At 42.3% G+C, this 576,716-nt stretch overlaps 1 protein-coding gene across 1 annotated transcript; it reads right to left on the bottom strand.

Annotated features, from left to right (window-relative positions):
• Positions 1 to 35,465: 35,465 nt before the first annotated feature.
• On the bottom strand, positions 35,466 to 421,139 carry LOC126101367 (tyrosine-protein phosphatase non-receptor type 7-like). The gene is made up of 9 exons (XM_049912035.1): positions 420,986 to 421,139; positions 311,257 to 311,301; positions 64,568 to 64,792; positions 62,886 to 63,103; positions 58,396 to 58,829; positions 55,326 to 55,587; positions 53,316 to 53,579; positions 42,308 to 42,579; positions 35,466 to 41,927 (listed from the first exon to the last, which is right to left on the bottom strand). The coding sequence occupies exons 1-9, from the start codon at positions 421,137 to 421,139 to the stop codon at positions 41,834 to 41,836; spliced, it is 1,968 nt and encodes a 655-aa protein (XP_049767992.1). The 3' UTR covers positions 35,466 to 41,833.
• Between the last annotated feature and the right edge of the window lie 155,577 nt (positions 421,140 to 576,716).

Here is a 576,716-nt window from a genome sequence, read left to right on the forward strand (position 1 = left end):
TAAATTGATGGTCACATCTTTAAAAGAGAACCATACTGTATCTCCCTTTTCATCCAGTAATTCAGAGAAATGACCACTCTTCATGATTGTCTTAATTTGTTGTTCAATAAATACATCTCCCTTGAACTTAGCATGTGCCATGTGAGGAAACATTTCTTGAATGCACTATAGGCTGCACTCTCTTTATTCATGACTTACAAAAATCTTCATAAGACAGAGTTTGATGTAGAGTGGAGAGAGCAGAATCTGTTCCCTATCGAAAAGAAGATTATACAATACATTCTTCTTCTCTGGTTCTAGATTGCTTCACTTTGGCCATTCTTTCACAATGTCATGTTTGTCAGTTGCACGGTTGTCCCACTCACAAATGAAATATGTGGACTTGGTATATCCTAATTGTGTGCCTCGGAAGAGTGATATAACCTTCAGATCAGCACAGATTTCCCATATTTGCTTCCCATTCAGCCACTCCTCTAGATGCACAGTACAGGTATTACAGCAGAAATGTATGAGGAGTCCATCCTTTCTCCTGGTCACCCACCTTCCATCCTAAGTATAGTTGACAAGCTTTGCAGAGAAGAGGCATGGGTTTTCTCTTCTGTGTAGTAAATATGAACTGGTCACAAATGTAACAGAAATCATCACTATTGTTGACACATGAGCATGGAATTTTATTGCATTTATTCCCTGGTTCACAGAGAATGACACAAATCTGAAATGGAAAAAAAGTTGTATTAACATACTATAAAAGAGCACTGGAGTCTCATTTTAAGAGTAACTAACCTAAAATAACATGATATCTCAGAAAGTAGAACCAATTAGTGATTTTTATTGGTATTTATACCATCAGCATACTAAATTTAGTTAATAGCTATTACTTCCATTTAGGAATTAAATCCATTGTTGGCCACTGTAATGTTGTGGTTTATTTGTAATGAGTAGGAAAGAGATTGTTACTGTTTTAAACCAATAGACATATATTTCATTTGAAGCTACTTTAAAGATACATATTGTCTTCATATGACATTTCACATAGGATTTATCAATTGAATGTCTCAAACATGTGTAGATGAAAGAGTTCTGTATTGTCCATGCTACACACACTGCTAAAGGTGATCTTAACTGAACTGAATATACACACTCTATTATCTTTCTGGAAATATATTATTGATAAGACATGAATTATCTATGTTTTATGGTACATACACAAAATCTATGCAAGGACATATCGAATAATATCCAGAAAAGATTGTCTGCCTGATGTAAATCGCAACACTTTGTGAAGCCATTTAGTCAATACTCTCATCAGATACATACATTCCTGCCTTTCTTGTATCTATGAGTTGTTCGCTGTTCATGTATTGTAAGATCAATGGTCAAGGACCAAGGTGAATGGAAGATTTGTTGTTTATTATGCCATTTTACTATATTTGTATAACATCTTTTACCATGATAAAGGCACATTGTCTCAGTGGCACACTTATAAACTTGTAATTGAGTTCATTTGCTTGTCAAGAGATACATTTGTATACACAGCTTCACTTTTATTTCATTTTGAGAGGTGTGTAATTGCAAAACTTGTCTGAATAATTTGTGCTAGATCACAGAGGTGTCGGAATGCAAGCTTACAATTGGGCCATAACATGTGCACTTTCAATATGGTACATCAAAAGAATGCTTGTAGCACAGACACGGAGGATGCTATTTACACAATATATTTGAAAGGAGGGTTGTCTCAGATAAGCTATTTGTGAAACTGCCGATAATAAGTGATGCAGTGAGAGACTGTGCCCATGTGTGTGTAAGCTGCATTTGTGTGAGTGTATGCGTATGATCTATTTCTGATGAAGGTGTTGTTGGCCAGAAGCTCATTTTCTGATATTCTTTTTGTTGTGCCTGTCTGCGACTCAGCATCTTCACTATACGGAGAGTAGCAACTATCCTTTTCATAATATTGTTACATTCATCTTGGATTTCCCACTGTTACATGATGAGATAGACTGATAAGTAACATTTGTTGCCTAATTGTCGTGTAACTTTGTCAGTTCAGAAAAGAAGTTGGTTGAACTGAATTTGCATATAAGTTATCACATATAGAGACTGGATTAATAATTGTTAATATTACAATTATAAAACAGAAAAAACTGTCATCGTATGAAGATTTATTACATGTCATTATGAGGAATACTTGCACAAGAGGATGTGCCTGTGTGGTGTTCCTTACCTTAGGTCACCACAATTGTACAGTACTGAGAAAATTAAGGAAGGAATTTAATAATTATTAATTTTATTACATTGTGAATATATGCATCACTTTGCTGACATGAGAGGGATACTAGTATGAAAGCATGTGCTTGCACCATGTTTTCTACCACTAATCAAAAGAGTTTTATTGCTCAGTATTTTGATATTTTATTAGTTTATGCACTACTCTGCAGAGAGAGGAAGTGTAATATCAGGATGGAAACACAAAAATGCAGAGAAATTGAAAATAGCTAGGGTCAATGAAAACATAAACTAGTTATCATGCCGTCTACACAATGTTTTAACTTATACTTTATTCTGGAGTTAGTATTTTTGAATGTACTTGTTACCCACAAATTTCATTTAGGGAAATTTATGCACCCGTATTGATAGAATCAATAAAACCTTTCTTACTAGAAAGTTACTGCTTATGATACAATATCTATGGACTGATAATGAGACTAGAGACTAATTAATACAAACACTGTATCTTGGTATCTTGTTACTTTGAGCATCAGCCATATATAATTGTTTCCTGTTCCATTTCTTTGTACACTATTTGTATATGTTGGACTCATGAATAATGACTGAAGTCAGTCTATGCATTTGCAGAAATTGTTGACCAGAGACTGTGTTCCTGAGATCACCAGAGGAATATAAAAAGACTGGAAGGAGGTATTGCCACAAATGGAGCAGGATCTCCTCAAACAAGTAGACAAGCGTGCAAAACCAAAGCATGTATATATTTTACAATTTTGTGTAATTATTTTTTATGGACAATGTTTAAAAAAATACATTAATTCCAATTTGAATCTTTTTGCTAAGCCATGCTTCATACATATACTCATAATTATTACATATTTGATTTGCTACACTTACTTTTACACTTTATGTTCACTGAAATTTGATGTCAACTTCATGCTGAGCTGAATCATGACTTTTGGGGAATTATTTGTTTGTACTATGTTTCTGGCAATTGATTGAAGTTTAATTTTTGTGGAGTATCATATCTTATTCTAATCTATGATAAACTAAGGGAGGGGGTGTTGAAATGTACCAACTGATTGTCAGAATAAGTATGACACAAAGCGCTGACCTCAGGTTTCACACTGCAGGCTTACATAAATTTTATAACATTCTTATTTCATTTATCTGGTAATTTTAAAACTCAGTTTACTATACTGCAACATGTTCTGTAATTAGTTTCATTCCAGCTTTACTGAGTGCAAAAACATGTCTCCTCTAGCTCAACTGCTACTTATCAATGCTTAAACAACAATCATAAACAATTCTCATTTGGTAATTCCAGAATACTTTTTAGAAGAAGTGAAACTAGCTTTTCATTTGTGTTTATGTAAAGAACTAATGTACATGTTAGGAACATTTTGCAATCAATAACATTCATGATATAAGCGATTTTGTGAGACACGTTGTCTGTGAATGTATTTCGTAAATTTCAGAACTAAAAAACTAAGAATCAAGCTAAACTTACTACTGTAATGTGGGAGGAATGAATTGTTGCTCAGTATTCTGATATCTGATTGTAACCCTCAAACTTTCTGTCTGTAATAATGGATGATGCCACCTGTAATTATGGAAATGATAGAACAGAATAGAATATTTTTATTAGCCTTTCAGTATTTTTCGTACAATTGGCTTCGTCAAAGTTTACAGAGGGTTTTAGTTTCAGTATGATATTCAAATAGTTACAGAAAGGGGAGAAAAGGAACTAAAGACCTTTTCTTCAACATTATGTAAAACAATGTTTTATACAGTAATTAAATACACACACAAGAAAAGAATCACAGTAAATAACTAGCTTATATAATATCAAAACATTTTCTTCATAACTTAGGTAAAACATATATTTTGATGATTAGTTTCTAAGAATTCTTCAGTTATATAGAATTCGTTGTTTTTTAACCAGGTTTGCAATGTATTCTTATATTTATTTAGTGGTACTGCACGAGCTGAGCATGGTAACTTATTGAAAAAATTTATGCTTAAGTACTTATAGTTATTATGGACTACAGCAAGTCTTGTGGAAGCAAGTCCAGCAGGTGACTGTCTCTTGTACTGTGTGCATGCACATCACATCTCATGTTCAATTTTTTTCAGATTTTCTCTGGCATATATTAGACAGTTATATATGTACATGCTTGGCACTGTCATTACGCCAAGAGATTTAAAATAATTTCTGCAGGACTCTCTCGGTGCTAACCCCTCCATGCACCTGATTGCTTTCTTCTGCCATCTGAAAATACATTCAGCCCCTGGGGAGTTACCCCAAAGCAATATTCCATATTGCAGTTGGGAATGAAAAAAAGCAAGGTGTGAGTGGAGTAGCAATTGCTTGCTCACACTGTTTCTTAATTTATACAATAAGAAAAGTACTCGTGCTAGTTTACTACATAGACAATTGGTGTGTCCTTCCCATGAGAGCTTTTGGTCTATGATTAGTCCAAGTAATTTCACTGTTTTGTTTTCATTTTTAGTTACTTTGAGATTAAATATTATTTCTTCTGTTTTTGTTTGATTTATGCAGAGCTGGTTAGCCTGACACCAGTAATTAGCCATTTGCATCATTTCTCTATTTTTGTCCAGTACACTCTGTAAGTTCTCTCCTGTACTTATTAATGCCATATCGTCAGCATATAGTATGTTCTTACACGGTATGTAATTCAAGAAGTCATTAACATAGACAATGAACAGAAAAGGTCCAAGAACAGAGCCTTGGGGTATTCCTCTTCCTATAGGGAGTATTTCTGACCTCTGCTTATTTGCATATACAAGTTGTAACCTATTGCTTAGATAAGATCTGAATAGTTGGAGTGTGTCATCTTCAATGCCATAGTATTTTAACTTTTTGATGAGTATGTTATGTGACACCGAGTCAAAAGCTTTACTTAGGTTAATAAGTGTTCCAGACATTGATACCCTTTTTTCATACCCTTCATAAACATTGCTTACCAAAGCTTCTACTGCTTTTACAGTTGATAGGTGTGACCTGAAGCCAAACTGTTGTTCGTTTAAAATTTTGTTGGTTTCAAAATACCTGTATATCTGCTTATGCACACAATTTTCTACTAACTTGGATATGATTGGTACTATTGAAATGGATCTGTAGTTATTTGGGAGGTTTCTTTCACCTTTTTTATACACAGGCAATGTAACTGTGAGCTTAAGACAGACAGGGAATATTCCTTCATCAAGTACTCTGTTTGATAGCGAGAGAAGTGGCATTTCAATTTCTTTTGCTATACATTTAATGATGAGATTACTGAGTCCATAATAATCTTCTGTTTTGGAATTACTTAATTTGTTTATTGACTTATGAATATCATTTAATGTGATTTGGGTCCAAGTGAACTTCTCACTTCTTTTCTGGTTTGCACAAGTGAGCAACACTTTTGCATCAGAGGCAGAATTGATGGGTGGGGTGGTGACGCTATTTACAAAATATTCATTGAAAATGTTGCAGTCAATATGGATACTTCTTTCTTTATTGGTATTATTAATTTCCCTTTTAATGACAGTCCAGGCAGCTTTACATTTATTTTTAGAATTTAAAATATATTCATCATTTGCACAGCATTTAGCATATTTTATTTCTAATCTGTAAAGGTTTCTCATTTTAGTGTAATTTTCCTTGTCCCTATCACTGTTATGAGATTTTTCTTTCATAATCATCAGTAGTATTCTGAGTTTGTTAAGTTGTGGGGTGTACCACTTGTTAGTATTTTGTTGCTTATGAGTAATATTACTCTGGTACCTTTTGGTTACCAAGGGGCATGTCATTTCTACTATATGCTTGATCTCTGTCAGGAAAATGGAAAAACATTTATTAATCATTTTCTTGTTATCCATTACATGAGACTAATTCATTTCTTTTAACTGGTTTATCATTTTGTTTACATTGGATTCACCTAGAATTCTATATGTCACTTCTCTCTCTGTGGAACTGAAGGCTGACTTTTCTATTTGAAGCCATAGCCCTGCATGATCTGATATTCCTAATTATATTACATCACATTGTATGGAGTCTCTTTGTACATTGCTAATTATGTTATCAAGGCATGCGTTCAGTCTAGTGGGTTTTTCATTGAGACAGTAATAGTTTAATGACTTTAGAGTGTTAATCATATGAATTACATTTTCTCTCTTTGCCCTTATATCTATGGTAATATCACCTACAATTACAATTCAATGCTGTTTATATTTTGACAACAACAATATTAAAGTGTTAATTTTTTCTATAAATACTATCTCATCAGAACCTGGGATTCGATAGATTGAGACAATTACAGTTTTCTGTTCGTGCATTACCACACCAGCTATTTCTATTGTAGCTTCAAGGCATATTCTACTAAGGTCTATAACTGAGTAATGCAATTCAAGGTTACTTTTGACATATATTGAGACCCCACCATGTGTAATACTTTTTCTGCAGTAGCTCGTAACTAACGTTCCACCAAAATTCAGCTCATTTAACTGCCACTGCCGTAGTGTTTGCCAGATCTTCTTTCCTGCACACTTCCCCCATGTTGCTCCATTCCAGGAGGTGGTCCATTGTTTGGGTCTGTCCGCACTGGCACGTGTCCGTCCCATCTCGGTATCCCCATTTACACATGTTTACGTTGCATCTGCCCACCCCAGTTCGTAGGCGGTTGAGGGTTCTCCATAATGGCCATTTTAGTTCATTTCCAGAGGCCAATTGTTCGTTGGGTGAGATTAGAGGTGCCTGGTCTCCCGTAGGCAGTGTTGCTTGCCATTTTGACAATCTGGCCTTTTGTTTTGAGGTTTTGAGTGGTTGAACTGAGGTGAGGAAACTCCGTCTTGATTTTAGACGTGTGTGTGGAGGGTTTTGTCCGAAGAGAGGATGGCACTGGTCACGCAGCTGCTTGAGGCACTCTGCTTTGCTTATTATAGCTTGTCTGATGTTGGGTGGAGCTATGCCACTAAGCAAATAAAGTTGGCTAACCGGGGTGCGTCTTAGGCATCCCGTGACTACGCGACAGGCATCGTTCAGCAGAGGATCCACTCGTTTCGCATGCGCTGATCTTTCCCAACCTGGGGTAGCGTATTCAGCAACTGAGTAGCAGAGTGCAAGTGCCGATGTACATAAAGTATGTGTGTCAGCACCCCATTTTGTGGAGGTGATCTTACTCAGGAGGTTGTTTCTTGTTGATAGTTTGCCCCTGACCTTGTCTACATGATGTCTGTAAGTAAGTGTGCGATCAAGGGTGACGCCTAAATAATGAGGACTGCTGCTGAACACAATCCATTGGTTGTTCCACATGATGTTTAGGGTATGTTTAGCGTCTCGGTTTCGAAGATGGAATAGGCAGGATAATGTTTTTGCTGCGTTTGGGCATAGGCAGTTGGCTTCGTAGTATGGCGTTAGACCGTTGAGGGCATTCGTAAGGCTAATTTCTATGTTGTTAAAGTTCCAACCCTGCATGGCTATTGCAAGATTGTCCGCGTAAGCAAAGCTCCTAGTCCCTGGTGCAACTGGTTGATCATTCACATATATGTTGAAAAGAGTGGGTGTGAGGACACTGCCTTGGGGTAGTCCATTTTTCTGGATACGCCATCGGCATCGCTTCCCTCCTAGGTTTACGATGAACCGTCTGTTGCTGAGAGGAGTTCATATAATTTGTATCAGCCCAAAATCATTAGTCACAGCGTATATTTTAGTGAGCAGCAGTTTGTGATTTACAGTGTCGAATGCGGATGAGAGGTCGACAAGTACGGCTCCAGTAATTAGATGGTTCTCGTACCCATGCTCTATGATCTGGGTAAGATTCAAGACCTGTCCAGTGCAAGTTTTCCCAGGGCAAAACCCTGCCTGCTCCGGAATTATCTGATGATCAATATTAGGCACAAGTCGATCCAGCAGCATGCGCTCAAACACCCTGTACAAGCAGCAAAGTAATGTTACCAGTCTGAAATTTTTTGGCTCGTCCAATGGTTTGCCAGGTTTTGGATTGGCTATGACCTTGCCCTTTCTCCAGATTTTCGGGATATTGTTTAGATGGATACAGGTATTGAAAAGTAGGAGCAGCCAGTTTTTTGTGTACTCGCCAAATTTAAGGTTCTCTTCATTCCTCAGGTCGTGTAGCCTTGCTGCTTTGCCAGGTTTCAGAGATTTAAGTGCGGACTCTAGCTCTTCGATGGTAAATGGATGGCAGTAGTATTCGTGTCACTTTCGCCACTTCTTATTGGGATGGTATTTGCTGGAGTCTTCGTTTTTCCATTAAGAATGAGTTGGTGCACTAATTGGTTGGCTGTTACTCTTGGTGCTTCCGTTTGCTGCTTAGGGTCATTATTTAGCTTCTTAATTGTCTTCCAGGCAATCCAGCTAGAATGTTGCATGTCTACACTTTCAATTAGATGTTGCCATTCTTCTCAGCACTTCTCGATTAGCCGGTCGGTAAGTGCATTTGCAAGTTCAAGGGTTTCTTCAGAGAATGGGTTCTCCTCATACTTTTCCTTATATGCATCGTATAGTTGCCGGCTGTCTTTCGTTAGGCCCGGTACAAACTCCATTCTGCAGCCCCTATGGATAGACTTTCTTGATACATTCTGGACAATTTCTATGAACTTATCATAGTTGCTGGGTGTTGGTTCTAGAGTTTGCAGCTTTTCGACGATTCCAATTGCGAAACCTTCCCAGTTTGCCCTCTTGAAATTGAATCTTCATCGAAATGGAATCCGCACTGGCACCACTGCTGAAGTAACTGTGAGTTTGATGGGTCTATGTTGGGAGTGTGGAATAGGACCCAGGACATCTTTCATGCACTCAGTTACCAAGTTCTGGCTGACAAAGGCGAGGTCAGGGTTGTATCCCCTTTGCCACCTGCCGCTGTTAAAAGATGGGGGGAGTTTGGCGTCGTATATGAGACAGAGTGATTCGGTATCTGCCCATGTCTCCACCTTGAGTCCGTCTTCATTAGATTCATTGTATCCCCAGCGTGTATGGTGACTATTGAAGTCACCCATTACAATATTGCCCATGGGAAGGGGATTATTGTGCGGTAGGTCAAATTCAAATGGCATATTTGGAGGCTTATGTATTGATGTTATTGTCATATGATTAGTCTCAACTCTGAGAAGTTCAATGTTGTTTTTGTCTGAAAGTTGAAACCCGTCATAGGCTACTCCTTCTCGTATGAAAATTGCACTTCTGTATTGACCGTCAGGCCGTTCAGTTGCCAGTTTCATGCCTGCAATTTTAGGTCTATTGCTGTTTGGGCCTCGGTGCATTTCCTGTAGGCATAGGACGGGACATTCGTTCGATCTGCACAAATCAGCCAGTATATCCTGTTTGGCAGGTGATATTCCCTCCACATTTATGGAGATGATAGTCAAACTTGGTCTTAAGAAGGACCGATTATGAGAGTCGTCATGCATTTTGTTCTTTCTTGTAATGGCTTGGTGGCAGCAGAATAAAGCAGGACTACAAGTAGTCCACCCAGGGCCACGATGTGGACGCTTCTGCTCATTAAATTAACTGAATACATCAAAAAAATGGTTCTTTTTTAATAGTTTCTTCTGCTACAGGGGTTAAGCTGAATTATTTGTTTAAATCATGAAATTAACACATATAGTTGCACAAACAATACTTTTGAAAAAAACTGTTAATTACTTTGGAGTTATTTAAGGGCTGGCTTTGATGACATGTTTTCAAATAGAGCCAAATAAACACTTAAAGAATGCAAGTCTTTCATCTTCCAAACATTTATAATTATTATAGAATTTATATATGTTTATAAGTCAACAATAGAATTTAAGTTATGAAGCAATACTGATTTTGCCCCATAATGAAAAATACCAACTAGGAATAGTCAAAATAAATTGGAAAATCTGTTACATACATAAAACTACACACAAGATTAGATCTGGTGTTATATTCTTTAAAACTGAGGGCAAACCTTTTTCTTCTATGAAAATACAGATCATACTCATTTATGTTAATGGTAATTAGTTAAAAGTGAAAAAATGAATTTTAAGGAGGCAGATGGCAAAACAAAGGGAAAGTAAAAATATTCCAGCTTGCTTCGCCACTAGTTGCATCAAATTTGGGTCAGCACATACTCACAATTCCTTTTACAGCCAGTGAATCATTGGAGTTAATCAAAATGAAGATGAGTATTTTCTACTAACTGCTACACCAACAAAAACAGTGTATTAAGTTGAGATAAATTGGGATTGCATCCCTTCAGCCTGGTTTTACTACCAGTTGTCATCACGTGGTGTAGAGGTAGAATTGGATGATACTCTGGGGATCATAATGTCACTAAACTCAACATGTGGGTGCTGAGGTCCCGGTGGGCTCATGTCAGCTGTGCGGGTATGTCAGTATCATGCGCTGGAAGTGAGCTTATGATGTGGTGGAGTTTGTAGTGAACCTGCAACAATGTCTCAGACATTGCATCAATCAACCGTTTTAGCTGAACATTGCAAGCACATGGGGCATTAGTCTGGGAGGGCTCTAATTTAAGCTTGACCAGTGAGGAAGGGAGGCATGTAGTCAGTGTAGAGCACTCAGAGAGGGTGAGCAGAAGTGGGTCACTCTTCTGGCAGAGGCAGGGCCAGAATGGCTGAAAGAATCAGGGATGCAAGTGCCAGTGGCATGATGGAGTAAGGATGCCATCTGCACATAGTACAAAATGCTTGAGTAAATTGGCCATAGCACAGATTTCTTGACATCAACTACATGGAATGTCCAAGTAAACCCCATCCCCAGTGTAAGTTGGACCAGAAGTTTGACTGTGCCATTAACATCAATGTGGGATCTGTTGGTGGTGAATAAAGAGAGTTTTGCTGGAATGGTGTGCATGAGTAGGTGTGTGGTGTGGATGGCAGAGGCATCCAGCACTCTTTCAATAAGAAAGTGAAGATGAGTGATGAGATGATAAGGATCTTCCACTAGGTGTAGTGGTGGTGTTTGCTGACTGCTACTTGTGGTGGTGTTGGGTGGAGTCATCACAAGCCGTGGTACCTAGACTGCCTCACATGCAGAGTTTGGGTAGGTACAGGGCAGGTGGCAGTTTCTTGTTGCTTCACTGAATGTAATGAGAAACCAGCAGAGTGTATAGGTGGGATGGGGAGTAATGTGGGTGTCACCTGCACCATCTATTGTGCTCTCCTGGAGATTGGCTGCGTGTTCGAGTGGAGTGTCAGCAGAAGTCACTGACTATCAGGGATCCAGCACAGGTTATGCCCAGAGTCAGCTGCCAGTTGGCTACAGGTTGTTCTGATGTGTTGTGCCTGCCCTTACATAGCCCATGCTGCCCAAGTGCATTGGAGGAGGCAGGACTGTGTGCATACTGTTGCCACCCTTGTCATCTGCTAGTGCACTTGCAGTCAGGTGCCACTGTCTGTGGCGAATAATTCTGTGGGCCTGACCTGCAAGCCGAAGTTCAGTTTCCAGTGGGTTTGGTGGATATGAAATAAGATGGAGTTTTAGTTCAAGTGGAAGTTTCACTAATCTGTGTTCCCATAAAGTGACCTCTGGACCAACTTGCACATGCAGGTGGTGCCAAAGTTGTGAGGCCCATCTTGAACCAATATGTTCCTCATGAGTAATGTGATGGATTGCTTCAGCTTGTGATCACAACAGGTGCTCAGTGATGACAGACTTCACCATGGCATATTTATGGTGTGATAGATGGCACAAAAGTAAGTCACTGATGAGGTCAGTGATCTCAGATGGCTGACAAGGCAGATGAATCAGGTATTATCAGTGAGAATGCTGTGTATGTCACATAGACTGTCCACCAGTCCATGTTTTGTGGGTTATTTTTGTAACAGGTAGCCTTGGGAACCTGCCCACTGGAATATGCTCTGTAAGTATAGCTTGAGCCAACATATGGTGAGACATGGTCAGCTATGTAGAAGGAAGCAATGATGTATCCATGAAGGAAGGAGTGAGATCAGGATTGAGAGTCCCTTGTGGAGCAGCAGGCTGATATGCTGTGTCAGTCAAGGTTACTGTGGGTTGCATAGCAGTGACTGCAGGTGATGTGCTATGCAGTAGCTATGGGTGTGAGGTCAAACAACGGGGGTGAGGGACCATGATTGTTAAATAGCGAGGTGGTAGATGCATGTAAAATGAATTGGAAGGCCCAATACAGCACTGTGGCACAACTTTCTGCCATCTACTGAAAGTGAATAACCAGCAGAGGTGTGGTGGCGAGGCATTGCGAAGTGATATCTGGCCTTGGAGAGAGTAAACCACAGTCTGGTGCAACCGGCAAAACACATAGAGTAATGCACCCTTGTTTGTGCCCTGGTGCTAGCATGTGCATTTACGTTCATTGTGGTCTGATGGAAGTTAGGTTGGCCACATGTGGCTTGGCATAATACGAATGTACATGTTCCCTTGCAACCGTCTTTTGCATTGTCAGTGGCACCTATGCTTTGCAGTCGTAGTCAAGTGTGTATGCAGGAGTCTGATGCAGGAGTCCGATGCACTCCACAGTAGGCAATCCATTAACAAACACTCAGTAACACATGAAATTGATAATCGAATAATGAAAAAGACTTATGTGGATTCCAGCTGCTAAACTCGGCAGAGATATACACAAAAATTCAACTAGTCAATGTAACTCAATTATTTATTTCTATCTCAAACACACTAAAAGCAAGCATGAGCATGTTCAGGAGCAATCCAGAGGAAAACTAAAGTCAAATATCTTCATTTCCCACATCCTAGTCGTTCAGTTCACTGTCAATAGTTGTCACAAGTATTTCATTTAGATCTGTAGAAAGATTAGCTGTAACATTTACCTACTAAAACTCCTTGCAAGAATGATAACGCCTCCTAACCTAAAGCAAGTTTGCTATGGATTAATCCACTCACATTTGCAACATGTGACTGAAATCTGGGATGGGGCACCCACAGTCTACATGGATAGGTTATTCTCACTTTAGAATAGTGCAGATAAAACAATTGCTGTAAGCAAATATGAGTCATGTAGGGGCTGTTTCATCAACTAATATTTACTCACTGTGTATACTTTGTGTGTCCTTATGACAATTACATTTGTAAAAGAATACAAAGAACTAAGAGTAATTACAATTCATGAACCAGATGTGCTTATCATAGATACTGTGTAATAAATGAGCTACAGATTACAGTTCACCTGCTTCTGGAAGACAGTTCTATAATAGGATGCCAAATAACGTAAAGCAATACCAAGAAAATCTTTTTAATGGCAAATTGAAACATTATTGTTGATTAAAAGATGTTTATTATCTCACATGCTTTCTGAACTCTATCATCGACAATAATGTTTTTGTAAATTACAGTCTATTAGTGGTGGTAAATATCTTAAAATAGTATCAAATATGCCACTGTTTTTATACATTCATTACATCTATGGCATCACACCATTGTCGTAAATGTACAAAAAATGTCTAAGCTCAAGACTGTAATATGATTGCGGACAAATAAATATTATATTATTCACATAGTATGATTTACCCATGCAGGAATCATTTTTCCATTGCATTTTGGTACTGCAGAATCACCCCAAACACCACATGAGCACTACCAAGTATTTGTTACTAAGATCTATGGCTTCAATGAAGTAGCATAGCTACAGAATTCAAGTTACTGTTTCTCATATTGAACAACCATACTGCTAAATGACTGAACACTCAAAACAATTAAGAATTTTATTTATTCATTCATAAAAGACATAAGTTAAAACTGCCACCTTGAAAGCTTTGGGAGGGGTTCAGATAAAATACAAAAATTGAAGTGTGCAGCACACTTGTTTTGACAGAATATCAAATAGCTTGTACACCCCCTCTTAATTTTACCACTATCCTCTTGAAACAAAATAAAATTAAAAAACAAAAATGTGGGATGGCAATAAGACACCTGCTTGGTACAAAGAAATGTATAATTATTATTATTTACTGCCCTTTCTTGAATTTAACTGCACACTCACACAAACATGCAGACACCCAAATACATCCATCTGCAGTGACTGGGAAGGGCAACATAGAGCACACAATGACAAAAGCAACAGAACAGTTGAGGAAGTCATGCTTTCATTTCTTATTACATGCTACACAGTTTTTCTAAAATGTTATTAGACAAATAATATATAAGTAAGTCTGAGGTGCACCCTTTCTTCAAATTTGTCACCTTTGAAACAATCCTTAGCTTACAAATGAGCCATATGGTGTTTAGTCCCAGTCTTGGCACAAAACATTCATGTTAGCCACATTTGCACAAATATCATGAAAGAGTATTGTCATTGTTTACTATTAATTCAGTGCAGATTAAATTTCTGGGAGTTGCACTTCTTCTGTTACTCATTCCACATCCCTGAAGGTTCTCCTATTTAATGGGATCTATAGAATACAATGAATGAATGAGCATGTGAATGTCTGTATCAGTTGGCTAATCACTGGCAACTGTGCAGATATTGACAGTAGTGCTAATATTAAAGGGTAGCACAAAAAGAATGCATGGATTTCACTTGCATAGTATCTGTGGTGGGAGTGGAGTGGTGGCGTGGGGGAACCTGTTGTTTCATAGGTTAGAGTGTACCGTCGTCCCAGTAGCAACAGTGCAGTGGACCGTGCATCATTGCATTTTTGCTGTTGAACATTTCTTCAAAAGTTATGACTCTGTGATCACAGTTCAATAGCTTTTCCATACACACTTCAATGTTCTGCAAAATGGTTCGATATCTGATCGCAACTCAACATTCCATTGCTCCAACTCTGGGCTTGTCTCATCGCTCACTGCAGCACTTTCTGAAGGACAAGTTATATTTTCATCCTTAAAAAATTATGATTGTGCAGAAGATTCACACCATGGTTACGATGAATGGGGACAATTTTGTGAGAGAACGTTTGCTGTTCCTGCTGCTGATGTTATGTTGATGAGGAGCAATGAAGCTCCGTAACAGTGAATGCAGCACATTATGTTGCAGTCCTACGTGATTTTGTGCAGCCATAACTGGACACTACAGGAATGAACATGGCAGACATGTGGTTCCAACAAGATGGACCACAGCCCGCACGGCTAATGACTTCAAGGCAATTGTTCAAGCAAGGTTTCCCCAACACATGATGCCACATTTTGGTGATGTCCACCGACCAGCACTCTCACCAGATTTGGTGGTTTGTGACTTCCACTTATGGGGGTTATCTAAAAAGTAAACTGTACTGCAACAAACCTTGTACAATGACTTGAAAGTTGCAATACATCAAGAGGTTGCTGCTATTTTACGTGACATGCTGACGAAAGTGATGGTGAATTTCAAAGAAAAACTTTTAATGTGTATTCACAAAGAAGGCCTCTATCTGCCTTACATTATATTTAAAACATGAAAAATTTGACATTTCATAAATTCGATATATTATCAATTGTAGTGATGTGAGTACATTTTGTATGTGAACAAAATAACCAATTATACTAGTTTGAAGTCCATGCATTCTTTTTGTGCCAGCCTATACGTGCTGTACAGTTAGCATAATTTCAAAATATTCTTGGCTTCTAACTACTTAGAATTAGGTAATCTATGGATTCTTTACCTGCCTGAATAGCCAAGTGTGTTAAACCACCCACTTCTGGGACAAGGAGAAGTGCACCAGGCCCAGATCAAATACATCTTTTTTTATGAAGTTTCAACATACTGCTGGAGAATAGGACCAGCAACTAGGGTATTAAGTATTTTTATTTTCTTGCAATATTTGTCACAGTTGCGATAATAGACACTTCTTTGTGGTGACTAGTTTCAGACCATCACGCCTATTTTAAAACCATAGCCTTAAGTATGAGTGAAATGTACAGGGTGATTATAATTAAAGTTAAACTTTCAAAATGCTGTAGAAATAACACCACTGGTCACAATGACGTCAAATTGCAATGGCATATTATCAAAGAAGGGGGAAAATAAGATGGCAGAAGAAAAAAATAGTGTGAAAATTAAACAATAGATGGTGTTGTATGTGTCAGAATAAATAAATGAAAACACCTGTCATGCACATGACCCACTGAAGTTGGTATAAACACACCATGTACACAGCTTTTCCTCCTTTCACATCTGCAACATTCACCATGACTGTCTCAACGCAGGAATGCGCTTTCATTGTAAAGCTGTATTACAAGAATGATGACTGTGCACACGTCGCTCTGCAGAAGTTCTGGACACTGAAGGGCTTGAAAAAAGGCGTTGGTCTGATGACTGCCATGGGTCTGGAGAAAATGATTCAGAAAACTGAAAAGATGGGTTCAACCTAGTAGAGGGAGGAAACGAATTTTTTCAATGCCAGTGAAAGCAGTAAGCATGGTGCGTAAAATCCTACGAAACATCTTTCTTTGCTATCCATTCAAAATTACCCATGTGCACAAGTTGTTTCCTGTTGACCTGCCAGCAAGAGAGACCTTTACTTTAGAATTTGTTGCTCGCATGGAAATGGACAATGATTGGCCATGGAAGATTTTGGGGACAGATGAAGCCCACTTATATCTGACAGGATATGTCAACACACAGAACTGCTGAATATGAGCAATGGAAAATCCACACGTGAATCAACCAGAACCACTTCATCCTGAAAAGGTCACTGTGTGATATGGGTTTATAGCATCATTTATCATAGGGCCATATTTCTTCGAAGAGACATGTGCTTCTGGTCCTGTTACCCATACCATCAGTAATAATAATAATAATAATAATAAAGATTTTATTGTCTTTAGGTCATTACAGCAATTGACAATGTCAAATGAAGTTACAATTTATAATACAGTGTGATAAGGTATTGACTACTGAAATATTTTAGCTTATATTACAATAAATGTACAGTGGGTCATCTGTTGGATTACTGCATTTTACAGTTGAAGAATTCATTGATATCATAGAACGGGTGGGCAATAAACCATTCATGCAGTCTTTCTTTGAATGTATGTTCAGGAAGATCCTGTATGGCATGTGGCAGCTTATTAAATAGTTTGTGCCCTGTGACTTCATAGCTATTTATTGATTTTGATAGTCTGTGGTAAGGCATGTATATGGGTTTGATGCTTCTTGTGTTGTAACAATGTACATTTTCTCTACGTTCCACATCTTGTAGGTTCTTCTTCGTAAAGATTAAGACATTGTATATATAGAGGTTTATTACAGTCATAATTTTTTGTTTGGTAAATAAGGGTTTGCAGTGAGCCTTACGTGAAGAATTTGTAATTATCCTAATGGCTTTCTTCTGCAATAATAGGATGTCATGTATAGGACTACAGTTACCCCACAAGATAATGCCATAGGATATTATACTTTGGAAAAATGCAAAATAAGATGATCTGATGTATGTTTCAGGTACACAATTTCTGAGTTGTCTTAATAAATAAATTACTCTAGATAGCTTACTACTAATATAGTTTACATGTTGGCCCCAGGATAACTTTTCGTCTAAATAAACTCCCAGGAATTTAACAGAACTAGGGTCATCAGATAGTGGCTTGTCTCTTAGACTGAAGATTATCTGCTGAGTTTTATTTTCATTTAGCAGGAAACCATTTGCTCTGAACCAATATGCTGCATGAGTGAGTGTATTTTCAGCACAGGTTTTAAGATCATTAAGATTGTTACTGCTATGAAGAAAAGTCGTAGAATCTGCATACAATACAGTGGTGGATCTAATAAACGAGGGGAGGTCATTGATCATTTTCAGAAACAGGAAGTGCCCCAGTACAGATCCCTGAGGCACACCTACTTTAACATTTTCTATGTTTGACATTTCCTTACCAACACGAACTACCTGTTTACGGTTGTTGAGGTAAGCTTTTAATAGCCTGAGACTGTTTCCTTTGATGCCGTAGAATTCTAGTTTCTCTAGTAGTGGCGTGTGCTCAACACAGTCGAAGGCCTTGCTTAGGTCACAGAATGAGACCTGAGCAAAGCCTTTGTTCTCAAAAACTTTGAGGATGTAACTGACTACCATGTTGATTGCATCAATGGTTGACAGATTCTTCCTAAACCCGTATTGTGTAGCATTAATTATTCCTAGATTCTCAAAGTGAGATGATAATTGTTGGTACATGATGCATTCTATTACATTGGAGAATGTGGGTACTATTGAAATAGGCCTGTAACTAGATGGAGAGTCTTTATCTCCCTTTTTGTATACTGGGACGACCCTAGACAGTTTTAACTCATCAGGAAAATATCCCTCAAGTAAGCACTTGTTTATGCAATGGGTTAAAGGGTACAGAATGCAATCACACACTTTTTTTAGCAGGTTGCATGATATGCCATATATATCTAAGCTATCAGATGATTTCAGTTGTTTTATGACCCCTTGTACATATCTAGGTGTTACTTCGGAGAAGGTTAGCATGCTTGTATTTAGTGACTGTCTACCCCAATTTTGGGAGAGTAACTCTGATGGACTAATGTCTGGTTTGATAATTGTGTCTCCTATTTCTTTCACTGAATTAATAAAAAACTCATTGAATGTTTGTGGTGGGATATTAATTTTGTCTTTTTTAGTATCTGTGGCAGCACTGTTAATTACTTTCCAAGCGGTTTTGCATTTATTGGTGGCATTATGTATGCTGTTGGCATTGTAGGTTTTTTTGGCCTGCAGGATGGCTTTTTTGTATTCATTCCTGCATTCCACATAGGCTGATTTGGCACAGTCAGACTTCATACTATTGTATATGTTGTACAGTAACAAAACTTGTTTCTTTAGATCTGTCAGCTGTTTAGTGTACCATATATTTTGTCTGTTTTGAGATTTGGATTTGTGGCTGCTGTCCATTATTTTTATTTTCTTTATGGGAATACTATAGTTAAATAGGGTCAAGAATGCATTAAAAAATCTATCAAATATTATTTTGGCTGGCAGGTCATTACTTGAAGTGTAATGTCGATTGACACTACAATGGCCAAACCAGTCTCTGTCAGCAAGGGAATTACGAAATGTGTTAATTTTATCCTCAGTTAGGGGTCTGGTAATCACAACTGTTGGGACAGGTCTGTTTGCATTGCTCCTATTGAGGGGAATTTTACTTGCATAATTTAGAGATACGGAGTCATGGTCAGAGAATGGGAACACTACAACTTCGCAAGTGTTTTCAGTGGTCTGGAAATTTACAAAGATGTTATCTAAACATGCTTTGTTTCTTGTGGGCCTGTTATTAACATGATGTAAATTGTATTGTCTTAGTAAGTTTTCCAGATCTGCAACACTACCCTTACATTTAGTAACATCAAAATCAGCATTCAAATCACCTCCTATTCCAATATCATAGTGTATCCATTTAATATTACTTAATTCACTCAATAGCATGTCCATTTTTTCTAAAAATATGTTAATGCTTCCCTTTGGTGATCTGTACATGGATACTACTATTAGCTTATGACTATTAATGATTATACCCGTAACTTCAAAGTGTGTTCATCTCACAACGAATTTAGGTGTAGTTTGGTTATTGTACAATTGAGTGACTGGTTGGAATAAATTGCCACACCACCTCTAATGTGCTCTTTCCTATAGTAGCCATTTACTATACTAAAATTGTCAAATTTGGCAACTGAAAGTTCATTCTCATTAGCCCAGTGTTCACTCAGACAAAAAATATCAAACTGGTTATCAAGACCACACTCATTTATGATAAGTTCTTTATCTTTCAGTCCTTGAACGTTAAGGTAACATATTTTAAGATCCATGCTCTTATTGCTTACACACTGAACACTATGATGATTGGTTTTCAAACCTTTTTCAGGGCTTATCTTTTGGATTTCTGCCTCTTGTTGCTTTTTATTAAAAAATTGTTCACTTGGAGTGGTAGCACATCTACTGTTGTATGCCTACTCTTCCCTCCTTGTGATGATATTGTAGATGAGGCTGCTAATACAGGAATTGATGGAACTGCTGTTGTGGTGTGTGGAGGCACTGTTGTGGCATCTGGTGACTGAGGAGATAAGGTGAATGCTTCTTCTTCTGCTGCTGTTGAATCTTGCTGGTGAAGTGTGATAGGTACTGCTGCTGGCTATGAGTGTCTTTTGCACAACCATGACATTCCAGCTCTCCAACAGCATGGATGTGTGGATGGGATCATTGTCATGCAAGATGTTGCACCTCTGCACATTGTAAATCTCATTAAGCAGCTGCTGGAGCTCCATTTCGGAAATGCTGGAATTATCGGCGGCCATTTTCCTACAGCCTGGCCATCCCAATCACTTAATGTTAATCTGGTGACTTCTGGCTGTGGGGCTATCTAAAAGATGCTGTGTTTAGTGTTCCAGTTGCAAACTTAGCTGCATTGAAGGCATGCATTGCACAACACATTCTGAATGTGACCCTGTAAACACTTCAATCAGTTGTGGAACATGGTGTTTCTTGATTTCAACTTGTTGCAGAAAACAGTGGACAGAATATTTAACACGTTTTTCACCAGTCACATGGAAATTAATAATCTGATTTGATTTTGATTAACGCTTTTTATGTGGTTTTTGGCTTCAGGACAATTAAAAACTGATGTTATTGATGCTTTTTATGTGGCTTTTGGACTCAGGACAATTAAAAACTGATGTGAGTGATGCTTTTTATGTAGTTTTTGGCCTCAGTACAATTAAAAACCAGTTTTTCCCACCTGATGTAATATGACATTGCCGTGGTGGATGGTCTTATGTAACTAACAGTACCACACCTGTATACCCATGCACACTGAGGAATACAGTTTGTTTAATGTCAGACGTACATCTTAGACACTGTTGTATGATTTATTTTTCATTTGTAGTCAACCACTATTAAATTATGATGCTTACAGCACCATCTATTACTACATTTTGTAACTATTTACTGTTCTTCTGCCATACGTTTTCCCCCTTCTCCGATAACATTCTGTTGCAATGTGAAATCATTCTGACCAGTGGTGTTATTTCTACAGCACTTTGAAAGTTTAACTTGAATTATATTCACCCTGTACATTTGTGGACTATGATTACACTTATATCTAAGGCCATGGTTTGAAAATAGACATGACTGTCCTAAACTAGTCACCACAAAGAAATGAAATAGTATGACCGGTATATAACTTTTTTACTGATTTTGGGTACATCCTTGCTCCATATCAGGCTTCTGACACTCTTCTGAAATGCTTCTGCTTTTCTCCCCCCCTCATTTATTTCTCTGTCATTTTTTTCCATCTCCCTGTATCAGGCTTCCTAGGTACTTGAAACTCTCCACTCTCCTCAATCGTTCCTCACCAATTGTTATTCCAGTTCTTCCTCTCTCCTTCTTTCCCGTTATGATAATCATCTCACTCTTACCTATACTAAATTTCATCCCGTAGGGACCGATGGCCTTTGTAGTCTGGTCCCTTCAACCCCCTCCATAAACCAACCAACCAACCATCCCATATTCTTGTACTGTTTCTTCCCATACGTCCAACTGCTCTTGTACTTCCTCCTCCTTATTCCCCCAAATCATCAGATCATCTGCAAACACCATAGCTTTTATCTTCCTTTCACCAATTACTTGTGCTGCTATACTCATTATGTCATCCATCACTACAGTGAAGAGTAATGGTGAAAGTGCACTTCCCTGCCTCAAGCCATTCTTCTGTTCAATCCAAGCTGATCTCTCCCACTTTCACACAGCTCACACTTATATAGTAAATTTCCCTTATCCTCCAAATAATCTGTTTTACTACTCCTCTGTCCTCCAGGGCACTTTGCTTCTATGTACACTATCATATGCTTTTTTAATGTCTAGGAAGGTCATTAGTAGATCTATTCCATATCCATAGTGCTGTTCCTGCAGCTGTCTTACACCAAAAATTAGATCCACCTTGGACCTTCCTGTTCTGAAGCCATGTTGCTCTTCTCTCATTCTTTCTTCTTATTTTGGCTGAATTCGTGCTTCCAAAATTTTCTCAAAAACCTTTGCAGAATGACTCATCAGTGTTATCTTCTGATAGTTCTTGCACTCTTTTCTATTTCCCTTCTTAAAAATCCAGACAATTATTCCCTTCTTTCAGTCTTCTGGGATCATCTTCTGTCTCCACACAATTTTCATTACTTGATATAGCCATTGCATCCCCACCCCTCCTGCTGCTCTCACCATCTCTACACTTAGCTCATCCAGACCTGTTGACTTCCCTCCCTTTACCTTGCCCCATGCCTCTTCCACTTCTCCCCATGTAAGGTCTTTTACTATTTGCTGTTCCTCATCTTTTTCCTCCTCAGCTTGTTCCTCCTCATCCAGGTCCTGATCCAGGTTCAGGAGTTCCTCAAAATACTCCTTCCACATATTCTTGAGTTCCTCCTTATTCCCTACATCTTCTCCACTTTTGTTCACCATTTGAACATAACCTGTTGTACCATTCTTCCTCTCACTTTTAATCATCCCATATAACACCTTTTTTGAACCTTCACTATCCTCCTCCATCATTCTGGTCCACTGTTCCATCCACTTTCTTCTTTCCACCACCACCACTCTTTGCTTCTTTCTTTCTTGCCTGATACTCTTCCCTTGTCTCTACTGTTATCTTCCAGAACCATACCCTAAAGGCTCTATTCTTCTTTTGTACTATATCCTTTGCTTTATCATTCTACCAGGGTGTTTCTTTCAATCTCTTTTTGTTGCTTGTCCTCCCACATATTGCTTCTGCCGCACTCACTAATGTTCCATTAAATCTACCCCATTCCTCTTCTACCATTTTTGGTTCATCCTTTGGGATGCTTTCCTTTACTCCTTGTAGGTACTGTAGCCTGCTTTCTTCCTCCTTCAACTTTCATACCCTTATACGTCTTTCCTGGTTTCCTGTCCCTTTATTATCCTTAGTCCCTCTCAGGTTCATTACCAGCAAACAGTGATCACTATCCAAGGCCTCTGATGGTAATACCTTAATGTCAATGATATTCCTATTCATCTTGTACAGGAAGTAGATAACTACTGACTTTCTCTTTAAGTCTTGACTGTACCAGGTAATCGTGTGGCTCTCCCTTTTCCTGAAACACGAGTTCCCAACCAGCAAACCATTCCTTTGACAGAACTCCAATAGTCTTTCACCTTCCTCATTTCAGCATCTCCAACCCTCTGGTCCAAGCACACTTTTGCAGCCTTGTCTTTCTCTTCCAACATGTGCATTTAAATCCCCCATTACTGTATCATATTCTTCCCATCCACTTCTACATTCCCTCTTCAAACTCTTGCTTCTCCTCAGAAATGCAACCCACCTGTGGTGCATACACTATGGTCATCCCCTTGAGTGACATTTTGGTCTTCATCATCCTATCACTTATCCTCTTCACTTGCTCTTTTAATCCATCTTTTACTACTATACCAAATCCATTTCTCCTTCCCTCCTCATTTCCACTCCAGTACAGTTGGTAGCCTTTCCTCAGTTCTCTCCTTCCTTCTCCTTTCCATCTCATTTCAGCTAACCCCAATAGGTCTAACTTCCTTCTTTCCATAATGTCTGCCATCTCCTCCACCTTTCCAGCCAATGTTTGTATATTTAATGTTCCAAATTTTAGTTCTTGTTTTATATAGAACAGGCCTCGGAAAGGACTGGAAGAAAATAAAAATATCAAATCCACCTCACGGATTAACAGGGTGGATGTGAAACTTCCTGGCAGATTAAAACTGTGTGCCCGACCGAGACTCGAACTCAGGACCTTTGCCTTTTGCGGGCAAGTGCTCTACCATCTGAGCTACCGAAGCACGACTCACGCCCGGTACTCACAGCTTTACTTCTGCCAGTACCTCATCTCCTACCTTCCAAACTTTACAGAAGCTCTCCTGCGAACCTTGCAGAACTAGCACTCCTGAAAGAAAGGATATTGCGGAGACATGGCTTAGCCACAGCCTGGGGGATGTTTCCAGAATTCACTCCTGAAAGAAAGGATATTGCGGAGACATGGCTTAGCCACAGCCTGGGGGATGTTTCCAGAATTCATTCTCATTCTGGAAACATCCCCCAGGCTGTGGCTAAGCCATGTCTCCGCAATATCCTTTCTTTCAGGAGTGCTAGTTCTGCAAGGTTCGCAGGAGAGCTTCTGTAAAGTTTGGAAGGTAGGAGATGAGGTACTGGCAGAAGTAAAGCTGTGAGTACCGGGCGTGAGTCATGCTTCGGTAGCTCAGATGTTAGAGCACTTGCCCGCAAAAGGCAAAGGTCCCGAGTTCGAGTCTCGGTCGGGCACACAGTTTTAATCTGCCAGGAAGTTTCATATCAGCGCACACTCCGCTGCAGAGTGAAAATCTCATTCAGGGTGGATGTGGTTTTCGGGCAGTTTCCCACATCCACCAATGTAAATACTGTGCTGGTTCCCAAGTAATGCTTCATACAAACAATGCGCAAATACTTTGAAAAACGATGTCACATTTGACTATACGATAATACTAGTCGCAGACAGAAGGGGTAAATAAATTCATCCCTTTGGGGGAGGGGGCAGAATGTGGAAATAGCTTTAAAATCCCTTTGGAACTGGCGACCTCATTGTATTATTAGCCTATATAAGGGTACCATTGGTTCTCTGTGATGATTGGGGAAGCACCATATCAATCCCAACCAGGCACTGGATGGATAAAGGACACTGGAAAGGAAGGAAGGAATCAGATACATGCCATTATATAAGACAGTTGGATGTTGGAGCTAATTCCTCCTTTTCTGGGACTAAGGTATTTTAAAATGTGGTGATTTCAGCCATTTTGCTTTTGGTTGCCTCAGGTGAAGTGAGTTATGAAGAAAAACTGAGTCCCACATAGCTTACTGAATCTTTAAAGGATAGAAAAACGTTCCTCATTTTGATATCAGGCTAATTAGTAAAACTACAAATAATTTACAAGAACAAACACACAGTTCTCGGTCAAAAGTGTAAAGCTTCTTTTATCAGCCCACTACTCACACATCGTAGATTAACTGCAGCTGGCAAGAACTATTTTTAGAGATACCATTTTTCATTCTGATCAGTCAAATAGAACATTAGTAACTCTATATTTAAAATATGATGACAAGATATTACTGACTGCTCTGAGTACGTATAACTGTCTTCATAATTGCAATTACTGACACAGTATCCTTGCTGAGTGTGTCCTCAGAAGGTCTACCACTGGAGCTGTCAAAGCAATGTTACTTCTAATGATCAAAGAATGTACTTAACAGATATTGCTTGCAAAGGAAAGTGTTTTTTATAGTTGCCTCCAGCACAGTTCAATTACTATTGTCTGAATGGTATTTTCTAAAGTGTGGCAAACAAAGCCATGGTTGATTTTCTGCTACTGGGCTTTCCTTTGAGGACTACAACATGATTACTCAGTCAAATTCTATCCTTTATAGAGCTGAGAGTGGTACAATTGCTTGTTGCCATGAATCAGGAAATTTTCTATCCTTCAAATCAAATTAAAAAGGTCAAGGAGGAAATTCCTAGCTTTACTTATGAGGTAACTCAACATGTTTTACGTTTGTCATGACCTGGTGTTGTGCTTTGTGCCACAAACAAGGCAGTAACCTGTTCCCACATGGAATAGTGACAAATATACATTTTGGCATTTCCGGGAATGAAATCCCACCAGTTCCTCTAGAAGTTAACCTGTGGCAGCATAAAACTACAGCCTGAATGTCACTTCAATGCACTGTCATGGTATGGACAATGTTTCTTGAGTTTCAGAGAGTCATTCCTCATAACAGTATTTACAGGAACCTTTCCATCTTCCTCTGATGATCTTAATATGAAAGAAAAGATTTTGTGGAATGATTTTCTAACTATCCTTTTTTCATTGACAGTATGGTACCATTTACCCACCACTGTGAAGAATGTTACAAGATTCCTTGTAATTGGTTTGTTCTTGAATTACAACCCTATCACACACCCTTTGCCAATTACAGAGCAGCATTCTTTCTTCACCAGAGAACTGTCTTCTGAGACAGATTGTCTAGTTTGTCACTAGCATATCTACAGTACAATGGAAAGCATTGGTAATGAAATCCATCCATTTTTTAATTTTATTCCTGTGTTCAAACATCATCCAGTTTGTTTACAATGCCCACACTGAGCTGCTTGCTTTTGAAGACAGTTCTGTCTGGAAATTCTGGCCAGATTGGAAGTGCTCCTTAGAATGCAGCTCACCAACTACTTCTCATTCACCAATGTCCAAACAGCTGTGAAAGCATAATGAGACATTAGTGGTGGATAATCATCCCACATCACCACTGAAGGGTCTGCTCTCTTGTGCCAACAGAAGATACCTTTCTAGTAATATGAGGTTCCCAAGAGCTCATAACATAAGGCAGATGATAGGTGGAGCTCAAAAAGTAGTGAAATCAGTGAAAATTACATAAAGTACATAAAGGAGAAATAGAATGTGGGGTTGGGGAGCTTTGATATTACAACAAAACTCCTGCTTTACAGACTTATGAAAAGATGGGTACAACAAAGACTTGTCAAAGTAGATTGTGATGAGCATAACATGAGACAAATGATGTGTGCCATTTATTTAGACATATGACTCTCAACTCTCATCCTCTAATTGAAGAATATAACCTCTTGCCAAAAGGACAATGGGATATTTAAATTCTTGTTTTTTGCACATCCACACATGGAGATCTTTCTTATCAAGATTTTCAGCCACTCCATATGATTTCAAAATGTGTGCTGTTGTAAAGTAGTTCGTGGACAGTAAAATTTTTTAAATGAACTGACCATCCCAGAGTCCTGACTTGGACTCTACGGAACACCCTTGAGACTATTTAGAATGTTGACTTTGCTCCAGATCACAATGTTTAACATCACTACCTTATCTGGTTTTGGCTCTTGAGGAAGCATGGGCTGTTATTCCTCCACAGACATTCAGACACCTCAGTATCCCCAGCAGAGTTCCATCTTTCAGGAAGGCGAAGGGTGGATGTACCCCAGACTAGTAACCACTTACAGCTACTTGGATGGTTTTTATAAGATAGTGCAGATTTTATCCAACTTAGGATAACAACTTAAAATCTATCAGGAAGGCAAACAATGGATATACCCCACATTAATAAACACTGATAGCTACTTGGATGGTTTTTATACGATAGTGCAGATCTTATCCAACTTAGGATAACAACTTACAATCTATGAGGAAGGCAAACAGTGGATATACCCCACATTAATAACCACTGATAGCTACTTGGATGGTTTTTATATGATAGTGCAGATTTTAACCAACTTAGGATAACAACCTTCATATTTCCCATGCTGACTCAGTGTAGTCAAGAGCACACATACATTTCTGGACCCTGTTTCTGGTTTTGTGCACAGTTTTTCCTTTATGCTCTCTACTGACAAGGAAAACCCCCCATTGCACCCCCCTCAAATTTAGTGGGAAGAGGGCTCAGTGGACACCCATCAAAAATTGAACACACGGATCAAGCATGAAAAGCAGAAAGAAGTACTGGACTGTGGAAAAAAAAAAAAAAAATAAAATAATAAATAGATAGATACAATGAATGGTCCAAGGAGAAGTACTGCAATATACACTCCTGGAAATGGAAAAAAGAACACATTGACACCGGTGTGTCAGACCCACCATACTTGCTCCGGACACTGCGAGAGGGCTGTACAAGCAATGATCACACGCACGGCACAGCGGACACACCAGGAACCGCGGTGTTGGCCGTCGAATGGCGCTAGCTGCGCAGCATTTGTGCACCGCCGCCGTCAGTGTCAGCCAGTTTGCCGTGGCATACGGAGCTCCATCGTAGTCTTTAACACTGGTACCATGCCGCGACAGCGTGGACGTGAACCGTATGTGCAGTTGACGGACTTTGAGCGAGGGCGTATAGTGGGCATGCGGGAGGCCGGGTGGACGTACCGCCGAATTGCTCAACACGTGGGGCGTGAGGTCTCCACAGTACATCGATGTTGTCGCCAGTGGTCGGCGGAAGGTGCACGTGCCCGTCGACCTGGGACAGGACCACAGCGACGCACGGATGCACGCCAAGACCGTAGGATCCTACGCAGTGCCGTAGGGGACCGCACCGCCACTTCCCAGCAAATTAGGGACACTGTTGCTCCTGGGGTATCGGCGAGGACCATTCGCAACCGTCTCCATGAAGCTGGGTTACGGTCCCACACACCGTTAGGCCGTCTTCCGCTCACGCCCCAACATCGTGCAGCCCGCCTCCAGTGATGTCGCGACAGGCGTGAATGGAGGGGCGAATGGAGACGTGTCGTCTTCAGCGATGAGAGTCGCTTCTGCCTTGGTGCCAATGATGGTCGTATGCGTGTTTGGCACCGTGCAGGTGAGCGCCACAATCAGGACTGCATACGACCGAGGCACACAGGGCTAACACCCGGCATCATGGTGTGGGGAGCGATCTCCTACACTGGCCGTACACCACTGGTGATCGTCGAGGGGACACTGAATAGTACACGGTACATCCAAACCGTCATCGAACCCATCGTTCTACCATTCCTAGACCGGCAAGGGAACTTGCTGTTCCAACAGGACAATGCACGTCCGCATGTATCCCGTGCCACCCAACGTGCTCTAGAAGGTGTAAGTCAACTACCCTGGCCAGCAAGATCTCCGGATCTGTCCCCCATTGAGCATGTTTGGGACTGGATGAAGCGTTGTCTCACGCGGTCTGCACGTCCAGCACGAACGCTGGTCCTACTGAGGCGCCAGGTGGAAATGGCATGGCAAGCCGTTCCACAGGACTACATCCAGCATCTCTACGATCGTCTCCATGGGAGAATAGCAGCCTGCATTGCTGCGAAAGGTGGATATACACTGTACTAGTGCCGACATTGTGCATGCTCTGTTGCCTGTGTCTATGTGCCTATGGTTCTGTCAGTGTGATCATGTGATGTATCTGACCCCAGGAATGTGTCAATAAAGTTTCCCCTTCCTGGGACAATGAATTCACGGTGTTCTTATTTCAATTTCCAGGAGTGTAGATTACCATGAGAGAGTTGTTGTTAAGTGGTTACAGTATTGGACTAGAAAGTGGGCAAGCTGATATTCAAACCCCCTCAGGCCACTTTTTTTTTTTTTTTTTTTTTTTTTTTTTTTCGTTGTTTGCTTTATTCAAATTTGTGTCTGTGTGATGGTGTAACATCTGTTTGCAACAGTGAGGTGTAAGGTAGGGACCTATAATGATAGTTGATTCTGCACAAATACTCTATTTGCATCCGAAAAGAAGTGGCTTTTGAATATAAACTGCAAATGTTTGATGACAAGGTGACAAGTCAGTCGAATCCTCCACCGAAAAACACATCTTGTGCATCATTCATGGCATTAGCGATAGTACGTGTGTCATATGATACACTATTTGATCAAAAGTATCCAGACATCCACAAAAACATATGTTTTTCATATTAGGGCATTGTGCTGCCACCTACTGCCAGGTTCTCCATATCAACGATCTCAGTAGTCATTAGACATTGTGAGAGAGCAGAATGGGGCATTCTGAGGAACTCATGGACTTCAAATGTGGTCAGGGGACTGGGTATTACTTGTGTCATATGTCTGTATGCCAGATTTCCAGACTCATAAACATCCCTAGGTCTACTATTTCCAATGACACAGGCCACCGACAGTTGAAGAGAGTCATAATGTGTAATAGACAGACATCTATCCAGATCATCACACAGGAAATCCAAACTGCATCAAGATCCATTGCAAGTTCTATGACAGCTAGGCTTTAGGTGAGAAAACTTGGATTTCGTGGTCGAGCAGCTGCTCATAAGCCACACATCACACAGGTAAATGCCAAATTACGCCTCGCTTGGTGTAAGGAGCGTAAATATTGGACAATTGGACAGTGGAAAAACGTTGTGTGGAGTGACGAATCACGGTACGCAATGTGGCGATCTGATGGCAGGATGTGGTTATGGCGAATGCCCAGTGAACATCATCTGCCATTGCGTGTAGTGCCAACAGTAAAATTTTGAGGCGGTGGTGTTATGGTGTGGTTGCATTTTTCATGGAGGGGGCTTGCACCCCTTGTTGTTTTGTGTGGCACTATCACAGCACAGGTCTGCACTGATGTTATAAGCACCTTCTTGCTTCCCATTGTTGAAGAGCAATTCGAGGATGGCAATTGCATCTTTCAACACAATCAAGCATCCATTTATTATGCACGGCCTATGACGGAGTGCTTGCATGACAATAACATCCCTGTAATGAACTGGCCTCCACAGAGTCCTGACCTGAATCCTATAAAACACCTTTGGGATACTTCGGAACACCGACTTCTTGCCAGGCCTCACCAACCGATATTGATACCTCTCCTCAGTGCAACACTCCGTGAAGAATGGGCTGCCTTCCCCAAGAAACCTTCCAGCACCTGGTTGAACGTATGCCTGCTAGAGTGGAAGCTGTCACAAAGGCTAAGGGTGAACCAACACCATATTGAATTCCAGCATTACCAGTGGAGGGCACCACAAACTTATAAGTCATTTCCAGCCAGATGTCTGGATACTTTTGATCACATGGTGTAGGAATCTCTTATCGACGCACCTAATTTGTATGACTTGTAATTGAGTGAGATATATGAATGGGCGATCACTCCCACAGAAATGATGAAAACATAATAGTTTGTCACATAAGCTGCAACAAATGAATGAAACAGTTTCACAATCACACAATTTCTCTGTGCTCTGTCAAAACTTGTGTTTTTTAAAGTTGTGTTCCATTTTGAAAGTCTCAACTCTTGAATTCCTTTGTCGTAATATAGTTCACACCCATTTATTTGTTATTTTCATTTCAGTGAGACACCTATGTGGTATGTACTACATGACTCATATTCTATAATCAATACATAGTATGACCCAATGACCAAACGGACAGTTCATAATGTTGTGTGTGGGGTGGGGGGGAAATATAAATGGCACGGAATCATTTTGAAAACAGGTTGCCAGCTTGGCAGTCCAACACCATGACCACTCACTCACGACACCATTGTCATATCAGGCTGCTCTTTGTTGCACTACTTGTTCTTGGACCATTCACTGTTTCTATTTTGCTTTTTATTCATAGTTCAGTGCACCTTCTTTGTTTCCATGCTTGATCTGTGTTCAGATTTTGACAGGCTATCCACTGGGCTGTCTTACCATTAAATCCACGGAGGGTGCAATGGGGAGTTTCGTTGTGAACTACAAGTTGTCAGGCTCCAAACTTCTATCTACAACACTATTTGCCTGCTAGTAAAATATCAGGCGACATGTGCTGCAATTCTCCTTCTTTCAGCTGTTCTTCCATTTTCGACACACACACCTGTCTTTTGCAGACAGTGTCCTATGTCTGTAGCCCTATCATTCAACCACGTAAGTAGTTCTGGACTGGAATAACAATTACCCACATAAACAGTGTGTAATTTCTGTAGGTACAATCCTAAAGCATGTCCATCATATTTCCTGGTTCTCCCAGACCATATTCTTTCATGACAGACATCTCTGGCGTAACTAAATGTGACCAGTCTCACAACTGTATAACATAAACATTATTCCAAATGAGCTCTTATTACAGCAAGAAGGAATGTACTGCACGAAGATTAATCTCCCTTTGAACTTCCAGAATACTTTAATAAAACATGTCATTTTCATTAAGCCATTCTGTAACACTAAAGGTTCTCAGAAATGTTACAGTTGTAGTTTCTGTTGCTTTCACCTGTACCACAGTTCCAACGTAGCCCAACATAGCAAGGCCATATTGGCAGTCAGTCATGTGTAATCTAGCCCCTGCTATATATGAATGTTTCAACTTTTCTGAAATCATGTGTTAGTCTGGCCTTACCACAGTTGTGCCTATGGTGCAGCTGTCTGTGTCACTCAGGCACACAAGTCATCAGGCTGAAGCAAGGACCATGAGTGAGGTTTAAATATATTCATGAAAAATTTCTGACAAGTAATGATGTTTTTGATGGTTCGTACATTCAGAAACATTCCAGAAATTAAATATTTGTAGTGGAAATGGATACAATTCAAAAAGAGGCATAGATATATTTCAAGGAAGTTGTCCAACAAATGTTGGAAACACTATGGGCCACCATTTGAGTGTGTAAGGAAAACATGTTAACTAAATTTAAAAAAGTGGATCTTTTGATGAATTTTAAAGTTCACTTCAACCACTCATATTTCAATCACTTTTCGAAAAGCTTGGTTATGCCATACTAGTGACAAGCAGGGAGAAAGGTTCAGTCATACATTAATCCTAGTTCCACAGATCACGAATACATCATTTCGTATTGATGTGGAACATGTCACTTTAAAATAAGTTTTCTTTACACAAAATGGTTAATTTTTTTCTCAGTTACTACTTCATATCTAACAATTCATCTATTGAGTAGAAGGAACTGTCATTCAGAAATTCTTTTAATTTGCTTTTAAATGTTTGTTGGCTATCTGAAAGACTTTTAATACTATTTGGAAAATGACCAGAGATTTTTGTGGCAGCATAATAATTCACCCTTTTCTGTGTCAAAGTGAGATTTAACCCAGAATAGTGAAGATCATCCTTTCTTCTAGTGTTATAGCTATGCACTTTGCTGTTACTTTTGAACTGGAATGGGTTATCAATCAAAAATTTCATAGGTGAATATATGTATTGCGAAGGTATTGTGAATATCCAGAGTTTCTCAAATATGTGTCTGCATGGTGACGTTGGGTGGGCTCCAGCTGTTATTCTGATTGCACACTTTTGTGCAATGAATATTTTCTCTCTTAATGATGAATTGCCCCAAAATATGATGGCACATGAAAGCAGTGAATGAAAATAGGCATAGTAGGCTGATTTACTGATATGTTTATCACCAAAATTTGCAATAACCCTAATAGCATAAGTAGCTGAACCTAACCGTTTCAGCAGATCATCAATGTGTTTCTTCCGATTCTATTTCTCATCAATGCACACACCCAGAAATTTTGAATATTCTGCCTTAGTAACAGACTTCTGTTCATAGTCTATATTTATTAGTGGTGTTAAAGCCATTTACTGTACAGAATTGCATAGGCTGTGTTTTCTCAAAATTAAGTGAGAGTTCATCTGCAGAGAACCACTTAATAATTTTCTGAAAGACATTATTTACAATTCCGCCCCCGGTAGCTGAGTGATCAGCGTGACAATGTCAATCCTAAGGGCCCGGGTTCAATTCCTGGCTGGGTCAGAGATTTACTCCATTCAGGGACTGGGTGTTGTGTTGTCCTAATCATTATTTCATCCCCATCGCAAAACGGTGTCAAATCGAAAGACTTGCACCCAGTGAATGATCTACCCTATGGGAGGCCCTAGTCACACATTTATTTATTTTCTTGGCCGATTCCTGCTTGTTGGGTGTGGTGACTATACTTGTATCATCAACAAAAAGAGCTAGCTTTGAATCTTCATGAATACAGAGCTGCAAGTCATTAATATATATTAAGAGCAATAAGGGACCCAAGATTGAACCCTGTGGGACACCATTCTTGATACCTCCCCAGTTAGAGGACACTGCTGACTTTTGCAGACTATCTGTACTGTTGATTTCAACTTTCTGCATTCTTCCAGTTAAATATGAATTAAACCATTTGTGCATGGTCCTACTGATACTACAATACTTAAGCTTGTTGTGGTATTCTGTGCAAGCTTCTTCATCTCCCAGTACCCACTGCAACCTACATCCTTCTGAATCTGCTTAGTATATTCATCTCTCTGTCTCCCTCTACGATTTTTACCCTCCACGCTGCCCTCCAGTACTAAATTGGTGATCCCTTGATGCCTCAGAACATGTCCTACCAACCGATCCCTTCTTCTAGTCAATTTGTGCCACAAACTCCTCTTCTCCCCAATTCTATTCAGTACCTCATCATTAGTTGTGTGATCTACCCATCTAATCTTCAGCATTCTTCTGTAGCACCACATTTCGAAAGCTTCTATTCTCTTTTTGTCTAAACTATTTATCGTCCATGTTTCACTTCCATACATGGCTACACTCCATACAAATACTTTCAGAAACTACTTCCTGACACTTAAATCAATACTCGATGTTAACTTAAGCTTACCTAGAAGAATTTCATGATTCACACTATCAAAAGCCTTTGAGAGATCACAAAATTTCCCAATGGGTGATGTTCGGTTATTTCTGTTGAAAATGCCTATCTGAAAACCAAACTGACATTTTGTTAGTACTTCATTTTTACAAAAGTGTGATGCCACTTTTGAATACATTACTTTTCCAAGAATTTTGGGTAAAGCTGGCAGAGGTGAGATTGGGTGGTATTTGTTAGTATCAGACCTTTTCCCTTTTTTTATGCAATGGTTTAACAATAGCCTATTTCAGTCTATCTGGAAAAATGTCATTTTTCAATGAGCTGCTGCATATGTGGCTGAGAACCATACTTATTTGTTGGGAACAAGCTTTTAGCACTCTGTGGGAAATGCGATCAATTCCATGTTAAGTGTTTACTTTTGAGTGAATTTATTATTTTCCTAATTTCATTAAGAGAAGTGGGTTGAATTCAGATGGCACGTCAATATGATTGCTGATGTTACACAGATACTAACTGCAGATGTTCACGGAGGGGGAAATAGTACCCAAAAACTTTTAGAAGCAGAAATGAATTTTATGGCTACTATCAGTCTAGAAGCGTTCCATACGTCTGCTAAATTTCCTTATTTAACTACTTGCATACCAGTCAGTACAACAAAGAAACAGGCATTTTCTGAACATTTCGTGATTAGTTTACAAATAACTTCTTCATATTTAAAATCAGTACATCAATTTGCATTAGCATAAGCTGAAATTTTCAATTACATACATTTGGCAGGCATGTGCACAATGGAAAGGAACATACATTTCCAGATGTGCATACTGAAAATTATCACCATAATGAAAGTGTATGTTGTTGCACACGAATATTAACTTTTCCAGCTAAAATATTTATGAAAGCCTTCTCAGGATAAGCTATTATTTGATTAGAATTAAAGTAGTTCAAAATTTATCACTTCATGGATGTTCAGAACTTGCCCCATTTGGAAATGGTGTGTGTAGTCTGTCCTCTGTGCCTGTACTTTTTCGATCAGACTTCCAGACAGTCTTCAAGTGCCATTAAAGCTTTAGAGAAAATTTGGCAAAGTACCTATAAAATTACAATCAATTTCTTTTTGATCCTAAGTCTGGAAAATTCCTCTATGAATTCTTTGCTGTGTGTTAAGTCATAAAAACTGAATGAATATGCATTTTGATAATGAAGGGCTACGAGCCCATAGTGAATGAAATAAACACTCTATTCTAAGGTACTTGTAATTCAGCAACATTGCCTTTATTTACACTGTGCGGTACATTATACAATTCTGAAATATTTCCCTGAAGACTCAACACAGCTTTACAATCTTTAACCTGTATATCCAAATTATGAAGTATAGAAATTAGCAGTTTCAGTATATTTGTCATGAATTTATATCCATATATATGTATATGTATATATATATCTGTAAATGTTCCTTATGAATTAATTGGTGTTCTACTTACATTTCACATTCAGACACAAAATATGTATCCTTATGATATATTGGTGTTCTTTAACTCAGAGCACATAAGTGCTCTGATAATTTATAATTACAGCTAAATGATAATTATGGGAAGGTACACATTATGTGATCTACACAATTTTACACTAATGTACAATTTTGGTTACAGTAAAACTCTTCCAATACCACAATTAAAAACAAAATCTAAAGCTATCCAAACAAAAATCTGCAATCTCAGGGGTATAGACTTTGTATGTAATACTGCTAGTAACCTAAACTGACAACAGGAACATTTAAAAAGCAACTGAACTTAAACAATTGTTTTAAAATACATGAGAAATTTTGATGACCAAGGAGATTGCTTCATACACCAAAACAGTGTAACTCAAGTCCTGCTCTGAACAGAAATTTGTGCACTATAGTAACAATTGATAAAATGAGAAAATTGACATTAAACTCTCATAGTATAATTTTAAAAATATTTCATAAATATCTGAGCTTTTGACAAATTTAATTTCTCAAATATGTACACGATTTGTTTTATTTTAACATTATAATATAAAAAATAGGATTCAGATAAAATATTTTAATTCAGGTCAAAAGGTCAAAACTGTAAAGAAATACACTTTATACATTATGAAGTAATTACTATGATACAACATTTACCCTACACTATACAAAATGGCTTTGCACTGAATCAACTAGATTTGCTGCAATGCTAGTAACTGTCAGACTTTTTCTACAGCTTAAGTAACCACATGTCAGTTTTTTTTTTTTTTTACATAATGCCACTTTTTCTCTTACTTTCAACACAGTTTTGTTCCACGTAAGATCTTATGAAAAATGTTTAAAAATGTGTCTCTTACAAAACTGTATCAAATATAATGATTTACTGAATATTTCAGTTTTAAGATTTAAGTTGTGGAGAAAATAGACTTAAAAGAGGCATTAAAAATGCTTGACAGAGGTAATGAGTTTACCCAGATTAATGCAGGCTACTATAAAGATTGCTATTTATCACACTTCTAATTAAACACATGAAAGCATTTAGTTTCACAATGATGCGTTTATGACACTACGGTCATTTTTCAGATAATATTTCATTTTCACAGCAGAGGAACAAAGCTTACTGACAGATGTAACATATTATGTCTTTGTCGGCATTCTTATTTCATAATGATTCAATGTGCTAAGCCATTTACATAAGGAGGTAGCCAACACAATTGTGAAAACATTCACAACTGTTCTTTTGATTTTATTTTCTATTGAAACACATACCACACTCCAATAAATGTCTGTCCATAATGACCTCACAGATTCCTGAATTTGGCCTGCACATCTAACCAGAATGATGAGTTAAAATAAACTTTCATTATTTTTTCCCTGCAATTAACATTCAGGGTAAAATAAATACAGTACTGTGAGTACCAAGTAGGCCAGAACAATTTGAACAACAAAGCAGGAATTGATGTTGGGTCTGAAAAAAATTAGACGTGCAACTTTTATGCACAAAGTTTCGTAATGACATTTACTCTGAGACACGCAGTACATACTTCATCGCCAAAAAGGAATTTCAGCATGCCATGTACTGTGCTTGCAATTTTAAACAAATATGGTATACTCCAAAAGCAAGTTACATTCTTTACCTTGACCCCTGAACAGTTGTAGCTTTATGCTATCAGAATATGTCTACATTCAAAAACACAAGTAAAAACAAAACTATCAGCTTAGTGACACAATTTCTTACACACGAAATGCTTGCTGTTGAAATACACCAATAACTTTATACAACGATTCATACGGGAAGCTGAAAAACTAACAAGAGTTACACACACTAAGCTAAAAAATTGTTTTTGCAATCCCTTCACAGTTGTAGGAACCTGTACTATCCATCGACTGTTGTTCAGTTCAGTGTTAACACAGTTAGACGCATATGTTTAACTATCTGCTAATGTAACCAGGCTTAGTAAAATTCAAAACATCAGAAATTATCAATGAAAAAGAAACTGAACAGTTTGATATCTGTGCTGTTCAAGCCTTCAGAGTACTTCAGGAACAACAAATGCTCAAATTTTGCTCCACAGTATTGTGAAACAGAACAAACACAGAATACACATGGAAAATATAAATACTGATACAGCATTTATTTACTAAACCTTAAGAGATATGTATATATAAGTACAGAAAACACAAACACAAACAAAACACACACACACACACACACACACACACACACACACACACACACACACACAAATCAACCACATGTGCAAGATCCTCACACACACAGTAATGACTGAAGAAAGAATTTGGTATATTGTCTCAAGAATAAATTATGAGTCTTATTCATTTCAATGTTAACAATTGTACTCTGCCAAGTAATTATTCAACAATGGGAGTTAACTTCACAAACATATATGAAATCTCTGTACAAAGATATCCAAGATGTAGGTGTTTGCAATGTACAGACACACAAAAGATGTCTTTATCACTGTAAGATGTAAGCCAATTTATCTGAATGGCACACTAATGAAAGAAAGGATTATACAATCCATGTAGGAGGAGAATTACATCATCATAATAAAAATACAATATTACAACAAACACAGAAAATTACAATATTATTTTATGAATATTGTCTATTGTTATTGATTTGTACACAGACATGACAAATTTCAGAAATATTAATGACTTAAAATCTTTTCACAACCACATGCTGCTTCTGATTTCACAACAACGGGGCATATAAACAAATAATAGTGAGTCTCTGTCCACAAAGTATCAAACCCAGAATAGATCTACAGCACATGAAAACTGTCAGGGTTGGAAATGGAAACAGTTGTAATCAAAGTCAATTCAATGTAGCCCACACAAAACCCAATCATTTTTCAATGATGTGGCTTGTACAGGTAACTGAGCTACAAGTACATGTGACTGTACTGATGAGTGCACTTATATCACTTTCAGACAACCACCAACTGATGAAGCTGCTTATGATTTTACCAAATTGCATCTCTTTCTTTATCACAAATTCTTTCAAATGATTATCTACCTGTGACAAAATAGTAACTCTGACATCTGGGGCAGAGGCAACAGCAATGTGAATGCAAAATGTAAGAAATAAAATGAAGGGAATAATAACGAATCCTGGGTTTTCAGAATGGTTTTTCCACTATTCCCATACTTTGCTGAACTATTACTTTATTGATAACTGAACTACTAATTCTCTCTGTATGGTTTCCATTTAATTTCTATACATGAATTTTCAGTTACATTGCTGATGAACCTTAAAGAATAAATTCAGTGAACTCTCTTTTTTTATTTGCTTATACCTCTGCTTCTGAAATATCACTTTCCATAACACCAACTATTGACTAGCCTGCTAGATATATCTGGAAACGTGTCAAAAAAAAAAAAAAAAGAGTCGTAAACATCATCAACAACAAAGACCAGAAAATAAATTCAAAAACTTTCAGCTTCTGAATATACTCCAACTTATTAAGTTCAGTTCACCAAATTTAACATTACAGCAAAGTATTAGTTGTCGTTCCTCCAGTTATATTAATTAGGTTTACAATTAGAAGTTGTGGAAGAACCCCTACAGCACTGGTTTGTGTATAAAAAAAATGCGATGTTGCTCTAAAGTTCATATTCCATACTGGACTGTAGGTCCCCTTCCAACATGCTGGCTAGGTCAGCTGATAGGGCAGAGGATAGCAAGTGTCTCCAATAACATCATGCTTTTAAAGCAATATGTTTCATTCATCATTAACATGGTAAAAGCAATTATTACAATTTTAAGGGACTCAGTAGCTCATGATACACAAAGTCTGAAGTTAATAAACTTGAGTCTGTAGAATATAGTAATACACACCCAAAATAAAGGAACTATAAAATAATGACACATAGCTGAATAAAAACCAACATGTTCTGCAATGCTTCCACAACTGTTCATTTACAACCCTTGCACAACAGTTTCATTTTGCTTGTAAATGATCCTTACATTAAAGTTCCGAATTCCAACGTACAAGTATGCATCAAAGTCAAGAAATAATGAAAACAGTTTCTCACACACTTGCATGGCAAGCTTTGTAGGAACTCCCACCTAAATAAGAATGTAAGCCACATGAAAAAATTATGAGACCATTGCTGCAATTACTGAAGACAGGATAACAAATTTTTGGGAATAGGCTAGTTTTGCACAGAGTTGAGACTTTTCAACAATAATTTAAGAAACCTGAAATTGACTTCCAAGTTTTAAAAAGTTATGACAATATCATACAAAATTCCCTAAAGCATGTGGATTTAATTAAATATAGCAATTGTTTGTTTGTACTCTGCCTCCAACAATATTCTTCCAGAATGTTTCTACTATGATGGCAAGTGTCTCAATGTCTCACAAAATGGCAGATAACTAAATAATCCATGTGCTCTAAATAATTTTGGTGCCACCATCATTACAAGTTTGGCACAGGAGGTCATGAAATTCAAGACAATCCTAAAAAAAATGAGGCTGTGTGTATCATATTTGATTTTTCATATCTTTAATTGTTTTTAAAATTGCAAGGAGTTGGAGCCACAAATTACATTCACAAGAATTACACACGAAATAATTTGTGACAATGGGAGTTTCCTGTGAAACATTTTTATCTATCAATTTTACAGTGAGGAAATGGTTATAAAACCTTGTTCGATGGTTTAATTTATGGGCTGTCCTTTCAAGCATTTCTCCATCAACACTGCAAACTTATTATAGGTGCTGATAATTGTAAACTGTGATACATTTCTTTTCTTTTCTTTTTTGCACCCAAAAAAATGTCAGTAAATACAGATTCAAACTCTACAGACATATCATATTTATTCAGTAGCATTGCAATCAATGTAGACACATACCTGGGATAACAATGATTTACAAAACATTTTGTGTGAAACAAGTTGTTCTCAGTTTTGTTTTACTGCCCAAATGAAAGGCGACTGTTGTTCTGATGTGAAGCTTGTATGCTCGCTCAATGAAAACATGAGCTTTGCACAAGCAACACTGCAAGTTAACATACAAAAGTATTTGATATTTTGCATAAACAGCCAATTTTATTTGTTGATATCATCACTCATTGCACAATGGATCCATAAATATCAGTGAAGCTCAATTATGAAAGCATTAGATAGCAGACAAACAAACAACTGCTCAGAATTTCACAATATTAACATAGTACGTATAAAAACATGTGGCTCACATTTATACAGGTTACGAGCAGTGGAAACACAATGTGTAGCAAATTTCTGCATGAAAATATGAAACAGAATGGTCATCTCACAAAACATGCCACCTCTGCTTCAAAACTTAATGTTCAAAGGCAACTGTTACTGGCAATACACAAAACTTTGGGCAAGTGACTAGAATCATACGTAATAGGAATAACTGTCAATACTGACAGCACTTAACAGGTAACAGTGACAGTGACAATCAAATGTTTTCACTTTGTACATTCTCTGCCCTAGTATGCATGCCAGAAGCACAATTGAAGTCTAAAATGTCCTTCAAGAACAGTCACAGAAAGCTTGAGAAACAAGCACCATACATAGCTTGAACAAAGATCACAAGTGCATCACTCATAACAACTGTACATAATATTTACATTCAGATCATCGCTCTCAAAGTCTGATAATTATACATTTTTCTTTACAAAATGTACAGTTACTCAGAATTTAAGTACCAGGTGCATTGCCTGTTGCAGTTATGAGACTCTCGCGACAGATCAAGAAGCAACAGATTTCTCAGTCTCAGGCTATTGGTCAATAGCCTTGTCTCGAACTAAAAGAAAAAAATTAGTCTTCTTTAGAAGAGACATTCATTCATAAAAATAGTTTCATCTGCTACTGAGTCATCACACTTAAAATGCTTTGCAGCACAGATAGTTGAAAACTTCACTTTATATAAATAAATAAAATTATCAAAAGCAGATGAAACTTCTTTTCGAATTTCCACACAACTGATGCACTTTACATCTGCCATAAAGCTGTGACTTACGCATGAAGACACGAATAGTTTCAGCCAACACACTATCACTTTCTCTTGCATTATACACTGCAATTACTCTTGAATGTGGAGAAGAGTAAAAGCTGTCTGTCATTCGCCAGACTGGTCAGGGAGAGATCCCTCAAACAGGCACAAAGCCCTGTGTACAAACTCGTATTGTTCTGCAGTCTGTATCATACCACCCCTAAAAAAGAGAGGAAAAGTTATCAGATGGTTCAAATGTTAAAAATACATGTATGGTCTAATAACACATACCGTGCTGAAACATCTCAGTATAAACAAGTGAAAATAAACAACTGTGATAAAGGAAGTATTGAAGAGTTAACAAGCACTGTGAGTGTCTAGCACTGTTGTGTGGCTTTTGGAAAAAAAGAATGAGAAAGAAAGAAAGATAAGCAGACTAGGGGGGGGCGGCACATGGGCACCTGCTTTTAGGGGGGGGGGAGAAGAAGAAGGGAGGCTGGTGTCTCGCAATATTTGTCTATGCCAGGAAGTAACATGCTGAGATCAAATGATTTAAATTTTCTTTCTTATACAATTTTATACAGCAATCTGATCTCTTACCTGTCGTATCGCATCTGGCACACGATACCCAGGATGTCAACATTATCATTGTGCAGCAGTTGTGCCATGCCAACGGCAACTGCAATGAAGCATCCAGTGCGGCCAATTCCTGCACTGCAGTGTACCACGACAGGAGGATCTCCTGAGCCGACTTGGCGATACTCGGCAACCTCACTTGCCATAGCAACCAGTGCCTGAGCACTAGAGGGGGTTGCATGATCTGGCCAAGTGTCATACCATAAGTGCAAAATTCGTCTTGTCTCATCACCACGCTGAAAAGAAGTTCATGCTACTTTGAAACTGTCACAAATAATGACATTGATTATAACATTAATCAAAAACATAATACTTTGTATATGTAGGGCATTCACAGTTGAAATATTCCATGTTGTCTAAGGACGGCTGTGACTGTTTAAAAATCTTCATTCAAAGACATGACCAGCTGTGTCTTTGAATAAAGATTTTAAACCATCACAGCAGTCCTTCTTATTCAATGTTCATCAAAAGGACATGAAAACCAACAACATTTACATCACTGCCTACAAGAGTTCACTGTTAGTGTTATCTGTCTTTGCCAAAATGCTGTTATGAAAAGCTGCGAAGACAGAGCAATTACTCATCCAAGTGCGAACCTCGCTGACTCACCACCTGCAGACACACAAAAGGAACAAATTTGAACACATACTACGGAATTATTAGTTTTCCCCTTTTCTTGACCTTGGCTGTTTCTTTATGGAGGATAGTTCTCATCATAAACTCCGTGGCACAAGACAAGTGCTATATGCAGACGTGTTCTTTAACTCTGCCGAAAGGTAGAGACAGTGGAAAATCCACAGAGCCCCACAGAAACCAACGTGCAGCACTGTTTTGATTGCTGGAAAGAATGAATATAGCCATTTTTGGGCTTAAAGAGGTTTGTATTACAAGTCTTACATTACATATTACAGCCTTGTTTTTCTGCACCTTTGATTAAGGGGAGGGTAGATGCCCTGCCACCACCACCCCGTTTTTTGAATCGTGTAACTGATGCAGTACTGGAGTCCCTGCCTGACAGTCACCTAGTCACATGTAGGAATCTGCCTGAAAACCACACGCAATCTGGCCGGCGTACCGACCCTTGCTGTTAGTTAAACCAATGGGCGGATACAGTCCAGGGCTGGCACACATCCCTGTCCCAGAGAGAGTGCTTCAATGTGCAAGGGTATCTAGGCAGTTCTTGTATTTTATGGTCCAGCAAACTTAATGCTTTCTTGCCAAATTATAATTCAATATGAAGATCACAACACACAACCTCTCCCCATTGGTTTACTTCCATGAAAATTGACGGACACCGAAATCATGAATGAAAACTATAATTTTTAAGAAATATGACATGTAGTGCAGGAAACGTGCTCAAGGCAAGAAAGAATGGTATCATGAGAGAAGAGACTATGGAGGAAATAAGAAATGCACATGGCAAGGTGATATACATGTACAGAGTTTTGAGGCCACAAGATCACGTGCAACCAAACTGATTCTTCAAAAACAGTGGTACCACACCCCATAAAAATAGTAGAGAGTAATGTAGACAATGAGAGATGAATTTACATTGGCCAAGTTGGGGATGCATATCATAAGCGCAATATAGAGCAACTTCTGTTGCTATGAAGAGGTACCTCACTGTGAACACTACATCTAGAAAGGGTGAAAATGTAACCAAATTTCTTACACTTCAACCCCTGTTAGCAATGAAAGGAAAAACTTGTCTACTGCAGCAACATACAAAAAAAGAACAATAAATGTTGTAAATAAATTTTAGGCCAACTGATAAAGAATGGACTTTTTAATCTACAACCACCAAAACAGTAAAATGTATATAATGTGTATTATGTTTATAGATGAGCAATGATGATGCTTTGTAAATACAGGTTAAATGTGTCTGGTATAAAAGACTTTTAAACTGGGGCATGCTTCAAATGGAAAACATAAAATAATAATTAAAAAAATACAATAATACAAAAAAGGGAAAAATAAAAAATGGAAAAACTGCATCCTCACAGTTGATGATACTGCATTTTCGTCAGTTTCTGATTCATGATATACTCCAATTTATTAGACCTAAACTGCTGCACTATTATGCACTAACAATGAGTGGCAAACCCATTCCATGACTAATTTTAAACATCAAACTACTATACTCCGACTAAAAATACTTTGTGATTAATGTTTCAGTGAATCAAGTGGTAGGGACCAGGCATCAAACAATTACAGCTGTTTCTTAAGCTCCACGTGCTTCTTGTGTTGCCTGTTCTGCTCGCATGAGCAACAGAGCCCTGTCAGAAAAACTATATCTATTGCTGAAGTTAGTACTTTGGTACATACGTTACTTGCTGTACAAAAATATCGAAAGGAACATTATCAGATCACAGTCTTTATAAAGTGATCATAAACAAACTATTTGGTTGAAAACTTTTGATTCCTTCACATCTTAGCCGGCCGTGGTGGCCGAGCGGTTCTAGGCGCTTCAGTCTGGAACTGCGCAACCGCTACGGTCGCAGGTTCGAATCCTGCCTTGGGCATGGATGTGTGTGATGTCCTTAGGTTAGTTAGGTTTAAGTAGTTCTAAGTTTTAGGGGACTGATGACCTCAGAAGTTAAGTCCCAAAGTGCTCAGAGCCATTTTAGCCATTTCACACATTATAGTCTCACATCACAATTTGCCTTTAGTGATGTTCTGAGCTTAAGAAACCTACAGCACTGAATTTGGAGAGCTATCAGTGAAAATTTGGTTGCTTTACTTCAATGGGCTTTCAATGCTATGTTACTGTACACAAAATGCAGCCATCATACCAAAAATGTTTTTAAGGATGAAAGGAGAGTCACATCTCTCTACATTGTGGAGTAAATATAAATTATACACTCCTAGTACACCAGGAGAAAGAAAACTGGCGTTCTACGGATCGGAGCGTGGAATGTCAGATCCCTTAATCGGGCAGGTAGGTTAGAAAATTTAAAGAGGGAGATGGATAGGTTAAAGTTAGATATAGTGGGAATTAGTGAAGTTCGGTGGCAGGAGGAACAAGACTTTTGGTCAGGTGATTACAGGGTTATAAATACAAAATCAAATAGGGGTAATGCAGGAGTAGGTTTAATCATCATCATCATCTTGGACAGTTTCCAGCCACTGGCTGGGTCTGTCGGGAACACAAGCCTCTCCATCGTGTTCTGTCTTTCCACCATTCCCCCTCTTCCACCTTCGTCCAGTTCTCTCCTCTTCTCGTCACACATTCCTTCACTCCCTTCACCCATCTATCTCTTGGTCTTCCTCTGGGCCTCTTCCCCTCCAGTTGCAGATCAAACATCCTCTTAGGAATTCTTCCCTCATCCATTCTCTTCATGTGTCCATACCACTGCAGTCTTGATTTTTCTATCCTGTCCTGTACTGGTTCCTCCTTTAGTCTTTCCCTCACATACTCATTTCGCAATCTGTCTCGTCTTGTTACACCCAACCTGCTCCTCTGGAACTTCATTTCGCTAGCCTGTATTCTACTTTTGTCGCTTTTGTGCATTACCCATGTCTCACTTCCGTATGCCAATATGGGGACAAAGTAGGTTCGGTATATAATTCCCTTGGATTTCTGTGGCACCTCCTTGCTCCAAATAAGCCCCCTAATGCATTTGTAGAACTGCCCTGCTTTTCTGCACCTTTCATTTATTTCCATTGCGTTTCCCCCCTTACTTTCAATCACGCTTCCCAGGTACTTGAAGTTCTCTACCACTTGTAGTTTTTCCCCTCCACAAGTTATATCCACATTTGGCCTATTCGTCTTCCTTGTTGTGACAATTATTTTACTTTTCTTTGCAGAGAAATGCATTCCATATTGTGCTGCCGTTGCCTCCCATCCATCTAACTGCTCTTGCACCTCCTTCTCGCAATTTCCCCATAACATCAGGTCATCGGCAAAAAGCACTGCTTTCATTTTATGATCTCCAATTGCATCTGACACTTGCTGTAGGATTTCATCCATAACAATAATAAACAATAAAGGCGAAAGTGCACTTCCCTGTCGCAGCCCATTTTCCAGCTTGAACCATGCAGTACATTCCCTCCCCACTTTCACACAACTCTCACTTCCCTCATACATTTTTCTGACTTTTCGTGTTATCTCTTCATCTATCCCTTTTGCGTTCAGCACATCCCAGAGCTTGTCCCTACAGATACTGTCATACGCCTTCTCAATATCTAAAAAGGCCATGATTAAGTCCTTCCCGTACTCATAGTGCCTTTCCTGCAGTTGCCTTACCGCAAATACGAGGTCCGTTGCTGATCTTCCCGGTCTGAAACCATACTGCTCCTCTTGCAGTCTACTTTCAATACTGCTTCTTATTCTCTTCTCCAGGATCTTTTCATAGATTTTTCCACAGTGGCATAGCAGGGTGATTCCTCTGTAGTTCTCACATCTCCTTTTATCCCCTTTCTTGAAGATCGGGACTATAATTCCTTTCTTCCAATCCTCAGGAATTCTGTTCTCCTTCCACACCACCCTCAGCACTCTGTATAGCCACTGGGTTCCTACTTCTCCTGCTGCTCGTATCATATCCACTGTGACTTCGTCCCAACCTGGTGCCTTGCCCCCTTTCATCCTCTTTATGGCTTCTTCCACTTCATTCCAAGTTAGATCATCAATTTCCCCACTATTATCATCGTCTGCTGCCTTAGGCTCTCCATCGCTGTTAGTTACCCGCTTGGCAGCATTCAACAGATCTTCAAAGTACTCCTTCCAAATCTTTTTGAGCTCATGCATTTCCTCCACAACTCTTCCATTATTATCCATGATCCTCAGGCACTCGCTTCTGTCCTTCCTCTTATTTCTTACCATGGTGTAAAGTACTTTTTTGTTCCCTTCACTGTCCTCTTCTAACATTCTTGTCCATTTTTCCATCCACTTCTTCTTCTCCGCCCTTACTATGGTCTGTGCCGCTTTCTTGCTTTCCTTATATTTTACCCTAGCTTCCTCTGTTCGGGTCTGGAACCATTCTCTGAAGGCTTTGTTCTTTCGAAGTACTGCCTCTTTACATATGTTGTTCCACCATGGGGTTTCCTTACTTCTCCTCTTTGTGCTAGTTCTTCCGCACACAATCTCAGCTGCCTCAACTAGGGCCCTCTTAAAATCTCCCCATTCTTCTTCCACTGTTCTCTGATCTTCCTTTGGCAGCTTCTTCCTGATCAGTGTCTGGTACTGGGTCCTCCGTTCATCCTCTTTCAGCATCCATGTCTTCAACCTTTTCTCCTGTATATCTGTTGCCCTCCTATCTTTTTTCTCTCTCAGGGTGGCTACCAACAGCCGATGGTCACTGTCTAAGGCCTCAGATGGAACGACCTTAACATCTGTGAGACTGCTCATCATCTGCCTATCCACTAGTAGGTTTAATAATGAATAAAAAAATAGGAGTGCGGGTTAGCTACTACAAACAGCATAGTGAACGCATTATTGTGGCCAAGATAGACACAAAGCCCATGCCTACTACAGTAGTACAAGTTTATATGCCAACTACCTCTGCAGATGATGAAGAAATAGATGAAATGTATGACGAGATAAAAGAAATTATTCAGGTAGTGAAAGGAGACGAAAATTTAATAGTCATGGGTGACTGGAATTCGTCAGTAGGAAAAGGGAGAGAAGGAAACATAGTAGGTGAATATGGATTGGGGGGAAGGAATGAAAGAGGAAGCCGCCTTGTAGAATTTTGCACAGAGCATAACTTAATCATAGCCAACACTTGGTTCAAGAATCATAAAAGAAGGTTGTATACCTGGAAGAATCCTGGAGATACTAGTAGGTATCAGATAGATTATATAATGGTAAGACAGAGATTTAGGAACCAGGTTTTAAATTGTAAGACATTTCCTGGGGCAGATGTGGATTCTGACCACAATCTATTGGTTATGAACTGCAGATTGAAACTGAAGAAACTGCAAAAAGGTGGGAATTTAAGGAGATGGGACTTGGATAAACTGAAAGAACCAGAGGTTGTAGAGAGTTTCAGGGAGAGCATAAGGGAACAATTGACAGGAATGGGGGAAAGAAATACAGTAGAAGAAGAATGGGTAGCTCTGAGGGATGAAGTAGTGAAGGCAGCAGAGGATCAAGTAGGTAAAAAGACGAGGGCTAATAAAAATCCTTGGGTAACAGAAGAAATATTGAATTTAATTGATGAAAGGAGAAAATACAAAAATGCAGTAAATGAAGCAGGCAAAAAGGAATACAGACGTCTCAAAAATGATATCGACAGGAAGTGCAAAATGGCTAAGCAGGGATGGCTAGAGGACAAATGTAAGGATGTAGAGGCTTGTCTCACTAGGGGTAAGATAGATACTGCCTACAGGAAAATTAGAGAGACCTTTGGAGAGAAGAGAACCACTTGTATGAATATCAAGAGCTCAGATGGCAACCCAATTCTAAGCAAAGAAGGGAAGGCAGAAAGGTGGAAGGAGTATATAGAGGGTTTATACAAGGGCGATGTACTTGAGGACAATATTATGGAAATGGAAGAGGATGTAGATGAAGACGAAATGGGAGATAAGATACTGCGTGAAGAGTTTGACAGAGCACTGAAAGACCTGAGTCGAAACAAGGCCCCGGGAGTAGACAACATTCCATTTGAACTACTGATGGCCTCGGGAGAGCCAGTCATGACAAAACTCTACCATCTAGTGAGCACGATGTATGAGACAGGCGAAATACCCTCAGACTTCAAGAAGAATATAATAATTCCAATCCCAAAAAAAGCAGGTGTTGACAGATGTGAAAATTACCGAACTATCAGTTTAATAAGTCACAGCTGCAAAATACTAACGCGAATTCTTTACAGACGAATGGAAAAACTGGTAGAAGCCGACCTCGGGGAAGATCAGTTTGGATTCCGTAGAAATGTTGGAACACGTGAGGCAACACTGACCTTACGACTTATCTTAGAAGAAAGATTAAGAAAAGGCAAACCTACGTTTCTAGCATTTGTAGACTTAGAGAAAGCTTTTGACAATGTTAACTGGAATACTCTCTTTCAAATTCTGAAGGTGGCAGGGGTAAAATACAGGGAGCGAAAGGCTATTTACAGTTTGTACAGAAACCAGATGGCAGTTATAAGAGTCGAGGGGCATGAAAGGGAAGCAGTGGTTGGGAAAGGAGTAAGACAGGGTTGTAGCCTATCCCCGATGTTATTCAATCTGTATATTGAGCAAGCAGTAAAGGAAACAAAAGAAAAATTCGGAGTAGGTATTAAAATTCATGGAGAAGAAGTAAAAACTTTGAGGTTCGCCGATGACATTGTAATTCTGTCAGACAGCAAAGGACTTGGAAGAGCAGTTGAACGGAATGGACAGTGTCTTGAAAGGAGGATATAAGATGAACATCAACAAAAGCAAAACGAGGATAATGGAATGTAGTCAAATTAAGTCAGGTGATGCTGAGGGAATTAGATTAGGAAATGAGACACTTAAAGTAGTAAAGGAGTTTTGCTATTTAGGGAGTAAAATAACCGATGATAGTCGAAGTAGAGAGGATATAAAATGTAGACTGGCAATGGCAAGGAAAGCGTTTCTCAAGAAGAGGAATTTGTTAACATCGAGTATAGATTTAAATGTCAGGAAGTCGTTTCTGAAAATATTTGTATGGAGTGTAGCCATGTATGGAAGTGAATCATGGACGATAACTAGTTTGGACAAGAAGAGAATAGAAGCTTTCGAAATGTGGTGCTACAGAAGAATGCTGAAGATAAGGTGGGTAGACCACGTAACTAATGAGGAGGTATTGAATAGGATTGGGGAGAAGAGAAGTTTGTGGCACAACTTAACTAGAAGAAGGGATCGGTTGGTAGGACATGTTTTGAGGCATCAAGGGATCACAAATTTAGCATTGGAGGGCAGTGTGGAGGGTAAAAATCGTAGAGGGAGACCAAGAGATGAATACACTAAGCAGATTCAGAAGGATGTAGGTTGCAGTAGGTACTGGGAGATGAAGAAGCTTGCACAGGATAGAGTAGCATGGAGAGCTGCATCAAACCAGTCTCAGGACTGAAGACCACAACAACAACAACAGTACACCACTGTGCACCACAGTCAAAGTTGTCCTTGTGAACTATGCTGCATTCATTAGTGTCTTTAGTGCTTTGGTTTATTGTACAATTTACCATATCAATCAAACCCACAACCGAAGTTGCCACCAGAGTAACAGTGCACTGTAACATGATTAAATGATACGAAGTTATCTGCAAAGCAAATTAGTGTAAAATTAAAGCACAGGACTAGTAGTGGTGAAAGTTGTGAGTTCAAGTACACATTCACACTTTTTAAGCTTGTTTGTTATTTTTCTATGTTCTCACAGGATTGTGACCAAAAATTAATGGCTTAGATGTCGATTTTTGAGTGCTATGTCAAAAGCAAATTTTGACAGTATTGTTCAGCTTGATAAACCAAGGGTAAATGCAAGCCATTCTATGAGTACAGGCTGAACAGATGATTCAGTATCTGGCACCATCTCACAACCTCCCACAACCTACTGGAAAAGGTAGTAGACTAACTCTTCTCCATGGCAACTGTATGTTGTTTATAACAAAGAAAACCACTGATTACCGTGAATAAATGAACCAAGACACTCTTTAGCAGTGGTTTGCGGACTCGTTTTTTAGAAACATGAGCAAGCCTTCAGTGATAGTTACGGACAATGCCCCGCATTATTCAACTACTCTTGATAAAATGCCCACGTAGCTTCCAGGAAACAAAGACAATATCAACTGGCAACAACGAAAAGACATTACCATACCCGATGACAGCAGAAAGCATTCTCGTGATTCATAATAAACCACCTTTATCACTAAACTGAGGTTACAAAGGTCATGGGATAGTGATATACACATATACAAATGACTGTAGTACCGTGTACACAACATCTAAAAGGGTGGTGCACTGGGAGAGTTGTCATTTGTACTCAAGTGATTCCTGTGAAAAGGTTCCCAATGTTGTTATGGCTACACGACTGGAATTAACAGACTTTGAGCGCAGGATGGTAATTAGAGGTAGATACGTGGGACATTCGATTTCACAAATCATTAGGGAATTCATTTACACAGTGTCAAGAGTGTGCTGACAATACAGAGTTTCAGGCATTACATCTCACCACAGAGAAAACAGTGACCAAGGGCAGCAGCTTTTGCATACAGTTGTCAATGCTAACAGACAAGCAACACTGTGTAAAATAACCACAGAAATCAATGTGGGATGTACAACGAACACATCTGTTAGGACTGCGCGGTGAAATTTGGGGTTAATGGGCTATGGCAGCAGATGCCTTTGCTAGCAGCACATCGCCTGCAGCGCCTCTCCTGGGTTCATGTCCATATCAATTGGATCCTAGACGACTGGAAAACTGTGGCCTGGTCAAATGAGGTACGATTTCAGTTGGCAAGAGCTGATGGTAGGGTTCATGTGTGGTGAAGAACCCTTGAAAGCATGGACCCAAGCTGTCAACAAGGCACTGTGCAAGCTGGTGGTTGCTCTATAATGGTGTGGAATGTGTTTATATGGAATGGACTGGGTTCTCTGATCCATCTAAACCAATCACTGACTGGAAACCGTTATATTCATTTATATGGAGACCATTTGCAGCCATTCACGGACTTCATGTCTCCAAACTACACTGGAACTTTTATGGATTACAATTCGCCATGTCACTTGGCCACAACTGTTCGCAGTTGGTTTGACGAACATTCTGGACAGTTCGAGAAAATGATATGGCTACCCAGTTTGTCTGATACGAATGACATTAAACATTTATGGGACATAATCAAGGTCAGTTTGTGAACAAAATCATGCACCGGCAACACTTTCGCAATTATGGACAGCTATAGAGGCAGCCTAGCTCAACGTTTCTGCAAGGGACTTCCAACGACTTGTTGAGTCCATGCCATACGAGTTGCTGCACTATGCTGGGCAAAAGATATCAGTTGGTATCCCATAACTTTTGTCACCCTGGTGTACAGTTTTAGACAAACTGGCAAAAACATATGGTCATAGGATCCTCAGACTATCATCGCACCAATGCCACTTCGATTCCTTTGAACACATGTGGGCTCAAGTTAAAGCTTATGTGGCAAAATGTTAGCAGAAGTGGAAAGACTGACAAAGCATGCTATAAACCACACTTCATCATCAGACTGGCACAATATTGTAAAGTACATGAAGAAAGTAATAAAGAAAGTATGAAAGAATTTATTGGTTAGTTTGCACCATGCGTGTGACTGAATGCTCATACGACTGCTGTTATTTGTCTCAAAACGCATGTTTATGGTATCTCAAAACATAGCCATCACTGCAGCAGGAGTCCCCAGCACTGACGTCTCCCCACTACCTATAAAGATGTTGGCAGAGAACTTGTTTGTTTTTTGGTGGACGCACAACTGTCCGTCACATGTGTACGTAGCTTATAGTGTTCCAGATGGCAACTGCTCCACACGACTGCCATCTGTCAGTCACAAAGCAGTTTTAACTGGCGTACACTAAATATGTTACGGAGGGAGAAAAAAGTATGACATGTTAGATGAAACAGAGAAAAATCCACTGTAATCTTTGGTAAATTGTCCAAATGACTGGACATAAACATCTTACCTCGCAGGAGTTAATCAACAGTAGCTCAAATATGTCGATTGTTGTTCATGTTGTGTAGTGATACAGTGGTTGAAAAACCAAGGAGAAAAAATGTTGTAGGAATAAATAACAAAAAGAACACTGAGTGAGTTTTTTTAACTGGTATTCGGTTCATGTTATTTATACCTTCCAAACAATACTCAATGTGGGGTAAGCCAATTACACTGTACAAATAGGACGTCAAAGCAGTGGGCTGCTTTACTCATCCTGTTGTACTGTAAAACTTTAATGCTGAGAGAAAGTATCAAAATAACTGGACTACACAAAGAAGCTCAAAATTAGTGTGAGGACAGCAGATAAAACAGTCACAATATTGAACAGTACTTACTGTAACAATGAGCTCCCTCAGTGTGTACCCATCACGAGGACATGTAGCAGTAATACGGACTTCAATGTCACCATATACAGAAGGTTCGTCAGCTTCATCTTCTGGAAAATACCGCTCACACTTGGGACGGCCTTTCTCCCACAGTTTTGTAATCATTACTATGACAGTACTTCCCTCCGACCACACCATAAGCCAGAAATCTGAGACGGTATGTGGAAGAGGACCCTGTGTTGCAATATACGCCTTCTCTTCACTGTCAAAGCCCTGTGTACACACACACACACAGAAAAAGTTTTAATCAAGTTAACAGTTATACAGTAGTCACTATGATGAAAAGCTATACTTAAAAAAAAAAAAAATGTCGTGACCAACATTACAGTATTTAATGACAATTACCAGTTTATTCATAACTATTCTGACTCTGTTTCAAAAAATGATGTCGTTTAACTTATCTCTAAATTTAGGAAATGGCTGGAGGGGAGGGGAGGAGTGGGGTGGGGAGAAGCAAATGACACAAACATTGTAGTTTCAAACTGGTATTATTTCCACAGCACTTTGAGGATTTTGTTAATGTCTACCACACGGACTGCAAGCAATGACCTCCAGTGTGACTTGATTACCATCTGGTCTTCAACAAGACTAAGATGACTCAGTAGGTAAACTAATATGACAGTCAGATTTATGTCAAAACTTGCAAATTCTTTTGCTCATATATTGCAACCAGTACCTAAAGCTCAGTGCCACAAGACTGGTACAGCAGACTAAATGACTTTTGTCTAGTTTAAAAAATAATAAGTAACTAAATAAAAAGTTGAAAAACGATGCACATTTGACATTGCTGTTATTTCTTTACTGACACTTCTGTTGCTCTGCAACTTCGTATTTCCCCCATATTTCACATTCAGAACTGACGATGAGAAAATTCTGACATGAAGGCATTTCTTACCACCTTCTTTCATTTAATACACCACCACATTTCTCTTTGTTTAACAATGCATTTTTAGCTTCTAGCTTCCCTTTTGGAGACAGCTCCAAATCATATGTGGCACTATCACCCCTTGGATTCAGTGCCTGCAATATTAAATATTTCAGTCATTTCTAACAAATTAAAATATGTGTGTAAAAGTTTAACGACAATTTTGTATATTACAAGATCTTCATGCATTTATCCTGTTCATGGTTTCAATTGGTGTCTGCTTCATATCTTAATAGCAAGTACTGAAACACACACAGGTTGTACATCACCTGTGTGGTGAAACTCGATATACGGAATAATGTTTGGAGCTTGAAACGCATCAAAAATTAAAAGAGATGATTCCAAAAAACTAATTGTTTGTTCAGTTTCTAATGAAGTCCTGGAGCAAAATGCCATTTCAATGAGCACTGCACAGGTAAGAGAATTACACTTCCCTCATGTGCACTACAGCTGCTGTAACTGCACCCATACCCAATTGTGTTTCAGTGCTGATCACATAAACTCAAAGCACCAATGAGTTACAAATTCAAACTGATATACCAATGGTTGGCCAGACAGCTTTTACTTATTACTTCGGCTCTCATAAGTTAATATGCAATGAGATGGAAAAAGTGAATTCAGTACAGTAAAGTAGAACTGTTACTTCTCCTTGTTCATGTGTAGCCAGCACTTTGCTCCATACGCACATGGTTGTGTTCAGGTTACAAATATGGAGGCGAGATGAAGTAAAGTATATGCATAACACCACTTCTTGGCTGGTGAACTTGCGATGGATGTCTCCCCCAGATTCTAATTATTCTGAATTTTGTAGTGTAAATCCCAAACAGATCACCAAAGTGACACCTGATAAATTCCATCAACCAAAATAAAAGACTTCCCCCAATTTTGGAACTGAAGAGTCACATTTATCTCCATCTCCTCACTTTTCTACCAATCTCTTAACATTGTATGAAGGCCACACTTTAAAAAATTATGACTGATCTGCAAATTTAAATGTCAATCAAACATTAGGTGATAACTGAATCGTAACTTACTCGAACATAGTTGGCATTGATGTAAGTGGTGAGAGGATCTGCAAGGGGTGAGGCAGGTGGTAAACAAACTCTTGTACGTTCATTGGGCAAGATGGAGCGGTAACGGTTTTTTGTGCCACTGCCAGCCACATAGGCACGTTCTGGATGGTTGCTTGGGAGCTCCCAAAATTCCCGATGCAATGCTCTTACATCACGGAGAGAAGCTCGAAGCTGCCGTCGAGAGAGTACATTGCCAGCAGAAAGAAGAAATTCGTCAGTTGTGCTGCAAGAGACACAATGAGTCATTAAGTGATTGCAATCAACAAATAATAGCTTTTAGGCAATATAAATGTTGTTACTGACTTGGTGAAAAATATAATTGAGTTGAAACTGGAATAATGTAGTAAAAGTTCAAAAACTCATTAAATATTTAGTAATATACAATCTCTCAATACGAATTTTTCTTAGTAACATATTAAATGAGTATGAAGGACTGAGAATAACAGTGATTTCACACTTGAAGTTATTCTTATTTTAGACATTAAGTTGAGCATTTATTTTAACATTGCACGACACCACCAAGAGAAGCTTCACTTTATTAGTATTTAAACAATTGGAGCTAGCCAACTTGAATCATATTGACATCAAATAATACACACCACAGATGATAAAGACTGTATTGCCAGCATACATTTGGTCTCAGTTATATTACCCAAACACAGCTATCGGTGGAAAAATTTTCCACATCAAGGTAAAATCAGACAATCAACACTCCACATAGGTATATCAACAATGTAGGAAAAGATAGACTGCTACTTACTGTAAAGGACATTAAGTTGCAGACAGAGACACTTACACAAAGCTTTTGGCCACAACTTTCATCAGCAAAAGATGAACGGAGAGAGAGAGAGAGAGAGAGAGAGAGAGAGACACCATTCATACAAGCAAGTAAGCACGCCTTACGCACACGACTGCCAACTGCAGCAGCTCAAGTCAGATTCTGTCTTTTAATTGTTCCTGTCTGCAATGTGGTGGTGGTGGTTAGTGTTTAACGTCCCGTTGACAACGAGGTCATTAGAGACAGAGCGCAAGCTCGGGTTAGGGAAGGATTGGGAAGGAAATCGGCCGTGCCCTTTCAAAGGAACCATCCCGGCATTTGCCTGAAACGATTTAGGGAAATCACGGAAAACCTAAATCAGGATGGCTGGAGACGGGATTGAACCGTCATCCTCCCGAATGCGAGTCCAGTTGTCTGCAATGTAATGTGTCTTCCACACCAAGGTCATATCAACCTCTTAAAGAGAGTAAAAGATTTTTGAAAGGAAACACACTCATAAATTTTGTTACTTGCGACTCACTGAAAAATTATGGTGCTTCATAAACAATAAGTTGAAAGCAACATTGTTGTTAGAATTACATTGCAGAGATGTGACCACCCTATACCGTGTGTCGCAACATAGGGAATAAATTGAAGCATTTGACAAAAAAGAAAGAAGTGAATTACCGTAGCCTCCATGCAATAATGAAGAAATGTGAGAATATTACTCTGCTAAGCCTGCTGGTGTGTGTGGGCCTGGAAACTATTTTCAGATAGTTACAGAACAGAGGACCCCATATGTATCATGCCTGTGGGTCAAGCAGCAGGTTAATTAAGTAATAAAACAATCTTCATGTTAAAGCTGTTAACTGGATACTATAAGCTGCAATAATATTGAAGTATTCATTTTTTGTCATATTACTTTACAATTTCAGAAAGGTCACATACACAAGTTAGCAACTTCACAAGGGCAGCTAAACAGAGGTAAAAGTGGGGATCTGAAACTGCACAAAAATATGAATGAAAAGCTTAACAGTTGCATTACACTTCTGACAGAAAAAGTAAATCCTTGACATTTGTTGTAGAAAAACACTATATACTGAATGCTTGACTGTGAAAAACTCACTTGCTAATAGTTACATCCAAAGAACTGAGTATTATTAGTGTAAAATTAATGACACTAAAGAAAAAACTGTAAATAAACTCATTCTTGGGCCATACTCAACTTTATTTTTTCTGTCTCAACTGTTTCAAATTAAATTTCTTCCTTGAAAGATGTCACTAATACAATAGTGCTATTTATTGTTTACAAGTCACAGAATGCCCGCAGAAAAAAATCTAAAAACAAGACAATCATACTAGGAAACTGTTTACTACTGACCACCTCTTATCAAGGTCTCAAACAATCTTTACAGATATCCAAATATTACTTACAGCCCCTACTCTTGCAACCTAGAACTCCCATGTAACATAATTCAGAGAAACTGTCTGAAAACATTCAAGGCACTGAGAACCTTAAGGCCCAAAGCACATACACAAAGTTCAAAGAGAAATAGATGTTTATGAAATCAAATACACAGACAAACCACAGAGTGTCATAGGTCTAATTTTTTTTTTAACCATGCCCTAACATCCTATACCTCGTAAAAAAAAGGGTATGCAATTTATATGACAAAATACTAATTAATATCTGGGATTATATCTGTTTTTATTAATGTTAATTAACAAAATACACTAGTGACAAGTGTCTTTTTACAGGTGTAAAGTTTGAAATTAATGTGAAACTAAAATCAGGACTAAAAGAATAGATACTAAACGTACTACACAGACAGTTATGATCTATGGTCCTCATTACCATTATTTTCATTAAGCACATTCCGCAGTTTTAGTTTCAGATAAAACTGCTGATATACCTCTGATTACAAAGTACTACTACATACATACATACATAAATACATGATGTAGACACCAAATCATGTTGGCACCCTATATAACGATTGAGCAGCACAGAGTAATAAAATTACTCTCTATGCTTTGGGCCAACATGAAAATGAATATATGAGACTATTTTTCGTAAATGTTCACACATACAATGTGGGCCTACAGAAACAGACAAAGCTGGTTCATCATTAGATCAGCGGATGTCAAGAACATGTTACACTCCCAAAATCAATGACTGTGTGCTTTTGCCCCTTATGGTTCTCGGCACCCTATCTGAACAAATTTCTCAATGACCAGTATCATAAAGTATGCAACCAGATAAAAAGTTCTTACCATTCTCGAGTAGGTGTAACAACAGGCACGTGTCCATCAGTGCGTCCGTGTGATGATGGATGTAGCTCTATAGTGAGACTGGCACTTGAACCACGTCTTTCCAAAAGACCCTTGATACGACCACCAGACCCAACACATCGGCGCACAGGAGTGGCAGGGTCGGAGGCAGGAGCTGGCGGCACGGCAGGTTTTGTGATGGTGACAGGTTCTGGTGTTGGAGTTGGGGTAGGAGGCAGAGATGCCTTTTTCTCTTCAGCTTGCTGTACATGTGCCTCCAGTGGGGAAGGAGGCTGCAACACCGGGTGGAATACCCAACGACCGCCAGCACCAGTACTGTCACCATCACCAGTCGGTGCCCCAGACTTTATACCAGGGCTCGCACGGCCACTTCCACCCTGGGAGGATAGCATCTGATTCTTCAACCACAGCAGGACCTGCATCACAAAATATATGTGCTTAACATATGGTTAGTTTTATGAATAACGAAAAACCTTCAAATCATCTTAGCTCAACGGATTAAAAGAAAATCAGGGGGATTAATTTAAAGTTAATTGTTCAATGGCCTATAAGACACTGCACCAGCCAAAATGCAGCTCCACTGTGAGTGCTGTTCTCAAACAGCGGATGAATTGGTTGTCGCATATAAGCAGCTGGAAATCGCCCTGACTACTGCAAATGATTGTCAGCTGCTGTAAATCAGTGTGTTGGAAGAACTCCCGAGAGTTGTATATCTGTGAAACCTTTACCAGAGGTACCTCAAATACTGTTCTCCTCTGTGGATCCTGTCTCCTCTACAGAAAGTACAAGATCTGTCATTACTCGTCCACTTGACTGCAACCAGCTTGTCAGTGGTAGATTTAGGCATGCCCTACAGGGTGGATGGAGAGGTGCTATCTTTCACTGAAACTGAGCCAGTGGGACTCACTTCACCTGTTTTGGGGAAATCTGTTTTGTCCAGTGTGAAGAGGAGGCAAACACAAAAGAGTAGGGGTGTATTAATCATCAGCAGTTCAAATGTACGATGAGTGACAGTACCCCTTAGGCAAATGGCAGCAAGAGACAGGAAAGGACACCACATGCACTCAGTGTGTATGCCTGGGGACCTCATTTGACATGCTGGAGAGGCTATTCCAGCAGCCACTGAGGGAACAGGGTGCAAACAACTGCAGATTGTGGGGCACATTGGAACAAATGATGCCTGCTGTCTTGGGTCTAAGATCATTCTCAGGTCCTTCCAGTGACTGGCAGAGAAAGTTAGAAGTCTAGCCTTGCGTATGGATTGTCGACGAAGTCACAATTTGCAGCATTGCCCACAGCACTGATTGTGGCCCCTTAGTTCCGTGTCGAGTGGACAGACTGAACAAGATACTTCGCAAGTTCTGTTACAAGCTAGGCTGTGACTTTCTGGACTTGTGCCATAAGGTAGGGTCCCCTAAATGGTTTAGATGAGCACTAAACATCAGAAACTGCTACTTAGGTAGCTGACTGTGTGTGGGATGCACACAAGGTATTTTTTAGATCAGATGACTCTCTCCATCCAATCCAGATAACAATATATGTAGGAAACACAGAAGTATCAGTGTAAGATAAAAAAAATGCCTCCCACAGAAGGGAGTATTATAATCCTAACTGACGAAGCACTTGCACCAAACTACTACAGTTTGAAGCACTACTGAAAAGCAGCAAAGCTCACATAATACTAGGCACAGAAAGCTGGTTGAAACATGAAGCTGATAGCAGTGAGATGTTTGGGGAAAATTTAAGTGTATATAAAAAGGATAGGCAAATGCGAAATGGAGGTGGTGTATTTGTTGCAGTAAACAAGGAGCTCAAAAGCACTGAGATAGAAACTAAAGCTGCATGTGAGACTGATTGGATAAGATTCAGTGTAATGGGTGGGTATAAAATGACAACAGATACTTATACCCACCAGATGGATCCCAGGATGTAACCAAAAACTTTCGAGAAAACCTCAGTTCACTTGTATGTAAGTTCCCCAACCATACTGTAATCATCAGTGGAGACTTTAGTCATCCAACAATTAATTGAGAAAATTATAGTTTTGTTAGTGGTGGATATGATATCCCGTAAAATTTTATTAAATATCTTCTCTTAAAACAACCTAGAACAGATAGTTAGGAACCTACTCATGATGAAAATGAATTGGATCTAATGACCACAGATAGACCTGACCTCTTTGGGCATGTCCACACCGAAACTGGTATCAGTGACGCAGTTGTGGCAACAATGATTACCCAAGTACAAAGGACAACTAAAATGACCAGACATATTTATATGTTCAATAAACTAGATAAAAAACCAGTAGTGTCATATCTCAGTGAGGAACTCTAAACTTTCAGCACGGGGCAGGAGCATGTAGAGGAGGAACTCTGGCTCAAGTTTAAAAGAATATTAGGATAGGTATTTACCCAGTAAAACAGTTCATAATGGGAAAGAACCTCCATGGCATACAGTCACTGTAAAGGATCTTCTAAAGGAACAAAGATTACTGCTTAATAGGTGTGTAACAAAGAGTAAGGCTATAGGTTGAGACACGCTAAATGAAACACATGTGTGTGTCAAGAGAACAATGTGTGAAGCCTCAATGACAACCATAACAGAATACTGTCACGTGATCTTTCACAGAACCCAAAGATATTCTGATCACATATAATGGCTGTTAGTGGCATCAAAGTTAGCATCCAGTCCCTAGTGAATGAGACAGGAACAGAAACGGAGAGTAACAAAGCAAATGCTGAAATGCTTAACTCCGTTTTCAAATGTTCCTTTACAAAGGAAAACCCAGGGGAGTTGCTCCAATGTAATCTTTGTACCACCGGAAAGATGAATGAAATAAGTATTGGTGTCAATGGTGTTGAGAAACAGTTTAAATCATTAAAACTGAACAAAGCTCCAGAGCCTAATGGAATCGCTGTCAGATCCTACACCAAATTTGCGGCTGAGTTAGCCCCTCTTCTAACTATAATCTAAAAAAAAAAAAAAAACCCGTGCAGGATTAATGGAAAAAGGCACAAGTCAGATCTGTCTACAGAAAGATAGTACAAGTGATCCATAAAACTACTGTCCACTATCCTTGACATCTTCCAATATCTTGGAACATATTATGAGCCCAAACAAATGAAGTATTTTGAACACAATGACCTCCTTGATGCCAACCAGCATGGATTTCAGAAACTTCGATCATGTGAAACCCAACTTGCACTTACTGAAAGCCTTGGGTCAAGGCAATCAGGTAGATGCTGTATTTCTTGATTTCCCAAAAGCATTTGACTCAGTATCACAACTATGCTTATTGTTGAAAGTATTATCATATGGCATATCAAGTGAAATTCATCAGGTTACCCTACATTCAGAGGCTGTTGCACGCAGTGACTTATTTTGATTTCTAAATAATAGATTTCAGCTACCAGTCGTCCTTTGGAATTTTTATTGGCAGATCTAGATTTCAGCTAGAAACTAGCCATTCTCAATGGCCTATCCTTTTTTTGGTCAATGCATGTAATGCTTGTTGGTCTGGCTTTGTACACAGTTCATTGAATACTCTTTATTCAATGAACTGTGTACAAAGCCAGACCAAGTAAAATTTTGAAGTCAATGATATTCACATTTTTGTTTAAATCCACAATTCGAAGTTTTGTATTTGGCAGGAAGAGTATCTATCGACAGATAGTATACTAAATGATTATGCTGGACATATATATTAAAACTGTGTCACTGTGGCCATAAGCCTGTAACTCAACTCAACTTATCTACACCAAAAATTGTTCACCGGCTTCACTCCATTCTCCTATAATTTATCCTCCCTAATATCTGTTCCAGGATAATGTTTTAGCTCATACTCTGAGCAATGTGTTTTTAATAAATCACCCATTATTTACAATCAATAATCGGCAATTTCCAAGATCCACTGTAAGTGATGTATATCGAGCATGAGACACTGATTTTGTTTATGGCATTGCTGACGCCACATCATCACCCAATGTCAGCAGCATTCTAGAGATGAGTGGTGCCAGTATAGTGTCAACCTGCACTGCTATTACCTGGCAGGAGTTAATTCTGAGATTGTGCACTGTGGAAAGTGGTCTGGACTTTCATTTAGTACCAAATCACCATTTTAGGAACAGTGTGGATTGTTTGGCAGGTGAATGTCAAATTTGGTGAAAGATATAACTACAGTCTATGCTGGCAAAACAGGACTGCTTCCAGCTGCATACAGAAAATGTTAAATTGTCTACAATGAAGATCTGGATCACAAGTAAGGTAAGTTAAATGACTGTTTTTTTGGTACACCTTTTGTCACTGTTGTCACCACTGTAAATAAAACTGATATCTTGCACTATGACAATTGTGTGCTTGATATAATTGTTTGCAATGGATCTTGGAAATTATACAATAATATGGTTACTGCAACAAAACTCCAGTTTATTTTGCCGACAACAGAGACAGACCAACTAAACATGATAGCTTACCACAAATGTGATGGCAAGAAATCCAACAGCAGCAAATAAGATGACAAAGAATGGCAGTTGCCATTCAGGCCGCCAACTGCCACCCAAGGCTGCCACCTCCACACCTGTGGGACGGGGACGTCCACTGCCAGTCCCTTCATCTGTGCCCACAGAGCGCCGAGCTGATGTTGACAATGTGGCAGTGGGGCCATCAAGGGCTTCCTCTGATGAAACATTTTCTGTAAATGTAAAATAAAAATGTTTTAATTAAATGTAATGCAAGGTATTATAACACACTAAGGATAACTTTACACCAGGAAACTTTGTCACACTCACTAGTATTCAGTTCTAATCAGTCAAATCAGATAAAGATTTTTGGAGAAATATGACAGAGTAAGTAATTCCATAACAATTCATCAGATCTGAAGCACAAAATTATGTACAGAAAACTTATCCAGTTAATGTGTGATTGCAGCCACAATGAAGTGATATCCTTCGAAACAAGGCACCATGCTATCACAAAATTAGGAAGCATAAATAAAAGACAATGACTTATTTCCAAAACTGTGGAAAAACAAGCCAACTATAATATTCTAAATAAATCCTCCTTTTATAACATTGCAAGATACGAAAAACAACTAAACAGCAGTGAAAAATCAACAAGCTGGTTGTCACTGGCAAAAAATTCCCAGCACGCTTCTTTGATATTAATTAATCAACAGCATCTTAAAAGTTATATGTTTCAGTAGAAGTTTTGTTGAAAAGTATAGCAATAAAAAATCATCCATACAGAATTAAAAACAATCTGTGTGGCGATGAAATTTTTATTTCAGCCCATCCTCCTTGTCATTTTCTTACATGACTAATTGAAGTCTGAGGCTAAAAACTTAAAGGCCTACAGTAAATTATTGTTATAATAAGATGATACACATACAGGATTCAAAGAAACGAAAGCAACAGTGTGCATCTAAGTAACAACACAAATTCATTGGTCATTTACACAACAAATTAACATTACTCAACACAAAATGAAACAGATGGGCACTTTCTCGTGACACACAAATCTCTTGAGTACATAGGCTAATCATCTTGTGGTGTAGCAGTTCCTCTTGTTATGTCTGTGCTTGCTACGAAATGGAAGTACAGCCACAATTAGAGTACACTTTAGCTTCTAACTAGAAGCTGCTGAGCACCACGATTTTACAAATACCAATTAAAGGCTAACCAAGTATTAACGTATTGCCTACATTACAGGGCTTGCGATTAAATACTAGAACCATAGCTCTTTTAAGTTACAGATTTCCATTTGTTACATCTGAACATAAATTCACCACGTGGAAAAACACTTCACAATACGAAGAACACGTAAAAAGAAATGTGACCCATTTGTCCACCAAACTCAACTTAAGATCTACAGGAAGAAGATTCATAAAAGCAGAGATGATAGGCAATTTTGTATGGTATCAGAATGGGAGGAGTAAGTGAAAGTCTGTGCAGACATTATACACTTCACACACAGAACTCAACAGCAATGTAGAAGACAAAAGAGATGGCAAAGAGACATTACTAAACTCAATGTACGCAGAGTTTGAAAGTGGAGGGAGAAGTATACATATTTGATAGATTCAGTAAAGAGATAATTAGCTGCAGCTATGAAACAAAAAAGAAGCAATGCACATTATCAATTTTCTTGGATACTTTACCAGCAGCTGATGTGACAGTTGCCACAGGCAAGGCGGTGCCGTCTTCATCCAGAAACCGATACTGGTAGTGCTGGTGGTCGTGCTGCACTGATGCTGGGATTGGGGCGGAGGCCATTAGCTGCCTGAACAGCAGGTCCCCGCCTCCCCCACGTGCATCGCCCTCACTTCCTATTGCGACTACATTATCTTCTGCCAAAACAACTGGCCGGCCCCCTGCGCACTCACCTATAAAACAAGAAGAAGTAATAAACTAAATGAAAACTGCGAATTAGAATAAGTGACTACTACTACGAAAGACTGTGTCCTATTGTGGGATTTACAGTAATTACACAGGAAAGTTGGAGCACACTAGCAAGAGAGAAACATGGGCACCCACACAACATTAACATAAATAACATGTAAACAACTAAACTCAAATTGTGTTAATCAATTATCACTCTCAGTCTATTTTGTTCATCACAAAGGGTTGAAACCACTCAAACTGTTTCTTTCACTCCCAAATTGAGTGTTGTAGACTTTTGCTTTTGCAAAGAACTGTCAATGTTTTGCTTTAATTACATCACACCCTCTAAGCAAAAAAGCAATATCCGATGACTGATCATCCTACTTACACAAAACATTTTAGAACCGAAATTCTGCTGAACACTACTGCATTATATTCTGTGATTTTAAGGGCAACAACATTTTAATGCACAGAACTTGTAAATTTCATTGTTATTGACACTGCAGCTGCTTGACTGGAATGAAGAGCTTGCTAATCCCAAAAGAGAAATACACGGAGAAATAAAAGAAGCAGTATAACTAACATTACAGCACATGAAAATTAAAGATTTAAAGATATGAAATTCTGAATGAGTTTTACGCCCACGGGTTAGCTTCGTAACTACCAGCAAGCTTTGTAAACAGTGTTTCTAATCCCTATCCAGGAGAGAGAGAGAGAGAGCGATTTCGAGTCACGCACTTCTATCATGTTTCGCAAGTAATACTTACAAAAGAATGTAAAAGAAACTGACACCTCTTTGAAGACATATAGGCTGCAAATGCGGGTGCAGAGAAGAAACAAGTAGCTTTCTACAAAACTGGTAACCGACAGACATGAGCCTAACTCATTTCGTACTACCGTATTTTTACTGCTTTAATCTCTCAAAGTAATGAGAACGCGGGCACGCAAGAATGGCAGTGTTAGGACGAATAATACCTGTTCTATCTTAGCAGTGGAAAAGCTATTGTCAGTTAATGCAATACGTAGAACCTGTAAAATACGAGTAACTACACTGCTGATCTGTTTCATGTTTACTAACAACGTATTTCACCAAAGTTTATAAGCAACACACAAAAGCAAGAATTGTGAACCGAAGAAAGCAATAACAGCAGTCCTACATCGCAAACTTACACTGGATAAATCCGCTAAGCGTAGCTGAACATCTACACATCAGTACAGCTTCGGCCGTTTCTGAACACAGCGTTCACTTACACTACGACAACGCATCAAATGTGAAAACAATTGACACAGATCCAAGATATGATACAAAACCATTTGTATTCAGTTGCACGAAACACAACAGCACCGGCGGACTCCACTCTTGAATGACGGCAAACATTGTTTATTTTGCCGCATAGGCACTAAAGCTGCGGCTGCAATGGTAACTTTCACGAAATGGAGGAGACTGACACTGTTGCGTGACGTTTTTTGTACTGTTTTATCTACATCAGCTGCCAGATAACAAGCAGACACGTAAACACTGCTGATCGCATTACCTGGTATCTCTAAACTCTGCAAAATAAGCACAACCTGCAGGAGATAAACACACACTGCCCTCCCCGATGTCGCCATATTGAAGTCTGCTGCAGGATTGAGAGCATCCCCGGATGAGCGCCGTAGCCCGTAGCTCGAGTGTAAAATCAACCAATAAGAAGTGGCCGCTTTCAAAAAGGCGGGATGCCTCACTTCCCGTTCTCCAGCGGAGTAGGGGTACATAACACTTCGTGCAGACGTATGCTACAGCTCAAGTAATGCGTGTTCGTGACCGACAGAGGGTATAATTATCGATTCATTCATTTAAGAAGCTGTTTAAAAAGGAAGTCCGCGCTTTGTCCAGATTGATACGTAGGTATCTCCGTGATTTATTTTTGTTTCCATTTAATGTATGTTAAAACTTATTGCGCACGTATCAAAGACAGCTTACAAGGACATGAAAAGACAAATTTGTTGGTATTTAGCTCATTTATCTTAAATGTTAAGTGACTTAAGAAATAGTACGGCGGATGCAATGCGCACGAGCTAAATAAATGTCCATTGGTATTTAGCCAATTTTTACGACGAGAAATAAATTCATTTACAAGGCCAAAATTTTATTCTATCGTGCCAAATAGCTAGAGTAATTACACTCAAACAGCGAAAACATGACAGTCTACGAGAAGAAAGTAATTTTTATGCAGGAATTTTAAATTTTAAACCAACTTCACTCTAAAAACGCCGTAGCGCAGCAGAACAGGTATAACTGAGTCGTATTTCGTCTTTCTTCTTGTTTTTTGTTTTTCTTTTTTTACTCACGGGCATAAGTTATGCATGAGAGGGAGCGAGAATAATCTGAAGTACAGTCAATATACTTCACATTAAGCGAGAACTTACCGTCATGGAATGCATCGCACTTATCAACGAACGGGGACACTCCTTCAAAGAAGGTGAGTAGCGGTGAATGGAAGTACAGAAACCTTGCGTAACAACACACTATCACCTCGCACAAGCCCAGGCGATGCCAGAACAGCAAAGACGAAGACAGCAACAACTCGCTGCGTAGCCGTCCTTGCCCACGCAATCTGGCACGAATTCAGCATACGGCCAGCGGAAACCGCCGGCCGCTCTCCCACGGATTTGTATGAATGGGAGAATACGCGACGGCGTTCACACACACACACACACATACACACACACGCACGCACACGAACTTCGAGCGGAAGGGGAGGCGCTGCTAAGGCCCATTCAGAAAACACAGACCTTAGAACTCGACTTTCATATTGTGTCGTCGACGCGCGTACGTATCGCGAGTAGTTCGGAGAATGCAGAGACAACACAGAAACAATTGACCGGTGACAAATCTAGCTATGCGCTACACTGTAAAATACAAAAATAACTACGCGCTACACTGTAAACTATATTCCGCTGTCTGCAGGACTGCGTTAACGGGCCGGGTTTCCGAAGTCGCTTTTAGCGCACAGGAGCAGGCAGTGAATGTCGATCAGGTGATGAGCACGTAGACGGGTAGCGGCGTGGTTCTTGTTGTGGAACGAAGTACACTGAGAAGCCGTTACGTCGTTCACCGCACACGATACGCACGTGGGTACAGCATTTGGTCGGTATATACAAGTATGTGGACTAGGGCATTCACTGTGAGTGGTGTCAGATTGAAGCACACTTACTGTAGGAGGCGACACGTAGTCATTCGGCACTCTCTCGCAGTCCCATAAACAACAGGCGGCAGGCGCGCAGCGCTCTGGCGGACTAGGGCAAGCTCCCGGCGAATCGATTTTTTGACCGCTGCGTGGGTGGCGGCAGCGCGCGGGTGGGCGAACCCCAGAGATGACTGACATGGCCGGTCACAGGTTGATACCAGTAGGTAACTACGGGCAGACATCCTCATACAACTACGCTACGATTCTTGGATTGTAGCCACTGCGAACATTCGTGTTGCGGGCAAGAGAAGTAACTGCGAAGTTGTAACCAGATTCAAGGCGTCGACTGCCACGACCAAAATGAAAATGTCCCTCAAGCCACGTTAAGAGGTCCATATAGTTTAGTTCAGTTGCAGTCTGTCTGCAGTAACGGTATATACAGTGAACCATTTATCGTGACCACCTCCAATAACTTTTTGTCCAGAAGCGAAATAAAAAAAAGAATGTGTCAAGCAAATGTTCTTTAGACGTAAACCAGCATCGTTGCCTTTCTTATAACTTCGTACGTTACGAAAAGCAGAACGCCGTTGTTTAATTATTACACTTTATTTGTTCTTCGTCAAGCCGCTTCCTCTTCTCCACATCTTTTTCTTTTTTTTTTTTTTCTTCAAAAACGTGTTACACGTCAGTCATTTACTCCACGGTCTTCGTTTGAAGGTAGGAATGGGAAAAACCGACCGGTTAAAGCCGATACCAATATTTTAGTTCTGAATAACCGGTACTTTTCGGTATTTCTTTGGTATCTGTTATAATAGGTATTTTCGTTTTTTTACTAATAACCGGGTATCAATTTTCCATACCAGTGGAGCTAAAATTTTTGATTTTCAGATTAAACCTTTTTTAAAAACGTGTTTTGTAGGAAGTTCTGTGACTTCTGGAATATTGGTATCGTCTTTGAATGGTATAATTTCTGATGAAACGAGTCAGCTTACAGATGAACTCATTCTAGAAAGCGTATCTACCAACAAGTGGACAATAAATATTGGCCAATTGATTAATTCATTATAGAAATTTTAACTATTGTCATGTAATTATTCCTGGTAGATGTCATGTTTTGCATACAACTAAATTGTTCATATGAATTTTCTGAAAGAGCTGCCTTTGTTTTGTCAGTAAAAAATTAATTGCATTCAAATTCCCCTTAAAAGGAAAGGATATATATTTGACTAGAACGTGTTTTTCATTCGGAATATTTAAAGAAATAGAACGCTACAAATTTTTCACAAGATTTTGTCATTTAACTGTCATTTCTAAGAAATAATAAAAAAGAAAGGAAGTTATAGTAACAGTAATAAATTAAAAACTCACCAGCTTATTCATAGTTTACGATAAAAATAGAAATTAGCCGCTCTGCTGCCTGTGTGAATTCGTGGTGAGTTCTATGGGACCAAACGGCTGAGGTCATCGGACCCCAGGCTTACACACTACTTAACCTAACTTACACTAAGGATAACACACACACCTATGCCCAAGGGAGGACTCGAACCTCCGACGGGGGGAGCCGCACGAACCGTGACAAGACGCCTGAGACCGCACGGATATCCAGCGTGGCTGCTGCCTGTGTCTACATAACATGCCTTTATCTGCTTGTAGCCCTTACGAACGGACAACTGAACACGAAAAATATTCTCCAACCTCAGTTTTTATCCTTCAGCACTGATTATTCGTTATGCTCCCATAGTGGGTCCATCCTCGATTATAACATGATTTTTGAGTAAAGATATAAAAAATTTTGCTATCAGTAGGAGAATAAGGTGAATTTTTGTAGTATTCAAGCCTTCATTACTTTTTGAGGCTAGCAGTGAGCGATGGACGGACTGTTTTCTTTCATTTCCATATTTTATACGATATTTTGATTCTACGCTACAGGCCATTAAAAGTGCTACACCAAGAAGAAATGCATATGATAAACGGGTATTCATTGGACAAATAAATTACACTAGAACTGACATGTGATTACATTTTCACGCAATTTGGGTGCATAGATCCTGAGGAATCAGAACCCAGAACAACCACCTCTGGCCGTAATAACGGCCTTGATACGCCTGAGCATTGAGTCAAACAGAGCTTGGATGGCGTGTACAGGTACCCATGCAGCTTCAACACGATACCACAGTTCATCAAGAGTTGTGACTGGCGTATTGTGACGAGCCAGTTGCTCGGTCACCATTGACCAGGCGTTTTCAGTTGGTGAGAGATCTGGAGAATGTGTTGGCCAGGGCAGCAATCGAACATTTTCTGTATCCAGAAATGCCCGTACAGGACCTGCAACATGCGGTGCATTATCCTGCTGAAATGTAGGGTTTCGCAGGGATCGAATGAAGGGTAGAGCCACGTGTCGTAAGACATCTGAAATGTAACGTCCACTGTTCAAAGTGCCGTCAGTGCGAACAAGAGGTGACCGAGACGTGTAACCATTGGCACCCCATACCATCACGCCGGTTGATACGCCAGTATGGCGATGACGAATACATGCTTCCAATGTGCGTTCATCGCGATGTCGCCAAACAAGGATGCGAACATCATGATGCTGTAAATAGAACCTGGATTCATCCGAAAAAATGACGCTTTGCCATTGGTGCACCCAGGTTCATCGTTGAGTACACCATCGCAAGCGCTCCTGCCTGTGATGCAGCGTCAAGGGTAACCGCAGCCATGGTCTCCGAGCTGATAGTCCAAGCTGCTGCAGATGTCTTCGAACGGTTTGTGCAGATAGTTGTTGTCTTGCAAACGTCCCCATCTGTTGACTCACGGATCGAGACGTGGCTGCACGATCCGTTACAGCCATGCGGATAAGATGCCTGTCATCTCGACAGCTAGTGATACGAGGCAGTTGGGATCCAACACGGAGTTCCGTATTACCCTCCTAAACCCATCGATTCCATATTCTGCTAACAGTCATTGGATCTCGACCAACGCGACCAGCAATGTCGCGATACGATAAACCGCAATCGCAATAGGCTACAATCCGACCTTTATCAAAGTCGGAAACGTGATGGTACGCATTTCTCCTCCTTACACGAAGCATCACAACACCGTTTCACCAGGCAACGCCGGGCAACTGCTGTTTGTGTATGACAAGTCGGTTGGAAACTTTCCTCATGTCAGCACGTTGTAGATGTCGCCACTGGCGTCAACCTTGTGTGAATGCTCTGAAAAGCTAATGATTTGCATGTCACAGCATCTTCTTCCTGTCGGTTAAATTTCGCGTCTGTAGCACGTCATCTTCGTGGTGTAGCAGTACTGTATGTATATCGGAACATGTAATGAAAAGCCTGAAGGAGTAGCAGTATCTTTCAGTCTTGTGCGACGGCTTTGTTTGTTGCCGGAAATAATAGAAATAAAAAACCGAAAATTCGTTATTCCAGACACCCGTTATTTTGAGCTGTTTTAACAGTCACATAAAATTGAACACGAAAAAAACGATGCAACCGAAAACCGGTTGTTCCAGCAATAACCGCCGTCCCCACTACAAAACCACTATTACATACCGGTACCATTATTACAAATCCGAAAATATTGTTCTGCCAACTTACATTCTACGTAGGTACGTAGCATTTCTATTTTCGCTTCGTTGGTGCTCATCAACGAAGAGAAAGTAGAAATGCTACGTACCTACGGAGAATGTAAGTTAGCAGAAAAGTAATTGCAACAATATTTTCTGATTTGTAATAATGATATGAGTAGTACAGTACTGTAGTACTTCAGCGATATGTCGTATACAGCAAAGGCATGATATGTGTGTGTTTCCCTTGCTTTTCCGTACTCAAAAAGTTGGTGGCTTTCCAAACCGCTGGTACCGGTCTTCTTTCGTTCTTTGTTCCCAAACCTTTCACTGATTCCATGATATCGTAGACAAGTCCATGGATCCTTCGAAGAAGCTTCCTCTCGAAGGCACAGATTGCTTCTTGAGTTGTTGCTAATGTCGTCCAGGTTTTACAAGCATATAAGAGTACCGTCCGCACCTGTGTCACACGCAGCTGGATCTTATTCTTCTGTGATATCAGTCATGACATGAATAAATTGTTCAGACTAAACTGTATGCGATTGGCGTTTATTATTGGTGGATGCATTTCTGTCGTCATTTCACTTTTATTACTTAATAGGGAAGCCAGGTACTCGAATTCATGAACACGTTCAAAGGTATACCTCTCAACAAGAATGGAAAAAAGGAGAGCTTGACGTCGTGCTACAACGAGATATTTGGTTTTATTCTCATTCACCACCAGCCACATTTTCTTCACATTGCAGAGATCAACACATAGGGAAAAACAGTCCGCGGAGGATACGGTAACCGACACGCAGTAACAAATTTTCGTCCAAAGCGGTAGGCGAGTTCATTCGTTTGTTCGGAAGTGGAGGCCGTCAGTGTTTGCTCAAGTTTCGGCTATGACACAATTGAGGCGAGCGTCCTGCAATCTTCTCAAACGATTTTACAGAAACTATTCGGTAAAAAAAAAGTTTTTGCTTTACTTAGAGCTCTATATATGTCAGGTTCATGATAATATGCCCATCATTTCGTTAATGGTCATAGTTATTGTGATATTTACGTGGAAGTAAGAGACGTGAGAAATTCGAAAAAGTTTGCAATGAAAAATAGAGGTCGCTATGGTTTTGCGTTTGGTGCATATTACATAATATGTTGCTGCATATGAAATTTAAGTAACATATCGAATTTTTGTGATGTGACGTAGCACACTCATTTGCGATCGCGCAGCACCAGAGATGAAGCCAGAGTGAAATATCCGAGAATATTTCGTAAACGGTTTGAGGTCTCGAAATGACATTTTGGCAAATGATAGCACACAAGGGGAGAGTGTTTTGCCATACGGTTACTATTCAAAACTTCATTATCTACCGTGTTATTTCACCAACACAGACTTTATCGATAAAAGTGTAATTTTTAAGGACCTTCGATACCTGGTGAAACGAGAAATGCTATAAGTTTTGGAGCAATATGAGTGAAGACAACACGCGTTTATTTTGTACTGAGGATGTACTTTTTCATAAGCTACTGACCTAAGTTTTCCTCAGATCCTCACTTACTAAACCACTGTTTCGGACTTCTCTTGCAGTTGTGTCTGTGCAACATGTTAGCGAGGTGAGACTGTGTGAACTCTGGTGTGTTTTGGCAAAAGAAGCAGAATTTAGCATGGCAACCAGAGAAATGCGTAGGTTTCAGTCAAACTTCGCCACTCATGACGTTTCTCTGAAAGTAACAAATGCTTAATAAACCAGGCGAAAATAAATCGCTGCATTTTCTGCGGAATTCTTTTTAGGTACTAACCAAAGCAGAGGTGACATGTTTTTGAATGGCCATCATGCAAGTGTGAGCGTGGAGGGGCCCCACTTAATATTTACGAAAAATGTTAGCATAGACTTCAGTTTAGAGCGGCATTACCCCTCCCGCGGTCGGTATTTCTCCCTCAGCGCCTGCCCACAACCCCCACCACTACCGCTCTCTCCATGCGTGCCCTGCCCTCTGTGCATCAACCAGCCACGGTATTCTGCGTGGACTCTATTTGCAGGCCAGGAATCACAACACTGTCAGCAAATGTCCGTATTGTGTCTGCTCCCATATTTGCTTAATACACTCCTGGAAATTGAAATAAGAACACCGTGAATTCATTGTCCCAGGAAGGGGAAACTTTATTGACACATTCCTGGGGTCAGATACATCACATGATCACACTGACAGAACCACAGGCACATAGACACAGGCAACAGAGCATGCACAATGTCGGCACTAGTACAGTGTATATCCATCTTTCGCAGCAATGCAGGCTGCTATTCTCCCATGGAGACGATCGTAGAGATGCTGGATGTAGTCCTGTGGAACGGCTTGCCATGCCATTTCCACCTGGCGCCTCAGTTGGACCAGCGTTCGTGCTGGACGTGCAGACCGCGCGAGACGACGCTTCATCCAGTCCCAAACATGCTCAATGGGGGACAGATCCGGAGATCTTGCTGGCCAGGGTAGTTGACTTACACCTTCTAGAGCACATTGGGTGGCACGGGATACATGCGGACGTGCATTGTCCTGTTGGAACAGCAAGTTCCCTTGCCGGTCTAGGAATGGTAGAACGATGGGTTCGATGACGGTTTGGATGTACCGTGCACTATTCAGTGTCTCCTCGACGATCACCAGTGGTGTACGGCCAGTGTAGGAGATCGCTCCCCACACCATGATGCCGGGTGTTGGCCGTGTGTGCCTCGGTCGTATGCAGTCCTGATTGTGGTGCTCACCTGCACGGCGCCAAACACGCATACGACCATCATTGGCCCCAAGGCAGAAGCAACTCTCATCGCTGAAGACGACACGTCTCCATTCGTCCCTCCATTCACGCCTGTCGCGACACCACTGGAGGCGGGCTGCACGATGTTGGGGCGTGAGCGGAAGACGGCCTAACGGTGTGCGGGACCGTAGCCCAGCTTCATGGAGACGGTTGCGAATGGTCCTCGCCGATACCCCAGGAGCAACAGTGTCCCTAATTTGCTGGGAAGTGGCGGTGCGGTCCCCTACGGCACTGCGTAGGATCCTACGGTCTTGGCGTGCATCCGTGCGTCGCTGCGGTCCGGTCCCAGGTCGACGGGCACGTGCACCTTCCGTCGACCACTGTCGACAACATCGATGTACTGTGGAGACCTCACGCCCCACGTGTTGAGCAATTCGGCGGTACGTCCACCCGGCCTCCCGCATGCCCACTATACGCCCTCGCTCAAAGTCCGTCAACTGCACATACGGTTCACGTCTATGCTGTCGCGGCATGCTACCAGTGTTAAAGACTGCGATGGCGCTCCGTATGCCACGGCAAACTGGCTGACACTGACGGCGGCGGTGCACAAATGCTGCGCAGCTAGCGCCATTCGACGGCCAATACCGCGGTTCCTGGTGTGTCCGCTGTGCCGTGCGTGTGATCATTGCTTGTACAGCCCTCTCGCAGTGTCCGGAGCAAGTATGGTGGGTCTGACACACCGGTGTCAATGTGTTCTTTTTTCCATTTCCAGGAGTGTATATTTTTTACTTTGCTTCTGGACAAAATGTTATTTGGGGTGGTCAAGATAAATGAGACCCTATATATGCACTATGTGATCAAAAGTATTCGGACACCCACAAAAACATACGTTTTTCATATTAGGTGCATTGTGCTGCCACCTACTGCCCGGTACTCCATATCACCGACCTCAGTAATTAGATGTAGTGAGAGAGCAGGATGGGGCACTCCGCAGAACTCACGGACTTCGAAAGTGGTCAGATGATTGGGTTTCACTTGTGTCATACGTCTGTACCCTAGATTTCCACACTCCTAAACATCCCTAGGTCCACTGGTTCCGATGTGATAGTGAAGTGGAAACGTGAAGGGACACGAACAGCACAAAAGCATACAGGCCGACCTCGTCTGTTGATTGACAGAGACTGCCGACAGTTGAAGAGGGTCGTAAAGTGTAATAGGCAGACATCTATCCAGATCATCACACAGGAATTCCAAAGTGCATCAGGATCCACTATGACAGCTAGGCGTGATGTGCGAAAACTTGTATTTCATGGTCGAGCGGCTGCTCATAAGCTACACATCACACCGGTAAATGCCAAATTACGCCTCGCTTGGAGCGTAAACATTGAACGACTGAACAGTGGAAAAACGTTGTGTGAAGTGACGAATCACGCTACACAATGTGGCGATCCGATGGCAGGATGTGGCAGGGTGTGGGTATGGCGAATGCACAGTGAACGTCATCTACCAGCGTGTGTAGTACTAACAGCAAAATTCGGAGGCGGTAGTGTTATGGTATGGTCGTGTTATTCATGGGGGTGAGGGCTTACACCCCTTGTTGTTTTGCGTGGCACTATCACAGGACAGGCGTACATTGATGTTTAAGCACCTTTTTGCTTCCCAGTGTTGAAGAGCAATTCGGGGATGGCGATTGCATCTTTCAGCACGATCGAGCACTTGTTCATAATTCACGGCCTGTGGCGGAGTGGTTACACGACAATAACATCCCCCTAATGAACTGGCCTCCACTTAGTCCTGACCTGAATCCTATAGAACACCTTTGGGATGTTTTGGAACGCCGACTTCTTTCAAGGCCTCACCGACCGACATCGATACCTCTCCTCAGTGCAGCACTCCGTGAAGAATGGGCTGCCATTCCCCAAGAAACCTCCCAGCACCTGATTGAACGTATGCCAGCGAGAGTGGAAGCTGTCATCAAGGCCGGGTGGGTCAACGCCATATTGAATTCCAGCATTACCGATAGAGGCCGCCACGTACTTTTAAGTCATTTTCAGCGAGGTGTCCGGATACCTTTGATCAAGTAGTGTACATGGTGAAATTGAACGCCACCCCGACAAAATTTCCGAGATTTTTCAAGGATAATTTCTGTGTGTTTTGGTGTAAGGGACCGCTGATCTCCTTTGGCTGGTAACAGAGTAATTCGTTTGATTTCTTAGCCCCGTTTATCTTTGTACTTGTACTACACTGAAAATCTCTGCACAACAGTATAAACGTCGACAGTAAGCGTAGTGTGATTGTTTGGAAACAAACTCGTCCCATTCGGTTATGGTTCTTGCTGTAATCAAACAGCAATGTTTACTTTACACTTCGTTCTCAGGTTTGCTTTCAGTACTGCTCGGTTGTCTCTCAGGTTTGTTTCACTCGGTAGTGTTAGTTGCACGTTAACAATAATGCACAATAGTATCGGCCGGTTTATTGAATAAGAGCTCGCTGACAGACATCTCGTATGTGGGTTTAGTAAATACAAGGGAAGAGTGGGCAGAAAGACCGCAAAAAGCGGTTATAAAATAAAACGAAGATAATGGAGTCAAAATAAGGCAGGTAATGCGGGGAGAATTAATGTCAGAAATGAGTCGCTGTACGTAGTAGACGAGGTTCGCTGGTTGGACAGCAAAATAAGTGACGACAGAAGCAGTAAAGACGATGTAAACCATTTGAATCACGGGGAAAACCGCTTTGTGGCATAACTTGACTATAACATAGGATAGGTTGACAGAACGCATCCTGAGACACAAAGGAATGTTTAATTTGGTAAAGGAAGGAAGTGTGCGTGTAGGAACTGAAGAGAGCAAATATTTCTCAAACATCATTTCTATTACCTAGAACGACAGGTTCCACTCTTTGTTGCGTGAGGTACAAAATATTTTGAATGAGTCGGAAGACGTTTGTTTTAGCTCTTAGCACGTAGAAGGATACTTACTGTTGAAAAGGAAACATCTAATTCAGGTTCAAATGAAAGCGCTCACAAAAAATCCGGACAAGATGCCTCTTAATGGCATACGCTCGTGCCATGTGCATTTATTTATTTGTTACTTCACATGAGATATCCTCATGAAATGACTGCTTCTGCAGCCAAGAGTTGCTAAGTTTTGAAACGCTGTTTCTAGCGTTGTGTGACCAGCAGGTTTCTGACCCATAACTACGAGGGTAATCCCAAAAGTAAGATCTCCTACTTTTTGTAAGTACAGAACTCTGTGTTGCAGTTGGTCACACTGTTATGAAGAGTGCTTCACGCGCTGTGTGTAAATAAGCGTACGCCGCGCTGAGGCGCTCAATCTTGGCTTGGCAGCCGTTGAGAATGGACCTCCCGTTGGATGTCACCGCCGAGTGCGAATTGCGCGCAGTTACTCGGTTTTTGAACGCAAAGGGCACTGCGCCGATTGAAATCCATCGCTAATTGACGGAAGTGTATGGTGAGTCGTGCATGGATGTCAAAAATGTTCGTAAGTGGTGTAGAGAGTTTGCAGCTGGTCGGACCGAAACTCACGACGAACAAAGGAGCAGTAGACCGTCAATTTCTGAGGAGACGGTGTTGAAGGTTGAGCAAAGCATGCGTGAAGATCGGCGGATCAACCTGGACGATCTCTGCACGTTGGTTCCTGAGGTTTTCCCAAGCACCACTCACAGAATTTTAACGGAAACATTGACCTACCGGAACGTGTGCGCAAGATGAGTGCTACGCATGCTGACTGAGGACCACATGCGGCAACGAATTGATGCTTCCCGCACATTTCTTCACCGCCTTGCAGCCGAACAGGACAACTTTCTGGACTCAATTGTCACGGGTGACGAAACATGGGCATACCGCTCTACACTGAGACCAGGCAACAACTACGCCAGTGGCTGCATCCTTCTTCGCCAAAGCCGCGGAAATTCAAACAAATAGTCTGCCGGTAAAGTCATGACAACCGTTTTTAGGAATCGGAAAGGGGTATTGTGGGTCGACTTTATGCCCACTGGGACCACAATTGACGCTGACAGGTACTGTGAGACTCTCAAAAAACTCAAACGGGCAATTCCTATTCAGAGAGGAATGTTGAGCAAGAGCGTACACATTCTCCATGACAACGCTCGCCCACACATCGCTCGGCAAACCATTGCTCTCCTGCAACAGTTTCATTGGAACATAATCACCCACCCACCCTATAGTCCTGACTTGGCGCCCAGTGACTATCACCTGTTCCCTAGGTTAAAAGAATATTTGGGCGAAAAGCGATTCAGCTCCGACGACGAGACGAAAGAAGAGGTTGATAACTCTCTGAATAGCACGGCGGCGAGCTGGTATGACATGGGCATACAAAAACTGCCACAGCGTCTACAAAAATGCATCGACAGAAATGGTGATTATGTCGAAAAAGAGCTAAATGTTCAAGCTGTAAAATGATGTAAGCCATTGCAGAAATAAACAGGTCTATATAATTATAAAAAAATAGGACACCCTACTTTTGGGATTACCCTCGTCTAACACGAATTCATGACCAGCAGCGAACGGAACAAGGCCTCCTCTAGACTTCTGCAGCTGATAAGTCTTCAGCGAATGGATCCGTGGGGTCCCCGCATGTTTTCTAATTTTAACTAAGCACTTCCTATTATATCACTGCCAAGGATGTTTTAATCTGATTTTACTCCAGCAAAAAAATTCCTTCGCCTATGTATCATCCATTCACCTGGCTACACGTGCAGCCCTCCCTCATTTCATTTTCACTCCAGATCTAATTGCATCTTCGACTCCAGTGTATGCTGTGGTTCGTTTTTTTGTTTACCTTTTACTCCACGTGAGTCCCTGCTGTTTCTGATTAAAAGTTCATGTATATTCTACGTGTGTGGTGTTAGTTTCAGGGCGTATCTTTCACATTACGGACAGGAAGCGGACAGATTTATAATTGCTCGTGTCTTGTCAGTCGCCATCTCATGAAGTGCAAAAAATACTACGTTCTGTTGTTAATATTGGGGACTGACTTCCTCTGAAGTATTCTGTTAGTAGTATGTCAAGTTTCGTTTGCCTTACTGTTCCTCTATCATTTCTATAGAAAGAGTATCACCGCCAGGTGTCTACTTTCCCCATTCCCTTGTACGACTAACTGTTACATATGTGTCAGAAATGTAGACAATGCCAGAAGCCGATATGAACGGCTTAGGGCTTTTGAAAGAAAAATCCTACGAAAAATTTGTGGGACTGTGAGAGAGGCAGAGGGTTGGAGAATACGTTGCAACCATGAAATACAGCAGCTCATGCACGAGTGTAATACAGGAAAATTTATTAATTGTAAGAGAATACTCTGGTTAGTAAACACCGATTCTTTAAAGTAACGGGCTCCCATGTATAAAACAGCTTCAAACGTCTGATTATAGTTGAATTAATGTGTTAAATAGTTCTCATATACTGGAAGTATAAAGTTCGCATATTTCGCGCCCACAGTTACGTTGTCTCGAGACAGACACACAGTTTCTGACTGTAACACTTGTCTTGTTGTGTTAAGCTTTTAACGTAAGATTATCCATATTAATGAGTTATGATAGCATTTTAAATTTGTTCAATAACTAGGCGAAGTATCTAAAATCGAATTTTTGTTACCCCCACGCAGCAACAGTACCCGGTCCCTCAATGTAATACAGATGGAGAGAATGACAGACGACAGAATTCCCAAATGAATAATGAAAGGCAGGTTTTATTTCTCCAGAAGGAAGGGCAGACCAAGACCAAAATGGCTGGACAATGTCTTGGCTAACTGTACCAAAATAGAGGTCTGAGGATGGAAGAGAAATGCAGAGAACAGAAGTCGTTGAGGAAGCCAAGGTCCACCAAGGGCCATAGTGCCTAAGAAGAAGAAAGAATAACCTAAATGAATTTATACACATCATATGCCATTATTTCTGGAATGTTACTGTTTAGATTAACAGTTACCTGTGTTCCTGTCTCATCTCTGAAACTGCACAAACATTGCCAGTTTTCTCTCTGTATCGGCTCTGAGCACTATGGGACTCAACTGCTGTGGTCATAAGTCCCCTAGAACTTAGAACTACTTAAACCTAACTAACCTAAGGACAGCACACGACACCCAGCCATCACGAGGCAGAGAAAATCCCTGACCCCGCCGGGAATCGAACCCGGGAACCCTGGCGAGGGAAGCGAGAACGCTACCGCACGACCACGAGATGTGGGCAAATCTCTCTGTATCACTCTGCATCTTAACTGATGAAATGTGGTGTCACCCAACGTAAATTTCTGGACAGTTTTCTTCATACTTTCCTTGTATTCAGTTGTTCACTTATCAAATTATTTTAGAGATAGTTCTTAACAGTTTTGTTTAATTTGGTATAGTCTATCACGTACATGTTAACGCTTGTTTCAACCTTTGCCTTCTCTTTAACAGTTACCTTCTATTTCATAATTACATTTCAGATTGTGTTTTCTTTCATTTGTACCTGTGAATTATTTTGGTATTTGGATAAGTGTCCTTGTTAAATAATTGTCCTTTCCGCTCATGTCTGTAAAATTGTTATTCTGTGTCATATAATTCATTCCGCGCTTCCTTATTCGTAAACTATGTCTTATAATCTACATGTCGGACTGCTTTAATGATGAGTTTGTTTCTTTCACCAGTATATCTGTTTTTACGCTGTGTCTTACGAATATGTGATCACCTGGAAGTGTAAAGTGATTTAGGATTGTCAAATCCTGTACAGCCTCTTTATTATTTGATAAAATATTCACTTTGGTTAAATTTTGTTCTTTGCAAGCCCATTTCCTATTTTTCTCTTCAGGATGAATGTGTTAAAGATGAATATGCCGTTCTTCTCGACAAATTCGGCTAACATCTTTTCTTGTGTAACGTCCAAAGTTTGAAGTAACTTTTTTATTTTCTTTCATACTATCGCAATAAGATTTCCTATATTCATCTTGCATATAATTATATCATTAGATAACTCTACTCATAATCACTAACAACAGGTATTTACCTAGGATGTGCAATGAACTGTCTGCCATTAACGCGAATATTTGTTACTCGCGTCTAGTAAGTTGTCTCCTGTCGTAACCTACTTCCCGTCTTTAATCAACAGGGACGCGCCACACACAGGTGACACGCCGACCTCATTGTGCACCGTTTTATCTGAAACAACACAAGAGACAAGTTTCCGCTGGAGACGCCGAGGACTCCTGTCAACGTTCTTGTGGAGCTATTTTAAGGTATAGGTCACAGACTAAGGCGCCCGTCCGTGGATAGAAGACGCGTGACTTTCACGCCGGATCTCACACCAGTTACTGAGCACGTTTTCTATGTTATATTTCTTGGTTTCCAGTCACTCGTACAATTAAGTTAGATACAGGGTCTTTGTTACGTAACGAACAAAATACCAAAATCGAATTACGTATGTTTTCCCTTGGGCGTACATCTCAGAATATAGTAGAGTCAGAAAATGTAGCATGTTCACGAATAAAAGCACATTCTCGTCGAGAAGCAAGCCATAATTCAAATTTTCCTATCCTACTATTTCAGGCTTTCTAGTTCGGTTATTGGTACCATCTTTGTCCTAAGATATATTGCCAGCAATACTCTCTTATCACAAATAGAACTAATAGCGGAACGATGTTTATAAATGAGGAAACGCATTCGTTGAATATGCGAGGCGTGATCAATAAATATAGGCAATTGATTATTTAGCAGCAATTACTGACGCTACAGCCTTTTGATGCAATTAGTCTGGTAGCTCGACCCGTCGAGACAGGCAGCGTTGGGTTGGAACAATTTCTGACTTCTCAGTCAGCGTCCATAGAGTGAGGTTGTGTTTACCGTGTCTGTCGCGCCTCATGTCGAACAACGCGTGAACATCAAGTCTGTTTCAAGTTGTAAAAAAAGTTTCAGAGAAACTCAGTAAATGTTGAAGCTGGTGTGTCGCGTTAATGCTGTAACTCTGAAGACTGTTTACAAGTAGTATGAACGTTGTAAAAGCGGAAATGAGTCGGTAACAGACGAGCAACGTGCGGGGGTCGTCTATTAACCTCAAAAACAGAAGAGCGGCTGAAATTGTTCGTTCAAGCACGCGAATAATTGTTCGAGAGCTTACTGAAGATCATAGCAACTCGCCACGCCCGGGTTACCGGGTTCGATTCCCGGCGGGGTCAGGGAATTCCTCTGCCTCGTGATGACTGGGTGTTGTGTGATGTCCTTAGGTTAGTTAGGTTTAAGTAGTTCTAAGTTCTAGGGGATTGATGACCATAGATGTTAAGTCCCATAGTGCTCAGAGCCATTTCCATTTCTTAGCAACTCGTAGGGTTCCGTGCAAAGCATTGTAACCGATAATTTGCAAATGAGACAAGAGAGTGCAATTTTGTTCCCAGACGTTTGAGTGATGAACAGAGAGAAAATCTCATGTCAGTTTGCATGCAGTTGCCGGCCGCGGTGGCCGCGCGGTTCTGGCGCTGCAGTCCGGAACCGCGGGACTGCTACGGTCGCAGGTTCGAATCCTGCCTCGGGCATGGGTGTGTGTGATGTCCTTAGGTTAGTTAGGTTTAAGTAGTTCTAAGTTCTAGGGGACTTATGACCTAAGATGTTGAGTCCCATAGTGCTCAGAGCCATTTGAACCATTTTTTTGCATGCAGTTGCAGGATCGTCTTCATTCAGATCCGGACTTCTTATCCCAAATTATAACCAGAAATGAAACTTGGGGTCTATGTTATGGCCTCCAGACGAAAATTCATAGTTCCCAAGGGAAAAGCAGAGAATCTCTTCTCCCGAAGAAACCACGTCAGTACAAGTCGAATATCGAAGTCATGCTCATGGTTTTTTTCTGTATTGAGGGCATAGTGCGATCGGAGTTTGTTGCAAGGGGAACGAACAGCTGTAAACACTGAATTTTACAAGGGCATACTGCAGCGTATGTGAAACAATGTACGAAGAGAGAGACCAGACATCGGGCCAATGGCTTCCTTCTTCATCATGACAGTGCACATTGCCACACCTCGCTTTTGATTCGCGAGTTTTTGACCTAGAAAGTTCTTCCTGTCTGTTCACATCCACCTCACTTAGCAAATATAGCACTTGGCTCTACCAAAAATTAAAATCGCGCTTCAAGGAAAACATTTTGACACCATTCTTGACATTGAGAGGGCCATCACAGAGCCTCTGAGCGCCCTTTTTTAGTAGTAGCCTTCCAGAAAAGATTTCAGCCATGGATTCAACGTGCACTAGTAGCCAAGTACTTCGGAGGAGACTAAATCAACTTCCACGTAAACTTGTTACTTTATTTCTAATAAAATTATTCTCCGTATTTTTTGATGGTAGCCGGCCGAGGTGGCCGAGCGGTTCTAGGCGCTATAGTCTGGAAACTGCGCGACCGCTACGGTCGCAGGTTCGAATCCTGCCTCGGGCATGGATGTGTGTGATGTCCTTAGGTTAGTTAGGTTTAAGTAGTTCTAAGTTCTAGGGGACTGATGACCTCAGAAGTTAAGTCCCATAGTGCTCTGGCCGTGTTACAGTTTCCTGTTTATCCCAATAGTGTCTATGTGTTTCACAAATCTCCAGGCGGCGACGCTCGCGATCCATTGCATAGAGATGGGAAGAACCGACTGGTTAGCACCATATTTCGAAAGCTTCTATTCTCTTCTTGTCCAAACTATTTATCGTCCATGTTTCATTTCCATACATGGTTCAAATGGTTCTGAGCACTATGGGACTTAACATCTGTGGTCATCAGTCCCCTAGAACTTAGAACTACTTAAACCTAACCAACCTAAGGACATCACACACATCAATGCCCGAGGCAGGATTCGAACCTGCGACCGTAGCGGTCACGCGGTTCCAGACTGAAGCGCCTAGAACCGCACGGCCACACCGGCTGGATTTAAATAGTTCTAAGTTCTAGGGGACTGCTGACCTCAGAAATCCCATAGTGCTCAGAGTCATTTGAACCATTTTTACTAATAACAAGGTAAAAAACGTCAGTCATAGCAGCACCGCTAAAATTTTTCGTTTTTAAATAAACCTTTTTAAGGATAGGGTAATTTTTTTCGTAAAATTCGCATTTCTTTGAAATAGTGCGCTATAATAGAAAGTGGAGAATGCGATCAGTGCTATTTTAATAACAATGCCGAGAGAAACGAGCAACAAACATATGTCATAAGAACTTGTACAGCACAGTCGAGACAATAATGTACCTGTTAGTATGTGGCGTGACCTATTAGATGGTGCGCCTGTACTTGCTGTGAGCAAGACTTGCCCCATCTGTTCTTTATGGTAGCTCCTCATTGTTGTTGTCGGACAACAGTTGAATTACAGAATGGTACCATCCTTAGTCTAGCAGTATCTTACGAAGTGCTGTATCAACTCAAGTGCAACGCTCCATTTGCTTCACAAGATTAAAAACGGGAGGAGGCACAACAAACGTGAGACATAAGATAAGGAGAAAAAATGGTTCAAATGGCTCTAAGCATTATGGGACTTAAAATCTGAGGTCATCAGTCCGCTAGACTTAGAACTAATTAAACCTAACTAACCTGAGGACATCACACACATCCATGCCCTAGGCAGGATTCGAACCTGCGACTGTAGCAGCAGCACGGTTCCGGACTGAAGCGCCTAAAACTGCTCGGCTCAGCGGCGGGCAAGGAGAAAACTTAAAACTTTACAGTTCATTAATAGTTTACAGCAAAAACATAATGCAGCTGCTCTGAAGCCTCTGTCTAGACAAACTGTCTCTGTCTTCTTTTAGCTCTTGAAACGGACGAAAAACCAGGAAAATAGAGTCCTTCAACCTCAGTTTTCGCCCTTTACCAGTGAGTATTCGTAAAGTCCAAATGGTGATAACCTCCGGTTACAACACGATTTTTGAGTAGAGTTTCAAAAAATTACGATCCGTAGGACAATACTGGTGATTTTTTAACCAACCGTTTATCACTTTTTCGAGAAAAGCAGCGAACGTTGGATGGACTAATTTTCTTTTGTTTACCTATTTAATTTAATATTTCGATACTACGTATCGTGCAACTGAGAGAGTCAAAATTGTTCAATCTTTGTTCGATTTCTACGTTTATTACAGAAAATAATACGAATAAAAAAATCACTTTTGTTTCAGAAACCGGTTATTTTGAGCGGTTTTAACAGCTCAGTTCAACTGGAGTTGTAAAAAAAAAAAAAAACAAAAAAACAACGATATAACCGAAAACTTGTTGCAGCGGCTACCGTCATCCCTAATCAGCCAGCCCCGGCCTCCAAAGTTACTCCCCGTGTGCAACATATAGTCCCAACGGGCTGCATCGATTGTCCTTAGCATCAGGAGCAGCCCACAAAAATCCTGATACCGAGAGAATTGGGACACCCTTTACCCTGTTGTGATCTGGCTGACAAGTTCCTCTACAGTAGACCAATGTTTCAAACAGTGAACCCTGCCAGGCAATGGAAAAATCTAAAAACTGGCCAAATGCGAGTAGAACTTGCGCACTCTGGATTCCGTGCAAACTTAATTATGTGTATAGACAGTTGAGCCATTCCAGGAATCGAGGATCTCTACGATTTTTGTCTGTTCTCGACGTTGATAATGACAAGATATCGGTCCCGGCGTTCCTAAGATTTTGAGGTCGGATAACAAATGACAAAAGAAATATTTCCTTCGTGTGGTGTAATTACATATTAAAAATTTCATGATTCCTTTCCTTCACTTGTATTGTGAAACCTTTCTTCTTACCAAATTTCATGACTCTTCGTGAGGGGGAGATACCCTATAGGTCTTAATGTATGAGTTTGCGAATGTGAAATTATGTGACATTATAAATGGGCATAGAAGCTTAATTTATTTCACCACCAAGCGACTAAAAAGTATTGTATGTGACAAATTTAAACTTTATGATTTTACTTGCTGAGAAAGAGGCGTATTAACGGACGGATGGACAGACAGTTGGATAAACAAAAAAAATTATAGTCTGATGTAATTAAAAATTTGGGATTTTTTCCCTTTATTTGTAGTGTGAAACCTTTCTTCTTACCAAATTTCATGATTCTAGACCAGTGAGAAATAACCTATTAGTCTTGATGAGCGAGTTTGTATCAAAATACTCGACATAAACAGCCGTATCTTTTGATTGCATTGACTTAGAAGCTTCACTTTTCTACATCGCTAAGGTACGGCAAATCTTAATATATGACATAAATTTCAACTTGATTGATCTACCTGATCCTGACGAAAATGGTTTTGAACAGTCGGACAGGCAGACAGACAGACAGAGGGACGGATAAGTGATCCGATAAGGGTCCCGTTTTTACCGACTGTGGTAGGGAACCCTAAAAAATTATGACGGAAAGTCAGAGGAGGCTACGTGAGTAGTTAGCTGTAGAACCGTGGTTTCGTAAGCGAGCGACGCTGAGTCACGGTCAGCCAGCCACCGGCTACTAGGTCCAGAGGTCCCTTGGGACAATCAGTTCGGCGTCAGTAGAATTTGAGTTGTGGCGTAAGATACACTGAGGCACCAAAGAAACTGGTATAGACATGCACATTCAAATACAGAGATATGTAAACAGGCAGAATACGGGGCTGCGGTCGGCAACGCCTATATAAGACAAGTGCCTGGCGCAGTTATTAGATTGGCTACTGCTGCTACAATGGCAGGTTATCAACATTTAAGTGAGTTTGAACGTGGTATTATAGTCGTCGCACGAACAATGGGACACAGCATCTCCGCGGTAGCGATGAAGTGGGGATTTTTACCGTATGACTATTTCACGAGCGTACCGTGAATATCAGGAATCCGGTAAAACATCAAATGTCCGACATCGCTGCGGCCGGAAAAGGATCCTGCAAGAACGGGACCAACGACGACTGAAGAGAATAGTTCAACGTGACAGAAGTGCACCCCTTCTGCAAATTGCTGCAGATTTCAATGCTGGCCTATCAACAAGTATCAGCGTGCAAACCATTCAACGAAACATCATCGATATGGGCTTTCGGAGCCGAAGGCCGACTCGTGTACCCTTGATGACTGCACGACACAGAGCTTTACCCCTCACCTGGGCCCGTCAGCACCGACTTTGGACTGTTGATGACTGGAAACATGTTTCCTGGTCGGACGAGTCTCGTTTCAAATTGTATCTCGTATTGTATGGACGTGTACGGGTATGGACACAACATCATGAATCTATGGACCCTGCATGCCAGCAGGAGATCGTTCAAGCTGGTGGAGACTGTAATGGTCTGGGGGAGTGCAGTTGAGTGATATGGGGCCTCTGATCCGTCTAGATATGACTGACTGGTGACACGTACGTAAATATCCTTTCTGATCACCTGCATCCATTCATGTCCATTGTGCATTCCGACGAACTTCGGCAATTCCAGCAGGACAATGCGACACCCCACACATCCAGAATTGCTACAGAGTGGCTCCAGAAACAATCTTCTGAGTTTAAACACTTCCCGCTGGCCATCAATCTCCCCAGACATGAACAATATTGAGCATGGCTGGGAGGCCTTGCAACGTGCTTTCAGAAGAGATATCAACCCCCTCGCACTGTTACGGACAACCTTGCAGGATTCATGGTGTCAATTGCCTCCAGTACTCCATCAGACATTAGTCGAGTCCATACCACGTCGTGTTGCGCTACTTCTGCGTTCTCGCGGGGGCCCTACACGATATTGGGCAGGTGCACAAGTTTCTTTGACTCTTCAGTGTGTTTGTCGGAAGACTACACACTTTACGTGCCAGTTACTGTCCTCCACTATTTAGTACATCTAATAGGTTCCCGATTTTGCAGACACAGCGAGTACAACTGCCCTATTCCAGTAAACTACGGAAATTCGGCATGTTCGTAATCTTACCTTATTGTTACACTGGTGTGGAAAACTTAAAGGCGAAAGTAACTTTTGCGTGATGTGTCATGGCCTAGTAACATAGCGCGATGAAACTTAGACTGCACAGACCTGCCAGAAAATAGTATAGAACAATTGTTTTTCGGGCAACTGACAACAGCATCGATATATTTGGAGACATGCATGATACCCACTGTGCTGTCTTACAATACTTTTATTCGCTACTGGTCTCGATCGTGGACCATCTTCACAGTGGAAAAATATCTATCGTGATAACTAGCCAGGAAATTATACGCCATTAATGACTTGAAAACGTAAGAAAATTGATACTTAACGACTTTGCTTGGTTAAGCCTTTTCATGGCAGCAATGGCGTATACTTTCCTGGTTAAATAGCGTGTATGACATGTGAATTTGTCAGAACAGAGATTTTTTCTCTGTGAAGATTGTCCATGATAGAAACCGGTAGTGAATGAGTGTATTATGAGATAGCACAGTGTGTACCATGCATTTCTCCAAATAGTACAGAAGGTAACTGAAACAAATACGCAATGCGACGAATAGGAATGACACTTTTATTGGCCGGCCGCGGTGGTCTAGCGGTTCTAGGCGCTACGGTCGCAGGTTGGAATCCTGCCTCGGGCATGGATGTGTGTGATGTCCTTAGGTTAGTTAGGTTTAAGTAGTTCTAAGTTCTAGGGGACTGATGACCATAGATGTTAAGTCCCATAGTGCTCAGAGCCATTTGAACCATTTTTGAACACTTTTATTCAAAGACAATGATTATACTGAAGGAATTGCAATTGACGACGGTCTCCTGGGCATTACAAAAGGCGGAACATGGTTATTAGTAGGGTGTGTGATCACCACGGCCAGGAATGGACGCTCCGCAAACGTGCTTCCACGTTTGTCTCGAGGTTGATCAGGAGTTCTTGTGGCAGAACGTTCCACCACTCCACCAGTTACTGGTTAGTCGGTAGTGCTTGTGAACATGCTGCAATACGTCTTTTATCCCACATGTCGGGTGAACGGGCAGGACAGTCCATTGGTCGAATATTTCCTCATTCCAGGAGATTCTCCACATACGCTCTTCGATGCGGTCGATCATTGTCATCCATAAAAATTGGCCAAGTGCGAGGAGGACTCACGCTCGGGGGGTTCTGGACAAAATTATGTATATAGATACGAGGTCGTTCTATAAGTAATGCCCCACGTTTTTTCACAGAACATATTTACTGTTAAGAGTCAGAATTTGGTGACATATACACGAACATGACATGTCCATGTCCTGTTTTTCTACGTAGTCTCCATCACGTTCTATGGCCGTACGCCAATGTTGTGGAAGAGCGTGAATTCCCTGCTGGTGAAGGCTTTGTAGTTGTAACCATGTTTTCACTGCATGACTGACACTCTCGTCATCTTCAAAGTGTGTTCCCCGTAGAGAATCCTTAAGCTCGAACAATTCAGATGAAATGGCCTTTCTTTGAATCTTGTGGTCCGCTGTGAGCATTCGTGGAACCCATCGTAAGCACCTCTTTGGATATCCGAGGGTCTCGATCATTGAAGACGCACTTCCAATGCTTAATAGACCGCGCCGGTCGAACTGTCAACACATTTGGCATTGCTAAGAGTATCCTACGACTTCCACATCGCTGGCAACGGCTTATACACAATGCTGGTACTACTTTGAAGGTCAGTAAGACTTTGAAATACGTATCTATTTTGTACGAGGTGTAAATAAATAGTTGCCACTGTTAAAGTTCCAACCCTTGTATATTAATGGTTTAAAAAAAAAAAGTGTGGCATTACTTATTGAACGAACCTTGTAGTTCATCCATCCCGGGAATTGAGAATTTCGATGATTTATGCCTGTTATCGGTATCGATACTGAAAAGATATTGGTCCCGGGAATTCCAAGACTTTAGAGAAGGTTTAAGTTTTAGGTAATTTCTCATTTGCTACTGTAATTCCTGAGAAAAAGGGGTCTTGACGGAAGGATAGACAGACGGACGGATAACAAATGACACATGAATTTTTTTTCGTGTAATGTAATAACAAATTAATAATTTCCGGATTTCTCCTTTACTTCTACTGTGAAACCTTGCTTCTTACCAAACTGCTTGACTGTAGGTCAACCCTTTAGGTTTTGATTAGTGAGTTTTCAAGTGTCAATAATCCGGCCGCTGTGGCCGAGTGGCTCTAGGCGCTTCAGTCCTGAACCGCGCGACTGTGACGGTCGCATGTTCGAATCCTGCCTCGGGCACGGATCTGTGTGATGTCCTTAGGTTAGTTAGGTTTAAGTAGTTCTAAGTTCTAGGGGACTAATGACTTCAGATGTTAAGTCCCATAGTGCTCAGAGCCATTTTTTTCGAGTGTCAGTAACATAAATGACGGTATGTTTTGATTGTATTGACTTAGAAGCTTACACTTCTTACAACACCGGGGGAAGGTAGACCTTAGTATGTGACATAAATTTCAACATGACATGTCTACTCTTTTGTGAGAGAAACGGGTCCTAACACTCGGTCAGACAGACAACAGAGCTATCCTATTTCAGGGTTCCGTTTTTACCGTTTGAAGTACGGAAACCTAAAAATGAAGTCAAGATCAAATACACCCCAGAAAAGATGCAAGCGGGAAGGGAGTCCAGTGTCACAATGACGTCGATCGGTGAATTTACTGTGTTCAAAGTTTAAGATCTCAGTAGGCCCGTGCAGCCTTACGCCCCCCACACCATAATACTTGGACCACCAAGACGATCATGTTGGACAGTGTTCCTGGGTGCATTACGTGTACCCACCTGTCACACGCCCTACACTGTCGAACAGGTTCGTTTTATTGGTCCAGGTGTTATGGTGTGGGGAGGCACGATGTTTCTTGGGCGAAGTTACATCCGAATGTTTAAACGCGGTATACTCGTCCGCAGCTCGTGGTCTAGTGGTTAGATTTGCTGTCTATGGATCACGGGGTTCCGTGTTCGATTCCCGACCGGGTTGGGGATTTTCTCTGACCGGGGACTGGGTTATTGTGTTATCCTCATCATTTCATCATCATTCGTGACAGTGACTAGCTTGCTGAAATCCGTGGGCAAGCAGGTCAGAGAGGATGAGTTATATTTGTGGAAAGGGGCCAAAATAAGTTACTGTCAGTTGCACTCAACATATAAACATTATCTATTAAAACACACAATCACACAAGCAAGAATCAAAAACTCTCAAGGTTTTAATGAAAGACCTCCTCTGATTTAATTTAAATCGGCTGAAGGCCACATCGAAAATCCAAGGCATAAGGCCTAAGCAAGGAATTGAGGTTCAGGAGTTCTTCAGAAGGTTTCACTTCTTTAAAAAAAATTATCATCAATATAAATAGGCTGAAAGCCTTCGCTTAAATTTTTCCCATAGAAGTCGGCTGAAGGCCACACATTAATCAAGAACAGTGTTGCAGCTGAAGGCCGAGAAAAAGATTTTCAATGATTAATCTAAATACTTAATCTAAAACTCGGGTGAAGACCGCATTTCAACAAAACGATTTAACCGCTTAAGGCCTAGGAAGAAGAGGTTTCAATTTGAAAAGGCTAAAGGCTTTATCTTAAAATATTTCGTGTAAAACTCGGCAGAAGGCCTAATACTAAAGAATAACAACAAAAAATGTTCAAATGCGTGTGGAACCTTATGGGACTTAACTGCTAAGGTCATCAATCCCTAAGCTTACACACTACTTAACCTAAATTATCCTAAGGACAAACACACACACCCATGCTCGAGGGAGGACTCGAACCTCCGCCAGGATCAGCTACACAGTCCATGACTGCAGCGCCGTAGACCGCTCGGCTAATCCTGTGCGGCAAGAGTAACAACCTTATGACTTAAGGGCAAAACAAGGATTTTGAATTTTTAAGAGAGATTAAAACTCGGCTGAAGGCCACACACCGTGCAGAAAACTAATTTACAGCTTAAGGCCTAAAGGGAAGAGCTTCTAAATTTCAGCTAAAATAGGTTAAGGCTTTATCCTAAAATGCTTCAGATAAAACTAGGCTGAAGGCCACATACACAAACCAAACAATCTCACGGCTTAAAGGCCAGACAAAGAAATTTCAAATTTTTAATTTAAGCTAGAAAACTCGGATGAAGAGCAACTTTAGTGTCCAGGATCGGTGGGCAACGAACTTCGTAACGCTCGCAAGAAGCGCCTCACAACTCCAACAGCGCGTGCACACCGCCAGCGGCTCCGGCCTGACCACCCGCCACGGAGACTTCCTCGCTGCTCTGCCCTAACTACCGACTGCCACACAACCGGAAACGCTTGAAAGACTAAATACACGTCGGCCGATCATACGACCGACCGTACGACCAACCAACGGTCGTTCCCGCTCCAGTCTCCTTTCTTCGGACCATGGAGGTAAGAATAGAGGGAGACGCCGTGACGTCATAGCTGTGAAGCTATGTGAAGCCGAGGGTAGCCATCTCAATCCGACCAAAACATTGCTGCTGTAAGCTTGTGTGCATAGGCTTGTCGCTCGCTTTTGGAAGGATTTTGCGCTATTACGGTGACTTGTGTGGTGTTCGGATGTACGAATCGTTCTGATTGTGATGCGAAATCGAAGGGAATAACATTTCATGTGTAAGTTGTCTCGTTAAGTGTGATTTTACAACTTCATTGTGAATGAACGTGTGCTACATCGGTACTTGTACTATAGCGTGTTTTTCTCCTGTATGATTTTAGATTTCCTAAAAATGAAAGTCGGAAATCTCTGTGGGAGAATGCCGTGAGGAGGAAGAATTGGCGTGCGTCTAAATGGAGCACTATATGTTCTCAGCATTTCCGAGAAGAGGACATAGACCGAACTTCCCTTTCAACAGTAAGGCTCCGAGAAAATGCTGTACCATCAGTTTTCCCTACACACACAAAACATTTGCAAAAGGTATGTTAATTCAAAGAATTAAATTCTTAGTTTTCAAGTTCACGTTTCAGTATAATACGTACGTATCGTCGATAATCGAAGTGTTAAGTAATTCACTTTGCCTTCATCATGTACCAAATTAAAAGCTAACACTACATTAACTGGCGTAAAGTATAGGCCTAAACAGGACACTGTGTATATTTGCCATTCTATGTACCGTATTTCAGTAAATATTGGTGGTAATGAACAGTGTTTCCCAGTAGTGTAACGTAACTGAAATGTCCCAGTACGTATTACAAACAAGATGTATTTATGGGGCTTTGGAGGGAGGGTATAGCTAACTTAGTTTTCAGTTTCTATTATTTAGTTTGTGATACACGTTTATTACTGAATTAACAAAATTGTATCGTTTACATTGAAGGCTAGCTATTCGTAATATTACATTAAAAACTATTTTTAATCAGAAGAAACGCGGAATTTCGCCTTTACGAGATTTTATTTTAAACAAAAACTTTGAAACAACCAATCTGATGACGTTACGTGCGTATATGGTGCAGTTAGCGACTGTAATACACGCAGCGCTATAGCACACTGGCAATGTTTTGGTCAGAGTGTCATGGTAGCGAGCCACGCCCCCATGGCTTCAAAACGTAGTACGGCTGGGATACGTAGCGCCATCTCCCCTTATTCTTACCTCCATGCTTCGGACAGTGCATGTGTGTCCCCAGTGGTCGGCAAGTACTGTCTGTCAGCACCTCACTGGCGCTCCGTCCCCGACGCTGCTCCGTGCCCGACTGCACTCCTGGTCCATCTCCAACTGATTTCCAGACACACGACGACTCGGAAATACTATCGGTCGCTCCAGAGATGGCACTACAGTGCACTTATCGATAAGCGTTGCTGCTGCCACTCACGGGCAAGTAAGGTAGAAGTTAGTGACGCCAGAAATGGAATAAGAAAACGGGACTACAGTACCCTAAAAAAAAGATGACAAACAATAAATGGCATGAACACGAGCCGCGCACAGCTCAATTGCATTGTGTACAAAGTTGGACTGTGTAAAAATTGGGACTTAGTACGGGCGCGCATAATTGGCGCCCCACAAACCAAACATCGTCATCATCAACACGGTACATTCACCTTTCAATTATATTGCTACACTGAACTCCTTCCTCACGTGTGTCTTTTCAGAGGTACATTCGGCCATGACTTTTTAAGGGCGACAATGCACAACCGCAACGAACAGCGCAGGTGGATCAGTTCGTAGGACGAGATGACCTTCGGCAAATGCATTGGCCTATCCGTTAATCCGGCTTAAATACTATCGAGCACGAGTTGGATACGTTGGGGAAACGTACTGCAGCACATCCGCTTGCACCAGCGGTCACGTAGGAGTCGTGAACTGTGCTGGCTGAAGAATTGGCCATCCAACAGTTGTCATCTGTGCTGGTGGAGCAATGGAACGCGCCACTACAAGACCTCCTTACCCATCCTGTGGGCAGCAACGGAGCACGTTGCAGAGCATACATTGCCGCCCATTGCGATCAGACACCCTATAGAGAACAATATTCCGCTTTTCGTTGCTGCTCATAAGACTGTCATGAATCGCGGTGACTTCAGTATATGTGATATTGTATGTTTTACTGTATATTGTGTTTTTTAAGGCTGTTAGTCAAGGGTGAGAGCTACACATTCGTACATGGTCGTGTTTGGTAGTAAACGTTTTATTCCTCACAAAGCTTTTTATAATGTGCTACATTCTATCCACTTGATATGACGTTCCAACTCGCAATGAACACGTTTGTGATAATAATTTTTGAAGATCAAAAGATGACAGCAAAGCCTATTGAAACCGGCTGTCGAAAACAAATAAGTGTTTTTGTGATCTCGGCTATATAAAGTTTCTTTCTCAATGTGAGTATAGTCTCTGAATAAAAGAGTTACTGCTGTTCGTCTCATCGCATATTTATTTCAGTTACCTTCTGTAACATATTCTTCCTACGTACAGTCCAAGTTCTTTCTACAAGGTGTACAACTTTGCTTCCGCCGTTTGCCGATAGGTGACGACAACGGTAAGTAGCGGTCGAAAGAAACAGATCGCAGACGTCCACCTCATTCAAACATTAGTCGATTTGTGTCTGCATCATTAAGTTGTTCTTGATTGAAAATGTCAGTTTACGAGCGTAGTTCTCGTCATTTGCTGGAGGTGTTACTGTTTTCTTTCAATATGAAGAAAACAGCGGCTGAGTCTCATCGAATGCTCTCAAGTAGGTATGGTGAAGAAGCTATTAGTGAAAGAACGTGTCATGCGTGGTTACAACGCTTCAAGAAGGGTGATTTTAACGTCGTAGACCGGTATAGTGGTGGAAGAGAGAATGTTTTCGAAGACGCAGAATTGGAGACATTGTTGAGTGAAGCCTCGCGTCAAACTCAAGAACAATTGGCACGATTAGTGCGAGTGACACAGCAAGCCATTTAAAAACGTCTCAAGGCTATGAGCACGATTCAGAAAGAGAGAACTTGAGTCCCGTATGAGCTGAAACCAAGAGACGTTGAACGGCGTTCGTGTGATTGTGAACAGTTGCTACAGAGGCAAAAACGGAAGGGATTTCTGCATCACATTGTGACCGGGGACGAAAAATGGGTTCATTGCGATAACCCTAAATGCAAAAAATCATGGGGATATCCCGGCCACGCTTCTACGTCGACGGCCAAACCGAATATTCACGGTTCCAAGATCATGCTCTGCATTTGGTGGGGTCAGCTCGGCGGCCGTGTAATATGAGGTGTTAAAACCTAGTGAAACAATCACAGGTGCTCGTTATCGAACGCAATTAATGCACTTGAGCAGAGCATTAAAAGACAAACGGCCGCAATTCAGCGAGACGCACGATAAAGTAATTTTGCAGCACGACAACGCTCGTCCCCATGTTGCAAAAGAGGTCAAAACGTGCTTGGAAACGTTAAAATGGTAAGTTCTACACCACCCGCCTTATTCTCCAGACATTTTTTCCTCCTGACTATCACCTGTTCAGATCAATGGCGCATGGCCTGGCTGACAAACACTTCCGATCTCCTGAAGAAGTCACACATTGGATCGATTCGTGGAACACTTCAAAAGATGAACAATTTTTTCGACACGGGATTCGTACACTGCGCGAAAGACGGGAGAAAGTAGTGGCCAGCGATGGAAAATACTTTGAATGATACATGTGTAACCAATTTGTTTCATTAAAGCCTCAAATGTTGGGGAAAAAACGGCGGAAGCAAAGTTGTGCACCTTGTACGTCCAGTCCAAGTTTCATCGAGCTACGTTATTTGGTAATTACACATCAAGTGAGAGTTACTTCGTCCATAAATTTTGAACACCAGCGTATATTCTGACTTTTGGTATGTCGGTTGCTGTTGTAACCGTACTCTCAGCGTTCGGTACTCGGCTAGGCGTTAAGTGGAGTGTTGACCACCATATGACGGTGACGTAACGTACCGTTCCGTTGACGTTCGAAGTGAATCGACCTTACGTCAGTTCAGAGGCATAGCTTCTCCATCACGATCGTGCCTTGCAAAGCACAGTTATGTTCACAAGAATCTTCAGTTTGGCGACAGCTTTCGCTTTATACTACATGTGTATCAAGTCCAAGAAGTCTCTAGGACTCGATTACATGAATGTATAACAGAATTGTGAAGAGATTTTCAATTAGTTCTAGACGGCTGCACTGACGAACCGCAAGAAGAAGACAACAGAGATGTAGATCCGCAGCGACGGAAGCGAGCTTCGATCGCTAACGCCAGTGAGCTAAACCTCAGCCCTGACCCGGAACTATATTTAGAGGCGCGACGGTCGCCTCACACGACGTTTAACTGTCAAACGGGCGGACGCCGGAGGTCTGCTCTGAAATGCAGCGGTAAAATCTCACCAGGGCAAAGCGGAGAGCCATATGAGTGGCAAAGAGAAGCAATGACATCGATGAAAGGTTGTTGTTGTCCTGTTGGTACGCGATGCGCATTAACGTAGTCAACTGTCAGCCTGATTTGCGGGACGTTTTTGTTTGTAGGAGCTTTTAAAAGTGGTCGTGTTGTGTGTGTGTTTAGTGTGACACCTGGTACAGCAAGCAATACAATGCTTGACGATACAGGGAAAAGTCGAGATTCAAAGGTTATAAATATCCTGGAGCGTACTGCATTGCATGCGCTGGGTGTAGTTCAAGTTATATCGGTCAAACTGTTCGAAGTTTTGAGATGCGCTTTAAGGAGTATACTAACAACTCAACCAGCTGGAAATGGGGCATTCAGTTACGGATCTCCCCTCTAATCTTGCAGATACTCCATCGAGAAAGCAACGACAGCACACTTAATATTTTGGAAGAATTGGTTATCGCTCACTGAAAAATTTCCTGATGAAACACTTCGCCTTCCTATAGCCGTTGAGCTCATTTATACACCCAGTTACTGGGAGAGATACTTTTCAACGTGGATTCCGAAATAATGTGCAGTGACATTTGAGCCAGTTCAGTGGGTATTTAAACGAATAGTTAACTTCTCAAATACGTTTACACTAATTAGGGCACTATTTCGTACTAAAAAGTCAGTGGTGACTCGTAACCACATAATCGCAACTGCAAGGTGTGTCTGAAAAGTATGATCTCAGGAAATAAAGTGAACAAGTAAAATACCTTTACAAAGCCTCCAAAGTGATCACTGTTAGCTACAACGCACTTCTGACTTGGATCGTAAAGTTGCTGGAAACAGTCAGTTCTTGTGGAATTGCTCGAAGCACCGTGATCACGAGTTATTGGATATCAGTGTCATTACAGGAGATGAGACTTTGGTGCTACCAACGCTATTCCGACGACCGAGTAACAGTCAATGGCATGGTGTTCATACTCTTCCCTGCTTTCCTAAAAAAGTTGACTGACAGAATCCAAGATGAAGACGGTGATCGCCTTTTTTGGCTTTGACGGCTAGAGACATCATGGATTTCTACCCAAGGAGGGGGGGGGGGGGGTTGAGAGGGGGGAGGGAGGCGGTGAAGACGATGGACATCTTGGTCTCCGGGTCTCATTCCCTGCAAGGATGCAGATATCCAATAACGTGTAACCACTGTGCTTCGAGCAATTCCACAAAAAGTATTTGCTGACAGTTTCCAACAACTCTGTGACCGGCGTCAGATGTATGTTGTAGCTAATGGTGGTTACTCTGAAGGTCAGCAAAGGTATTTTGTTTTTAGCTCATGTTTCCTTTATTTTCTGAGACCATTCACTGAACTTTTCAGACGCACCTGTTATCTCAAACAAGAGTCTCTCTTGGAGACTCATGTTGTTGGAATCTTTTTATTTCTATTATCATATGATTTCACCCACATCAGTTTTCACTGTTAATTATTATGTGTAAAGATGTCATCAGCCAGAACACCACAGTACTTTATTAGGCGTAGTTCTATTGGAAGAAGCCTTCCTCTGACCTTTGAACTGACTCATCCAGCCAGTTATATGGCAACCTACAGTCTTACCTGGATTTTAGCTACAGTGCAACTCGGCGTTTTTCGCATTAACGAACTTTTCTAGAGGTGGACGAAGTGAAAAGTGACAGATTGAAATCCTATGAACTTTTTCTTCTTTTTTTTATTGTTATTTCACTCCCCAAAATTGGGCAGGCTGGCAGTGGCACAATACGCCACTCTTCAGCCAGGAGAGTTACAGACAGTGCGAACATAAATGAATGACGCTGGCGACACTGCTGGTGCTGGTGGAATGTAGCACTGCACACGGCACTGGAGTAACACTGGCATCACAATGAAAACGTTAAAAATCACTGCACCAGATGGAACCCACCACTGGGTGACGGGAGGAGGGGGCGAGGAAAGGGGGGGAGAGAAGGTAGGGGGAAACCAGGAGGGGGGTAGAAGGGGGGCAGTGGAGGGGAGAAGGAAAGGAGCTGGAAGTGCGTGGGGGGTGAAACGGAAAAAGAAAGTGTTCAGCAGGATTTAAACCTGCGACTGTCGCGGTTCCAGACTGCAGCGCCTAGAACCGCACGGCCACTTCGGCTGGCCGGGAGGCTGCACACTCTTGAATGTTGGGATGTGCGCACCCTCTCATTCAGAGTGATCGACGAATCAGAATCAAACTCCTTGGTGTTCGACTGGACGTTGCCGTAGGTAGTACTGACACACTCGTCTCCCAAGTGGGCTACTCAGAGGTGTGTGCCCGCTGGGTTTCTTGCCACCTAACAGAAGACCTTAAAGAGCAATAAAGGACTATAGGTGCGGAGTCGCTTGCACATTCAGAGGCTGATCGTGACAATTTTTTGTCGAACATCGTCACTGGCAAGGAAACATAGGTTCGTCGTTTCGAACTGGAAACAAAACGGGAATCCATGGAGTGACGCCACACCACCTCTCCTCCGAAGGAAAAGTTCAAAGTCGCACCCTCAGCTGGTAAAGTCGTGGCAATGGTCTTGTGGGACTCTGAAGGGGCTACTCTGTTTGATGTCCTCCCTCGTGGTGCAACGATCAACTCTGATGTGTACTGTATTACTCTCGGGAAATTGCAGAAACTTCAGCCAGTTCGTCGTCACAAAAGTGCAATCGAACTTCTCCATGACAACGCAAGGTCTCACACGAGGATGCGTAGCCGAGAGGACTTCACAAAATTTCATTGGACTGAGCCGGCTGCTGTGGCCGAGGGGCTCTATGCGTTTCAGTCCGGAACCGCACTGCTGCTACGATCGTAGGTTCGAATCCTGCCTCGGGCATGGATGTGTGTGCTGTCCTTAGGTTAATTAGGTTTAAGTAGTTTTAAGTCTAGGGGACTGATGACCTCAGATGTTAAGTCCCAGAGTGCTTACAGCCATTTGAACCATTGGGCTGTTCTTCTTCATCCACCCTACTGCCCGAATCTCGCGCCTTCCGATTTTCACCTGTTTCTTCCAATGAAGGATGCTCTCTGGGGAGGCAATACGTATATGATGGGGAGGTTACTGACGCAGCAAGACGTTGGCTCCGACGTGTACCAGTAAAGTGGTACCCTGAGGGCATACAGGCCCTCCCAATAAGGTGGCATAAGGCCGTCGCACTGGGCAGAGATTATTTTGAAAAACAGGGTTTTGTAGCTACAAGAGATCAAATTCATATGGTGTATTGGAATCCTGAATAAAAGCAACCTGCTTTCACAAAACAATGTGTTGCATTACTTATTGAATGCCCCTCGTAGGTGTATCTCATCAAGTGGTGCGAAACGGTTATATTGTGGTTTTAGACACTCGTGAAATCTGGTTTCGCAGGACAGAGAGGATCAGGTTGCGGTAAGGGGCCAAGATCACTTACTGTTAGTTATACAAGAGCACACAACTTTATTCCCCGAAAACCAATGCACAGTTTTCTCTTCAAAACAACAAGGATCAATTCACGGCTGAGGGCCAAAGTAGCTTCTCAATAATAAAGTTTAAATAATTCCTTTTAAAACAGAAGAATTTAGACAAACGGCTGAAGGCCTTACTTAAATAAAATTAAAATATCTTCTCGGCTAAAGGCCAAAATAATATTTCAGATCAGCAAAGGCAAGCATTTACAAATTTCGGCTAAAAGCCATACTAAGGAAAATTTAAATTAATTCTTCGGCTGAAAGGCCAATAATATTTCAACATAATAAAAGGGAATCTTTAAAGACAAGCATTTACACAGTAAAACAGAAATCCATTTTAAGAAAACTTGAAATATCTTGACAGCTGAAGGCCCAAACAATTATTCAGAATAATTAAAGACAAACCTTAAGATAAGCATTTACACAGTACAGTTGAGGCCATTTTAAGATTTCAAGATAGTTAAAGAGAAAACTTACAGACAGGAATTTACACATTACGGGCTGAAAGCCACAGATGTTAAAACAAACGCGGCTGAAGGCCTAAATACAGAGCAAACAAGAATTTTAAACAAAACATGGCTGAAGGCCTCATCTTAAAATACTTCACCTAAGGTTCGGCTGAAGGCCATATACTGAACACTAAAACAAACTAAATTAATACATGGCTGAAGACCTCGCACAGTACTAGAGACTAAAGAAAATCACAATCCTAAATAACAGAACAATGGTGCTCAGAAGTGTTCCAAGGATTGGCCTGGGAAGGAAACTCCAACACTTTACGTGAGACAGGCAGCCAAGCGTAACACTAAATAATCGGGTGGCAGCACGACCTAGGGACGGCTGACCAACCAACCAACAACCTAATCAATACCCTGCTCTGTCGCAACCGGCCGACTACCTACTCCAGTACGCAGACAGCATTCATCTGCTCAGCGTAAATCACAGAAGCTACACACAGTTCCACGTAAACACTTGCACCAAGAACTCCGACAATCCTAAAACCAATCACCGTGGAACAACAAGGAGAAATGACAAGTCACACACACACACACACACACACACACACACACACACACACACACACACACACACAGAGTTTCCATAAGCGGTTGGCGACCAAATACACGTCGTCCGACGAGACGTCCGACTCAACGACCAACCACGGTCGTCCCCACTCAAGTTATGAGTGTCGGCAACGGTCGGGCGAGCCTCGGCTGTCCGGAGCCCACTGCAGCTCCAATCCGACTCAACTCGATGTCCTTTCAGAACTCGGAGACACGCCGACCCGGCACACTGGCTCGGACCCACCCATGCAGAGGTGACTCTTGCCCATTGGCGACGACATCTCTGCATGAGGAAGAAACCCACCCACGTCCGGCAAGATGGCCAACTGACGAGGCCCAGAAACGGTCAAAAGACCAAACACGCGTCGCACAATGAGACGACCAACCGAATGACCAACCGGCGGTCGTTCCACTCCAATCTCCTTCCGTTGGACAGTTCATGTGTGTGGCCAACGGTCGGCAATACGGGCTGCCCGCGCCTCACTAGCGCTCCGTTCCCGACTGATCTCCAGACACACGACGACCCGGCAATACTAGCGTGGCTCCAGAGATGGTACGACAGTGCCCTTACCGATAAGCGCCGCTTCTGGCACTCACGGGCAAGCAAACCAGTAACCTAGTGACGTAAGTCGAATTAAAAGAAAAACGAGGCGACAGAACCACAAAAACAAGATGACGAGCAATAGACGGTATGACCGCATGCCGCACACGGCTCAACTCGTAACTTTACTGAGACTGACGTGTTGAAGAAAGTGGAATTTTGTTCTCACGGTTTCAGATGCATAACTTATAACTTCCGTTAATGTTCAGTGTGTAAATTTGACTGAAGTGCGATATTAAACTGTTGCAGCTTCGGTACATGATGATCCTTTCTGGTCTTCTCTTCTGTCAGACTTCTCGGATATTTTTTTTTGTGTTACTGTTCTCTCCAGATGTTGACAAGTTCTAATTTGAATTCGCAAGAGGCTGTTTTCAAATACTAAAACGAGCAAAGGGGTTTTGGTTTTCGGTTTTTTCGTTAGACAAGTCATAATGATTTCAGGAATGTTTCCTTCAATAAGAATAGGTCGTATGCTATTGAAAAGATCAGCTTCTCTCTTTCCCCTCTCTCTTGCAAACAATCCTTCCTCCTCCCCTTTCATTCAAATTAAATACGTTTCCTCCCGCATCTAGACTGCAAAAACTCGATGCCGCGCGGGATTAGCCGAGCGGTCTACGGCGCTGGAGTCATGGACTGTGCGGCTGGTCCCGGCGGAGGTTCGAGTCCTCCCTCGGGCATGGGTGTGTGTGTTTGTCCTTAGGATAATTTAGGTTAAGTAGTGTGTAAGCTTAGGGACTGATGACCTTAGCAGCAGTTAAGTCCCATAAGATTTCACACACATTTGAACATTTGAACAAAAACTCGACCCAAAACTTCAAAACTGTCACCAGGCTGAAAAAAAAACACTAATGTATATAGAAATAACATTTTTGCTAAATCATGTTTCTATGTGTAAAATCTTGAGATACCAGTCGAGACAGAAACAACTATAATGTAAATACAGCACATCCGCTATTGTTACCCTACAGAAAAGTACACAAAAATACAATTTGAACAAAGAAACATATTCTCCCAACTACTTTGCAGATGACAGGCTATCTAGACATAAAACGCAGGCCGACCAGTACAACTCCATCTATACAATTATTACATTTTCAAGCGAGCAATCACATCAAACTGAAAATGCACGTATTATAGTTTTTACGCTCAATCCAATCAACAGCTATGTTTATTATTTTACAGAAACAAAACGACAGCCGCTGAAAATGACAGGCATCAAAACATGTTTGGGTAATAAATAAAAAGAGGAAGAACGTTATGTTTTGCGGGAAACGGAGTTCTAAAAACCCAAAATAGCCCATGTCGCCTGCTAAACAGGCAGCACTGTTGCTACCCCTGTAAAGACTTTACTCTTGACTACATCTTAAGCGTAGAAGAATAAATTGATATACGAATTCATACTCCACATTCTGGTGACTTGCAGAATATTCAAAATGTAATTTGTTTATCTTCGTCTCAAAAACTCGTCGCTGTGAATGTGAGGTTGTGGTAACTTTTTTTTTTAATTTGGCCTCTAGAGTTTGTACTCTATTTATCCAGCTAAAACAGAGGGTTAAATTGTGTACTTAACTGAACGAAGAGAATATATAAATGAATAAATACAGATGCAAAGGCTTAAGTTGTCACAGTTGGGCACAAAACAAATTTTTTAATAGAAATAAAAATAAAAGTAAAGTAGACATTTTTTTATTTATCAGTCACACCATGTCTAAAACTTAACCAGAAGCTAAACATAAAAATGAAAATATGCAAACTAAATCTCCACTTTTTCTCTACATTTCCAGGGAAATTAACAGTCACTTTATAAAGGTGAAAGCCTGTAATAAACAAAAGTGAAGAATCTGATTCAGAGAGTAGGTAACACATTCTCAAATAAGACTTTTAAAATTCCGATCGTTCACAGTCAAATCTGAGACATGAAACCGATATATGATTGACGTCAGCGTCCAAGTCAGAACCACACTTACATGCAGGAAAGCTGTAAAAGTTTGTCGGTGTAGATGTAAAGGAAAACAGGAGTGATTGAAGCGGAATCGAATGATCAATCGCATACGACAGCAACATCATCTTGGGTCATCAGATCCGTCTTGGACTTAAAAGAACTATTAGTTAGGACAGTATTTCAAAGTTTATAGTCTATTATACCTTGAGGTGAGACTATCATTCTGTATTGTATCAAGTTATAACAGTCACAGTGTTCAGTAACAAATACATGTTGTCATTCATGTAGACGTGGATTGTTTGTGAGCTATTGTTCAAACATCTAATACACTGCGGTGAAAAAAGTCAAGGGATACCTGCTAATATCGTGTCGGACCTCTTTTCGCCCGGCGTATTGCAGCAGCTCGACATGGCTTGGGCTCAACAAGTCGTTGTAAGTGCCCTGCGGTAATATGGAGCCGCGCTACCTCAATAATCCATTAATAATTGCGATAGTGTTGGTAATGAAGGATTTCGAACACGAACTGACCTCTCGATTATGTCCCATTAATGTTCGCTGGAATTTGTGTTGCGGATCTGTGTGGCCAATTCAGTTGTTCGAACTGTCCAGAATGTTCTTGAAACCAATCGCGAACAATTGTGGCCCGTTAACATAGCACGTTGTCATCCATAAAAATTCCATCGTTTCTTGGGAAAATGTTGTTGTTGTTGTGTCTTCAGTCCTGAGACAGGTTTGATGCTGCTCTCCATGATACTCTATCCTGTGCAAGCTTCTTCATCTCCCAGTACCTACTGCAACCTACATCCTTCTGAATCTGTTTAGAGTATTCATCTCTTGGTCTCCCTCTACGATTTTTACCCTCCACGCTGCCCTCCAATACTAAATTGGTGATCCTTTGATGCTTCAGAACATGTACTACCAATCGATCCCTTCTTCTTGTCAAGTTGTGCCACAAACTTCTCTTCTCCCCAATCCTATTCAATACTTCCTCATTAGTTATGTGATCTACCCATCTAATCTTCAGCATTCTTTTGTAGCACCACATTTCGTAAGCTTCTATTCTCTTCTTGTCCAAACTATTTATCGTCCATGTTTCACTTCCATACATGGCTACACTCCATACAAATACTTTCAGAAACGACTTCCTGACATTTAAATCTATACTCGATGTTAACAAATTTTTCTTCTTCAGAAACGCTTTCCTTGCCATTGCCAGTCTACATTTTATATCCTCTCTACTTCGACCATCATTAATTATTTTAGTCCCCAAATAGCAAAACTTCGCTACTTTAAGTGTCTCATTTCCTAATCTAATCCCCTCAGCATCACCCGACTTAATTCGTCTACATTCCATTATCCTCGTTTTGCTTTTGTTGATGTTCATCTTATACCCTCCTTTCAAGTCACTGTCCATTCCGTTCAACTGCTCTTCCAAGTCCTTTGTTGTCTCTAACAGAATTACAATGTCATCGGCGAACCTCAAAGTTTTTATATCTTCTCCATGGTTTTTAATACCTACTCCGAACTTTTCTTTTGTTTCCTTTACTGCTTGCTCAATATACAGATTGAACAGCATCGGGGAGAGGCTACAACCCTGTCTCAACTCCCTTCTCAACCACTGCTTCCCTTTCATGTCCCTCGACTCTTATAGCTGCCATCTGGGTTCTGTACAAATTGTAAATAGACTTTCGCTCCCTGTATTTTACTCCTGCCACCTTCAGAATTTGAAAAAGAGTATTCCAGTCAACATTGTCAAAAGCTTTCTCTAAGTCTACAAATGCTAGAAACGTAGGTTTGCCTTTCCTTAATCTATTTTCTAAGATAAGTCGTAGGGTCAGTATTGCCTCACGTGTTCCAACATTTCTACGGAATCCAAACTGATCTTCCCCGAGGTCGGCTTCTACCAGTTTTTCCAGTCGTCTGTAAAGAATTCGCGTTGGGAAAATGAAGTACACGAATGGCTGAAAATCTCCAAATAGCCGAACATAACCATTTCCAGTCGATGACCGGTTCAGTTGTACCAGAGAGCCCAGTCCACTCCATGTAGTCACAGGCCACATCATTATGGAGCCACGAGCAGCTTGCACAGCGCCATGTTGACAACTTCGGTCCATGGCTTCGTGGAGTCTGCACCACTCTTGAATCATACCATCAGCTTTTACCAACTGAAATCGGGACTCATCTGACCAGGCCACGCTTTTCCAGGTGTCTAGGGTCCAATCGATGTGGCCACGAGCCTAGGAGAGGCGTTGCTGTCGATTTCGTACTGTTGGCTAACACACTCACGTCGGTTGTCTGCTGCCGTAACCCATTAACGGCATAATTCGACCAGCCCCAGTGGATACATTCATCAGAAGTCCCCCATTGATTTCTATGGTTGTTCCACTTAGTGTTGCTCGTCTGTTAGCACTGATAACCCTATGCAAACGCCACTGGCCTAGGTCGTTATGTGGAGGCCGGCGGCCACTGCGTTGTCCACGGTGAGAGGTGAAGCCTGAAATGTGACGTTCTCGGCACACTCTTGACACCGTGGATCTCGGAGTACTGAATTGTCTAACGACTTTCGAAATGGGATGTCCCATGTGTCTAGCTCCAACTACCTCTCCGCTTTCAAAGTCTGTTAATTCCCGTCGTGCGGCCGTTATCACGTCGGAAACCTTTTGTCATGAATCACCTGAGTACAAACGACAGCTCCGCCCCAGTGCACCGCGCTCTTATACACTGTGCACGCGATACTACCGCAGTCTCTATATAAATGCTTGTCGCTAATCCGTAACTTTTGTCATCTCAGTGTATCTTCTGTGTGTGTTGTACATTCATGCTCATAAATGAAGGGTAATGCTGATACATGGTGAAACAATGCTCTGGTAGGCGGTTTGCCGGTTTAAATCACCTCAGGGTATGACCATGCGGTGCATTTGACCTGCGGTCGTCTCACATTGGCGCTGGCAGCAGTCCACATACGCAGAGCTGTGTTGGTGCATATCAGAGTACGGTGAAGCGAGTAAGTGTGCAGACGTTTTCAGATGTGCTAATGGTGACTGTGTGTTGAAAATGGCTCAAAGAACACATATTCATGACGTTATGAGGGGTAGAATACTAGGGCGACTGGAGGCTGGTCAAACACAGCAGGTCTTAGCACGAGCCCTCCGTCTGCCATAAAGTGAGATCTCAAGATTATGGCAACGGTTCCAGCAGACAGGAAACGTGTCCAGGCGCTACAGTACGGGACGTTCACAGTGTATAACACCACAAGCAGACCGATAACTCACCACCAGTGCCCACAGACGGCCACGGAGTACTGCAGGTAGCCTTGCTCGGGACCTTACCGCAGCCACTGGAACAGTTGTCGCCAGACACACAGTCTACAGACGACTGAACAGACATGGTTTATTCGCCCGGAACCTGCAAGGTGCATTCCACTGACCCCTGGTCACAGGAGAGCCCGTAAAGCCTGGTGTCAAGAACACAGTACATGGTCATTGGAACAGTGGTCCTAGGTTATTTTCACGGACGAGTCCAGGTATAGTCTGAACAGTGATTCCCGCCGGGTTTCCATCTAGCGTGAACCAGGAACCAGATGTCAACCCGTTAATGTCCTTGAAAGAGATCTGTATGGAGGTCGTGGTTTGATAGCATGGGGGTGGGATTATGATTGGTGCACATACACCCCTGCATGTCTTTGACAGCGGAACTCTTAACAGGTCAGATGTATCGAGACGTCATTTTGCACCAGTATGTCCGCCTTTTCAGCGGTGCAGTGGGTCCCACCTTCCTCCTGATGGATGATAACGCGTGGCCCTACCGAGCTGCCATCGTGGAGGAGTACCTTGAAACAGAAGATGTCAGGCGAATGGAATGGCCTGCCTGTTCTTCAGACCTAAACCTCATCAAGCACGCCTGTGATGCTCCACGGTCAACGTATCGCTGCTCGTCGTAAAACCCCCAGGACACTTCAGGAGCTCCGACAGGCACTGGTGCAAGAATGGGAGGCTATACCCCAGTAGCTGCTCGACCACCTGATCCAGACTATGCCAACCCGTTGTGCGGCCTGTGTACGTGTAAATGGTGATCATATCCCATATTGATGTCGGGGTACATGCGCAGGAAACAGTGGCGTTTTGTAGCACATGTTTTTCGCGACGGTTTTCTCGACTTATCCCCAATACCGTGGACTTACAGATCTGTGTCGTGTGTGTTCCCAATGTGCCTATGCTATTAGCGCCAGTTTTGTGTAGTGCCACGTTGTGTGGCACCGCATTCTGCAGTTATCCTTAATTTATGAGCATGAGTGTAGTACGCGCTCCACCTCCTTCAGAAGTAAATATGGGGTTGCTACGACACACTTACATTGCCAACGAGGATCTGCAAAGTGCTTTTTTCGTTCAGCACTACAGTAACATTGCAGAGTTATCCATTGCTCACCCGGTTTTACATTCTTCAACGAGAGTTGACACACTAGTTAGTAAGTAATATACGGCGCACACAAACAGCAGTAACGCACACGAGAGAAGAAACCGCAAGTCACTGTAAGCGGCTGCAGGCATCCGCGACAGTCTCGCTTGCGCTCCTGTAGGCTGCCAAAAATATCTTTGGCGTCGGAACACTTCGCTCGACTGGTAAACATCCGCTCCCACCACTATGGCACTTTTAATGATTGCCAAAATACCCGTTACGTTTTTTTTTTAAAACTGAGAGTGTTTAACATATTAACATCTTCACAACGGCTTCACCAACTATCAAGTTAGTCGTTAAAAACTATTCAGAACCTCGAAACAACAGTAACGTTCAACGTTCACGTTCCGACGTTCACAATGAACTGATAATTGAGTCATTGACTCTTCCTTCGTAGGTAGCCCATCCACTGATGAATTTCCTCTCTAAAATCAAATATTGGAGTCAGCATAAAAATAACCAAATGTTGTTCAGCCTAACTTTGCACTATAAGCACACGGAATAAAACGCCGAATGGCGCAGGTACTCGGGAAGTACTGAACGTTAGTGTTGTCAACATTGTAGTACTGGCACTTGTCCGGAACCGTTGCGTTGTTGTAAACACTTTGCCGATTAGTAACCGGGAAGCACTGGAGTGGTGCGAAACGTGCTATCGGTGTGAGAGCGTTTTACAAGCAGGGTGATAGTGACTGCTGAGCAAAGGGTATTTCGACAGCGTTACCAGCTAGAACGACATGGGCGTGTGCCACCCGCTCATGCGATTACAGATTGTGAAGAAACTGATTCAGCCATGAAAGAGAATCCTCCAGGTGGCGTTCGAATGGCACGTACCCCAGAGAACATTGCAGCTATTCGAGTTTCCATCGAGAAGAGCCCTTGCCGCTCCGAAACCACGCATCTACGCTAGAGATTGGGCGGCGTAGCGTACAACTGTAAGTAGGCTGTTTAGGTTTTTATATTGGTAACGCCACGTAGCGCTCTGTATGAAAATCACTGGCCGTGCTGTGTGCAGTCTGTGGCCAGTTTGCATTGTTGTCAGCCATTGTAGTGTTGGGCAGCTGGATGTTAACAGCGCGTAGCGTTGCGCAGTTGGAGGTGAGCCGCCAGCAGTGGTGGATGTGTGGAGAGAGATGGCGGAGTTGTGAAATTTGTAAGACTGGATGTCATGAACTGCTATGTATATTATAATTTTTCAACACTATTAAGCTGGCAGTAGTGGCACTCGCTGTATTGCAGTAGTTCGATTAACGAAGATTTTTGGTGAGGTAAGTGATTTGTGAAAGGTATATGTTAATGTTAGTCAGGGCCATTCTTTTGTATGGATTTTTGAAAGTCAGATTGCGTTGCGCAAAAAAATATTGTGTTTCAGTTTAAGGACAGTCATGTACAATTGTTCTAAGGGGACGTTTCATATGTCGACCCTTAGCCGAGGATACCTCACTGGAATCTTCTGATTTTTTCTTGTAGTTTGTGTAATTAGTGTAGATTTTGTTTATTGCTAGCGCGTGATTGTAGAGAGAATCTCCTTTGTAGTTGCAGCCTTTCATTGTTGTACAGTAAAACAGTTGTGGCATGCATGTAGATTTGCAGCAAGTATTTCGCAGTTGCGCTTGCAATTAACGAGATATTATTTTCAGTGCTACGTTAATGTGTTCTCCTATTTTTGATCTTCAAATTGTGCTTTTCTGTGTTATCGTGTGAAATATTGTGACAATAATGGCGTGTGAAAAACGTAATAGGCTCCAAAGTAAACTGAGAAATGACAGTGAAGACGAAAGCAGTGTTAGCGCCACCATGTAATCAATTAACTAATATTCAAAGTAGTAATTTGGTAATTGTGCATAGTGAAATGGAGCGGGCGGTAAACAGTGGTGTAGACAGTGAAACAATTAGTGAACATGGAAGCATTATCGATCGATCGGTCGGCAACAGCTCGCCTCAGGAATCGGGAATGACAGAACACAATATTGCAAATACTGTAGACTCAGGTTTTGGGTTCTCACCGTTTTCTCAAATGAGTCAAGACACATTTTCCGCTTGTCAAAATGTGAATGTTGCCGGTGCAAATTCAATGCTGAAAAGCACTGAGGAACATGTTTCAGACACCAGTGCATTGTTATTACAATTAATGCAACAAATGGGACAAAAGCTTCAAAAGTTAGACACAATGGAACAAAATCAGAGACAAACACAGCAAAAGCTTCAAAAGTTAGACACAATGGAACAAAACCTACAAAAGTTAGACACAATGGAACAAAATCTTCAAAGGGTAGACACAATGGAACAATACCAGAGACAAACACAGCAACAGTTAGACACAATGGAACAAAATCTTCGGAAGTTAGACATCACACTTGAACAAACACGTGAAGATTTAACTACTGAGTTACATAACATTGAATCGAAATGTCAAAAAGTCTGTAATGACATAAAAACACAAACTTGTGAGCATTTCCAACCTATTTTTTCGCGGCATGAAAATGCATTACAGAATCACGAAGCAGCCATAAAAGAACTGCAAACTATTGTTCATGAAAATCATGAGACCTTGCAAGCTAAAATTGACTCAGTTGCATCTACCGATTCGGTTACGCAATTGGCAAAAACTCAGGAAAACTTAAAGGACACAGTAGATACTCTGAAAATTGGTTCAGAAAGACACATGGAGGAAATTAGTTCATTATCAGAGAAAGTAGTTGAACTTTCGGATCAGCTAAATAATTTATCTATGAAGGTAGATGATAATCTGAATGACACAAAACCGGTAGTCTTTAATGACACAGAAGAGTGTGAACAAATTAGGAAATTCAAACAAAATAAGAATCAAATTAATACGCAACACCAAAGAGAAATCCGGGAAGTACAAGAGTCAGCACTGTCTTTCCGTTGGAAGGACAACACTACTTCTTCAAGACTGCATGGAAATCCACTACTTCCGTGTGCATTTTCTTCTACTGCTCAGACTTTGAGAAAAACACTGCTATTGTACTGTGATGAACGGTCAGGACTGTCTTTATGGACTGTGAGAAAATTTTAGCTTTTGACCAACATTGTATCAGTAAGTGTGTGCATTTGATATGTTTGTTATTGTAATTATGAAAAATTTTATCAAATCGTTATTGGCCAGTGCCCAAAACAATTTGTAAAATTTTTTGTGGGGAGCATGGGGGCTATGTAAGTAGGCTGTTTAGGTTTTTATTGGTAACGCCACGTAGCGCTCTGTATGAAAATCACTGGCTGTGCTGTGTGCAGTCTGTGGCCAGTTTGCATTGTTGTCAGCCATTGTAGTGTTGGGCAGCTGGATGTTAACAGAGCGTAGCGTTGCGCAGTTGGAGGTGAGCCTCCAGCAGTGGTGGATGTGGGGAGAGAGATGGCGGAGTTGTGAAATTTGTAAGACTGGATGTCATGAACTGCTATTATGATTTTTCAACACTATTAAGCTGGCAGTAGTGGCGCTCGCTGTATTGCAGTAGTTCGAGTAACGAAGATTTTTGGTGAGGTAAGAGATTTGTGAAAGGTATAGGTTAATGTTAGTCAGGGCCATTCTTTTGTAGGGATTTTTGAAAGTCAGATTGCGTTGCGCAAAAAAATATTGTGTGTCAGTTTAAGCACAGTCTTGTATAATTTTTCTAAGGGGACGTTTCACAACAAATAATGCACGAATTAAAGTTCCACCACTATAAGTTGCAGATCATATTGCAATTAAACCCAAGAGATCCTGTGTCGCGTAAGGAGCTTAACGAAGGGATGTTAGCTAAATTCAACGAGAATGCCGATATCAAAAAATGGTTCAAATGGCTCTGAGCACTATGTGACTTAACTTCTGAGGTCATCAGTCGCCTAGAACTTAGAACTAATTAAACCTAACTAACCTAAGGACATCACACACATCCATGCCCGAGGCAGGATTCGAACCTGCGACCATAGCAGTCGCTCGGTTCCAGACTGTAGCGCCTAGAACCGCATGGCCACTCCGGCCGGCTGCCGATTTCCTCAGCAACATATGAGTATTAGAAGAAACCCACTTCCACCCTAACGGATACGTTAACAAACAGAATTTCTGTTTCTGGGCACAGTAAAATCGTTATGAGTTTCACAAACGTCCATTACATAGCGTCAAGGCTTCAGTATGGTGTGCTGTGTTATGTCACGGTGTTGTTGGCCCTTACCTTTTTTGAACGTGTGGATGCCATTGCATCAACAGTAACATCCGTATCCGCTAGATATGTCTACATGCTTTAAACATTCTTTAGAACGAGATTACACGATATTGACATCGATAACACGAAGGTCGTAGTCATGTCACTTAGTGTTCAAAATGGAAGGAAAGTGTTCGCTAACTGTTTAGAAGGCGCGTCATTTCATGTTACGGTGACATCTCATGGCCTGCGAGGTCCCCTGATCTTAGTCTATGCGGTTTCTTCCTGTAGGGAGATCTTAAAAGCAATGTGTACTACGTACCCATGAACTGAAATGAACCATGAACTGAAACAGAAAACTGAAGACAATTTCACTGTCATTCCGTGAGACATGTTACACCGAGAATTCTGGAGTTTCCACCACTCAAAGACGACAGGTGGCAGCAGTAACAGCGCACCGTATATAAAGTGTGTCTGGATGCGCGGAAAACAGTACAGTCGTTGTCCTAAAGAGGAAACAGAGCGATTTATCTGACGGCCAAAAGGGTACAAATACAGCACCACTCTCATCCATCATGTATCAGAGATCATTGGAACAGCGGAAAGTTCTAAGGGACTGGAAGAAGGGTAGAAAATCGGATGCACATAATTACCGGCCAATTTCACAGACATCCATTTGTTCTAGAATCATGGAACATATTTTGTGTTCAGACATAATGACCTTTCTAGACTGTGAGAAGCTCATCTGCAGAAACCAGCATGGTTTTAGGAAACAGCGGTCATGCGAGGCACAGCTGGTCCTCTTTGTGCATGATATACAACAGGCTCTAGATGCCGGCTCCCAGGTTGATGCCGTATTTCTCGACTTTCGAAAGGCGTTCGACTTAGTTCCGCACTGTCGCTTGCTCCAAAAAGTGCGCGCTTACGGTCTATCCGATGACGTATGCGGTTGAATACAAAGTTTTCTAACAGACAGAGAGCATATGTCGTCCTGAATGCGGTGACTTCAAAAGAAACAAGTGTAACTTCAGGTGTGCCCCAGGGCACTGTAATAGGTCCGCTGCTTTTTACGATTTAAGTACACGATCTGGTTGGTGGTATTGAGAGCGGCATTAAACCGTTTGCCGATGATGCTGTAGACTACAGGAAAAATAGTATCACACAAAAGTTGTGAACAAATCAATGGGGATTTGCAGAAAATAAATGCGTGGTGTAATTACTGGCAGTTATCTCTCAATATCAGTAAGTGTAACCTACTGCGTATAACAAGGCGAAAATCCCCATTAATGTGCGAGTACAAAATAAATTCCCAGTCTTTGATAGCGGTAACATCCGTCAAGTATCTGGGTGTGACTATTCGAAATGATCTCAAATGGAATGATCAGATTACACAAGTAACGGGCAAGGCGAGCTCTAGATTGCGGTTTATTGGAAGAATCCTGAAGCGATGCAGTCCTTCAACAAAGGAAATTGCTTGCAATACGTTAGTCCGTCCAGTCTTAGAGTATTGTTCGTCTGTATGGAACCCTTAACAGTTGGGTCTCATGCAAGAGATTGAAAAGGTCCAAGGAAGAGCGGCAAGATTCGTGACTGGTACATTTAGCCTTCGCGAGAGCGTTACAAATGTCATATAAAGTTTGAAGTGGGATACACTTGCAGATAGATGACGCGCTAAAAGGAAGGGGCTACTCACTAAATTCCGAAATCCGATCTTCACCGAGGATGTAGAGTATATATTATTACCACCAACTTTCAAATCGCGCAATGATCACCATTCAAAGATAAGGGAAATTAGAGCTCGTTCCCTCGTGCGATCCGCGAGTGGAACAGTGGGAGCGGGGGGGGGGGGGGGGGGTAGGTTCGCGGGGGGGGGGATATGATTGGCTTTGGCGCGAATTGTGCCCTCCGCCACACACCGCTTGGTGGCTAGAGGAGTATATATGTAGATGTAGATCTATGGTCATTGGCTTTCGAGCCAAGGGTGGGAGCAAATTTGTAAACCGTTCACGTGTCGCTATTGTTAACGTATTACGTGGATGGCAAAAGAGCTCTGTCCAAAGACGGCTGTCGTACTGTACGGGCTATAGATGACAGGGGTGAACGAGAGATGTGTTGGGCAGACAGACGTGCAACTGTTAAACAACTGGTCTTCCAGGTGAACCAAGCGGCTATCACAGTGTCTCCTCAACGCGTATGATACTCTGCAGCAGGCGCTGGTTCGTGATTCCATGCTGACTACTGTTCATCGGCGACTAAGAATGGATGCGGGCAACTGGACGTCCACTGTGTGCCAACAGGTGGCCTTTTCAGATGAATCACGTTTTATGTTCCATCGAACAGATCGTCGATGGCGTCTACAGCGTGAAACGTCTGAAATCAAAAGGGTACAGGCTAGCGGAGGGAGCATAATGGTCTGGGGAATGTTTTCGTGGCGTTCCCTGGGTGATCTCGCCACTCTGGAAGGGGCACAATGGATCAACACAAACATGCACCTATCCTCGGGGACCACATCCACTCCTACATGTAGTTTGTTGTTCCTTCACACATAGGCATCTACCGGCAGGATAATGCAACATGTCACACAGCTCGCAGTGTACGTGCGTGGTTCGAAGAACACATGCGTGAGTTAGTCGTACTCCTCTGACCACCAGACTTTTCGGATTTAAACCCAATCGAGAATCTGTGGGACCAACTGGATCGGGCTGTTCGCGCCACTGATCCTCACCTGAGAGACTTAGAGCAGCTGGCCACAGAACTGCAGTCGGCGTGGATCCACACCCCTGTCGCTACCTTCCAGAACCTTATTGACTCTCTTCCTGAATGTCTCACAGTGGTTCGCGCTGCAAAAGATGGTTATTCACGCTTTTGACAGGTGATCACATTAGTGTGACTGGACGCCAAAAGGGAGTACATCTTTCCGATGTTTTATTTAAGAAGTAAAGTAATAGTTTGTAACGTTTTGTAACCACAACATAAATGGAATACTGTAAACATGTACCTTCGCCAATGAAAAATGTTTATCATATGTTTATTCGTGCAAATTACGTTACTTCAAAACTTCCTGTTTCCCTGAGCTAACCTGTATCAACCCCCCCCCCCCTCGCAAAGGTCCTATTAATCGCTTTGGAGCGCTGACGATGTTGCAGAATTGGTCACGTGTCCCCCCTCCCCTCCCCCCCCCTGCCCCCGCTCTGACGTCAGTCATGGTAGTAAATGTGTATGAACCAGAGGTTGCATGGTATCCGTGCAGTAAGATCTGTCGACGTGGGGACGCGGCAGATTGTCAAAAGCAACTGTACTGTTTGGACGAGACCATGACCAAACCGTCAATGAAGCTTCCCAAACTGCTGGTGAGTCAGAACGACGTGTCTGCAAGAAATGGTATATCACTCGAAGCCATGTAATACAAGAACGGTGGATGTGAACTGATCATAATGGACAGGGACTGGGGGACGTGTGTTTCATGTTGTCAATGACAAACGGTTTCTCCTGTCAGTGACTGCAGGTCCCTTTCAACCACTCACTGAGCGATGATTGCGGAGGGAATTGGTTATTACGGACATCTGGAGTCGGATATATAGCAACAGTTGATTACTCACCCCTCAAATGCCGGTTCTCTAAATTTTCTCAGTAGTGTTCCTCGAATAGAACTTCACCTTCTCTCCAGGGCTTTCCATTTGAGTTCCCAAAGCATATCCGCAACACGTGCGTGTTGCTCAAATCCACCAGTAACAAATGTAGCAGCCCGCCTCTGAACTGCTTCGATGTCTTCATTTAATCCGACCTGGTACGGAACCCAAACGCTCGAGCAGTACTCAAGAACAGGTCGCACTAACGTCCTATACGCGGTCTCCTTTACACGTGAACCACACTTTCCTAGAATTTTCCCAATAACCAGCAGCCAACCATTCGCCTTCTCCACCAAAATCTTCACATACTTGTTTCATTTTATATCGCTTTGGAATGTTAGGCCTAGATATAATACGACGTGAATATGCCAAGCAGGACACTGCTAATGCTGTATTCGAACATTACGGGTTTGTTTTCCCTACTCATCCGCATTAACTTACACTTTTCTACATTTAGATCTATCTCCCATTCATCAGACCAGCTAGACATTTTGTCTAAGTCATCGTGTATTCTTCTACCCTCACTCAACTTCGACACCTTACCGTACACCACAGCATCATCAGTAAACAACCATAGATTGCCACTCACCTTACATAGAACAATAGCGGTCCTATCACACTTCCCCGGGGCACTCCTTACGATACTCTTGTCTCTGATGAACACTCTCCGTCGAGCACAACATGCTGGCTCTAATAACTTCAGAGGTCTTCGAGTCACTCACATATCGGTGAACCTATGGTACTCATTCTCGTACCTTCTTTAACAGCCTGCAGTGGGTTACCGTGTCAAAAGCTTTGCTGAAACCTAGTAATATGGACTCTGCCTGTCGCCTTTCATCCATAGTTCGCAGTACCGGGTGATCAAAAAGTCAGTAAAAATTTGAAAACCTAATAAACCACGAAATAATGTAGATAGAGAGGTAAAAATTGACACACATGCTTGGAATGACATGGGGTTTTATTAGAACTACCCCATATTGCTAGACGCGTGAAAGATCTCTTGCGTGCGTCGTTTGGTGATGATGGTGTGCTCAGCCGCCACTTTCGTCGTGCTTGGCCTCCCAGGTCCCCAGACCTCAGTCCGTGCGATTATTGGCTTTGGTGTTACCTGAAGTCGCAAGTGTATCGTGATCGACCGACATCTCTAGGGATGCTGAAAGACAACACCCGACGCCAATGCCTCACCATAACTCCGGACATGCTTTACAGTGCTGTTCACAACATTATTCCTCGACTACAGCTATTGTTGAGGAATGATGGTGGACATATTGAGCATTTCCTGTAAAGATCATCATCTTTGATTTGTCTTACTTTGTTATGCTAATTACTGCTATTCTGATCAGATGAAGCGCCATCTGTCGGACATTTTTTGAACTTTTGTATTTTTTTTTGTTCTAATAAAACCCCATGTCATTTCAAGCATGTGTGTCAATTTGTACCTCTCTATCTACATTATTCCGTGATTTATTCAGTTTTCAAATTTATACTGACTTTTTGATCACCCAGTATATCATGTGAGAAAATGACAAGCTGATTTTCGCACGAGCGATGCTTTCTAAAACCATGCTGATTCGTGGACAATAGCTTCTCGGTCTCCACAGATGTTTAATAAAAGCGGTTATATAATCCACACTGTCTAACTCCATTGCGTGGTTCAAAAGAACTTGCAATAGTTTTGTCTAGTTTGATTATTGCCTTACTATCAGAGTAGATATTTCTGATAAGTGTAATGAGATGATCAGCAACGCCCATTTCTGTCGGCGTACTCTACATTTATTTCCATCGAACACAGTCATTGCTGAAGTCCAAGAAACAAAGAACTAATGTGGTATTGTCTACATTTTTTGGTTAACTGTCTGACTTCCAGAACCTGCTCTCGTGTTCCTTTATCATCCACAAACCCAGCTTGCTCTGATGCTATTTCTTTGTCTAACTAAGTTCTTAAGCGTTCATGGATATCAAATGGTTCAAATGACTCTGAGCACTATGGGACTTAACATCTGAGGTCATAGGTCCCCTAGAACTTAGAACTACTTAAACCTAACTAACCTAAGGACATCACACACATCCATGCCCGAAGCAGGATTCGAACCTGCGACCGTAGCGGTCGCGCGGTTCCAGACTGTAGCGCCTAGAACCGCTCGGCCACTCCGGCCGGCGTTCATGGATACCATTTAGAAAAACCTTGCTGGCATGTGAAGTTAATGAAATGGTTCGGTAGTTGCCACAGAGCTGTGAGTTTCCTTTCTTATGAAACGGGATCATTACCTAAGTGATCCAGTCCTCTATCCATGTTCCGCCATTCCATATGCTGTCACATATTTGCAGATTCTGTGATCATTTCAGCAATAATTAGGTCAGGTTCTTCTCCTCTGCTATTTTTCAATTTACCTATAACTTTCCGCACTTCTTCTTTTAAGATTTTAAGTTCCATCTCCACTGGAATGTTTGCACGAACAAGTTTTCCATTGTCATCCATGTACAACACGTTGCAGTATGTTCTCCAGCGATCGGAAGCTAGTTCTACGTTGGTTAGAGGCGAGTTATTTCCATCTTTCACAATGAATGTTCTTGGTTTGAGGGTCTGGTTAGTGCTCACTAAATGAGTATTATTTGACTTTTCCTTACGTACTTGCCCCGTTCTGTTTTTTCCCTCCAACGGGCAGAGCCTCCCCAGCTGAGCTATATGCGTCGGTTACGAGAGAGCGGCGAGGGGCCCAGTCTGCGCTGCACGCCCAGATAAGCCTAATGCTGTACACACAGCCGGCGCAGAGATACGGTCTGCGCTGACCCGCAGCAGCGTGTTTTCATATTTGCCGTGATGTCATCCGCATATCACCTTCAGGGGCTTTAAAACTCCCAGCCATTCACAGCTGATAGCCACTGCTATCAAGAGCGTAATGAATTTTACTGCAACGAAACCCAGATTGCGAAATACACCGTGGCGATTAAAACTGCAACATCCTACAGGTGGCGTGCAACAAAAGACAAATATGTATGAAGTGTACTACATGATTAGATACGCGAAAGAGTGGTATTTGAGCGTAACCGCACGAACTAGGCAGGAGTAACGCCATCTGCACTGTACACTGGTGCGCAAAACTTAAAGACGAAAATAGGATTCGCATAGACATCGTGCAATATTCCCACTTCAGCCCTTATAGTTTTATGAAGTTCCGATAGGTAGCAGCGCTGTAAGTTATCTTAAAATGGCGCCTGTAACGGAGGTGCGCTCCAAGCAGAAGGCTGTCGTTGAGTTTCTTTTGGCGGAAAAGCAGAGCATCGCAGATATTCGTAAACGCTTGGACAGTGTCTACTGAGACCTGGTCGTGAACAAATGCACGATGAATCATTCGCTAAGGCGTCCATCATCATCACAACAAGGTCACGCAAACCTGTCCGACCCCCGTGGGCCGGCCGGCCGCACACATCTGTCACTGCAGCAATGTTGGAACGTGCGGACACTCTCATTCGAGGTGATCGATGAGTCACAGTCAGACATATCGCTGCTCACTGAACGTCTCTATTGGTAGTGCTGACACACTCGCTGCCTAACAAAAAACCATAAAGAGCAACGCCAATTGCTTGGGCGTTACGAGGGTGATCCTGAAAATATTTTGTCGAACATCGTCAATGGCGGGGGCTCATCACTTCGAACTGGAAACAAAACGGGGATCCATGGAGTGGCGCCACACTACCTCTTCTCCTTAGAAAAAGCTCAAAGACGATCTTCTGGGGCTCTCAAGGGGTTATCCTTTTCGATGTCTTCCTTCTTGGTTCAACGATCAACTCTGAAGTGTAGTGTGCTTCCCTCAGGAAATTGAAGGAACGACTTCAGCGTGTTCGTCCCCACATAAATGCAGAGAAACTTTTCCTTCTCCATGACAACGCAATGCCACACACACGTCTGCACACCCTAGAGGAGATCAAAAAGCTTCATTGAACTGCTCTTCCCTTCAAGCCCGGACCCCCGCACCTTCCATCTGTTTCGCGCAATGAATGATGTACTCTGCGGGAAGCAGTACGTGGGTGATGCAGCAAGACGCTGACTCCGACGTCGACCAGTAGACTGATTCCATGCGCGCATACAGGCCCTCCCAGAGGTAGTATAAAGCCATCACATTAAACGAAGATTATGTTGAAAAATACTGTTTTGTAGTCAAAACAGTGAGGAATAATATACGAGGGTAATCCCAAAAGTAAGGTCTCCTATTTTTTTTATGAGAACTCTGTTTGTGTGGCAGTTGATCACATTGTTATGAAGAGTGCTTGACGCGCTGTGTGTAAACATGCGCACGCCGCGTTCAGTCTTGGCTTGGCAGCCGTTGAGAATGGAGCCCCCTTTGGATGTTACCGCCAAGTGCGAATTGCGCGCGGTTATTCGGTTTTTGGACGCAAAGGGCACTGCGCCGATTGGAATCCATCGCAAATTGACGGAAGTGTATGTTGAGTCGTGCATGGATGTCAACAACGTTCGTATGTGGTATGGAGAATTTGTGGCTGGTCGGACCGAAATTCACGACGAACAAAGGAGTGGGAGATCGTCAATTTCTGAGGAGACGGTGTTGAAGGTTGAGCAAAGCATGCGTGAAGATCGGCGGATCACCCTGGGTGATCTCTGCACGTTGGTTCCTGAGGTTTCCCGAAGCACCGCTCACAGAATTTTAACGGAAACATTGAACTACTGGAAGGTGTGCGCAAGATGGGTGCCACACATGCTGACTGAGGACCACTTGCGGCAACGAGTTGATGCTTCCTGCGCATTTCTTCACCACCTTGCAGCCGAACAGGACAACTTTCTGGTTTCAATTGTCACAGGTAACGAAACCTGGGCATACCACTTTACACCTGAGACCAAGAATAATCACGCCAGTAGCGGCATCCTTCTTCGCCAAAGCCGCCACAATCCTGGTATAGTCATGAAGCCGTTTTTTGGGATCAGAAAGGGGTATTGTTGGTCGACTTTATGCCCACTAGGACCACAATTAACGTTGACAGGTACTGTGAGACCATGAAAAAACTCAAACGGGCACTTCAGAGCTGGAGAACAGGAATGTTGAGCAAGGTCGTACACATTCTCCATGACAACGCTCGCCCACACATCGCTTGGCAAACCATTGCTCTCCTGCAACAGTTTCAGTGGAACATAATCACCCACCCACCCTATAGTCCTGACGTGACGCCCAGTGACTATAACCTGTTCCCTAGGTGAAAAGAACATTTGGCCGGAAAGCGATTCAGCTGCGACGACGAGGTGAAAGAAGAGGTTCATAACTTTCTGAACAGCATGGCGGCTAGCTGGTAGGACATGGGTATACAAAATCTGCCACAGCGTCTACAAAAATGCATCGGCAGAAATGGTTATTAGGTCGAAAAATAGCTAAATGTAAACCACTGATGTAAACCACTGTAGAAATAAAGAGGTCTATGCACTTATAAAAAAATAGGAGACATTTCTTTTGGGATTACCCTCGTAGTATGCTGGAATCCTGAATAAAACCAACCCGTTTTCAGAAAAAAAACGTGTTGCATTACTGATTGAGCCCCTCGCCCCCTCCCCCTCGTCGTAGCTCGATGAACCGTGGACCACACATGGAAAGAACTTCTACAGTACAATACAGCGCCTATTATTGATGTTAATGCAACCTCTTTGCCGACCAGTGTGCTGGCGACAGCTTACGCCAGCCCACTTTTCAACTCCCTATGCACCATCATTGTGTTATTCGGAGTACTGCTGCTACCAATGTGAAATTCGGGTGTGATTCATTCCGTTGATTTCATGCAATTTTTTATAATGGCTCTCCACAATGCTTGACGGTTCCTGTCCTTCAGTACATGATATCTGCCTGGTCTTGCTTTAGCTGCATTTGTTTATTCACTTTTCGATTTCACAGTCTCACCAACAGTCGACTGGGATGGCTGAAATGTCCCTGATGGATTTGTTACTCGGGTGATATACAAAACAACTAGTCCGTGGTCGAAGCCACTGAGTTTTCCCGACCGATCAATTCTTCTATATTGATAACACTATAGTACGCATCTCTTTTTATACTGACAGGTCTCAGGAGACATCCAACGACTGGTCCTCGGTCTAAGCTTTCCTGACTGACCAGTTCTATTGTTATTGCTTCTATACTGCTAACACAATAGTCCCAATCTCTTTTTATACTGGCGGGTGTGCCTGTCATGACATCCAGTGGTCAATGCGGAATCACATAGGAGTGTTCGGATATTTTTGATCAGGTGGTGTATAATTTTACATTCAGTAATCGCAAAAATGTATCTGATTGTGGCGTGTGCAATCAATATAAAAAGAATTAGATGCGCCAGCTGCAGTACTGTAATTAAAGTTCACCATAATTATCATTATTTTCACAAAACTGACATATTCAGGAACATGGCTAGATTGACTGTAGTTGTCCTTCACGAAACTGCCTATTCTGAAACGATCAGTATCTTCTCTAGCATACTAAGATCAAAAAGGTGACAGTACTATGTCGGTTTCTTTGGTTGTTAATTATTACTTTGAGACAAACAGAGCACTGCGGAGTGTGCTTTTAAGCGGATAAGTCAGTGTATTTCTTTATCACGTAGTATGCGAGTTATGAGTTGACATGGCGAGATTGTAGCTCGTTTAAGTTGGCATCTCAGGGCAGCAGCTGTTGCTTGATTGATAGCAACTGCGTCAAACTGGACTTGGCATTGGCAGCAATGACTCATACAGACCGTCATTGCTGACTCATGACAAAAGTCTCGAGGCATCCTCCAGCAGATATTGAAATGTCTCACATTAAGCACGACAGCAAAGTGTCCCGTCCGCCGCTCGTGGCCTCGTGGTAGCGTTCTCGCTTCCCGAACATGGGGTCCCGGTTTCAATTCCCGGCGGGGTCAGGGATTTTCACCTGCCTCGAGATGACTGGGTGTTTGTGTTGTCCTCATCATTTCATCATCATCCAGGAAAGTGGCGAAATTGGACTGAGCAAAGGTTGGGAAATTGTACGGGCGCTGATAACCACGCAGTTGAGCGCCCCACAAACCAAACATCATCATCTCCAGCAAAGTGTCCCAAAATACACAGCCTCTATCCTCTCTCCCAGGATGTTCTGCAAACTTTGCTCTGGGTGGGTCCTCACACTACAGGGTCAGCTTGGATAATTTTTCCAATTTAATTATTTCTTAACAACATTTGTTCTTGAGTAGCGCCCTCTTTTTTCCACGCTAAAAAAAGGAAAGAACTGTCCCTTCTAGGTCATTCAGAGTCACACTTAGATTGCTTACGTCTCTTCAATAATCTACAAACTCTGTATTCTCTTGAGCTATAAATGTTGAGAAGTCTCTAAGCTTGCCCACTGTGCATTACTGTCGCTGAGGCACAGGTCCAACTACAGAAAGGTATTCTTTCGGCCCCTCCCGTATCTACACTGCTGGCAGTCAGGATGGCACCTGTGGTGTTGCTATCCAGTGAGAATGTTATTCTTCTGTCCTCAAGGCTGCTTTGCTTGAACTCTTAATAGTTTCATTTTGCACTCTTTTCCTAAAACGATAATTATCAACACAAGCTTTTATGATGAATTACAATAAAGAAATAAAAAACGGAATATTTTCATTAACTGAAACAGGACTGGAAAAGAAAAATATCACTAGCTGTTCGTTAGTCTGTAATTAAATTACTTTTAATGATACTGCCATACTGTCAAGTACCGAAAACCTTAGTTTTTTAATAATTCTGTGCTATTTTGCGCCTAACGATGTGGCCGAGCGGTTCTAGGCGCTTCTGTCTGGAACCGCGTGACCGCTACGGTCGCAGGTTCGAATCCTGCCTCGGGCATGGATGTGTGTGATGTCTTTAGGTTAGTTAGTTTTAGGTAGTTCTAAGTTCTAGGGGACTGATGACCTCAGATGTTAAGTCCCATAGTGCTCAGAGCCATTTGAACCATTTTTTTTTTTTTTGCTATTTTGCGTTATCCGACGAGAACGTTGGTAAAAGGTAATAAATCAAAGATTTACCGATACATTTTTCCCGTTCATAGTTAGACTACTCAGTACTTTAATAACCTGTGCCTTTACTACATTTAACAACTGTAGGCAAGCTTCAAATAGCACAAACGTACTTTGCTCGCGAAAGGGGAGGTGTTACAATACTGTCACGCATGTTTAGTCCCTCATTTCTAACGAAAATTACATGTTTGAAGTCTGATATTTGTAAGATCTTTTCTGAGTAAGACATCTACAATGAAAACTTTTGAATAGGGTTGACTCGGCTGGTTTCTCTCCAAAAAGCACTTATTTTCAGTCGAAAGTTGCAATGAAAAAAGTCGCCGTTGTTATCAGTTTCATTTCATTTGAGTAGTCAGCGTCATACTACTAGCTCCACAAAATATTTTGTTGTTACTGACACGAGAGTGAGTAATTCCGACGTGTCAGTCGATATCATAACGAAACATTCATGCCTTTAGCGTTGATTTCGTTCCGGCTAACTAACTTTCTGAAATATCTTTAAGAATTTAAGATTCTTGTGGACAGAGCATTTACAGATGCACGCATTCTATTTTTATCGATAGAACATACTATGTTGTTTTTATGCCTCTCCAGGAGTTTTCTCTAACAATCGTAAAGTGATAGCATGACGGAGAATGTAGTCCACAATCAGACGCAATTCTCGTCATAGTAAATCATTAATTGCTTTGCAGAATATTTTTTTCTGTGCAGGTAGTGGTCTGCACTCATTAATTTTGAAACTGAATTTTTTAACGTAGAAACGAGAGCTTTTTAATCGAGGTATGAATTGTGCATGTAGTCAGCCGCACAATACGGAGGCACAAATTTATTTCCAAGCGTTTCTAAATAATGGACGAACTAATCTGAAAGCATATCATAAAACTCAAACAATTTAAGCGCGCAAGCAATAAGCAGGGACGGGAAAGCTATAGAATGGCTGAATTTGTTGGGTAGGCCATTCGGTTAGGAGAAAGGAAGTTAACGGCGCTGACAGACGAATCTGTCGTAAATCCTGCCTCGCGACGTCTGAAATAGAGCAGGCGGCTATTTTCTACCAAGTTCAATCATTGTATTAAGTATTATGTGACATGCAGCTCTCATGTTCAGTGTTGCGTATCTACCTGACTTAAATTTCACCAATTGTTAGTCATTCTCTGTTGTGGATATTACGTGAAAATATTGTGAAAATGATGTACGTATTCCTTCGGAAAGTAGCTTCAGCCCAAGATTCTTTTTTTCTACAAAAGAGCAGAATAAGGGCGCTAGAACGGTCCACAGCGTAAGGTGAGCGAAGTGAATTTATTCAGTCAACGGCAAGTATGATCTTTTATGCATAGGCTATGGTTCAAATGGCTCTGAGCACTATGGGACTCAACATCTTAGGTCATAAGTCCCCTAGAACTTAGAACTACTTAAACCTAACTAACCTAAGGACATCACACACACTCACGCCCGAGGCAGGGTTCGAACCTGCGACCGTAGCAGTCCCGCGGTTCCGGACTGCAGCGCCAGAACCGCACGGCCACCGCGGCCGGCTGCATAGACTATGGGTCGATGGATAAAAGTCTTCGTTTGTTATCGCAATAACATATTTTATTTACTCTTGTTGGGCACCACAGCCTCGACAAATTCAGTCAAAGAATCACATTCCCTCGTGCTGTTCAGCGGAAATAATACTTTATCCTGCACTGGTTATCAGTCTTGGGTCGTTGACAAGTACACCTGCAGTATGGCAACAACCAACCAAAATAGAAATGAAGTCAAACGAAAAAAAAAAAAAACTAATTAGTTAGTTACTTGTATCAGAGATCGAATTCGCGATGAACGCTATGTTGTGATACGTGTCAACAATACAAACACAAAACACTTACACAGCGTTGTCCATTGATAGTGACCGGGCCAAATATCTCACGAAATAAGCATCAAACGAAAAAACTACAAACAATGAAACTCGTCTAGCTTGAATCGGGAAACCAGGTGGCGCCATGGTTAGCCCGCTAGATGACGCTGCCATAGATCAAACGGATATCAACTGCGTTTTTTTTTTTAAATGGGAACCCCCCATTTTTATCACATATTAGTGTAGTACGTAAGGAAATATGAATGTTTTAGTTGGACCACTTTTTTCGCTTTGTGATAGCTGGCGCTGTAATAGTCACAAACGTATAAGTACGTGGTATCACGTAACATTCCGCCAGTGCGGACGGTATTTGTTTCGTGATACATTACCCGTGTTAAAATGGACCGTTTACCAATTGCGGAAAAGGTCTATATCGTGTTGATGTATGGCTATTGTGATCAAAATGCCCAACGGGCGTGTACTATGTATGCTGCTCGGTATCCTGGACGACATCATCCAAGTGTCCGGACCGTTCGCCGGATAGTTACTTTATTTAAGGAAACAGGAAGTGTTCAGTCACATGTGAAACGTCAATCACGACCTGCAACAAATGATGATGCCCAAGTAGGTGTTTTAGCTGCTGTCGCAGCTAATCCGCACATCAGTAGCAGACAAATTGCGCGAGAATCGCGAATCTCAAAAACGTCGGTGTTGAGAATGCTACATCAACATCGATTGCACCCGTACCATATTTCTATGCACCAGGAATTGCATGGCGACGACTTTGAACGTCGTGTACAGTTCTGCCACTGGGCACAAGAGAAATTATGGGATGATGACATATTTTTTGCACGCGTTCTATTTAGCGACGAAGCGTCATTCATCAACAGTGGTAACGTAAACCGGCATAATATGCACTATTGAGCAACGGAAAATCCACGATGGCTGCGACAAGTGGAACATCAGCGACTTGGCGGGTTAATGTATGGTGCGGCATTATGGGAGTAAGGATAATTGGCTCCCATTTTATCGATGGCTATCTAAATGGTACAATGTGCGCTGATTTCCTACGTAATGTTCTACCGATGTTACTACAAGATGTTTCACTGCAAGACAGAATGGCGATGTACTTCCAACAGGTTGTATCTCCGGCACATAGTTCGCGTGCGGTTGAAGCGGTATTGAGTAGCATATTCCATGACAGGTGAATTGGCCCGCACGTTCACCGGATCTGACGTCCCCGGATTTCTTTCTGTGGGGAAAGTTGAAGGATATTTGCCATCGTGATACACCGACAACGCCAGACAACAAGCGTCAGCGCATTGTCAATGCATGTGTGAACATTACGGAAGGCGAACTACTCGCTGTTGAGAGGACTGTCGTTACACGTGTTGCCAAATGCATTGAGGTTGACCGACATCATTTTGAGCATTTATTGCATTAATGTGGTATTTACAGGTAATCACGCTGTAACAGCATGAGTTCTCAGAAATGATAAGTTCACAAAGGTACATGTATCACATTGGAACAACCGAAATAAAATGTTCAAACGTACCTATGTTCTGTATTTTAATTTAAAAGACCTACCTGTTACCAACTGTTGGTCTAAAATTGTGAGCCATACGTTTGTGAGTATTAAAGCGCCATCTATCACAAAGCGAAAAAAGTGGTCCAACTAAAACATTCATATTTCTATACGTACTAGACGAATGTGTAATAAAAAATGGGGGTTCCTATTATAAAAAACGCAGTTGATATCCGTTTGACCTATGGCAGCGCCATCTAGCAGGCCAACCATAGCGCCATCTGGTTTCCCCCTTCAAGCTAGACAAGTTTCGTTCTTTGTAGTTTTTCGTTTGACGCTTATTTCATGAGATATTTGGCCCGGTCATGATCAATGGACCACCCTGCATACAACAGAATGAAAAAATATTTATTTATGTTGCTACATGCTGTTCATCCACAGTTTTTTAATGGCTGTTTGTCTCTATTCAAGAATTCCTCTTTGGTGCAGGAGGAGTTGGTAAAGAGAAACATGTTTATATTTGAAAACACTTCCGCTGTCTGCAAGATATTTTGTCCATGGGTTCATTGTCAAAGATTTCCGTAGTTGCATATTTCATCCCTTTCTGTGCCACAGTTGGATTCATTAAAATGAAATGCAGGTCATTTTCATTCTAGAGTTGTGAATATCTCTGACACCCTCGAACTTCGATGGATTGTTGATAACTAATTTCACAAGCGTATCAATGTGCTGTCAGGCTGTGGTTAATACGTCCAGCTGGTTAAAGAGATACGTGTAAGATGTACACGTATAAACCCCACACATAATTTTAATTATTCTCCTTTGTGCAATGAATACTTTTTGCATAAACGACGAGTTATCCCGCAATATTATCTCATAAGGGATCAATGAAAGGAAATATGCAAATAACATGTATACTATATGGTTTATCCAGTTTAAGTTTTCATCAACATGTATACCTAAGAACTTACAATTCCTTTACCCTGTTCATTACTTGTTGATGTACTAGGTTAACAGGAGGCGGGATAATTTTCCTATGTTCCCATTTTCTACTTGTAGCTGCAAGTGTACATAGAACTAAGTACGCATTTTGGGAATTGTATGTCGATAGTGACTGTCCATTAATTACAAACTCTTTTATAAAGGCATTTTAGAAGAGATGTTAACTTCTATGATTATGGTTCACACGTAGCTATCAGTATGAGCACGTCGATACACGTGGTTTCCTGTGATATGCTCCAAGTTTTGTTCTCTCGTTATTAGCTTTTTTTGTCATCATACCAGGTGTAGTTACCGATAAATTGAGCCTCGTTGCGTGTTTTGGGTTGTTATGTACTAGGTTGTGCCAGCCTATGGCTAGATATACAATGTTTGCTTCTACTTAGAGGAGACATTTTTGAGTGTACATAAGGATATAACAGTGATTATATTAATTACATAAGTACCCCACTATACTTATGTTACGACGCTACATTCGGTGCGGTAAAATGAATGTTTATTTGTTGCATTTTATTTTTAATTCAGGTGTGCTTTGCTTGTTGCTGTGCCGCTAAAGGTGTAATATTCGGTGTATAGTCGATACTGAACAGCAGGACAGAATAAAATATTTGTTACAATAAACTGACAAGCAAATTCATGTTCTTGTTATTTTTGTGACCCAGTTTATTTTGCTTACTTGGTGACATGTCGATTTTACGATTCATAAAAGCGACACTTAACGTAAAACGTAGGTCTACTGTGCGATTCTGAGAACATTTTGTTACTTACAGTAAGCTAGTGGATAATTTTGGAAAATAATTTGGCGAAATATTTTAGTATTTACAAGCAAACAGAAATCTCAATTTAAATGTGCGATAAAAATCTTAGTGCCTATCCAATGAAAACACACTCAGTCTGAGTTCTATGGCATTCGCTGATTGCACAGTGCTAGTGCCCTTTGGAAAATGCTAATAATGTTCCATATTATGTCGCTCCTTATTTGTAGCAATCAAAGACAAAAGTAGATACAATAATATATGTATTTCTTCGACAATTTTTTGCATTAGAACGTAGCAAAACACGGTTAGAATAGCAATTACTTCTATGTCAGTGCGCACGGCCACTTTTTCTGCGACGATAAACCCTATAAATGTGTACTGACTTCTTAAACCTGATACCGAGCGAGTGGCGCAGTGGCTAGCACACTGGACTCGCACTCGGGAGGACGACGGTTCAATCTCGCGTCCGGCCGTCTTCATTTAGGTTTTCCGTGATTTCTCTCAATCGCTCCAGGCAAATGCCGGGATGGTTCCTCTGAAAGGGCACGGCCGACTTCCTTCCATCCTTCCCTAATCCGATGAGACCGATGACCTCGCTGTTTGGTCTCCTCTCCCAAACAACTCAACTCTTAAATCTTGCTTCCAACATCAAACGCAACGTCAGAAGTGCCTCTCTCGTGCCTCTTCCTTTCCTACAGCCAAATAGAACGTCATCTAATAGACCCTCAGTTTTATTTTCCATTCTTCTACATACATTCTAAGAAAGAAGAAGGAAAAAAAAACGACGCACCACGTAGGAATTATCCGAATGCGTCGGAAATCGGTAGATGAGATGTTCGTGTACAGAGAGAGAGAGCTTCACAAATTGAGCAAGTCAATAACAAGTTTGCCCACCTTGGCCCTTAGGCAAGCAGTTATTCGGTTGGTATTGACTGGCAGAGGTGTTGAATGTCCTGCTGAGAGATACCGTCACAAATTCTGTCCATTTGGCACTTTAGATAGTCAAAACACCGTGCTGGTTGGAGAACCTTGCCCATAGTACTCCAAATGCTGTCAATTTGGGGAGAGATATGGTGGCCTTCCTGGCCTAAGTAGAGTTTGGCAAGCACGAAGACCGTAAAAACTCTCGCTGTGTGCGGACGGACATTATCTGAGGAAAATGTAAGGCCAAGATGGCTTGCAATGAGCAACAAAACAGGACGCAGAATATCGTCGACGTACGCCTGTGGTGTAAGGGTGCCGCTGATGACAACCAAAGGGGCTCCTGGATGTTAAGCCGTATGGAGGGCGACAGTCAGGTTGGTGTCCCACCACTGTCAGGGGCGTCTCCAGAAGCCTTTTCAGTATGGACTCTCACTGACTGGAGTAGGACTGTCTTCAGTGATAAGTCCCGCTTCGAACTGAGCCCCGATGACCAGCGAGGAAATGTCTGGAGACGCCACAGAAAGCGGTAGGATACCAACCTGACTCTCGCCCACCATAAAGCCCGACGATCAGGAGTAATGGTCTGGGGAGTCATTTCCTTTCATAGCAGGGCCTTTATGGCTGTCAACAGCTTGCATTGGGGCCAGAGGGGGACCAATGCGTTACTAACTTGCTCAATTTGTGAGGCCCTTTCTCTTGACCAAAACATCCAATTTTTCTGAAATTGTAATCATTTGTTTGTCTGTACATGTACGTAACATCTATCGATTTCCGCCCCATTCGGATAATTTCTTAGTGATGCGGCTTTTTTTTCTTTTTTTTTTTGTTTTTTTTTAAGAGTCTGTTTTTCTTGTCAGAATCTTATATGCATTGGCTGTTAAGCTGACAGTGCGACAGTTCTTACATTTACCTGCCCTTGCTATTTTTGAAATTGTGTGGGTGATGTTGTTTGTTGTTGTGGTCTTCAGTCCAGAGACTGGTTTGATGCAGCTCTCCATGCTACTCTATCCTATGGAAACTTCTTCATCTCCTAGTACCTACTGCAACCTACATCCTTCTGAATCTGCTTAGTGTATTCATCTCTTGGTCTCGCTCTACAATTTTTACCCTCCACGCTGCCCTCCAATACTAAATTGATGGTCCCTTGACGTCTCAGAATATGCTCTACCAACCTATCCCTTCTTCTAGTCAAGTTGTGCCACAAATTTCTCTTCTCTCCAATTCTATTCAGTACCTCCTCATTAGTTATGTGACCTACCCATCTAATCTTCAGCATTCTTCTGTAGCACCACATTTCGTAAGCTTCTATTCTCTTCTTGTCTAAACTATTTATCGTCCACGTTTCACTTCCATACATGGCTACACTCCATACAAATACTTTCAGAAATGACTTCCTGACACTTAAATCAATACTCCATGTTAACAAATTTTTCTTCTTCAGAAACGCTTTCCTTGCCATTGCCAGTCTACATTTTATATCCTCTCTATTTCGACCATCATCAGTTATTTTGCTCCCCAAATAGCAAAACTCATTTGCTACTTTAAGTGTCTCATTTCCTAATCTAATTCCCGCATCATCACCCGATTTAATTCGACTACATTCCATTATCCTCGTTTTGCTTTTGTTGATGTTCATCTTATATCCTCCTTTCAAGACACCGTCCATTCCGTTCAGCTGCTCTTCCAGGTCCTTTGCTGACAGAATTACAATGTCATCGGCGAACCTCAAAGTTTTTATTTCTTCTCCATGGATTTTAATTCCTACTCCGAATTTGATGATATCTTTCCAAAAGTCTGGTGGTATATCCCCAGACGCATAGTTTCTACAAACCAAATTGAATAGTCACTAGATTACAACTTCCCTAATAGTTTTTGAAACTCCGAAAGACTGTTATCTATGTTTCTCACATTATTTGACTCCGAATATATTGTCTTAACTACTACATCACCACGCTAGGTACTGCTAGCTGCGTTGATTCTGCGGTAGTGAGTTATGCTTTGTTGTTATTGTTGTTGTTGTTGTTGTTGTGGTCTTCAGTCCTGAGACTGGTTTGATGCAGCTCTCCATGCTACCCTATCCTGTGCAAGTTTCTTCATCTCCCAGTACCTACTGCACCCTACATCCTTCTGAATCTGTTTAGTGTATTCAATTCTTGGTCTCCCTCTACGATTTTTACCCTCCACGCTGCCTTCCAATGCTAAATTTGTGATCCCTTGATGCCTCAGAACATGTTCTACCAACCGGTCCCTTCTTCTCGTCAAGTTGTGCCACAAACTCCTCTTCTCCTCAATTCTATTCAATACCTCCTCATTAGTTATGTGATCTACCCATCTAATCTTCAGCATTCTTCTGTAGCTCCACATTTCGAAAGCTTCTATTCTCTACCTGTCCAAACTATTTATCGTTTATGTTTCACTTCCATACATGGCTTCACTCCATATAAATACTTTCAGAAACGACTTCCTGACACTTAAATCTATACTCGATGTTAACAAATTTTTCTTCTTCAGAAACGCTTTCCTTGCCATTGCCAGTCTACATTTTATATCCTCTCTACTTCGACCATCATCAGTTATTTTACTCCCCAAATAGCAAAACTCCTTTGCTACTTTAAGTGTCTCATTTCCTAATCTAATTCCCGCAGCATTACCCGACTTAATTCGACTACATTCCATTATTCTCGTTTTGCTTTTGTTGATGTTCATCTTATACCCTCCTTTCAAGACACTGTCCATTCCGTTCAACTGCTCTTTCAAGTCCTTTGCTGTCTCTGACAGAATTACAATGTCATCGGCGAACCTCAAAGTTTTTATTTCTTCTCCATGGATTTTAATACCTACTCCGAACTTTTAGCTTATGTAATTTGCTAAATGTGCTCTATTTCGGCCTTCTATCGATTTACATTACGAATAATGTCATTCCCTGACCCAGCCTTGAATGCCACTGTGTATAAAAAATGTGCGTGCGTCTTCTGTTGCGCGATGTCTCGTATCAATCCTAGATGCGGGGAAAAGTGCGAGGGGAGTTCAGTAAGTAATGCAACACTTTTTTTCCTCCGCCAATTTAGGATAAAAGAATGCGGAATTTGTTGTGAGATATCGTGGAATATTCCCTCTTCAGCTCCTATAGTTTCATGAAGATCCTATAGGTGGCGCCACTAAAAGTATCCTGTAAAATAGCGTCTGTAACTGAAGTCCGTTCGAAGCAGAGAGCTGTCAGTGGGTTTCTTTTGGTAGAAAACCAGAGCATCGCCGATATTCATAGGCACTTGCAGACTGTCTGTGGAGCCCTGGTAATGAGCAAAAGCACGGTAGTCGTTGGGCGAGGTGTCTGTCACCATCGCAGCAGGTCTGGCAAACCTGTCGGATCTCCCGCGCGCCGACCATGCGCACACAGCTGACTCCCGCAATGCTGGAACGTGCGGACACTCTCATCTCAGGTGGTCGACGGTACACAAACACCTCGCTGCTCAACTGGATGTCTCTCTCGGTAGTGATGACATGCTCTTCCACCAGTTGGGATTCTCAAACGTGTGTGCCGCCTCGGTACTTCGCCGCCTGACAGAAGACCAGTCTGTTTGGCCCATCGAAGGGTGCACTCCGCGGGAAGCATTACGTGGATAACGTGGAGGTTATTGGTAGAGCAAGACGTCCCCGACGTCGGCCAGTGCAGTGGTACCATGCGGGCATACAGGCCCTCCAGTAAGGTGGCGTAAGCCCGTTAAACGGAGATTATGTTGAAAAATAGCTCTGTAGCCGAAAGAGTAGCGAATAATACAGAGGGGTCCAAAAAAAATGTGTCCACTGTTAAAAAGTCCATAACTTGCAAACTAATTGACGGAGTTGTCTCATTTTTGGTGAAAGTGTAGCTTAAAGTCCAACTTAAAGATATGACTGTAGGTGTTCGAAATGGTCACCATTAACATCCACACACAAACGATGCCGCCGACCTGCAGCACGGACTACTGACTGCAGCGTGTTCAGATGGATATTTGCACATGAATGTACGATGGATTCTCGTTCATCCAATGTGCGTGGCTTTTATCGATAAACGACGTCCTTTAGTGTTCCCCAGAGGTAAAAGTCCAGAGGAGTTAGGTCTGGGGAATCTGGTGGATACTCCACAGCACCTCTACGGCCTGTCCATCTTCCGGGTAGATTTTCGTCGAGATACGCCCTAACACGATTTTGGTAGTGGGCTGGGGCACCATCTTGTTGAAAGTAAACTCTTCCGTCTCCATACAAGCCTCGGAAGGCAGGTAAATGGATGTCTGAAGCTTCTGAAGGCACACCTCACCGGTAACTGTGCCGTCAAAGATGAATGGCCCAATCAAGCCCCGGTGAGACAATCCACACCACACATTTACTCCTGGCAAATTCACGGCTTTGTCTACATGGACGTTCGGATTTTCGGCGGCCCAGTAGATGCAATTGCTGCGATTTACTGTACCACTGAATTTGAACTGTGCTTCATCAGACCACACAATCATTTCTGCAAACTCTTCATCGTTGCGCGCCATGTTAGTAAATCACTCGCAGTACTTCATTCTACGTCGTCCTCGTTCATTGCGTGTAGCAATCGTGGGATGTAGCAATTCCACTTTGCTGTCTTCAAAATTCGCGGCTCACTCCAGTTTTACGGACACACTGTCTCACAGACTTCTGTAGTGACAAAACAACGCAATACAACGCTTGTGTGGCGATTGCCTACAAACTATTACACTACCAAAGATGAGACAATTCCGTCAATTAGTTCGCCAGTTATGGACTTTTAAACAGTGGATACAATTTTTTGGACCCCTCTGTATGGTGTATTCGAATCCTGAATAATTCCAACCTGCTTTTCAGGAAAGAACATCTTACATTACTTATTGAACGACCTTCGTGTATCTTGGTAAGAATTTACATGTCCTCAAATAAACCTGAAAAAATCCAAAGCAATTTGAAATGCGTAATGTTTACTGCTCAGCTGCGAGAAAGAACAGTTTTATTTTCACCATCTGAATTCCGTGTTTTCGTCTCTCTACCCGGTAATGGTTTCAGCGTAAAACTAGTTAGCACCGAAAGCTCTTTTATGACTTGTTCTGTCTGTTTCTGTGGTAGTACAACACAACGCGCAAAGGCGTAAAAATGACCTAATCTAAGGGAACGCCGTTACGTGGTAAGAATTGTTTCCAAACCAGTAAAACACTACTTTCCGGTGCCTGTGAGTAACTTCGTCACCACAGTGGGGATGCATGTTTGAGATGATGTTTCTCCGGAAATGGTAGAAGTGTCAAATAAATGTATTCATCTTCTGAAGCACTTTCCTCTCGGGAATCCTACCCTTACTTTTTCTCAAAAATCAGTTTCAGTATCTATGGTCAGATAACTTTCTGTTCCTCCAAACCTATTTCTGTAAGTGATATTCATTATCTTGTATTATAATAAAAGACGGTAATTATACAATTTATCAATTTGCTGCCCAAGTTTCCAATATAATGCAAAATTTTAGTCATCTTGCATATTGTAAATATACTGCCGGTTTTAAAGCTGTGCATTTAAGTAGTAAATTATTATTAGATATCCCGTGCATCAACAAGCTAGCAACGTGTCCACCCCCTTAGAACAAATACTGAAAGGAAAACGATGCACGTTCACGCTTGGTGATACCGATTTTGCTAACATTGGGAACATGGCGATACCCATTTTGCTAACATTGGTAACTGCATCTAAGTGACACAATAAAAGGTGTCGGATGGGCCCGTTGTTCGGTTTCGTCACATATCGGATTTGTCCGGCACACTTCATGTTGACTTCCTGTTTTTTTCATTTTTGCCAACGCCAGTGACCTAGCAGTTGTAGTGTCAAAACTGCGAGATGAAGCTAAACGTTGCGGTTTCTGTACGTACGCCTAGCGCCGATTAGGTCACCATTTCGTCTCACACGTCTCCATCCAACGCAAAAAACAATCTTGTCATTCAGATTTTTGTTTATTTTCAACAACTGTTTTTGAAGAATGCCGTTGTGAAAAAGTAGCGTACTAGATGCGTTAAAATTCTTTTTTAACGCAGCTGGTGCGCCGTTTCTTCACATCGGAAATTTTCCATTCACACCGCCATCCCCCAGCGCAGTCGGACTTCTTCTTTTGTGCCTCCTATATGTGCTTCACACAGTCAAACAGAAAGATTGGATGTTATGAAAGCTCAAAAAGTAGCAAGACTCCTTCAAACGGCGAAAGTAAAATTATGTTCTAGTACAACGCCAAAAGAGCAACTTCAAACACACGGAAGAGCCAAAGAAACTTGTACACCTGCATAATATCGTGTAGGACCCCCGCGAGCACGCAGAAGAGCCGCACCATGACTCGGCATGGAATCGATTAATGTCTGAAGTAGCGCTGGAGGGAACTGACACCATGAATCCTGCGGGGCTGTCCATAAATCCGTAAGAGTACAAGGGGGCGGAGATCTCTTCTGAACAGCACGTTGCAAGGCATTCCAGATATGCTCATAAACAGCACGTTGCAAGGCATCCAAGATGTTCATGCCTGGGGGAGTTTGGTGGCCAGCGGAAGTGTTTAAACACATAAGAGTGTTCCGGAGTAACTGTGTAGCATCGTCTTGCTGGAATTACTCAAGTCCGTCGGAATGCACAGTGGACATGAATGGATACAGATGATCAGACAGGATGCTTACGCACTCGTCACCTGTCAGAGTCGCCTCCAGACGTATCAGGGTCCCACATCACTCCAACTGCACACGCCCATTACTGAGCCTCTACCAAATTGAACAGTCGACTTCTGACATGCTGGGTCCATAGATTCATGAGATTGTCTCCATACCCGTACACGCCCATCCGCTCGATACAATTTGAAACGAGACTCGTCCGATCAAGAAAAAAGTTTCCAGTCATTAACAGTCCAATATCGGTGTTGACAGGCCTAGGCGAGGTGGAAAGCTTTGTGTCGTGCAGTCATCGAGGATGCACGAGCGGGCCATAGGGTCCGAAAGCCCATATCGATGATGTTTCGTTAATGGTCCGTACGCTGACACTTGTTGATGGCCCTCCACCGAAATATGCACCAATTTACGGAAGGGTTGCTCTTCTGTCACGCTGAACGATCCTCCTCAGTCGTCGGTGGTCCCGTTCTTGCAGGATCTTTTTCCGGCTGCAGGGAAGTCGGAGATTTGGTATTTTACCGGGTTCCTGATATTCTAGGTACACTCGCGAAATGGTCGTACCTCGGAGATGCTTGTGTCCCATCGCTCGTGCGCCGACTATAACACCACGTTCAAACTCACTTAAATCTTGATAATCTGCCATTGTAGCAGCAGAAACCGATCTAACAGTTGAGCCATAACCCTGTTGTCTTGTACAGGCGTTGCCGACAGCATGGCCGTATTCTGCCTGTTTACATGTTTCTGTATTTGAATACGCATGCCTGTACCAGTTTCTTTGGCGCTTCAGTGTAGTTCAGTAAATGTCACCCTGTACAGTATATATGGTTTTATGAATGATGGGTCGCATATCCAACTAATTTTACACAATCTCATGTTCCCCCAAATGGTGAAACGCGTCATAGACATTAAACCATTTCGCAAACGAGACTACTTTTATTCTGAAACATCGATTATATTGTATTTTTAACGTAACACAGTGGCACATATCTCGAAGCGGGGAAGTTGCAAATGCGAATCAATATTTCCTTCCATACAAGCGAGGCATCAACGGACAAAAGGTTAATCTAACACCTCAACGACGCTGTAGTCATGATAGAAGGGCAAAAATTGCGCCAGGCATCTGTCTCATACACGTGGAAAGGTACACCCTGGCATTCTGTAGACGCTCTTCAGAGACACCTCGGAAAACCAAAACCAGAAATGTGTCCGCAATCGGTAAGAGAATCAGGCATCGTCGTCATGCGATCGATCTTTCGAGACAAAAATTGATTACAGGAGCTTACCATTGCTCTTTCTGGACAGCTGATAATCGCGGTGGCCTCACGGTAGCCTCTAGTTGTTAATCTTATCACGAGTGGCTTAAGATTCCAAATGAGCCACTAGGTGAGATCACTTGCCCATGTAGGACACAGGCGTCAGTAAACACTCTCGGACGGCCTGTTAGATCATCTCCGCTTTTACGAGTAAAGGCGCTAAACACTTTCAAAGGCAAATATGCACACACACACACACACACACTCACACACACACACACGCACACACACACACGTGTGCGGCGCCGCCGGCACCACGTTAAAAGCGCAGGTTCATTTCACCCGCCGTTCGCCGCTCCAGTCGCCACTGTTTGCTCAGGCTCTTCGCACGTGTGGCGATCGCAATTCGCGTTTAGCGTGCAGCAGATACGAAAGTAGGCAACAGGGGAGAGCTTCGGCTTGCAGTTGTTCTGATTTGTTGTCATTAGGAGCCGTACCTCACTCTCAGCTGCATACACAGAGCTAGGAGGAGGTACTGAGAATCAATTATTCAAAATGACAGTCACAATCGCATTATTTATTTTGCCGCCAAGCGGTTTCAACCCACGATGGGGTCATCTTCAGGGCAATTTACACCGTTAGGTTGCTCGCTGGAGTCGTCACCCTGCCTGTGCGCGGTTGGTGATGGTGATAATTACCAACCGTGCACAGGCAGGGTAACGACTCCAGCGAGCAACCAAATGGTGTAAATTGCCCTGAAGATGACCCCATCGTGGGTTGAAACCGGTTGGCGGCAAAATAAATAATGCGATTGTGACTGTCATTTTGAATAATTGATTATAAGCAAGTAATCGCTGTTATCTCCACACAACTATGTAGCCTAAAAAACTAATGGAGGTACTGTGGTTGAAACACTATAGTCGCATTCGCAAGGAACATGGGTCAGGCCATGATTTAGGTTTTCCGTCGCTTCCATAAATCGTCTCTACATGTACACACATACTCTGCAAGCCACCGTATGGTGCATGACGGAGGGTACCTTGTACCACTACTAGCCATTTCCCATCGCTTTCCACTCGTAAACAGCGCGAGGGAGAAACGACAGCCTAAATGCCTCCGTACACGCCCTAATTCCTCTTCTCTTCGTGGTCTCTGGGCAAAATTTACGTTGGTGGCAGTAGAACCATTCTGAAGTCTTCTTCAAATGCTGCTTCCCTAAACTATCTCAACAGTGGTCCGTGAAAAGAATTGTCTTCACAATGAAATGAATACCCCTAGCTGCATACAGGCGTTGATATAAGTCGACGGGGACGGTTGAAAATGTGTGCCCCGACCGGGACTAGAACCCGGGATCTCCTACTTGCATGGCAGACGCGCTATCCATCTGAGCCACCGAAGACACAGAGGATAGTGCGACTGCAGGGACTTATCTCTGGCACGCCTCCCGTGAGACCCACATTCGCAACTTATTGTCCAGCACTATTCATAGTGCCCCTGCCCATTATACTCATTATTCGCGGCTTTACTGCCGATTAATGTAAGACTTCCAGCACTGTTTGTGCGCCCGCAGAGAATAAGATAAGAGCCTTAACTACATACACTACTGGTCATTAAAATTGCTACACCATGAAGATGACGTGCTACAGACGAAATTTAACCGACAGGAAGAAGATGCTGTGATATGCAAATGATTAGCTTTTCAGAGCATTCACACAAGGTTGGCGCCGGTGGCAACACCTACAACGTGCTGACATGAGGAAAGTTTCCAACTGATTTCTCATACACAAACAGCAGTTGACCGCCGTTGCCTGGTGAAACGTTGTTGTGACGCCTCATATAAGGAGGAGAAATGCGTACCATCACATTTCCGACTTTGATAAAGGTCGGATTGTAGCCTATCGCAATTGCGGTTTATCGTATCGTGACATTGCTGTTCGCGTTGGTCGAAATCCAATGACTGTTAGCAGAATATTGAATCGGTGGGTTCAGGAGGTTAATACGGAACGCCGTGCTGGATCCCAACGGCCTCTTATCACTAGCAGTGGAGATGACAGGAATCTTATCCGCATGGCTGTAATGGATCGTGCAGCCACGTCTCGATCCCTGAGAATGTTTGCAAGACAACAATCATCTGCATGAACAGTTCTACGACGTTTGTAGCAGCATGCACTATCGGCTCGGAGACCATGGCTGCGGTTATCCTTGACGGTGCTTCACAGACAGGAGCGCCTGCGATGGTGTACTCAACGACGAACCTGGGTGCACGAATGGCAAAACGTCATTTTTTCGGATGAATCCAGGTTCTGTTTACAACATCATGATGGTCGCATCCGTGTTTGTCGACATCGCGGTGAACGGACATTGGAAGCGTGTATTCGTCATCGCCATACTGGCGTATCACCCGGCGTGATGGTATGGGGTGCCATTGGTTACACGTCTCGGTCACCTCTTGTTCGCATTACCGGCACTTTGAACAGTGGACGTTACATTTCAGGTGTGTTACGACCCGTGGCTCTACCCTTGATTCGATCCCTGCGAAACCCTAAATTTGAGCAGGATAATGTACAACCACATGCCGAAGGTCCTTTACGGACCTTTCTGGATACAGAAATTGTTCGACTGCTGCCCTGGCCAGCACATTCTCCAGATCTCTCACCAATTGAAAAGTCTGGTCAATGGTGGCCGAGCAACTGGCTCGTCACAGTGCGCCAGTCACTACTCTTGATGAACTGTGGTATCGTGTTGAAGCTGCATGGGCAGCTGTTCCTGTACACGCCATCCGAGCTCTGTTTGACTCAATACGCAGGTGAATCAAGGCCGTTATTACGGCCAGAGGTGGTTGTTCTGGGTACTGATTTCTTAGGATCTATGCACCCAAATTGCGTGAAAATGATGTCAGTTCTAGTATAATATATTTGTCCAATGAATTCCCGTTTATCATCTGCATTTCTTCTTGGTGTAGCAATTTTAATGTCCAGTAGTGTATATAAGAATCGTCTTCCCCCACTTTGTTCACGAAGCGTCTCTGTAACACCCGCGTGATGATCGAATGTACCGGTAACGAACCCAGCAGCATGTTCCTGGACTCCTACGATGTCTTCCTTTAATCCGACCTCGTAGGAATCCCATACATTCAAGCAGTAATAAAGAAAGGGTCGCACTAGTGCTCTGTTCTCGGCTTCCATATGTGGTCGTTCCACTTCATATCGCTTTGCAGCGTTACGCCTAGATGTTTAATGAAATTGTTGTATCAAACAGTACACAGCATTTACTAATTTCCATGATTCTGGAAGGCATGACGTCAGCAGCTGTATGGGTTACTGAATCATGCAATAACCTTTAGACAACCGTCCAAGTTACAGTATTAATTTTCTTTATTATTAGATGACTAGTTTCGAGCCTAATCTCGTTATCAGATCATGCACAAGCTATGCAACAACGTTAATTACGACATCCGCATGCCAGTACATTCCAGTTCGCAGGGATCGAATGAAGGGTAGAGCCACGGGTCGTAACACTCCTGAAATGTAACGTCCACTGTTCAAAGTGCCGGCAATGAGAACAAGAGGTGACCGAGACGTGTAACCAATGGCACCCCATACCATCACGGCGGGTGATACGCCAGTATGGCGATGACGAATACACGCTTCCAATGTCCGTTCACCGCGATGTCGTCAAACACGGATGCGACCATCGTGATGTTGTAAACACAACCTGGATTCATTCGAAAAAAATGACGTTTTGCCATTCGTGCACCCAGGTTCGTCGTTGAGTACACCATCGCAGGCGCTCCTGTCTGTGAAGCAGCGTCAAGGATAACCGCAGCCATGGTCTCCGAGCTGATAGTGCATGCTGCTACAAACGTCGTAGAACTGTTCATGCAGATGATTGTTGTCTTGTAAATTAGTGCAGGGCTGAACTTCATTCATCTAACATTGTTTATGTAGATAATACGAGCTGTCATATCACACTTCCCTGCGACACTCCTGGCAACAGACTTGTCTCCGAAGAACATTCCTCGTCGGTGGCAAGTTACTGGCTTCCATCAGTTAACAAGTCTTCGAGCCACTCACATTATTTATGAAGCTGGTCCGTATGCTAGCACCTCTGTTAACTCTCTGCAGGGACACGCTTTCCGAAATCCTAGGAACATGGAATTTGCCTGTTACCCTTCATCCATGGCTAGCAGGATATCACGTGAGGAACGAGCAAGCAGTGTCTCGCATGAGCTATGCTTTCTAAATCTGTGTTGATTTATGGACAGAAGTTTTTACATTCGAGGAAGTTTATTGAAATCTGGGTGATTCTTCTGATACCCCGACAGCATCACTATCAAAACGAACGAGTACTCTGATTCTAGTGAGCTATCTCTAACATTCTATCCTCTCCTCCTTAATGGCTGACGTCTGCCATCTCTGATTTGTTTCCCGCAGGAAATCGCATATCCTTTCTATAGTCGTCTAGAGAGCAATTGATAACCTGACCAAAAATTTCAAACGATATGAACCTATACAGTACACCCGTGTTGTCACAAGTGTCAACTTCACTGACTTCGCTATCGATTAGACATTTAAACTATGCGACTTATTTCTTCTTTAGGCTGTGTACAAACATACGATCATGCGGAACGTCTGGACAAATTTTGAACTGGCTCCAAGTCTTCTCTACAGATAGGACAATTTTTAGTCCTTAACAAACACAAGAGAATATATGGTTATAATCTAAAATCTACTACACATTGAAATATCAATTGGGACAAGGAAGAGGGAGAATGATGATGATGATGATATTATAATGGACGTGCAAGGATAATGATTGATGTTTGTTATTTTTGAGGGACTGGATTATGTGCAAGCGTGAACCATGGACCTTGCGTGACGGGCAGGCTTGCATGCCTCAATGATACTGATAGTCGTACCGTAGGTGCAACAGATAGTCTAACCTGCGGTTCTTTAAGGGCAGCAGACCCTTCAGCAATTGCAGGTGTAACACTCTTGAATGACTGATGTGGCCTTGTAAATTTAGCCAACACGGCCTTGCTATGCTGTTATGCGAAGGGCTGAAAGCAAGGGGAAACTGCAGGTATTATTTTTCTCGTGGGCATGCACTTCTAGAATATGACATAATGATGATGGCATTCTCTTGTATAAAATATTCCGGAGGTAAAATAGTCCGCCATTAAGATCTTGTGCCTGGGACTACTAAGGTCGATGTTGTCATCAAGAAAAACAAAGCTGTCCGTCTACGAGTCGTAGCATGGAATGTTAGACCGCTTAATTGGTTAAGTTGGTAACACAGTTTAAAAATGAAACTGACAGAGTGCAGTTAGCTATACTGGATATCAATGAAGTGCGATGAAGAAAGAAAAGGATTTCTGTTTAGGTGAGCACAACGTTGTGAATACTGAAACACGGCTAATTTAGGAGTAGGTCTAATAATGAAGAAGAAAATAGGATTGAAGATAAGATACTATGAGAAACATAGCCAGGATAGACAAGAAACTAATATCCATCATATTAGTACAGGCTTATGTGGTTAACAGTTCCACAAACGAAGAAGAGGCGGTTGAGACACTGGACACGTGTTTGGGCATTCCTAATTTACTTTTCTGTTGTGAGTCTTCAGTTTCCCCGGCGTATTTGTTGCTCGAACAGTCCACGGGTATACTGCCGGTTCATAGTGTCCAACGGGCACAATATTTCGGCGATCAGACATGCCACCATCGTCAGATGCCCTGACGAACTGAGCTCCTGAGGGCGGTCGGCCGATTTAAATCCCCTCCCCCCGCGGGCCGCTCTCTTCGCCGTCCGCGCCCGCACTCCGGCGGTAGCGAAGACGTGGGCGTCGGAATCTGTCGTAGCGTCGATGTGCTTGCTACGTCCGCCCTGGTCGCCAGTTCGTACTTCTTGCTGAGAGTCTTCTTAATTACATTCAATGTCGGGTCCCAAGCCTTGCTGAGATTGTAGCCGCAATCTCGGTTGATCAGATCTTCCCTGGTGCGGATTTCGATAGCCTCCCTTATAAAGCTGTCCCAATATTTAGAGGTCTGAGCCAGGATCTTGGTACGCTCATAATCCATCACGTGTTTCTCGGAAAAACAGCGCTCCGCTACCGCCGACTTATTTGGACTTATCAATTTTTTTTAGTAGACCGTTATTCGGCCATAGATCCCATAATCAGTGGCATCCGATACAGAGGAAACACAACAAGTGATTTCAGACTGTGCAGTCTTTGGCTCGAGTTAGATCCATACTACCCTCCCATGTCTAACTTTTTATCGCTCGCTTGTTTGCTTTTAGGAAATCAAACGAAGTATGCATTTGGTGACACCGTTTCTGACGGGTTGCTTGAATATGTGAGCGCAACGGCCTGCTTGGCTAACTTTATTGCCAATTAAGCGAAGTGTCTCATACTTTACAAACACGTCGTTTGGCCCAGACGTGCACAGTGTGCAAATAAGCTTATGGTTCTACTGTAGTGTACGCAAATCCAAGCGGGCCGACAGATACACTTAGTGTCAGTTGTTTTCATAGCGTAGATCACAGCGCACGAAACTGCTCAGCCCTTAACTCGGGTTCGATCCTTACTACCATCCCGTGTCCAATTTTTTTGTCGCTCTCTTGTTCGGTTTTAGGAAATCAAACGAAGAACGCATTTGGCGACACCGCTTCTGACGGGCCGCTTGAATTTGCACGAGCAACGGCATGATTGGCTAACTTCCATGCTAATTAACTCGCAACGGTGCAAAGTATCCAATTTTTTGTTAACAATTATTTCTCAACACAACCTACCCTGCAACACCTTACAAGCTGTTCAGACTGTTTCTGTTCACCCTGTAGAAATAATCTAGTGGTTCTACTTTAGTGCACAAAGTGTTTTTCGTTTATCGACATACGTATGCATACATTTGTTGTGTTGCTTTTCACCAGATGCCACTGATGCCCGAATACCGTTATGGTAAATAAATGCTTTGTAGTACAGCTGATGGTATACAGCAAGATGTCCCTTATCAGTATATGATAGCATTCTTAAATGTCGCTACGGTCGTAGGTTCGAATCCTGGCTCGGGCATGGATGTGTGTGATGTCCTTAGGTTAGTTAGGTTTAATTAGTTCTAAGTTCTAGGCAACTGATGACCTCAGAAGTCAAGTCGCATAGTGCTCACAGCCATTTGAACCATTTGAACCTGAAATGTCAGAACTCCTCAGACGACATTTCCGTTTCATATCGCTAATGACAAATCATCCTACATGCAGTGTAGTATGGACCATAAAGAGAAAGTATTGTGTGGTAACCAATTACAGAATAAACCTCTGGATTTCATCACATTGATAATACAAGACGTTTCAGGCTTGTAAAACTTCGCAGAACGACGGGTCACACAGGCAATAAGGAAAGTTTTCATTCCTGGGTCTCATGAGACGTCCGTAAGGTCCTCAGAACATCAACAGACGTACCTATATAACATTACATTGAAATCAAGTTGGAAGAAGCCTACAACTGATGTACAGTCCAGGCTGAAGAGTGCTCTTCATGGGCGCAGCTTTGGAATTCCTTACGTGTATCAATTTACGTGGGAATATGGCTGTGATTGGATTCAGCTAGTCATATATTTAATGTTGAAAATGAAGCATGCGACCTATAAATCTTCACCGTTTTTAGACGAGTTTTCGATACTGATTTATCACATCAAACAAAGAATTTTATTAGGTCGAAGTGTTCATATATCCATTATATTTAGACACACACTGCAGCCTCACTTTAAATAGTTGCGCGATCAGAACTACTTTCGTTATTGAACAATCATAACAAACACAAAATATTGTTGCCATCGACGCCATCTGTGACAGCCCATGTAATTTTCTTCGCGTCCTGTCTGGCGAAACGCTTACGTATCCACTTTCCGGAACGGAATTTACTGGTGTAATTCTCGAAATAGGTTACTTGGGTAGTTACCTATGATGACAGTAGCAGGGTAAACGCAGACTGTAGCCACGAACAGTGCATATTATATGGACGGAATGAGTCACTGGCGAGGCGATTTCTGCAGCAGTTCAGACAGCAAGAAACTGCCAGAGGAGTGATTCATAGGCGCCGCCATGTTGTGGAGACGGAGCAGCTTTCACCACTGCGGCCCTGGGCAGACACTCATTTGTGCTCCGTCAGGCAAAATACTTGTCATTGCATGTTGCACTGATTGCGTGGTTTCCATGAAACTCGCTCATTCTCTGGCTCTTTCAAGTGCCCAAGATCCAAACTAGTTTTATGTACATAGGCACTCAGCACGGTAGCTGCGTTGAAGAAGTAAAATTATTTGAGATATTACAGCATAAGTACGTTCTGCAACAAACAAACTTGCACTGAAATATCATATAACGTAAGGGAAAAAAAAGCAAACTAGTCAAATGTGCTAGACAATACTGCACACCACATTCCGTGAACCTCGCCAATAAGTAGTCAAGCAGTAGAAGAGTGGATTATTCCTAGCTTTTACTATCAAAATGTTCCGCATAATTATTTTCTATGTATTTACATCCACAGTCATGCACTATTTTAGAAATGACAGATCGCCACTGCACTGTAATTAAATGTATTACTTATACGCGAATACGGCAATGCTTCGCAAACTGCTGAATATGTATGGGAATTGGATATACGTCCTAATTTCCTCCGCCAACTGTCTCTGTCCCTCTCCTCCTCTCCCTCACTTCGTCTATCTTCTCCTCTTACCCCTATCTCTTTCCATCTTCTCCCTCCCCCCCCCCCCCCCAACCACTCCCTGTACATCCATCCCACACTCTCTCTATCCGTCTCCTCCTACCTCATCTCTCTGCCCATTTGCTCCTTTCCCTTCTTTACATCCTGGCGAAACAAATCCAGTGATTAAATAACATGTATACGAATGCCAGAGTTAGAATTCTGAGAAATCTGAGCAGGGTCCTACAGGATGTTCGTAAACTGATACAGATCAATCTGATCGCCCTTTTCTGAGCCAAGAATGTTCTTGGTGAGCGCACTGACATGACCCAAAATATTACTTCACTGTTACATGATTTATTTTCAAACCTATTGTAAAATTGTTTTATTGCTTGTTGATGTTTATCTGCGCAAAGATAAACGGAACAATGTCACGGTTCAGAAACGTTCCATTAATACACATCTCTTCTTCGCTTTCCCATTTTACGGACCTGATAGTTTCTCGTAATAATATAAGTTGTGCTACTAAGTAATCTACTTGCTTGACCAATTTTTTTCTTCTGACTTCTTCCCTATCCTGATGAAGTCTCATGAAGTTGACGTATTGGTTTATGTATTTTGCAGTATACTACCGTGGTTTGAATCAGTACATTGTTTTCCGAAAGCTATCGGTATATTTTGTCGAAATGGAGCGGAAAGTTTTCTCGAAATGAGTCTCACTTTCACTCGTAGCCCCCATTACGAGAAGGAGTAGAAATATCTGGTTCAATGTGTTGTCCTCATCATTTCATCATCATCCAGGAAAGTGGCGAAATTGGACTGAGCAAAGACTGGGTAATTGCACGGGCGCTGATAACCACGCAGTTGAGCGCCCCACAAACCAAACATCATCATCATCTTATCTGGTTCAAATGGCTCTGAGCACTATGGGACTCAACTGCTGTGGTCATAAGTCCCCTAGAACCTAAGTAACCTAAGGACATCACACACATCCATGCCCGAGGCAGGATTCGAACCTGCGACCGTAGCGGTCGTGCGGTTCCGGACTGTAGCGCCTTTAACCGCTCGGCCACTTCGTCCGGCAGAAATATCTGCAGTGGAAAGATAGCAACGCTCAATGCTATACGTAACTATATGCGGACGCCTTTTCACAGACATGAGGTGACTGTATATCGTGCAGCTTCGTCAGACCAGACGTTACGAACACAACTGATCACAAAGACGTAGCCACTTCCGATCTGTATTTGGAGCGGCTGCAACCTTTTGTTGCGCCTACATTGCACAATGTTCCACAGCTTTGCGACGTCGGGTTTCAACAGGGTGGTGTGACATCCCGCACAGTAATGCAATCGATAACAGCTGTGTGGCAAACATTCAGGAACAGTGTCATCTTAAGAATAATCGATGACATACTACAATATCAAACTATCTCTCTGCTTGGGATTTTCCTGTGGCTCAACACAGCTATGCCATGGACACCGGAAGAACTAAAACAATCATCTGAATACGAAACTACGAGTAGTTATAGCCACTTGAACTGTTGGAGCGAGCACCTGGGGACCTCATCGTGAGATTAGACTAATGAATAAGGCTACATCTACAGAGAGTAATATTCTAACATCGGTAAATTAGATTACATTTTATATTTGTTTATTTATGTCAGTAAAATATTTTTTTCGTAAGTCTGTTATGTTTCCCTGGATTCGCAACTGATCACTTGGCCTGTCAAGTACGCGTTTGGTTTTCCTTACCATCCTGTGGTCAAGGCAGGCCAACTGCCAAACTGTAAAACCCCGAAGTTAGAGAAACTTTCATGTATTCACGGTATAACGAGTAAGCGGAGAAGCGTGTAAAATAGGAATGTGTTAAATGTAGTGCAGCAGACACGTCAACTCCTTATCGTGACAGTAGTCGGTGCCATTCTTTTAACACTCTGTACACTTTGTTATACAACAACTGAATAAAAGGTTCGGAAATGTTTTACACAGAGAAATGGTGCATATTCAGTGAAGTTTCTCGACAGTAACTGCCTTTCTCGAACGCGCTATCCAGTGTATTTCACAGACTGTAAAGTTCCACTGAACTACGGAAGTCATTGGCACGCACTGTAATTAAACCCCCGGGAAAGAGCAAAGGTAACACTGATGAAATTTTGTCTGTGAAGGTTTTTGCGGCGTGTCTTCGCCAGATGGAAAGAGAGAAAGAGAAAGAGAGAGAGAGGGGGGGGGGGGGGGTGGAGGGAGAGCAGTTATTTCGAAACGTCGCGCTAACATTGCGGTTTAATACGTAATGGCACCCGTGAAGATTTTATTGTGCTGAAAAAAGTAGTTGTTCAAATAATGCAACGTAATGATCGTATGGCACAAAATGGGAGAATCCTGGTAAACATTGAGATTAAAAATACCATCGTGGAATGTTAAGAGTAAATCTTTAGGGTGCATAACGAGTCTCTTTTGAGTATTTTTGAGACTTCCGAATCGTGCAGTTCGTCTTTGAACACCTGATCTGTTAACTGTAAGGTTGCAAAGGCAGATATATGCGAGAACTATCACACACTCAGCTTACCAACTCATGCATGCGACCTGCTGACAAAAATAATACAGCAAAGAAAGGGAAAGGAAGCTAAGGATCCGTTACACGACCATCAGTTGGGCTATAGGAAAGTTAATGACACCAGAAAGGCAGATCTGAAGTTGTGCTTGACCACGCAGACAAGATTTTAAAAAAATCAAGGCACCTTCATGTGATTGGTTCAGCTAGAAAAAAAGTTCGACGACGTGGATTTCCAGGGAAATAACAAATATAATTTTGATTAACGACCTAAATATAATACAAACAAAATGCTACAGTTAAAAGGCATTCTTTACATTTTATACACTGTCAGTACTAATGCCATACAATATCTAAATTGATGGAGTCTACATCAAAACAATTAAATATTTAACACTGACAGTAGTTCTAGTATCATTAGTTGATTATCATAAGTTGTAACAGTTGCCATCGATCGAAAATTGGTGACTGTCACTCATTTCAGTGCATATAACACAATTTTTGGTCGAAGTTACACATTACCCTCTATTAGCAAATCCAAGCGTTTACTAAATGCATGAGAACCAGTTTCAGTCGCGGAAGCCATATTCAGGTAAAACGTAAGAGAAATCCCATACATCCGAGGCCACAAATTTACAAAAAATGGTACAAATGGCTCTGAGCACTATGGGACTTAATTTCTGAGGTCATTAGTCCCCTAGAACTTAGAACTACTTAAACCGAACTAACCTAAGGACATCACACATATCCATGCCGGAGGCAGGATTCGAACCTGCGACGTAGCGGTCACGCGGTTCCAGACTGTAGCGCCTAGAACAGCTCGGCCACACCGGCGGGCTCGAATTTACAAATTTCGGGAGAAAATGTGCTCCCAAGACGTACTTTAAGTGGGAATACTCAACAACTGTACTCACTTGCACATAACAATAAATACTTGTATGCATCGGAATTAATATGTGCCACGCAAAACTATTGGTAAATTATATTTCAGAGGTGAAGATTCTATATGATATTTACTTACGAATGCTTGAGCAATGTCGAGGAACGCTTATGGCCAGTGTAAACATATGCAACTATATTGATAATGTCAAAAGTGGTCTAAAGAATGGGTTTAGTGCGTAATGGACTGTTGTTGCACGTGCAAAATCTTATTTCTCAGCGTTTACAACATGTTAAAAAACTCATATGTACCATTTATCGCTAGTGAAATCTATTTAAGGGTTCGCATTATACAGTTAATTTTAGTATATTTTATTATTGGTTAGTTAATTAAAAATATTTTTCACTTATTTATTATTATAAATAAATATTCTTTATGTGTGCTTTTATTTTAATTATTGGTTTAGTTTTGGTTTTAGTTCTTTTAGCTTAGTTCCTTACTTCCTTTTATCTTTACTCCTCTGTAAACCATGAAAATGTAAACAATTTGTTATAAATACGACAGGAGAGCAAGAGATGTATTCCGCAGCGGCGATCTCGCGGAAATTCCTCGTCGTTATCTGCTCCACCTGAAATCTCTAAAATATTTACTCGATACGCACATCATTCAGCACAACTGTGTGCTATGTTGTTTGATGAGCCTCTGTGATAGGTCTAACAATTTAGCAAGTTAGAGTTTATTAATTCGGAGATAATCTCTCGACGAATTCCGACCGTGGAAAGGGCAGGCTCGCACTTCCGTTCCAAACTTCGCTTCCGAGCGATCTACATCTCGTAATATCTGTACCGTGGTAATTAACTAATTTCGGTATGGAGATATGTACTCCTTGAATACTTGATGTTAGTTAATGGATTTTATTTTGGGAAAAAGCTATTTGAACAATTAATATATACCTTAATGGCGTCTCACAACAATACAACCTCTCTCCTCCTCTCACACGTCCGATCTCTCCATTTCCTCCATAAAGAGTCCATAAAACAAATCTTTGGTTCGGTAAGATGCGTTCGTAGGACGGAATGTCCGATTCTCGCAGTCGCTATATTCCTTTCCCCACGATCATCATCATCATCATCAGTTATCTGCTATATTAGCAGGTCCTTTGCCTCTCCATTTTCTGCGATCCATTGCTTCCTTCTTAAGGCTGCTGTATTTTTGTGCATAAAATGGAGACTGCATTATGCAGGGAAGATTCCCCACGATACACGATATCAATGCGTCGCATCTAAATCTAAGTTCTACATACATTGTTACACCATATGATACAACAGTACGATGGTGTTCAACCACGAAAGGGAATTAATCTGACTTTCGTACTGTAGATACGCGACTATATAGTTTAAATCAGTATACCAGCTCAAAGGTTTCTTTGGGCAGGACGTTTGGAGCATATGTCAATTCCTCGCAATCATAAACATACATAGAAGTGCTCAGTAACTGCTATTGTGTTGCATCAGCAATCCCAAATTCATTCCAACCGTGGAGTCTTCCCCATACATTTTCCTTTTATTTAACCTACTGAAAAATTGTTCGTTTAGAAAAAAGTTTGCCCTAGTTCATACGCAATACAAAATGGAAGTTCTTCAAGTGTAACTAATTATTGTTGGGTAGATAACGTGTAATGAATTGACACTTAATTAGCTTATTCATAAGTTCATCCTAACATGCGCAATGCATCAGTAAAATTCAACACTAAAACAAAAGTGAATACTGAACTAGAAATGATGTCGGTTTTGTAAAGTATCATCGGAAAAAGTCACGGAAATAGACCATTGTAAAAGTGACAGAAGTCAACACACACCTGGGAGAATGTATCTGGAAAAAGCTAAGGATTGCCAAGGCAACGGTACTACGAAGCAAGGATGATGCAGTAGTCGTGCGGCGTAGTGATGAAACTGGAACGGATTCCGTGACTCACCCTTCTGTTTTCATCGTAAAAGCAGACCTGTACACGAAAACCAATGAATCATTTAGCTTAAGAAACGCGCAGGGCCCTGGTGTGATTGAACAACGGTGTCATGTGACTATATGAGTATCTTGAGTAATTATGATATGCTTCCTAATATTTAGTGGGAAATCAACGTCTGCAACTTCCCCTGTGATCAGGGCCTGTACTGTATTGAAATCACTCTTAGACGTTTCAGTTTTGTTCCACAAGAATAAAAACGTGATACGAAAATGCAGGACTATTTGTACTAAATTCTCGAATGAATCAGGTTCCGTTGTTAAAATAACTGTTTAGATGCTTTTACTATCAGTAGTAAAACGATCAGTGCGCAAATATATATCAGTTCGGTTAATTCCGCCTTAATGTACTGTATTTTCGTAGGTCATCATCATTAGTTATCTGCTATATTAGCAGGTCCTTTGCCTCTCCATTTTCTGCGAACCATTGCTTCCTTCGTAAGGCTGCTGTATGTTGTACCGTCCATCATGTCATCCAGTATCTGGAATCTCTTCCTTCCTCGCTTCCTTTTCCCTTCTACATAACCTTCTAAAACTGTTTCTATCAGTCCGTCATTCTTTCTTAATATATGCCCAATCCAATTTCTTTTTCTTCTCTTTATTACATCTAGTAACTGTCTTTTCTCTCCCACTCTTCTCAGTACCTCTTCATTTTTTACTCTGTCCATCCAACTTATTCTTTCCATCTTCCGCCATGTCCAGATCTCAAAAGCATCCAGCCTTTCTCTGTCTTTTTTCCTCATAGTCCATGTTTCAGCGCCATATAGAAGAACACTCCATACAAGACATTTTATGAGTCTCTTTCTGAGTTCTCTGTGCAGACCGCTGCAGAAGATTCTCCTTTTCTTATAAAACGCCTCTTTTTCCATTGCTATCCTTGTTTTAATTTCTGTGGTGCACTTCCAGTCGGTGTCTATCCTGCTTCCAAGATACCTAAAATTTTGCACCTGTTCTAGTGTTTCTCCATTCAGCACAATTTTTATTTCCTTATTTCCTCCTATTGCCAATACTTTTGTTTTATTTGTGTTAATTTTCATTCCATATTTTTTTCCGTTAGTTGCAATGGTGTCCACCAAATCCTGTAATTCTTTTTCCCCTGTGGCTAGAAGGACCATGTCATCAGCAAATCTCAAGCACCCTACTCTTCTTCCTCCAATTTCTACTCCTTTGTCATCTAATGAGCATTGGTCAATCATATTTTCCAAGTACAGGTTGAAAAGAGTAGGTGATAAACAGCATCCTTGTCTTACTCCTTTCCCTAGTCTGATCCAGTTTGTACTTTCTCCTCTCACTTTAACTGAAACTTTTTTATTAAGGTATAATGAGTTCATAAGTCTTCTGGTTTTCCAGTCCACTCTCTTCTCCCTCATAATAGTCGCCAGCTTGTCCCAAACCACATTGTCAAATGCCTTTTCTAAATCGATGAAGCACATATATAGGTCTCTTCCTTTTTCAATAAACCTTTCTCCCAAGATTCGTAGGAGCCCTATTGCGTCTCTGGTGCCCGTATTCCGTCTAAAGCCAAACTGCTCCTCGCCGAGATTCTCCTCTATTACTTTTTCAAGTCTTTTATTAATTATTCTTAACATCACTTTGGCTGCATGTGAAATGAGGCTGATTGTCCTGTGCTCGCTGCATTTCTTGGTTCCTTGTTTTTTCGGTAATGGAATCATTACTGTTGTCAAAAAGTCCTCAGGCCATTCACCACTGTCATATATTTTATTACATAACCTCAATATTTCTCTTATTCCATTGTGGTTCAAGCATTTTAGTATTTCTCCCGGTATTGTATCTGTACCTACTGCTTTGCCATTTTTCATTGCAGCAATGGCAGACTTTACTTCTTCCATTATGATGGTCGGTCCTTTCTCTTCATCACTTACACTGTTGTGTGATTCAAGTTCCAGAGTTTCTGGTTTGCTATTTGTGTCATATAGCTCTTTTATATATTCTTCCCATCTCTGGAGGACATCGTCACGATCTTTGTACACTACCTCTTCGTCTTTACTCAAAATTTCCATAGTAGCACTTCCTGCTCTGTTTTGTTCCCATGTCATAGTCTTTACTCTGTTGTATAGTAAGTCGTATCTTCCCTTCCTGTCCAGTTCTTCAATTTCATCACATTCCTCTTTTAGCCATTTTTTCCTAGCCTGCTCTGTTTCTCTTCGCAGTTCGTTATTTAACCTTCGGTATATCTTTCTTGCATCTTCAGTGTTCTTGTTTCTCAATTTTCTTCTCTCCTCCATCTTGGAAATCATTTCTTGTGTGACCCATGGTTTTTTTTACCTTTTCCCTTTTACATATCCTATATTTTGCTGTCCTGCTTTAATGATTCCTTCTTTCAGCATATTCCAGTAGTCGTTGGCATTATAAGTTGCTTCTTTGTCTCGTAATGTGTTTAGAAAGTCCCGAGACAGCATTTCTGTAATTTGTTCTTTGTTGCACCTTATCTTCTCTAGATCCCACTTCTTCACCATTGTCGCCTTTTTCAGTTTTTTCATTCTTATTTCTATTTCTGCCATAAGTAAGTTGTGGTCACTATTAATATCTGCACCTGGTAATGTGTGCACCTTCTTGACTCCATTCCTGTATCTTTCTTCCACCAGTACAAAATCGATTTGGTTTCTGTATTTATCCCCTGGTGATTTCCGAGTGTAGAGCCTCCTTTTATGGTTCTTGAACCATGTGTTTGCCGCTATCAGCTGCCTTTCCCTGCAGAAGTCAATTAACCATTCACCTCTGTCATTTCTCTTTCCAAGACCATGACTGCCTACTATGTTTCCCTCTTTCCCTTCTCCCACAATGGCGTTCCAGTCTCCCATTACTATTTTGCAGGATTTTTTATTTTCGTCCATCATTCTATTACATTGTACGTTTCCTCTACAATTTGGTCATCATGTTCTGAAGTTGGCATATACACCTGGACAATCAGTAAATTTTTTTGTGCTCCTTTCAGCCTTACACCAATAACCCGGTCATTTGCATAGTCTACATATTCCACACATTTAGCCAATTCCTTTGTCATAATCATTCCTACTCCATTAATTCCTTTTACTTCTTCTCCTGAGTAGTAGAATACATATTCATCTGACTGCAACTCTCCATGCCCATTCCATCTTACCTCAGCAACTCCTACGAGGTCCATATGATTCTTTTCCATCTCTCTTTTAAGGTTTTCTAGTTTTCCTGCTTGTAGCAGAGTTCTGACATTCCAGGTACCAATTCTCGTTTCGATTTTTTGCCTCCTTTCAAGTTGTCCCCCCCCCCCCCCCCCCCGGAGATCCGAATGGGGGACTATTTTACCTCCGGACACTGATTTAACATGAGAGGAAACCATTTTTTGTGCATAAAATGGAGACTACATTATGCAGGGAAGATAATCTGCGGTGGTATTCCGTTGCCTTCCGCAGTTCTGGAGTCCGCCCCTAACATGGGATACAGACGCCTTTTGCAGCCGTCCGCTCCGGGTCAGACGCTGCCTGAGAAGTATAGGTTGTAAAATGAAAAACCCCTAGCCCTCGAAACCTAATAGCGTCAGGGTCGGAAAAGAACAAGAGCTGGCCGAGGGTGGCCAGATAGGAAAGATAAAAGTGAGGAGCCTGGCATAAGTAAGTGGAAGCAATGCCAGGACTCAGCTCGGGGCCCCGTGGTCGCCAGCCACGTGTCACTAGGTGTGACTCCCTAAGGATATTTTCGTAGGTACTTATTCATTTTCGTAGGTATTTATTCATAAAATAGTTATGTTTGTCAATAATAGAGGTCAATGCTCAGCACTGTTTTCAAAATTATCCTAAACATAATTTTATCGCGTATCATCTGAGTTCTAAAAGGACTAAATTCGTTTCAAAAGCACAGTACAGATAAAGTATTTCACTTCCCATTTCTACAATATATATACAGAGTGATCCTTACTAATCTTTGAAAACTCCCAGAGCGACCTAGATGACACCGAAATAAGTAATTTGATATAAGACACATGGGGCCAGGAAAGTTGGGAAATACCCCAAAAGTGGATGACAAATGTTGAATATGTGACGTCACCAGATGACGTACCTCGCCGCACGTGCAGCGGTGGAGCCTGTCGGTCTGTCGCACCGCATCATCCCTACTCAAGTGTTCATGTCAGCGTGGCTCAGGACCTACGTGCGCGACTACAGCGCGTGGGGCTCACCGTTCGAGTCTTACCTCTGGCTGCAAGTGTTTCTTTGCACTGCGTTAAACAGTTTTGTGTTTATATTGCGGTAAGGTCTATTACGTAATGTAGATGTAGATATCCTCGGAGTAGTGAAGTAACTTACATCACTTAATAAAAGCAAGTCTTCCGCTCCCGACTGTATACCAAATACAGGGTGTTTCAAAAATGACCGGTATATTTGAAACGGCAATAAAAACTAAACGAGCAGCGATAGAAATACACCGTTTGTTGCAATATGCTTGGGACAACAGTACATTTTCAGGCGGACAAACTTTCGAAATTACGGTAGTTACAATTTTCAACAACAGATGGCGCTGCAAGTGATGTGAAAGATATAGAAGACAACGCAGTCTGTGGGTGCGCCATTCTGTACGTCGTCTTTCTGCTGTAAGCGTGTGCTGTTCACAACGTGCAAGTGTGCTGTGGACAACATGGTTTATTCCTTAGAACAGAGGATTTTTCTGGTGTTGGAATTCCACCGCCTAGAACACAGTGTTGTTGCAACACGACGAAGTTTTCAACGGAGGTTTAATGTAACCAAAGGACCGAAAAGCGATACAATAAAGGATCTGTTTGAAAAATTTCAACGGACTGGGAACGTGACGGATGAACGTGCTGGAAAGGTAGGGCGACCGCGTACGGCAACCACAGAGGGCAACGCGCAGCTAGTGCAGCAGGTGATCCAACAGCGGCCTCGGGTTTCGGTTCGCCGTGTTGCAGCTGCGGTCCAAATGACGCCAACGCCCACGTATCGTCTCATGCGCCAGAGTTTACACCTCTATCCATACAAAATTCAAACGCGGCAACCCCTCAGCGCCGCTACCATTGCTGCACGAGCGACATTCGCTAACGATATAGTGCACAGGATTGATGATGGCGATATGCATGTGGGCAGCATTTGGTTTACTGACGAAGCTTATTTTTACCTGGACGGCTTCGTCAATAAACAGAACTGGCGCATATGGGGAACCAAAAAGCCCCATGTTGCAGTCCCATCGTCCTTGCATCCTCAAAAAGTACTGGTCTGGGCCGCCATTTCTTCCAAAGGAATCATTGGCCCATTTTTCAGATCCGAAACGATTACTGCATCTCGCTATCTAGACATTCTTCGTGAATTTGTGGCGGTACAAACTGCCTTAGACGACACTGCGAACACCTCGTGGTTTATGCAAGATGGTGCCCGGCCACATCGCACGGCCGACGTCTTTAATTTCCTGAATGAATATTTCGATGATCGTGTGATTGCTTTGGGCTATCCGAAACATACAGGAGGCGGCGTGGATTGGCCTCCCTATTCGCCAGACATGAACCCCTGTGACTTCTTTCTGTGGGGACACGTGAAAGACCAGGTGTACCGCCAGAATCCAGAAACAATTGAACAGCTGAAGCAGTACATCTCATCTGCATGTGAAGCCATTCCGCCAGACACGTTGTCAAAGGTTTCGGGTAATTTCATTCAGAGACTACGCCATATTATTGCTACGCATGGTGGATATGTGGAAAATATCGTACTATAGAGTTTCCCAGACCGCAGCGCCATCTGTTGTTGACAATTGTAACTACTGTAATTTCGAAAGTTTGTCTGCCTGAAAATGTACTGTTGTCCCAAGCATATTGCAACAAACGGTGTATTTCTATCGCTGCTCGTTTAGTTTGTATTGCCGTTTCAAATATACCGGTCATTTTTGAAACACCCTGTAGGTTCCTTTCATATTCTGGTGCAATATCGCCACACTTAACAATCATATACAAACGTTCGCTCGATGAAAAGTCCGTACCTAAAGACTCGAAAGTTGCACAGATCACAGCAATATTTAAGAGAGGTAGTAGAAGTAATCCACTTAATTACAGGTCCATATCATTAACGTGGATGTGCTGCAGGATTTTGGAACATGTATTGTGTTCAAACATTATGAATTACCTCGAAGAGAACTGTCTATTGACACACAGTCAACATGGGTTTAGAAAATATCGTTCCTGTGAAACACAACTAGCTCTTTATTCACATGATGTGTTGAGTTCTGTTGACAAGGGATTTCAAATTGTTTCCGTATTTCTGATTTCGAAAGGCTTTTGATACTGTACCACACAATCGGCTTGTAGTGAAATTGCGTCCTTATGGAATATCGTCTCACTGGATTCGTCTTTTCCTATCAGAGATGTCACATCATACAAAGTGAAGAGAGAGGTCACAGTTCGTAGTAATTGACGGAAAGTCATAGCAAAACAGAAGTGATTTCTGGCGTTCCCCAAAGTAGTGTTATAGGCACTTTGCTGTTTTTTATCTATATAAACGATTTGGAAGACAATCTGAGCTACCGTCTTCGGTTGTTTGCAGATGCGCTGTCGTTTTTACCGTCTAGTAAAATCATCAGAAGATCAAAACGAATCGCAAAACGATTTAGAAAAGATATCTGTGTGGTGCGTAAATTGGCAGTTGTCCCTAAATAACGAAAAGTGTGAGGTCATCGACATGAGTACTAAAAGAATCTGTTAAAATTCGGTTACACGATAAATCAGTCAAATCTGAAGGCCGTGAATTCAACCTCGGAATTATAATTACGAACAACTTAATGGTTCAAATGGCTCTGAGCACTATGGGACTTAACATCTTTGGTCATCAGTCCCCTAGAACTTAGAACTAATTAAATCTAACTAACCTAAGGACATCACACAACACCCAGTCATCACGAGGCAGAGAAAATCCCTGACCCCGCCGGGAATACGAACAACTTAAATTGGAAGAAACACACAGAAAAGGCTAACCAAAGACAGCGTTTTATTGGCACGACACTTAGAAAATGTAAGTTCTACTAAGGAGGCTGCCTGCACTACACTTGTCCATCCTCTTTTAGAATACTGCTACGCGGTGCGGGATCCTTACCTAATAGGATTGACAGAGTACGTCGAAAAAGTACAACGAAGAGCAGCAAGTTTAATATTATCGCGAAATAGGCGAGAGAGTGTCACTGAAATGTACCGGATTTGGGATGCACTTCATTAAAACAAATGCGTTTTCCGTTGCAGAGGAATCTTCTCACGAAATTCCAACCACCAACTTCCACCTCCGAATGCGGAAATATTTTGTTGGCGCCGTCCTACACAGAGAAATTCGAGTACCATGATAAAATAAGGGAAATCAGAGCTCGTATGAAAAGATATAAGTGTTCGTTCTTCCCGCGAGCTATACGAGATTGGAATAAGAGAGAATCGTGCAGGAGGTTCGATGAATTCTCTGCCAGGCACTTAAATGTGATTTGCACAGTATCCATCCGGATGTATATTATTTTATTTACCGTCCTCACGGTCTCAGCTGGTTAACTGCAAAACACAGTGCGACGAAACCCTAGCAACCTATAAATTATACTGCTACCAGTAAATAGCCTTCGTGTACTTCACTAAACAAAATCTGTAAAGAAAAAAAAAGGAGAAAAAGAAATAACCACAAAAGAATAACAGCTGTTGCTTGGTTACAGCGAGGTAAAAAATTTTGTAGCTTCTACGTTTACAACGGATGGAAAAGGTATTCGAAAACTGGCCTAGTGGAGTGATGTGTAGCAGTGCCCCCTGTCGGCGAGGGTACGATCGACAAGCCCAGTCGCTGCACATGCGGTGAGGTACGTCTTCTGGAGACGTCACATTTTCAACACTCGTAATCCACTTTTGGGGTATTTCCCGACGTTTGTGGCTTTGTGTGTCGTATATTAAATTAAATGCCTCAGCGTAATCTACGGCACTTTGTGGGTTTTTTAAACATTAATAAGAATCACCTTGTATATGTAGACGGAGATACCAGGACTCTCTTCCCAAATGTAATACCCTTACACAGACACGGGCGAACGTTCCGCTTCTTTAATCGCGAAAGTGAATTTTGTGTTGCTGCGCAAAATTGTCAGCCCAATGCGAGTGAAACAAACCACAACGTCTCAACATTTTGGCTCTAGTATGTTTCTCTGCATGATTTCTGATGCTCTTCCAGACAATTTATCTTATTCTATTTTGACACAAAAAACTTACCTCAATAGTCACAGACGTTTTCGTAGAGCACCGTGCTAACCCCCCCCCCCCCCCCAAAAAAGAAGCCGGCCGGTGTGGCCCAGCGGTTAAAGGCGCTACAGTCTGGAACCGCGTGACCGCTACGGTCGCAGGTTCGAACCCTGCCTCGGGCATGGATGTGTGTGATGTCCTTAGGTTAGTTAGGTTTAAGTAGTTGTAAGTTCTAGGGGACTGATGACATTAGAAGTTAAGTCCCATAGTGCTCAGAGCCATTTGAACCATTTTTTTAACCCAAAAAAAACAACATACGCGACTCATTACAGATAGTAACCGGACCACAGTCCTTTCTTGTAATATTTTGCGAGTACCTTTTCTTCGTCTATATATAGCTGAAAAGCAAATACAGCAAATAAATGATCAAAAGTAAAAACTACAGCCAGAGTAAGTTAATCACGCCTAACGTTTTATCTTAATTTAATACGCCCACGTACGTCCTCACTTATTCCAGTAGCAAATGTTTCTTTAAAAAAATGAAAGATAACAATATTTGTAAAGCCTTAATTCACTGCAACAACCATCCGCAATACACTTCTTGCGGCAACTATATTAATCTTAGTGCAATAGAAAGTTCAAAAACCAATTATTTTCGGCAGTAATATCATGAAGCATCGCTGAACATCACATCTGGTAGTAATACGAGACTGAGTCTTCTCGTTATAGAAGTGTAAACAATCTTTTAATAATCGCGGGAGTTTACTGCAAGCTCAGCCGCTGATCAAATAAATGCACGTACTCCAGTTTTGAGTCAAGGAAAGGGAATTAGTTGCAGCACTCCTGTTACTGCAACTAAGTTCGATTAACGAACGATACTACAGCGGTGTAGGAGACGTCACTTTGTCTGATGAACCTTACATAATCTTTATGTATAGTACCAGAGCCTTCATAATTTATATTTTTACACGCATGTCACAACATAGTGCAACAAACACTGTGCCAAAGTCGAGTTCGTGAAGAATGATCAGGCATACGGGAATTCGAAATATCCTACATCATATATTGGTACTAAACAAAAAATTGGAAACTCTTCAGTAAACATACATTGTACTGCGGACATACTTGTTTTGTAATTCATTCAAAAATTTCCTTCGACAACGAAGCCTGATATCTTGTTGACTCGAAAACATCAGCTGACTGCCCTGAGGCCACATCTCCGGCCAGCAGCGGTGGGTCATTATGGCTGTCAGCCACCACTTGGGTGACGTCACAGAGGTGAAGCTAGTTCTTACCAGCTAACGATTGCGTGTTCTTCCAGGTGCTTCGTTCTGTAACGAATGAGAGCTGCTACTGACAAGCCGCTTTCACTGCCATTGACTTTTCGAAGTGAGGAATGTTGTCAATTGTACGTTGATTGCATGTAGGTTGTGAGACACGAACGACAAGTTGCGTGCAGGGAAGACAAGGCCAATTCCTTCTATATCGCACAGTTCATAAAAGCTCGAAAAGATCTTCGAGAACGGAGCTCTAATTCATTTCTGTTTTACGAAGGGAGAATGACAAAACACTTTTAAGTCAGGTCGTTGGTGCTGTGAAACTTAAGGCTGGCGAACAATCTCGAACTTCGAGAATAGTTTGTTTTTGGCGTTTATTGTGTCTCCGACTTGAAGAATGCTTCGATATTGTGTGTGATGTGTTCTGTTACACGCATTTCAGAGCGACGGCCTCTACTCAAAAAAGAATTCAAATAACAACAACTCTTAGAAAAATGGACGGTAACTGACTGATGAATGATTAAAATTACAAAAAGGAGTGGGTACTCTAAAAATGGTTCAAATGGCTCTGAGCACTATGGGACTTAATATCTGAGGTCATCAGTCCCCTATAACTTAGAACTACTTAAACCTAACTAACCTAAGGACATCACACACATCCATGCCCGAGGCAGGATTCAAACCTGCGACCGTAGCGGCCGCGTGGTTCCAGACTGTAGCGCCTAAAACCGCTCGGCCACTTCGGCCGGCGTGGGTACTCTAATAAAAGTCTTAGGAGTGGAAGATTAATAAGAACTTTACTGTGCTTCTACTTCCGTTAAACTGTATGTAGCATCCATAACAGTTACGTCACAATTTTTTTTATAGAATTCCATGTCTGAGGCTATCGCATATTTCTTGCACACTGGACTCGCGTTCGGGAGGACGACGGTTCAAACCGGCATCCGGCCATCCTGATTTAGGTTTTCCGTGATTTCCCTAAATCGCTGCAAGCAAATGCCGATGGGACCGATGACCTCGCTGTTTGGTCCCCTCCCCCAAATCAATCAGTGAATCAATCATACTTCTTGGCAAGTTTCATGGCATCTTTATATTCGTTATATTTAACTAGCAGAGGCAGTTCATGAAGTTTGTTCTCAGGAAAAGTCAATATAGTTGGGGCCTTCTGAGTGACGAAACTGTGATAAATGAGTTGTGATAATGATGCAATATACAGCGAACTACGTGCTTGTGTGCAGGGGAGTACTCGAAGAATCTGTACCATGAACTTCTCGTTATCAGCACTGTCAGTGTCAGAACAAAGCAACATTTCCGGGTGGAACAAGAAGTCTAAAAACAGATCTTGTGTAACATCAACCACAGTGTACTTCTTGGATGTATATCAGATGCCAAAATCTGATTACCGTTTGGTCCAATGACAAAGCAAACGCTGGGCGCGACTGGTTCTTGTCCCAAACACCCGACGTCGACAAGCCCATTCTCTATATTATTCTGAATTAGTCCCATGTGTCTCATTCTTGTACCACAGGATAGATCAATTTTCAAACTATGAAACGATAGTAAAATATCGTTTTCGGTCAAAAGTATACATATGTGGTTATTGCAACACTACCTCCATTTGCCAAACAACATCACCCTTCTAAGATAAAAAGCTACGACAAATGTTGCATACGGACATTTAAGTACGGAAGAAAGACACTCTGCTAGCTGGTGCCCGGGTGGAACACTTCCCCTTGGTAATGTGTATCGCCTCACCACTTGCTTTAGATACACATCACGTGTACCAGAAGTACTCGAACAAGGCAAGTCTCACCACAAAGATACAGGCATTCTGTAGTTTCCCTAAAAGATTACAGGCGAAGTCTCTGAATAGCCCACGGTGTATTCCCCCATTACCTTTTTCTGTCTGAGCTATGTTCGTTAATAAAAGCAAATGCCGGGATGGTTCCTTTGAAAGAGCGCGGCCTATTTCCCTCTCCATCCTTCCCGAATCCGATGGGACCAATGACATATGTGTTTTAAAGACGATTCTACCTACGTGAACGACTATAAAAGTGATGAAAAAGTGTTCCAACAGCGGAAATGAATAGTTGGTTCCGGATAGGTTGACAGCTCCGGATGCTTCTGTTTTTCATTGTGTTGGTGGGTGATCACCATGGTGTTTACTTTCTCTGCTCCATATTTTCCTTCAATCAGAAGCCCTTTCGGGCACTTTTATGTTCGATAGGTTGTCTGTTGTCGGTGAGTGCAATGTCGCGTTTGGATTGTCGTTGATGATGATAATGAAGGAGCGAACGTACTCACAGAAGATCTGGAGTCCTTGAATTCCTATTATAAAAAATGGCGACTCTGCCGTAATCCAACCAAGACTCAGTTGTATGATTTCCACGTGAACAATAAAATGACCCACCAGGAACTGAATGTGAACTTCTGTGAACAAAGAGTCAAACACAACTTCAACCCCAAATACCTTGGCATAACACTAGACCGCTCCCTGACTTACAAAAAACATCTAGAAAACGTAAGCAAAAAGCTAAAGAGTCGTAACAACATCCTGAGAAAATTCGCTGGCTCGACTTGGGGAGCTCAAGCATCCACCTTACGTACTGCCGCAGTAGCGCTGGTATATCCTGTTGCCGAACATTGCTCTGCTGTCTGGCATTCGAGCACTCATACTAAGAAAATCGACGTCCAGTTGAACGAGTGTATGAGGATAATAACGGGTACTATTAAATCCACCCCAGACCCATGGCTGCATACTCTAAGCAATATTCCACCTCCACAATTGAGAAGGCAAGAAACAGCAGCAAGAGAGTGGTCAAAAATTCATGACTCAGATTACCCACAGAATCTACAAATCCATGATGTTTTGAACGAAATACCATCGACCCGCTTGAAGTCACGGAAGCCTATACGGGTTAATACACGAGAACATCAACCTGACATCAAGGAGCAATGGTGGCACTTTTGGAATGATTGTGGAATTAATAAACAAGGTATCCAAGATCCTACTCTGGAATTACCGGGCTTTGATCTGAAGAGATGTACCTGGACTAAATTAAACCGTATCAGAACGGGCCATGCAAGATGCAATGCATATAAGTACAAGTGGGGTCTATGCGACTCCCCAACCTGTGACTGTGCAGCACCAGAACAGAAAGTCCGCCATATTATTGAGGAATGCCCCTTAAGAAGATACGCCGGACCTGTCTCTGAGGTTATATATGTGAAACCCTCTGCTTTGGATTGGCTGTGCAATCTAGATATTCAGCTTTAAATATATGAATGAGTTTCTAGTCAGGCTTGCCAAGCTTTTAACGTGTAGTTATTTTGTCTTGAGTGTTTGTACTTTATCCTTTTGTGCTATTGCTTGTTTTTTACACATGTACTATTTACACATTGTTTTGTTTTATACATTTCATTTACATATTGTTGTACTTATATAAAATATTGACGCTGTATTGCCATACGCAAAATAAATAAATAAATAAATGACGGATGGCACACAGAAGCCAACGAATTAACTTGCCCATCCAAAGCAAGTGTCACAGGTCCTAAGTTCACGGTATTTCAAATCGCTTTGCACTTATGTGGGACTGTAGGCCCGAATTATGTTGATCAGGAACATTACACCTCCTCTTACACTCTCTTCGCCGGCCATATAACAGCAGTGAAAATATCTTTCAGCATCAGGATTCGAGTCGGCTGCCTCCGAGGAGAGTATACCCCACAGAGCTGCTTTAGTGACCTCAGCTGTTTTTCCCTCCCGTGTGCCCTTCTCACTCTCGCCATTTTACGCCTGCATCTGCTAAAGTTATTTTCGCGTGTTTTGAGAATTTCTCGCGGAATCAGTTCTAGAATGAAGTCAGCAACGGTTAACGTAGCCTTCTGGAAAATAAGTTCTCTTTTGGAAGTGATGGTAAAGGAAGTAAGTAATTCCATTCCTATTCCATAGGGAAGAACCGGTTTTCTTAGAGAAAAGATATAACTTTCTTCGCTGGTTTACCTGCACTTCATGTAAAAAAACCAGACAGTTAGGAGTAGGACTTGCTCTCTGAGCGTTGCTTACAAGCTTAACCATGTATATAGACAGTGATGATAATTCCGTGTGGCTCAGTGGTCTGGTATGAGTGTTACAACTGGATGCTCCTTCGGTGTCTTGTGTGTTCCTAACCTACCCAGTTATGCGACCGGAGAAAGGGGACCAACAGTTTAACATGGAATCCGAAACACATATTGTTTCTGGCAACTCCTCACAATGTTAGGAGCTGACGGCTAGTTTAAACGAAAACCCGCGGCCCGGCCGAGGTTCGATCTCGCGACGTCTCGGTTTCTAAGCATGCATTTTAGCGCTTTTTTTCCCTTTGGTTATCTTTTATTAAAAGTCACGTGTTCCGTGAAATATCCAACATTTGTACACAATAACACACTTTGGAAAAGTGAAAGATGCTGCAGCTGAAATATCCTCTTCAGCTTTTTCAGCTTTAATGCTGTTTTCTTCTAAATCAGCGGTTCTCAACCGGGGATTGGGGGGAGAGGGGGGTGGTAATTACAAAAAATGGTTCAAATGGCTCTGCACTATGGGACTTAACAGCTGAGGTCATCAGTCCCCTAGAACTTAGAACTACTTAAACCTAACTAACCTAAGGACATCACACACATCCATGCCCGAGGCAGGATTCGGACCTGCGACCGTAGCGGTCACGCGGCTCCAGACTAGCGCTTAGAACCGCTCGACCACGGTGGTAATTACGCCCTCAGGTGTAAAATGAAAATTTCTTATGGGTAAAAACTAAACGATTCCATTCTGTTTTAGTTACATAACTAAATTATTTTCAAATAATCATTATCATCATTATCACTGTTTTGTAAGACTCTCATATTGATTATATAAGTTATCAATAATTCCTTTTTCTCACTTAGTAGCGTGGAGGTTACAGGTTCCTCACATAGACCACCTCTGCTTTGTACCGTACATCACTGATGATAAAAGTGAGACATATACGTTCGCAGCTCGTGGTCGTGAGGTAGCGTTCTCGCTTCCCACGTCCGGGTTCCCGGATTCGATTCCCGGCGGGGTCAGGGATTTTCTCTGCCTCGTGATGACTGGGTGTTGTGTGAAGTCCTTAGGTTAGTTAGGTTTAAGTAGTTCTGAGTTCTAGGGGACTGATGACCATGGCTGTTAAGTCCCATAGTGCTTATAGCCATTTGAACAATTTTTTGGAGACATATACGCAACAAATGCTAAATATCTCAAGAAAATGTCTTCTCTATGTTGTAGATAGTAACTGCAGTAGTCCAGAAATTGCTTTTACACGCTTCGAGACAAATAAATGAATTAATTGACAGCACAACATAGCACTAACTACATAAGGGCCGCTACAGTACTGTACACATGTTATTCTTATTACCATTATTATTATTAGAGTGGTTATACACAAAGCATTAACAGCCTGAAGTCGTCTAATTTCTGCCAGTTCAAAAGTAAGGATTGCAGCAATGAAGTGATTTACGAACAGTAACACATCTGAGACTGATTTTAAATGAGATTGCAGTGTGCAGGTCAAGCAAGTGCCGCAATGGAGAGGAGCAATGCAGGGGAAGTATGTTTTGTAACAAATATGTACGCTCAGTGTGCATAATTAGCTTTCTTTTCTGAGAAGGAGTTGTGGGTAACAGTTGGTATGCACCACGAATTCCTTCGTCATTCATTCTAACACACACACACACACACACACACACACACACACACACACACACACTCACTACATACCATTCATGTTTCATCATTCTTTCATTCTACTGTTTAGTCAGGTTGATTATAACGTGGAGGAGGGGGAGGGGGAAGGGAGTGGCGAAAGGCGGCTGGGTGGACGGAGGGGGGGGGGGAGGATACTAGCTACTATCTGACTGCACTCAGGGGTAATAGCCTATGAAATCTTGGGAAACACTGTTCTAAACGAACAGCCCTCTGTTAACTTCGCCCTCCCACATGTGGGTGACATGGTATTCCCGAACAGCCAGCACAGGCTATAACACTCTGTGCATGACTAAATACTGTCGTAATCACGAAACATACTACGCATTTTACACCCATGAAGTATGAATTAGGACGTTGCACAAGTCTTTGCAATTTGCGTTTCCTTTTCTCCTCTGCTGGTGACGGATGCCGCAAATCCTTGGCAAGAGGCATGTTGACTGGCACTCAAATGACCGGAAAAAGGAACTCGCTAAACCCCCATGCCCGACATGCATGTAGATGGCACATCTATAGTTTTGCTGAGAGAGTGTGTGAGTGTCAAAATATGTGACATGTATGACCATATCTTTTGACTTCATTCATTTAAACACTTAAATCATTTATACCACTGAGGGATAGCAGACCATAGCGTCTCGCATAAATTTCAACTTGATACCTATAACCGTTCCCGACAAAAGGGGATCTTAACAGACGAACAGACAGACAGACGAATGGCGACGTGACCCTGTAAGGGTTCCGTTTATACCGATTAAGTTACGGAACCTGACAAATAGGAAAAAATTCATCCTGAAAAGCAAAATGACTCTGTATCTTCCAAGAAAGCGTAAAAGAAGAAATACTAATTAAAAATAACGAACTAGTCCTACAAAACGGCGCAGGTCAAAAAGCTGTGGAGACAGATGGTGATTTGCTGCAGTGACCCCATGTATCACCTTTTATAATCCGGAAGTCAAAAGAACGCATTTAATGTCCCCCATAGGCAGTGATGTCATTAGAGACGGACTGGACATGGATGAGTGGAGGAATCGGTCCCGTCCTTGTAAAAATGTCAGTTCCATTATCAGTCCACACAAAAACAGAAACTGTTACAGACGAAGAACCATCTCAGCTAAACAAGGAAAGGATATCGACCTTGGATGTATTGGTGAAAATATTCCAGTATTCGCTGGAATGATTTATGAAAATTACATAAAATGTAAATGAAAACGATCAGTCCGAGTTTCAAGCATCGTTGCACCCAAACACTAACTACCACACAATGTTAAACATTGCATCACCTTGCTCTATTTACACGCCACGGCAGCCAACGGCGCCCTCTGTTACCCGCAGGTTGTTGATCTTGGCAGCTGTCCTTGGCAGCAGCTGTACGAACCGTGAAGAGGTAATCACGGGTGACCCTTGACACGGTGCCTGCGGCTGCGAAGATGGAGAACACCATGAGGCAGGCACCAGTGATATCCGGGTGCAGGGAGCTTTCATAAGATGCTTCGGAGAAAGTTTCTCGGCCTATCTGTCAAAACTGAAGTTTTTACGTAAAATAATACACTAACTCTTTTTTTTAATTTTTCGGAGTAGTCTCAATTTAGATCAATGAATTTTTCTTCAGTACCTCCACAGTATGTTTAATCGATTGAAGGCGTTTCTAGTGGGTCTGTAGAATACCCATCTAAGATTTCTGTAACTTCTTCATTGATCTAAAAGTATTTTGTAGTTGCGAATGCCATTCGGTGTTGGAATAGATGGAAGTCAGTAGACTGGTCAAAGGATGGACGGACCAACGATTTGTACTTCAAATCCTTCACTTTGCACCATTTTTGCGGACACGGCCTTTGACGAGGGCTGACGTCACTCATTTTTCCATCTCTTGGTTCAGAAATTACACGTAGTATTCACCAGATCTTGCAACGACATTATGCACTAGGTCATTTATATACAGATTTACCTTGACCAACCCAAGTCACTTTCCGTTCACAAGCTTAAATAAAAAAAATAAAAAAAAAACTGTGTCGACCAAGTGATGTTTAGCTACCGAATAGACTTTAATCAGCATGATTACGTTTCTTGTACCTTCATTCGTTATGAAGATATGAACAGCCGTATGTCTTTTTTTTTTAATAGCAGCCTTTTTTTTTAATGCACCAATCCATTTTCACGCTTTTCTCTCTGTATAAGTTAATAATAGTTTTGGTTGAGTGCAAAGTTCGCAAATGTGGCAATCAGTTTTATTTAACAGTTATTGACCTAAATGAAATTCTTGAACAATAATGCCACTATCACACAGCGAAAGAAACGCATCATTGAGACGGTGGGAATATGGACTTTCTACGGCACCGCTATTGTGCGTGGTATGACTTCGTTGCACGCTGAATAAAGGGTACAGATAAGTCACCAACAAATACCTGAGCCAGTCTGTATCAACCACCATCCGTCAATATTGTTTAGTGCGGCGGATACCTGAGGCGAGGCGAGGCGATACCTGAGGCGAATTACCGGTCATTCGTAATAATTTCTTGCACGTAGTAAGCGCAAGACACATTACAATGATCGGGGTCTAACCTCACGCAATACTCGTTCCTCTGTTATCTCTCTTCACAATGATCTGCCGACTTCGATACTTCAGCGAAAACGAACTAAACTGTGTTAATTTTTACACAGACAAGTCAGTACTCACACTGGGAGAATTTACGTTGAGAACAATAACAAAAGGTTCATCACATTTGTTTTACATTTAGTTATGAGATCTAAAACATCAAACATGAGATGAACTTGCAATATGCGTCTGGTCGCTAAATCGGGACTAGGAGGAAGACATATGAAAAATATACAGGGTTACACCACAAGACAAGCGAAAAACAACTCTACATATCCACATCTACATCTACATCTACATCCATACCCCGAAAGACACCTGACGGTGTGTGGCGGAGGGTACTTTGAGTATCTCTATCGGATTTTATACCATTGATTTCCTTTGGGATTGCTTTTACATTATATGGTTCTGAATTTGCAGAGATTTACGAAAAACATTTATGGTTTCCAACAAAATAGAACGCTAGACGCAGTTTCCTACTAAATGTTACAAGAAAAGTAAAGCGTTTGCATAGGATAATGCTTCAACTTTCTCTCCTCAGGCCTGTTCAGAAATATACCACAGTGTACCATTCATGCAAAAATGACGTTATTAAAAAGATAACAAAAAACTGACTTTGAGTCTCCTATAGTACTAGCACACTGTGCGAGTACCTGGCGTAATGTAATTCGTCCACTTGTCGGATTAGACAGGAACCAAGTGGAAGTACAAGTAAAATGCACTTCTGTTATCGAGTTAACCGTCTTCACTTGAAGGTTTGTGTGAATACAATGTACGCCAGAACAGAGAAGGTAGAATGACACTCATCTATAGAGAACGTAAGTAAGCAGAAAAGTGATTCAATTAATGTTTTCTTATTTACAATACGGACATACACTGAGGTGAAAAAGGATACGGGATATCTGCTAATGTCGTGTCGGACCTGCTTTCGCCCAGGGCAGTGCAGCACCACGACGCAGCATTGGCTTGACAAGCTGTTGGAAGTCCCCTGCAAAAATACGGAGCCGTGCTGCCCCCGTAGCCGTCTATGATTGCGAAAGTGATGGAACTGCAGGTTTTTTTTTCACGAAATGATCTCTCTGTTATGTCTCATAAATGTTCGATGGTTCATGTCACACCTGGCCAAATCATTCCCTCGAATTATCTAGAATGTTCTTCAATGCAATTCTGACCCGGTGACTTGAGGCATTGTCATCCATAAAAATTCCACCGTTAGTTGGGAACATGGAAGTCCATGAATGGCTAAAAATGGTCTCCAAGTGGCCGACCGTAGCCATTTCCAGTCAATGATCGGTTTAATTGGACCAGGGGTCGCAGTCCATTCCTTGTAAACACAGCCCACATCATTATGGAGCCACTACCTGTTTGCACACTGCCTTGTTGATAACCTGGCCGACGGCTTCGCGGGATCTGCGCCACACTCGAAACCCACCAGCAGCTCTTCCCAACAGAAATCAGGACTCATCCGATCAGGCTACAGTTTTTCAGTCGTCTGAGGTCTAGCCTAAATGATCACGAGTCCAGGAGTTGGGAACATGGAAGTCCATGAATGGCTAAAAATGGTCTCCAAGTAGCCGACCGTAGCCATTTCCAGTCAATGATCGGTTTAATTGGACCAGGGGCCCCAGTCCATTCCTTGTAAACACAGCCCACATCATTATGGAGTCACTACCTGTTTGCACACTGCCTTGTTGACAACCTGGCCGACGGCTTCGCGGGATCTGCGCCACACTCGAAACCCACCAGCAGCTCTTCCCAACTGAAATCAGGACTCATCCGATCAGGCTACAGTTTTTCAGTCGTCTGAGGTCTAGCCTAAATGGTCACGAGTCCAGGAGAGGCGCTGTAGGCGATATCGCTTAAGCAAAGGCACTCGCCTCGGTCGGCTGCTAACATATCCCATCAACGCCAAATTTCGCGGCACTGTCCTAATTGACGCGTTCGTCATACGTCCCACATTGATTTCTACGGTTACTTCACGCAGTGTTGCTTGTCTGCTACCACTCAACGGAACACCGCTGCTCTCGGTCGTTAAGTGAAGGCCTTCGGCCACTGCGTTGCCGTGGTGAGAGGTAATGCCTGAAAATTGGTATTCTCGGCACACTCTTGACACTGTGGAATACTCAGTTCCGGAATGATATCCGATATGGAGTGTCCCATGCAAAGGAAGTAGGTTACAGTACGCTTGTTCGCCCACTGCTTGAATACTGCTCAGCAGTGTGGGATCCGTACCAGATAGGGTTGATAGAAGATATAGAGAAGATCCAACGGAGAGCAGCGCGCTTCGTTACAGGATCATTTAGTAATCGCGAAAGCGTTACGGAGATGATAGATAAACTCCAGTGGAAGACTCTGCAGGAGAGACGCTCAGTAGCTCGGTACAGGCTTTTGTCAAAGTTTCGAGAACATACCTTCACCGAAGAGTCAAGCAGTAAATTGCTCCCTCCTACGTATATCTCGCGAAGAGACCATGAGGATAAAATCAGAGAGATTAGAGCCCACACTGAGGCATACCGACAATCCTTCTTTCCACGAACAATACGAGACTGGAATAGAAGGGAGAACCGATAGAGGTACTCAAGGTACCCTCCGCCACACACCGTCAGGTGGCTTGCGGAGTATGGATGTAGATGTAGATGTAGATGTAGATGCGTCTAGCTCCAACTACCATTCCACATTCAAAGTCTGTTTATTCCCATCGGGCGGCCGTAATACGCCTGGAACTTTTTCACGTGGACCACCTGAACACAAATGAGAGCTGTGCCAGTGCACAGCTGTTTTATACCTTGTGCACGCGATACCACAGCGACCAGTACATGTGTATTCACTAATCCATGACGTTTGTCACTTTATTGTGTGTGGTGGAGTACTCTAGTAGTTTTCAACGATATGTTGTGTACATTAAAGGTAATCTATGGTTGATAACTGCTGCAGCAGTACTCTTTTTTAAAATTGTGATTGAAGACAAGGGTGATGCTACTCGGGCAGAAGATCTCAACAGTGAGTGATAGTTTGACAAGAAACCACTTTCCCAAAGGATGTTTTCACATGTTCCTGTGACATGTCACGAATGGTAAAGATTTAATCTAAGGCAACGCAAGTGCAGGGGAGTCAAAGCCAATTTTGTGCTGCTTTTTTAACCATAGAGTAGTAAAGGAAGAGGGGGGGCTGTTACGTTTCTACTAAATAATTGTAAACTTTATTACTCGAAATTTTGTTTAAAGGAAGTCATAACAGATGGGTTAAGCACCATTTAATTAGTATTATTAGATGTCCAGTGGTATGTTACATACGAAATAAGTACAAAATGTTCTGTTTTATACCGTATAACGACAATTTTACTGCTCAAGATGTTATGGGAAAATAAGTCATAATTTATGTTATGTACTAGTTTCAAATTATTATGATTCCAAGAGTATTTTACACACACAATGAGTAGAGAGTCTTCTGCTTTCTTCCACAGTCACCCAAGTATTCTTCAGCCGATACCTCATTTGCTGCTTCAGCGTCAGGTTCTACATCACTGCCCTCTGTACACACAGCATTATCTTCTTCAAGAAAATCTTCCTCTTCACTAAACCCTCCATTGTCTGTGTCTTCATCAGCTGGGGCAGTGTGATATAACCTAACATTCTTCTAACTGCGACTGCTTGCTATTTCACGTACGATGCCGCACCCACATAATTTCTAAGTGATGAAACAAGTATCCACACTATTAGAAAGTAGGCACACCATCACTAAACAATCGTAATATTTACGAGAAGAATACCAGTGCCAGCAAACCGCCGGAGTCGGGCAATAAATAATTCAGACATTGTTAACAACTATGCTTTCCATGAAGCAAGTGTCGCTGACGTGTCCACATTGGAGGGAACCACGAAGATATGCCAACTGCAATAGTGAATTTTACGAGGATTTAGTAAGCTTTGCGTCTTGCTATTTAGCTGTAGCTCGGGCACACATTTCACACCCCAAAAATGCGCTTCTGACTGTCATTTGTTTGCGCTGTTGTTCTGGTTTGCCGCACGGTTTAGGGCGCCATGTCACGGAGTGGGCGGCGCCTCCCGCCGGAGGTTCGAGTCCTCCATCGGGCATGTGTGTGTGTGTGTGTGTGTGTGTGTGTGTGTGTTGTTCTTAGCATAAGTTAGTTTAAGTAGTGTGTATGTCTAGGGACCGATGACCTCAGCAGTTTGGTCCCTTAGGAATTCATAAACATGTGAACATTTGTTACGGTCTGACGTCAGCGAATTTTTAATCTGTTCCATTTGTTTTCATTCTGCGCGCGCGAGAGTGTATAAGTGTGTGTGTGTGTCCGATAAAATGAAAATGCCGTGTGGCTACGACTTCCCGTCGGGTAGACTGTTCGCCTGGTGCAAGTCTTAACTCAACTGCGGTGACTTGCGTGTCGATGGAGATGAAATGGTGATGATAAAGACAACACAACACCCAGTCTCTGAGCGGAGAAATTCTCCGACTCAGCCGGAAATCGAACCCGGGCTGTTAGGTACGACATTCCGTCGCGCTGACCACTCAGCTACCAGGGGCGGACTGTTGTCCGATAGTTCGTTTAGATTGTTGAATAATGATCTGTCACACCGTACTATATGGTCATGATTCGGTAATTTTCTTCTATTGTTAAAACTGGTACAGATGATCACTGTGTTTTAAGATTTGGAAAAAAAAAATGGTTCAAATGGCTCTGAGCACTATGGGACTTAACATCTATGGTCATCAGTCCCCTATAACTTAGAACTACTTAAACCTAACTAACCTAAGGACATCACACAACACCCACTCATCACGAGGCAGAGAAAATTCCTGACCCCGCCGGGAATCGAACCCGGGAACCCGGGTGCAGGAAGCGAGAACGCTACCGCACGACCACGATTAAGATTTGGAGGAATGTTTCTAAGCCGCTGGGGTGGTGGTTGTTTTTGATAGTAATTCTCCAGAGATAAGCTACACAAAATTTTACCAATGTCCATAGGTCAGTTCAAGGAGACAAAAAACGTGTTCGAGACACAAATACAAAACTGTTACAGATCAGGACTAGCCAAAAACTACAATGGTAATGCCAAAAACGGTTATATGCTACGAAATTTTTCCTGAACATACATTTTGAAGATTGTATTATAAATAAAGTTCTGTGAGACCATATCGTAACATCCCTCACATTTCCAGGTGACATAGTGTACTAATTTAGACCTGTGGCTGATTTCGGTCGGCACCCAGAGGGAACACATAATATACAATAAAATATAAAGTGCATATATAATTTTAAAGACAACAAAATCCGATGTAACATATTACCTAACGTAAATATAATGTGTGTGTATGTATTTTAGAAAAATAAAAGGAAAAAACCCACTGAGGTTGCCACAACTGTGTCGAAACATGTCTGTAAAAAAAATAAAAAATAAAAACAAACTGCGTACTTGCAAGAAGGATGACCCATCCTTAGACCATTGTGCACTATGATACGTTTTTGAACATGTCTTCAGGGAAAGGGAATTATCGAGTAATAAATATAGGAAGTTATTTAAAAAATACGCACTGCTGCTTATACCTTCGTAACGAATTAAAGTTATATGAAGGACAATCATGCCTGTTAACGTCCTCCTGGTAGCTTAACATTTTCTTGATATATTTAAAAAAAAAATATTCAGATGGCGCTGAGGACTATGGAACTTAACTTCTAAGGTCATCAGTCCCCTAGAACTTAGAACTACTTAAAGCTAACTAACCTAAGGACATCACACACATCCATGCCCGAGGAAGGATTCGAACCTGCGACCGTAGCGGTCGCGTGGTTCCAGACTGTAGCGCCTAGAACCGCTCGGCCACCCCGGCCGGCATATTTTTTTTCCCCCTTCAGGATTAAAAGTTGTTCGGGGTGATAAAGATAAATGGGGAACACTGTGTATTCAAACATGGTTCAAATGGCTCTGAGCACTATGGGACTTAACTTCTGAGGTCATCAGTGCCCTAAAACTTAGAACTACTTAAATCTAACTAACCTAAGGACATCTCACACATCCATGCCCGAAGCAGAATTCGAACCTGCGACCGTAGCGGTCACGCGGTTCCAGACTGAAGCGCCTAGAACCGCTCGGCCGGCGCTGTGTATTATGACATTCACTTGTTAAGGGAGACTCTGGAAAATGTGAGGCAGCATTGCAAGGCAAGAATTTGAGCGAGATACTCACGAACACGTGTACATCGTCTTGAGCGCTGGACCATTTCGCTACAGGCAAAATCCTCTCCTTACCCGTTAGGTAATTACCGCGATAAACGGTCCCCCGGCGGAACAGCTAATCCAGTGTTAAGTAGCGCGTCCTCCGGGCGCAGCGACTCGGAACTGACGTAACGCGGCCGGATACCGCGTGTTATCTGGCCGGTGACGCAACGTGTTTAGGACGGAGAGCCTCGCAGGCCTCGTCTGGCCGTGTGACGTCGGCTGTTTACCTCCGGGCTCGACGGCCGGCGGTCCACTGATGGGACACGGGAACAACACGTGACGACCTGCACGTCACTCTCGTTACTGCCGGCCTTGACACAGCTCCAGGAGCGCAGTCCGGCCGTGTTTACCACAAGTCCCCAGCCGAGTGCACCAAAGGCTGTGCACTGGTTATCCAGCCTTCGGCTGCCTAGGGTTCAAGTGTATACCTTTGGTCGTCAAACTTTTTTGCTTAAGAGGCAATATTGACATTCTATGGCGAGACCTCGGGCTGCATAACAAGTAGGGGGAACTAGTGGGGTGGGGGAGAAAGGGGGAAGGGGGACGAGAGGAGGCGAAACGGCCACTCGGAGAGAAATTCAGTTTTCACAAAACCATGGTTACTGATAGAAGCTTACCACTTACACACTTTAAATCTTCATGTTACACGGTACCACACCAAAGATTTGCACGTGAAAAAATATGTTGGAACTACATGCATTTTTCTGAATGCTTACGCAGTGACAAATTTTCCGTGCCTAAGAGGGTACTGTGGCCAGTGCCACCGCACCAGGTTCAGAAAATGGTTCAAAGGACTCTGAGCACTATGGGACTTAACATCTGAGGTCATCAGTCCCCTAGAACTTAGAACTACTTAAACCTAACTAACCTAAGGACATTACACACATCCATGCCCGAGGCACGATTCGAACCTGCGACCATAGCGGTCGCGCGGTTCCAGACTGAAGCCGGTCGACCAATAAGTCAAAATTGTCACAAAGGGATAGAATGGCGGGTAGTAGGTTTGAATGTAAAATGGTTTAGAACTCAATCTAACTGTTGTATTACGCATTTTTTTGTTTTTTGTTTGGAAGTAACTATCGTATTGGGGTAAACATTTCGTCCATATTTTCCGACGAATAGTGTGGCCACCCGATCGGACGCCATGTCGGCATTACTGACCCATAAAAGAAACTATTAAACTAAAATAAATAAGAAGGAACTACATCTGTAGGCCAAAAGGCATTGTTTAAACATTGATATTGTAAAAAGTTTTTGCTCTCCATACAAATGATATAACTGACTTATCTTATATAAAATTACTCACAAATGAAATTGTCTTTACTAAAAAGACAGCGGAACAAGCTTCCTCTGTCAGTCTCACTGCCGGCCGCAGTGGCCGAGGAGTTCTAGGCGCTTTAGTCTGGAACCGCGCGACCGCTACGGTCGCAGGTTCGAATCCTGCCTCGGGCATGGATGTGTGTGATGTCCTTAGGTTAGTTAGGTTTAAGTAGTTCTACGTTCTAGGGGACTGATGACCTCAGATGTCAAGTCCCATAGTGCTCAGAGCCATTTGAACCATTTTTTTTTTCAGTCTCACCTACAACAGTGGCGATGTATATCAGAGCTAGTCTGACCACTTCTCGTCAGGCGGCAGCGCTGTTCAGGGCAAAAATTGGCCAGTGGCCATTTATCCCATGCTGCCCACTTCATCACACCTATCACTGCTGACCTTCCTATTAATTGGTAATCTTCACTAATTAGTAAGTTATATTAATTATTAGAAGTAACTGCAATGTGACACACAACTACAAATGTATACTAAATGTATGGTCGTATTATTATTAATTACAGTAATTGTAGGTTATGCCCTAAGTTATATACTATTTATTGTCTATACAAACTGAAACATACTTCGTGGACATTTAATTGAAACCATATGAACAGCATTACCAGCAATTACCCTAATTTTTATTGCTCTCCCATCACTACGACTACTTTATTTACTTGATGATTCAGTAGATGCAATAATCACAATCAAAACAATTGGACGACAATGAATGTTATTTTTGTTATTTTTGTTATTTTTGTTTCCCTATTTGCATGGTATATCCATAGCCTTAGTACAGTTTCATATTAGTTCCTGCAAACATGTACGACATTTGCCGGCCGCAGTGGCCGAGCGGTTCTAGGCGCTTCAGTCTCGAACCGCGCGACCGCTACGGTCGCAGGATTGAATCCTGCCTCGGGCATGGATGTGTGTGGTCGCAGGATTGAATCCTGCCTCGGGCATGGATGTGTGTGATGTTCTTAGGTTAGTTAGGTTTAAGTAGTTCTAAGTTCTAGGGGACTGATGACCTTAGAAGTTAAGTCCCATAGTGCTCAGAGCCATTTGAATTTTTGAACGACATTTTAAGATGCTCGTCACTGTAACGCGGATTCACCAATCCATGTCACTTCCGTTTGATATTTATACGATAGCCCTTCGGTCCTAGTTGCGTACGCTCGTTAGTTGTCAGCATTGGAAGATAAAGAATAAAATATGCCCCTCTCACTGCTATTAACCCCCTGAGTGACCACCCTACATACCACTCTGGCCCTGGGGTAAGGAATGAATTAAATTGAGTCAAACACCACACGGGAAGACGGCTGCAATTCTAGCTGACTTCAATGCACTCTGGCCCTGGGGTAAGGAATGAATTAAATTGAGTCAAACACCACACGGGAAGACGGCTGCAATTCTAGCTGACTTCAATGCACACACGTTGTTGCTCGCGGGAATCTCCCAGAAAGCGACAACCAGGATCAAGTGAAGAGATGTGACAGCAGTTGAGGCTTGATGGTAGGTTAAGTGAGCACTCAAGTTTAGTGTCCACCGCCAGCGGCTCCACCCTGACTAAGCACCACGGAGACTTCCTCGCTGCTCTCCCCCAACCGACCGACTGCCACACACAGCACACCCGGAAAATACATCCGGCACAACAAAGGTAGTACAGCAGTACTAGTATCAATAGGCGCTGCTGCTGCCACTGACAGAGAAGACAGCAACGCTGTGGCGGCAACCGAAGAAGAAATAAGACACCACTGGACTGCAACCAATAATAAAAAAACAAGGCATGACGAAAGCCAGCCACGGCTCATATATGTTATATGTTTGTGTCTGCAAAGTTACAGCGGTGCACTGGACCAAGGGTCGAACCTGGATAAATGCTTTTCACAGCATTGCTATGGCTCACTTCTGTTGCGATGCTGTTGCTCTTCACTGGGGGACATTCTAGGTTATAACCAAGTGAGGTGAAACAGGGGTTAACGCCTTAGACTGGCATTGAAGAGCAGTAACTGGACAAGCAATATGAAAAAATCGACGTAACTTTATAAGCAACCTTAGCATTTCCGTTATACTCACGTGTTGATCGAACCTACAAATGCAGCAGTACGCCTCTGAATATCTTATGTCACACCTCGCCAAGAAATATGACACAATGAGAAATTAGCAATATTTAGTTTATGTTACTGAAAAATACGCGTGAAATACCCCAACGTGCACGAAAAACATCGCATCCGCGTCTCGTAATTTTTCCACTTTAGGGCAATTATGTCAGATTTGTTAGTCTGCACCTCATTGTCTAATGGCTAGCGCTGCTGCCTCTGGATCACTGGGTCCCGGGTTCGATTCCCGGCCGGGTTCGGGATTTTCTCTGCTTGGGGACTGGGTGTTTGTGTTTTCCTCATCATTTCATCATCATCATTTGTGGCAGTGGCTAGAGCGGACTGTGAAAAAATTGGACTGTATAACAACTGGGACTTTGTACGGGCGTTGATGACGGTGCAGTTGAGCAGCCCCACAAACCAAACATCATCATCAGATTTGTTAGGCGAGGCCAGGGCGAGAATACTCTCCTTTCAGCTTTGGTACTAGCACGTGTGCTTGAGTCATTCAAGAAGAGCAGCGCACTCTCAGTTTCGAAACTTTTCGTGAACGAGGTAAGTTGAATGTAATTTTTAGTATAATATAATAATCTATATTATATATAATATAATAATAATATAATCTGCGTTTATACAGTGTCTGTGCGCTATGTTTCAGTTCCTTCTGAAAGAAGAAACTGCTTTGATGATTACAGGTGTTGTAAATATTACGAAATTTTGTGCGTTGCAGCATACAAGAAAAATTGAAATTTCTGCTTTAAACAAAGTTCATACTTAATCCTTTTTCTCGGCGGAAAGTATTCCTACATTATATAATCCCATTTATGATTCTATATTTTCGTAAACTATGTTTCTTAAATTGTGCGTAATTGAGGTTTCTCATGAAATTGTATTAATTTTCATAAATTAAAATTTTGCATTTTGTATTTTTTCAATAAAACACCTTCAACTTGTTTTTCATTATTTAAAATTCTAACTTACCTGCTAATTCTGCCTGGTGAGGTTCGAATGTCATATTAAATTACACCCGGCGGAGGTTCGCGTTCTCCCTCGGGCATGGGTGTGTGTGTTTGTCCTTAGGATAATTTAGCTTAGGTAGTGTGTAAGCTTAGGGACTGATGACCTTAGCAGTTAAGTCCCATAAGATTTCACACGCATTTGAGCATTTTTTGAACATTAGATTACAGTAGGTAATAATAAATATATTGAGATGATGATGACGTTTGGTTTGTGGGGCGCTCAACTACGTGGTTATCAGCGCCCGTACAATTTCCCAACCTTTGCTCAGTCCAATTTCGCCACTTTACTGGATGATGATGAAATGATGAGAACAACACAAACACCCAGTCATCTCGAGGCAGGTGAAAATCCCTGACCCCGCCGGGAATCGAACCCGGGACCCCGTGCTCGGGGAGCGAGAACGCTACCGCGAGACCACGAGCGGCGGACAATAAATATATTATTAGAGGTGGAAAAGTGGCAAAAATGTTATATGAGAAATCATAAAAGAAACAGAAATGTTTTTAGAAACGTAAGAAAAGTGACACAACTCAAAGAACTAAAGATAATTACCTGATAACACTGCACATACGACGAGATCAGAACTACATAACCATATTAACGTTGTATAGAATGTAATAAAATTTACTACTAAAAGTATTTACTCGAAATTTAAAGGAAGCTTATACTATTTGAATATAAGTTTCGTAGAATACTTTAAGCCGATTTTGCTCAAGTATTGCTTTTTTGAGTTGTGCCAGTGTTACTGCTTGAGTGTCTCCCATTAATCCGACCCAGTTGACATCCCAAACGCTCAAGAATGGATCGCACAAGTGTTCTCTACACCTACATCTACATCGACTCTGCAAAACACACGTAAGTGCCTGGCAGAGGGTTTATCGAACCACCTTCACAATAGTTCTCTATTATTCCAGTCTCGAACAGCGCGCGGAAAAAACGAGCACCTATATCTTTTCGTGCGAGCTCTGATTTCGCTTATTTTATTACAATGATCGTTTCTCCCTATGTAGGTCGGCGTCAGCATAATATTTTCTCATTCCGAGTTGGTGAATGAAATTTCGTGAGAGGATTCCGCCGCAACGAACTCTCCTTTGTTTTAATGACGTTCACCCAAAATCCTGTATAATGTCAATGGCACTCTTTCCTCTCCTTCGCGATAATACAACTCGATGTACTCCGTTAATCCCATCTGATAAGGATCCCACACCGCGCAGCAGTATTCTAAAAGATGACGGACAAGCGTAGTGTACGCAGTCTCTTTCATACATCTGTTATATTTTCTAAATGTTCTGCCAATAAAACGCAATCTTTGGTTCCCCACAATATTTTCTATATAATCTTTTCAATTTAAGTTGTTCGTAATTATAATTCCTAGGTATTTAGTTGGCTTTGCGGCCTTTAAAATTGACTGATTTAACGTGTAAACGAAGTTTAACGTATTTCTTTTAGCACTCATGTGAATAACCACCCTGTTTTCATTATTTAGGGTCAATTACCAATTTCCGCACCTTTCAGATATTTTTTCTAAATCGTTTTGCAATTTGTTTTGATCTTTTGAAGAGCTTACTAGACGAGAAACGACAGCGTCTTCTGCAAACAACCTAAGACGGCTACTCAGATTGTCTCTCAAATAGTTTACGTACATAGGGAACAGCAGAGAGCCTACAGCACTGACCTGGGGGACGCCAGAAAACACTTCTGTTTTACTCAATGACATTCCGCCAGTTACTACGAACTGTGACCTCTCTGACAGGAAATCACGAATCCAGTCGCATAACTGAGGCGATATTCCGTAAGCACGCAATTTCACTGAAAGCCATTTTGTGATAACCTGGAAAAGCCGTCTGGAAATATAGAAATACGGAATCAGTTTGAAATCCCTTGTCAATAGCACTCAACACTCCGTGTGTGGTTCGTAAGATTGACGTTTTCTAAATCTGTGTTGATTGTGTATCAATAGACCGTTCCCTTTGAAGTAATTCATGATGTTCGAACACATTATTTGTTAATGAGATGGTCCTGTAATTTAGTGGATTATTCCTACCAACTCTCTTGAATATTAGCGTGACCTGTGCAACTTTCCAGTCTTTGGGTACGGACCTTTCGTCGAGCGAGAGGCTGTTTATGATTGTGAAGTATGGAACTATGGCATCAGAATACTCTGAAAGGAACCTAATCGGCATAGAGTCTGGAACGGAAGACTTGGTTTTTATTATGTGATTTAACTTGCTTCACTACTCCAAGCATATCTACTTCTAAGTTGCTCATGTTGGCAGCTGTTCTTGATTTGAATTCTGGAATATTTACTTCGTTTTCTCGGATGTTGAACTATCGGAAGGCTGTGTTTAGTAACTCTGCTTTGGCAGCACTGTCATATTTCCATTGCTATCGAACAGAGAAGGCACTGATTGTATACTGCCGCTAGCGTACTTTACATACGATCACAATCTCTTTGGACTTTCTGTCAAGTTTCGAGACAAAGTTTCGTTGTGGAAACTATTATAAGCATCTCGCATTGAAGTCCGCGCTGAATTTCGAGCTTCCGTAAAAGATCGCCAATCTTGAAGATTTTGCGTTTGTTTAAATTTGGCACGTTTCTTTCGTTGTTTCTGCAACAGTGTTCTGACCCGTTTTGTGTACCAAAGAGGATCAGCTAAGTCGTTTGTTAATTTATTTGGTATAAATCTCTCAACTGCTCTCTATAGTATATCTTAGAATTCAAGCCTCATCTGGTCTACGCTTACTTCATTAATTTGGAAGGAGTGTAAATTGTCTGTCAGGAAGGCGTCAAGTAAAGTTTTATCTGTTTTTTTGAATAGGTAAATTTTCTTTTATATTTGGAGGATTTGGGGATTACAATATTAAGTCACGCTACGACGACCCTGTGTCCACTAATCCCTGTATCCATTTTGTTGCTCGTTAACTCAGGTTATTTGTTGCTAAGAGGTCAAATGTGTTCTGTAAGCGGTCTCCTTTATAAATGAGTTGCACTTTCCTAAGTTCTCCCAATAAATCGAAGTCTACCACTCCCTTTTCTTACAACCGTCTTACGTGCTCGTCCCATTTCATGCAGCTTTGCAACGTTACGCCCAGCTATTTAATCGACGTGGTTTGCGTTATTTCACGAACACTAAATTCGAACATTACAGATTGTTTTTCCTGTTCATCTGCATTAACTTAAACTTTTCCACATTTAGAGGATAACAAATTCTCTTCAGGTCATCCTGTACCCTCCCACTGTCACTCAATGAAGACACTTTCCACTACACCACACAAATAAAGCCGATAAAAAATAATAATCATTACAGTAACATCGCCTGTACCGAATGAGGTGCATATTGTGCTACACACAGTAATTCCATTCTGTACGTCTGACGTCCAGGCTTATCTTCACAGTGCCAGTATGAACACGTACGAGCAACGTTCACTTTAGAGAAGATGTTCAAAGCGACCACCTTGCCTTTGTAAACCCTTCGCCACTCGCTGGACCCTATTCAGCTGGACCCTATCCATCCTACCTACATCCATCATTTCTGAAGCGGCATGCAGGAAAGCTACCTGTATTATGTTGTGTACATCCAAGCGCGGAGTACAATAAACTTGTTCCTTTAAGCGTCCCCACAAATGAAAATCTGGTGAAGTAAGGTCCGGGGAACAATGAGTCGAAGTAGTGGACTTCCATAACCAATCTATTTCCCTGGAATCGCTTCAATTTAAACAGTTATGCACATTCATTCCGAAGTGCGGCGGTTTACCATCATACCAAAACCTTAGCTGTCGCCGAACACCCGAGTGCAAAGTTTCATACAAAATATTCCAAAGAAAAGTACGGTACAGGGACGCATTCAGCTTGTCAGGCAATAGGTAAGGACCCAAAAGCACTCGCCCCGCGACTCCAGACCACAGTTTTATGCCAAAGCCGACTAATAATGGCTGTTGTGGAGGTTGATTCGTCAGTCCAAATGGTTCAAATGGCTCTGAGCACTATGGGACTTAACATCTTAAGTCATCAGTCTCTTAGAACTTAGAACTACTTAAACCTAACTAACCTAAGGACATCACACACATCCATGCCCGAGGCAGGATTCAAACCTGGGACCGTAGTGGTCATGCGGTTCCAGACTGAAGCGCCTAGAAGCGCTCGTCCACACCGGCCAGCTTTCGTCAGTCCATTTCACGTTATTTATAAAATGTTCGTCACCTTCCACCTGGTGCAAAAGCCATTCAGTTGGTGTTGAGTTAACCTGTAATGACATGAATGCACTTCTTCATTATGCAACAACAACCAGTCTGAGATATCTGGAATTGTCTTTCCATATCATGGGTACTTCGCCAAGACGATCGATAAACGGTTTCAAGGATCGTATCCTCTGTTGGTGGAGTACGCCTCGTTCTTGGACCTCTTCTATCAATTACTTGTGGCTGAAGAGTACCTGTTTCCCGATGGCGTTGCTCTAGACGACGAAAAACGTTCTTATCGGGAAGGCGCATTTTAGGGTACCGTACAGCATATGCACGAGGAGCAACAGCAGCAGCTTGTTTATCGGATGCACCGAGTACCAAAAGCATATCGACGTATTCATCATCTGTATACCCCATAGGAAGCCACCTTATATGAACTTGACCGGGCCAGTTATGGTTGTGTACTGTGCGGCTAGTAGACCCACGCATGCAGTTTAATGGATCCCTCTATCGTGCGATAGGCTTTTTTATCATGTGACAAAATGATGTCTTGCTTATAAGCGACGAGAAGTAGAAAATGGATGTCTAAAAAATAAAAAAGGAACCTGAGGAGAGTTCGAAACATAGCTGAATGGTAAATGTCGGTTTGATGTCCCAGCAATCTATTCAATGAGACTTTTTTTGTAAGGGACTTTCCTGGCATCCAAAGATAGGGGTGAGGACAAAGTGGACAGGAGTCACAACCCGAGGCTACCGTGTTCCGTTCCCACCCCCAGGAAACAAAGAAAGCGTAAGGCACGTGGAACAGAGGTACAATGAACATCAATGAGTTATTTATTTATTTTTCTTTTTTCTTTTACTTATTTTTTGGTAGGGTTGTTTTGTTTTTTGAATTATCATTAAGATCACTGAGAATAGCAGGGAACAGACGACGCAAGAAGGAGGGCGGGCGCAGCATGACGCCAGACTCAGTGAGATTATAGACGCATAGTTTTCCGGAGAAGAGGATTCCGATGACTAGAGAATATACAGGCTCTAAGAGTGGAAGAGACGAGGATCAACTATCATGTAGGGAACATCCTAGCTTTGGGATGGATTAAGGAAGACACGACAAAGAAAACTGGAGAAAAATTGTCTGTATTTGGGATTAAGGACACCTGCAGAATGGTGTTCAGAAACGAAGCGCCAAAAATCAAGGACACTTTTCTCTCCGTCAGCAAACAAGTAGTGAACTGCGTGTCTACAAATCCACATCACGGAGTTCGCCTTCTTTTGTGGAAAGTGTCCTGAGTCAAGAAAGAGGAGCAAATGGGGAGGTATCTGAAGAGGTGTCGTAAGGGCAGTTAGGGCCAGCACCTGTCGTACCAAGGACCAGAAATCTATCGCCGATCTGCACACCGGGTGACGTTCGTCCGTGTCCAGACACTACAAGTGACACACGACGGGGAGCTTGCAGGGTGAATCCCGTGAAGGAGTGACCGGCATACTTGCTTCCCATTGACAGTAAGGTACCGTGCAGACTGGACGTTAGTGGCAGGATAAGGAGTACACAGAGCTCACCAGACAGCACGACAGTCGAAGTGGGCAAGCTTCCCCAGCTGTGACGGCTGACACGGTAGTGTGGTGAGATACACGTTCCTCTGTGCATACCGATGCCCTACACGATGTGACAGTGTTGCCAGCTCCTCGTTTTCAAGCAAGTGTTTTCAAAATGGACCCGATCTGACTTTGCTAGATAAACTTTTGTCTTGAATCTGTAGGAGGAGTCGCTTGCTGACCACCAGACAAAGTTCTGCTGTGATGGGGATAGCAGTTGCATCACAACGTGCAACTGAAATGGCGCGGCCAAAGTTAAAGTATACGTGACAGTATAATTCTTGTGGTAATACTTCTAAACTGCACACAGATTCACCGTGAAATTCTGTCGGTACGTGGATCAGATGCAACATAACGTCCAGCAGGGGTGGACTGGCGCCAACATTTTGACCAAAACCGCACAGACCTGGGTGATGCTGATCGGGAACTCCAGATCTTGCACCACACGATTTAATCTTTTCAGCAAGCTGAAAGAACGTTTGAGAGGGGAGAGAGATTTCGGGTGGCTCCGTGAGAAAGGTGCAAGTTCCCATGTCGAGGAACTGAACGACTGGTAGAATAATCCGGCTATTGTTTACGGATATCTTTTGGTTTTATTACAAAATAGTGTCATGTATTTGTGTCAAAATGGTTCAAATGGCTCTGAGCATTATGGGACTCAACATCTGAGGTCATCAGTCCTCTATAACTTAGAACTACTTAAGCCTAACTAACCTAAGGACATCACACACATCCTTGGCCGAAGCAGGATTCGAACCTGCGACCGTAGCGGTCGCGCGGTTCCAAACTGTAGTGCCATAACCGCTCGGCCACACCGGCCGGCTGTATCTGTGTCATTGTGAAGTGTAGTGGACCATACAAGAACTCCCCCCCCCCTCCCCATAGTACTAGACCTCCAGAAATGTCTCAGTTTAGCCAGTGATTCCGTAGATGGTGGTAGAAGGGGCATTGAGTATAACTTGACCACGCTTGCCCACCCGAGTTTGCGGTAATTAAACCAGTCCTTCCTTGAACTGACTTAGTGAGCCACCGCGTAGGAATTCTTCCTACCTGTTATGTGGAGATGCTCTCGTAGTTTTATGTCCCCTTGCAGAGCCGTAACAGTGCCTTTGGATTCTGAAAGTGTAATACTACTGTCTATGTTTTCCGTAATGAAGCGGGAGGAAGGTTTTTTTTTTGGGGGGGGGGGGAGGGGGGGGGAATTCTACACGGGACGTCGTTATTGTGCGTTTATTTAAGAAACTCCATAAAATGAACTTGTTCACATGGATTATAAACTAACTATTAACGGTACGAGAACATGGTCTACCGTATGACAGACTCGAAAAGCACCCTATCGACGACCGCCGACTATGGCGCACAGTCTGTAATTTGAGCATACAATCGGTATAACGTAGCTCGTATAAGATGGTACATCTTCGGCTATGCCAAGGTTATTCATTTATTCATCAATATAAACGTTTCCTGTCATTGTAAGATTACTGAAAGATAGTATTTGTGACTTGTAGACCCCTCCTAATGTCTGGCCGTTAAAAGGCAACTTTTGTTAGTGACATCACCAGCGATTTCTGCATCGGCACCTCATCCCAGTGGCTCTAAAAAAGCCAGGTGGCCAACCGCTAGCCAGTGTGGGTACCTACCGCTCACTCCTTACTCTGTACACGCTTTAGCACTGATACATTCACTTCACGTTTGTGAAACGGTAAAATTGGAAATAAGGTAAAATGCGCTCTTATCTGCAAATAAGGGGTACCTTAATAAAAGTTGCTTGGCGTGCCTTAACCATGTGTGACTTACTTTTTCAAGCAGTTCGCACTTTAGACTGTAGTCTAATTGAATGTAAGACAGCGCAAAGTGTTGCTGCCAGACGCTAAACCGCATCACACATCCGGCAATGCGACGGGCTCGCAACGGCGCTAGGAAGCGGAAATGATGCGCTCCGCGCACCGCCTTCCTGTACGCCTTCGTCTAGAGCGGATGGCCTCCTCCGACACAGACCGCAAAGGCCTCGCGACGTCCAGAGAACGCTTGCACAAGGGCAGACGCGAGGCTGCAGCAACTGCCGACACACTAAGATGGTCATATTTCTCGCCGCACGCGCTCCTCTACTTCTAGCGAGCGAGACGACAGCGGAAGGCAACAGGATCCCGCGTGCACCGGTTCCTCGCCGTATCGTTTATACGACGGCATATCTGCAGCCTCTTCGTCATGCTGACTGAATGTAGGACAGGTCAGTAAGTCATCAGGCAGGTACATCTTAACAACGGATGGGGTACCTGCATGTCTAACAGTACTACGTTTGTACTTTCTGATGCAGCTGTGACAGAAATTTGAATTCAGCAGCGAAAGATAGACGATTAGGGTTTATTGTGTTGTCGAAGACAAGCTCATTATAGGGGATACAAAGCTCCTAATTGTACTTCTGTTCCATAGATCCGCAGTAAGGCAAAATGGAAATGAGCGTATGGCTTTGCTAGCGGGGGGGACCGCATCCAGCGAATTTCGGCCACCGAGTGCGAGTCTTAATTCAGTCGACGTCACATTGGGCGACTCGCGTGCCGGTGATGAGGATGAAATGATGATGAGGACAACACAACACCTAGTCCCCGAACGGAGAAAATCTCCAACCCGGCCGGGAATCGAATCCGGGCCCGCTGCGTGGGAGGCAAGCACGTTAACACTCAGCTAAGCCAGCGGACCGATGTAGGGAGACCTTCAACGATGTAGAAAATATCATAAAACAAAAAGACACCAGTGGAAAAATGTACCTTTTGAAGCACAAAAGAGGCTAACATTGCAATTCACTTCCACAAGCTCCCCTTACTGTAACTCGCCCACACCCACTAGTCTATCACTCATAACCATCCACGCTAATTTGCCCTTCCTCACCCACTCATTGAGCCCAGTTCATTGTTATCTCTCCGCGTCTTCCTAACTGTCGCTATCCCTGTCCCACAGCTACAGTCTCTTTCGTTCTGTCTTACTACTACTGTCTTCTCTCACGGTCACTATCTGCATATTTGCTCTCTCTTACTGCTGATATCTCATTCGTTCATTCCCACTGTTGCTATAGTTGTCATCGTCATAGACTCTGTCTCTCATTATCACTGGCTCTCTTTGCTTCTCTTTATTCTTCTCCCACTGGCGTCGTCTTCATCATTTTTTTCGAGCACTATTGTGTCACTGTTAACTACGTTCCACTGCTACTGTGTCCCTGTCTTTCCCTCAGATTGCCATTGTCTCTTTCGCTCTTTCTATAGTAACGCCACTGTCTGCTATCTTCCAGTATTTATTACTTTTCCGTCTCTTTTCCAATGCCACTGTCTCCTTCTCTCACAGCATAAAAAAGTGCGCATATTCCCATGCCAACATTTTTGGTAAAATTTTTAAACGTGCTGAGGAAGGTAGAAACAGGCGTCTGGTACCCCACTTTACAGCCAGTCTTTTAAAAATAGGAACATGTGTAAGTAGGCTGTTTAGGTTTTTACGTTGGTAACGCCACGTAGCGCTCTATATGAAAATTACTGACTGTGGTGTGTGAAGTCTGTGACTTGTTTTCATGGTTGGAATATTTGCTATTTTAGTGTTGGGCAGTTGGATGTGAACAGCGCGTAGCGTTGCTCAGTTGGAGGTGAGCCGCCAGCAGTGGTGGATGTGGGGAGAGAGATGGCAGAATTTTGAGAGCGGACGATCTGGACGTGTGTCCATCAGAAAGAGTAAATTTGTAATACTAGATGTCATGAACTGATATATATATATATATATATATATATATATATATATATATATATATATATATATATATATATATATGATTACTTATGAACATTATTAAGGTAAATACATTGTTTGTTCCCTATCAAAATCTTTCATTTGCTAACTATGCCTATCAGTAGTTAGTGCCTTCAGTAGTTAGAATCGTTTATTTAGCTGGCAGTATTGGCGCTCGCTGTATTGCAGTAGTTCGAGTAACGAAGATTTTTGTAAGGTAAGTGATTCATGAAAGGTATATGTTATTGTTAGCCAGGGTCATTCTTTTGTAGGGATTATTGAAAGTCAGATTACGTTGCGCTAAAAATATTGTGTGTCAGTTTAGTGATGATCAGAATAAGTAAAGAGTGAAATGTCTGAGTACGTTCAGTTCTGCTCATCTGTTTGAAAATCAAGTAACGTAAGAGGTTTATCAGCACAGTAATTCATTAATTTTTCTAAGGGGACGTTTCACATGTTAAACCCTTTTGTGCTCCGGTATTAGCATTTGTCCGCTGGCTTTCACTCATGCGAAAGGAACTTTATGGGTCAGTAAAATTTTGATAGTTTACTTACCTGAAATTGAAATAAAGCAAAATTAATTTTGCACTGCAGACCGGATTTTATGTACACAAAATTTTGCTTGTGTTTCAGTGTTATAATACGGAGTTCCCAGAACCCTCCTGATGATAACACTATACAGCATATTTTTTCGTACTACATCACTTTATAAACTATGTTTTCGCCTAACAGCGGATTTACCTACGTATTGTACGTGTATCAGTAGGGTAACTTTGGCCTTCTGTATCTCTGAAACTGATAGAGATATTAAGGAAATTTTCAAGGCATTTCGCCCTCGGGATCTTAGGAGTATATCACAAAAATTTCAGCCATTTGCTGTGCGTCGCCGTCTTGAAATCCGCGGCTCGGTTTTAGCAGCGAAAACTGATGTTTTTCATGTGTCCTCAGGAACCGCCAATGAACTAAATGGTGCCTCCATAAGTCCCTTAAGGCGCACCATAGACCATATACTATGAAAAAAAGAACCAACCGATTCGTTGGAGCAAGTGTGTATTATTCAAACTTTGACCCTGTATTGTAGGATGTAGTTGCAGTAAGACGAGCCTTCAGTTGAGTATATACATGTCACATGTTTACCACCAGTATATTTCTACAAAAAAAAAAAAAAAAGAAAGAAAGATATGCTAATGTTTCTTCAGCAGATGCTAAGTGAATTGGTCTTCATGGAAGTGGAACAAAATTTAAAAAAAAATTATTTAAGATGTAATAACGAATTTGTCACAACACATGTAAATGTGTAATAAATAGTTGTCCTAGGGCGTTATACAGACGCATGGTCAAGCAGAGATTACCTTTGCAACACTTATTTACATTGACCAACCTTCTGCATTGAAGACGTGCAGAAGTCAGGTTTTACATAACATTCAACTTATTTGATGTCAGTAATAATATATACAACAGCTGGTCGTACTGTGAAATTCATCAGCAAAGTAGAAGGAGCTGACCACCAATAAATCCTTCAGGCTCCCTTTAACCTGATGTTTATTAGCTAAACTTCTTATGGCAACTGCCAAGTTATTAAAAATATGTATCCCTGAATAACCGACACCTTTCAGGACCAAAGTAAGTGACTGTAAATCTTTATGCGGATTATTCTTTCCAGGAAGAATTTCCACTGTGCAGCGGAGCGTTCTATGATTCCAATCTTCCTGGCAGATTAAAAAGGAGTGCCCCACCGGTACTCGAACCCGGAACCTTTGTGTTCGCGGGTAACTGATCCAGACACGATCCTCGCCGCCCCCCAGCTCCCCCCCCCCCCCCCCCCCTTCGCCAGTACCTCTATACTACTGCTCATACTTGCAGAACTAGCACTTCTGGGTTATTGTTATTTCTAGTACTGATTCCATGACCTGAGTAGATGGTTTTCAAAAGAGATATTTACACAAATTTCATTACGAAATAAAAATGTCGGAAAAAAGTGTTTTATCGCTCAATAGTTGTTAAATTCACAGTTTACAACACCCCTTCTGACTCGGAAAATTTCAGTTTGGCTCTTTACGAGAAAAAAATGATTCGATATGAATATTTTCTTTCCGGGAGCTACCAAACGCGTTCAAAATTTCTGAAATGACTACATTCCATCTTCGAATCTAATTGTGTATTGTTTTCCACTGTTGGCCAGTTTCGGCTATTATGCCACATTCATACGGTAATTGGCGCGAATGAACAGAAACCACCATGGCAACCATGCCACCAGCAATGATGGAACATAAACAATAATTACAGGTACATAATAGGATACTTTAGTGTTGTGACCGTGTTGTTCAGATGTACGACGCAATGTTCTTTCGGACACGCATGCATGTCCAGAGGAACAAGCACTGCAACGCCCACAGACATTATGAAATACCTGAAACGTAATCTCAGTTGCGAATACGGACACCATCAACTGTATAATGGAATGTCGACAATGAAAATCTGGATTCGAGTTCCGGTCCGGCACATATTTCCATTGCCGATATTCAATTATACAGCAGACGGTTGTCCACAATTTAAAACTACGAATAATTTCTTATATAATTACAGGTGCACGCGAAAATGTTATTTCAGATCCCATTTGACGTTATGGAAGTACGAATATTTTTCAAATTTCTATATTACCTGTGTCTGAGATTGTCTTTGACGGATTCGCGGTATCCAGATACTGCTGGCTCCAGTAAGCAAGTATCGTTAAATACGATTGTCTATAGGCCGGCCGTTGTGACCGAGCGGTTCTAGGCGCTTCAGTCTGGAACCACGCGACCACAACGGTCGCAGATTCGAATCCTGCCTCGGGCATGGATGAATGTGATGTCCTTAGGTTAGTTCGGTTTAAGTAGTTCTAAGTTGTAGGGGACTGATGACCTCAGATGTTAAGTCCCATAGTGCTCAGAGCCATTTGAACCATTTGATTGTCTACAAATGGAGTGCATAGGGGTGTGACGATTGCATTATTGAGATGCCGAATATGATTGTCTAAATAAAATAACTTCTCAAAACATACGGCTGTGATTTCCCTTGGCAAATATTTGACCAGCCTCTGTCCCGATTCCACAATGGATCAACAGAGATCTTTTTATCTGCTTGCCGTGGTACGCTGCCTGACAAAAAAATGTTAAGCACCCAGGAGACCAGGAGGAAACAAAATAAAACTTCACGGATTGAGAGAGATGTAATGTTTTTTGAGTGATTACAAAATATAGTCAAAGTTACTAGGAACTTGGTAGTATGAACCCAATTACCAGTAAAATGGTGCACCACCTCTAGTCTGGAGGCACGCACTGACTGGTGGAAAGGTGTCATAAAGTATCCTCCGAGGCAGGCTACCTTACAAATGTTGTAACTGATCCTTGGTATTCCGAATACTGACACTGGGACACAGTTGACGTCCGAGATGGCTGCACCCATGTTTTGTCCGGGACAGGTCTGGAGATCTTGCTGGCCGCTGCAGTACCTCACCACACGGACAGTTCACAGAGGATGTAGCGTTGTATTGTGGTAAAACGATACCACGATACTGTCGCATGAGAGGTAACACAGGCGGTAACGTACCATTGTGACGTCAGAAGTCCCTCAATCACCACTAGCGGTGGTTTCGCCACCCCGTGACGCCAAGAAAAACACCACTGGGCCTCTCCAAAACATTGGAACAATGTGACCTCTGCGTAGGTCGCCACTAAACTTGTCAGTCATCCAGATTCGTTTAGCAACTTGATTCGTTGTTGAACACAATGCGACGCCATTAATCAGTAGTCGATGCTTCCTAGTCAGGGCGACACTGTAAATGCAGTCGTTTGTGTTGTTGTATTAACTGCAGCCTATGAATGGGACTGTAATTACATAGCTAAGCTGCTGGTAGTTCCAAGCAGTGGTGCGAGATGACAAAGAAGGTTGCAAAGAGTCCTTTACTTGTGCTTGGATGGAACATGCAGACGTGAAGGTGTTACGATGTGCCACGTGCACAATGCGGCAATCCCTTTTTGTGTTGATCAGTCATGGTCGACCAGATCCTTGAAGACGAATAAGCCTGCCATCACGTTCCAATTTCAAATCTCTAGTATGCAGCTCTACTGTATGATTAAATGATGATGGCGTCCTCTTGGGTAAAGTATTCCGGAGGTAAAATAGTCCCCCATTCGGATCTCCGGGCGGGGACTACTCAGGAGGACGTCGTTTTCATGAGAAAGAAAACTGGCGTTCTACGGATCGGAGCGTGGAATGTCAGATCCCTTAATCGGGCAGGTAGGTTAGAAAATTTAAAAAGGGAAATGGATAGGTTAAAGTTAGATATAGTGGGAATTAGTGAAGTTCGGTGGCAGGACGAACAAGACTTTTGGTCAGGTGATTACAGGGTTATAAATACAAAATCAAATAGGGGTAATGCAGGAGTAGGTTTAATAATGAATAAAAAATAGGAGTGCGGGTTAGCTACTACAAACAGCATAGTGAACGCATTATTGTGGCCAAGATAGACACGAAGCCCACGCCTACTACAGTAGTACAAGTTTACATGCCAACTAGCTCTGCAGATGATGAAGAAATAGATGAAATGTATGACGAGATAAAAGAAATTATTCAGGTAGTGAAAGGAGACGAAAATGTAATAGTCATAGGTGACTGGAATTTGTCAGTAGGAAAAGGGAGAGAAGGAAACATAGTACGTGAATATGGATTGGGGGGAAGGAATGAAAGAGGAAGCCGCCTTGTAGAATTTTGCACAGAGCATAACTTAATCATAGCCAACACTTGGTTCAAGAATCATAAAAGAAGGTTGTATACCTGGAAGAATCCTGGAGATACTAAAAGGTATCAGATAGATTATATAATGGTAAGACAGAGATTTAGGAACCAGGTTTTAAATTGTAAGACATTTCCTGGGGCAGATGTGGATTCTGACCACAATCTATTGGTTATGAACTGCAGATTGAAACTGAAGAAACTGCAAAAAGGTGGGAATTTAAGGAGATGGGACCTGGATAAACTGAAAGAACCAGAGGTTGTAGAGAGTTTCAGGAAGAGCATAAGGGAACAATTGAAAGGAATGGGGGAAAGAAATACAGTAGAAGAAGAATGGGTAGCTCTGAGGGATGAAGTAGTGAAGGCAGCAGAGGATCAAGTAGGTAAAAAGACGAGGGCTAATAGAAATCCTTGGGTAACAGAAGAAATATTGAATTTAATTGATGAAAGGAGAAAATATAAAAATGCAGTAAATGAAGTAGGCAAAAAGGAATACAAACGTCTCAAAAATGATATCGACAGGAAGTGCAAAATGGCTAAGCAGGGATGGCTAGAGGACAAATGTAAGGATGTGGAGGCTTGTCTCACTAGGGGTAAGATAGATACTGCCTACAGGAAAATTAAAGAGACCTTTGGAGAGAAGAGAACCACTTGTATGAATATCAAGAGCTCAGATGGCAACCCAGTTCTAAGCAAAGAAGGGAAGGCAGAAAGGTGGAAGGAGTATATAGAGGGTTTATACAAGGACGATGTACTTGAGGACAATATTATGGAAATGGAAGAGGATGTAGATGAAGACGAAATGGGAGATAAGATACTGCGTGAAGAGTTTGACAGAGCACTGAAAGACCTGAGTCGAAACAAGGCCCCGGGAGTAGACAACATTCCATTTGAACTACTGATGGCCTCGGGAGAGTCAGTCATGACGAAACTCTACCATCTGGTGAGCACGATGTATGAGACAGGAGAAATACCCTCAGACTTCAAGAAGAATATAATAATTCCAATCCCAAAGAAATCAGGTGTTGACAGATGTGAAAATTACCGAACTACCAGTTTAATAAGTCACAGCTGCAAAATACTAACGCGAATTCTTTACAGACGAATGGAAAAACTGGTAGAAGCTGACCTCGGGGAAGATCAGTTTGGATTCCGTAGAAATGTTGGAACACGTGAGGCAATACTGAGCTTACGACTTATCTTAGAAGAAAGATTAAGAAAAGGCAAACCTACGTTTCTAGCATTTGTAGACTTAGAGAAAGCTTTTTACAATGTTGACTGGAATACTCTCTTTCAAATTCTGAAGGTGGCAGGGGTAAAATACAGGGAGCGAAAGGCTATTTACAGTTTGTACAAAAACCAGATGGCAGTTATAAGAGTCGAGGAGCATGAAAGGGAAGCAGTGGTTGGGAAAGGAGTAAGACAGGGTTGTAGCCTCTCCCCGATGTTATTCAATCTGTATATTGAGCAAGCAGTAAAGGAAACAAAAGAAAAATTCGGAGTAGGTATTAAAATTCATGGAGAAGAAGTAAAAACTTTGAGGTTCGCCGATGACATTGTAATTCTGTCAGAGACAGCAAAGGACTTGGAAGAGCAGTTGAACGGAATGGACAGTGTCCTGAAAGGAGGATATAAGATGAACATCAATAAAAGCAAAACGAGGATAATGGAATGTAGTCAAATTAAGTCGGGTGATGCTGAGGGAATTAGATTAGGAAATGAGACACTTAAAGTAGTAAAGGAGTTTTGCTATTTAGGGAGTAAAATAACCGATGATGGTCGAAGTAGAGAGGATATAAAATGTAGACTGGCAATGGCAAGGAAAGCGTTTCTCAAGAAGAGGAATTTGTTAACATCGAGTATAGATTTAAGTGTCAGGAAGTCATTTCTGAAAGTATTTGTATGGAGTGTAGCCATGTATGGAAGTGAAACATGGACGATAACTAGTTTGGACAAGAAGAGAATAGAAGCTTTCGAAATTTGGTGCTACAGAAGAATGCTGAAGATAAAGTGGGTAGATCATGTAACTAATGAAGAGCTATTGAATAGGATTGGGGAGAAGAGAAGTTTGTGGCACAACTTGACTAGAAGAAGGGATCGGTTGGTAGGACATGTTTTGAGGCATCAAGGGATCACAAATTTAGCATTGGAGGGCAGTGTGGAGGGTAAAAATCGTAGAGGGAGACCAAGAGATGAATACACTAAGCAGATTCAGAAGAATGTAGGTTGCAGTAGATACTGGGAGATGAAGAAGCTTGCACAGGATAGAGTAGCATGGAGAGCTGCATCAAACCAGTCTGAGGACTGAAGACCACAACAACAACAGTATGTCCTGGTAAGGACAATAAACACGAACAGCACTAATGCACTCTGGCGCGCGTACAGAGCTACAATGATATCTTACCGTGGCATCTTGACTTCTTTGTCAGGCATTGTATTTTAGACTGAAGTGGTCAATGATGGGGCATGGAACAGGCCGAGGACTTTTCGAAGGAAACTGCACAGACATTCGTCTGAAGTGATTTAAGAAAACCACGGAGAAGTTGCTTGTGAGGGATCGAACATGTATTCGAACTCCATTAGTCCCGAATGAGTCCATGTTTGAGAGAACGACAAATGTTGCGCGTTGCGACTGACCAGTCAAAATGAGCAGCATTTCGCAGTAGCATCCCACACAATCAGGAGAAAATACTGGTTGTCCCACGTAAGTTGGACAGGTACATAGATTTGCGCTCAACATTCTCTGTGCGTGATTGTTCCCAAATTAGCGCCTACTTTTCTGAGAAATAAAGACTGGTAATTTTATTATTTTCTTATTTTCAAATTTGAAACACTTATGTTTCTTTGCTTCGAAATGGGCGATGTACTTTTTTCGACCACATAATGGCTCGTGAGACAAGTGTTACAATGCATCTCACTGACCGCAATGAATTTCTAATGTGAATAGCCTCGATGTGGGCTAAATATGAGACCGAAATATACCCGGTTTCACTTCCAAAGCTATGTAAATTTCAAATAGCGCCACTGAAACTGCGCTATACCAGTACATATTCGCGGTACCGAGCGGGGTGGCGCAATGGTGTTACGAAATGGTCAGCTATGGAGAACGCATTATCTGGCAGGAAAGGCAGTAACAGCCGCCGTAGCTCCAGTGAGCAGCGAAGCTTGACCAGAACCTATACATATCTTCTGTATGTATACCAGTGGTTCGCGGTCTGAGCTTAATTACCCCATGAGGAATAAAACGTATTTTTTTGAGGAGTAAAAGGAAAAAGGACTCCATTGTGTTTCAATCACGAAAGTAATTTGTAAAAGTTCATTAGTATTACCATTCATGTTTTTCAAATAGGCCACCAGAAACATACTTTACACTTTATACCGTGCATGTACGACTGTAAATTTGAGAGATATACAATACATATATTTAAATATCTTATGAGAATTCCTTCTCGGAGTTGTGGATAGTTCCGTAAATAGACTAGAACTTGCTTCATTATTTATTTCCCAACAATAAACGAATTAATTGACAGCACAACACAACAGTAACTATGTAATAGTTACTATACTGGTGTAGTGCCTACACTGCTTAATTATTATTATTATTAATATTGTTATTATTATCACTACCAGTGGTCAGACACATATCATTGAGAGCCTTGTGTCTACCAATTTCTGCCACTTCAGAAGCAAGAAGCCCAACAATAAAGTGATTCGCAAACAGTAGGCTTAAGTAGAGCGCACAAATTTGCAAGTCGGTTGGTTTTGGATGAGGGTGCAGGGTGTGTAGAAAGCATGTGTCGCTATGGGGAGGAGTGGTGCAGAGAAAACGTGCTTTGTAACAAGGGTCAACTCTCATGTGTAAAGCTTTCCCTTCTGAGAAGGAGTTGTAGTTATGACTCGCGAGGTACTGAAAACTGCTTCATCATTCTATAAGAAAGAACGTCAGGAACAAGCAGTACCAGCTCTCTTATTGACTCATTAATCCATCACGTATAATGGGTAGTCAAATGAGAACGACACAGACTGTATAATGTGGTGCGAACGTTAGTAACGCAAGTAGGTGTGAGGATATACACTTCTGGCCATTAAAATTGCTACGCCAGGAAGAAATGCAGATGATAAACGGGTATTCATTGGACAAATATATTATACTAGAACTGACATGTGATTGCATTTTCACGCAATTTCGGTGCAGAGATCCTGAGAAATCAGTACCCAGAACAACCACCTCTCGCCGTAATAACGGCCTTGATACGCTTGGGCATTGAGTCAAACAGAACTTGGATGGCGTGTACAAGTACAGCTGCCCATGCAGCTTCAACACGATACCACAGTTCATCAAGAATAGTGACTGGTGTATTGTGATGAGCCAGTTGCTCGGCCACCATTGACCAGACGTTTTCAATTGGTGAGAGATCTGGAGAATGTGCTGGCCAGGGCAGCAATCGAACATTCTCTGTATCCCGAAAGGCCCATACAGGACCTGCAACATGCGGTCGCGCATTATCCAGCTGAAATGTGGGGTTTCGCAGGGATCGAATGAAGGGTAGAGCCACGCGTCGTAACACATCTGAAATGTAACGTCCACTGTTCAAAGAACCGTCCATGCGAACAAGAGGTGACCGAGACGTGTAACCAATGGCACTCCATACCATCACGCCGGGTGATACGCCAGTATGGCGATGACTAATACACGCTTCCAATGTGCGTTCACGGCGATGTCACCAAACACGGATGCGACCATCATGATGCTCTAAGCAGAACCTGGATTCATCCGAAAAAATGACGTTTTGCCATTCGTTCACCCAGGTTCGTCGTTGAGTACACCATCACAGGCGCTCCTGTCTGTGATGCAGCGTCAAGGGTAACCGCAGCCATGGTCTCCGCGTTGATAGTCCATGCTGCTGCAAACGTCGTCGAACTGTTCGTGCAGATGTTTGTTGTCTTACAAACATCCCCATCTGTTGACTCAGGTATTGAGACGTGGCTGCACGATCCTTTACAGCCATGAGGATAAGATGCCTGTCATCTCGACTGCTAGTGATACGAGGCCGTTGGGATCCAGCACGGCGTTCCGTATTACCCTCCTGAACCCCCGATTCCATATTCTACTAACAGTCATTGGATCTCGACCAACGGTAGCAGCAATGTCGCGATGCGATAAACCGCAATCGCGATAGGCTACAATCCGACCTTTATCAAAGTCGGAAACGTGACGGTACGCTTTTCTCCTCCTTGCACGAGGCATTACAACAACGTTTCACCAGGCAACGCCGGTCAACTGCTGTTTGTGTATGAGAAATCGGCTGGAAACTTTCCTCATGTGAGCACGTTGTAGATGTCGCCACCGGCGAATGCTCTGAAAAGCTTATCATTTGCATATCACAGCATCTTCTTCCTGTCGGTTAAATTTCGCGTTTGTAGCACGTCATCTTCGTGGTGTAGCAATTTTAATGGCCAGTAATGTTAGTGCTCCCTATTAGGTATCAGGGAGGAACATTCTTCGCTGAGCCATTTCTGTGTGAGACCTGCTAGACGTGATGTCAGCGTGTCGCATGTGCGTCTGACGTCACGTGGAGGCCGGAAAGAGGCGGTTTTTGATTGTGGAAGGCGTGTCAGGAAGTGAAATTCATGCTCGAATGTCTCCCGTGTATGGCGAACTCAGTATCTCACGTACGTGTGTGTTTCGGTGGAATAAACGATTTCGAGAAGATGGTCAGTGAAGGACACCAGTCGGTCAGGACAAGCTGATCGTGTGATTACCCCTTCTGCCATTGCTGCGCAGGGATGCAGCCGTCAGAAATACCGAGGGCGGACGGTAGAAGACATGTTGGGCCATCAGTCACGGTACCGTTCACAGGGCATCTGAAGTTAGGGCATCTGAAGTTCCGGAAAAATCTATGCGCAATGAGTTCTTCACAGCGCAAAGGTGGAGCAGAAGTTGAACAGAATGTCAACATCACTGCACCACTGCAACGGTATCACGATGAAGAATATTGTGGCCTGTCCCGTACTGTCGCGGGAGCTGAAACGTGGTGTCAACGTTCTGAGCCGCAGAGTAACCGTCAGAGCCAACAATGGAAGCACATTGACTCACTTCCACCCCCAACCCCGCCCCCACCCGCCATCAAAAAAATCCTAACCCTTCTACGCCAGCTCCGTTAAAGTCATGACGATCTTTTTCTTTGACTGTAAGGATTCGCTGCGTGTTGACTTTCTGGAACACGTAGCCACAATTAACGCACAGCTGTAAGTGGACACTCTGCAAAAACTGAAGGGCGCCATCAAGTCCAAATGCCCAGGAATGTTGACGAATTGTCTCATTCTGTTGCAGTATAATGCCCGCCCTCGTGTTGTCAAGACTGTTTAGATTACTGTGCACAAGTTTCGCTGGGAAGCCCTTACCCATCCTCCATACAGTCCCGATCTCTCCCAACGCGATTTTCATATTTCTGGAGCCCTTAAGGAAACCACTCGTGGCTGCCGATTTTCTTTGGACGAAGGGGTGCACACCTGGCTACAGTCATGGTTCCGTAAGCAACCGCAAACATTTTTCCGTGAAGGCATTGACCTTCTTGTCTCACATTGGGATAAATTATAAGCAGTTATGGCGATTACTTTTGAAATAATAATTAGTTTACCTATATCCATCGCCGGCTGGGTTGGCCGAGCGGTTCTAGGCGTTACAGTCTGGAACCGCGCGACCACTACGGTCGCAGGTTCGAATCCTGCCTTGAGAATGGATGTGTGTGATGTCCTTAGGTTAGTTAGGTTTAAGTAGTTCTAAGTTCTAGGGGACTGATGACGTTAGAAGTTAAGTCCCATAGTGCTCAGAGCCATTTGAACCATTTGAACCTATATCCATCTGTTTCCTTTCCATTTAACTGCCCCTTATGACGTAACACCTACAGAAACTAAATATCACTTATCTTCTGTCATTTTAATAATGAAAGTGTTCAAAGAAAAATCTTTATTCTAGAGTTTAGGGGGATGGGGGTGGAGGATAATAGCAGAAATCTGATTTCACTCAGGATCAATGGTCTTAGGATAGGTGGGAACTACTGATCTACAGGTTTAAGTCTCGAGCCTGTTTTTCTTTCTGCATTGGGAAGGGTTATCTCAGGCGCTACTGCAAGGATTTTGATACGGTTTTGATTAAGATACAGGCTTATTCACGAGGAAGGTTTGTGTACATAATTTACTATTGCTACTCCAGACAAGGTGTCTGGCCGTGGGAAGCCGGGGCTGGTGTTCAGACAGAATAAAAAACACATTGTGTTAAACTATGACATTTCGAAATAAAATTCAACAAAGTGATGGGCTTTCCGTCTGTGTCAGAGGACTATGACCTGTACAGATACGGGTCAGTGCCACCTGATCTCCTTTCTGTGACTAGAAGGTGGGTTGCCACGGTCGGACAGTTGGCGTCTCCGCTGGCAGTTTATGTTGGGACACTTACGGACACTCTTGCTCCCAATGGCTCAAGACTCTCTGGCTTAACTCCAAGGAAATGGCTCTTAAGAGAACAACACATGTTTCTACAATGTGTGCATGACAAGCTTGCTTGGCTCCAGTTTCAGCTTCCTCATTTTCCTGGATTCCGTCGTGGCCTGGTACCCAGCAGAACTCTACTTCTTGTCCTAAGTCATGCAGATGCACCATTAGTTTTCCCACCTTAAGGATTTGAAAACTTTCTCCGGGCTACTATGAACAGTAAATCTCCTTTCTGGCTTTTCTTTCAATTTTGAACTTTCCATTATTCTAAAGTGTAACTGAAGGCGTAGCGTTAATGCGTACACTATTACGGAACACTGTCAATTTCACGGAATGCCTTGATTCTCTAGGATTGTTAATACAAATTTTGTTGCCAAAAATGTTTCTCAGACGATGTGAATCCCAGTTAGAGTGGTAATTTATTCCCATTCCTCCGTTATTACGTGTGCGAGCAAACGTGTTTGGTGACGCTCTCACTTACTGAGCCTTTTGGCCCTAACGACATGGCAATAAATCAAACAAAATTTGAATGTAAGTGAGAGAAATGTTCCATATAGCTAATGTCAGAATTAAAAGTTCAGTCGAACTGCCAACTGAACGAGTGTACGACGAAGCACTCAACGATGACTTGTCCTAGACATGTTCAGTGGGTGGTATGATAAAGCAGTGGGCGTTGATTTCTACGGTACCGCCAAAAAGTTTCAACCACTGGTTGTGAGAGTAAGAACGAATTTTTAAATGATCTCCAAATTTACTACTGCATTATCGATTTCGGGGCTACTAGCCTGGTCTTCAGATACATGTACATCGACATATGTGTGGCACATTTTTCTTAGGACCATGGCTTGCTGTCGTCAGTTGTCCTGCAGTAACTTTTACGATCAAACCAGGGCCTACAGCACCACTCAATGAAGTGTCGTCCTCAGTGGTCGGCCGTAGAATTCTGGAAAGTTTGCTTCGAAAAGGCGTCGGCATTTTCCTTGCCTCATCCATGATCAGGCCAGTCTAAAATACGACGACAAGCAAGTGGAAGAGGTTGACAGAGTTAAGAACTTGGCATTACACCATCATAATAGTAAATTCACACGCGCGAAGCATACCGCAGAACTGCTGAAGGGCCTAAATAAATCTTTATTTGCAAAATTTACGGCTGACCACTGAAAATGAGGCTAGTAGCCCCGAAATCGATCACTTTACAGTAAAACTAAAGATCGTTTAATTGCAGTGTGAGAAAAATTCATTCTTACTCTCAAATTTATCATACGACTGCGTTTCCCACTCGTGCCACCCATGAATGAACACTTTCCTGGAGGAAAATGGTTCCTGGAACTCGTTACAATAGGGAAACCACTTCCTGGCGCAGCGACTGCTGTTTAAACAGTGTGTTTCCGTAAGAGCATGCAGAAATGTAGTAAGACATAGAAACAATTCGGGGTAGGGAACCTGGGGTCGGAGAATCCAGCTTAAGAGACGTGAAAGTAAACATGCCTACCGCTTTGTCTGGCATTACTGCTCTCCAGTTTATTTACAACCAACATGCGTACAAGTTTACACGTACTGTGTTTATTTACATGTACATTCTTTATTTTCTGCGACGAAAGGAGGAGGTAGAGTATGATTACTAGGAAGTCGTAATGCCGGTTTTGTTTACTTGTCCACAAGACAGCTTCTGCTGTGTCGTATTTACACTGTCTCAGAACGTGCTATGAATCGACGACAGGCACATTCATTGCTCACAAGGGAACCTCCCCATCGCACCCCCCCCCCCCCCCTCAGATTTAGTTATAAGTTGGCACAGTGGATAGGCCTTGAAAAACTGAACACAGATCAATCGAGAAAACAGGAAGAAGCTGTGCGGAAGTATGAAAAAATTAAGCAAAATATACAAACTGAGTTGTTTATGCATATCATATTCCACATCAAGGACAGGTCCCGTGGTTAGCGTGAGCAGCTGCAGTACGAGAGGACCTTGGTTCAAGTCTTCCCTCGAGTGAAAATTTTAATTTTTTATTTTCAGACAATTATTACCTGTCCGTCCGTCCGTCCGATGCGATCACTTTTTTGGGAGTGATTATCACATCCACAAGAAAACCTAAATCGTACAAGGTAGAAGAATCTTTTTACCCATTCGCCAAGTGTACAAGTTAGGCGGGTCGACAACATATGCCGTTACCAGTGTCATATAGAATATATCAGACGTGTCTTCCTGTGGAGGAATCGGTTGACCTATGACCTTGCGATCAAACTTTTTCGGTTCCCATTGGATAGGCACGTCCTTTCGTCTACTAATGGCACGGTTTAGCGGTGCGGTCGCAAAACACAGGCACTAAACTTATTACAGTGAACAGAGACGTCAATGAACGAACGGACAGATAATTGTCTGAAAATAAAAAATTAAAATTTTCCCTCGAAGGAAGACTTGATCCAAGGACCTCTTGCACTGCAACTGCTCACGCTAACCACGGGACCACGGCGCTCATGAGCTTATATTCTCCAAGATGTTGCATATCATATGCATAGACCACTCAGTTTTTGTATTTTGCTTATTTTTTTCATACTTCCACACAACTTCTTCCTGTTTTCTCGATTGATCTGTGTTCAGTTTTTCAAGGCCTATCCACTGTGCCAAGTTATAACTACATCTGAGGGGGGTGCGATGGGGAGGTCAGTGCTATTCAGAGACGTACAGCACAATACGATGGAGCAGTACTGGTACAGTTTCGCAGAACTCACTGACATGAATCTTTTCTAGAGAGAAGTACGTTGCAATGCTCCCGCTGCTGAAGGGCTGTGCAGGGAACTATTTCCTAACAGGCAACATCCGTCACGACGCATGTTTATTTCTCTCGATCTACGAATTTCTTTGTCTTCATTATATCACAAATAACGCAATTGTTTGGAATGTCAGTAATTTTTTTATTGAGAGAATTTCGTATTTCTTGTGGTCTTCTTATATTGTACAGTATTTTTTTACAATAATCAAAGTTTAATTAATGATGTGAGTTACTTTTATTGCATGGCAGATCTCATTCTTATGAGAAAACAGTTCGTAGTCAGAAATTACCAGGTGATGTGCTAAGCAAGCAGATTAGGTTATAGTGAACAGAGTAGATATCTCAAACAGTAATTTTCCTTCCGAGTAGAGCATTATTTTATTTTTGTGGACATTTCAAGTCAGATATTGCACTTCATATCACGCACTTTTCATAGTGTATTTCAGTACTGAGTTTTAGTTAAATAGCTTTCACTGAGTTACTTTTGTCATTTAATTAGATTAGTTTTCATTTTTCCAGTCTCAGTATTTCACTAAGCTTCAAGTTTTGTTTCACGACACTCTTCACGTGTGCAACACAGCGTAGACCAACAGTCACTATTGCTCAGCAATTGCATACGATATCTAACGCTCACATTACAAGAGGAGAAAGTTTTTGAAAAAAGAATATTCAGTACTTTCATTTATAGATAAATTTTTATAGAAAGCTTACAAGGTGCACATCTTCTGAGCGTACTGCGCTACAATGTCCACCTGAAAAGTTCTAGTAACGTTAAACACACACAGTTACTATAAACTACTCCCACCAGTCTTGAATCTATAGGCATGGATCTTTATATACTGTAAATATTCTCACATAAGGATGAAATGTTAATCAACATATTCTACAGCCATTGTGTAACTTTTTTACTTTCGTCATTACGTATACACGCCTGTATTTTCTTCATTGGTTGAGGATCTCCTTTTGTGGTTTCCTAGGTGTGAAAGCCATGTTGCAGATAAGACAATCCTTCCTGTTAAAAAAATATTGATCTTGTCGTTTAGTTATTTATGTTACTTGCAGCGAATTCCGTTAGAGAAGGCGAGGTTGTTTGACAGGCTAGATCGTGTATAAGATTAAAGCCTACACTCTGCCCACAGTCCTCTTGATATTCCAGCACGCACGATGCCGTGGGCTGCCGGGTATGTGTTCGCCCATGCAACCGCATTCTTTCCGGACTCCAGTTACACTTGACTTCACACAGCCCAGACTACAGCGACGACTGAATTCGTGTACACTCGCGGTCTAGGTTTCAAATGGCCCTTCACCATCGTGTATCTCAAATGTTGTCTTTCCAACGTCTCCGTCTATTAGGAACCAGCGTCTCCAAACCATTGAATGGTAGGTCTTACGGACTTGTTGTTCAACACAGTAAAAGTAAAATTTTGCACTTCACAAAATGAAAAAAAGTATTATCCTATGCCTTCAATATAAATGAATCAAAATTGGAATCAGTCAAATAGCTGGGCGTAAGAGAGCTATAAAACGGAATGATTCATTTGTAAAAGTACTAGAGAAGTGTAATAACTTCAGAAAGTAGGTTACTTACAAAACATCTACATGCACAGTTACACCAACATGATAACTCTGCAGTTCGCAATTAAGTGACTGGCGGAGAGTTATCCAAACGACCTTTAAGCTACTTCTCTAACGTTCCACTCTCGAACAGCGCGCGGGAAAAACGAACACTTAAATCTTTCCTCACGAGCTCTGATTTCTCTTATTTTATTATGATGATCATTTCCTGTTTGTAGGTAGGCACCAACAAAATATTTTACGCTCTAAGGAGAAAGTTGGTGACTGACATTTCATTAGAAGATCATGCCGCATCGAAAAACGCCTTTGTTTTGATGTTTGCCACCCCAACTCGGGTATCGTATCCCTGGCACTCTTTCCCTTATTTCGCGATAACACAAAACTAGCTGCCCCTCTTTGAAATTTCTCGATGTCCACCGTCAATTATATCTGATGCGGATCCCACACCGCACAGCAATATTCCAGAAGATGGTGGACAAGAATAGTGTAAGCAATCTCTTTAGTAAATCTGTGAAATTATCTAAGTATTCTCCCAATAAATCGCATTCTTTGGTTTGCTTTCTCCACAACATTTTCTATGACAGTGTTCCAGTTAAAGTTATTTGTGATTTAATCCCTAAGTATTTAGTTCAGTTTACAGCCTTCAGATATTTGTGAATTATCTTGTAACCGAAAATTAAGCAGAGTCCTTTTAGTACTCATGTGGATGACCTCACATTTTTCATTATTTAGAGTCAATTGCGACTTTTGGCACCATACAGATATCTTGGCTAAATCATTTTTCAACTCGTTTTGATCATCTGCTGACTTTACAAGACGGCGAGTGATAGCATCATCAGCAAAAAATTAAAAGAACTGCTTATATTGTTTCCTAAATCGTTTATGTAGATCAGGAACAACAGGGGCCTATAACACTTCCTTGGCGAGCGCCAGATATTTACTTCTGTTTTACCCGATAATTTTCTGTCAATTATTGTGAACTGTGACTTTTCTGATTGGAAATCACGAATCCATTCACACAACTGAGACGATACTCCACAGGCATGCAGTTTGATTACAAGTCGCTTGTGAGGAACGGTTTCAAAAGCCTTCTGGGAATCTAAAAATATGGAATCAATTTGTCGGCCCCTGTCGATAGCACTCGTTAATTAGTGAGAACAATGAGCTGGTTCTGTTTCACAAAACGAATTTTCTAAATTCCATGTTGCCTATTTGTCAATAAATCGCTTTCTTCGATGTAAGTCATAGTAGTGAGCACAGAGGATGTTAAGAAATCTTACTACAAATCGTCGTTGGTGATATGGGTCTGAAAATCAGCAGATGGTGTGACTGCCGGCCGCGGTGGCCGTGCGGTTCTAGGCGCTCCAGTCCGGAGCCGCGCTGCTGCTGCGGTCGCAGGTTCGAATCCTGCCTCGGGCATGGGTGTGTGTGATGTCCTTAGGTTAGTTAGGTTTAAGTAGTTCTAAGTTCTAGGGGACTGATGACCACAGCAGTTGAGTCCCATAGTGCTCAGAGCCATTTGAACCATTTTTGATGGTGTGACTAGTACAACTTTCCAGTCTCTGGGTACAGATATTTCTACGAGCGAGCTGTTGTATATGATTGCTACGAATGGAACTATTGTATCAACATACTCTGAACTGACTGGTATAAAGCATGGACCGGAGGCTTTGCATTTCTCAACTGTCTTAAGCTGCCTCGCAACACCGAGGATATCTACGTTTAAGCTAGTCATTTTGGTAGTTGTTCTTGGTTCGAATTCTAGAATATTTACTTCGTCTTCTTTTGTGAAGGAATCTCGGAAAAGCGTGTTTAGTTCTTTTTTTTTCTTATTTTTATTAGGTTTTATGGGGTCAAACTGCTGAGGTCATCGGTCCCTAAGCTTACACACTATTTAATCTAACTTCAACTAACTTACGCTAAGGACGACACGCACGCCGATGCCCGAGGGAGGACTCGAACCTCCGAGCCTGCGTGTTTAGTAACTCTACTTTGGTGGCACTGTGATCACTAACATCACCATTTTTATCTCGTATTGAAGGTATTGATTGCGTCTTGCCACTGTTGTACTTTAAATACGGACAGAATATTTTTGGGTTTTCTGCCAGGTTTCGAGACAGTTTCGCTGTGTAAAGTACTAAAAGCATCTCGCATTGAAGTTCGCGCTAAATTTAGAGCTTCAGTAAAACATCGCCAGTCTTGAGGGTTTTGCGTTTTTTTACATGTGGCATAATACTTCTTTTGCTGCGTCTACAACAGTGCTCTGACCTGTTCTGTGTACCATGATGGATCAGTACCATCAACACACGTGCCACCAATCCTAGAATATTGCTCAAATGTGTAAGACCCAAACTAATTAGGACTGATAGGAGATATGTAACGGATACAGACAAGGGTAGCACAAATGCTCATTGTATTATTCGAGTCATGGGGAGATGCTGAAAAACCGGAACTAGCAGACGCCTGAAGACACATGCCAACTATGCCGGGAAAATGCCTACTGACAGAGCGTAGAGAATCAGTACTGAGGAATCTAGGAACATAGTACGACCTCCTATGTCCTATTTCCATAAAGAATAGGCTAATTACGGGGCACGCAGAGGTATTTAAGTACGCGAATAGAATGGGAGCACGCCCTAATTAGTGGTAGAATGCACTTGACTGTCGTTTAAGAAAATATAGATATGGATGTAGATGCAAAGTCCACGTATCATCATGATTCTCTTACCGTTCATCCTCCACCCCTTCTCGTTTTTGTGCCCTCCAGGCAATTCCCTTATTATTCTTCTTTTTCTTTTGTTTCCTCCAACTTCACCCTCATCCCGATGTTTTATTCTCCCTGTCAATATTTATTTCTCTTGTTTTTTAAAACACGGCGTCACGGAGATCGCGCCCATTGCACGCGTCCTAGCTACGAAAACCGAGTTGAGCTGCTGTGCATAACAGCATGAAATCAGTCGAGAAAACGATGACTAAAGAAACAGATATACACTGCTTGACAACTGCTAAAGAACAACTGACACTTGCTTAGGAACAACAGCCAACTGCTACGAGTATCTGATGACTGCTACGGAACACCCGACCAATGATTGTGAAAGGAAATGTAGAGAGCGGGACATGTTAAATTCAGTGGAACCTGTGCACGAATTCTCTGTATGCATTCCACATGCAGTACGGTGTTTGACGAAAGTTCATGTGGAACCCTTTAATGCGACATTTGATGTGGTACGGCATGTCTGTGCACGAGCAGTTGGACGGCTCGAAACCGGCTAAATTGTCACTACTGTGAGCGTCCGAAAGTGTCATATCGCGATTGAAAAAGGCGGAAATTCTATGCGAAAGCAGGCTGATGGTCGTAGACAAACCACCGCACCGCAAGAGGATCGATTCGTAGCCCAATTGGCGATAAGGAACAGACATCCCACTGCTAGAGAGATGGCTGCAGACCTTGCAGCAGCTACCAGTACGAGTAGGTGTGTCTCTGCCAGAACCATTTCGCGGCGATTAAATCCGGCTGGTTTGTATGCTCGGAAGCCTGTTGAGTGCATCCCATTTCAACCAAGCCATCATCGAGAAAGCGTGTAGGGAACTTGTTGGTTGGGGTCAGCTGCAGTGGTCCAGAGTGATGTTCTCCGACGAATCTCGTTTGATTGTGGTAAGTAATTCTGGCCACCTATAGAAAGAACACGTTACATATAACAGAATGTTCATGAATGTTATCGGTATTGCCTAGGCTTCGTGGTGTGGGTAGGCATTATGCACAATGGCAGAACACCGCCGCATATCTTGAGTTGGGTCCCGACTTTCTGCTTATGGACAACATTCCCTGCCCACATAGAGCCGCTGCGGTGTCAGACACACTGGAAAGTGAAGATATTGAACAAATGGAATGGCCTGCCTTCTCCCTCTACCTGAGCCCCATAGAGCATACCTCGGATGCTTTTGGCAAACGTGCTTCTCAATGAGCCATCCCCCCCCCCCCCTCCCCCATCCCCGAAACGTGCGAGAACTGAAAACAGTCTTGCGAGAGGAATAGGACAATGTTCTCCCAAGGGCTCTTCAACAGTTTGGTAGCCAGCATGAACAATGGATACAAAATATGCATCAGTGCCCGAGGAGGCATATTCCTTACTGAACCGGCCGCGGTGGCCGAGAGGTTCTAGGCGCTTGAGTCCGGAACCGCGCGATTGCTACGGTCGCAGGTTCGAATCCTGCCTCGGGCATGGATGTGTGTGATGTCCTTAGGTTAGTTAGGTTTAAGTATTTCTAAGTTCTAGGGGACTGATGACCTCAGATGTTAAGTCCCAGTGCTCAGAGCCATTTGAATCATTCCTTACTGAAAGTCCAGTATCGACTTTTAAGTTGGGAGTGTGACTTGTCAAACATGAACGCTATTTAAGTATGGTGTTCTGCTTTCGGATTGGTGAAATCTATACCATTTTTCGTTATAAATATACCACTCCACCTCTGTTACGTATGTACTGTGTTTCACGTGGGCCATCATTGCCTGTGATTATTCCTATCCAACCGCGTCTCTGTTCCTTAGCAGTTGTCAGGCAGTGTATTTTGTGTAGGTGATGTTACATAGCCTGTAGCTGCTTGAAAAAGTGACTCTTTCAAAGGGTGTTGATAAAATAAATCTTTATTAATATTTTTTTCGAAAACTGGTATTTTGATACTCTGGTTGGGTACATAATATAAGTTGACCTTGAAAAGAAGAAAATATTTATAAATTACCGATCATATGATCGTCTTTAAGTTTTAGTATAAAATTATTTACAGCAGCCTGCATGAGAATGCACTTACTGTGGCGTCAAATGAAATAAAAACAATCGTGCGTCGCTACTGCCAGTAGTAAATTGAAATATACGGATGGCCGTAAAATGCACTGCAGTAGTTAATTAACCTTCGTCCATCATAGCAATCGTAGTCCATCCTTACGAATGGAGTACAACTTGCACACTGACGTACTGAGAACTGTGTTTGTATTCCACTACTCAACGTCATCTGCTGTAGGCATCTTTCGTACCATGTTTTCGTGTAGGCATGGACAAACGTCTGTCTTGAAGAGTCTATAGTCATTTATCCGTATGCTGGAATAGTTTATTTCAGGTTGGGAACTGCGAGGCATGTCTTAAGCAAGTCGCCTTGCTCTCAGATACGGCAGCCAAAAGGCGGGCAGAATCGGTTGGCGAGGGTCGCTTAGCCAGTGGAAAAATCGATACTTTCTGCTCTTCTGCTCGCTGTTGTGAACACACTCTCTCCTTCCGCCTGGTGCCGTGAGGTTAAACTGTTCTGTTTAGTTTAGACGCTTTGTCTTGTGATAAAGAAATGAACACTTGAAGTATAGTTCTGAACTATGGTGAGATGCGTGCTTGGTTGCGCTGCCTTCGCACAATTGTACTTTGGGGCACATCAGATTTATCTACGCAAAATACTTTTCAGGTGCATCCAAAGTGGGCAATATTAGTTAACTGTTCGAGTTCACAGTTTCGTTAGAATTCGTGGTATCATTGTCCAGTTTCTATTCAATTATTCGGGTTTGCAAGGTGATAATCTCGTTGGTTTCCCACTCATTAAATTATATCTACATCTACATTTACATGACTACTCTGCAATTCCCACTTAAGGGCCTGACCGCTCTCTAAAAGCCCGTGGGAAAAATGAACATTTAAATACTTCTGTACGAGCTACGATATCTCTTACTTTGTTATCATGATCATTTCTCCTTATGTAGGTTGGTACAATAATATATTCTCACATTGAGGACAAAGCTGATGAGAGAAATTTCGTGAAAAGATCTCGCTCCAAAGAAAAACGCCTTTATTTTAATGATTGGCATCCTGGCTCGCTCGTCGTGTTCGTGACACTCTCTCCCCTATTTTCGCGCGATAATGCAAAACGAACTAACCATCTTTGAACTATTTCGATGTCCTCCGTCGATCCTATCTGGTAAGGACCCCATACAGCACAGCATTACTCTAGTAGCGGATGAACACATGTAGTGTAGCAGTCTCTTTAATAGACCCGTCGCATCTTCTAAGCGTTCTGTCAATAAAACACAGGTCTTTGGTTTGCATACTCCACACCATTACCTATGTGATCCTTGCAGTTTTGCCGGCCGGGGTGGCCGAGCGGTTCTACGCGCTACAGTCTGGAACCGCGAGACCGCTACGGTCGCAGGTTCGAATCCTACCTCGGGCATGGATGTGTGTGATGTCCTTAGGTTAGTTAGGTTTCAGTAGTTCTAAGTTCTAGGGGACTGATGACCTCAGATGTTAAGTCCCATAGTGCTCAGAGCCATTTGGACCATTTGGACCTTGCAGTTTACGTTGTTAGTAACTGGAATTCCTAGGTATTTAGTCGAATTGACAGTCTTTGAATTTGGGTGATTTAACATATAACCGAAATTTAACAGATTTCTTTTTGTATTCATATGGATGACCTCAGAGTTTTCTTCACTGAGAGACAATTGCCGTTTTTTGCACCATACAGATATTGTGCCTAAGCAATTTTATAATTCGTTTTGATCTTCTGATGACTTAACTAGAGGATAAATAAGAGCATCATTTGCAAACGATTTAAGAGGACTGCTTAGATTGTCTCATAAATCTTTTATGTAGATTAGGAACAGTAAAGAGCGTAGAACACCTTCTTGGAGAGTGCCAGATATCATTTCTGTTTTACTCGATTATTTTCAGTTTATTACGACGTATCACTGCGATCTGTCTGACAGGAAATCACGAATCCAGTCGTTCTCTTGTGAGAAATGGTGTCAAGAGCCTTCTGGAATTCTGTCTTGGGCGTTAATAAAAATGTAGGTTATTCTTCTTGTCTTTTGAAGACGTACTCTCATGTAATGGCAATTGGTCCGTTGAAGGGCACTTTTATGTGACATATTTTCTGAACATATATATTCAGTATTCATATAATTGGGGATTTATATAAGCTTGTTCTTCACTCCTCTAATCTCTGTTCAAATCTTTACACAATTTCAATTAAGGATTACATTCTCGAACGAACTACGTTTCCCTTTTACCACATGTTAAGCAGAGAGAGAATGAATTGCATTCAGCGGTGACGGTACTTTTTTTATTTTTAAATGAAATTTTCTGCTTGTCGTGTAAGTTATTGTGTTGTGTTTCAGCAAGCCACGTGGTTGCAGCGACGGAGATTTCGACATTTTTCTGTCACACAAGCTCAAACCTTTTCAGTTTATTAGGTGTTGAAGGATACAGAGTGTGCAGACATTTGTGTTGCACGAATAGCATCTATCAGTTGTTTTTCACCTACGCGTATCGATGTAGCTCCATGTCATCTTCCATAAGGATTATAATTTCAGTTTTTCTTGGTTTAGTTTATATTGAAACCGCTTTTAATTATTCGGTTCGCTAAGAGAAAATTCTTTGTCACTGTGAAATCTCGAGCAACATTAGTCGGATTGTGTTTGGTCACTTGAGTCGTATTTCACATGAAGCGACAGCGCATTGAAAAAAGGGATCATAGTCATTTATGAACTCACTGCATAAGGTTTACAACTGTAACAGGCTTTCATTATTGACGGCAGTGAGGCGCAAGATGATTTTTATTTCATTTGGCCCCATGTGAAGAAGGCTGCCACACAGGCTGTTGTAAATGATTTTACAATACCTGGTTACAAACGAACGATGGAAACCGGTCGTTAACAAATATTTATTTCATTATAGCCGACATTCGTCACCAGAGAAATCAGCTACTTTATCCAAATGTTTAAATGTTCAAATGTGTGTGAATTTCTAAGGAACCAAACTGCTTAGGTCATGGGTCCCTAGACTTACACACTACTTAAACTAATTCAAAACTAACTTACGCTAAGAACAACACACACATCCATGCCCGAGGGAGGACTCGAACCTCCGGCGGGAGGGGCCGCGCAGTCCGTGACATGGCGTCTCAAACCGAGCGGCCACGCAGCGTGGCGCTACTTTATTCACATTTAAAATAATTTATAACATCGTTTATTTTCAATAACAGTTGCACATTTGCAACATGTGCTATTGTGACTGAAAATAAACGATATCTTAAAATATAATGTGTTAAAGAATTACTTAATCAGTTCTGTTGTGAAATATTAGTCTGATGCATAAGTTCGTAGGGTTTTTGTTTTGAACGCTGGTATTCCGGTTGCTATGGGCTTATTTGTAGATTGTCATTTTTTATTTGTAGTTCACTGTTGCTATTTGACTTTACATATTGTCATTTTGTCATTTGGAGACAGTGAGTGGAGCTGTGAAGGCTAGAAAATGGAACGCTACTTGGAGAAATCCGAACATTTACGACATGTTGTTGTGTTTGAGTTCAATAGAAGGGTGAAAGCAGCGGGGGCAGCCAGAAACATTTGCGCCATGTATGGGAATAATTCTATTGGGCAGAGCGCGGCCAGAAAATCGTTTTCTTGTTTTAAATAGGATCGTTTTGCTATTAGTGACTCCCCACGTTTTGGTAGACATCCTGGGTAGACGTTCCAGAATGATCCACGTCATTGTAGTCAAAAAACTGGCAAATGTGGTGAACTGTGACCATTCCACAATCGTGCAACATTAGGACGCAATGGGGAAGATGCAAAAGTCGGGTTTGTGAGTACCTCTTTCTCTAATCCAAAACCTCAAAAATCAGCGGGTGGCCACATGTGCGTCTCTGCTAGCTCGTCATCACTTGGCTCGTGAACAACGTCGACCATTCGTATCCTGTACCGTTACTGGTGACGAGAGATGGTGTCTTTGTGCTAACATGCACATCCACAAAAGATAATGTTATGTTTTGTGGTGTATTACAAATTGCTAACCCGAGGTGTAACCATCACTGCTGACATTTCTTGTCAACAGCTGAGACGTCTTGCAGAAGCAATCCAAGAACAGCGACAAGGGAAGACTGCGTAAAGTGATGCTACTCCACGATAACGCCCACGTTCTGCCAGACTGGCAAAAAACATTGTACACGAGTTGGATTGAGAAGTCATTTCGCACCTACCTTATTCACCTGTTCTTGCACCCTCAGATTTTCATCTTCAACGAACTTCCTTTCCGGATGAAAATGCGCTCAGAACATCGATTGACGAGATCTTTGCCTCAAAAGCACGTGATTTCTACAGTGACGGAGTCGAAAAGTTTCTCCAGCGTTGGCAGACTGTCGTACATATTGAACGAGAATGTGGTATTGAAGACTGCAGTCTCCTTAAGTGTGCCGCGTGGAGTGGCCGCGCGGTTTGAGGCGTCATGTCACGGACTGGGCTGCCCCTCCCGCCGGAGGTTCCAGTCCTCCCTCGAACATGGGTGTGTGTGTTGTTCCAAGCATAAGTTAGTTTAAGTAGTGTGTAAGTCTAGGGACCGATGGCCTAACCAGTTTGGTCCCTTAGGAATTCACACATTTCTGTTAACTGTAGCTTTTAGGTTTATTAAAATTATGGTAAAACCTGTCGATCTCATTTTTGAGACGTTTGTATTCCTTTTTGCCTGCTTCATTTACTGCATTTTTATATTTTCTCCTTTCATCAATTAAATTCAATATTTCTTCTGTTACCTAAGGATTTCTACTAGCCCTCGTCTTTTTACCTACTTGATCCTCTGCTGCCTTCACTACTTCATCCCTCAGAGCTACCCATTCTTCTACTGTACTTCTTTCCCCCATTCCTGTCAATTGTACCCTTATTCTCTCCGTGAAACTCTGTACAATCTCTGGTTTAGTCAGTTTATCCAGGTCCCATCTCCTTAAATCCCCACCTTTTTTGCAGTTTCTTCAGTTTTAATCTACAGTTCATAACCAATAGATTGTGGTCAGAACCCACATCTGCCCCTGGAAATATCTTACAGTTTAAAATCTGGTTCCTAAATCTCTGTCTTACCATTATATAATCTATCTGATACCTTCTAGTATCTCCAGAATTCTTCCATGTATACAACTTTCTTTCATGATTCTTGAACCAAGTGTTAGCTATGATTAAGTTATGTTCTGTACAAAACTCTACCAGGCGGCTTCCTCTTTCATTTCTTACCCCCAATCACTATTCACCTACTATGTTTCCTTCTCTCCCTTTTCCTACTCTCGAATTCGAGTCACCCATGACTATTAAATTTTCGTCTCCCTCCATTACCTGAATAATTTCTTTTATCTCATCATACATTTCATCAATTTCTTCGCAATCTGTTGAGCAAGCAGTTCTTCGCCATCTGTTGAGCAAGCAGTAAAGGAAACAAAAGAAAAATTCGAAGTAGGTATTAAAATCCATGGAGAAGAAATAAAAACTTTGAGGTTCGCCGATGACATTGTAGTTCTATCAGAGACAGCAAAGGACTTGGAAGAGCAGTTGAACGGAATGGACAGTGTCTTGAAAGGGGGATATAAGATGAACATAACAAAAGCGAAACGAGGATAATGGAATATAGTCGTATTAAGTCGGGTGATGCTGACGAAATTAGATTAGGAAATGAGACACTTAAAGCAGTAAAGGAGTTTTGCTATTTGGGGAGAAAAATGACTGATGATGGTCGAAGTAGAGAGGATATAAAATGTTGACTGGCAATGGCAAGGAAAGCGTTTCTGAAGAAGAGAAATTTGTTAACATCGACTATAGATTTAAATGTCAGGAAGTCGTTTCTGGAAGTATTTGTGTGGAGTGTAACCATGTATGGAAGTGAAACATGCACGATAAATAGTTTGGACAAGAAGAGAATAGAAGCTTTCGAAATGTGGTGTTACAGAAGAATGCTGAAGATTAGATGTGTAGATCACATAACTGATGATGAAGTATTGAATAGAATTGGGGAGAAGAGGAGTTTGTGGCACAACTTGACAAAAAGAAGGGTCCGGTTAGTAGGACATGTTCTGAGGCATCAAGGGATCACAAATTTAGCATTGGAGGGCAGCGTGGAGGGTAAAAACCGTAGAGGGAGACCAAGAGATGAATACGCTAAGCAGATTCAGAAGGATGTTGGTTGCAGTAAGTACTGGGAGATGAAGAAGTCTGCACAGGGTAGGGTAGCATGGAGAGCTGCATCAAACCAGTCTCAGGACTGAAGACCACAGCAACAACAACAACATGGTAAACCACTACGGAATATCAATTAGAAAAGACGTCCAAGTCAAAGGTCAGTCCTTGGTAGTATTGGGGTCAAATCAGAAGCAAGTTTCTCAATGCGTGTGTCTGTCTTCCAGAGGACCTTCAGCAGTAAGATTCGCGGTGAGAAGAGGAGGGGGAATGCATTTCCGCAAGCTCACATGGGCAGATGCACTGCGAGGAACGTTGTACACGAACAGGTTCCCGCCATTCCCTTAGTAACGCTGCGAGGACAGCAGGTGCTGATGCATACGAAGGCGGCAGAGGCGAAGGCAGCTGGCTGGAGCACAGCGCAACGGGTACGTCGGGTAGGTAGGCGCAAGTAGCGTTCGTGGGTAGCACGCAGCCTGCGGTCCCATTAACCTCAGGCGTGGGACGCGACAGACACCTGCAGCACGGTTTCTCCTGGCAACGCGCGCTCCAGCTGGAACGCCCGCCTCGCTCGCTCCACCGGTTCTCAGCTAGCCACGACTTTCCTCTGAACCGCCGCTACACCCGGCGAGTCAAAATAGCTTCGAGACTGGGTTAATAACAAATGCCAAAGTGCGAGTAGGACTCACGCACTGAGGGTTCCGTACGAACTTAATTATTTATGTAGGCAGTTAATCCATTCTGGGAATCGAGAATCTCAAGGTTTTGGCCTGTTATCGATATCGTTGCTGGCAAGATATTGGTCCTGGGAATTCCAAGGTCGTATCAAAATCTCCTCAGACTAGCCCGGACATAAAAAAAAAGAAACGAGCAGGGGACTTCAGTTTATATATGTAGAGAAAGAAGACTTTATTTACTTTTAAAACATGAGCCGGCTGCTGTGACCGAGCGGTTCTAGGCGCTTCAGTCCGGAACTGCGCTGCTGCTACGGCCGCAGGTTCGAATCCTACCTCGGGCGTGGATGTGTGTGATGTCCTTGGGTTAGTTAGGTTTAAGCAGTTCTAAGTCTAGTGGACTGATGACCTCAGATGTTGTCCCATAGTGCTTAGAGCTATTTGAACCATTTTTTACTAAAACGTGATTACAACTTACATTTATGTTTGCATGTACTAAATGGCTCAAATGGCTGTGAGCACTATGCGACTTAACTTCTGAGGTCATCAGTCGCCTAGAACTTAGAACTAATTAAACCTAACTAACCTAAGGACATCACACACGTCCCTGCCCGAGGCAGGATTCGAACCTGCGACCGTAGCGGTCGCTCGGTTCCAGACTGCAGCACCTAGAACCGCACGGCCACTCCGGCCAGCGCATGTACTAACATCCGTCTGTTATGCTTTTGACGGATGATGAATCCAATGTGTGTTCAAATGGCAAAAAGATATCCCTTAAGTGATATAATTGCATTTTAACTAGTCTCTGATTTTTGCCTTTACCTTTCCTGTGAAAGCTTGCTTTTTCCGTCAACAGGAAGTACAGTTTGGATTTTGATTTGAGGAATTTCAAAATACGTGACGTGAATGGTCGAATCTTTACATGTTATTGACCTAGAAGCTTAAATTTTTTTGCCGCCTAGGCACCACTTAGTATGTGACATAAATCTGAACTTGATAAGTCAGTTTCTTGTAAAGAAAATGTCTTAACAGTAGTACAAATAGACAGAAAGATAAGAAATGACAAAAGTGTTTTTTTCCTATTATATAGTTACAAATTAGCAATTTCCCGATTTTTTTCTCGCCGGCCGGAGTGGCCGAGCGGTTCTAGGCGCTACAGACTGGAACCGCGCGACCGCTACGGTAGCAGGTTCGAATCCTGCCTCGGGCATGTATGTGTGTGATATCCTTAGGTTAGTTAGGTTTAAGTAGTTCTATGTTCTAGGGGCTGATGAGCTCAGATGTTAAGTCCCATAGTGCTCAGAGCTATTTGAACTATTTTTGATTTTTTCTTTTTGTTTTACTTGTATTGTAAAACCTTGCTTCTTGCCAAATTTCATGTTTCTAAGTTTTCATGTTTGTAAGTAAAGGCCGGCCGTTGTGGCCGAGTGGTCCTAGGCGCTTCAGTCCGGAACTGCGCAGCTGCTGCGGTCGCATGTTCGAATCCTGCCTCGGGCATGGATATGTGTGATGTTCCTATGTTAGTTAAGTTTAAGTCTGATGAACTGAGACCTTAAGTCCCATAGTGCTTAGAGCCATTTGAACCATTTGCAAGTAACGGGAAGCCCCCTATAGGTTTTGCTGACTGAGTTTTCGAGTATCAAAATATGTGACATAAATGACGTACAACGTTTCGTACAATAACGTCTTCACGTAACCCAAGAGAAAAAAGTCCAGAGGTGTTAAATCGGGCGATCTCGCTGCCCATGAGACAGGACTTCCCCTTCCAATCCAACGATGAAGCTAGTGTTGTTCAGGTGCTTGCGGCCATTAACATGAAGTGGGCTATTGCTCCATCGTATTGAAAACACATCCTTTCGCAGACGACAAGGGATACAGTCTACAAGAACTGTGGCAGCACATCTCGCAGGATCTGCAGGTAACGTGGACCAGTTACACGGGAGGCAGAAAATAAGATTCTGTTAGGTGATCTTCGACAATACCCGCCCATACGTTGACAGAGAATCGTCGCTGGTGGCCACCGATGTTGGTGGCGTGGGGATTTTCCTCATTCCAGGCGTGACTGTTGAAAACACCATCGCGAGTGAATGAGGCCTCATCCGTGAACAATACAAACTACGAAGTTCGGCACTACAGTAATCCACTGACGGAAGTAAATGCGGTACTCAAAATCCGTTGGTCCCACTGCTTGTGCATGTTCTATATGATAAGGGTGTAATACCTGTTCCTCCAGTGCTCTCCACGCTGTGTCCTACGAAATGTGTGTTTTACTGGCAAGTTGATGGGCGTTTATCGGTGGGTGGTCACCCAGACGATCTACCACCATCTCCTCAAAGTTGGGTGTTCGAATATGTTTTTGATGGGAACCTTGGCCTGCTCTCTGTGGCGTGCACAACTGCCGTCTCTCTTAAGATGGTATCCACGGAAATGAACTTATCCAATTAGGATGACGCCTGTTGGGGAAAGCGTTCTCTGTATATTCGTGCTGCTTTACGGGCGCTAAATCCTGCAGCACCGTACGTCAGATGAATGTCTGCCAACTTTCGTGAAGAGTAATGTTCAATCTTTGCCTACGTGTCGAGCTCTGTACAAAGTAACACACCTCACCAACGACACATTACAAGCTCTCTGATGCAATGGACAACTGGAACCAGGTTTAGAAGCGTGCGTGCGACAGAGATCAAAGCGCCGGTGCGATGCATGCGATCCTCACATGACACACCTGCTGTGAATTAAGTTCTGAACAGTATGTCTATCTGGCGGTGAGCGATGTACTCTGTTTACCACCCACAGCCTGTTCCAGTGTACAACAGACTCCAGTGGTCTTTGCGAGAGTGCGGCAGTAGTGCATGCGCCGTTACAATACATGCACGAACTGTCGGTCGTCGCATTGAACAGCTGCTATGAGCTACGTTGTTCTTAAGCTGTGTACGATGTGTATATCCACAACACAGTACATATGCATTTACGACCATTGGTTCTCTGTCTCAGTATAGTCGGTTTTGGAGCCACAAGTTTCAATTTGAGTCAAAAGATTTGAGACATTCTCTATACGTCACACAGTGTATGCAGTTTTATATTGAAAATTAAGATCACGTATTCCGCAAACTTGGCATGTAAAGTCTCCTAAATACGGTGAGGGGGAGGGTTACAGTTTACGATTCGCGGGGACTTCAGCAAGTAAGTTATACATATCGTTCCACGCCAATACTATTTACGCAACAAGAGCGGTACATTAAGGAGGGACGTTGATGAAAAACACACACTATTTCAAAAATGCACCAAATCCACAGTTTTGGAGATATGGCAATGAAATTTTGTACCACTCTTTACGTGAAAGTAACACATTTACATATAAAATCCTTTGATTATATGCATACAGCTTTTTTAAAATTAAATTTGAAGTTTTATTTTCAAAAAATAATGTATTTTCCTTTTTCTCAAAAAGTATTCAAGAGATTTCTACAAAAATTTCTCTGTTTCATCTCTTTATATGTTGTAAGCTTCTCATGGGGTTTTTGGAATAGGTCAAATAAGAGAATTTTCATAATTTTTTATTTATAATTTCACAAGTACAATTTTAAAATCATGCAAAATCCAAGCACTTTGCCCCATATCTCAGCTTGCAATCAGAATTTCAAAATTTGCTCTTGAGACAACGTTTTTTAGGTTTACAGAAATATGTGTACAAACTTTCATAATTCCAGAATTCTTAGAATTTGAGGAAAAGGTACATAAACTTTAAAAAACAAACTTTTCAGGAAACGCAATTTAAAGTTCAACCTAACTTTTTTCCTTATGTCACTTCTTTAGAAAGCACCACATTTGTACTCTGGGTCGTCTTTCCCTTCAAAACTTCTCTTCTTGTTTCTTCTTGTCTGTTTTCTTTCCTTTACCAGATCTTCAAATGACTTTTCAGCTGCAGAGATGCGCTGTAAATCTATTTCTCTCAGGATGCCCATTTTTTCTAATACCTTCATGTTCCCGACGTTCCCATCATTAAATACAATAAATGCATCTTAAGTTGCAATTCTGACAACTATAGCAGATGCAAATGTGTTTCTAGGGCATCGTTTCCATATGAGTGAATTTAGACTCATTTCGATTTTGGGTTTTGCCATGAATACACTTTTTGAGAAGTGCAGGATCGCCCAGAAACCTATAAGTGGGCTTGACAAGATCCAGGATACAATTTGGAAGCCTCTGCTTGTGAATGTAGGGGTTGTTATCCCTCTGAGCTCGCCGTGGCAGAGACGCCGCGTCACACTTTTAATTAATTTTCAGGCACTTCGGATACGATTTCAACATTGAAATTTTGGGAACTTATTTTCCATGAGTTGTACTAACAAATAAAAAATAAATCGGAAGTTGACATTTTTGATCGGTTTCATTAACGTCCACACTTAACAAAGAAGAGTACATGTTCTAGGTTTTCAGCAGATACAGCTCTACTGCAGTACAGATAAAAGGTGCATCACAGGATGAGAGTGAAATGGTGCGGCAACTGTCGAAGCACTCCAAAGCTGAAGTACGTGAATCAATACGATACTTGTGCGGAAAACGACTAAATTGTAAACAGATTCACCGTCAAAGTTTGGCGGTATGTGAATCAAATGCAGTGTCTCATAGTAAAACGGTGCCAGCAAGCTGACAAAGGCCACATCGACGTGGGTAGTGCTGATCGTGGAGGAAAGCGTCGACCTCGACCACAGATGACAGTGTCCGCGCGATCGAGGCAGCGATTTGCAGCAGCCGCAGATTTTCCGCCGATGAGGACGTACACACAGCACTACTCAAACGACAAACTGCCTACTGGCTTCTGTCTCGGGTTCTTCGGCCGACGTTCGTCTGGTGATTTTACTGACGTTTCACCAGCACGAGTAGCTGGCATTGTCAAAGATTCACCCCCCGTTGCTGGTGGTGAAGCTTTGACAATGGCAGCCAGTCGTCCTGGTGAAATGTCAGTAAAATCATGAGACGAACGTCGGCCGAAGAACCGGAGAGAGGAGCCAATACGCACTTTGTCAACAAGTGGCCACGAAAGCCTTAACAATTTTGTAGTTCTCAAACGGCCCCGTCACCAAGGAGCGGATTCCTGTCACTGAGTAACTGAACGACTGGTAGAACGTCCCTATCGGCTTTTACAGAGACGCGATGACTACGCTGAAAAACAATGCATCTGTGACGCTTTGAAATCTAGTGCAGCGTTCAGTTACTTGGACTGGCATAACAACGTGTAGTTTACTTTTTGAAATCATCTCGTAACCTTCCGTCACTCTCACTCTCAACGAGCCAGTGATGTTTCAGAGTTTAAAAATAATAACAATTCTTTATCATTATTGTATTAAAAAGTTTTATATAGTCTACAGGGCTGCTATTAATGATTCATTCGTTTTCAGAGCTCTGTATTTTTCAACGTATTACATAAGAAAATAATATGATTGAAGGATGGTAAAAACGTAAATTCGCCGACTTTAAATTGTGCCTACTAGTTGGCAGACGAGTGCAGTGCCTTGACAAAATCTGGACAAAGCAAGAAAAAGAGTTTTTATGTGTTGGAATATGGGACATGTTTATCAGTTACAACAGTGCAGCGTGCATTCAGAATTTATGGAAAAGAGTCTGGGGCTCTAATAATCTTCATGAAATAGTAACGAAGAACAAGATGTGCAGAAGGTTGTACAAAGTCACAGACGAACCTGTATCGGCTGTTTTCCTGTCGCGAGAAGACTGTGGCGGCTACCTCTTACCTTGACATGTTGCAGTCGTAGTTGTTTCCGCAGATAACTGCTGATTCCGAGAATTTCATCTCTCTCATTGGGGCATCGATGTTGTCACTACGTGAGCAAGAACTATCGGATTGAGTATAGTGGCGAAGATGATGTGCTCTGTTCCCCGGGCCCTCTAGGTCGCCTGACGCAACGCTTTGTGACTTTTTCCTTTAGGAGTACATTATGGAGCGTATTTACGTGACCCCACTGCAATAACACTGGAACAGGCCAGAAAAACTTTGAACCATTAGAACTATTGACAATGCAATTATTTGCGAAATAGGAAAATATCAGAAATGGGAGATATGATACTGCGTGAAGAGTTTGACAGAACACTGAAAGACCTGAGACGAAACAAGGCCCCAGGAGTAGACAACATTCCATTAGAACTACGCCGGCCGGGGTGGCCGAGCGGTTCTAGGCGCAGCAGTCTGGAACCGCGCGACCGCTACGGTCGCAGGTTCAATTCCTGCCTGGGGCATGGATGTGTGTGATGTCCTTACGTTAGTTAGGTTTAAGTAGTTCTAAGTTCTATGGGACTGATGACCTCAGAAGTAAAGTCCCATAGTGTTCAGAGCCATTTGAACCATTAGAACTATTGACAGCCTTGGGAGAGCCAGTCTTGACAAAACTCTACCATCTGGTGAGCAAGATGTATGAGACAGGTGAAATACCGTCAGACTTAGAGAAGAATATAATAATTCCAATCCTAAAGAAAGCGGGTGTTGACAGATGTGAAAATTACCGAACTACCAGTTTAATAAGCCACGGCTGCAAAATACTAACGCGAATTCTTTACAGACCAATGGAAAAACTAGTAGAAGCCGACCTCGGGGAAGATCAATTTGGATTCCGTAGAAATATTGGAACACGTGAGGCAATACTGACCCTACGACTTGTCTTAGAAGCTAGATTAAGGAAAGGCAAACCTACATTTCTAGCATTTGTAGACTTAGAGAAAGTTTTTGACAATGTTGACTTGAATACTCTCTTTCAAATTCTGAAGGTGGCAGGGGTAAAATACAGGGAGCGTAAGGCTATTTACAATTTGTACAGAAACCAGATGGCAGTTATAAGAGTCGAGGGGCATGAAAGGGAAGCAGAGGTTGGGAAGGGAGTGAGACAGGGTTTCAGCCTATCCCCGATGTTATTCAATCTGTATATTGAGCAAGCAGTGAAGGAAAGAAAAGAAAAATTCGGAGTAGGTATTAAAATCCATGGAGTAGAAATAAAAACTTTGGGGTTAGACGATGACATTGTAATTCTATCAGAGACAGCAAAGGACTTGGAAGAGCAGTTGAACAGAATGGATAGTGTCTTGAAAGGAGGATATAAGATGAACATCAATAAAAGCAAAACGAGGATAGTGGAATGTAGTCGAATTAAGTCGGGTTATGCTGAGGGAATTAAATTAGTAAATTAGACACTTGAAGTAGTAAGAGTTTTGGTATTAGGGGAGCAAAATAACTGATGATGGTCGAAGTAGAAAGGGTATAAAATGTAGACTGGCAATGGCAAGGAAAGCGTTTCTGAATAAGAGAAATTTGTTAACATCGAGTATAGATTTAAGTGTCAGGAAGTGTAGCCATGTATGGAAGTGAAACATGGACGATGAACAGTTTAGACAAAAAGAGAATAGAAGCTTTCGAAATGTGATGTTTGCTGAAGATTAGATGGGTAGATCACATCGCTAATGAGGAGGTATTGAATAGGATTGGGGAGAAGTTTGTGGCACAACTTGAGTAGAAGAAGGGATCGGTTGGTAGGACATGTTCTGAGGCATCAAGGGATCACCAATTTAGTATTGGAGGGCAGCGTGGAGGGTAAAAATCGTAGAGGGAGACCAAGAGATGAATACACCAAGCAGATTCGGAAGGATGTAGGTTGCAGTAGGTAGTGGGAGATGAAGAAGCTTGCACAGGATAGAGTAGCATGGAAAGCTGCATCAAACCAGTCTCAGGACTGAAGACCACAACAACAACAGGAAAAATCAATCGCTGTTGTGATGACCACTGCTAGAGAAGATATGGACGTCTGCCGCGTGACCAGCGCGGCACTCATAGAACATTTTCAGATCGCAAGGTCTGGTTAGGCGAGTTTAACGGTTTTACCCTTACGTCACACACTGATCAGACAGAACATTAAGACCACTTACCTGCTATTGATATAAACCCGTCCAAACAACAGCAGCGTCACCTGGTGAGGAACGACAGCTAGTGAGACACACACACGGTGCGTGTAGTATGAGTGAGCGTGCTGACGTGTAGCATGCTGTAGCATGGGGAAGGCGCGCGATGTATCCGAGTTTGACCAAGGGCAGATTGCGATGGCCCGGAGGTTCGGGACTAGCATTTCTGAAACTGTACGACTTGTCGGGTGTTAAAGTACTGTGGTGAGTGTCTTCAACACGTGGCGAAACTAAGGTGAAACTATGTCCAGACGTCGTGAGGTTGGGTAGCCACTCCTCATAACAGATGTCGGACGTCGTAGGCTGGAAACAGGTAAAACAGGACAGGAGGCGAACTGTGGCTAAACTACCATCAGGCTTTAATGCTGGGCAGAGTAAAAGTGTGTCTGAACACACAGTGCACGAGACAGCCCTAATGATGGACCTCCGCAGCCGACGACCCAAGCATTTGCCAATACTAACACCACGACATCGGGAACTACGACTGCAATGGGCACGTGACCATCAGCACTGCACGTTGCGTGACCTGATGAATACCGATACCGTCTTCATGGAAAGACGCGAATCCGTCGTCTTCAGGGGAATAGCTCCTTGACACCTGCACTGCGGGATGGAGACAGCCTGACGGCGGCTCCATTAAGCTCTATGGAACATTCACGTGGACTTGTCGGTCCCGCGGAGCTTGTACAAGGCACCTTAACGGCCAAGGAGTATCGTACACTGCTCGCAGACCACGTACACCCCTTAATGACGATCATCCGCCCCAGTGGATTTTTTCAACAAGATAGCGCTATGTCACAAGACCAGTAGTGTGACGGAGTGCTACGAGGAACCAGTGACGACTTCGAGTTGATGTGCTGGCCCCCCACCTCACGTGCGGCTGTATCATTGAGAAACTTCAGTGACAACTCCAGACTGAACTGTGCATCGGTGTACAAAAGTGTTAACTGACAATACAGCACCACATTTACAAAATTTATTGCAGAGCTAGGTCCTTAAATATTCTGAACTTATTCGTCTAGTAATGAATGAACAAGAATTAGTTCTGGCCACAAACGTGTGATTTAACCGTTTTCAGCTATACTTGTACAGTGCCATTGCTTATCTGACTGAATGATTTGCATAATATACACGAGTGCACTGAGTTTGTGGCACACATTCGAAACTCGCCTTTACCATTCAGTAGTCAAAACTTTCAGATACGACCTGTTGTCATTCGTGACTGATATACAGGGTGTTACAAAAAGGTACGGCCAAACTTTCAGGAAACATTCCTCACACACAAAGAAAGAAAATATGTTATGTGGACATGTGTCCGGAAACGCTTACTTTCCATGTTAGAGCTCATTTTATTATTTCTCTTCAAATCACATTAATCATGGAATGGAAATACACAGCAACAGAACGTACCAGCGTGACTTCAAACACTTTGTTACAGGAAATGTTCAAAATGTCCTCCGTTAGCGAGGATACATAGATCCACCCTCCGTCGCATGGAATCCATGATGCGCTGATGCAGCCCTGGAGAATGGCGTATTGTATCACAGCCGTCCACAATACGAGCCGTAGAGTCTCTACATTTGGTACCGGGGTTGCGTAGACACGAGCTTTCAAATGCCCCCATAAATGAAAGTCAAGAGGGTTGAGGTCAGGAGAGTGTGGAGGCCATGGACTTGGTAAGCCTCTAGCAATCCATCGGTCACCGAATCTGTTGTTGAGAAGCGTACGAACACTTCGACTGAAATGTGCAGGAGCTCCATCGTGCATGAACCACATGTTGTGTCGTACTTGTAAAGGCACATGTTCTAGCAGCACAGGTAGAGTATCCCGTATGAAATCATGATAACGTGCTCCATTGAGCGTAGGTGGAAGAACATGGGGCACAATCAAGACATCACCAACAATGCCTGCCCAAACGTTCACAGAAAATCTGTGTTGATGACGTGATTGCACAATTGCGTGCGGATTCTCGTCAGCCCACACATGTTGATTGTGAAAATTTACAATTTGATCACGTTGGAATGAAGCCTCATCCGTAAAGAGAACATTTTCACTGAAATGAGGATTGACACATTGTTGGATGAACCATTCGCAGAAGTGTACCCGTGGAGGCCAGTCAGCTGCTGATAGTGCCTGCAATTGCTGTACATGGTACGGAAACAACTGGTTCTCCCGTAGCACTCTCCATACAGTGACGTGGTCAACGTTACCTTGTACAGCAGCAACTTCTCTGACGCTGACATTAGGGTTATCGTCTACTGCACGAAGATTTGCCTCGTCCATTGAAGGTGTCCTCGTCGGTCTTCCCAAAAATGGTTCAAATGGCTCTGAGCACTATGGGACTCAACTTCTAAGGTCATCAGTCCCCTAGAACTTAGAACTACTTAAACCTAACTAACCTAAGGACATCACACACATCCATGCCCGAGGCAGGATTCGAACCTGCGACCGTAGCGGCCGCGCGGTTCCAGACTGTAGCGCCTTTAACCGCTTGGCCACCACGGCCGGAGGTCTTCCCCAGTCGCGAGTCATAGGCTGGAATGTTCCGTGCTCCCTAAGACGCCGATCAATTGCTTCGAACGTCTTGCTGTCGGGACACCTTCGTTCTGGAAATCTGTCTCGATACAAACGTACCGCGCCACGGCTATTGCCCCGTGCTAATCCATACATCAAATGGACATCTGCCAACTCCGCATATTTAAACATTGCACTGACTGCAAAACCACGTTCGTGATGAACACTAACCTGTTGATGCTACGTACTAATGTGCTTGATGCTAGTACTGTAGAGCAATGAGTCGCATGTCAACACAAGCACCGAAGTCAACATCACCTTCCTTCAATTGGGCCAACTGGCGGTGAATCGAGGAAGTACAGTACATACTGACGAAACTAAAATGAGCTCTAACATGGAAATTAAGCGTTTCCGGACACATGTCCACGTAACATCTTTTCTTTATTTGTGTGTGAGGAATGTTTCCTGAAAGTTTGGCCGTACCTTTTTGGAACGCCCTGTAAACTGTATCGTGCCCTGGTTGGCTATTAACCAAGTTTTAACTGCAGAATGCATATTTAATTCAGTAATGCGCGAAGTATCGGTATAGGTAATCCGGTGGACTGTTCTAACAAAATAATACCCATATACAACGAAAGTAGCTTACAATACCTGCATCATGCAAATGTTTTAAGAACTGCGATAGTAACAGACTTGCCCAATTTCGACAACTTGATAATTTACATGGGATCAGATTAAAAAGTGCACTCACCATTATCAGTATCCTACTCAGTTCTAAGATTGTCAACACATGTCTGCAGAATACGGCCATGTAATCGTATGAACAGGGAGTGAATGCTGTATCTTCCTACCATTTTTGTTTTAGGATAGGTTCCGCGTTGAGCATCCACAATTTTTCCTTCTTTTCTACCCAGACATGTTTCGCTAAAGTTAAGCATCATCAGTGCGTTTCTTATTTACATTCTTGTTTCAACATGCTGAAGTTTCTGTAGCTTTCTGTACTTCGCATTACGGCTGCTTTTCTGTCACAATTTGTTATTTTTACAGTGAAACTACAAGTTAAACTTGCATTGTCTCGTGTTTTTCGTATCTTGTAATCAGTGAGACACTGCAAATTTAAAGAGTAGTTTCACACTGAAGACAAGTGGAAACGTGTAAAAATGCAGAAACTGTGAGAGAAAAAGCTATAATGTGAAGCACAGAAACCACAGCTGTGGTAACAAGAAAGCGAAACATGTCCCAGTAGAAATGAAGACAAATTTCGTTCGATCAAAGCACAATACATCCAAAGATAAATTGATTTATCATCGAACACAGGCAAAGAGCGAACTTCAACTTCAAGATGAGTACACTTTTCTGGCGCTTCCATGTACTTTCGAGAAAGGCAGTTTTTCTGTAACTTTTTCCTTATTGAAGCATCTTTCCCCTTCCATCTAGCCTTCTTTCAACTTCCTACGGTTTGTCGGTTCCACATCTGTTGTTAGCAGGTATCATCAGGCTTTGGGGGTGACTAGTCGCCTTTTTATCGCTAGGATGTTTTACTTCAGCCAGTAGGCCCCAAACCAATCCACGTGGGTTAAATTGAAAAGAACCCTGTAATTGAAAATACTCTGTGTTAAACGAAGCTTCTAGTTTTTCCAGAATTTCTTGTCATTTTCGATACTCTTAGTTCTCACGATACTATGTTCTCAGTAAGTAACCTGAAACTTTTGGATACTGGTGTACAGTGTTGCCATAAAATCTCGCTATCATTTCAAAAAATATAACTTGGAAGGTACTAGAGATGGTTTGTTATAATACCTCTAACAGCTCTCAAAGATTTTTTTCGTTTGTTCTTGGTTGCAGGTAGGACTCGCAGAGCAACGAAATGCCGACAACGTAGGAGAAGCGCAAAGTATCATCTGGAATGAGACAGTGGTATTGCAGAATTATTGACGCCAGTATGGGACCGTACCACCGGCAAGAAAGAAGCATAATGTATCATAGAAAGTAACTGTGAGAGCTGCTAAACGTTTTACAACAAACTACAGTGCTCTGTCTCTAATAGTTTCAAGTTGTGATTTTTTTTGAAATGATAGCAAGGCTTATAGGGCACCCCACATATAGGGTGAGCGAGAAGTCCCTGTATCCCCCCCCCCCCACCCCCTCAACATCGATTTAGTTTGTTTTAGCACAAGTACCTTCGTACGTATTAAGTGTTCAATACATCGTTATGTTCCCAATAGTGAACACATTTCCATACGCCTCCATGTTCTTCTTGAAATATTTTTGAGCATCTCGGATGTTATGGTGCAAAATGTATCCTCAGCAGCATTGCCTAGTTCTTCATTTGTAGCATAACGACGCGGAGATACACGAGCTTCAGTCACTCCCCATAACGAGTTGTCAGGTGTGGTGAGGTCAAGACTTCTTGGTGGCGATTTCGAGGAAGCTGCTGCTGCTGATGACCCACAACCTATCCATCGTCCTCGAAAGTGTGCTTTTAGGAACTCGCGCACTGCAAAAGCGTATTGAGGAGGCGATCCGTTTTGCTGGAACCATAATCGTTCTGTGAGACTCCTTTCCTCAAGTTGAGGTATTAACCTCGTTTGTAACGTGTGAAAATGATTTACGCCATTCACAGTCCCTTCAAAAAAGTACGGTCCAAACAGGTTGTGATGTCGTCGCTGCACATATCATTATTTGAGGCGGGTACCTTTCTAACTCGACTGTCTAATGAGGATTCTCTTTGGTCCGAACGGCAATATTTCTAGTGCGTGAGCTGCGATAAGGTGCACATTCATCTGAAAACATAACCTCGGTCAGTTCACTGCATTCGGAAATTGAGTGAACAAAGTACGGCATGCTAAAACGCACCCATTCCCGTCTGCAAACCAGAACTCGTTTACGAACGTCGGCCGAAAAGCTCTGACCTTAAGATCTTTTTTTATGTGATCTCACATTGTCGTCCACGGTATACCGAATTCCGAAGCAGGTTTAGGTGTCGACTGCATAGGAGATTGTTCAGTCGAAGCAAAGACTCCGGCTGATGCTTCTCCTCGTGTCTTCTTCCTTCCACTCCGCGGCCTGTCATTGACACTGCCGAAAGCTAAAGCACGTATTTGCCAATCCAGAAGTGTTGCTTTTCGCGGTGGAGTCTTATTAAATCTTTCCTGCAATGCTCCAATATCTGTCTCATTGTCTGCCCTGTGTGTAACTATGACCACTCACATCTACCATGGTTCCAAATTATTACCAGACAGCGACTGCGAAAACATGTAAATATAAATTCCAGTAATTGAGAAGACGTATCATAGGCACCATCTTGCATAATAACATTTGACTGACGAAAAACAGGGATTAGAGGGGTACGGGGACTTCTCGCCCATCCAATATACACTACTGGCCATTAAAATTGCAACACCAAGAAGAAATGCAGATGATAAACGGGTATTCATTGGACAAATATATTATACTAGAACTGATATGTGATTACATTATCACGCAATTTGGGTGTATAGATTCTGAGAAATCAGTACCCAGAACAACCACCTCTGGCGGTAATAACGGCCTTTATACGCTTGGGCATTGAGTCAAACAGAGCTTGGATGGCCTGTACAGGTACAGCTACCCATGCAGCTCCAACACAATACCACAGTTCGTCAAGAGTAGTGACTGGCGTATTGTGACGAGCCAGTTGCTCGGCCACCATTGACCAATTGGTGAGAGATCTGGAGAATGTGCTGGCCAGGGCAGCAGTCGAACATTTTCTGTATCCAGAAAGGCCCGTGCAGGACCTGCAACATGCGGTAGTGCATTATGCTGCTGAAATGTAGGGTTTCGCAGGGATCGAATGAAGGGTAGAGCCACGGGTCGTAACACATCTGAAATGTAACGTCCACTGTTCAAAGTGCCGTCAAAGCGAACAAGAGGTGGCCGAGACGTGTAACCAATGGCACCCCATACCATCACGCCGGGTCATACGCCAGTATGGCGATGACGAATACACGCTTTCAATGTGCGTTCACCGCGATGTCACCAAACACGGATGCGACCATCATGATGCTGTAAAGAGAACCTGGATTCATCCGAAAAAATGACGTTTTGCCAGGTTCGTCTTTGAGTACACCATCGCAGGCGCTCCTGTCTGTGATGCAGCGTCAAGGGTAACCGCAGCCATGGTCTCCGAGCTCATAGTCCATGCTGCTGCAAACGTCGTCGAACTGTTGGTGCAGATGGTTGTTGTCTTGCAAACGTCCCCGTCTGTTGACTCAGGGATCGAGACGCGGCTGCACGATCCGTTACAGCCATGCGGATGAGATGCTTGTCATCTCGAGTGCTAGTGATACAAGGCCGTTGGGATCTAGCACGGAGTTCCGTATTACCCTCTTGAACCCACCGATTCCATATTCTGCTAACAGTCATTGGATCTCGACCAACGCGAGCAGGAATGTCGCGATACGATAAACCGCAATCGCGATAGGCTACAATCCGACCTTTATCAAAGTCGTTACACGAGGCATCACAACAACGTTTCACAAGGCAACGCCGGTGAACTGCTGTTTGTGTATGAGAAATCGGTTGGAAACTTTCCTCATGTCAGTACGTTGTAGGTGTCGGCACCGGCGCCATCCTTGTGTGAATGCTCTGAAAAGCTAATCATTTGCATATCACAGCACCTTCTTGCTGTTGGTTAAATTTCGCGTCTGTAGCACGTCATCTTTGTGGTGTAGCAATTTAATGGCCAGTAGCGTATAAACAATTTCATAGGTACATTTGGGGGGGGGGGGGGGTAGAGCGAGCGTCATGACCCCCAAATCTGTGCTTGAGGGTTACAGATCAATGTTGTTGAAGTGCGTTTAGTTGTAATAATGCGTACCATGTCAGTTAAATATTTTCAGCTAGCTCTGGAACACAGCACAGAGCTCGCGATGTTTTGGTATGCCAGTGACTGACACGTGTCACACTAACCGCAACGTTTTGTGTTGTAAGGAGCGGAAGGAAATACACACGGCTGAACGGCAGTGTCTATAGGTTGGAGCCACACACTGCGATGGACCGACGCAGGCGGCAGCGGCAGCGGTGCTATCTGTCGGCGGGCATCGGCGATCGGCTCCGTTTCCGGTGGCGATGAATGCGGCCGGCCCGCTTCCGCCGCCGTGGACCTCCTCCTCCTCCTCAAGCGCTGCCCCTCACCTCTCCCCCTCACCTCTCCCCCTCCTAGCCGGCCGCCCTACCATTCAGCCCGGCTTCCTCCGGCCTTTCTTCGCGTCCCGTTTCCTCTCGCCAAGACGTCCGCTTTGTGCGTGTGCTTCCTGTGTGTTGCCGTCTTCCTGTCGCAACAGGTTCCTCGCCTCGCGGCCGCCACATTAATTCACCCTCCTTAATACCGTTCCCACATCCAAGCGGCCGAGTGGTTCTCGTGCACCAGAGCAAAACGTGCACGTGTAACGAACCCTGGCTGACGCTCCAGGGCGGCAAGTACTTACAGCATCGAGGTAGCATACGGGCTTCTTTACAATGCCGCGCCTACGGCGTGACAGGTATAGCAACCGATTTGCCACTGCCAGAATATATGGTACGGACCGCCAAAAGTAAGGCTGCGGTCATAGTGGCACCGATATGCGTGGATACCGACGACGACCGACATCTGCTGAAAACGGCCGATGCGTTCAAGTCAGTACAGTACTGTAGCCGATGTCATCGCTCGAACTTACTGACTTTCGGACGACAATCGGCGAAATTAAGATCGATCTGTTTTCTGCGGTCAAATCGACCGCTTTTCTCACACACTAAATGCGTACAGTACTGTTTTCTGCGGTCAAATAGGCCGCTTTTCTCACGCACGAAATGTGTACAGTACTGTAGTCGATCTCACTGCACGAACGTACTGACTTCCCGTCGACAATCGCCGAAATTAAGTTCGATCTGTTTTCTGCGGTCAAATCGGCCGCTTTTCTCACACACTAAATGCGTACAGTACTGTTTTCTGCGGTCAAATAGTCCGCTTTTCTCACACACGAAATGTGTACCGTACTGTAGCCGATCTCACTGCACGAACGTACTGACTTCCCGTCGACAATCGCCGAAATTAAGATCGATCTGTTTTCTGCGGTCAAATCGGCCGCTTTTCTCACACACTAAATGTGTACAGTACTGTTTTCTGCGGTCAAATGGCCGCTTTTCTCACACACAAAATGTGGACTGCGAGAAACTGATAAGTTAAGTCCAAGGAAGAGTGAGTTTGTGGCATCCTCAGGGTGAAAAATATCATAATCGGGATGTAGTTCGGAATCAATGGTCTGAAATCGGGGGTTTACTGGAAGTCACAAGTAACCCAAATCACTATCGGAAATTTTAGTCGTAAATTATACCTGAAAAAAATTGTTCTAGTGAGAAGGGTGCCATATCTTAAGCTTGCTGTAGTGGATCTTTTTTGGGTGGAGGTAGGTGGGCATTAGCTGTCTACAAATTATTATTACTGCTTACTAGCATTTTTTAGCCAGTTGTGTGGAGATTTTTTTGTATGATCTTTGTAAATCTGGTGTTCTGGTATTTGGTTTCAGTGCTTTAGATATTCAGAGTATCCTAGTCTAAACTTCGTGTCCGTCTTTTACACTTACGCCAAATGACAATCATTGAAAGTTAGTTGACGTATGTCTGCACAACATAGAAAAAAGGAAAGCAGAGTGTTTGTAATCTTACTTTTCTAGGTCACCACGACTCATCTCGAGTATTCGTCTCACATATTCGTAAAACTTCTCCGGTTATTCCGATAACTGAGGACGCAGCGTACAACGATCGCCGCATTTTTTTCCAAGACAGGTATAGCTCATTCACATGGCTCTGAGCACTATGGGACTTAACATCTGTGGTCATCAGTCCCCTAGAACTTAGAACTGCTTAAACCTAACTAACCTAAGGACATCACACACATCCATGCCCGAGGCAGGATTCGAACCTGCGACCGTAGTAGTCGCGCGGTTCCGGACTGCAGCGCCTAGAACCGCTCGGCCACAGTGGCCGGCCTCTTTCACATGAATTTGGTGTCTGTTTAAGAGCTAAAGCCGCAACTGAGCATTCATCACCAAGCACAGAGTCGTCGTGATGTCTGTTCCACCCATAGGAGATTAAAATCTAACCCACTTCATATATAGAATAGATTACAACCTAACCCAACAGCAGCTAATCAAAAAGTTTGTTTCTGTGACCATCCTCCGCAGCAAGCATATAAATACTTGTTTCGTAAATAAAACTGCCTTTTCCTGCTGCTAGTTACTTTATTTATCCCATACGCGTTTCGCCACTGATGATGCCTTAGAACAAGAGAAGGCGAAACGCGTATGGGATAGATAAAGTAACTAGCAGGCAGTTTTATTTACAAAACAAGTATTCACGTAATCAAACCTAACCTCACCTGCTTCACTCCGCCAGAAATTGACGGAGAAGATGGGACGCACGGTGACCAGGCTGTCGGCTGATATTATCGGGCGTTTCTGGCACCGTTGTCAGCGCCACCGTGAACGCAGCCTTAAGAGGCCCCATACACGAGCGAAGGATCGCAGCTATCCATCTTCAGGTCGTTCGATCCGTCAGGAGATCGCACGTGTGCAGGCAAATCGCAGATCGCAGCTATCGACTGCTGATCGCTTTAAATTCTTACGCAATCTGATGAATGGCATGCGATGAGTGGCAATATGGTTCTCCGGGTGCGACTCGTTGAGTAATCATTAAGCGTGGTTGTGTAGTTACGTTTCGCTACGCTTTTCCCACGTTCAGTAAGAATTTTGCGTCCGCTTTTGCGGTGATTAGCGTTTTGAAGCTTGTGCTGTAGATGTAGAATAGATGGGAAGTTCATGGTGACAGTAACAGCACACTGGGCTCCATGTTACAATTTGGAATTTTTTATGAAATTACATCCATGTTTAAAGTTTTTAGCTTCTAATGGAAAACAAAATTGAGGATGCGTTAGATGATGATCAGTTTGGCTTTAGGAAAATGTAAGTAGGCTGTTTATGTTTTCTTATCGTCAACGTTACGTAGCGCTCTGTATGAAAATCGCTGGCTGTGCTGTGTGCAGTCTGTAGCTAGTTTGCATTGTTGTCTGCCATTGTAGTGTTGGGCAGCGGCAGCTGGATGTGAACAGCGCGTAGCGTTGCGCAGTTGGAGGTGAGCCGCCAGCAGTGGTGGATGTGGGGAGAGAGATGGCGGAGTTTTGAAATTTGAAACACTGGATGTCATGAACTACTATATATATTATGACTATTAAGGTAAATACATTGTTTGTTCTCTATTAAAATCTTTCATTTGCTAACTATGCCTATCAGTAGTTAGTGCCTTCAGTAGTTTGAATCTTTTATTTAGCTGGCAGTAGTGGCGCTCGCTGTATTGCAGTAGTTCGAGTAACGAAGATTTTTGGTGAGGTAAGTGATTTGTGAAAGGTACAGGTTAATGTTAGTCAGGGCCATTCCTTTGTAGGGATTTCTGAAAGTCAGATTGCGTTGCGCTAAAAAATATTGTGTGTCAGTTTAAGCATAGTCTTGTATAATTGTTGAATGGGGACGTTTCAAAAAGTAAAGGCACCAGAGTAGCGATTCTCACGTTCCGGTAGATAATGGAAGCAAGACTAAGAAAAATCAAGACACGTTAATAGGATTTGTCGACCTGGAAAAAGCGTTGGACAATGTCAACTGGTGCAAGATGTTAGAAACTCTGAGAAAAATAGGGTTAAAGTAGAGGGAGAGATGGGTAACATACAATATGTACAAGAGCAAGAGGGAATACAAACAGTGGACCACCAAGAACGAAGAGCTCGGATTAAAAAGGGTGTAAGACAGGGATGTAGTCTTTCAGCACTACTGTTCGATATGTACATCGAAGAAGCAATGACGGAAATCAAAGAAAGGTTCAGCAGTAGGATTAAATTCAAGGTGAAAGGATATCAATGATACGATTCCCTCGTGACATTGCTTTCCTGAGTGAAAGTGAAGAAGAATTACGTAATCTGCTGAATGGAATGAACACTCAGATGAGTACAGAATATGGATTGAGAGTAAATCGAAGAAAGACAAAAGTAATGAGAAGTAGCAGAAGTACAACACCGAGAAACTTAACATTAGGATTGATGGTCACGAAGTAGATGAATTTAAGGGATCCTACAACCTAGGCAGCAAAATAACCAATGATCGGAGGACCAAGGAGGACATCAAAAGCAGTCTAGCACTGGCAAAAAGGGCTTTGCTGGCCAAGAGAAGTCTACTAGGATCAAACATAGGCCTTAATTTGAGAAAGAAATTTTTAAGGATGTACATTTGGAGCAAAGCATTGTATGGTAGTGAAACGTTGCCTGTGAGGAACCAAAAACAGAAGAGAACCAAAGCATTTGAGATATGGTGCTACAGACGAATGTTGAAAATTTTATTTTATTACTTCTGTTTATTAATAGGATCTGTTATGTAGGCATGTTGTCCTTATTTTGTGTTAAAGGTTTTCCTGTCTACTCCACTGTTATTTATTTACTGTTCAGTTTTTTACTTTTTCATGCATTACCACCAGACTGTCAAAGATGTTACTTACTGTATGTTTCTGTTTCAGTCTAGACGTGTTACTTCTCTTCCAATGTTGTTTGCAAGCATTGTAACTTCTTTGGTGACAATACTCAGTAGATGTCTGAAGATGGCCCTGTAAGCCAAAAACCGGTTAACATAATAAAAGTAATATTGTAGAACAAAAGCAAACTGGTGCTTTTCATTTATTATAATGTTGTTCTATTAAGAACCGACGGAAGATTCTGTTATGAAATGTATACCACTATCCGTTATGCTTGGAAGCTTTATTTAGGCTACTAGTTTCAATGCCACAGTAGCGTCTTCATCAGGCCCCATTGAATCGAACGTCCGTGGTATTCCAGTCGCATATCTGCCTAATATGGGAACCATTGTAGTAACTGAGTTATGGAGAAGTCCAAAAGATTTGCTACATTTGCAGCTGCACTCCTGTGGGCCTCCACCAGTCGCTCACACCATCCTGCCTCATAGCCGCCCCACCCCACACCAGGAGGTGTTATAGTACCGGTTGGATAATTAAAGTGCAGCCACTCACAGAGGTCCATTATGGACTGTAATTATCGTATGAGAGAGAAACTTGGTAGATATTCTAGCGCGTTAATGCGGAACCAATTTCCGTTGAAAGAAACATTGTTTCCAGCTGGCCGCGGTGGCCGTGCGGTTCTAGGCGCTGCAGTCCGGAACCGCGGGACTGCTATGGTCGCAGGTTCGAATCCTGCCTCGGGCATGGATGTGTGTGATGTCCTTAGGTTAGTTAGGTTTACGTAGTTCTAAGTTCTAGGGGACTGATGACCTAACATGTTAAGTCCCATAGTGCTCAGAGCCATTTGAACCAAACATTGTTTCCAGTTTTGGCCACCAGGTGTAAATGTGCAGCTGAGAATGCGAGAAACATATACCCATAGAAATGTTTCCACGCACAGTGATTAGAAACGGGATATGGGTAGAAAAGGTTAAACAAGTGAGAAAGGCATGATGCTGATTTTGTTATTAACTGCCAGTTACACAATTTTTCAATATGACCACCAGAGATATCGGTGAGACGCTGCATCCGTAAAACGACATGATCAACTGTTGCTCACAGCAATTACGGTGGAATCTGACCAACGTATTCCTGTATACTGGCCCTCAGGTCAGGTAGAGACCGAACGTGTTCCTGATGAACGCGTTATTTTAGGTGTCCCTACAGCCATACATCACATGGATACAGATCAGGTGATCTTACACGCCATGTATTTGGAAGACCTCTGGAGATACCACAATCATGGAAGGTTGCATTAAGCGTATAGTTCACTGGGTGAGCCACATGAGATGTTGCCCTATCTTGCTTGAAAACAGTGGTTCGCACATAGTTGCGCTCTTCCAACGCAGGTATCGAGTGCTGCTCAGGGTGGTCTCGATAATGTGTAGACGTCATGGTACACCTGCCAGAGTTTCTGAATGTAGTCTCTTGAAAGAAGAATGGTCCAAGAATAAAAGTGAGGCGTGATGCGGCTCGCGTTGATGCTGTTTGTAGGTTTCCGTCCTCAGTTGGAGGCCAGACCGTATCGTTTAGTTGACATGCTTGCGGTTGTTTGTCTTCTTCTTGTGTTGACTGGCGCCACTTGGTTTTGCATGCGTTGCCTTTCCGCTAGTGGCAGCAGCGGCGGTTATCGATATGTAGTAACTGTTGCCCTATCTTTGGGGCGACGTCGCTGTTCTTCCGGGTCGTGTCAGTGAGTAGTTCCGTTGGGGTCTCAGGAGGAGCCAGGTCCGCGCAGTGCATGAACACGCCGGGACCGTTGATGTCGCGCATGGACTGCCGGATGAAAGGTCTGTGGTCACGAGGGTGCACGGCTTCGTCGTAAACCGGATCCTGCAAGCTTAAGTTGAGTGCATCTGGATTCAAGTAGAGAAACCTCCACCATTATGACATCTTACGATTATCCAGTGACTTGGGTTCGTGTTGCTGCTCGTAGTGTTGCCGAGGCGAAGAGCAGCGAGTGGAGTGCTTGGGGTAGGCGGATCTGATTAGCTTTCCTCGACTTCTAGTTACTATTTATTGCGTTCAGTTTGTTACTATTTGTTAATTCAACCAGCGGTATTTTTCCTGCCTCGTGGCCGCCAACGACCCAGTTATCTGCCCTTGGGATTAGTGTATGTAACGACAGTGTACATTTCCTTGTCTTGCCGCTGCTGTCCGGTGAGGCGTGTAGTTTTGACAGCTTCCTTGATTGTAGGTTGGTTGGCGATTCTTCTACTCTGGTGGTAGGGATTCCTTTCGCATTCCGGGATCTCTAAGCACAGCATTCTGCGGGTGGAGTCCAGATCACCAGTTACAGCTTTGGCGAAATTTTACATCTTTGCATTTGATTTATTGGACATCAGGTAGCCTCAGCAAGATTATCATTAGTCATTCGTTAAACTGCCACTAGTCTGAGTTACCATCTTCTGAAGTGAATGCAACTCTTGGCTGCCTATCTCGTCGCTCGCGAACGTGTTTTTTTCCGGACCTATTCAGAGGTCGATTCCTGGTGCACCGTCTGTGACTGGCCCTTGTTTTTTACTATTGTATTTGCTGTTTTATTGTGTGTTTCTAAATTTTTTACATAATTGCCATTTTTGCCGTTACACCAGGTTTAAATAATTCTGCTACCAAGTTTACCATCATTTTGTCTCACCTGTTTGGTGATCAGTTGCTTGTAATTTTAAATTTACCTTTGCTGTTGTATTTGCTGTTTTACTGTGTTGTTGTTGTGGTCTTCAGTCCTGAGACTGGTTTGATGCACTCTCCATGCTACTCTATCCTGTGCAAGCTTCTTCATCTCCCTGTACATATTGCAACCTACATCCTTCTGAATCTGCTTAGTGTATTCGTCTCTTGGTCTCCCTCTACGATTTTTACCCTCCACGCTGCCCCCTCCAATGCTAAATTTGTGATCCCTTGATGCCTCAGAACATGTCCTACCAACCGGTCCCTTCTTCTTGTCAAGTTGTGCCACAAACTCCTCCCCTATTCTATTCAATACCTCCTCATTAGTTATGTGATCTACCCATCCAATTTTCAGCATTCTTCTGTAGCACCACATTTCGAAAGCTTCTATTCTCTTCTTGTCAAAACTATTTATCGTCCATGTTTCACTTCCATACATGGCTACACTCCACACAAATACTTTGAGAAACGACTTCCTCACACTTAATCTATACCCGATGTTAACAAATTTCTCTTCTTCAGAAACGCTTTCCTTGCCATTGCCAGTCTACATTTTATATCCTCTCTACTTGGACCATCATCAGTTATTTTGCTCCCCAAATAGCAAAACTCCGTTACTACTTTAAGTGTCTCATTTCTTAATCTAATTCCCTCAGCATCACCCGACTTAATTCGACTACATTCCATTATCCTCGTTTTGCTTTTGTTGATGTTCATCTTATATCCTCCTTTCAAGACACTGTCCATTCCGTTCAACAGCTCTTCCAAGTCCTTTGCTGTCTCTGACAGAATTACAATGTCATCGGCGAACCTCAACGTTTTTATTTCTTCTCCATGGACTTTAATACCTACTCCGAATTTATCTTTTGTTTCCTTTACTTCTTGCTCAATATACGGATTGAATAACATCGGGGACAGGCTACAACCCTGTCTCACTCCCTTTCCAACCGCTGCTTCCCTTTCATGCCCCTCGACTCTTATAACTGCCATCTGGTTTCTGTACAAACTGTAAATAGCCTTTCGCTCCCTGTATTTTACCCCTGCCACCTTTTACTGTATGTTATTTAATTTTTTTAATATAATTACCATTCTTGGCGTTACAGCAAGTTTAAATGGTTGTGCTACCAAGTTATCATCATTTTGCTTCACCCGTTTGGTGATAGCTTGCCTGCCTATTTAAATTAACCTTTGCTGTTGCATTGCTGTTTTACAGTATGTTTGTTAAGTTTTTTATAATCGCCGTTCTTGGCGTTAAAGGCCTTCAGCCGTGACTGTAGTTACTTGCCTTAAAATTCTAATTGGGATCTCATTCGCTTGTTTTTAAAACATTATTTGCTGTGTCTGTATTTTATGCTCATTTGGTAAATTGTAACGCACTGAAAGCACTATTAATTACACAGTTGATTGTTCTTTCATTAATAACGTGTGACATCTTTATTTATTGCTGAGTCTGGAATTACCGTTTTAAAATAAATGTGTGTAATTGCAAAAGGTAATTTAGACTAAGCGTAAGTTAGACTAAGTAGTGTGTACGCTTAGGGACCGATGACCTCAGCAGTTTGGTCCCATAGGTACTTATCAAAAATTTCCAATCACATACTGTACGTCGACTGCAATGGCTCTTCGTGCACAAGACGCGGTTTAACAGTACCCCAGATTCAACAATTCTGTGTTGCACGCTGTAGTGCAAAACGTGTATCGTTACTCTGTACAATATTACCCGGACGCATGTCACGAACTTCGATCTGTGCCAGTAAACGAAGAGCAAATTCAGAATAATGCTGCGGATCATGAGGTTTCAATTGCTGGCACTATCTAGACCTTATACGGGTACCAGTGTAAAACAGACCACAAAACTTTCTGTATCGTTTATCATGGCATCGACAATTCTCGTAACACTGAATGAGCATTAGCGCTATCTGGTGCACGTGCTGCATGGTCGTTTACAGCAACAATCTCGTCAATAACTTCCACGGGATAAGACACCTTTTTCTTCCAGGTGCCATAACAAGCTCACCCATGGTTTGGAATTTCATTCTCATCTTCTTCAAACCATTTAATGACACCGGGCCTCTCCTCAGACCTTTCAGTCGGCGCTACTCTCTAAATGCAGCTCTGTAATTACCGCCGTTCACATAGAACTGTTTCACTAACAGCGCACCGTCTCTCTTCTCAGTAGCCATATTGGTCACTCACGTTGTCGTTGTTGTTGTTGTGGTCTTCAGTCCAGAGACTGGTGTGATACAGCTCAACATGCCACTCTATCCTGTGCAAGCTTCTTCATCTCCCAGTACTTACTGCAACCTACATCCTTCTGAATCTGTTTAGTGTATTCATCTCTTGGTCTCCCTCTACGATTTTTACCCTCCGCGCGGTCCTCCAATATTAAATTGGTGATCCCTTGATGCCTCAGAATATGTCCTACCAACCGTTCCCTTCTTCTAGCCAAGTTGTACCACAAATTTCTTTTCTCCTTAATTCTGTTCAATACCTCCTCATTAGATATGTGATTTACCCATCTAATCTTCAGCATTCTTCTGTAGCACCACATTTCGAGAGCTTCTATTCTCTTCTTGTCTAAACTATTTATCGTCCACGTTTCACTTCCATACATGGCTACACTCCATGCAAATACTTTCAGAAACGACTTCCTGACACTTAACTCTACACTCGATGTTAACAAATTTCTCTTCTTCAGAAACGCTTTCCTAGCCATTGCCAGTCTACATTTTATATCCTCTCTACTTCGACCATCATCAGTTATTTTGCTCCCCAAATAGCAAAACTCCTTTACTACTTTAAGCGTCTCATTTCCCAATCTAATACTCTCAGCATCACCCGATTTAATTCGACTCCATTCCATGATACTCGTTTTGATTTTGCTGATGTTCGTCTTATATCCTCCTTTCAAGACACTTTCCATTCCGTTCAACTGCTCTTCCAAGTCGTTTGTTGTCTCTGACAGAATTACAATGTCATCGGCGAACCTCAAAGTTTTTATTTTTTCTTCATGGGTTTTAATACCTACTCCGAATTTTTCTTTTGTTTCCTTTACTGCTTGCTCAATATACAGATTGAATAACATCGGGGATAGGCTACAACCCTGTCTCAATCCCTTCCCAACCACTGCTTCCCTTTCATACTCCTCGACTCTTATAACTGCCATCTCGTTTCTCTACAAATTGTAAATAGCCTTTCGCTCCCTGTATTTTACCCTTGCCACCTTCAGAATTTGAAAGAGAGTATTCAAGTCAACATCGTCAAAAACTTTCTCTAAGTCTACAAATGCTAGAAACGTAGGTTTGCCTTTCCTTAATCTAGCTTCTAAGACAAGTCGTAGGGTCAGTATTGCCTCACGTGTTCCAATATTTCTACGGAATCCAAATTGATCTTCCCCGGAGTCGGCTTCTTCCAGTTTTTCCATTCGTCTGTAAAGAATTCGTGTTAGTATTTAGCAGCCGTAGCTTATTAAACTGATAGTTCGATAATTTTCACATCCTTAAACACCTGCTTTCTTTAGGATTGGAATTATTATATTCTTCTTGAAGTCTGTTTCGGCTGTCTCATACATCTTCCTCACCAGATGGTAGAGTTTTGTCAGGACTGGCTCTCCCAAGGCTATCAGTAGTTCTAATGGAATGTTGTTTACTCGCGGGGCCTTGTTTCGACTTAGGTCTTTCAGTGCTCAGTCAAGCAGTATCATATCTCCCATTTCATCTTCATCTACATCCTTTTCCATTTCCATAATATTGTCCTCAAGAGGATCGCCCTTGTATAGACGCTCTGTATACTCTTTCCACCTTTCTGTGTTCCCTTCTTTGCTTAGAACTGGGTTCCCATCTGAGCTCTTTATATTCATGCAAGTGGTTCTCTTTTCTCCAAAGGTCTCTTTAATTTTCCTGTAGGCAGTATCTATCTTACCCCTAGTGACATATGCCTCTACATCCTTATATTTGTCCTCTAGCCATCCCTCCTTAGCCATTTTGCACTTCCTGTCGATCTCATTTTTGAGACGTTTGTATTCCTTTTTGCCTGCTTCATGTACTGCGTTTTTGTATTTTCTTCTTTCATCAATTAAGTTCAGTATCGCTTCTGTTACCCAAGGATTTCTATTAGTCCTTGTCTTTTTACCTACTTGATCCCCTGCTGCCTTCACTATTTTATCTCTCAAACTTACCCATTCTTCTTCTACTGTATTTCTTTCCCCCATTCTTGTGAATCAGTCCCTAATGCTCTCCCTGAAGCTCTCTACAACCTTTGGTTCTTTCAGTTTATCTTGGTCTCATCTCCTCAAATTCCCACATTTTGCAGTTTCTTCAGTTTTAATCTACAGTTCATAACCAATAGATTGTGGTCAGAGTCCACATCTGCCCCTGGAAAAGTCTTACAATTCAAAACCTGGTTCCTGAATCTCTGTCTTACTATTATATAATGTGTCTGAGACCTTCCAGTATCTCCAGGCTTCTTCCATGTATACAACCTTCTTTTATGATTCTTGAGCCCCAAGTGTTAGCTATGATTAAGTTATGCTCCGTGCAAAATTCAACCAGGCGGCTTCCTCTTTCGTTCCTTAGCCCCATTCCATATTCACCTACTATGTTTCCTTCTCTTCCTTTTCCTACTATCGAGTTCCAGTCTCCCCCTTGGCTATTACATTTTCGTCTACCTTCGCTATCTGAATAATTTCTTTTGTCTCATCATACATTTCATCAATCTCTTCGTCATCTGCGGAGATAGTTGGCATATAAACATGTACTACTGTGGTAGGCGTGGGCTTCGTATCTATCTTGGCCACAATAATGCGTTCACTATGCTGTTTGTAGTGCATTCCTGCTTTCCTATTCATTATTAAACCTACTCCTGCATTACCCCTACTTTATTTTGTATTTATATCCCTGTATTCACCTGACCGGATATCTTTTTCCTCCTGCCACCGAACTTCACTAATTCCCACTATATCTAAATTTAACCTATCCATTTCCCTTTTTAAATTTTCTAACCTACCTCCTCTATTAATGGATCTGACATTCCACGCTCCGACCTTTAGTACGCCAGTTATCTTTCTCATGATAACAACGTCCTCCTGAGTAGTCTCCGCCCGGAGATCCGAATGTGGAAGTATTTTACCTCCGGAATATTTGACCCAAGAGGACGCCATCATCATTTAACCATACAGTAAAGCTGCATGCCCTCGGGAAAAATTACGGCTGTAGTTTCCCCTTGCTTTCAGCCGTTCGCAGTACCAGCACAGCAAGGCCGTTTTGGTTAGTATTGCAAGGCTAGATCAGTCAATCATCCAGACTGTTGCCCCTGCAACTACTGAAAAGGCTGCTGCCCTTCTTCAGGAACCACACGTTTGTCTGGGCTCTCAACAGATACCCCTCCGTTGTGGTTGCACCTACGGCACGGCTATGTGTATCGCTGAAGCACGCAAGCCTCCCCACCAACGGTAAGGTCCATGGTTCATGGGGGGGGGAGGGGGGAGGGCACTGACGTTATGGGTTGTCAAATCACAGCATGCATGTCATACCGTCATACAAGAAGGTACAGTAACAGATTGGCACCTGGTGGTCATAATTGGAACTAATTTTTTTTCTTGCGTAAATCGGTTCCGAATTAACGCGTTACAATATCTACCAAGTTTCACTGCCATACGATAACTGCAATTCACATTGGATGATGATGATGATGTTTAGTTTGTGGGGCACTCAACTGCGCGGTTATCAGCGCTCGTACAAATTCCCAACCTAGGTTCAGTACCCGCCAGGAATCGAACCCGAGACCCTGTGAGTCCACGTTGGACCGCTGTGGGCAGCTGCTCTCCGGTACGAGCTGGAGCAGCCATCGCAGCCATCGGGTAAGATGCAATATGACATTGCTTTTAATTTAGGTATTGTACGCGTAGTTAATTTTTTAATGTAATTTTGAGAAGTAGGTTTTCTACATCTTGTTTCTTATTTAAGAGAGCTATTGAGAACGATACACATACTGAAACCGGTCTACCCAATAAACAATGTACACTCATGTTTAGAAAGAAACAGTTTCGATTGGTGACAAGTCTGGCGATCTGGCGAGCAAGGGCAAAAGGCTGACATCCTGTCATACCAAGAAGTTACGTCTGCGTGCAGAAACATGTGGTCATGCATTGTCTTGCTGAAAAGTGGTGTCTGGGGTTTTGTGCAAAAAGGTATGGCTACGGGTCGCAGTATGTCATTCACGTAGGTCACACTGGTCACAATGTCGTGGACGCGCACCAACTGAGATTTGTGGTTGTCCCAGTAGCACCCCAAACCATAAGGCCCTGAGTTGAAACACTCTCTGATACCATTCCTGTCAAGGCCTTTAGTTGACGCTGTATATCTTGTGCGGATACCGATTCTCCTGCCTGCCTCGAACCAAAACGAGGCCATCATTTTCTAACAGACAACTTGGATTTGTCCGAAAACATTATCTGAACCCATTCCTGTCCCTAATGACGTCGTTCCATACACCATTGCCGTCTAGCATGTTTCTGCACATTCGCCAAAGGTAGGCAGATACGTGGAGCCGGCCGCTGCGGCCGAGCGATTCTAGGCGCTTCAGTCCGGAACCGCGCTGCTGATACGGTCGCAGGTTCGAATCCTGCCTCGGGGATGGATGTGTGTGACGTCCTTAGGATAGTTAGGTTTAAGTAGTTCTAAGTCTAGGGGACTGATGACCTCAGATGTTAAGTCCCATAGTGCTCAGAGCCATTTGAATTTGATTTGAGAGGAGTGGACGACGCTCGCGTGACTCGTTCCATAATAAATGGCAACGAAATGTCACCGCTGATAGTGTACGATGTGTTATACTGTTCCACAGTTGCGTCAGAGCCGAGGAGGAGACAGATCTGTCCTGCAATGCCATTCGGGGGCGGACGGTGCAACCTGACCCATCTCGTCGAGTTCTACTGCCTTCCGTGAACCATTCTGCATACACGTTGCACTGCAGTAACACTTCATTCGATATGAGCAACAATTTCCCGGATAAATGCATCATATTCTCTCATGGCAATAATGCGCCCTCTTTCAGACTCATTGATATGACGGTAAGGTTCGCGCACACGTCTGCGAGGCATTCTGCACGTCTGCTCAAGTCACAATGATTCATTACCTTCAGTTTATAGCGACAACGACATCCGCAGTCACATTTTATCGGTAGATGGTGTTGGGCCACTGCATCGACGTTAACCTTGAACCCGCAGGCCAACATGGTTCTGCAGAACATACTAATGTACCTGTCCGCCTCGTGATGAGTGGGTGTTCTGTGATGTCCTTAGGTTAGTTAGGTTTAGGTAGTTCTAAGTTCTAGGGGACTGACGACCTCAGATGTTAAGTCCCATAGTGCTCAGAGCCATTTGAACCATTTTTTTTTTTTTTTTTTGTACCTGTCCTGTGAATATGAACGTTCTGTTTTTTCCTTTTGTTTACGTTTGTGTCCGTGAGCATTGACTGTTAATCTCTGTGGTCGAATCTGTGTGCTCACTGATGCTCTGCACCAGTAACATGGCAAATAAACGGTTTATTTTTTCGCTGTGGTTCTGAGCGGTACGCTGTTCTCAGAAAACTAACAAAAATCACAGAGCACCAAAACGATAATCAACATCGTGCTGTAACTTTAATTGAATTCTGGAGTGGCAATGCATGCAGTGACCTATCAGAAATTGCGGCCACTGAGGGGTCGCGGGGGCGTATAAGCGGGCGCTTTGTACTTTTACAGTGAATGAACGGAAGCGCCAACGAATTGTTTGATACAGATCAGCGGGAACTGGCTGTGTCCGCCCACGCGGTTAATCCCGTTGGGCGGATGAAGCTCGGAACACACGAAGCCATATCGATTTGCAGCGTGTAATTTGGCTAGTAGGAGGAGAGAGGGAGAGAGAGAGAGAGAGAGATTACGGGAACAGACACGTGGCGACGCAGCGTTTATTGAAGGCAGGCAGGGGTGTTGTTTGTCTCCCGGCGTAATAAACTCAACGGCGAAAAGCGGGCTGGCGCGGGCGTTCGCGTCGCAATTTGCCGGCACGTGGAGAGCGCACGTGCATCTTTATGCAGCACATTGACGGCAGCAGACACCCGACTTCCGGCCCGTGGCTGCACCTGCTCGCGGACAACGTCCCGCTCCGTCAGACTCCGATATACTTTCCCGCCACCGCAGAAATAGGGATGGGAAAAACCAATACCAGTATTTTAGTTCTGAATAACCGGCATTTGTTGGGCTTCGGTTATAATGGATGTTTCTTAGCCGAAATACAAATTAGCCATAGCAGTAGTGCTAAAATTTTCGTTTTTAAATAAACTTTTTTTTTAAAAAGACCGTAGTATTTATTCGTAAAATTTGGTTTGGTTTGAAATACTGCGTTATGGTAAAAGCGATCACTGATATTTTAATAACAGCACTGACAGAAACGAGCAACAAACATATGGAGTAAGAACTGGTACAACATCACTGAGACAATAATTTCTCCATTTCCTGCCGGCCTCTGTGGCCGAGCGGTTCTAGGCGCTTCAGTCCAGAACCACGCCGCTGCTACGGTCCCAGGTTCGAATCCTGCCTCGGGCATGGATGTGTTTGATGTTCTTAGATTAGTTAGGTTTAAGAACAATACTGGCCGTTAAAATTGCTACACCACGTACATGTGCTACAGACGCAAAATTTAACGGACAGAAGGAAGATGCTGTGATATGCAGATGATTAGCTTTTCAGAGCATTCACACAACGTTGGCGCCGGTGGCGACACCTACAACGTGCTGACATGAGGAAAATTCCCAACCGATTTCTCATTCACAAACAGCAGTTGACCGGCGTTACCTGGTGAAACGTTGTGATGTCTCGTGTAAGGAGAAATGCGTACCATCACGTTTCCGAGTTTGATAAAGGTCGGATTGTAGCCTATCGCGATTGCGGTTTATCGTATCACGACATTGCTGCTCGCGTTGATCGAGATCCAATGACTGTTAGCAGAATATGGAATCGGTGGGTTCAGGAGGGTAATACGGAACGCCGTGCTGGATCCCAACGGCCTCGTATCACTAGCAGTCGAGATGACAGGCATCTTATCCGCATGGATGTAACGGATTGTGCAGCCACGTCTCGATCCCTGAGTCAACACATGGGGACGTTTGCAAGACAACAACCATCTGCACGAACGTTTGCAGCAGCATGGACTATCAGCTCGGACACCATGGCTGCAGTGACCCTTGACGCTACATCACAGACAGGAGCGCCTGCGATGGTGTACTCAACGACGAACCTGGGTGCACGAATGGCAAAACGTGATTTTTTCGGATGAATCCAGGTTCTCTTTACATCATGTTGGTCGCATCCGTGTTTGGCCACATCGCGGTGAACGCACATTGGAAGCGTGTATTCGTCATCGCCATACCGGCGTTTCACCCGGCTTGATGGTATGGGGTGCCATTGGTTTCACGTCCCCGTCACTTCCTGTTCGCATTGACGGCACTTTGAACAGTGGACGTTACATTTCAGATGAGTTACGACCCGTGGCTCTACCCTTCATTCGATCCCTGCGAAACCCTACATTTCAGCAGGATAATGCACGACCGCATGTTGCAGGTCCTGTACGGGCCTTTCTGGATACAGAAAATGTTCGACTGCTGCCCTGGCTAGCTCATTCTCCAGATCTCTCACCAATTGAAAACGTGTGGCCAATGGTGGCCGAGCAACTGGCTCATCACAATACGCCAGTCACTACTCTTGATGAACTGTGGTATCGTGTTGAAGCTGCATGAGCAGCTGTACCTGTACACGGCATCCAAGCTCTGTTTGACTCAATACCCAGGCGTATCAAGGCCGTTATTACGGCCAGAGGTGGTTGTTCTGGGTACTGATTTCTCAGGATCTATGCACCCAAATTGCGTGAAAATGTAATCACATGTCAGTTGTAGTATAATATATTTGTCCAATGAATACCCGTTTATCATCTGCATTTCTTCTTGGTGTAGCAATTTTAATGGCCAGTAGTGTAGTTGTAAGTTTGATGACCTCAGATGTTGAATTCCATAGAGCTTGGAGCCACTGGAATTTGGATCTCCATTTCCGTGTGTCGTTGCTTAAGGCACAAGTGTACGTGCACTGTGCAAGGTCTGATCGCTACTCGTCTACACAAATTGCAAAAGATATCTGTGTGGTGCAAAAATTAGCAATTGACCTTAAATATCGAAACGTGTGAGGTCATCCATGTGGTGTCACCGCCAGACACCACACTTGCTAGGTGGTAGCTTTAAATCGGTCGCGGTCCATTAGTACATGTCGGACCCGCGTGTCGCCACTGTCAGTAATTGCAGACCTAGCGCCACCACATGGCAGGTCTAGAAAGACGGACTAGCACTCGCCCCAGTTGTACGACGACTTTGCTAGCGACTACACTGACGAAGCCTTTCTCTCATTTGCCGAGAGACAGTTAGAATAGCCTTCAGCTAAGTCCATGGCTACGACCTAGCAAGGCGCCATTAGCCTTACAGTGCTTGTATTTACCGACTCTCAATTGTATCGTCAAGAGCGATGTACCACAATGATGGAATAAAGTTTAAGTATTCGAGGAGCTGCATACTTTTCTCTATAGCATTCACAAAGTATCCTGTTCCAGACTTCACGCCAGTCGGCGTGTGTGTACGCGTGCCTTTCGGTTACCCGTCACTGTGGACTGGCTGTCTTATCAGTCCACTACAATCCACATGAGTCCTAAAAGGAATCCTTTAAACTTCGATTACACCATAAATCAGCCAAATCTAAAGGCCGTAAATTCAACTAAATATCTAGGAACTACAATTACGAACAACATAAATCGGAAGGAACACATAGAAAACGTTGTGGGGAAGACAAACCAAAGACTGCGTTTTATAGGGACGACACTTAGAAAATGTAACAGATCTACTAAAGAGACTGCCTACACTATGCTTGTCCGTCCTCTTTTCGCTTACCGCTGCCCGGTGTGGGATCCTTACCTGGTAGGACTGACGGAGTATATCGAAAAAGTTCAGATAAGAGCAGCTCGTTTTGTATTATGGCGAAAGATGGGAGAGAGTGTCGCTGAAATATACAGGATTTGGGGTGGAAATCATTGAAACAAAGGCGTTTTTCGTTGCGGCGGAATCTTCTCACGAAATTTCGATTACCAATTTTGTCCTCCGAATGCGATAATTTATTGCTAACGTCTACCTACATAGGGAAAAACGATCATCATAATAAAACAAGGAAAATCACAGCTTGCACGGAAAGATATAGGTGTTCGTTTCTCCGGGTGCTGGACGAGACTGGAATAATAGAGAATTATTGCAAAGCTGGTTCGATGAACCCTCTGCCGGGCACTTAAATGTGATTTTCAGAGTATCCATGCAAATGTAAATGTAAATACGACAGTTTCTCGCTGTTGTGGCAGAATGACGGCAGTCCTAGTCTGGAACATTTTTTACAATGTGACGTAACAATGACGCACAATTCTTCATTTGCTTTCAAAGGAGATGCCTCTCACATACCTATTAAATATTAAAAGAGGAAGGAAATTGTGGTAACATTAATAAATTAAAAACTTAACAGTAATTAATTCACAGAATACAATAAAATTAGAAAATAGCTGATATTGTGCCTAACTGGTTGTAGCCGTTGAAAACGGACAAATAAACACATAAAACAGAGTTCTTCAGCCTGAGTTTTCATCCTTTAGTACTGACTATTCGCAATACTCATATAGGGATATGATTTTTGAGCAGAGTTTCAAAAAATTATAATGAATAGGAGAATACTGATGATTTTCTGTCGTATGGAGCCACTTATCACTTTTAGAGACAATCAGGGAATGGTGGATGCACTAAGTTTTCTTGTTTTGGCCTATTTAATTTAATATTTTGTTTCTATGTATGTTGAAACTAAATCAATTTTTTTCAATTTTTGTTCGATTTCTACATTTACTTCAGAAAGTAATGGGACCAAAAAACCGAAAATTGGTTATTTCAATGTTAACAGCAGTTTTAAACTGGCATGGAAAAAACCGATAGTACCGAAAACTGGTTACTTCAGAGATAACCGTCACCCCTACCGCAGATGGAGAACAGCGTTCGGCACAGAATGGGAACCGACAGTCTAAACCCTATATTTATGGACTCTTTAGTCGAGTATACGTCCAATGATGGTTAGCTGAAATTGTATGCCGGACCGGGACTCGAAACAGAGCTCTGTCTTTGGCGAGCAGTGCTCTAGTGATTCCATTATCCTTGCTCGCCTCACGGAAGGACTCAAAATTTTAAACTTGCCTTCAAAGTATGGTTTGAATATTCATTATGGTTGCAGTACGCATGCTGTAAACTGAAAATGTCACTTATGAAAATATTCTCACATGGCTCTGTCTTCCAAGGAAATGTCGCCAACTTAACCTCATATTTTACAGATAAAACTCACTTGCCCAAGATGTCAGTCCCAACAGTCGATCACGCTCGAAAATTTGGACCATAATTCTGACAGTACACAGTTATGACCTGAAAGAGTAGCATTTAAACTTTCGCGCGGACCAATTATGTGACACTCACTCCGTTCCACTGCAGGCGGGTTATGTCCTACGTTGAAGGCGAGTGATGAGAGGTGGGGGGGAGGGGGGTGGAGCTGGTGCTGGATGTATCTGCCCAACGTGTTTTGTGGAGTCTTGTTCGAGAACGCATGTTATTCTACGCTTAAACTGTAAGTAATATGAGCACGTAATATATCAACCTCATGCATATATACGTTCAATATAATTTTAACAATATTCTCGTATTGATATTCTGCAGCTATATGTACGCCTCAAGGTCAAAATTAATAAACCTAAGTAAATGAAGAATTATTATGGAATGAGGTTAATGATTTTCAGTCCACAATTTAATTACTCCAATCACGTTAAATAATAGAGCACCTCCTGCAAATGTTCTTTACTTTAACGGTCCCAACTTTAAAGTCGAAAGAAAATAACGCACACCAGCGACGTTAAAGATTAGATAGCGCCACGCTACTTCTTTAATAACCCAATAATTCGTTTCATTCATTTAACTGCATTTCTGTATCGCAAAATATCAATGTTGAAAGCAAAGAGACATTTGGCACCAACTACAGGTTAAACAACCGCGCACTGTGACACAGTGAACAAAGCACGTTACCAATGTCGAAACAGTATTTCACAATCCTCTTACTCCAGTATGCAGTAATTCTTGCTCAGGCACTGAGCGCATGCAGTGGAGCGGACAGTCCGTACATGGAGAAGTTTAAAAGCTGTCTCTCAGATTTATGGCCAAAAATACAGGGCTATTACAAATGATTGAAATGATTTCATAAATTCACTGTAGCTCCATTCATTGACATATGGTCACGACACACTACAGATACGTAGAAAAACTCATAAAGTTTTGTTCGGCTGAAGCCTCACTTCAGGTTTCTGCCTCCAGAGCGCTCGAGAGCGCAGTGAGACAAAATGGCGACAGGGGCCGAGAAAGCGTATGTCGTGCTTGAAATGCACTCACATCAGTCAGTCATAACAGTGCAACGACACTTCAGGACGAAGTTCAACAAAGATCCACCAACTGCCAACTCCATTCGGCGATGGTATGCGCAGTTTAAAGCTTCTGGATGCCTCTGTAAGGGGAAATCAACGGGTCGGCCTGCAGTGAGCGAAGAAACGGTTGAACGCGTGCAGGCAAGTTTCACGAGTAGCCCGCGGAAGTCGACGAATAAAGCAAGCAGGGAGCTAAACGTACCACAGCCGACGGTTTGGAAAATCTTACGGAAAAGGCTAAAGCAGAAGCCTTACCGTTTACAATTGCTACAAGCCCTGACACCCGATGACAAAGTCAAACGCTTTGAATTTTCGGCGCGGTTGCAACAGCTCATGGAAGAGGATGCGTTCAGTGCGAAACTTGTTTTCAGTGATGAAGCAACATTTTTTCTTAATGGTGAAGTGAACAGACACAATGTGCGAATCTGGGCGGTAGAGAATCCTCACGCATTCGTGCAGCAAATTCGCAATTCACCAAAAGTTAACGTGTTTTGTGCAATCTCACGGTTTAAAGTTTACGGCCCCTTTTTCTTCTGCGAAAAGAACGTTACAGGACACGTGTATCTGGACATGCTGGAAAATTGGCTCATGCCACAACTGGAGACCGACAGCGCCGACTTCATCTTTCAACAGGACGGTGCTCCACCGCACTTCCATCATGATGTTCGTCATTTCTTAAACAGGAGATTGGAAAACCGATGGATCGGTCGTGGTGGAGATCATGATCAGCAATTCATGTCATGGCCTCCACGCTCTCCCGACTTAACCCCATGCGATTTCTTTCTGTGGGGTTATGTGAAAGATTCAGTGTTTAAACCTCCTCTACCAAGAAACGTGCCAGAACTGCGAGCTCTCATCAACGATGCTTTCGAACTCATTGATAGGGACATGCTGCGACGGTTACTGTTGAAAAATGCCGAATTTTTTGTGGGACATAATGGGGCAGTTAAGCTTCAGTCGCGCAAGCCTGTCGGATGTCCCGCATTCCGCCCTGAATTTATATTATTTTAAACCGCCTCCGTTCTATTATATGTGGCCTAATACAAGAATCCGATTGAAAACTATCTGGCCAGACACTAGGATAGATGCCTAGAAAGTATGACCGAAAATCTGAACAACAAACATGGAATCCTACTGCGATGAAACAGACCACATTAACCCACCAACGTAGGGAAAAGTGGCCACTTCGTACGCCTCCAGAAAAATGCATATAATTACTATATATTACCTTCGTTTTCACTTACAGAAATTTGGTGTGATACCTTCCAATATGAAAATTCAAAATGTGTATGCGGTAAGCTCCTATGGATAACCATAGTTTGGTGAAAATTCAATTTCCATTAGAGTGGCCACTTTACCCCCACTTTCCCCTATGTGTGTGTATCAAATATGAACCAGAATTTAAATATGGCGGCTGTGTTAGTGGACGGAAATGAGCGCGACTTTGACAGGATGTTGGCGGGGATGTCTGAAACAGCACTGTGATACAGTATTTACTGTGACGCAACCGCCATGTGCGAACAAGAGGTACGCAAGTCCGTTGCGTAGCTCGTAATCATTAAGCTTCTCGCGAAAGAAGGCGCCAGACGTGCTGAAATTCTAAGGATGCTCCGTGAACAGTTTGGGGAAGAAACCCAAATATATGAACAGCATAAAACATTTCTGGCAGGATGGATAGCTGTGGAAAACGTACCCCACCAAAGACGGCCACGAACAAGCATCGTACCAGACAAAATTCGTGCCATACAGGACTTTATTGGAGAAGATCGCCGAAATTTCTTTGGCTATGAGGAATGAGCTACGTAAGTGCTCAGGCGGTCGTCACATATCATGATTCTTCTGCACCACAATGCAAGGCCGCATTCTGCTACTTTAAGGAGGGAAAAATTGGAGGAAATTCACCGAGCAGCCCTGGAACATTCTTCCCACAGTCCAGATTGATCACCCTGCGACTATCACACGTTAGGACCGTTGAAAGAAATACTTGGATGACGAGGAGTCAGCGGTAAAGGAGGTTATGCACAAGTGGGTGGGCACACGTCTCTCTTATTTCTTCGAGGGTGACATCAAAAAGTTGTCATTTCGATGGAAAAGTTTTGTAGCAAAGTAAGCAGAGTAAGTAGAAAAAATTGACCAGTGCGAGTAGTACTCGCGCTATGAGGTTTACGTGAAAACTTAATTATATATTATTTATTCATTTAATCGATTATTCCCCCTTTAGGGGAGCGATTGAACTTGAATTTAGGGTTTTATTTTTTGATTTTTCCCTCTTCCTCTTCCAGAAACTCCTCATCCTCACAGAATGTTCTCTCTTCCATTCGTCTATTCACTTTTTACCAGATTGTTACGCTGTTCTTAGCTCGAACTTTACATTTATGGTTTTACTCCGGCAATCGCTGCGTTCTTCGAGATTTTCCATGTTGTTCTGTTGCATGTCCCTCTGGACCTCCTTTAGCCGCTCCGTGCTGCATTTACTCTTTGTTATGATGTCGAGTAGTTTCTTTGCTGTTCTGGTGTTTCCCATCCTGTAGATGTGTGTGTAGAACTTTGCTCGGCTTATTGTGTTGGTCTTTAGATAGAGTTCGTTCTGAGATCCCTTCATCCAAATGCCGTTTTTGTTGATTGCTTCGTAAATCTTCCTAAGAATTTTTCGTTCCTATTTCTCTATTTTCTTAATTTTGGAGTGACCGCCAATTACCGTTGTTTCAGCTGCGTATGTTCCTTCTGGAAGAATCACAGTTTTGTAACGTCTCAATTTTGAGTCTGTAAAATTGCATTTCTTGTTGTAGTAGGCCCATGTTACTTTAATGCCTTTTACAGCTTGCTGATCCTTTGTTCATTGGCGATTCCGTTTAGTCCTGGTAACTGTGTAGTTTCACCAAGATATTTAAAGTGGCTGACTTGTGTGATGTTACCGTGTTTCGTGATTAGGGGGGGTCTTATTTTATGGCCGTCTTTCCGTATAAAGTTGTTTTTTTTTTCACACGAAATTTACTATCCAGTTATCTGTGCAATTTCATGTAGTTTTTCAACTGCGTGAATCGCTTCTGTCCCGTTGTTTTTGATAACAGCAATATCGTCCAGGCAAGGCGTTTTACTTTAGTGCGGTTTTCTTTTCTGATGCCAATTTGGACACATTTTACATGAGTTTTCCATTCTCTAATGATATTTTCTAGAACAATATTGAGCAGAATCGGGGATAGTCCGTCCCCTTGCCATACTGCCGTTATAATTTCAAAGGGTTCCGATACCTCACCCATGAATTTAACTTTGGAAGTTCTTCTTGCCTGCTCTATAATTTTCCGGGTCTTTCGGTCGATTCCGAAATCTTCCATGTTTTTAAAGAGCTTTCCTGTAATCGATGAATGTAATCCTGCACTCTCTCTCTCTCTCTCTCTCTCTCTCTCTCTCTCTCTCTCTCTCTCTCTCTCTCTATATATATATATATATATATATATATATATATATATATATATATATATATATATATATAATGAATCTCGACGATTTTTGCCTGTTAACAATTTCGATACTGGCAAGTGTAAGTCCCGGAAACTCCAAGCCTTTCTAGATTGTTTTTTTTTGCGATATAATTACAAATTAGCGATTTTCAGAATTTTTCGTTTACTTTTTCTATAAAACCCTTCTTCTTGCCAAATTTCATGCGTGTAGGTCAACGGGAAATACTATACAGCTTTTGATGAGTGAATTTGCGAATATCAAAATATATTACATAAATGGCCATATCCTTTGATTGCGTTGACTTACAAGTTTAACATCTTTACATCGCCAAGGGATTGTAGACCTTAGTATGTGACATAAATCTGAACTCCATAAGTCTACCTATTCCCGAGAAAAAGGGATCTTAATAGATGGATATACAGGATGAGTCAATGAGTCGCTAACTATTGCCACCAAGAATAACTCCGAAAGTATGATAGCAGATGAAAAGTGTGTGGAAGGAAGGTTGCATGGGACAACGGGGGTTGGTTTTTTGTTGCTAGATGGGGTCGCTTCAGAGATATGAAGGTCAACATTGTTTTTTTAAATGGGATGCTATAATTTGGTACTTATTTTCTGATAGCGGCTATCGAGACAAATCCAGTGATGTGTAACAGTAAAGGCCGGCCTGAATGGCCGAGCGGTTAAAGGCGCTACAGTCTGGACCGCACGACCGCTACGGTCGCAGGTTCGAATCCTGCCTCGGGCATGGATGTGTGTGATGTCCTTAGGTTAGTTAGGTTTAAGTAGTTCTAAGTTCTAGGCGACTTATGACCACAGCAGTTGAGTCCCATAGTGCTCAGAGCCATTTGAACCATTTTTTTGTAACAGTAAGGTCTTTGAAGGTCAACGAAGGTAAAAAAGGTGGCATGAACGTCCATTTACAGAAGGTGTTCGAAGTGATGACCATTGGTATCAGTGCAGTGCTGCAATCTTCTTATCATGGGTTGGGTGGTATTCCTGATAACTTGGGCACTCATCGAAACACATGCTCTGCCAAATGTAGTGGTACGCGTTTGACAGGGCGCCACTGGAAACATGACGCGAGGGCTTGCGGCGTTTGATATGTGAGTGTTAACAAATGGCTCTGAGCACTATGGGACTTAACATCTATGGTCATCAGTCCCCTAGAACTTAGAACTACTTAAACCTCACTAACCTAAGGACAGCACACAACACCCAGCCATCACGGAGTGTTAACGAAAGGGGAGTTTGTATTAGATGAAATGTGACATATTCTCTTTTCTTTTCCGTAAAGTATTATACTTTAGACTCTGCAGAACATTTTGTATGTCATACACTGGAAATAGACAATTTTAAGACCTTCAAATAATATTTTTAAATTTGACAATTGACAGACAATTTCCGGCACCCCGGGTACAAGGCCAGGTTAACAGACATGCTTTGGGAACCACACAGTCTAGAAAGCTGTGAATTGCCTTGTTTTGATGCCCGCTTAGAAGTAGGCATTACAAATAAACAAATAAGTCCTTTGTTTATAACACTAGTTTCTGTGAAAATAGTGTGCCAGCCAACGATTTTTCTATGAAGTACCTGCACATATTGCAATTTTATGAAATCACTAAATGTAAAAGTATGTTTAAGAAACGAAAATTTGCCTGTAACAGCTACGTCAGATCCAATTTTGCATCTGAAGTTGTAGAAAACACTATCCAGACATGAAGGAAATGTAACTAGACTAATGCGTCTGAAGTGACCATGCCTCCTAGTGCAACGTGTAAGTACAGGCAAGCTGAATTTTCTGGTAATTTTCAGCAGTAATGGTGGCAGTCAAATTTATATTCAAAGATTTGGTAAATCCAGAGCTACTGAAGAAATGTCGGCATTCGAAAATCCAGAATTTGGGTGTACTCTTCAATAATGTTGTGTGGTGCCATGTGAATGAAAATATGCTTCTTGGATCAAAACTTTACCAACAGCCGTATCTTTTGGTTTATTTTATTTTATATGTCAAATGCTACCAGTTTCGGCAATTCAATATTGCCATCTTCAGGCCCCATACGCTATAATCGTGTTAACAATCTTATCGAATGGTGCCATAAAACTGGAATCGTAAATCCGATCGTTAGGCAACAAATTCCAATGAACGGGTGACACTGACTAAGCCTACATTCCAGTTTTATGGCATCATTCGATAACACTGTTAATACGATAATAGCGTATGGGGCCTGGAGATGGCAATATTGAACTGCCGAAACTGGTAGCATTTGAGATATAAAATAAAATAAACCAAACCATTCGGCTGTTGGTAAAGTTTTGATTCAAGAAATACGTACCAGCTGATGTCCCCCAGGCCATAATGGACCGACAGAGACTGAAAATGTTTTTGTTGGCCACATGACTCTAAAGTTAGCAGCGGGTCGAAGGGAATTGTCTGACGCTGTAATAACTTCTAACGGTGGGAACTATAAAAGACGGAAGATTCTGCAGAAGGTAGGGGTGAGATTAGGACAGAACACAGCTAGAGATCTGCGAGAACACCATGTGCTTCGTGCTGGCCAAGCAAAGATTACTGCTCAGCAGATGACGAAAGAAGCAAGAAACAAAAGAAGATGGCAAACAATGGGCGATTGTGAGGCTGAAGAGGACACAGATACTTGGCCAGGACAATTCTAGTGCATAAAAGAGCAAGAACTGTAAGTATGTATAAAAGTTTGTAATTAAAAAAATTTGAATCTCATTATCACAGATCCATTTTTTTGCTACAAATGACCCGTTATATCAAAGAGTACTGACGGCAGAAACATGAATTTTTTACAACGTGCCAAGAATAAGATTCATCATGTATGGAACTAGAATTATGCAAAAATATCTTTGTTGTTTAGTTTATATATTCATTTAGTTATAAGATTCTGCCAAAAAAATAATAGTTCGAGAAAAATATCATGACACGGAGAAAAAAATCATGACTTGCCTCAGGAAACATTTTTGTTATAATTCTAGTTCAGTAGTTCCACAAAAACACATTAATTAGTTATGGGAAATTGGAAGTTGGTATCTTAAAAACTTTCCAAGACAATGCGTGTCAAAGTTTCATAATTTAACATTGGCAGCGTAGGACAAACAGTCTCTTCTTATTCATATCAGCTGTATCCTGAAAAATTCAGTGGAACAAGTTCATACAAAATTATTAAGCCTACGCCTCTTATGATTTTAAGCCGGTATTAAATTAGAAGCGTCGTTAATTTTAAATGTTTGTAGTGCTTGTCGTGGAATGCAGCCTAGATAACCTGAGGGCAAATGCGGCCCTTCGCGGAGACGTCGCAATGAGCGCGAGAGAAATTCAGCTCAGGTTTGCCGACTGTCGCCATTCGCTGGCTCGGTGCTTGTTCGCACAGACTGCTTTGGCAGCACTTCGCACGCCCTCCCTGTCCGAGTTGACAAGCCGAACGAGCGCTGTCGCGTGATTAGACATGCGCCTCGGCGCGTCGTAGATGTTGTCTGGCACTGCGAGCACGCGCTGGGAACCGGGCACGGACGCCGGGGTGGTTTCTGTCAGGTGGATCTGTTCTCTGGCTGGGATGCATCCAATCTGGCAGCGTTACACGTGTTTGTCAGGCAGCCAAACCTCCAGCGGACCTGCGGCCATTAGGAAAAGAACGAGGTAACTGTTTCGATTCAATTAAGAAGGCAGTTTGTGCAACGTGCAACAACAGTACTAAATGTACGCCGAGAGTAAAGTAGTAAGTGAAAGTAAACAAATGGAAAGGGAGAAAACCTATTCTATCTACTAGTACACGTTAGACGCAGAGAAAGCTTTATTAGAATGAAAATGGCAAAACTCCTGGAGTAGAGGACATCACAGTGGAAATGAGCAATCGGAATAACGAGGACAGTATGGGCATAGGAAAATATTCCTGACGATTGGAGAACGAGTAACAAGGCGCTCTGTGAGAATCACTGAAGGATAGCACTACTGTGCCAGCGTGTGAAGATTTATGAAAAGATAATTTTACAGAATATCAGGAATAAGGTAGAACCGCAAAATTAAGAGAAGAACAAGAAATATTTCGACCTTGAATGTCAATTATAGATTCCATATTTACAGTCAGGTTGTAGGAAAGTAATTAGAAGTTGGGAACGACATCGCAGCTGCATTCATAGATATAAAAAGACTTTTGACAACCGAGCGAGGTAGCGCGGTGGTAGCACACTGGACTCGCATTCGGGAGGACGACGGTTCAATCCCGCGTCTGGCCATCCTGATTTAGGTTTTCCGTGATTTCCCTAACTCGCTCCAGGCAAATGCTGGGATGGTTCCTTTGAAAGGGCACGGCCGGCTTCCTTCCCGAGACCGATGACCTCGCTGTTTGGTCTCTTCCCCCAAACAACCCAACTTTTGACTATCTTACAAGCGAAGAGATATGGCAAGGTCTGAATAGACTGGAAATGGCCAAAGGACTGCAACTGAGAAACATGTACAAAAATGCCTGAGTTGTGTTCTAATACAAGGCAAAAAGTAAAAATGGTTATAACGAACATTCGGTTTCGGCAAGGAATAGTGCAGTCACAATTGGTTAGTCACGGACAACATCATAGTTCGCCAAGGGTCACCGGCAGATAATATCAAAATGATAGCATACGCAGGTGATGTGATGTTCTGTGAAGATGATGATCAGGAATTGGAAGAACAACTAAATACCTGACAGGATGTAATTGGGGAAGCAGGCATGGGACCAAGCTTTACAAAAAGTGAAATAATGAAAATCAGCGCGAAAAACGAAAAAAATGAAGGATATAAGTTGCAATGGAAAAAATTACTAAAGACGTAGATTCTTTCAAGGATCTAGGAAGCAAATTAACCAAGAAAGAAGGGTGAAATTTCGGAGAGAACAGAAAATTGTTCGAAATGTTATTATTGTGTGTGGGTGATAATTAGAAACTGGAAAACACTTGCGGGTAATATGACTTTACAAGTCATATTACCTGCCAGTTTTAGGCCTATGCATCAGAATTGCGAGGTATCCTGGGTAAGACGAGAAAGGACAGTATAAAGAATGAAATAACATGAAACACCCTCGAGATCAAGCTCTTACAAGAAACTATGAGAGTAATAGGCTTAAATGGTTTAGCCAAATTAAAAGAATGGGACCAGAAATACTTCTGAGAAGAGCCCTAGAATGGACAGAATCTGGACGAAAGCAAATTTTAAAGCCCACGAATAAGATGACAAGATGGAGAGATAAGGTGAAGGATAATGTGAACTGGGGAGGACTTTCACGGCAGGAGATACTAAACGACAGACTGTGGGAAACAAGAGAAGCTTGGATGAGACACTGTGGACGACCTGAGTAAACAGAAACGTTTCAAGAAGAAGAAGAAGAAGAACGCATTCTATGTTTTCAAGGCATAGTTTGAAATAAAATAGGCATCTTCAGTTCTTACATTAAACTCATTATACAGGTTTCTAGGAGTAACGTATTTGGCTACCAGTCCAATACAATCAGCGATAGTCAACGTGACGAAGACGCACAGCACAATGGAAACCATTGCGTTAAAGACAGGGAAAGTGGTCTCTAACTGAAAGAATGGCACGATGGTCTCTCCATTGCCAAAAAATTCCGGGTAAGTCCACCATTCGGATCTCTGAGAAGTGAGCTTTCAAGGCAGAAGTGACCATGAGAAAAACACCGCGAAATTGACAAAAGGGAGACTTTATATGATTCGGAATGCCGATTTGTAGAAGTAAGAATGTGGTACGAAAATTAGAAAATCTCAGAACGGAAACGCAAAGCATGAAACTGTAAGTAGTAAGAGTCAATGAACTGAGATGGAGAGAAGATAAAGATATCTGATCAGATGAATATACAGTTTTGTTAACACAAGGAGAAAATCGTGTAAGGTTAGTACGAACAGGAAGAATGGCTTAATGGGAAAAGTTCAGCGATACCATTATTCTCATTAGAATCGATACACAGCCAACGCCAAAACCTATAATTGAAGCATACGTGCTGACGTTGGAAGCAGAAGATGAAGAGAAAAGGAAAATGTATTCGGAAATTGATCAGAATCGTACAGATCTTCAATGTGCTTTCTGTACCTACCCTCTCTTTCTTCTGTGTTTAACACTGGAATTTCTTTTGAATACTTAATGTCGACGCCATTGCTTTTAAATTCTCTGAAAGTCATTTTGACTTTTCTGCATGCTGAATATGTTCTTCGGAAGGCCATTTCCATTTTGGTTTCTTCAATATTTTCGCTTTAGCGTCCTTCCGCTTCCTATTAATTTTACTTTCAAATGATTTGTACTGCTGCCTTATGATATCTTCCCAAACATATTGAGGTTTCCTTCTTTTGTTGGTCACCTGAAGTATTTTTTTTCTATTTCCCACAGTTTATTCGCAGTTACTTCCTTATAGCTATATCTGTTTGTCCAACTTCTGTCTTTGCAAATTTTTACTTACTGCGATATTTACTGCCGTAGTATGAACTGTCTGTGGTTCAGTTTAAGTAAATGCAACGCAATTAATATTATGATGGAAATTGGTTCAAATGGCTCTGAGCGCTATGGGACTCAACATCTTACGTCATCAGTCCCCTAGACTTAGAACTACTTAAACCTAAGGACATCACCCACATCCATGCCTAGCGTTACCAGATTTCGGAATGCCAAAAAGAGGACTTTTTCATATTTTAAGATGAAAAAAGAGGACACTTTCTATTTCTTAAATTTATTTCATAAGAAAAAAATAAAAAAATTACGCACATCTCACACATTACGTATTTTTCATTTGACTGAATCTTTTTTAAACGTTCCTTTTCTTGACACAAATATTTAAAAAAGTTCTTGCAAGATTTTTGATGACATGGACGAGTCATGGAAAATTTCTCTCAACAGTCCGCTGGTACAGTCCATAGATTTTTAACTGCTGTAGTGAAACACACTATGGTAAGCAAGAGTTCCTTCAGCGGCACTTACTTTGGTGTCCAGTTCAGCACAGGGTTTTGAAAATAAATTACTCATTTTACCTGACGAACTTGCACCTCTAACACACTTCACATGTTATTCTCTTTTCATGTGCACTTCCAGATCGCTGGTGCCGTGATTTGCTATAGATACATAGGTCCCTGGGCAACAAACCACACATTCTGCTTCCCATAGAACTCTTCCAGAACGAAAGCTCGGATATTTTTCTCGGAGTTTATCCGTAAATGCACACTTCCTCTTTGGCATGATGAGAAATTATCTTAAACAAAAGTTAAACAAACAATGATCAAAACGTATTGTTCAGCTAAACCATGAAAAAGTCTTCAGTTACAAAACTTAACTATAATTCTGTGCCATAAGCTATATTTTGAAATTCACGAAACTTACCCAATAACATGAATACAGAAAGTAAAGATGCAGCTGGATGATCAACAAGTTCGCTAAAAACGCGTGTGTCACACAAAAACAAACATCACGTAGAAAATCACAGCTATGCTTTGACCATAGATACTACCTATGGTCGAAGCAGCTATCTCGAAGGTAAAAGATACATAATTTGTATGCAATACAAATCGATATTTTCGATTTTGTGAGTGTAACAGATCGAATTTAAGCTAATAACAAATGACGCAATTCAATGACCGTAGTAAAAAGTTCATACATTTTTGACGATACGACATGAAAACAAACATCAAAAGATCTTCATTCCCAATACCAAAAAATGCGGACGTTAACAGAAATCGCAAAAATGTATGCGGACGCTACGTTTCACGTCGAAAATGAGGACATGTCCGCGTAAATGCGGACGTCTGGTAACCCTATCCATGCCCGAGGCAGGTTTCGAACCTGCGACCGTAGCAGCAGCGCAGTTCCGGACTGGAGCGCCTTGGACCGATCGGCCACTATTATGATTGTTTCCAGTGTGGCCGGACGTTGTATTAGAAAAGGTATTCCAACAATATTACAGACCTAAGAAGTTGCCTCAACTATCAGAGAAACACCAACGTTTCGTTCCGTGCAATAGCCATCGGCACACGTTCTGTGCTTCTTAACATCAATGGTGAGCGTGCTGAATTCAGCGTGATCTGGACGCTCAAAGAACGGTGTGACTTTTGCATACGGCACGTGTTCCTCAATGTGAGATAGGCGATCGCAGCGCACTCCAGCGGCAGTTGTCTGTATCTGGCTGGCAGATCACACTGTTTACGAAACGGATGGGAGTAAAATTTCTACGTCAGCTTTATTAAAACGCTTATTTCCTCCCTTATCCGTGTGCTAGTCATGTTGTTCTGTCTGTGCTATATATAAATAATAATTTCAATATCCTTGGGCATGTTATAAGGCAAAACGGAAAGTACCAAATCCAGTTAATCAGAACATCAGCTTATAAAAGTTTCTTTACAAACAGTGCGATAGAAATTTACAATAAATCTCCACATAACACAAAATTATTTTATCATTCTCACTTTTTAGGAAAACCATATAGTCGTTCTTACTTTATCACTGATCCTGTTCAGAAGCAGATTGACCGAGCGAGGTGGCGCAGTGGTTAGCACACTGGACTCGCATTCGGGAGGACGACGGTTCAATCCCGTCTCCGGCCATCCTGATTTAGGTTTTCCGTGATTTCCCTAAATCGTTTCAGGCAAATGCCGGGATGGTTCCTTTGAAAGGGCACGGCCGATTTCCTTCCCAATCCTTCCCTAACCCGAGCTTGCGCTCCGTCCCTAATGACCTCGTTGTCGACGGGACGTTAAACACTAACCACCACCACCAGAAGCAGATTCTTTACAGCACGTGAAATACTAAACTCAAAACATAGTTCATAAAATCTTACTGCGAACAGTGCAAGCTGTCTTGTAGATATAGCCAGTCGAACGAAGTTACTCCTCGGAAAGAGCTCATTTATATTTACATAACATCGAATACTGCAGAATATATTTCTCTTAAACTGATAAGAAAGTATGAGAGCCTACCAGACATACCTGCGTGTCCATATCTTATAATCTTCTGAAAGCTTTAATCGTACGTATGTTGTTAACTGACATTTAGTTATTTGTTGATGGATTCTCAGTGTGTCGTTGCTTCGAAACAGTGTACTTTCATAATACAAAAGTTACAATAATTTGCTATTATCAGTATAACGTTTTGCTTAATTTTATTACAACAAATCGTACAATTAATGATAGGTTTTAGAGAAATCCTCAATTTTCTGAAGCTTGGAAATGGGATATACAACGAGGTGACAAAATTCATAGGATACGTCCTAATATCATGTCGGACCCCCTTTTGCCTGGTGTAGTGCAGCAATTCGACGTGGTATGGACTCAACAAATCATTGGAAGTCCCTTGCAGAAATAGGGAGTCATGCTGCCCCTATCGCTATTATTGCGAAAGTGTTGTCAGTGCAGGATTTGTGCACGAAATGACCTCTCGATTACGTCCGATGATTGTTTGATGGGACTCATGTCGGGCGATCTGGATGGCCAAATCATTCGCTCGAATTGTCTTGGTGAACAATTTTGGCCCAGTGACATGACGCAGTTCATCCACAAAAAATCCATCGTTGTTTGAGAACATGACGTCCACGCTTGCAGGGTGCCTTGCTGAAAACTTCGGTCCGTGGCTTCGGGGCGTCACACAGCTGAAATTTGGTCTCATCTGACCAGGCCACGGTTTTCCAGTCGCCCACGGCCAAAACGATACGGTCACGAGCCCAGGAAGGGCGCTGCAGGCGATGTTTTGCGTTAGCAAAGGCACTCGCGTCGGCCGTCTGACGATTTCCGAAATGGAATGTCCCATGCCTCTAACTACCATTCCGCGTTCGAAGTTCGATAATTTTCGCCACGTGGCATTGCTCTTCTTCACTTGAATCATCTGACTATAAATAGCTCTGCCAATGTGCTGCTCGTTTATACGTTGCTCACGCGATATTAACGCAATCTCTAAATCTGTGTATCGCTATTCCATGACTTTTGTCACCTCAGTGTATACGTATGGGCACCAACTGAAAGCTAATATGGCGTCTTGCGAGTCGCGACTCTGTAGTGATGAGAGATGTCACCGTGTGACGTAAGTGACATTCTTTTATCTCATTGGCCTACGTTCAAACGCACGTCGAGAATATATGACATGCTAGATATTGCTCTGCACGCTGGGAAAGACTCATCAACGTGTTTTTTTCCACGTTATGACGTCAGAAACTCGACATGCTCAACGTTGACTGCAGGAAACGGTGGTGGACGTGGAGCGAGGGGACTGGCGTCAACCCCGTGACCCGCTGTGCCCCCACACATCCTGTCGGTAGCGACTCCGCAGGCTGCAGGTTGAGACCCGTTCCAGGGAAACTCGGTCACACAGTGGCAGACAAAGGCAGTCTCCACGTTGCCACGCGGTTACGAAACATTGCAGCATAATTGCGTATCATGTCATTTCTAGAAACCTAGAATCCACTCTGTAGGAATCAACATGGATTCCGGAAACAGCGATCGTGTGAGACCCAACTCGCTTTATTTGTTCACGAGACCCAGAAAATATTAGATACAGGCTCACAGGTAGATGTCATTTTCCTTGACTTCCGGAAGGCGTTCGATACAGTTCCGCACTGTCGCCTGATAAACAAAGTAAGAGCCTACGGAATATCAGACTAACTGTGTGGCTGGATTGAAGAGTTTTTAACAAACAGAAAACAGCATGTTGTTCTCAATGGAGAGATGTCTACAGACGTTAGAGTGGCCTCAGGCGTGCCACAGGGGAGTGTTATGGGACAATTGCTCCCTTGAGGTACAGCTATAATGACTAATTTGGAGTATATAACTGTTGTGGATATTCGAATACCAAGGGCACACCCACTTCTTACAGTTGAAAATATCTACAGTTGCTGAGCATTCTCTTCCCTGGGGCTATTTAACAGCATTCAGGCACTGTCCCTTTCAGGATTCCTCTAGGATCTGTGACTTTATTAATTTCATTGGAAATTTGTACCATCTTTTAGAGGGATTGGGGTTGATTTGGTCTCATCGGAGTAGGGAAGAAAGTCGGCCGTGCCCCTTCAAAGGAACCATCCCGGCATTTGCCTCAAGCGATTTAGGGAAATCACGGAAAACTTAAATCAGGATGGCCGGACGTGGGATTGAACCGTCGTCCTTCCGAATGTGAGTCCAGTGTGATAACCACTGCACCTCATCGCTCGGTAAGCCTTTTAGAAAACACGGCGATATATATATCTGCAGCACCATGCAAACGCTCTATAGACTTCACTGTCAGTTCTGTAAAGTGTCACCTCAACCAACTACGTCATACTGGAACTCGGGGTCTACCAACATTGTATTTTATTTTACAATCTCCTAAAATGTTTAATCAGCGAAACATTATTGACATTCAATTATAAAAAATTCTAGCCAGAGCGACACGTTTTCATGAATCTTCAATGGCTGTTGCCTTAAAACGGCTTACTTTCATAACACACGAGTTATATCGAGTTCTGCATCACCTCGGTTCCGAGAGCTCGAGAACATGTACAGAAAATCATTCCCGCCCTTTTTATTGCTCATGAAAACCACACATTGCATGTTGTAGCACCATACAGCGAGACCTTCAGAGGTGGTGGTCCAGATTGCTGTACACACCGGTACCTCTAATACCTAATAGTACGTCCTCTTCCATTGATGCATGCCTGTATTCGTCGTGGCATACTATCCACAAGTTCATCAACGCATTGTTAGTCTAGATTGTCCCACTCCTCAACGACGATTCGGCGTAGATCCCTCAGAGTGGATGGTGGGTCACGTCGTCCATAAACACACCTTTTCAATCTACCCCAGGCATGTTGGATAGAGGTCATGTCTGGAGAACATGCTGCCCATTCTAGTCGAGCGATGTCGTTATCCTGAAGGAAGTCATTCACAACTTGTGCACGATGGGGGCACGAATTGTCGTCCATGAGGACGAATGCCTCGCCAATTTGCTGCCGATATGGTTGCACTACCCGTCGGAGGATGGCATTAACGTATCGTACAGCCGTTACGGCACCTTCCACAACCACCAGCGGCGTACTCGCTGTACAGTGTGCGTAAGACGTTCAGCCTGACCGGGTTGCCTCCAAACACGTCTCCGACGATTGTCTGGTTGAACGCATATGCGACATTAATCGGTGAAGAGAACGTGACGCCAATCCTGAGCGGTTCATTCGACATGTTGTTGGGCCCATCTGTACCCTGCTGCATTGGTGTCGTGGTTGCAAAGATGGACCTCACCATGGACGTCGGGAGTGAAGTTGTGCATCATGCAGCCTATTGCGCACAGTTTGAGTTGTAACACGACGTCCTGCGGCTGCACGAAAAGCATTATTCAACATGGTGGCGTTGCTGTCAGGGTTCCTCCGAGCCATAATCCGTAGGTAGCGGTCATCCACTGCAGTAGTAGCGCTTGGGCGGCCTGGACGAAACATGTCACCAATAGTTCCTGTCTATCTGCATCTCCTCCATGACCGAACAACATCGTTTTGGTTCACTGCAAGACTCCTGGACATTTTCCTTGTTGAGAGCTCTTCCTGGCACAAAGCAACAATGCGGACGCGATCGAACAGCGGTATTGACCGTGTAGGCATGGCTGAACTACAGACAACACGAGCTGTGTACCTCCTTCCTGGTGGAATGACTGGAACTGATCGGCTGTCGGACTCCCTCCGTCTAATAGGTGCTGCTCACTACACTAACGGACCGCGGCCGATTTAAAGGCTACCACCTAGCAAGTGTGGTGTCTGGCGGTGACACCACAATCTCAATGAATAAAAACGTTTCAAGTGTTTATCATACAACATATGTGCCTCATTGCGTGCTATCGTTTGCAGGAAACAGCCTTTATATACCTCGAATCGTTTATGAGATATGACGAGTGTTATGACCACATGATTCGCGATGCGTGAGGATGCGAATGTGCGCTCGCGAGCAACCGTCTATCGGATATAAAACCCAATAACTTGAGATCTAAATGAAATTTCGTTATGCTCTTAATTTTAAATAAAATTTCGATACTTTACCTACATTTCCTTCACTGCAATACACGATATAAAACCAACCATATACAAAGCTGATGCAATGCCTTTTTTCTTCTGCATACTCTTTAACATTTCGTGCAATGTTTATTTAATTTGATACAATGCAGTTTGTATTATGAGTAACGGAAAGAAATTCAGTTTTTTATCAGGTGAAGGTATCAGATTGTAATACGTACAATAATAAAATTTTTCACGTAACAGTTTTCGAAAAATCGGATGATAAGTATTTCATATTGGCAAAACGCTCCCTCAGAACAGGCAGCAGCATTTGCCGAGCAGTACAGCCGTAACAATGGCCGCCCCCAGCACGGAGTGCAGAAAGCACGTCCGTAGCAGCGAAAGGTTCGAGTGGTTCAAATTGTACTGAGCACTATGGGACTTAACATATGAGGTCATCAGTCCCCTAGAACTTAGAACTACATAAACCTAACTAACCCAAGGACATCACACACATTCATGCTCGAGACAGGATTCGAACCTGCGACCGTAGCGGTCGCGCGGTTCCAGACTGAAGCGCGTAGAACCGCTCGGCCTCACCGGCCAGCCTGGCAGTACTGGTACGAGGAACCTTCCGCCATACACTGGACAGAGGTTTGTGGAGTGTGCAGAGTGAGTCGTAACACAACTTTTATTTCCTGAACCGTTCAGGATTTTTAAACAAGGTTTTTGGCAAATGAAATCGATTCGACCACATAAAGACAAGTCATTGTTTAACGTTGTTACCAAAAATCTCGAAAAGTTCTAGACCGATTTGCTTCAAATTTTTACACGATACAGTAACAAAAATTCGGACGGAGGTAGGCTGTACATAGTCAGAACATTAGGATCACATACCTAACAGCAGGTATGTCTAGCTCTGGCAAGGATAACAGCGGCGACGCATCGTGTCATGGAAGTAACAGAGGCCTTGGTAGCTCGCTGGAGGAAGTTGGCACTACATCTAGACACACAAATTTCTCGGTAATTCCTGGGAGGGTGACAATGAGCCCTGACGCCAAATTCAATCACATCACCGATGTGATCGATCGGGTTCAGATCTGGCTAGTTGGGGGGGGGGGGGGGGGGGGGACAGTATATCGACTGGAACTGACCACTGTGTTCTTCGAACCACTCCGTCGCACTCCTGGCTTTGTGACATGGTGCATTATCTTCTTAAAAAAATGTTGCTGTCATCGGGAAACATGATCGTCATGAAAGGTTGGATGTGGTCTGCAACCAGTGTACGCCGTCGCGCTGTACCAGACTGAAGCGCCTAGGACCGCTCGACCACGGCGGCGGCAGTAAGTAGTCAAAAGCCCTGCATACTTGTTTTACTTAAGAATCCAGTCTGGTCCATGACTCGATAATGGGGTACCAATTTTACCCTGGAAAGTCAAAAGGTTATCCATGCTGGGCGTACTTTATTTGTCCGAAGTATCACGATTCCTATCAAGCTAAGATTAAGCTTAGCTTACACTTGATTGCCTACAACTGCGCTACCGGCCACTGAGCATGCGCAGAGCGCGTTCGCGCAACTCAATGGTGACACTTAACACATTCAGCTTGTCACAACTTTGGCGACAGTATAGTCCGGTTCACGACCGATGGCGGTTCGCACATGTCGGTGGACGGAAGGGGATCACATTGTTGACGATTCCAATCGACAGTTGCGGTATACTCATGCGCGTGCTTTCCGCTTGAAGAAGGCGTATATCCCGCAAATTATGTCTCTCGCTTGCTTATCAGCAACCACGACAATCAGCGATGACATCTCGCAACAAACGGAATCAAAGTTCACTAAAGAACTCATTAGGATCACGTTTAATGCTCACATTACCTACGGCATTCACAGCAAAACGCTCAGAACGTACTGAACGCTCATTGGCTGTCGGAGCTTAGGTGACACAGGTGCGCAGGACAAGTCTAAATTCGACCGCCACCGTTTGTAACTCCAACTACAGTTGCACGGGTCTTGACGTTAGGTGTATCGGTACATGTGAACAAGTTCAAATATAAGGCGGATAACGGAGGGAATTGTTCGATTACTGGATATCTATGCTAGGCATAGATGTTTGTAGGATTTAAATGTAGACTACAAAAACAAGCAGCGCCGCGGTGCTGCGCATGAGACCGTCAACGCGATTTCAACATGGGTGGGTACAAAGCGTCTGATCTGTAAGGGCAAAATTCTTTTAATTAGAAATACGTATACAAATGAAATAAGAAAAATACACGCATGCAAATCATCTGGCTGTGAAACACCTCACTTCTACAAAACTACATCTACATCTACATGGATACTCTGCAAATCACATTCAGGTGGCTGGCAGAGGGTTTATCGAACCACCTTCACAATTCTCTGTTATTCCAATCTCGTACAGCGCGCGGAAAGAATGAACACCTGTATCTTTCCGTACGAGCTCTGATTTCCCTTATTTCATCGTGCTGATCGTTCCTCCCTATGTAGGTCGGTGTCAACAAAATATTTTCACATTCGGAGGAGAAAGTTGGTGATCGGAATTTTGTGATTAGATTCCGTCGCAACCAAAACGCCTTTCTTTTAATGATGTCCAGCCCAAACCCTGTATCATTTCAGTGACACTCTCTCCCATATTTCGCGATAATACAAAACGTGCGGCCTTTCTTTGAACTTTTTCGATGTACTCCGTCAGTCCTCTCTGGTAAGGATCCCACACCGCTCAGCAGTGTTCTAAAAGAGGACGGATAAGTGTAGTGTAGGCGGTCTCCTTAGTAGATCTGTTACATTTTCTCAGTGTCCTGCCAATAAAACGCAGTCTTAGGTTAGCCTTCCCCAAAACATTTTCTCTGTGTTCCTTCCAATTTAAGTTGTTCGTAATTGTAATACCTAGGTATTTAGTTGAATGTACGGCTTTTAGATTAGACTGATTTGTCGTGTAACCGAAGTTTAACGAGTTCTTTTTAGCACTCATGTGGATGACCTCACACTTTTCGTTATTTAGGGTCAACTGCCACTTTTCGCACCATTCAGATATCTTTTCTAAATAGTTTTGGAGTTTGTTTTGATCTTCTGATGACTTTATTAGACGATAAAAGACTGCATCATCTGCAAACAACCGAAGACGGCTACTCAGATTCTCACCCAAATCGTTTATATAGATAAGGAACAGCAAAGGGCCTATAACACTACCTTGGGGAACACCAGAAATCACTTCTGTTTTAATCGATGACTTTCGTCAGTTTCTACGAACTGTGACCTCTACGACAGGAAATCACATAACTGAGACGATATTCCATAAGCACGCAATTTCACTACTAGCCGCTTGTGTGGTACAGTGTCAAAAACCTTCCGGAAATCCAGGAATACGGAATCGATCTGGAATCCCTTGTCAATAGCACTCAACACTTCATGTGAATAAAGAGCTAGTTGTGTGTCACAGGAACGATGTTTTCTAAACCCATGTTGACTGTGTGACAATAGATGGTTTTCTTCGAGGTAAAACTAAAATCCCGCAGTTCGAGTTGGCCGATTCTTTTTTAACGAAAGATGTTAACAGGAGGAAAAGCCACACAAATCTGTAGTGCTATATTCTTTGTTCACTATTCATTTATTTAAAAGTAGCAGTAGTGTTTCCAATTAAGAAATTTATGTGATTGAGCTTTGAAATGTTGCCACAGTACAGATTCATCTTTAAGGAAGTATGAAACTTTAAGGAAGTAGTTTGTAGACCACTCTCTACTTAATGCGGCTTGCTTCGAGTAATTGCTGCAGCTCTGCGTTTGTTTCTCGTTGTTCCTGACTGGTAAGTTCCATTATCGACATGCTCCTGATCTTTTGGCCGTGGTTGTACATATTGCTGGCGAGCAGTTTTTCCCTGACTGTAGCAATGACAATTTTGCCATTTATAGGCAAATATTTTATATTTATATTTATACATTTTTATATATTATATTTATATATTATAATTTTATAGCTTTTCATGCAAGGGAAAATTGGAAACCAAAATTCCAATTGCACTTTCCGCAGCACAACGAACTTTATTCTTTCTTCAAAACTCAGTGTACCATGTGTTGAAAAAAGGTTTAATTACATATGGTGTTAATGTAAACGCACATTAAAACTGAACCTTCTAACAGGACGAGAGTTGTGATGAATAGTTTCAGTTCTGTCCGCCCCTGTTAGCTGAGTGGTCAGCGCCATGGAATGTCATACTTAACGGCCCGAGTTCAATTCCCGGCTGGGTCGGAGACTTTTTCCGCTCAGCGATTGGGTGTTGTGTTGTCCTTATCAGCATCATTTCATCCCCATCGACACGCAAGTCGCCGAACTGGCGTCAACTCGAAAGATTTGCGCCAGGCGAACGGTCTACCCGACGGGAGGCCCTAGCCACGCGGCATTTCCATTTTCCATTTCAATTCTGGTAACAATACTTCACCCTTCAAGTACTTTTCTTCCTTACTGCAGTATAGACTATTTAGAAGAAACGTGAACTGTTCTGGTGGCGTTGCAAGATAATTAAAATAACTTCTACGATCTTCCATCACAATTTCTTCTAGCAAGATCGCTGAGCAACCGAGTTGATGTCTTTTCTTTTCAGTCACGAACCCAGACACGTGTTTATTTCTTTCCTTATGAAGCGGTTTCACGCAAACAGTCATTAACTCCGCCACAACTTGTGCAGCTGCCAAACGTTTCGTGACACGACTACGGCACTCACAAAATGACGAAATTGAAATAAACACTGGCGTAGCCACGTCTGTACAGTCATACGTGAAACCATTTGAGTGCGACTTGTTTCACGCAACGATTGGAGCAACCCAACGTCGTCGTGTAAACTAGCCTGTAGATCAGTGGTTCCCAACCTTTCTTAGATCATTACCCCTGAGTGCAGTCAGACATTAGCTTGTACTCCTGCCCTCCCTCTACTTGCCACCTCTTGCCCTCCCCCCACCCCTCCCCCACATTACCACCAACTTTAGCACCTGACTAAACTGTAGAATGAAAGACTTTTCTGCGAACACTTTTATCTTTAAAATGATGAAAGATGAATGATAGTTTGTGTGTGTGTGTGTGTGTGTGTGTGTATGAGAATGAATGACGGAGGAATTTGTGGTGCATCGCAAGTGCTACTCACTTCTTCTCGGATGAGAAAGCTAACCAAACATAGTGAGGGTAGACATTTGTTACAATACGTACTTCCCTTACATTACTCCTCTCCATTGCGGCACTTGCTTGCCCTGCACAATGCAACCCCATTTTAAACATACGAGTTGATGTGTACGCTATACTTAGTGTTCGTAAATCACTTGATTGCTGCACTTCTTATTTCTGAACTGGCAGAAATTGGAAGACTTCAGGCTGTTTATGCTGTATGTCTAACCAGTAATAATAATAATAATAACAATAATAATAAGACCGTGTACAGCACCGTAGTAGTCCTTATGATGTTACTGCTGTGTCGTGCTGTCAATTAATTCATTTATCTGTTTCAAAGCGCGATATGAAGCAATTTTTGGATTATTGCTGATGCCATCTACAATTTGGAGAAGACTTTATCTTGAGACATTTAGCGTTTGTTACCTATATGTCCTTACCCCCATGAACCATGGACCTTGCCGTTGGTGGGGAGGCTTGCGTGCCTCAGCGATACAGATGGCCGTACCGTAGGTGCAACCACAACGGAGGGGTATCTGTTGAGAGGCCAGACAAACGTGTGGTTCCTGAAGAGAGGCAGCAGCCTTTTCAGTAGTTGCAAGGGCAACAGTCTGGATGATTGACTGATCTGGCCTTGCAACACTAACCAAAACGTCCTTGCTGTGCTGGTACTGCGAACGGCTGTAAGCAAGGGGAAACTACAGCCGTAATTTTTCCCGAGGGCATGCATCTTGACTGTATGGTTAAATGATGATGGCGTCCTCTTGGGTAAAATATTCCGGAGGTAAAATAGTCCCCCATTCGGATCTCCGGGCGGGGACTACTCAAGAGGACGTCGTTATCAGGAGAAAGAAAACTGGCGTTCTACGGATCGGAGCGTGGAATGTCAGATCCCTTAATCGAGCAGGTAGGTTAGAAAATTTAAAAAGGGAAGTGGGTAGGTTAAATTTAGCAGGAGGAACAAGACTTTTGGTCAGGTGAATACAGGGTTATAAATACAAAATCAAATAGGGGTAATGCAGGAGTAGGTTTCATAATGAATAAAAAAGTAGGAGTGTGGGTGAGCTACTACCAACAGCATAGTGAACGCATTATTGTGGCCAAGATAGACACGAAGCCCATGCCTACTACAGTAGTACAAGTTTATATGCCAATTAGCTCCGCAGATGATGAAGAAATTGATGAAATGTATGATGAGATAAAAGAAATTATTCAGGTAGTGAAGGGAGACGAAAATTTAATAGTAATGGGTGACTGGAATTCGAGAGTAGGAAAAGGGAGAGAAGGAAACATAGTGGGTGAATATGGATTGGGGGAGAGAAATGAAACAGGAAGCCGTCTGCTAAAATTTTGCACAGAGCATAACTTAATCATAGCTAACACTTGGTTCAAGAATCATAAAAGAAGGTTGTATACATGGAAGAATCCTGGAGATACTACAAGGTATCAGATAGATTATATAATGGTAAGACAGAGATTTAGGAACCAGGTTTTAAATTGTAAGACATTCCATGTGCAGATGTGGACTCCGACCACAATCTATTGGTTATGAACTGTAGATCAAAACTGAAGAAATTGCAAAAAGGTGGGAATTTAAGGAGATGGGACCTGGATAAACTGACTAAACCAGAGGTTGTACACAGTTTCAGGGAGAACATAAGGGAACAATTGACAGGAATGGGGCAAAGAAATACAGTAGAAGAAGAATGGGTAGCTCTGAGGGATGAAGTAGTGAAGGCAGCAGAGGATCAAGTAGGTAAAAAGACGAGGGCTAGTAGAAATCCTTGGGTAACAGCAGAAATATTGAATTTAATTGATGAAAGGAGAAAATATAAAAACGCAGTAAATGAAGCACGCAAAAGGGAATACAAAGTCTCAAAAATGAGATCGACAGGAAGTGCAAAATGGCTAAGCAGGGATGGCTAGAGGACAAATGTAAGGATGTAGAGGCTTATCTCACTAGGGGTAAGATAGATACTGCCTACAGGAAAATTAAAGAGACCTTTGGAGAAAAGAGAGCCACTTGTATGAATATCAAGAGCTCAGATGGAAACCCAGTTCTAAGCAAAGAAGGGAAAGCAGAAAGGTGGAAGGAGTATATAGATGGTCTATACAAGGGCGATGTACTTGAGGACAATATTATGGAAATGGAAGAGGATGTAGATGAAGATGAAAAGGGAGAAACGATACTGCTTGAAGAGTCTGACAGAGCTCTGAAAGACCTTAGTCGAAACAAGGGCCCGGGAGTAGACACCGTTCCATTGGAACTACTGACGGCCTTGGGAGAGCCAGTCCTGACAAAACTCTACTATTTGGTGAGCAAGATGTATGAGACAGGCAAAATACCCTCAGACTTCATCAAGAAAATAATAATTCCAATCCCAAAGAAAGCAGGTGTTGTCAAATGTGAAAATTATCGAACTATCAGTGTATTAAGTCACAGCTGCAAAATACTAACGCGAATTCTTTACAGACGACTGGAAAAACTGGTAGAAGCCAACCTCGGCGAAGATCAGTTTGGATTCCGCACAAATGTTGGAACACGTGAGGCAATACTGACCCTACGACTTATCTTAGAAAATAGATTAAGGACAGGCAAACCTACATTTCTAGCATTTGTAGACTTAGAGAAAGCTTTTGACAATGTTGACTGGAATACTCTCTTTCAAATTCTAAAGGTGGTAGGGGTAAAATACAGGGAGCGAAAGGCTATTTACAATTTGCACAATTTGCACATTTGCAGTTATAAGAGTCGAGGGGCACGAAAGGGAAGCAGCGGTTGGGAAGGGAGTGAGACTGGGTTGTAGCCTGTCCCCGATGTTATTCAATCTGTATATTGAGCAAGCAGTAAAGGAAACAAAAGAAAAATTCGGAGTAGGTATTAAAGTCCATGGAGAAGAAATAAAAACTTTGAGGTTCGCCGATGACATTTTAATTCTGTCAAAGACAGCAAAGGACTTGGAAGAGCAGTTAAACGGAATGGACAATGTCTTGAAAGGAGGATATAAGATGAACATCAACAAAAGCAAAACGAGGATAATGGAATGGAGTCGAATTAAATCGGGTGATGCTGAGAGTATTAGATTAGGAAATGAGACGCTTAAAGTAGTAAATGAGTTTTGCTATTTGGGGAGCAAAATAACTGATGATGGTCGAAGTAGAGAGGATATAAAATGTAGACTGGCAATGGCAAGGAAAGCGTTTCTGAAGAAGAGAAATTTGTTAACATCGAGTATAAATTTAAGTGTCAGGAAGTCGTTTCTGAAAGTATTTGTATGGAGTGTAGCCATGTATGGAATTGAAACATGGACGATAAATAGTTTGGACAAGAAGAGAATAGAAGCTTTCGAAATGTGGTGCTACAGAAGAGTGCTGAAGATTGGGTGGGTAGATCACATAACTAATGAGGAGGTATTGAATAGAATTGTGCCCGCATCTCGTGGTCGTGCGGTAGCGTTCTCGTTTCCCACGCCCGGGTTCCCGGGTTCGATTCCCGGCGGGGTCAGGGATTTTCTCTGCCTCGTGATGGCTGGGTGTTGTGTGATGTCCTTAGGTTAGTTAGGTTTAAGTAGTTCTAAGTTCTAGGGGACTGATGACCATAGATGTTAAGTCCCATAGTGCTCAGAGCCATTAAAAAAAAATAGAATTGTGGAGAAAACGAGTTTGTGGCACAACTTGACAACAAGAAGGGACCGGTTGATAGGACATGTTCTGAGGCATCAAGGGATCACAAATGTAGCATTGGACGGCAGCGTGGAGGGTAAAAATAGTAGCGGGAGACCAAGAGATGAATACACTAAGCAGATTCAGAAGGATGTAGGCTGCAGTAGGTACTGGGAGATGAAGCAGCTTGCACAGGATAGAGTAGCATGGAGAGCTGCATCAAAGCAGTCTCAGGAGTGAAGACAACAACAACAACAACCTGTATGTCTCACATTTATCACCAGACATGTACGGGACAAGGCACTACATACTTGTGTAATGGGTGGTCTAACCCCACCGCATTAATGCTTCTAATTGAGAAAAAGTATTGAGAACTTATACATTCAAGAGCCGAAGAAGCTGGTACGCCTGCCTAATATCGTGTAGGGCCCCGGCGAGTGGGGACTTGACTAATGCCTGAAGTACTGCTGGAGGGAAATGACACCATGAATCCTGCAGGGCTGTCCATACTTCCTTAAGAGTACGAGGAGTGAAGATCTCTTCTGAACCGCTCGTTGCAAGTCATCCCAGATACGCTTAGTAATGTTCATGTCTGGGAAGTTTGTTGGTCAGCGGAAGTGTTTAAACTCAGAAGAGTGTTCCTGGAGCCACTCTGGACATGTGGGTCTCGCGTTGTCCTGCTGGAATTGTCCATGTCCGTCGGAATGCACAATGTACATGAACGGACGTAGGTGATCAAATAGGATGCTTACATACGTGTCACCTGCCAGAGTCATATCTAGGGGCATCAGGGGCCCCATATCACTCCAACTACACACATCCCACACCATTACAGAGCCTCCACCAGATTGAACAGTCCCTTGCTGACATGCAGGGTCCATAGATTCATGACTTTGTCTCCATACCAGTACACGTCCATCCGCTCGATACAACTTGAAACGAGACAGGTCCGAGCAGGCAACATGTTTCCAGTCATCAACCATCCAATGTCTGTGTTGACGGGCCCAGACGAGCCGTAAAGCTTTGTGTCGTGCAGTCATCAAGGGTACAAGAGTGGGCCTTCGGATCCGAAAACCCATATCGATGATGTTTTGCTGAATGGTTCGGACGCTGACACTTCTTGATGACCCAGCATTGAAATCTGCAGCAACCTGCGGAAGTGTTGCACTTCTGTCACGTTGACATCATCTTCAGTCGTCGTAGGTCCCGTTCTTGCAGGATATTTCTCCGGCTGTAGCGATGTCAGAGATTTGATGTTTTACCGGATTCCTGATATTCACGGTAAACTCATGAAATGATCGTACAGGAATGTGGCGTCGATAGTTAAGATGCCACAACGTAGGTGCACGCTCTCGTAAGTTGGCACTACGAGAGAAGTCTGATTACGCCGACCACAGCGCCCTCTGGCCGACGCTGTGGAGCTCAGCGAGTGCCGTCTTGTTTTCTGGCCCATTTCATGAATAGCAGACGGCCTGGAAATATCGCTTCTACCACCGAGTGGACTAGCTTGCTAATGAGCCTTTGTATTAGATTAGACATGGACTACGGCTTTACACGTACGTGCTGATTCTAGCCAAAGTTACGTATTGACAATGAAATGAACACCCTTAGCTGCTTACAGGCGTTGTCATACGTCAACGGGGACAGATGAAAATGTGTACACCGACCGGGACTCGAACCCGGGATCTCCTGCTTACATGGCAAACGCTCTATCCATCTGAGCCACCGAGGACACAGAGGATAGCGCGACTGCAGGGATTTCTCTCTGGCACGCCTCCCACGCAACCCACATTCTCAACGTGTCCGAAAGAACAGATACCATCTGTTATATAAAGTTATGTATGCTTTTGATATTTATTTGTGTTTTTGACTCTGGTAAAAAACATGCAGAACTGAAGTGCTTCACCTCTCCTGCCCCTTCTCGCTTCCTTCACTCTCGCCCTATATTACAGAAGCTGTTCACGAGAGCAGACGCAAGCACCACCTATCCAGGCGGGATACAAAAAGGAAAATTCTCACTTCATCTCTACGTCGGAGGTGCTGCGTCCCATCGTTCTTGCGCCAACTATAACACCACGTTCAAATTCACGTAAATCTTGATAACCTGCCATTGTACTGTAACTGATCTAACAACTGCGCCACACACTTGTTATCTTATATAAGCGTTGCTGAGGGCAGCGCCGTATTCTGCCTGTTTGGATACGCATGGCTGTACCAATTTCTTTGGCGCTTCAGTGTATAATAAGTATTATAGTCTTACCAAACAGTGATAACAGCAATGATCTTTTGAAAATAAGTTACTTTTGTGACATAAACAGAATCGAATCGTTTAGTTTTTACCCCTCAGAAAGTTTCATTTTACCTCTCAGGGGGTGCGATGAAACAGAGCGTACTACATTACTGGCAATTAAAATTGCTACACCAAGAAGAAATGCAGATGATAAACGGGTATTCATTGGACAAATACATTATACTAGAACTGACATGTGATTACATTTTCACGCAATTTGGGTGCATAGATCCTGAGAAATCAGTACCCAGAACAACCACCTCTGGCCGTAATAACGGCCATGATACGCCTGGGCATTGAGTCAAACAGAGCTTGGATGGCGTGTACAGGTACAGCTGCCCATGCAGCTTCAACACGATACCACAGTTCATCAAGAGTAGTGACTGGCTTATTGTGACCCTCCAGTTGCTCGGCCACCATTGACCAGACGTTTTCAATTGGTGAGAGATCTGGAGAATGTGGTGGCCAGGGAAGAAGTCGAACATTTTTTGTATCCAGAAAGGCCCGTACAGGACCTGCAACATGTCGTGCATTATCTTGCTGAAATGTAGGGTTTCGTAGGGATCGAATGAAGGGTAGACACATCTGAAATGTAACGTCCACTGTTCAAAGTGCCGTCAATGCGAACAAGAGGTGACCGAGACGTGTAATCAATGGCACCACATACCATCAAGCCCGATTATACGCCAGTATGGCGATGACGAATACACGCTTCCAATGTGCGTTCACCGCGATGTCGCCAAACACGGATGCAACCATTATGATTCTGTAAACAGAACCTGGATTCATCCGGGAAAATGACGTTTTGCCATTCGTGCACCCAGGTTCGTCGTGAGTACAACATCGCAGGCGCTCCTGTCCGTGATGCAGCTTCAAGGGTAACTGCAGCCATGGTCTCCGAGGTGATAGTCCATGCTGCTGCAAACGTCGTCGAACTGTTCGTGCAGATGGTTGTTGTCTTGCAAACGTCCCCATCTGTTGACTCGGGGATCGAGATGTGGCTGCACGATCCGTTACAGACATGCGGATAAGATGCCCGTCATCTCTACTGCTAGTGATACGAGGTCGTCGGGATCCAGCACGGCGTTCCGTATTACCATCCTGAATCCACCGATTCCATATTTTGCTAACAGTCATTGGATCTCGACCAACGCGAGCAGCAATGTCGCGATACGATAAACCGCAATCGCGATAGGCTACAATCCGACCTTTATGAAAGTTAGAAACGTGATGGTACGTATTTCTCCTCCTTACACGAGGCATCACAACAACGTTTCACCAGGCAACGCCGGTCAACTGCTGTTTGTGTATGAGAAATCGGTTGGAAACGATCCTCATGTCAGCCCGTTGTAGGTGACGCCAACGGCGCCAACCTTGTGTGAATGCTCTGAAAAGCTAATCTTTGCATATCATAGCATCTTCCTTCTGTCCGTTAAATTTCGCGTCTGTATCACTTCATCTTCGTGTTGTGGCAATTTTAATGGCCAGTAGTGTAACTAATTAAACGCGAGTTAATGCACTGTCTGTGAGGAGCGAGCTGTCAATGGGCCCCTCACCCTGTCGGAAAGGTGGGGAAAAGAGCGCAGACCGTCCGGACGGCAACTGGCGGCGTGGGCGAGCGCGCGCGAGCGGCGCCAAGTCGCTATTTGCGTCCCGCGCCGCGAGCCGCCGCGAGCCGCCTCGACCGCCAAAGCAAACGCTCGTCCCGTCCCGTCACGTCCCGGCATTACAGCCAGCTTAAACTCCGGCTTCGTTCGGCCTCTGGTTCTGCAGCCGCGGTCGCGCTGCGCTTCAAGTGGTGGGGAAGGGGCGCCTCCGACTGTCCTGCACTTTCTCCGTCCGCGCGCCCCGCTGCACGCTCTCGGGACATAAAATACACACCGGGAATACGAGCGAGCGCACACGCATTAAACAGGAAACCGAGGGCGATGTGCTCGACATTTCCGGGCTTCCAGGCTACTGTTTACAATTTACGGGTAAAAATACAGCGTCTTGCAAATAACCCAGTTCCTGACGACTTATATTTTTTTAGTTTGCTGAGTGTTTTCGTAATAGTGAAATCTATCAGGACCGGTACAGAAAGCGTGGTGATCCAAATTTAATGAGCGACGTCAGTTAAACCGCACTAGTGTCGGGTGGTTATACAATGATGTGCCGAACTCATGGGATAGCAATATGCATACAGAGGGGGGCGGTAGCATCAGATACACAAGGTATAACACTAGGCGGACCGCAAGCAGGCTACTACCTACAAGGACCGACAGGGCCACATTGGCCCCATATTTATTTTTGTTTATTTGATCAGATTGTGATAGGTAATGGAATGTAACACACCTATATAACTTTTGTTGATCTTTATTAATAAAATAAATACATCACACACACACACACACACACACTCCACTGTAGTTCACTGCTGTTTACTGCTGCACTTGTCGCACCACACTCGTCTTCTCTTCTCACATTTGCCACATACTGCTTTCTCACAACCAGAACAAACAGTAGCAGTATGGTTTCCTTTACATGAGGTACGAATTTTACACTTCTCTTAGTTGCCCTCTGTCTGCATGATTCTGGTCTGGCTCTTTATTTCTTGACGATACATATTGCGCTCGAAGCTCTTCACACAAATCAAACATTTACTTCCGCCTGCTAAGTCGCGTACCAGTCACTCCCTTATACAACACCCAGGAATTTGTGGCAGCCAAATCAAGAATGTTGTAAAATACATGCATTGGGCAACGTCTTGTACCGGTTTTTGTGGAGTACATCCTTGTCATTTGATCGACAACGTCGACCGCAAATTTTGTTTCATTGTAGAATTGCATTGTTTCAGGAGTCTTCTTCTGACTATTGGATACATGAGATTGAAGTGAACTCAGTAACAAAACATTCTTATTTGTTTTCCCTTGATGAACTGTTAGTGTTATTCCATCATCATTCTTACACACAACAGTCGAGTGGAGTGGTTGTTTTTTGGTCTTTGCAGCAGGAGGCACCTCCCTTCGATTACGGTTCAAAGTACCTACTAAAGTTGTGGATGCTGCCCTCAGACGTTTGCAAGGCTTAGCGAAGTGAAGTAACTGTCAGTAGTGACATTCAAACTTTTGCCTAAGTACGGTCCCATTACCCTAAGTACAACATTTTCATCTACCCCTTGGTCAGTTGGTCGAAGGGGATCAGCACCAGTGTATGTGAATCCATTCAGTATGTATTTACTAGAAACACCTACAAGTAACCAGAATTTTATGCCAAACTTATCTGGCTTGCTTGCAATATATTGTGTGAATGAGCATCTTGTTTTGGACGGCAAAAGTTGTTCAACTGTAAGATAAGGTTCTGCTTTATAGCATGACGCACTGTTTTCTATGAAAGCATTCCAAGTATCTGAGACAAGAGCAAATTTGTCAGCCTTGAGGTGTTCAGATCTAGTGGACTTGGTGTCAAACCTCATATACTTCATTATTTCGATAAGTTTCGTTCCATAGTTTGTTTGAAACACGGAGGACCCCATACTGTTGACCATAGGCTTTTGAGAAGAACATTCTTCACCCCATACACTCCTCTTGCATACATTATGGCGACAAAAGCATCCAGATATTCAGTGTCTACTGTCCAGGAATCGTCTTGTGTTCGACGACGAGCCTCAGCTTCAGTATGGTGCTTGATGTGGCGCATCATGGAAGCACTGAAAATTAAACGCCAAGCACTAAGAAGTTTCCCACTTTGAATTTTCCTTTTAGCATATGATGCCGGTCCTGAGCTCTCCCGCTTGTAGACGACCTGAAAACATATGAAAAAAGAACAGTATTTTTAGAAGGTGTAATGTAATGATATTATATGAGTATATCTGTTCTTGTAATTTTCCAAACTAAAACCCTACACAAAGAGCAGAAATATTACTGACCTACATTAGAACCCACAGGTACAATTTCCCACACAGTTCCATCTTTTGCTGTTTCTTTTTCTTCAGTAGGTTGCCCAATATCAGTATAGAGCTAGAATTTGGAACATCAAAAGGCATGTTGGATGTAGAAGCTTCATTTTCTCCTGGGCTGTGTTTACATCATCACATTCGTTGCACGAATCACATTCTTCATCTGCACACACTGGAACTACTACATTTTCTTCATTGTCGAGATCGCAGTTGGAAAACTCAAATTCTTCACCTGAACTTTCATCTTCTATTTTTCTCAGTTCTGCTAGTATTTCAGCGTCTGATAGCCGCTTCTTGAATTCGTAGCTCATGACTGCAGGGACGACTCTCGGATACCGTCACAACAGACAACAACTGAAATCCTTGCGTCAACTAACCAACAATCAGCGCTGAATTGCATGACATTGTTGTCGCATATTTGAACAACAAAGGGACAACAGTTGATGTGATTTCATATGCAGTATTGCTAAGAAGTAGCCTCCAAATACAGAGAAATGTAGGAGGGGCCAAATTGGCCCCGCCGTCCTTCTAGGTGGTAAGCTTCATATTTCACAACCTAATAAAAATAGGACACTCCAAAAGGCGATGGGTAATATTTCATATGACTGATGAAAAATCATAAAATATCAAGTCAGTCGAACTTACGATTTGCTCAGAAAACAAATGAAAAGATCGAAAAGGGGCCAATTTGGCCCCTCGGTCCTTCTAGTGGTAAAAGAGCAGTGCATTGCCGGAGCTATAATTTGTACTCAGGTAAGTTATGTGAAGATTTTTCTGACGTGATTATGGTCGCACGACAGAAATTAACAAACTTTGAACCCAGAATGATAGTTGCCAGTAGGCGCATGGGACATTGCATTTTCGGAAATCGTTGGGGAATTCAATATTCCGTGATCCATTGTCAAAAGTATGCCGAGAATACCACATTCCAGGTATTATTTCTCAGCGTGGACATCGTAATGGCCGACGGCCTCCACTTAACGACCGAGAGCAACGGCGTTTGAGTGAAGCTGTCAGTGCTAACACACAAGCAAAACTGAGTAAAACTACCGCAGAAATCAATGTGGGACGTACGACGAACGTATCCGTTAGGGTAGAGCGGCGAAATTTGGCGTTAGCCGGCCGGTGTGGCCGTGCGGTTCTAGGCGCTTCAGTCTGGAACCTCGTGACCGCTGCGGTCGCAGGTTCGAATCCTGCCTCGGGCATGGATGTGTGTGATGTCCTTAGGTTAGTTCTAAGTTCTAGGGGACTGATGACCTCAGATGTTGAGTCCCATAGTGCTCAGAGCTATTTGAACCATTTGGCGTTAATTACTTATGGCAGCAGACGACCGACGCAAGTGCCTTTACTAACAGCACCACATCGCCTGCAGCACCTCTCTTGGACTCTCGATCATATCGGTTGGACCCTAGACGACTTGAAAACCGTATCCGGGTCACATGAATTCCGATTTTAACTCGTAAGAAAAATGGTTCAAATGGCTCGGAGCACTATGGGACTTAACTTCTGAGGTCATCAGTCCCATAGAACTTAGAACTACTTAAACCTAACTAACCTAAGGACATCACACACATCCATGCTCGAGGCAGGATTCGAACCTGCAACCGTAGAGGTCTCGCGGTTCCAGACTGTAGCGCCTAGAAAACCGCTCGGCCACTCCGGCCGGCTTAGCTCGTAAGAGCTGATGGTAGAGTTCGAGTGTGGCACAGACTCCACGAAGCCGAGAACCCAAGTTGTCAAAAAGGCACTGTTGAAGCTGGTGATGACTCCATGATGATGTGGGCTACGTGTGCACGGAATGGACTGGGTCCTCAGATCCAATTCAACCAATCACTGAGTAGGAATGGTTATGTTCTGCAACTTGGAGACCACCTGCAGCCACTCGTAGATTTCATTTTCCCAAACAACGATACAATTTTTATGTACGACAATGCGGCGAGTCACTGGGCCACAATTGTTCCTCAATTTGAAGACCATTCTCGACAATTCGAGAGAATGATTTGGGTACCCATGTCGCCCGACAAGAATTGGAAAAATAGGAAATGTATGGTAAGGTCTTATCGGTTGTAGAAAATTTCCGCTACCAATCACAATAAAAGGTTATTTATTTGTCACACGACCGGTTTCGGGCTTGCGCCCATCCTCAGGCTTTTATACATTCATGTACATGTTTATATTGCTGGAGATCACTGTTTAAATACAAAAAAATCATTTGCTGGCGACTAAACAGATACAAGTGGGACAATTGTAAGTGGCAAGGCAGAATTTGTCGAAAATATATAATTACATAAAATTGAAGCATCATTATTATAATTACGCTGTGGTGACAATTTTTCCACTTGGTTGCATGGACGTGAAAATGATAATAAGTGTGCAACTAAGTGGAAAAACTGTCATCACAGCGGAACTATAATAATGATGCTTCATCTTTATGTAAGTAAAGATATGTTTCCGACAAATGCTGCCTTGTCACTTACAATTGTCCCACTTGTATCTGTTTAGTCACCAGAAAATGATTTTTTTTTGTATTTATACAGTGATCTCGCTATTTACAGTTTGTACAGAAACCAGATAGCAGTTATAAGAGTCGAGGGGCATGAAAGGGAAGCAGTGGTTGGGAAAGGAGTAAGACAGGGTTGTAGCCTCTCCCCGATGTTATTCAATCTGTATATTGAGCAAGCAGTAAAGGAAACAAAAGAAAAATTCGGAGTAGGTATTAAAATTCATGGAGAAGAAGTAAAAACTTTGAGGTTCGCCGATGACATTGTAATTCTGTCAGAGACAGCAAAGGACATGGAAGAGCAGTTGAACGGAATGGACAGTGTCTTGAAAGGAGGATATAAGATGAACATCAACAAAAGCAAAACGAGGATAATGGAATGTAGTCAAATTAAGTCGGGTGATGCTGAGGGAATTAGATTAGGAAATGAGACACTTAAAGTATTAAAGGAGTTTTGCTATTTAGGGAGTAAAATAACCGATGATGGTCGAAGTAGAGAGGATATAAAATGCAGACTGGCAATGGCAAGGAAAGCGTTTCTCAAGAAGAGGAATTTGTTAACATCGAGTATAGATTTAAGTGTCAGGAAGTCGTTTCTAAAAGTATTTGTATGGAGTGTAGCCATGTATGGAAGTGAAACATGGACGATAACTAGTTTGGACAAGAAGAGAATAGAAGCTTTCGAAATGTGGTGCTACAGAAGAATGCTGAAGATAAGGTGGGTAGATCACGTAACTAATGAGGAGGTATTGAATAGGATTGGGGAGAAGAGAAGTTTGTGGCACAACTTGACTAGAAGAAGGGATCGGTTGGTAGGACATGTTTTGAGGCATCAAGGGATCACAAATTTAGCATTGGAGGGCAGTGTGGAGGGTAAAAATCGTAGAGGGAGACCAAGAGATGAATACACTAAGCAGATTCAGAAGGATGTAGGTTGCAGTAGATACTGGGACATGAAGAAGCTTGCACAGGATAGAGTAGCATGGAGAGCTGCATCAAACCAGTCTCAGGACTGAAGACCACTACTACTACTACTACTACAGTGATCTCCAGCAATATAAACATGTACATGAATCTATAAACACATGAGGATGGGTGCAAGCCCGAAACCGGTCGTGTGACAAATAAATAACTTTTTATTGTGACCGTTAGCGGAAATTTTTCTACACCCCATAAAGGAACAGTCACGGAGTTCAACAGCATCCACTATGGATAAAATTCATTTAAGGTCTTATGGGACCAAACTGCTTAGGTCATCGGTCCCTGAGCTTACACACTATTTAATCAACTTAAACGCTAAGGACGACACACACACACACCCTTGGCCGAGGAAGGACTCGAACCTCCGACGAGGGGGCCGCTCGGACAGTGACAAGACGTCTCAGACCGCACGGCTACCCCACGCGGCCCGACATCAATCCCATCTATCATTTATGGGACACAACCGAGAGATCAGTTATGTCCAAAATCCTGCAATCGCAACACTTTGCCAGCCCAGTTATGGACGGCTATAGAGGCAGCATGGCTAATATTTCTGCAGAGAACTCTCAGCGCCTTGTTGAGGCAATTGAGCCGTGGCGGCTCATATCGATAGTGCCACTCTGGTGGTTTATATTTCCTTCCACGGTCAGGGCGGTAAGCAGCGCCCTCTGGGGCCTACGGAAGGAGTAAGGAGGCGAGGTCCTATGGAGGGGGGGGGGGGGGTGCTCCGGGACGTGGTGGAAGACGGTTGTCGGGTTGACACAGCGAGTGTGGGACCTATCGCATGGAGATATACAAGTTAGCTCTGAACGGGAGGCGCCCTAGCAAGCAGTGGGAAGCGGGTGTCCTGTAATTTGTGTGAAGGAGTAACGATTTTTGCATTGGATGTCCCAGTGGTTCCCAATAGTTGTGGTGGCTGCTTTCAGAGAAGAGAATTGGTAAGAACTTGTGTCTACGCTCTTTTCCGTACGATGTTGCTGCCTGCCGTTATAAACGGGTGAAAATCAGGCGCTTGTATTGACTATACGGGAACTGGTGATATAAAATTACATTTGTGATTGAGTCTCACTTGTACTGTGACAATTTAGAGGCGAAAACTGTGGCGGTTTCATTAGGTCTGGTTCTTTGCTCTGCAACTAAGGTAGTCAGTTATTTGGGGTAACTGAGGGAGCACCATTATGTTGGTCTAAGTGATACGTTCTCCACGTTTTGTCTACGACTTTGCGAATCTAAATCCTGGGGGAGTACACGTGTGAGTAATTTGCTATTGTATTGATGGTTATGTTGTAAAGACTGTTCTCTGGTGTGTTAAATCACGCACTGATTTGTAGCCAATCCAAGCAGAAGTTACCATTGCTACTTGCTTATGTGCTACTGTCCTTATGATTGGCGTTGTTGTCTTTTGATTGTGGATGTGCTCAAGTTTAAAAAAAAATTACGGCTACTATTCATAAGCGTTGTCTAGTAAGGAAATTGCTTAAGCTTTTATCATATACTGGTCTGTTTGCCTATCACATTGGCTTTCTATGCAGTAACTGAAGAAATGTGTATGGTGGTTCAAGATTGTAGGCTGACTAGTATTTGAACTGGTGTTGAGGTTAAGGGCGAGATCAGCATCCCGCAAACCCGCACGCTGCGCGTGGTTAAATGTTCCGCTATTGGGGAGCCGGCTCTCTGATCTTGGATTTTGTAAGGATACACGATGAGTGCATCGCCGTAGTTATTCGCGTGCTAAATTGCGGGGTGTCGGTGCCGTCCTAGGGCTCGACATGTGATGTATGTTATGTTGAAAGGGAATTAATTGTACCAAACTTAAGAGAGCTTTTAGTTTGTTTTAGGTCTGTACATGGAATGATGTTGATATTTTGTCTATTGCGGCAATAACTTCCTGTGTGGGGAGATCGTCTGAGGGACTTATTTTGTACTGTTGCAGTGCAGTCCAACTGAAACGTGCTGCTTAAAACTTGGGACTGCAACTCTCTGATGTTATATATTACTGTTTAATCTTAAATGTCTTGGATGTAATATGGTTGTTGAGGTTTATGTAATTAATTTTGATCGCTGGTTCCTTAAAGGAAGTATTTCGTTTTAAAATAGGTGCTCGGTCAGAGCCTATTTAAATATGATTTTAACTCGTCATTCAAATTTTCTAGTCTTGCTTTCTTCAAAGTCTTTCAGTTAAATGGGTGCTATTTGCCTTTTTAAATGTTTGAGTGACTTAAAGGAAAATAATATTATTTTGTAATTTGTACTGATTGCTCCTTTTGGGTATTACCGGACTTATGTGTTCAATAAATGAGTGTCTAGTCAATGGTGATGCACTGTTCTATTGCTAGCGTACCCCTTCCACTCCACAGCCTATTGAGCTGCTTTGTGTCGAAATTGTGTTCAGAACACCCCTCTGACCTGACACCTCAGCAATGTTACGTCGAGTTGCTGCACTACGCCCGGCAAAAGGAGGTCCGACACGGTATTGGCAGGTCTCCCATGACTTTTGTCACCCCAGTGTAATTAAAGTGCAGCTACTAATAAAAGTCCAGTGTGGGCTGCAATTGTCGTATGGCAGCGACCATGGTAAATACGCTAATGTGGAACAGATGTACGCTGAATTAAAAAAGTTCCAATTTTGGATACCATGTGCACATCTGGCTCTGTGGATGCATGAAAAACGTATATGTAGGGGATTAGGCATAGAACGTGAAATAAAGATGTTAAGCAAGTGAGAAAGGCATAAAGTTGATTTCATTATTAACTGCTGCTTACACAATTTGTTCAATTTGAGCACCAGAGACATCGACGAGAAGACGTACAGCGCGAGATTTTCACCTGGTGGCTAGAATAGGAACTATTTTTTCCAGAGTGAATCGGTTCCGCTTTAACGCATTACCATATCTACCAAGTCTCGCTGCCATACAGTAATAACAGCCCACACTGGTCTTCCGGCAGTAGCTGTACTTTAATTATAGCCACTCGGTATATGCTGTAATTATATAATTGTGTACTGAGATACTGGTGTTCTGTTTGTTTGATGTTGTAAGGAGGAGACCCTGGCAGGTACACCACTGGCCATTAAAATTGCTACACCAAGAAGAAATGCAGACGATAAACGGGTATTCATTGGACAAATACATTGTACTAGAACTGACATGTGATTACATTTTCACGCAATTTGGGTGCATAGATCCTGAGAAATCAGTACCCAGAACAACCACCGCTGGCCGTAATAACGGCCTTGATACGCCTGGGCATTGAGTCAAACAGAGCTTGGGTGGAGTGTACAGGTACTGCTGCCCTTGCAGCTTCAACACGATGCCACAGTTCATCAAGAGTAGTGACTGGCGTATTGTGATGAGCCAGTTGCTCGGCCACCATTGACCAATTGGCGAGAGATCTGGAGAATGTGCTGGACAGGGCAGCAGTCGAACATTTTCTGTATCTAGAAAGGCCTGTACAGAACCTGCAACATGCGGTTGTGCATTATTCTGCTGAAATGTAGGGTTTTGCAGGGATCGAATGAAGGGTAGAACCACAGGTCGTAACACATCTGAAATGTAACGTCAACCGTTCAAAGTGCCGTCAATGGGAACAAGAGGTGACCGAGACGTGTAACCAATGACACCCAATACCATCATAACGCCGGATGATATGCCGGTATGGCGATGACTAATACACGCTTCCAATGTGCGTTCACCGCGATGTCGCCAAACACGGATGCGACCTTCATGATGCTGTAAACAGAACCTGGTTCATCCAACAAATGACGTTTTGCCATTCCTGCGCCCAGGTTCGTCGTTGAGTACCCCATCGCAGGCGCTCCTGTCTGTGATGCAGCATCGAGGGTAACCGCAGCCATGGTCTCCGAAGTGATAGTCCATGCTGCTGCAAACGTCGTCGAACTGTTCGAGCAGATGGTTGTTGTCTTGCAAACGTCCCCATCTGTTGACTCAGGGATCGAGACGTGGCTGCACGATCCGTTACAGCCATGCGAATGAGATGCCTGTCATCTCGACTGCTAGTGATACGAGGCCGTTGGGATCCAGCACGGGGTTCCGTATTACCCTCCTGAACCCACCGATTCCATATTTTGCTAACAGTCATTGGATCTCGACCAACGCGAGCAGCAATGTCGCGATATGCTACAATCCGACCTTTATCAAAGTCGGAAATGTGATGGTACGCATTCCTCCTCCTTACACGAGGCATCACAACAACGTTTCACCAGGCAACGTCGGTCAACTGCTGTTTGTGTATGAGAAATCGGTTGGAAACTTTCCGCATGTCAGCACGTTGTAGGTGTCGCCACCGGCACCAAGCTTGTGCGAATGCTCTGAAAAGCTAATCATTTACATATCACAGCATCTTGTTCCTGTCGGTTAAATTTTGCGTCTGTAGCACGTCATGTTCGTAGTGTAGCAATTTTAATGGCCAGTTGTGTATTTCATCGGTGTTACACCAACTCAGCAAATAAGCACAAGGGCATCGACTCTCCGCGGCGGCGAGAACATCGGGTCACCACTGTCAGCATTACCCTTGTGCAATGTTGAGATCTGATGTCTGAAATGAGTGTATGAAAATGGTGGTGAAACTCATACAGGAACTTCCGGTAACACGGTCTTGATTCGCTGCCAGACCACTTGGAGCGCTTCAAGTTGGTCAGTCCTTCATCTCGTTTTCTTTTTGGCTGGTTTTTAGTCTTCTATGTTTGTTTTTGTTTCGTAGTTAACTGCAGTTGGTTTCATCACACTGTGCTGCTGAATACGATTTCTCGTGTGTATTGCAGTCTTTGAAATGTGTTGTAAATATGTTGCTCGTATTCTAATTGCATTCTGCTCGCATCCGTAATATTTTGTGGGGTAAATTAATCCATATTTGTTTTTGTTTCTTATAAAACGGAAGCTGCTTTAGTTGCATCGTGTTCTGTTTAATTACGTATATTTGTTACTGCTTACGAATATGCGTGTGAACTGCTCGATTTAAATGCAATGTAACTATATTGCTTTTATTCTACTTCACTTTTATTTGCATCCGTTTCCGCACTTTCTCGCTTTTAACGGAGAACTCCATGTTAGCAGGTTTTGACAGCATTGGTATTCAACTTTATTACATGTTGTCTTGGAATGTAATTCAGCTTTGAATGGTATTGCTTTTTGCCACTGAGAGAATTTCACAGTGGTGATGTGGAGAATAATTATTATTACTTGGAGGATAAGGCTTCTTTAACTGACAAGCAAAACATGGGATTATTGCAAACTCGGACTAACAATCAAGAGCCTAACCCTTTATTCTCCACATCTAAATAATGTGCTGCCGTTATTAAATGTCAATGTAACTTTGAAATTGAAATAATTTGTTAATCTGCCACTCAGCCATTATTGATACCTGTGTCATTGTAACTGTCAGTCATCATGTATTATTGGTTTCTGAAGTTTTAAATAGACTTAATTTATGAAATTCCTTCTCACAAGTTATGTAGTAGTTAACAGGATCCAAACAAACTCCTTTTTATTAAATTCATTCTTAGTAGCAATAAGCTTTAGCCGCTACTGCTGCATGCTGCTGCAATTTGCTGTAAACCACATGGAAAAAGGTAGTCGCCTGAAGAGGTGAGTGCAAAACGTAGAGCCAAAACAGAGCCACTGACACACCACAACGTGTCATGCACTCTAATCCAGTAAATTCCGTTGCACAAGCCATATTCCTGTCACTTGAAAATTCAGTCAGATAGCTTAGGTATTAGTTGTTACAAGTTCATTTGTTCCTGTAGTTTTTCATATTCAAAGACGCAGTCAGATAGCTTTGTAAGTAGGCTGTTCAGGTTTTTATATTGGTAACGCCACGTAGCGCTCTGTATGAAAATTACTGGCTGTGCTGTGTGCAGTCTGTGGCTAGTTTGCATTGTTGTCTGCCATTGTAGTGTTGGGCAGCTGGATGTGAACAGCGCGTAACGTTGCGCAGTTGGAGGTGAGCCGCCAGCAGTGGTGGATGTGAGGAGAGAGATGGCGGAGTTTTGAAATTTGTAATACTGGATATCATGAACTGCTATATACATTATGACTTTTGAACACTATTGAGGTAAATACATTGTTTGTTCTCTATTAAAATCTTTCATTTGCTAACTATGCCTATCAGTAGTTAGTGCCTTCCGTAGTTTGAATCTTTTATTTAGCTGGCAGTAGTGGCGCTCGCTGTATTGCAGTAGTTCGAGTAACGAAGATTTTTGGTGAGGTAAGTGATTTTTGAAACGTATAGGTTAATGTTAGTCAGGGCCATTCTTTTGTAGGGATTTTTGAAAGTCAGATTGCGTTGCGCTAAAAATATTGTGTGTCAGTTTAAGCATAGTCTTGTATAATTTTTCTAAGGGGACGTTTCATATGTCGACCCTTAGCCGAGGATACCTCACTGGAATCTTCTGATTTTTTTTCTTGTAGTTTGTGTAATTAGTGTAGCTATTGTTTATTGCTAGCGCGTAATTGTAGAGAGAATTTCCTTTGTAGTTGTAGTTTTTCATTCTTGTACAGTAAAACAGTTGTGGCATGCATGTAGATTTGCACCAAGTATTTCGCAGCTGCGTTTGCAATTAACGAGATATTATTTTCAGTGCTATTATTATTATTATTATTATTCGTTACAGTCAACTTTGGACTACGCTAAGCATCAGTCATTTCTTGTGCTTTTTCTTGCGTTCTTCCCAGTACTTCTTCATTTTTTCTGAGTGGGCTTCTTTACGTTCTTGCGACCAGGTTGTTCCCGTCTTCTTTGATTGCGTTCGGTCTTTGAATCCCTGTATTTTGTTGATGGCATTCCTATATTCCATTCTGTTGTAAACTGTCTCTGGTATAATGTTCATTTCTGCAATGTCTTCTTTTACTTCTTTCAGCCAGTTAATTTGTGTCTTTCTGCTTTCCATGTATTCCAGGATTTTCTTTGCCGTTCTTTCTGGTGCCATTCTTTTGACATGCCCATAGAAACTCAGTCTTCTCTTTTTAAAGGATGTTGTCAGTTTTTCAATTTTCTCGTATAACTCTTTATTGGATCGCAATTTATATTCTTGTCCATCCTTTTTAGGTCCTAAGATCTTTCTCAGTATTTTTCTCTCTTTTATTTCCAATTTCTCCAACAGACGTTTTCTGTTCAGTGGGATGCATTCAATCGCATACAAACTTTCTGGTTTTATTACCGCATTGTAGTGCCTGAGCTTGGCATTGATGGAGATCGACTTTTTATTGTATACATTTCGGCATAGCTGGTATGCCGTTTCCATCTTTATTGCTCTTTCCTGTAGTGAAACATTTGGTAACCCTGTCGGTGTAATCCATTCCCCTAGATACTTAAATTTATGAACTCTCTTAATTATTCCATATTTAGTTTGCAATGTCTGTGTTGGGTCTGTTTTGTCCTGTATCATCAGTTCTGACTTTTCATACGATATTTGTAGACCTGTCTTCTCAGCGATCTCATGCAGCATTTCTATCTGAATCTTTGCTGTTTCGATGTCATCTGCCAATATTGCCATGTCATCAGCAAATGCCAGACATTCAATTTTTGTTTTATTTCTTCCTAACGTTATCCCATTTTTCACTCCAGCTTCTGCCATCTTCTTTCTCCATTCCCTGACCACTTTTTCAAGGACAATGTTAAACAACAGTGGGGAGAGCCCATCCCCTTGTCTAACACCTGTTCCAATTACAAACGGTTGTGACAATCTACCCAAAAACTTCACTTGCGATTTTGTTCCCGTAAGGGTTTCCTGGATTAGACTTCTGCTTTTATCATCAATCCCAAATTCTTCTAATGTGTTAATCAGAGTTGGTCTATCAATAGAATCATATGCTTTTTTGAAGTCTATGAATGTAATTACTAGATTTTTCGATGTGCGTGCGCGAAGTTGTATTATGGAGAGTAGACTGAATATCTGTTCACTGCATGATCTTCCTTTTCTAAACCCAGCCTGATATTCACCCAGTTCTTTCTCTACCTGATTTTCAATCCTGTTTTGTAGTGCCTTGGATAGGATCTTATAGGCCACTGATAACAATGAGATACCTCTGTAGTTATTTGCATTTGTCTTGGCACCCTTCTTATGTAATGGATGAATCAATGCTGTCTTCCATTCCTCCGGAATCTTCTCTGTATTCCAAATCTCTTCAAACAGTGCCTCGAAATTATTTATTAAGTTTTCTCCTGCGTATTTCAGTAGTTCCGCGACTAACGAATCTTTACCAGATGCTTTATTGTTTTTCAATCCTTTCAAGATCTCTTTAATTTCTTCTTTATTAGGTGGTTCAGAGTCTGGTAGCTTATTCTTAGGCTTCTCAAATGTCAAGGTTTCATCAGGTCTTTTGCAGCTTAGCAGCGTTTCAAAGTAGTTCGCTAGGTGTTGGCAATTTTGTTCCACGCTGGTGATCAGATTTCCTTTTTCATCTTTGAAGCAGAGTGTCGGTGGTTTATATCTTGTTATTGTAGTTCTGAATGTTTGAAAGAAATTGCGTGTATTGTTCTTAGAAAATTCATCTTGTATTTTCTGTATTTGTTGTGTGTCATATTTCCTTCGTTCACTTTTAATGATTTTCGTCGTTTCACGTCTTTGCGTTTTGAACTGCTCCCAGTCAGTTGGCCTTTTGGTTGAGTTGTATTTCTCCCAAGTTCTGGCTCTTTTCTGTAGTGCTTTCTCACAGACCTCATTCCACCAGGGATGCTTTTTCTTTTTGGTTAGTAAAATTGTTTGTTCTGCTGCGTCTCGTATTGAGGTTGCAATTTCTTCCCATTTGTGACTTTTGATTTTATCTGTCTTTTCCTTGTAGTCGTCTAAGACTTGCTGATTGAGCATTAAGTCCTGTACTCTGTATTTGGCTATTTTTGTTTCGTCACTCTTGTGACTTCTTTCTGGTGTTAATTTCATCTTAATTTTGGTCAGATAATGGTCAGAATCAAAGTTGGCCCCTTTCACCACCTGTACATCTTGAATGTCCCTTGAATTATCATAACTTATTGCCACGTGATCAATCTGGAACTCGCCAAGTAATTTGTTCGGTGATTTCCATGTTGTTTGTTTTTTGGGATTCTTCTGGAATTTAGTTGTCATAATGTTCAATTTGAATTTCTCACAAAACTCTACTAATCTCTGGCCATTCATGTTAGTTTTAGTGTGTGCTGTAAACCTCCCTGTGCTTTTTGATAATTCGTTTCTTCCAATTTGTGCATTAAAGTCTCCTAACAGAATTGTAGTGTGTTGCTCAGGGATCTTCCCTATTGTTTCTTCCAGTTCCTCCCAAAATGTCTGCACTTTCTCTGGATTTTGTTGGTTGTCTTTATTTATTGGTGCATGGGCATTTATAAGTGTGTACTTTTTATTTTTATTTCTGAATGTTATCAATGATATTCTTGGTGATTTAGATTTAAATTCTAGTACCTTAGTAGAAAATGAGTTATGTATCACAAATGCTGTGCCATATACCCGAAGACCTTTTGTATTCTTTACTATCTGTGCTGGTTTCCCTTTATAAATCCTGTACTGGTCTGCCTGTACTGTATCCTCATCTGGGTATCTTGTTTCTTGTATAGCCAGAACTTTTAGTTTGTGTTCATCCATTAGTTTTGTCAGTTCTTTTTGTTTACCTGTTCTCAGCATTGAGTTCACGTTCAGTGTTCCTATGAACGTTTGATGTCTGTTCCTATGTTTAGCGTTAGGGATCCTAGGACCCTCCGACTGGTCTGTTGCGCAATGATGCTGGGCCCCCGGATCCGAATGCCCAGCTTCGGTGGTATTACCACCACGGGGAGGAAACTTTCTCATTGCACCTTCCATTTCTGATACTTGGTTAAAGCTGTTGTTTCCAGAGGTATACACCTCCTTCCACTAAGACTTAGTTCGCTACACTAAGAAGTTAATTCAGGCCGCTCCTCTGGAGTACAGATGCCTTTCGCAGCCGCTTCTCTGAAGTACAGACGCTGCTGATTGAAGATAACTCTTCCGCTCCAAAAGCCGTTGGGACATATAGTGTCTTCTTCCGCCTTCTAGACCGTTGGTTAATCTTCACCTCTTCCGCCAGTTCCGCCGTTCCGATGATCTTCATCTCCGCCTTCACTGCCGTTGAGGTCTTCACCGTTACCCTGGCAAGGGACCCTTACGAGGTACTATCACCCGGGCCAGGTGAACCAAGGTTTTTAAACGAGGTTTTCAGTGCTATGTTAATGTGTTTTCTTATTTTTGCTCTTCAAATTGTGCTTTTCTGTGTTATCATGTGAAATATTGTGACAATGATGGCGTGTGAAAAACGTAACACTAGGCTCCAAAGTAAACTGAGAAATAATAGTGACGACGAGCGTAGCTTATCAGCACCACTGTGTAATGAATTAACAGACATTCGAAGTAGTAATGTGGTAATTGTGCATAGGGAAATGGAGCGGGCGGTAAATAATGGTGTAGACAGTGAAACAGATAGTGAACAGGGAAGCATTATTGATCGATCGGTCGGCAACAGCTCGCCTCAGGAATCCGAAATGACAGGAAACAATCTTGCAAATACAGGGCTATTACAAATGATTGAAGCGATTTCATAAATTCACTGTAGCTCCATTCATTGACATATGGTCACGACACACTACAGATACGTAGAAAAACTCATAAAGTTTTGTTCGGCTGAAGCCGCACTTCAGGTTTCTGCCGTCAGAGCGTTCGAGAGCGCAGTGAGACAAAATGGCGACAGGAGCCGAGAAAGCGTATGTCGTGCTTGAAATGCACTCACATCAGTCAGTCATAATAGTGCAACGACACTTCAGGACGAAGTTCAACAAAGATCCACCAACTACTAATTCCATTCAGCGATGGTATGCGCAGTTTAAAGCTTCTGGGTGCCTCTGTAAGGGGAAATCAACGGGTCGGCCTGCAGTGAGCGAAGAAACGGTTGAACACGTGCGGGCAAGTTTAACGCGTAGCCCCCGGAAAATTGGCTTATGCCACAACTGGAGACCAAAAGCGTCGACTTCATCTTTCAACAGGATGGTGCTCCACCGCACTTCCACCATGATGTTCGGCATTTCTTAAACAGGAGATTGGAAAACCGATGGATCGGTCATGGTGGAGATCATGATCAGCAATTCATGTCATGGCCTCCACGCTCTCCCGACTTAACCTCATGCGATTTTTTTCTGTGGGGTTATGTGAAAGATTCAGTGTTTAAACCTCCTCTACCAAGAAACGTGCCAGAACTGCGAGCTAGCATCAACGATGCTTTCGAACTTATTGATGGGGACATGCTGCGCCGATTGTGGGAAGAACTTGATTATCGGCTTGATGTCTGCCGAATCACTAAAGGGGCACATAACGAACATTTATGAATGCCTAAAAAAACTTTTTAAGTTTTTGTATGTATGTGCAAAGCATTTTGAAAATATCTCAGATAATAAAGTTATTGTAGAGCTGTGAAATCGCTTCAATCATTTGTAATAACCCTGTACTGTAGATTCAGGTTTTGCGTCCTCACCGTTTTCTCAAATAAATCAAGACACATTTTCTGCTTGTCAAAATGTGAATGTTGCCGGTGCAAATTCACTGCCGAATAGCAATGAGGAACATGTTTCAGACAACAGTGCATTGTTATTACAGTTAATGCAACAAATGGGACAAAGGTTACAAAAGTTAGACACAACACTTGAACAAAATCAGAAACAAATGGGACAAAATCTCCAGAAGTTAGACACGATGGAACAGAATCAGAGACAAACACAGCAAAAGCTTCAAAAGTTAGACACAACGGAAGAAAATCTTCAAAAGTTAGACACAATGGAACAACATCAGAGACAAACACAGCAACAGTTAGACGCAATGGAACAAAATCTTCACACCATGCTTGAACAAACACATGAAGATTTAACTACTGAGTTACATAAAATAGAATAGAAATGTCAAAAAGTCTGTAATGACGTAAAAACACAAATTTGTGAGCATTTCCAACCTATTTTTTCGCGGCATGAAAATGCATTACAGAATCACGAAGCAGCCATAATAGAACTGCAAACTATTGTTCATGAAAATCATGAGACCTTGCAAGCTAAAATTGACTCAGTTGCATCTACCAATTCGGTTACGCAACTTGCAAAAACTCAGGAAAACTGAAAGGACACAGTAGAAAGACACATGGAGGAAATTAGTTCATTATCAGAGAAAGTAGTTGAACTTTCGGATCAGCTAAATAATTTAGCTACGAAGGTAGATGATAATCTGAATGACACAAAACCGGTAGTCTTTAATGACACAGAAGAGTGCGAACAAATTAGGAAATTCAGACAAAATCAGAATCAAATTAATACACAACACCAAAGAGAAATCCGGGAAGTACAAGATCAGCTGACACAGGTAATACAAGAATTACGTATTTCAGAGGACACTCGCACCCCATTACGGGAAGAGAGACATAGAAATACGGAACAGCCACAAAATAATAACACAGGGCACTTCGGAAATTATGAAAGAAATTGGCAAGGTACACCGAATTTTGAGATTGAACCGCCGAAACGACGTAACAATGACCGATATGCGACTCGCTGACATGATGATTTTGACTATAAGCTGTTCATTAGTACACGTAAATTTAAAACATTTAAGAATTCTGGCAACGACATTCATCCACAAGCGTGGCTCCATCAATTCTCTCATTGTTTTCCTCCCAAAGATTAGAATTTATGTGTGGCTATTTAGAGAATGAACCAGCAGTAAGAATGCGATCAGTCATTCACGATTGCCACAGTGAAGGAGAATTTTATCATGCGTTCCTCTCAGCATATTGGTCTCAAGCTACACAAGACCGAGTAAAACATTGCATCATAATGATGAAACATTTCGAACAATCTGAATTTTACAGTCTTGTGAAATATTTTGAAGACATGTTGCACAAGAATCAGTACCTGTCAAACCCATACAGCCCCTCAGAACTCATCCACATATGCTTAATCAAATTACCTGAACATTTACGACATATTATTTTGGCAGGACGTTGCAAAGACGACATTGAAGCTTTTCAGGGGCTCTTACAAGAACTAGAAATTGACACTGACAATTGCGGAACGCGAAAACAGGAACACAACAATTACAGGTCACATCCGTCGCAATTCCGCGATGAAAGAAATAATAACTGGACACGACAAAACTATTTTCACAACAGAAATTGCGACCAAAACAGACACCACCCGTATGACAACCGTTGGCAGACCAGTAATAATTACAGGGAAAGATCACCTCTCCGCTGTAATGACTATCACAGAGACAATCATAGAAATAGACAATATGGGAACCAAAACAATTATTATCAGGGGAGATAGAATAACTTCAGATGCAACGGTCCACTGTGCAGTGATAATTCAGGGAGAAATTCTCTGCCACTTAACCGACAAGAAAGAAACTACAGGAACTACCGACATGACGACAGACAATATAATCATAACGATAGACCTGAATTTCATCAGAACTGGCGGGATTTAAACAGGGTTGGGCCCTCTGGGCAAGGTGAATTTGTAGAAGTTAGACCTCCAAATCCCAATAACGACACTCGCCAACAAAGAGACAGACAATGACTCGCACCACAGGCAGCCACGTGCGCCGGCTGGCTCAGAGAATAATAACATAGACGCTAACCTTGAGAAAAATTTGAGCATTCTTTACCGATGTGCCAGATACCACATGATAATTCCGTTGAAGCTGCAGCTCTGCATAGTAGGAAGAGTAAAGGTTTACACCACATTTCACATGTAAAACCGTTTATTGAAAGATAATCTGCTTTTTAACTTTGTCTTTGCCACATAACTTTTCACTTCACGTTACTAGTACTCTTTGTCACACTTACAAACTGTTAACATGCAACTATGTTTTAAAGCTAACTAACTATCCAGTCAAGAACATAGGTAACTTAGAAAAGTAATTGCGAATGCATTGTTATAGTGAACAGACGACACAGTGGTTAGTTTATGTGACAGCTACACGATTTTATCACGACACTACTAATGAGTGACAATTTACAATGATGCTTTTGTGGTGTTTCTGTTTTATATCTGCACAGTTTTTCTGAATTATTCTGGAAAGTAAAACATGTTTTAGTAGTAACTTTTGTCGTATAGCTACAATGACACAGCCTTTTCCGTAGCACAACAATACGTTACAGCACAGTACTTTCTTCATCATGGCAATAAGCGTAATAAGTAAGATATCTATACGCAATGCATTTCACTTTTGTTTATCATGAGGTAAGTACATCGACTTCTGCAGAACTTAGCTAACGGAGGACAATAACTTCCACAGAGATTATCTTACAGCAAGACGCACATTTAGCGCTACAGGACACGTATTTGAGTGATTAATTTTGTACTTAAATCATTTACACTCCTGGAAATGGAAAAAAGAACACATTGACACCGGTGTGTCAGACCCACCATACTTGCTCCGGACACTGCGAGAGGGCTGTACAAGCAATGATCACACGCACGGCACAGCGGACACACCAGGAACCGCGGTGTTGGCCGTCGAATGGCGCTAGCTGCGCAGCATTTGTGCACCGCCGCCGTCAGTGTCAGCCAGTTTGCCGTGGCATACGGAGCTCCATCGCAGTCTTTAACACTGGTAGCATGCCGCGACAGCGTGGACGTGAACCGTATGTGCAGTTGACGGACTTTGAGCGAGGGCATATAGTGGGCATGCGGGAGGCCGGGTGGACGTACCGCCGAATTGCTCAACACGTGGGGCGTGAGGTCTCCACAGTACATCGATGTTGTCGCCAGTGGTCGCGGAAGGTGCACGTGCCCGTCGACCTGGGACCGGACCGCAGCGACGCACGGATGCACGCCAAGACCATAGGATCCTACGCAGTGCCGTAGGGAACCGCACCGCCACTTCCCAGCAAATTAGGGACACTGTTGCTCCTGGGGTATCGGCGAGGACCATTCGCAACCGTCTCCATGAAGCTGGGCTACGGTCCCGCACACCGTTAGGCCGTCTTCCGCTCACGCCCCAACATCGTGCAGCCCGCCTCCAGTGGTGTCGCAACAGGCGTGAATGGAGGGACGAATGGAGACGTGTCGTCTTCAGCGATGAGAGTCACTTCTGCCTTGGTGCCAATGATGGTCGTATGCGTGTTTGGCGCCGTGCAGGTGAGCGCCACAATCAGGACTGCATACAACCGAGGCACACAGGGCCAACACGTGGCATCATTGTGTGGGGAGCGATCTCCTACACTGGCCGTACACCACTAGTGATCGTCGAGGGGACGCTGAATAGTGCACGGTACATCCAAACCGTCATCGAACCCATCGTTCTACCATTCCTAGACCGGCAAGGGAACTTGTTGTTCCAACAGGACAATGCACGTCCGCATGTATCCCGTGCCACCCAATGTGCTCTAGAAGGTGTAAGTCAACTACCCTGGCCAGCAAGATCTCCGGATCTGTCCCCCATTGAGCATGTTTGGGACTGGATGAAGCGTCGTCTCATGCGGTCTGCACGTCCAGCACGAACGCTGGTCCAACTGAGGCGCCAGGTGGAAATGGCATGGCAAGCCGTTCCACAGGAGTACTTCCAGCATCTCTACGATCGTCTCCATGGGAGAATAGCAGCCTGCATTGCTGCGAATGGTGGATATACACTGTACTAGTGCCGACATTGTGCATGCTCTGTTGCCTGTGTCTATGTGCCTGTGGTTCTGTCAGTGTGATCATGTGATGTATCTGACCCCAGGAATGTGTCAATAAAGTTTCCCCTTCCTGGGACAATGAATTCACGGTGTTCTTATTTCAATTTCCAGGAGTATATTTTTAAAGATATTTGAAGTACAATGATACAAAGGTTTTCCGTAATACATTTCATTCCATTGTTGTAATCTGTAACATCTGAGGGTATAATTACATTAATCCTCAGGGGGGTACACGCTTACTTTGCGTATCATGTGTTTGGCAAGCACAAGGAGTCCTAGCTAATATGGTATTTGCTTACACAACTTTACACATCAGTACCATATTTCTCTAACACATAATTACACAGCTATCTGATCATTTAAATGAGAGAGACAAACTTTTTTACTACGGCAGTGACAGATGTTTATGTAATTACACCGTTGGATAACTTCACACTTAAGAAATTGTATTTTGTCTGTACTTTGTGAACTGTTCATATTTTTTCGGACCCATTGTGATATTATGAGAGCTTTGAATGATATATTTGGTATGGGATCACGATTTTTAAAGTACGTTTAAGGCAGATGACACTCTTGACATGAGCAGAGAATTTTTTTTAGGTTTTGAAATTATTGGAGGAAGCTACGACGATTTTGAGAGTTGACTGAGGTGTTATGATGTTATTATTACGATGACTATGTGTATTATGCTGTTGCGGTATGTTTATGACCAATAAGATGATGCTATATGAGTTATTTGATTATGCTACATATCTGTTATGATGAAATATTGAAGAAGTGTTGACGAATATGTATATGTGTAATAAGATAGGGAATAATGAGTAGTGGTTAGGGACTCTGACTTGTGAAAAAGGATGTTGGAAACCAAGAATCGTACTTTAAGAGTTATGAAATGTGTGTAAATGCGTGAATGTACCACAATGCTGACGAAAATTTTTTGAACACTGTTATATTCATAAGATTTTGATCTACACATTTGCAACGCAAATTCTCGACCCGTGAAATTTTGTATATGAGACTGTTACTGTAGCGGAAACTGCTGTCGTAAATATTTTGTTAAGAAAGTTAAGTGACCACCTTCACGTAATGCGTCATGGGCACCCAGCTGCGTGAAAGATGCCTGGAAAAAAGCCATTAGTGTATGCCTTTCAGAGGCACAGGTGGGAAAAAAAGGGAGGCCATTATCCTCACTATTGACATTCCTTTGTAGAAAGCATCGTAAATATGACACTCTCAAACTTGAAAACATGATTACACTGTGGACCTCTTAATTTATGATATTTACTAAATTGCCTAATGAAATGATGAGAAACATTTTATATCTACAGGGCTATTACAAATGATTGAAGCGATTTCATAAATTCACTGTAGCTTCATTCATTGACATATGGTCACGACACACTACTGATACGTAGAAAAACTCATAAAGTTTTGTTCGGCTGAAGCCGCACTTCAGGTTTCTGCCGCCAGAGTGCTCGAGAGCACAGTGAGACAAAATGGCGACAGGAGCCTAGAAAGCGTATGTCGTGCTTGAAATGCACTCACATCAGTCCGTCATAACAGTGCAACGACACTTCAGGACGAAGTTCAACAAAGATCCACCAACTGCTAACTCCATTCGGCGATGGTATGCGCAGTTTAAAGCTTCTGGATGCCTCTGTAAGGGGAAATCAACGGGTCGGCCTGCAGTGAGCGAAGAAACGGTTGAACGCGTGCGGGCAAGTTTCACGCGTAGCCCGCAGAAGTCGATGAATAAAGCAAGCAGGGAGCTAAATGTACCACAGCCGACGGTTTGGAAAATCTTACAGAAAAGGCTAAAGCAGAAGCCTTACCATTTCGAACTCATTGATGGGGACATGCTGTGTCAAGTGTGGGAGGAACTTGATTATCGGTTTGATGTCTGCTGAATCACTAAAGGGGCACATATCGAACATTTGTGAATGCCTAAAAAGACTTTTTCAGTTTTTGTATGTGTGTGCAAAGCATTGTGAAAATATCTCAAATAATAAAGTTATTCTAGAGCTGTGAAATCGCTTCAGTCATTTGTAATAACCCTGTATTGTCTTTGTAGTTGAGAGATTGCTCATTTTGTTTAATATCTAGTTCCTAGCTGCGCTGCAGCATTGGTTAAAATAAAATTTTATAAATGTACTAATATAAATATTTTATGCCTACAGATCCAGTAAAAATAACTTTATGATGGATGTACTCCAAAAAAATGAGGGAGCACAATAAGACATTTCCACTTCACAGGAATTGCATACATAATTTTTGTCAGTGACTTGGTAACTTGCCTGCTAGAGCAAGTTACAGTGATGCATCACTCTAGTGTTAAGATGTGACATAGGTATTAAACATGGCCATTTTTACTGTAATATTTTTTCTGCTTGAGCTATGTCATGTTTAGATATAAGTTATTGCATTTGCTGCTGCTGTTTGCCGGGCATAGTGCTACTAAATTTCACTTTACATTAGTCTGTTAAGCCAGTTTTACTACCGATTTATTTTTCTTGTTTGCTGCTCATTGCCTTATATTAGTTGTAATATTGCTGCTTGCTTCGCCAATTTGAATTTTTTTTTGTCATTGCTGTTTGTGTTAATTGTTTTGTGCTGCTGCATTGCCTCGTCCCTTAGTTTAGCATCTGAGCTCAGTAGATTTAAGTTAGCTTAAGAGGGGGTAGCCTATAAGAGAATGAGTTGCGGTGAATTTGAAGAAATGCACTGAGAGGCTATACGAGAAAAGTACAGAAAGCAGGTATAGATAGGACTTTTGGAAATAATGAAGAATGAAGGGAGATCTCCGAGAAGTAAAGAAAGTTTTGTTTGCAAAATACTGCAGTAAAACAAACCCTGTCCTTTCCTTGTATTATTCCGCTATATGTTTGTGTACCCTTGTGTATTTGTTTTCTTCCTGTCTCTGTGTAGTTTGATAGAATTTTTTCTTCTTCTAATACTAAGCTACATTCACTATGATGAGGAATACTGTTGTCCTCAAATATAATTGGCATTAATAATATGTTATTTACCTTGTAAATATGCTAGACATTATTTATTCTGTTTTGTTTTAATGCTTATGTGTAAAGTTGATGTTTAAAAAGTTATTCTGATCTTTTATGTATTTACTTATCTCATAATTCCTGTATCACTGATGTCTATGTTTATTTCTATTATTTTGTAAAGCCTGTATTACTACATATGTTATCTGTATTATTATGTTTTTAATGATGTATTTTGTACCTTTGTTATTGTATTCTGATGTTATAAAATTGTAATTGACACGAGTTCATCAAATTAAGTAACTTGTAACTTACATTTCACTGCACACGTTTCTGTTGGTCATAGTATATGGACAATATATGAGAAGTAGGGACTGTTAGTGTTTGCACATGTGTTAATAATTCAGCAAGGGACTGGATAACAGCATTGCTGGTTCTAAGGACAATTCCAAAAAGTTCGTGAATGTACAAGTGGTGGTTTATGGACTTGCTATATTCTCTGCAAGACTCTTCGGTGGTGATTGTGCACCTGCACAGTCGCAACAGATGGCTGCTGGCCGTCTCTACTAGGACTACAGTGGGTCTACACCTTTGATGACTCACCAATACTGTAATCTCTACCAGGACTACAGTGGGTCTGCTCTGTGATGACCTACCTACCAATATTCTTCAAAACTTCGAATGACTCTGCTGTGGGTTTACTCTGTTGTGGCCCATTACCTGTCTGCATGTCGAGAGTCAGCACCGTCTTTCTGTTGGAAGGACAACACTACTTCTTTAAGACTGCATGGAAATCCATTACTTCTGTGTGCATTTTCTTGTACTGCCCAGACTTTGAGGAAAACACTGCAATTTTACTGTGATGAACAATCTGGACTGTCTTTATGGACTGTGAGAAAATTTTAGCTTTTGACCAACATTGTATCAATAAGTGTGTGCATTTGATATGTTTGTTATTGTAATTATGAAAAATTTTATCAAATCATTATTGGCCACTGCCCAAAACAATTTATAAAATTTTTTGTGGGGAGCATGGGAGCTATGTATGTAGGCTGTTCAGGTTTTTATATTGGTAACGCCACGTAGCGCTCTGTATGAAAATTACTGGCTGTGCTGTGTGCAGTCTGTGGCTAGTTTGCATTGTTGTCTGCCATTGTAGTGTTGGGCAGCTGGATGTGAACAGCGCGTAACGTTGCGCAGTTGGAGGTTAGCCGCCAGCAGTGGTGGATGTGAGGAGAGAGATGGCGGAGTTTTGAAATTTGTAATACTGGATATCATGAACTGCTATATACATTATGACTTTTGAACACTATTGAGGTAAATACATTGTTTGTTCTCTATTAAAATCTTTCATTTGCTAACTATGCCTATCAGTAGTTAGTGCCTTCCGTAGTTTGAATCTTTTATTTAGCTGGCAGTAGTGGCGCTCGCTGTATTGCAGTAGTTCGAGTAACGAAGATTTTTGGTGAGGTAAGTGATTTGTGAAACGTATAGGTTAATGTTAGTCAGGGCCATTCTTTTGTAGGGATTTTTGAAAGTCAGATTGCGTTGCGCTAAAAATATTGTGTGTCAGTTTAAGCATAGTCTTGTATAATTTTTCTAAGGGGACGTTTCAGCTTATCCAAATGTTAGTATTAAGTTTTTCACGTAAAGATCTGTTGAGGGCTTAAATGACAGAGAAACTGACACTCACACAACATGCACACAGTGTTATGCAGGTTAGATTCCGTTTACTGATAGGTTGCTTATCTAGTCCATTTTCACAGACGAACAGAGGCATATTTGTTGTAGCTACACACATAATGGTTGCATATAAGTTACGAAATAAACACGTAAATCAATATGGGATGTACGACGAACGTATCCGTTAGGATGATGCGGCGAATTTTGGCGTTAATTGGTTACGGCAGCAGACGAGCGACGCGAGTGCCTTTGCTAACAGCACGACATCGCCTGTAGCGCATCTCCAGTGCTCATGACCATATGGATTGGACCCTAGATGACTGAAAACCCGTGACCTGGTCAGATGAGCCTCGATTTCAGTTGGCAAGACCTGATGGTATGGTTCGAGTGTAGTGCAGACGCTACGAGGTCATGGAGCTAAGTTGTGAAAGCTGTTGGTTGTCCCAAAGTGGAAGGGGTTGTGTTTACATGGAATGGACTGGGTTCTTGGTCCACCTGAAGCAATCATTGATTGGAGAAGGTTATGTTCGGCTACTTGGAAACCATTTGAAGCCACTCATGGACTTACGTTTCCACACAACGACGGAATTTTAATAGATGAAAATGCACCATGTCATTGGGCCATAATTGTTCGCAATTGGTTCGAGGAACGTTCTGGACAGTTCGACCGAATGGTTTCGCAATCCAGATCGCCAGACGTGAATCAGATAGAACACTTATGGGACATAATCGATAGGTCAGTTCGTACACAAAATCATGCACCGGCAACACTTTTGCAATTTTGGATGGCTACAGAGGCAGCGTGGCCCAATGTTTCTGCAGGAGACTTCGAACGACTTGTTCAGTCCACGTCATGTCAATTGTTGCACTACGCCGGAAAAAAGAAGCTCTGACACGATATTAAGAGGTGTCTCATGACTTGTGACACCGTTGTGTATATGTTGAAGGTGCACTGACTGAATACAGGAAGGATACGCATCAACTGTAAAATGCGGGTAAATGCCTTAGGTCACAAACTATCAGTAGGTTAATCCTGAGAGGTACTTGTTTATGTACTCACCTTTCTTGGCTCTTGGCACAACTGAATTCGCTGAAGTTGGTGCACCTGTTGAAAGACAAAATTGTGTTAAGTTCCGATAAACGCATTAAAAAGGAAATGAAATAGATTCGGGAAAAAAACGTGGATAAATCTTACCAGAAAACATAGGACAAACATTTAGTACGTTTTTAAATTTTACGCTGGATTTTGCTTCAAACAGGCATTCACTAACACAAAGTCAAAACAGATTGAGAGGGAACAGCTTGTTCCATCTCATTATAATTAGCGTGTTCCGTCACATTATATTGAATAGATGTCTGATATACTTTCATCGTTTTTCCAAATTGATGAAATGTTGTAACTCGAGTGAAGAAGTGGATTACCTGTTTATTTAGTTCATAATTACATAAATGCACTTCCTTTCCTTAATTCTTCTACGTTGCCTTGGGTTAATTAACTTTGAGTTTGTATTAAGAGTTCGTCTGCTGGTAGTGGCAAGCCAGAGATGTGGTCTCTTTGTAGGTTGGTTAGAGGCAACATTAATTTGGGGTAAAGGCAGCGATGATGCACTTGTTTGCCAGGGGTAGTTCGGGATTGTTAACAGATTCCCCTCCCCTCCAGGACGGAGGAGAACGACCGGTGAGGGCCGCCATGACAGGGATACTCTGGGGGAAGCTGTTGAACTGAGCGGAGGGAATCGATGACGATCTCCATCTTTGTCGCCATATTCTTTGTGGCATAAGATATAATTATTATAGTGTTATTCAAAAATGGTTCAAATGGCTCTGAGCACTATGGCACTTAACATCTATGGTCATCAGTCCCCTAGAACTTAGAACTACTTAAACCTAACTAACCTAAGGACAGCACACAACACCCAGCCATCACGAGGCAGAGAAAATCCCTGACCCCGCCGGGAATCGAACCCGGGAACCCGGGCGTGGGAAGCGAGAACGCTACCGCACGACCACGAGATGCGGGCATAGTGTTATTAATCCGCTCTTTTTCAGGATGGAAATAGCTAGCAAGTCGTTGCGACCATTCATTTTTTGAGAAATTTTACCTCTAAAATTAAGATTTTCAGTTAGGGTTTTTTTTCCATAAGTGAGCATGGATGCTCACGTTATCCATTTGTAGTAATGCAATCAGTTAGTGCCTTCAGCACACGAGAGCAGCAAAAGAATGAAAAATCATATAATTCCACTTTTAGCAACAGCGTTTTGCAATTTTAAATTTCTTACTGATGTTGCTAAAGTAACATGGGGCCTCACCCTGCCTAATTAGCTTAACACATGGTCGTAACTGCTGACGAGAAATTTAGTCGATGATTCCGTGTGAAATGTGCTAGGATATACGTGTGTTTTGTGTGAGTTACTTAAGGCTCTAAGCGTGTGACGTAATTTTTTGGCAAATTCATAAATTTTGTGCACGGATCTTTTGATTATGACTATCCCCATTTGCAGGTAGCAACATGAGGCTCCATGTCTTAACTGATTGGTAAATAATAGGTTGTGCACGTGAATAATTGTATAGATTAAAAACAACAATGAACAGTGGGGTGAGTACAAAAAAAAATAAGTCTTGTCGATTACCAACGTGTTGTCGAATTGCACAGCCAGGGAGCTACCACTTCGTTCTTGAAAATAGTTAAGGTGAGGACGCCTGCGTGTGCCGTAAATTGTTGATCTGCGTGTGCCAAATTTTATAAGATGTTTTATTTTTAAAGGAATTGTTTTTTGTGTATACGAGACATGTTTGTGTCTTCTTTGTTTCTCCCGTTTTCCCGCCACGAATCTTTGTTATAATTTTGACTAAGTGAACGGTGCTGAGAAGTAATGACCATTGAGGAAACGAAGCGCGGTTCATTAATTCATAACGATTCGGTCCGAGTAACAACTTGGGGTGCAAATTTCAATCACTGTCCAAGCAGACAGACTACAGATGCAGCAACGTAGATCCCTCCCCTTTCTACTACACGATAGTATAAACGAGACCAGATTTCTGATGTTATAAGCACCTTCAGTGAGAGAGAGTGTTGAATAGATTTCTGATAATATGGGTACCTTCAGTGCTAGATAAGATAGAATTTATTCGTCTTTGCTCAGTTAATTGCAATTATGAGATCGTTTAAGTAGTGAGTAAAAAATGGTTATAATATTCATAAAGTTTCTGGGTAAATAATAAAAATGTCATATGAATTTAATTTCATGGATTCAGTGACTGATCATAAGATCCTCATCATGTGTAGAGAACAATGTTAGTACTACACTGAAGTCATGATAATCTGGCGGGAATGAAAATCAACAAGGACAGAGAATATAGATCGAGTTAGAGCGTCGTATTTAGTTGCTTGCCCACTTGGCTGCTTGAGCCATCCCCCACATTATCCGTTGCGAAATCTTAATGTGATAGTCACCTAATCAATCAAATACTAACTTCGGGCCATCCCCTTTCAATGAATCCTTACCAAGCGGGTAAGCAGCGCGTATATGAGATGCCTTGGCACACACGCAACCGGCACGTTCTAACATGATTGGAATAAAGAGAAAAAAGATAACAACGGGGAAGGTAACCGTTCAAGGTAACGGATACAATACATGTTTACGTAAGGCGTTGATGAAATGTCTTTGTTTATCTCAACCATGACGATACTGGTATTTACAGTGACTGTCACTGAGTATTAAAATTATGGTTCTTCAATGGGACTTTAAAATTAATGAAATAGTTATGGTTATTAATTCACGTTTTTATTTTGTTTTACGCAGATGTGCAAGGCGACCAACGTAACGTGGTAAACGGTTCGAGATGTTGACATGTTTTTCGGCAAGTGATAATAGTCAAAGAGTCAAGTACTTTGTTGTACAGTTGGCCGAGATTTTAAAAGAAATAATTCCTTTTAATAATCTATATTCTTCTTTTAACAACTTTCAAGCTATTAGTAACCTGATATTTGTTATAGTTTGTATTGCAACTTTTGTTAAAAATAAAACAGCAGGGAATTTATTAAACATACCAAGGCTGATGGCACGGCGTAGTTTTACCTGTGTGGCTACGGAAACATAAGAAACCAGGGCGGAATTTTGGCTGTCGCAACTATCTTGTCGCTGATATTTATCAAGTTTGCCGCACATCAAAGCAAACGCTACAACCGGAGAAGAGTGGAGAAATAAATTGGCGATCTTATTTTGTAAAATAACAATCTGCACATTTGCCTTAAAGGACTGCGAGTCCATTGCCATAAACACTCTGCCGCCTCGCCTGATATGAATGTATTCGCAGACCGTGATATTTTAGGCATTTTCGTTCTTTCTCCAGGCTTTTATGCCATGTCTTTGCGGGGTCAGCTTGTTATTCAGAATTTGATAATGTTATCCCCTTCGCCCCCCGCCCCTCACCGCCGGGCCGGAATTTGTGAACCCCACCTCTATGCTTCTAGTATGATTCATATGAAAGTCTGAGAACGTTTTCGATATGTTAGTGAGTCGTGTAACTGAAGCGGGACGTAGCAACCAGCCCAGTATTCACCTAGTCGGATGTGGTAAACCACCTAAAAACCACGTCCAGGTTGGCCAGCCCACCGGTCCTTGACGTTAATCTGCATATTCAATCTGGACCGGCTCGCCTCCCCAGATCCCAGAAGCGGCGTGCTAACGACATTGCCCACCTGCGCTTTCCGTTTTTACGGTAGATAAACGGCTCCCCCACTGTTCGCCATTCATTGTCAGGTGAGTGTCAACTAACCAGAGCGATCTAATTGGAAGCCGTTGTCCCATCATTGATAACAGGCGACGCTACAGGCACCGGATGTGGAAAACGTCCATCTCGCCTCATCGCTATCGCAACCCAACACAGAAGACTGAAGCCAATCGATGGCTGTTTCCGGATAATGGCCAATTCCCCCTGAATTCGTACAAAGCAGGTGCAGAACCGATGCATCTACAATCTTTCGCAGGGATCTTCCAAACCGTTCAAATGGCTCTAAGCACGATGGGACTTAACATCTGAGGTCATTAGCCCCTAGACTTAGAACTACTTAAACCTAACTAACCTAAGGACATCACACACATCCACGCCCGAGGCAGGATTCGAACCTGCGACCGTAACAGCAGCGCCTAGGACAGCTCGGCCACAGCGGCCGGTTTAGGGATCTTCCACACACAGTGACTGAGGTCAGGGGAGCCGCCGTCGAATGGCTGCACAGGTTGGATCAGCGACATCTCAAAAGCCACTTCGCGGACAAGTTCATGGTGGAGCTCCTAATATGTTACAATGCACAGGTTCCCAGTAGTGATGTTACCCCACAGCAGATTTTGATTTCACAGGTATGCACTTTTGACCAGACAAATTTTATTTTGGTTAGTGGTTTGTTTTTATTTTATAGTAATTTTTTTATTTTAACTTTCATAATGTTTTTCTTCCTTAGCCTCCTAATCACGTCAGCAGATATGCAGGTGGTGCAAAATATACACCATAACACAAAAAAACCGAAGCACTACGGACGAATTATCGAAATGGGATATCGACAGGTATGATGTACAGACAAACAAGTGATTACAGTTTCAGGAAAATTGGATGATTTACTCAAGATAAAGACCTTCACAAATTGAGCAAGTCTATAACGTGTCGGTCCACCTCTGGCATTATGCAAGCAGTTATTCGCCTTGACATTGATTGATAGAGTTGTTGATGTCATCCTGAGGGGTATCTTGCCAAATTCTATTCAACCAGCGCGTTAGATTGGCAAAATCCCGAGCTGGTAGGAGAGCCAGTGCTACGCTCCAAACGTACATTCTCAGAAATTTCATGCATATGTTTGGTACTAGTAGACTGCTCATGGCCAGGAACACCCTTTTTGCCAGTGCTAGTCTTCTTTTTACGTCCTCATTGCTTCGTCCATCATTGGTTATTTTGCTGCCTAGATAGCAGAATTCCTTAAGTTCATCTATTTCGAGACCATAAATCCTGATGTTATGTTTCTTGCTGTTCTCATTTCTGCTATTTCTCATTACTTTCGTCCTTCTTCGATTTACTCTCAATCAGTTCCACTCCTGGACCTTCCTTTTATTTCCATCACTGCTTCTTCGATGTACAGATCGAACAGTATGGGTGGAAGACTACATCCCTCTCTTTCATCCTTTTTAATCCGAGCACTCCGTTCTTGGTCGTCCACTCTTATTATTCCCTCTTGGCTCTTGCACATATTGTCTGTTACCCGTCTCTCCCTGTAGCTTGCCCCCATTTTTCTCAGACTTGTAAACATCTTGCGCCATTTTACATTGTCGAAGGCTTTTTCCGGGTCGACAAATCCAATGAACGTGTCTTCGGTTATCAACCGCAACGTCAGAATTGCCTATCTGCTTTCTAAAGCCATATAGAGCCCCTTTGGTTGCCATCCGCGGCACCTTACATCGACGACATTCTACGCCCATTTTCTTTCCCTTCATGGCGAGCCATACTGGGCTTACATTACAGCAAGATAACGGCCACCTGCAGTTTCTACTGCTTGTCTTCGGCTTACCGCACCCTATCTTGGCCAGCAAGGTCGCCGGATCGCTCCCCAAATGATAACGTTAGCAGCATTATCGGAAGGGCTCTCCAACCAGCTCGAGACTTCGACGACGTGACGCGCCAGTTGGGCATAATTTGTCACGGTACCCCTCAGGAGGACATAGAACAACACTATTAATCAATGCGAAGTGGAATAACTGCTTACGTAAGGGTCAGGGGTGGACCAACGCATTACACACTTGCTCAATTTATGAAGCTCTTCTCTCGAATAAAGCATCCCGATTTTTCTGAAACTGTAATCATTTGTTTGTCTGTAGATGTACATCATATCTACCAATATCCGTCATATTTGGATAATTCAATTGTGGCGCTTCCTTTTCATTGTCAATATATATGTGTATGTTTATATCCTATAAAAAATGACGGTATATATATTGTCGCAGAAGAAGCTGGGTAGCGCTGTGGTGTAGTGGTTATGATACTAAACTGTTGCATGGAAGGTCGTGCGTTCAAAACCCACGTGGACCGTATAATTTCAATTTCTATATTTGGTTCGAGTACATTCCAAAAGTATCCAAAAACTCAAGAAACATAGTACTGGAGTTTTCTGTAGCTGTATATATACTGTATGTGTTCTGGCTGGGGGCAGTTCGCTCCGCGCTCTTGTATGTGCAAGTGCTGAATAAACCTTCGTTAAGTGAAGTTACTGTTCGTCATTCATCTAATTACACCTTCTTCTAAGTGACTATATACATATATAGCGTGGTCCATTGATAGTGACCGGGCCAAATGTCTCACGAAATAAGCATCAAACGAAAAAACTACAAAGAACGAAACTTGTCTAGCTTGAAGAGGGAAACCAGATGGCGCTATGGTTGGCCCGCTAGATGGCGCTGCCATAAGTCAAACGGATATCAACTGCGTTTTTTTTTTTTTAAAGAGGAACCCCCATTTTTCATCACATATTCGTGTAGTAAGTAAATAAATATTAATGTTTTAGTTAGACCACTTTTTCGCTTTGTGATAGATGGCTCTGTAATAGTCACTAACATATAAGTACGTGGTATCAGTGCGGATGGTATTTGCTTCGTGATACATTACCCGTGTTAAAATGGACAGTTTACCAACGGCGGAAAAGGTCCATATCGTGTTGATGTGTGGCTATTGTGATCAAAATGCCCAGTGGGCGTGTGCTATGTATGCTGCTCGGTATCCTGGACGACATCATCCAAGTGTCCGGACTGTTCGCCGCATAGTTAAGTTATTTAAGGAAACAGGAAGCGTTCAGCCACATGTGAAACGTCAACCACGACCTGCAACAAATGATGATGCTCAAGTAGTTGTAATAGCTGCTGTCGCGGCTAATCCGCACATCAGTAGCAGACAAATTGCGCGAGTATCGGGTATCTAAAAAACGTTGGTGTTGAGAATGCTACATCAACATCGATTGCACCCGTACCATATTTCTATGCACCAGGAATTGCATGGCGACGGCTTTGAACGTGGTGTACAATTCTGCCACTGGCACAAGAGAATTTACGGGACGATGACAGGTTTTTTGCACGCGTTCTATTTAGCGACGAAGCGTCATTCACCAACAGCAGTAACGTAAACCGGCATAATATGCACTATTGGGCAACGGAAAAATCCACGATGGCTCCGACAATTGGAACACGAGCGACCTTGCGGGTTAATGTATGGTGCGGCACTATGGGAGGAAGGATAATTGGCCCCCATTTTATAGGTGGAAATCTAAATGGTGCAATGTATGCTGATTTCCTACGTAATGTTCTACCCATGTTACTACAAAATGTTTCACTGCATGACAGAATGGCGATGTACTTCCAACTTGATGGATGTCCGGTACATAGCCTGCTGCGGTTGATGCAGTACTGAATAGCATATTTCATGACAGGTGGATTGGTCGTCGAAGCACCATACCACGGCGCACACGTTCACCGAATCTGACGTCCCCGGATTTCTTTCTGTGGGGAATGTTGAAGGATATTTGCTATCGTGATCCACCGGCAACACCTGACAACATGCATCAGCGCATAGTCAATGCATGTGCAAACATTGCGGAAGACGAACTACTCGCTGTTGAGAGGAATGTCGTTACACGTATTGCCAAATGCATTGAGGTTGACGGACATCATTTTGAGCATTTATTGCTTTTATGTGGTATTTACAGGTAATCACGCTGTAACAGCATGCTTTCGCAGAAATGATAAGTTCACAAAGGTACATGTATCACATTGGAACAACCGAAATAAAATGTTCAAACGTACCTACGTTCTGTATTTTAATTTAAAAAACCTACCTGTTACCAACTGTTCGTCTAATATTGTGAGCCATATGTTTGTGACTATTACAGCGCCATCTATCACAAAGCGAAAAAAGTGCTCCACCTAAAACATTCATATTTCTTTACGTAGTACACGAATATGTAATAAAAAAATGGGGGTTCCTATTTTTAAAAAAACGCAGTTGATGTCAGTTTGACCTATGGCAGCGCCATCTAGCGGGCCAAGCATAGTACCATCTGGTTTCCCCGTTCAAGCTAGACAAGTTTCGTTCTTTGTAGTTTTTTTCGTTTGATGCTTTATTTAGTGAGATATTTGGCTCGTCACGATCAACGGACCACCCTATATATATATATTTCACGCCATTATAACACACACACACACACACACACACACACACACACACACACACATATATATATATATATATATATATATATATATGAGTATGTGTGTGTGTGTTATAATGGCATGAAAAACGTAAGGACGAAAATAACTTTCGCATGCTATGCCACTGACAAGAGCCATAGCTTTATGAAACTTGACCCGTACGTGCTATGGTACAGTACAGTACAGTACAGAAGGAAACTGAAGTAAATACGCAATGAGACGAACATAAGTGACACTATTATTCAGAGACGATAACTGCGATTTATGATGGTTTGCTGGACATTACAAAAGGCAGGACATTGTTTCTGTAAGGTGTCTGATCTCCACTGACAGCAGTATATGCTCTGAAACGTGGTCCCATGCTCGCTACAAGGATGGTAAGGAATTCTTCTTGTAGGGCGTTCAGTTCCTCCATCGGCATGGCTCACAACTGCTGGATGGTCGTTGGTGCGTGTGGAAGTACTGTACTACGTCTCGCCAACGCATCCCATATGTGCTCGATGGTATTTAACTCAGGGGAACTGCCTGGCCGGTCCATTCGCAGATGAACATCTCGTTCCAAGAGCTCCGCCACTTACACTGTTCGAAGCGGTCTCGCATTGTCATCCATAAAAATAAAGTCGGTACCAATTGCTCCCCTGAATATGTGCACGCGAGGAAGGAGTATAGTGCCACAATAACGTTCACCGTGGAGTGTACCGTGTTCAAAGATTTGGATGTATGTACGCCCATTCAACATCAGGCTTCCTCAAATCACATGACCTGGACCACCAACACACGTTCCTCGATGCCTAACATGTTCCCAGCTCTCGTCATATGAGGCCACGTCCAGACTCACTACTCAGTCTTTCATACGAGAAGATCACGTGACCCCACTCCTCGTCTGTCCCGTATTTATGCTCTTGGCACCTTTGGAAATCTGCCGCTGATTTGGGCTTCAACGGAACACAACATATACTGGTTGTCGGGCGAAGTGGTCGCCCCCACGAAATGGCGGTGTTGGTGAGGAGCGTGATATTGCAGTCTTATTAAAAGTGGTTGCAGTTGCTCTTGCTGTTTGACGTGGGTCCCTTCTTGTATGTTGCACAGTATTCGGGCAGCAGAGCCTGTTGTTCAGAACGCTCCCCGCCATACTTCGTCCTTCTTCCGGTTTCCCGATGATTCTTCTCCGAGTGAGGTCATCCTAATGTTGTCTCCAGGCCATGTAACAATTAACAACAACACCACTTTGCACCATAACTGCTCTCTGATTGACACATACACACACTGTCCTTTCGTGTTCCTTCAGTTGCCTCGTGCTGTTAGGTCAGCTACATTTGGCCCTACAGTCACAATGATCTCACGTCCTGCTCTCTGATTGACACATACACGCTATATCTTCCCGTTCCTTCAGTTGCCTCGTGTTGCTAGGTGAGCCACATTTGGCCCTACAGTACACTGATCTCACGTCCGTGACGTCCAGCTTCCTGTCCACGACGGGCACATGCCCCGGCACTTTCGCTCATTTCCACCGAGTGGCTAATGTGTTATGGTATCTTATCTATCTCGTTCTGCACTTTTTCATGCCATACTGCTTATAGTTGTTTGCTGTAAGGACCAGCATCAATGGAGAGCATTTTGATCTTCAGCAGCAACTGAGTACGTCTGCAGGACCGCGCCGCGCTAACTGTACAGTCTTATCGCTGTTATCTCAGTACAGTCACACCTCCGCCGTGCCTCGCTGATCTTACTACGCTGTCATGGGACTGTGAAAGCAGCCAGGAGAAGTAAAATCCGTACAATACGTCATGGCAGTTATAACGAGTCGCTGCTGGGTAAATGAGACGCTTTTCTTGTGCCACTATAAATGAATATCCCTGAGCTGAATATCGCACCAAACCGATCTGAAAACACTATAATGAGACTCGAAAACTGTAATACACGCTATATTTTATTTACGATGTGTATAAAAAGTACCCTACCCCTGACACTGTGCATCGCACTCAATAAGGTGTGGAACTACTTATTTGGCTTTCGCCACCTGCGCACAACAAACATCGAAAAATCTTCTGAAACAGCAGAGGAGTAGCACCTAGATAGTTTTGGGAGGGACTCTCGCTATAATTCATCAACTCCAACTCCGGTTTATCTTGACTTTTGTACAACACTAAAAAAAAGTTTTTCATCACATCGGTTCCGAGAGTTCCGGAACCTGTACAGAAAATTGGAATAGAGATCGACATAAACTTCATTTCCGCCCGTTTTATTGCTCATGAATACCACACATTGCATTGCATGTTGTACCACCATACAGCGAGACATTCAGAGGTGGTGGTCCAGATTGCTGTATACACCAGAACCCAGATACCCAGTAGTACGTTCTATTGCATTGAAGCATGCTTGTACACTACTGGACATTAAAATAGCCACACCACGAGGTTGACGTGATTCAGACGCGAAATTTAACCGACAGGAAGAAGATGCTGTGATATGCAAAGATTAGCTTTTCAGAGCATTCACACAAGGTTGACGCCGGTAGCGACATCTACAACGTGCTGACATGAGGAAAGTTTCCAAGCGATTTCTCATACACAAACAGCAGTTGACCGGCGTTGCCTGGTGAAAAGTTGTTGTGATGCCTCGTGTAAGGAGGAGAAATGCGTACCATCATGTTTCCGACTTTGATAAAGGTCGGATTGTAGCATATCGCGATTGCGGTTTATCGTATGCGACATTGCTGCTCGCGTTGGTCGAGATCCAATGACTGTTAGCAAAATATGGAATCGGTGGGTTCAGGAGGGTAATACGGAACGCCGTGCTGGATCCTAACGGCCGCGTATCACTAGCAGTCGAGATGACAGGCATCTCATTCGCATGGCTGTAACGGATCGTGCAGCCACGTCTCGATCCCTGAGTCAACAGATGGGGACGTTTGCAAGACAACAGCCATCTGCACGAACAGTTCGACGACATTTGCAGCAGCATGGACTATCACTTCGGACACCATGGATGCGGTTACCCTTGACGCTGCATCACCGACAGGACCGCCTGTGATGGTGTACTCAACGACGAACCTGGGTGCACGAATGGCAAAACGTCATTTTTCCGGACGAATCCAGGTTCTGTTTACAGCATAATTATGGTCGCATCCGTGTTTGGCGACATCGCGGTGAACGCACATTGGAAGCGTGTATTCGTCATCGCCATACTGGCGTATCACCCGGCGTGATGGTATGGGGTGCTATTGGTTACACGTCTCGGTCACCTCTTGTTCGCATTGACGGCACTTTGAACAGTGGATGTTACATTTCAGATGTGTCTACCCTTCATTCGATCCCTGCGAAACCCTACATTTCAGCAGGATAATGCACGACCGAATGTTGCAGGTCCCGGGTTCGATTCCCGGCGGGGTCAGGGATTTTCTCTGCCTCGTGATGGCTGGGTGTTGTGTGCTGTCCTTAGGTTAGTTAGGTTTAAGTAGTTCTAAGTTCTAGGGGACTGATGACCATAGATGTTGAGTTCCTTAGTGCTCAGAGCCATTTGAACCATTTTGTTGCAGGTCTTGTACGGGCTTTCTGGCTAAAGAAAATGTTCGACTGCTGCCCTGGCCAGCACAGTCTCCAAATCTCTCACCAATTGAAAACGTCTGGTCAATGGTGGCCAAGTAACTGGCTTGTCATAGTACGCCAGTCACTACTCTTGATGAACTGTGGTATCGTGTTGGAGCTGCATGGGCAGCTGTACCTGTACACGCCATCCAAGCTCTTTTTGACTCAATGCCCAGGCGTATCAAGGTCGTTATTACGGTCAGAGGTGATTGTTCTGGGTATTGATTTCTCAGGATCTATGCATCCAAATTTGGTGAAAATGTAATCACATATCAGTTCTTGTATAATATATTTGTCCAATGAATACCCGTTTATCATCTGCATTTCTTCTTGGTGTAGCAATTTTAGTGGCCAGTAGTGTAGTTTCGGCTCTTGGGAAAGAATGGCCTGCCATTCCTCCAGATATTTAAACACCTTACTGGAAGACATCTGTAGGTGCAGATACACATCAACATGTACATACAAACTCCGCAAGCCACCGTACGGTGCACGGCGGAGGGTGCAACGTACCACTACTAGTCGTCTACTTCCTGGTCCACTCGCAAAACGACAAACGACTGCCTATGAGCCTCCGTACGAACCCTAATATCTCTAATCTTTGTGGTCCTTACACGAAATGTGCCTTGGCGGCAGTAGAATCGTTCTGCAGTCAGCTTCAAATATCGGTTATCTAAATTTTCTCAGTCGTGTACCTCCAAAAGAAGTTCGCCTTTCCACCAGTGATTCCCACTGAACACGTATTCTTCGAATCTACCGGTAACAAATCTAAGAGCCCACCTCTGAATTGCTTCGATGTCTCTCCTTAATCCGACTTGTTACGGATCCCAAACACCCGAGCAGTATTTAAGAACGGGTCGCACAAGCGCCCTAAATGCGGTCTTCTTTACAGATGAACCATACTTTCCTAAAATTCTCCCAAGAAAACCGATGTCCTCCATTCTCCTTCCCTACCACAGTCCTCGCATGCTCGTTACATTTCAGATCACTTTGAAACGTTACGCCCAGATATTTAAACACCTACATCTACATCCACATCGATAATCTGCAAATCACATTTAAGTGCCTGGCAGAGGGTTTATCGAACCACCTTCACAATTCTCTATTATTCCAATCTCGTATAGCGCGCGGAAAGAACGAACACCTATCTCTTTCCGTAAGAGCTCTGATTTCCCTGATTTTATTGCGGTGATCGTTTCGCTCTATGTAGGTCGGTATTTTCGCATTCGGAGGAGAAAGTTCGTGATTGGAATTTCGTTAGAAGATTCCGTCGCATCGCGAAACGCCTTTCTTTTAAAGATGTCCAGCCCAAATCCTGTATAATTTCTGTGACACTCTCTACCATATTTCGCTATAATACAAAACGTGCTGCCGTTCTTTGCATTTTTTTCGATGTACTTCGTCAGTCCTATCTGATACGGATCCCACACCGCGCAGCAGTATTCTAAAAGAGGACGGAAAAGCGTAGTGTAGGTAGTCTCCTTAGTAGGTCTGTTACATTTTCTAAGTGTCCTGCCAGTAAAACGCAGTCTTTGGCTAGCCTTCCCCAAAACATTTTCTATGTGTTCCTTCCAATTTAAGTTGTTCGTAATTATAATACCTAGGTATTTAGTTGAATGTACGGCTTTTAGATTAGACTGATTTGTCGTGTAACTGAAGTTTAACCAGTTCCTTTTAGCACTCATGTGGATGACCTCACATTTTTCGTTATTTAGGGTCAATTGCCAATTTTCGCACCATTCAGATATCTTTTCTAAATCGTTTTGCAGTCTATTTTGGTCTTCTGATGACTTTATTAGCCGATAAACGACAGCGTTATCTGCAAACAACCAAAGACGGCTACTCAGATTGTCTCCCAAATCGTTTATATAGATAAGGAACAGCAAAGGGCCTATAACACTACGTAGGGGAACGCTAGAAATCACTTCTGTTTTACTTGATGACTTTCCGTCAACTACTACGAACTGTGACCTCTCTGACAGGCGGTTACAATTCCAGTCACATAAGTGAGACGATATTCCATAAGCACGCAATTTCACTATAAGCCGCTTGTGTGGTACAGTGTCAAAAGACTTCTGGAAATCCAGAAATACGCATTTGATCTGAAATCCCTTGTCAATAGCACTCAACACTTCATGCGAATAAAGAGCTAGTTGTGTTTCACAAGAACAATGTTTTCTAAACCCATGTTGACTGTGTGTCAATAGACCGTTTTCTTCGAGGTAATTCATAATCTTCGAACACAATATATGTTCCAGAAACCTGCTGCATATCGATGTTAATGATATCGGCCTGTAATTAAGTGGATTACTCCTACTACCTTTCTTGAATATTGCTGTGACTTGTGCAACTTCCCAGTCTTTGGGTACAAACCTTTCGCCGAACGAACGGTTGTATATGATTGTCAAGTATGGAGCTAATGCATCAGCATACTCTGAAAGGAACCTAACTGGTATACAGTGTGGCCCAGAAGACTTGCTTTTATTAAGTGATTTAAGCTGCTTCACTACTCCGAGGATATTTACTACTACGTTACTCATGTTGGCAGCTGTTTTTGATTCATATTCTGGAATAATTACTTCGTCTTCTTTTGTGAAGGCATTTCGGAAGGCTGTGTTTAGTAACTCTGCTTTGGCAGCACTGTCTTCGATAGTATCTTCACTGCTATCGCGCTCAGAAGGCATTGGATGTTTCTTACCGCTAACATACTTCACACATGACCAGAATCTCTTTGGATTTTCTGTCAGGTTTCGAGACAAAGTTTCGTTGTAGAAACTGTTATAAGCATCTCGCATTGTAGTTCGCGCTATTTTTCGAGCTTCTGTAAAAGATCGCCAATCTTGGGGATTTTGCGTCTGTTTAAATGTGGCATGTGACGACGTGACTGTGTCAAGAACAACACTACTAATGCTCTGTTCGATTATTATGAGTTTGTTTTCCCCACACATCTGCATTAACTTAAATTTTTCTACATTGAGAGCCAGCTGCCATTCATCACACCAACCAGAAATTTTGTGTAATAAGTCATCTTGTATCTTCCTACGATGGCGCTATAGCATCGTCAGCAACAGCTACTTTGTCCGCCAGACCATTTGTGTATATAGAAAATAACAGTGCTCTTGTCACACTTCACTGAGTACTCCTGACGATGCTCTTGTCTCTGATGAACATTCTCCGTCGAGGACAACACACTGGATTCTATTACTTATAAAGCCTTCGAGGTTAAAATGGTTTAAATGGCTCTGAGCACTATAGGACTTAACATCTATGGTCATCAGTCCCCTAGAACTTAGAACTACTTGAGCCTAACTAATCTAAGGACATCACACAACACCCAGTCATCACGAGGCAGAGAAAATCCCTGACCCCGCCGGGAATAGAACCCGGGAAAAAGCCTTCGAGGCCCTCGCATATCTCGGAACCCACTGCGTATGCTCTGACCTTCGTTAAAATTCTGCAGTTGGGTACCGCGTCAAATGCTTTCCGGAAATCTAGAAATTAGAGCACACTAATGTGTAGAAACAAATTCGCAAAAACAAAAGTACAATCCCCTATGCGATAAACAAATATGCGAACAAGTTTTTTTTCACTTTTTAATTTTGCATGAAGTATACAGGTCTTGTTTCGTTTGCCGGCCAGTGTGGCGGAGCGGTTCTAGACGCTACGGTCGCAGGTTCGAGTCCTGCCTCGGGCATGGATATGTGTGATGTCCTTAGGTTAGATGTTAAATCCCATAGTGCCCACAGCCATTTGAACCATTTTAACCATTCTTGTTTCGCTTCCCTCGTCTGCTTCACGGTGATTTCGGAGCTATGTGCCGGCTTCGTCTTCTTTTCCTACTTCTCTGGTTAGAAGAGCGGAACACAAAGCACGGAAGTGGGAGTGGCGTAGAGAGAGAGAGAGAGAGAGACAGAGAGAGAGAGAGAGAGCTGCCCTTATCGGTTGATTGTTTCGGCTGACGCGACGTTCATATATTTTCGCGCTCTGGAGAGCACGGAGTACGCAATGGGCGCGCATGTTATCAGTGGCATAACAGCTGTCGACCTTCGCTCTGCAGTGCCGTCACCGACCAAAATATAACTTCAGCCCGTACTCCACACGATCGTATGAGGAGATCATCCAGATAGTGGGCCGCACGCTAAGCGCAACCAGTCTTTGTCTCCCGGCGTGAACGGTTTCGCGCTTGTCAAAGCCTGTGCTAGAACTGAGCTTCCTAACAACAAAGAGCATCTGTGAGTGACACAATGCATATTCGTTAGGCTTATGATGTCGTATTTGTTCAGCAGCTAAATTATTTTCTTTGCCTGATCGTTCGATGATACAAACGAACTGGCTTCTCATCACCATCAGACGCTACTGTGGACAGGACGTTCATACACATTCCAGTCAGCACTCCACACAGCCGTGTTGCTCCCGCTTGTTCTCTAATGTCATCTGTTACTCACCTTCCCTGAGAGTGTTGTCTCCGCTGTTTCTTATCGCTTGGAACCTAGTAAAAAACTTACTCCACCTGTACAACATCCATTCGCCTCTCGAAAGGTCCCACCCATCATAGTTTAATTTATTTTACTTTATTTAGTTTTATTTGGGTCTGGATACACCAATACAATCATTTCAAAGTTACGGGACCGCCTTTCCACAAATTTCTATGTAATTTTAAACTCAAACTATTAAATATAACGTTTAAGTAGGCCTGTAGTGCCCAAAAAGTCTCTGTATTTTAGATCAACAAATTAGTTGCTAAACAACCAAAATACACACACACAATATATATGTGAAAGAATATTGTAGTATGATAAGGTAAGCAAAATCCAGATACTATAAGAATCGAATTTGAACCTCTTAAAATATTTTTGGTCACACGTAAATACAAACAGGAGTGAATAAAATAGGACAGAATGTAGGAACATAGTACTTACCGCACAAGGGTAAGAAATGACTGACCCACGTGTATTTAAATACAGTTCAGAAACTAATGAAACAAACTGAAGTATCGACTAGAAAGAGTACAGTGTCTTCAGAAATAATAAAAAAAATTATTTTCATTTTTCTACAAATGGAACAGAAGTTACGAATACAATCAACTCGCTGAAAACATAAATACCGAAGGCATAAGTGTCTAATGTTATTCCAACTGCTTTTCCTGGACTAAATACGTCTCATTACAAGAGATTCATCACACTATGAGAGTGATGTAGTTTTTACAGTGGAATACCTAGCTTCGACCCGTCGAATCTCCTCCACTAATAAAGTCCATTAGGGGATCTATATTGCAGATTTGCCTGAATTTTGGATGTGATGAAAACTGCGATATTGAAACGATATTTTCCAACACGTTGATGAATCCTTTTAACAGCAAATGTATTTTCCATAAGCATTTACGAAGGTGTTAACACATAAACTGTCTTCAATCAACATGACTGACGAAACTGAAACTGTTACAGACTTTAGGTAACTAAATTGGCGAAACTGTGACTGACTTCAAGTGCCGCTCAATATATACCCTATCGTAACAATGTATGCGCTTTAGTCCATTATCAAAAAGTATTACATTTACTGATCTATAATAAAAAGTTAATGATTTACAACAAACTGTTAGTACAGTTTTAAAGCCTCATTCTGAGTACATTTCTAAATATTGTCCTTCTGACTTTTTTGTGGAAATTTGGTTATGAAGTTACAGTAACAATACCTACTGTAACATCATTGATTAGATCCTGATTTAACGTTCGATTTTATTCCTAACATTAAGTGAGGTACGGTATAAAATGCCGAAACGAAATTTCAGGTGAAAGTTCTGTATGATAATTTCTTAGTATCAAAATAACTGAAAAGTGATAGTGTTTACATCAGAATGTCCGCAAATCTGTACATAACTTACGGGTTGTCTTTTTTGGTTTCATAAAAATTTTATTTTACCTGTTGCAAGGAGTGCATCAAAACTCTCCATTACATTGACAACAATATAGCCAACTGAACGCTATACTTTGCATTGTGTAAGACTGGAAATAAATGAGCACTCAGATATCGATAGTAACAATCTGAGGACGAAACATGGGAGCGAGATTCTAAGTATTGTTGTGAGACGAGGTCTGTCTGCAGGAGGGAAAGTAGTAGGGTCAGTCGAGAGCTCGGAGACAGAAGACGTGTCACACTGCCCTCACGTCGGTGATCGCAGATCTTACCAAACTCAAGGCCTGATTTCATTTATATAGCCAGGAGAGATTTAGATTACCTAACTACGCTTGAAGATGGAGTTCAAGGTAAAATTCGCAAGCATCTACATCTACATGTCTACTCCGCAATTCACATTTAAGTGCTTGGCAGAGGGTTCATCGAACCACAATCGTACTATCTCTCTACCATTCCACTCCCGAACAGCGCGCGGGAAAAACGAACACCTAAACCTTTCTGTTCGAGCTCTGATTTCTCTTATTTTATTTTGATGATCATTCCTACCTATGGAGGTTGGGCTCAACAAAATATTTTCGCATTCGGAAGAGAAAGTTGGTGACTGAAACTTCGTAAATAGATCTCGCCGCGACAAAAAAGTCTTTGCTTTAATGACTTCCATCCCAGCTCGCGTATCATATCTGCCACACTATCTCCCCTATTACGTGATAATACAAAACGAGCTGTCCTTTTTTGCACCCTTTCGATGTCCTCCGTCAATCCCACCTGGTAAGGATCCCACTACGCGCAGCAATATTCTAACAGAGGACGAACGAGTGTAGTGTAAGCTGTCTCTTTAGTGGACTTGTTGCATCTTCTAAGTGTCCTGCCAATGAAACGCAACCTTTGGCTCGGCTTCCACACAATATTATATATGTGGTCTTTCCAACTGAAGTTGTTCGTAATTTTAACACCCAGGTACTTAGTTGAATTGACAGCCTTGAGAATTGTACTATTTATCGAGTAATTGAATTCCAACGGATTTCTTTTGGAACTCATGTGGATCACCTCACACTTTTCGTTATTTAGCGTCAACTGCCACCTGCCACACCATACAGCAATTTTTTCTAAATCGCTTTGCAACTGATACTGGTCTTCGGATGACCTTACTAGAAGGTAAATTACAGCATCATCTGCGAACAACCTAGGAGAACTGCTCAGATTGTCACCCAGATCATTTATATAGATCAGGAACAGCAGAGGTCCCAGGACGCTTCCCTGGGGAATACCTGATATCACTTCAGTTTTACTCGATGATTTACAGTCTATTACTACGAACTGCGACCTTCCTGACAGGAAATCACGAATCCAGTCGCACAACTGAGACAATACCTCATAGGCCCGCAGCTTGATTAGAAGTCGCTTGTGAGGAACGGTGTCAAAAGCTTTCCGGAAATCTAGAAATACGGAATCAACTTGAGATCCCCTGTCGATAGCGGCATAGTGCAAAAGCAATTCCATGATTAGGCTCGTTATTGTTAGTCAGAGTTTGCAAGAATCCCATGCTTTGCTCGTCAGTTAAGGATACAGGGTACTTATAAAAGGTGGAAAAATCGAATTTTTTTTATGACTTTATTAAAGTCAATAGTTTTTCCTGATTACATTGAGATATACATTATAGAGTTTCAAATGAAAAATGTCCTATATATACCAAATTTTAAAGTTACGATCATGTATGCCCCCACGCCCCCTTTATTTCTGTTACAGAAACCAGTATTATTTCGAAAAGAACTGTGAACTTCTGATTTTCCAGCGATTATATGTATGGTACATTGTTTATGTTGGTAACAGTGCAGCTTTCCAGTGTCTGTAAATGATTAGCTTTGCTAGTATTTACTTTTGTTTCGCTGAAGCAGTTTGTTCATGCGTTACTGAATGTTTGTTGCCCAAGTGCTACCTATATTTGTGGAAGTATATATCCTTTAGTGTGCAATAAATACGAATTATGCCACGCATCATGAAATTCAGTAAAAGGAAATTCCGTGGTAACCAGTTCACAAACAAAGCAAGCCACACTGCTGAAAGTAACCTATGGATCAGTTCTTCAGGGAAGAAACTCCCACATGGCACACCTCCTGGCGATTCAAATTTTTGTGTTAACAATGAGGCTGTTTGTAGTGGATTTGTTGTTGTTGATGTGGGAATCTTATCATCTTTAATAAAGGAAGTGGCGAAATGTAAGCATTGTGATAGTGTAGGCTATCTGGAAATAACTGAACAACGAAGTAGCAGGAAGCGTTTAGCGTCAAAATTAGTGGTCCTGTGTAGATCCTGCAATAAATCTACCTCGAAAATGACTTCGAACATTGTGCGTAATTCATATGATGTGAATTTGAAATTAGTGTATGCAATGCATGCAATAGGAAAAGGAAAAAGGCTGCTCAAACGTTTTATGGTTTGATGGACCTTCCTCCTCCACCCAGTACGTTCAGCAAGTGCATACAAATACTGTTAGGTGCCTTGACGGTTGTGTCTAAAGCATCTATGAAACGTGCAGTAGAAGAAACTGTAAATATTAGTGGAACCAGGTACGTTGCTGTTGCACTTAATGGTACATGGCAACGTCGAAGACATCGTTCCTTGAATGGTGTTATAAGTGCTACTTCTCTGGAGAATGGAAAAGTTGTCGATGTTGAGTGCTTATCTTAGTACTGTCACACCTGTCATGCTAACACTAAGGGACATATTGAACATCAGTATTCTAAGAATTATGATGGTTACAGTGGAGGTAAGGGGTGTGATGGATCTCTAAAAATATTTCAGAGGTCGGTGTCCGTTTATAACGTTAGATATACGAAGTACCTAGGCGATGGGGACTCTAAAGCTTGCAATAAATTTAATGAGTTCAATGTTTACAGTGATACCTTGGTAACAAAACTGGAGTGTTGTGGACATTTGCAAAAGAGGATAGCTGCTAGATTGAGGAAGCTACGAAGGTGGCTCAAATGGCTCTGAGCACTATGGGACTTAACATCGTAGGTCATCAGTCCCCTAGAACTTAGAACTACTTAAACCACATGGAAAAAGGCAGTCGCCTAAAGAGGTAGGTACAAAACATAGGGCCGAAACATAGACACTGACACGCCACAACATGTCATGTACACTAATCCAGTAAATTCCGTTGCAAAGGACAGATTCAGTATCACTTGAAAATTCTTGTTAAAAAACGCAGTCAGATAGGTATTCATTGTTGCAGGTTCATTTGTTCCTGTAGTCTTTCAAATTCAAATACGCAGTTAGATAGCTTGTCTACATGTTAGTTTTAAGCTTTTCATGTAACGATCTGTTGAGGGCTTAAATGGCAGTGAAACTGACACTCATACAACACACACACAGTGTTATGCAGGTTATATTCCGTTTACTGATGGATCAGTTTGCTTATCGAGTCACAGACGAACATACGTTACCTATAGCTACACTACATATATAGTTGTAAGTACGCTACACTGTTATTACTTTTATGTTGTATTTTCATGTACTGACACGTTCCATTATCTTGGGGGATTTGTTCCTCAATTTGTTCCTACGGAACTGGATGTGTAAAATAAAAAAAATCGTTAATGACAAAGTTAATTGTGACCGATTAATTGGTTTTTCATTATTGACATGATACATAAAGTGCACAAGTCACGTTAAATACATCAGATGACTGACACATGTTCCAGAAGTCTGTTTTTAGGTATGTTGAAATTTTTCTGGAAGGACTTTAGAGTTTTTGTAACATATTCTTGTTTGCTAGCAATGACAATGGTATTACCTTATTATCTTTATCAGCTTTCGTTACCAAAGCATATTTTTCCACCGGCTTGGTATTTATGGTTTTAATTAGTTTTTTGTCGGAATTAACTATATTTTGAGAATTGGTTAGGTTTTTCTGACAATATTACAAACATCATGTGCTACTCTTGTCTGACGGGAACTGTCGATTTTTCCACTGTCTAGGTCTTATTTGAAATCAACAAGAATATTTTCAAATACATTTTTGCTGTATACCGTAAGCATGAGATTATACTTTAAGCCTTTCTCCAGTAGCGACATCACAGCTTTTGTAAAATTGATGTCAGTCTTATTTAAAATGCTGTCATAGAATATACGATTACTTTTTTTAAAAAACTAGGTGGATTACTTCAACGAACGATTAGAGAACTGTAGACAAAACTTTCTCATTACGCATGAAAAGAAACTAAGCAAACTGCAATGCCTTCTACCTTTGCAGAATTCTGGTGTCTATAAAATTATTTGCGGCAATTGTCTCGCCTATTACAGGCCAAACTGGCCGAGCTACTTCGACAAGATTCAAGGAACACATTCTAAGCAAAAAAAGGCACCAATGTTCACAATTCAACTTGCGCTGAGCATTTGTTCAAAAAAAGGCACCAATGTTCACAATTCAACTTGCGCTGAGCATTTGTTCATCACAGGACATAACCCTAAAAGATATAAAAGGCGTCCAGCTCTTGCACATGGAGAAAAAAGGCTTTAGGCCTAATCTCTTAGAAGAGCTAGAGATTTTTAAACACCCATCTCTGAAGGATGGTCTCATTCTTAACGATCAGTTGCAATTAAGCAACAAAAACTTTTTTCAAGGTATAGAGTCGCTAATTAAAAATGGTCTGAATGGCGATTCTCTCCTCAATGTAGACTCTTAAACATCGTTTTCCTTTCCATTTTCATATTTTCTACGTACATTATTTGAACTGGATTTCTTTTGTAAAATAAGACCGTTGCAGTATGTTCTAAGTTTCATGCACTGGTTCATGTTGTTGCCTGCGGTGTTTAAAATTGTCTATGCAGTGTCTCATTTGCTCTTGTCTGTAATTCGATCAGTTGCTGCTAGATGGCGCGAATCTGATTTCGTGTCCATCTCGTGGCTGCCTTGGCCTATTAGCCGTCTAGTGTGGCAGTAGCGGCGTTTTGATGAAGTTCTTGGCTCTAAGCGATCTCGCGACCGCCATTGTATTTCGATGGAACATTTTATTCCAGTTGACAAACACGTTACATTTTTACAGTTTAATTTTTATTCTTGTGACCATTTCTGTTTGACGAGACCATATTTGCTCAGATTTTTTTTACCCATGATGTGATGACATGTAAGTACACTGTTTGTACATTTTGTGGAAGTAGTCCTATTAAGTATATTGTATTTTTGAGCCATGTCATTATATTTTCTAGGTAATCCTATGTAATTTTTATTCTGACGAAGACCGCCTTAGTGCTGGCGAAACCATGGGCAATTTGACAACAATTTTGTGCAACCGAGGTGGCCATAAATACATCCTGTAATTTACTGTAAATCTTACTCCTCTCGTATTGTTCAAAGAAGAGACTTCACCATCGTAAATAGTAGTGACACCACCAACAAATCGTTTGAGGGGGAGATTACATGCTGATCCTGTTTCATCCGAGATCTGCCTTGTGTACTTCCCCTGCGATTCTTTCATTCCACTAACCGTTAACTATGCTTTCCAGCAACAACACATGTCTGTCTCCGCGTTATGATCTTTATTAGACATATATCCGTTGACTCATTGTAGGACATCTTTCTTACTCGAGCAGTTCATATCTGTCTTCCAGTAACACATTTGAAATGTTTTTAATTTTGTCATTTCTAACTTCGTCATCTGTCCATATCGCATCTATCCAGAACAGTGCGCCAAACAGCTTTTCGTGAATCTTTCAGATCTCAAGTTAAATACAAAGGCTAAAAAAACAAAAAGTGATAAGGTTCGCAGTTCTCTGTGACAGATTGGCCACCAGAGTGTGTAAGTGTTTTTAATAGGTGTGGTTGGATTTACACTATGTGATCAAAAGTATCCGGACACTCCCAATAACATACGTTTTTCATATTAGGTGCATTGTGCTGCCACCTACTGCCAGGTACTCCATATCAGCGACCTCAGTAGTCAATGGACATCGTGGAAGAGCAGAACGGGGGCGCTCCGCAGAACTCACGGACTTCGAACGTGGTCACTTGTGTCATACGTCTAAACGCGAGATTTCTACGCTCCTAATCGTCCCTAGGTCCAGTGTTTCCGATGTGATAATGAAGTGGGAACGTGAAGGGACACGTATAGCACAGAAGCGTGCAGGCCGACCTCGCCTGTTGACTGACAGACACCGCCAACAATTGAAGAGGGTCGTAATGTGTTATAGGCAGATATCTATTCAGACCATCACACAGGAATTCCAAACTGCCTCAGGACCCACTGCAAGTACTATGACAGTTAGGTGGGATTTTATGGTCGAGCGGCTCCTCATGAGCCACACATCACGCCGGTAAATGCCAAACAACGCCTCGTTTGGTGTAGGGAGCGTAACATTCGGTGTTTGAACAGTGGAAAGACGTTGTGTGGAGTGACGAATCACGGTACACAATGTGGCAATCCGATGGCAGGCTGTGGGTATGGCGAATGCCCTGTGAACGTCATCTTACAGCGTGTGTAGTGCCAACAGTAAAATTCGGATGCGGTGGTGTTATGGTGTGGTCGTGTTTTTCATGGAGGGGGGCTTGCACTCCTTGTTGTTTTGCATGGCACTATCACAGCACAGACCTATATTGATGTTTTAAACACGTTCTTGCTTCCCACAGTAAAAGAACAATTCGGGAATGGTGACTGCATCTTTCAACATGATCGAGCACCTGTTCATAATGCACGGCCTGTGGCGGAGTGGTTACACGACAATACCATCCCTTTAATGGACTGGCCTGCACAGAGTCCTGACCTGAATCCCATAGAACTCCTTTGGGATGTTTCGGGACGCCGACTTCGTGCCAGGCCTCACCGACCGACATCGATACCTCTCCTCAGAGCAGCACTCCGTGAAGAATGGGCTGCAGTTCCCCAAGACACCCAGCGCCTGACTGAACGTATGCCTGCGAGAGTGGCTAAGGGTGGGGCAATACCATATTGAATTGCAGCATTCCGGATGGAGGCCGCCAGCTGTCCGGATACTTTTGATCACATAGTGTGTAAGGGTCGTGTACGGCATCAGATGTTGAGTCATCACTGTGGGGGAGATGGAGATGCAGCATACACGTGTGCGGCAGCTTTATCTGCAGCTGACAGAGTTGGAAAGCGGCTTCGTTGTGGGTCTCTATTTAGCCGGCAGGTCGAATCATGTAATAACCAGATTTTTGCAGCATCTGGATGTGAGAGCGGTCCGATGCTGGACTGTGTGGGATCGTGACGTCAGGCATACTAGTCGCCAAAGTTCCTGTCGAGCACTACAAGGAAAGATCGTATTGTGCACCGAGCATATCGTTAACCCTTCACATGTATATCTGCCATCCGGGAATGGACTGTGTATAATATTCCGTGTCATCTCGCAGCACTGGTCGGACACCAGCAACAGTAGGACTACAGAACTACAGTCCAACGTGTAGGCTGGAGCTAACACCACAACCATAGACTGCTGACGAATATCGTCGCATTTCTACACTACCCCGGATGAACATCGTCTTAAAGTATGGTAATGTACAAGTTAACAGACCCGTAACATAGTCTGAAGAGAGCACTAACTCAACTCTTGTACTATTCTCAGTCTTTCTGCCCCTCTCAGTCCTGCTCTCTCTTTCGGCTTGTGTGTGTGTGTGTGTGTGTGTGTGTGTGTGTGTGTGTGACTGGGGGGAGGGGGAGGGGCGGGGGCGACAGTTCTGTACGATGCACCCATAGAAATACTGCAGAAACATTTTTTGGAGGGAGGCGATGATTTACATCTTTCACGAACTTCCCCAAAGTCATGATTTAACTCAAAGTTGTCTTTCGCTTCTTCATTGAAATATTACCTGCTTCGGTCAAACAACAGACTATCCTCAGTCATTAAACACGTCATTAACTGTAGGTAATGCGTCAAAGATGACCATTTATACCGAATCTGACTCTGTACTTCTCCCTAGCAACATTGATGCACTGGACGAAAATACAGTCGTCGGTACAATGGTGAGTTCTTTACTTTTCTCCGGGAGAAGACGGAGTGGGTACTGTAACACATAAAATACAGAGGGGTCCAGAAAAATGTAGACACTCTCTCTTAGTTAATATCTTTGGAACAAAATGACATATCATTGCAATTTTGTGCGGTAGCGCAGTCCATAGTTTTCTCAACAGATCTTGGTACTCGTCTTCCAGTAGATGTCAGTGCAGTATTGAATGAAGTCAGATCGTTGTTTGAGCAACGCAAGGCAATATTGAAGTGGTACTGGAAGTACGAAAACATGATGGAGGTACAAAGGGAATGGCGTAACGTATACAGAAGTCACCCACCAACACGCACAACAATTTATCGTAATTGATATAAATTCGAAGCCGACGGTACTGTTCAGGGTGTGCATAAGGAAAGGTCTGGGCGACCAAAAACGTCAAGTCCAGCTTCCAGCTCTACTGTGTTGCAAAATTTTACTCGGTCACCCCAAAAAATTTGTGTAGCTGAGTGCCCGGGAAATCTGGGTAAGCAGATCAAGCGAAAGACGAATTTTGAATGTTGCAAAGTGGAAAGTGTACATTTCAAGATCGCTGCACGCTATGAAGGTGGACGACCCGGATCGAAGGATGGAGTACTGAGAGTGGTTTGAAGACATGCTTCGCGAGGATAAACGATTTGAAATGATGATTACCTGATCTGACGAGGCGCAATTCAAAGTGAAGGGAGTGAAACCGCCACAAGTGCCTGTACTGGGCTCCTGAAAATCCTCACGTCACTTGGACGAACATGTTAGCCTACCAGGTGTTAATGTGTGATGTGGTCTGTCATCGGGCGGTTTGATTGGCACATTCTTCTTTGAAGGAACCGTAACTGGTAAGATGTATCTTCATACGCTGCAAACACTGATTTTACCAGCCATCCGGGAGGTGTTTGGGAATGAAAGATTTTACCTCCGTCTCACTACCACAGTGATGTCAGAACCTACTTGGATGAAAATCTACCTGAACGATGGATATGTCGAAGGGGAGCTGTTGAGTACCCACCACAGTCTCCAGACCGTACACCTCTTGACTTCTACCTGTGGGGGACCTTGAAAAATGAAGTTTATCAACATAGGCAGCTAAACTGAATGAGGTACAAAAAACCACCGAGGCGTGCTGTGCGGCTGTCACATCGGCAGTACTAACAGCCGTAGTTCTATCAACAGTTCAGTGGCATCGACTTTGTTGGGCTGCTAATGGGGGTCACTTTGAACACACAAAACAACCTTCCCCCGTGCAAGAATTGTAACTTTATGTCATTTTGTTTAATTAATATTGACTGTTTACGTTTTTCGGGACCCCTCTGTATAGTTTACTTTATTATAACATAGAGAAGAAGAATTACTCAACTTTGTACAATCCATTTCCACAGGTTCAAATGGTTCAAATGGCTCTGAGGACTATGCGACTTAACTTCTGAGGTCATTAGTCGCCTAGAACTTAGAACTAATTAAACCTAACTAACCTAAGGACATCACACACATCCATGCCCGAGGGAGGATTCGAACCTGCGACCGTAGCAGTCCCGCGGTTCCGGACTGCGCGCCTAGAACCACTAGACCACCGCGGCCGGCCAATTTCCACAGGAATATCGTTAGTATTTACAACTGTCTCTGAATATTAACATATCAGTCAGAGTATATTTAACAATAACTTTCACGTAGAGTACTGCACAATACAGAGACAACACAGCTTATCATCTTAGCCTATGATCGCAGACGGGGCTGAGCGATCCTGCGCTCGGCCGTACGCAGAAAATTGGTTGCGGGCGTGGCTCTGCCGCTGGCGGTCATTCGTCGTTACGACTGACAGCGAGTGTCTTCTCTTGTGGTTGCGTTAAGAGGTACCAATCTTCTTCGGCACCTCTATCTTCGTCCAGCACAACAGTCATACTGCACTATGTGTAACTTAGCTGATTTCCTACGTTTTATAATTTTAATATAGTAGATGGATAACACTGATTTCGACACAAATGATGATGCACAGTATGAACGCATGACCTATAATTAGTATCGTTCACAATCTCTGAGGATAGTCTGTTGCTTGACAAATTGTAGTTTTTCGATAAAGAAGCGAAACACGCCTGTTGTGCCAAATCATAATTTTTGAAGACTGTACAAATGCTTTAAAGCCATTTCTCGGAGAGTTAACAGTGCACCATCGCCGACCTTTTCCACTATACTCCTAACGAAAGTCGGACGTTTATAATCCATTGTTGCGTGGTAACTACAGATCGTGACGTTATGGCCCTCGTAGAGAAGACTACAAAAGGGAACTGCTTTCTCAGAGCATTTGTCTCAACATAAGTGAGATTGCAGCACCTGGACCAGAGAACGTTTTTTGTTCTCGAACAGTATAAAATGACGTTGTGTGTCCTTATCGATTTAGATCGTCGGCCAAAGACCAGGCCAGTGTTTTTTACTTGTCAGTCAAGCGGTTCATTAAATCTCCTATGCCAAAAGCTGCCCGTATCTTGCAAGTGACTCATCCATTGTCCGGCAGTATTGAAATTTGTCTCAGTTTAGTAGATAACGTTTTGTTTTCTGCATAAGAGGATGCCACACCCTAGACAGTGGACAAGTGTGGGGAAAGATGGCACACATGAGTATAGTATCTTGTTGCTAATCCAAATAAAATTGGATGAGACAAATTGTCACATTAAACAAGGTATTTCCTAGTGAAGTGCGAAACGTTCAAGAGAGAGTATTATGGTGATTCTAGATCAACATTATCATCACCACCATTGGCAGCAGCCATTAGCTTTTCACATCTAGATAAAAACCTCCTCAGAGTTCTCCATGCTGGGCCAGCGTCTTTTTAATGAAATATTGTCACATCGTAACCAGAATCGAGTGCAATTCAATGAGTTACAACACTTGGTAATGGAAGCAAATTTATAACGAACATCGAATTCCAGCCGGAGCACAGCAGAGCTGAACTGCTGGACGGAGAGAGTAGTTATTTACACAGATATTGAATAGAATATACAACCATTACAAACACAAGAAATTTGTAAAACCTTCCAGAAATGATAAACAGTAAGTGACAAAGAACTGCTATACTCGGGCTTCAACCGGCAATGCTCAGTCCGTCAGCCAGCGGCGCTAAACGCCACGTCACACTCCATGGGACGCAGATAACGGCATCTACATCCACATCTACATCCATACTCTGCAAGCCACCTGACGGTCTGTGGCGGAGGGTACTTTGAGTACCTTTAGCGGTTCTCCATTCTATTCAGGTCTCGTATTGTTGTTACCTCCCGTGAAGAAACAGCGACCTGGTGATCAGAAGTTCTCATGGAAGCCTTCTACAATACCCTGAATATAGGTGCTGTCAATGGTTCTCCGAGTGGGAACGCTGGCGGACTCTCACGTTCTAGTCGTCTTGTCACACGCTCTTCGTTAATACGAACATCGAAGATACAGCAGCCCTCTCATCGAAGCTTCACAATAGTCGAGCGGGTCCTCAGTTTCTTTGAAAGAGAAGTCCTCACCGTCGATATGCGCCTCAGAACTGTGGTAGGGCTTCATATGGATGACATAGACGGTGTCTCTGCACTTTTGTGTTCTGGATGAAGCGTCATAATCCCACTTTGTACGTGACGTCCGACAAGCGACGAAGCGTACAATACGATACGGCCCAGCGCCTTAGTTACTTTCCCCATTGTACCAATTTCCGCACCGCCCCCACACAGGCGCAGAACCCACTGTAAGATGGCTATGATCCCGCACCTTACAGGCACCCATCCAAATACTTTTACTACAACCACTAGTAGGTATCATTTGATAGGTTGTACATCGTACATAAGAATATTTAAAGGAGACTGACATAGTCACGTACACCTTGTAAATAATTGTTAACGCTTATTGCATGAAAGGTGACGGAGTGTCTTTATTAACAGAACGGCGTAATGAATGATTGCCTATACTAGTAGAGGTTGGAACGCTATTGGAGATGAAACGGCAGGCAGAACTCAAGCTCTGGGTGGAAGGCCTGCACAGCTGTTCGTCCTGCTTAAAAACAGGAAGTAGCTAGACGGACGTCGTGGCACCTGAGCTCTGGAGCACAATAGGGTGACGGCCGGCCGCTATTGTAGCAGGACTGGAAATATAGCCGGGAACTCTGCAAATCTTGGACGCAGGTGAGAGGAACGAAGAAGCGGAACCTCGGAAACCATGCAGGCTGGGTTATTTCCAAGAATTTTTATTCAGAACCGCACCATTGAACGAGTGTAGGTTTTTCCTCGCAAGCTTTCCGCGATGGACGACAAAAGACTAAAATATGGTTGGTCGGAGTTCGGAAGAATCTGCAGAGAGGGAAAATATTCCGTGGCTTCGGGAATATGATTCGTTTTCGGAATTACGAAGGTGGGGAACCGAGTCTTGCTGGGAAGCCAGCGGTGGAAAGACGAGGTCTTCCGTCGTGAGCGCCCGTGTGTGACGGTCGCTCGATATCAGCTTTGCTGGTACAGGCGGACTTTCTGTCTTTGCTCTCAGGAGAGTTTATTGTTAGAACAGAACTGTTGCGAACCTATACGATTCTGGACTTCACCTCCATGTTGGAAGTCGTCGTTGAGTACGTAGCGTTCAGTAATTGGGAGCACTTCTTCTGCCTATTCTTACGTTGAGACATTATCTGAACTCCATCCTTGTCGCTGGGAGTTCGCGTTTCTCGTCTGTAGAACACAGGGAAGACAGTATTAGAGTATATTAGTCATAGGACCACCTTCTGCGTCCTTGTGTTTGAAAGAGTTTATTTGTGGCTGGAGTTCTTCCACCGTCGCAGACGAGTGCGAGAACCATCACTTCGACGCACCGGATTCAACACATACAGTGATATCACAAATTGTTTCGGCTTATTAGGGCTATAAAGCTAAACAGCTGTGATCACATTAGTTTATTTCCACTGCGGTTCCACACCACCGTAGATCATCTTTGAAAGTAGTGTCTTCTAGTGTTTGGTTTGTAGATGATGTCAGTCATTTTCTGTTAGTGAAATTAGACCGCGCAGTCATAATAACGGGCAGAGTTGGGCAATCGATTAATAATTTTAGTTAGGAAATACAGACAATTGTACTTAAAGGGTTGATTTCAATCTATAATAACTATTATTGAACAACAACGTTTATCATTTAGTAGTATTAGCTCCCTTCATCATTCATTTATGTTTCGATTGTAATTTATATGTAATAAAGAGCATTAAGAGATCCTAACGTCTGCTTCAGGGGGTAGTCAGACTGGGCCAAATCATCATTTTAGCGTTTGTTATTTTCCGTTGCGCACATTCATTTTACACCCGCCTGGTGTAGCATCTTGAACCACGCCTCCCATAACCATGAATTCTTAGGTGGCACGAGCAATTCTCCAGTACAAGTTTAATTACCAGCAGGTATTAGTCCCGAGACCACCCAGCCTACTTGGAGTGGTAGTTCGTGGTTTCATATTGCATTCTACAGAAGACCATTGAATGATGAACATGCTCTCCGATAATGCTGCAGTGACAAGGAGTAGAATTGAAAGGTAAATATTGCTTCAGAAAGGTAACGCTTTCGGAATTCAACAATGGTTGAATGGTAGTGAAGCGCAGTGACATGCAACATTACATTGACGAGTCGGAAGTCATGAGATAGTGAGATGCACATATACTGATGGCGGTAGTATCGCGTACTCAAGGTATAAAAGGGCACTGCATTGGCGGAGCTGTCATTTGCATTCATGTAATTCACGTGAAAATGTGTCGGACGTGATTATGGCCGCACGACGGGAATTAACAGATTTTGAAAGCGGAATGGTAGTTGGAGCTAGATCCATGGGACATTCCATTCGGCAAATCGTTAGGGAATTCAGTATTCCGAAAGCCACAGTGTCAAAAGCGTGCCGAGAATACCAAGTTTCAGGTACTACCATTCACCACGGACAACACAGCAACCGACAGCCGTAACGACAGAAAGCAGCGGCGTTTCAGTTGTCAGTGCTAGCAGACAAGCAACACTGCGTGAAACAACCGCAGAAATCAATGTGGTACATAGGACGAGTTATCCGTTAGGACAGTAAGGCGCAATTTGGCGTCAGTGGACTACGGCAGCAGACGATTGAAGCAAGTGACTTCGCTAACAGCACGGCATCGGCCTCAGCACCTCTCCTGGGTCCACGACTTTATCAAAATGGTTCAAATGGCTCTGAGCACCATGGGACTTACCATCTCAGGTCATCAGTCCCCTAGACATAGAACTACTTAAACCTAACCAACTTAAGGACATCACACACATCCGTGCCCGAGGCAGGATTCGAACCTGCGACAGTAGCAGCGGCGCGATTCCGGACTGAAGCGCCTCGAACTGCTCGGCCATAGCGGCCGGCCGACCTTATCAGATAGACCCTAAACGACTGGAAAACCGAGGCCTGGTCATAAGAGTCCCGATTTTTGTTGGTAAGAGCTAATGGTACAATTCGAGTGAGACGCAGACCGCACGAAGCCATGGACCCACGTTGTCAACAAGGCGCTACGGAAGTCGGTAGTTATTCGATCATGGGATGGGCTGTGTTTACATGGAATGGACTGGGTTCTATGGTCCTACTGAACCGATGATTGACTGTAAATGGTTAGGTTCAATTAATTGGAGACGATTTTCAGCCATTCATGGACTTCATGTCCCCAAACAACGACGGAATGGTGATGGATGACAGTGCACTATGTCACTGCGCCACAATTGTTCACCATTGGTTTGAAGAACATTCTGGTAAATTCGAGCGAATAATTTGGCCACCCATATCCCTCGACATGGATCCCATCGAACTTTTATGGGGCGTAATCGAGAGATCAGTTGATGCACAAAATTCTGCACCGGAACCATTTTCGCATTTATGGACGGCTACTGAGGCAGCACGGCTCAACATTTCAGCAGGGGACTTCCAACGACTTGTTTAGTCCATACCACGTCGTGTTGCTGCAGTACGCCGGGCAAGAGGAAGTCCGAGACGATATTAGGAGGTGTCCTATGTCTTTTTTCACCTCATTGTAAGAGTTGCAATGTGTTATTAAAACTGCCTCCACTGGAGACATAGACGTGCTCGAGAATCAAGTCGACCTCAGTCACCCAGAAATAGCTGGTGACAAAATTCAGAGGCTGAAAATAGTTTATGGTGTGAAGAGGAAAGCTACAAAAGGTACATGTGAGAGAACATCAAAACTTACATATAATGTTTCAGGTATAACTGCAACGAATCGCCGTTTTTTCTTCAATTTTTATTTATTCATGACCGGTTTCGATATCGCCTGGCGATTCATCGTCAGATGATGCAATTTAGTTTGGAGTATTGTGGGGGTGGTGCATTGTTTTAATTCTTGTGGCAGGCACTTCTCTGGAAAACATAATGTGTATCTTTAAATATCAAGTGAAAGAGGCACTTTTCCACCGATGGCGACTCCAAACGATATTGTATCACCTGATGATGAATCGCCAGGCGATTCGAAACCGGTCATGAAAAAATAAAAATTGAAGAAAAAACGGCGATTGGTTGCAGTAATTCCTGAACCCTTTAACAAGACAATCGCGGTGTTCCAAATCCAGAATGGATAAAAGTTTTATTGTACATATAATGAACTGAAATGAGGAAATAACCATTAAAGATGTCGCCAGCTTACGTAAATCCATTTACAAAGATAGGCCGAATATTATGCCGAAATTAACTTCATGTTGTTCTGAATACACTAAGAGTCAAAACTACAGTCGGCAGATAGGTTGGATTTGTTGGCAGATAGGTTGGATTGATACTGACAAGAACATTGTAATGTTCTGTGAAGCTGCAAACGTCAAAATAATTGGTCAGAGTGGCGCAATATATGTTAATGGAACTTTTGTGTATTGTTCAAAATTTTTTTGTCAGCTGTTTACGAACCATGGGATTGTTAACTGACATTACATTCCAGTGGTTTTTTTCTTTGTTGAACCATAAGAAAACTTCATCTTATAAGCATGTTCAAATACCTCTAAGCACTATGGAACTTAACATCTGAGGTCATCAGTCCCCTAGACTTAGAACTACTTAAACCTAACTAACCTAAGGACATCACATCACACACATCCATGCCCGAGGCAGGATTTGAACCTGCGACCGTAGCAGCAGCGCCGTTCCGGACTGAAGAGCCTAGAACCTCTCGGACACAGAGGCCGGTTTATCAGCCTGTCTTTTCAACAGTTTTTTATTAGTGTCGCTTATATCTGACCAGGAACAACACGTACAAAAATATTAAGTAACAGAATACTAATAATTTGCATTGTAAACAAAAATAATAATTAGCAATTACAATAATAGTAGTAACGCTAATAATAATGATAAAATAATGGAAGAATTAATAATGATATTAATTAGTTATTACATAAAACTCAATAATAATAATTTTCATTATTAGGACAAGTCAAAATTTGCAGCAACTGAGAGAACATGACTGCAAATGTAACGGTATTATGCGGTGTAATGTTTGCCCATAAGCCCTCTCCAGATTTTGAATGAGCTTACATTGTCAATATAGAAAGATCCCATTTAAAATTATAATTTTATACACGTGATTCATGGGCGTCTCAATATTTTGCGTACGAAAACTAGAATTAGCTCGGCTTGAAGCTTCGAAGAGATATACGCAGGGCACTGCATCTGTTAATGAGTGTTACAGATGAAAAGTCGGCTACTTTCTTTTTTTGTTAAAGAAAAAGATGTGACAGCCACCGCTACTCTTTAGGTCTTATCCTGTGTTTTATTGGATTTTTAGATCTCTATGTTAATAAAATTATGATTCGGTGGCATGGCAAAATTACTTCTTAGTGTTCCAACGAAAAAAAATTTGGAGCGGCGAAATGTAGAAAATTAGCGATTTATAACATTTTGAACTACTTTCAGGGACAAAGTTCATTCGATTTTACTTTCTGGTCCTAGCTTTATAAACTTTGATTAACCTCAGCGAAATTAAAATACTAATCACACATAATCCTTCTCCAAATTACAGGTACTAGTAATAGAGTTTGCTGTCGTTACTATTTTAAAATAACCTTAATGGTTGTATACCCCAGAAGAATGACTCATATATCAATCGTATTGGCAGATGAACATCGCTCAGTGCTTGTGTACTTTCGATGGGCTGACATGCAGCGTACTCCTGCATGACTTCCTCTTGAAATTCACATTGAAATGTGATTTTAGTCTTAGAGATTTTCTTTAAAGCCAAGATATTTGGGGGCGGAGGAGTGCACTATATACATAATTCAGTTCTTCATAACGTCCTAAATGTCGAAGATGCGCTGTTGGTATTTCTAGGTTGGAAATTTTACGTTATGCGTTTTGTGAAATTAAAAAAAAGGCCATCAGTTTCAGTACTCTTTATGGTTTACTGTTGCTTCCAAAACTAAACTCTGTCCGAACAGGCTATGAAGGCCCAACGGTACCGACCGGCCACCCTGTCACCTTCAGCCCACAGACGTCATTGGATACGGATACGAAGGGGCATGTGGCCAGCACATCACTCTTCCGGCCGTATGTCAGTTTACGAGGCCGGAGCCGCTACTTCTGAGTCAAGTAGCTCCTCAGCTTGCCTCACAAGGGCTAAGCGCACCCCGCTTGCCAACACCGCTCGGCAGACCGGATGGTCACCCATCCAAGTGCTAGCCCAGCCCGACAGCGCTTAACTTCGGTGGTCTGACAGGAACCGGCGTTGCCACTGCGGCAAGGCCGGTGGTTTTATTATTGCTTCTGGTTCCACTTACGTGTCGTACACATTAAAGATTAAACATGGGCTCTAACATTACGAAATACTTTGACACACACCAAAATTGAGATTCCAAGTAACTCTCACCTCAGTTTTTCTGTACCAAACATGATGCACCTTTTTAAAGTGAAGCACAATTTTTACATATTGATTTATTTAAGAAATTCACTGATAATTGTTCAGATATATTGTAGATTAAATATCATACAGATTTCGTGACTTTAACGTAACGTCTGCTTCTATGCAATGATCACATTCTATATATGTATCTCCAGTTCTATGTAATCATCAAGTTCTATATAAATAAATTTTACCATTTATATCAAGCATTATCCCACGTAATTTGATCTAGGCAGTTGTTGTTGATACCCTTAAAGACTACATTACATTTTAATGTTGCCATTTTTTAATGTTCTCGTACTTTTAGTATCGATTTAGTGTTACAACAATCCAAACACGACATTAGTGCTACCATTTCGATTTGAGATACAGTTTATATATTTAATATTTGAAGTTTATCACAGCTAAATAGTTTTGACATAATACACAGTGCGTTTTTTGTATTATTTCCCCTAAACTTTTCACTGAGATATAATTATCGTAAGGTAATGACTTTTTATAAAAAAAACATTAATTTTAAAAGTTAAGCGCTTTAGCAGATTATGTATCATTTTGTATTCCTTCTTAATTGACTTCTCGATTTTTTTATGCGAGACGTGGTAAATGTGAAAATCGAAGTATTAGACACGTAAATTTCTTCTAAAAATGTTCTCTTTAGATATGTAGGATATTACAAACGTTGTTTTGATTCCTACAACTCGGAACCTTTCATTTTTACCAGTTGCGAGAATATAAAATGAATATTATCCAATTCTATGAGCAAAAATATCAAGGATAGAAATATGACGTGTATTTCTGACCTAAAACTTATATTTACTGACACTTGAGCGTACAAAACAACAATTTAGTACCCAGTACACGGCTTATTTCGTTACACCATGAAGTCACATAAATGAATCCTGGGGTATTAACTCTTTATTACAGTGTGTCTCAGTATTTTCAACACAAAAACCGCCTATTGTTAGTATGACAAACATAACTATACCTTTGTCGTACTTACCTATGAAAAGTAACTTTTTCTCTTTTGATGTACTTGAATTTGGCTCCAGAGCATCAACAATTATTCACCATTGCTGTTTCTAGCAAAAACTGTCCAAAAACAGGGCAGATACAGGTAATATTTAAGTTCTGGTTTTAAGGCCAAAAGTAAATAAACGACCTTATACACAACAACACCGGCTTCATGTTCGTGAAATAAGTAGCATATTATGCTCACGGCATAGAGATTCCTATTCTCTGCTCTCACTACAAAGCCGTGCTATATATATATATATCCTGCAATATTTGTGATCAGAATATAAACGGAATTATTTAGTCTTGTACCGTCATCGCTGCATTCAGTTGTTTAATAGTGGAAACTACAGATGTTGCCTATCATTTGGCCTGCTGCCAGAAATATCGACGCTTAATCAGTGAACACTGCTATGGCACTGAACTTTTGTTTATAAAAAAGGGAACAAGCAAGTAAACATCTGTAGAGTGGGTTATCGGGAGTTCACACTAAACAGTAGGTACTATATGGTACCAAAAACATAATATTTCTTTCTAAGAAGAGACGTTTGGTTACGATTTATAAAAATAATATACTGATTTCCATTAAATTAACAATCAGTATATTATATAACTTTCAACGAGGTCTAAATATCTGATGAAGTATATGTGTAAGGATTTGTTTACTAAATATATTCTTTGAACTAATTTGTGTATGAATTCTGACTTACCTCTTCTGAGGGCATTAGTATGATTACGTGATTGCGCGAGAGGTGGTTTACCGACAAAGCAATAGGACCACGTTTTGTTTCAGTCAGCTCAGAGATTCATTTCAGTGCACATTCCCCGTGAAGAGAAACAATACCTTTTAGAATCATGAAAGATGATGACTAGAACCAAAAAACTAATGATTGTTGTCACAAGTGGAACAGCTTCGTCGCGAAACACAGTTTGAAAGTTTGTAAGGAATTTGTAGTTTCAGAACCATAGGTATTACTTCACTATTTGCTGTTAGACGGATGCATACATTTTGTTCCCACAGTACTTTCAACTGATTATGTTTCATGGCATATTTACCTTTATGACAGACACTATAAAAACATTAATGAAGAGGAAAGACTGGGAAGTAACGCCCAATAATTTTACTACCAAAAATAGTTTAATAGGTAACAAAACAAAAATCACAAATAAACTTACATCCTTCTTTCTACTTTTCTACATTTTCACCAACGTGCTTGACTCATTTCTCCCATTGTGATACCAGTTTCAAAATGCCCTGTTCGTGAATGTCCGTTTGCTCGGAGTGTAGCTTTCTGCGATATGCTGACTTCACTTACGCATCTGCCACAAAGCGTTGGCCAGTCAGGAATTTCTTTATGGGATGAAACAAACGAAAGTTCGACGGTGGCAGGTCCGGACTGTACAGTGGATGCTGGAGCACATTCCAAACAAATTTGGTATTTCCTCACGAACAGCGCAGCAACATGGGGCGTGGATTGTCCTGAAGAAGTTGCCGCTAGCATTAATGTTGTGGTGTTTGTCACGAAGAGCACGACGCAACTTAAAGTTTGAATGTAGGCTGCAGCATTCACAGTGGTCCCATGTTCAGCAAATTCCACTATACATATCCCAGACACTACCATTTTCCTAGCAGACTGAGTCACTTTCATTATTTTTTCATACTGGAGAATTAACATGCTTCCACTCCGTAAGAGGCCTGCTTGGTTTCGGGCGTGTTAGACGAATGCATACGTCCACCAGTGACGATTCGTTTCAGAAAGTCATGCCCTTCTGCGGCGTAATGTGTTAAGTGACTCGGGCTTGTCAGCATTCGCGGCCCTTGTAGTTGTCTGTCAGGTTCCTAGGCACCCAGCGAGCACCAGCTTAACAAAATTTCATTGTATCATAAAGCACCTTCAACTTCCGCCCGGAGTGTGGCGAATCACACGATCCTCTTGTAAGAAAGCACACCGCGCGGAGACGGTCCGTTCAGTCCTCCCTATACACGCCACGCATAGCCCTGTGAATTTCACTCGGTTTGTGCCCTTTGGCCCACAAAAATCGAACAACATCTCGCTGTTCTTCTCAAGTTGATGACTGAAGCGTGCCAGCCGTTTTTGTTTCGTAGTTCAGGCTTCTCTCGCTGAGCTGCACAAGCAAACAAAATACCCTCTGTAGCGCAAACTTCAAACTCTGTCACCGTGAAATTTCAACATTTCAGCAACAGTACTAGGGAAGAAAAAAAAGTACTGTGCGTTACTTTCCGATCCTCCTTCGTATATTGCGCTATTGTATCTAGCGTACAAAATATTGCAAACTTACTTTGTTTTATCCGGAAACAGTTTACGTAGGTAGTTCGTGAATAACCTCCAGCTAAGCTGAAATGGTTTAATAATTCGTACCTCGGTACTCCATTCTATTCCTGTTTTGTGGTGGAATTGTGTGAACATCCTTCAGACTTGACGAAATCATGAAATCATAAAAATCTGTTGCGCAGAATTCAAGGGACTGTTCAATGGTGAATCGGCGGTTTCGTCTTGAATTGGCTATTGCTTTAACATTAAACATTATCCTTTTCAGCATTGAGTCAACGCGTTTTCATCTTGGAATACAGTCTTATATTAAGGAAATGTCGGAAGTAAGCGCACGGGAGAAAGTAAACGCATTCGAATGCTACGGGCAGTGCGTCCGTTTGCCCTCCTTCAGTTCCCCCACTCTCAGCTCCCGAAGTTGCACCGTCACGTGACGTAGCCGCTCGTGTCGCTATCAGCTCTACAAGGTCGCGCCGGCCGTGACGCACTTCCGGTCACGCCCCCTCCACTGCGCCTCTAACAAGCGCGGCTGTGCATCGCTCGATGCAAATCACTTGCGAGCTAACGATCACACACCGGAAGCAGCTGGTCAGCTTTCTCGCATGTCGCTCTCGGTGCACAGTAAACGGCACCTGGTTTGCCCAGTTTGTAGAGTTACATATCGCTAGATTTTACAGACATTCTAACAGTGTTCATAGTTACACAATTTTCGATTTTTTTTAGAAGCTTGGGGTTTTAGATGGAAATACTGTTTGCAAATGACCTAACTTGCGTCACGGTAAGTCGAAGCGACTAGTAAGTCACAAAAACATGAAGCCCAACAAAATAATAGCTTTCAAGGAGTCAGTTGCTTCTTCAAATTTCAGAATTTGTAAGAATTGCCCCTAGTAATAAATAAGTTATTTATTAATTGAATTAAAAACATCTAATCGTTAGTTGATTTTTGGAACTTGGGGTTTGAAGCTTAAATTAGGTTAAATATACTTTTCATTTCAGAGGTGCATACTGAGATGACTTTTCGAGGATGTAAAGCATGTCGTAAAAAAGGAATACATAATAAATATTTACAAATTAAAACAGAGATATGCTAACATTCTCCACACGTATAATTCTTAGGTGGGGGGGGGGGGGGGAGGGACGACGGTTCAATCCCGTCTCCGGCCATCCTGATTTAGGTTTTCCGTGATTTCCCTAAATCGCTTCAGGCAAATGCCGGGATGGTTCCTTTGAAAGGGCACGGCCGATTTCCTTCCCCATCCTTCCCTCACCCGAGCTTGCGCTCCGTCTCTAATGACCGCGTTGTCGACGGGACGTTAAACACTAATCTCCTCCTCCTCCCCCTCTATAATTCTTAGGCTATTGTAGCCACGCATCATCTGGTGGAAAGCACTTTACGAGACTTATTTACTTTGATCACATTACTGCACTGAAGATGTGAAGGAACAGAGTTCAGGTAATACTCTCGTTATTTCATGTTATCAATTGATTCTACAAAGAAACTAATCAGTGGGCTTAGAAGGATTTGGATACCGATAAATTCTTTTATCTTCTCATAAAATGAATTTTATTACTAGCTTAAATTTGTATTGTTGCCTTTAAGTTATGGAAAATGTATGTTACTATGTCGATTACTCTTATTTTTGTTATTGAGTGTATGAATTGAGCTGTTGCTCTGAAAAAGATGTACATTGAATTTGAAAAATTTCATTGAGGAATAAATATATTGAAAAGCAGTAGTTAAGTATCCTCAGCTCCTTGAATAGATCTCAGTAAGATGTTTTGAGTCCACACTAAAAATAATTACAAGCTTTTGGACTCGAAAAACTTTGTATTCTCTTAAGTAATTTACCTCCAGAAACGATACCGTAGGACACTACGGAATAAAGGTAAGCGCAGTATGCTAGCATTTTTGTTTTTATGTCCCCTATGCCTAACAGCATTCGCATTGCAAATAAAGATTTGTTTCGGCGCTCTCAGCCATTACATACCTACCAAAGGGAGTCTGAAGGTTTTAGCACTGCATGTCGCAACACGAATGAAAGTTTAAATGACGCTTGTAATGTCTTCATAGGGAAATTGTGTTACTCAGTTCTATTTATAACTGTTTTCCTGGTTTCACACATGACTTACCGAGTTATATATGCTTTTTTGTTGCTCTTAAAAATGCTTTGCGTTAGAACTGAATATACTCAAACACAAAACCCTGATGTTACTGGTGATCACGGACACAAATACGAAAAGTAGGAACGGTATGGCTGAAATATTCCTGGCAGACTACATTATTCTTTATGACACAAATATCACAGTAAGAGCCTGGTGAAGCTGTCAGAAAAAAATGTGAAGCAAGTCTGTGACTCAGTGTACACCAGTATCAGTTATGCGATGTTTGACTAACCAAGAACGCGACTGTGGGTAAATTTTTTGGTCTGAACAGTAATTACGATGAAACATATTTTGTAAATTTTTAATGTGTATTTATGTATTTCATGGAATAAGTTTCAACAAGAATTATGTGCTATTAGATGTTCACGCGAAAACGCTTCGGTACGAGGGTCGCCCAGAGAGTAACGCATCACATTATTGTCCTCAACAATTATTCATTGAAAACGATGAAACATACACACAAGAAAGAACGATGTTTCTTTTACACTCTCTATTTTTTTCATGTGATTTCCTTCCTCTTCTATGGCCTTCCTCCAGTGAGACGCAAGAGCGTGTATGCCCTGTCTGTACCACTTCTTGTTCTGTTCACGAAGCCATTTCTTCACCGTGTGAATCACCTGTTCGTCAACCTGAAAATGTCTTCTGCGATTGGCATCCTTTAATGGCCCAAAAACTGGAAGTCTGAGGGCGCTAGGTCAGGGTTGTATGGTGGACGGGGTAACACTGTGCAATCCTGCTTATTGATGAGTTTCCGAAGTCGCCAGAATTATGTGAGGCAGAGAGTTTTGGAGTTGAATCAAACGATCACCTGGGTTGTTTTTGCGCAGAAGTCGCTGGAAAGGCTTCTTGAGTTTGGTTAATGTGTTCACATATGCTTCAGAATTAATGGTGCTGCCTCTTGGCATCCCGAATGAGTACATCAGCTAGCTGCATCTTGTCAGGTGTGACAGCCGTGGATGGCGTCCCCGAAACCATCAAATCTTGGAGCTCTGCCGAACCGCCTTCTCGTAATGGGCTAAACCTCTTCCCTCAACTGCAGATGCTCCATTAACTGCACACAAATGTTTGTGAATCTTTCTTCCTCCGTTGTAAGAAATTTTATGATGATACACTGCTTGTAACGTACATCACTTAACAGATGCCATCTTGAAACACTGCTGCAGCTACGCTATCATAGAAAACGGAAAATTTGCACGCGTACTGCAGAAACTTCAGATAGTGCATATCTAAAGTTTCGCATTCATACCATTGTTGTTGGCTGCGAATAAAACGATGTATTAGTTTCTGGGCAACCCTCGTATTTTGAATTTGGTAGCAGAGTGATACAACTCTACGGTGACGCGAGGAATGATCTATTAAACGCGCATTTGTCTATTGCAGAGAGAGATATCGCTGCCTCTTGAAGGACTGTCGAGTGAACCTGGTACGGTACATTGCGCAATATGTTTGTTCTCGGTTCGTCGCCAAATTTTAAGATAACTAGCAGCTTTCACCTATCAATCTGTGTCATAAATCCGAGGAGGCGTTACCAAACATATGCTCAATGCATTCCACATTTCTCAACGCTATCCACATTTTGTGAAATACGGAGCTCCACGAAGGAAAGCTAATTATTTCAGCAATTAAGATAGCGTCATTTAAGGAATGAGAATACCAGTGGATACCTTTCGTCGGGGGAAGCTTTCTTCCCGTACGTCTTATCGAGTGAGGCGATAGAAGAAATGAAGCAATGGATTCGCTTTCGGAAGAACCGTGGTTCTGGTCCCCACCTGATACTCCACACTTGTTTATCTTAAATCGGTGCCCGCATCTCGTGGTCGTGCGGTAGCGTTCTCGCTTCCCACGCCCGGGTTCCCGGGTTCGATTTCCGGCGGGGTCAGGGATTTTCTCTGCCTCGTGATGGCAGGATGGCAGGATGTAGAGGCTTATCTCACTAGGGGGAAGATAGATACTGCCTACAGGAAAATTAAAGAGACTTTCGGAGATAAGAGAACCACTTGTATAAACATCAAGAGCTCAGATGGAAACGCAGTTCTAAGCAAAGAAGGGAAAGCAGAAAGGTGGAAGGAGTATATAGAGGGTCTATACAAGGACGATGTACTTGAGGACAATATTATGGAAATGGAAGAGGAGGTAGATGAAGATGAAATGGGAGATACGATACTGCGTGAAGAGTTTGACAGAGCACTGAAAGACCTAAGTCGAAACAAGGCCCCCGGAGTAGACAACATTCCATTGGAACTACTGACGGCCTTGGGAGAGCCAGTCCTGACAAAACTCTACCACCTGGTGAGCAAGATGTATGAAACAGGCGAAATACCCTCAGACTTCAAGAAGAATATAATAATTCCAATCCCAAAGAAAGCAGGTGTTGACAGATGTGAAAATTACCGAACAATCAGTTTAATAAACCACAGTTGCAAAATACTAACACGAATCCTTTACAGACGAATGGAAAAACTAGTAGAAGTCGATCTCGGGGAAGATCAGTTTGGATTCCGTAGAAATACTGGAACACGTGAGGCAATACTGACCTTACGACTTATCTTAGAAGAAAGATTAAGGAAAGACAAACCTACGTTTCTAGCATTTGTAGACTTAGAGAAAGCTTTTGACAATGTTGACTGGAATACTCTCTTTCAAATTCTAAAGGTGGCAGGGGTAAAATACAGGGAGCGAAAGGCTATTTACAATTTGTACAGACACCAGATGGCAGTTATAAGAGTCGAGGGACATGAAAGGGAAGCAGTGGTTGGGAAGGGAGTAAGACAGGGTTGTAGCCTCTCCCCGATGTTATTCAATCTGTATATTGAGCAAGCAGTAAAGGAAACAAAAGAAAATTTCGGAGTAGGTATTAAAATCCATGGAGAAGAAATAAAAACTTTGAGGTTCGCCGATGACATTGTAATTCTGTCAGAGACAGCAAAGGACTTGGAAGAACAGTTGAATGGAATGGACAGTGTCTTGAAAGGAGGATATAAGATGAACATCAACAAAAGCAAAACAAGGATAATGGAATGTAGTCGAATTAAGTCGGATGATGCTGAGGGAATTAGATTAGGAAATGAGACGCTTAAAGTAGTAAAGGAGTTTTGCTATTTGGGGAGCAAAATAACTGATGATGGTCGAAGTAGAGAGGATATAAAATGTAGACTGGCAATGGCAAGGAAAGCGTTTCTGAAGAAGAGAAATTTGTTAGCATCGAGTATAGATTTAAGTGTCAGGAAGTCATTTCTGAAAGTATTTGTATGGAGTGTAGCCATGTATGGAAGTGAAACATGGACGGTAAATAGTTTGGACAAGAAGAGAATAGAAGCTTTCGAAATGTGGTGCTACAGAAGAATGCTGAAGATTAGATGGGTAGATCACATAACTAATGAGGAAGTATTGAATAGGATTGGGGAGAAGAGAAGTTTGTGGCACAACTTGACCAGAAGAAGGGATCGGTTGCTAGGACATGTTCTGAGGCATCAAAGGGATCATCAATTTAGTATTGGAGGGCAGAGTGGAGGGTAAAAATCGTAGGGGGAGACCAGGAGATGAATACACTAAGCAGATTCAGAAGGATGTAAGTTGCAGTAGGTACTGGGAGATGAAGAAGCTTGCACAGGATAGAGTAGCATGGAGAGCTGCATCAAACCAGTCTCAGGACTGAAGACCACAACAACAACAACAACAACGTGATGGCTGGGTGTTGTGTGCTGTCCTTAGGTTAGTTAGGTTTAAGTAGTTCTAAGTTCTAGGGGACTGATGACCATAGATGTTAAGTCCCATAGTGCTCAGAGCCATTTTTTCTTAAATCGGTCAAGGCAAATGCCGGGATGGTTCCTTAGAAAAAAGATTCGGTTGATTTCGTTCCCATTCTTTCCTAATCTGAATATGTCCTCCGTCTTTAATGACCACATTGTCGACGGAACGTGAAATGTAGCAAATCCGCTGCTCTTTCTAAATAACACGTCCAATCCACATTTTTAGCTAGAAGTGCTATGTCATCTGAGAACCTTAACGCTTTCTTAGACTCGTGTGACATTTGTGAAAGTTTCTTTTGGCTTCTTCAGTGTCACTTCGTCACTTACATTACACAACTGAGTCGGCAAGATGTAGCTCAGCCCCGAAAGTTCGTAATACGAACTTGCCTTTCTTCATTTTTTCCGTTTATTACTCCCACCTAGCGTTTGTTGATTCTTTGAGAAAGAGTTGGACTTGCAATGGTCTGATGAAAACCACCCAGAATTTTATGCTAACTCCAGACATTTGAATAGTCCTGGATTACTAATCATGTTAATGAAGTTTGCCACTATTGTACCACACATTTCAATCACTTCCTTCACAGATATGCTGTAAAAAGTGTACACATCTCTAATTACTTCAAAACCTATGGCAGAGAGCACTGTTGCAGCACATATTAAGGATATTTCCGTTCCATACGTGACCAAAGAATAACTACTGACAGATCATTTTGTGATATGGTTTACTAATCGCATAATATAATCTATATTGTTGGTGTGGGACTGATATGCAATAAGTAAAGAATATTCGTAGATTTCACCGCGAAAACTGTTTCTTTGAATTTTTGGAAGTAGTTATTTGCGAGTTGATATCGTCAAGTGTCTGCTGGTTCAAATTTTCAGCATTTACATGACTCTCTCCTAAGAGTCGAACCACCTCCTTAACCAACACACTGCTGCTCTGTTTATGTTTTCAATGTTTTCTGTAAGTGAAATGTAACCACTCACTTGATAGAGATCTCAGTATAAACAATACAATTTTTTTGTGAGCAACCTCTTTCTGCGGCAAAATCTTTCCCATCACGGTATCAGTGAACTAAAGACAGCAGTTTACTCATTCATGACTGAACCTACTTGAATTTCGTATCCAGACATAGGACGAGCTCATTAGACATTATTTTGGATTTCAGGATAATTAGTTCAGGCATTATATGTAAGATGCCATTGTTGTCGCCATATTTTCCTAATATACTGCTCAAAAGAATTAGGGAAACACGTGTGTCAACGTCCAGTGCATTAAATCCATTTTGATACAGCCGACACTTGAGGTCTTATTGCGTCGCCCGAGCTCTTCACTTTCAATATATGCGACAACTAAAGTCAGTCGCCATCCATGGGCTGTGTTATGTACGAGGGTTGGAACTTAAATAGTGGCAACTATCTATTCACAGCGAATGGAGCGGTCTACTGCCTGTCGAATCTACATCTACATCTACATCTACATCCATACTCCGCAAGCCACCTGACGGTGTGTGGCGGAGGGTACTTTAAGCACCTCTATCGGTTCTCCCTTCTATTCCAGTCTCGTACTGTTCACGGAAAGAAAGATTGTCGGTATGCCTCTGTGTGGGCTCTAATCTCTCTGATTTTATCCTCATGGTCTCTTCGAGAGATATACGTAGGAGGGAGCAATATACTGCTTGACTCCTCGGTGAAGGTATGTTCTCGAAACTTTGACAAAAGCCCGTACCGAGCTACTGAGTGTCTCTCCTGCAGAGTCTTCCACTGGAGTTTAACTATCATCTCCGTAACGCTTTCGCGATTACTAAATGATCCTGTAACGAAGCGCGCTGCTCTCCGTTGGATCTTCTCTATCTCTTCTGTCAACCCTATCTGGTACGGATCCAACACTTGTGAGCAATATTCAAGCAGTGGGCGAACAAGTGTACTGTCACCTACTTCCTTTGTTTTCGGATTGCATTTCCTTAGGATTCTCCCAATGAATCTCAGTCTGGTATCTGCTTTACCGACGATCAACTTTGTATGATCATTCCATTTTAAATCACTCCTAATGCCTACTCCCAGATAATTTATGGAATTAACTGCTTCCAGTTGCTGACCTGCTATTTTGTAGCTAAATGATGAGGGATCTACCTTTCTATGTATTCGCAGCGCATTACACTTGTCTACATTGAGATTCAATTGCCATTCCCTGCACCATGCGTCAATTCGCTGCATGTCTTCCTGCATTTTAGTACAATTTTCCATTGTTACAACCTCTCGATATACTACAGCATCATGCGCAAAAAGCCTCAGTGAACTTCCGATGTTATTCACAAGGTCATTTACGTATATTGTGAATAGCAACGGTCCTACGACACTCCCCTGCGGCAAACCTGAAATCACTCTTACTTCAGAAGACTTCTCTCCATTGAGAACGACATTCTGCGTTCTGTTGTCTAGGAACTCTTCAATCCAATCACACAATTGGTCTGATAGTCCATACGCCCTTACTTTGTTCATTAAACGACTGTGGGGAACTGTATCGAACGCCTTGCGGAAGTCAAGAAACACGGCATCTACCTGGAAACACGTGCCTATGGCCCTCTTAGTCTCATGGACGAATAGTGCGAGCTGGGATTCACACGATCGTCTTTTTCGAAACCGATGCCGATTCCTACAGAGTAGATTTCTAGTCTCCAGAAAAGTCATTATACTCGAACATAATACGTGCTCCAAAATTCTACAACTGACCGACGTTAGAGATATAGGTCTACAGTTCTGCACATCTGTTCGACGTCCCTTCTTGAAAACGCGGATGACCTGTGCCCTTTTCCAATCCTTTGGAACGCTACGCTCTTCTAGAGACCTACGGTACACCGCTGCAAGAAGGGGGGCAAGTTCCTGGAACAATTCTGAAGTGAATGCCACGAAGTGGTTCCTTCATCTTCGCAATCAAATCAAAGTCACAAAGACTTAAGTCCGGGAAGTATGGTGGATGGTAGAGTACTTCCCAGTCCCAAAGACCGAAAAGAGCATTTTCGTGTAAAATGATGAGTGGGTTGCGCAGAAAGTGTCGTCGCTTCTTTCGCAAAGCTGCTCGCAGGTTATGCTCCAAAAACGAACAGTAATACTGTGCATTGACGGTCTGCCGTGGAGAAACGTAATGCGTTAGGACAACACCATCACAGTCGTACACGAGAATCACCATAATTTTAGCATGAAATGACTATTAAAAGAGCTTAAATCGTTTCTATCATTAATGGCGTCGTTACAAGAATGAGCCTACACAAAATTTGCCGGGTTAACATTTAATTATAACATAACTAAATAATATTCAGGAAAGGTACTCGCTACTGACACAAACACATTTTATAGCCAGTAATTTCGTATATATTCAAATAAATTCTAATATTGCTACAGATAACAGTATGAATAACAGACCGTGAACAATAAGCGTCCGTCAGCTAGAACATCAGAATCGAGAAGACAATTAAACAAAAAACGCTAATTCTTTTTATACAAACGGACAAAGATCATAACTTTTTCGATTCGGAGAGCGCAGATCACGTTTCTTTATTGTTGCGTATCGATAACCTATTTACACTCCTTTTTGGTTCAAATGGTTCAAATAGCTCTGAGAACTATGCGACTTAACTTCTGAGGTCATCAGTCACCTAGAACTTAGAACTAATTAAACCTTACTAACCTAAGGACATCACACACATCCATGCCCGAGGCAGGATTCGAACCTGCGACCGTAGCGATCGCTCGGTTCCAGACTGTAGCGCCTAGAACCGCACGGCCACTCCGGCCGGTACTTCTTTTTTACCGGAGGCTATGCTATATGAACGAGGGTCACCTTCAACTTTCTTCTGGTCATTTTTAAAACCATGTGAACCATTCCTAACACCGATCACGGTTTAAGCACTCATCACCGTAGACTACCTGCGTCATTTGGTATGTCTCTGTAAAGATTTTCTTTAGTTTCAAGCAAAATTTAACGAAGAAGCGGTGCCCCTCTAACTCTACCATCTCCAAATTCGGAAACTGTGCGATACAACGGTCTACTCAATACAGCACTTAACAATAACTAACAGAGACACAACAATGAAACTTCGGCAGTTAAACACACCATTGGGGAGAAATTACGGATGTGCCGGAATTTTTTGAACAGATCTTGTATTCAACAGAGCACATGCATTACGACATTTTCAGGAAGTGCAAGTTGCAAAGTCACTCTGTTTGATCCAAGAAGGATGGGCTTCCCGTTGGGTTGCTGCAGATGCCAATTTCTCTCCACCCGTCATCCAAAGGCTGTGCAAAAACTGCAGGGAGACAAGTCAGTAGGCACGGCGATTTGGACAAGTCGACAACGTATTACAACCCCACGTGAAGACCGATATCAAACTCTCTCTGCGTCGGAGTCGTGCTACTACTGTCAGAGAACTGCAAGACCATCTCAGAACGGCCACTGGCGCCGCTGTGTCCGGCCACACTGTTAGGAACAGATTACAAGAAAGGATCTCACTACCTATACGTCCTGTTTCAGTACCTCGCTTGACCCGACAATATCTCCCAGGTCGTCTTCAGTTATACCGTTCCCACGTCAACGGGCAACTTCGTTATTGGCGAAACGAGCTATTCACAGACGATTCCAAATTTTCTCTGAGACGAGGTGATGGCCGTGCCCGTGTGTGAAGACGCCGTGGTGAGTAGTATCTGCCAGATGTTGTCCAGGAAATGGACAGATTCGTCCAAGATTCTGAGATGGTGTGGGGAGGCATTAGTGTAGACAACTGCACAGATCTTGTCGTTGTGCATGGTCGCCTTACTGCTAGGCAGTACATTGAGCAGATCGTGTTGGGCAATGTAGTGGCTGCTGCAAGCGGTGCTGAGCCTGAATTCCTTCTCATGAACGATAATGCCAGGGCCCATGTGGCAGGCGTCACCAGGGATGTCTTGCGAAGCTCGGGCATTGAAGTAATGGAACGGCCAGCGGTGAGTCCCGATCTAAACTCTATCGAGCATATTTTGGACATGCGTGACAGACGTGTTTGTGATCGTCCAGTTCCAGCACAGACCCTCCTAGAATTCCCAAGGGCTCTCACTGAAGAATGGAAACGGATACCACAGGATGACCTCCACAGACTGTCCTCTCCTGGTAGCTGAGGTCAGAGCGACGGAATTTCATACCTAACGGCCCGGGTTCGATTCCCGGATGGGTCGGAGATTTTCTCCGCTCAGGGACTGGGTGTTGTGTTGTCCTTATCATCATCATCCTCAACGACACGCAAGCCGCCGAAGTGGTGTCAACTCGAAAGACTTGCACCAGGCTAACGGTCTACCCGACGGGAGGCCCTAGCCACACGGCATTTCCATTTACCTCCATAGACTAATATGCAGCATGCTACATATGGGTCAAGCACTGAAAAACGCTCAAGGAGGGCATTCACGTTATTGAAACTCTCCAGTGAAAAGCACCCAGGATGAAGGAATGAATCACTCTTTCCACTTTGTTTCTGACACCTGTCGGACATTTCAGTTCTTGTTATATAAATGAACAAGATGTGATGATGTGTTCTTGATTTGTGACAAGCAGGGTGTAAGTTGGTAACATACTCTGTTCTCAATTATTTCTTAATGGTGTTTGGCAATGTATTTTCTAATACCTCGCGTATCTTGAGGTGATATTGTCGTCATGGTTTACTGCATTTGCTGGAATCAGAGCTCGCAACTTGTTGATTAAAAATACAGTGTATGTAAATGCTAGCACGTAACATGTTAACTGCTGCAGTATTACGATGTTGTGGTCAGATTTGCATAACGCGGAGAACAGTCTCCGCGTATCCCCCCGGTGGACGTGCTAGGTCAGTATCAACGATTCTATTGCTAACCATTCTCCTGTCAGCCACGGTCACTCGAACAAACCTCGACTGATGAGCTGATGGAAATTTGCGGGTAACTGAATGCACGAAGGGTAAACGTTATTAATATATCTGTGACCAACCGTTGACAGCAGACGTGCCCAACACGCAATGGAAATTTTACCACGCAAACACAAATGTCCAACGGCCGCTTCGTACGAGCACACATGTTACCGCGACAGCAGGTCACTCATTACATTGGCTTATCCTTTTAATATCCAAGTAGGAAGGTGTGCCAGACCACAACGTGCTCTTACAAGGCACTGTGTGCGTCGGACCTCCTGAACGAAAACTGCATTCGCAATCGGTGATGCATGTGGGAGCTTAAAGTATTAGTTAAAAATGGGGTAAATAATAACAGTTTGCAAATGTAAAAGAGGAAACTGCTAATTTTAAAAAGAAATATGGAAATCAAAATTATAAGGGATTATAGATCTTATGCCTAACTTTAAACGTATAACTGGTTTTTAGACCTAGCTCACTCTTTTGTAGCAGAAAAAAATAAAAACTTGGTGCTTTTATTCACCCCGCAGACGGGGATGAATAGAAACAGCAGTGTTAATCCTATTATTTTTCCTATTTATTGGTCTTTGAGATGAATAAGGGCATGTCAAAATATGTTTTGGATTTAGGAGAAGAAGAAACAAAATTTATGTGGCCGAAATAAGTTTTATACGGGACAAAAACTAAAAATACTTGTATTGCATGAATTGTGATGTTTAATTCAGTGTACCAAATAAAAATGGTTATGTCTCTAATTACGTTAGTGTAACATTAAATAGATGAACTTTGTTTGTTTTTTAATACATTAAGTCACTGACATCGTTTACAGAGGTCGTACCCTCAGAAGTAAGGAACAGCTTTAGAACAACGTCTCCTTTACTAAAAATGACTCCTCATCTCTTAAAATAAACGTGTTTGAGAAAAGGAAAAAGAAAAATACCTCCTAAATAACAAATTTTAGTTGTATCCTTACGTTTTGCAACTATTCTACTCACAGCATAATCTCCTAGGTTGAGAACAGTGCCATGTGGTTCGCCATTTCCGACAAATTCTTGGTCTTCTTCTGAAGAAACACTGACTATTCTTGGAGGAGGAGGAGGAGATTAGTATTTAACGTCCCGTCGACAACGAGGTCATTAGAGACGGAGCACATGTTCGGATTAGCAAAGGATGGAGAAGGAAATCGGCGGTGCCCTTTCAAAGGAGCCATACCGATATTTGGCTAATGCGATTTAGGGAAATCACGGAAAACCTTAATCAGGATGGCCGGACGCTGGTTTGAACCGTCGTCCTCCCGAATGCGAGTCCAATGTGCTAACCACTGCGCTACCTTACTTGGTAGCGGTTAGTAAGTGCTCGAGTGCCAGTCTATCGGCAACTCATTTTCAGTGGGTACGAGATCTGAAGACTGCCCGCTAGGGCAACAGTCGAACACCTTCTGTGTCGAAGTAGGTCAGGATAGCACGCCCAGCATGGCGGTTTTCCTTTACCTTGTTGTAAGATAGCATCACAGAGACCTCGAAGATATGCCACGATCACCGGCCTTAACATGTCAGAAGCAGAACGACTTGTGTCCAAATTACCAGCTATGAGAATCAGAGGTGATCATGTTGTGTACCCAATGGCACCTAATCCTATCACATCAGATGCTGGTTCCGTGTGACGATGACGAATGCAGTCGGGCAACGTTCATTCTCCTCAGGGACTCCACAGATGGAGACACCCAACATGATGACATACGCAGAGATGGGACTCCCCGTGTCCAGTGTTGTGGTCGCGTCTCAATCTGCTGCCCCATCAGGGGAAGCCATAACAATGTTGACGTTCTGTGGCACTCTAGACGTCGTAGCTGCAACAAACACATTTCTTAACTCAAGGTATGCGACGTGGCTATATAGGGTATCTCACACCCTTTCGATCAAATTGAAATAGGTGATAGTGGCTCCACAATCGCTCATACTGAGATAGGGAACTAATGGCCAGGAACACATATTTATTGTGTTATGGACGTACACAACGTACACCACATAACGACAATGAAGCTCACAGTAATTGTTCCACCAATCTCAATGCATTTCTTGCAATGGCACATGCTGTGCTGCCACACTGTCGCAAAGGTCCAAGGTGTGTGCTGTACATTAGAACAGGTGGCAGGTGATGATCAGCATGCACCCCTAACAACCAAACAGATATACCGTTCACAACTTAGCTCATAGCACGTATGTCATGTGATGAAAGCATGCCTCGCACTGGCCCATTAACGCATACCACTATACCTGGTGCCAGTTGTCCATTGCATCAGATAGCTTCTGATGTGTCCATGGTGAGGTGTGTTATGTGTACAGTGCATTACACGTCGTCAAGGATGGAACGTTGGTGGTAACAATAGTTAGCGGACATACATTAATGTACGGCGTGTCTGGGTGTAGTGCCCGTTAATCAGCACAGATGTAGAGAGGCGTCATCCTAATTGGAAAAAGTTTATCTCTGTGGATACCAACTTACGAGAGACGGAGTCGTTCACGCCACAGAGAGCCAGCCAAAGTTCCTGCCAAAGACATGTCCATACACCAGATTTTGAGGAGATGCTGTTGTATCGTGTGGCCCAGCAATAAGCACCCATCAACGTGCCTGTGAAATGCACGCTTCAAACGATGCTGTATGGAGAGTAATGGTGGGACAGGTGTCACATGCCTATGATAAAGAATGTGCGGCAATCACTGGGACCATCGGATTTTAAGCCACACGTACACTTCCGTCAATGGATTATCTGTCACAGTGCTGTAGTCCCCAAATCTGTACAGATTATATTGTTCACAGACGAGGCCTCATTTACCCGTGACAGTGTTTTCAGCAGCCGCAACAGCCACTCCTGAAGTGAGGACAGTCCCCATGCCACCATCATCATTGGTCACCAGCGATGATTCTCTGTCAACGTGTGGGCGAGCATTGTCAAAGATCAGCTAATAGGGCCTTTTTTGCTGTCTCACCATTGTACGGTCCATGTTACATGGTTTTCCTGTGTGATGTGCTGACACAGTTATTGGAGACTGCACCCCATGTTATCCGCAGATGGAAGTGGTTTCAACACGACGGTGCACTAGCCCACTTCCATGTTAATGTCCGCGAGCACCTGTACAATACGTACCCTCATCATTGGTTTAGAAGAAGAGATCATGTCTCATGGCCAGGGCGATCACCAGATCACACTCCTCTGGAATTTGGGATTACGTCAGGACGTTGGTGTATGAAACTCACATAGCAAAGAGTGAAGACTTGATTGCTAGGGTTCAATCTGCCTGTCTCCTTGTGCAACAGACCTCAATGATCTTTAAGGGGGTGTGGCAGAAATTCATGCGCCATTGCCATGCATGCACTGAGACTGGCGGTCGTCACTTTTGAATAGTTACAATGAACGACGTTGTTGCTATGCAGGATGTGCTGTATATCTCCATAACACAACAAATGTTTTTCGAGCACTCGTTGTCTATCTCAATATAATCGGTTGACGGCCCATAGTCACATGTTCCAGCTGGACCCAAAAGTTGAGACATCTTGTATGATCCTGCACAGACGTGTGAACAAAATGTATGTCCTCTGCCGGCAGGGGTAGTCGAGCGGTTCTAGGCGCTACAGTCTGGTATCGCGCGACCGCTACAGTCGCAGGATCGAATCCTGCCTCGGGCATGGATGTGTGTGTGATGTCCTTAGTTTAGTTACGTTTAAGTAGTTCTAAGTTCTAGGGGACTGATACTTCAGAAGTAAAGTCCCATAATGCTCAGAGCCATTTGAACCATTTTTTGTTTATCCTCTGGGGCGCTAGTCGTGTTGGGCCTTGAGACCCTTGTAAGAGGTATGTGCTTCCTGCAATATGTAAGCTATAAGAGTATCTGAGACCAAAGAGCAGTGTTGACTGCGGTACGAACTGTGTAGCAGTAGCAGTAAGTTGTTGCTAGCGAGCAGTCGCCTGTCTACGCTAGTCAGTCCTGTCTGGTGCATCATGTTGGCTGGGCCGGTCGCGGTGCAGCGATGCCGGAGCCTGAGTATTATTGTATAAGGTAAAAAAGCAGCCTCGTGCATATCTAGTAATATTATGTAAACTCACATGTAAATCTTTTAAAAATGTCCTAATAATAATCTTTGTCTAATTTCTAACAAGCATTCATTTCAATTTAAAGAATTTAATATTTTTTTTTAATGTATGATCATTCCGATTGTTGCAAAAGAAAAATCATTTGCTTCCTTTCATAAATAACAAATGTATAGGCCAGCATTGCACAGAGCTGTGCCGGAAAAGAGCTATTGTAAGAGCAGATAGTTGCCGACTTTATCGAGGTGAGAATTTTTGCTTTTTATTCAGAATGATCTTACAGGGCCATGACGCAGCACTGCTGTCGTCTAAATTTTACCAGGTTACTGAATTTATTTTTTTTATTACGAGGTTTAGGAATTTTTCTGTTTCGAGCTTATATTAAATGAGAAAAGAATTTTGTGGGTACATTAAATGGGAACCAATTTTGTTCAGAGGTTACACAAAAAATAGAATCATATTATTATTATTATTAATTAAGTTTTTTTGTGAGGTTACACAAAAATTAGAATCATTAACCAAACAATATTTAAAAATTATTTCGTGTGGGGAGGTTACACTTGACGACAACCGGCCAGGATCGGATTTCTTTTGTGAATTTCTGAGAAGTAGTAAGATATCTGCTCTTATTTACTTAAATGTAGTTTGCATCTGGCACAACGCATTTACTAATTTGTCACTCTTTCTTTCACAGATCATCGGCAATTTATTGCTCTTTGTTGTAATTGTTTGTTTCATTTCGCTTTGTCTTTGTTTCATTTGTGCTTAATTTTGATTTGTGAAAAAATGCCGCGAAAAACTCTTAACAGTACATCGCGATGTGCAATGAGTGAAATTGCCGACTCGATTAATTTGACCGATAATACTTGCAACACTCAGTGTAATGGCGATAATCCTCCATTTACAGACAATCACTAGTAATGATTTTAATGCTAATGATGAGCGTACAAATGCAATTATGTCCAGAGTAAATGTAACAATTGATAACGCGGCACGTTCCAATACAATGAACGCTGCTCAGTTTGACACACCCGGTTTGCAAAATTTGCATAGTGAACAGATAAATTTTTCTCACGAAGATGAACAATGTAGGCAAAATACGTCAGATTTATTTGATTCCAAGGTAGTGACCAACAGTGCACATCCAATTGGCGAATCTTTTCAAGAATCAGAAAATGACCAAATGGTTACACAAAACGTGACAAATTCAGATACACCACCACATAGCTCAGAGAAAAGAGACGCTAATTTTGGCTTGGATCAAATTATGGCAGTATTGCTACAACTTAATAAAAAAAATAGACAACAATTCCAAACAGTTGAAGAAAGAACAAGACGACAATCACAAACAACTTAGTGAAAATTTCAAACAACAACTTAATGAGAATTCCAAACAACAGAATGAAAGACAAGATAACAACTTCCAACAACTTAATGAAAATTACAAACAACTCAATGAAAAATTAGACAACTATTCCAAACAGCTTAGTGAACAGATTACAGCCGTTGCCGTGCAATGTCATGATACTAAAGAACAATTACGTGAGGAAATTAAGGCTTGTGCTAGGAACAGATCTGTGGCACAAGAATTAAGTAATACACATGCAGCCACAACTAAAATACTTAGAGATGAAATTAGTGCAGTCGCTAAACAATGCTCTGAAAACGCAACACAGTTACGCGACGAGTTTAAATCAATGTCAGCAGAACTTTCACGTACACTGGATGCGAAAGTAGACGCGAAATTTGACCAACAGAATAGCCAAATTGACGAACGTTTTAATCACCACCTACAAAACAGTGAAACGAGTTACCGTAAATTTATACAGGAACAGAATAAAGTAAAGCGACAAGTCATGGAAACAATTACTGCACAGAGACAGGAAGATAAACGTAAATTGTTTACGAAAGCAAAAACATACGTAGACAACAATATTGCTACAGTATCAGACGAAATTAATGCTATCAAACAGTTGAACACTGAATTACATGATGAAATCTCTGATCTTAAAACAAAAACAGACACACACACAGTAGACTTTGAGACAAATACCGACAGACTTGAACAATTAGAACTAATACAGGATCCCGATGCCATCAAAGCAGACGTTGAAAAATTGAACGAAACCACACGTAAAATACAAAAACAAATTAATGCTTGTGATAATAAAAACGATGATCAGGTAAAAGCACTGACTGAAAAATATGATGAATTGGCCAGTCGTGTTGATGTTATCGAAAGTAATAATGACACCAATCAGACGATACGTCACCTGTTTCGTTTAATCAAACACCCGAATTTCAAAATTTACAGCAGACGATCAGTGAGATAGGTTCGTCCAATAATACATTACGTAGAAAATTGTCAACTTTACAGCAAGAAGTGACAGAAACGAAAAATGTTTCAGCCTTTAACACATCACAGCATACGCCACTTTGCGAACATTTGTCAGACTCACACAGCCAGTATACTCGTAATTTAGGTAATTTACAGAGTGTACGTGAGTTAGATTCCGAACGGTCACAGACAAATAGATTCTCATACAATCCTGAACCTGTTCAGACGTACAGAGACGATAATTTTGATTACAAGCACTTTCTAACCGTAAAAAAAATTAAGGTACTTAATAATGACAGAACACAGAGTCACGCTTTGGACTGGATACGACAATTTGCTTTTGTGTTTTTATCAGCTTGGCCTGTAATGCAGAAACTAGAATTGGACTGGATACGACAATTTGTTTTTGAATTTTCACCGGCATTGCCTGTAACTCAGAAACTAAAATTTTATTTGTAGCGCGTAATTGACCTCAGGGGATTCATTACGCTTCGATGAATATGTGCCGTGGCGTGCACAGGGCCCCAAGCCGTAGTAGTGCTATTTCATCTTTAGTTTTCTGCACTGCTGCCTTCTCTTCTACTATCTTCTACTATCGTTTATATCTATCAAAACAGCTCTTCAACTATCGATCTATCTAGGATTAAGGATATATAAAGAAAACCTGATATGACGAGTTTTACCTCAAAGTGACAGTTATCATTAGACGCTCCAGAAATGACAACCACGAGAACTTTAATACCAGACAAAATTTTAATTATCAGTATCGTCAAAATTGTCAGCAACAGGAACCGCATTTTGGTAACAATAGATGTTTTTCTCAACAACAGCATCAAAACCAGCCGGTTCGCATACCTAACCAACAATGCAGTCTGCAAGGTCAACCAAGCTTTAATGTTTCGCCGCCTGCATGTATAGCATCGGCTCCACCAAATAGTAACGCACCACAACAAGAAAACCAGTACGTACAGAAAACACATCATTTCAATTCCTATCGCAACGCGCCATATAGCAATGACTATCATGACAGACGTAAAAATAATGGTCACAATTTTCAGCGTACGTTTAATAACAGTCGGTCTTATCAGCAGCAAAATCATCCGCAACAACATATTATCATGAATGAACCAGACAGTAGATATCATCCCGAACGTAATACGTCAGGAAGAAATAACAGAACTGTACAAATAGTGGAAATGCCACAGCATCCTCCCGCAAATGATAGCACGTCAGATAGAATTTGACTAGATATAGTACAGGTTGCATCTTCCAGCAACGCAAGCAATACTTTTGACACGCAGAATCTCGTTCACGTAAATGTTTTTACTTTGGACGACATCCGAGACACTCTCTTGCAGGAAAGACCAGTTACTCAAAAAACCATTTCCCACCCTGTCATTGAGGTAAAGATAGGATCATCCAAATTTTCAGCAGTAATCGATTCTGGATCACCTATGTCAGTTATAAATGAGGAAACTTTCAACGAATGTAACAAAGAGAATACCTATCCTACGTTACCATTAGGCAAAACTAAAATAAAAGGAGCAGTATCTGGTAAAGGAGTAGATGTAAAATTACAGACACATTTATCATTTTTGTATTGCAGGTCATACATTTCACTTAAATTTTTGGATTGTTCCCTTATTGACAAATACGTTATTTTAGGTACGAATTTTCTGGTACAACACGACGCAATTATTGACTTTCAAAACTCCTATTTAATGTTAAAGGATGAAAATGTACAACTGGCTTTAGAATTTCAGCACTCTTTATCTGTAGAAGAACAAACAATTAATCGTACAGAGGTCATTTCCGCATCACGTAACATAGACTGTCATTCCACATTGTTCATAGATACGTACGTACACAACTATTATACTCCAGACGAAGCCGACTATGACGTTATACAAATGATTTCTGATAAAGTTAAACAGAGCAGTGCAAATACAGACGACGAACGCACGCAACTACGCAAAATTCTTTTAGAGCAAGCTCCAGTTTTTGACAACGTCCCTGGTACTATGTCCGGTTTTATGTATGAATTTCAAGTTAAACAGCACGACACATTTAAAGCGAAACATTATCCCATTCCGTATATTCACAGAGAACAAGTTAAGAAAGAATTGCAAGCTATGCTTGACCAAGGAATTATTGAACCGGCAGTTAATCCGTACATAAACCCACTCCATATTGTTAAGAAGAAGGATGGTTCACTTCGTCTCGTACTTGATTCGCGTCACATCAACGACATTATTATTAATGAAACAGATCGCCCACAGACACTAGAAGAACTTCATGGTACTGCTATTTATTCCACGCTAGATTTGAAATCGGGATTTTGGCAAATTCAGCTCCATCCGAACTGCAGAAAGTACACAGCTTTTCCCTGTTTTGGTGACTGTTATCAGTTTTGTAAATTACCGTTCGGTTTAACTATTTCTTCAGCAGCATTTATTCGCGGTTTGAATAGTATACTTCCGACAGAACTTAAAGACAGAATCACAACGAATGTAGACGACATTCTTATTGCAGAAGCTAACTGGTCTGAACACAATCTGATTCTTGAACAACTGTTACGAACTTTACGTGCACAAGAACTCACAGTTAATCTTAGCAAATCGCACTTTGGCAAAACTTCTATAAAATTTCTTGGACATGTAATTTCAGCAGAAGGCATTGCGCCTTACCCGGAAAAACTTCAAGATTTACGTGACATTACTGTTCCTACGACGAAGAAACAACTACGCAGATTTTTGGGTTTAATTAACTTTTTTCGTAAATTTATTCATTACTCTGCTTTAGACACCTCTAGATTATGTCAATTGACGGGTAAAAACACTATTTGGTCCTGGGATAGCCAAGCACATTCTGAATTTTATGAATCTGAAAGAAGCTTTGTTGAATGCACCACTTTTATCACATCCAGATCTTACTAGAAATTTTTCCATTGCTAGCGACAGTTCTAACACCGCTTTAGGCGTACACATTTTTCAGGAAATTGAAGAAGATGGTACTACAGTAATTAAAAACATCGCCTTTGCGAGTCGCATTCTGTCACCTGCTGAACGCCATTATTCTGTTACAGAACTTGAAACATTATGTGTTGTTTGGGCATTTACGAGATTTAGGCATTTTCTTTATGGAAGACACACTACCGTTTACACAGATCATAGAGCTATACAAGTTTTTACTTTCCGCTAAATTTACACACGACAGATTAAGCAGATGGAAACTTTATTTACAAGAATTTAATTTTACAATTGTTCACATTCCCGGTACACAAAATATTGTAGCAGACGCATTATCCCGTTCTCTCAGCAACAATCAGCAAGACATCGCAACCAACTTCTGCAAAGCAAATTTCAGCGTCATGTATTTTCAACAAGTTGCATTTGAAAATTTCATTTCGTCGTCATTACGAGACATAGCACAAGAGCAGAGTAAAGACAACGTATGAAAAGAAATAAAACAACTTTGGCAAGATAGGAATAATGTTACCATTAGAAACCGTTACACTGTACGCAATAATATTCTGTTTCGCCGCTCTCACCCTGACAGCAACAACTGGTTACTATGCATTCCTGACGAGCTTGTTAACAAATTAATTTGGTATACTCATTTAAGTTACGCACATTATGGAGCCAGAAAATGTTTTCTAATACTGAGGCAGAACTGTTATTTTACCAACATTGAGAAACGTATTCGATGAGTTTTAGCGTCATGTAAAATCTTCCAGAAAGCTAAGTCAGACACGACTTCACATATTCCTCCGTTACATCCCATTGTACCCGTTAAATTGAGACACATGGCCGCTGTAGACATCTTTGGTCCGATTCCCAGAACTAATAGAGGTTTTTGCTACATCTTTGTCGCTGTTGAACTCACTTCAAAATTTGTTACCTTCACTCCGTTACACAAAGCTACTGCTAAATCTGTTTCGAAAGCATTTGTAAAACATTTTTTATTTCATGTAGGGCATGTATTGAAAGTAATTTCCGGCAATGGACCACAATTTCGATCTGCTATATGGACACGTATGTTACGAACAAGAAACATTTCTCCGATCTATATATCCAAGTATCATGCTTCTTCGAACCGTTGTGAACGATTAATGAAAGAAATTGGTAAACTGTGTAGAATATACTGCCATAAAAGACATATTGATTGGGACACACAAATACTTTCATTCCAGGATGTAATTAATTCCATAGCAAATGAATCTACTCTGCTATCTCCGACTGTTATACTGAAAAATGTTAAACCACCTAACAAAATTAAAGAATTAGTATCCTTTCCTACATCTCGTCGACTACGACACCATGAAATAACTGACATTGCGCTGAACAACATCAAACGTGCCGCAGAGCGCCGGAGAAGACAGCAAAAACAGGTTTGTACACACCGTGACTTTGACATTGGACAGAACATATTAGTGCGTACACACTATTTATCTAACAGAGGAAAGAGTAGATGTAGTAAATTTGAGCTTCTATACGCAGGTACATATAGTATTCGCAGCATTCCTCACCCCAATGTAGTACACGTCGAAACTCTGAGAACCAGAAAAAGTAAAGGCAATCACCATGTCTCCAATATTAAACCCTTTATTGAATGAACATACTTTATGATTTATCACACTGTAATGCCATTTCCTGATTTTTATATGACCACTTATACAATTATATTTATATGAACACTTACTGATGATTATCATATTTTTTTCTTGGCAAGTGCCCGGCAAGGTAAGGTTAGCAGGTCGCTTTTCTTGTCGTTACACATAAGATCGTGCACATTTTTCCAGATAAACTTACATATTTTATGAACAATTATGCAATTCTATCTAGTGACATATTAATTTCACAAAGAAAGTCATTTCTTGTCGTTATATATCAGACTGTGCACATTTTCCATTTTTCATGTATATATGATTGTTTTCCTGTTTCTTTGTATGCACTATGAAATCTTTAAGATATAACAAACACCAGCTGACTTTGACATTTTTGCCTTACGATATCTCAACATCGTGACTCTCATTTTGAATGATAACTTCTGAATAATGCTGAATAAGGTTTTATAAAAATATAAGAATACTTTGTAACTGGCCAATGAGTGCCAATAATTATTTTAAATATGTCGTATGTCACTTGAATGATGAAAAATGTTTTGTACTATTCAATACTTGCTATATGTTTAGTAACTGGCCAATGAATGCCCTGTTCCTTATTTTAATTTTGTATTATGTCACCTACATGCCATTATATATGAATACCAGTAGCTTGATGCTACACTCATTAGCTCCTGTTTTGAATGATCACTTCTGATGGTTTGTAACTGGCCAATGAGTGCCAATGATTATTTTAAATATGTCGTATGTCACTTGAATGATGAAAAATGTTTTGTACTATTCAATACTTGCTATATGTTTAGTAACTGGCCAATGAATGCCATGTTTCTTATTTTAATTTTGTATTATGTCACCTACATGCTATTATATACACTCCTGGAAATGGAAAAAAGAACACATTGACACCGGTGTGTCAGACCCACCATACTTGCTCCGGACACTGCGAGAGGGCTGTACAAGTAATGATCACACGCACGGCACAGCGGACACACCAGGAACCGCGGTGTTGGCCGTCGAATGGCGCTAGCTGCGCAGCATTTGTGCACCGCCGCCGTCAGTGTCAGCCAGTTTGCCGTGGCATACGGAGTTCCATCGCAGTCTTTAACACTGGTAGCATGCCGCGACAGTGTGGACGTGAACCGTATGTGCAGTTGACGGTCTTTGAGCGAGGGCGTATAGTGGGCATGCGGGAGGCCGGGTGGACGTACCGCCGAATTGCTCAACACGTGGGGCGTGAGGTCTCCACAGTACATCGATGTTGTCGCCAGTGGTCGGCGGAAGGTGCACGTGCCCGTCGACCTGGGACCGGACCGCAGCGACGCACGGATGCACGCCAAGACCGTAGGATCCTACGCAGTGCCGTAGGGGACCGCACCGCCACTTCCCAGCAAATTAGGGACACTGTTGCTGCTGGGGTATCGGCGAGGACCATTCGCAACCGTCTCCATGAAGCTGGGCTACGGTCCCGCTCACCGTTAGGCCGTCTTCCGCTCACGCCCCAACATCGTGCAGCCCGTCTCCAGTGGTGTCGCGACAGGCGTGAATGGAGGGACGAATGGAGACTTGTCGTCTTCAGCGATGAGAGTCGCTTCTGCCTTGGTGCCAATGATGGTCGTATGCGTGTTTGGCGCCGTGCAGGTGAGCGCCACAATGAGGACTGCATACGACCGAGGCACACAGGGCCAACACCCGGCATCATGGTGTGGGGAGCGATCTCTTACACTGGCCGTACACCACTGGTGATCGTCGAGGGGACACTGAATAGTGCACGGTACATCCAAACCGTCATCGAACCCATCGTTCTACCATTCCTAGACCGGCAAGGGAACTTGCTGTTCCAACAGGACAATGCACGTTCGCATGTATCCCGTGCCACCCAACGTGCTCTAGAAGGTGTAAGTCAACTACCCTGGCCAGCAAGATCTCCGGATCTGTCCCCCATTGAGCATGTTTGGGACTGGATGAAGCGTCGTCTCACGCGGTCTGCACGTCCAGCACGAACGCTGGTCCAACTGAGGCGCCAGGTGGAAATGGCATGGCAAGCCGTTCCACATGACTACATCCAGCATCTCTACGATCGTCTCCATGGGAGAATAGCAGCCTGCATTGCTGCGAAAGGTGGATATACACTGTACTAGTGCCGACATTGTGCATGCTCTGGTGCCTGTGTCTATGTGCCTGTGGTTCTGTCAGTGTGATCATGTGATGTATCTGACCCCAGGAATGTGTCAATAAAGTTTCCTCTTCCTGGGACAATGAATTCACGGTGTTCTTATTTCAATTTCCAGGAGTGTATGAATACCAGTAGCTTGATGCTACATTCATTAACTCCTGATTTCAATGATGACTTCTGATGGTTTGTAACTGGCCAATGAGTGCCAATGATTACTATAACTAGATGAATTATGTAAATGGTATGCCATTAATTAACTCTTGCTTTGAATGATCACTTTTAAATAATGTGTAAAAATGGTTTGTAACTGGCCAATGAGTGCCAATGTTCACTGTAATCAGATGATTTATGAACATTATTCTGTAATACTTCATACATAGTACAGAAGTGTTCAGTAACTAGGTGATGAGTGCCAACAATTAGTCAAATCGGCTGATAGACTAGTGTAATTCTCAATGATGACTAGCATGAGACTTAATGTCCTTCACCTTCTGACCTAATTACCAGAAATTACTGCAATATACGTTTGTCCTGTCTATCCTTATGATCATGGAGCACTATATTTGGTTTCTGCACTAATTCTACGTTGGTGAATGAGTGTAGTGTTGACACATCATGGTGTCCACCACCTTGAACAATGGAGATGTTACTATGGTTCCACTGTTTGGTGTACCTAATGTACTACCAAAATGATAACATGGAATATTAATACAACATTTCAGTGTCTTGGCTACACTGATTAATACTTCAGGGAGGAGAACTTCAGATTGTCTCACTTGGTGTTGTGCTTCTGTAGAAAGATATGGTCTTTCAGTGCAGCTATGTGCAACCTAATGTGCTACAACCATGATGCAATCCTTCCCTTTCCTATCCTAGTTCTAGTAAAATGATAAAAAAATACTACAGTGCGTATGCACTTTATGTCATTTGTTAATATGTTTTGTACTCATTGCGTATGCATTTTGTCATTGCTTGATATGTTCTGTACTACAGTGTGTATGCCCTTTATGTCATTTGTTAATGTGATTTGTACTCATTGCGTATACATTATGTCATTGCTTGATATGTTCTGTACTCAGTGCATGTGCACTCTATTTCATTTTATGTTCTGTACTTATATATATGTATATACTCTGTGTCTGTCAACTTAGTTAATTAAGTAGATTTTAGAAAAATTTGTTGCTCATGGCAAGTCCAATTGACTCACCATCGCTGCCAAATTTTTGCCGCTCCAGTGGAGGGTTATGTAAGAGGTATGTGCTTCCTGCGATATGTAAGCTATAAGAGAATCTGAGACCAAAGAGCAGTGTTGACTGCAGTACGAACTGTGTAGCAGTAGCAGTAAGTTACTGCTAGCGAGCAGTCGCCTGTCTGCGCTAGTCAGTCCTGTCTGGTGCATCATGTTGGCTGGGCCGGTCGCGGTGCAGCGATGCCGGAGCCTGAGTATTATTGTATAAGGTAAAAAAGCAGCCTCGTGCATATCTAGTAATATTATGTAAACTCACATGTAAATCTTTTAAAAATGTCCTAATAATAATCTTTGTCTAATTTCCAACAAGCATTCATTTCAATTTAAAGAATTTAATATTTTTTTAATGCATGATCATTCCGATTGTTGCAAAAGAAAAATCATTTGCTTCCTTTCATAAATAACAAATGTATAGGCCAGCATTGCACAGAGCTGTGCCGGAAAAGAGCTATTGTAAGAGCAGATAGTTGCCGACTTTATCGAGGTGAGAATTTTTGCTTTTTATTCAGAATGATCTTACAGGGCCATGACGCAGCACTGCTGTCGTCTAAATTTTACCAGGTTACTGAATTTATTTTTTTTTATTACGAGGTTTAGGAATTTTTCTGTTTCGAGCTTATATTAAATGAGAAAAGAATTTTGTGGGTACATTAAATGGGAACCAATTTTGTTCAGAGGTTACACAAAAAATAGAATCATATTATTATTATTATTAATTAAGTTTTTTTGTGAGGTTACACAAAAATTAGAATCATTAGCCGAATAATATTTTAATTATTTCGTGTGGGGAGGTTACACCCTGCACGGCGCCGAATATGGCCCTTCTGAACCAAACAATTCCATATTCGAGTGACTGTCGTCGGATCTTGACCAGTCTAAGCAGCAGTATAGTGGAACGATACATCGAAGTATCGATAGGCAACGATCCCGCCGCTGTCGAATTCCGAGACTTGTTAGTAGAAGTTTCTCTTTCTTATACGAGGCATAACACAATGTTCTCACAACCAACCAAACTTCAGATGCGATTTCTTAATGATAAACTTACTGCATATTCTTTCCTTATATACAGTGTGACCAGAAACAATCTGAAAAGGTTGTAAGGGTGTGCTGAGAAATAATTGTTAAGAGAACGATGCGTTGCGTCGTTTCCTAGTGAATTAGCCGCCCGCGGTGGCCGAACGGGTTTAGGCGCTTCAATCCGGAACCACGCGGCTGCTACGGTCGCAGTTTCGAATCCTGCCTCGGGCATGGATGTGTGTGATGTCCTTATGTTAGTTAGGTTTAAATAGTTCTAAGTCTAGGGACTGATGACTTCAGATGTTAAGTCCCATAGTGCTTAGAGCCATTTGAACCATTTTTCGAGTTAATTAGCATAGAAGTTGGACTATTAGGTCGTTATGCTTGAAAATTCAAGTGGCGCGCCAGATACAAGCAGTGTCACAGCGTAGATGATACAGCGCAAGACTGTTGAACCTCTGGCTTGACTTCGATCCTTACTGCCGTCCCATGTCGAATTTTTGCGTAGTTCTCGTATTCGGTTTTAGGAAACTAAACTAAGAACACGTTTGACGACACCGTCTCTGGCAGGTCGCTTCAACTTGCGCGTGCGGCTGTCTGATTGGGTAACTTTAATGCTAATTGCCTCGGAAACGGGCAATGTATCTGTCTTTTTTTTTTTCTTCTTAACAGTTGTTCCTCAGCACAACATAACCTGCAAGACCCTTACAAGCTTTGCGGACTGTTTCTGACCTTGCTGTGTAGAACGTAGGTGGAGTTATTCTTACCTGTTTTGTCCGGATGCTCTGAAAAGCCCTGTGCATATCAACATATATAGTACACGTCATAACATTTTGGCATTTCTTACATGCCGCCTTCATGATTTTGCATTTTTAATTGACATGAGTGTAGATGTTACAAGAAGAATGAAAGGGAATGGAGGATGAGAACAGCGACACTTTGTTGCTAGAACAAACAGTGGTGTTGAAATGACAAGCGTCATTTCCAAAGTCTGTAATGGCCTCGTATTAAAGTTTCAAAACGGCATTACACATGTACAATTTATATTTGTGATAATAATATTTGATAATATTCAGTGATAAGAAGTACGAAATGACAGTGTCTATGTTACTAAGAAGTACGATGCAACGCAGGCACTGCAGTAACTACAGCTGTCAAGAAATGTTTCGTATTTATTCACAAACACCAAGCCCTCGACTTCTAATACGTATGTCCTTCCTGATCGAGAATATATATAACGTACGAGAACAGATCGTGACACATGGAGGATGATTTCCGGAAGTTTGGCTCTGGTCGTGAAACGTGCTTGATTGGTCGAACCAGTCTAGGAGGGCGCTCGCGTTAAGCAGGACATCCGGGTTCGAATCCCGGTCTGGCAGAAATTTGCACTGTCCTCATTCTAATGTACAGCCGAAGTAGGTTCATATTTGCAACTCCTAATACATTTCCTGTACTGATTCAAGCAGCTGAGAATTTATATTTAAATCACCGAAGACTGTGTTAATGGTTCTCTCGACAAAAACTAGAAATTAACAGTGACATAACGTAACGATGATGTTTAAAGCTCGGGGAAAATATGTGCGGACGGTCACAACATAATTATAACAAAATATGTTAAACAGAATAAAAACAAGTATAAAATTGTGAGTGCATTCATAATGGTGATTAGATAATAACAGGGAAGAAATGTTATTTTACCTTACTTTTTCCGTGCATCTTTCACTAAGTACGTTCAACGAAATTGGTACATCAGTGTCTGTGTCCTGTCCTATCGAAATAGCAATTAAAATGTGGGTTATTTTTCGCCTAGTGTATCTAGTACAGCATAGAGCAATGGAGGATTCCTTCCTGTTCGCTCAGATACCAGCTCGAGAAAATGAGGAAAACGGAAAAAAAGTGACCATGAAATTAAAAAAAAAAGGAGGAGCTTAATTCCTCCAGCGGTTATACCGCATTGGACAAATTGTCACTTATCATATGAGTCTCTGGGCACAGAGGAGTGTTTCAATTAACTTATTGTTTAACGGTTACAAGTTGTCATGTGAGAAGCCATTGGTTCTGACTTAAGATCATGGCTGATAGTGACTGAGGAACATAGCGCTACTTCATGCGTATCCTTCGGCCTTACGTGTTACCTCTCACGCTATAGTATCGTGGTGACATTTTTCAACAGGACAATGCTCATTCACAGATGGCACGTGTCTCTATGAACCCTCTGCACCTCTGACGCAACAGTACCGTGATGCCATTTTTCAACAGGAAAATGCTCATCCACACATAGCAAGTGTCTCTACAAACCGTCTGCATCCCTGATGCAACAGTAGCGTGCTGCCATTTTTCAACAGGACAGTGCTCATCTACACATAGTATGTGTCTCTATGCGCCATCTGTGTGATGTTGAGGTACTACCAGGACCAGCAAGATCCACATATCTGTCTCTGATAGAACACGTGTGGGACCACCTCGGCCGTAAAATTACACTACTGGCCATTAAAAGTGCTACACCGCGAATATGACGTGCTACAGACGCGAAATTTAACGGACAGGAAGAAGATGCTGTGATATGCAAATGATTAGCTTTTCAGAGCATTCGCAAAAGGTTGGCACCGGTGGCGACACCTACAACGTGCTGACATGAGGAAAGTTTCCAACCGATTTCTCATACACAAACAGCGGTTGCCGGCGTTGCCTGGTGAAACGTTGTGATGCCTCGTGTAAGGAGGAGAAATGCGTACCATCACTTTTCTGACTTTGATAAAGGTCGGATTGTAGCCTATCGCTATTGCGGTTTATCGTATCGCGATATTGCTGCTCGCGTTGGTCAAGATCCAATGGCTGTTAGCAGAATATGGAATCGGTGGACTCAGGAGGGTAATACGGAACGCTTTGCTGGATCCCAACGGTCTCGTATCACTAGCAGCCGAGATGACAGGCATCTTATCTGCATGGCTGTAACGGGTCGTGCAGCCACGTCTCGATCCCTGAGTCAGCAGATGGGGACGTTTGCAAGACAACAACCATCTGCACGAACAGCTCGACGACGTTTGCAGCAGCATGGACTATCAGCTCGGAGACCATGGCTGCAGTTACCCTTGACGCTGCATCACAGACAGGACTGCCTGCGATGGTGTACTCAACGACGAACCTGGGTGCACGAATGGCAAAACATTTTTTCGGATGAATCCAGGTTCTGTTTACAGCATCATGATGGTCGCATCCGTGTGTGACGACATCGCGGTGAACGCACATTGGAAGTTTGTATTCGTCATCGCCATACTGGCGTATCACCTGGCGTGATGGTATGGGGTGACATTGGTTACAAGTCTCGGTCACCTCTTGTTCGCATTGACGGCACTTTAAACAGTGGACGTTACATTTCAGATGTGTTACGACCTGTGGCTCTACCCTTCATTCGATCCCTGCGAAACCCTACATTTCAGCAGGATAATGCACGACATGTTGCAGGTCCTGTACGGGCCTTTCTGGATACAGAAAATGTTCGACTGCTGACCTGGCCAGCACATTCTCCAGATCTCTCACCAATTGAAAACGTCTGGTTAATGGTGGCCGAGCAACTGGCTCGTCACAATAAGCCAGTCACTACTATTGATGAACTGTTGTATCGTGTTGAAGCTGCATGGGCAGCTGTACCTCTACACGCTATCCAAGCTCCGTTTGACTCAATGCCCAGGCGTATCAAGGCTGTTATTACGGCCAGAGGTGGTTGTTCTGGGTACTGATTTCTAAGGATCTATGCACCCGAATTGCGTGAAAATGTAATCACATGTCAGTTCTAGTATAATATATTTGTCCAATGAATACCCGTTTATCATCTGCATTTCTTCCCGGTGTAGCAATTTTAACGACCAGTAGTGTAGTATCGCTGCCATCATCCAGGAAATCGAGGTCAACTTACAATACTTGTGAGGCAGCTTACCTCAGGACAGGATACAACAGTTTTATGACATCTTCTCCAACCTAATCAGAGCATACACACAAGCCAGAGAGGGTGCAACACACCCAGAAGTGGGCTCATTCTGCCAAGTTCTTTGTAAATTTGAGAACACTTTGTAACCACTGAAATATCGTCACATATTCCCTCAACCCTGGACGTTTCATGTCATTTCCTCCTATACTTCCAAGTGCTTCAGTTTTTTGATGAGGATAAATGTGTATAATTTGATTTTTATTAAACTTTTGTCGGTTTTATTGCAATAATACAATTGCGCTAATGTACATTTTAGACTAATTATCTCGCACAGTTATGAAATCAGACAAATGTCCTATTTGTGTCAATGTGTATGGGCTAGTCTAGAGACAAATGCTCACGTAACTCCCCAGATAATGGCGCCAGTTGCAGTGGCAGGAGCGACCGATGCCAGAACTCATCGCTTGTGTCATATGTAGCGTAGAACAATAATCTTCAATGAGCGAGCCTGAACCCATCGTTATTTCTGACCCAACAGGACATGAGAATTGTGGATTCTGAGAGACACCATCTAAACTGAGCATTATACTTGAAAGCTTTTGGAATGGACGCTTTTGATAAAGTGAGTTTTATTTTAGGGAAAAAGAGGGCGTCACACAACTGCAAAAAAAAAAAAAAATACTAAAAAATCATTCAACTGCAGACAAAATAATCTGACCTGGTTAACAAGACACACATTTTGCTGTTAGTCTTCATGTGAGGCACTCACCTTCTACTGGATGGTCGCTCAAGAGATTAGTTCTCAGCATAAGCAGTGGCTATCATTCAGAGACTTTCAAGCTGTCGCCTGAAAGTCCATCGCAACCAGAGCAACGGACACACAACGTCACGACATATACTACATGTTGTCGCACATGCACATGGCACGTCTTGACAGTAGCATCCGAACCATACACCACCCGGCAACGAAATACATTGAAGTACTCACGCATACGTTCGCCTGCGAAAGTTTTATTTGTCTCGAAGTAATAACTGACACCCGGGAAAGCAATCCTGAGATAATTATTAATACAATGGGCTCATCATTTTTCTCCTTTCTAATCTTAATGTGTACCCGAAAGATGCTAATCGTATCAGAATAAGTTTTGTAAAGGGTAATTGCAGTTAGTTTAACTGTGGTCCAGGATAAGATAAATTTAATGAAAATAAAGCAATTAAAAGACCATAGCTTAATCATCTCTAACTTAGTTTAACAATCATGAAAGAAGATGTATATGTGGAAGAGTCCTAGAGACACCGGAAAGTTTCAGATTGATTATATTATGGTAAGATAGACATTTTGAACTAGGTTTTGAATTGTAAGACACTTCCAGGGGCAGATGTGGACTCTGACAACAATTACTAGTTAGGAACTGTAGATTAAAACTGAAGAAATTGCAAATAGGTAGGAAATTAAGAAGATGGGGCTTGGATAAGTTGACAGAACCAGACGTTGTTAATAGTTCCAGAGGGAGCATTTGGTAACGATTGACTAGAACAGGGAAAAGGTATACAGTAGAAGACGAACAGGTAGCTTTGAGAGACGAAATAGTTAAGACAGCAGAGGATTAAAAAAGGAAAAAGACAAGGCATAGTAGAAATCCTTAGGTATCACAGGAGATACTGAGTTTAACTCATGAAGAGAGAAAAATATAACGATGCAGCAAATGAAACAGACGAAAGAGAATACGAACGCATAAAAAATGAGATTGACAGGAAGTGCGAAGTGGCTAAACAGGCTAAAGAACAAATGTAAGGATTCTGAAGCATATTTCACTAGAGGAAAGAGAGATACCTGCTTTTGGAAAAATTAAGGAGGCTTCTGGAGGAAAGAGAAGCAGTTGTATGAAAATAAGTCCTAAGAAAAGAATAGAAAGCTGAAATTTGGAAGGAGTATATAGAAGGTCTATACAAGGGTGACGAACTTGAAGGCAGTATTGTAGAATGGAAGAGGATGTACATGAAGAAGAGATGGTAGAGATGACACTGCGAGAAGAGTTTGAGAGAGCGCTGAGAGATCTAAGTCGAAACAAAGCCCCAGATGTAGACGAAATTCCGTCAGATCTACTGACAATATTAGGAGAGCCAGTCATCTTCCATCTGATGTACAAGATGTATGAGATAGCCGAAACACCCTCAGATTTCAAGAAGAATGTAGTAATTCAATTTCAAACAAAGCAGGTGCTGAGAGGTGTGAATATCACCGAGCTACCATTTTAGTAAGTAATGGCTGCAAAATGTTAACACGAATTCTTTACAGAAGAATGGAAGAACTGGTAGAAGTCAATCTCGGGTAAGGTCAGTGTGGATTCCGTAGATATGTAGGAACTCGCAAGGCAATACTGACCCTATGCCTTAACTTACAAGATAGGTTAAGGAAAGGCAAACTTACGTTTATAGCATTTGTAAACTTTGAAAATGTTTTTGACAATGTTGACTGAACTGCTCTCCTTGAAATTCTGAAGGTAGTACGAGTAAAATATAGGGGGTGAAAAGCTATTTACAATTTGTACGGAAACCACACGGCAGTTCTTAGAGTCGAGGGTCATGAAAGGGAAGCAGTTTTGCTGTCTGGGCAGTAAAATAACTGATAATGTCTGACGTAGAGAGGATATAAAACATAGATTGGCAATGACAATGAAAGCGTTTCTGAAGAAGAGAAATTTGCTAGCTGTATATGTTAGGAAGTCTTGTCTTAAGATATTTGCCTGAGCGTAACCATGTATTGAAGTGAAACATGCACAGTAAAATAAATAATTTCTCAAACTGTAAAGTATAACAACTTCATAATAATTCCCCAAATTAGGTTACCAACCTATTACCCAGAACTGGTGAAAATCATAGGTGGAGGGGCTGGGTCATTGAGGTATTTTACTATGTGCGTTCCTATATCAATTTTCAAATTTCTCTCCTAACACTCGGAGAACAAAGTAGTACGAAAGCTAAGCGTCTCGAAAATGCCTTCCAATTTCTTGGAAGTTCTAATAAATCAGCAAACTGTGCAATGATGTAAGGAAATTATTATTATTGTTCTTTCGTTTCATCCTTCTTTGAAGTACATTAGATTAATCAATTTCTTATGTTCTGTGCCTTTCTTTCAGCCCTGTATTGCTTCATTCTTTCTGATCTTGGCTTTTTTTCTTCGTCAGGGATCCGGATCGTTCGTTCAGTTCTGATTTTTGATTGGAATCCCTCTTCCTTATCTTTATGTTGTTTTCAGTTTTATTTGTGAGCATATTTTCTGTGATTTGGAGTTCTTTTAAGTTGAAACTTCCTGGCAGATTAAAACTGTGTGCCGGACTGAGACTCGAACTCCAGACCATCGCCTTTCGCGGGCAAGTGCTCTACCAACTGAGCTACCCAAGCACGACTCATGAGGCGTCCTCACGGCTTCACTTCTATCAGCGCAGACTCCGCAGCAGAGTGAAAATTTCATTCTTTTAAATTCTTCTTCGTTTTCTTTAACCAATTTGACCTTTTTTTGTCGAAGTAATGAATTTTTTTTGATACACTATTTGAGCTCATTCTGAGGATGCGCCGGTAATGATTAATTCCCTTTTTCCTCGTTGGTCTAAGATTTCGTCGATTATTTGATAAAGTGTTTTATTTCTGATGAAGATTAGTTTGTTCTTCTGAAATTTGGGGCCTATTATATTTCGTCATATTTTCGCTTGTTTGGTCTCTAGCCTTTCGATTGGACCATGGTTGGTGATAGCTGTTCGGCTCCGTATAGGGCTTCTGGTTTGATTAAATTTTGACAATGGCTTATTTTTGCATTCCACGAGAGGGACTTTTTGTTACTTGTGTTCCTGGTGAGTTGGAAGGTCAGTTCAAATGTCTTACAGATTCTATAGCCTTTTCCTTGAGGGCTTCCAGATGAAGCGCTCTCCTAGATATTTGTATTCCTTGATGATTTCTGTTTTCTGTTCCCCTACTTTAAAATGTTTCGGTGTGTTTTTTATTTTAGATCATATAAAATATTATAGTATAATTATCATTATGTTATGACATTTTTTACATTCTGTCGTTATTGTTATTAAAATGTTAGGCGTCTGTGCCACGTTGATAGTGGAAGTGACAGCAAGTTATATTTGACAGATAGCTGAATGGGTCGGGGTGGGAGGGAGGGAGGGGAGCCAGAACAAACTGCAACACCTAATAGCGGAAACCTTGAAAGGCTCCTTACCCGCGGATGTTTCCTTCATGAAAGTCACAGATAAAGTGTCCTTTCACGGCTTTTGAAGGCTGAACATTCAAAATGCCTCAGAAAAAATTGTATAGGTTATGGATCACTGTTAATCGGTGCAGTGCTACTTCCATGACGAAGTTACTAAGACTACGGGAATGCAGTGTAATAAAGAGATCGCTTGTAAACGATGATCCGCTGAAGCACATTTGTGCGCACAATATAAGCACTTGTACTGGCGTTCTCATACAGCACAACGCGCGTTGCGTTAGCTTACGAAACAAGTAGCGGATCTATACCTGCCAGATCGAATCTGTGCTTCAGATTCTCGAGCTGGAACGTGAACTGTTAGGGCTGTCGTTTTTGGATGTCTTCCCGCGCACGTCGGTGCAAACGTAGGACCAGTCCCCTAATTTCACCATCAAATGTGCTGTTGCGACAAGAAAACATAGCAGATATATCGCTACGTACAGATCAAGAGCAAAGCCTCCATTCATTTTAGGGTAAGTAATCATTGCCAAGAACGAAGGATCAACCGCCTGTCGAAATAAATCGTAGATCCAAAGCAAACGGATGTCCATCGTATTCACACCTGTCAAGGGCGCTTTACAGATTCTCAAAAATTCATTAGCAGATCTTCTACACAAGACTTTCGATTCATAAATAATAATTCCATAAATTTCTTTAACTTTTCAAGCAAACCTCCTACGATGATGTCTTCGTATCTGCACTGTGATTGACTCCAGGTTTCGTTTAAGAATATTTACATAGGTTTTTGGTTATTGAATATTTGCCCTGGTATAATAATTTTCCTCTTCTAGTTTAGGTCTTAAGGCAAAAGCACAATGCAACGATCTGAGATCTCTGTGCCACGTAATAGATCATTCTGTTTGATTGTCTCCAACTTTCCAGTTTCTTTTGCTAACTGCGAAACCTGTTGCAACTGCACTTGAGCAAAACTGGAATTCATCGAGGAAAAATGACAACAGCATGATTTACTGCTAAAGGCGGCATGTTACTAGTGCACTTGAGAATTTGCACAGAATATCAGAGTTAACAGCATTAAAGTACTGGAAGCCAGAGTTTTTTTACCTCGATCAATCGCATATTATTTTGACAGTTCCGGAGGTGTACGACCACCTCGATACGGCTCTGATTTAGGTGAATTGAAACGGTTACTTTGAGACTGTAGTTTTCACTTGTTTTACTCGCACTACAGTTTTTCAGGGCAGATTATCATCATCATTGCAATTCCATTAAAACTGTATATGTTTGATGGTAGTTACATCAAAGAGTTTTCGTGTTATTGTAGGCATTCATATTATAGCATGAGCCGTTCCGGCTGCTTGGTGTAATTCGGAGGGAGTCTTTTTTTTTGCATTTAAATATTGGGGAACCTCTGCATGTGCGTGATTACTGTTTTATATGTTAATTTCACTTAGCGATTGCAGCAATAAGAATACTGGAAGTACAGTAGCTGCAGGAACTTACAGGCAGACGTTATGGAAAAGACGTCTTAGCCTGTGATTTCACTAATACGGAATTATATCGGTGACGGCATATAACCGCGACTAGTAAGCAAATAAAAGGATATATCGAATAATAAGTTCGGTTGTATCAACCCTTTCACTCGCACCGAATGAGTTGGTATAATGGTTAGTACAGTGGACTCGCGTTGGCGAGGCCGACGGTTCACATCCGCGTCCGGCCATCCTGATTTAGGTTCTCCGTGATTTTCCTAAATTGCTCCGTGCAATTGTCGGGATGGTTCCGTTTGAAGGGGACGGACGATTTTCTTCCACTTCCTTGACACAATCCGAGTAAATGCTAAGTCTCTAATGACCTCGATGTCGACGAGATGTTACATCCTAATCTTCCTTCCTTTCATTCACTTGTTACGCAGTCATACCTTTTTGTAGTAGATGCGGTAGGATGCGTTTAAGCATGCAAGGAAGAGTATTCTGTTAAAAAGGAATAAATATACCCTTGAAAAACTTGATATTTCATACGAATCTTAATTAGGTCAACAATATCATCAGCAAATATAAACAACCCGAAACAACTCTAATAATTACGTTTAATTTTCTGCTCGCAAAATTGAAAATTATCACTGGTAAAACCTAAAAAATTTTCTATAATTATTAGAGAGCGTAAAATCCAAAAGTCCGCTAGCAGGAAATATTTTTTTAATGATTACATAATTAGTGAACTTTTCACTACTGGATTTTTAGCTTGTGTTGCTATGTTCATTATATTACATGCAGTTTAATCGATGCAAATTAAAAGACATTATTTTCAGTAGTTAGTTGTGGTTCTCTAAGGAACCACTGGAAAGCTAACTATTAAGGGTATATGTATTTAACTGTTTTACGACACTCGGTGACCGAGAGGGTTATGGGATGTATTCGAAATCGCGACAAAGTAATGAGCTTATTATTGTGGATGTGTGAATCGACTTGAAAGACTTTTTTTATAAAAAAAAACTGTGGTGAAACTTCGAGTTTCATGTAGAAAGTGAACTATCGCAAGCAATCCCCAAGATGACTAAACAAATCATCTTTTTTTCAGGCAGTGAAATATGAATATTCTTGTACATGATTTCCTAGTTTTTAAATAGTTCAAAGCACTGAAATTTTGGATCACCATGTACTTGGAAGTTAAGTTTGTGCTTTGCGCACATTTTGAAAAACACCCAATAAGCAGTTAATCACAGCGCAAATGACTGGTACAAAAATGGAACAAAAACTGAGCACAGAGACATACAGTCTTCCACACAGAATAAAGTACTGTTAACCATAACATTCTCAGTCGTAAATTTTCGGTGCAAATAACTTTCCGCACTGAGTTTCTGTATGGCTGCAAAGACAAACTGTGGAAGAGAAATAGTGTGAAAAGAGCCAGGTAACAAAGTATCAACAAAAAAATGTTCATTTTCAAATTTTCGAATATTTTCTTATCAACTCAAATTTATTTATATACAGATAGAGAAGAGAATTTTCCTGTTGTTTTGCAGAAAGAAGATAAAAAGCCCACTTATGGTGCTGTAACTTCAGCTAAATATGTGTGGGTGAAAAGAAGGGAAAGAAATTGCGTATACTGCACGTGGAGCTCATCCAGAGACAAATTTATTTGGTTTCTGTTGTTCTACTGTTACTATAAAAATGAATCATCTGTGTTCTGTCACTCTGAACATACTACTTGACTTTCTAAAGAGCTACAACGCGGCGACTATAGGAGTCGCTGTTTCGATTTAAGCGGATTGGCCTTAGTCGGTACCGACAGCTGTTTCGGCGCAGCCAACCATAGTTAGCAGACGACAATGTGTTCGGCGCGTCTTCGCAATCGTAAACAAAAGCAAACGTCAATACACCGAGTTATAGATCACAGAAATGTTACATTATTTGAATTTGAAATGGCTTAAATTTGATGATAACTTCAATGAAGCTATTTTTTGCTACAAAATACGTAGTAGTCACTATAGAAATTAGCCAGTATGCGTATCACTAAACTTCATGATCCTCTTTAGCAAGGCTGCACTTTTTTCTGTGTAGGTAGCACCTCGCTTTCTAAACTGAGAAAGTGCGTGTAGTAGTTTATTTTGCTGCTTTTCAATGTCGCAGCATTTTACAACATTTAGCGCCATATTGCGAGCTAGCTCCAAATCAGAGCTCTCTTTCCAGAAACGGGATCGGAAAGTGTTTGAAGATGTCACCCACGATGAAGCAGTATCAGACTCATCACTTATTTTCAAAATAATATAAGTCGCTTCTTAACTCACGAGTCTGCATGGTGAAATTGACCCGGAAGCAATATGTCTACAACAATTATGCATACTACATTATTGGAAGCTAAGGTTGGTAGCGACCGGAAACAAGTGAATATCGTTCCGAACCCTACATTTATCGAAACAACGGCTCCTATCAGTCAGCATGTCATGTCTCGTTAGAAAGTGACCAAGTAGTCCAGTATCCCAAATAAATAGTGAACACCTACCTCTTTCTGGCATCACGTTGCGATACGTTAACGATGTTGCGCCTCGGCCGACGTTTTGCACCCATCGCCTCGCGGAATAGCGGAGACAACAGACTCTGTCGGCACTTTTGCGCAGAAACTGGCGCAATGATGGACGTCCCTTGTGCAAGCTCACGCCACACGACGACTGCGTGTGCTACACCAGGGTGAATCAGAAGAGCGAGCTGGGAGTTTTGCGCCGGTGCGGGCGGCGGCAGGCGCGCGCCCGCCGCGACCGGTCTCCCCGGCTGATTCACAGCAGCTGAGTGGTCGGACGTTCCGGCAAAAGATGACACCAAGGCGATCAGAAGCGCCGCTTTTGCCTGGCGGCTGGAGCATCTGGTCACCTGAAGTCTCCTTTGCACTACGCAAGGCGGTTTTCGGCGACACTAACGGTTATCGGTTACATTGTTTTTTTTTTCGACGCTAGTTTAACTTAAGTGTTAAAACCGGCTCGAAATAAGCTGTTTCTCAAGTAACAGATTTTCTGTTTTTTATTCCCATTACGAAATAAGCGGTTTCTCAAGTAACAGATTTTCTGTTTTTTATTCCCATTACTTCATGTAATGAAGGTAGAAGTCGAATAAAAATTGAAAAATTTTGATTCACTCAATTTCAAGATACATAGAATCAAAATATTAAATTAAATAGGCAAATAAAAGAAACTTAGTCCGTCCACTATTAACTGCTTTTCCCGAAAAATTCCAATTTTTTTGAATTTCTGCTAAAAATCGTGTTGTAATCGGGTATCACACCACTATTTAGGCATTGCGAATAGTCAGTGCTACAGAGTAGAACTCTGTTAATCGTGTTGGTTAATTGGTACCTTTTCAAGCGCACAGGCAAATAACGGCATATTATTTAGGCACAGCCAGCACATCAGCTACTTTCTGTTGTACGCTATGAATGAATTATTAAATTTATAATTTATTACTGTTACCATAATATCCTACCCTTTTTATTGCTGTTTGGAAATGACAGACAAATTTTTAATGAAGGTCGAAGCAAGAAAATAACTGTATACCCGGTAACAAATGCTCTGTCTGATCATGATGTTAATTATGAGTACATTGTAGAGATTCCTCAGTGGAAATCAGAATAATCAAGTATTCCAGGATAAACATTTTTAAGAATAGTTTACAAGGGATTACCTGGGATGACATTTGTAACGAAACAAATGAGGATGTAAAATTCAAATCATTATTTGACAATAACTTTCCACACAAGCTAATCAGAAAGAACACTAAACAGCCATGTAAAAAACCCATGGATCACTAGAGGGACTAAAGTACCTTGTGAATGAAAAAGGGAAAGGTATCATTTGGCAATAACTAGTAAAGATTATACAGTGATTGCACACTACAAAAACTACTTGAAGTTACTACGAAAGATTATTTAAAAAAATGGTTCAAATGGCTCTGAGCACTATGGGACTTAACTGCTGCGGTCATCAGTCCCCTAGAACTTAGAACTACTTAAACCTAACTAACCTAAGGACATCACACACATCCATGCCCGAGGCAGGGTTCGAACCTGCGACCGTAGCGGTCGCGCGGCTCCAGACTGTAGCGCCTAGAACCCCTCGGCCACTCCCGCCGGCAAAGATTATTTAAAAAATCAAGGAAATGCACATTACGTCAGCAATGAGAAATTCCAACAAAAAACTTATGGCTATGTGGAAAGTAGTAAAACGAGAGATAGGAAAAAAAAACACAGAACAGTATAACACTACTATTAATTTAAATGGAAGGGCCATAAATTATTAGTACTAGGTAGTAGATATGTCTAATAATCTTTCTTACAAGCAGTAGAAAATATGGGGACGGGCAGTTCAAGAAAAGCTCCAAGTAGTACGTCGAAGAAGTAAGTCACATAAAATTCATGGATGGTTCAATAACTTCGGTTTCTGAAATTACAAAAATTATATAATCTCTCACAAGAAACGCTTATCTTATGTTTACAGCAGAGTCCAAAAGACTTGTTCCCATTTAACAAGCTCTGTCTTTTCGTAAATATATAATTCATCCCTAACTCAGGCCATTTTTTTAGAGAACTTCAAATATGCCATTGTTAAACCGTTCTTTAAGAAAGGTGCTAGGAGAGATGTCAACAACCACCGACACGTTGCACTACTGACGTCATATTTCAAAATTTTGGGGAAGCTCATGTATTTTAGAATAATATCCCACTAGATCAACGATAATGTCCTCAGTGAATTACAGTTTGGATTTTAGAAGCGTTGCTCAACTGAGAATGCAGTTTACACGTTCACTCAACATATTTTACGTACATAAAATAACAAAAGAGCCCCAGTTGGTATTTTCTGTAACTGTGTGAATCACAACATTTTCTCATGGAAACTGGACTTTTATGGAATTGATGGGACAGACAAACAGTGGATGTCCTATCCTATCAAAAGAATGCAGAAAGCTATACTTAATGATACAAACATTGTAAGCAGCAAGATTCTTCTGACTGTGGAGAGTCTACTTACAGTATCCCACAAGACTCAGTTGTAGGTCCACTATTGTTTCTCACATCTGCAAACGACCCTCCGTCTAGTATACAACAATCAGAATTAGTTCTTCATGCATGTGGCCCTAGTATTGTAAGCAGTTCAAGCACACGCGCGGGAACATAGAAAACGGCAAGTAATTCTCTAAAAAGTATTATTGAGTGGTTTGTTGTGAATCGTTCCACTTTCAAATACAAAAAGGAAATATTCAGCTGTTCACATCTACACCTATGTTGAGTGCAGCAAACTGCCCAGTTTAAATTCTCACGAATTTAAAGCGAAAAAAAAACATTTTGGAACACCTGTAACAAATTCGTTCAGTCACATTTGCACTTCGAATTACCGCAAATCTTAGGGAGAGTCAAATCAGTAAGTTGATATATTTATTTTCATTCAATATTATCATATGGAATAGTGTTCTGGCATAATTCATCTTTAAGAAAGAAAGTGTCCATTGCTGAATAATGTGTTGTACGAATAATATGTGGTGCTCACCCATGATCATCTTGTTGGCATCTGTTTAAGGAGATAGGCATTTTGACTACTAACTCACGATATATTTATTCTCTAATGAAGTTTCCTGTAAATAATCCAGTGCAGTTCAAGAGGAACTATGGTGTACGTAACTACAATACCAAAGATAAAATGACATGCATTACTCCACATTAAGGTTGCCTTTAAGACAAAAATGGGTGCGCAATGCTTCTACTAGACTGTATCTTATCAGTTATCCAATGAAATAAAATGTCTGACAGACAGCAAAATTAAATTTGAAAACAAACAGAAAAAGTTATTCCTTGATAATTCCTTCTATTCCGTATAGGAATTTCTATTTTTGTTATTCATAGAAAATGATGAATAGAAGTTACTAACTCAAAATTTATTTAAAAAAAAAACACACGTATATGGTCAGCATGTAGCGATACTTACATATGAATGTGGAATGTGAATATAAACTGGCTCATTCAACATCAGTGCTTTTCATCCATGGAACATGAAACAAGAACGAAGAAATATCTTCAAAGAAGTACATAAGTTTGCATGTCCGTGTAAATATGTAAAACGCTAATGAAAAGTTCGCATTTTATTATCTAAGTGCTTGTCTTACTTAAATAATATTACAACGTAGATTCTGACGGCCGTTATTTGCGTCCTTGGTGGTTTTACTTTTATGGGAATTAGGCCGAGCTCCAGGTACGTTTCTGAGACTAGCTTTTCGTTTCCTAATCCAGGAGACATCATCCAGGTATACAAAGACTCAGATAGCAGTTTCAAACTTAAACAAGATCAGTGAGCCGAACTTTTTATGTATCCGTGTACGTGTTCGTATACGTATGCGTCGGATCGTGACGTCATCGGATCTCTGCCTTTCGCGCCGACGTATGTTTATGGAGATTGTACTTGATGGCACTGTTCGCTTTGTGTAGCAGTCAACTTGTATCATTTCAGTCCTTCTTATTTTCTGTTAAAGTTTTTTTTTGCGCTTTTGAAGGATTCTTTGCTATTAAAGGTATGTTTATTGTAGTTGGGAAGAGATGACACTGTTCGCTTTATGTAGCAGTTTATTTGTATCATTTCAGTGCTTCTTATTTTCTGTTAAAATTTTTTTGTGATTTTGAAAGATTCTTTGCTATTAAAGGATCCATTGCTGCTGAAATTGTCTTCGTGTTTTTGAGCAGTTGGCATTCTTGGAGTTCGTAATGCTTGCTCCATTCACTGCCTCCGCATACCAAGATGGTATGAGGCCTGAAGGCGGTCAGTAACTGATCGAAACCAATAACAACAAAAATAAAGGTTTCTTGCGATCGAAACTTTATGTTCATTTTAAAGTACTCAGAAACACCGCTGTTCTCCGAGAGAAATCTTCTTAAAAATTACATTTGAAATTAGACAAGTTGTCTGCGTTAGAGCTAAGAAGAAAGTAAAGGAAACAGGGCTAACTATAGTAAGCTCTGAACACACGTCGTCACAACTACGCGGGCTTCAGATGATCTGAGCTTCTTTGAAACTGCTCTCTGAGTCTTTATAGCCTCTGGTGATAGAGCCTTTCTCCAACATTAGGCACAGAAACATTCCTTGGACCACGACCGTAATACCAATGAAACAGAAATTTGTTAAAAGAGTTTATCCTCATTATTTTATGCGCACAATGGGCAGTTATTTTAGAAAAATCGATATTTCATTCTCTTTCATTTTCTACATTGGTTTATACTCGCACATATACATCTCGCTCTTAGCTCAACGAATCATTATAATCTCCGGGGTAGAGAGGGATTTTTTTTTTAACTATACACTGAAGTCTGTTCCTGTTCCACTCGCGATTGCACCGTGAGAAGAATGTCTGCTTTTACGCCTCTCTGTGAGCCCACATTCATCTTATAAATTCTCTACGGGACGATTACATAGCGGGCTGAACATCCGTGGTTTGTACATTGAAACATACGTCTTAGAGTTTGGCAAGCACGTTTTTGAGAGATGTACGTTGTATCGCCTGTGATGATGATGATGATGATGATGTTTGGTTTGTGGAGCGTTCAGCTGTGCGGTTATCAGCGCCCGTACAATTTCCCGATCCTTATACAGTACAGTCTCGACACTTTCACGAATGATGATGAAATGATGAGGACAACACAAACACACAGCCCTGGGCAGAGAAAATCACCAACCAGGCCGCGAATCAAACCCGAGACGCTGTGAACCAGAGGTTTCTGCACGCTAAGATTTCTCAATATTTACTTTTCTGTCTCTCAGTAATGAAACAAGTCTGTGACCATTCGCTCAACCGTTCTCTTATTGACAGTACAGACCTTCAAATCCGGACGACCACACCTGGCTCGTTGGAGAACGTACGTACTTTATAAAAATTAACTTCCGCTTGGGAAAAGAATGATCAGTTTCTGCAAAATCCATAGCTCTTGTTAGGTCTGGGCGGCTGTGCATACTTCACGGTAACATTACATCAGCTTTGGTTAGTTTTGTAAACCAGACGTTTTTTATATCTGTACTAAAATAAAGACCTTATCGCATTAGCTATGCTGGAAAGAGAAGAGAAATATATGAGGAAATGTCAGTCAAATGCTTAAGTTTTGTCTGTTGATATATTCGTCGCAGGTGGTCCATATGACAATACGCATGACGTTCAATAAGTAATGCAACACATTTTTTTTTCTGAAAGCAGATTGGTTTTTGAAACCTGGTAGTCAAGGAAGGCAGGATTCGGTTACGATTGTGGATGGGGCCATAATCAGTTACTATTGGTTCCCTTTTGCAATTCCACGCATTTTAAACGATAATTCCAGACTCAGCAATAAATAAGATATCACACGTTATTAATGCAAGAATATACAACTGTGTAATTAATAGTGCTTTCAGTGCGTTACAATTTACCAAATGAACATAAAATACAGACACAGCAAATAATGTTTTAAAAACAAGAAAATGTGATCCCAATTAGAATGTTAAGGGAAGTAACCACAGTCATGGGTGAAGGCCTTTAACGCAAAAAACGGCAATTATAAAAAAGTTTACCAAACGCACTGTAAAACAACAATGCAATAGCAAAGGTTAATTTAAAAAGCCAGGCAACTGATCACCAAATGGATGAGACAAAATGTTGGTAAACTTCACAAGATGGTAACTCAGAGTAGTGGCAGTCTAACGAATGACTAATGATAATTTTACTGACCATTTAAACCTGCTATAACGCCAAGAATGGCAATTATATAAAAAATTTTAAAAACATACAGCAAAACAGTGAATACAACAGCAAAAGTTAATTTAAAAGCACTGCTGGTATGACTAATTGATATTTAGTTTTTTGCCTTTTTATTAATAAAAAAATAAAAAAAAAACGATTGTCACCGGGACCAAAGAAATATCAAAATGTACCGGCTCTTCAGAACTAAAATACCTGTATTGGTTTTAACCGGTCGGTTTTTCCCATCCCATTGCCAGGGTATCTTCATCATCGGAGGGCCTGGTTCTTTCAGGCTAGTTAGGCCCTGACTAGAAGGTTTCTGCTGAAAGAACACAGTACGTTAAATGTTCCGTTGATCTACTGGCTCCCTACTCCTCAGTCAGTAGAAGCCGTTAGACGTTTAAATGCTTCGGCCGCTTGTCATTTGTTTTTAATTACAGGCAGACTTATATAGTTAACGGAATGGAGAGAGGTTACCATTGTTGTCTACCTTTTTACTGTTTTGGACTTCACTCTATTACACACCGATTCCTTTCGTTGTGGTAAGTGTACATACTACTGCGGAAGTGTGAAGCAAAGGTTAATGTGCCTGCACTGTCAGAGGTGGGTGTGGTTTGTCTCCCCCCTCCCCCCTCCCCCCTATGCACCCCGACCCCCCCCCCCTCCCAACCTCACCAGTCACCACCGTCCCCATCCCTTGTACGGCTCCACACCCCGGGGTGAACTTGTCGTTAGGATCTGACGCATTCCGCACAAAAGGTGGCGTAAATTTCCGCTGACCAACTACGCTGTACTCGTATCATCGACAACTATGGAAACACCATAATGAAGTCCGTTTCAAAGATACCAACGCTATAGTAACTAGTGCGCTGTTTCAAGGCAACGGAGCATTGAAAATTTGTCTCAGACGTGTTACCTTCGAATATATAATGTCAGTTAATGACGCAACGGTGGCGAAACCCGTCAGGAGAACTAGTATAAACATCAGTAACGTTCCGCTGTTCATGTAACCACCATGGTCTTGTGGTTAGAGTGATAAATGTGAATAGGGTAATAGGTGTGAAATATGTTCAAATCTCGCTACACGCAGTGTTTTGTTTCTTTTTTCTTTTATCTTTGAGTTTGTAATAGATTGTTGGACGTTATTATTGATGTAATAAATGGCTGTGACTGGAACATGGACCTGTAACATTATTTATATTCTTCCTTGTCACAAATAACTGTTTCCTTACGAATGTTGCGATTTCCGAGGTAGCACCAACTACAGCCATGTGCTAAAATCTTTCATTGTAGACTACTTAGCCTATTTGAATTCCCAATCGTAATCATTTGTACAGTTAAACTAAAAAGAAAGCAGCCCCTGTTGCTTCAACCTACTTCTGAAGACATTCTGTTTAGTACTAGTCAGCCTACTTACAGGTCTTTTCTACTGGTTTGAAGCCATTTTCCATCTAGGCAATCATTCTTACATAATGTTTTGCAATCGTACACACGTGTAACAAAGGACCAATTTTTGCTACGAGAAATATAATTCCTCTATACACACATGACGATAGTGTTAATATTTTATACCTTATATACTTAGCAAGGTATTCCTGTTTGACATCTTAAGGGGTTTTAACCTTGTATGTAGACTTAAATAGTGTGTAGCTTTCCCAAACCTGCATTTCCTATTTCTTTTGTCACTTCTCACGATTTATTTTCTCAAAATACCTGCAATGCTTTGGTGTTATCATAATGTAGTAGCAAAGAGCGGAATTTGTGTACATTTTCGGTGAATTTCGACCAACGGCAACCATTTTAATTACTTGGTGTAGTAAGGTGTTGTCGTACTAATAATTCGATAAATTTTCATTGTTTCTGCTAGTGACAGGTTGAAATAATTTTAATACTGTAATTAGATTATAGGCTCATTTGACACTTTGCTTCGTCCGCAACTTAATTTGTGCTTATAAGGATTCCAGTGTTACTTTTCTTTGAAACCTGATCTGTGTCATTACTCTTGTTATACAAGCAGTATGACTTAATTACCCTTGACTCAATATCCTGTTCCTACTACTGCAGTCTTCTGTAATTGAATTACTACACATTTTTTAATAGTGGGTAGAGGCATGGCAAGAAATGTATAGAGAACGTAGACACACCACATCGTATCCGTTATGTGGTACGTGTGGACCACATGACACATTGGATAAGTAAATTGAATTTAACTTCAGGCCATGACTAGCGATCACATGTACACTGAACCAAGTCAAAAACTTCCACAATGAGCACAAGAGAACACTGGAAGTTGAACATAATATGACGTGGGAGATAAGAGTACAGCAAAGCCCGTCACTGAAAAAATATAATCAGCCCCTAACGGCTACTCTGGGATGGCCTATGTGGGGTCTGGGTTTGCTTCCTCCGCACCCCACAATCCCCTCCCTCAATCGGCCAACTAAGGTTAACATTTCAGGACGCAATGGAAAATCAGTTTCACATACCAGCAGAAAATACGTACAGCATCAAATGTCTGTTGTTATGCTGAAGGCAGTTGTCTTCCATGGTAAAATATAGTCTCGAAGCGGTTGTTTTCGTACTGTAGCAACAGTTGAGAGGTTAACAGCATATTGTCTTGGTAGAGAAGTTTGAGTTTATGACAATGCTCTCTTTTGAAAAACTTTCAATGGTATCTTGATGCAGAGTTATTAGTTTTCATAGGTTTAACTTACAGTTTATTTTCTTCCCATAATGGAAATAAATGGGATGTGTGACGATGATAATTAACTGACTGGTGTATTTTAACCCTTTAAGGTATTGAACTATGCGTATATGATCATATGAACAGTTTTATATTCATTGTTTCAAAGTACCGTACTTTACCCGTATGTGTCACTGCCCACCAAAGGCGCATTGGTTATAGTAAAATTACTACATGTTACTGTGGCTGAGGAAAGGTTGCATTTTGCATTATTGCATGTGAAATGACTTAAAACAATTCCGCTTTGGTGAAAAACACAGAACAGTTCCACATTTTCTGCATTTTACGCTGACTATCCCTGAGGGCAAAGTCTACATCTTCCTTCTTGTCCCATTCGCTGGCCAGTGACCAAAACTGTCACATTGTGTATCATTCACTGGCGCAGGAGCTGCTCTTTTCTTCTTGTGGTCAGTACTCAAAGTCAAGCTTCCTCTTCCCAGAGAACGTAAGTCCATTTGTAATGCCTCAGGTTAATAATTCGCTAATATAGTACTTTTGTATAATAACTCGCCTTCAAGACTTCCTAATTCCGATCCCAAAGAGTGAGTTGCACAACAAACAACAGCACCATAAAGTCGAAAGAAACTGCTATACTCTTAACTGATGCTCACATAACCTTGCACTATGTCTGCTGAATTTGCACACTATTCAGAAACTTTTCACCGGGGAGCTTAAACGTCGCTTCCAAGCACCATTACCCATCCAAGGACGAAACTTGAAACATGTTGTAGAAAACAGTGTGCAATTTCGATGTTGTCTGAGAACGATAGTACCAAATAACTGGTTAATTTTCAATATAGCACAGAAAACAATGGAATAAGACAGACTTAAACGACATACTTTACAAATAAGCCTCCAGAAAATAAGACCAATATTGGCAAGAAATTACACTTAAACTGAATTAAAATAAACTAAATAAAAACAATTATTTTTCTGTCCCTAAACGATGCTAGCAGTTTCTTTACGGTTGTCGATTCTAAGCAATATTGGTCACCTTAGAGAACCCAGATGGAAAGAAAGAAAGTCATTTGTATGATATGCATCTTCAGGTTTTGGCGGCGCAAAGACTGTACCATTATGTTTCGGGTGTGCAGCCGCAAGAAATCTCCTTCTTCTTCTTCTAATATTTCAGCTGTATAACGTTCAGCCATCTTCAGAGTGAGCCGCAAGACCGCCGCTCCAGTGCTCGCTTCGTCCCTTTATACGATGCTACGATGATGGTTTTGAGTAAGGGACTGAATTTTGCACCCACGCCACAGGTTCTGCCATTGCCTTCGTTTATCAGCGCCATTGAAGAAGCTGTTCGACCACTTCCCTCGGATTCAGCAGAGGAAATAAGACGTGAAACATGCCGTGCAATTATGAAGGCTCGCCCACAAAGGAGCAATATATCTGTGGCAGAGAGGGCTGCTCTACGCAAGCTTCGCCTGGATACTCAGACGGTGGTATTCCCAGCAGATAAAGGTAATGCTACTGTTTTATTGTCTCGGGACGAATACCTTGATAAAATGTACAATTTATTGAGTGACAGCATGTACCGGAAGATCAGCAGGGATCCCACTAATCGAGTGGCGAAGAGAACTGTTTCGCTTCTGAATGATTCTCCCTTTCCACCAGAAGTTGTTCGGAGATTGAAACCAAGTGGTCCAGTGCCTCCTAGACTTTATGGACTACCAAAGGTCCACAAGAAAGATGTCCCTCTACGCGCCATAGTGAGTAACATAGGCTCTCCGACCTATGACGTTGCCAAACATCTGGCATCATTGTTGAGGCCTCTTGTGGAAAAATGTACCCACCACATAAGAAACTCGGCTGACTTCATTAGTAAACTGAAATCATTGAAAATGAACCCGTCTGATATATTAGTGAGTTTTGATGTGGTGGCTTTATTTACAAAGGTTCCCCTTCCAGAATCTCTACAGCTTATTGAAAGAAGTTTTGACAAAGAGATTTCAGCTTTATTTAAACATGTTCTGACCTCCACATATTTCTTATTTAACAACGAATTTTTTGAACAGACGAACGGAGTCGCCATGGGTAGTCCCTTATCCCCTCTGGTGGCCAATTTATTTATGGAGGACTTCGAGGAGAAGGCGCTTGAATCTGCTGACTTGAAACCCACGGTATTCTGGAGGTATGTTGATGACACCTTTGTAGTTTGGCCCCATGGTGAAGACAACCTGCAAGACTTCTTAAGACATCTGAACTCCCTCCACGATCAAATAAAGTTCACAATGGAAATTGAAAAGGAGGGATGCCTTCCATTCTTGGATGTTTTGGTTCGGCGCAGAGAGGATGGCACTTTGGGACATGAAGTAGATAGGAAGCCGACGCACACCGATCTGTATTTACGTGCAAATAGCTGCCACCATCCTGCCCAGATATTGAGTGTTCTCCGAACTTTGACCCACAGAGCTCATCTTATTTCTGACGAAAGCAGTCTGCAAGATGAACTTTCCCACTTACAAAGAGTGTTTGATGACAATGGGTACTCTCCACAACAAATACAGAGGGCACTAAAAATGAAACCGAAAGAGGCCACAAAGAAAGCAGAAGAAGATGAAGAAACCTTTAAATCGATGGCCTTCCTGCCGTATGTGGGTAGCCTCTCATCAAAAATAGGACGCATCCTTGGCAGACACAAAGTAAAAGTGATTTTTCGTCCTCCACCCAAGACAGCTGCACTCGTGGGCTCCGTGAAAGATGATTTGCTGCTCCGAAAATCTGGAGTTTACAAAATTCCATGTGAATGTGGCCTTTCTTACATCGGACAAACAACTCGTACTGTCCAAGAAAGATGTACAGAACACCGGAGGTACACATGACTTTTACAACCTAATAAGTCGGCAGTGGCAGAGCACTGTATTGATAATGGTCACAGTATGTTGTATGACAACTGTTGTGTCTAGACAAGACAGCCTAGACACAATGAGAGGAAGCCGAAAGGCACGCGCTTAAACTCACGCAGGCTGGCGTGAGGTCTGAAACAGGATACGTAATGAATGCTATAAAGAAAAGTACGTAGCTTCTGGAATACTTAACTTTAATCCACATTTGTAGAACATCGCTCTTGATGATACATTAATAGAATCTCAATATCAATTGAATACGGCGCCTTGCTAGGTCGTAGCAAAAGTAGCTGAAGGCTATGCTAACTATCGTCTCGGCAAATGAGAGCGTAGTTGTCAGTGAACCGTTCCTTGCAAAGTCGGCTGTACAACTGGGGCGAGTGCTAGTCAGTCTCTCTAGACCTGCCGTATGGTGGCGCTCGGTCTGCAATCACTGACAGTGGCGACACGCGGGTCCGTCGTATACTAGCGGACCGCGGCCGATTTAAAAGCTACCACCTAGCAAGTGTGGTGTCTGGCGGTGACACCACAACAACGTCGAAATTTTGGCAACTACATCATCCTTTTGGGACTCGATAGTGAAGGAGGCGATTGAAATTCGCTTGACGACGAATTTAATTAATAGAGATAGTGGTTTCAATCTTGATAAATCATGGAATCCGGCACTTGCTCTAATAAACTCACAAAGACGTCGTCACAGTGCAGCTCACAGTGATATATCGATATGCCAACACAGATCAACTGCGGAGTCATAGATACAAACTCGCGCATTATGCACGTCTCTGCCGCCGACCAACGTCTCTGGCGCATTTGCATCTGTGGCCGCATGCGCAGTCGCGCCGGTACACGAGTATAAAGGGACGAAGCGAGCACTGGAGCGGCTCTCTTCCGAACAGAACCCAGACTGTCGCCGTGTTTTTTTAATTGTCTGTCTATTGGTTTTCTGCTTCCTGTGTGTTTTATTAGCTTCATCGACCCTGTGTTTTATGTTTTACGCTCCAGAATTTTCTGCCATTTTTACCTTTAAGTCACCGATTTTATCGCCAACTGTTATTATTTTTTATTATCTTCAACCTTTTAAAAAATTCTGTATGCTGAAGAGCGGCGTAATAAGCTGCTGCCAACCCGCCCCCTTAGGGGGAATCGAAACCCAATAAAGGAAAAAAGAAACTGGAGCGGCAGTCTTGCGGCTCACTCTGAAGATGGCTGAACGTTATACAGCCGAAATATTAGAAGAAGAAGAAGGAGATTTCTTGCGGCTGCACACCCGAAACTTAATGGATCATTCGTATGAGTTTGTTGTCTTTTATTTACAGTGTCCGTCACCCGATACGGTGTTTCCTGAAGTAATTGGATCTTGTTAATTCGCAATGACAGTGGTTCCTCACTCAAAAATGATTCATCATGTCAGGGGGACCACTATAATGGCAAATAATGATTTTAACTTCCCATAGTACAATCGAGATGTAATATCAGTAGTAACACGCCCACGGCACAGTGTTGTGATTACTCGATGAACACATACTTTACATTATTTCAGCAGTCGAATTTCACAGTGCTCATTGACGTGCGGGACACAGACAGAGCTCAAGAAGAATGACGTAATTAGAATTTCAAAGAAGGCAGATGCCGACAGAGTGGGAATAGTACAGAACCATCAGTTCCATAAGTGACTCAAATTACTTACAAAATGGAAAGACTGGTAGAAGTAGACCTCGGAAAATACCAGGTTCCGTTCCGGAGTAATGTACGAACAAGGGGAGGTAATACTGACTTCGCTACTTCTCTCAGGTGAACTGTAAAAAGACAAACTTACTTTCGTAATACTTGTATAAATTGAAGGTGGAGGGGGAAGAAAGGAAAGGAAAGGGACTGCTGATGTCAGCAACCGATTTCTCATACACAAACAGCAGTTGACCGCCGTTGCCTGGTGAAACGTTGTTGTGATGCCTCGTGTAAGGAGGAGAAATGCATACCATCACTTTTCCGACTTTGATAAAGGTCGGATTGTAGCCTATCGCGATTGCGGTTTATCGTATCGCGACATTGCTGCTCACGTTGGTCGAGATCCAATGACTGTTAGCAGAATATGGAATCGGTGGGTTCAGGAGGGTAATACGGAACGCCGTGCTGAATCCCTACGGCCTCGTATCACTAGCAGTCGAGATGACAGGCATCTTATCCGCATGGCTGTAACGGACCGTGCAGCCACGTCTCGATCCCTGAGTCAACAGATGGCGACGTTTACAAGGTAACAACCATCTGCACGAACAGTTCGACGACGTTTGCAGCAGCACGGACTATCAGCTCGGAGACCGTGGCTGCAGTTACACTTGACGCTGCAACACAGACAGGAGCGCCTGCGATGGTGTACTCAACGACGAACCTGGTTGCACGAATGGCAAACCGTAATTTTTTCAGATGAATCCAGTTTCTGTTTACAGCATTGTGATGGTCGCAACCGTGTTTGGCGACATCGCGGTGAACGCACATTGGAAGCGTGTATTCGTCATTGCCATACTGGCTTATCACCCGGCGTGATGGTATGGGGTGCCATTGGTTACACGTCTCGGTCACCTCTTGTTCGTATTGACGGCACTTTGAACAGTGGACGCTACATTTCAGATGTGTTACGGCCCGTGGCTCTACCCTTCATTCGATCCCTGCGAAACCCTACATTTCAGCAGGATAATGCATGACAACATGTAGCAGGTCCTGAACGGGCCTTTCTGGATACAGAAAATGTTCGACTGCTGCCCTGGCCAGCACATTCTCCAGATCTCTCACCAATTGAAAACGTCTGGTCAATGGTGGCCGAGCAACTGGCTCGTCACAATATGCCAGTCACTACTCTTGATGAACTGAGGTATCGTGTTGAGGCTGCATGGGCAGCTGTACCTGTACACGCCATCCCAGCTCAGTTTGACTCAATGCCTAGGTGTATCAAGGCCGTTATTATGGCCAGAAGTGGTTGTTCTGGGTACTGATTTCTCAGGATCTATGCACCCAAATTGCGTGAAAGTGTAATCACATGTCAGTTCTAGTACAATATATTTGTCCAATGAATATCTGTTTATCATCTGCATTTCTTCCCGGTGTAGCAATTTTAATGGCCATTAGTGTAGAATGTTCGTTCACCAGTGGTGTGCTGTGCTCCAAGACAATAAGGTCCGTGTTCATACAGCACGCATCGTCCACGACTGGCTTTGTGAGTACGAGAACGGAATATCGCATCTCCCCTGGCCAAGCGAGGACGAATGTCGCATCGCCTCTGGTCACCAGACCTCAGTATTATTGAGATTTTGTGCTCTACTTTGGAGAGAAGGGTGCCTGATCACTGTCCACCACGTCATCGCTACCTAGACCTGCCTCTATTTTGCAGGAAGAATGGCATGAGATTCGCTTCAAAACCATACAGGATTCATATTTATCCATTCTTTAACGATCTGAAGCTGTTTTCAATGCCGATGGATTTCCTACACCGTATCAGCCACGGTAATGTGTCGTGCTTTTGGTGTTTTGGTATTTTTGTCCAGCCCCTGCGTGTATGGATCATAAGTTGATGAGTTTCCGCGGCACTCCCTACAGACTCGACTCGCTATGATTGCAACATAAACAGCAATCATTAGCCACCTGCGTCTTTTTCTGTTATCACATAACTCACAGTTTTTTCTGTCACTCCTACTGTATACATTATTTCCTTTCAGATGTTGATTTTCACTTGGATGGCTAAAAGTCTGCCTAACTGACGTGGAAAACGGGTTTAGACCAGTATATAAAGACAGAACGCTCCCACAACAATCTACGTTATCACGGAAAGCGTCGATGACAAAAAGCTTTCTTGATGCACCAGAGGAAAAACGAGAAAAATTCCAATTACTAGTTGAGATATTGCACTGGTACGCGCACGAGAAAATAAAATTTGGGTGTGTAGTAGCAAATTTGCGTTTCTCTAATATCGCTAGGGAAGGCAAGATGCAAACAATGGACACCATTTCGCCGATGGGCAATATCGTGGTACGTAGAACTATCCATACAGATATGAAAATCTGGATGACATATTAACGGAAAATCCAACAGAAGATTGGGAACACATACGAAAAGCTGTGCAATCCTTGTTGTCTTATCGCCTTTATCGCCACGAGACAAGCCCGTGCGTGTCACGTAGATGTTATCACTGATTTGCTTTTCCGCCACAGATGTGCGATAAATAGTGAATGGGACCGTGTGGTATACTAACGAATACTCAACACTTTTCCTGGAAAATTAGTACATCTCCCAGGTATTAGCCTGTTACCGGTAGACAGCTACAAAGCGTCATGTAAGTGCACAGTTAAATTAGGTGCCATTTCGCTTGTTTCTGCTACAGCTATATTAATTATAAATTTGCGAATATAAAATTACTTCGCTAATGTAAATATAAAACTGATTTCAGAGACATATGCAACTCCGCAATAGCCGGCCGGTGTGGACGTGCGGTTAAAGGCGCTTCAGTCTGGAACCGCGTGGCCGCTACGGTCGCAGGTTCGAATCCTGCCTCGGGCATGGATGTGTATGATGTCCTTAGGTTAGTTAGGTTTAATTAGTGCTAAGTTCTAGGCGACTGATGACCATTGAGCGGATACAGCTGTAGTTAGAGTATCTAACGTACATTTACTGTTACGTCTGCCGTAATACTCTGAAATATTGCGGGGGATCTTGGAAACACCTCTCTACGAAATTATCGTCAGTGGTTTATTTCTTACGAAATACTCAAAATTCGAATATAAAATACTATGATCTTGAGGTTTAAGCTCTTCTGTCCGTGTTTGCTTAGAAATAGATTTGCTTTTGGAGAGGGTCCACCTTGAACAAATCAATTTTTATTTTCTTTTTTCTTCCTCAGACATGTTTCGCTGAAGTGCCAGCATAGTCGTTAGGTCTTTTTTATTGTAATTTAATGCAGTTGTTTTGTTTCACAGTTCAAATATTTTGTTTCCATTGTGATTGAGGAAGATGTTGGCTAGTTGTCCACTGACCGGCGACCCCATGGGACGTCCATCCTGTCGTGAGTAGAACTGGTTGTTAGATCAGAAATAGGTTTGCTTTGTAATTAGTTTTAGAATGGTAGCTATTTCTTTTATGTGAGGTTTGAGAATTATGTTGTTCTAATTGTTTTTTTGATGATGTCAATGTTCTCAGTAGTCGAAAATATTAGTACGCCTGTTATACACAGACCCTTCTAAAAAAAATATCGCGCACATGTTCACAAAACAGAGTGTGAAATGGTTAAAACAGAAGAATCTCAAGACACCTACATTTACATCTACATCTACATCCACACTCCGCAAGCCAACTGACGGTGTGTGGCGGAGGGTACCCTGAGTACCTCTATCGGTTCTCCCTTCTATTCCAGTCTCGTATTGTTCGTGGAAAGAAGGATTGTCGGTATGCTTCTGTGTGGACTCTAATCTCTTTGATTTTATCCTCATGGTCTCTTCGCGAGATATACGTAGGAGCGAGCAATATACTGCTTGACTCCGGTGAAGGTATGTTCTCGAAACTTTAACAAAAGCCCGTACCGAGCTACTGAGCGTCTCTCCTGCAGAGTCTTCCACTGGAGTTTATCTATCATTTCCGTAACGCTTTCGCGATTACTAAATGACCCTGTAACGAATCGCGCTGCTCTCCGTTGGATCTTCTCTATCTCTTCTATCAATCCTATCTGGTACGGAATCCGCACTGCTGAGCAGTATTCAAGCAGTGGGCGAACAAGCGTACTGTCACCTACTTCCTTTGTTTTCGGATTGCATTTCCTTAGGATTCTTCCAATGAATCTCAGTCTGGCTTCTGCTTTACCGACGATCAACTTTATATGATCATTCCATTTTAAATCACTCCTAATGCGTAGTCCCAGATAATTTATGGAATTAACTGCTTCCAGTTGCTGACCTGCCATTTTGTAGCTAAATGATAAGGGATCTATCTTTCTATTTATTCGCAGCTCATTACACTTGTCTACATTGAGATTCAATTGCCATTCCCTGCACCATGCGTCAATTCGCTGCAGATCCTCCTGCATTTCAGTACAATTTTCCATTGTTACAACCTCTCGATACACCACAGCATCATCTGCAAAAAGCCTCAGTGAACTTCCGATGTCATCCACAAGGTCATTTATGTATATTGTGAATAGCAACGGTCCTATGACACTCCCCTACGGCACACCTGAAATCACTCTTACTTCGGAAGACTTCTCTCCATTGAGAATGACATGCTGCGTTCTGTTATCTAGGAACTCTTCAATCCTATCATTCAATTGGTCTGATAGTCCATATGCCCTTACTTTGTTCATTAAACGACTGTGGGGAACTGTATCGAACGCCTTGCGGCAGTCAAGAAACACGGCACGTACCTGTGAACCCGTGTCTTTGGCCTTCTGAGTCTCGTAGACGAATAGCGCGAGCTGGGTTTCACACGACCGTCTGTTTCGAAACCGATGCTGATTCCTACAGAGTAGATTTCTAGTCTCCAGAAAAGTCATTATACTCGAACATAATAAGTGTTCCAAAAATCTACAACTGATCGACGTTAGAGATGTAGGTCTATAGTTCTACACATCTGTTCGACGTCCCTTCTTGAAAACGGGGATGACCTGTGCCCTTTTCCAATCCTTTGGAACGCTACGCTCTTCTAGAGACCTACGGTACACCGCTGCAAGGAGGGGAGCAAGTTCCTTCGCGTACAAAAGCTCAACAAGGAGGACACTCTTATACGTCCGGTGGTAAATTTCAGAAGTGAACCCACATATCACCCAGGTAAAGAAACATACGCATAGTTACAGAAACATACACAGAAGCGCACGCAAAACCGAACAGCTGATACAAAAAACCAATAACGGCAACATACCCACAACCGCCATACATCATTCGACGTGTACATGAATATCCGCACCACTAAGACCATCAGCATCATCAAACAGGAATTAGAACAATATAATGTCCTTCCCAACATCCCCCCGAAAATAGCTAGAATTCTAAAATTAATCACAGAGCAAAACTATTTCTAATTTGACCACCAGTTCTACTCATAACTGGATGACTTCTCATGCGATCACCAGTCGGTGGACTTCTAACCAACATGTTCCTCAATCACATTGAAAACTGTGAACCAAAACAACAACATTAGATTATAACGAAAAAAAATCACTGACGCCGCTGAAACGACAGCGGAACGTGTTTGGGGAATTAAAAAAAAATGTTGTGTTTTGGTCAAGGCGGATTATTGGTAGGAGTGCTCCGTCTGTCCGCCTGCTGCAAATCTTTTTATTTGACGCCATTTCGGCAACCTGTGCGTCGATGATGAAATGATGGCGAGAACAACACGACACCCAGATCTCGAGTGGATAAACTCTCCAACCCGACCGGAAATCGAACCAGGATTCCCTGCATGGCAATCTGTCGCGCTGACCACTCAGCTACGAAGCAGGTAACACGCCAAATTTCGCGACATTTTAAAAAAAATAGAAAACTTATTAGCAGATGATCAGATTGGCTTTAGGAAAGGTAAAAGCACCAGGGAGACAGTTGTGACGTTGCAGCTGGTAATGGAAGCGAGACATAAAAAGAATCAAGAGACGTTCATAGGATTTGTCGACCTACAAAAAGTATTTGACAGTGTAAATTGGTACGAGATACTCGAGATTCTCAGGAAAATAGGTGTAATCTGTAGAGAAAGACGGTTTAATGTACAATATCGCACCCCGGAAAGAAAAGGGACACAAGTCGAAAAACGGCATCTTTAGTTTACATCACTAAGAAATACGTCTGAAGGGTCCCAACGAACACGAAAAATGGAATGAATGGAATGGAGTTTACTGTCACGCGCGGGATTAGCCGAGCCTTCAGAGGCGCTGCAGTCAAGGACTGTGTGGCTGGTCCCGTCGGAGGTTCGAGTCCTCCCTCGCGCATGGGTGTGTGTGTTTGTCCTTAGGATAATTTAGGTTAAGTAGTGTGTAAGCTTAGGGACTAATGACCTTAGCAGTTAAGTCCCATAAGATTTCACACACATTTGAACTTTTTTTTTTTGTTTATTGTCAACAATACTTTCTTGAAATTTAAAGGAAGCTTATAATACTTCAATATAAGTTTTATAGAATTAATTTTTTAAGTAGAATGTTCTCCGGTATGCATTTTTGGGTTGTTCTTGTTGGAGTACGATATGTACGAGAACCTAGGGAGGAAAATGAGACTGGAAGATCAACAGCGAAGTAGTCGGATTAGAAATGTTGTAAGACGGAGACGTGGTCTGCAGCCCTACTGTTCAGTCTATACGTCCAAGAAGCAACAACTGAAAGAACAGAAAGATCAAGAAGCGATATAAATAATGGTGAAATCCTATCAAGTATAAGATTCGCTGATGAGACTGCCATCCTCAGTGAAAGTGAGTAAGAATTTTAGGACATACAGAATGGAATGAACAGCTTTATGAGCGTGCACTGAGATGTGAGATTAAACCAAAGAAAGACTAAAGTAAAAGAATGGTAGAAATCAGGTTACCAATCGATGTCAGAATTTTGGACCGCGAAATAGACGAAGTGAAGGAATTCTGTTTCCTTGGAAGCAAAGTATCTTACGGCGGATCAGACATGGAGGACATAAAAACTAGACTAGCATAGGGAAAGAGGGCATTCCTGGCCAAATCGAAAGTACTGATATTAAACATTGACCTCAATTTGAGGAAGAAATTTCTGAGAATGTACTTTTGGGGCACAGCATTGTATAAAAGTGAATCATGGACTGTGAGGAAACCGGAAAACAAGGGGGTGGAAGCGTATGAGATGTGGTGCTTCTAACGTATCAGTTAAAATCATAAATAATTTTCAAGAAAATTTTTAAAAATTTTATCTAAAGTACAAAAGTCGATACGGATTATTCAACTATTCAGCTATTTAATATTATTTGTTATCACCTAAATAAAGATGGAAAAGTATAAAGAAATGGTTACTATTCTTAACGGTATTACAATGTTTATTTATTTATTGTAAAGTGACTATTAATATCTCAGGGCTAGTCAACAGAAGAATAACCAGTTTGTATAAACGGCGGCAGTGCGGGGCTCCATTGTGGGTTTTAGCTCCGAATTGTCAAAATGACCTTTCAGTGCAGCGTGGTGAGCAAGAAAACGGAAAAGAAAGAACAATTTAGGCACTGAGAACCATAACGGCCCAAAGCGCAGAAACAAAGTTTTCAGAAAAATAGATCTTTGTGAAACTCAGATTTATAGAGAAACCACCATCTCGTAGGTATAAACTGTTTTTAACCAAGTACCAAAATCCTACACTTCCTACGAAAAACAATATGTTATGAAACATAAATTAATATTTAAGATTATATTTATTATTAATGTTAATTCGCAAAATATCAGTATATAGGATAGTGACAATAGTGTTTTGCTTGTCGTAAAGTTTATAATTAATGTGAAATTAGATTCAGAACATTCTTCACGAGAAATGTTCTCTCACTTTACTAATAAAGCACAGATATTTAAAGCGTCACACACACACAGTTATGACCTATTCAAAGACTTCATGATCCTCGTTATCACCGTTGTCATTAAGCTCGTTCTGCCACTTGAGGTTCAAGTAAAACTGCCGGTACACCTCTAGTTATGAAGTATTACTACTATGTACATGGATATAGACACGAAATTATATTGTCTACCCTAGACAGCAACTGACTAGCACAGAGCAACAAAATTATGGTTTGTTCTTTCGGCCGTTATGGAAATGAACATCCGAGAAATCGGTGAGGCAGCTTTTCGTGAATGTTCCTATATACAGCGTGGGGTTACAGATACAGATAAGGCTGGTTCACCATAAGATCAATGGACGTCAGGAGAATGGGTTTCAAAATCGATGACGGTGGACTTTAAGCGTTTATAGTTCTCAGCGCTTCAATTGTAGAGTCTTCTGGATGCGGGCTTGCACATCTGACTGTTCGTATATTCTGAGGTGTAGAGAATGTGTCTGGTAAACTTGTGTCTTACGACGCCAATGTTTGGTGCGGCTGTTTCATCTGGAATAAAAGGTCGCCTTGTAAGTAGCTGTTTATGTTTTCTTATCGGCAACGTTACGTAGCGCTCTATATGAAAATCACTGGCTGTGCTGTGTGCAGTCTGTGGCTAGTTTGCATTGTTGTCTGCCATTGTAGTGTTGGGCAGCGGCAGCTGGATGTGAACAGCGCGTAGCGTTGCGCAGTTGGAGGTGAGCCGCCAGCAGTGGTGGATGTGGGGAGAGAGATGGCGGAGTTTTGTAATTTGTCATGAACTGCTATATATATATTATGACTATTAAGGTAAATACATTGTTTGTTCTCTATTAAAATCTTTCATTTGCTAACTATCCCTATCAGTAGTTAGTGCCTTCTGTAGTTTGAATCTTTTATTTAGCTGGCAATAGTGGCGCTCGCTGTATTGCAGTAGTTCGAGTAATGAAGACTTTTGTGAGGTAAGTTATTTGTGAAAGGTATAGTTTAATGTTAGTCAGGGCCATTCTTTTGTAGGAATTTTTGAAAGTCAGATTGCGTTGCGCTAAATAATATTGTGTGTCAGGTTAAGCACAGTCGTGTATAAATTGTTCTAAGGGGACGTTTCAGCCTCTTAAAAGTACGAGGCAAGGAATGCAAGATTTCCTTCACTTCACCTAGATGGAAATGTTGGACACTGCATCTGTAAGCGTAATGGCGGAGGGGAGCAAAGTGGCTCATTGCATTCTTTTCCATCAATACTGAGATGTGAAGAACCAACCACCAGCCACAAAATTACATCTACAGCACTACAACTCCTCCAGCATACAAGGAAAGAACATTTACGTAATTGTAAGCAAATTACAATTGTGGAGATTTTCAGTCAATAATTTTGATTCAAATGGTGCAATCGTTTTGAGAATAGATACAGTTTATTCAAATTAATTTATTCTCCCAGGATTCATTTCACATCCTCTTTCTTGATCATAATATTTTTATAAACGTTCTGTGAGAGTTTTCAGAGAGTATTTAATTGGTACAACAATCGTTATCAGTCGTAACTTAAATGCTTAATCATAAAATATTTGCTCCTTCAGAACTGATTTGATTTTAGTATCAAATAGCGGTCGCAATGGACTATGTTGATTTCTTAATGGGTGGTTTCTTTCGAAACGTAGAATCAGTAAGTTCTAAATAACTGAAAATTTTGCTCATAAATTCAAATGCAAAATGGCAGCCACAGTGCTACGAAATTTACTGAGCAGCATTGATCGATCTCGCCTATAAGTGAAACAACTTACACAGTTGTTAATTCAAATTAAATCAAAGTTTTTTCAGAAACATTTAAATTAATTTGCTCCCTCAGAGCTGGCAACCGAGAAAGTTAAACAACTTAACACATTTATTATACAGTTCAAATGAAATCAAAGTTTTTTTTTAGAAACATTTAAAGTAATTTGCTCCCTCAGAGCTGGCAACCGTATCTTCGTAAATTATAGTTCGTTTTCAGGGGGACAGTTATGAGCTGAGTTAAAACAAGTTCTCTTTGATTCTACTGTACTCCTACGACCCTGATTGAAACCAATCATAAAATTACGACTCAGATAGGCAGTGATAAAAGAGTGAAGTATATTTATGGGTCTACCTTGATTGTTAACTAGATTCTCCAGTCAACTTCGTGCTTTAATCTATAGGAGTTCAAATTATCTTTGATTGTCTTAATCGAGTATAAATTCCATTAGGACACGCCGGTCAAAAGTTAACCCACAGATGTTTTAGTGTCGCGAGACAGATAGCGCGATCCCCCGCCGTTCCTAATAAAGAACGGGCAAGACGCGGGCCGAATTTCTGTATTCCGCCCGGGAGCCATGATTTACAAACGCTACATTTCAATGCTTTAGTGTGTTTAAACGTAATTAAAAGCAAAAGCAGTTTACGCTGAATATTTGATGGTCAAATTTAGTAATTAATGGTTCGTTTTCTTTACGTGAACGACATTTATAGATCCTTCGGGTCAGGTTCTCAGTTAAATAGACTGATACGATAAGAGATGAGGATGTTCTCCGCAGTGCTGGTGGGGAGAGGTTCATATGGAAAGCATTGACAAGAAGGAACAGTCTGATAAGATATGTGGTCTCTCTTCTGACCTCGCGAAAATTTTCGAAGTTCTTCTCCAAGATCATTTCTGGCGGAATGCTATTATACTCCCCCCTCCCCCCCTCCCTCCCACCACATACACACCTACCCACCTTAAAACTTCAACCCCCCCTCTGTTTTGCAACATGTGGCTGTACAGGTATGAGCAGCCCTTAGAGGCTCGCTTTCACACATTCCTTTTAAATATTTTGTGACTAGAGCCCGTCTAACCTGTTATTTATTTTGTACGTGACATGTAAGTACTGCCTCTGTCTTGTATTGTTAGTCAGTACTTATATTTTTTTATATAAAATATTTTTCCCATACATTTGTAATTATATTATAGACCACTTTAAATGTCTATTCTGTTGAAGGCACTTTTGGAAGCGTTGAAACCTGGTTAATAATACTAAAAAATTGTGACCGAGGGCTCATTTGTTTTAATTTATTAAGGTCATTTAACCATGCAGGCATGTTCAAAACTTTGGGTTTCTCTGAAATTCCCTCAGCCGATTTCCTTCCTCATCCTAATCGATCCGAGTTTCAACAATTTCCTCGTTAACTGGAAGTTAAACCCTAATCTTTTATCTTTTCCTACCCTATACTGCACATGCAAGATATTCCAAAAATTCATGTCATGGCTGGTGGACGTTGTAGCTCTTGTTTGGAATTCAAGGTACTCATGTACAATTACCAAAGGTCTCAGCACTGTTTTAGTAGCTTTCTTAGAGTTCCGTACCTCAGTCGGTAAAATCGGAACACCCATTGAATCATTCTGTTGTTCATCTATCTGTCTGTCTCGCCAAGTGTCGTTTTAAAACCATTTTTCTCAGCATTGGATTGGATACACGTGAAATTTCTGTCTTGTATTAAGTTCTACAGTCCCTTGGCTTCTAAGTCAATGCAGTCAAAAGACACTTCCATTTAAGTAACATATTTTGATACTTGCAAGCTCCTGGGATTACAACTTGATAATAAATTCAGTTGGGAGGAGCACACCACAGAACTGCAAAAACGCCTTAACAAATTTGCATTTGCAATTCGAGTGTTAGCAGACACAGGCGACATAAAAATGAAAAAGCTTGCATACTTTGCCTACTTTCATTCCATAATGTCATATGGTATAATATCTTGGGGTAACTCTTCAAGTCAAACAAAAGTTTTCAGAGTCCAAAAGCGTGTACGTATTATTTGTGGAGTAAATTCACGGACGTCCTGTAGAAACCTCTTCAAAGAACTGGGTATACTAACTACTGCCTCTCAGTATATTTACTCCTTAATGAAATTTGTCGTAAATAATATATCTCTTTTTCCAACAAACAACTCCGTTCATACATACAATACCAGGAACAAAAATGATCTACACAAGGACTTAAAAAGCACTTACTTTAGTTCAAAAAGAGGTCCACTACTCAGGAACACTCATCTTCAATAATTTGCCAGCAAACATAAAAAATTTAGTTACAATTAAAGATCAGTTTAAAAGGAGCCTCAAAGACTTACTAGTGGCCAACTCCTTCAACTCCATTGACGAATTTTTTTAACAGAAACAAATGATGTATTGTATATACTCATTATATACTCATACTATTAATATTGTTATTTCAGCTTAAAAATTATTTTTTGTATATACTCATGCTATTAGTACTGTTATTTCAGCTTGAAAAAAAAAAATTGACATGCTCCACATCCACGAGGATCTCCTCAGCACGGATCTATGGAACGAAAAACTAATCTAATGTAATCTAATCATTAAAAACTTGTGGGTACTTTCCCTTCACGTAGAATCATGATATCTGGCAAGAAGTATGGTTTGACAGCACAAGTAAAGGAAAAAATCAGAAAATTGTTAATTTCTCATTGTGTTGTTGTTGAGGTCCTCAATCCAGAGACTAGTTTGATGCAGCTCACCATGCTACTCTACCCTGTGCAAGGTTCTTCATCTCCCAGTACCTACTGCAACCTACATCCTTCTGAATCTGTTTAGTGTATTCATCTCTTGGTCTCCCTCTGCGATTTTTACCCTCCACGTTGCCCTCCAATACTAAATTGATGATCCCTTGATGCCTCAGAATATGCCCTACCAACTAATTCCTTCTTCTAGTTATACCAAACGAAAAAATATTTCTTTTGCCATTTGTTATCCGATTTAAAATTTGAAATTGAAACATTCTGGGAAGTCTTGGAATCCCTGTGACCAGTATGTTACCAGTATCAACGTAGCATAACAGGCAAAAATCGTCAAAGTTCTCGATTCCCGAAGTGGATGGACTGTCTGTATACAAAATTAAGTTTGTACGGAACCCTCACTGCACAAGTCCTATTCGCAGCTGGACGGTTTCTTCATAAAATTACGATAGTACCACCAGTGCACTCACAAACACCGACGAAACTATAGGGCACGCAATTTATACAAAATCTTCTCAGGTAGATACCTGTAATCGACCGTTTAGCGAAACTGGCAAACATTTTGCCTTCCATAGCAAGTAAGTCCAAGGTAGCACGAATACAATAATGGACCAGTTGTGACACGGTACGTTCATGATGCACCGAAGAATGTCCAAGCGAATCCATATCTTTGTATTGCACGTTGATTACCATGAAAGGTTTAATCTTTTCCGGTGTTACGGAAGATAGGCTTAGTCGCATACCAATTCGACACAGCAAAAATTCATTTTGTGCAGCTTCAGTCAATCTTTAATCAAAACGTCCTTTTCCAGTATATACAAGATGTAGAGCATCAGATGTACAAGGCAGTCTCTGTTGAAACATTATGGACATCGGACAGTGCCTTGTCAAACATTTAACAATGAAATTCGGCAAACACACGTTTATTTTCCCTACCAGTTTCGGCACTTCACTATGCCATTTCCAGGCCCCATATGCATCTCTCAAAAATAATCGAAACTGGCATACTGGGACATGTTTCTGTATGTCATGAATTCCTAGCTCAAGTGCTTCCTTCGGTTATTATTGAAAGGTGCATAGGGGCCTGAAGATGACATAATGAATTGTCGAAACTGGTAGTGAAAATAAAATAAAATAACATCTCAATTGCACGTCTATTTGGCGAATTTCATTGTTAAGTATAAGGCAGTTGTCCGTGTTTAGTATCATTTTATTCATTATGCAACGATGCGACTGTGTAATACTGGATAGCTAGTACTCTATGATCGATGATCTTCTCTGCCCAAGATGTTGGTTCTACAGCATGAAGAAGGTCTAAAAGGAATGGGAAGCTCTGTCCTCGGAAGGCCATTTGATTGAAATATTACAACAAGTTAAGTTCTTCATATTACTTTGTACATATAAATGATGGTTATGATCACTACTGCACTAAGTACTATGCCAATGGACACCGTCCTGGATCTTAGAGCATAATATTTATTACAGTATCCAAAAAACACAAGACTCACTAGTGATTTACATTCCCCATTGCACTAGACTAAGTGCAGCTGGGTATAAGTGAAAATTTGTGAGCAGAGTTTATAATTTTTCAGCCTGAATACAGTAGGAAGAAGCTAACGGTCGGAAGTACTGTTCATTGGTTGTTGACTTAATAGTGCGTATTGACATAGTTTCAAGAGACGTTCTCATCTCATGGGGTGAGAGAGATATATTGTCAAAAACGTGGAACTTTCTTCTGCGTATCTTTTTGAATACCAGGCTAATGGAGTACTCAGAAATATTGTTCCTATTTGTACTTTTGTTTACCTGTTTATTGTTACTTGAAAATACTCATTTTATCTTCATTAGTCTCTGAAGGTGAGTATTGATCACAAGTTCTGTGCCCTATTTACAGGTGAAACCATGAGGCCCATATATGATCCAACATATTCTCGCTTGTGAGATCGACTGTAACACAATCGTTAAAGGTACGTTCACGTTATAAGTTGGTTAACAGTGTCGGTACCATGAAAGGTGGAGTGTTTCCATTTTCTGCTCTGCATCACGATTAAAATTTCAAAATTTCAAAATTTCATGTGCTTTACAAGAAGCTGAATATTATAGCAGTTCGAAGAATTGACTACAGGTAGCACCGACGTCTGTTTGAATTTATATGAAAAATAGCCAATAATCATGTCTAGATAATATTAAATACGAGTATGAGTTTCTTCATGATTTTATTTATAAATGGTGCATACATAATCATTTATTATATATTTTCAATGTATTTCCCAAAATTAAAGTAGTTAGAAATGTGCGCCTTATAACATTCTGCAGGAAGAAATTGCATTTTCTATTTCTGAAATGAACTATGTTTCTGTTCCAATGGCATAGATGTTGTTGGAGCGTAAAGCCAAACATGGCATTTGATATGCGGATGTGAGCAGGAGCAAAGATACACACGTAATTACGGAACTTCCGAGATGGAATGAAAAACTGGACATACAGACTGTGTCGTATAGAAATTGCGCTCCCTGCGCTTATCTCATTTTCATAAGGGTTTAATTTGTTGTCGATTTCTTAGAAAACATTTCTTGTGTGGCGTCTAGCGTAATAGTGATGATAATTGTCTCTGCAGTTTGATCCGCATATCTCATTACGATGAGCTGTCGAGGCATTTACAGTGAGAATATGCGTTGATATGTCACCGATGACGAGATCCACTCTGGTGAAGCGTCAGCCAGACCTAAAGTAGCTATATGTAGACCACGAGGCTGTCATATACAGAGAGTAAAAAAAAAAAACCTACTTGTACATAATATTAGAGTGTTTGCAGGGATGAAAAAAAACACTTCTTTATGTGACAAAAATGTCACAGGTGCACGGTTTCTCCGCACGGGATCCATGAATGTTTTTAACGCTAGTTACGTTCAGAGGGCGTGTTCAAACTGCCCTGTTGGACAGGTGAAAGGGTAACGAACGGTTTGAAGCACCGTATTGACGATTCTTTCTTTTTACAAACGACAGAATTGGATCTATATAATGGATTCCTGTTTTTGTCGGACAGTGAGTGATTTAGTTCACCTCTTTCACAGGACCAGAAAAGCAATTATTAGTTTGGAAGCATTTAGTTTTCTGACGATTCCTCAACAATGTTTTATTTTGATTGTCTAAGAAACGACGTCATTTCTATACAAGAATCCAGTTATTATACAAAATAAACGTTTATTTTCTATGACTTTTGGTTAATCCAGTACAGATACCGATACGATGTCAAGAAGCGAGATGTATTAAAAACGTTGGTTATAGAGAAAATTCTTGTAGTTATATCTTAAAATCCTGTTGTCTAAATTCTTCGCAGTTCGATTTTTAGATCTGAGGACCAACATACATTTTAATTTTCAACATATGGATATATCTCGGCAAAGGTTTTAAAATATGTTTGCTTCATAGCTTTGGGTAGCCGTTTGGCTTAAAATACTCCCTCTTCGAAGTAAGGGTGCAAATAGTTTCATACTTCATCAGTGGGAAACTATAACCGGCTTTGAGATAACATAAGAAAAAGTTATGAAACTGAACAGAAACAGAAAAAAAGAGAGTCGCTGCAACTGACGACAAGGTGCCATACTCCGAGGAGCGTAAGAGGACGATGCGGGAAACCCGCACCGCCGACTAGGCAAAGTCCTAGTGGAGGTGGTTTGCCATTGCCTTCCCTGCAACTAATATTTCATAAATTTCCACACGTATTTTTGTGAAATAGATATATAATGACCCTTACCATAATGTCAAATAGAGGGACATTCAGATCTGTTTCGTAACGGTATCGGTCTTTATTTTTCTGTATTTTTAGAACAGCTTTACCTATGGAACGAAATATTACTTCCTTTCGTACATCTTTCAGTGCAACCAGACACTGTACAAGATACCATCATTGTAAAAAAGTAATCTATCCTGAAAATGTTATAATAAAGACAAAGATAAACTGAACAGTATTCCAGAAGCCGCCTGCAATGGCTGCAGCCACAAGTCAGCTGATCGAGTTGTTGGTGAACTAAATCACACGTCATGTGTAGTCAGTATCATCTATTATCGAATTACGCAGAGATGAAGAGGCTTGTACACGATCGACTAGCCTGGAGAGCTTCATCAAACAAGTAATCTTTCTGAACGCCACAACAATAACAGCATTGTTAAACTCTTTTACCGTTACTCGTCTACAGTAAAGATGTGTATTAATACACGGCTAATACGGTTCACGAAACACGCTACCAGTTGGAGATTTGAGTACCTAACGGCTTCCAGGGGGGAAAAAACTTAGATGTTCCTTTAGAGGAATATCGATACATTAAGAGGTTTTTTTTTCCTGTCTCTTCTTTGGAAATATTCATGGCACCCCGTGGGACGTAGGAATGTTAGACGCATAGCTGTACCAGAAAAACAGAAAATTGTTGAATACCTTTGGAGCTGTATAAACATTCTCAGGCCTTCAGTCTGCTGGTATTGTTCCGGATGCCTGGGTGTAATATCGACACCCTTACAGGGTAATACCAACAGTATGACATACACATAGCAAAATTGCTAAGAAAGTAACACATTATATTAACTGAACATGTAACAAAATACGTAACAGTATGCATTCCGAAAATGGCGTTCAATTTGGAAAAGGACAAATTAGCTTTAGCTTTGTTGAAATCTATAACTGTGTTGATGCTTGTTGCTGATAGTTTGCTTAAGCTTCCTTTACGATTTTCGTTCTTAATACCGGAACCCAATATTCTGAAAGAAGAAATTTTATTGAAATTGTGCCTAAGACTTAGTCTGTCGGCAAGGTCACAGACAATTCGTGCTTAAATCAATCGGAGAAATGCCATAGAATAATTGTGCCAATGTAATCATATGGTTGACTAATTAGTGTTCTCGTTGAGGCGTAAAAACACTCCTCCCAAGGAAAGTTTTTTGTCTAAATCTCGTTTCACTTGATAATAAAGTGTAATTCTTGGTGTACACATAATCTCAAACCTTTACGAAACTTTTTCCAGCTGACATCCTCCACAAAATGACGAAATGAAAAATGTTTACCGTTTACTACATTTTTTGCTGTTTATCCAGTAAAACTTCCTCACCAGACATGCCGTTTTAAGTTGTTAACTCTCTACTACAAATTCTATTCACAACAAATCCCGCAGACAGCATTCGCACTTACCGCTGAATGTACCTGCAAAATTGTACCATACGACACGTAGTTCAGAAGATATGACGTCATAAACATTGAGATGCGTAAAAAAATAGCTTTTGAGTAGAACGGAGCGCAAATTACTGAGACAATATTCGTTCACTGTTTGTTAATGGGAACACTTATGGATTCCAAAAAAATTTTGAACACAGTTTAAAATATTTTCTAAGGCTTTTCTCGTTTGCATGCTTAACGTCAAATATTGAAAATATTAAGTCATTTATAAAGTAATAAGAGGATTGAAAGAGCATTATGCATGGGTTTTATAAGATAAATGTTAATTCGGGAGCTGAGAGAGAAGCTGTCGCCAAGCGGATCGTATAACCTGGTGAGGGTGCAAGTAGAGCCGGAGCGAGGTCGGCGCGGGTCCCCGTCGGTGATGACGTCACGGCTATCAGGCGGACGCGGCGCGCGCTGGATGGGGCCGTGCGCCACGCGGACCGGCGGAAGTGACGTGCCGCGACGCGGCGCAGCCTCATGCAGTACTGGACCGCGGACGGCGAACGGCGGCGGCGGCGGCGGCTCGCGCGCGGCGCTCGGCGCGCGGCGAGAGTATTTTTGGCGCCGCCTGCCCCCGCCTTCAGGATACGCAAACAGCGGCGGCGCACACTGACCGCCGCCCCCGACGGCCCCGTGACTCACGCCGGCGCCTCCCGGTCTCGCAGCCGCCCCCGGTACACTCACGGGGATGTTGAGTCACGGCGTGCTTTTGCGCAGCTGCGTGGGCGGCTCGCTCCAGGGGCGACCGATCGCGCTAAGTAATTCAGCGGGTGGTAGGCGGGCACCGGGGGCCCAACCGAATAATGCAAGCAGCCGCGATGCGTGGCCGATCTGGACGCGCCGACAGCTACAGATTTCGAAAGTAGGGCCCATCTCGCTCATCCGGGGAAACCGCTACTGATCAGACGGTCTGCTAGCTGATTACCGGGCGTACCCCTGTTCACAGATTATCCCAGTCTTGCACTAAATAGGGAAGGGAATGAAACTTAATACAGGGGGATTCAGCTGCCCCTACCTGTGGGTTTTATGCAACCCACAACACATTCAGATACCACGAGCAAGGTTTTCATTTCTCTCCCTCACTACACTCAAGCAGTTACTCCTACAGAAAACACAGAACGGGACCTTTTTGTACAAAATTTGGTGTAGTTATATTTTGTACTGGGACACGTTTTCGCTGGACGCCAAAGTTTGTGAGTTATTCAAGGAAAGGTCACTTCTGTACATTTTTCTTGAATAATTCGAAAACTACAGTCTTTATCCAAAACGTAACCCAGTACAAAATTTAACTACATTAAATTTCCTACAAAAAAGTCCTATTCATTTTTCCTGTAGGACTAACAGTTTGCACTTAGCAAGAGGAGATGAAAATCTTGCGTGTGGGTTTTGAAGGTGTTGTGGGTTGCATAAACCCCACAGGTAGGGATATCTGATTCATCCTGCATGTTTGCATGTTTTCAAAATACAAATACACGCCTTCAGAGCCTAGGTCACTAACGCCCAGTTGTGCACTGTCGCTCGAGTCGGAGGTATGCCCTTTTGGAACCCTAGTGGTCGAAAATTATCAGTCCCAGTACTTGGCCGGCAAGGGTAAGGGGGGGGGGGGAGGTGAGGTGGTTTAGTCAAGGAATGTGGCAATATTGATGGTGATCCGTCCGTCGGATGGGGACCTTAAGCTTGGTGGCTGCCTTGGTGTTATTCGACAGCTGTAGGATATTTGTTGCACTGGGTTTCACCCTCTCCCTTCCTTTCATCCATAAGAATAAAAACCCAAAACGTCATTGTAGAAGCAATTATCACAGTGGTACTTCGACACAGATGCACACTTCACACTTGATAACAGGTCGAAGGAAGGCAATGACAAATCGCTTTTACTGGGACCTTGCCTAGAACGATGAAGCAGGATTCCTGCGTCTGCTCCCCTGCGCTCATTCCCTGAGTATAGGACTACTTTGCCTTTTGAAAAGTACAAATATAATGGCCGAATTATAAAGTAAAATGATTTACAAACTCAATGTAATAGTAATTTAACAAAAAATTTTGTTATATGCAATTCTTTTAGTTTGCACGTCGCAATAACAGTTACCAGTCCTTCTAATGACCCCGAAAGCTTTCAATTCGACACGAATATCGCGTAGTTTAGATTACTTTCTCTTATGAACATGTAGCCACACTCCCACGACTAGGGGTACTAGAAACCAAAATTTTTCCGGTAATATTTGATATGTCTACCAATTTACCCTGTGCAAAAAGTTTCGAAACTTTGTGAGTAAAAAATGAAGTAAAGTTAAGAAGGTGTTCCCCACTCGATAACAACGCACAAAACGTTCATACAATGGTGTGAAACTATCAGAAACATCCTTCTTTGGGATGTCATTCAACCTGTGCACCCCAATGGTGTGAATGTCGGGTATGTCGTCAGAGTATTGTAAAACAAGCTCCTCTCCAGGCCACGAAGCCACTGTGTGGCAGTGTGAGAACAATTAGTAATGTTTTGTCAGATCATAATGCACTTACAGTAGTAGCGAAATGAATCAACTACACTGTCAGTGTAGACTACCCGTTTGGCGTCATGGCGTCCATAATTTAACACCTAACATGCTCCTCAGTGGAAAATAAGCATTAAAGTCTCACGCACACTCTGCTGTAGAGTAAAAATTTCGTTCTGGAAACATCCCCCAGGCTAAGGCTAAACCATGTCTCCGCAATATCCTTTCTTTCTGCAGTGCTAGTTCTGCATTGTTGATTGGCGACTCCATAGAGTGCTGTGTGCACAACGACCATATACGTGAAATTAGAGAGAAGGTCAGCGTTGGCCATAATATTGATGGTTTATTGACGGCAATATTGATTTTCAATCACATAATGATCATATTCAGTGCTGTGGTGTACAAATTAAACTCATTGAGTTATTGTGATCGTTTCATAAGCTTTGTGTACTGATAATAACTTGACACCAGTGCCTATGAGTTTAATTTGTACAACACAGCACTGAAAATGATCACTATGTGATTGAAAATCGATTTTGCGGTTAATAAACCATCAATATTACGGCCAACGCTAACCTTCTCTCTAAATTCTGCAATGTTCACAGAAGAGCTTCTGTGAAGTTTGAAAGTTAGGAGACGAGGTAATGGCAGAGTTGAAGCTGTGAGGACTGGTCCTGAGTCATGCTTGCGTAGCTCAGTCGGTAGAGCACTCCTCCACAAAAGGCAAAGGTCGTGAGTTCGAGTCTCGGTCCAGCACGCAGTTTTAACCGGCCAGGAAGTTTCATTTCAGCGCATACTTCACTGCAGAGTGATATTTTCATTCTGATTAATGTCTTGCTCTTACCACATGTAGTATTTGTAATAGGCGTAATTATTAGTCTGCAAATGATGTACATTCTGATGTAATGTTGATCAGTACACTGCCCTCAGTCACCAATAAAAATATCTGTACTTATACCCATTACAAAAATGGTTCAAATGGCTCTGAGCACTATGGGACTCAACTTCTGAGGTCATTAGTCCCCTAGAACTTAGAACTAGTTAAACCTAACTAACCTAAGGACATCACAAACATCCACGCCCGAGGCAGGATTCGAACCTGCGACCGTAGCGGTCTTGCGGTTCCAGACTGCAGCGCCTTTAACCGCACGGCCACTTCGGCCGGCATACCCATTACATCCTATATTACACTGTAAGGTGCTAGACTAATAACACACATTACATTGAATTCCTGAAACAATTTCTGTTAAATTGATAAGTCACACGACATAATTAATTGAAATTGTATGGATCTTATTGGTGTGCAAATCGAATAAACAAATCGACATCTCGTGAATGTAAACCACTATCACTCACACTAGTAATTGCAAGCAAGTAATTCCTCAGACCCGAGTTCCGAGACATAGTTCTGAGGGAAGGAGAATTTTATAATGGCAACGCCCATCCCCTGTAGGCCAAAACCTTCACAGCGGGGCGTCCAGCAGACACAATGAGACCATGGAGCCACTGCGCAGGCCGGCATCAAAAGCCGCCCTTGTCCCGGATTTTAACGATGACACCTCTTTAACTATGACACCTCGGAAAGCTTTTCTACAGGAACATGGCTGGAGATGCCAGATAAACGGCTGGAGAAATCGAACTCAAAACATTGGTGACTCACTGTGGCCACCTGCGTAAAAACCCACATGGGAAGAAGCTTTTTATTTCAGTATTACGTAGCAGAAGTTACACTCTTTTTCTTGACTCAAAATTTTACCTACAGCCGTATGCTACCAGTTTCAGCAAATCAATATTTCCATCTTCAGGCTCCATACGCTATTATCGTATTAACAGTCTTATCGAATGGTGCCATAAACTAGAATCGTATCCGATCGTTATGCAACAGAATCTGTCGCATAACGATCGGATTTACGATTCCAGTTTATGGCACAATTGGATAAGATTGTTAATGCGATAATAGCGTATGGGGCCTGAAGATGACAATATTGAATTTCCGAAAGTGGTAGCATTTGAGATATAAAATAAAATAAACCAAAACATATGGCTGTTGGTAAAATTTTTTGAGTCAAGAAATACGCACCAGCCGATGTCCCCCTGGTCATAATGGACCGACAGAGACTGAAGTTGAACTCTGTCCTGTGAAAGAAACGACACTTGTGATAGGCTGCAGAGACTCTAGTGAGTGGAGTTATAAGAAGTACGAGCGCACTGACTGGCCAGAAAGAAAACGTATCGCCACCAGCTTAGATGCAGGCAAATTGCAGAAAGAGAAATTCGCTCTTACTCTTGCAGCAATCGTCGAGTGTTTGAGCAAGATGACTCGCGCAGCGCTGAGACGATTGCGAGAGTAATTATGTGAACACTTGTTCACAGGCTCGTCTTAACTCGTAAGGAGTTAAACTGCAAAGTCTCCTGATATGGAGAACTGCACGGAGCACAGACAGTCAACGCTTGCGAGCGATTTGAGGGCAACGACGTACGCGCTATTCCAGCCAAATAGCGTATAACATGACAATTATTTAGGGAGAATTTCGGCTTCACTAAAGTCGTAGGAAATGTATCATATTGGTGCTTAGCAGTCGAGAGAGATTTAGAATAGACTGTCAGGTTCACAGCTCTCACCGACAGCAGCCACTGACGCCGACGAACGAAAGGTAAACATGCGCGCTCACGCCAGACCACAAGTGATATTCAATTGACTTCAGAACTGCGGTCGTCTGCGTCTCTCCTAATTTTTTGTACATTCAACCTGTAGTTAAACATATTCACGATTGTCGGGCTTAAGTGAAGCAGAAAAAAGAATTGATAAGCCACTGTAGAGTGGTTTATACTCTGAAATTATTGAATTGTTTTAATTGTGTATCTCTTTCTGATTGCTCTTTACCAGCCCCCATGCATTACTTGGTTATTTTAATTGCAAATTTTAGCTTAATTGATATATCTGACCCCAACTGTATTTAATTTATATTTTGTCGACTCCCAGACATGGTCATCAACCAGCTTACTATTAAGGAACCTTAGAATTTCACTTCACGGTTGTGAACACCCAACATGAATATTCTACCATCCTGTACGTATTACAATTATGACTGATATGTCATAAAATCATAATTAATGGAAAATATAAATCTTAATAACGAGAAATACTAGTACTACTACTACCAGTACTACTACTACTATTACTACTACTACTACTCAGCCCTACAGCCTTTGGAGGGCCTTGGCCTGCATCACAATATCTTGACATTCTATCCGTTCCATGGCTTTCCATCTCCATCCTATGACAGCCAGTTTTTTCATGTCTTCTTCAATTCCGTCCATCCATCTCTTTCTGGGACGTCCCTTCCATCATCTGCCTCCAGCCTTGCCATCAAAAATCTTCTGACATGTTCTGTCTTCCTCCATTCTGACCACGTGTCGTGCCCATCGCAGTCTTCTTATTTTAATGGTAGTGACAATGTCAGGTTCTTCAAAAAGTTGTTCTAATTCTGTATTAGTAGCATTCGCAACAAGTGATTTTTACAGGGAAAGATTGTTTACCTTCCGCCCAACCATTTTAGGGGTTGCCTCTTACAGCTCGCCGGGTAGCTGGTTCCATTTTCAGGGGACCATCCTTAGCCTTTGCGGATCCCTCTGCTGACTGCAAAGCAGCAGTTGATGGTTGGGACTCCTCTGCCTTTCTTCCAAGCCATTGGCCCTCATACCTGCTGGTTTTGGTCCTCCCCAGGTATTTTATATCCCTGGTACCCTCCATATCTGGAGGACGTTCCCCTATCCGCCACTTGGGGAGGCTTCCGGTGGGGGACCAGCAACCCCACACGGGAAGCAGAAATATAAACCTTAATAACGAGAATCCAAGATTTTCATTTTTTTGCTAACATATAGTTTCACCTGAACCTGTACACTAATTTCTGTTAGTGATAATGTTCCCTTTACAGGGAGTGTAGTGAAACTGATATTGAGGTCATTGTCTGATTGCATCACTGTCCGTACTCCTGCACTCTTCTGAACTCTGCATGGTGAGCTGGTGTCTTTCTACCTTGCAGGTCGTAGGTTCAACGCGAATTCCTAAAACACTCGCAGAGCGTCCTTACGCAAGTGTGGTAGGAAGAGAAATGAGAACCAATCTCACACATGTTTGGACACCTGTCTTGTGTGAGAATAACACTGTCACGGATCCACCAGAGTTGGGCAAAATATTTAATGCTCATTTCCTGTCAGTAGTCGGCAAGGTAGCCGGCCACTGTGGCCGAGCGGTTCTAGGCACTTCAGTCCAGAACCGCGCTGCTGCTACGGTCGTAAGTTCGAATCCTGTCTCGGGCTTGGCTGTGTGTGATATCCTTAGGTTAGTTAGGTTTAAGTAGTTCTAAGTCTAGGGGACTAATGACCTCAGATGTTAAGTCCCATAGTGATTAGAGCCATTTGAACCATTTCGGCAGGGTAAATATGCAGAACTCTAGAAACCTGATGTTGCGAGACAATTATTTCACATGCAGCTGCATGACACAATCAAAGATGAAACTGAATCAATTATTACATCACTAAAGAGTAAACACTCACAGATGTGTGACGAAATGTCAAGTAGGATTATGAAGATAAGAGCACCATCTACTAATTCTGTACTCAGTCAGACATGATTTGTGTTCTTCATATGTGGTCAGTTTCTTTGCAGATTGAAATAGTCGGGAATGAAACAAACAAATAAAAAGAGTGATAACGTAGACATCTGCTGACCAATTTCATTGCTACATGTGTTTTCAAACTTTTTGGGAAAGTAATCTGTAGGAGACTAGTGACATATCTCAATGCACGTAATTTCGTATCTGTCTATCAGTTTTGCCTCTGGAAAGGGGTATCCGCAAACAACGCAATTTATTCATTTGGGTGAGGCACTAGCAGAGTACACAATAGTTTGAGGATAAAAGGTATTTTCTTTGATTTAACAAAAGCATTAAATTGTGTCGGCCACGCAATTATTTTGCATAAGTTGGAAAATAAAGGGATTAGGGAAAACCTCAACTACGTTTCATTTCATATCTGGAATGAAGGAAGCTGTAGGTTGTCCTCCAGCATCAACAAACAGAGAAGAGGTTGGAATCTGACTCGGATACATGTAATGTGGCGGCGGGTTGTAACGTAACGCGTACATAGGCGTGTTATTTGGCCGCCTACAGTTGGCCAGAGGTAAAGTAAATTTGCTTGTACGGCCCCAGAACCGAGGACACGCTTTGGCTGTCCCAGCTAAGTGATCAGTCTGGGCCAGCCCCGCGCAGACAAGCAGCTTGGCCAGAAATGGGGAAAATCCCAGAGGGGTGCTAGACGGTGGTCCCTCGCTTAGCACAATTAAGCTGCGTTTACACCTATGCGACTTGCAGCTGGTCGCCGTGCGGCTGTTATTGCCACAAATGCCAGCAGAGCCACGTGTTTCCCCGCCTCGTACGGAAACACTCCTGCGCCCCCCCTGTGCACAATTCAGTGGCATGAGCGACTTTGCACTGGTGAATGCGCCTCCTTGCCTCTTCAAGCAACAGCTGCATGCGCCTAATCGCACAGGTGTAAACGCATCTTTAGGACTGCACCAGCAATGACGGGCTTAGAGACAATCTGAAAGATCGCTAAGTTACAAGATCTTAGAAATTCGACAAAAAGTCACAGTCCAGTAATAAAGCAAATCTGAATATATCTGCGATCTCAGAAAAGTGAGGTACATCCAGCAACACTACAATATTTTCAACGTCTTTAAAACCATAGAACTTAACGTTTTAAAGTGACTAAACATTTTCGCAATGAATTAACAACTTTTAAACACTTCATGACATTTCAATAATCGATATCTCAGGTAATGGCATTCACTTGATCCATCATCCCTGAAAGCTATGTATCTGTATTTTATTTCTTGATTTATTACTTATCAAATATTTGTCAGAACATGGTATTCTCCATAATGACACACCACATGAATGCAGCATTAATACCTCATATCTTGCCATACTTGTGCATTTATTTAATGACTATGTTACTATTTTGCTAGGTATTTATTGAACTAATTGATTACAATTGATAATACGCAAACACAGTAATTTAAGAAGTGGTCAATCACATGTGTTAGCTGACAGCACTATTGAAAAGAGAAACAAAAGACCCTTCTGTGAAGCCGAGGTAAATAACTATTGAACAATATTTAACCACAGTTTGTTGTCATTTAACGTGAGCACACTTGCGCAAGAATACCGGCTTGTTTATTCAGGAACAAACATTTACTTGTTATTATTTTGAATGATCTGAGTGTGACTGAATGCCATAATATTTCTTTATTTAAATACCGTCGTAATATATTACTGTGTCAAGTGATCAAGTTGACTCATATCATGTCTGTAGAATTTAAGAATGATATTTTTTTTGATGTTGACGACTTTCAGGCAATGGAGAAGCAGTCAGTGATGGTACTGTGCTGAAGTCAAGTGGAGACAGTGAATTTCCAAGGCTGTGCTGAAGGAAGCGATTCTGGACACTTTTACGTTTGTGCTTGAAGATAGCAGACCAGCATGTGGTAAGAACTGGTGTTTGATCGTCTAGATGATACATTCCGGGCGATGAAGGGCCGTTACGATATATTAACTTTCGAAGGCACTTTACATCGAGTTCTTGAAGAAGGCAGTACTGCCTGTGCTATCGTGTGGTATTTTATCGAGTAGGTGATAGATTCCAGACGGTGAACGGCACTTGTACGTTATATCTCGAAGGAGGATGACACTTTTATATTCGTTATGGAAGAGGGCAGAACTACGTGATTCGATGATACGTGATTGATTCTGGGTGTTGAACGAATTTTGCGATACTCTAACTTTTTCTAATTACCTAATTGAGAACAGACAGGCTGTGAGTTTCTACTCGTTATCTCGCTTGAGTTAATATGTGAATCATCTTGTCGAACTCTGAACTATCTGAGCTGGTGAATATTTCGTGTGTTGTGATCACGAAATGGACATAGTTTCCGTGCATTTTGGATGACTATTTAGCATGGGGATTCTGGTACCATTCAGGTAACTCTCTCAAAGCAACTGTACTGCTTTTGATAAGATTATTTTCTCTCTGTATTGTAACTGGAAATCTTAGGACCACTTTCCGTTTTATTCACCATAATTGTCTGTCATCTACATTACTGAGCGAGATGGCGCGGTGGTTAGTACACTGGGCTCGCATTCGGAAGGACGACGGTTCAAACCCGCGTCCGACCATCCTGATTTAGGTTTTCCGTGATTTCCCTAAATCGCTTCAGGCAAATGTCGGGATGGTTCCTTTGAAAGGGCACGGCCGACTCCCTTCCCTAATCCCATGGGACCGAAGACCTCGCTGTTTGGTCCCTCCCCCAAATTAACCAATCAACCATCTACATCAGTTACAGACTTAAAATAAAACCCCTTTTATTAAATTATTCGTTTATTTTTATTTTATATTTCTGTATATTTTATTAATTCAGAATTATAGGCAATATATATATATAGGCTGAAACTTCCTGGCAGATTAAAACTGTGTGCCGGACCGAGACTCGAACTCGGGACCTTTGCCTTTTGCAAGCAAGTGCTCTACCGACTTTTTTTTTTTAGACGCTACCTCCCCTTTTTTTTAGAAATACTTTTTTTTCTATCCATCTTTTGTTTCTAAAAAAATAAAATAAAAATAAAAACGCGGTTCCTCCGCCTTATGGTCCAACAATGCGACCACTTCTCTTTTTTTTTTTTTGGGAACAGGAAGGCAGGGTAAACAAACAATCTTTACTCGTGCAGTTGTGCTGTCCTAGGGACAAGAAAAGTATCGAGACAGCAAACACAATTTGGAAACCATAAAATGAACGCAAAGGCCGCCCTCTTTTTTTTTTCTTTTTTTTTGTAACAGGAATAAAGTAAATGACAATCCTAGTCACGGGCGGGAGTGAAAATGAAGTTATCATCTGCATCACAATCCCTGCAGCACGCGGTGTCGCATCATAAACCTGGCAGAAAGCCATATAATCTTGACCATTTCTGCCAGTGTGGGCGGTATTTATTTCTCCTGCGTCGACCATTCGAAGGACCATTATCTGAGGCGGTTTCGGTGTTTACCATCGTTGTGTGTGGTTTTTTTTTCGCGTTAACATAATGCAGTCATAACTGGCGCCAACAGGTAGGGGCCAGTTTTCTTCTCAGTGTGCTATATGCCAATATAATTGAACCGCGCAGTACTGTCTCTAGTCGTTCTGCTGAAGGAGTCTTCCCAGTTCTGGGACACCCCAGCTGTCGGGTGGATTGTGAAAAACACTTCCTAAAAAATTGGAAAAGTAAGTCCTGTATTTCGTGTGACGCCGTATGAGCTCGTGTTGTTCTTGTAAATACATCCAATAATCCAACACGGACTTAATATCGTACGAATACAAATATTTCGTCGCATGTCCAGCGATCCAATTTACCGCATACGTCTTTTGTTTGGGAAAAAAGGTCTTGTCCGGTAGAAAAAGTACATCCGATGTGATTTCTGTGTAGTTAGTGCGCCGAAGGAAGGCCAGCATTCGACGCGTAAGCATCCAGACGTCCCTCGCTGCGCCACACACTAAACCATGTTCTTCCGTTGCTAACAGTCCACAGTTTGTGCAAAGAGGAGAATCGACCATATGAATTGTATGTAATCGACTCGTGGTCACAAGTTTACGGTTTATAAGAATATACCACATCGATCTCGCTGCTGTTGACAGTAATGGAGTATGCACTGCACACCAAATGTGGTTCCACGTTCTCGACGGGTATTTGAATTCCATTATGTTGCGGCCATGGTGATCCATCAAGCATCTATAGATCTCCCGAGTCGTGGGTAGTCTCGTCGAAGGTACTTTCAGACGAACATAACTGTAATCAACAAGAAATGAGGCAATGTGTGCAAGAGAAGGCGAAATATTGCCCACCGCAATAGGGGGTTCATACGAAGGCGGAACAAGTACTTCTATCAGAGCTGACGTTATGGTATGCTTTCTTTGTTGCCAATTTCGTATCATCGCTCGCATGTAAAGCGCCAGAGCTTTGTTTCGCACGTTTGTGAGGTTGAGGCCACCGTTCCGGAACTGTAGCGTTAACGTATCATATTTGATCTTAAATAACATCCCAGTACTAACATAGTAACCAAAGGCAGCCATGAGGCGGTCTGCGATACCCTTCGGTATTGATAGGATCTGCGCTAAATGGGGCAGTCGTGACGCTATGTGAACGTTGGTGTATGCCACACGTTGGATCATGTCAAAGGCTCTCAGTGAGTTGTTGCGTATCGTCAGACGAACATTCTGCAGAAGCCGCCGAGAACTCGCCGCCGCTGACCGCCGTAGTGAACGGGTAAATGTAATCCCCAGACATCTCAGCGATTCCACCGTCTGAAACGGTCCCGGTACGTCTTCCAGACCCCGTCCAATGTGCATAATTTTGGATTTCGTCATGTTAACGACACTGCCTGCCGCCGTCCCGTAAGAGTCTAGATGTTCAACAGCCTGACGCACTTCATGTCCTGGTCTGACAAGAAGGATCAGGTCGTCCGCATATGCGCGACAAACGAAAGAGTTCTCATTAAGCGCTATCCCAGTAAGTGAGCGCCTTATAACACATCAGCGGCTCAAGCGCTATCGCAAACAGCATCATGGAGAGTGGGCACCCTTGTCGGACTGAGCTGTTTATAGGAATCGAGCCCGCTTCCCGACCGTTTACAATCACCTTCGATGTAGCCCCTCGTATTAGCCTCATAACGATGGAGATGAAAACAGGTGGAATCGCCATTCGGCTCATGACTGACGCCAAGAAGTCATGGTTTATCCTGTCGAACGCACGATCGAAGACCACAGATATCATCGCTGCTCGCATTTTACACGTTTCCGCTAGGGCGATAACACGGTATTCACTTAACGCCGAGGAGATGTTGCTTCGCACCCCTAGGCAAGCCTGATCAGGGGATATTGTCCTGGATATCGCCAGCTTGAGCGAGACGCTAGTAGTCGTGCAAAGATTTTATAGTCGGTGTTTAGCATAGTGAGAGGCCGATATTGATTAACACTGCGACTCCCCGCCATCTTCGGGATGGGAAGAAGAAAGCCCGTCACAAAATCCGACGGTAGGCGCATGTCCGGACGCATCGCCTCATTGTACATCGATACCAACTGTGGCATCATCATGTCCACGAATTCTCGATAAAACTCGCGTAATCCCATCTGGCCCTGGTGATTTATGGGCCGCTCCTTTTGTGAGTGCCACTTTATATCGTCTTCTGTGAGTGGCTCCATAAGCGCTGCCTTATCCGTCTCTGTCAGTGTCGTTTGCAGATGTTGCAGTATCTCTTCCCCCACCAGACGGTCCGTCGGTGTACCGGCATAGAGGCGGCGGAAATGCTCTAAAAATTCATTTGCAATGTCCTGTTGTGTTGTCAGTTGACGGCCATCTAAACCGTGGAGCACTGTTACCAATGCCCGGCGGTAACGTTTATGTTCCCGCGACACATGGTGCATCGAGGTACGTTCCCCAGTGATGGTGTCGAGACATCTTGCCCGTATTGGGATGCCATCCAGTCGTTGTCGCGTGATCGATAGGATTTGCGCCTTGACACGATGAACTTCCGCATGATGTTCTGCCGACGGCAACTGGAAGGACAGCTCACGAAGCATTGTGTAATAATAATCAAGAGTGTCTCTTTGCCATCTCGTCTTATCGCGACCATACTGTATGAGAGCTCTCCTTATTGCCGGCTTAGTACACTCGAGCCACCATTGAATCACGGAGGTATATGTTGGTAGACGGCGTTGACATGTGGCCCATACCTCCTCGACTCTCTGACGACATTCAGTGTCCGCCAAAAGTGACGAATTGAGCTTCCATTTCCCGCGGCTTCTCCACACACTTTGCCTAGGGAGTGATATGGTACAAATGTAAGCCAGATGATCAGTAAATGCCGCAGGCCATCGTTCCGCGTCGACCACCTTCTCCTGTAGGCCAACCGAAACATATATGCGATCGAGTCTGCTCGCCGAGTGACTGGTATAAAAAGTATATCCCTCACGGTTCCTATGAATCATGTCCCAGGTGTCGTTTAACTCCAGATCCCGGCATAGCACATGCAATTCACGGCAGGTATTGTAATGTGGAGTCTGGTCTTTTTGGGCTAAAACACAATTGAAGTCACCACCTATAATGAAATGATCGAATCTGCCGGTAAATAAGGGCACAATCTCTTCCGAATAATATCTCGCACGCGCCCGTCTGTTGTCTGTGCCGGAAGGGGCATAAACATTGAGAATGCGAATTCCATTAACAGTTATCGCCAGTCCTCGTGCCGAAGGTAGATAAGCCAGGTCTCGAACCGGAATCCCGTCCCGGACCAATATCGCCGTTCCACTGTCGTCGTTCGAGTGCGGCGAGGTGTAGGAGATGTATCCATGGATTCCTGGAACTCAGGAATGTAAATTTCCTGCACCATCAGTATATCCACATTCGACGCGTATATCATGTCCCTAAACAACTGCTGTTTCACGGGCGATCTAATGGTATTTAAATTCACTGTCCCTATTCTGTATGCCTGGGGTCGAGTAGCCGTCATCTCCACATGATGTTGAAATGACAAAGTTTCACCGTATCGATAGTCCCTTTGCACATCCGCAGAGGGTCGCCCGACGGACGTGTCCCTGTGACATTAGGTTTCTGGAGATGCGGACGGATGCGAGTCCCCACCAGTAGAATGGTCCGCATCGGTGATTTCGTCGTCCTGCTCATACCAGCTGATATTATTGGGCTGCTCCAAATTTTCCTGTGCGGCATTGATGTGTGACATCTGCTGTTCTTTCGCAACTTGAGACTCCACCGCAGAAGGGGTAGCAGGCCCCTGAGCGGATGCGTCTTCTGAGCGACATGACATCTTTTCACTGTCCGAATTCATATGGTCTGCGACATCCGAAGCTTGTGGTTCCAAGTCAGACAGGTCCATAGTGTTAGACTCATCTGGGCTCCCAAGAAGAGAGGGGAGCGTCTCCGCAGAGTTTAGTCGGCGCTTCTTGCGGCGCTTTGGCGAGCGTTGTTTGCGGGCCCTAACCTCGGCTTCTGGTGTTGGCGAATCTTGCATCACCTGCGCTCTCGCCGCCACCACAACGCCCTGGGGCCGTTCCACTTCAGCTTCCATGCCTATTGTGATGCTGTCATCCTCTTTCTGCACCACATGTAATGTCTGGGATTGGAGGTTGGTCGGAGCCATTCCTTCTTCAGTGGGGTCCGAAGGCGCCTCAATCAACTGCGGCGTCGGTTCGATAGTGTGCTCCGATCTCTGCGTCACCTCCACGCGAAGGGCCGCCACGTAAGTCATCGGCAGTGACGTTGGTGTAGTAGGATTCTGGAGGTCTCCGCTGGGGAGTTGCACGAGTCTCCTCTGCATACACGCAGATCGAAGATGTCCTTCACCACCACACCCGGAGCATGTCCGGCGCTGTCCATTATAGATGACAATAGCTCGACAGCCGCCAATGTTGATGTACGATGGCACATGTTTCGTGAGCGCAATTCGCACCTATCGGACACCATTGAGCACTGGATACGTGCTAAAACTTGCCCAACATTCGGCCGTATGACTGATAACTCTGCCATATGGCTGGAGCGATTCAGTGACCAAGGATTCTGGTACCTCGAAAGGCAGCTCGAAGACTCGAATCGTACGCACGCCCAGGTCCGAATGAGCGACTAAAACTTCGCCAATATGACCATCGGAGTGTCGGAACTGAAATCCTCGTTTGGCGGATTCAATGATCCTATCGCATGCTGCGTCGTCAATCATCTTTACGTAAAGACTGCTGCTCACGATTGATAAATGAATTCCAATAATCTCCGTGTAATTAAGTTGCACTTCGTCCCTCAAGAAACGTTCGATTTCGAAAGCCTTCGGTCGTGCATACTCGTTACAGAACGTGAACTGTATCGTGGTTTTTCGGAAATTGTGTGCCATTGCGTTCGATTCAAACAATAACACACGCGAGTGACGACGGTGTAAACACCGCTTCTTCCGCGAACGTGCGCAGCCGGGACGTAAACAAGTCCGAGCTGCTCCGCTGCTAAAGGACTGAGCTACCCAAGCACGACTCACGCCCCGTCCTCACAGCTTCACTTCTGCCAGTACCTCGTCTCCTACCTTCCAAACTTTACAGAAGCTCTCCTGCGAAAAGCAAAGGCCCCGAGTTCGAGTCTCGGTCCGGCACACAGTTTTAATCTGCCAGGAAGTTTCATATCAGCGCACACTCCGCTGTAGAGTGAAAATTTCATTTTATATATAGGCTATCTGATTGCAGGATCACAGCTCTATTTGCAGTGGTTGGCTGCTGGGCATGAAAGCCGCGGTTATCAAGCTATTCTTTTTGAACATAGCCATGCATAGTGGAATAACCTAAAGTGCCAGCAACATCAGGTAAATTCGCAGTTTGTTTGCTCGTATGGACTGCTGTTTGGTTCAAATGGCTCTGAGCACTATGGGAATTAACTTCTAAGGTCATCAGTCCCCTAGAACTTAGAACTACTTAAACCTAACCAACCTAAGGACATCACACACACCCATGCCCGAGGCAGGATTCGAACCTGCGACCGTAGCGGTCGCGTGGTTCCAGAGTGTAGTGCTGTTTGGAGAGCTACTACTCAGCAGTAGAAAACCATTAGCTAACGCCGCAGGGTTCAACAGGATTCTGTTGTGGGTGCATTGGGTTTCTTGAAATATATCAATGATCTGCCACTAAATGTCACATATGACTCAGAAAATGTTATCTTTACAGCTGACGCAAGTGTTACTGCAAAAGGCGTGGAACGTAATGTAAAAGATACAGTTAATAGTGTAGTTAGTAACATCGGCATGTTGATTTCAGAGAATTTATTAAGATCTAACTGGAACAAAACGCAGTGCATATAATTTATAGCATGGGTCTCTCAAAAAAGTGAAATTTTAGTCTACATCTATACCTACACAGATACTCCGCAAGCCACCGTACGGTGCGTGGCGGAGGGTGCGACGTACCACTGCGAGTCATTTCCTTCCCCTCGCCCCCTATTCTACTCGTAAATAGAGCGATGGAAAAACGAATATGTATATGCCCCCGTATGAGCCCTAATTCCTTGTATCTTATTTCATCGATCCTTACGCATTATGTATGTGGGACGCAGTAGAATCTTTCGGCAGTCGGCTTCATATGCCGGTTCTCTATATTTTATCGGTAGTGTTCCTCGAAAAGCGAGTCGCCCTCCTTCCAGGGATTATCATTTGAGTTCCCGAAGCACGTCCGTAACAATTACGTGTTGTTCGAACCTACCGGTAACAAATCTAGCAGCCCGTCTCTGAACTGTTCAATGTCTTCCTTCAATGTGACCTGGTACGGGTCCCATACACTCGAGCGGTACTCAAGAATAGGTCGCGCTGGCGCCCTATATGCGATCTCCTTCACATGTGAACCACACTTTCCTAAAATTCTTCCAGTAAACCGAAGCCGACCATTCGCCTTCGCTACCACAGTTCTCACGTGCTCGTTCCATTTCATATCGCCCTGCAACAATACGCCTAGATACTTCAGATGGTTCAAATTGCTCTGAGCCCTATAGGACTTAACATCTGAGGTCATCAGTCCCCTAGAACTTAGAACTACTTAAACCTAACTAACCTAAGGACATCACACACATCCATGCCCGAGGCAGGATTCGAAACTGCGACCATAGCGGTCGCCCGGTTCCAGACTGAAGCGGCTAGAACCGCTCGGCCACAGCGGCCGGCCCCAGATACTTAAGCGACTTGACTATGTCATGGAGGACACTAGTAATATTGTATCTGAATATTAAAGATTTGTTCTTTCTACCCATCCGCATTAACTTACCTTTTTACACGTGTAGAGATAGCTACTATTAACCACACCAATTAGAAATTTTGTCTAAATCGTGTTGTATCTTTCTACAGTCACTAAACTTCGACATCTTACAATACAGCCCAGAATCGGCAGCAAATAACCGCAGATCACTGCCCACCCTGTCGGCCAAATCATTTACGTATATAGAGAAAAAGCCGGCCGGGGTGGCCGAGCGGTTCTAGGCGCTACAGCCTGGAATCGGGCGACCGCTGCGGTTGCAGATTCGAATCCTGCCTCGGGCATGGATGTGTGTGATGTCCTTAGGTTAGTTAGGTGTAAGTAGTTCTAAGTTCTAGGGGACTAATGACCTCAGAAGTTTAAGTCCCATAGTGCTCAGAGCCATATAGAGAAAAACAGCGGCCCTGTCACACTTCCGGGGGCATTCTCGACGGTACCCTTGTCTCTGATGAACACTCGCCGTCGAGGACAACATCCTGGGTTCTATTACTTAAGAAGTTTTCGAGCTACTCAGAGGTCTGTGAACTTACTCCACATGCTCGTGCCTTAGTTAACAGCCTGCAATGGTACATCGTGTGAAACGCTTTTCGAAAATATAGAAATATGGAATCAGCCTGTTTCCCTTCATCCATAGTTTGCAGAGTATCGTGTGAGAAAAGGCCAAGCTGAGTTTCGCACGAGCGATGCTTTCTAAAACCATGCTGATCCATGGACATAAGATTCCCTATGTCAAAATAATTTATTACATTCGAACTGAGAATATGTTCAAGAATTCTGCAGCAAACCGAAGTTAGGGATATTGGTCTGTAATTGTGAAGGTCCTTTCTTTTATTGTCTCAAGGTAACTAACCATTTAATGAAGACTAGGACTGAGGGGAGATGGAAGGCTTTGTTAGACGTATTACGCTCAAGAAGTTGCGCAGAAACTGAACGCTGCTATCTTCAGTATAGGGATGATCTCCACAGCCTCTGACACAGAAACACGTAGGTTTATTTCCTCAGCTTATTTTTGCTGTATTACTTCATATCGTGTTATACACTGCCAGAAAAAAAATTAGTAAATGCTTTTAGAGGTTTCAATTCACTCAAGATTTATACTTGCAACAGTTCTTATGGAGCACATGGAATGAATATATTTACAGATCAACAAATGGCTCTGAGAACTTAGAACTACTTAAACCTAACTAGCCTAAGGATATCACACACATCCATGCCCGAGGCAGGATTCGAACCTGCGACCGTAGCGGTCGCGCGGTTCCAGACTGTAGCGCCTAGAACCGCTCGGCCACCCCGGCCGGCCTTACAGATCAACAGCACAGGTGGTTCTGACAGACCAGGTATCGATCTACGAGCCTGAAGCACCCATAGTAGTATGTGCTGTAACCTCCACGGCCGGCAATTAAGTTATATTAGATTTAGCTTCATTCCAAAATACCCGTAGTGAGTAGGTCCTCCAGGATGTAGAACATGTCAGGAAAACAATAATACATGACAAATATTTACAACTCAAACAAATAAGGTAATGTACCATTCCACAGGTCCCGTGTGGAATGATCGTCATTTTTTTAATGAACACTATATGAAAGAATCATTTTACAAACACCAATGCACTGAATTTAAAATAAAAAAGTTTTTTTTCTAAGGTAAGAAACATTTAATAGAACTACTATAATACTTATTTACAATGAACACATTACTGCACTGAAATGGTGCAGAAGTCAGATTGTACTTACACACACACACACACACACACACACACACACACACACACACAGACACACTTATTTACAATGAACACATTACTGCACTGAAATTGTGCCGAAGTTATATTGTATATATACACAAATCAGGTGGTTCTAGTGGGAAATTCAATGCAGTCGCTGACTCTGGCATCCAATCGATCGTACAGATGGCGAATACCATCCTGGGGCAAATTATACGACGCCTATTTGACCAGTTCACGTAGTTCTGTAAGGGTTGTTAGGAGACGAGTCGCACGATTTGTTTCCCGTCCCATCATATCACACACGTGCTCGATTTGAGACACGTCCAGAGATCGTGCTGGCCAGGGAAGTTGATGCACGTCTTGCAGAATACGTGGAGTTTCACGGGCTGTATGTGGGCGAGCATCATCCTATTGAAACATATCACCTTCGTGTTGCACGAGAGGCAAAAGAACGGGTGTAACAACATTCTGCACGTACCGAGCGCTGGTTAGCGTCCCCTCCAGGACCTCCAGGATCAAGACCATAAGACCAGGAGTGCGGCCAGTATGTCTGGGGCGATTGCACACTACGAGACAGCGCTCGCCAGGTATACGGCGTACACGTAAACGTCCATCAGTTGCGTGCAGGCAGAATGTGTTTTCATCGCGTGAGACCACGGCGCGCCACTCCATCTTCCAAATGATCCTCTGACGGCATCGTGCTCGTCGATGCTGTGGCGTGAGTGGAAGATGGGCAATAGGTGTGCATTACCGTAGTCCTACTGCTAACAACCGGTTCGCAACAGTTCGTGTTGACACGTCTGGCCTCAAAGGCCCTCTTATCTGTGCTGTAGTAACCGTACCATGTTCGACTGCTGCCCTTACAAAACGACGAACCTGGCGGCCATCTGTTTGCGGAACCTCGTCAACGGGTGCGAGAATGTTCATACGACCACTGATACCAGCATCGTTGCACAACTAACGCAACACGTTCAACTTGTGTGGCAATTCTCCGAAAGGACCATCCCGCCACTCGGAAGGCCACAATTTGACCCCTTCCAAACTCGGCCAGATGGCTGTAGGAAGCACGAATGCTTCTCAGTGCCACGGTTGCCTGCTTGCTTCACATGTCTGCACCACACTGAGCCTTCTGGCTGTGGGCATTTCCTATTAAAGGGTAGACACAGCTGGCGGTCTGGTAGCTACACTACTACCCTATAGTTGACGGACGACGTTGAAACAATTATCAGTAGATTTACTAACGCTCAAATGACATATGCCGTAATCGGAACAAAATCGACATCGTCTTTCCGGATATACTAATTTTTTTCCGGCAGTGTATTTTGGAGGAACCCGTGCAGCCACCAAGGGTATTCTTATTCCAGAAGAGGGCGGTTAGACCGATCTGATGTGTCGATTCGCGAACTTCATGTATGCAGTTGTTCCGATGTCTCGAAATTCGATCTCTGACTTCCCTGTACATATGTTCCATCATTTGTTGGTAATATTGACTCATTCAGAAGAAACCGCAACATTCATTTACTGAACGCTAGAGGGAAAGATCGTATGAGCTTGGATACCACTTCCTGAAGCACTGAGCATGTTTCCTTTTCAGTAGGTTTTCTCAGAACTGAAAAAAGCTGAGTGACAAACCCCAAGTATTCAAATGCTGATTTAAAGGTTTCCTTGTGGCACACTCTTGGCAGTAGTTGAGAACTTTTCTCTGTAATGTGGTTTTTATTCGTATGTTTTCTCAAAGATTATTCCTTTTTTTAAAATTCTTAAATGCTTTATTTATAAATATTTTAATCAACATTCTGTGAGCTATGCATTGACTCCTTCCTTGGCCAAGCATTCTGACTCACATGGCTCCACAAAATCACATAATTAAGTAAATAAATAAAATAGACAGTTAAACAGACTACTCAATTGACACTAACATTGGCACCCCTAATTGTGCCAGCGGTGTACAATCTCAACCGTTCAGACTTTCGAGAGCTATGGTGGAACACACACACACACACACACACACACACACACACACACACACACACACACAGGAGAGACGCTTAACTTTTGACCCTGTAAAGAAATTTGTAATCTGTTTTCATCTGGGTGAACTGTGGTTAGGGGCTCGTGAAGGAAACAGCAAAGCGTTCTCGCAACTTAATTAATAACCAAGATAGAGCAATCAGCTTCGTTTTTTCTTAAACTAAAATATGGCACTTTTTGTGCTCAGAACTTTGGATGCCGATAACACAGATTTAGTGTTATAGACCTAGCCCTTTTGAGGAAATTACGGAGTAAAAATACAGGACATGGACAGAAATACAGGAACAGAAAAGAACACTGAAACCTATCTGCTGTTGAATGAGCTAAATGAAACAGATCTGTTATTATGCGGATAAGGAATAATATCCTGGCACGGTTAGCTATCTCTATAAGGGGAGGAACTAACCAAGCAATTGCTGTTTTGTACTACTAATTCAATACAAGGCTCGCCAGGTACATGAGCATCATTGATTACTACAACATAAAGGAATACATCCTATGTTTGTAGCCTGATCGGAAACCATGCTTTATTTAAAAGAAATTTGCACCAGAGAATTATCATAAGAGGCGATGTCTCTCACATACATGGTGTCAGAAACAGTATGAAAAGCTTGTAAGGGGGTTGCGGGGTAGATGGTGCTGAGAAATAATTATTCAGACACAAAACACAAACTTTGCACCATTCCTAAGTTAATTAGCATTGCAGTTAGCCAATTAGAAAATTGTGCGCCCAAATTCAAGCGGTACGCCAGACATAGTTAGTCTGATTTGATCCATTATAAATGGTTCTAACGCAGTTAGTGTTAGCTGTTCTGCTGGCGTAGCTGAAAGCGCACGAGACTGCTCGGGTTCGATCCTTAGTACCGTCTCATGATCAATTTTTGTACTTCCCTTTTGTTCGGTTTTAGGAAACCAAACAATAGACACGTTTGGCGAGGCCATTTCTGCTGGGCTGCTTGAATTTGCTTGCGTAACGGCCTGACTGGTTAACTTCAATACTAATTAACTCGGAACGGCGCAACGTATCAGATTTTTTGTTTACAGTTACTTTTCACCACGACCCTGCAACACCCTTAAAAGCTTTCCTTCTGACCATCCAGTATAAATACGTCTGATTACCTTGGTTAATACATATTCAAGTGACATGGGATTAACTAACTACCTAAATGATACCAAGAGAAATTCAATTACTACACATTTATTTTACAGTGATCTATGCACATGGGAGAAACCAAACATGATACACGTCTTCATTTAAAATAACAAAAAATACATGAAGTATTAAACTGTCTCAGTGACAAATAATGTATGTGTGGTGGGTCCGCAACGTACTGGGAAATACATTATAAAAGAAGCGCTACTTCCAAAGATCGCAGCTGTATCGACTTCAACTGATGCAGTAGAAATAAATGTGTTACCCGTGGTGTTGAGAAGAGTTTAGACATGTGCAGTCTTAGACATAAAAACTGACCGCCGGCCGGCCGCCACAGAGACTAAGTCCGAGTCGTTCACTTAAGGTGGCCAATAAAACTGACCGCCCCTGACAATTCTAAGTCCGGCCATCTGCACAATCTGGCAACATTGTAAGATGGGGAAGTGTTAGGAGGAAGTGTTGTCACTTCCGAGTAGCTATGCATGGAGTGAGCCCGTGGTCTTGCGGTAACCGTCGTGCATTGTAACCTTAGAGACGCATGTTCGCACCAACTGCATTTTTTTTTAATCACATTTCGGTCTAAACTTATGAGAGTCTGATTGAACATCGAAGACAATTCGCTTAACATTCTACCCACCCGCAATAACAAGTATTCCAGAAACAATTCCGCAGGACAGCTCGTGGCTGCGTCGCGATAATAACAGCTTACGCACGAGCGTTTCCTCGCGCTGCAGCGGCTACGGACCACCGGCCAGATGCCACCCGCCGCCTGAAATCCGGTGCCGCCCATGTGGAGGCGACGCCACGCTGTCAGTGTATGTATCAATGCCATTTTCGAATTTGAAGTTCTAGTTATCTTGCAGTTAAGCATTGCATTTTCCATACTCGAAAATCATGAACTACTGTTGTAAAATTGTAAAATTGAGTCGCAAGTGGAAAAAGGAGTAACATCTGCAACACAACGTTTACTTTTGGTATAAAAGAGGGGTGAATGTAGAGGAGGCAACTAGAAAGATATGAACTGTGCATGGAGCGAGTGCCTTTGGGAAAAATACGCCAGAAAAAGATATTTTCGTTTCAACAAAGATCGTTCTGGCATGAATGATTTTCCACATTAAGGAAGCCTCTACTACTGATATATGTGACAGATTACCATTTTACCATCATGCGACATTTGCATTCAACAGGCAAAGTTCAGAAGTCTGGTGTAAGAGTACTGCATGCTCTAATTCGAAACGCCCGCATCTCGTGGTCGTGCGGTGGCGTTCTCGCTTCCCACGCCCGGGTTCCCGGGTTCGATTCCCGGCGGGGTCAGGGATTTTCTCTGCCTCGTGATGGCTGGGTGTTGTGTGCTGTCCTTAGGTTAGTTAGGTTTAAGTAGTTCTAAGTTCTCGGGGACTGATGACCATAGATGTTAAGTCCCATAGTGCTCAGAGCCATTTGAACCTAATTCGAAACAACAAAAATCAACGGAGTGACTATTATTGAACGTCATCAGGTCGCTCACTGAGCATTCCTATGCAGTACTGTTACTGGTGACGTGTTATGATGCCTTTATCGTTAACTTCCTAAGAAGAAATGAAAGGCTGAGCCCCACCAAAGGACGTAGACTAGAGTAAAGTGTAGTGTGAACATAATTTTACATTTGATAGCTCCATAAGTGTGTTTTGGACTACGAATTCTGCCCCAAGGGGTGTGTGCAACACAGCTGGAATTTATTGTCAACAACTGAGACACCTTTCGGTTGCAGTGTAAGAAAGTCGAGCAACAAAACTACATCACCTGTGCTACTGCATGATAACTCACTCTGTTGATTTGAGAAACAAAACTATCCAGGAGATTGATAGGAAAGTCGTCTCTCAGACACTTATATTGATAGGGAAGTCCTCTCTCAAGCACTTGTCCCACTCGTCATATATTCGAAAAATATTACCTTTCCCGCTCTTGATCGATCAACCGTCAAAGGCGATTCATTTCTAGACGAAAATACTCTTAAAACTACACTGGTTTAATGGCATCGCTAAAACAAGTAGGTTTCTACGGGCGTAGAATTTGTAAACAACTGTTGCATTGTCAGATTGTTGTAGATATCGTGAAAGAAAATTCAGTTGCTGATTAATTTCTGTTTGATGATTACTGTTGCGTTTAGTAAACTAATGGAAAATGCAAATAAAATATTCACTTTACTAATACAAATTAAATTCAGCTTACTACAGTATCATCACGACGGCAGTCTATCTTAATAAAGCATTAAGTTCAAAAATGTTTCAAAGGACACTGAGCACTATGGGACTTAACTTCTGAGGTCATCAGTCCCCTAGAACTTAGAACTAGTTAAATCTAACTAACCTAAAGACATCACACACATCCATGCCCGAGGCAGGATTCGAACCTGCATCTGTAGTGGTCGCGCGGTTCCAGACTGTAGCGAAGCATTGAGTGTCTTAAGACGATTGATCCTATTTTAACACGAATTAGTAGGATATTACCGACTCTTGACTTCGAAAAGATCTGTATTTACTTCATTTCCTGTATCATTCGCAAGTATTATGAAAATGTGGCATTTCATAGATAAAATTATGCATTCACAACAACAAAAAATATGTCGGCAGAAAACAAAAGTGTCATTATGTAATTGGCAGTACCGAAAGGTTTCCGCCCTGACACTAAGGGTTACTGTAAGTAGCAAGCCGAATTTTGTTCGAGCGTTATCTTACGATTCCCTTATTGAGTTTGTATCTACCTGCTTGTAGCTCAGCTACAAAAGAATTAAAAATCTGGCTTTCAGTGAGTCGCGAAAGGCGAACGAAAGCAGCTTGCACCTGGTAGCCAAGCATGTTACCTGGGAACTGGTTTTTTCTAAAGTGGGAAGACATCCTTTTGTAGTTGAATTGTTGGCAAATGTCAGTCAGACGTGTGCCGTTGGTCTAAGCGTTTCGGTATGTTGAATTTGTACCAATGATTTTTCTACAGGTTTTTTCTGGTCCAGATAGAGAGTTGAAGTCTCCCATTAGTATTTTCACGTCATCTTGGTGAATTTTGCTCATAGTATTTTCGAGTGTGTTACAGAATTTTTCAACGTTTTTGGTGTTTTTCTTATTTTCGATGTTGGTGGGGCCATGTGCATTGATGAGTGTATATTTTTTACTGGGGCTCTGAATGAGCATAGTCATAAGTCGATTGTTGATGGGTGTCATTTCTTTCACAGAGTTGATGATAGATCTGTGTTCGAGAAATGCCGTGGCCAAGATTGGTACGCATTTCGCTACCTTTTGTTGCATTTTGCTCTTGAAGATGCAATGGTTTCCGTAATGCAAGCTTTCACTGTCAGTGAGTCGTGGTTCGTGAAGGGCAAGGATGAGAATTTTTTGTTGGTCGATTTCTTTTGTGAGATTATTTAGTTTTCGTGATCGGATCAATGCACCGATGTTTAGTTTTCAAATCCTTGTTTTCTGCTTGTAGGGAAATTTACCAGAGATCTTCGATATTCTCTGCCGTGCTAACCTGGCCTCCCCAGAATCCGAAATTCCAACTGCCACCTGTCGATAGTTTGCACAGTTCATCTTTGCTTGTGTTTCATTGGTTTGACCTGGGTGATTCCAGGACCGGACAGGACCAGAGGGTGTTGAAGCCTTTGGAAGCAAATATTTTCAGCCGAGCTCATTGAGCTAACAGACGGTGACCACAGTAGCGGTGGTTTTCACTCCGACGTGCGTGGATTTTGAGTTCAACGGATTGAGTAGTCATTGAGGATTGTGTTAGTATTTGGTTCACCCCAAGTATTTGATTTCGTCGGTACCACCCATATGGGGGAGGGTTTCCCCTATCGGCCCCACGGGATTATTATTATTATTATTATTATTATTATTGTCATTATATCATCAGCAAATCCGATATGGTGCATTTTCCCACCACTGAAATAGATGTGCATTGTTCGACTCAGTATTTCCATCACATAAATATGGGTTATAGTTACGTTACATTGCTTCTAGTAGACATATTTCTTACTTTTTCTTGGGCAGTTGCTACCTGTTACTCCATCATAGGAATTTATGTGCGCAGCATTGTTGCAATACAGACGTTCAAATTATCCGATTTCTGTAATTTCATTTCGATACCAGATCGTTCTAATCGCATTCAGCCAGTCAGGCTTAATGTGGATATCCGAATACGACTCTCATCATTTGATAGACTGGGTAAACCACATTCGTAATCGGACGGTTGAATCTAGATCACTTATTTATGGCAGGGCCTGAATTCTTAAACACTGTGAAAAATAATAATACAATGCGCTTATTTCTAATATTTTATTTAAATATAAATACATGAACAAACGAGATAACGGTTTATTTACAGGGGCAGAGCCCCATCCATCGTATCAGAGCAGTGCGAGATTGGTTTCAGGGCCAAGAGAGGATAAAGCTGTTGGCGTTTGTTCCACGATCACCGAACATCGACCAGATAGAGAATATGTGGGCAGAGGTAACAAGGTCATTGCCATGTGGACCTACAAATGCAAGCGACCTTTGGACGAATATAGAAAACGTATGGTGGGAAGTAAACCATCACGCTACACTGTCGACGACTTAATGAAAACAATGCCCCTACGCCTTCGAGAAATCTTACGTAATGATCGTGGGTGGGTTGGTTACTAAACGTGTACTCGTCCACAAAACCCATGTGGAAAATTATCTGATAGTCTGTAGAGCCTTGCTTTGTCGCAGCTCTTTAGATACAAGTCCATTTACTTTCAGTCTCCTCCTTACAATTCTTGCAATGCAAGGTAATTGAAAAATCTCATCCACTCGACGCCAACTGAGGAACTGACTGGTGCATGTGTTGTTCAACAAACAGTAGCTGTCACCCTCACTGGAATCAATGACTTTGTGTGTGTGTGTGTGTGTGTGTGTGTGTGTGTTTTCGTGTTCACGCACAATCTGAATCAATACTATTAATATTAGAGAGACAACCAACAATAAATATTGCATCAAATATGACTAAAGTATTTTAATGCGATGGGAAGTTACAAACAGAATTTTTACCCAACCCACGACCTGCATATTACGTTACGTTAAGTAAGATGTATTAACTCCATAGTATAGTTAGCAGAGACAGTGCGCTCTTGTTGTCGAGGCTCGCGACAAGTGCAGCGATTAGCAGTGCCCAATGCCGCCGCGATTTGTTTATATTGGCTGAGCGTGGACACTGCAGCAGACGCTTCGCCATAAACAGAAAGAAATCACCTTGACTCTGACTGCAGTGAGCGGATATCACTGCCTGCGTGTTCTTATAGTAACCAACGTGAGACTCTACTCACAGGTGCCATGGAGCAATTGCAACGGGTATCATGTCATTAGTCATCAGAATATTAACCAGTGATGAAATGTCCACTTTGTTTGAATCCCAAGAAAATAGGAACCTTCTCACAAAGGAATGTGAGGTGATATCAAAATTTATCCAACATACAAAAATTAACTGCAGGGCTTTCATGTATGCAGTAGTAGCACACAAGGAAATATTATGTCTTGGAAGCGTATATTTCATTTCCTCTTCTCATATTAACGCCCTTGTTTTAGTATGAAGTGAGAAAAAAAACATGAAAAACTAAAGTTCCTGAGAAGCATATCAGTCATTTCCTCTTCTCATATCATAACTTTTATTTTTGTATGAAGTAAAAAAACAAACAGATTAAGTTTGTGAAGCATAATATGACACAAGATTCTTATCGTAGGCGCTATCGGAAACGCAAAAAGCAGGGAGCTGTCCATTCTTTTGTCCAACAGTCTGTCTCCTTTCATGCATTACTCCCGCTGGGAGATCCTTATTTAAGGACTTGTGAGCATCAAGTTCTTCAGCAGAACAAGCCTTATGTTATTGTGCTAATTACGGTATGGAAAATATGCAACAAAGACGATTTCCCCTAAAGCAGTGGAGATATTTGCAAATGTCTGTATTCAGCAATGACTGCCAGCTGCCATAGCACTTCACAGAATCAATGCGGCAGGCAACACAACTGTGCGTGCACTTCAGACTTCATTCATTCAGTAAGACGTCAGGAGATGGATGGAAACGTCAAATTAACGTCGCTTTCCGAGTCGTATTCAGTCCAGAATGAGATGTTATTAAGGTAGTTGAGCGTTCTAGCAATTACACTTTTATAATTCTCATATGAGTATTCCGATAGCCAAAAGAACCTGTTAGTGTGAAACTATCGGGAACTGCATTAATATCAAACTGCAAGAACTTGAGACAATACGTGGACTCTTCTCTTCGCTGGGTGACCTATTACTGTTATTTAGGATTCTCTCCGTCCTAGGCGTAATGCAAATGGAAGTTCAGAGGCGCTTTCCGCTATTCTTGACAAGCATCCGCAACTTGTAATCACTGCGAATTACAACTGCGTGATTATATGGCTCAGGTTGTCAGTAGTTGTGGTGGAGTTATGCTGTCAAACTACTTACAGTAACGTTAATGGTGGCACACATAATTTAGCGCTGACTACCTACTTAAGTAAAGATAGTGTTGTGGCGTCGTCGCTTCTCTTTATTTGGCCTCAGCTTGAGTAATCCGATTTAACGAACATAGTATTCCATTCGCGGGCTGCTAATGATACAGTATGACTACAGAGATCATCGTGCGGGTATTACATTAATTCTGCAATGAATTGCTTAACAAATATTACCCTCAGCTATGCAGCTAGAATGACTCATTACACAGGTACTCTGTGTTTCACTTGGTTAAGGGATTAGTTCGCTGCAATCCTGCTTCTACTGTTCGTAAATACTTGTATACTTCATAAATGGTTCAAATAGCTCTGAGCACTATGGGACTTAACTTCTGAGGTCATCAGTCCACTAGAACTTAGAACTACTTAAACCTAACTAACCTAATGACATCAGACACATCCATGCCCGAGACAGGATTCGAACCTGCGACCGTAGCGGTCGCGCCGTTCCAGACTGTAGCGCCTAGAACAGCTCGGCCATCCCGGCCGACATACTTGTATACTGACCGTTCTTTATTTGCTTAAATATGAACTACAATCTGATTCGCATATATGACATGGGTTAGCGGCGGCACAAAGCAATGACTAAGGGTTGGATGGCGTTGAAGTCCCGTTACACTGATGGCAAGACAAATGTTCGCAAATCACCTCTATTGCCTCAAGAAACAATTGCTTCTTAAATATCGAAGGACCGACGTCCACACTGTCACAGCGCGTTGAAATACAGCTAAGACGGCACATGAATATTTGTTACCGACTGGGCTTCGAACATGGACCTCCTGCTTACTAGACAGACATGCTGATCACTGCACTATTATTTTTTTAAAAGTTTGAGAAGACTTTCAGCACCAGGTAGGCGGAGGCAAAGAGGGCAGGTGTCGAAGATCCGAGGCCTGGCCTCAATGCCTCCCCCATACCTGTCACTGAGCAGCTGCATTATTCCCATGTATTCCATGTTTGCACCCATATATACCTTTAAATTGTGGAAAAAAAAATGAAGTAGTAATTAAGGTAAAATAAATTACAGATTGCCGCCTCCAATGGCGTGCGTTCCTTGTAGAACATAACTTATAACAGTGAAAAGGGTGACGGAAAAATACATAACAAACATTCATTCAGAAATATATTCACAGTTTAAGTGATTTTGCACTGGATGCATATGAGGTCTGTAAGGAAGCCTAATATTTTTCCACAAATGAAAAAAAAATTGGAGCCAGAGGGGTTTTGCCAAATTAGAACAGTTCTGATTTTACAACCAACGTAAAAGAATATTCCAGGAATAAAAAAAAGTGAAAGGATAGTATTCTGCTTCGAATAAAAAAAACTGTCCACCTCTTCATAGCACACATAAAGCAATAGATAAAAAAATTTGAAACCATTGCTTATATTTGTTATTCTTCTTCAGCGTAAAATTTTCTTCTGCGATATAAAACATGTACTCTTCTAAGTTCTGTTTGTTACGACGTAAAACACAAACTGTCCCAAAAGCCACGAATAACTGTTATTCTTTGCGGACGGGTAACATTTCCAGTCGGGTTGTAAAGCTTCAGTTATTGGTATATGACTTTCTGCGGTTCAGTTGATAGTGCTAATTTCTTCCTAGTCCAGTTCCAAATTCTGATTCTGTTTTCACTTAAGAAGATGTGCTCTACAGTTTCTACAAGCCGACACTTGTCGCAGTATGGAGATGGGCTCAATTTGATTTTCCATAATCGTTCCGCTGAGGGTATGGTTTCGTTTACAACGTCGTACCATACGGCACTGACTCTAGTTGGTAGAATTTTATTGTTGATATTTTTCCAGACGTTCCTTCAGTTTTTTGTAGGTCAATTTACCGGAATTGGTTTGTGAAGACGATGTGTGGTAACATAACCAAAGACGGTTCTAGTGTTGGTTTGTGCTGGTGGAAGTGTTGTACAGCTCTAATCACCATAGTGTTTTCGGACGTAATCTAGGCTGGCATGCTACATTAGCAGGAGCGTTCCTATCCCCAGGATCTAACGAGAGGAACAGAAGTTTCGTGATGCTTGTCTTAGTGGCATGTATTAGTTTAAAAGCACGTCTTTAATTCCAAGTCCTCCATTTTTCCTCTGCAATGTCGCCGTGTGGAGGGATACTTTGAAGATATTTTGTTTCCAAACATACCAAGAGGCTACAGCTAATATTTTATGTGCAGTAACCTGCAATATCGGTAAGACTGCTGCGACATGATATATTTTGCTAAGTATGTATGTATTTATAAAGTGAACTTTCTGCAGTCGGTCTAACAATCGCATGTCATGGTCCTTCAACAAGGTTCCGATGACATTAAGTTTCCGCTCCCAATTGTTCGTGGCCATGCGCTTGGGATTCGCCCTTAACCTCAAGCCGAGTTGGAGTCTCTCTTCAATTACATCTAACCAGTGCGCACCTGTTGCACTATTGTAAGAACCGAGATGCAGGTTCATTTGGCTACAAGAATGCGTATGTTCCTTCAGCATGACGGGCTCCTGCACATTCTAGTCGTCAGGTGACACATTATCCAAACCTAACATTTCCCGGAAGGTGGATCATTAGATATGGGCACTTTCCTTGGCCTTCAAGGTCCTCGGACCTTATCTCTTTTGGATTTTTGCCTGTGGGGATGGATATAGGCGAAGTCTACAAATAAAAAGTAAACCCAAGAGCCGATTTGATCGTTCGGTTCAAATGGCTCTGAGCACTATGGGACTCAACATCTTAGGTCATTAGTCCCCTAGAACTTAGAACTACTTAAACCTAACTAACCTAAGGACATCACACACACCCATGCCCGAGGCAGGATTCGAACCTGCGACCGTAGCAGTCCCGCGAATCAGATTGTAGTTCATATTTAAGCAAATAAAGAACGGTCAGTATACAAGTATGTCGGCCGGGATGGCCGAGCTGTTCTAGGCGCTACAGTCTGGAACGGCGCGACCGCTACGGTCGCAGGTTCGAATCCTGTCTCGGGCATGGATGTGTCTGATGTCATTAGGTTAGTTAGGTTTAAGTAGTTCTAAGTTCTAGTGGACTGATGACCTCAGAAGTTAAGTCCCATAGTGCTCAGAGCTATTTGAACCATTTATGAAGTATACAAGTATTTACGAACAGTAGAAGCAGGATTGCAGCGAACTAATCCCTTAACCAAGTGAAACACAGAGTACCTGTGTAATGAGTCATTCTAGCTGCATAGCTGAGGGTAATATTTGTTAAGCAATTCATTGCAGAATTAATGTAATACCCGCACGATGATCTCTGTAGTCATACTGTATCATTAGCAGCCCGCGAATGGAATACTATGTTCGTTAAATCGGATTACTCAAGCTGAGGCCAAATAAAGAGAAGCGACGACGCCACAACACTATCTTTACTTAAGTAGGTAGTCAGCGCTAAATTATGTGTGCCACCATTAACGTTACTGTAAGTAGTTTGACAGCATAACTCCACCACAACTACTGACAACCTGAGCCATATAATCACGCAGTTGTAATTCGCAGTGATTACAAGTTGCGGATGTTTGTCAAGAATAGCGGAAAGCGCCTCTGAACTTCCATTTGCATTACGCCTAGGACGGAGAGAATCCTAAATAACAGTAATAGGTCACCCAGCGAAGAGAAGAGTCCACGTATTGTCTCAAGTTCTTGCAGTTTGATATTAATGCAGTTCCCGATAGTTTCACACTAACAGGTTCTTTTGGCTATCGGAATACTCATATGAGAATTATAAAAGTGTAATTGCTAGAACGCTCAACTACCTTAATAACATCTCATTCTGGACTGAATACGACTCGGAAAGCGACGTTAATTTGACGTTTCCATCCATCTCCTGACGTCTTACTGAATGAATGAAGTCTGAAGTGCACGCACAGTTGTGTTGCCTGCCGCATTGATTCTGTGAAGTGCTATGGCAGCTGGCAGTCATTGCTGAATACAGACATTTGCAAATATCTCCACTGCTTTAGGGGAAATCGTCTTTGTTGCATATTTTCCATACCGTAATTAGCACAATAACATAAGGCTTGTTCTGCTGAAGAACTTGATGCCCACAAGTCCTTAAATAAGAATCTCCCAGCGGGAGTAATGCATGAAAGGAGACAGACTGTTGGACAAAAGAATGGACAGCTCCCTGCTTTTTGCGTTTCCGATAGCGCCTACGATAAGAATCTTGTGTCATATTATGCTTCACAAACTTAATCTGTTTGTTTTTTTACTTCATACAAAAATAAAAGTTATGATATGAGAAGAGGAAATGACTGATATGCTTCTCAGGAACTTTAGTTTTTCATGTTTTTTTTCTCACTTCATACTAAAACAAGGGCGTTAATATGAGAAGAGGAAATGAAATATACGCTTCCAAGACATAATATTTCCTTGTGTGCTACTACTGCATACATGAAAGCCCTGCAGTTAATTTTTGTATGTTGGATAAATTTTGATATCACCTCACATTCCTTTGTGAGAAGGTTCCTATTTTCTTGGGATTCAAACAAAGTGGACATTTCATCACTGGTTAATATTCTGATGACTAATGACATGATACCCGTTGCAATTGCTCCATGGCACCTGTGAGTAGAGTCTCACGTTGGTTACTATAAGAACACGCAGGCAGTGATATCCGCTCACTGCAGTCAGAGTCAAGGTGATTTCTTTCTGTTTATGGCGAAGCGTCTGCTGCAGTGTCCACGCTCAGCCAATATAAACAAATCGCGGCGGCATTGGGCACTGCTAATCGCTGCACTTGTCGCGAGCCTCGACAACAAGAGCGCACTGTCTCTGCTAACTATACTATGGAGTTAATACATCTTACTTAACGTAACGTAATATGCAGGTCGTGGGTTGGGTAAAAATTCTGTTTGTAACTTCCCATCGCATTAAAATACTTTAGTCATATTTGATGCAATATTTATTGTTGGTTGTCTCTCTAATATTAATAGTATTGATTCAGATTGTGCGTGAACACGAAAACACACACACACACACACACACACACACACACACAAAGTCATTGATTCCAGTGAGGGTGACAGCTACTGTTTGTTGAACAACACATGCACCAGTCAGTTCCTCAGTTGGCGTCGAGTGGATGAGATTTTTCAATTACCTTGCATTGCAAGAATTGTAAGGAGGAGACTGAAAGTAAATGGACTTGTATCTAAAGAGCTGCGACAAAGCAAGGCTCTACAGACTATCAGATAATTTTCCACATGGGTTTTGTGGACGAGTACACGTTTAGTAACCAACCCACCCACGATCATTACGTAAGATTTCTCGAAGGCGTAGGGGCATTGTTTTCATTAAGTCGTCGACAGTGTAGCGTGATGGTTTACTTCCCACCATACGTTTTCTATATTCGTCCAAAGGTCGCTTGCATTTGTAGGTCCACATGGCAATGACCTTGTTACCTCTGCCCACATATTCTCTATCTGGTCGATGTTCGGTGATCGTGGAACAAACGCCAACAGCTTTATCCTCTCTTGGCCCTGAAACCAATCTCGCACTGCTCTGATACGATGGATGGGGCTCTGCCCCTGTAAATAAACCGTTATCTCGTTTGTTCATATATTTATATTTAAATAAAATATTAGAAATAAGCGCATTGTATTATTATTTTTCACAATGTTTAAGAATTCAGGCCCTGCCATAAATAAGTGATCTAGATTCAACCGTCCGATTACGAATGTGGTTTACCCAGTCTATCACATGATGAGAGTCGTATTCGGATATCCACATTAAGCCTGACTGGCTGAATCCGATTAGAACGATCTGGTATCGAAATGAAATTACAGAAATCGGATAATTTGAACGTCTGTATTGCAACAATGCTGCGCACATAAATTCCTATGATGGAGTAACAGGTAGCAACTGCCCAAGAAAAAGTAAGAAATATGTCTACTAGAAGCAATGTAACGTAATTATAACCCATATTTATGTGATGGAAATACGGAGTCGAACAATGCACATCTATTTCAGTGGTGGGAAAATGCAACATATCGGATTTGCTGATGATATAATGACAATAATAATAATAATAATAATAATCCCGTGGGGCCGATAGGGGAAACCCTCCCCCATATGGGTGGTACCGACGAAATCAAATACTTGGGGTGAACCAAATACTAACACAATCCTCAATGACTACTCAATCCGTTGAACTCAAAATCCACGCACGTCGGAGTGAAAACCACCGCTACTGTGGTCACCGTCTGTTAGCTCAATGAGCTCGGCTGAAAATATTTGCTTCCAAAGGCTTCAACACCCTCTGGTCCTGTCCGGTCCTGGAATCACCCAGGCCAAACCAATGAAACACAAGCAAAGATGAACTGTGCAAACTATCGACAGGTGGCAGTTGGAATTTCGGATTCTGGGGAGGCCAGGTTAGCACGGCAGAGAATATCGAAGATCTCTGGTAAATTTCCCTACAAGCAGAAAACAAGGATTTGAAAACTAAACATCGGTGCATTGATCCAATCACGAAAACTAAATAATCTCACAAAAGAAATCGACCAACAAAAAATTCTCATCCTTGCCCTTCACGAACCACGACTCACTGACAGTGAAAGCTTGCATTACGGAAACCATTGCATCTTCAAGAGCAAAATGCAACAAAAGGTAGCGAAATGCGTACCAATCTTGGCCACGGCATTTCTCGAACACAGATCTATCATCAACTCTGTGAAAGAAATGACACCCATCAACAATCGACTTATGACTATGCTCATTCAGAGCCCCAGTAAAAAATATACACTCATCAATGCACATGGCCCCACCAACATCGAAAGTAAGAAAAACACCAAAAACGTCGAAAAATTCTGTAACACACTCGAAAATACTATGAGCAAAATTCACCAAGATGACGTGAAAATACTAATGGGAGACTTCAACTCTCTATCTGGACCAGAAAAAACCTGTAGAAAAATCATTGGTACAAATTCAACATACCGAAACGCTTAGACCAACGGCACACGTCTGACTGACATTTGCCAACAATTCAACTACAAAAGGATGTCTTCCCACTTTAGAAAAAACCAGTTCCCAGGTAACATGCTTGGCTACCAGGTGCAAGCTGCTTTCGTTCGCCTTTCGAGACTCACTGAAAGCCAGATTTTTAATTCTTTTGTAGCTGAGCTACAAGCAGGTAGATACAAACTCAATAAGGGAATCGTAAGATAACGCTCGAACAAAATTCGGCTTGCTACTTACAGTAACCCTTAGTGTCAGGGCGGAAACCTTTCGGTACTGCCAATTACATAATGACACTTTTGTTTTCTGCCGACATATTTTTTGTTGTTGTGAATGCATAATTTTATCTATGAAATGCCACATTTTCATAATACTTGCGAATGATACAGGAAATGAAGTAAATACAGATCTTTTCGAAGTCAAGAGTCGGTAATATCCTACTAATTCGTGTTAAAATAGGATCAATCGTCTTAAGACACTCAATGCTTCGCAGGTTCGAATCCTGCCTCGGGCATGGATGTGTGTGATGTCTTTAGGTTAGTTAGATTTAACTAGTTCTAAGTTCTAGGGGACTGATGACCTCAGAAGTTAAGTCCCATAGTGCTCAGTGTCCTTTGAAACATTTTTGAACTTAATGCTTTATTAAGATAGACTGCCGTCGTGATGATACTGTAGTAAGCTGAATTTAATTTGTATTAGTAAAGTGAATATTTTATTTGCATTTTCCATTAGTTTACTAAACGCAACAGTAATCATCAAACAGAAATTAATCAGCAACTGAATTTTCTTTCACGATATCTACAACAATCTGACAATGCAACAGTTGTTTACAAATTCTACGCCCGTAGAAACCTACTTGTTTTAGCGATGCCATTAAACCAGTGTAGTTTTAAGAGTATTTTCGTCTAGAAATGAATCGCCTTTGACGGTTGATCGATCAAGAGCGGGAAAGGTAATATTTTTCGAATATATGACGAGTGGGACAAGTGCTTGAGAGAGGACTTCCCTATCAATATAAGTGTCTGAGAGACGACTTTCCTATCAATCTCCTGGATAGTTTTGTTTCTCAAATCAACAGAGTGAGTTATCATGCAGTAGCACAGGTGATGTAGTTTTGTTGCTCGACTTTCTTACACTGCAACCGAAAGGTGTCTCAGTTGTTGACAATAAATTCCAGCTGTGTTGCACACACCCCTTGGGGCAGAATTCGTAGTCCAAAACACACTTATGGAGCTATCAAATGTAAAATTATGTTCACACTACACTTTACTCTAGTCTACGTCCTTTGGTGGGGCTCAGCCTTTCATTTCTTCTTAGGAAGTTAACGATAAAGGCATCATAACACGTCACCAGTAACAGTACTGCATAGGAATGCTCAGTGAGCGACCTGATGACGTTCAATAATAGTCACTCCGTTGATTTTTGTTGTTTCGAATTAGAGCATGCAGTACTCCTACACCAGACTTCTGAACTTTGCCTGTTGAATGCAAATGTCGCATGATGGTAAAATGGTAATCTGTCACATATATCAGTAGTAGAGGCTTCCTTAATGTGGAAAATCATTCATGCCAGAACGATCTTTGTTGAAACGAAAATATCTTTTTCTGGCGTATTTTTCCCAAAGGCACTCGCTCCATGCACAGTTCATATCTTTCTAGTTGCCTCCTCTACATTCACCCCTCTTTTATACCAAAAGTAAACGTTGTGTTGCAGATGTTACTCCTTTTTCCACTTGCGACTCAATTTTACAATTTTACAACAGTAGTTCATGATTTTCGAGTATGGAAAATGCAATGCTTAACTGCAAGATAACTAGAACTTCAAATTCGAAAATGGCATTGATACATACACTGACAGCGTGGCGTCGCCTCCACATGGGCGGCACCGGATTTCAGGCGGCGGGTGGCATCTGGCCGGTGGTCCGTAGCCGCTGCAGCGCGAGGAAACGCTCGTGCGTAAGCTGTTATTATCGCGACGCAGCCACGAGCTGTCCTGCGGAATTGTTTCTGGAATACTTGTTATTGCGGGTGGGTAGAATGTTAAGCGAATTGTCTTCGATGTTCAATCAGACTCTCATAAGTTTAGACCGAAATGTGATTAAAAAAAATGCAGTTGGTGCGAACATGCGTCTCTAAGGTTACAATGCACGACGGTTACCGCAAGACCACGGGCTCACTCCATGCATAGCTACTCGGAAGTGACAACACTTCCTCCTAACACTTCCCCATCTTACAATGTTGCCAGATTGTGCAGATGGCCGGACTTAGAATTGTCAGGGGCGGTCAGTTTTATTGGCCACCTTAAGTGAACGACTCGGACTTAGTCTCTGTGGCGGCCGGCCGGCGGTCAGTTTTTATGTCTAAGACTGTACCTAAATTAATACGTCCACCAGCCAAGTTAACGAGCGAATCAAGATTCAGTGTAACAAGCGTTGAGTCCAGAGTTGCGAAAGAATTGAAATGAAAAAGTTAAGAATTATGACTACGGCTGTAGGACAACTCTGATTTGGTCGTAAGGTTGCTAAACTTCACACGATGGTAACGTAATTTAAATCCTAATATCGCAGGGAGAACACTCACCATTCTGTAACGTTTAATTTGACGCACCATTCTGACTGCCATCTCATATCTCGAACGGGAACCAAATGTTTTCTATGGATCTCAGAACCAGAAAGCTGATGTTCTTCCCTAATTTCTGAGACCGAATGTTTTCTCCACCGCTCTTCAGAAAACAGTTTTCCCTTTGCTTTTCGTTTCTCTAACTCTGTTGTCTCCTCAAACAAAATTCCACCAAAAACCCACGTCAGCCAACCGGGATCCACACTTATTTGTTGACCTATAAAAATTTACCATACGGGTCCCCTCCTTTCGTCTTATCAGCCTCAGAAAGATCCATACCACATGTTAGCTTCCAATGAGATCTCTAGTCTTGGCAGTAGTTCATGAGACTTGAGCAAATGCTTGTTTCTTCCTCTACCAGTAGGCTTATTTTTCGAAAGTGTCGTCTCTCTTACCACTGTTTTGGTAAACGTCTGCCTTGAACATAACTTCCTATTTCAACGGCAGACCGTCAACTGTTAATTGGCGCCAGAATGTCATTTAGGAGCGTAAACGGTCTTCAGTTCCTGAGCGTTTCTTCCGTTCTGGTGCCATGGTGTTGCAAGCGGCGTGACTCTCAGCTAATCAGAAGGCGGCCCGCCACAGCACATTCGACTAGAATCCTGGCATGACGAACCCTGAAGCGTTTGAAAAGCGACCGCCCAAGACAGAGGATCTGCTGTATACTTTACGAGACCTCCCTATTGTCCACAGGGCATAGAGGCAGCCTTGCCAGAAGAAGCATGCTACTCGTGTGTAAAACTTGGCCATCCGAACATTACCTCATATGAACAAAAACCTATCATTTCAATTAGATCTGACTTGCTTATTGAGTGATCTGTTAAGACGACTATTAACCTGTCTATCTAGATTCCATTAAAAGGAGCTAAGTACGAGGGTGTCTGCAGTTGTTTGTGATCGCCTTAGGCTCCCACTGGAATTGTCACGCGGGGTAGCCGCGGTTCGTGCGGCTCCCACCGCTGGAGGTTCAAGAGTCCTCCCTCGGACATGGGTGTGTGTGTGTTGTCCTTAGCGTAAGTTAGATAAAGTAGTGTGTAAGCCTAGGGACCGATGACCTCAGCAGTTTTATCCTATAGGAACTTACCACCATCATTATACTGGAATTACTGGTGGAAACCAATTTTGACCGACTTTTAATCACAGCAGGTGGACGCCTCGGTCAAATTGGAAGTAGTGAGTCACATGCCAGCATGTTCTCATGTTCCTTTTATTAGTCTACCTCTTTGTTGTCAGACTGTGTTGTCATGTTAGTTGGATTAGAAAAGCAGTCAGGAGTGCGGATCCGAATCATGTAAACCTGAAGAATACAATGGAATACTTCTTTCTAAAAGGTTAGTTATACAATTTTGAACGTGGCCGATAATGCAGCAACCGTAGACGAAATTTATAATATTACTTGAAAATACAGCTCTTCGGTTGCACAGGTAAAAAAATTTCAACTTTACCTAGGTTTCAACTGCTCTAAGGCAGCCTTCATCAGAAGTAAAAAAATTTTACATTACCTATGAGTTTTATAATATAAATTATAATATAAAATTATTAAATTAGACATATGTAATAAAATTAGATCATAGCTAACTGCTACGGTACAGTAGACAAAGAAAGCATACTTACATAGAGTAAATAGCTATGAAATGGTTTAAAGCAACAGTGCTCACGTTAAAGATAAAAATATATTTGTACATTATAAAATTTTCCTAGGAATGCACAACTTGATTAAGACGCGCCGCTAAGGGTCGCGTGTGCGGCCGGCACCGTAAGCAGCATCAGACTGACGGGCGCGCGCGCCGTCGATGTTAGCAAGTCGGCACCTTGTATCGCGCCATCTAGCATTGAATGCTTGTAATTTACAGTGACAACAGCTGTCAGAAGCATTGGAACAGGAGTGCACGTAATGTGCTGATTACATTATGTCAGATAGTATGTAACAGATCGAAAGTTGAACAAAATATTATACTGTAAAACAGGGTAGAGAGAGATCAATATTTAAGGCTACAGCACGGGAAGCATAATAGCAATATTCCGCGTTAAGTGATTTTAAGCAAGGGCTTTACACCATCAAAGAAATTTTTATCACGTAATTGTAATTGCTCATTGAGGATTAAATGGTCGTTACGGGAAAAATGTTTGAAAATTTCCAACTGTTCAAGAATATCAAGTCTGAAGCCTTTCTTTTCCGTACGTAAGATACTAATATCATGAACATCTTTAGGTTTGTGTCCTGTGATAAGAAGGTGGTCAGCGAATGACGAATTATGTACGTTCGTACCTTTTTTCCCTGATAGATGCTCTTTATATCTAATCGAAAAAGCTCGTCCAGTCTGTCCTATATAATAAGCTGAGCAAGTGTCACAGGTGATTTTATAAACGCCTTAGTTTTGCTGAGGCGACCGTCTTGGTTTTAAATTATGGATAAGATTATTTTTGAGAGAGTTGTTGGTAGAGAAAACTATGTTGCAGCCATATTTATTTTTAAGGAGACGTTGCAATCTGTAGGTTATTGGCCCTACATACGGTAAAGAGAAGTATTTCTTCAAATCACTAGGCTCGTCAATAGTGGTCCCAAGCGTGGTAATTCTGTTATTGGTTTTCTATCTGAAGACATCATCTACTATATTTGGTTCGTAACCATTGTTAACTGCAATGGTTTTAATTAGATTCAATTCGGTTTTTAAATTTTCAGAGGACAAAGGGGTAGAGATTCGTCTATGAACAGCAGAGTGAAAAAATGCTTTTTTTGTGAGATCGTGGGTGTGTGGAACAGGCTGGCACAATTTGGTCAGGAAAAGAATCCTTACGAAAAATATTGAAAGAGATTTTGTCATTCACTATTGTCAAAGTTAAGTCTAAATAATTTAACTGACGGGAGCTGTTTTCAAGTTCACATGTGAAGGTGATTTTTTCATGTAGTCTGTTAAAGATCTCGAACAGGTGGTTAATGCCATCGTTCGTTCCGTTATAGACGATTAAAATGTCATCGACGTACCTAGAACATGAAACAATTCCTAAGGTGCTAGTGGAAAAATTTTTGAAAAATGTCTCTTCTAGAGAGTTGATAAAAATGTCTGCTAGGATGCCAGCTAAGGGATTGCCCATAGCAAGACAATCAGGTTCTTGGTACAGCTGTCCATTGAATTCGAAATAATTGTACTTTGTTACGATCTGCATTAGGTTAATGAAATCAGTGATCTGTTCATCAGAGAGTTCTTTTTTGAACAAACGTAAGTTATTCTCTATGATATCTAAAGTCGTTAGTACTTTAGTCTACGTTAGTTCTTTGTCTACTGTACCGTAGCAGTTAGTTATGATGTAATTTTATTACATATGTTTAATTTAATAATTTTTATATTATTCCAAAACTCTGTTATAGGTAATGTAAAATTTTTTTACTTCTGATGAAGGCTGCCTTAGAGCAGTTGAAACCTAGGTAAAGTTGAAAATTTTTACCTGTGCAACCGAAGAGCTGTATTTTCAAGTAATATTATAAAAAGGTTAGTTATATTTGCAAGTATTTAGCAACTGAAGAAGCCAATGAACAGTTTAGAAAGGCAAGAAAATATGAGAGAGATCTGACAGATTTCTCTCGTCACATTATTGTAACAGGATGTAGAAACTGTAGGCATTCAAAACAGCTTCCAGTTGTCTCAGAATGGGGAAATGCAGGCCCTGTATGGTTTTCAAGGAATCATTATACCTGTAAAATAGGGGCTAATCCACGTATTCTCTCCAAACTAGACCACTAACGCCCAACAGTATTGAGATCTGGTGGTTGTGGGGCCCGAAGAGGTGCGACAATTCATCCACGTGGTCCAAAAACAAATCCTGGATGATGCAAGCCGCCGGCCGGAGTGGCCGAACGGTTCTAGGCGCTACAGTCCGGAACCGCGCGACCGATACGGTCGCAAGTTCGAATCCTGCCTCGGGCATGGACGTGTGTGATGTCCTTAGGTTAGTTAGGTTTAAGTAGATCTAAGTTCTAAGGGACTGATGACCTCAGAAGTTAAGTTCCATAGTGCTCAGAGCCATTTTTCTTATGCAAGCCTTGCGAACAATGGCCCTATCGTCTTGGAACACGGATTCACCATTGGGAAACAAATATTGTACTATGGGATGGACCTGATCAGCCAAAATACCGTTGGCAGTAATGCGACGTTGCAGAGTAGCCATGAGGTCCACTGAACCACCGCCATGTTTCGCTCTTGGGACGCAAACCCTGCCAGAAGTTGAAAAAAATTTGAAATTACGCTGATCTGACCAAACGACAACCTTCCATTGCTCCACAGTCCAGGCTCCATGACTTCCGAACCACATCTTCCTGTTACAGGCATATGCATCATGGATGAGTGATTTTGGAATTCCACCTCGCCCTGCAGTTTTCTGCTTATTGAGCTCCCTTCGAGTTCTAGTACTCACAGGGTACGCGAGTCAACGTTCTGTTCTTCAGTGACCTTTGAAACTGTCGTCATTGGGCACCGAAGCACCCGCTGTACAAATACCATCAATCTGCCGAAGTTCGAATTCACTTAGCTCTGACATAATGCACTGACAATTTCACAGAACTGAAGCGACCACGACTGGCATTTGCAACGTGGACATTGCAAAAGTGCCGTTCGTAGTCAAATACAACAGCGCCACCTGCAGGCCTGTCTAGCATCTGCATTTATTTCAAGTAAGCATTTCTCACGATGTTTACCTATTTTTGTCCAATCCCTGTGTGGTGTGCGTACTGTAAGACCTTCGGTACACACACCATCAGATTATTTGACTTGTCGCTCTAACGAAGTAGGCGAGTGTCAGCAATATGTCTCGTGGTCTTATCGTGGCGTGTTTATCTTCTGCCGTTAGGTCAGACGATAGAAATGCCACTTGCACGCTTTGAGTAGCAGATTGACGGTGACCAACTTTAAACAGAACTTGATTAATTTTCATACACATTTATTAAAATAATAACAAGCATAAACTTGATTCTGGATGCTATTTACAATTGACAATCTGAAGTTCCTTTGGTCTTGGTACGTTAATCTTATTCTCACATATCTCTGATACTTGACAAAGTGTCTATTCATTTATCTTCATGGCTATGTACAGGAATATGGTAATCTTATTAGGCGCAGACTGAAACTTGACTATAGAGTGGTACAGACTAATGCAGACTGGTACAGACTGTTGCAGACAAATGCAGACTGACTAATAGGAAGTCTGTACACTCGTTATAATACCTCAGGCGTTCAGGTATCACTGCGTGAGTGTGATCCGCGAGGAGAAAAGATTCTACGTTAGCAGCAATCTCATTGGCTGCGTTACATATTAATACGTGGATCGGCGCCATCTCGTAGTGCAGAGACGGACGAGCGCTGCGCCTGCGATGTTGTGCTTAGCGGGGCGCAGTCTAGTGGGAAAGTTGTGTACGCGCTGACTACGCGGAACTATGTACACACACCCTGTAGACTGTGAAGGGACATTTGTGCTGAAGTTGCAACCATTGAATGGCTTGCCAGCCAGAAGTTCACGGTGCTCTTTAAGGAAACTTTAATAATCCAAGTCGTCTAGGGGATAGGAACATCTACCCTATCTATTGTGTGAAATCACGGTATTTTTGTTTATACTTGAGGTGTATGTACAATGCATGCAATATACCATCCACGAAACCTGATTAAGGCTTCAATTTCTCCCAGCCTTTCCAAATTACATATACATGATGTTAAACAATTATATAAGGTGATCACAAACAGTCTGATAAACTTGTAGGGGCATAGTAAGTTAGGTTGTTCCGAGAAATAATTTTTAAGAAAGAAATTTGATTCGTTACGCCGTTTTCCAGATATTTAGTGAAGTTAGCCAACCAGGCCGTTGCGCGCACAAATTCGAGTGACCCACCAAAGACGGTGTCGCCAAACGTGTCCTTCGTTTGGTTTCCTAAAACCGAACAAGAGAGCGATACAAACGTTGGACATGGGACGGTAGTAATGATCGAACTCCAGCCAAAGGCAGGACAGTCTCGAGCGCTATCGTCTACGCTATGAGAGCAACTAACACTAATTGTATGTTTCTGGCCGTTTGGATTTGCGCACGCAACGGCCTGATTGTCTACTTCAATGATAATTAACTCGGAAACGGCTCAACGTTTCTTTTTTTTTTGTGAACAGTTATTTCTCAGAACAGACCACCCTGCACCGTTCTTACAGACTTCTTAGACTATTTCTGACCATCCTGTGTATGGGAAAGGGTTTTAATCCTCCGTTTATAATGGCCACTTTCTTCGTGTTATGTGAGATCTGTGTGTTAAGTATATTTGTTCAGTGTATGTGAATTTAAGAGATGTGTGTGTAGTGTACTGTCATGTATGTGTTGTATGATGATGAGAGACGAAAGAGGATGAAACCCAATGCTGGCACACAGCCTGCTCCCCTCGAATAATACTAAGAGGACCACCTAGGTTAACATTCCCATCCAACAGGCAGATCGTCATCAATAGTGTCACGTGCCCTCACCCCATAGTCACAGCGGAGAGGCTTGGAATTTAATCTAGCACCTCGCGAAAGCCTGGTGATGAGGAACTTCACGCCACGACCTTACTTTCTCTTAGCTGGCCAAATACTGGCTGTGAAAATACACTACTGGCCATTAAAATTGCTACACCAAGAAGAAATGCAGATGATAAACGGGTATTGATTGGACAAATATATTATACTAACTGACATGTGATTACATTGTCAAGCAATTTGGGTGCATAGATCCTGAGAAATCAGTACCCAGAACAACCACCTCTGGCCGTAATAACGACCTTGATACGCCTGGGCATTGAGTCAAACAGGGCTTGGCTGGCGTGTACAGGTACAGCTGCCCATGCAGCTTCAACACGATACCACAGTTCATCAAGTGTAATGACTGGCGTATTGTGACGAGCCAGTTGCTCGGCCACCATTGACAAGACGTTTTCAATTGGTGAGAAATCTGGAGAATGTGCTGGCCAGGGCAGCAGTCGAACATTTTCTGTATCCAGAAAGGCCCGTACAGGACCTGCAACATGCGGTCGTGCATTATCCTGCTGAAATGTAGGGTTTCGCAGGGATCGAATGAAGGGTAGAACCACGGGTCGTAACACATCTGAAATGTAGCGTCCACTGTTCAAAGTGCCGTCAATGCGAACAAGAGGGGACCGAGACGTGTAACCAATGGCATCCCATACCATCACGCTGGGTGATACGCTCGTATGGCGATGACGAATACACGCTTCCAATGTGCGTTCACCGCGATGTCGCCAAACACGGATGCGACCATCATGATGCTGTAAACAGAACCTGGATTGATCCGAAAAAATGGCGTTTTGCCATTCGTTCACCCAGGCTCGTCGTCGAGTACACCATAGCAGGCGCTCCTGTCCGCGATGCAGCGTCAAGGGTAACAGCAGCCATGGTCTGCGAGCTGATAGTCCATGCTGCTGCGAACGTCGTCGAACTGTTCGTGCAGATGGTTGTTGTCTTGCAAACGTCCCCATCTGCTGACTCAGGGGTCGAGACGTGGCTACACGATCCGTTACAGCCATGCGGATGAGATGCCTGTCGTCTCGACTGCTAGTGACACGAATCCGTTGGGATCCAGCACGTCGTTCCTTATTGCCCTTCTGAACCCACCGATTCCATATTCTGCTAACAGTCATTGGATGTCGACCAACGCGAGTAGCAATGTCGCGATACGATAAACCGCAATCGCGACAGTCTACAATCCGATCTTTATCAAAGTCGGAAACGTGATGGTACGCATTTCTCCTCCTTACAAGGTGCATCACAACAGCGTTTCACCAGGCAACGCCGGTCAACTGCTGTTCGTGTATGAGAAATCGGTTGGAAAGTTACCTCATGTCAGCACGTTATATGTGTCGCCACCGGCGCCAATCTTGTGTGAATGCTCTGAAAAGCTAATATTTTGCATATCACAGCTTCTTCTTCCTGTCGGTTAAATTTCGCGTCTGTCGCACGTCATCTTCGTGGTGTAGCAATTTTAATGGCCAGTAGTGTATCTTCCACCATGTGCACTTTAATTAGCTGCTTTCGTGTCGAGCGCCACTACACAGGCGTCTATTAGGGACCACCTCGGCTACTGAAGTGAGTTTGACAAGGGAAGAACGACTTCTCACAGAATAAAGCCATTTAAGAAAGCTTTCCCGTTTAGTTCTTCCTGAATGGTTCTATTTGATTTTTGAAACTTCCGGGAATGTCCTACAGAGCTCTATTCGCTCTGTTCGATAGAACTCAGGTATAAATGCCACAGGCTGTGCGAACAGTCGGCAAACCAACGCTGAAAAATGTGTATTCAACATTAATATGTATCAATTTCGACAGCATATTTCTTCAGTTATGAAGTAATATGTGTACCATACTTTGCTGAACTTCCGCTAGGAGTTCCAGATATATGGTGGAAAGATATATTTTCTTATGAGATGCATTCGCAAACTGCGAATTCGACTGTACAATGGCTATACGATTTAATAGTAATACGTGAACATTTGTATCGTACCGCGACTCGAACCCGGATTTCCCGCTACACGCGAGCGCTCGCCTTCATCGCTTTGGCTATCCGAGCGCAACTGAAGGCCAGACCCAAAGTTCCGTATGTCGCCGTTTCTGCGTCACAACCTGCACTCGCACACGTATCATGTAACTCCTGTACAGGGGAGGACGTTATAATTGGAATTTGCTCTCTGGTATCGGCGAATAAATGCAATAGCGTAGTGCCTGTGTTGTTAAAAAGTACGATGCAATGTTCCTTCGGATATGCATTCACGTCCGAAGGAACATGCATTGAACTATACAGACATTCTAAAATACAGACAATGCAATACTGCATTTAATGCAAAAGCAGGGCAATCTGACGAGCAAAACAATGCTTCTCCCTGTACGGGAATCATATGATTTTTATGCGAGCACTGTGGGACCTAGACACTAGGTCATATGGAAATTTGGGTCCGGTCGTGAGTTGTGCACTTATAGCCGAAGCGGTTAAGGTGACTGCTGACGTAAAGAAACAAATGCGGCTTCGAATCCCGGGCCGGCACAAATTTTCTAATCTTACTAGCCTAAATCGTGTAGCAGTTGTACAATCGTACTCGCATTTTGCGAATGCATTTCATAATTTAATACGGCTGTCAATCGTCAGCAGTGCCTGCCCGAAGGAAAATTGTATCGAACTGTTCAGACATTGCCCTACTAGATATATTTTCATTCTAAAAGATTAGAGTAGCTATAGCCGCAGTGAGTTGCTATCTTAGAGATAATTGAATCAATCGGTAATAACCTTATCGTACATTTACTCTTTTGCAAGAACGATGATGCAAGTGCTTTCTTTACAGTGTGTAAGGCTTATGATTGTTACATGATTCCAGATGGACGAACTGAGATGCGAATTACATCAGCCAGTCGCGTATACTTTTTAACGCCTGATGGTACCGCTAGCTACATTTCAAACGGTAAAGTGATCAACGGATTGGTATTTTGTTGTATGCTGCTTTCGGGTGACCGCTAAGTACACTGTCGTAGTTACCCGTGTTAGCGCTGTAGGACTCTCATAAAGACTGCTACTGCTCCCGGTCTGATTCAAATGGTGAACATGTGTTTATTTCGATCAATTTAAATCACAAACTTAAAAGCAACTGTGCTATAAAAATACATGTGAATCGAAATTTCCGCGTAATGTTTGAAATGGATGCTAAATTGAGAAACAGATATGTTTTTAGCATAGAAAGCATACGCAGTTAAAATGACAAAATAAACTGCAGATTAAGAATGTTTGTTTTTGTGTTCTTTCTCTTTTATGACCGATTTGCCGTCTTCCCACGCACTCGTATCGTGCCAGGCCTCCCTCTGGATTAACGAATGTCACTTTTCAAAAATTACAGCAACTTCCAAACATAACCAACTCTGCTTCACACCCATTCAAGAAGCAAAATATAAAGAGTAAATCACTTTGTGGAAATCCGAGTTCGACTGCCGTCGAAACAAATCTCGAGGGAATCCACCGGAGTCGCATTCGGGAGGACAACAGTTCACACCCGCCTCCAGCCGTACTGGTTTAGGTTTTCTGTGATTCCCGTAAATCGCTTCACGCAAATGCCGGGACGGTTCATTTGAAAGAGCACGGCCGATTTCCTTCCCCGTCCTTCCCTAATCCCAGTTCGTTCTCCGTCTCTAAAGACCTCGTTGTCGACCGGACGTTAAATCCTAATCTTCTCCTCCTCCTCGAGGGAATCTAGGAAAAAAGTCTGAAAATTCTGCGTTTCGGTCAATCAGTGGGTGCCATGGTTCAATTGACTTTTATCTCAGTCACAAGCATTCCACTGACGCCATGAGGAAACTATTGCCTCACAGGTCACTTCAGCAACTCCTCAGGAACGCTCTCTGAGCACTGGGACGTTCGCGAAGCCAACTGTAGCAAACTTTTTTTTTAAAAAAAAGGACAACAACTAACAAGGAGACCGCACCTACACTCACCATCGATTTCGTACAAATTTATGTTGTATGCAGGACTTTGCCTGAAATGAAAGTGACAGAAGAGGAAGCTCCAAATGACAAAGCACCTGGAGACAATAGCATTTTCTGCACGGTTCGGGCGAGACATCAGTCATTTATATCAGCGTAGTTTCTAGCCAGCGGTTGGCGCAGCAGAAAGAGTACACAACAGTAACCTGAGAGTCGTGGGGTTTATTCCCTATGAAGGATTTTTTTATTTTCAATTTTCACTTTACTTACACTGGAAACATACCAAAATAAGGTACAGTACATAGTATTTACTAACATTTTTATACAAGCAATGAGAAGGAAAGGCATAGGAAAATTTGCGATTGGAAATAAATTTCCAGGAAGAAACTATAAAGTGTACTTTGAATGCAAAGTTAGATACTTCTGTTATTTTACAGTTTACGTTTTATACCTTCTGGAGCGATATCCATTGTAAAGAACATGGGAAGCAGTAATTTTCTCGACACTATGCGTACGTTATAAACACGGCATTTTTACAATTACGTGGTTGTTTTTAAAGTTTCAATAGAAAAACTAGATTAGTTTACTTTCATAAAAGGTTCGCTCTCATCTCATAGTTTGGCAGCAAGGCACACGAAACCTATAATTCTGTCAAATATTGGCGAGGAGAACTGGTGGTGTACAGTCGAACGTATTCTGATGCAGTCTTCTCGGCTGTGATTTCTTTTCTGCCCTCGATGAGATAAGAGCAGTTTTGAGGCTTTTTAGCAAATTATTTACCTGCAGCTTAAAACAGACAATCCATGAACCTTACTGGGGACCTCTGCCTTTCGCGGGCAAGTGCTCTACCAACTTTTTTTTTCTTTTTTTTTATCGTTGTGCTTGGTCGTTGCGGACGTCACATGACATCCATTCAAGTTCGTTGTTGATTCTTTCACTCGCGTTGTTATTACCAGCTCTCTGACCAATCACGCTGAGCTACCGTGCCGGCATTAAAACTGTGTGCCGGACCGAGCCTCGAACTCGGGACCTTTGCCTTTCGCGGGCAAGTGCTCTACCAACTGAGCTACCCAAGCACATTAACTGAGCTACCCAAGCACGAGTGACGACCCGTCCTCACAGCTTCAATTATGCCAGTACCTCGTTTCCTACCTTCCAAACTTCAGAGAAGCTTTTCTGCGAATTCTGTGAGGACGGGTCGTGAGTCGTGCTTGTGTAACTCAGGTAAAGGTCCCGAGTTCGAGTCTCAGTCCGGCACACAGTTTTAATCTGACAGGAAGTTTCATATCAGCGCACACTCCGCTACAGAGTGAAAATCTCATTCTGGAGACAACTCATGGTTGCAGTAGCGGCGTGCATTTGAGGAAAATCACTTTAATATTGCACACTGGCAGACCTTAATCTCGTAAAGTCCCATATAATTGTGGATATTTTTTTTTTCTTTCCCACCAGTCACTTAACACAAGAAATTTGTTCTCCTGCACGTAGTGATTCATCATATGAAGCTGCTGGAAGTTTCCCAGACGATGACGAAATAATGACGACATTCCTATATCTTGCCCCTTAACTATCCACCGTTTCTTGAATACTTGGCCCTAAAAGCTCTCTTATAAGCGTACATCGACATTGTGCTATATTCGAGTGGGTTATTTTCTTCATATTTCTGTTTATTTGCAGTGTAAGTAAGGTAAATATTGAAAATAAAAAAAAAATCTGCATAGGGACTTGAACCCAGTACTCTCTACTCTTTCCGCTGCACCAACCACTGCCTGGAGGGCACACTAACGTAAAGGTCTTGAAGAAGATTATCATAGACCGAAATTAATTACTTGTGCCACAGGTGTAAACAAATAAACCAAGTAACACTCTCACTCATTCAAAACACATGAAAATTCAACAGAAACTGCGACGATCTTTCATTTCCACAGGGAGAAACGTTCTTTTCTTTCTTAGGCGGACCGTCCGTGACGGCCCATTCGCAGCAACGGCCAGGACCTACGCTCTCGTAGCGATATGTGGCTGGGTAAACAGGCAGAGTACGGCGCTGCGGTCGGAAACGCCTTTATAAGAAAACAAGTGTCTGGCGCAGTTGTTAGATCGGTTACTGCTGTTACAATGGTAGGTTATAAAGATTTAAGTGAGTCTGAACGTGGTGTTATAGTCAAAGCACGAGCGATGGGACAAAGTATCTCTGAGGTAGCGATAAAGTGGGGATTTTCCCACTCGACCATTTCACGAGTGTACCGTGAATATTAGGACTCCGGTAAAACATCAAATCTCCGACATCGCTGTGGCCGGAAAAAGATCTTGCAAGAATGGGACCGACGGCGGCTGAAGAGAATCGTTCAACGTGACAGAAGTGCAACCCTTCCGCAAATTGCTGTAGATTTCAATGCTGTGCCACCAACAAGTGTCAGTGTGCTAACCATTCAACGAAATTCATCGATACGGGCTTTCGGAGCCGAAGGCCCACTCGTATACCGTTGAAGTCTGCTCCACACAAACCTCTACGCCTCGCCTGGCCCGCCAACACTGGACTCTTGATGACGGGTAACTTGTTACCTGGTCGGACGAGTCTCGTTTCGAATTGATCGAGCGGATGGATGAGTACGGGTGTGGGGAATCCAAGGACGCTGCACATCAGTAGGGGACTGTTCAAGCTGGTGGAGGCTCTGTAATGGTGTGGGGTGTGTGCAGTTGGAGTGGTATGGAGCCCCTGATAAGTCTAGATACGACTCTGACAAGCGACACGTACATCAGCATATCCTCTGATCATCTGCATCCATTCATGTTCATTGCGCATTCCAGCGGACTTGGACAATTACATTAGGACAATGCGGGACCCGACACGTGCAGAATTGCTACAGAGTGTCTCCAGGAACACTTCCGCAGACCACCAGAGTCCCCAAACATGAACATTATTGAGCATGTCTGGGATGCCTTGTAACGTGCTGTTGAGAAGAGATTTCCACTCCCGTCGTACTCTTGCGGATTTATGGACGGCCCTGTAGGATTCATGGTTTCAATACCCTCCAGCACTACTTCAGACATTAGTCGAGTCCATGCCACGTCGTGTTGCAGTTTCTTTGGCACTTCAGTGTGTGATATGTACTGGTCATCATATTTGCTGGGACCAATTCTCTACACTGCGACACTATTAAAAACAGTCTAAATAAGGGTTTCCATCCTCGCTTTAGTCCGTGGGATAGCGTTAAACTGAACATGCATCCAAAGCCATTAGTACACTCCTGGAAATTGAAATAAGAACACCGTGAATTCATTGTCCCAGGAAGGGGAAACTTTATTGACACATTCCTGGGGTCAGATACATCACATGATCACACTGACAGAACCACAGGCACATAGACACAGGCAACAGAGCATGCACAATGTCGGCACTAGTACAGTGTATATCCACATTTCGCAGCAATGCAGGCTGCTATTCTCCCATGGAGACGATCGTAGAGATGCTGGATGTAGTCCTGTGGAACGGCTTGCCATGCCATTTCCACCTGGCGCCTCAGTTGGACCAGCGTTCGTGCTGGACGTGCAGACCGCGTGAGACGACGCTTCATCCAGTCCCAAACATGCTCAATGGGGGACAGATCCGGAGATCTTGCTGGCCAGGGTAGTTGACTTACACTTTCTAGAGCACGTTGGGTGGCACGGGATACATGCGGACGTGCATTGTTCTGTTGGAACAGCAAGTTCCCTTGCCGGTCTAGGAATGGTAGAACGATGGGTTCGATGACGGTTTGGATGTACCGTGCACTATTCAGTGTCCCCTCGACGATCACCAGTGGTGTACGGCCGTGTAGGAGATCGCTCCCCACACCATGATGCCGGGTGTTGGCCCTGTGTGCCTCGGTCGTATGCAGTCCTGATTGTGGCGCTCACCTGCACGGCGCCAAACACGCATACGACCATCATTGGCACCAAGGCAGAAGCGACTCTCATCGCTGAAGACGACACGTCTCCATTCGTCCCTCCATTCACGCCTGTCGCGACACCACTGGAGGCGGGCTGCACGATGTTGGGGCGTGAGCGGAAGACGGCCTAACGGTGTGCGGGACCGTAGCCCAGCTTCATGGAGACGGTTGCGAATTGTCCTCGCCGATACCCCAGGAGCAACAGTGTCCCTAATTTGCTGGGAAGTGGCGGTGCGGTCCCCTACGGCACTGCGTAGGATCCTACGGTCTTGGCGTGCATCCGTGCGTCGCTGCGGTCCGGTCCCAGGTCGACGGGCACGTGCACCTTCCGCCGACCACTGGCGACAACATCGATGTACTGTGGAGACCTCACGCCCCACGTGTTGAGCAATTCGGCGGTACGTCCACCCGGCCTCCCGCATGCCCACTATACGCCCTCGCTCAAAGTCCATCAACTGCACATACGGTTCACGTCCACGCTGTCGCGGCATGCTACCAGTGTTAAAGACTGCGATGGAGCTCCGTATGCCACGGCAAACTGGCTGACACTGACGGCGGCGGTGCACAAATGCTGCGCAGCTAGCGCCATTCGATGGCCAACACCGCGGTTCCTGGTGTGTCCGCTGTGCCGTGCGTGTGATCATTGCTTGTACAGCCCTCTCGCAGTATCCGGAGCAAGTATGGTGGGTCTGACACACCGGTGTCAATGTGTTCTTTTTTCCATTTCCAGGAGTGTATTTAAGGACTTGTAGCTGTCTCGCCCAGACGCCAGCAGTGAGGCTGGTGCAGCTTCTGAAAATCTTCCAACGGATGCAATCCATATGGTAACTAGACTCCATAAGTATGTCCACAAAGAGACCTGGAAAATGTCTATAAAATCAGCATACAAGCTCAATGATTTTCACCAGCGATGCTGGAGGCGAACTTTGAAGATAAGTTATCGCGCCCGCGTTTCAAGTGATGGAGTGTTGAGATGAAGTGGTCTACGCAGCTTGTACAAAATCGTTGCCGAAATAAGAGTGAAACTTTCGGAAGAAGTTCTACGTATGAAATATGGGAGAATCACCAAATCAGCACTATTATGGAAACCTACGCATGGATGTTGATGTAGAGAAAGGACTCGTAACACCTGGAAACGACATTTTCCAAGGGATCTTTAGTGCATGGATGTGCACTGGGTGTAAGCTGAAAACTTGGCAGCTGATCAAGTTCGCTGGAGGAAATTAGTTGGCCGGCCGGAGTGGCCGTGCGGTTCTAGGCGCTACAGTCTGGAGCCGAGCGACAGCTACGGTCGCAGGTTCTAATCCTGCCTCGGGCATGGATGTGTGTGATGTCCTTAGGTTAGTTAGGTTTAATTAGTTCTAAGTTCTAGGCGACTGGATATGCGAGTGTGCGCTGGAGGAACGAAGTCTAAGCTATCTGCTTTATTTAGAAATATTCTGAGACTGACCACTGGCCTATAAAATGTGCATCACTCACAGTTCATACATCGCCTCCAGCTGGTTCGTTGCAACTTCTACCGAAAATATCTACAAAACCAGGACAACAGTTAAAAGTACACACTTCAAAACGCACACAAAAACACCACACTTGTCAAGTTTACACGGAAACAAACTTGATTTATTGGCTAACATTAGACATCGGCAAGTATGTCACGTTAAATACCACTGTCCGGCCTCTGATACGAGGCCTCTTCCTAGCGAACTCATGAACGCTCACAAAACCGCCACAATCGCCTAAATAACCAGAATATCATTAGAACTCTACGCTCCCACACGAGAAATGCATTAGCAAACTGTATCATAGATTTCTGTACCGACACAACTTTATTGATCGCCATGAGTCATTCACGCGCACCTTGATGTAGATGTAGTCAACACAAATAATGCCTCAGCTCCTCAGTCAGGACCCAGTGCATAACTCCTGCACCAGTAAGAGCTGTCGGCCAACGTCTAACTTTGTGGCGTTCAATCTGCTTCACTAAATGTTTTCAATACCTAGCTCTTTCGGCCGCCAGTCTCAAGAATCGATTGAGAGGCCATTAGCCATTTCATGCTCACACTAATAACACTCCTGTGCAATGTACTTATTTCTGCCAGTGCTCAGAGCTTTTTAGAAGCTTATTTGCAACACATGCTGGGAAATACCAGTCTTCATCAAAAAGACGCTAACCTTCAGGCATCACGACAGACTAGTTACAAACCATTTAGAAGAAGTGCGGACAAATCTTCCCTGAAACTGGGTACTGGAAACTGTCTCTGGTGTCCATAACAGCCGGCCGCAGTGGCCGAGCTGTTCTAGGCGCTTCAGTCTGGAACCGTGCGACTGCTACGGTCGCAGGTTCGAATCCTGCCTCGGGCATGGATGTGTGTGAGGTCCTTAGGTTTGTTAGGTTTAAGTAGTTCTAAGTTCTAGGGGACTGATGACCTCATATGTTAAGTACCACAGTGCTGAGAGCCATTTTTTCTGGTGTCCATAACAGTCTACAAGATAAGCGCACGGCTGCCGCCAGAAATGATACATTCTCTGGTCAAACTCATAAGACTTTATGATGGCTTGAACTCTGCTGGGGACACTTTAAGTGTGGTGTCTGGATGTCTGCGGAGGAATGGCAGCCCATTGTTCCTCAAGAACTGAAACCAGAGAAGACGGTGATACTTGATGATGGGGTCTGGAGTACACTGGGCAGGCCAGTCGACTTCAGGAATGTTGTCCACAAACCATAAGCTCACAGCTGCTACTGTATGACAGGTTACAATGTCTTGCCGATACAATCATCATCTCGGAACAGTTCAGAGTTCACGCAGTGCACAGTGCTGTAAAATGTGTTCATAGCCTCCCGCATTTACTGTTTTCTTAAACGTAGTAAGGAGACCATACCCTACCCACGAAAAAGTACCCATAGACCTTAGCACAACCTCCTGTGTACTTAACTATTGCACTACACAAGATGGCAGGCAACGTTTCCGAGGGATTCGCCAAACCGTAACGCTTCCATTGGATTGCCAAGGATATAACGTGATTTATTACCCAAATAAGTCGTTTCCAGTCATCCACTGTCCAGTGGTGTCTCTTTTTACGCAACTTCAAGCGTTGACTACAGAAATGTGTGGCTAAGGAGAAGCTACTCGACCGCTGAACACTACTCTTTTTAACTCCATACTCACAGACGTCGTGAGAGGTGGACTGCTGGTACCGTTTTGGAACTCATGAATGATTCCTTCCCTGATTTTATGCCATGTTTTAAAACCATCCTTAGCACTGCATGACTGACCCTGACTGTCAGTACATGAGACTTGCCTGGTATTAGTTTAGCTGTGATGGTTGCTTCGCATTTCCACCCCACAATAATATCGGAAACAGTCGCCTTGGGCAGCTTTAGAAGGCTTGAAATGTTCCCGATGGAACTGTTACTCAGTTCACGCTTGAAGTCACTAAGTTCTCCTGCCCGACCCATTCTGGTGCTGTTGCTTATCTACATCTACATCTACATTTATACTCCGCAAGCCACCCAACGGTGTGTGGCGGAGGGCACTTTACGTGCCATTGTCATTACCTCCCTTTCCTGTGCCAGTCGCGTATGGTTCGCGGGAAGAACGACTGTCTGAAAGCCTCCGTGCGCGCTCTAATCTCTCTAATTTTACATTCGTGATCTCCTCGGGAGGTATAAGTAGGGGGAAGCAACATATTCGATACCTCATCCAGAAACGCACCCTCTCGAAACCTGGACAGCAAGCTACACCGCGATACAGAGCGCCTCTCTTGCAGAGTCTGCCACTTGAGTTTGTTAAACATCTCCGCAACGTTATCACGGTTACCAAATAACCCTGTGACGAAACGCGCCGCTCTTCTTTGGATCTTCTCTATCTCCTCCGTCAACCCGATCCGGTACGGATCCCACACTGATGCGCAATACTCAAGTATAGGTCGAACGATTGTTTTGTAAGCCACCTCTTTTGTTGATGGACTACATTTTCTAAGGACTCTCCCAATGAATCTCAACCTGGTACCCGCCTTACCAACAATTAATTTTATATGATCATTCCACTTCAAATCGTTCCGCACGCATACTCCCAGATATTTTACAGAAGTAACTGCTACCAGTGTTTGTTCTGCTATCATATAATCATACAATAAAGGATCCTTCTTTCTATGTATTCGCAATACATTACATTTGTCTATGTTAAGGGTCAGTTGCCACTCCCTGCACCAAGTGCCTATCCGCTGCAGATCTTCCTGAATTTCGCTACAATTTTCTAATGCTGCAACTTCTCTGTATATTACAGCATCATCCGCGAAAAGCCGCATGGAACTTCCGACACTATCTACTAGGTCATTTATATACACTCCTGGAAATGGAAAAAAGAACACATTGACACCGGTGTGTCAGACCCACCATACTTGCTCCGGACACTGCGAGAGGGCTGTACAAGCAATGATCACACGCACGGCACAGCGGACACCCCAGGAACCGCGGTGTTGGCCGTCGAATGGCGCTAGCTGCGCAGCATTTGTGCACCGCCGCCGTCAGTGTCAGCCAGTTTGCCGTGGCATACGGAGCTCCATCGCAGTCTTTAACACTGGTAGCATGCCGCGACAGCGTGGACGTGAACCGTATGTGCAGTTGACGGACTTTGAGCGAGGGCGTATAGTGGGCATGCGGGATGCCGGGTGGACGTACCGCCGAATTGCTCAACACGTGGGGCGTGAGTTCTCCACAGTACATCGATGTTGTCGCCAGTGGTCAGCGGAAGGTGCACGGGCCCGTCGACCTGGGACCGGACCGCAGCGACGCACGGATGCACGCCAAGACCGTAGGATCCTACGCAGTGCCGTAGGGGACCGCACCGCCACTTCCCAGCAAATTAGGGACACTGTTGCTCCTGGGGTATCGGCGAGGACCATTCGCAACCGTCTCCATGAAGCTGGGCTACGGTCCCGCACACCGTTAGGCCGTCTTCCGCTCACGCCCCAACATCGTGCAGCCCGCCTCCAGTGGTGTCGCGACAGGCGTGAATGGAGGGACGAATGGAGACGTGTCGTCTTCAGCGATGAGAGTCGCTTCTGCCTTGGTGCCAATGATGGTCGTATGCGTGTTTGGCGCCGTGCAGGTGAGCGCCACAAACAGGACTGCATACGACCGAGGCACACAGGGCCAACACCCGGCATCATGGTGTGGGGAGCGATCTCCTACACTGGCCGTACATCACTGGTGATCGTCGAGGGGACACTGAATAGTGCACGGTACGTCCAAACCTTCATCGAACCCATCGTTCTACCATTCCTAGACCGGCAAGGGAACTTGCTGTTCCAACAGGACAATGCACGTCCGCATGTATCCCGTGCCACCCAACGTGCTCTAGAAGGTGTAAGTCAACTACCCTGGCCAGCAAGATCTCCGGATCTGTCCCCCATTGAGCATGTTTGGGACTGGATGAAGCGTCGTCTCACGCGGTCTGCACGTCCAGCACGAACGCTGGTCCAACTGAGGCGCCAGGTGGAAATGGCATGGCAAGCCGTTCCACAGGACTACATCCAGCATCTCTACGATCGTCTCCATGGGAGAATAGCAGCCTGCATTGCTGCGAAAGGTGGATATACACTGTACTAGTGCCGACATTGTGCATGCTCTGTTGCCTGTGTCTATGTGCCTGTGGTTCTGTCAGTGTGATCATGTGATGTATTTGACCCCAGGAATGTGTCAATAAAGTTTCCCCTTCCTGGGACAATGAATTCACGGTGTTCTTATTTCAATTTCCAGGAGTGTATATTGTGAAAAGCAATGGTCCCATAACACTCCCCTGTGGCACGCCAGAAGTTACTTTAACGTCTGTAGACTGACAACACGATACTCTCCGCCTCGTTTTATACTGGTGGGCCCGCCTCTCGTGACATCTGTAGATCAAATGCACAATCGGGATCCTCTTGATCAGATATCGTATGTGTAGCGTAAATGTTATCATGTTACATAATATAGGTAAAAAGGTCCATTTTTTGTAATATTTGTAATACACTCGTGCTCATGAATGAAGGATAATGCTGACACATGGTGAAACAACGCTCTGGTGGGCGGTTTTCGGGTTTAAATCACCTCGGGGCATATCCAGGCGGTGCATGGTCGCACGGTGGCGCTGCCGGCAGTCTACATACGCGGAGGTGTGTTGGTGCATGTCAGAGAACGGTGGAGCGAGTAAGTATGCCGACGTTTTCGGACGTGAGGGGTAGAATACAAGGGCGACTGGAGTCTGGTCAAACACAGCAGATCGTAGCACGGGCCCTCCGTGTGCCACAGAATGTGATCTCAATATTATGGCAACGATTCCAACAGACACGAAACGTGTCCAGACGCTACAGTACGAGACGTCCACAGTGTACAACACCACAAGAAGACCGATATCTCACCATCAGTGCCCGCAGACGACCACGGAGTACTGCAGGTAGCCTTGCTCGGGACCTTATCGCAGCCACTGGAACAGTTGACTACAGACACACAGTCTACAGACGACTGAACAGATATGGTTTATTCGCCCGGAGACCTGCAAGTCGCATTCCACTGACCGCTGGTCACAGGAGAGCCCGTAAAGCCTGGTGTCAAGAACACAGTACATGGTCATTGGAACAGTGGTCCCAGGTTATGTTCACGGACGAGTCCAGGTATAGTCTGAACAGTGATTCTCGCCGGGTTTTCATCTGGCATGAACCAGGAACCAGATACCAACCCCTTAATGTCCTTTAAAGGGACATGTATGGAGGTCGTGGTTTGGTGGTGTGGGGTGGGATTATGACTGGTGCACGTACCCCCTTGCATGTCTTTGACAGAGGAACTGTAACAGGTCAGGTGTATCGGGACGTCATTTTGCACCAGTATGTCCGCCTTTTCAGCGGTGCAGTGGGTCCCACCTTCCTCCTGATGGATGATAATGCACGGCCCCACCGAGCTGCCATCGTGGAGGAATACCTTGAAACAGAAGATATCAGCTGAATGGAGTGGCCCGCCTGTTCTCCAGACCTAAACCCCATCGAGCACGTCTGGGATGCTCTCGGTCGACGTATCGCTGCAGTCTTCAAACCTCTACGACTCTTCAGGAGCTCCGACAGGCACTGGTACAAGAATGGGAAGCTATTCCCCAGCAGCTGCTCGACCACCTGATCCAGAGTATGCCAACCCGTTGTACGGCCTGTGTACGTGTGCATGATGGTCATATCTCTTATTGATGTCCGGGTACATGCGCAGGAAACAGTGGCGTTTTGTAGCATATGTGTTTCGGGACGGTTTTCTCAACTTTTTACCAATACCGTGGACTTACAGATATGTGTCGTGTGTGTTCCCTATGTGCCTATGCTATTAGCGCCATTTTTGTGTAGTGCCACGTTGTGTGGCACCACATTCTGCAGTTATCCTAAATTTATGAACATGAGTTTATTTATATATATATACTTACATGCCAACACATTTACTGTGCTTTCAATGTATGCCTTAATATGTACATAGTTGTAATATTTATTTATGTACGTCTCACTCTTATCATTTACTTTTCGTCCAAGGTACACGATAATATTTACGTAATATCACTGCAGCAACACTTTATAACTGACTGCTTTATTTGTTTATCTTAATTTTAATCATTTCTCTTTCAGTGTAAATATTAAGTAACGTAACATTAGCAGTTTGTATATTTCTACTGTCACATACATGTACATAGTGAAATATGTCTAAGAGTGAAAGTCTTTGGCATTGTTATGGCTATAATATCGCCATCTTTGTATACATACCTCTATGTGATGAAACTTCTAAGTGTGTGAGTGGTGCTTTATATTATTTGCATATATTTGCTTATCATCCTGCAGCTTCGAAAACTGTATAGTGCACTTCTTTGTATATATATATATATATATATATATATATATATATATATATATATATATACAAAAAAGTGCATTGTGCAGTTTTCGAAGCTGCAGCTTCGAAAACTGTATAGTGCACTTTTGTATATATATATATATATATATATACAAAAAAGTGCAGCTTCGAAAACTGTATAGTGCACTTCTTTGTATATATATATATATATATATATATATATATATATACAAAAAAGTGCATTGTGCAGTTTTCGAAGCTGCAGCTTCGAAAACTGTATAGTGCACTTTTGTATATATATATATATATATATATATATATATATATACAAAAAAGTGCATTGTACAGTTTTCGAAGCTGCAGGATATATATATATATATATATATATACTTTTTTGATATATATATATATATATATACAAAAAAGTGCATTATACAGTTTTCGAAGCTGCAGGATGATAAGCAACCTGCACTGGAACGTAATGGCGCGGATTCTTCATTGTTAAGTACCCGAAACATCTTCTATTTAATAATAATAATTTGTTTACATTACTTAAAATCGTCGTGCTGCACAATTACAATTAAAAAGATGTTGACTCAGGTTTCGTCAGGTGGAGGAACGAGATACGAAATCTATTTTAAAACGTGATCTAGCCGTCTGAAGTTGAACCTATCTGTTCGAAACCGGTAACGGCGCTCTTTAAATAAATGAACAGCACTGTAAAAAGTGGCTGGTTGCTGTAATCGTCTGTGTAAGGATCAACCTATATTTTATACACAGCCACAGCCTCAATATGTCAGTTTTGACAAAATGGCGTTATCATGTTACGTCTGTGTATTCAGCTTCTGCCGCTTGATGGTCTGTTATTCCGTAACGTGTCGCTAAAAGAAATAATAATATTGTTACAAAAGCATGCATGCACTTATTCGAATTTTAGCATAAGGGATGTTATTTTCGGAACAAAAATTTATTGTTCCTAAAGGTATCATATGCTCATGACCTCTTCTCTTTGGGCAATTTATTTTCAAGCGAACACTGTTGGACTCCGATGCTATGTGGTCAGCGTAGAAAGAAGACTGGAAGGAAGAAAGATTAGGCTGAAGCTTCCTAAAAAATTAAAACTGTGTCCTGGAGCGGAACTCGAACCCTGGTAAGTGGAGAGCTCCGTCGGTAAGAGCATTGACCTCGAAAGGGAGGGCTCCGTGTTCGATTCTTGGTCCATCACACGTGTTTAATGTGCCAGGGAGTTTCATAACAGCACTCACTCACTGCACGGTGAAAGATTTATTCTGGAAACATTAGGTTGCTGACTGAGACAGCAAGTGATTACAGATACTTCTAAACTGTCGTTATTTATTTGCCATATCTGTTTCGGGCTATTATGACCATTTCAGATAGCTACACTTGCTTTACTATGCAGTCAGTATCATCAGCTACATCTGCTCTTGTACCGCATGAGAAAATTTATGCATTTATCGTCCCTTTATGTGCTGCATGGATTCCTTGCATGTACGAAAGTATGCTATTGAGAACAGAGAACGAGAATATTGACAGTGTAATACAACGAGAATAGCTATTCAAGATGCTTATGACAGCCTGAAACAGGTAATGGCAATGAAATAAAACTTTTTTTAAAAACTAATGATATGGTTGAGGTCGCTATCGACAATCTTTAATTGAACAACAGCGACGGAGATGAACGAGAGCCATTGTGTGTAAATACCAACGATTTCTATTCTAAACTCCGTTTGTCTTAAGGCTATTGGGGATGGATCTCATGTTCGGCACAAGAATTGTTGATGGAACTGAATGTGTCGTTTTCGAGGGAACCCGTAGGTATTGCCTTAAGCGACTCAGGGGATCCACAGAAAATCAAAATCTCCGGGGCGGCATTTGAACCTCTCTTCCCCTGAATGCGAGGTCAGTGACTTATCCACTGCGTACCCTCTGCTTCGGAGGCACGTTTGTTACTCATTTTGATTCGGGTGACGGAGTGACGGTGATGTGTGTGGCACGCACTCATTGTGTTCCGTCCTTGGTTCTTGTGCAGCTGCTGTCGTGGCATTTCCGTTAAGTGTGACGTGTACGCTCAGCTGATGGTGACGTTACTATTTTCCTAGTCACTGATACGTCCAGCGGCTGAAGTATTCAGCGTTCGTCTGAGGATAAAACTAACTCAACCCTCTCATTTAGCAGGACTGAGGTATTTTGCTTTAGGCCCACCAGACGAAAAACAAAGACGCCTTCACAGTAATAGCATGTAGCATCTAAAAGAGCCTGGAGTGGCCTTATAGTTTTCTTCGGCATGTACTGGGCAAGTTTTGAGTCTAGGAGGCGTCAATGTTCAACACCTCGTAGCGCAACTGGCGGAAGTCAAGTACACCACATAAAGAGGACGAGGGTGAAGCCTGGTATCGGTTCAGCATCTACTTGAAGACAGGCAGTACACGAATTTTGCGGTACAGCAAATGCAACCAGAGCTGTTTGTCGCACACTTTCAGCATTATTTCGCAACTGAAAAGGTCAGACGTCTCCTGATTCTAAAAGTGTCGTTAATTACCGAGATTTTCACACGCTAAGGTAACGTCGGCTGACGTTTGTATAATACTTTTCTTTTTTTTTGGTGATTCGTAAGCACAAGTGGCTGCCAGTGTCAGAGATGTGACCTCTACTGCTGGTGAGGGGGTTTAATATTTTACTGTGGAAGCCACTGGTGCTGGCGAAACGTCATAAAAATTACGAAGTAAACGGTGGCCGGAAATCCGAGCCACGAACGCCTCAACATTTTTTTTTTATTTTTACTCATAGTATCTATCATCCAGTCTCAAAAAACCACTAAAACGTGGATATACGAGGAACGTTCAATAAGTAATACAACACATTGCCAGGCATTGTGACCGAGTGGTTCTAGGCGCTTCAGTTCGGAACCGCGCTGCTGCTACTGTCGCTGGTTCAAATCCTGCCTCGGGCGTGGATGTGTGTGATCTCCTTAGGTTAGTTAGGTTTAAGTAGTTCAGTCTAGTTGAGTGATGACCCCAGACGTTAAGTCCCATAGTGCTTAGAGCCATTTGAACCACTTTTTACAACACATTTTTTTCTGAAAGCAGGTTGGTTTTAATCAGGATGCCAATACGTTATATTATTCCCAACTCTTCTGGCTACAAAATCCTGTTCCGTTCAATGCGCCGGTTTATGCCACCTCACTGGAGGTCATGTATGTCCGCATGGTACTACTCTGCTGGTCGATGTCGAGACCAGCATCGCGCTACATCAATAACGTCTTCACTATCCGCGTTCTGCTTTCCGCGGAGTGCATCCCTCCTTTGGGCCAAGCAGATGGAAGTCGGAAGGTGCGAGATCCGGGTCGTAGCAGACTTGTGTGAGGCCTTGCGTTGTTATGGATGTGGAGAAGCTTGTTTGCATTTTTGTGGCCACGAACACGCAGAAGACTTTCTTCAGTTTTGCTGTCGGTAGTAAATTACAATTTTGAGTTGGTCATTGCACCAAGAGGGACGACATCAGACAGAATAGCCCCTTCAGAGTACCAGAAGCCAGTCGCTTTGATTTAATCGGGTGAGGGTGAACTTTTTCTTCGGAGGAGGGGCGGTGTAGCACTACACATGGATTACCGTTACATTTCCGGTTGGAAGTGATGAACCTATGTTTCATCGCCTGTGACGATATTCGACAAAAAGTTTTCACGATCAGTCTCGTAACGCACAAGCAATTCCGCACAGACGGTTATCCGTTGATCTTTTTCGTCTTTTATGTGGGGAGGAATCCCACCTTCGATTACCCCAACTGGTGGGCGAGTGTGTCAGCACTGCCAACAGAGACGTCCAGTAGAGTACCGAGGTGTTTCATTGTGATCCATCGATCATCTCGAATAAGAATGCCCGCCGCATGTTCCAACTGCACAAGGTCGCTCAAATCTGTCCGACCTCCCAATGTGCTGACCAGCCCCACACAGCTGTGACTCCTGTAACGTAATGTAATTTTAGTATAGTCATTTGAAACGTGGTGCCCGAACTGTTCCTGAGCATTACTTTGTTCAGTAATCCTTCCGACATCGTAGCGGTCAAGCCTACCTGATGGAGACTTTTGTAACCACGTCAAGTGCCACGCAACCGTCGTATTGTTCATTATATTGGGTGGTGCGATTCCGAGGAGCCTTCACAAGTCAAGACCCGTTGGCTTCAGACAGGAAAAATCCCAGAGCCAAGAAGGAGTTGTGTGGGATAAACGAAAGTTGGGAAGCGCTTTTCTACATCTAAAAGATGTCTCTTTAAATTAACTGCCTGTCGCATAAGAGTGACGCTAGTAACGGCACTAAGAGGATGAAAATCAGGTTTGCTTTAAATACGTTCTGTAACGGGCGTCAGCGTTAGTTGCATTTGAGAGTGGATGTGGTGAGTTGATGTTAGTGAAGAATGCCTTTAAGACGACGAAGACGCCATTACCAACAGCTCACTGAGTTTCAGCGAGGTTGTGTAATAGGGGTACAAGATACTGGATGCTCCTTCCGAGATATTGCAGAAAGACTCGGCAGGAATGTAGCCACTATACAGGGTGTTACAAAAAGGTACGGCCAAACTTTCAGGAAACATTCCTCACACACAAAGAAAGAAAATATGTTATGTGGACGTGTGTCCGGAAACTCTTACTTTCCATGTTAGAGCTCATTTTATTACTTCTCTTCAATTCACATTAATCAGGGAATGCAAACACACAGCAACAGAACGTACCAGCGTGACTTCAAACACTTTGTTACAGGAAATGTTCAAAATGTCCTCCGTTAGCGAGAATACATGCATCCACCCTCTGTCGCATGAAATCCCTGATTCGCTGATACAGCCCTGGAGAATGGCGTATTGTATCACAGCCGTCCACAATACGAGCACGAAGAGTCTCTACATTTGGTACCAGGGTTGCGTAGGCAAGAGCTTTCAAATGCCCCCATAAATGAAAGTCAAGAGGGTTGAGGTCAGGAGAGCGTGCAGGCCATGGAATTGGTCCGCCTCTACCAATCCATCGGTCACCGAATCTGTTGTTGAGAAGCGTACGAACACTTCGACTGAAATGCGCAGGAGCTCCATCGTGCATGAACCACATGTTGTGTCGTACTTGTAAAGGCACATGTTCTGGCAGCACAGGTAGAGTACCCCGTATGAAATCATGATAACGTGCTCCAGTGAGCGTAGGTGGAAGAACATGGGGCCAATCAAGACATCACCAACAATACCTGCCCATACGTTCACAGAAAATCAGTGTTGATGACGTGATTGCACAATTGCGTACGGATTCTCGTCAGCCCACACATGTTGATTGTGAAAATTTACAATTTGATCACGTTGGAATGAAGCCTCATCCGTAAGAGAACATTTGCCCTGAAATGAGGATTGACACATTGTTGGATGAACCATTCGCAGAAGTGTACCCGTGGAGGCCAATCAGCTGCTGATAGTGCCTGCACACGCTGTACATGGTACGGAAACAACTGGTTCTCCCGTAGAACTCTCCATACAGTGACGTGGTCAACGTTACCTCGTACAGCAGCAACTTCTCTGACGCTGACATTAGGATTATCGTCAATTGCACGAAGATTTGCCTCGTCCATTGAAGGTGTCCTCGTCGTTCTTCCCCAGTCGCGAGTCATAGGCTGGAATGTTCCGTGCTCCCTAAGACGCCGATCAATTGCTTCGAACGTCTTCCTGTCGAAACACCTTCGTTCTGGAAATCTGTCTCGATACAAACGTACCGCGCCACGGCTATGGCCCCGTGCTAATCCATACATCAAATGGGCATCTGCCAACTCCTCATTTGTAAACATTGCACTGACTGCAAAACCACGTTCGTGATGAACACTAACCTGTTGATGCTACGTACTGATGTGCTTGATGCTAGTACTGTAGAGCAATGAGTCGCATGTCAACACAAGCACCGAAGTCAACATTACCTTCCTTCAATTGGGCCAACTGGCGGTGAATCGAGGAAGTACAGTACATACTGACGAAACTAAAATGAGCTCTAAAATGGGAATTAAGCGTTTCCGGACACATGTCCACATAACATCTGTTCTTTATTTGTGTGTGAGGAATGTTTCCTGAAAGTTTGGCCGTACCTTTTCGTAACACCCTGTATATGATTGTTGCTAGCGGTGGTCACGGGAAGGTAGAGCACAAGAAGACCGGGGCTCGGACCGCGACGTGGCACTACCGACAGGGAAGACCGTCGTGTCCGCTGTGTGACTGTGGCCCTTTTTACTACGTCTGCAGCAGCAATCTGAGCAGCAGTTGGCACCACTCTGACACAACGGACTGTTACAAATCGATTACTTGAAAGAGAGCTACGAGCTATACGCCCTGTAGCGTGCATTCCACTAACACCATCCGCCGCCGTTAGGGTCTCCAGTGGTGTCAAGATAGAGTTCATTAGAGTGCGGGATGAAGCTCTGTTGTGTCTTCTGATGACAGCCTGTTCTGTCATGGTGCCAGTAACGGCTGTATGTTTCTTAGGAGGGGAGGCCAGATAGCGCCTGCAACCGACCTGCCTGCGGCCTATACACATTTGACCTTGACCTACACCTGGAATTATGCTCGGGAGTGCGATTTCGTAGGACAGCAGAGGCACTCACGTGGTTATCCCACACACCCTGACTGCAAATTTGTTAAACAATCTGGTGATGCGACCTGTTGTGCCGCCTTTCGTGAACAGCAGTCCAGGGGGTGTTTTCCAACAGGACCACGCTCGCTCATTTACCGCTGCCGCAAACCAACATGCTCTACAGAGTGTCGACATGTCGCCTTGACCTGCTCGATCACCAGATCTGTCTCCAACCGATCATGTATGGGACATCATCGGACAACAACTCCAGCGTAATCCACAGCCAGCATCAATTCTCCCCATACTGACTGACCAAATGAAACAGGCATGGAACTCCATACCACAAACTGAATTCCGCACCTGTACGACACAATGCATGCCGTTTCCATGCTTGCACTCAACATACCGGTGACTGCACAGGTCACTGATGTACCAGCATTTCACATCTGCAAAGGTTTTTCCCGCACTTACATTAATCTTTGGACTTGCAACGTTAACCATTTAAAACTGTTACCGACACAAACATATTTCCGAAATTTCATTACTCTACATTAATTCTTTCTTGGTGTTGGAGTTTTCGCCGTCAGTATAGGAATCGTTAGTTACATATAAGGGAACAAGTTTTGGAGTAGAAACATCAAGGTATCGCGGTCTAGACAATAGCAGACTTCAAGTAACTCGAAGAGGTTATTTCCGCTACAGCTGTCCTGATAGTCTGATAAATGAAAACGTCTGATGAGTTTTGTCGACCTACTCTCAATAAAAGAATGCAATTATTTGTAGGTAATTAGTGAAGGGTGTGATCAAGATGTTGGGACGATAGGCAGGGCAGATATCTCACGGTATTCCTTGTAGTCCGTTATTACGAATGAAAGACAAATTTTAGTCTTTGACTACAGTTAGTTATTTGCATGTTCCGTGTCACGAGCCATGGACAATCCTGCGATGAGGCAGTTTACGTGCCTCGAGGATACGGATTACCGTTAGCGCAACCTCATCGGATGATTATTTGTCGGGGGGGGGGGGGCATTATGGGGGGGGGGGCATTATGGTCCCTGAAGACGAACCCAAGCCTTCTCAGCGGTTGCGGGGAAAACAGTCTCGATGACTGACATCTGGCCGTGTAACACTAACCAACAGCTCTGTTGGTACTGCGAACAGCTGAACACAATGAAAAACTGCAGCTGGTATTTACCTGAAGGCATACAGCTTTACTGTATGACGTTATGACGATAGCATTCACATGCGTGAAATATTCCTGAGGTAAAATACTTCCTCAAGCACCGCAGTATTACACGTTATTACGCCTACTACTTCCACATATACTGAATATGTAGAAAGGATGTATTCAGGTAGTTGAAGGAGATGAAAATTTAGTATTGTCTGGGGGATTGGTATTCGTTAGTAGGGGAGAGTCTTGTACCTTGGGGCATTTTAGAGAAGTTCGTCTCTAGCCAGCTATATAGCAGAAGTTTAACATATTTTCTTATTACATTTTTAAATTATGACATTCTATTTTTATGTGCTGCAGCCTTTTCCTGAAATTACAATAATTACTCCGGAAAATTAAGGTTTCTCCAAATGAAAAAAATATTGCAAGGAACAAATATTCTATTGAAATTTCAAAGCGTAACGATTGATAAAATCCTGTCTGTACTATATTTAGTCATCTATCTGTTACATTATTACCCTACTGCATATCAGTAATCAGTGTGTAACATCAAATTAAGCAGAAGTATGATCAAAAAACCAGTTACAATTTAAATATTGTAACGTTGTAACTTTAATTTTGTATGCTGATATCGGTGCTAATTGACAATGAAAGTGGGTTAAAAGCCGTGATCTGTCTGGGAACGTTAACCGTGGATTACTGGGCAACTGTTTCATCAGATATTTAGTCTAGGTTTACCAAGCAGACTAACATTAATGATAATCTTTTAATAGTCATACAAAACCGGTAATATATATATATATAAAAAGGAGAATTTAAATAAAAAGAAAGAAATCAGTTTATATTTGGAAATTTATTTTAAGATTGTTCATTGAAATTTCAGCATATTATAAGTGAGTTATAACTGAGCTGGTGCCTTATTTACGATTAAAAAAATGTGAGATTGTAATCTTACGGAACACATAAAATATGGAGCCAATATTGTGAGACAGCATACAACACTGCATTCATAAAATAACACACGAAGAACATTGAAACATAAGCAAGAAGAATTTAACCACAACCAACAGATTCAGTTTTTACCCAAAGAAATTACGTTCATACCACAATCCTGTCCGTCATGTAATTACCACAGACTGGTATACTAAATTCATATTAACTCTTTGTGAAGACTTCGCAAAAAGAATAGCTGAGGGCTACTTTGATGATTACACCACATGCTTCACGTGGTCAACTTGGTTTACACAAAGCGTACAACTCCACAATAATTTTGATAATTAAAATAAATTAGATCGAAAAGCAATTGACAAAAGAAAAACCTTGAACTGGTTACTAACGTCTTACTATTAACCTGATGGGTCAAACAGTTATATAAGCACGTGGTACTGGTCTCGCAAAGTACACCCCACGTGGGTTGAACATAAAGAAAAGCATAAAGAAAAGTTGCTATATTAAAAAAATATTCTCAAGACGAGACGTTATAATCTCACGCACATTCGGATTTAAGATTGATGAACTTAGTTAGAGTTACTGATCAACACGTGGTTCCACTTTACTCACAAAGTAGTAACAAAGCAACTACCGGAAAATAATCTGAACTTCACACGATAATTACACTGCGCTGCAGTTTAAGATAACATCGGATATTTTAGACCTAAACCCAAAATAAAGGTGATTAAATTTTCAGTTAGGCTGAACTTAAGAAATCCATTGTCCTACGGACTTAACAGACACGCGCTTAGCTGGAGATCTTACCACTTCAGACGCTCGCCACGGCCACACTCCAACTCCCTACTCCCGAGCGTGCTTCCTGAGGGTGGCTCACAAAGACCAACAGAAGTGGCCAGAGGGGCAGCTTCCTATACCAACATGACAACGGACGGACAGGACCATACTAAGGATAGAAACCTCTTTGCTTTTAGGAAGCGTAGCTACCTGTTCCGACGTTGGTCCTACTGTTCTCTAGCAGACAGCCTTGTCTGCTACCCTCAAGCATGCAACTAGAAATACATATGCTCATTCATCCTCTCACACAAAAGGGAAGGGGGATGACAGTATCTTATCATATACAGTATATAAAAGAAAGCGGATGTAGGTTCCGTATGAGACTGTGTGACATGAATTACATATAAGAATTACATATAAACTGTGCTTTAAAGTGTAGTAGTGTGACAGATCGTTCTTGTTTATGTGTAAAAGTAACACGTTCCACTGCTCAGTCTCCTCCCAGATAGTCAGAAACGCCATAGTACATTTAGAAGAGGAATTTATTCCATAAATGGCAACAGATTTAAGAAATTAAACATGAAAGGAATCCAACAGAGACCTTTCAATATCTTTTAAAATTGAAGCTGTGATAGTCTAAATTAACTGGATAACCAACCGCTCCACTGATGGAACGACGCTTGAATCATCAGATATGAACGTAATCCGTGACTTATCGAATGTGAACAAATGTCTGTTGAAACAAATGATTTTAGTTTCTTTAGCGAGGGATTTGTCCCCCTCGTTCTCTTGTGTCTTAGTCTCCGATGTAGACGACCGCTTTGAGAGGAGCTGCGGTGTTTTTGTTGTCTGCAAATTTTATGTTAATACATCACTTAAACTCTGGAATATTCTTATTTAAGGTGAATTACTGCATCTACTTTGTCCTAACCTGTATTTATCTCTTTCAGCGTCAATCTGAGACGAGAAGAAGCGAAAGTCTTGATTAAGGCGTTGCAGCTGACCGGCTGCCATTACAGCAGCGTACACGCAAATTTTTATGATCAATCATAGAACCTGCTTTCATTGTCTTTTCATGATATACTTAGTCCAACTGTAACTTGTCGTACGCATTTTTATGCACGCCAGCGCTGGCGATTCAATCTTTTATTACCGATACGCAGTCTAGCACCACCCTATTAATCAATGACCAAGAAAACCAGCTAAGCCGATTTTAAAGCAAAACTTTTATTCATTTCAGTTTCTTTATCAGAGCGTCCCTATTCCCTTATAATATCACTGCTCTAATCAACTGGTCTTCATTCCGGAGACTGGTTTGATGCAGCTCTCCAAGCTACTCTATCCTGTACAAGCTTTTTCATCTCCCACCTACTGCAACCTACATCCTTCTGAATCTGCTTAGTGTATTCATCCTTTGGACTCCCTCTACGATTTTTATCCTCCACGCTGTCCGCCCCCGGTAGCTGAGTGGTCAGCGCGACAGACTGTCAATCCTCTGGGACCGGGTTCGATTCCCGGCTGGGTCGGAGATTTTCTCCGCTCAGGGACTGGGTGTTGTGTTGCCCTAATCATCATCATTTCATCCCCATCGACGCGCAAGTCGCCGAAGTGGCGTCAAATCGGAAGACTTGCACCACGCGAGCGGTCTACCCGACGGGACGCCCTCGTCACACGACATTTCATTTCATCCTCCACGCTGCCCTCCAGTACCGGATTGGTGATCCCTTGATGCCTCAGAACATGTCCTACCAACCGATCCCTTCAAGTCAAGTTGTGCCACAAATTTCTCTTCTCCCCAATTCTATTCAATGCCTCCTTATTAGTTATGTGATCTACCCATTTAATCTTCAGCATTCCTCTGTAGCACCACATTTCTAAAGCTTCTATTACCTTCTTGTCCAAACTATTTATCGTCCATGTTTTACTTCCATTCATGGCTACACTCCATACAATTACTTTCAGAAAAGACTTCCTGACACTTAAATCTATACTCGATGTTAACAAATTTCTCTTCTTCAGAAACGCTTTCCTTGCCATTGCCATTCTACATTTTATATCCCCTCTACTTCGACCATCATCAGTTATTTTGCTCCCCAAATAGCAAAACTTATTTACTACTTTAAGCGTCTCATTTCCTAATCTAATTCCCTCAGGATCAACCGATTTAATACGACTACATTCCATTATCCTCGTTTTTCTTTTGTTGATGTTCATCTTATATCCTCCTTTCAAGACACTGTCCATTCCGTTCCAAGTCCTTGCTGTCTCTGACAGAATTACAATGCCGTCGGTTCTCTTTTCTCCAAAGGTCTATTTAATTTTCCTGTAGGTAGTATCTATCTTACCCATAGTGAGATACGCCTCTACATCCTTACATTTGTCCTCTAGCCATCCCTGCTTAGCCATTTTGCACTTCCTTTCGACCTCATTTTTGAGACGGTTTTATTCCTTTTTGCCTTCTTCATTTACTGCATTTTTATATTTTCTCCTTTCATCAATTCATTATTTGTTGTTACCCAAGGATTTCTACTAGCCCTCGTCTTTTTACCCATGTGATCCTCTGCTGCCTTCACTATTTCATCCCTCAAAGCTACCCATTCTTCTCTACTGTATTTCTTTCCCCGATTTCTGTCAATCGTTCCCTTATGCTCTCCCTGAAACTCTCTACAACCTCTGGTTCTGTCAGTTTATCCAGGTCCCATCTCCTGAAATTCCCACCTTTTTGTAGCTTATTTAGTTTTAATCTACAGTTCATAACAAATAGATTATAGTCAGAGTGCAAATCTGCCCCTGGAAATGTCTTACAGTTTAAAACCTGGTTCCTAAATCTCTGTCTTACCATTATATAATCTATCTAAAACCTTCCAGTATCTCCAGGCCTCTTCCATGTGTACATCCTCCTTTCATGGTTCTTGAACCAAGTGTTAACTGTGATGTGTAGAATTCTACCAGGCGGCTTCCTCTTTCATTTCTTACTCTCATTCCATATTCACCTACTACGTTTCCTCCTCTTCCTTTTCCTACTACCGAATTCCAGTCTCCCATGACAATTAAATTTTCGTCTCCTTTCACTATCCGAACAATTTCTTTTATCTCATCATACATTTCATCAATGTCTTCATCTGCAGAGCTAGTTGGCATGTAAACTTGTACTACTGTAGCAGGCGTGGGCTTCGTGTCTATCTTGGCCACAATAATGCGTTCGCTATGCTGTTTGTAGTAGCTTACCCGCACTCCTAGTTTTTTATTCATTATTAAACCTACTCCTACATTACCCCTATTTAATTTTGTATTTATAACCCTGTATTCACCTGACCAAAAGTCTTGTTCCTCCTGCCATCGAACTTCACTATTTCCCACTAAATCTAACTTTACCTATACATTTCCCTTTTTAAATTTTCTGACCTACCTTCCCGACTAAGGGATCTGACATTCCATTCTCCGATCCGTAGAACTCCAGTTTTCTTTCTCCTGATAACAATTTCCTACAGAGTAGTCCCCGCCCGGAGATCCGAATGGGGGACTATTTTACCTCCGGAATGTTTTACCCAAGAGGACGCTATCATCATTTAACCATACAGTAAAGCTGCATGCCCTCGGGAAAAATTACGGCTCTAGTTCCCCTTGCTTTCAGCCGTTCGCAGTACCAGCACAGTAAGGCCGTTTTGGTTAATGTTACAAGGCCAGATCAGTGAATCATCCAGACTGTTGCCCCTGCAACTACTGAAAAGGCTGCTGCCCCTCTTCAGGAACCACACTTTTGTCTGGCCTCTCAACAGATACCCTTCCGTTGTGGTTGCACCCACGGTAGGCTATCTGTATCGCTGAGGCACGCAAGCCTCCCCACCAACGGCAAGGTCCATGGTTCATGGGGGGAGGCAACTGGATTAGTAATCATTTTTAATGATTAACTCTGAACTGGATCAGAAATATTGTGAACCCATGGAAACTATCACAAATTTCTATTTTCAAGTCAGGTAAAATTACAATTATCCCATGTACCATGGTAAGTGTTTCAAGGTACAAAATGCTGCTCGACCGTCGAATTATGGTTTTACCGCAGACGTTACTTAACTGGTTTTAAAAATATACAGAATTTTACATGCCATAAATTTCTGTAACTGAAGACTTAACAATATTACTTCGAAACAAATATGATAAAGGGGAATAACTTGGCTTCAGCTGTTTTAGGTACAGATGTACTAACTTTTGCTGGCGTACGAAAACTCGTACCACACCGAGACGCGAACCCGGATTTCCCGCTCACCGCAAACAGCCGCCTTGACCGTTAAGTGGTGCGTGAACGGCATCCGAACTGACCCAAACTTTCATATCTCACACTGGCTACATCCCAATTACATAGTCTCTATATTCATCAAGCAAATAAGTATTGCATGGCGGGGCGAGCGTAACGCGATAACATCATGGGTCTCGATCGATTCCTCGTAGTCTTATTCTCACTGGTGCGGGAATAAAGAGTTTATCAGCGAGCATTTACTGATAAACGTAGGAGACTGTCGATTGGGATGTAGACAGTTGACATTTGGAGATTTGGGTGGGTCCGGCTGGCGTACACGGGTAGCCAAAGGTTAAGGCGACAGCTTGCGATAAGTGGAAAATCTGTGTTCTGGTCCAGGGGCGGCTCCAATTTTCCTGTATCACCAATAAGTTGTACATCTGTACCTAACATAGTTAAAGCCGAGTTATTCGCAATCAAAGAATTTAGTTCGAAGTAATTACGGACGGGTGTCTATCGTTAACAAGTCTGTTCATCAAGACATGCAAGTAAATTAACGACGTATTCCAAACAGCTTTAATGTATTGTACAGCACTTAAATGTGTAGAACTCGAAATATTTACAAATGCTGCGCTAAACATAATCTCATGTCCAACAATAACAAAAACTGAAGAAAGTGGCGGAAACTGCTTATGGTGCATTGTTTCGTGTGATATTAAACTCAGTCACTAGACTGAAGTACCGGCCAAAAAAACATCACTCGTTCGTGGCTACATTATCCTCCAGGTACAACACTCTCCTCTACGAAAACGAAGAGTAGAAATAATAGTAGGCGAAAATTGACAGGGCAGGGGGAGAAGCGAAAGGGGAAGACTCTTGGCAGAATTCTGCACAGAGCACAATTTAAACATTGATAGCACTTGGTATACGAAGAAAGAAGGTTGATGCATTACTGAATTGTAAAACAGAGCTTTTTACTGCAAAACATTTCTAGATGCAGATGTGAACTCTAGTCACGGTTTACTGACTGTGCTCCGCAGATTAAAACTGGAGAAATTGAGGAGATGGGAACTGGAAAAGTTCAAATAACCAGAGATTATTGTGAGTTTCAAATGGAACATTAGATAACGATTGACTGAAACAGGAAAAAGGAATGCTATAGAAGATGAATGAATATCTTTGAGATATGAAAGAGGGAAGGGAAGGCAGCAGAGGTTCAAACAAGCAAAAAGACAAAACCCGGTTGTAATACTCTAATAACAGATGGAGTATTTATTTTAACTGAAGAAAGGAGAAAAATATAAAAATGCAGCAAATGTAATAGGCACAGGCGTCCTAAAGCCTAAAAAGTGAGACTAACACAGAGTGTAAAATGACAAAGGATAAACGGCTAAAGGAAAAACGTAAAACTGTAAAAGCATGTATGAGCACGGGAAAAATAAACGCAGCCTTTAGAAAACTTAAAGCGTCGTCTGGAGAAAAGAAAATTACCTGTTGGAAGAGCTCCAATGGAAAGTCAGTGCTAAGCGAAGAGGGAAGGGCTGAAAGGTGGAAGGAATTTATGAAAGGATTACGCAAGCGAAACGAACTAGAACACAGTATTATAGAAAGAAAAGAGCGAGTGGATGAAGATGAGATGGCAGATATCATATTGCATAAGGAATTTGACAGAGCGATGAAAGTTCTACGTTGACAACCTTCATTAAGAATTCGTGAAATCCTTGCAATAGCCCGTCATTCATGAAAAAGTATATTACCTGCAAGATACGTAAGGCTATCGAAACACCCTCAGACTTCTAGAAGAATATAATAATTTCCGATCCAAAGGAGGTAGATGCTGACAAGTATGAATACTACTGAGCCTTCAGTTTAATAAGTCATGGTTTCAAAATACTGACAGGAATTATTTACAGACGAGTGGAAAGACTGGTAGAACTTGAACTCTGCGGAGGGATTCTGGTGTAATGTAGAAAAACATGAGCAATAATGACCCTACCACTTATCTTAGAAGATAGGTTGAAGAAAGGCAAACCTACGTTTATGGAATCTGCACGTTTAGAGAAAGCTTTTCTTATTGTTAACGCGAGTTTTCTTGTTCCGCCGTTACATCAGGCGCCGGCACGTCGCCTTGGAACGTTACAGCCGCGAGGGCTCTGAGCCACGACGTCAGCCAGTAGTACGCTGACTTAACTTGCTGTAATGAACTCCATTAATGAGATTTGCTTGAATTGTTGTCTAGCTATCCGAGAAAACAGCTTCCTAGGCACCCTATATTAGACGAGTGATCAGGATATGACAATTCTGAAAGGTTGAGACGAAATATTCGGAGCCAAAGGTGATGTACGATTTGTACGTAAACTAGACTTCAGTTGTTATAAGAGTGGAAGGATATGAAGGTGAAGCAGTAGTTGCGAAGGAAATGAGACCCGTTTATAGCCAATTCCCGATGTCATTCAATTTGTATCGTGAGCAAGCCGTGAGTGAAAGAAAGGAGAAATTTTGAAGGAGAATTAAAGATCAGGAAGAACAAATTAAAACTTTGATATGTGCCGGTAATACTGTAATTGTTTCAGACGCGACAAAGGACTTTGTACATTGGTTTGACAGAATTGACAGTGTCTTGAAAAGGGGTTATAAAATGAATATCAACAACAGCAACAATAGTAACGGTATGTATGCAAGCTCGGTAATTGTAGTAGGAAATGAAACACTAAAAACAATGGATAAGTTTTATTATTTGGACAGCAAAATAAGTGGCGATGGGCGAAGAAGAGAGGATATAAAATGCAGACTGGCAATAGCAAGTAAGGCGCTTCCGAATAAGAAAAATTTATTAACATGATTGTAAAGTTAAATTAAAATCTTAAACATGCCTGCAACTTCAGCAACTGTGTGACAGTAAACTTGGAGAGGTTGAAAAAGTCCATCAACCACTTACAAAAAAAGTTTTATTGGAACCCTTGACCTAGATTTTGACAATTTTAAAATTCTCTTCTTTAGGTTGTATAATGTGTCCAAAAAAATTATGTTAATGATTAGAGAACTATTTTAAACAGAAAAAAGTAGCAACAGTAGCCAAAAGATCACATGATAAGGGTACTCATTTGTTACACCAGGTACTGACTGAGTTCATTGAATAAAGCGAGTCGGCTCTTGTCATATTCGACATCATCTTAAGAACACAAATAATCACAAGCCATGACTTAGGATTGCAGCTCTACAGTATTACAGGTGTGCGGTCAAATGTAAAGTGTAGTGGCCCACTAACATATGACTCTTGTTTACGTAAACGTTGACTTGCGTACGTACAAGAACCTCCATCCTTTTCTTTAAAGTGTTTATTACTTTTAATAGCGATACTTACGATATATACAACGAAATGTCATAGCAATGCTGCTCTGTATAAGCTACTATTTATAAACTTCTTTAACGCTAAAAGCCCCCCCCCCCCCCTCTTTACGGTATTTACTACTTTTAACAACAATATTACGACATGCACGGCGAAATGTTGCTGTCTGAAGCAATCAGCTCTTATCATATTTGACATCATCTTTAGAACACAAATAATCGCCGGCCAGGGTGGCCGAGCGGTTCTAGGCGCTACAGTCTGGAACCGCGCGACACCTACAGTCGCAGGTTCGAATCCTGCCTTGGGCATGGATGTGTGTGATGTCCTTAGGTTAGTTAGGTTTAAGTAGTTCTAAGTTCTACGGGACTGATGACCTGAGAAGTTAAGTCCCATAGTACTCAGAGCCATTTGAACCAACCACAAATAATGACAAGCCATGACCCAGGATTGCAGCGCTATAGTATTACAGGTGTACAGATCAAATTCCAAGTGTAGTAGTCCATTAACACATGGCTCTTCTCAACAAAAAATTTGATTTGTAAACTCTTGTAATACAGATGGCATCACTGTGTTCTTTTATATTCGACAAGAGCCTTATGTTAATGTATCACTACACTTGGCATTTGATCTACACAGCTGTAATACTATAGTGCTGCAGTACTAAGTCATGACTTGCGATTATTTCTGTTCTTGAGATGAATATCGAATATGACCAGAGCCGTTTGGCTTTATTCAGTAAACTTAACCAGCATCTGATGTAACAAGTGAGTAGCCGGCCGGTGTGGCCGTGCGGTTAAAGGCGCTTCAGTCTGGAACCGCGTGACCGCTACGGTCGCAGGTTCGAATCCTGCCTCGGGTATGGATGTGTGTGATGTCCTTAGGTTAGTTAGGTTTAATTAGTTCTAAGTTCTAGGCGACTGATGACCTCAGACGTTAAGTCGCATAGTGCTCAGAGCCATTTGAACAATTTTGAACAAGTGAGTACCATTATCATACAATCTTTTGGCTACAATTGTTACTTTGTTCTGTTTAAAATAGTTTAGTAACCATTGATGTTAATTTTACGGTCTATTATATCTTATGAAGAAGACAATTTTTAAATTGTCGAAACCTACGTCTGGGGTTCCCAAAAACATTTATTTTCAACTGGTTGGCTAATGTTATCAACCTTCCCAAGTTTATAAAAGTAAGTGTTAGGAAATCGATTCTGAAAGTAGTGTTCAGGGGTGTAGCATTGTACGGCAGTGAAACGCGCACGTTTAGCAATTCAGACAAAAAGAGAAGGGAAGCTTTTGGAGTTCTCGCTTCCCACGCCCGGGTTCCCGGGTTCGATTCCCGGCGGGGTCAGGGATTTTCTCTGCCTCGTGATGGCTGGGTGTTGTGTGATGTCCTTAGGTTAGTTAGGTTTAAGCAGTTCTAAGTTCTAGGGGACTTATGACCACAGCAGTTGAGTCCCATAGTGCTCAGAGCCATTTTTTTGAAGCTTTTGGAATGTTGTGCTACAGAAGATTAGGTGAGTAGATAATAACTACTGAGTGTAACCTGAGAGAGAAGAGCATTATGTCCCAGCTTGACAAAAAGAGAAGTTGAATTGATTGGACACATCGTGAGAAATAAAGGAATAATAAATTTGGCGATAGAGGGAAGTTTGGGGGAATAAAAATTGTAGAGAAAGACCAAGGCTTGAGCAGATTAAGGAGTTGAACTGGTGTAGGCGAAGAGATCAAGAAACTGGTACAAGATTGACTAACACAGAGAGTCAAATCAAACCAATCTTCGGACAGACCACGACAACAACAGTAGACAGCCTGTGGAGTACCGTCGTTAAAAGGAGGGGAAGCTGTGGCATAATAACAGGTCCTCCTTCCAGGAAGTGGGAGCAAATCCGCGTTCCAAGCTCCCTGGCTATTCAGAGTGTAGCCGCACGCCGGAGTCCCCTCCATTGTACTTGACAGGCAGCGACCAAGGCGGCGCCCGACGCTTGCTTTGACCCAGAGGCCCTCAGGTAGCTAGACACGACCGCCGACCCACCTCTAGCTACAGGGCGGAAGCAGGAGCTTACCGGCATGAGGAAGACGTCCAAGCCGTCCGCCCCAGATTTCTGTTTACTTGTGCGAAGATCACATAACCCATAGTAGTGTGGCAAGGGTAGCAGGAAACGTCCCGCCTACACCGTCAGCACAAAAAGTTCAGACGGATTTTTATTCCTAGCGTACAAGCGGTGTCAGCGCACTAACTATGGTGGCAGTTTGAACTGACAACTCTAGGCGCTCAGTCCGGAGCCGCGCGACTGTTACGGTCGCAGGTTCGAATCCTGCCTCGGGCATGGATGTGTGTGATGTCCTTAGGTTAGTTAGGTTTCAGTAGTTCTAAGTTCTAGGGGACTGATGACCATAGATGTTAAGTCCCATAGTGCTCAGAGCCATTTGAACCATTTTGAACTGACAACTATAAACAACAACCCTGCATTCGACCAGTAAGCTGTGAGCAGGCTGTGGTAAGTCGCGGACGTGCAAACTATGTTTTGTCACGTATCGCAGTGGAGCAACTTTTCTATATCAGGTGTTCAAAACGTTCTATAAAAGGTTTTGAAGAAGAGAAAAGTGTGTGCAGAATTTTTAGTGCACACCTAGACTCCTGAACAAAACCAATGATGCGTAGACGCCTGCCGCGACTTGATTGAAATGCTAAACGCGGACATTTCCTTTCTGGAGAAAATCAGCACTAGGCAGTATACTCTGTATTATCAATACGAATCTACCATAAAACTACAAAGTGCAGAAATTCGTATGAAGGATCAACACTTCGATGACGTAACCGGCTTTCACGTCAATGCGAAGCGCTGGTTTAACATTAATTATCCCATAGACGAAATTTTATGGCGATTTCACTTGATTCTATGAACGTTCTGCACGCTGTACTCAAGTGGAGGAAGATTGTGTAAAATACATGAAGCACCATCTTAACTTCTCTCAATTTCTTATTAATCTAGTTTCGAAACGTTTTGAACGTCAGGTCGTAAGACTGGACAAAAAAAATGATTCAAATGGCCCTGAGCACTATAGGACTCAACGTCTGAGGTTATCAGTCCCCTAGAACTTAGAACTGCTTAAACCTAACTAAGCTAAGGACAACACACACACCCATGCCCGAGGCAGGATTCGAACCTGCGATCGTAGCGAAGACTGGACAAGAAGGCGGAAAGGAATCGGTAGTGATCTTTTGAAAGGTACCACACGCAACTTGCCTGAAGTAATTTGGGACTTTCAGTGACTTTCTTAATGTTTCTACTGGAAAGATCGAAAAATAACGTATCGATTATCGGAGGAAGATATGTAAAAAAATCAAATTACCAGCACGTCGATCTTAATTAAACTTATCCATTATGGATGTTCTAGAATCCGTACGACTTTCCCAACTGCCTGTAACTATGCGTGGAAGCATAAAGAAGAAAAATCGTTCATTTTTAATCTGTATCTGAATATGTCTGTGTTATGTATAGATCGGGTACTTTTCTGTGTTCTATAAAATTTTTGTAGTTAATGAATAGTGTTGATCAGTTAATGAATAGTGTTGATCTAGATACAAATAATAATTATTGGATTCATGTGCGGTAATTTATGTTTTTTGAATACGTTATGTGACGATTGTTTTATGGATATGATGATTGTGTTTGGTTTCTGATTGTTTTGTCTAATTGTGGTTTGTCTAATTGTGGTTTGTTTAATTGTTTACATGTACCTGAGGATGGTCTGTTGTTTGAGCGAGCTCGTAGTTTTACTAAAGTGACGTACAGCTATTGTGCCAAATCATGATTTTTCAAAAAATATTTAAAAGCTGTAAATCATCGCTGTTTTAAATAAATTCAAATCTATGTACCGTGTTAACATATAACTCTTTTTTTAAAAAAAAAAAGAAAAAAAGCTGTTCTTTCTATTCCAAATCTGCATTTTATATCCTATCTAATTCTGCCATAGTCAATTATTTTGCTACCCAAATACCAAAACTCGTATACTAATTTCAGTGTCCCTCCACATCACCTGATTTAATTCGACTACATTCAATTACTCTTACTTCACTCTTGTAGATATACATCTTATAACTATTTCAAGACACTATCTGTTTTATTCAGCTTATCTCCCAAGTACCTTGCTGTTTGTGAAAGCGTTACACTGTTGTCGACAAACCTTACACTTTTTTTATGTCTCCTTTTTGAATTTTAATGCTCTTTCCAGATATCTTCTTGGTTGCGTTAATGCTTGCTCAATCTACTGGGATGAGCTTATAAGATAAACCTAAATTCATCCGATAAGGAAATTTTCAGATGATCTCAAAGTCCAGCGTACTCGTTGGTGTGACTGTTGCCAACGGCAGACCAATCTTTGAATGAGATTTTGATAAAAACAGTCATTGGCGGCCTTCGTACCTCTTAGCCGTCCTCACCGAACCTCCCGGATGCCGAAAAAGTTGGAAGTTAGTGCCCACGGTATATGAACAACAGGAGACTGGGCATGAAACCACTTTAAAGAGCGTCGTATTCACCATGAAAAACTGCGAGTTGAACAAAAAAATTATTTACTAACAAATTCATTAACACCGTATTGTATTACAAAATGTAAAGCCTGATGAAGATCTGTACAATCGAAACTAGTGATAAATAAATTTATTTGTTCAAGCAGCAGATGTCTTGTTGAACATTACGCTCTTTAAATATTTACAAGCCATAGGGAACCATTTGCATAACATTTAACATAAACACTCATCGGCTTCAAAGTTGGAATTGTCACGACTATACCGATGGTCTGGCCGTCTTGCCAAGGTTCGCGCGGGTCCTTCCGTCGGAGGTTCGAGTCATCCCTCGGGCATGGGTGTGTGTGTTGTCCCTAGCGTGAGTGAGTTTAATTTAGATTAAGTAGTGTGTAAGCCTAGGGACCGATGACCTCAGCAGTTTGGTCCCGTACGAACTAAATACAAATATACCGTTGGCCCTGCGCTATGGTTCATCTGGTAAACAATGAGTCGACGTGATTCAACCAAGATTAGGTATCCTAACTGGCTGTTCTCTGTGTCACAGCACCGGCTAATAGGGTTTCAAACATGAAACTATCGGATACGAACACACGACGCCAACTCAATGCATCGCCACTAGTCTATTTACGACACAGTTGTGCTGCGCTACCGTGGCAACAACGTTTCTTGTTGACTGGACTGCGTGGTCCAGAGTTTATGTAGTTTTTTCACATTTGCCTGATTTATGGATACCCGTTGACATTTCAAACAGAGGTAAACGCCAAAGATCCATATTCTTTACGTAATTGCTAAGTAGACAAACGCAACTGAGCACGGAAAGAAGGAAGGAAGGAATATTGAGCTTAACGTCCAGTCAACATCGAGGTTATTAGAGTACAGACTCGGACTGTGTCAAGAGTGGAGAAGGAAATCGGCAGTGCCCTTTCAAAGGAACCATTCTGGCATTTGCCTGGAGTGATTTAGGGAAATCACGGAAAACCTAAATCTGGATGGCCGGAGGCGGGTTGGAACCGTTGTCCTCCCGAACGCGAGTCCAGTGTGATAACCACTGCGCCGCCTTGTTCTTTAATTGAGCTTGGAATAAATAATGCAGTAATACCAGCAACCATTTACGATTTCCTTGGTGGTTATTGCTTATTAGTAAGCTTTTCAAGCACCTTTGTGTGTAAATACGAGGGTTGGAACTTTAATAGTGAAAACTATTTATTTACAGCTCGTAAAAAATAGATACGTGTTTCAAAGTTTTACTGACCTTCATAGTAGTCACCAGCATTGTGTATAACCCGTTGCCAGTGATGTAGAAGTCGTAGGATACTCTTAGCAGTACCAGTTGTGTAGACAGTTCGAGCGGTGCGGTCTATTGCCAGACTAATTTGTAGCAGTTCTGAAGCGAATGCCGTGAAGTGGTTCCTTCAGTTTAGAGTTCAACTTGAACTCACTAGGGCTTAAGTCAGGGAGTGCAGTAGGTGGTATAGCACTTAGCTGCCCCATCAGTCAAACAAATCAGTAACAAATGTTGATGGTGTTAGGACAGCAATCAGCCACAAATTTACTTTCAGTTCCTTTATTCAAAGGGTACCCTTTGTCATCATATGACAAAATTGCAAATCAGTAACAGCTTGCACTGTACATGCTTGAGTGCTTGAGCATTCTCCTGCAAAATGATGGTCAGGTCCTGCAGAAAGTGTCATCACTTCTGTCTCTAAACTGGTCGAACGTTGTGTTACAAAAATGAGCAGCATAGAGACATAAGTGATGACACTTTCTGCAGAACCTGCCCATCATGTTGCAGGACAGTGCTAAAGCACGTACAGATTGACGTCAACGATATAGGTCTATAACTGTGTGGATGTCTTACGGCCTTTCTTAAAAACGGGAATGACCTGCGCTTTTTCCCAGTCGTTAGGTGCCTTCCGTTGATTTGTTTGACTGATAGGGCAGCTAAGTGCTATACCACCTAATGCGCTCCCTGACTTAAGCCCTCGTGAGTTCAAGTCGATTTCTCAACTGGAGGAAACACTTCACGGCATTCGCTTCGGAACTGCTACAATTTCGTCGGGCAACAGACCGCGCCGCTCGAACTGTCAACACAACCGGCACTGCTAAGAGTATCCTACGATTTCCACATCCCTGGCAACGGGTTATACACAAAGCTGGTGACTACTTTGAAAGTCAGTAATACTTTGAAACACGTATCTATTTTGTACGAGCTGTAAATAAATAGTTGCCACTATGAAAGTTCCAACTCTCGTATGTAGATCGCCAAATTCACGAACTTCAAGAAATCATACTTATCGTTGAAATATGTGGCGTGTTTTTTAAGTAACTGCTATTTTGACGTTTTAAAATAAAAATAAAACAAGTAGACTTTTCTTAGCAACTTTATTTTTCCATGAAAGCCTATACTTTAATTTACTTATTTACGTAATTCCCACCAATATTCGACGTGTTTACGACTGTCTGTAAGTATGTGAAAAGCCTCTTCCGATTGAGAACCGCTCCGACTGTGAAATACATGCTATGATTTATTTTCCTCGTGCTAAAGGCGTGAAAGTGGCTGAAATTCATCGTCAGATCTGTGAAGTCTATGGAGAAAACTTTATGAGCGATGCAATGGTACGGAAAAGGGTGAGAGCTTTTAAAGGTGGCCGTACGTTTGAGCATGATGAGAAACGAAGTAAGTGACCTTCAGTCGTTACTGACGATTTGCTGCAGAAAACTGATGATCCAAGTTACAAAGAGCAGACGCTGTACGATTTCGACGTTTTTGATGAGTTTCCTCAAGACGGCAGGTTTCTGCGAGGATGATATTCAAAAGTTGATTGCACGCCACGATAAGGCCTTAATATTGTTGGGAATTATGTAGACAAGTAGTTTAAAGTACAGGCTTTCATGCAAAAAATAGAACTGCTAAGAAAAGTCTACGGGCTTTATTTTTATTTCAAAACGGTACTTACTTAAAAAAACAAGCCTCGTATTTCGCCTTATTGTCTCTTGTTCTGACTCTTCATCATCTTTAGAGAGTGTTTTTATTAATATGGCCAAAGAGTGAAACAAAGCTAAATTTATAATACCGGAAATTATGTTCATTCAAAGATGCGTACCTCAGTGTGTTAATGAAGAGAGGCGAAAAGTAGACTCGTTTCAGGCTGAAGACAATGTGGCTTCTGCTGCGGTGGGAGTGAACCAAAGCGTCCGTCTTATGTAGATGGCCGGTGGCTGCTGAAACCAGTAGTTTCGTACTGAAATTGTTGTGATTATGCCAGACACTATTTTCAAAACTAGCAATTACTTGTTTCCGAGATAAATGCCGATCTTCACGACGAATGTCCGAGTTGCAACAGCAGCATCATGAGACCTAATAGTATCACGACCGACAGTCATGTAGAATAACAGAGGCCATAACCACGGAGGATCGTAACACTTGCCCCTTCTTTCAAACGTCGTACGAGCGTAGAAATGGCAGATACTGAGATAACCGATCTTGGAACTGAAAAGCAGCTACACTCGCTTGGTAGTGGAAAGGCATCAGGACAAGATGAGATACCTATAAGATTCTATAAAGATTAGACGAAAGAACTTGCTCCCCCTCTAGCAGTAATTTATCGTAGATCGCATGAGCAACGGAAGGCACCTAACGACTGGGAAAAAGCGCAGGTCATTCCCGTTTTTAAGAAAGGCCGTAAGACATCCACACAATTATAGACCTATATCGTTGACGTCAATCTGTTGTAGAATTATGGAACATGTTTTATGCTCAGGAATTATGATGTTTTTGGCAAATGAACAGCTCCTCTATAAAAATCAACATGGAATCCGCAAACAGAGATCCTACGAAACTCAGCTCGCTCTGTTCCTCCGTGAGATCCACAGCTCAGTGGTCAACGGCGCTCAGGTTGACGCTGTGTTCCTTGAGAGAGAGAAAAAACCGAGCTTACGGGGTATCGGAGCAGACGCGACTAGATATCAAGACTTTCTTGCAGACTGAACTCAATACGTCACTCTTAACGGAACTAAAACGACAAATATAAAGGTAATATCCGGAGTACCACAGGGAAGTGTGATAGGACCTTGCTGTTTACAATAAATATAAATGATCTAGTAGAAAGCGTCGGATGCTCTTTACGGCTGTTCGCAGATGATGCAGTTGTCTATACGAAAGTAGCAACTCCAGAAGATATAAAAAATTTGCAGAACGACCTGCAGAGACTTGATGAATGGTGCATACTCTGGCAGTTGACCATGAACGTAAAGAAATGTAACATACTGCGCATACATAGGAAAAGAAATCCACTACTGTACAGTTACAGTTTTGATGACAAACAGCTTCTGCCTTAAAATATCTAGAGTAATTGTCCAGAGCGACCATAAGTGGAATGATCATATAAAACAGGTAGTGACCATATAAAACAGACATAAAACAGAAAAGGAGACACCAGAATCAGATTCATAGGAAGAATCTTAAGGAAATGTAACTCATTGACGAAAGAAGTGGCTTATAAAGTTCCTGTTCAGCCGATTCTTGAGTACCATGTAAGACTGATAGACGAGATAGAGAAGATCCAACGAAGAGCGGGGAGTTTCGTCACGGGGTCGTTTAGCCGGTGAGAGAGCATTCAAGTGGCTCTGAGCACTATGGGACTTAACATCTATGGTCATCAGTCCCCTAGAAGTTAGAACTACTTAAACCTAATTAACCTAAGGACAGCACACAACACCCAGTCATCACGAGGCAGAGAAAAATCCCTGACCCCGCCGGGAATCGAACCCGGGATCCCGGGCGTGGGAAGCGAGATGAGAGAGCATTACGGAGATGCTCAACAAACTCCACTGGCAGACGTTGAAAGAGAGTCGTTGTGCATGACGGAGAGGTTTACTATTGAAATTTCGGGACAGAACTTTTCAGGAGGAGTCGGACAACATATTACTTCCCCCCCACATCCCTCTCGATTATTGACCATGAGGAGAAAATTCGAGAAATTAGAGCCAATACGGAGGCTCACTGGAAATCATCCTTATCACACACTATTCGCGAGTGGAACAGGGTTGGAGGAATCAGATAGTGGCACCGAAAGTACCCTCCACCACGCACAGTTAGGTGGCTTGCGGAGTATGATGTAGATGTAGATGGAAATTTGCAGTCACAAGCCCCTAATGTGCTGATGGCGACCTCGTGATAGAGTGTTCTTGTGGTATGAGGTGCGACTTGATGCGACTGCAGTCATCACTGGTTTTAACAGCGCTCTATGACTGTCCAGTCATCCATGTGTGGGGCCCGGGTAGTATTCCCGGTACTGTCTGGGATATTTTCTTAATGGGGGGATCGGTCCAGTGGTAGACTGATGAGATAGTTCAACCATTGGCTCAGTTGTTTCTGAATGCCTATCCCAGAGCTAAATTTTCCAGAGGATAAGGCTTCTTCCTTCCTACCCTTCATTCTCAGCTGCTTCGCGAGCTGCCCACCAGTACGACAACTGCACAAATCTCTTAGTTTAGCTGTAGTTATCTTAGCTGAAAAGTCAATATTAATGGAATATGGTAATGCACAAATTGTATGGCATTTTTAGTTCGGGGCAAACCCGTTAAAATAGCGCAACAAACAACGTGCACCATTCTTTTCAAGTACCAGAAGTTGATCCAGATGCCGTCAATGCACACGAACACATTAGCTTAATCATTACGTAACATTTTCATTGACACTGTAGACTTTCTCCGCTGCAAATTCCCACATTTCTTAATGAGACACTATTCCAAATGTTGCCGTCGCAATGTTTTGCAGAGTACGCCATGTCCTTCAGGTAGCACCATAAAAAGTAATCGAGATTTGGCACGTGAAGATTTGCGACTGGATTCAAGACTACCTTGCAGACCGACTTCAACACGTCACTCTTAACGGAACAAAATCGACAGATGTAAAGGTAATTTCCGGAGTATCCCAAGGAAGTGTTACAGGACCGTCACTGTTTACAATATATATATAAATGACCTAGTAGAAAGAGTCGGATGCTCTCTAAGGCTATTCGCAGATGATTCGTTTGTCTGTAACGAAGTAGCAACGCCAGAAGATAGTAACGATTTGCAGAATGACCTCCAGAGAATTGAAGAATGGTGCAGGCTCTGACAGTTGATCCTGAACGTAAATACTCGTAAACGTAACATGTTGCGTATGTATAGGAAAAGAAATCCACGACTGTTCAGCTACACTACTGATGACAAACCGCTGGAAACAGTATCTGCAGTAAAATATCTACAAGTAACTACCCAAAACGACCTTAATTGCAATGACCGCTTAAAAAATGAAATACTATTTTGTCTAAAACTGACATAGTGAGACCGTGGCTGTGTACAATTAATGTAAGTTAATTCTTACAAAGAAGAAGACGGGAAGCAGCCACTATTAATGCTGCTATTTATTTAGGTAAATAGCGCCGTAATCGGTTTCTAACTGACAAGTTCGCCATCAGACGGCTGTTCACTTGATTTGAAAGATACACTTTACACAATCGTCAGTTTTCGATTTTTATTCTTCCAGTGGGAAAAGCCGGTGTCAGACTCAGGTTCATAAGAAAAAGCTTAAGGAAATGTAACTCATCCACAAAGGAATTGGCTTATAAAGCGCTTGTTCGATCGATTCTTGAGTGTTGTTCATCTATCTGGCATCCTTACCAGGTAGGACTGATCGAAGAGAGAGAGAGAAGATCGAACGAATAGCGGCACGTTTCGTCGCTGGATCGTTTAGTCGGCACGAGAGCGTTATGGAGATGCTCAACGAACTCCACTATCAGACATTACAAGAGAGGCGTTGTGCACCAATGAGAGCCTACTACTGGAATTTCAAGAGCCCACTATCCGGGAAGAGTCGGTCAACACATTACTTCGCCCTACATACAACTCACACAATAACCATGAGGAGAAAATTAGAGAAACTACAGAAACGTGCCGACAGTCATTCTTCTCACGCGCTGTTCGCAAGTGGAACAGGGTTGGAGGGGACAGTTAGTGGTAGAAAAAGTACCCTCCGTCAAACACCGTTAGGTGGCTTGCGGAGTACGATTAGATGCAGATGTAGAACCTAACCGTTGTCGCAGCAGATCACGACATTCAGTCTGATGTGTTGGCAGAAGAGCCAACACCGTATAGCTAGAGGAGGCCGAAATGCACGCGTTAAAGCTCACGCAGGCTGGCGTGAGGTCTGGAAAATGACAAGGAATTATAGTAGCCAAAAATAGTACATAGCTTCTGGAATACTTAACTTTAATCCATAATTGGTGTACATCGCTCTTTACGGTACAGGTTTTACAATCTCAATATTAACTGGTAATGGCGCCTTGCTAGGTCGTAGCAAATGACGTAGCTGAAGGCTATGCTAACTATCGTCTCGGCAAATGAGAGCGTATTTGTCAGTGCAGCTTCGCTAGCAAAGTCGGCTGTACAACTGGGGCGAGTCCTAGGACGTCTCTCTAGACCTGCCGTGTGGCGGCGCTCGGTCTGCAATCACTGACAGTGGCGACACGCGGGTCCGTCGTATACTAGCGGACCGCGGCCGATTTAAACGCTACCACCTAGCAAGTGTGGTGTCTGGCAGTGACACCACACAGTCGAATAACAGAACATTAGTTTATATGTTCTTTGGATTGAGCGACATCATTTATGCATACTTACTTACTTTAATTTCGCACAATTGATCAATTTCGGTCTTACAGGACATCTCAAGTGCGGTAGTTGCCAAAATGTGGTTGTGTCCCGTTTATGTTACAAAAAGCGCACAATATTTCTGCGCCTCACATATTTGGAGTCACTAGGTGCTGCAAAAAAATCACGAATAACTTGTGATAGAAATATTATACAGTTTTGGCAGCACCATATGGCTGAAAATCCAAGCACAATATTAAAAATTAAAACCTCACTCTACATCTACATCTACATCTACATCCATACTCCGCAAGCCACCTGACGGTGTGTGGCGGAGGGTACCTTGAGTACCTCTATCGGTTCTCCCTTCTATTCCAGTCTCGTATTGTTCGTGGAAAGAAGGATTGTCGGTATGCCTCTGCGTGGGCTCTAATCTCTCTGATTTTATCCTCATGGTCTCTTCGCGAGATATACGTAGGAGGGAGCAATATACTGCTTGACTCCGGTGAAGGTATGTTCTCGAAACTTTAACAAAAGCCCGTACCGAGCTACTGAGCGTCTCTCCTGCAGAGTCTTCCACTGGAGTTTACCTATCCTTTCCGTAATGCTTTCGCGATTACTAAATGACCCTGTAACGAATCGCGCTGCTCTCCCTCTATCTCTTCTATCAACCCTATCTAGTGCGGAATCCGCACTGCTGAGCAGTATTCAAGCAGTGGGCGAACAAGCGTACTGTAACCTACTTCCTTTGTTTTCGGATTGCATTTCCTTAGGATTCTTCCAATGAATCTCAGTCTGGCATCTGCTTTACCGACGATCAACATTATATGATCATTCCATTTTAAATCACTCCTAATGCGTACTCCCAGATAATTTATGGTATTAACTGCTTCCAGTTGCTGACCTGCTATTTTGTAGCTAAATGATAAAGGATCTATCTTTCTGTGTATTCGCAGCACATTACACTTGTCTACATTGAGATTCAATTGCCATTCCCTGCACCATGCGTCATTCGCTGCAGATCCTCCTGCATTTCAGTACAATTTTCCATTGTTACAACCTCTCGATACACCACAGCATCATCTGCAAAAAGCCTCAGTGAACTTCCGATATTATCCACAAGGTCATTTATGTATATTGTGAATAGCAACGGTCCTATGACACTCCCCTGCGGCACACCTGAAATCACTCTTACTTCGGAAGACTTCTCTCCATTGAGAATGACATGCTGCGTCCTGTTATCTAGGAACTCCTCAATCCAATCACACAATTGATCTGATAGTCCATATGCTCTTACTTTGTTCATTAAACGACTGTGGGGAACTGTATCGAACGCCTTGCGGAAGTCAAGAAACACTCCATGGAAACTGCTGGGCTACGGTCCGAAGGTTGGTTTGGCGTAGCTCCCTACTCTAATTCATACAGTAGAGATGAATTTTCTCGGAAAATATAATGACTGTAGTACTCATTACTTTCATCCTGTGCTGTTACCAACATACCAATAGTGTAAGGTGCTTGGATGATGAGAAGCGGCCTTAATTTTTATGATCTTTCCCACAGGAAGTTTTATACATGTTTTTATACCTGAACATGTGGCTGGAATAAATCTCTTTGGCATCCAGAGTTAGTGTTACGTGTAGATGGCGTCATAAGCTTCTTGCCGGCTAAGTTTATTACATTGTACTGTTGGCAGTGATAGAGTCTGATTTTGGGATGCTGTTTTTTCATGTCTGTGTGTATGGGGAAAGCTAACATGTAGGACGTATCAAAACTTTTGCATTTGCTGCGAGCGCTAATTTCCGCGAAATATGCGTAGGGCAAATTATTCATTTTGCGAATAAGGCTACGTGGAGGTCAAATTCATGGTTAGCAAAACTTTGTCCGGGTAGCTATTTCACGATTATCACGAATGTGCTCAGGAAACGGTTAGATCACTGTCCACCTTTTTTTTTAAAAAAAAGAAAAAAACGTGATGTGGAGGTAAGGTCTTACCAAAATTGTTTAATGCATCAACAGTTTTCCTTTTCCACGCTTGTGTCCAAGGGATTGTTAGCACCAGCACGAGAGGCATGTACATACATTCAAATATTAACCCTTTAACAGTCCATGCTTGCTTGGTTACAATATACGAGCAAAATTGAAACATATTTTTGGTGTATTTGATATCGAACATCCATATTGTCCCTTAATGATTGAAGGCTTACTTTGTATGCCATTTTTGACATGCACTGCACAGACGCCTGATTAGTGTCTTAAACCTTTATGTGCGATTTGCGCTTAGCATGATTTATTTAATAGGCATTTGTTTAGCAGCGCGTTGCACAAGCAGGGTGATTCTTTTCCAAGTCCACACGCAGCGTGATTTATTACAGGTACTGTGTGAAGAGCAGAGCAGATCGTCCTCTGCGCACGTAATGTTACAATTAACAGTTCTTCAATGTGTTTAGGGAACAGTGATTTTTTATTATTTTCTATATAATTCCAAAGCTGGATCAGTAATTGCACGTGGTCTTTGCATCCGATATTTAACATTACAAAGTTATGGTTGTTGAAGGGCAAGTTGATGAGTGACGTTTTTCACAGACAATTGCAGGTAAGCAGTATTCAAGCAGTGGGCGAACAAGTGTACTGTAACATACTTCCTTTGTTTTCGGAATGCATTTCCTTAGGATTCTTCCAATGAATCTCAGTCTGGCATCTGCTTTACCGACGATTAATTTTATATGGTTATTCCATTTTAAATCACTCCTAATGCCTACCCCCAGATAATTTATGGAATTAACTGCTTCTAGTTGCTGACCTGCTATATTGTAGCTAAATGATAGAGGATCTTTCTTTCTATGTATTTGCAGCACATTACACCCGTCTATATTGAGATTCAATTGCCATTCCCTGCACCATGCGTCAATTCGTTGCAGATCCTCCTGCATTTCAGTACAATTTTCCATGATGTTGCAGTATCATCCGCAAAAAGCCTCAGTGAACTTCCGATATTATCCACAAGGTCATTTATATATATTGTGAATAGCTACAGTCCTATGACACTCCCCTGCGGCACACCTGAAATTACTCTTACTTCAAAAGACTTCTCTCCATTGAGAATGACACGTTGCGTTGTGTTATCTAGGAACTTTTCAGTCCAATCACACAATTGGTCTGATAGTCCATATGCTCTTACTTTGTTCATTAAACGACTGTGAGGAACTGTAACAAACACCTTGCGGAAGTCAAGAAACACGGCGTCTACCTAGGAACCCGTGTCTATGGCCCTCTGAGTCTAGTGGATGAAGAGCGCGAGCTGGGTTTCACGCGATCGTCTTTTTCGAAACCCATGCTGATTCCTACTGAGTAGATTTCTGGTCTCCAGAAAAGTCGTTATACTCGAACATAATACGTGTTCCAAAATTCTACAATTGATCGACGTTAGAGGTATAGGTCTATAGTTCTGCACATCTGTTCGACGACCCTTTTTGAAAACGGGAATGACCTGTGCCCTTTTCCAATCTTTTGGAACGCTACGCTTTTCTAGAGACCTACGGTACACCGCTGCAAGAAGGGGGGCAAGTTCCTACGCGTACTCTGTGTAAAATCGAACTGGTATCCCACCAGGTCCAGCGGCCTTTCCTCTTTCGAGCGATTTTGTTTTTCTATTCCTCTGTCATCTATTTCGATGTCTACCATTTTGTCATTTGTGCTACAATCTAGAGAAAGAACTACAGTGTAGTCTTCCTCTGTGAAACAGCTTTGGAAAAAGACATTTAGTATTTCGGCCTTTAGTCTGCCATCCTCTGTTTCAGTACCATTTTGGTCACAGAGTGTTTGTACATTTTGTTTTGATCCACCTACAGCTTTGACATAAGACCAAAATTTCTTACGATTTTGTGCCAAGTCAGTACATAGAACTATACTTTCGAATTCGTTGAACGCCTCTCGCATAGCCCTCCTCACACTACATTTCGCTACGTGTAATTTTTGTTTGTCTGCAAGGCTTTGGCTATGTTTATGTTTGCTGTGAAATTCCCTTTGCTTCCGTAGCAGTTTTCTAACTCGGTTGTTGTACCACGGTGGCTCTTTTCCGTCTCTTACGATCTTGAGCAGTTTTCTAACTTGATTGTTGTACCACGGTGGCTCTTTTCCATTGCTATGGTTTTGTGTGAACAAGCAATAGCTACCAAGTTATGAGTCATAGATGCTAGGTCACATTCTAAAATACATTTAGAGCATTGCATTTGTAACTTTCAGTACCCTTACACTTTAGACAGTTGGACAGTCACGTTGCGTTTAGAAACATGCAGACTTGAAAATTTCGCAAAAGTTTCAGTCTAAAGATTACAGCATAAACTTATTTGCAAGAGTATATTGGCTAATGCTACAAGGCTATATCAGTCAATCATCCAGACTGTTGCCCTGTGAATACTGACAAGCCTGCGAGCCCTCTTCAGGAATCATGTCTTAGACTGGCCTCTCAGCAGATACAACTTCGATGTGGCTCCTTCTGCACTACGGCTGTCTGTGTCATTGAGATGTGCAGGGCATCCACCGCGGTAAGTTCCATGTTGGTAGGGAGTTTAGTTGTACAAGCTGAAAACTGGATGGTGAAATTTTCTGATGATAGGGTGCCGTTGGTATCTCCAGTTAGACTATAGGCGTGTCACATTACTCAGCGTCCGCAGGTTGACCACTGAGTTACGTAGGATCAGTCTGGAAGACTGGCGGCAAAACGAGCAACTTGCTCTTTATTCTGGGAGACTACCCAATTTATGAAATGTGGAAATGTAGTAACCTTTGACTACCTCATTACAGCTGAAGTCAGTCATGTCATACAAACGCCTAGGGATAACAACCGGTGCCTAGGGATATCAAAACATAGAAATGTGAGTTGGCAAGTCCGCATAAGCTCAGCTGCTGGTAAAGTCAATTGCAGGCGTTGGTTGAAGGGAAATATTAACGGAAACTCCAGTTTGTAAAAAGATTGCTTACAAAAGGCTTCTACAGCCCATATCGAAACTTCAGTTCCACACCTTTCTCTCAAGAAGTTACTACACCGGGAAAGCCTCAAACAGCATATCACAAGGTTGTCTGGACGAGGAGACAGTAACAGAATCATGAAAACCATTACTGGCGGACACTCGGTGATAGATGCCACATGTATCATCAAACCCTGCTTCGTGGATTTCAGAGCGGAGACTTCTTCCCAAGCTCCATCTGTAAACGGGACGGGAAGAAAATATAGGCTGTAATAAGAAGTTATAGAAAGAACAGTATTTAATGCCTTCCGCAAAATAAACGCAGCACCCTTAAGAACAAAGCCATGTTATTGTCAGGTGATGTGCGGTCATTGAAAGAGTATACGATAACAGATTTAGGCCTAATGAAACACACGTGTCACAGTAAAGATGCCCAAACAGCCGCATCAGTTTACAGTGTACCCCTCTCAGGCGGCAACCCAGACGTATATTCTCTAATGCAAACGATCGTAAAGGTGCAGCAGAATGGCATCCTGCGATGGATTGTCCCAGGAGCTTGGCCTTTTGTTGCTTTCAGATTCTGGAAACGAACGAGTTCCCGCTTCACTATGTACCATACGTGTTCAATTGGCGAGAGATCTGCTGATCTTGCTGGCCAGGGCAGTTGTACACCGTGTAGAGCACGATGCGTCGCAGGGGCCGTATAAGGACTAGCACTGAGCTGCTGAAAAACCTGTGCAATGCAGCGCGCAGTGGCTACTTTACCATGAAGAAACACCAAATATGACAGTGAGTTATAACTGATGGCCCCTCAACATACACCATGAGATCAAAAGTATCCAGACACCTGGCTGAAAATGACTTACAAGTTCATGGCGCCCTCCATCGGTAATGCTGGAATTCAATACGGTGTTGGCCCGCCCTTAGCCTTGATGACAGCTTCCACTCTCACAGGCATACGTTCAGTCAGGTGCTGCAACGTTTCTTGGAGAATGGCAGCACATTCTTCATCGAGTACTGCACTGAGGAGAGGTACGTATGTCGGTCAGCGAGGCCTGGCACGAAGTCGGCGTTCCCAAACATCCCAAAGGTGTTCTGTAGTATTCAGGTCAGGATTCTGTGCAGGCCAGTCCATTACAGGGATATTATTATCGTGTAATCACTCCGCCACAGGCCGTGCATTATAAATAGGTGCTTGATCGTTTTGAAAGACGCAGCCGCCATCCCCGAATGGCCCTTCAACAGTGGAATGCATGAAGGTGTTTAAAACATCAATGTAGGCCTGTGCTGTGATAGTGCCATGCAAAACAACAAGGGGTGCAAGCCCCCCTCCATGAAAAAACACGATCACACCATAACACCACCGCCTCCGAATTTTACTGTTGGCATACACACGCTGGCAGGTGACGTTCGCTGGGCATTCGCCATACCCACTCGCTGCCATCGGATCGTCACATTGTGTACCGTGATTCGTCACTCCACACAACGTGTTTCCATTGTTCAATCGTCCAATGTTCACCCTCTTTACACCAAGCGAGGCGACGTTTGGCATTTACCAGCGTGGTGTGTGGCTTATGAGCAGCCGCTCGACCATCCAAATTTTCTCACTTCCCGCCTAACTGTCATAGTATTTGCAGTGGATCCCGATGCAGTTTGGAATTCCTGCGTGGTGATCTGGATAGAAATCTCCCTATTACACATTACGGCCCTCTTCAACTGTCGGCGGCCTCTGTCAGTCAACAGAAGAGGTCGGCCTGTACTCTTTTATGCTGTACGTGTCCCTTCATATTTCCACTTGACCATCACATCGGAAGCAGTGGACCTAGGGATGTTTACGAGCTTGGAAATCTCGTGCATAGACGCATGACGCAAGTGGCACCCGATCACCTGTCCACGTTCGAAGTCCGCGAGTTCCGCGGAGCTCCCCATTCTGCTCTCTCACGATACCTAATGACTACTGAGGTCGCTGATATGGAGTACCTGGCACTAAGTGGCAGCACAATGCACCTAATATGAAAAATCTTTTTGGCAGTGTTCGGATACTTGTGATCACATAGTGTATGAAGCCTGGGTAGGATCTGTGTGTCGTGAGTGACACTCCGAATCAGATTATCTCTCCAGGTCTATGCTGTACATTTGTACGTCCACCACTCATATACAGAAAGATCGATGATCATCATTTCACTCACCGGACGACGCTTACAAGACACCAGAGTAGCCGTGCTTGGCGGAGTCCTGGTATCAGCGGCAGCTTGGCCGGAGTCACACGTGATCTTAGTCCTGCTGCAAGCAGATAGTCGGTAGTGGTCCTCGATGACATAACAGGTGCCAAATGTGCCCAGATTTCTTCCCCGGATAGTGTTCGGTCGGCCACTGTTTCTCTCAGAATGCGTCGCTCTTGACGTGTGGACGTCCAGAACCTGGTCTGTGGGTATGGGAAGGTTCCACAGACCACTGTTGAAAGCCTTGACACACCACAGGTACACTGTTCCCAACATGTGAAGCAATCCGTCTATACGAGGTGCATTCAAGTTCAAAGGCCTCCGATTTTTTTCTCCGGACTGGAAAGAGATAGAAACATGCACATTGTTTTAAAATGAGGCCGCGTTCATTGTCAATACGTCCCAGAGATGGCAGCACTGTACGGCAGATGGAATTTTACCGCCAGCGGAGAGAATGAGAACTGTTTTAAATACTTAAAATGGCGACGTTTTCCTTACTTGAACGGCGTGCAATCATTCGTTTTCTGAATTTGCGTGGTGTGAAACCAATTGAAATTCATCGACAGTTGAAGGAGACATGTGATGATGGAGTTATGGATGTGTCGAAAGTACGTTCATGGGTGCGACAGTTTAATGAAGGCAGAACAACATGTGACAACAAACCGAAACAACCTCGGGCTCGCACAAGCCGGTCTGACGACATGATCGAGAAAGTGGAGAGAATTATTTTGGGAGATCGCCGAATGACTGTTGAACAGATCGCCTCCAGAGTTGGAATTTCTGTGGGTTCTGTGCACACAATCCTTCATGACGACCTGAAAATGCGAAAAGTGTCATCCAGGTGGGTGCCGAGAATGCTGACAGACGAACACATGGCTGCCCGTGTGGCATGTTGCCAAGCAATGTTGACGTGCAACGACAGCATGAATGGGACTTTCTTTTCGTGGGTTGTGACAATGGATGAGATGTGAATGCCATGTTTCAATCCAGAAACAAAGCGCCAGTCAGCTCAATGGAAGCACACAGATTCACCGCCACCAAAAAAATTTCGGGTAACCGCCAGTGCTGAAAAAATGATGGTGTCCATGTTCTGGGACAGCGAGGGCGTAATCCTTACCCATTGCGTTCCAATGGGCACTACGGTAACAGGTGCATCCTACGAAAATGTTTTGTAGAACAAATTCCTTCCTGCACTGCAACAAAAACGTCCGGGAAGGGCTGCGCGTGTGCTGTTTCACCAAGACAACGCACCCGCACATCGAGCTAACGTTACGCAACAGTTTCTTCGTGATAACAACTTTGAAGCGATTCCTCATGCTCCCTACTCACCTGACCTGGCTCCTAGTGACTTTTGGCTTTTTCCAACAATGAAAGACACTCTCCGTGGCCGCACATTCACCCGCCGTGCTGCTATTGCCTCAGCGATTTTCCAGTGGTCAAAACAGACTCCTAAAGAAGCCTTCGCCGCTGCCATGGAATCATGGCGTCAGCGTTGTGAAAAATGTGTACGTCTGCAGGGCGATTACGTCGAGAAGTAACGGCAGTTTCATCGATTTCGGGTGAGTAGTTAATTAGGAAAAAAATCGGAGGCCTTAGAACTTGAATGCACCTCGTACTTCCAGCCAGCTTCCCGTGGGCTCCTAATGTTCAAATACATGTTGTTCACAGGAATACGTACGTACTCGTCGGTTGGACATTGCTGCTGTACCCTAGGCTGACTGTTGCACAGGCTATTCACCTCTAAATACAGCACAGTTACTGTCTGCAGAGTCAACATACAGAGGGCGCAGAGGCAGGCCTCCTGAACGCCATGTGATCGCCCATGACCGTGACAGATGAATCACTAATACTGCAACCCATTCATATCTTTAGCGTGGTGCCACTGAACACCGACCTTGAGGGTGTTGCGTTTTTCTTCCGGCAGTGTATATATTCACCACGATCGCGATTTCCGTCTGTTATGCCATTTTCAAGTGACATTTCACTATGAAGTGCGTCAGTAGAAATCGTCCTTCTTACGAGGAAGGAGACCGGTCGACTTCGGTTTACTTGGAGAGTTTTAGGAAAGTGTAGCTCATCTACAAATGAGAGCGCGTGTGGAAAACTTGGAAAACCCATTCTTGAGTACTGCTCGAGTGTTTGGTATCACCACCAGGTCGTATTAAAGGAAGACATAGAAGGAATTCAGAAGCTTGCTGCTAGATTTGTTACCGTTAGGACAGATCAACGCACAAGAGCTCGGAGATGTTTTACGAACTCGGAGGGAAGACGACGATCACTTCACGAAACATTATTGAGAAAATTCAGTGGCCAGGAATTTCTGGCTGACTGCTGCCATCAACGTACATTTCGCATAAGATCCGCCAAGACAAGAGAAATTAGGGCTCGTGCGGAGGCATATAGACTAGTCGTTTTCCCCTCGCTCCGTTTGCGAGTGGAACAGGGCAGGAAAAAGCTAGTAGTGGTACAAGGTACCCTCCGCCACGCACCATACCGTGGCTTACGGAGTATGTGTATAGATGTAAATATAGAAATAGACAGTGTCCTCGTGTCAACCGTGTCTACGTATCAATAAGCCTTAAATGACAAGAGTCTTTTTCATTTATATAAGGGAACGTAGCACTTTTATGTAAATGTCGAAGACTTTATTACACATGTGGAATGTGTAAATATGGCTGATACGAGGACAGTATCATGTTAAAGAAAACGATCATGGATTGACGCATCTGATAGTGAGGTATCACTTGAGATTGGCATAATAGGCCGAAATGCCGACCATGTTAAATAAATGTTTAATAACAGTCTAGGCGATAAATGTTGTCCTCGCAAGACTGTCGACGCAAATAAACAGAAAATAATAAGAAAAGTAGATGTGTCAGTAACAGCGAACAGATTCACAACGGTCACATATATGAAGTTCAGGCAGATTGGTTTGCCTTTTGCCTTTACGAAACATGGCAGAAGTGAACCAAGGTCATGTAATACACCAGCGGAATATATTATGTAGAAATTGTGGTAGAAGAAACCACATTCTACCATGATCAACAAATACAAATACTATTGTCTGTGTAAGCGCATGTGTGGTGTGGCCAGTTACTTTCACGATCAATCCTGTAAAGTACACTTTGTGTATTGACAAATTACCGAAACATATTAGCGCCAACACCTCATTGTAAGTGTACCTCCATTACTGCCTTTAGATATCCTTAATGCACCTGTCCTAATGGTATAATAAACGTACTACCTTAAGAATGTGTTTGCAATAGGGAAGGTGAAATCTGGTTCAGAACGATCACCTGAAGTTGAACGATAAGTTTTGGAAAGAATGACATTTCGGTCGCGCAGGAGATGTCAGTGATTGTTACAATATTTTAAATAATGGTTTATTTTCCGGCAAAGTCACAGACAATGTCAGCAATAATTTAATAAATTAGCGATTTAAACAATCGCCGGCTACTTTGAGATCATAAGCAGTTCAATTCCAAGCGCGTCATGAAAGCCGCATTGTCAAACTAGGATCTGAATGTAGCCGGCGACCGCCTTAAGACCGGTAATTTCTTGTTGAAATTGTATGTAATTGTCTAGGAGAATAAAAATGAATGCTTAACACGTAAAATATATTTAAACTGAGCCAGCGGTCTTTCCCCAAAACAACCGCGCGGTCCGGGGCGCCTTGCCACGGTTCGCGCGGCTCCCCCCCCCCTCCCCCCCCCCCACCCTCGTCGGAGGCTCGCGTCCTCTCTCGGGCATGGGCGTGTGTGTTGTTCTTAGCGTACGTTAGTTTAAGCTAGATTAGTAGTGTGCTAGGCTAGGTACCGACCTCAGCAGTTTGGTCCCATAGGAACTTACGACAAATTTCCAAAATTTTTCTTCCAGCGATTCCCATTTAACTTAACACGAAAATTTCCGTAACGATCTAAAATAATCGGTCACTCTCTTGTAACACACCTGAGAATTTATTCGACCTGTATGCTTCATACCGAGCTGATGAGGTCTTCGTGTTGTGCTCCACAATTTTCACATTCATTATATTGTCCCAGAATGCACCGAAAATCGAAGTCCCTATTCACAACCCTTACCTCTCACCTCCGTCATTCCTCCAAAGCTTACTCCTCTATGTATGCGTGCATCTTCTCAGTGCAGTAAATTTACAGGATAAATATTTCTTTGCGAGCGAGTGTTTGAACACGTGTAAAACATGTTATACACAGACGAAGATACGGATTAGTTTTGTGCAACAACAAAAGGTCATGCTTATGTATATACGTGTATGACCACCTACATAATAGCCAGTATGTCCCCTCTGGCACGGATAACAGCGGCGACGGGTCGTGGCGTGGAAGCAATGAGGCCTTGGTAGGTCGTTGGAGGGATTTGCCTCCACATCTGTACACACTAGTCATCTAATTCCTCTAAATTCGGGAAAGGGGGGGGGGGGGCGGCGATGAGCTCTGACGCCATGTTCAGTCACATCCCAGATGTGTTCGATCGGGTTCAGATGTGGCAAGTTGAGGGGCCAGCACATCAATTGGAACTCGACACTGTGTCCCTCGAACCACTCCATTACACTCATGGCCTTGTGACATTGTCATTATCTTGTTGAAAAATGCCCTCGCCGTTGGGAAAAATGATCCTGATGAATGGGTGTACCTATTCTGTACGATGCTCCTTGGCCATCATGGCGCCTTGCAAGAGCTGCACTGGACCTAGGGATGCCCAGGTGGAATGTTCCCGAGAGCACAATGGAGCCGCCGCCAGCTTGTCTACGTTCCGCAGTTCAGGTTTCAAGGAGAGCTGACCAGAAACAAATGTAGGGTATTACGAATACATAGACACCCTACTGGAAAATTTAAAGAGACCTTTGGAGAAAACACAACCACCTGTTGAATATCAAGAGCCCAGATGGAAAACCAGTCCTCAGTAAAGAAGGGAAAGCAGAAAGGTGGAAGGAGTATATTGAGGGTCTATACAACGGAGGTGTACTTGAGGCCAATACTATGCCAATGAAAGAGGACGTAGAGGAATATGAAAGGGAAATATGATAATGCGTGAAGAATTTGACAAAGCACTGAAAGACTTAAGTCGAAACAAGGGCCCAGGAGTAGACAACATTCCGTTAGAGCTACTGATAGCCTTGGGAGAGCCAACCATGACAAAACTCTTCCACTTGGTGAGCAAGATGTATGAGAAAGGCGAAATACCCTCAGACTTCAAGGAGCATATAACAAAACCGATTCCAAAGACAGCAGGTGCCGACAGGTGTGAAAATTACCGAACTATCAGTTGAAACACGTATGTAACATAGCAGCGATGGTGAGGCACGTTAAAATCTTTGACCAGAGAGCCTATTTTCGTGGTTAGTCTGCGCTTGACCGCGCGAGTGTTGCGAGCAGTTCAGTTGTAGTCGTCATGTAGAGCAGTACTCAGTCAGTAGTCATTGAGAGCAGTTCTGTAGTAGCCGTCATGCAGAGCAGTCGGTCAGTAGTAGCAGCCCAGTGCGGTTGTGTGATGTGGTCTGTCGGCAACACTGGTCAAGATGCTGAATGAGGTATATTGTTAATTAAGGTAATCATCAGATAATGTAAATATTATTTATTGTAATTAATTTCCAACAAGTGCCCCAATAATAATTATGATTTCAAAAGCAATTTTATTGAACTAAATTTCGTTCCACTTCCCTTAAACAAATTTCAGTTAAATTACAAAAAAAAAGGAATATTATTATTTGCAATGCAGTTCCTCCAAGCTGTGCGCAAGAATAAGAGCAGAAATTTGACTAGCAGATACAATGAGGTAAGAATTTAATTCTGATTTGCACAGGGCCAAAGACCGATATTTCGGTTTAATTGAATTATCATTATCACTGAGATTTTCTTATCACTGAATTGTTTTTCATTATTTTTGTGGGAGCTTACACCAGAGTCAGATTGCTAATTTTTGTCTAATTGTCATTGTCAGTAAATTTATTTGCTGGGAGATTACGTCTTGTTAACATTCAAATTATAGTCTTTCAACATTTTGTGGGAAAGTTTTACTTGGCTCCATTTCTATTAAATAATTGTCTTTTAAAATTTTTTTGGGGAGGTTACACTTGGCGACCCTGCCAGGATCGTATTTCGTTGAGAGTCTTTTGAAAAACAGTCAGATATCTGCTCTTATTTGCTTAAGTATAATTAGGATTTGGCGCTACGCTTTTACTAATCTTGTGACTTTCTTTCTACAGGTCAACGGCAATTCTTTGCTCTGTTGTATTTGTGTGTTGTTTTTGCATTTGTGCTTATTGTTTTGTGAATAATTGTGACTATTGTAAAAATGCCGCGAAAGACTGTGAATAGTGTATCGCGAGGTATTATGAACGAAATTACTGACTTAAACAACGTGACTGATAGGACATGTGACACGCAGTGTAATGATGTCAATCCTGCGTTCACTGACAATCAATGCGTTCTAACCATTAATAATGATGTAGACCTTAATGATGAACAAACGAACTCGATTGTGTCTTGTGTTGATTTGACGACAATTGATGACGATGGGCGCACTATTGTAATGAACGCTGCCCAGCTTAATACAACCGGTTTACTAAATTCACGTGACGAGCAGACAAATTTGTCTAATGAAAATGAACAGGATACACAAAGTACGCCGGAGTTATTTAATTCCGAAATAGTGAATGAGAGTGTACATTTGACAGGGACAGCTTTTTGTGAACCAAAGAATGACCAAATGGTCACACAAAACGCAACAATTGCATGTACTCCATCACAGAGTACTGAGAATGCAACAGCTACTTTAAGTTTGGATCAATTTATGACAATAATGCTACAGTTTAAGAACGATCTTGGTGTAAATATCAAACAACAGAGTGAGAAAACAGACAACAATTTCAGACAACTTAGAGAACAGAACAGACAAGATAATGAAAATCTCAAACAACACTTTAATGAAAAACAAGACAGCCTTAACAAAAAATTAGACGACAATTCCAGACAGCTTAGTGAACAAATTAGAGCTGTTGCCGCGCAGTGTCATGACACTAAGGAACAGTTGCGCGTGGAAATTGAGGCTTGTTCACGTAAAAATAGCGAAGAAATTAAGTCTGTTGCGCAAGAATTAAGGGAAATGCAAACAGCCGCAACAGAAACACTCAGAGAGGAAATTAGCGGAGTCGCTAAACAATGCTCTGAAAAAGCTACACAATTACGCGACGAGTTTAAAGCAATGACAGCAGAACTTTCGCGCACAATGGATGAAAAGATCGACGCGAAATTCGAACAACAAAATACTCAGATTGACGAACGCTTTAATCACCACATAGAAAACAGTAATACACGTTTCCGCAAATTTATTCAAGATCAAAATAAAGTCAAACGTCAAGTCATGGAAACAATCACTGCACAGAGACAGGAAGACAAACGTAAAATGTTCGCGAAAGCGAAGACGTATGTAGACAATAATATTACTACAGTGTCCGACGAAATTAATTCCATCAAACAGTCGAACACAGAATTACGTGACGAAATTTCCAATCTTAAATCAAAAACAGATACACACACAGTAGATATTCAAACAGTGACAGACAGATTCGAACAATTAGAACTAACACAGGATTGCGATGTCATCAAAGCTGATGTTAAAAAACTGAGCGAAACTACGCGTAAGTTGCAAAAACAGATTAATGCGTCCGATTCTAAAACCGATGATCAGGCAAAAATACTGACTGAAAAATATGATGAATTAGCCAGTCGTATTGATGCTATTGAAAGTAGTAATGATAATAAATCAGACGATACTGCACCGATTTCATTTAACCAAACACCTGAATTTCAAAATTTGCAGCAGACAATTAATGAGATCGACTCGTCTAACAACACGTTGCGTAGAAAACTGTCGAGTTTACAGCAAGAAGTAACAGAGATTAAAAATATTTCAGTTAATAACACATCACAGCAGGCGCCACTTTTCGAACATTTGCCAGACTCACGCAACGCGTATAATTTGGGTAATCTACAGAGAGTACGGGACTTAGATTCCGAACAACCACAGTTCAATAGATTCTCTTACAATCCTGAACCTGTTCTATCACACAGAGATGATAATTTCGATTACAAACATTTTCTGTCAGTGAGAAAGTTTAAAGTTTTTAAAAACGATAGAACGCAGATTCACCCACTGGATTGGATACAACAATTTAGCTTTCCTCTTCCACCGACTTGGCCTGTAACGCATAAACTTGAATTTATTTGCAGCTTTTTGGAAGGCGAACCGGCAACTCGTATGAGACCGATCGCGAGGCAATGCTATTCAGTAGAGGAATTTCAGAATGCTTTTCTGTCAGCGTACTGGTCGAAGACGACACAGCGCGGAATTAAAGACCAACTAATTAGTTTGCCAGACTATGAAAACTCAAATTTTCCCAGTGTAACGCAATTTTTTGAGCACATGGTACAACAAAACCAATACCTGAGTGAACCGTACAGTGAATCCGCACTTATACAATTATGCATTTCCAAATTACCACGGTCATTACGAGTGTCACTTTTAACTGGTCATCAAAAGGAAAACATTTCAGCATTTAGAGATCTTTTACAGCTCTTGGAAGTACAACAATCTGATTATTCTTTTGTAAACAAAAATTTTTCTTATAATAACCAAGGTCAACAAAAGTACAGCAATTATGATCAGACACGTAATTTCAATAGAAAAGGTAACAGACGCTTTAGAAACAACAACTACCAGAACTTTGGTAACAGCCAAAATTCTAATTATCAATATCGTCAAAATTTTCAGCAACAGGAACCACACTTTAGTAACAATAGAGGTATTTCACAACAACAACATCAAAACCAACCGGTTAGCATACGTAACCAACAATGTAATGCACAAGGTCAACCAGGCTTTAATGTTCCGCCGCGAGCACGTATAGTCCCTGATACAACAAATAGTAACGCACGTCAGCAAGGAAACAACTACGTACAAAGAAGACAATATTTCAATTCCTATCGCAATGCACCGTATAGGAATGACTGTCACGACAGACGTAAAAACGATGAGCACAATTATCAGCGTACATATAATAACAGTCGGTCTTACCAGCAACAAAGTAATCAACAAGAACATATTCTCATGAATGAACCCGACAGTAGGTATCATCCAGAGCGTAATACGTCTGGAAGAAATAATAGAACGGTTCAAATAGTAGAAATGCCACAGAATCCTCCTAATAATAATAACACGTCAGATAGAATCTGACTAGATACTGTACAGGACGCATCTTCCAATAACACAAGCACTACGTTTGACACGCAAAATGTTGTTCACGAAAATGTAATTACTTTTGACGATATCAGAGACACTCTCTTGCAGGAAAGACCATTTGTTCAGAAAACTATTTCACATCCTGTTATCGAAATTAAAATTGGTTCATCAAAATTCTCAGCAGTAATTGATTCCGGATCACCTATATCAGTAATAAATGAGGAGACTTTTAACGAGTGCAACAAAGAGAATACTTATCCGACATTACCTTTAGGCAAAACAAAAGTGAAAGGAGCAGTATCGAGTAAAGGAGTAGACGTTAAATTGCAGACACATTTATCATTTTGTATTGGAGGTCATACTTTCCACTCTAACTTTTGGATTGTTCCTTTACTGACAACAGATGTAATTTTAGGTAATAATTTTCTGGTACAACACGACGCTATTATTGATTTTCAAAATTCCTTTTTAATGTTAAAGGATGAGGATGCACAATTGGCTTTAGAATTTCAGTACTCACTATCTGCGGAAGAACAAACAATTAATCGCACAGAGGTCATTTCCGTATCACGTGGCATAGACTGTAATCCCACATTGTTCACGGATACGTACGTACACAACGGTAATACTCCAGACGAAGCTGACTACGACGTGATGCAAATGATTTCCGATAAAGTTAGACAAAGCAGTGCAACTACAGACGACGAACGTACGCAATTACACAAAATTCTTTTACAGCAAGCTCCAGTTTTTGACAACATTCCTGGTACTATGTCCGGTTTTATGTATGAATTTCAAGTGAAACAGCACGACACATTTAAAGCAAAGCATTATCCCATTCCATATATCCACAGAGAACAAGTTAAGAAAGAATTGCAGGATATGCTTGACCAAGGAATTATTGAACCAGCAGTTAGTCCGTACATAAACCCGTTGCATATTGTTAAGAAAAAAGATGGCTCACTTCGCCTCGTACTTGATTCACGTCACATTAATGACATAATTATTAATGAAACAGATCGACCGCAGACACTAGAGGAACTTTTACAGAAATTTCACGGTACTGCTATTTATTCTACATTAGATTTGAAATCGGGATTTTGGCAAATTCAACTTCATCAAAATTGCAGAAAATATACAGCTTTTCTCTGTTTCGGCGACTGTTATCAATTTTGTAAATTACCATTCGGCTTAACTATTTCTTCTGCAGCTTTTATTCGCGGTTTGAACACAATACTTCCGACAGAACTTAAAGACAGAATTACGACGTACGTAGATGACATTCTTATCGCAGAAGCTAATTGGTCTGAACACAATCTGATTTTAGAACGACTGTTGCAAACTTTTCATGCGCAAGGACTCACAGTTAACCTAAGTAAATCGCACTTTGGCAAAACTTCTATAAAATTTCTTGGACACGTAATTTCAGCAGAAGGCATTGCGCCTGATCCGGAAAAACTTCAAGCTTTACGTGACATTACTGTTCCTACGACGAAAAAACAATTACGCAGCTTTTTGGGTTTAATTAACTTTTTTAGTAAATTTATTCATCACTCCGCTTTAGACACACCTAGATTATGTCAACTGACAGGTAAAAACACTATTTGGTCTTGGGATAAGCAAGCACATTCTGAATTTGTGAACCTGAGAGAAACCTTGTTGAATGCTCCACTTTTATCGCACCCAGATCTTACCAGAAATTTTTCCATTGCCACCGACAGTTCCAACACAGCTTTAGGCGTACATATTTTTCAGGAAATTGAAGAAGATGGTTCTACAGTAATTAAAAACATCGCATTTGCAAGCCGCATTTTGTCACCTGCTGAACGAAATTACTCCGTTACTGAACTTGAAACATTATGTGTTGTATGGGCTTTTACGAGATTTCGGCACTTTCTTTATGGCAGACATACCACCGTCTACACAAACCACAGAGCGATACAATTTTTACTTTCAGCTAAATTCACTCACGACAGGTTAAGCAGATGGAAACTTTACTTGCAGGAATTTAATTTCACAATTGTTCACATTCCCGGCACACAAAATGTTGTAGCAGACGCATTATCCCGTTCTCTTTGCAACAATCAGCAAGACATCGCAACCAACTTCTGTAAAGCAAATTTCAGCGTAATGTACATCCAACAAGTTGCATTTGAAAATTTTATTTCGTCGTCATTACAGGACATAGCAAAAGAGCAAAGTAAAGACAACGTGTGGAAAGAAATAAAACGCCTTTGGCAAGATAAGAATAATGTTACGATTAGAAACCATTACACTGTACGCAATGACATTTTGTTTCGCCGCTCTCACCCTGACACCAACAATTGGTTATTATGTATTCCTGACGAACTGGTTAACAAATTAATCTGGTACACTCATTTAAGTTACGCACATTACGGAGCACGAAAATGTTTTCTTATACTGAGACAGAACTGTTATTTTAACAACATGGAGAAACGTATTCGACGAGTTTTAGCGTCATGTAAAATTTGCCAGAAAGCTAAATCAGACACCACTTCACATATTCCTCCTTTATATCCCATTGTACCTTTTAAATTAAGACACATGGCCGCAGTAGATATTTTTGGTCCGATTCCGAGAACTAACAGAGGTTTTTGCTACATCTTTGTCGCTGTTGAGCTCACTTCAAAATTTGTTACTTTCACTCCGTTACGCAAAGCTACTGCTAAAACTGTTTCGAAAGCATTTGTAAAACATTTTCTATTTCATGTAGGGCATGTGATGAAAGTAATTTCTGACAATGGATCTCAATTTCGTAGTAGCGTATGGACACGCATGTTACGAGCCAGAAACATTTCTCCGATCTATATATCCAAGTACCACGCTTCTTCGAACCCCTGTGAAAGATTAATGAAAGAAATTGGTAAGCTGTGCCGAATATACTGCCACAAAAGACATATTGATTGGGATACACACATACTCTCATTCCAAGATGTAATTAATTCCATTCCAAATGAATCCACTATGCTATCTCCGTCTGTTATACTGAAAAACGTTGAACCACCAAACAAAATTAAAGAATTTGTAAATTTTCCCACATCTCGTCGCTTACGACACCACGAAATAATTGACATTGCGCTGAACAACATCAAACGTGCCGCAGAGCGCCGGAGAAGACAGCAAAAACAGGTTTGTACACGCCGCGAGTTTCACGTTGGACAGAAAATATTAGTACGTACACACTATTTATCCAGCAAATTAAAAGGTAAGTGCAGTAAATTTGAACTTCTATACGCAGGTCCATATCGGATTCGCAGCATCCCTCACCCCAATGTTGTACACGTCGAAACTTTGAGAACCAGAAAATCGAAAGGCAATCACCATATCTCAAACATTAAACCGTTTATTGAATGAAGACACTTTATGATTCAACACACTATGATGCCATTTACTATTGCAATTATTTCACCTGACTAATTACTGATGATTATCGTATTTTTTCTTGGCAAGTGCCCGGCAAGGTAAGGTTAGCGGGTCGCTTTTCTTGTCGTTACACATCAGACCATGCACATTTTCCACTTTTTTATGTACGATTGTATTCCAGTTTTGTCTATATGCACTGTGAAATAGTTAAGATATAACACACACCAGTCGACTTTGACATTTTTTTTGGCCTTATGACATCTCAACATCGTGACTTTTACATTTTGCTGCTGCATTGTGATATTCTGTGAACATTTTTGCCTTTGAACACTGTCTGTGCTTTCGACATATTACGTTTTCTGTCATGTTATGCTGTATGCTTAATTATATTACCGTTAATCAGTAATTACTTAATGGGTATATGATTTAAATGCAAGACGTTATTCTCTATTCATCAATTTCAGAAAGAAATGATGCGTGTAAGAAATAAATTCAACAGAAATGGGAATTTCACCTACGGAATAAACGATAGAAGATGCAATAACTTTATGAGGAAGAGTAAATGGATCAGGATTAACAAGCATTAACAAGAATATACTATACTCATCGTAGAATAGCAGTCTTAACTAATTTTTTCTTTCAGAATACAAGGTGATTGATGCAGGCTGTCAGACAGAACTACACATCTTAGTTTTAGTGATGAAATATGCTAGAGATAAGGAATAGTTGTGTAATGAGTAATGAAGTGATTTTTTGCAGATGATAATGAGTGATGATGAATAATGATGAAGAATGTGCTACTATGGATAATGAAGTTTTTCTTTACAGGTGATGATAATGATGGAGTTATGAATAATGAAGTGATGAATAATGAAGTTTTTTCTTTACAGATGAGGATAATGTTGAAGTTATGTATTTATGCTACATAGTTATTTAAGTATTTGTTGCAGTTTGTTTTGACAGCAGGTGTTATATTGCATAGTAGGATGACGGAAAGTTTTGGAAAGGACAGCTATGGAACACATTTTATACACATTTCACTACTTGTTAATTCGAAGTTCACTACTTTTCAGCATAGTGTGCGTTTCTTCTTTCAGGTCAATAATCCATTTTGTATTTTTTCCAGGAGAAGTTTTTCATGATACATACTAAACCTATTACTTATTATACCTGTTCTAGTACTTGCATTTATTTTTTTACCCATTTGTGTCTATCATTTATACATGTGATCACATTACTGCCTTGTTTCACAATCTTGCTACAGCTGACTCATGACGAATGACGTTACACATTTTTCATTTACAGGAACAACCCACTACCAATTATTTTTTCTCTCTTTTTCTCTTCTGGCTTTCTCTTATAATTACCAAACGCAATGCATTGCTAACAAAAAAATGTATTACCAGTCCCAAATAGTGATACCAGTTTGAGAAAGTTCTGAATAATACTGATCAACTCTGAATAGTATGTCACTTCAGTAATGACTTCGTAATGATACAAAAAATATATATATATATAAAATAATGCCTTGTAACTGGCTAATAACTGCCACTGTTTATTGTAATGAGACTACTTATAATGCCCATGATTATTAATGCTATGACTGTAATTAGCTGATTTTTAATAATGACTTCATAATGATCTGAATGTGACTCAATGGATTGTTATTACTTCTTAATGATCTGAATAATACTGAATGATGAACAATGTTTTATTCTATTCAATACTTGATGGCCACTGAGTGCCAATAATTAATGACAATCAATGAATTAGGTTATTAATTATGCCATTAATTAGCTCTTGTTTTCAATGTTGATACTTTGTAACTGGAAAAGAATATGATTGTTTCATAATGTTTTGTAATTAGGAAAAGGCTAATGATTATTACTATATTGGAATAACAAATAATAATTAACGATGCCATACTTTGTAACTGGAAAAGAATGCGATTGTTTCATAATGCTTTGTAATTAGGAGAAGGCTAATGATTCTTACTATATTGGAGTGACACATAATTAATTAACTATGCTATATTTTGTAACTGGAAAAGAATGCGATTATTTAATAATGCTTTGTAACTAGGAAAAGAAGGATACTGATTCTATGTAAAACAATTAATGAACATTTTTCTGTAATACTACATACTTGGTACAGAAATGTTCAATCGCTGGGCTACGAATGCCCCAAACTACTAATGAAGACTGTAATTGTCAATATTATGTGACTTAATGTCCTTCACCTCATGAGCTAACTACCCAACCATGATGCAATCCTTCCCTTTCCTATCCTAATTCTTGTCACATAGTGAAAATCATTTTTTTGCTAACATTATTTATGTTCATGGGTTATACTTTTTTTTTTGATTCGCTGAACTCCAGTGCGAGTACAGTTATGTCACTTGTCGATATGATTTTTTGCCATTATGTTTATTTATTGCAAAAATGCCTAAGACATTTTTTCGATTTGTTCTCAAGTACAGTATGTGCACTATTGTCTTTTATATTGTATATACAATTTTTTTTATTTATTATTTTATTTTAATGATATGTTCTGAACTACAGTGCATGTGCACTTATGTTGTGTGTTAATAGGTTTTCTACTGAACTTCAGTGCCTGTGCACTTTTCTCATTTTTCAATATGATTTGTACTCATTCTGTATATTCAATACTTCAGTACGTATGCACTTATGTCATTTGTTACTAATTGTATATACATTTCGTAAATTGCTAATATGTTCTCAACTCCAGTGCGAGTACACTCATGTCACTTATCAACACGATTTTCTGCCATTCTGTTTATTTGTTCTGAAAATGCTAAAAAGAATTTTTTCAGTGCGTGTGCACTTTGCTATCTGTCAAATAATTTGTATATACAGTTTTCTGATTTACTACTATGTTTTGTACTCACATCCTGTCTTTGTCTGATATATTTTGTACTCAGTGCATGTGCACAACATTTAATTTATGTATTAAATTTGAATATTCTGTAAATTGTAAAAATTTCTTGCGATGGCAAGTCCAAATGACTCACCATCGCTGCCAAATTTTTGCCCCCCCAGTGGAGGGTTATGAAACACGTATGTAACATAGCAGCGATGGTGAGGCACGTTAAAATCTTTGACCAGAGAGCCTATTTTCGTGGTTAGTCTGCGCTTGACCGCGCGAGTGTTGCGAGCAGTTCAGTTGTAGTCGTCATGTAGAGCAGTACTCAGTCAGTAGTCATTGAGAGCAGTTCTGTAGTAGCCGTCATGCAGAGCAGTCAGTCAGTAGTAGCAGCCCAGTGCGGTTGTGTGATGTGGTCTGTCGGCAACACTGGTCAAGATGCTGAATGAGGTATATTGTTAATTAAGGTAATCATCAGATAATGTAAATATTATTTATTGTAATTAATTTCCAACAAGTGCCCCAATAATAATTATGATTTCAAAAGCAATTTTATTGAACTAAATTTCGTTCCACTTCCCTTAAACAAATTTCAGTTAAATTACAAAAAAAAAGGAATATTATTATTTGCAATGCAGTTCCTCCAAGCTGTGCGCAAGAATAAGAGCAGAAATTTGACTAGCAGATACAATGAGGTAAGAATTTAATTCTGATTTGCACAGGGCCAAAGACCGATATTTCGGTTTAATTGAATTATCATTATCACTGAGATTTTCTTATCACTGAATTGTTTTTCATTATTTTTGTGGGAGCTTACACCAGAGTCAGATTGCTAATTTTTGTCTAATTGTCATTGTCAGTAAATTTATTTGCTGGGAGATTACGTCTTGTTAACATTCAAATTATAGTCTTTCAACATTTTGTGGGAAAGTTTTACTTGGCTCCATTTCTATTAAATAATTGTCTTTTAAAATTTTTTTGGGGAGGTTACACAGTTTAATAAGTCACGGTCGCAAAATACTAACGCGAATCCTTTCATGAAGAATGGAAAAACTGGTAGACGCCCACCTTGTGGAAGCTCAGTTTGGATTCCGTAGAAATGTTGAAATGCGCGAGGCAATACTGACCCTTCGACGTGGTATAGAAGATAGGTTAAGGAAAGGCAAACCTACGTTTATAGCATTTGTAGACTTAAAGAAAACTTTTGACAGTGTTGATTGGAACACTCTCTTTCAAATTCTAAAGGTAGCAGGGCTAAAATACAGGGAGTGAAAGGCTATTTACAAATTGTACAAAAAGCAGACGGCAGTTATAAGTGTCGTGGTGCATGAAAGGTTGGTTGGCTGGTTTTGGGGAAGGAGACCAGACAGCGTGGTCATCGGTCTCATCGGATTAGGGAAGGATGGGGAAGGAAGGCGGCCGTGCCCTTTCAGAGGAACCATCCCGGCATTTGCCTGGAGTGATTTAGGGAAATCACGGAAAACCTAAATCAGGATGGCCGGACGCGGGATTGAACCGTCGTCCTCCCGAATGCGAGTCCAGTGTCTAACCACTGCGCCACCCCGCTCGGTGCATGAAAGGAAAGCAGTTGTTGAGAAGGGTATGAGACAGGGTTGTAGCCCATCCCCGATGTTATTCAATCTGTATACTTGTAAGGTGGTTATAATTTCGCACCTTACAAGCACTTAGACACATACTTTGCCATGAACTATAACCACAATTAGCTATCATTTGATAGGTTGTACATCGTATACATGAATATTTACAGCAGACTGACATTGCCACGTACACCTAGTAAATAATTGTTAACGCTTATTGCATGAAAGGTGACGGAGTGGCTTTATTAACAGAATGGTGCAATGAATGATTGCCTATGCTGGTAGAGGTTGGAACGCCAATGGAAATGAAACGGTAGGCTGAACTCAAGCTCTGGGTGGAAGGCCCACACAGGTGTGGTGGTGTAGCTCCACACAGGAAGTGCCAAGATGGACAGTCTAGACACCTGAGCGCGAAGACACAATACAGAGCCGGCCGGCCGCTATCGGCTGCTATTGTAGCAGGGCCAGAAGGATAACAATCTTGGACGTAGGTGAGAGGAACGAAGAAGCGGCACCTCGGAAACCACGCAGGCTGGCTTATTTTCAAGGACTTTTACTCAGAAGCATACGAGTATAGGTTTTTACTCGCAAACTTTCCGCGCTGGACGACAAAAGACTAAAATATGGTTGGTCGGTGTTTGGAAGAATCTGTAGAGAGGGAGTATATTCCGCGATTTTGGGAATATGATTCGTTTTCGGAATTACGAGGGTGGGGATCCGAGCCTTGCTGGGAAGCCAACAGTGGAGACACGATGTCTTCCGTTGTAAGCGCCCGTGTGTGACGGTCGCTCGGTATCAGCTTAGTTGGTACAGATGGACTTGCTGTCTTTCCTCTCAGGAGAGTTTATAATCAGAACAGTAAGGTACTGTACTGCTGCAAAGCTATACGATTCTGGACTTCACCTCCGGGTTGGAAGTCGTAGTTGAGAACGCAGCGTTCAGTAATTGAGAGCACTTCATCTGTCTATACTCACTTTGAAACGTTATCTGGACTCCGTCCTTGTGGCTGGGAGTTCGCGTTTCTCGTCTGTAGAACACTGAGAGGAGAAGACAACATTAGACTATATTAGTCAGAGGACCGCCTTCTGCCATCCTAGTGTCTGAAAGAGTTTATTTGTGGCTGTAGATCTTCCATTGTCACAGACGAGTACGAGATCCATCAGTTCAACACACCGGACGCAGTACATACGGTGATATCGCACATTGCTTCGGCTTATTAGGGCTGTAAAGCTAAACAGCTGTGATAACGTTAGTTTATTTCCAATGAGATTCCACACCATTGTAGATCATCTTTGAAAGTAGTGTCTTCTAGTGTTTGGTATGTAGATGATGTCAGTCATTTCGCGTTATTGATATTAGTTCGCGCGTTCATAAAAATTGTCAGAGTTGGGCAAAGACAACTGTACCTAAAGGATTGATTTTAATCTACAAAAAATATATTGAACAACAACGTTTATCATTTAGTAGTATTAATTGTCTTCATCATTCATTTATATTTTGAATGTAATTTACATGTTAAGAAAGAGCATTAAGAGGTCCTAAGATCTGCTTCAGGGGGATAGTCAGACAGGGCCAAATCATTATTTTAGCTTTCATTATTTCCGTTGCGCACATTCATTTTACACCCGCCTGGAGTAGCATCTTTGATACTGAACAAGCAGTGAAGGAAAAAATTCGGAGTAGGAATCAAAGCCCAGGGAGAAGAAATAAAAAGTTTGAGGTTTGCCGATTACATTGTAATTCTGTCAGATACAGCAAAGGACTTGGAACAGCAGTTGAATGGCGTGGACAGAGTCTTGAAAGGAGGATATAAGATGAACAGCAACAAAAGCAAAACAAGGATAACGGAATGTAGTCGAACTACATCTGGCGATGGTGAGGGAATTAGATTAGGAAATGAGACAAAGTAGTAAATGAGTTTTGCTATTTGGGAAACAAAATAACTGATGACGATCGAAGTAGGGATGATATAAACTGTAGAGTGGCAACGGCAAGAATAACGTTTCTAAAGAAGAGAAATTTGTTAACATCGAGTATAGATTTAAGTGTCAGGAAGTCCTTGCTGAAAGTATTTGTGTGGAGTGTAGCCACGTATGGAAGTGAAACATGGATGATAAATAGTTTAGACTAGAAGAGAATAGAAGCTTTCGAAATGTAATGCTACAATAGAATGCTGAGGATCAGATGGGTAGATCACATAAGTAACAAAGAAACACTGACTAGAATTGGGGAGAATAGAAATTTGTGGTACAACTCGACTAGAAGAAGGGATCGGATGGTAGGACACATTCTGAGGTATCAATGGATCACCAATTTAGTAATATAGGTTGCGGTAGTTACTCGGAGATGGAGACGCTTGCACAGGATAGAGTAGCATGGAGAGTTGCAGCAAACCAGTCTATGGACGGAAGACCAGAACAACGACAACAACAGACACAAAGACACCAGAACAATGACTGGAAGCAGTTACTCTGGTAAGAGGTAAGAGATCTAGGAGAATGCATACGGAGCGATCGAAGTGGAATGATCACATAAAATTAATCACAGGTAAGGCAGATGCCAGACTGAGATTCATTGGAAGAATCCTGAGGAAATTTAATTCTTCAACAAAGGAAGTTATTTATGAAAACTATTTGTGCCAATACTTACACATCCGTACCAGGTAAGATTGACAGAGGAAGTAGACAAGACCCAAAGCACGTTTCGTTTCAGGTTCATTCCGTATGTGTGAAAGCGTCAGTGAGATGCCCAGCCAACTCCAGAGGCAAACTGTATCACAGCGCGCTTTAGTGCTACAGCTCCAAGAGTGTACGTTCCAAGCAGAGACAACCAATGTATTGTTTCCTCCTCCGTGTAACTCACGAAAAGACAACGAAGGTAAAATGGCCGCTTATCAGCAATCGTTCTTCCCGCGAAACTGGAACAGGAAAAGGGGACAGTGAGACAGGTACATAAAGTAACCTCCGCCACACACCGAAAGGTGGCTTGCGGAGTACAGATGTAGGTGTACGTGTCGAGTTAAGGGAACGCTGAGTAAGTGGCTAAAAACAACAAATTACTCTGAGTACTTCTACTTTTCTTCTGACTCGTCAGCAAACAAAACGTTAAGCCGTCTTCATACGGTACGTTTTTCTCATCGCGAAGCACACCAGACGTGTTGTCTGTTGTGGTTGCTGCACGCTCTGAAACGACCTGCTACATCTCACAGAACGTACTCCTCACCGTGATTTACGACCTTAGCGCTCTCCAGTGGCAGTTACCGGATCCATCTGGCGCGTAAATAACACAATTTCTTTACAAAAATGGGCACGCCTAAAATTGCTGCTTTGACGCTGTTAGAGATTGTTGAAGAAGAGCGGAGAAATCCCCAATACGTTCCTGGATTCCTAGATGGCCTGAACACTGCATAATGCTTTACAACGATCAGAGGTACGAACTAGTAGATGTTATTCTTTAACCTAATTGAACCTTCATCCCATTTGCGGTTTCAAATTGAATATAGTTTGAGTATAGTATCTAATGTCAGTCTGCACACGCATAATATCCACATTCTCGATGTTGCGTTGACTACCGTCGCTCTAAAGTAACGTACTTCATCATACAATCGACGAGATCCGTTCCGTTTCGTAATTCCGTTTAAGTGGAAGAGAAGATTTTTTCGAGACTGCTCACCACCATCGAAAAAGATATTTAACAGCAAGATAAAACATGAGCCACTCCATTAAAACTGCGTATAAGAGTGGCGTTTTAAGGGGCTCCGGAACGCCCTATACTTGCAATGTTAAAATAACGCTTATAAATTACATCTTTCCTCACAAAGTATTTGAGGTAGGAAGTTGAACTTTTTACAGATTATTTATTGGAATATGGGCTACAACTTAACACAGGGATTTTACAAAATTTTAGTTCAGTTATTAAAGATGATTTTTTTCAATTGTAATGAAAATTCACAACATTTGTTTGCAATTTTTTATTTATATATTCAAAAATATACAGTTTTTTGGAAAAAGGCTGTGTTAAATTATGCAGAAGGTACTGTGTAACATTTACTGAAAGTTTGAAACAAATATGTTTGGAAGATCCTTAGAAAACATGTAATTAGTATGAGAAAATAAAAGTTTTGGGAATCGAGCGACAAAGATTGGATTAACTTTTAAGTGCATTCCAGGTCCATAGGATGGATTATCTTCATCCTCTGCAAACTCCTCCTCCAGCTTCCTCTTGTTCCTCCTCCTGTTTACTCTTGCTTGTATTTCTAGACTCTGCAGCCCGAAGGCGTTCCTTGTCTAAAGCAAGCATCGCTCGTACCATGTTAGAATGTTATTATTTACAGTAATAACACATACCTTTGGCTTTCCAACATTTCTCCTTTTCTTAAAAGCCTTCAGAGGATTTCTAATAACTTTACTTTTACTCATTATTATACTTCAACAAAACAGAGACTCAAGAAACAGAATTAATTACGAATATTTTCGAGATAACGACAGAGTAAATAAACATGAAACAATCGACAATCACACCAGCGATACATATTGAACCATCACAGGTTAGCCACAACACATACTTTATCTCACATCACTAAAATGTACCTGATGAACACGGACGTTAATAATAACACCATTTGACAGCAGTTTAACAGCGCCACAGTGGGTCACGCCCATGTAGAACACATTTAAAAAAAAAATTGAAAAATAGTTGTAGTCTTCGGAATTGAATAAATTATATATCTATTAAAAGGTAATAGTCTGCAGATTCAGAAAACGCAAAAAAGTAAAAATTGAACTTTTCATGATTTTGAGCCTTTCCGGAGCCCCTTAAATACACGTTGCAACTGTCGGACCGTTAGTTACCTTTGACATTAGTTGGTGTCAATCGAGAGTGGCTTTAAGGCGACAAAGACGCCATTATCAACACCTCACGGAGTTTGAACGAGGTCCTGTAATAGGGCTACAAGAAGGTGGGTGTTCCTTCTGCGATACTGCAGAAAGACTTGACAGGAATGCAGCCAGTGCACGTGACTGCTCGCAGCGGTGATCACGAGAAAGTACGGTAGCAAGAATACCGGACTCCGGACGACCACGTGGCACTACCGAGAGGGAAGACCATCACGTCTGGCGTATCACTCTGCCGCATCGTGCTGCGTCTGCAGCAGCAGTTTGAGCAGCAATTGGCACCACAGTGACTCATCGATCTGTTACACATCGGTTACTTCAAGGACGGCTCCGAGCCAGACGCCTTGCAGCGTGCATTCCGCAGACCCTAAACACAGTCATTTGCGACATCTGTTGTGTCAAGCGAGAGCTGGTTGGAGTCCAGGGCGGAGGTCTGTTGCGATTTCTGATGAAACCTGGTTCTTCTTCGGTGCCAGGGATGGCCGTGTTTTGGTTAGAAGGAAGCCAGTTGAGGGCCGGCAACCGACCTGTGTGCGTGATAGACACACTGGACTTACACGTGAAGTTATGGGCTGGGGTGCGACCACATGATAGCAAGAGCACCCTCGTGGTTATCCCACGGCACCTGACTGGCAATTTGACTGGAAATTGGTACGCCAGTCTGGTGATACGACGTGTTGTGCTGCCATTCATGAGAGCATTCCAGGGTGTGTTTTCCAACTGGATAACGCTCGCCCACATACCGCTGTTGTAACCCAACATGCTCTACACAGTTTCGACTTTTTGCCTTGGCCCGCTCGATAACCAGATCTGTCTCCAATCGAGTACATTGGCGCATCATCAAACGACAAATCCAGCATCATCCACAAACAGCATTAACAGTCTATGTATTGACCGACCAAGTGCAACACGTATAGAAGTGCATCCCAAAAACTGATTTCCGGGACCTGTGCAACATAACGCATGCAGGTTTGCACGCCTGTATGCAGCATTCTGGCGGCTACATCGGTTGTTAATGTACCAGCATGCAAAATTTGCAGTAGCTTATCTTGCGCTTACATAAACTTGTGATCTTGTGATGTTAATCACTTAGATGCATTATCTAGACAAATGTATCTAGGCAAATGTTCGACTTCGGTTTATTGGGAGAATTTTAGGAAGAGTGGTTCACCTGTAAAGGAGATCGCATATGGGGCGCTGGTGCGACCTATTCTTGAGTACTCCTCGAATGTTTGGGATCCGTGCCAGATCGGATTGAAGCAAGACATCGAAGCAATTCAGAGGCGGGCTGCTAGATTTGTTGCCGGTAGGTTCGAACAACACGTAAGTATTAAGAAAATGCTCGGGGAACTCAAATGGGAATGCCTGGAGGGAGAGCGACGTTCTTTTCGAGGAACACTATTGAGAAAATTTAGAGAACCGGCATTTGAACCTGACTGCCGAACGATTCTACTGCCGCCAACATACACTGTGGGTAAGGATCTCGAAGACAGAAGAAATTAGGGCTCATACGCAGATATACAGACAGTCGTTTTTCCGTCCCTCTGTTTGCGAGTGGAACAGGAATGGAAGTGACAAGCAGTGGTACAGGGTACCCTCCACCACACACCGTACCGTGGCCTGCGGAGTATCTGTGTGGATGTAGAATTTTCATTACTCAGCATTAATAATTTTGGTGTTGGGATTTTTTTTCCGTCAGCCTATTTTACGGAAAGTTTCGTAACAGCAAGAACTTCCAGTGTGTAGTTTGTATTGGTTTCGGACACAGAGTGGCAATGGCGTTAAAATTTCTGCCCACTGGGGGAACATTCCAGTCGGTGGCCTTCGTAACAAGAATTGCAACAAATGCGTTATTTATTACTAGCTGACAAACACAGAAATGCCCGAGTGTCGATTTTGCCAATTTTCTATTTGAAACGAAAGCAAAAAATGAACTGTTTTAGTAGCGAAGTATCAAAAAAATTTCATTTTCATTTTTACGTGAAAACACCTTTGAAATTATGAAGCGATCATAGGAAGAAATATCCGTAATGTGCAAACGCATAAGTGCAGTGTTCGAATTAAGTAACGTCATCCCTGACAGTTTCTGTACGCTGGGGGCAGATGCTTTGCGAGTTTACAACGCGATTTTGTAATCATCTCTGTGGCAACGTCTCTTCATAGCTCTATAGACGGCTATCTTTTTCGCCTACAGCTTTGCGCTTCACAGTTGAAACCAGACGTAAACAGTAACGAAATCATAAACTCAGATTGGAATGTATACCGCAGAGACAGACTGAACAGTGAAGGGGGAGGCGTGTTTATAGCGGTAAGAAGTGCAATAGTATCGAAGGAAATTGACGGAGATCCGAAATGTGAAATGATTTGGGTGAAGGTCGCGGTTAAAGCAGGCTCAGACATGGTAATTGGATGTCTCTATAGGCCCCCTGGCTCAGCAGCTGTTGTGGCTGAGCACCTGAAGGATAATTTGCAAAATATTTCGAGTAGATTTCCCCACCATCTTATATTTCTGGGTGGAGATTTTAATTTGCCGGATATAGACTGGGAGACTCAGACGTTCATAACGGGTGGCAGGGACAAAGAATCCAGTGAAATTTTTTTAAGTGCTTTATCTGAAAACTACCTTGAGCAGTTAAACAGAGAACCGACTCGTGGCGATAACATATTAGACCTTCTGGTGACAAACAGACCCGAACTATTTGAAAAAGTTAACGCAGAACAGGGAATCAGTGATCATAAAGCGGTTACGGCATTGATGATTTCAGCCGTAAATAGGAATATTAAAAAGGGTAGGAAGATTTTTCTGTTTAGAAAAAGTGACAAAAAGCAGATTTCAGAGTACCTGTTGGCTCAACACAAAAGTTTTGTCTCAAGTACTGATAGTGTTGAGGATCAGTGGACAAAGTTCAAAACCATCGTACAATATGCGTTAGATGAGTATGTGCCAAGCAAGATCGTAAGAGATGGAAAAGAGCCACCGTGGTTCAACAACCGAGTTAGAAAACTGCTGCGGAAGCAAAGGGAACTTCACAGCAAACATAAACATAGCCAAAGCCTTGCAGACAAACAAAAATTACGCGAAGCGAAATGTAGTGTGAAGAGAGCTATGCGAGAGGCGTTCAATGAATTCGAAAGTAAAGTTCTATGTACTGACTTGGCAGAAAATCCTAAGATATTTTGGTCTTATGTCAAAGCGGTAGGTGGATCAAAACAAAATGTCCAGACACTCTGTGACCAAAATGATAATGAAACAGACGATGACAGACTAAAGGCCGAGATACTAAATGTCTTTTTCCAAAGTTGTTTCACAGAGGAAGATTGCACTGTAGTTCCTTCTCTAGATTGTCGCTCAGATGACAAAATGGTAGATATCGAAATAGACGACAGAGGGATAGAGAAACAATTAAAATCGCTCAAAAGAGGAAAGGCCTCTGGACCTGATGGGATACCACTTCAATTTTACACAGAGTACGCGAAGGAACTTGCCCCCCTTCTTGCAGCGGTGTACCGTAGGTCTCTAGAAGAGCGTAGCGTTCCAAAGGATTGGAAAAGGGCACAGGTCATCCCCGTTTTCAAGAAGGGACGTCGAACAGATGTGCAGAACTATAGACCTATATCTCTAACGTCGATCAGTTGTAGAATTTTGGAACACGTATTATGTTCGAGTATAATAACTTTTCTGGAGACTAGAAATCTACTCTGTAGGAATCAGCATGGGTTTCGAAAAAGACGGTCGTGTGAAACCCAGCTCGCGCTATTCGTTCACGAGACTCAGAGGGCCATAGACACGGGTTCACAGGTAGGTGCCGTGTTTCTTGACTTACGCAAGGCGTTCGATACAGTTCCCCACAGTCGTTTAATGAACAAAGTAAGGGCATATGGACTGTCAGACCAATTGTGTGATTGGATTGAAGAGTTCCTAGATAACAGAACGCAGCATGTCATTCTCAATGGAGAGAAGTCTTCCGAAGTAAGAGTGATTTCAGGTGTGCCGCAGGGGAGTGTCATAGGACCGTTGCTGTTCACAATATACATAAATGACCTGGTGGATGACATCGGAAGTTCACTGAGGCTTTTTGCAGATGATGCTGTGGTGTATCGAGAGGTTGTAACAATGGAAAATTGTACTGAAATGCAGGAGGATCTGCAGCGAATTGACGCATGGTGCAGGGAATGGCAACTGAATCTCAATGTAGACAAGTGTAATGTGCTGCGGATACACAGAAAGATAGATCCTTTATCATTTAGCTACAAAATAGCAGGTCAGCAACTGGAAGCAGTTAATACCATAAATTATCTGGGAGTACGCATTAGGAGTGATTTAAAATGGAATGATCATATAATGTTGATTGTCGGTAAAGCAGATGCCAGACTGAGATTCATTGGAAGAATCCTAAGGAAATGCAATCCGAAAACAAAGGAAGTAGGTTACAGTACGCTTGTTCGCCCACTGCTTGAATACTGCTCAGCAGTGTGGGATCCGTACCAGATAGGGTTGATACAAGACATAGAGAAGATCCAACGGAGAGCAGCGCGCTTCGTTACAGGATCATTTAGTAATCGCGAAAGCGTTACGGAGATGATAGATAAACTCCAGTGGAAGACTCTGCAGGAGAGACGCTCAGTAGCTCGGTACGGGCTTTTGTCAAAGTTTCGAGAACATACCTTCACCGAAGAGTCAAGCAGTATATTACTCCCTCCTACGTATATCTCGCGAAGAGACCATGAGGATAAAATCAGAGAGTTTAGAGCCCACACAGAGGCATACCGACAATCCTTCTTTCCACGAACAATACGAGACTGGAATAGAAGGGAGAACCGATAGAGGTACTGAAGGTACCCTCCGCCACACACCGTCAGGTGGCTTGCGGAGTATGGATGTAGATGTAGATGTAGATGAAAGCTGTCAAAAGCGCTGCCAGGTGTCAGGGATATTAACTCGAATGTAGGAGTGTCTCTGTAGTGAAGAATAAATGTGTTACAACTTTATGCAGTGTGTGGCATTTTTTCACGTATCTCAGTGTTTATGATTTCATATCTGGTGAACTATGTGTGGTATCATGATATTGTTCCGCAGGTGCATTTAACAGCATCAGTTCGTTTAAACGTCATGTATGATGCGGCAGTTTTCATGCATCTCATTGTTTATGACGTCATATCTCGTGAAGTATGATAGGTAGGTGGTTCTTACCCCTACACCGACTTTTGCCTGCCAGTAAGGGATGTTTGAACCAAGTTTGGTTGAAATGGGTCCAGTGGTTAGGAGGAGATGTGGAAAATACACACACACACACACACACACTTACACGTGCGCGCACATACATATCTACACGTTTATAATACCTGTATGTATGGTTAAATAACATCGACTTTTGAGGTAGTATTTTTATCAGATGGCCGGCCGCGGTGGTCTAGCGGTTCTGGCGCTGCAGTCCGGAACCGCGGGACTGCTACGGTCGCAGGTTCGAATCCTGCTTCGGGCATGGGTGTGTGTGATGTCCTTAGGTTAGTTAGGTTTAAGTAGTTCTAAGTTCTAGGGGACTTATGACCTAAGATGTTGAGTCACATAGTGCTCAGAGCCATTTTTATCAGATGAATAGGAAAGACACAGAGTCGTTTAGAAAATAAAACGTGAAAAAAATATTTTGTAAGAAGCTGGACGCGAACCTATTACTTTTTCTGCGCAGCTCACAGCAATCAACTTTGTTACAGGTTCGATGTGACACCTGGGCCTTCGTATATCGCTTACACTAAAGACTGTATCTACAGCTGACATTGATATTTAATATCCAAACTGTACCAAAAAGAGTTGCTTTTGATAGATCAACATTGTGCCGTAGCATTGACACAATATACTTTCATAGTCCACAAGCTACAACACTGAAAATATCAGCTAAATGAAGCCTTCGCCTAACGAAATATAGTTAGCTGTCATTTTATCGCCAGCTGGACTGTCCGTGCGGTTCTAGGCGCTACAGTCTGGAGCCGAGTGACCGCTACGGTCGCAGGTTCGAATCCTGCCTCGGGCATGGATGTGTGTGATGTCCTTAGGTTAGTTAGGTTTAATTAGTTCTAAGTTCTAGGCGACTGATGACCTCAGAAGTCGCATAGTGCTCAGAGCCATTTGAGCCATTTGTCATTTTATCATTACAAATTGCAGCTAAAACGATACGTTTACGAAAGATCCTCAGTTTGTATACGCTCTGAAACAGCTTATATTCATACCATGTACTATGTGAAGAAGAAAACCCATAAAAGACGATGTATAACGCCATACAATATGACCGCTCGTATGTTCTGCTTGCTACGTAAGATGATGTCGCATCTCATTGGCCACTCTCTTTTACGCGAGGCGAAAATCTGCCGTTCCAGTTTCTTTATTTCGCTCTGCGCAGTGTAGTGGGACGTGGAATTTCACACTACGCTCTTCGCCGACGTTCATTTTCATGTCCCGTGGGAGGACGGTTGGTTGATTTGGCGGAGTGGACCAAACAGCGAGGTCATCGGTCCCACTGGATTAGGGTTCAAATGGTTCAAATGGCTCTGAGCACTATGGGACTTAACATCTATGGTCATCAGTCCCCTAGAACTTAGAACTACTTAAACCTAACTAACCTAAGGACATCACACAACACCCAGTCATCACGAGGCATAGAAAATCCCTGACCCCGCCGGGAATCGAACCCGGGAACCCGTGGGCGGGAAGCGAGAACGCTACCGCACGACCACGAGCTGTGAACTCTGGATTAGGGAAGGATGGGGAAGGAAGTCGGCCGTGCCGTTTCGAAGGAGCCATCCCGGCATTTGCCTGAAGCGATTTAGAGAAATCACGGCAAATCTAAATCAGCATGGCCGGACGCGGGTTTGAACCGTCGTCCTCCACTGTGCCAACCACTGCGCCGCCGTGAGGCGTGAGAGGACGGCTTAAACGAAAGAGAAAATTTATCGTGACTCGTTGCATCTACGGCGAGGGCCGGGGCCCGCGTAGTAAACGACGGTGGGGGCCACGGGGAGCGCTGACCCGGCGTACGCTGACGTCAGCTCTGGAAGCGGCGAGGGCGAAGGCGCGCTGAACAGCCGGCCGTGCGCCCGCGCCCGCTGGTTGCAAAAGCCGCGGCCGCTCGCTTTCCTGGCGGCCCCGAGGCCTGGCCGGTGCCCACGGCTGCTGCTGCTGTGGCGCTGATTTTGCCCCTATTCTCTAGTAACGTGCATGTAGATTTGTGCTCTACCGAATTACCGAAACTACGATTGTTTTGGTACAGTACATAAATGACGTAGTAAATGGTAGGATTACCTATAGCACTGGTAGCATTGGCAGGAAGAAGCAGGGCTGTCCGCTGTGGCCGAGCGGTTCTAGGCACTTCAGTCCGAAACCGTGCTGCTGCTACGGTCGCAGGTTCGAATCCTGCCTCGGGCATGGATGTGTGTGATGTCCTTAGGTTAGTTAGGTTTAAGTAGTTCTAAGTCTCGGGGTCTGACGACCTCAGATGTTAAGTCCTATAGTGCTTAGAGCCATTTGAACCATTTTTCAAAAAGAAGCAGGAGCGAACGTGTGAGAGAGAAACCCGGAGTTGACGACTTCTCTCTGTTTTTTGTTTGTTTATTTTGCACATAACTAGAAAGGCACGTCGTAAAGCATTAGTCAAAAAATGTTCAAATGTGTGAGAAATCTTATGGGACTTAACTGCTAAGGCCATCAGTCCCTAAGCTTACACACTACTTAACCTAAATTACCCTAGGGACGAACACACACACCCATGCCCGAGGGAGGACTCGAACCTCCGACGGGACCAGCCTCACAGTCCATGACTGCACCGCTCTAGACCGCTCGGCTAATCCCGCGCGGCCAGCGTTAGTCCATTGTGCGTTGAAATATAAATTGCACTTTATAAGTAATGAAAATTAGCTGACTACGTAATTTATGCGCTGTTATATAACTAAGTCCAGTTTACATGCACAAACACAAGAAAGTCTCTATAATTATAGGTGTTATATCTTACTCAAAGAACGTTCTTCATCATGATCAAACGCAAGCGTTCCCTATTGTTATCGGTAAGTGCGAAAGTTGTTTCATATAAGGCAATGTTTGATAACTTTTTGTTTTGCGTTTCTTTACGTTTTCCCTTCTATGAGGAAATTGCGTTTTCTGGAGTTATATGATAAATCCGTATTGTTGCTTTTATTTTTGTACGACGACCCTCTGTTTCATAGTATAAATCAGCAATGTTCGAATAAAATGTGAATTAAGAATTGACAATGTGAATCCTGATATAAACACTGTTTATTTTTAAATAACGCATCGGAGGATAACTATGAAGAACAGAAATTTTCCGTGGATTACGCAGCCATTTATACACTGGTGTCCAAAATTAAAGCAACAAACGGAAATTTCCCAAGGTTGTGTTTATTTTACCACAGAACAATATAAACAGGTGATAGTAAAGTAGCACACCGTCTTCAGGCCATGAATGGCCTACCGGGACCATCCGACCGCCGTGTCATCCTCGGTGGAGGATGCGGATAGGAGGGGCGTGGGGTCAGCACACTGCTCTCCCGGTCGTAAGATGGTATTCTTGACCGAAGCCGCTACTATTCGGTCGAGTAGCTCCTCAATTGGCATCACGAGGCAGAGCGCACCCCGAAAAATGGCAACAGCGCATTTCGGCCTGGATGGTCACCCATCCAAGTGCCGACCACGCCCGCCAGCTCTTAACTTCGGTGATCTCACGGGAACCGGTGTATCCACTGCGGCAAGGCCGTTGCCATGATAGTAAAGTAGAAAAAATGTAAAGAATACACAAAGTAAACAACTGCAATATGCATAACGGTAGACTCAAATGTTCTTCGTTTTTTCCAACTTAACGTATTTGTACTCATATTTCGAAAACTGATTAGTGCACTCAGTGTCGGGTGTGACCACCTCTGGCAACAATACCGGCCTGACAACGACGAAGCGTGCTGTGAATGATATCATCAATCTCATGTTGAGGCAATAACGCCCATTCTTCCTGGAGAGCTGCTCACAAGTCATGGGGAGTGGTTGGGGGATGCCAAAGTGATGCAACCCGTGTTCGTAGTGCATCCTAGACAAGCTCTATAGGATTCAAATCGGGAAAGCGAGCAGGCCACGCCATGCGTGCAAGGTCTTCCAAGAAAACGTCAACCGCTCTTCCTCAATGAGGTTGATCACTATCGTCCATCAGTACGAAGTCTGGTCCCGCACCACATCGCAACAACCGCACATGAGGTCTCAAGATCTCGTCACGATACCTGACAGCAGGTAAACCTTACCGATTCACCCATACAATTTCATAAAGGGGTGTTCATGTGGTGAACGTAATCCATGCCTACAACACTAGGGATCCTCCTCGATTTTGGTATCTTTCCACAATGTCTGGGAGCCGAAATCGTGTTCCACGTGCCCCCCAGATGTGAATGCGTCGAGAATCACTCTCCAGACCAAATCGGTACTCATCTGTGAAAAGAACATTGGCCCACTGTTCGATCGGCCGGGTGGCAGGTTGACGACTCCACTCTAAAGTCCCCTTCTTTGAAGAAGCGTCAGAGGTACACATACAGCAGGTCTCTGCTGAAGCCTTCTGTAGACCATTTGGCTCGCAACAACACGTCCAGTGGGTGCTGCCATTTAGTACTAAGGCGGTACCGTCGTGCTCCTACAGTCAAATAACGCCTCTCTCTTTCTGATGTTAAACGTGGTTGACCCCGCCCTGGTCTTCGGTATAGTTTCGATCTCTACAAACTGTCGCCACATCCGATAATAAGAGAACAGTTCACCCTGGGCAACATCAGTTTCCGACTGTCCTGCTTCAACTCTTCCCATAGCCCTCCACCACAGAGAGTCTGGTAGGCGTCTAACTTGTGCCCTGAAGCACCGTCGGTGACTGTATACACAGCGATTGTGGATGTGAGACATCCCGGCAAACACTACCCCGTTTGATGGGTGCCCTAACGTCATCGTTGACTTGGCTGTCCGTTGACCGGAATGCCATTTTCCGTGCAGAAGACGATTGGACGGACATCTGTTGACAGTTTGTATGATTATACGGTGAATTACACACAAGACGGGGAAACAACGCTTCGTTGCTTTCATTTTGGAGACCAGTGTATATCCTCACTCAGTTTCTAGATGGTTCACCACTTCCAGTTTCCAGTGCTAAATTTCTTGTCTGTTCCGATTCTCTGGGTGCCCTTCTCTCTCTCCAACGTTTGTACCCAGCGGATGAAGTAATTCAGAATATCCAGGATGCCCTCCTCCAACTGCAACGATTGGGGAAGGAGATGTCTTAATTTTGGGTACCAGGGCACTGCGGGGAACGAAAGAGAAGTGCGGATCTAGCAGCCAAGGAGGCGTGTCGTCATCCTCAGTTCTTTCAGTGTGGCATTCCCCTGCACGCTATTACCTCACTGTTGAGGTACAAAGTCACGCCTCAATGGGAAGACGAGTGGCTAGAAGTGGCCAACAATAAGCTCCGTGTGATAAAGCCCACAACTCGGCCGTGGCGTACCTGTTTCCATCCACGTCGACGGGACGAGCTCCTTATTCGTCTTCTCATAGGGCACAGTCCTATGACGCTTGGCTTCTTACTCGGGCGAGAAGACCCTCCAATGTGAGGTGCTTTTGGCGTACACAAAACTGTGCGCCACATTTGATTGGACTGTGTTTTATTTTTCGACCAGCGGGCCGCGGGAAATTTGTCGACGTATCTGCCCTCTATTTTAAGTAACGTTCGAAAGAATGTGATTCTAGTTTTCAAGTTTTGTGAATTATCCAGTATTTTCCACAAGATTTTAGGGGAATGGTTTTAATGTGTTCGCAGGGTGACTGGGTCGCCCGTGTCTGTTTGTAAGTGGGCAGCCAATCACGTTTCCTTGTGCCTTTCTTTTAGCTCCTCTGTCGTTTTACTTGTGTTTCAATAGCGTATTTGCGTATTTCTTCCTTGTCTCACCGCGAATATTAACATTTCGCTGTTTTATCCACATTCGTTTCTTTTAATGTGTGTAAGGCCGCTGATAACGTCGCTATTGGGCGCCCTTAAGCTCCACACACACACACACACACGCACACGCACACGCACGCACGCACACACACACACACGCGCGCGCGCGCGCACTCTCTCTCTCTTCCAGTTTCTAGGGGACTGTAGTAAGAAACATATCGCATAAGCAAACAAAGCGATCGAAATGGTGTATCGCCCGATAGGCATGTAACACACCTAAGATACGCCGCGCGGGATTAGCCGAGCGGTCTAGGGCGCTGCAGTCATGGACTGTGCTGCTGGTCGCGGAGGAAGTTCGAGTCCTCCCTCGGGCATGGTTGTGTGTGTTTGTTCTCCGGATAATTTAGGTTAAGTAGTGTGTAAGCTTAGGGACTGATGACCTTAGCGGTAAGTCCCATAAGATTGCACGCACACTTGAACATGACCTAAGCTACAGATAACGCGGTTACAATCTTAACTGAACAAAGCTAGCAGGAAAACTACCGTATTCTAGGCATACTTACGTTAGTCAACGGTAGCCTATGGTAGTCTTACAATTCTACGCGTGTTCAAGTTTCTGACTAGGTCGCTTCTTATCAAACGATGTGGAGTCACGGTTGTGACACCATACTGTTATTTAGGAGATAAGAGATTTTATTGCATTACTATCACACCCTAAATCCATATGAGCCTGCAAGGATAGAAGGAAAACACAGTACTGACCATGTTAGAACGCAATAGTACACGCACTTTACTGCTGACAATATTATGAAAAGAACTGACTGCTACTCACCATATGGTGGAGATGTTGAGTTGCAGACAGGCACTATAAAAAGACTGCTGAATGAGTGAGCTTTCACTCAAAATGCCTTCTTCTACAGTAGACAACACACACATACACACACACACACACACACACACACACACACACACACACACACACACACACGCGCATCCACGCAAGAAAACTCACATATACATGACCACTGTCTCTGCCAAGGCGGCCACAGGTAGTGGTCATGTGTGTGTGTGTGTGTGTGTGTGTGTGTGTGTGTGCGTGTGCGTGTGCGTGTGTGTTGTTTTCCTTTGAAGAAGGCCTTTTGGCTGAAAGCTCACTTATTCAAACGGTTCAAATGGGCCTGAGCACTACGGGACTTAACATCTGAGGTCATCAGTCCCCTAGAACTTAGAACTACTTAAACCTAACTAACCTAAGGACATCACACACATCCATGCCCGAGGCAGGATTCATTCGAGCCTGCGACCGTAGCAGTCGCGCGGTTCCGGACTGAAGCGCCTAGAACCGCACGGCCACCGCGGCCGGCTGCTCACTCATTCAGCAGTCTTTTTGTAGTAACTGTCTGCGACTCAGCATATCCAGTATACGGTGAGTACCAGTCTATCCTTTTCATAATATTGTCATTATTCCAACCTGTATTTTCCACAGCCCGCAATTGGTGTTTCCTGGCCCAACGACTCACGATGAATGGTTACAAGAAGTCAACAACTACGCACACAATAAATCTATTGAATACATCTATACAAACACAACGGTTCGTTGCACAGTGCAGGCTTTCACCGCTGGTATTTACTTCCTTCGTGAATTTTAATTTTGTGGTATTTGGTCCATCGTCCAACGCTTATTACTGGCCTAAAGTTTAGTCTCCTAATGCAGGAGGTATCATAGGAGGCTATAAATAGAGGTTTGGAGCTACTAGTGAAAAATATCGAACTGAAGAGAAAGCCTTCCTCTCATTTCCGAAGACAGTTACATATGTCATCAGTAGGGAACTAAGAAGACACGGCGTTAGCACAGCGTTCAAATAAACAAGAAAGATTCGAGAACATTTGAACACTGCAAAAAAACCTGCGCCCGCCACTGTTTATAGCAGCAGTACACAAAAAACTGTTGCACTGCGATCAAGTGTAAATAGGAACTGCAAAATGAAGCATTATTTTTCTTTGTCATCAGTCTTTTGACTGGTTTAACGCTCCCCGCTACGAATTCCTCTATTGCGCCAGCCTTTTCACCTCAGAATAGCAATTGCAACGTACGTCCTCAGTTATTTGCTGGATGCATTCTAATGTCTGTCTTTCTCTACAGTTTTGCCCTCTACAGCTCCATGTAATACCATGGAAGTTATTCCCTGAAGTATTAACAGATGTTCTATCGCCCTACGCCTTCTTCTTATAGGTGTTTTCCATATATTCCTTTCCTCGCCGATTCAGTGAAGAACCTAATTATTTACCTAATCAGTTCACCTAGTTTTCAACATTCTTCTTTGGCATCACATCTCAAATGCTTCGATTCTCTTCTGCTCCAGTTTTTCCACAGTCCAGATTGCACTACTATGCAATGCTGTCCTCGAAACATACATTCTCAAAAATTTCTTCCTTAGATTAAGGCTTACGTTTGATACTAGTAGGCTTTCGTCGGCAGGAATGTCCTTCTTGACAGTTCTAGTCTGCTTTTTATGAGTTCTTTTGCTACGTGAGTATCAGAATCCTTTCACTTCGTCTACTTTGCGATCCGCAATTCTGATGTTAAGTTCCTCGCTGTTCTCATTTCTGCTACTTCTCATTACTTTAGTCTTTTTTTGATTTATTCTCAATTTAAATTTTGTGCTCATTAGGCCGTCCATTCCATTCGACAGATCCCATAAATGTTCTCCACTTTCAACTGAGGATAGCAATGTCATCAGCGAATCTTATCGTTAATCTCCTTTCACCTTGAACTTTAATCCCACTCTTGCACTTTTCTTTTATTTCCGTCATTGCTTCTACGATGTATGTGTTGAACAGGAGGGGCAAAAGACTTCATCCCTGTATTACACCCTTTTTCATCCAAGCAGTTCGTTCTCAGTCTTCCAGTCTCATTGATCTTTCTTGGTTGTTATACATACTGTATGTGAGCCTTCTTTCCTTATTGCTTACCCCATTTTTCTCAGAATTTCGAACATCTTACACCATTTTACATTGTCGAACGCTTTTAGCAGGTCGATAAAATCTATGAATGTGTCTCGATTTTTCTTCAGTCTTGCTTCCATTATCAATTGCAACATCAGAACTGCCTCTCTGGTGCCTTTACGTTTTCTAAAACCAAACTGATCATCACAGATTCTCAATTTTCTTTTCCAATCTTCCGTACATTATTCTTGTGGATGCAAGAGCTGTTACGCTGATAGTACGATAATTTTCGCACTTGTCTGTCGGCTCTTGCAGTCTTGGGAATTGCGTGGATGATGTTTTTCCGAAAGTCTGACGGTATTTCGCCAGTCTCGAATACGTGCGAAAGAACCGAAACCACACATATGATAGTAATTTACAGAAGTTGTTGCTGCCACTGAGCGTAGGTCATCTCAAGCAGTTTCCGAGTGACCACTGGGAAAGGAACTGCATGTAATGAAGATTACGAGCCGGGTACCTCACAAAAGGTCCTTTCTCACACAAGCACATAAAGCTACGCGTGTTCAGTGGGCCAAACAACACTGGGCAGTATCCGGCTGGAGGTGTGAAGTATGGTCCGACGAATCGCGACCTTGGCGTCTGTTCAGGGGATGTAACTCATCGGGTGCACCTATGTTCCAATGACGGGTGTTTAACACACAGTATGCGGTGGGTGAAGTTGGGACAGCAGTTGGTTCAGTTCTTTTTTTATTATTGTTTGTGTGAGAAGGGAGACTTGTAACATGACATGGGCTCACTCAGATTACGGGAACAAGAACCAGATTGTTTATTAAAACATTCTGACTGATCTTATGTTGTCGCTGCTGCATCTTCATGATAAGAATGCTGTGAGTCCGAACAAATTTGTGGACTCTGTTCTATGCCGCTCTGAGGCGATTACCAAGTCTAGAGGCGGTGTTGCACCATATTAGCATGTGATGTCTCCTCAGATGACTAATTTTTTCATTGTGTTTACATCAAGTGTTTCAGCGCTGTCCCGGCACGTTTTATCCGCACAGTGTCGCTATGATTCTCTGTGCAATTGAAGGAGTACTTTGACCGGGTGCATAAAAACGTGTGTCAGAGACTTACAGGATTTATTCTTGACATCAAAGCATAACAAAAAATTGATATGAATATGTGTCCAAAAATTCTTCGCTAGGGAATTATGAAAGAAATTCCCTGTAGTGACTCTTAATTGTGTAATCTACCTCAAATGTGCATTTTTATTCACTTTCTTGTTTACAGCTGGTCATGCAATTTGTTTTGTTTCTACTGATTTTTTGTCGTTTGTTCTATTTTAAGATAACTTCCATCGCAACATCTCACAACGATGAATCCAGTGTCTGAATTGACGGATAAGCACTACACGTACGGCCTAGCAGATGGTAATGTCGACGCAGCACATTAACTTTATGCTTAACGTTATCCTGGGCGGCGGTTAGCTTGTATAAGAACGACTCCACCAATGCCTGCCAGAGAAGCTCATTTGACGAGAGAGCTACGGATGGTGGGAGACCACACGATACACGAACGCCTGAGCTTGAATGACGGGTTCTTCTTACTGCGTATGAAACTCCGTTAACTAATACAAGAAGAACTGCGAGAAAAGTCGTTAATCACGCGACGATCTTGAACGTCCTGCATGAAAATCTTCTGTCATCACCTTCAACAGATGCAAGGCTTAAATGAGGCATACATTCAACCAAGAACAACTTTCTGTTAACTCATGTTAGGGCAGAGTGCTGGTTTTCTGCAGTTCTTAGAATGTACCTTATTCACTAGGAATGTGCTCTTGCAAAACAGCATCATATAGTAGTGAATCATGAACTATGGTTAAACCGGAACAGAGGAGAATGGAAGCACTTGAGATGTGGTGCTACAGAAGAAAGTTCAAAATTAGGTTGACTGGTAAGATAAGGAATGAGGAGGTTGTCCGCAGAATCGGCGAAGAAAGGAACACATCAAAGATAGCGACAAGAAGAACGGGCAGAATGATGAGACATGTATTAAGATATTTCGGAGTAACTTCCATGGTACTAGAAGAAGCTGTAGAGGGTAGAAACTGTAGAGGAAGACAGAAGTTGGAATACATACAACAAATAAATGAGGACTTAGGTTGCAAGTGCTATTCTCAGACTGAAATGTTAATCGTTTCGTAAAATATTTAGTTTCTTAAGAAAAAAGTTAATTTTTAAAAATTAATTTGTTTTTATTTAATTTTTAGATATAAATAATATATTATTTATTCTTTAAGGGATAAGCTTTGAAGTTATTAACCTATAATTTTTTTATTTTAAAATATAAATAGGGTTTAAACCAGCTATCTTCAAAACTACATTTCAGTTCATTATTTTAAAATTTGATTTCGTGGTGGGCGGCAACAAAGAGAAGACTGATAACTCAATTACCATAAGAAACGCGTATGGACTTATGAAAACACTTATGAGAAGCGAGGTTCAGCCTCAACCTGTGGAATCATTCATGATCATAAAACTGGTCCCTACTTGTTTCAGTCGTACTGGACAAATGTATCTGCAATTTATCAGTCATGAGCTGCTTCATTTACTTGAAGATGCACCCATAAACATCGTCCAAGGAATGTGGTTCATTAACGGCGGAGCACCACATCACTTTACAAGGATAGTACACCACAGTCTCGATGACCAGTTTTCAAGCAGGTGGATTGGTTGAGGGGGATCCATTTTGTGGCCTCCACAATCGCTAGATTTAAATCATATAGATTTGTTTCCTTTTGAGGACATTTAAAATCAACTCCTCTACCCAATGTCGGTGTAATAAGGCAGCATATCCAAAACAGATTTGACCGGGTATGGAACACACGAAGAGTTTTTTCATAAAGTACGGCAGAGTATGGAACGCAGTCTCGGTGGCTGTATCAAAGCAGAAGGTGTTTACTTCGAACAATTTTTGTCATTCTAGATGTATTTGGTAAATGTATAATTTTTACTATAAATTTAAATCATTTTACATCTTCCCAACGAAAGATTGTCGGAACCACGCTCATATGACTTTTCAGTAATGTTTTTATGTCAAGAATATATCCCTACAGTTTGTGACAAATGTTTTTGTACAACTTATAGACAAGAGTGTAGCAACTAACAAGGGGACTACGCCTACACCTCATGACCGATTTCGCCCAAATTCATAGTACACGCAGGGCTTGGCCAGGAATGAAAGTGACGAAAGCGGGTGCAAAAAAAATTTTTTTTGGTGCAGTCGGGTGACGCATGTGGAACGCATGTTAACTTAGTTACCATGTAGCGGTTGGCGCCGCGGGGAGAGCACAGTAGGTTAACCGAGGTCATGGTAACCGCTCCCTGCACAGAAACTTAATTATTTTCCATTTTTACGTTACTTACACTGTATATGAACCTCATTACTTCTCGGTACATCTACATCTACATTGATACCATGCAAATCACACCTAAGTGGCTGGCTGGCAGAGGGTTCAACGAACCACCATCAAAACAATTCTCTATCACTCCGGTCTCGAGCAGCGCGCGGAAGAAACAAACACATATATCTTTTCGTACGAGCGTTTTACCCTATGTAGGCAATATCAACAAAATATTTTCGCATTCGGAGGAGGAATTTGGTGACTGAAATTTTGTGAGAAGATTCCATCGCAACTAAAAACGCCTTTTATTTATTTTTATTTATTTATTTATTGTTCCGTGAGACCAAATTAAGGAGAAGTCTCCATGGTCATGGAACGAGTCAATACATGAAATTATAACACGATATTAGAAACAGATAAAATAAAATATAAAAAAAACATATTCAGGTGACAAGTCGTAAGTTTAAATGAAGGCAATCAACAATGTAACACTGGAATTTGCTTAATTTTTTAGCTCTTCCAGGAGCTCCTCGACAGAATAGAAGGAGTGAGCCATGAGGAAACTCTTCAGTTTAGACTTAAAATAGTTTGGGATACTGCTAAGATTTTTGAGTTCTTGTGGTAGCTTATTGAAAATGGATGCAGCAGAATACTGCACTCCTTTCTGCACAAGAGTCAAGGAAGTGCATGCTACATGCAGATTTGATTTCTGCCTAGTATTAACTGAGTGAAAGCTGCTAACTCTTGGGAATAGGCTAATATTGCTAACAACAAACGACATTAAAGAAAAAATATACTGTGAGGGCAATGTCAGAATTCCCAGATTTTTGAATAGGGGTCGACAAGAGGTTCTCGACCTTACACCACATATAGCTCGAACAGCCCGTTTTTGAGCCAAAAATACCCTTTTTGAATCAGAAGAATTACCCCAAAAAATAATACCATACGACATAAGCGTATGAAAATATGCGAAGTAGACTACTTTTCGTGTTGAAGTGTCACTTATTTCAGATACTGTTCTAATGGTAAATAAAGCAACATTTAGCTTCTGAACAAGATCCTGGACATGGGCTTTCCACAACAGCTTACTATCTATCCGAACGCCTAGGAATTTGAACTGTTCCGTCTCGCTTATAATATGCCCATTCTGTCCGATCAAAATATCGGTTCTTGTTGAATTGTGAGTTAGAAACTGTAAAAACTGAGTCTTACTGTGATTTAGCATCAAATTATTTTCCACAAGCCACGAATTTATTTCATGAACTACATTATTTGTTACTGTTTCAATATTACACACAAGATCCTTCACTATCAAGCTGGTGTCATCAGCAAACAGAAATATTTTTGAATCACCTGTAATACTAGAAGGCATATCATTTATATAAATAAGAAACAGCAGTGGCCCCAGCACCGACTCTTGGGGAACGCCCCACTTAACAGTGCCCCATTGGGACTGAACATCACTACCACTCTCAATATTGCGGATAATTACCCTCTGCTTTCTGTTCTTAAAGTAAGAGGCGAACCAATTGTAAGCTACTCCCCTTACTCCATAATGGTCCAACTTCTGCAGTAATATTTTGTGGTCAACACAGTCAAAAGCCTTCGTTAAATCAAAGAAAACACCTAACGTTCGCAACCTTTTATTTAATCCGTCCAAAACCTCACAGAGAAAAGAGAATATAGCATTTTCAGTTGTTAAACCATTTCTAAAACCAAACTGAACATTTGACAGCAAATTATGTGAATTTAAATGCTCCAGTAACCTTGTATATACAACCTTCTCGATAACTTTAGCAAACACCGATGGCATAGAAATAGGTCTAAAATTGTCAACATTATCAATGTCTCCCTTTTTATAAAGTGGCTTCACTACCGAGTACTTTAATCGGTCAGGAAACCGACCACTCGTAAAGGAAAAGTTACAGATATGGCTGAGAACTGGGTTAACATACATAGAACAATACTTCAGTATTCTGCTAGATACCCCGTCATATCCATGAGAGTTCTTGGTCTTTAGTGATTTAATTATTAACTCAATCTCCCTTTTGTCAGTATCATGGAGGAGCATTTCAGGTAACAGTCTCGGAACACTTTTTTCTAAGAGCGCTATATGATTCCCTGTTGGGACTAGGTTTCTATTTAGTTCACCTGCTATATTCAGAAAGTGATTATTAAATACTGTACATATATGCGACTTATCAGTAACACGGACATTCCCACTACGCACTGATTCTATATCCTCGACCTGTCTCTGCAGACCAGCAACTTCCTTTACGACTGACCATATGGTTTTAATTTTATCCTGAGACTTAGCTATTCTATCTGCATACCACATACTTTTTGCCTTCCTAATAACATTTTTAAGCACCTTACAATACTGTTTGTAATGGGCTGCTGCATTTAGATTTTGACTGTTTCTAACGTTTTGATATAATTGCCACTTTTTGTTCTACAAGATATTCTTATCCCTCTAGTCAGCCACCCAGGCTGCCTGTTTGTGCTAGTGCCCTGTTTTAAACGTTCTAACGGAAAGCAACTTTCAAAGAGCACGAGAAAAGTCTTGAGAAAAGCATTATATTTATCGTTTACTGTGTCAGCGCTATAAACATCTTGCCACTCTTGTTCCTTTATAAGGTCTACAAAGGTCTCTACAGCAACTGGATCAGCTTTCCTGAACAGCTGATGACTATATTTAACACGTGTTGCAGCATAAAAATCTTTTAAAGTTAAAATTTGCGCATCATGATCTGAAAGGCCATTCACCTTTTTGCTAACAGAATGCCCTTCTAGTAATGAGGAATGAACAAAAATGTTGTCTATGGTTGTTCTACTGTTCCCTTGCTCTCTCGTTGGAAATAATACGGTTTGCATAAGATTATATGAATTAAAGAGGTCTACCAGCATCCTCTTCCTTGCACAATCACTTATACAATTAATATTGAAGTCACCACATATAACTAACTTTTTGTATTTCCTATAAAGTGAACCAAGAACCTCCTCTACCTTTAGCAAAAATGTTGTGAAATCGGAGTCTGGGGATCTATAAATAACAAAAGTTACAGGTTTAGCTCCGTTAAATTTAACCACACCTGCACAACATTCAAACACCTTTTCAGTGCAGTACTTTGAAACATCAATTGACTCAAATGCGATGCCGTTTTTCACATACATGGCTACTCCCCCACACCGCAAAGAGCTCCTCGAAAAGCAGCCAGCCGACCTGTATCCTGGTAAAGGAAGCCTCTGAATTATCTCCTTATTTAAGAAGTGTTCAGATATACCAATAATTTCAGATTCACTAACTTTATCTCTAATACCTTGTATATTTTGATGAAATATACTAATTCCCTCATTACTCGGATACCTAAGCTTTGTCAAAAGTGATTCCCTTGTTAGAGAGACTTCCCTTAAGCAGGAATACCTATCAGCTGACTTCAATCTAAAAAAGGTGCAGCTCTAACACCCACTACTGCAGGAATTTTCCCATGAGTGATCCCACCAACCCCACCTATGCTGTCACCTATAAGCTTTGCCAACCTCCCCTTCCCAAACCTGTTGAGGTGCAGGCCGTGTCTAGTGAAACCCGTCCTGCTGATAGACTCCACCGACACCACTGAAATGTGACCCATGCTTTCTGTCATCAGCGCACCCCCAAGTCTCATGTTATTACGCTTGACGGCTGTATTAAGATGAGGCCGATCGTGACGCTGAAACAGTTCCACGAAATGCACATTCGTGTTGCCAGTCTGAGTGGCTATCTTTTCCAGGTCACCATCTATATTATACTCCCCATCCCTATCAATACTATTACCAGCCCCACCCACAATCACTACCTGATCCTCTTTAGTAAAATCCCTACATACCCCCCCCCCCCCCCCCCTATGTTAACAGTCACCTGAGCCAACCCTGCATTAGGCTTCACAATGCTGGTGACCTGGTTGTTTTAGTGATGTACATCCCAGATCCTGTATCATGTCAGAGACACTCTTTCTCCTATTTCGCGATAATACAAAACGTGTTGCTCTTCTTTGAACTTTCTCGATGTACTTTGTTAAACGAATCTGGTAAGGATTCTGACCATGCAGCAGTACTCGAAGAGGACGGACAAGCGTAGTGTAGGCAGTCTCTTTAGTAGATGTGTTACATTTTCTAAATGTTCTGCCAATAAAACGCAGTCTTTGGTTTGCCTTCCCCGCAAGTTTTTCTACGTTCTTTCCAATTTATGTCCTTCGTAATTGTAATTCCTAGGTATTTGGCTAATTTACGGCCTTTAGATTTGACTGATTTATAGTGTAACCGAAGTTTCCTTTTTGCACTCTTGTGGATGCCCAAACACACTTTTTATTATTGAGGGTCAATTGCCAATTTCGCATCATACAGATATTTTTTTCTAAATCTTTTTGCAATTTGTTTTCATCTCCTGAACAGCTTACTAGACGATAAAAGACAGCATCATCTGCAAACAACCTTAGACGGCTGCTCAGATTGTCTCATAAATCGTTTATATATATAAGGAACAACACAGGGCCTATGACACTATCTTGGGGTACGCCAGAAATCATTTCTGCTTTACTCGACGACTTTCTGTCAGTTACCACGAACTGTGACCTCTCCGACGGAAAATCTCGAATCCAGTCACTTTACTGAGGAGATATTCCGTAAGCACGCAATATCACTACAAACCATTTTTGTGGTACAGTGTCAGAAGCCTTCTGGAAATCTATAAATACGGAATCAAATGTTCAAATGTGTGTGAAATCTTATGGGACTTAACTGCTATGGTCATCAGTCCCTAAGCGTACACACTACTTAACCTAAATTATCCAAAGGACAAACACATATACCCATGCCCGAGGGAGGACTCGAACCTCCGCCGGGACCAGCCGCACAGTCCATGACTGCAGCGCCTTACACCGCTTGGCTAATCCCGCGCGGCAAATACGGAATCAATTTGATATCCCGTGTCAATAGCACTCAACACTTCGTGTGAGTAATTTCTAAATCCGCATTGACCGTGTGTCAATAGACGTTTCTCTTCGAGGTAATTCATAATGTTCGAACACAATATATGTTCTAAAATCCTGCTGCATATTGACAATGATATTGGCCTGTAATTTAGTGGATTACTCCTACGACCTATATTGTATTTATTAATATTTTCATAAAAGGCATGAAAAGAAAAGGCGAGGGAAAATTTTGGGTTGCAAATAAATTTTCTGAAAGTCGTTGTAAGTGTACCCGAGATCTTCGTATATAAAATTTGATCCGTTTTGTGCAGTTGATGATTTACACGCTCTGAGGCGATATTCATCGTAAAAATAGGGGAAGCAGCAACTGTCTCGACGCTTTGCCAGATAGCAAGTGCGGTGTTTTAAAACTACATAGTTGTTTCAAGTTTCTATTCAAAAAGAAACTTGGTTTACGTTCATAGAGGATTCTTTCTCATAGCACAGTTTGAAACGTCCCCTCTGAAAAATTGTACAGGACTGAGCTTAAACTGACACACAATATTTTTAGCGCAACGCAATCTGACTTTCAGAAATCCCTACAAAAGAATGGCCCTGGCTAACATTAACCTATAGCTTTCACAAATCACTTACCTCACCAAAAATCTTCGTTACTCGAACTACTGCAATACAGCGAGCGCCACTACTGCCAGCTAAATAAAAGATTCAAACTACTGAAGGCACTAACTACTAATAGGCATAGTTAGCAAATGAAAGATTTTAATAGAGAACAAACAATGTATTTACCTTAATAATCATAATATACGTATATAGCAGTTCATGCCATCCAGTCTTACAAATTTCAAATCTCCGCCATTTCTCTCCCCACATCCACCACTGCTGGCGGCTCACCTATAACTGCGCAACGCTACACGCTGTTAACATCCAGCTGCCCAACACTACAATGGCACACAACAATGCAATCTAGCCACAGACTGCACACAGCACAGCCAGTGATTTTCATGCAGAGCGCTACGTGGCGTTACCAATAAGAAAACCTAAACAGCCTACTTACATAGCCCCCATGCTTCCCACAAAATGTTTTACAAATTGTTTTGGGCACTGGCCAATACAGATTTGAAAAATTTTTTCATAATTACAGTAAGAAAAATATCAAATGCACACACTTATTAATACAATGTTGGTCAAAAGCTAAAATTTTCTCACAGTCCATAAAGACAGTCCTGATCATTCATCACAGTAAAACTGCCGTTTCTTTTCTCAAAGTCTGAGCAGTAAAAGACAATGCGCACAGAAGTAGTGGATTTCCATGCAGTCTTGAAGAAGTAGTGTTGTCCTTCCAACGGAAAGACAGTGCTGACTCTTGACATGCTGACAGGTAATGGGCCACAACAGAGCAAACCCACAGCAGAGTCATTCGAAGTTTTGAAGAATATTGGTAGGTAGGTCATCACAGAGCAGACCCACTGTAGTCCTGGTAGAGATTATGGTATTGGTAGGCCACCAGAGCTGCAGACCCACTGCAGTCCTTGCAGAAATAATGATATTGGTGAGTCATCAAAGGTGTAGACCCACTGTAGTCCTTGTAGAGACGGTCAGCAGTCACCTGTTGCGACTGTGCAGGTGCACAATCACCATTGAAGAGTCTTGCAGATAATATAGCAAATCCATAAACCACCACTTGTGCACTCACAAAGTTTTTTTTTTTCTAATTGTCCTTAGAACCAACAATGCTGTTAACCAGTCCCTTGCTGAATTATTAACACACGTTCAAACACTATCAGTCCCTACTTCTCACATGTTGTCCATATACTATGACCAACAGAAACGTGTGCAGTGAAATGTAACTTACAAGTTACTTAATTTGATGAACTGCTGTCAATTACAATTTTATAACAGAAGAATACAATTACAAAGGTACAAAATACATCATTAAATAACATAATAGTACATATAACATTTGTAGTAATAAGGGCTTTACAAGAGAATCAAACTAAAATATACATCAGTGTTACAGGAATTATGACATAAGTAAATACATAAAAGATCAGAATAACTTTTGAAACATCAACTTTACACATGAGCATTAAAACAGAACAGAATTAATAATGTCTAACATCTTTACAAAGTAAATAACATATTATTAATGCAAATTATATTTGGGGATAACAGTATTCCTCATCATAGTCATGTAGCTGAGTATTAGAAAAATTCTACAACATAAGTCTTATCAGATAAACATATAAAGACAGGAAGAACATAAATATACAAGGGTACACAAACACATAGTGGAATAATACAAAAGGAAAGGACAGGGTTTGTTTTACTGCAGTATTTCGCAAACAAAACTTTCTTTACTTCTTGGAGATCTCCCTTCATTCATCATTATTCCCAAAAAGTCCTATCGATACCTGCTTTCTGTATTCTATTCATATTTCCTTCAAAATAATTATTTCTCGGTGTACAATACTCATTTTGGCCCAAATCTTTTTCATATAACTTCTCAATGCATTCTTCCCTATTGTCCATAGTCAGTTATTTATATAGTACACCCCTCTTAAGGTAACTTAAATCTACTGAGCTCAGATGCATAATCTAAGGGCGAGGCAATGCAGCAGCACAAAACAATTAATACAAACAGCAATGACAAAAAAATGGAAATTGGTGAAGCAAGCAGCATTATAGAAATTAGCAAAGCAATTGCAATATTACAACTAATATAAGGCAATGTGCAGCAAACAATAAAAATAAATCAGTAGGAAAAGTGGCTTAACAGAGTAATACAAATTCAAATTCAGTAACATTATGCCTGGCAAAGAGCAGCAGCAAATGCAATAACTTATATCTAAACATGACAAATCTCAAGCAGAAAAAATATTACAGTAAACATGGCCATGTCTAATACCTATGTCACATCTTAGTGTCTATGTAATTAATGTGGTGCACCACAAGAAGTTATTCTACCAAAAAAATTACCAAGTAGTTGAAAAGAAAATTCAGTATGCAATTCCTGTAAAGGGAAATGTCTTTTTATGCTCCTTCGTTTTTTTTTGAATAGATCATAAAATTATTTACTGGATCTGTAGGCATAAAATATTTATACTAGTACATCTATTAAATTTTATTTTAACCAATGCTGCTGCAGCTAGAAACTTGATATTAAACAAAATGAGTAAATAAATACATAAAGCAATCCATATGGCATTTCTCTCAACTAGCAAGACAATAGCCGTGAAATGTTTCTCATCATTTCATTAGGCATTTTCGGTAAATATCATAAATTAGGAGCTCCACAGTGTAATCATATTTTTTCAAGTTTGAGTGTGTCGTATTTGCGATGCTTTCTACAAAGAAATGTCAATAGCGAGGATAATGGCCTCCCCCCTTTTTTTTTCTACCTGTGCCTCTGAAAAGGCACACGCTAATGGCTTTTTCTCCAGGTATCTGACACAGCTGGCCGCTCAAGATGCATTACGTCAAGGTCATTTGGCTTTCTTACCGAAATATTTACGACACCAGTTTGCACTACTGTGACAGTCTCATATAAAAATTTCACAGTTCGAGAATTTGCGATGCAAATCTGTAGGAACAAAATCCTATAAATATAACATTGTCCAAAAAATTTTCGTCGGCATTGTAGTACATTCACGCATTTACACACATTTTGTAACTCTTAAAGTACGATTCTTGGTTTCCAACATCCTTTTCCACAAATCAGAGTCCCTAACCACTACTCATTATTCCTTACCTTATTCGTCGACACTTCTTCAATATTTCATCATAACAGATAAGTAGCATAATGAAATAACTCATATAGCATCAGCCTATTAATCATAAACATACCTCAGCAGCATAATACACATCGTCGTCATAATAATAACATCATAACACCTCAGTCAAATCTCAAAATCGTCGTAGCTTCCTCCAATAATTTCAAAACCAAAAGTAAATTCTCTGCTCATGTGAAAAGTGTCATCTGCCTCAAATGTACTTTAAAAATCGTGATCCCATACCAAATATATCATTCAAAGCTCTCATAGTATCACAATGGTTCCGAAAAAATATGAACAGTTCACACAGTACAGACAAAATACAGTTTCATAAGTGTGAAGTTATCCAACTGTGTAATTGTGTAAACATGTGTCACTGATGTAGTGAAAAAAGTTTATCTCTCAGTTAAATGATCAGATAGCTGTGTAATTTATGTGTTAGAGGAACATGGTACCGATGTGTAAAGCTGTATAAGCAAATACCATATTAGCTAGGGTTCCTTGTGCTTGCCAAACACATGGTACACAAAGTAGGCGTGTACCACCCTGAGGATTAATGTAATTATACCCTCAGGTGTTACAGATTACAGCAATGGAATGAAATGTATCACGGAAAACTTTCTTTGTAATTCAAAAATCTTGAAAAATAAATGGTTTAAGTACAAAATTAAGCACTCAAATGCGTGTCCTGTAGTGCTAAATGTGTGTCTTGCTGTAAGATAATTCTGTGGAAGTGCCGTAGTTATCGTCCTCTGTAAGCTAAGTTCTGCTGAAGTCAATGTACTTACCTCATCATAAACGAAAGTGAAATGCTTTGCGTATAGATATCGTACTTATTACATACCTTACTGTGATCAAGAAAGTACTATAATGTAACGTATTGTTGTGCTATGAAAGAGGCTGTCTCATTGTAGCTATACCACAAAAGTTACTACTAAAATACGTTTTACTTTCCAGAATAATTCAGAAAAACTGTGCAGATATAAAACAGAAACACCACAAAAGCAACATTGTAAATAGTCACTCATTAGTAGCGTCGTGATAAAATCGTGTAGCTGTCACATAAACTAATCACTGTGTCATCTGGTATCTCACTGAAAGTACTTTAAATACAGAATGTATTTTCAAGTAAACCAAAATGTTGCATTAAAATCTCATTAGCAGTATATGTTCTAAGTATGTAGGCCTTAGAGTCGTTATGTAATCGTGCAACTAACAAGCACACAATAGTTTTAGCGCAACGCAATCTGACTTTCAGAAATCCCTACAAAAGAATGGCCCTGACTAACATTAACCTATAGCTTTCACAAATCACTTACCTCACCAAAAATCTTTGTTACTCGAACTACTGCAATACAGCGAGCGCCACTACTGCCAGCTAAATAAAAGATTCAAACTACTGAAGGCACTGACTACTGATAGGCATAGTTAGCAAATGAAAGATTTTAATAGAGAACAAACAATGTATTTATCTTAATAATCATAATATATATAGCAGTTCATGCCGTCCAGTCTTACAAATTTCAAATCTCCGCCATTTCTCTCCCCACATCCACCACTGCTGGCGGCTCACCTCCAACTGCGCAACGCTACGCGCTGTTGACATCCAGCTGACCAACACTACAATGGCAGACAACAATGCAAACTAGCCACAGACTGCACACAGCACAGCCACTGATTTTCATGCAGAGCGCTACGTGGCGTTACCAATAAGAAAACCTAAACAGCCTACTTACAAGTTTATCAGCAAACTACACTTGTAACGCATAATTTCATCAAATATCGGCGAGGGTAGCTGGTGATGTACAATGGAATGTATTTATATGCAGTCTTCTCGGGATGTTATTTCCCATTCTGTCTACATAAGCCGATTTTATCCGTATCTGGAACCTACTGAACACGTGTGGCTGCCAAGTGCTAACACAATACAAAGTCCTGTAAACTTTAGTTGCGATATACTTTAATTACAATTGTTGTTGTTGTGGTCCTCAGTCCTGAGACTGGTTTATTGCAGCTCTCCATGCTACTCTTTCCTGGGCAAGCCTCTTCATCTCCCAGTACCTACTGCAACCTACATCCTTCTGAATCTGCTTAGTGTATTCATATCTTGGTCTCCCCCTCTCTACGATTTTTACCCTCGGCGCTGCCCCCCAATATTGAACTGGTGATCCCTTGATGCCTCCTACCAACCAATGTCCTACCAACCGATGCCTTCTTCTAGTCAAGTTGTGCCACAAACTTCTCTTTTCCCCAATCCTATTCAGTACCTCCTCATTAGTTATGTGATCTACCCATCTAATCTTCAACATTCTTCTGTAGCACCACATTTCGAAAGCTTCTATTCTCTTCTTGTCTAAACTATTTATCGTCCGCGTTTCACTTCCATACGTGGCTGCACTCCATACAAATACTTTCGAAACGTCTTCCTGACACTTAAATCTATACTCGATGTTAAGAAATTACTCTTCTTCAGAAACGCTTTTCTTGCCATTGCCAGTCTACATTTTATATCCTCTCTACTTCGACCATCATCAGTTATCTAGCTCCCCAAATAGCAAAACTCCTTTACTACTTTAAGTGTCTCATTCCCTAATCTAATTCCCTCAGTATCAGCCGACTTAATTCGACTACATTCCATTATCCTCGTTTTGCTTTTGTTGATGTTCATCTTATATCCTCCTTTCAAGACACATTCCATTCCGTTCAACTGCTTTTCCAAGTCCTTTGCTGTCTCTGACAGAATTAGAATGTCATCGGTGAACATCAAAGTTTTTATTTCTTCTCCATCGAATTTAATACCTACTCCGAATTTTTCGTTTCCTTTACTGCTTGCTCAATATACAGATTGAATAACATCGGGGAGAGGCTACAACCCTGTCTCACTCCCTTCCCAACCACTGCTTCCGTTCATGTCGCTCGACTCTTATAACTGCCATCTGGTTTCTGTTCAATTACGATATCTTTTTGGAAAGTTATTTGCAGAGTCCTCATGGTCCCTGGAAGTACAATCCTTTCTTGGAAACTTCTTTGCAATTCCAATTTTTCCTTTGCCTTTCCTTTCCATACCGTCTATCAATATATCAATAAACACAATATATTTACAATTATTTCGGTTGATTTTCAGTGTAAGTAACGCAAAAATTGAAAACAAAGGAAGTTTCTGCAAAGGGATTTGGATTACTGTTCTGCACTCTTTTCGCTGCGCCAACCGCTGCGTGGCAACATCTTAACGCAAACTGCTCATGAGTAATGGGAACCGTGAAAGAATGGTATTTTTTCTAAACGCTTGACCATCTGGAACTCTCAGGTCCGTCATTCCCATTTCTAGCTCAGCCTTCTATATGCTACAAATTTGAACGAAATCCGTCCTGTCGTAAATGTCACATTAATCAGTACCAGTCTAAAGAAAGAAATATTTGTGTTCACGCGACGCATTCGTTCAACCGAACGCTTGTGCAGGTAGGGGCCACATTTAGGCCACCGGCGAGGTGTCGGTGGGGCGCAGAGGCGTGGGCGGTGCGCGTTGGATACAGAGCACGTCGCGCGCCGTGCATAATGCGGCACGCTGCGGGTGGCTGGGTATTTCTGGACGGCTGGCATTTCGAGTTGGTAAGTTAACTTCGGCAAATCGTGTTCCGCTGATGGGCTCGCGTCCCCAACCTGCGTCATCCGCCCACGAGCCGGGCGGACGCAGAACAAGGCCCGCGGGCTGCGGGCTGCATCAACGTCGCACGTGTGGAGGGAGCCCTCGCAACGCGCGGCACGCCTGGCAATGAAGGCACAGTGCGGGCGGCTGCGAGGAGGGGCAGCGGAGGGGGCCAAGCGCCTCTCCCATGTCCTGCCTACCTCTCTCTGTCTTTCTTTCACACCTTGCCTCTCCATGCCTCCCTCCCTACCTCTCTCTCTCTCTCTCTCTCTCTCATACAAACAGAAGTGCGCACAATTACTACCTCGAAGAAAGGTTAATATTCCAGGAGGTGACAGAACATGTTTCTTTGAAACATTTACATCTACATCTACATACGTACTCCGCAATCCACCATACGGTGCGTGGCGGAGGGTACCTCGTACCACAACCAGCATCTTCTCTCCCTGTTCCACTCCCAAACAGAACGAGGGAAAAATGACTGCCTATATGCCTCTGTACCAGCCCTAATCTCTCTTTGTGGTCTTTCCGCGAAATGTAAGTTGGCGGCAGTAAAATTGTACTGGAGTCAGCCTCAAATGCTGGTTCTCTAAATTTTCCTCAGTAGCGATTCACGAAAAGGACGCCTCCTTTCCTCTAGAGACTCCCACCCGAGTTCCTGAAGCATTTCCGTAACACTCGCGTGATGATCAAAGCTACCAGTAACAAATCTAGCAGCCCGCCTCTGAATTGCTTCTATGTCCTCCCTCAATCCGCCCTGATAAAGATCCCAAACGCTCGAGCAGTACTCAAGAATAGGTCGTATTAGTGTTTTATAAGGGGTCTCCTTTACGGATCCCAAACGCTCGAGCAGTACTCAAGAATAGGTCGTATTAGTGTTTTATAAGCGGTCTCCTTTACAGATGAACCATATCTTCCCAAAATTCTAGCAATGAACCGAAGACGACTATCCGCCTTCCCTACAACTGCCATTACATGCTTGTCCCACTTCATATCGCTCTGCAATGTTATGCCCAAATATTTAATCGACGTGACTGTGTGAAGCGCTACACAACTGATGAAGTATTCAAACATTACACGATTCGTTTTCCTATTCATCCATGGTTATCTATATTTAGAGTTAGCTGCCATTTTTTACACCAATCACAAATCCTGTCCAAGTCATCTTGTATCCTCCTACAGTCGCTCAACGACGACACCTTCCCGTACACCACAGCATCATCAGCAAACAGCCGCACATTGCTATCCACCCTGTCCAAAAGATCATTTATGCGGATAGAACACAACAGCGGACCTACCACACTTCCCTGGGGCACTCCTGATGATACCCTCACCTCCGATGAACACTCACCATCGAGGACAACGTACTGGGTTCTGCTACTTAAGAAGTCTTCGAGCCACTCACATACTTGGGAACCAACCCCAGATGCTCGTACCTTAGTTAGGAGTCTGCAGTGGGGCACCGAGTCAAACGCTTTCCGGAAGTCAAGGAATATGGCATCCGTCTGATACCCTTCATCCATGGTTCGGAAGATATCATGTGAAAAATGAGCGAGTTGCGTTTCGCAGGAGCGAACAAAGTAGTCCATACACACTGAGGTTACCAAAGTCATGGGATACCTCTTGACAGCGTGTCGGACAATCTTTAGCCGTGCATAGCGCAGCGAGTTGACGTGGTAAGGACTCAACACGATGTTGGAAGCCCCCTGGGGAAATACTAAGCAATGCTGCCATTATAGCCGTCCACAATTGCGAAAGTGTAGCCGGTGCAAAATTTTGTGCAAGAAGTGACCTCTCGATTGCGTCCCAGAAAAGGTCGATGGGATTTGTCGGGCGATCTGAGTGACCAATATCCGCTCTAATATCCAGTATGTTTTTCAAACCAATCGCGGACAATTGTGGCCCGGTGACATGGCGCTCTATCATACATAAAAATTACATCTAAGAATTTTTAACATTGTACAGTCCTGTCAGCAACTGTGATAATTGAACACGTAACACGTCAGCGTCAGTTGCAAATATAAACCAATCTTTACCCGGGTTTCAGCCAAAATAATTTCGCCTTCTTCAGAAGCCAGTGACACTAAACTATTGCATGCCAAAGTTTGGCAATGTCAAGTATAAAACTGTAGCACCGTTGTAATCGGTCGTAAATCTACATTACTTGGGCTGAAGACAAACATCAGGCCCCACTGCGCGGACGAGGTCGGTAGGCCGCGAGAGCTGCGCCGGAACTCAAGTTCGATTTTCATTTGAAGTACATCTACCTAACTCTCTGAATCTCCCTTGCTCCTCCAAATATCTACTGGTAAAGGACCTCTTCAGCGGATCTTCTACAGAAAACACTTTCACACTAAATTTCCTCGTATACTCACCCGTTTTAGCACCATCTAGCGTAAATTGGGGCAACTCTCGCGGCCTACCGACCTCGTCCGCGCAGTGGGGCCTGCTGTTTCTCTTCGGCCCAAGTAATGTAGATTTATGTCTTGTTACTACGGTGCTGCAGTTTTATACTTGACAAGGCCACACTTAGGCATGCAATAGATTAGTGTCACTGGCTTCTGAAGAAGGCCAAATTATTTTGGTTGAAACCTGGGTAAAGATTGGTTTCTATTTGCAACTGAGGCTGACGTGTTACATGTTTACATCTTTGTCTGGAAATGCGAAGTCCATGAAAGGCGACAAATGGTTCCCAAGTAATCGAACACAATCATACCAGTCCACGCAAACACAGCAGAAGATACTATGACCCACCACCAGCTTGCACAGTGCCTTGTTGACAATTTGGATCTATAGCTTCATCGTGCCCGCGCTACACTCGAACCCTACCATCAGGTCTTACCAACCGAAATCGGAACTCATCTGACCAGGCCACGTTTTTACAGTCGTCTAGGGTCCAATCGATATGGTCATGAGCCAAGGAGAGGATGTCTGCAGAGGATGTCGTCCTGTTCGCAAAGGCATTCACGTCGGTCGTCTGCTGCCATAGGCCATTAACGCCAAATTTTGCCTCACCGTCCTAGTAGATACGTTACTCGTATGTTCCACATTGATTTTTGTGGTTATTTCACGCAGTGTTGCTCGTCTGTTACCACTGACAACTCTACTCAAACGCTGCTGCTCTCGGTCGTTAAGTGAAGGCCCTCGGTCCGTGATGAGAGGTAACTTAGAAATATGGTATTCTCCGCACTTTCTCGACACTGTGGATCTCAGAATATTCAATTCCCCAACTATTTTCAAAATGGAATGTCCCATGCATGTAGCTCCAACTACCAGTCCGCGTTCAGAGTCTGTTAATTCCCGTAGTGCGGCCATAATCACTTCGGAAACCTTTTCACACGAATGACATGACTACAAATGACAGCTGCACCAATACACTGCCCTGTTATACCTTGAGTACGCGATTCTACCGCCGTCTGCAATGTGCATATCGTTATCTCTCATGACCATGTCACCTGTGTGTACAGGGGGTGGACGAAATCATGGAAACACCAAAAACACAACACATTACAATGTCTAATACGGTGTAGGAAAACCGCTGGCTTTCAAAACAGCTTCCAATCGTTACGGAATGCTTAAATTCAGGTACAGTATGATTTTAAAGGGGGTTTTATGCCACTCTTCCCGCAAAACAGTGGCAGGTTCAGGTAAAAAATGGTTCAAATGGCTCTGAGCACTATGGGACTTGACTTCTGATGTCATCAGTCCCCTAGAACTTAGAATTACTTAAACCTAACTAACCTAAGGACATCACACACATCCATGGCCGAGGCAGGATTCGAAACTGTGACCGTAGCGGTTGCGCGGTTCCAGACTGTAGCGTCTAGAACCGCTCGTCCACCCCGGCCGGCGGTTCAGGTAACAATGACAGAGACCGCACAGCATCATCTCCAAAGTCGATCACAAAGACTGAATAACAGAGGGATCTGGTAACTGTGGTGACAGGGGAGATGTGACACTTTATCCTCATGCTAACAAAACCAATCCTGGACGAAGCGAGCTGTGTGAGAAGGGGCCTTGTCTCTTGGAACTTCGCATAACCATTGGGGAATAAACATTGCACGATGGGATGGACCTAATGAGACAAAATGGCCACACAATCTTTGACAGTAATGCTAACTTGCAGATTAACCGGCGAGGCCCATGGAATACCAGGTACGTCCACACAAAACATTACTGAAACCCCGCGCCATATTTCAGCCCTGGCAGCAAGAAGTCTGCATCGTAGTATTGGGATGGCGGACGCCAGGCATGAACTCGGGCAGAATTTAGAACAAGACTCATCTGACCAAACGACTTTCTTCCGTTGATCTGTAGTCCAGGTTTCATTGTTTCGGCACGTTTCCCTGTTACAGGTATTTGCATCTATAATGTGTGATTTTGGAATACTAGTTCGACATGGAATCCCCAGCTTGTGGAGCTCTCTTTGTTTTGGTTTGGTGCAAGCAATGGTTCTGCAGGGATTTTTGCTGTTGGCGTCCTCTTATTTTCGGTCACAGTCTTCTCCAACATCCGTCTCTCACGATCACTCATCATACATTTTCGTCCGTGTTGGATGAAGTTTTTCCGTTTCCCTGTGTGCCGTGCTGTGTCTCGCTTTGGTGCTTTGTGTAGGTTTCTCCCAGACCGTATCGTTCAGTTAGCATGGTTCCGTTGTTTGTCTTCTCGTGTTCACTCGCACCACTCGGTTTCATAAGCGTTGCCTGTCCGCTAGTGGCAGCAGCTGCGCTTATCGATATGTAGTTTGTAACGCCGAAAATGCGTATCCTCCTATTTCCATCTAAGGTACTATAATTTTTTTCCTTGTTTTGTTATCTCAAGATATGAAATTTCTGTCTCTTTATATATTGTAATTGTTTTACTGTTTGTATATATATATTTATGCATTTATGTCGATGTATAATTGGTTGTTTTGTAAATATTATTTGTATTTTTACGCTGGGTCTGGCCTAGGGAAAACTATACTATCGAACGAATACATCGATAGGTCGTGTGGAGAACCAAAGTGTTTAGGATCTTTGGTAGTGTTAACTCTGTCGCGTGGAGCGCGGGCAGAGGGAGTCTAGCTGGGGGTTACAGTGGAGCAGGTGTGTTGTGTGAAGCTCCCGCGAGTTGCCGCGCTTTCGGGGTTGGGCAGCATGTAATTGCGCTCGACTTGCGATGATAGTTTCTGACATGGTGTCGCGGACGGGAAGCATTAGCTGGCGCACATCAAGAGCCCGTTTCGTCTGGTGACCGTGTCGAGAAGAAGGCGCGCCAACATCCAGCTTCTGCAACAGCGACGGCCGACAATGAGTGACTGTCGCCACCTCCTCGATCGACGGCTTCAAACCTTCAATCAACCAACAAGGTAGACTGGAAGCACGTAAAGTTTTAGAACTGTATGGCAGACCTCAGCTTTTCAAACTGTACCATTTTCGTAACTATAATTACAGCAACTTAGCATGAACATTTGTTGCTCATTGTCCCAATTGCATTACCAAGCAGGGTCCCTTCCTTTTCCGAAATGAACCCGAGTGTCGTTGAAATTCAAACGCCAGCATTAAAGTAATATTATAGCATTTCACTGCTTTAATTTCAAAGTTCAGTTAAAGTATTCATAGCTGGCTACAATATTTAGATTACACAAGCACAAATTAAGAGTGCGAGTTTTGTTACCGTATTTTAGCTTACCTGTGACTGCAGCTCAGCTTGGTACGTACTAAATTTTACTATTGTTAATTGTTCAGAATCATTTAATTCAAGTTCAAAGTTAAATCTCTTGTTTCTAAATTGCGTAGATTCAAGTAGCTTTTGAAATGATTGTTGAGGTAGTCCAAGACTAACCATATTTTACTGAATTTCGATGTGCTTCAGAAAGAAAGCTCACTATTAACTTCAGTCACTAAATTAACTTTCGATTTTCCGGTTTTATTAATTCTTTTGCTAAATTAAGTCAGAGTGTAGCGAAATTTATTACTTCTGACAAACTTTCAGTTTTCACACTACACGTGTCAACCTTCAGTTGCCACGCTTCTAGTGCTAATTATATGTGTAATAACCTTTCTTTTTCAGTTACTATAGTAATTGTCCATAGGACTGGCGACCGTAATTTCCCCCAAATCTCAAATATCTAATTACCGCTAGTTAATTGTTAACGTAACGGCCGCACATTTACTTTCTTTATTAACTTTACCCCTTTTCAAAATTAATTTCCACCAGTTTCATTTGCATTTTTCCTTTCATTTAGATGTAACCCTTTCCTCCCTCTTTACCGACAGATTAACTTCGGTGACGATTGCTTTTCCCAAATTTCCATTAGGTACACGCGGTTTTATTTTTCACTGTCATTAAGGTCGATAAGTGAGGAGGAGGTTACAAGTTCTGCTGCCCTATCTTTGGGGGCGACCTCGTGCTTCTTCCGTGTGGTATGAGTGTGGAGTTCGGTTGGGGACGCAGGAGCAGCGAGGTCCACGCACAGCGCATCACGCCGGGACCGCTGGCGGCGTGTATGGACTGACGGATCGAAGGGCAGTGGTCACGATGGTGCACGACCCCGTCGAAACCGGATCCTGGATGTTTAAGTTGAGTGGATTGCAATTCGCATAGAGAAACCTCCACCACTGTGAAATCTCGCGATTCTCCAGTGACTTGGGTTCGTGTTGCTGCTCGTAGTGTCGCCGAGGCGAAAAGCAGTGAGCGGAGTACCTAGGGAAGGCGGATCTGATTAGCCTTCCTAAGCTTATAATTACTACTTACTATTTTCAGCTTCTTACGTTGTTAAGTTCAACCAGCGGTATTTTTCTGTCTCGTGGCCGCTAACGTCCCAGTTACCTGCCCTGGGGGTTAGTGTATGTAACGGCAGTGTACATTTCCTCGCCTTGCTGCCGCTGTCCGGTGAGGCGTGTAAAATTGACAGCCCCTTGATTGTAGGTTGAGTGGCGTTCTTCTACCTTAGTGGTAGTTATTGTTTCTTGTTCCAGGCGCTCTAAGCACAGTATACTGCGGGTGGAGCCGAGACCGCAGGTTCCGGCTTTGGCGTAATTTCACATCTAGAATTCGTTTTGTTGGATGTCAGGTAGCCTCACTAAAATTATCATTAGTCGCTCGTTAGACTACCACTAGTCCGAGTTACCATCTTGTGATTTGAATGCAACTCTTTGCTGCCTTTAACTTTGCACGCGAAAGTATTTTTGGTGTGACCTACTCAGAGGTTGATTCCTGGAGCATCGTCTGTCACAGGCCCTTGTGTTTTATTTTATTATTGTATTACTAAGTTACCATCATTTGTCTCACCTGTTTGGTGATCTGTTTT

This window comes from Schistocerca cancellata, chromosome 9, assembly GCF_023864275.1.
Source record: "Schistocerca cancellata isolate TAMUIC-IGC-003103 chromosome 9, iqSchCanc2.1, whole genome shotgun sequence".
NCBI lineage: Eukaryota > Metazoa > Arthropoda > Insecta > Orthoptera > Acrididae > Schistocerca > Schistocerca cancellata.

Coding starts and splice junctions, on each gene's coding strand:
- LOC126101367 (XM_049912035.1), bottom strand. CDS start 421,139: ATGAGGCTGCGCCGCGTCGCGGCACGTCACTTCCGCCGGTCCGCGTGG. Junction 58,830..62,885: donor TTCTTGCCATCACATTTGTG/GTAAGCTATCAT, acceptor TTTGTGATGCAG/GTCCTGCTGTGGTTGAAGAA. Junction 42,580..53,315: donor TGAGGGAGCTCATTGTTACA/GTAAGTACTGTT, acceptor ACTTCTTTTCAG/CGTGGTGATGAGACAAGACG.